General features: G+C 39.4%; 4 protein-coding genes and 2 long non-coding RNA genes across 16 annotated transcripts; 2 read left to right on the forward strand and 4 right to left on the reverse strand.

Moving 5' to 3' along the window:
- The first annotated feature begins 22,475 nt into the window (after nt 1–22,475).
- On the forward strand, nt 22,476–43,277 carry LOC131199898 (uncharacterized). 2 transcript variants are annotated; one of them, XR_009155464.1, is made up of 4 exons: nt 22,476–22,609; nt 23,180–23,244; nt 39,175–39,380; nt 41,868–43,277. It is a non-coding gene; the product is annotated as an uncharacterized LOC131199898 (long non-coding RNA). The 2 variants fall into 2 exon arrangements; XR_009155465.1 differs by lacking the exons at nt 22,476–22,609; nt 23,180–23,244 and adding an exon at nt 36,996–37,180.
- On the reverse strand, nt 26,747–29,371 carry TMSB4X (thymosin beta 4 X-linked). 2 transcript variants are annotated; one of them, XM_058186160.1, is made up of 3 exons: nt 29,224–29,371; nt 27,486–27,599; nt 26,747–27,208 (listed from the first exon to the last, which is right to left on the reverse strand). In XM_058186160.1, exons 2-3 carry the CDS (start codon nt 27,583–27,585, stop codon nt 27,174–27,176), a joined length of 135 nt encoding a protein of 44 aa, XP_058042143.1. In that variant the 5' UTR covers nt 27,586–27,599; nt 29,224–29,371; the 3' UTR covers nt 26,747–27,173. The 2 variants fall into 2 exon arrangements, with proteins under 2 accessions (XP_058042143.1, XP_058042142.1); XM_058186159.1 differs by lacking the exon at nt 29,224–29,371 and adding an exon at nt 28,773–28,826.
- A 10,872-nt stretch (nt 43,278–54,149) lies between the features above and the next one.
- On the forward strand, nt 54,150–69,242 carry LOC131199830 (uncharacterized). Of its 8 annotated transcripts, none has more exons than XR_009155435.1 (7): nt 54,150–54,295; nt 56,260–56,347; nt 61,404–61,605; nt 61,952–62,101; nt 62,771–62,953; nt 64,525–64,572; nt 68,698–69,242. It is a non-coding gene; the product is annotated as an uncharacterized LOC131199830 (long non-coding RNA). The 8 variants fall into 8 exon arrangements; XR_009155429.1 differs by lacking the exon at nt 54,150–54,295 and adding an exon at nt 54,394–54,835 and having other exon boundaries at nt 62,624–62,953; XR_009155431.1 differs by lacking the exon at nt 54,150–54,295 and adding an exon at nt 54,400–54,835 and having other exon boundaries at nt 61,404–61,613.
- Nucleotides 56,355–70,935, reverse strand: TLR7 (toll like receptor 7). 2 transcript variants are annotated; one of them, XM_058186044.1, is made up of 4 exons: nt 69,550–70,935; nt 65,056–65,139; nt 63,776–63,894; nt 56,355–61,133 (listed from the first exon to the last, which is right to left on the reverse strand). In XM_058186044.1, the coding sequence occupies exons 3-4, from the start codon at nt 63,824–63,826 to the stop codon at nt 57,987–57,989; spliced, it is 3,198 nt and encodes a 1,065-aa protein (XP_058042027.1). In that variant the 5' UTR covers nt 63,827–63,894; nt 65,056–65,139; nt 69,550–70,935; the 3' UTR covers nt 56,355–57,986. The 2 variants fall into 2 exon arrangements, with proteins under 2 accessions (XP_058042027.1, XP_058042026.1); XM_058186043.1 differs by lacking the exon at nt 69,550–70,935 and adding an exon at nt 69,430–69,458.
- Nucleotides 70,936–84,248: 13,313 nt separating this feature from the next.
- PRPS2 (phosphoribosyl pyrophosphate synthetase 2) lies at nt 84,249–119,892 on the reverse strand. Its single transcript, XM_058185195.1, has 7 exons — nt 119,631–119,892; nt 110,991–111,174; nt 105,769–105,867; nt 96,139–96,263; nt 91,754–91,927; nt 89,015–89,174; nt 84,249–85,949 (listed from the first exon to the last, which is right to left on the reverse strand). Exons 1-7 carry the CDS (start codon nt 119,750–119,752, stop codon nt 85,857–85,859), a joined length of 957 nt encoding a protein of 318 aa, XP_058041178.1. The 5' UTR covers nt 119,753–119,892; the 3' UTR covers nt 84,249–85,856.
- A 15,158-nt stretch (nt 119,893–135,050) lies between these two features.
- Nucleotides 135,051–427,676, reverse strand: FRMPD4 (FERM and PDZ domain containing 4). Its single transcript, XM_058185802.1, has 17 exons — nt 427,400–427,676; nt 255,659–255,775; nt 222,964–223,124; nt 221,891–221,993; nt 186,726–186,771; nt 170,895–170,999; nt 169,405–169,512; nt 161,723–161,854; nt 150,989–151,108; nt 150,330–150,466; nt 148,782–148,908; nt 147,259–147,348; nt 145,195–145,377; nt 143,487–143,625; nt 141,923–142,981; nt 140,335–141,612; nt 135,051–137,192 (listed from the first exon to the last, which is right to left on the reverse strand). The coding sequence occupies exons 1-17, from the start codon at nt 427,438–427,440 to the stop codon at nt 135,880–135,882; spliced, it is 5,259 nt and encodes a 1,752-aa protein (XP_058041785.1). The 5' UTR covers nt 427,441–427,676; the 3' UTR covers nt 135,051–135,879.
- Between the last annotated feature and the right edge of the window lie 146,244 nt (nt 427,677–573,920).

Genomic DNA, 573,920 nt, shown 5'->3' on the forward strand with positions numbered 1-573,920 from the left:
CAGGAGTTATAACATGACTTCCCTACACTTAATTCCTAGTTTATTGAACTAAAATCCATTCACCACTTCTAGTACAGTAATGGTTATCAAACAGACTTGCCTCCATCTTCTGTTAGAAAAGTGTTTTCATTTTTGTATGATCTTATATCCCCCAAAAACAATTTTGATCCAATGTCTATCTTCTTCTTTGTGGGGAAGGTGATTGAGAAAGTGGTTGCACAGTAGTTTTGTAGGGCCTAGTAAAAATAGATTATTTGGATCCTTTTTAGTTGGGATTCAGGTGCAGGTAGGAGATGACAATGGCATTGGTCACATTTTTGGATAATCTCTGCTGAGGGAGAGATGAGTGCTGTGCATCTATTCTTGCCCTACTTGACTATCCTGCAGCTTTCAATGCAATTGATCTTTGTATCCTTCTGCATCAGTTCAGAGGATTGGAAATGGGAGACACAATTTTGTGCTGGTTTACTTCCTTTCCCCACGATTGGTTCCATTTGGTGACAGGGGTGGAGAACTGTTTCCGATGGCCTCTACTATATGGCTGTTGTAGGATTTGGTGGATTCTCTCTCTCTGTCTCTGTCTCTGTCTCTGTCTCTCTCTCTCCCTCCCTCCCTCCCTCCCTCTTCTATTTAATATATGAGAACATTGGATCAGCTCATTTATCACCATGGGATGATATATTATTATGCTGGTGATATCCAATTATATATCTCTGCCACTGTGAATTAAGTAATGTGAATATCTTATCTTGGTTTCTGGAGGCTATAAGTTACAGAATGTGTGATCTGGACATCCTCTTAGATTCCTGCTCAAGAGCAGGTGACAGTCATGGCTAGAACAGAGGTGGGTTCTACTTACCTTTACTACCGGTTTGTAACAGGGCAGCATGCGTGCACTTCTGCGCATGCGCAGATTGACATTTATGACGTCCGGGTGGGTGGGCGGAGCCTCCTGACAATTTTACTACTGGTTCTATAGAACCGGACAGAACCAGGAACAACCCACCACTGGGCTAGAAGCTTCTTGTTGTACACCAGTTGTACCCATTCCTCGATCAGGAGGTTCTGCTCACACTCTCTGTAATGCATTCCTCTAATGCATTCTATCTATTATGGAATTATTACAGAATGCATTACTCTAATACATTCTACTGTATCTTTGAAGAGTATCCAGGAATTTTAACTGATGCAGAATGCAGTGGTACAAGTAATTATTTGTGCTTCCAGAACAGCACATTATATCTCTGCTCCATAAGCTATATTGGTTGACAGTTTGCCTCTGGGTCCAGTTCAAGTGCTGGTTTTAACCTTTGAAGCCCTTCATGGCATATGGCCAGGTTAGCTGAGGGACCTCATTACATCTGCCCATCCTATCAGGTCTGGTAGAGAACCGGGGTGAAATGTAAAATTTGTTACTACCGGTTCTGTGGACGTGGCTTGGGGGTGTAATGTGACTGGGTGAGTGTAGCCAACTTTTTTTTTTTAACTTTTAAAAGCATTTTTTTCTACAACGTCTTCAGCCGAAGAGCTGTAGAAAAAATGCTTCTAAAGGGTTCTGGTGATCCCAGCTGAGTTGCCTGATCCCTTTAAAAGCAATTTTTTTTTCTTCGGTCGAAGAGGCTGTAGAAAAAATGCTTCTAAAGGGTTCTGACAATCCCAGGTGATCATCAGAGGCTTTTTTTTTTTTTACTTTTAAAAGCATTTTTTCGGCTGTAAAAATAAAAAGCTTTTAAAAGTAAAAAAAAGCAACCTCTGATGATTGCGCGGCTCAGCTGAGCATGGATGGGGAGGGGCCCCAGGGATTTTTGCTACCGGTTCTCCGAACCACCCGCTGCCATCGCTACCGAATTGGGCAATCCAGTCCGAACCGGAAGCATTTCACCCCTGTAGAGAACTCATGGTGCAGGTTTTTGTCTGCTGAGGGAGAGATGAGTGCTGTGCATCTATTCTTGCCCTACTTGACTATCCTGCAGCTTTCAATGCAATTGATCTTTGTATCCTTCTGCATCAGTTCAGAGGATTGGAAATGGGAGACACAATTTTGTGCTGGTTTACTTCCTTTCCCCACGATTGGTTCCATTTGGTGACAGGGGTGGAGAACTGTTTCCGATGGCCTCTACTATATGGCTGTTGTAGGATTTGGTGGATTCTCTGTCTCTGTCTCTGTCTCTGTCTCTGTCTCTCTCTCTCCCTCCCTCCCTCCCTCCCTCTTCTATTTAATATATGAGAACATTGGATCAGCTCATTTATCACCATGGGATGATATATTATTATGCTGGTGATATCCAATTATATATCTCTGCCACTGTGAATTAAGTAATGTGAATATCTTATCTTGGTTTCTGGAGGCTATAAGTTACAGAATGTGTGATCTGGACATCCTCTTAGATTCCTGCTCAAGAGCAGGTGACAGTCATGGCTAGAACAGAGGTGGGTTCTACTTACCTTTACTACCGGTTTGTAACAGGGCAGCATCGTGCACTTCTGCGCATGCGCAGATTGACATTTATGACGTCCGGGTGGGTGGGCGGAGCCTCTGACAGTTTTACTACTGGTTCTATAGAACCGGACAGAACCAGGAACAACCCACCACTGGGCTAGAAGCTTCTTGTTGTACACCAGTTGTACCCATTCCTCGATCAGGAGGTTCTGCTCACACTCTCTGTAATGCATTCCTCTAATGCATTCTATCTATTATGGAATTATTACAGAATGCATTACTCTAATACATTCTACTGTATCTTTGAAGAGTATCCAGGAATTTTAACTGATGCAGAATGCAGTGGTACAAGTAATTATTTGTGCTTCCAGAACAGCACATTATATCTCTGCTCCATAAGCTATATTGGTTGACAGTTTGCCTCTGGGTCCAGTTCAAGTGCTGGTTTTAACCTTTGAAGCCCTTCATGGCATATGGCCAGGTTAGCTGAGGGACCTCATTACATCTGCCCATCCTATCAGGTCTGGTAGAGAACCGGGGTGAAATGTAAAATTTGTTACTACCGGTTCTGTGGACGTGGCTTGGGGGTGTAATGTGACTGGGTGAGTGTAGCCAACTTTTTTTTTTTAACTTTTAAAAGCATTTTTTTCTACAACGTCTTCAGCCGAAGAGCTGTAGAAAAAATGCTTCTAAAGGGTTCTGGTGATCCCAGCTGAGTTGCCTGATCCCTTTAAAAGCAATTTTTTTTTCTTCGGTCGAAGAGGCTGTAGAAAAAATGCTTCTAAAGGGTTCTGACAATCCCAGGTGATCATCAGAGGCTTTTTTTTTTTTTACTTTTAAAAGCATTTTTTCGGCTGTAAAAATAAAAAGCTTTTAAAAGTAAAAAAAAGCAACCTCTGATGATTGCGCGGCTCAGCTGAGCATGGATGGGGAGGGGCCCCAGGGATTTTTGCTACCGGTTCTCCGAACCACCCGCTGCCATCGCTACCGAATTGGGCAATCCAGTCCGAACCGGAAGCATTTCACCCCTGTAGAGAACTCATGGTGCAGGTTTTTGTCTGCTGAGGGAGATTGGTGGTCAAGAAACATGAAATTAATTAATCAATCAATTATCGTATTTTTTGAAGTATATGATGCACTTCCCCCCCTAAAAAGTGGGTGAAAATTTCAGTGCATCTTATACAGAAAATGTTGTGGCGGGGGAGGGGGTTGGTGCGGCACTGATCTATGTTCTAGAATGGGCCGTGGCGGTGGTGGTGAATGGGCCGCAGCAGTGGCAAATAGGCTGTGGCAAACAGGCAGTGGTGAACAGGCTGTGCCAAACGGACGGCAAATGGGCAGTGGCAAATATGCAGTGGTGGCAGTGAATGGGCCGCCTGAATGGGCTACGATGGTGAATGGGCCATGGCGGCAGCAGCAAATAGGTGGCAAATGGGCAGCAGCAGCAAATGGTTGGCAGCAAACGGGCCACGATCGTGGCGAATAGATCACGGCGAACGGGCCACAGTGAACGGGCCAGATAAATACTAGATGGATACTGGGAGGCAGAGGCAGATTTTTTTTCTTGTTTTCCTCCCCAAAAAAGGTAGGTGTGTCTTATAGTCCAGAGCGTCTTATATGCCGAAAAATATAATTGTATTTGTGTGTGTGTGTGTGTGTGTGTGTGTGTATTCTATATATGCTATGGAATCTATTTAATGGAACCTTTTCCCTCTGAAGTGAGGCTAGCTCCATCCCTGATGTTCAGGAGGTCCCTCAAGACCTGGCTTTGACACCATCCTGGGGAGACGTCCTAGGAGACTAGTAAAATCTTACAATGACTTCATCATTGTGGCTGAGAATTAATTAATTAATTTATTTATTTATTTTTATTTTTGTCACAACAATATACACAAGCATCACACAAAATGATTATATAGTATATAAACATATATATGAAATATAAGGAAGTATAAGCATATATACATAAGAAAAAAACAATAGGACAGGAACGCTAGGCACGTTTGTGCTCTTATGCACGCCCCTTATAGTCCTTTTAGGAATGGGGTGAGGTCAATAGTAGACAGTTTTTGGTTAAAGCTTTTGGGATTATGAGAAGAGACCACAGAGTCAGGTAATGTGTTCCAAGCACTGATAACTCTGTTACAGAAGTCATATTTTCTGCAATCTAGACTGAAGCGGTTAACATTAAGTTTAAATCTATTGGTTGCTCTTGCATTATTGCAATTGAAGCTGAAGTAGTCTTTAACAGGAAGGACATTACAATAGATGATTCTATGAGTTAAACTTAGGTCTTGTCGAATTACTCTCTCCTGTGCCATATGATTTTTATTTTTTAAATAATGTCTGTTTAAAATGTTAACAATGGTTGGAATTTATGTATTTTTTGTTGTTAATTTATTACTGTACATCTCCACACTCATTTTCTGTGAGATGGACAGCTATATAAATTTGATAAATAACTAAATTAGGAATGATCACTAGAAGACAGCATTTTATTTGAATTGTGAACAATCTCATGAGAAACTGTTTATGTAAACAGATTGCAATGTTCTAATTTTTGCATTTATTAATCCATTTTTTCTAACTTGACCATTGTATAAATTGCTGGTGCATATAAAGCCTAACAATCATGTGCACATGAAATAAATTTTATTACAATAAAATAGAAGGATATTATCATATTACCTATGGTATCCACTGATTTTGGGATCACGGTTTTTGGATGGGAATTACAGCTTTCTTTATAAATATTCATGCAAATAGGCCATTGTAGCATAGCAGTGGCTATGTAGCATAAATCTACAAAATCAAACTTAGAATAATCCATGAATACTAGCAACATTCCTTAATCTAACTATATATCTTATTCTGTCTATTTCTAGTCACTTAATAATAAATTGAAGCAGATAAAGATTTTAAAAAAAATACTTAAATTCTTCCCATGCAAGTGAATAATCCTCAAAACTGTTAATTATATTGCCAGTCATTGTGATTAAAAACACCCTGGGAATTTGTATTTTTTTTAATTCATAAAGTCAGAGAACAGATGTTAAATTCACGCAGGCACAGAATCTGAGGGAAAATTTTTATAAAATGTTTTATAGATGGCATCTAGATCCTAAAAAATTATCGTGTATGTATCCAGAAATGCAAGCAAAATGTTGGAGATGTAATTGTGATGACGCTACATATTTTCACATTTGGTGGACTTGTAAGGACATAAAGGCCTTTTGGATAAAAATTTGGTGGATTTTACAAAATGTTCTGAAAAAGAAGATAAAGTTCCTGCCGCAATTTTTCTTGTTGGGAATTATTACGGATTGTACAGTAATTGAGACTAAATTGATTTTAAATCTAATAACTGCAGCAAGATTACTAATAGGACAATATTGGAAGAAAAAAGAAGTACCAACAATAGAAGAATGGATATTGAAAGTTGCCAATTTGGCTGAGATGGCGAAGATATCAGCCTTTTGAAAGACAATACGCAAGAAAGATACTTAAAGGAATGGAAAAATGGATTGACTATATTCAACGAGATATCAGACTAAGAGTTATCAGACTGTTTTGAATGATTATGATGTATTATTTTGATTGCTTTTGGGGAAGTTAGGAATTGATGATTGCAGGGGTACAATTAAGTTGGGATGAAAATTTTTAGCATATGTTTGTTTTATTTTAACTATACCTTGTGCTCGTTCCGGGAAGTCGGGGAGGGGTTGAAGGAGGGGAGGAGGGGGAAAGGGGGGGAAAAAGAAATTTTGTAAAACTTTTTGAATAAAAAAAATAAATAAAGTCAGAGAACAGCTGTAGCAATTGTCCAGTGTTTGTTACTATGAGTACAGAACAAGAATTCCAGACTGATTAACCAGTGTATAATAACATATTCTTGCCCATAGATATACCTGTAGGTAGAATTCTAATCTTTGATGCTGTCTAATCAGTCACAGAGACGCGGTCGCTCAGGGACTAGGATGTTGAGCTTGTCGATCGAAAGGTCGGCAGCTCGGTGGTTCGAATCCCTAGTGCTGCCGTGTAACAGGGTGAGATCCTGTTACTTGTCCCAGCATCTGCCAACCTGGCAGTTTCGAAAGCACATAAAAATGCAAGTAGAAAAAATATGGACCATCTTTGGTGGGAAGGTAACAGCGTTCCATGCGCCTTTGGCGTTGAGTCATGCCGGCCACATGACCATGGAGACATCTTCGCAGCGCTGGCTCTTCAGCTTTGAAATGGAGATGAGCACCGCCTCCTAGAGTCGGCAACCTTTAATCAGTCACACTGGGATTTTTTTTCAGCATTTGTTTGAAGAATGGGGTGAATAGGGAAAGTGACCTTGATCAAAGAATGTTGTAGGCCACCAATCTTTGCCAGAACAAATATTGTTTTTGCAAGATGACCCAATGTCTGTGTCTGATAAAATATATGTTGAACATGCTAAATATGAAGAGAGTTCTATTTTTCTCACAAAAATGGGATAAACACAACACACTGCTAGGAATTGTTCTTATTGCTAGGTAACAGATATCATGCATACCACCCAGGAGGCAATCTATAAGAAACAAAATTAACACCATGTTGCTTGTGTAAGAATGTGATTAAATTTAATGATGGTTCCAGCATCTAAAATGCAAACCACAGAGGTAGAAGATAAATAACCCAGTTTCTGGAGAACAAAGAAAAGATGCTTTAAAACAGAGAAGAATCAAAGCTAAGTTCATATGAGAAATGCCATGTATCTTCTCAGTAGCTAAAATTGTCTGACAATATCTTCTACACAAAATCCTCTGACAGCAAACAGGGCTTGCAAAAGAGCCCAGATGTATTATTGGGACAATCTTATTTGAAGCAGAGCTTGATTCATTACACTCATTTGTTTTATTTATTTATTTATTTATTTTTGTCACACAGTATATATAAGCGTAAGCATGAAAGTAACTATATTTTTATTTATTTTTATTTATTATTTATTTATCAAATTTTTATACCGCCCTTCTCCCGAAGGACTCAGGGCGGTGTACAGCCTAAATAAAACACAATATATATACAATTAAAATCAAAATTTAAAATAAAACATATTACAAAAAGGCCAATGTTTAAAAATTTAAATTTTAAATTTTAAAAAATTTAAAACCCCACAACAATAAAACCCAATTAAAATATTAAAAAACCATTATGCCAGTCCAGCTTGAATAAATAAGTATGTTTTTAGCTCACGGTGAAAGGCCCGAAGATCAGGCACTTGGCGTAGGCCAGGGGGAAGTTCATTCCAGAGCGTCGCTGCTCCCACAGAGAAGGCCCTACTCCTGGGGGCCGCCAGCCGACATTGTTTGGCGGACGGCACCCTGAGGAGACCTTCTCTGTGAGAGCTGAGTGGGAGGCATAAGGTAACAGCAGGCGGTCTCGTAAGTACCCGGGTCCTAAGCCATGGAGCGCTTTAAAGGTGGTAACCAAAATCTTGAAGCGCACCTGAAAGACCACAGGAAGCCAGTGCAGACTGCAGAGCAGTGATGTTACATGGGAGCCACGAGCGGCTCCTGTTAGTACTCGCGCAGCCGCGTTCTGGACTAACTGTAGCCTCCGGGTGCACCTCAAGGGCAGCCCCATGTAGAGAGCATTGCAATAATCCAACCGAGACGTAACCAGAGCGTGAGTGACTGTGCATAAGGCATCCCGGTCAAGGAAGGGACGCAACTGGCGGACCAAGCGAACTTGGTAAAAGGCCCTCCTGGAGACGGCCGCCAGATGTTCATCAAAGGACAGCCGTCCATCCAAGAGGACGCCCAAGTTGCGAACCACCTCCTTTGGGGCCACTAACTCGCCCCCAACAGTCAGCTGCGGGTGCAGCTGACTGTACCGGGGTGCCGGCATCCACAGCCACTCCGTCTTGGAGGGATTGAGCTTGAGTCTGTTTCTCCCCATCCAGACCCGTACGGCTTCCAGGCACCGGGACAGCACTTCGATAGCTTCATTGGGGTGGTCCGGGGTGGAAAAGTACAGCTGAGTATCGTCAGCGTACAGATGATAACTCACCCCGAAACCACTGATGACCTCACCCAGCGGCTTCATATAGATGTTGAACAGGGTAGGCGAGAGAATCGACCCCTGAGGCACCCACAAGTGAGCGCCTCATGAGACCTCTGCCCCCTGTCAACACGTCTGCGACGGTCAGAGAGATAGGAGGAGAACCACCGATAAGCGGTGCCTCCCACTCCCAATCCCTCCACCGGGCGCAGCAGGATACCATGGTCGATGGTATCAAAAGCCGCTGAGAGATCTAATAGAGAGATCTATCTAGACCCATTCCAGTCCGGCTTTCGACCCGGTTACAGCACGGAGACGGTTTGGTCGCGTTGGTGGATGACCTCTGGAGGGCCAGGGACAGGGGTTGTTCCTCTGCCTTGGTCCTATTAGATCTCTCAGCGGCTTCTGATACCATCGACCATAGTATCTTGCTGCGCCGGTTGGAGGATTGAGCTTGAGTCTGTTTCTCCCCATCCAGACCCGTACGGCTTCCAGGCACCGGGACAGCACTTCGATAGCTTCATTGGGGTGGTCCGGGGTGGAAAAGTACAGCTGAGTATCGTCAGCGTACAGATGATAACTCACCCCGAAACCACTGATGACCTCACCCAGCGGCTTCATATAGATGTTGAACAGGGTAGGCGAGAGAATCGACCCCTGAGGCACCCCTGAGGCACCCCACAAGTGAGGCGCCTCGCGGACGACCTCTGCCCCACTGTCAACACCGTCTGCGACCGGTCAGAGAGATAGGAGGAGAACCACCGATAAACGGTGCCTCCCACTCCCAATCCCTCCAACCGGCGCAGCAGGATACCATGGTCGATGGTATCAAAAGCCGCTGAGAGATCTAATAGAGAGATCTATCTAGACCCATTCCAGTCCGGCTTTCGACCCGGTTACAGCACGGAGACGGTTTGGTCGCGTTGGTGGATGACCTCTGGAGGGCCAGGGACAGGGGTTGTTCCTCTGCCTTGGTCCTATTAGATCTCTCAGCGGCTTTTGATACCATCGACCATGGTATCTTGCTGCGCCGGTTGGAGGGATTGGGAGTGGGAGGCACCGTTTATCGGTGGTTCTCCTCCTATCTCTCTGACCGGTCACAGACGGTGTTGACAGGGGGGCAGAGGTCGTCCGCGAGGTGCCTCACTTGTGGGATGCCTCAGGGGTCGATTGGAGTTGGAGATTAAATGATAACGGGGAGGTTAAATTTGAAATTGTTTGGGATGCGATGAAAGCGGTGTTTAGAGGGGAGAGTATTAAATTATCAAGTAGGAAATATAAAAATTATAAAATTAAAATGGAAAGAGATAAAAATCAGATTAAAGAATTGGAAAATCAATTTTTGCTTACTAAAGAAAAAAAAATTCTTCAGGAGCTTAATATGTTAAGAAATAAAATGATAGAAGAAGATACAGAGTTAGTAAAAAGAAATTTGAGATTTTTAAATAGGAATTTTTTTGAATTTAGTAATAGAAATTCTAAATTATTGGCAAAGATGGCAAAAGATAAAAGAGAGAAGAGAGAAATTGGAGTTTTGATAGATGATAGAGGTATAAGATGTTATAAAAAATTAGAGAAATGTGAAGTGGTTAGAAATTTTTTTCAGAATCTATATTCAAAGAAACCAATTAATCGGGGGAAATTACAAAGCTATTTAGAAAAGTATGTGGTGAAAATTGATCAAACATATAAGGAATTGATGGAAGAAGATATAACACAAGATGAGATTAATGGAATAATACAAAAATTAAAATTAGGGAAAGCTCCAGGTGAGGATGGATTACCTGTTGAGTTTTATAAAGAATTTAAAGAATTAATAATACCAAGATTGCAAAAATTATTTAATGGAATATTACATGGTGGGGAAGTACCTTCGTCATGGAATAGAACGGTGATATCCCTAATTCCTAAACCAGATAAAGATTTAGAAAGGATTGAGTCCTATCGGCCCATTTCTTTAATTAATCAGGATGCAAAGATATTTACTGCTATTATAAGTAATAGATTAAATAGATTTATAGATAGATATATAAGTTATAATCAAGTAGGTTTTGTGAAGGGTAGATACATGAGTGATATTGTTAGAAGAGTATTAAATATTATAGATGTAGCTGAATATAATGGTGATAAAATTGGTATAGTATCATTGGATATTTTTAAAGCTTTTGATTCTGTACAATGGGAAACAATTAAAGTAATTGTGGAGGCTTTAGGCTTTGGTAATAAGTTTATACATGTTATTTCAAAATTGTACCAAAAGAGCAGTGCAAGAGTGAAGGTGAATAAAATATTAACTGAAGAGATAAAATTAGAAGCTGGTACGAGACAAGGATGTCCCCTGTCCCCAACATTATTTTTATTGGCTATGGAAATATTGACAAAATGATAGAAAAGATGAAGAATTAGAAGGATATAAGGGTATAAGATAAATTTGTATGGATGATACTTTAATTATTTTGAAAATGCAGCGAAAGATCTGAAACAGATATATAAGCATTTGATAGAATTTGAGGAAATGACAGGATTGAAAGTAAATTGGTCAAAGTCAGAATTATTGATGGATAGTAATGGTAATGAGTCTGAGAATATGCAAGAGCAATTTGGGATAAGGATTAAAAACACATTGAAATATTTGGGTATAGTGCTTTCACTTAAGGTTAAAGAATTGAAAAAACTTAATTATGATGTGGTGATTAACGAAATTGAGAAGAAGATAGATAAATATAAAATTTTAAAGTTGTCTTGGTTTGGTAGAATTGCAATGTGTAAGATGATGTTGCTGCCCAAGTTCAACTTTTTATTCGAGATGCTACCACTAAATTTGACAGAGAAAGATATTGAAGGATATCAGAAAAAACTGGATAAATTTTGCAACGGTGGCAAAAGACCTAGATTAGTGAAGAAAATGTGGTATCAAAATCAAAAGGAAGGTGGATTAGGAATCCCCAAATTATTTAATTATTACTGTGCATATGGTATCCGGATAGTGGTAAAAATACTTAAAGGTGAGGATAACTATTGGAGAGATTTAGAGTTAAGGGATATAGAAATTTGGATCAAGGTGGTTTTAGATAAAGCAAATTTAAAATGTGTAAGTAGAAGTTATTGGTTAAAGGATTAAGTAAAATGTGGAACAAATTTGTTAAAATTTTAATTCGGATATAATCTTTTGGGGAGACAACTGAATTTGGCGATTAAAAATAATATAAAACGTAATGAAGTGATTAAAGAGGAAAATATAGAAATTATTAGAGATTGGATAAAAGTTATGGGAAATGAAAGGAGGAATAAAGAAATTATTGAAAAATTAGGGTTAAGTTGGTTTGAAAAAATACAGATAGAAAAATGGACAAAAAACTAAAGGAAAAATATTCGATAAATAGATGTGAAACTGAATTTGAATATTTAGTATCTCGGATTATGAATGATGAAATTGGGCTAAAGGGTCTCGTTAGTAGGGTTTATAAGATTATAAATTCTGATGAAAAATTACAAAGAGTGATGAGGACAAATTGGGAAAAAGATCTTAATATTGAAATACCAGAGTCAGATTGGAATGTGAATTGGAAGAGTAGAATTATGAGAACTTTATCTATAAGGATTAAAGAGCACAATTATAAAGTTGTTTGAAATGGTATTTGACTCAGTAAGATTGTCACAAATGGATAAAAAATTAGTAAAAATGTTGGAGATGTGAGATGGAATTGGGGACTTATGAACATATGTGGTATAATTGTGATAAGGTTAAAAGTTTTGGCAACAATTGGAGAAAATGATATTTGAAATGATGGGGAAAGTAATAACATTGAGAGTGGAAACTATATTATTGTTGGTAATTAAGGAAATAGAATTAACAAAATATGAAAAAGAATTGATTAGAATTATGATTATAATAGGTAGAATTATAATAGCTAGATATTGGAAACTAGATGTGATTTTTAGAATAGAAGAGTGGAATTCTGAAATGTGGAAATTAGCTTTAAATGATAAAATGACATGTGATATTAAAATTAGAAGTGGTGTGTATAAAGAAGATATTTTCTGGAAGACTTGGAAACCATTTGTGGACTTTGCGCTTGGAACATTGGACGCTTCAGTACCTGTACCTCAAGAACGTGGATTTTGGCAATCATGAGGATATATCCGAAGACCCAAATCTTCCTTTTATGTATAGCACAAGGGTGTAATAATGTATTTTTTTTTGTTTGTTTGTTGTAAAAAAAGTAATTAAAAAAAAAAAAAAAGAAAAAAAAAATAAAGCGTTCCATGGCTTAGGACCCGGGTACTTACGAGACCCCCTGCTGCTACCCTATGCCTCCCACCGACCCGTACGCTCCCATAGAGAGGGTCTCCTCAGGGTGCCGTCTGCCAAACAGTGTCGGCTGGCAGCCCCCAGGAGTAGGGCCTTCTCTGTGGGAGCATCGACGCTCTGGAATGAACTCCCCCCTGGCCTACGTCAAGTGCCTGATCTTCGGACCTTCCGTCGTGAACTAAAAACATACTTATTTATTCAAGCGGGACTGGCATAATAGTTTGATTTTAAATTGGGGTTTTATTAATATTCTTAAATATTTTAAATTTAATTTTAATTATTAGCCGTTTTTGTAATTTTGATATGTTTTAATTTGTTTTAATTGTACATATTTTGTATTTTATCTCCGGCTGTACACCGCCCTGAGTCCTTCGGGAGAAGGGCGGTATAAAAATTCAATAAATAATTAATAATAATAATAATAATAATAATAGGACCAAGGCAGAGGAGCAACCCCTATCCCTGGCCCTCCAGAGGTCATCCACCAACGCGACCAAAGCCGTCTCCGTGCTATAACCGGGTCGGAAGCCGGACTGGAACGGGTCTAGATAGACAGCTTCATCCAGGTGCCGAGGGAGCTGCCATGCAACCACACTCTCTACAACCTTCGCCACAAAGCGAAGGTTGGAGACTAACGATAATTCCCCAAAATAGCTGGGTCCAGGGAAGGCTTCTTAAGGAGGGGTCTCACCACCGCCTCTTTCAAGGCGGCGGGGAAAACCCCTTCCAACAAAGAAGCATTTATAATCCCCTGGAGCCAGCCTCGTGTCACTTCCTGAGCAGCCAGCACTAAGCAGGAAGGGCACGGATCCAGTAAACATGTAGTTGCATGTAACCTCCCCAGCAACCTGTCCACGTCCTCGGGAGCCACAGAATCAAACTCATCCCAAATAACCTCAACAAGACTCGTCTCCGTCATCTCGGTTGGATCATCGCAATCTTGGTCCAAACTATTCCGAAGCTGAACGATTTTATCGTACAGATAACCGTTAAACTCCTCAGCACGTCCTTGCAAAGGGTCATCCCGAACCTCCTGATAAAGGAGGGAACGGGTCACCCGAAACAAGGCGGCCGGGCGGTTATCTGCCGATGCAATGAGGGTGGAAACGTAAGAACGTTTCGCCTCCCTCATTGCCACTAGGTAGGTCTTAGTGAAAGACCTCACTAGTGTCCGATCAGCCTCGGAACGGCTAGACCTCCAAGTGCTCTCTAGGCGTCTCCTCCGGCGTTTCATCTCTCTCAGCTCCTCGGAAAACCAGGGAGCCAATTGAGATCTACGCCGGGTCAGAGGCCGCAAAGGCACGACACGGTCCAAAGCCCCAGCCGCGGCCCGTTCCTAGTTCTTCAGTCGTGCCATGGGCCAGATCCTCAGGAAACGGCCCAAGCTCCGTCCGGAACCTCTCCGGGTCCATCAGGCACCTGGGACGGAACCAACGCATTGGCTCCGTCTCCCTGCGGTTGTGGGCGGCAGTCCGAAAGTCTAGGCGAAGGAGAAAATGATCTGACCATGACACCGGTTCTGTCACTATATCTCCTAATTCCAGATCATTAACCCACTGACCTGAGATAAAAATCAAGTCTAGTGCGCCTCCCCCAATGTGTGTAGGGCCATCAGTTACTTGAATCAGGTCCAAGGCCGTCATGGAGGCCTGGAACTCCTGAACCACCGTTGATGACAAGCTGGCCGATGGCAAGTTGAAATATAATATATAAGCATATATATATAAGCATAAGTATGCAATAACTATATTAATTGGATATAATGAAAGAAAACAATAGGACAGGAACATTAGGCACGTTTGTGCTCTTATATACGCCCCTTACAGACCTCTTAGGAATGGAGTGAGGTCAATAGTAGACAGTTTTTGATTGAAGCTTTGGGGATTTTGGGAAGAGACCACAGAGTCAGGTAGTGTATTCCAAGTATTAACAGCTCTGTTACTGAAGTCATATTTTCTGCAATCAAGATTGGAGCAGTTAACATTAAACTTAAATCTATTGTGTGCTCGTGTATTGTTGCAATTGAAGCTGAAGTAGTCTTCGACAGGAAGGACATTGCAATAGATGATTCTATGAGTTAAACTCAGGTCATGTCGAAAATGGTGTAGTTCTAAATTTTCTAAACCCAGGATTTCAAGTCTGGTGGCATAAGGTATTTTGTTGTATTCAGAGGAGTGGAGAACTCTTCTTGTAAAATATTTCTGGACACATTCAATTGTATTGATGTCAGAAATGTGGTATGGGTTCCAGACAGTCGAGCTGTATTCAAGAATTGGTCTAGCAAATGTTTTATATGCTCTGGTTAGTAGTGTAGTGTTTTTGGAGAAGAAGCTACGCAATATTAGGTTTACAACTCTTAAAGCCTTTTTTGTGATGTAATTGCAGTGGGCTTTGGCACTTAGATCATTGGATATGAAAACTCCAAGGTCTTTAACAGGGTGGGTGTTATCTGTAAGGTAATGTCCATCAAGCTTGTACTTAGTGTTTAGGTTCTTTTTTCCAATATGTAAGACTGAACATTTGCTGGTTGAGATTTGGAGTTGCCAAGTTTTAGACCATTCAGATACAAAATCAAGATCTTTTTGAAGGGTAGCTGTATTGTTGGTAGTGTTAAATAGTTTGACATCGCCAGCAAAGAGAACACAATTACTTGTAATTTGGTCACAGAGATCATTAATGTATAATATGAAGAGTGTTGGTCCAAGAACGCTGCCTTGGAGAACACCACTTTTGACAGGAACAGGATTTTATATAGCATTGCCAATTTTGACCACTTGCTGTCTGTTTGACAGAAAAGTTTTTATTCAATTGTGGAGGGGTCCTGAGATGCCGTAGGATTTTAGTTTTAGGAGAAGTTTATTATGTACTACCCCTACCACTCTGCTCAGCCCTTGGCAGGATGCATCAAACATCATGCTTAGAAAGACCATTCCTGTAAAAAAAAAATTGCTAGTGCAAAACCAATAGATCCTAAAGATAAGGCAGAGGGCCCACTTTCCCTAATGCCCAGAAAGTCAAGCCAGAGGATGGATAATCTCTCACTGTAGGAAACTCTCTACATGTGTTGGTCCCACTAGCTGCACTTCTCATTCTTCACCTGTCTAGGAGTCTTTTGATCTAGACATCACCCTTTAATAAAAGAGTTATTTATAAAACCACATTTCCCCTATTAATCTAGCCTGTTCAATCATTTTGCCACCATATATTTGTCAATCAAATGTCACCATATATTTGTCAATCAGTGGAATGTTTTACAAGCATTATCTGGAAATTCAGTTTGCTTATCTGGCATGACACCCAGCTCAGTATGTATTTTGCTGTTGACAAGGGTGAAGGAATAAAATTACCATGTGGGGTTTTTTCCCCTTTGTTACAGCGATTGAAAAAGCAATTGCGTTGATGTAAATTTTCTGCTGTTGTACCTGGTGGCATGGTTGCAGGATAGGAGACATTTGATCCAGTGGTTTCAAAGCATTCCCTGATTCTCCCGTGGCATGCTCTCATGCTCTTCTTTTTCTGATGGGAAAGGAGCATTGAGATAGCAAGCAAGAAAGGAGCTATAATCCTGGAGAAACTCCATGCCACAAGACTCATTTCCCTTCTACTGTAAATGTAAAAAACAGAAACTGAATTGTCTCAATAGGCAGTCTTGAGCTGAAGATACATAATGACAGCATAAATTTAGTCTAGAACATATTGCCAATGGTCACAGGCCAGACTGCTAAAAGTTTCAATGCAGGGACTTTTCTCCAAGAAAATTTGAGGGGGAAAATTTTAATGTTAAACTTATTATAAGAAATAAATTAGGAGTCTTTACACATCATGCTGTGGGCACTCTCCTTGCTTCTGTCCCCAACTAAGCATTGAAACAAAATTGGGAGTTACAGTACAAAATCCTGTGGTTTTCTGCTCACAAAAAAGGCTCATGGAGTTCAGTCGAGTTTACTCTCAAAGCTGTACGAATAAGACTGCAGGCAGCCTAAAGGAAAAAGAAGATCCTAATGGCATCTATTGTGGAGCTATTGTGATGAAATCATTCTTCCTACTTTGTCAACATTAATCTTGGGAAAAAGGGATTTAGTCACTCTTTTCATTACATATTGCTCTGCTTTCTTTGTTCTTGACTGAAAATACAGCAGCAGCAGCAGGAGGAGCTTTTCTGTTGGACCAGTTTCCTTTCCTTGTTTTTCGAAGAAAAAAAATGGAGTGGGAGGAATGAAGCTTTTAGCTAAGGGAACAGCATGTGCAATGCCACCCAATTAAGGAACTCCTTGCTAAAATTTTGCCCATCTCAGTGCTGAGGTTAACTTTCAGAGACCAACTCTATTATGGAGTAGTAGGTTGCCCCCAGTTCTGACCGGTTCTTGCGAACTGGTAGTAAAATTGGGGGGTAGGCTCCGCCCACTGACCCTGATGTCATCAGGAAGCTTCTGCGCATGCGAATCCTGCTGCGAACTGGTAATAAAAGTAAGTAGAACCCACTCCTGCTATTATGTATCTAATTGCCTATGCACCTGGGTTCCGTTATATGCCTAACATGGGCCTTTTTGATATTATTCCAGGTTCTCCAAAATCTTTGTAGTGTTTCAAACATTTTCAAGAATATTCAGATTAATCCAGCTCAATAGATCTCAAAGTAAACCGCAGCAGCAGCAATAAAAACATACTGTATTAGTGAAATGTGTGGGCATCACTAACCTGAATATATAGAGTAGAATGTATCGTGTGTTATTTATATAACTAATGGCATGGCTTGCCTTTTTTTATTTATTTAATTCCTCACTTTTCACATAGGCTGGAAAACTCAGAACAATTGATTGTACAAAGACCAACAGCGACTTTTTTTTCTTCATTGCTTAGCTGAGGCTTATGAGATGTCAACCTAAAGAAGAAAGTTTTCCATTAGATTAAATTGTGCTGAATAAAAATTACTCAGTATTCAACTGAATCTTGGCAATGAATTTTGCAAAAACCCATCTTAAAGACAGAAAACCTTCATGTGAAATGATTCCATTGTTATTTGGATCATATTCTGTAGGATTCAATTAGAAAGCATTGGTTTTCAGAAGTTCAGGAGTCATGCATAAATGCTATTAAAATTAATAAGATGTTTAATGTAAATTAATGTAATGTTCTTAAAATAAACAAATTATGATTGCATTTCAGCAATCATAATTTCCAGATTGCAGACTGGATGTCAAGCTGTGTAGTAAATAAAATCCTATGTGCTAGTACAGGAGGAAATTTCCTTTTATCTTTCCTGGCCTGCTAGTTGAAGGAGTTGTTAAAAATGAGGAAGCAAACAAATTTGTACAATATGAATTTTTAAAGATTTCCTCTTACCTCTACTACTAAGTTGTCAAAATGAAATAACAATGTTAGCAAAGCTTCTGTGAAATCCACATCTCTTAAGAAACTGCAGGATAGGGTAAGCAAGAAGTTCCTCTGTACTGCTGAAGACAAGTGACTTTTAGATAGACCAATCAGAAAATATCTGAATAGGATTAAATTATTTTAATGTGAAGTTATAAAGTGTTTGAGTTGTGTTGCGTTGTGCTGTGTCTGTGGATGTAAATAATGATTCTAATATTATGTACCTGAATGCTATCAGGGAATATTCTAAGGAGCTGAATTTTCATATATAGATTAATTTGCTCAGATGACTTCTTGCTAATCCAGAACCGCAAACTGTTGGCAATTGAAAAGAAAAAGGAAATGAAAACTTGCAAGTATGAAGTTTGAAACCCATAGATCAAATAATTCTCATCCTTTTAGCCATTACTTATGAATTTATAAATAAACCTATCTTCTTATGTATTAATATTATAATGGTTGTGTTGCTTTTGACTTTGTGTGCTGTTTGCCTAAAACATCCAACTGGTACTGGGCTGGTGTCTTCATCATCTACTTTTTTATATAAAAAAAGATAGTGTTTTTCATTTTTAACCATAACCAAAACCTAATGTTTCCCATGGGTTTTAATTAGTATCACAGAGGAATGAGTAAACTTTTTGTTAGGTTCGGAGTGCATCAAAGAGAATGGCATTACAGCAAATTTAAAATTGGATTGAGGGTTGGGTTTTTTTCTATAATTTTTTACTGCAATGTGATTGCTTTAGAATTTATTCCGCAATTTCTATGTGTTTCTCTCCTCAGGGTGATGGGAAACTGTTTTAAGTTTTGACAGTTAGTTCTCAGGGTCCCCTGCTCTGACACACAAATACACAAAAGATCTAATTCCCACAGTTACAGCTCTTTAATGTATATAATGACAGACACTACCATTAATTTAAACCTTAAACTCTATTGCAGAAGTTCCTGACTAATAAATATAAATGTCCTTTCCACTGAATAATTATAAATAAATTAGTGTGATCTATGAGACAGTTCTTCCAGGGTTACATGAGGACAGCAGGTCAGATCCTGTAATGAATGTGCCAACTGAGCACTGTTGGGGAAATGTTGGGGGAAAACTTTAGGATTGCACTTATCTGAGCAGGAAGAGACCCATGTGCAGAAACCAGGAGAGGTATTTATTAAGTGTGCCACTGATTGTGATAGTTCATTAGAGTTCTCTACAATTTCAGAATGGATAATCATCATATAATTAAACTATATACAATAGCCTGCTCATTTCCCTTCTTTTAAGGCATTGATTTAAAGGTGAACAGAAAAGGAAGACAGTGATTTTTAAAAGGATGTGAATAAGCTGAGTTTTTTTGTTTTGTTTTTACTGAAAATCTATGCCTTGGTGATTATTATATAAACCAGTATTTCTCAACCTTCACATTCCTCAACCTCAGCACACTGGGGAATTTTGGGAGTCTGCACATCTTAAAGCTACCAAGATTGAGAAATGTTGATATAAACAACTGAGGAAAGAAAGTTCAGTTATTATTTTGAAAACCGAAAGTAAAGCAAGAGAAGGCAATTCAAGCATATTAGAATTAGCTCATTCCTTCAAAACTGATTTTGATTCTCTTCTGTATCTATTTTAAAACAAACCAAGCCTATGTTAGGCAAAAGCAAGCAAACCTGAAGTGCACTGAGCTGTTTCTTAGGAACACTAACCTTGTGTCCACACAGTTCAAATATGAAAGAAGGTTTTACCCAGGCTACCCTTCCACGTTCAACACATTGGTGAAATCCAATTTTTTTTACTACTAGTTCTATGGGCGTAGCTTGGTGGGTGTGGCAGGGGAAGGATACTGCAAAATCTCCATTCCCACCCCACTCTAGGGGAAGGATTTCAAAATCCCCATTCCCTCCCCACTTCTGGGGGAAGGATATTGCAAAATCTCCATTCCAATCCCACTCTGGGGCCAGCCAGAGGTGGATATTTGCCGGTTCTCTGAACTACTCAAAATTCCCACTACCAGTTCTCCGAACTGCTCAAAATTTCTGCTACTGGTTCTCCAGAACTTGTCAGAACCTGCTGGATTCCACCCCTGATTCAACACAACCACTTACGTCACAGGGGTTTTAAGAAAACATAAAGGTCATGATATCAGTGTTATAAGAATCAAAAACAAACAAACCACACATTTATCTATGCCTATTGTTGTCTAACAAACATATGAGAGAAGGAATGAAAGAGTTCAATTACCATGTCTACTCATCATGGCATGCTCAAAGACAAAAATGGTGTTAAAACTACTGCTACTAACAATGTAGAAGAAAGTAAAATAAGTTAGTAATCAAGCTATATTATATACAATGAGTGCATATCAGAGGGAAGTAAATACGCATAAACATTTACAGAATTTAGAAGCCAATGAAATAATATTTCTGTTGAAAATGTAATAAATGAAAGGTTTGTTTCGTATAAATTCTGCCTAAATATTGAATTTAACTAAAAGTAGACATGTTAAAGATAATTAATAGATGAATAATTATTATTCTCTACTCTTATTTCACTATTTGCAACACTATATTTCTATAATTAAGCAGGCTAATATAGTTAAAAATGCCAGTAATGAATCACTAAGATACATTGAATATATATATATTTTTAAAAAAGATTGAAATGAATATATATTTACAGGACAGGGGATCATGGCATTGAAGTGCAGAGATTATGGTTTACCTTAAATATATTGAAGTACACTATATTTGTGACTTATACTAGAACCCAGGACATTTGGGCACTTGCCTCCAATTACTGAGTTTAAGAATCATACTCCTGACATATTTTAGGGCTCCAGATTAGGCTAAATTGTACTTGATCCACCTCAAGCAGTTTATAATCAATTTAGCATCTTAGTGATTGTATGTCTGGGAAAATGAATAAATTAAAAATTAAAAAGATGCTCATAGGCATGTTCATCATGCAAATTTAAGGCAAACTTCCTTCCCCAAATCCAACATTCATTTTGCATGTAGTGAATGTAGAACTGGAAAGCTGCAAATACAGTGTCATCAATAAACTAATCTTTTTTTTTTTTAGTGTGTTTAGTCTCATGAAAAACACAAAGGTGATTCCATTAAATTCAGCAGAGTCTTAAAATTATCTCACTATTTTTCTCCCATCTTCATGTTAAAAGAATTCATATAAAATTAACAAATACATATATCCAGTATGCCCATATAGTATAGTTTAATAACAGGGTCCTCTTATGGCATTTGAAATACTATTTGGTTGCCAGGCATGGAGTTGGTATGAGATGCAACCAGGAATTTCATGAAGATTTTCAATAATTATTATGTGACAGTGTTTGTGTGTCTATGCTGAAGAATCACTCTTCTTCTACAGATGCTACAGGGCATTTTAGTGCTAAGCAAGACACAGTTTTGACTGGTTAGGCATTTGTTGACTTTTTTTGGGTTTAGGGTTGAGTAAACTATTATTTATAGAAGATCTCTGAGGGGAAAAAAATCCTTCTTCCTTTACTCACAAGCGAAAAGAAAGAATCATTTCTATTTCCCCATTGCCTGTTGTAAGAGGTTAATGCAGAGCAAGCAAATCTCACAAGAAATAAAGCAGTCTCGTTCTGCAGTCATCTTCTACATATAGGAGAGGTCTTATAACCACTCAAAAGGTATGCCATAACATCATTTTACTGCATATAGGAAATTCAGGTGATCTCTTATTCTGTCTCCTGTGGATGGAAATTTGCTTTGCAAGGATAATTAACTTTTGTGATATCTGTTTCAAGTATGATTCTAGGCATACCTCCTCAGAGATATGTCCCAATGTATGTATATCTCTTACAAAATACCTAAGGAGAGATGATTAAATTTCAATATTTTCATTGCCCAGATCTTTTTTTTTTTTTTTGCTTTTCAATTTCCCCATTTCCTTTTTTTTATTATTTGAATTTATATCCCGCCCTTCTCCGAAGACTCAGGGCGGCTTACATTGTATTAAGCAATAGTCTTCATCCATTTGTATATTATATACAAAGTCAACTTTTATTGCCCCCAACAATCTGGGTCCTCATTTTATCGACCTTATAAAGGATGGAAGGCTGAGTCAACCTTTGATAATTTTTCTTGCTGGAATTTTATCACCATTAACACACTGATTTTCCTCTAGAACATCACCTAGTATTAAAATAGAAGCTCTAGAAATCTTGGTTTCTATTGTTGCAATATATCATCAGAATATTTCTGCATTCTATATCCATGTTATCTTTTATATCTATGTAGTCATTAAAACTAATTGTTTGAATTATTATGGCCTTTTTGCCTTTTCAGAATGATTTGCCTGGCACATTTTCACATCAATTAAATAAGAGAGACAAGATCTCTTCGTTGCTGTTAAGCTCTACTCTGTTACTAAGGAAGTGAATGGTTTCCAAGGAAATTGTTCATTATAGCACAACACTCAGGTTTGCACAGAAGTATAATGATTGCAAAACCAAATGTATATGCAATAATAGGAAATGCATATGAATGGGTTTAGTCTGAAAAAAATGAACATTGTTTGAAACTGCATCAATAAATAAATACATTGAATAAGAGGGAATGCTAACTGTACATAGAAAAAAACTTGTGTCTTTAATATTTGGAAGTCAGAACAGAACCTTTTCATAACATCAGAAAGTTAAATTGAGAATTATTTTTTTGAGTAGAGAAATATAATATGGTTCATGAGAAGTTCCAGTGCTGACAATCATGAGAAAGGGGTGGGGGTGGAATCTACGATCTGCTTTGTTATAGAAACCCAAGAATTTGTTGCTTCTAATATCTTGTATCTAAAGCAACGTTCTTGAATATTGTCCTTTCTACAGCTAAAGTAGTAAATGCTCATTATTAAAGGCAATACATTGGAACACATGTCCAAAATGTTTCCAGGAAAGAAATTATGAAAACTGCTCTTCTAAAAGAAAAGCCAATGACTATGTTGAAATGATAACCGTACAAATTTATCGACTCTTTGTAATTTTTCTCCTGACAAGGCGGGGACTTGAGATCACTTCACAAGCGCTTCAGACAATTACATCTCATGAGAAGACAAGACAACGTAAGTTTACAGTTGTGGGGGACAATGCAACAGCCATCTTGTTCCAACCATGGTCTGCGCCATCAAAAATATACTGGGTTTGCATACTTGCTTTTCCAACTACTTCAGAAACTGCTTGTTAACTGCTTTTTAATTATCAGGAACCTTTGGATTGACAAATCTGAAAATATTAGCAAAAAGAAGTTTTAAATACAAATTCAACAACTTAAAAAATGTTTTTTGGTGTAGAATAAACAGCCAAAGGCTGATTATGATTTTGGAAAATTGCAAATGGACTAAGAGTACAGATGTAGTTGAAGTAAGTTTCTTAATTATAAGAATCCTTCCCATGAGAAAATGTTTTTATTTTGTGTTCCTAAAAGAACATGACAGGGTGGGACTTTGAAAGTTGTACACTAGATGAAACTAGACAGAATTAAAGACTACAATTAAATGAGAATAATATTTAAAGTTAACTTGCTAATGCAGAATTGATCAAAAATATTTTAACGGTTAGCATATTGATTTTTTTTTAACAATGGACCCAGAAGTTAATTTTAAGAATGTCAGCATGTATAATGCTTAAAACATGTTATGGTAAAGGAACAAATTTTATCAGACAAGACTGCAACTCATCTGAAAGTGAATCTGAAAATGATAGGTTACATGAATGATACAGAAAAGGTCCTACACTAGATATATAAAAGAAATCATCTGATGTCTTAATAATTAAAGTGAAATACAAATAACAAACCAAGAGACTGATCTGAATAATTTTCGTATACTGGATTTACAAAAAAATGAGACTTGTTAAAGTTTTGAAGAATTTTATGGGAAGGGATAAAGAAAAAATAACAGTTCTACGATATTGAAGGGAATAAGATCAAGATTGTTAAAAGCAAAAGAAAAGAATATTAGTTTATTTAATCAATGCTAGCATAGCCATCTCCTAATCCTTAATGGACTTGCTGATCAGGACAGTATGTATTAGTTTTGTATCGTTATAACTGTATTTTTAAATAAAATTACTGTTAAAAAAGTGCATGTCTAGAACAGCTTTTCTGTTTCAAAAAGACAATCATAAATCATAGTACTAAAGTTAGTAAATACAGATCAAGCCCCAAATCACTTAAAACAATCTTTGCTTGTGTTTGTTTATTTCAACATCATCTGAAGTTCACAGTAATTGCAACATTATTCTTAAGCAATTTGGATAGCTAAAAAGAAAACTTTTCTGGAAGGCAGTTAAAATATTCTCTGCACACAAAAACATTTGTTGGAGATATACATGAAGCTTACCGGGTGAGTTTCTTCTAAGCCATGGGATGAATAATGAGTTACAAAATAGTTTGTCCATTATGGATTTATGTGATTTCTGAATCACAAAATATCAACCAGAAGTTTTGAAGATACCTTTCATTTCCTAAACCACATATTTGCTTCTTTCACTTTCAGCATATGCTAAGGACTATTATGGTACTTATTTGTACAGTGGGCTTAAATACAAAAGGCACCATGTTTTAATTCTTAAGTATTTTGGGAGAATACTAATACTCCGAATGAGTTTCTTCAGAAGGCCGTGAGAAGGTAATGAGACAGACATATTTTATACACAAGAAGAAAAATACTAGTGCATATGAGTCAAGTTCGTAAGTTCAAAGTCATACAATTTCATATCTTGTAGGACAGTTAACTACATTGACTAGCAATAATAGTCTCAAGCATCTAAGCAGCATCCAATTAGGGAAAGCTGTCTTAAAATGATACGGTTGGGTGTGCTAAGGCATGATGTTCTTGGAGTTCAGTATAGTGGGCACTGTAATTTGTAACTATTGCTTATGGCTCAGCATACTATGTGAATCCAACTGCTGTTGTTTATTCAATATGAAGTGATTGAAAGGATCCATGGCTTTAATGTCTGAAGCCAGTCAGTATGTCAACTTAGTAAACAAAGCAAAACAAAATTGAAAGAATAATCTTGTATTCAGTCATTTGTAGCCAAGTACCATATGGGCAATCCCCAGGCATAGTCTTCAGAGCCTAAACAGAAAAATTGCTTGGCTACTATTTTGTTTAAAAGATAAGGTCTTCTATTGTAATTCAAGCCATTGCAGTGTCTACTTCTTATTTTCTTATTGGTGAATTCACCGTAGACTTTATTTTTGAGTCATCACGCTTTACAACATCCTGTGCTTTCTGATTAAGATCACTACTCTGAAGGTGGCTTTTCTCTAAGCTTCAGCAAAATGATTTCCTGTGCAGACCATAGGTAGAGCAAAAGCAAATGTAAACCCACAGTACAGCTACTTTTTTTTTCCAATTCCCCATTACATTTTTAAAAATTAAACAAATTCTTACCTTTACCATTCTGGTTCTTGAAATACCAGTTCTATTGCCCGGACCCAGGTAGCATGCAAGCAGTGCAGAAATGTTTACCCAGAAAACAGCTTCACTGATTCACAGTAATTTTGCCCAGTAGTTTTGAACTGCTCATACTCACCTTCCATGTGTCAAGTTGCTTTCTAAATTCATTTCTCACACATGTACAATAGGGTTTTTTATATGTGAAATATGTAAACCTGCAGTTGGTCTTCCAGTTCTTCATGGTTTAGGTTTCCAATGATTTTTGAGAGAATTAGATGCAGTACAAGTGTACTACAGTGTAAAAAATAGCAAGGAATCTGAAGTTTTATCAAATGTTGAATTTTCCCGATATCCCTACTGACCATCCGGGATACAGTCGACATCACTCTTGACATCAAAAAGATCATGGCTTCTCACACATGGATTCAATTGCTGCATGGAACCAATTTTTAAGAACTAAAATTGCAATTCATAACTTACATCAAACCATAAAGATCAGGTATTTGGGGAAAACAGCTTAACAGAAGTATCAAGCAAAACAAACAGCTTCAATGTAATCATGGAAGATTTGAGTAATGCCATTTAATTCAATGTCACTTTGAAAATGTGACTGTCATGGCTACCTTACTGCAATGATAGCAACCATAGCCTTCTTTGAATACTACAAATACAAATCATGCTTTCCTTCATCCGGTACATATTCAACATAACTTTTAGCTGACCTTAAGGGCCACACACAATACCCACCTTTGGATCCATTAATACACCATCAGTGGTGGAAAATCCTGAAAATGTTAACATCCAAATGGAAACACCTGAGGGAAAATGCTAGAATCTTAATTGTTCTTAACCTGGGTGGTTCCTTCCAGTGCTCAAATGTATTTTTATCTGTGCTAAATTCCTAATGCAACATACAAATAAGCTATACTAATAAAAGATTAGATCTGGACTTTGGAACTTCAGATCCACCGGCACCAAGGTGTGTTTTTCTAGAGAACAATAGAGCATTTTTTCTTTAAAAAAAAGCTTGGTCCTAGAGCTAGTCTCAAACTAAGAATGCTAGGATTCCTCCATGACAGCATTTAATTCCACATTAGCAAAGGCACTTATGCTTCTTCGTTAGGTAATGTTGTCCAAAAGAAAAGATAGCAAAGTAATCCAGGTTTTAAAACATTTTATTTGCATATTAAAAAAATTGTGCATTCCAATAATTAAAATTTGAACAAAAAAATGGCACTCGATTAAAATGCATTTTACAGCTCGCAGGACCCTGGTACAGCTTTGCGTATATTCATGTGTTATTAGATTACTGTAGTCCCTCTTAGAATCTTCTTTCAAGAAACATGCAAGCTTTTGTGCCACTGGACCAGAAGCTGGACAGGCAGATGGAAAGGAAGGTGCCTTCGTTCAGCGTCAGTAGTTCACTCTGTTCTTTTTTGGGGGGGGGGGATGTGAAAGGGGCAGTACAGTCATTTTAAATTTATCCAACTCTTTGCATCTTACAAAGTTAAAACAGCTAAAAGAAGTAAAATAAGAAGGCAATGCTTGTGGAATGTACAGTGCATAATTTGGAAGGGCCCATTTCATTACGATTCACCCGCTTGCTTCTCCTGTTCAATTGCTACAAAATGAAGAGAGAGGATGGGTGGGGAAGAAAAAGAAAAAAAATTAAATGGCAATTGCATAATTAGCTTTCAAAATGCAAATTTTAAAATACCAAATGTTAAAATCTGTAATTTAAATACAACTTGTATTTAACTTCATACAGAAATACATACTACTTTGTTAATGAAATTCCCAGTAACATTAAGAAGTTGGTAAGAAAAAGCATATGTGCAAAGATGGTCTGACTTCTTTGTCTCTGTGGCCCACGCCCTCTTTTCTAAGATTTCACCTACTTTCTTTTGAAGGCAGTGGGTTTTTCTCTTGCGTTTCTGTCTTCTTCAACTTAGACTTGTCAAATTTCTCAATTTCAGCCATATCTGGTTTGTCAGACATTGTTATTGATTTATCTGTGAACAAAAGAACAAAAAAAGATGTTATACTACACCCTTTCTTCCCTCCTTCAGAGACAATTCTTTTATTTCCTACCAGCTCTTTCAGCTTCAGCATATTGTTTTAATAGTGCATAATAGCCCTTTTTAAAAAATCCTATTTCATACCCTTAACCATGTATTCAGAATGACAGATTCATCTATCTGATGTGCCTAGGGGGGGAAAAAAATCTAAGGATCGCTGCATGCCCACATGGCAGGATTTCTGACGGAGCAGTTGGGGGAGGGGGAAGTGATGCATTAGATTAAAAAAATAATAAAAATCGTGTTAGAAATAAAAATTAATCTGTTTCCCCCCCTTAACGAACTAAACCTCATCGCTGATGGAGGGCGTGGCCAGATAGCAATCTCTTTCTTAGTCAGCCTGGACATGTGCAGCTTTTAGAGAAAATCTAAGAAAGGCGTGTTTCTTGCGAGGACGCCCAAGCGGGCTCGATGCGAGTAAGGGAGTCCAGACGGGCGATGCTAAGCACATCCTCCATCTTGGGCGTCTGGCTCCCTAGTTCAGTCGGCGGGCGCCTTGCCTTCTTCACAAAGAGAAGTCCCAACCACCGCCCTTTTTCTCGCTGCAGCACTTCCTCCAGCTCAGCGCCCTCGGCTCCTCAAGACTGCCTATAGGAGTTAGACAAAGACCACCAAACGGGTGCCCGGCCGACTGACGGGGCGATAAGGCGCATCTACCGCCACCATCCAATTAACCGATCACACCCAAAGCCCAAGCATTCTGCCTTCCTCCCGGAGGCTCCCCAAGCCCTCGATCGCCCAGGGCATTGCCCGGCGAGCGCGCGAGGCGCGTGCGTGTCTTCCCTCACCCCATATTTCCCTCCCCAAGCAAAGCCCGGAGGAACAGCAACGAGGTTCGGCTACAGAATGTCTTTCGGAGCGGAAATCTCTTCCCGCCATTGTTCCCGCGCCACGGTCACCCCCATTTTAAGCCCCGAGCTGTTCCACGATGGAGGCGTCGTGGGAGAACTGCTCCACGTAGCCGTTCGACAAAGCGGCGATCAGTCCCCTCTAAAATCAAACCTAGCCCGGACCCCACCCCAATAATGTTGACCTGGGCAGAAAGGGAAAGTGCAAAACGGAAACATGCAAAAGCACCCACGAGAGAACTTAAACTTGCACCCTTACCAGTGAGACTGTCCCAACAGATGCAGCCCAAAACCTTCCCGCAGCCGCTCTGAACTGTAATATAAAAGAGCGTCTCACTGCGTGGCCAGTTATAGCTCCGCTTTTATGCAAATAGCAGTGATGTCACCCCGAATCGGCTTAACTCTTTCACCGCCGCTGCAAAGCGCGACTTCCCCTTAAAAAAATCATTAAGACAATGTTCAAGCATGAAACGGAAAACCCCTCCCTCCAATTAACCCGGTCTTGGCCTCGCTATAGAATGAGCTATTTGCCCAGGTTTCGGTTGTCCCGAAGAGAGAATGTCACCGGGGCTCGATTTCCAAAAAGCGCTATTTCTAGCTAAAGAGGGGAGGGCGAACTTTCCTTAACACGCGGCTTTTATTCCCGGGCTGAAAACTGATTTCGCCATCGGGCTGCAAGATCAATACTGTAATGCGTGTAAGAGGCCTACCTTGGTGCCAAAGCCTGAAATCTGCGACGCTGTTTTATTTCCTCACGTTATCCTCTATCCCTTCAGCCAGAAATGCTCGGTAAAGGGAGGGTTGTCCCCGTGCAGCTTCGGAATTTATTCGGGTTGCTGGGGATTCCGAAAGCGCCAACAATGGCTGCTGACGGAGGAGCGCGTAGTGGGCAACGCCTAAATTCAGTCCTGCATATAACAATCGATGGCTATTTCATAAACTGATTAGCGAGTTCTAAACACCAGGGAGTGTTTTATTTTAAATTTATGTACACCAAATATGAGTGAGAAAGCAAATGTACCCTGTATCTTCCCCCGGCTACCTTTAAGATGTTTCGGGGCTTAACTCAAATCTTCCTTGAGGACAAAGAATTCAGGATTTTGAGCTAATTGGGAGTGCAAGTATGGCACGAAGGTAACCAGACGAAAGGATTATTAATTCTCAACAAACGTTTATTTAACATTTGCAGGAAGTTGTACGTCAGAATTGTGATAGAATGCACTCCTACGAGAAACAGCTTGTATCATTAAAAGTGGCGTAATCGTGATTTCCCTGTGGCTGTTTCCACGAGGGATTCTGTTGCCCAAGTGATTGCATAGCTTGATATTTTGGGGATCCATCTCTGCTGTTATTGAGCAATACTTTCTGCTTAATCAAATCATGCAGATTTCTTCTTAATAGCGTCCCTTCGTCCCCATTTCATTCAGAGCAAGAAGGGGGATTCTGGCTGGCCTCCTGCTTTTGCAATTTCTTCTGCAGCCCCCGGAAATCTCACGCGCCCTGCTTTCTTCTAGAGCCAGACAATGGCTCTAGTGTTAGGAGCGTCTCATTCCTTTCAGCGACCCTCCTCCCCCCTTTGTTATAAACCTTGCATTCTTGCATGCTGTCTGAAGGAGCTCACTTTAAGAGTTTAAGGAAGAATTTTGAAAGAGGTATTGCTTAGGTGAGCGAGGGCTAGAAATATTTGAGGTTTACTCAAGAATTCCAAGGTGACACATCTGAGAGATTAAATGTTTGTTATGAGAGTCATAAAGTCTGGAGAATATTGAGACAGACTTTAGAAAAATATGGAGGAGAAAGATAGGAAGAAAATACAATAAAAACATGCTTAAGGTGGTTGGATTGTTAATCAGAAACCAAAGGAACAAAATCTACAAAATATAAAAATACATTTTATATGAATTTTCTTTGCACATCTTTCACGGCTTCCAAAGTATTTGTTTTGATTTGTTAGCAAGTCATGAAAACTTGCTTACTGATTATCAATGCCTTTTTTCTTGGATTGGCAGGGGCTTTTTAAAAACTCAGATCGTACCAAATTCTAATTTATGGCAACAAAAGCAGGCTAACCATAGAAATGCCTTCTGCAGATATTTGGCATGTCAATAGGTAACTCAAACCTGTTCCTCTTCTAACAAACCACAGCATTTCCTGTTCTGCTGATAGACAAGTGAAGTATGGGTATATGAGTTCATTCATTGTAATTATGTGAGTGAGTGGGGGTTGGGGGCATCGTTTACAAGATGTCTGTAGGTAAATACCATAGGAGTACATATGTGGAACTGCTAACTGGGAGAACATAAGATGGTCAGTTGCAGAAACATCCGGATTCACTTCCTCATGTGATCATGTAGGCCTAGAAAAGATTCCCACTTAAAACCTAGAAGAAATGCAGTACCAAATAGTACTAGGACGGGTAACTTGCAACTAGATGTAAGTTTTTTATGCTACTTGGAATGGAAATAACCTGCAAGATCCTGAATGATTGCTATTTTCTATTAATCTTCAAGATTTATCAATCTTTCATTCCAAAGACATTAACAGGACCTATGGTCATCTGCATATGGCGCAATACTATATGTTATAATACTGTTGTGTTGAGATAACTTATCCAGACTTCATTTGACCAAATTTGCACAATACACAACCAACTTCATATGTTTGGGGACCAGTGGCTCTTTTCAGTTCATTCAGTTCACAGAGCTTTTCCCCCATCTCTGGCTGGTGAGTCTAAAACATTAGCAATAGCATTTAGACTTACTGTATACCGCTTTACAGTGCTGTACAGCCCTCTCTAAGAGGTTTACAGAGTCAGCATATTGCTCCCAACAATCTGGGTCCTCATTTTGCCCACCTTGGAAAGATGGAACGCTGAGTCAACCTTGAGCCTGGTGAGATTTGAACTGCCAAGTTGCAGTCAGCCAGCAGAAGTAGCCTGCAGTACTGCACTCTAACCACTGTGCCACCATGGCACCATTTCTGCTTTATATCTATGCAAATGTATTTAGTAACTTAGTTCATGTAAATTAAGCTCATAATTCATGATGAGGAAAAAAAGAACCCCTATCCTTCCTGAGACTAACATTTTACAGGAGATGCTGTCTTGAAAGGACAAACCCAACTATTACTACCTCAATGGAAATAGCTACATTCCAGAATCAGCCAGATCAGATCTATCAACCAAAGAATGAAAAAACAACAACAACTATATTCTACTATTAAATTGTATAACTTTGTATAATGGGTTCCTCGAGATATTAATTTTACAGTGTAAACAAGCTCTATCAAGAAAACAGATACAACCTAAAGTTCAGGAGTTTGTGCACTAAAACAGCTGGTTATGCAGTAAAACAGTTTTGGGGATTCTCCTGTTGAACTTGCAGGAGATGAAGTGTCTGTATACTGTACTCTCTAAGGGGACACTATACCTCTCTGGGTCAAGCACACTATATCCGTTTGCAAAAGAAATGGGCAATTCACCCTTTTAGTTTGAAGTGGTGTAGCTTTAAGAAAATTTTACAACATGATCTGTGGTTTTCAATAGTTGTAAATATCTGTAGTTTGGCTGTAGGATGAGAGTGAAGGTTCATTCTCTGAGCTTGTGAGTTGGTTTCTGAATGTTTAGTTACCAGAGTAGGTAACATCTTCAGCAGAGTTTAGGGGATGTCACTGACAGTGTTCTGTTTAAAAAAGCTTAATGTGGTCAATAGGACTTATGATGGTGAGATCATGTCAGATGAGGGTCCCATCAGGTCAGGATTTTGTGATGGGTCTTGTGATGGAGAGGTTACATCAGATGAGAGTCATTGGGAGGTGAAGTGCTGGTTGGGGAGGTCTTACATGGGTTGGCTAATGGTTGGTGCTGTCTGTGGTTGGCTGTGTGGTTGATTTGGATTCTGACGAGTTCGTAGGCTGGTTATAGGTCAATGGAGGACTTGCTTGTGGAGTGCAAGTCTTCGATAAATGCATGAGAATGGAGGGTGGTAGCGTGGCCAATGATTTTTGTGTTGCACCAATCGAATTGGTGCTGTTTGATGTCAGAGTAGGTAGATATTAATGATTTGGAATTGTTGCGTTTGACTGCCAGCCAGTGTTCGTGGATCCTGGTTTTTAATTGACGTGATATTTGTCCCATGTAGAATTGGTTGCAATTGTTACAGTTGATTTTGTAAATTATATTGTTTCTTTCATTCTTCTGTATCTTATCTTTGGGTCTGCATAATCCTTGGCAGAGTGTGATTGTGGGTTTGTGACCATTGCTGTTCCTAGAGGTTGGAAAATTCTGACTTTCCGACACCTCTTTTGTGTATGGTAGGATTAGTTTTTGCATGGTGATTGGTTGTGTGGTATGTTGTGGTTTGGGTGCTGTATGTTAGAATACAAAGTTTTTTGGATACCATTATAGAGAAAGATGTCAAGCAGCAATTTCTCTTCACTTTTGTTAGTGTTGTGGTGGTGCAGTGTGTCCTGGCCCTTCTGAAGAGGGTCTGGACACAGCTTCTTTTGTATGTGGTGGTGGGGTTGCTTGCGAAGCTGAGAATCTAGTCTGTGTTCATGGCTTTGCAGCAGAAGCGGGTTTCCAGTTTTTTGTAACATATTCCCTGGGATCAAATTCACACACAAAAAGGAAACAGACAACGATCTCCCATTCCTTGACATCGACATGAGACTAGACAATGGAGAACTGGAAACCCATTTCTGCTGCCAAGCCACGCACCCAGACCAAATCCTCAGCTTTGCTGTGAAATGATTGTTGACACGCGAACAGCTTCACTTCCTCCATGAATGCCTCTGCAAACAAACAACCACAAAAACCATATGCTACCCACCACCAATCCACCACCTACAAGCATGGAAACTGGCCTTCTAAAATGGATGCAAAATGCTTCAATGCATGATCACCAGTGTGCAACTCCATTGGACAAGACCTGACAGACACCTTAGAATACACAATCCACAAAAATGCCAATAAAATACAAACCCAAAAATACAACTCATTACAAGAGGAACTCAAATACCATCACCTTAAAACCACAAGATGACAAATCAGAACAATGGATCAAAAATCAATCCAGCCGATCTGTATCTGATGACAAAAAAAAAACATCCTCCCACAGTCTCAATTTCAACCACAATGATGATGACCCCCATTGAATTCCTAGCTAATCTCAAATCCATTCTAAAATGCACCATCTGGACCACGAAACACAAGAAGACATCAGACAAAGAATCATCGCCAATGTCCAACGCAACAAAGAAATACTCAATCAAAAGAAGAGAGAACTAAAAACACTGAAACAAGATGAGAGCATCCTCATCTTACCTGCAAACAAAGGCAGACTGACAGTAGTAATGGACAAAACTGACTATATCAGCAAAACCAAAAACCATTTAAATGACACCTACACCTACCAAATAATCTGCAATGATCCAACAAAGCAACTAGAGAACAAAATAAAATATACCCTAAGGAAAATGGGAAAAGAAAAACAGCTAACACATATTTCAAGTTCAATAGGAAAATCTATAAGCAAGTAAAAGGTATCCCGATGGGACCATGCATATCAGGCATAATAGCAGAAGTAGTCAAGCAACGACTCAACCCATAACTCTACCCACCATCCAACCAAAATTCTAGACTCACTATGTCAATGAGAGCCGAGGTGGCGCAATGGTTAGAGTGTAGTATTGCAGGCTACTTCAGCTGACTGTTAGCTGCAGTTCAGCAGTTCAAATCTCACTGGCTCAAGGTTGACTCAGCCTTCCATCCTTCCGAGGTGGGAGGACCCAGATTGTTGGGGGCAATATGCTCTGTAAACTGCTTAGTGAGGGCTGTAAAAGCGCTATGAAGTGGTATATAAGTCTAAGGGCTATTGCTATTGATATGATACCTTTGTCATCATCAAATGCTCCCAAATTGAAAAAACACAACATCTACTCCCTGGAAATAGACAACAAACTCCCATTCCTTGACATCGACATAAGGAGACTAGACAGTGGACAACTGGAAACCCATGTCTACTTGAAACCCATGCACATGGACCAGATCCTCATCTTTGCAAGCAACCACCCTACTGCACACAAAATAAGCTGTTTTCAGACCCTCTTCAGAAGGGCCAGGACCAGGGGTGAAATCTAAAAATTTTCCTTGCCGGTTCTGTGGGCGTGGCTTAATTGGTGGGTGTGGCCTGGTGGTCAGATTACTGGGTGGGCGTGGCCAATAACAATATGCTAAATAATAAAGTATACAAAACAATAAGAGGTACCAAAAGCCAACTTTCACACTTTACACACACACAACAAAACTGACACACACACAGACACACAAAATGCCACATATAGCTTTGTGAGATTTTGTGTGTTTGTGTAGTTAGAGTAAAACACTACAGAAACACACCAAATCTCAGCTGCACAAATATTTTATTTTATTATTTTATTTTATTTATATTTTTTAGATCAGGGGACTCCAACCTTAGTAACTTTAAGGTTTGTGGACTTCAATTCCCAGAGTTCCTCAGTCAACAAAGCAGGCAGATTGAGATACTCACTGAGGAAATGGATTACAGGCAGGCAGATTCCGTTGCTAGCTGATGCAACTGATGTAAAACATGGCTTTGCAAGCCCGAAAGGAGCAGCAATAAGGCAAGTGGGGATGGGGCATTGGGTGGGCATGGGTGGGGACGGTTTTAAGAAGTTGTTAAAAATGATTTTAAAAGCCTGATGATGAGGCAACTCATCTGGGATCGCCAGAGGAAAAAAAGATTTTAAAAGCTCCTCTGATGATCCCAGCTGAAGTTCCCTCATTGCAGCCCAAAACCTCTTAAAATAATTGTGTTTTTTAAGGTTCTGGTGGTGAGGAACTCAGCTGGGATCGCCAGAGGAGCCTTTTAAAACCTTTTTTTTTTACAACTTCTTCGGTCGAAGAAGTTGTTTAAAAAAAGAGTTTAAAGGGTTCTGATGATCCCAGCCAAGCCGTGGGATCATCAAAGGCTTTTTTTTACTTTTAAAGGCATGTTTTCGGCTGAAGAAAAAGTGCTTTTAAAAGTAAAAAAAAAACACCTCTGATGATGGCGCGGCTCAGCAGGGGCAGGGGGCAGGGCCAGGGATTTTTGCTACCAGTTCTCCGAACCACCAGCTGCCATCACTACTGGATCGGGTGAGCCGGTCCGAACCGGGAGCATTTCACCCCTAGCCAGGACACACTGCACCACCACATACTAAGAAAAGTGAAAACAGCTGCTTGACATTTCTCTCCATAATGGCTATCCAAAAAACTTTGTATTCTGACACACAGCACTCAAACTACAACACACCAAACAAACAACCACTACACAAAAATTAAATCTACCATACACAAAGGAATGTTGGAAGTGACAGTCAGAATTCTCCGACCTCTAGGAATAGCAATAGCCCACAAACCCACAGCCATACTCCATCAGAAATTATCCAGAATCAAGGATAAGATACAAAAGGATGGGGGGAAATGTAATTTACAAAATCAACTGTAGGAATTGCTACCAATTCTATGTGGGACAAACATCACATCAGTTAAAAACCAGGTTCCGTGAACACTGGCTGGAAGTCAAGTGACATGATCCCAAATCCTTAATCTTTACCCACTCTGACATCAAACAGCACCACGATTGGAGCAACACAAAAATCATTGGCCATGCTACCACCCTCCATGCTTGTGAGTTCATCGAAGCCTTGCACTCCACAAGCAACTCCTCGACAGACACATTGACCTATAACCAGCCTACGAACCTGTCAGAATCCAAATCAACCACACAGCCAACCAGAGACAGCACCAACCCTCAACCAATCCCTGCAAGACCCCCCCAACACTTCACTTCCCAATGATCTCACCTGATGAGATGAGATCTCCATCACAAGCCTCTCACTTGACACATCCACACTTGACTCATCACAAGCCTCATCACCAAACCCTGACCTGATGTGCCCCTCACCTGACATGACTTCACCATCCCAAGACCTACTGACCACGCAAAGCCCTTATGAACAGAAGAACACTGACACTGACATCCCCTCAATTCTGCTGAAGATGTTACCTAGCCTGTTAATGAAATGTCTGGAAATCAACCCACAAGCTTGGAGAATGAACCTTCACTCTCATGATCTGTAGTATCTGGAAAGCAATTGCTTGTTTACACTGCCCAAAATGCTCAGCTGGAAGTTCAGGAAATAGTTCATTTTGAGTATGCTTGTCTCAGAGGATGCTGTTGTAGATATTTGTGTCACACCCAGAACAATCTACGGATTCCAAAAACGAATCAAAGCTCTATTGAAGAATAATGGTCTTAAGTGCCTTTTAAAACAGAGCAGCTGTTTTACAATTTAGGTTGTTACTACAGAAAAGGACCGACTTCTGATGGAATTTTTAAATTGCTCTTGATAAGGAAGCCTTCTCCAGATGACTGGTCAGACATATGTAGAGCAAAGCAATCCTAATGCTGTGTAACCAGTGGTGGGCTGCTGCCAGTTCGGACCAGTTTGGGCAAACCGGTAGTTCCAACGATCAGCTGGCCCCACCCACACACCCCCACCCACACACTGTCCTATATTTCCTTCTTTCTGGCTCAGCTGATTCGTGCAGCACAGCTGATTTCTGCTTCTCCACTGTTCTACTTACTGGGGCTGCCTTAGAAGGTAAGCAGCTGAACTTCAAATTGCTGTATTTTGAATGCTGTGTGCAAGTGTACACTCACAGGACTGGTTGTTAAACCAGTTGCAGCCCACCACTGTGTGTAACACAATACTGCAGTGTATACCGCAATGTTCCTCATCTTTTACGATGTGTGGAGTGTGGACCAACTCCCAGAATTGCCCATCCAGCATGCTTTTTAGGTCATGACAAACATTTCTGAACTGCAGCCAGAAACCTACTACAAGCCAGTGCTGCAGCCATAGAACAGGTGTATCTCTACAATACTTATATATCAAATAGTAGTATATGGTAGCTACTATTCACATGACTAATGCATCTAGCTATACTGTAATTCTTAAATATATATTCATATTAACAAGTGCAGCTGAAACCATACAAAGCACAGAGGTGTTTCCTCACCAAAACTGCCAAAGAAAATAGCTCTAGTTGTTTTTATACATATATAGATATATTATGTCTATTTTGTAAAAGTCATAAAGCCCACACATTTTCAAAAAAGGAGGAGAGTTGAGCTATGTTTAATAGATTTTATTATGGTTCCCATATATGTGGATGTTATGTGAAGGTTTTTCTGCTCTTTCTATAGTCCTGGCTCAGCTTCATATAGTCATATTAAAAAAACATTAATCTATTTTCCCAAACTGCATAAGACTAATTTAAAAGTCCCCATTAGATTGTTGGCGCATTGAGTTTATAAATAACTTAAAATAATAATATGCTACAATTTTGTATATTGTACAGCATCTATCCTACTAAATAATGCTTTTATTAGGACTAATAAAAATAACACCAAATATTACTTTGTCCAGAATGCTAAGTGAAAACAATGTATCAGTAACATCAACAACAACGTATTAATAAAAAGAGCCAGTTTAATAGTTGAGGCACCAGTCTAGAAACTGGGAGAGTGTGAGTTCTAGTATCCACTTAAACATGAGATCTGGTTGGGTGACCTTAGGCTTAGGCCAATTAATATCAGCCCAATTCATCTCACAGGATTGTTGATATGTGAAAAATAAGAGGAGGGCTTAATGTTAGGTATGTCCATTGCCTCGAATGATATAAATAATAAAAAAATAAAAATAACCTATAAAAATCCATTTGTCTATCTCCAACTTGAGACTATCTTTGGGTATAACAATGCCTTCTGATTATACCAGGTGCAGGGATATCCATGGGTATGATAAAAAGGGCACAACCACAAAACACCCAAAAAGGGGTGGGATTTGTATTATACCAATTTTTCACCATCTTGCCTACTTGTTACATTGCACATGCACACATGCACACACATTGACTAGGAGATTTAATCTTTGAATTCCTTTACTGCTGCTTCTCTTGATTTGTGCAAAAGTCTTGCTCAATGAAAATTCTGCAGAAGTAAGAAATTTGCACACTGTCGTTTTGATCACATAAGCATATTATTCAGCAATGGATTTTGGATTTTTGTCTCATGGATAAATGCAGTATGATTTGTTTTCTTGCATTTAATTAAGTTTTAAAAATTACAAATATATGCTGTTTTCTTTTTTAACTGTGCCTTGCAAAACCACAGACTTGTGCTTCTCACAAGAGGTGGGAGCCCTGCTAGAGAGCAGGACTCTCCAATTCCCTTTTTTTCTTTACTTCCCACTTCTAGTAGGCAGTTTACATATTGAGAGAATTATGACAGAGTTTGAATTTTAGTCAAGCTTTTCACCCTTTATGGATGGTGGGATAGTAGGAAGTCAGTCACTCAGTCAGTCAGTTCAATCATTAGAACTCTATGTATAACTTTGAATCATGAATGTTCCCATGATAAAGATGTACAGGTAGTCTTTCACTTACAGCAGTTCATTTAGTGACCGTTCAAAGTTACAACAGCACTGAAAAAAGTGACTTATGACCGTTTTTCACATGACTGTTGTAGCATCTCCAAGGTCATGTGATCAAAATTCAGATGCTTGGCAACTGATTCATATTTTTGACATTGCAGTGTCCCAGGGTCATGTGATCACCTTTTACAACCTGACAAGCAATATCATTGGGGAAGCCAGATTCACTTAACAACTGTGTAATCAACTTAACAACTGCAGTGATTCACTTAAAACTGTGGCAAGGAAGGTCTTAACATGGAGCAAAATTTACTTAACAATTATCTCGCTTAGCAATGGAAATTTTGGGCTCAATTATGGTCGTAAGGTGAGAACTACCTGTATTTCATTTTCTCTGAAGTATATTTTTCTTCTGCAGTTCTAATTTTGTAATAGTGGTTTTATTATTAATTTATGAAATTTTGACTAGTCAGCTTGATAAACATATTATGATCTCGGTTATAATGTTTATCTAATACACCTATACACCTTTCTGAATTTTAGTTGAAAACATTAAAGTTGAGATGGATACTCACTAATTATCCAAATAAATAAACCAATGACAATAAGGCACTTAGTGACCAACGTGGATAGATTTTCTTCATGATGATCTGTCCCTAACCTGTTCTTTCAGGTCTTCCAATCGTACATTCATCCCCACGGTAACTGAGACCATCCATCTTGCTGCTGGTCATCCCAGTCTCTTTCTTTACAGCCTTTTCAAAGAGCTGAATTTTGCATAATAGGGTCTGGAATAGAACAATTTAAGTTTAAGCTGTCTTGATTCAGTAAGTCATAGTTAAATATTAACTGCAGTTTAGGCTTTTGTCATAACTCTCAATTGGGATTAATCCAAAATTAAAAGTTACAGTCTCCTAATGGCCTTTCAAAGCTTAACCTAAGCTTATTTCATACTAATAAATTTATTGTTTGTATCTGAATGCAACTAAAATATTCGCAGTCTAAAGCTGATTAAGGCTGGGATGCCAAAGCACTATGGAATTCTATGTGGATTTGCTGAGACAAAATAGACTCCAGCAAGCAATAATTTAGCTGTTATAAAATGAATTAAATATGATTGTATTTTGTAATTAAATATGGTCGTATTTTATTATGATACCGTACATGAATTAGTGGTTGATAGTCTATGTGTCTTTGAAGGAGAGTAGCATAACGTTAGAGTTTACTAGAAGTGATTGTCTGTTTTTTATCTGAGTAAAAGAAACTATTTTTATCTGAGTAAAAAAAAACTATTACTGTACAAATTTTTAAAACTATTATTTCTGTCTTCCTGTGCAGTCACATTCTCACTGTTTTAAACAAAAAATCAATATCCTTTTGAAATAGTATGTTGGCAAAGGAGACAAAATGTAGCAAGGTGACCATTACAGAAATTAAAACTTTGCCAGAGTTACAGCAGAAGGAGGCTACGCTTGTTTGAAAAGTAATAGTAATCTATGCACCACTACCCACTTTAGCAGGAGTCTTTTGAAGTTCAGGTGGTTTTACTTGCAGCAAGTGGCTTCAGGATTGCAGCTGAGTGATCTAGACATTCATATTTCAGATAGAACTATATTATCATGACTAACACTTTCTAAATTTGCTGCTTGCTGCATTATGGTCTTTACTTTTTTGTAATGTTCTTTGATACATTGGCAAATGTAGCTTCATTAAAGCCAGGTTAGCATGGATTACTTCAGTACCTGGATATGAGACTGTATAATCTCTTGGGAATTATTGGAGTGGTAATAGGCAATTTTTTATTTGGAGGAGTTTGATGCTTCTGAGATTCTCCCTAAAGAACACTTTCTAAACAGCTGAAAGACACTATCTGAAAGTAGCTAATCTATAGAGACAGATTAGATACAAAATCTGAACCTGCACCAGTCCCCACTCTCTACTTTCAAAATATTCTCATGATCGAAAATACATTTCTACTAAACCAAGAATGTCTATTGCTATTGATGCTATTGATGATACCAACAAGAAGTTACATATAGGCCACTATAAAACTTCATGATCAAATTCAATTACTTAAATTTTTTAAGTTTTAAAATTACTAAGGGGCGTGCATAAGCGCACAAACGTGCCTACTGTTCCTGTCCTATTGTTTTTCTTTTCTTTTTCCTATATATATATGCTTATACCTTTATATACTATATAACCTTTCTGTATGATAGTTACATATATTGTTGTGACAAAATAAATAAATAAATAAATAAATAAATAAATAAATAAATAAATAAAAGTTCAGAATAAAAATATTCTGAAATTCTGCAGATTTTGCAGAATATCAATACCAAAAGTTTCTTAATCCAAAATCCAGTTTGCAGAGTCTATTAAACGCCACAATGATTGAACTTCAGCCTGAAAATGCACTATTGGCCCTTTCATTTTCAAGTTTGTTGTGCAATGCTAGCATTGCTCAAGGGGAAACTTCCTAACTGCCAAGAAAGCTGATCATTTCACCATTGCCTTCCTTGACTTAGTGCCAAGAGTGCAGAGTGTTGTATTTCAACTACAAAAGTGCCAACTAGCCAGAGTCAGAGATTTGTTCATTTTTGATTAACAACTGAAAAATATTAACATTAATTTAGCAAAGAAACCCTCACCCTGACTATCTAGACATAACCATGCATTAGTATTGAAGTGTTTTTACCTTTGCTTTCTTCTAAGATGCTTTTCAAATTTCTAGACTGGCTTAAAGTTATGGGGCTGAATTTGCTGAGCCCTCCCATCCAAGTACTGACCAGATCTGATGGTTTTCAGCCCAAATATATTAAATATATTAACCATGTATTTTTGTCATCTGCAGGGACAAGATAACACTACCTCAAGCCAAACGTAACTCCTGGAAATTTCATGGAGATCTCCATGTACTGTTCTTGGTAACAGTGTAAAAATGGTTCGTTGCTCTTCCTGTTTAGGAAAAAGGAGGGATGAGTCAATGGGTCAATGGATGGGTGGCCTATTGCTACAGAATTTTGCGAGTTGGGGAATCTTGTAACCTTCCCTACGTTGATGCCTTCCAGATGTGAAACTGAAATTTCTATAGAGTGTTTCTCAGCCCCTGTATCTTTTAAGATGTATGGCGTTCAACTGGCTGGGGAATTCTGGAAATTGAAATCCCCATGTCTTAAAGTTGATCAGGTTGAGAAACACTGCTTTAGAGTGAAGTCTGAGGGAAATAAAAGATTCTAAAATGTTTGATCAGTGGTTAAAGAAAACAGAAGTGAAGGAGACCTTTACAGATCATTAGAAAAAAAGAAAGAAAAAGTAAAGCTTAGGTAAACTTTCAAAGCATCAGTTCATCTCATCTGCCTTTGTCATTATTTCATTTCTTTTGAGAAAGGAAGATCACAATACATCTTTTTAAGCACTAGCTACAGTATTAATATAGGTAGAAAAAGAAGTAATAATTTTCCATTGGGAGAGGTTCAGGCTGTAGTAAATCAGTAGTAAATCACTTTGCTTATTCACATTCAATTTGTGTAGATAGGCATGCATAGCATGTGGAGACTTTGCCACTAGTAATTTGTCCATATTTGGCATATGGTCTTTAAATATTCTCCAAAAATAGCTGACAAATTGTCCAGTTTATAAGAACGAAGGGAGAAATTATTAAATACACGTGAAGTAGCTATAGTCAGCATATTTAAATCAATTAATTTAATATAGTTTGTCCTAATTCTTTCACTTTATTTAAATCTACTAGTCTGATAAAGACCAAATGCCTTCTGCCTGGAAAAACATGTGCAGACTTGCTCTAAATAGTTCTTGAAGTCAAGAGTTATTCTTTAAGTAGAATGGAACTCTCTATATAAAGTTTATAATTCTTTTTGTACTTATATGAGCTCTTGGTGGTATTTTAGAAGTTGTTATATTCTTTGGATTTGATTTATTGGGATTTTAAGTTTCTTTGTAATCTAGCCTGGGAATCTGTTTTCAAAACCATAATACATATACTGTAATGTAATGTAATATAATATAATTAATATAATGTAATATAATATAATGTAATATAATATAATATAATATACCCAGATAGCAGCATCTGGCTTCCCATTTCATTAGAGTTGCTTATCTGTGAACAGGGCCAGCAGATTTTCTGATTAGCCACTTTATATTTTTTGTCATAAATTTATTCAGGGAAATACCTCACGGATTTGCTGTCGCTTCTTAAAATACATTCATGCCTGACCTATTTCTCTTTCCAGGCATTGCAATAACTGTTAAACATGCTGGGTTTTCATAGTTTAATGGAGAGCACTATGATTTATTGTCATCGACGTCCTCCTTGTCTTTTGCTGTGAATTGCAGCAATCCTCTTTTATTTATGGAATGAGAGGGTGGTCCTTCCAAAACCTCACTGGCAAACCTCTTTTTCCAAGGGTATGTAATTACACAATGTAAGCCGCCCTGAGTTTTCGGAGAAGGGCGGGATATAAATGTAAATAAATAAATAATAAATAAATAAATAAATAAAACCTTATGCCAATCTGAAATACAGGTAGACCACAACATAGAGAGGCTTTTAATGAGCAATTCCATTCTGAAACTGATAAACCAAAATCCCTCATTATAAAAAGGAGGTTCTTTTTCAGATTTTGCCAGCCCTTTAATATAGGCCAAGAAACAGGCATGGCAGAGATTATTGGGATGTTGAAAGTAGAGTATCGAACAGAATCTGAAAATCCATCCTTATTTCTTAGAGAGAATCAGTCAAAGTAGGATTATTTTAAGTTTTCTTCTTTTTTCTTTGGACTGAGTAATTTTTTCTAAGACCCCTTAATGGTTGCTCTTTCCTTCTGCATGTTTGAATCTACATTCCTTTAGAGATTGTATCATTTGTTAGATTGGAGGTCAAAAGAATAAACTGGTTGATTTTCTGCCTTTCCTCCAAAAGCTCCAAACACTATACATACCATTCCCTCTCATTTTTCCACACAACAATAAACTTGGGAGGTTGATTAGACTGAAAGATCGCAATAGACCAAAGACATCCAATGAGCTGCCTGAACAGTGAAATTGCATCTGAGACTTTGCAACTCAAGCATTATATCTGATTGATTCTTCAGAAAGTTGGATTGGAAAGAAAGGCAATAATGTTAAAAAATCAACACAGCAAACTTACCATAGTATACAGTTACTTATCAATACATCCTTGAATAAGCTTGTGAGTGTTTAGGATGTGTTCAGAATTCACTGCAGAGAGGAGGGTTGGAGAGAGAAACTCTGGATTTGCTGCTTGAATATTAGATTCTTCTTATTTCTTCTTCTTTTTGGAAGACTCAGTTTTAGACTAATAAATGAAAACTACCCTCTGTGGGAAGACTGACCTGGGTTTATTCAGTCAAGTATTATTTTTTATCACTATGTCAGAGGCCTTACCAGAAAATCAGAAAATTGTCTAGTGGTCTAATTGTTTATTCATGTCAGAAGCATCACAATTAAAATAAGCATACCATGTGACATAGAATTTAAAATATAAAATACAAGATTAAACTATGTACTAATTAAACAATCAGCAATATTAGTTGTGTTCTGTCACACTGCCATGAGGTCTTGTACACAATCAAGTGTACATTGATTGGAGCTCAAAGGGCAGGTATACATATGTGTTGTTGTCTACATGTCACCACAATCGCAATGAGCAGAAGCCAACGGATAGCCCCATTTTTTTCAGAGTGTCTCTGGATCTTGTTGTACCCATGTGCTGTCTATTCAATGATTTCCATATTTCCCAGCTTTCATCAGACCCAGGTCCTTCATTGGTTCCATCCAGTGTTTATTCTTCTTAGCTTTCCATAGATCCACTCTGCTTTCAAATTTTTCAAAGTCTTCCATCAACCTAAGGAAGCTCTTCCAATCAATCAATCAAACAAACAAACAACATAGCCATTTTAATTAAAGATACCATTGAAAGAGAACAAAAATGTCAAAATGCTATATTATTTGGATTAGATAATAACAGTGAATCAGATATTTCTAAAATTAAAAACATCATTAAAAATTACATTTCACCCACCCTCTCCCCTGACGATATAACCGAAGTCTCCAGAGAAGGTCCGGAATACAAAAACAGTGATGGATCAGTGGCACCTAAATTCTGTAGAGTCATCTGCATAAATGAGATCAGCAAATGAAAGTTCATTTATGCCATAAACAAAATTGCCAGAACAAACCTCAGCCTCAACAAATTTAGAGCAAGACCTGATTTATCATTTCTGCAACAGATTTGCTCCCGTGAACTGTGCACAGAACTCAAACGAAGGCAAGACGAAGGAACCAAACTTTACATTGACTACCATGCTGACTGCATAAAAAGAAAAATCTACAGACAATTGGCCAACATCCAACCCCCCATATATCAAAGCATCCAACTATCCGTCGCACCGAACTTCCAATCATCCATCGTACAAAACCCTCAACCAGCTGTCACTCAGCCAATTGTCACTCAACCAACTAACATTCATCCATCCTTCTTACAGAACTCCCAAACATCCATTGTTCAACTATCCACTGCTCAACCAATCATAGTTCAACCAACCAACCTCCAACCAACTGCACATTGAACAGAACCTCCAACCATCCGTGGATCAGAACCTCCAACCAGGGGTGAAATGCTCCTGGATCGGACTGGCTTGCGCGATCCGGTAGCGATGGCGGCGGCTGGTTCGGAGGACCGGTAGCAAAAATCCCTGGCCCCGCCCCCCTGCCTCTGCTGAGCTGCACCATCAGCAGAGGGTTTTTTTTTTACTTTTAAAAGAAGGTTTTGTTTCGGCATGCCTTTAAAAATAAAAAAAAAGCCTTTGAGGATCCTGCCCCTCAGCTGAGATCGGCAGAGCCTTTAAACTTAAAAAAAAAATTTAAAGGCTACTCTGAAGATCTCACCTGAGTTCCTCATCAGCGGAACCTTAAAAAACATGTTTTCTGTAGAAAACATGTAGAAAAACTCCTTTTAAAAGAGTCTAAGACACTTACCTGATTACTGATCGACCTCATGGCTTTTCTCGCAGCCGGAAAGCCCCAGTTTCGCTTTCAGCACCAGACAGAACTAATCTAAATTTAGCTAATCTATTTCATCACTGAGTGATTAATGCTGTCTGGCTTTCCTGGCTGAGGAACTCTGGGAATTGAAGTCCACAATAAAATAAAATAATAAAATATTTGTGCAGCTTTCTGAGATTTGGTATGTTTCTGTAGTGTTTCACTCTAACTACACAAACACACAAAATCTCAGAAAGCTGTATGTGGTATTGTGTGTGTGTGTGAGTTGTGTTGTGTGTATGTAGTGTGAAAGTTGGTTTTTGAGCTTTTTGTGGCTGTGTGAAGTATGAAGTGCAGCTGCTTTTACATTGTGTGTGAGTCAGTTGTGTTGTGTTGTGTTGTGTGTGTGTAAAGTGTGAAAGTTGGTTTTTGGTACTTCTTATTGTTTTTTTATACTTTGTTTATTATTTTTATTATTTATTGTTATTGGCCACGCCCACCCAGCCATCTGACCACCAAGCTACGCCCACCAATTAAGCTACGCCCACAGAACCGGTAGGGAAAATTTTTAGATTTCACCCCTGTCTCCAACCAACTATCATCAATAACTAGGTACCCACTCCCCTTATTTCCTCTTCACCTAACGCTGCAGATCTTAAATGTAAATTGATAAACGCAAGAAGCATTGTAAACAAATTACCTGAATTTATACTCATGTTAAACAATGGTACATTTGATATTATATTTGTATCCGAAACATGGCTGAACTCATCCATCCCTGATTCCATTATTTCAGACAAAGAGTACCATGTTTTTAGATCAGATGGTGAAATCCGCAGAGGAGGTGGAGTAGCTATCTTTCATAAAAAGTCACTGAATCTAAAAAATGTTCAAGTTGCACATAAACTTGCTATCCCTGAAACTATTATATGCGACCTGTCCCTTAACACCACACTTCGATTCCTACTATGCTACAGAGCCCCTGACTATGACATTGCACATGCAAACATGTTAACCACACTACTAACTTGGGCTACCTCTTGCCCATATCCTCTCATCTTCCTGGGTGACCTCAATCTACCTCATATTAATTGGATAACAAACGAATGTACAACTGAACCCATCTATACTACCCTATACAACGCTGTCACAAATCTAGGTCTTGAACAACTAGTAACTAATAATACAAGAATCAACAACTGCCTTGACCTCATCTTCTACAACAACACAAACTCAATTTATGGACTACAAATAAAAGAACCCTTTTCCAACAGTGACCACAGCATGAAAGACTTTTGTCTCAATATACGCCCTTACAAAAATCGTCATAATAATAGTATTCCAAACTACAATTTCAAAAAAGCCAACTATGACCTTATAAACACCTACCTCTCATTTCTTGACTGGCAAAATCTATTCTCATCCTGAATCACTGCTGAAGACCACTACAGAGTTTTTCTACTTGAAATCAATAGAGTCATTAAACTCTTCGTACCACAAACCACCACAAAAATCAAGCAAAACAAATTACCCATATCAATAAAAAAGCTTCAGTCAAAAAAAAAATCCCTTTGGAGAAGAAACAAAAAGGGACATGTAGCTAATTTCAAAAACCGATAAGGAGATATATGCAACCAAATAAAAATTGAATGCACCAATTACCACACCAAGCATGAAGAAGACCTTCTGCGCACAAATTCCAATCGTGCTTTTTATAATTTTGTGAACAACAAACTTAATGACTCGAGATCCATCCCACCACTAAAAGAATCTAACGGCAAAGAAAATAATGATGAAACAGTTAAGGCAAACCTCTTTAACACATTCTTCGGCTCAGTCTTTGTTAACAGTAATGGCTCATACCCGACATTCCCCAACGCACCAACAACGACCTAACACATATAGATTTTACTGAAGAAAATGTTGAAAAAGCTCTTCGCAAACTGAAACCATCCCTATCGATTGGGCCTGATGGACTATGTGCATACTTCTTAAAAAAGCTTTCCACTAATATAGCAGAACCCCTAGGCATAATCTTTGGGAAAGCCTTCACAACCAGTTCCCTTCCCAAACTTTGATCACTAGCCACGGTCATCCCTGTCTTCAAAAAAGGAGACCCCAGCTTAGTTGAAAATTACAGACCAATCTCTCTATGCTGCGTCACCTGTAAAGACATGGAATCTATCATCAACCAATCCATTATTCTCCACCTAGAAACAAACAATCTACTCTCTAATAAACAATTTGGTTTCAGAAAAAAATTATCATGTAACTTACAACTTCTTCACTGCAAAAACATATGGACTAAAAATCTTGATCAAGGCAAAACAATAGATGCAATTTACATAGATTTCTGTAAAGCATTTGACTCAGTGGTACATGACAAACTTCTCCTAAAACTAAAACTAAAATCCTACGGCATCTCAGGACCCCTCCACAATTGGATAACAGCTTTCCTATCAAACAGACAACAAGTGGTCAAAATTGGCAATGCTCTATCAAATCCTGTTCCTGTCAAAAGTGGCGTTCCACAAGGCAGCATTCTTGGACCAACACTCTTCCATATTATACATTAATGATCTCTGTGACCATATTAAAAGTAATTGTGTTCTTTTCGCTGACGATGTCAAACTATTTAACACTACCAACAATACAGCTACCCTTCAAAAAGACCTTGACTTTGTGTCAGAATGGTCAAAAACTTGGCAACTCCAAATCTCAACCAGCAAATGCTCTGTCTTACACATTGGAAAAAAGAATCTAAACACTAAATACAAACTCGATGGACATTACCTTACAGATGACCCCCCACCCTGTTAAAGACCTTGGAGTTTTCATATCCAATGATCTAAGTGCCAAAGCCCACTGCAACTACATTGCAAAAAAGGCTTTAAGAATTGTAAACCTTATCTTACGTAGCTTCTTCTCCAGAAACACTACACTACTAACCAGAGCTTATAAAACATTTGCTAGACCAGTTCTTGAATACAGCTCGCCTGTCTGGAACCCATATCACATTTCAGACATCAATACAATTGAACGTGTCCAGAAATATTTTACAAGAAGAGTTTTCTACTCATCTGAATACAACAAAATACCTTATGCCACCAGACTTGAAATCTTGGGTTTAGAAAACTTAGAACTCTGCTGCCTTCGACAGGACCTGTATTTAACTCATAGAATCATCTATTGCAATGTCCTTCCTGTTGAAGACTACTTTAGCTTCAATCACAACAATACAAGAGCAAACAACAGATTTAAACTTAAAGTTAACCGCTTCAATCTTGATTGCAGAAAATATGACTTCTGTAACAGAGTTGTTAATGCTTGGAGCACACTATCTGACTCTGTGGTCTCTTCTCAAAATCCCCAAAGCTTTAACCAAAAACTGTCTACTATTGACCTCACCCCATTCCTAAGAGGTCTGTAAGGGGTGTGCATAAGAGCACAAACGTGCCTACTGTTCCAGTCCTATTGTTTCCTTTCATTATGTCCAATTAATATAGTTATTACATACTTATGCTTATATATATGCTTATATATTATATAGTTATTTTCATGCTTATGCTTATATATACTTTTGTGACAAAATAAATAAATAAATAAATAAATTTTAGTTTCTGCTGAGCTGATTGTAGGCCACCTTTCTAATGACTTTGGTTTAGAGATATTGGAAAGGATACATATTCCCACACTTAGAAAAGATGGATGAGTAATATAAAGCCCATTTCAGATGCTCTATGAATATTTGGACAAAGTATGCTGTTACTAAACCACCTTTGAAAAACTAATATCACTTATGCTTATAAATGTTCTGAGTTCTCCATGTAAGATAGGAAAAATCTTTTTCAGTTTGGCAAGCCATTACACATGACATTGAACAAGAAGGCCATTGGTCTAATAGAGTAAAATAATATACAGGTAATCCTCAACTAAGCCCAAAAGTTGCTTGAGCAGGGGGCTGGGCTAGAAGACCTCTAAAGTCCCTTCCAGCTCTATTCGGATTCTGATTCTTTTCAGCCAGGTGCGTGGCTTTGAACTACTATGTCAGCCATGGACAATCCTGAATAGGATTCGTACCTTACTCAGCATCTGCTAGGACTCTCTGTATAAGTAGGGTATAATATCCTCAGTGTGACTGTGCGGTCCCATATCAAACTGTAGATCACATCATGGCCGGCTATAAACTAAGGGCATATACCAATCCAATATCTGATTTTTTAAATATAAATGATGCTGTGCTTCAATGGTTAGATAGCCTAGACATTGGTATTTGAACAGATTCTTTTAACGTTTATATTTTATTATGTTTTATTAATCTAGATGACATGTTAATCTATATTGCTAGTCCATACATGGTATGCCATATGCTAAATAAATAAATCATCTCAGTAATAGGTATGCGAATTACCAGCTTTCACTGAAGTTCTGGAACTGTACTTTACAATATAATAACTCTCTGAAGTACCTAGGGGATAACACTGGACAGATCACTAACCTTCCAGTAACACCTGGAAAAAACTGTTGCAAAATTGAAAAGCCACAATTTATTGAACAGGCTGGCTGGAACATCCTGTGATGCTGATATTAATAGCCTACATACAACAGGCTTGACTTTGGTTTATTCCACAGTTGATATTGTGCCAGCGTGTGGCTTAAGAGTGCCCACACCAAAATGTTTGATGTCCAACTCTACAGTCAATGTGTATCATTTCTGGCACATTGCATCCCACTCGTGCATCAATTACCAGTACTTAGCAATATCATACCTCTTCATATTAGAAGATAACTATCTCTCATTTGGTTACGGTCAAGGAAACTGAACAAGAAGGCCTTCCTTATTCACTAGGACAATGCACAGCCCATCACAAGATTGAAATCCCATTGGCAGCATGGAAAACAACTATTTACTAAACTACCCAGTTTAATCCCAAGAATGCCTGGAGAGAGGAATGATCTCAGATACCTTCTTTTGACCTGAGCATTAGTGAGATCTCTACCAAACTACCTGGTTTTGACCTGCCTCACTTTGCCTAGTCAAAATTAACAGTTAGGTGTGATACTGGAAGAAATGCCTCTGTCCTGTGATGGCCAAATCTGGGCCTAGGTTCTGCTTCAGTTTACCTTTTCCAATAAGCAATCAAGTCAGAAATCCATTTAAAAGCAATTATCAACAATTTGATAAAGTGTGGTCTCCATATGAAAAGGGGGACCCCAAGAAACATTTATGGTTAGCACAACAAAGAACTACAAAGCAAAAATTGATTGGTTTAGAAATAGTCATCTGTTCAGTTACATCACAAGAATTACAGTATACCCATAGAGAAGAGCATTGTATTCTGAATAAAAGTAAAAGAAACATTTGCAAATGAAAAACATCCAAATGGATTTGGGTAAGATACTTTCTCAGCGCTTTTATTTTCTTTGCTCACGGTGGCTTGAGAACAGCTAAAAATGAAACACTTATCTACAATGTATTGAATGCTCTCCTGCCAGTCCTGGTTTCTGAAAGAGAGACTTTTTCTTGAAGGTTATGGTTTATGGGAAATTATTAGTAGTACAATTGAAAAAGCAAATTTAAATATAAGAAAACCCATGTGAATTAGCCAGTGCAACAGTATTATCAAAACTATGTTTCAAGTATAGGGACGCGATGGTTCAGTGGCTAATATGCTGAGCTTGTTGACCAAAAGGTCAGCAGTTCAGCGGTTTGAATCCCTAGTGCCACGTAATGGGGTGAGCTCCCGTTACTTGTCTCAGCTTCTGCCAACCTAGATGTTCGAAAGCACGTATTGTAAAAAATGCAAGTAGAAAAATAGGGAACACGTTTGCTGGGAAGGTAACAGTGTTCTGTGCGCCTTAGGTGTTGAGCCATGCCAGCCACGGCAATGTCTTCAGACAGTGCTGACTCTTCGGCTTTGAAACAGAGATGAGCATTGCCTTCCTAGAGTTGGGAACTCTGTGGCCCTCACCTGTATCAGTAGGGATGGAAAGATTCCCCTTGTTTGATTGAGTTGCTGATATTCTGTTGGAAATTCTGTTTTATTATCTAGAAATGGTAGCAGAGGATAAACATAAAGGAACCAAAGATTATAACCATAGATGCAAACTAAGCACTGCCATCTACTGGCTGAATAATTCTGTAGTTGCAATACAAAACACATTCTAACATGTATTCCAACACCCCCGCTCAACAAGTACTCCTTATAATAATCCCATTTCTGATCCTGGTTCTGTTTCCTATTTCTTATGATTCTTCTTGTCCTTTTCCAATCTTCTTGCTGTCTTGGCTGGCCACAGAGCTGGTGCTGCTACTGCAGCTTCAGCCTTGGCTGCTGGGCCTCTGGCTCCTGCTGGGCCAGGGGACCAGGGTGGCTGCTGCAGTCTCTTTTGGATTCTCCTTCCCATTTCTGGGTTTTAGAATAGAATAGAATAGAATAGAATAGAATAGAATAGAATAGAATAGAATAGAATAGAATAGAATAGAATAGAATAGAATAGAATAGAATAGAATAGAATTTTATTGGCCAAGTGTGATTGGACACACAAGGAATTTGTCTTGGTGCATATGCTCTCAGTGTACATAAAAGAAAAGATACGTTCATCAAGGTACAACATTTACAACACAATTGATGGTCAATATATCAATATAAATCATAAGGATTGCCAGCAACAAGTTATAGTCATACAGTCATAAGTGGAAAGAGATTGGTGATGGGAACTATGAGAAGATTAATAGTAGTGCAGATTCAGTGAATAGTTTGACAGTGTTGATGGAATTATTTGTTTAGCAGAGTGATGGCCTTTGGGAAAAAACTGTTCTTGTGTCTAGTTGTTCTGGTGTGCAGTGCTCTATAGCGTCGTTTTGAGGGTAGGAGTTGAAACAGTTTATGTCCAGGATGCGAGGGGTCTGTAAATATTTTCACGGCCCTCTTCTTTTAATGCTTTGCGAGCAATATAGGACCACTCTTTGGCTGGGATGCCTTTATTGCTTCTGGTATATTTCCTGATTGAAACCTCTTGTGGCCTGATTTCTTCTTTTATTCCACTTGCATAGTCATTCTCAATTAATGTATCATGATAGGATATCTGTATCCATGTCCATAACCTGTTAGAAATTCTGTTTTATTATATAGAAATGGTAGCAGAGAATAATTACATAGCCATACAGATAAAATAAAGTGTATAGTGTACAGTCACAATGGGGCTTGCTGCTTAACCATTTCAACTGTCACAGGAAACTCTCAAAACATAAAGGAACCATACATTATAACCATAGATGCAAACTAAACACTGCCATCTACTGGCTAAATAATTCTGTAGTCGTTGCTACAAAATACTTTCAAACATGTATTCCAACATATTCAAACTATTAAACATATTGTGCAAGATTGCCCATGATGTGTCTTTTCTGGTTCCGTAGAGGAACTGCAAGAAGCAATGCCAGAGGCAATTGCCTGGGTAACTGAATTGGACATCCAGTTATAAGGTCATTGCCAAATTCCTATAGAAGTTTTATGTATAATTACATGGACTGTTTATATATATTTACTTCTTTTCTGTCATGTTCTCATCATAAGCTAAATAATAAGAATAAGCACAAAATAGGTTATGTCTACTAGTCTTCATGTCTGTTCATGTTTTTTATAGTGCAAAAGAGGCATGTGAATAGTCAGCTGCTTTTTCCCATGGTAATAGATAGGTTTGCCCTGCAAAAAACAGCATTTGCAAAGCTGAATCCCCAAAATCTCTAACCCTTGTCCCTTAGTGCTCACCGCCTCCTGTGGTGGGCAGGGCTGAGACAGCAAAGGTGGCCCCTCTCTGGCTCCAGGGCTGCCCCATGGATCTAAGGGTGACTGCGTTTCAGGCCTGATGGCTGCCATCCAGTTATAGAACAGTGCCGTGCCCACCACCAGTGCCTCCATGGCCTGCTCGGTGGCCTGGCCTTGCAGCTTGTGTGCCCTTTCACTGGGACTGCCCCTGCCCCTCTCCACATGGGAAAGCCACAGCTGCAGTAAGCACAGCCACCGACAATGCTGCCAAACTCTCCAGAACAAGATGGGAATGAGGAGACAGGCAGGGGAGGAAGGAAGGAGAAAGAGAGTGAGTTTTTTCTGTGGAGGCAGCAAAAGAAGCAGCATTCCTTGGCTGGGAAGTAGGCAAAGGCAGAAAGGGAAAGTAAACCTCAGACTCTGCAAACCAAGCACAGTTCCTGCAGCTAATGGGAAAGGGAAGAAGGAAGAAAAAGGAGAGGTGAAAGCTTAAATCCCTGAGGCTGACATTGCTTCCGCTTGCAGTTGATCTCTCCCGCTCTGGCTTCTCTGCTATATTGCTCTCCTCCTTTAGTTCCAAACCTTGCCTCTTTTAGTTCAGAAGCAGCCATGTGGGAGAGGCGGCGGCTAGGGGGCGGGGTTTCTCCCTGGGTTTTTAAAGTCGCAAGGTTTTTCTTCCTCTTTTTCCTTGCTTCAGTGCAGCTCTCCAGCTCTGGGAGCGTTGTTTTTGGGCTGGGGGCTTTTTCCTTCAGAAGAAAAGGCGGTGTGAATGGAGGAGGCTTGTAAGGGTCCCTTTTCCAACTCTGGATTTGTCTCCTCTGTGGTTTTTTTTCTCCCGCTCTTCTCCCTCCGATTTCTTTTTTTCTTGGAAACAAAGGAGGTGTGTGGAGGAGAGGGGTGGGGTTGTCCCCAAAAGTGAGACCCCAACATTAAAGGATCAGTTTTTGAAATCTTTAAAAAGTTACGATGCCAACCCTGGGCCAGCAATTTCTCTTCTTCTTTTGAGAAAAACAAGTAGCAGGTATCTGAGCAGGCATACCCGGCTCTTAATAAGGGCTTCATTTAAAAACGGGGGTAGGTGGGAGAGGAAGTTGCCTTGTCTCCCAGGAAAGGGAAAGGAGGGGGAAGAAGAAAGGAAAGAGATGAGAACGAGAATGGGAGAAAGAGGGAGGGGGGAGGAAGGAAAGAGGGAGGGAGATGGGAATGAGAGGGAGGGAGGGAAACTGGCCACGCCCACTCTGGCCACGCCCCCCTGCCCCCCCCACCCTGTCCGGTCAATCACAACCCTGATGTGGCCCTCAATGAAATCTAGTTTGACATTCCTGATCTAGTGGGATCCAGGAATTGTGCCTTATGTGTGGTGGAGCTTGCCCTATGGCATAGCCTCCTTTCTGAAATTGTGGTCTTTTGTTAGGCCACAACCCCACCCCCGCCCCCCACCCCCGGGTTAGGGCTAAGATGCTAGTGGAGCCTAATGTGTGTTCTTGTGCTGTGAGTTAGTTAACCCTAACCCATGTATTTTTTTTTGTTTATATAGGGATTTTTATTATATTATTTCTTGTATTGTTGATAACCTCTCAGAGTTAGTTACTTAAGACAGGTGGCCATGTATTTATTCTAAATAAATAACTGCATAACCCAAGCTATTAGCAATTAATCTGCTAATGTAAAATCTTTTATCACCTCATATTTTGGCATGCCAATTTCTTCTCATTTCCAAATAGATTTTGATATTCTGGCCTTGATTAAAAGTACATAGACACTAAATTTAGAAAATGAAAGACCAAATATATCCATAATGCTTTATTGTAATTTAAATAAGAGGTCCAGTTTCAGGAACTATCATTTGCTGCCACCTATAGACTGGTATGTGAATGACCTTTTCGTATTTAAAAATGTGATTGATTGATTGATTTGTCACAACAGTATATATGAGCATAAGCATGAAATAACTATACGATATATAAGCATATAAGTATGAGTATGTAATAACTATATTAATTAGATATAACAAAAGGAAACAATAGGACAAGAACGGTAGGCACGTTTGTGCTCTTATGCATACCCCTTACAGACCTCTTAGGAATGGGGTGAGGTCAATAGTAGATAGTCTTTGATTAAAGCTTTGGGAGTTTTGGGAAGAGACCACAGAGTCAGGTAGTGCATTCCAGGCATAAACAACTCTGTTACTGAAGTCATATTTTCTGCAGTCAAGGTTGTAGCGGTTCACATTAAGCTTAAATCTATTGTGTGCTCGTGTACCTGCACGTTTTAAAATACCTGTACGTTTTAAAACTTTGAGAGATAAACTTCAGCATTTAAAAATCCCTAATTAATCAGTTTTCTTCAAATTCCTATCTGTAAGCTTGTAGCCATTAAGCTGCTGTTACCCTCTTATTTTGGAATAGTGAAGTTGGCTGCTTCAATTTGTTTTTGTTTTTAAAGTGCCATGTGGAATTACACTGGTGAGAAGTATGAATGAGAATGCTGATGGATCAATCAAACCGCACTGCTTTCTTTTGTATAAGCAATGGTAAGTAAAGCATAGAAAATATAATAGATGATAAGCAAAGGAGAGTTAAGTGAAAAGAAAAAGAAGTCTCACTAAATCTAGTCTACACGAACACTGTTCACTAACCTTATAGTAACTTTTTATTCATTCAACCCCTGCCTTGTTTCCACTTCAATCATACTATTTCATACATTGTTCTGTAAACCTGTCATTACAGAGCTCCTTATACATACATTTATGCGTAAATACATTAAAACAAGTAAGAATTAAAGAGAATACAGAATAAAAAACAATATCTGTAAATTAGGATAACTTTCCTTGGCACTCTCTAAGCTTGATTATTTGCTTGAAGAAATTTCATTACCTGGCTAGGTAACATATCTATGCTAGTCATGGTGGCTTTGATGCCTTTTTATATACAATAACTTGCCCTACCAATGTTGGTGGATATGTGGTTTTCTCCTTAATATTTCTTTGAATATTTCTCCTTAATATTTCTATTGTTTTCTGCTTGGTTGTTTGGTGTTAATCCCTGCTTATCTGTGTGCTGACAGCTAGAGAAGATGTGATCTTTTTGTTTCCTTAGTTTTTTTAATTGTCTCTTTTGCATGTAAATGTGTGGCCATCCTACACCAAGCTAAATCCGAAAACTAGGGAATTCTTGGAAGCTTTGCATTCAAACAAATCAGCCATCAGTAGACAAATAAACTGCATTTAAACAATTGCACATTCAAATCATTTTGGACTACTGAACTTTTCTTGGCAGCTGTTTTCAGAAGTAACTTGGCAATTCTACTTCTTTTCTAATTCTAATTCTACCTCTTCTAGGGACAAGAGAAGTGACTGGCCAAGGTCACCAATTTGGCTTTGTGCCCAAGGCAGGACTAGAATTAAACGTCTCTTGGTTTCTAGTTGATGACTTAATAATTATACCAAACTGGCTTCAAGTAGATGCTTTCACATTACAGCATAAACTCATTAGTCACTGATAATATTTTGTAAGCGTTTAAATTCCTTCCTTTTTGGAATTTGATACTGTAATGAAAGATTTTTTTAAAGAAAAAGCATTATACAAAAAGCATTTAGATCACCAATTTTCTTTCATTCCCCCTTCTTTCCATTTCTGAATGATTTCCAACTGATCTGCACATCTCCATTATGTTACAATTCCCATATTTTTATTGTATTGTTATGTAATTAAAAAAAATTCCCTCCATATATAAATAAATAGCGAGACGGTCCAAAATACCTGATTTTCAAATATACAATAATTGTAGTTCATGCTAAAGATTATATTGATTTTTATTTTTTCTTTCAAATTGTACTGAATATTGGAAAGAAAACATGCTTACATAGGAAAACTCATAAATTCTTGCTGTAAAAATTTGTAACTGGGATCTGTCTCTTCTGTTTCACTTTTCCTGCTTAGATTGGAGGGAATTCATAAAAATCAGCATAATCCTCCTACATAACTCAAAAGTTATTAAATGAAAAATTGAGTTATGGAACTAAACTTCCTCAGCACTTTTCCTCAGATAACCAAAAGTTTGCCTGGTTCTACCAATGCTTTAAAACCTCCTCAATATAGAGATTGAGATTCAGCCTCATCCCATACATCTGCTATGATTCCCAAAACATTTTCAGAGAATGCAACTGAGCTTTATAACATTTCTTTGAAAAGCTTGTTATATCTGAACTCATTATTTGCTGTGAGGGAGTTTCTAAGACAATGCCAGAAATAAGCCTGAGACTGAGGGTTGGTTGGCCATTCAAGACAAGATCTACTACACAAGGTCTTTCGGAGACGGAGACACTTTGACATTTGCAGAAGCTTCTCAAGAATTATTAGGATAATTACATCTACTTTTTCATCCACAAGACGCTGATGTGCCATATAGAAAGCTGTTCTGAAGTTGCCACTTGCAATGTAGCTGTTTGTCAGCACAAATATTGTTTTTCTACTCATTTGTATACTGTCATTAAGGTTTTCCATGAGTGGGTGACCTGGTAGCCAGTCTCTTTCTTCTAAACATATATTGAATGTTTTTTCTTTCTGATCTTCCAGTTTCTCAATTAGTTCTTTCAGGACCCATTCTGTTACAGCTGCATCTTTATTATCGTAAACCACAAAAGCATCATATTTAACTTCAGATGAAAAGAGACGTTTATATCCCTTTAATTTGGCAGTGCAGAAATGATAAATATACCAGACATCCCAAAAATATAGGTGGCTTATAACTGGAAATATCATGAGAAATATTATGACTGAAGCTGACAATAAATAATAAATCTGAGAGTAGTCCGATTCACAAGTATTCAAATCTAATAAAATCAAACTTTTATCTTTCCATACTCTTGGCCCTGCACAAGTCACATCTGTTGCTAGGAAAGGGATTTTTACATTTGTCTCATTGATCCAGTGGACAAGCCACACAATATCACAATTACACTTGAAAGAATTACCATTTAAGTGTAATGTTTTTAGTCTGTTAATAACATTTTTGGGGAAGCTAGAGTTCCTGATTGTTTTGATCTTGTTAAAACTAAGATCTAAATGCCGCAGGAAGAAAGCATCTTTGAGAAAATTATCTGTCAGCTTTCTAATCTTGTTGTTTTGCAGTATGAATGTCTGAAGCGTCTTAGTACAGTTGGACAGTTCATGTGGGACCGTGGTCAGCTGATTGTTGCTAAGATCCAAGATTTCTAAATTCTTTAGTGCTGAAAGACGCCCCCAGTTAAAAGTCTTCAATAGATTACTGGCCAGCTTTAATACTTTGAGTTTTGGAGGCAGATTGTAGAATACATCAGGAGGTAACAAAGTAAGAAAATTCTCAGAAATGTCAAGACTTTCCAGGGTGATCAAATTCTTAAAGAATGCCAAGTATTCATTAGTTCCATCCTTCCATAAAATATCTAAGCGATTCCGTCTAAATTCTAATGTTTTGATGGAATCACTTGCCATTCCTTTATCAGTGGATTCAGAAATCTCATTGCCATTCATAATCAGTATTTTCAGATTAACCAGGCATTTGGTAAAATTCAACATAAGTGTGACACCTTCCGCCTTAAAATAATAGCTATTATCGCTAAGATTTAGAACTTCCAGTTCTTTCAGCTGTTGAAAAGCATTTCGATGTAGCAAATCAATCCGATTGTTAGATAAATCCAAACATTTCAAACTGGATAGATGAGCAAATTCAGTTCCGTCCAAAGCTTGGCTCATAGCATTATTGGAGATGTTAAGGAATTTAAGGTCTGAAAGTTGCTGGAAATCGGAAGATTTGATAAAAAAAATATTGTTTCTGCTTAAATCAAGTGTTTTTCCATAATTGCTACATGCAGTCTCATTGACAAAAGGCAAAGAATGAATATCCTCTGTATCTTTAGATCTGCAACTTTGACCATACGTATCATATCTGAAATACTGCATATCTTTCAATACATTGCCATTAAATTGATCGTCTGGTGAGCTGAGAACAGAGCAAACCCTGCTATTTGGCTCATATGAAAAAAGAGATATTTTATTAAAAGAAAGAATTATTGTTCTAAGATTCTGGAATTCTTTAAACATAGAAAAGTTAACGTTCCTGATAAAATTGGTTCCAAAATCCAGGACCTCAAGTTTTTTAAGAGGAATTAAATTATTTATAGTGCTTTGATTTAGTTCCTTGAAAACAAATCCTCTTATTCTTAAGGACTGCAGATTGGACAGGTTGGAAAATGTTTTGGGGAGAATAAAATTTAATGGGTATGATCCCAATTTATAATTGAAAGATAAATCAAGTTCCACAAGATTAGGAAGAAACTGTAGGAAATGGGCTTGCTGAATTTCTTGAGCCAAATAATTTTGTGAAAGATCAAGCACTTGAAGGTTCCCAGTATTTTTAAACCAACGGGGGTTCACTTGTTGAAGGGAGGTACTGTGCAGCCTCAGCACCTTTAAATGCTTTAATGAGTCAAAGGCTCTGGAATTGATTAAAATGCTTCCTGGGCATTCAATACAATGATATCGTACATTGTGACAACGAGGGCAGTTTCCACTTAAATCAAGTACTTCCAAATTATGCAGAGATAAGAGATCATACTCAGTGATATCTCGAATTGCATTATTATAAAGGTAGAGTTCTCTTAAGTTTGATGTTAAGTTTTGTGGGACCTTTGATAAGTTGTTGGCTTTCAAAGACAACACTTTCAAATTTGTGAGAAGTTGAAAGGCTGCTTCATTAATTTCAAAAGATATATTGCAGGGGTTGCGATAATAACAGTTCTGCCCTAGGTAGAGTAATTCTAAGTTCTCAAGTCCTGACAAATTTTGTTTCTTGATAGAAAAAATGGAATTAGCTTCAAGACTCAGAAGACGTAGGTTAGATGGGAGATGCTGGGGGATTGCTGAGAGCTGGTTGCCATCTAAATAGAGTGATTTTAAGCTGGAGAGTGTGGAGAAAGTATGAGCGTGGATTTTCAGACCCTGGGTGCAAACGTGATCTTTAGGTCCCAGCCTGACTGGCACACAATTACATTTGAAATCAATTTCTAGAAGGTTTTTCAGGTTCTTAAAATGGCTTTTGGAAATCTCTAGAATGTGATTAACAGCAAGTGTCAGGTTGGTAACATTGGCAGGAATGTCTTTTGGAAACTCTATGAGTTTACGGTCACTGCAGTCAACTTGCATATACATTTTGGAAGTATCGTTTATATTATTCACATCACAAGGCAAAGTTTTAAAAAATGGCATTACTATAATCTCTTTCAAAGCCAGTGAAATAACAAAAAAAAGCAATCGGCTTGCGAGCCAGAGATGAATAGTCTAGAGAGAAAAGAAAGAAAAGCAATGTCATATCCGCAAAATATAAAAGAATTCACTTAAACAATTGAACACTGAACATTCTTAAATAGTTTTACATCAAGAAGAGATGTTTTAAGCTTTATCAGCAATGTATGTCCTGGCTGTCCCCTTCCTCAAGCTTTTTTTCCCTTGCCCCTATTACACCACAGATATGCCCAGAAATTTCCTTGCCACCACTGGACCTCTAGATTGCATATTTTGTTACCTTATTTTTGTTACTTTATTCCACAGATCTCTGCCTGTGGCTTTCAAAGTTCATCAGGGTTATCCAAAGATTGCTCCTTCCTCTCTCTCTCCCTCCTTCTGTTCTCTAGTAGGCAACATAAATCTATCTCCTCCTTCCCTTTCCTTTCCCCTTTAATTTCCCTCCCTCTTTCCCTTTCCTGCTTTCCCCTGGAAAATGCTGGCCATGAGGAAGAAGTGTGAAATATAAGTAAGTAAGTAAGTAAGTAAGTAAGTAAGTAAGTAAATAAATATATTTTTTAAAAAAACATTTTTAAAAAGTCAGGAAATACAGGGCTTTTGATAACTATCAAGCAATATGCCCAGATTTGCAGTTAGATCAGCAAATGAGCCAATAGGGACTTTTTTTGGTGATTCAAGTATGTTGAAGAAATTGTTGCCATTATATTTTCTGAATTCCCTTATCACTACCAGATATCTAGAGTAAATGCCATTTTGTATGAAATGATGCATTCCAAGACCTTTATCTAAAATTTGTGCACAGTGGAGAGAACTGATATTTGTCTTCCTTTCTGGCTTACACCTTTTTAATCCAGTTTTCTGCAGCCTGGAATGGGGGAAAGAATATTGCTTTGTGTCGTGTCCCACTCCTCCGCTGACGGCCGGGTCAGGGAAATCCGAATCAGGCTTGCCTCTGCAGCTCTGCCCAAAGTCCTAGCAAAGTCCTCAGAGCAGGCAGGAGACCAGTAAGTGACTTCAGCAAGATAAGTTCGACTTTGCCTGACTCAGAGACTGCTAGAAAGCAGATCCTTTATATAGGCCATGGGGTGTGGCTCCATGACTCAGCACTCATTAAGGCCTGCCCCTCCCTTCCTTCTGTTGCCTCCGCCTATCCAATCTTCTGATGCGAGGGTCACTCCAATCAGCTGTTGTTGGAAGTAAACTTTCCTCAGGCTCACATGCTGTGGAGGAGGGGGAGGGGTCTAGCTGCTCCGTTTGCCTGGGCATGGAGCCAGGGCTGGGGCCGGGGGATGCTCCCTCCTCTGCAGCCTGCTTGGGCATGGAGCCAGGGCTGGGACCGGGTGGTGCCCCCTCCTCTGCAGCTTGTCTGGGCATGGAGCCAGGACTGGGGCCGGGAGGCATACATTCCTCCGTGTTCGGGAGCAGATAAGCAGACCCCGGCTGCGGTGAGAGCGGACAAGACACAATACTTTGATCAAGGATGGGCAACCAATGGATACAGCATATACTTGATGCTTACTCTACAGATCTTTCATAATTGAGGAAGAGGAGCAGAAGAAACCTTCCCCAAAAGCAATAAAAAAGACTTTATTGTATCAAGTCATAATCTAATCCTTATCCTGGCCCTGGATGTAGAAAATATTGGACCAGACCTCTCTCTCTTTCACCTTCAGCAATGAAAAACACCAGAAGCTGAAGAGGAAGAAAACACGGCAGAGCGTTATAGGAAGCCTGGCTACATTAAGGAGCAGACTTGGTGGGGCTACTTAGGAATCACTTGATGAAGTGACATAGAGCTTATGAAGGCCAATAGTACTATCCTGTGAAGATCTTTTGGATTCCTGCTGGAGACCCAAGTAAGTCTTGGGATTCTCTTGGGCATTTCTATGTATAGCATCTGTTGGTAAATCTTTCTAGATAACCCAAGAGATAAGCCTATTGTGTCCATTACTATTTACAGACAGATAAGTAATTCTATTTGTGCAATTCAGACAGCATATTAGACAAAAATTTCTAGGCAATCTAGATTAAGAATAAATTTATTGTATGTAGTTCATTGTATCTGGAGGACAGGAGGGGAGAAAAAGTTGCTTTATTGTTCTATCCAAATGCAGTCCTCTTAACACTTAGTATTTAGGACTGGATAAGAGAACATTGGTTTTCAACATCTTTAATTACTCTTCTTCCTGGTATTAACCATGTGGAGCAAAGTAAGGATGTCCCTCTGTAATCAGCATAAGGACTTTTCTTTCCAAACATTCTTCCATAACCTGATGTAGAATTGTAAAGTAGACTGCCTTAAGGGGGAGCCCCTTATTTGCTGAAGGTTGGATTTACTCAAGAAGATCCAATGAGGAAAGAGAGATTTAGTGAGCAATCAAGCAATCTGAGCTTTAGAAGGGCAGCAGAACTGATAAATAAGAAAGGCAGTGTAAAAATTACTCCTGCCAATGTTCAGTCACATGGAAGACCTGAGCATTTAGAATGCTGGAATGCCTTTGTGCTTGGTAGAGTTCCTTTGATAAGCATTATATATTATTTTATTTCTTTGTTCGAATGTGATGCTAAAATATGTCTGTGGGTATCCTATAGCCTTTCTTAAAACTCATCTTTGCCTCCATGTGTATGAGAGAGAAAAAGAAAGAGACAAAGGGAAGAGGCAAGATTTCTGCACTCACCTGGTGAAAAGCAAAAGACATTCTGTCTACATTCAGAGGCACTCTTAGCATCTCTCTCTGGTTAGCAGTGGAAATTTAGAGGTTCTAATATCTAGATCACAGGGAACCTAGAAAGAGATCTGATAGAAATTTTCCAAGCTGAAAACAATATTTGCTGAGCTAGATTTTTTTTGGAATAAAAACTAGGATTAGCAATAGTTGCTACTAGGTCTGTCATTTTTTGAAAGAATTATGGTTGTGCAATGTTTTCTAAAGAGGTGGCTGTTTTGTTTCATTCTGTTTTACAGGTAGTCCTTGACTTATGATCACAATTGGAACTAGAATTTCCATTGCTAAGCAAGACGGTTGTTGTGTTAGTTGTGCCTAATTTCACAATCTGTTTTGCCATGTTTGTTAATCAAATTACTGGTATTGTTAAGCAACAGACACTAAGTGAATCTAGCTTCCTCTATTGACTTTGCTTGTCAAAACCCAACTGAGATGGTTGCAAATTGTAATTGCATGATCTGGGATGTTGTAACTGTCATAATACCTGAAAGTTGCCAAGCACCTGAATTTTGATCATGTGTCATGCAGTAACTTCTTCGTTGCTTTGGAAACTAATCCCAGCTCTCTGCATGTATATGTGCTTAGACTGCATGTTCCAAGGCATTTTGGGGGAGAATTTCCATAGTTCTAATAGGAACCCTGTGAACTGTATGCATCCCATGAAAAACTGTCTTATAGTAGTGGATTGTCTTTTATTACAGGACCATCTGGTGTCAGAGATTGAGGGACCCTGCCACCCTTAATAAATTGTAAGTTTATTTATTTTGGAAGTATTCTACAGATACCAAATTGTGTTATTTTTCCTTTTATAACCCATCTTAACCACTTAGACCAGGGATGTCAAACTTGTGGCATCATGGCAGTGTCACGCAAAGTATCGGGACTTTTTTCCCTTTGCTAAACCAGGCATGGGTATGGCCAGCGCATGACGCATCTGGGCCGCAAGTTTGACAGCCCTGACTTAGACGATTTACTTTATAGTTAAGCAACCATAATTACATTTTTGTGAAATTTTATTTTAAAATGGAACCTTTATGAAGTAAACTGAAACCAATAACTAACCAAAAAATCTTAATCTTATACTTTTACCGATATAATTTCCAGTCCGCTTTCCAAACTGCTGCATGCCAATGATTTCTACTGCAAAAATTACTAATAGAATGACAAAATGTGTGTTATGAAATACAGCTGCTCAATTAGGCAACTAATTGTGCTGAAAGATAGATGCTTACCTTGATGATCAAGGAACGCAGAAATATTTCTGCCCTCTCTTCATGGTCTATGAACAAGAATAACTGTTTGCAGTGAAATATTACCTGTTAAATTGAAGGGAGAATAGAGTGAGATGAAACTGTTGGTGCAGAATAAGGCAATATATTGAACTAGAATGGGGGTTGTTTTCTGCATATTTTTGTGTGCACTATTCCCCAAATGTATGTCCTTTTTTCCCTAACCATTTCCTTTTTTTTTGTTTTTTTTGTTTACATTTATACCCCGCCCTTCTCCGAAGACTCAGGGCGGCTTACAGTGTATAAGGCAATAGTCTCATTCTATTTGTATATTTTTACAAAGTCAACTTATTGCCCCCCCAACAATCTGGGTCCTCATTTTACCTACCTTATAAAGGATGGAAGGCTGAGTCAACCTTGGGCCGGGCTCGAACCTGCAGTAATTGCAGGCTACTGTGTTCTTAATAACAGGCTTTACCAGCGTGAGCTAAACCGGCCCCTTTTAAAAATACATTTTTATATTACCATTTCTTCATATAATTTTATCATATGTATTGATGAACTATTATGCAATTCCCAGAAAATACAGTAGAGATTTTGTCACATGAGCATTTTCTGATCCATGCATAAATTGGAATAGCAAAGTTGCCAAATTTGCAATGAAACTCAGGTCAAGCAAATGTATCCTTGTTCTCTGCTAAACAGTCTCTGCTTGTAAAATCACAAAGAGAATTCGTATGGTAAACAAGGTTTTCTGGATAAACACAGCCATGATATCTTTTGAAACAATTATTGAATCATGTGCTGTATAATCCATAAATGTCTAATATACATCATAGTATATCCGAGGTGTTTTTTTTTAATTTCTCTAACACAAAATATGATATTCACTCCAATGCATGAGGAAAAATTGGTCAAATATATAACTTTATGATTAAGCAAAACTAAGGATACTAAGTAATTAACTTGTAATATATTTGTATTACACTTCATTCATCTGTCACTGGTATAAAAATCTCAGGAATTATTTATTAACACCATTTTCAAATCATATCAGAAAATTAAAAATAGTTGGCCTGTGCTTAAATAGATAAAATTTCTCTTTAGATGTTAATAATAATATAAATTGTATGAATAATTAATATAATCTATCCTGTCATTTTAACCTTTTATACATACCATACACACAAAATATTTTATATAACTATTGAATTAATAAAAGAAATCAAAGTCAAAGTTTAATAACAATTGCACTCTAAAGACAATTTTTTTTATGAATAAAATGACAGGTTAACTGGGAGAAAATATGGGAAGAAAATATGTGCTGTAAGAAAAGAGTAAGGATATTAGTACCCGAAGGCCTAAAATATATGTAATTATTAGCAGAATGGAGGAAAAGGAAATGCATGGAAAGTTGAGATTGGGTAGAAGAATGTATTGTTTTATAGCATTCTTTGCTTCTAATGAGAACAGCAGACCATCTTGATTCATCCTTTCAGTGACCTGATGTATTAGATACCTCTGAGAGTTAAAACCTAGTACAGGGGTCTGCAACCTTAAACACTCAAGGAGCCATTAGGACCTGTTTCCCACAGAAAAGAAAACACCGGGAGCCACCAAACCTGGGTGGGCGTGGCCAAATCATCACTCCCACCAAGTCACATGATCCCCCAGCCACGCCTACCTAGGTTTTGTGGCTCCCCGTGTTTTCTGTGGGGAATGGGTCTCTCTCTCTCTCTCTCTCTCCCATCTCTCTCTCCCTCTCTGTCTCTTTCCTCTCTCTCATCTCTCTTTCTCCCCCTTTCTTTCTCTCATCTCTCCATTTCATCTCTCGGTCTCTCTTTCTCATCTCTCTCATCTCTCTCTTATTCTCTCTCATCTCTTTTTTCTTTCTTTCTCTCTTATATCTCTCTGTCTCCTCTTTCTCTTTCTCCCTCTTTCTCTCATCACTTCTCTCTCCTTCATCTTTCTCTCTCCCTCTCATCTCTCTCTCCCTGTCTCTTTCTCTCTCATATCTCTCTTTCTTCCCTCTCCCTCTTATCTCTCCCTCTCATCTCTGTCTGTGTCAGGGTAATATGACTTCCAGGCCTGACAGTCTTTCTCTCTCTCTCCCATCTTTTTTCCCCTCTCATCTCTCTCCCTTTCTTTCTCTCTCTCATTTCTCTCTTTTTCTCCTCCTCTCTCTTTCTGTCTCTTCTCTCTTCCTCTCATCTCTCTCCCTCTCTCCCATCTCTCTCTCCCTCTCATCTGTCTCTTTCCCTCTCTCATCTCTCTCTCTCTCTTTCTCCTCCTCTTTTTCTCTCATCTCTCCTTCTCATCTCTTTCTCATCTCTCTCTCTCCCATCTTATCTCTTTCTCCCTTTCTTTCTTTCTTTCTCTCATTTCTTTTTCTCCTCCTCTCTCTTTTTGTCTCTCATCTCTCCCTCTCATCTCTCTCTTTCTCCTTCTCTCCTTGTCTCTCTCTCTCTCTTTCCCTTGTGTGTGTGTGTGTGTGTGTGTGTGTTCTCTCTTGAACCATTTCCAAAAACAGGCAAGGGTTGGTTTTTTTGTTTTTGTTTTGCTGATGTTTTTCTTTCTTCTTTGGGTGCTTTTTACCATATAATTTAAATCAAGAGTCATTTCATGTTCCCAGATAATGAAGCTCTTTTGTCCCACTGCTGTGGCTTCCTGCCGGCTGAATTCACCACTGGCTGCCCCTGTCCCTAACCCTCCCAGCAGCCATGTATTTGCCGCTTCTTCTGGTCCTTGTTGGTGCAGCATCTCAGGGCGGAGAGAAAGTTGTGCATCTTCCTGAGCAACCGAGGTGCGCGCAGCACCAACAAGGGCTGAAGAAGAGGCAAGTACAGGGCTCCCACTCTGGAATATGGAGTGAGTCTCCATCCGCCACCATCGCCCTTACCTTCTCAGGCGAAGAGTAACTGGGAGGGGAGGGCAAGGGTTGGGGCCAGCCAGTGGTGGGATTCAGTTTGGCAGGGAGCCACAGCAAGAGCCTAGTGAGATTTGCATTGTAGTTTCTGCATTTCTGAGTATGGGAATGAAGCATATGCCAAAAAGTACAGACCCCATACTTTACCATTCACAAGGAAGGAAGGAAAGAAATATTATATTTTCCACATATATATATTATTCAGCATAGACAGCTTCACTTGCCCATGGCCCATTCTCATAGCATGTTTATTTCCTTTCCAGAGAAAGCATGAGATTAAAAAGTGAATAAAAACGGAAGAAAATGGGTATTTTTCAAATTGGATTAAGAGACTGTGTTGCAAAGTCAATGGAATTTTTTTTGAAAAATCGCTTGTGGTGATTTCTATCAAAATATACTGGAGCTATTCCATCCTTTATTAATGAATTTTCTGAGGCATAGGGGAAAAATGAATATGTGCATATTTCTATGTTTGTGTACATTTGGTGCAGTTGAAAGATTTGGAAATCTATCATCTCTCCATTTATATTATGTTCTTTCTCTCAAAAAATTTGTCAGATAACATCTGAATAGAATGAGGAACAGAGAAGAGACAACAGATAGGATTATATTCTGTTGTTTTTTTTAAATTAACAATTCCCCTTTACATCTACATCTACAATTAATAGCAGGTGACAATGGTAATTTCCATAAATGTTTTCACTTCTTTTTTTCCTCAGATCAATCAATTAAAATGTCCTAAGGCAAATTTGACAGAGACTTGAAATGAGAAAAGAGAAAGAGGGATGAAGAACATATGGCTTTAGAAGTGAGAGAAAAAAGATACAGTATATGAAAGAATGCCGAAAATCTTGTGTGGGTATATGATATCAGACATATTGGTGAAATATCATATCAACTGGAGTTGAAGTATCAGGCTACATTCCTGTAATCTATGTTTTGAGCTATTTGTAAAACTGTAAAGCTTTATAAAAGTATTTTAAAAAACTACTTATTTTAGTTACAAAGTTGTAAAACCTGTAAGAGCATGAAATGTCTCTTTTTTACCTACTAATTCTAATTAGAATAATATTTTCATGTTAACAACTTTTTATATGCAAACTGCTGTGTTAGTAATAGAAACCCTCTCCCTGTAGATTTCTCTGAAACCAGAACAATTTTAGACTTTTAGACAAAGCTAATGTTTTGGACATCATTTTAGCTATGTTTGTCACAATCAAGGCTACAAACTAAAACTAATAAAAGGTAATTTTAGGACTAGTAAGCCTACTTATTAGCCTCTTTTTGCACAAAACAGTCATTAGTTTTTTTTAGAAAATATGTTTTAAGAAATGGAGTAGATTCATTATGAATAAAAAAGAGCAACAAAGTCTTAGAATTCTTAGACATAAAAATCAGTCCCAAATAAAATTATTTTTCAAAAGAAATGCAAAGATTTGTAATCAGCCTACCATTTACATAGTCCTCTGCACCATTAAGACGATTTGTCCTTCAGGAAGACTGTGATAGAAAGGACCATTGAAAGAAGCCTTAATTTCAAATCAAGTAACAGTACAAAGCAGGTTTCTCACCAGGAGCCCCTCGTTCATCCGTTGTGTTGTTGTGTAAGAAACATCTTAAAGCATAAATAGCACGTGAGACAGCTGCCATCACTACTCACTTCCTCAAAAGACTGCATTTGAAATGTACAACTGCCATTTCTTATTCTTCTCCAGTTAAAAATAGTTTGGTTCACTGATTTAGAAAAGAAAATCACCTTTGTTCTCTGAACCATGAGACTCCACTCTAATGCAGCTGCTGAAAGGCTTGATAAATTAGTAACCATTTTTTAATGAAATATGGCACTTCAAAAGGCAAGGTGCTCTTCATCCATCCCCCCCCCCACAATTTATTTGGTAAATTATCCAGATGTTCATTTCACTTACACACCTCTGAGCAGTGTAACAAATTTAAAAACACAAAAACAATGAAACAAAATAACCAAAACCATAACAACAACAAAAAAGCTGCAGTGGTTAGAATGCAGTATTGCAGGCAAACCCTGCCCACAGCTTGGAGTTCGATCCTGACTAGCTCAAGGTTGATTCAGCCTTGCATCCTTCTGAGGTCGGTAAAATGAGAAACCAGATTGTTGGGCGCAATATGTTGACTCTGTAAACCGCTGTAAAACACTATGAAGCGGTTTATAAGTCTATATAAGTGCTATTGCTATTCCTAAAAATAATTACAAAACATTAAAAAAACAATTTGCAGAAGAATGTGCTCAATTTCTGTAGCATGTGTAAGCTTCACATTACCAGATATTCAGGCCAGATGGCAAAATCATGTCTTCAGTCTCTTCTGGAAGGTTAGCAAGGTCTGGTCCAATATTAGTTCACAGGGAATGTTATTTGAAAATTAATACGTTATAGACCTTGTCTACTGTTTAATCTTTCAAGTTTAATCAGTTTTGTTCCTTGATTTTATTAGTTCAGACTTCCTTAATTTCATGAAATTTGCCATCTTCATACGGTTAGCAAATTCAGTTTAACAAAACTATTTTTGGCTCGTAACACTGCTGACAGTTCTAGAATTTCCACAGAAAATCACACTACTTTAAAGACTTTGTTTCTTCTACTTTGGGAAATTTGGAGAAAAGGCATGTGCTATCTATCAATCAGCCACCTTAATTTCAATTCACAGTAAAACGAAAGTTTATTGCAGAGATGTTCTGAAGCAAGGCTTTTTTTTCACATACTTGTAGTAGTCATTCAAGTATGACTCATAAGGAAATCTAAAAATGATATTTTGTAAAGCTTTGTATGGCTTTGGAAGGATTGTAGTAGAATTTTGCCACTTTATGAAATCACTATTATGACTGAGAACTGAGGAAATAATTGATAAATCTTTTTCAATAAAATGTTTGACGGTAGAGACACAATTAAAAATATTGAATGTATTTTCAATAAAAGCTAAATAGGGGACATTTTGTAATTTATTAAAATGAGCATTAGCTCAGTAAAATCATTCTGATTTAGCCCCAACCTGACACTGATATAAAAGATATTAGCTAAAATGTCATATAAAGGAAAACCCCACCATTTCTTACAACAATAAATTGTTTGTTCAATAACACCCAATAAAATATTCAAACCCCTTGGCAAACAGAATTTTGGAAGCCACAGTAATATTAAAAAGCTTCAACATACAAATACTTGATTTGAATGAACTGCCTCTGAAGCAAGCCAAGATCAATTTAAATTCTGCAAAGGTTTTCAGTTCTTTGAAAGAGTTGATCCAAAGTTGTAAAAGATCACGTGAAGTGTTAATACCACTTTATAATGCCTTGGTAAGGCCACACTTGGAATACTGCATTCAGTTTTGGTCGCCACGATATAAGAAAGATGCTGAAACTCTAGAAAGAGTGCAGAGAAGAGCAACAAAGATGATTAGGGGACTGGAGGCTAAAACATATGAAGAACAGTTGCAGGAACTGGGTATGTCTAGTTTAATAAAAAGAAGGACTCGGGAAGACATGATAGCAGTGTTCCAATATCTCAGGGGTTGCCACAAAGAAGAGGGAGTCGGGCTGTTCTCCAAAGCACCTGAGGATAAGACAAGAAGCAATGGGTGGAAACTGATCAAAGAAAGAAGCAACTTAGAACTAAGGAGAAATTTCCTGACAGTTAGAACAATTAATAAGTGGAACGACTTGCCTGCAGAAGTTGTGAAAGCTCCAACACTGGAAATTTTTAAGAAAATATTGGATAACCATCTGACTGAGATGGTGTAGGGTTTCCTGCCTGGGCAGGGGGTTGGATTAGAAGGCCTCCAAGGTCCCTTCCAACTCTGTTATTATGTTATGTTATGTTATGTTATGTTATGGATGCCAACTTTATCCATTGAATGGTGTTATGAGCTCTCATCCTGTAAGTTTTCATGAGCCAAATGATTGTGATTTTTTATATTTTCCAAATACACATTTTGGCAGGTAGTGAGCTGGTTCCCTAACCAAGGATATAGGTGAAACTCAAAAAATTAGAATATCATGCAAAAGTTCATTTACATCTACATGAAACCGCTGGGTGAGATCATCAGTGGTTTCGGTGTGAAGTATCAGCTGTATGCGGATGATACTCAGCTGTACTTTTCTACACCGAACCACCCCAACGAAGCTATCGAAGTGCTGTCCCGGTGTCTGGAGGCCGTACGGGTCTGGATGGGGAGAAACAGGCTCAAGCTCAATCCCGCCAAGACAGAGTGGCTGTGGATGCCGGCATCCCGGTACAGTCAGCTAAATCCGCGGCTGAACATCGGTGGCGCCGATGGAGAGGGTCCGCAACTTAGGCGTCCTCCTGGATGAACGGCTGTCTCTAGAAGAGCATTTGACGGCCGTCTCCAGGAGAGCGTTCTACCAGGTTCGCCTGGTACGCCAGTTGCGCCCCTTTCTGGACCGGGATGCCCTATCCACGGTTACTCACGCACTCGTGACGTCTCGCCTGGATTACTGCAATGCTCTCTACATGGGGCTCCCCTTGAGGGGCATCCGGAGGCTACAGTTAGTCCAGAATGCAGCTGCGCGGGTGATAGATGGAGCCCCTCGTGGCTCCCATATGACACCTATCCTGCGCAGACTGCACTGGCTTCCTGTGGCCTTCCGGGTGCGCTTCAAGGTTTTGGTGACCATCTTTAAAGCGCTCCATGGCATAGGGCGGGTTATTCTGGGACCGCCTACTGCGACGAATACCTCCCACCATCCCGTGCGCTCTCACAGAGAGGGTCTCCTCAGGGTGCCGTCAGCGAGGCAATGTCGTCTGGCGGCGCCCAGGAAGGGCCTTCTCTGTGGGGCTCCCACCTCTGGAACGATCTACCCCGGCCTTCGTCAGCTTTCGGACCTTCGGACCTTCCGCCGCGGGCTTAAAACATACTTATTTAATTGTGCAGGACTGAGCTAGATTTTAAATTTTGGGTTTTAAATTGGGTTTTATTTCTATTTTTAATTGGACGGGCTTTAGAATAAGTTTTTTAAATGTTTTATATTGTATTTATATTCTATTTATCTGTTTTTAGTGCCTGTAAACCGCCCTGAGTCCCTTGGGAGATAGGGCGGTATATAAATATGATTAAATAAATAAAAAAATAAAATAAATATTTCAATAATGCAACTTAAAAGGTGAAACTAATATATGAGATAGACTCATTACATGCAAAGCGAGACAGTTTAAGCCTTGATTTGTAATAATTTTGATGATTATGGCTGACAGCTCATGAAAACCCCAAATTCACAATCTCAGAAAATTAGAATATTACATGAAATCAATAAAACAAGGATTGTACATAGAACAATATCAGACCTCTGAAAAGTATAAGCATGCATATGTACTCAGTACTTGGTTTGGGCCCCTTTTCCATCAATTACTGCCTCAATGTGGCATGGCATGGATGTTAACAGCCTGTGGCACTGCTGAGGTATTATGGAAGACCAGGATAGCGGCATTCAGCTCTTCTGCATTGTTCTGTCTCACATCTCTCATCTTTCTCAGGCAAGTTTGCTGGCCAATCAAGCACAGTAATCCCATGGGCATTGAACCAGGTTTTGGTACTTTTGGCAATGTGGGCAGGTGCCAAGTCCTGCTGGAAAATAAAGTCAGCATCCCCATAAAGCTTGTCTACGGAAGGAAACATGAAGTGCTCCAAAATCTCCTGGTAGATGGCTGTGTTGACCCTGGACTTAATGAAGCACAGTGGACCATCACCAGCAGATGACATGGCTGCCTAATCAACAGACTGTGGAAACTTCACACTGGACTTCAAGCATCTTGCAGTATGTGCTTCTCCATTCTTCCTCCAGACTTTGGGTCCTTGGTTTCCAAATGAAATGCAAAAGCTGCTCTCATCAGAAAAGAGGATTTGGACCACTGAGCAACAGACCAGTTCTTTTTTTCTTTAGCCCAGGTAAGACGCTTCTGACGTCGTTTATTGTTCAGGAGCAACTTGACAAGAGGAATATGACATTTGAAGCCCATGTCCAGGATCCGTCTGTGTGTGGTGGCTCTTGATGCACTGACTCCAGCCTCAGTCCATTCCTTGTGAAAGTCCCCAACACTTTTGAATGGCTTTTTCCTGACAATCCTCTCCAGGCTGCGGTCATCCCTTCTGCTTGTGCACCTTTTCTTCCACACTTTTCCCTTCCACATGACTTTCTATTATTGTGCTTTGATACAGCACTTTGGGAACATCCAACTTCTTTTGCAATTACCTTTTGAGGCTTTCCCTCCTTATGGAAGGTGTCAATGATGGTTTTCTGCACAACTGTCAGGTCAGCAGTCTTTCCCATGATTGTGATTCTTACTGAACCAGACTGGGAGACCATTTAAAAGCTCAGGAACCCTTTGCAGGTGTTATGGCTTAATTAGCTGATTAGAGTGGGACATATTGAACCTTTTCACAATATTCTAATTTTCTGAGATTGTGAATTTGGGGTTTTCATGAGCTATAAGCCATAATCATCAAAATTATGACAATTCAAGGTATGAACTATTTTGCTTTGCATGTAATGAGTCTATCTCATATATTAGTTTCACCTTTTAAGTTGCATTACTGAAATAGATGAATTTTTGCACAATATTCTAATTTTTTGAGTTTCACCTGTATACCCAGCAGCTGCTGCTGCCAACTAATGGTACAGAAAAAGGATGCCACATGCCAGAGAAAATACTTACCAGATATTCTTTTTCTGAATAAACAACATTATGCAAAACACAGCAAGTTATTCTACTTTCTGTAATACTGTCATTAATTCATCCAATGAAACTAGATGCAAGAAAGTCAAATATAAGTTAAACTAGCATTTATTTCCATAATATATGGCAATCACTGACAACTAGGATGGCTTTTTTTTATAAGATAGGCATCTGATCCGACCCGAGAGAACTTTTGTTATGGTGCTAGTTATTGCTGTGAGCTTCAGAGGAGTGTGCTGATTGACCATAACAGGCTGTATCTAAAGAAATTACTGGAGAAAGGCATAGAGGTGAAAGAGAAGGGGTAGTTTGCTTCCTCTTTTCTCCCACTGGAGTAGCAAGCAACCACCTGGGACATTGACCTAGACTAGAAGATACTTCAGGATCCACCCAGTTATGACCAAAACTGTAACCAGCCACAGGAGAAAGAGGTGGCAGAGAGCCACTGCCAGATACACTGCTACAAAGGGATGGGATTTGAACAATAATAGATTGGAGGTACATATATAAAGATTAAATAAGGCTGAGGTCAAAAATGTGACATTGAAGACAAGAATAACTTGGAGACGTCCGATTTGGTGTCGCAGTACTACGGTCAACGGATAGCAGAGCTCTGCGAATCCCAGCTGATTCTTCATCGTTGGAGGCCCTAAGGGGCTAGTCACCCTGGACAAAAAAAGGAGGGGTTCCTTGCTGATCGCAAGGAGAGGCAGCTCTTCTGTTTGATCCGAGGTGCCCTCCCAACCAACAAAGAAGAGTGATGGCTATTATGGTCGACCAAGGCTGGGGCAACCGAAGAAAGAAATGAGCTGGAGTGGTTTGAGAACAGTGGATTGGAACTGAGTGAAATGTTTTTTAATCTTTTTTACTAGATACCCACTTTAAATAAAAGAACTTTTGAAAGACTCCGAAGTGCTGAGAAACTGGCAAATTAACACACGGAGAAAAAGTATACTCAAGAGAAATAAAATGCTAATGGAAGAATTTGAAGTTTTAAACTATTGAAAGTCTGAACTGGAACTTGTGGTGTTATAATAAGTAACCCTAATCTGCTGGAAATATTGTCTGATTCTTGGAAGAAACTGTATAATGAAAAAGGGTTATTTTGCTTTTATTATCGAACTTTGACAATCAGCTAAACTCGTTTTAGCACTGAGAACTAGAGTTGGTGCTATGTACTGGCCAAAGAAGATTTTAAAAGTTATAAGAAGAGAAACAAAGTAAAAGGCAAACATCTGGAAGGCTATTTTCTTGTTTCTTCCTACCTGTCTTTACCCAGTGGCCTAGGATTTACTGACAAGCCTTTTGAAATTAGCTTCAAAGCAATGTGGATTACAAATGACAGAAATTGCCCTTGAAATTGAACACCTGATTTGGTGAATTAATGAGCCATGGGGAAACTTGGTGGGCCATTTTGGTTTACAAATATTATTTGATGGAATATTTTACGCGGTGAAAGAAGAAATTAAATAGAACCTACAAATTTGAAAAATTTAGGAGCAAAGCAGCAGACCTTGAGGAATATAAACACTGTGGACTTTGAGAACAATTCAGAGACTGAACAAATTCTTTTAATATTGACTTTTAGACATTTTTGAACACTTGGGACATTCGGAATTGAATGAATTTTCAGCACACTAAAATAAAGTAAAATGATACAACAACACCTAGAGAGTGCCTGGAGGTCCAGCCGCACCGAATCCTACCGAACACTAGTTAGGTCTTGTATTCAGACCTATCTAGTGGCGATAAAAGCGGCAAAATATACCTATTTCTCTGCTCTTATCGCATCAGCAGATAACTGCCCAGCCACTCTGTTTAGGGTGACCCACTCCCTGCTCTCGCAGGAGGCTCAGGAGGACCCCTTGCAGGGGCATGCTGAGGATTTTGTACAGTATCTGTCCAATAAAATCGCTCGGATTCGGGACGGGCTGGACACTGATTGGATAGATCTGGGCGAGGGGACGGGGACAAGTCTTGTGGATATTATTTGGGCTGAGTTCGATCCTGTGACTCCTGATGACATGGACAGGTTGTTGGCTAGGCTGAATCCCACCACATGTTTATTGGACCCATGTCCCTCCTGGTTGGTACTGGCCACACGGGAGGTGACACGAGGCTGGCTCCTGGGAATTATCAACGCCTCCTTGTTGGAGGGCACTTTTCCCGCCGCCCTGAAAGAGGCGGTGGTGAGGCCCTTCCTCAAGAAGCCTTCCTTGGACCCAGCTGTATTGCCGAACTATCGTCCAGTCTCCAACCTTCGCTTTTTGGCGAAGGTTGTTGAGAGTGTGGTGGCACATCAGCTTCCCCAATACCTGGAGGAAACTGTCTTTCTAGACCCGTTCCAGTCCGGCTTCAGACCTGGTTACAGCACCGAGATGGCTTTGGTCACGTTGGTGGATGACCTCTGGAGGGCTCGGGACAGGGGCTGTTCCTCTGTCCTGGTCCTGTTAGATCTCTCAGCGGCTTTTGATACCATCGACCATGGTATCCTGCTGCGGCGGTTGGAGGGATTGGGAGTGGGAGGCACCGTTTATCGGTGGTTCTCGTCCTAGCTCTCTGACCGCTCCCAGATGGTGTTGGCAGGGGGGCAGAGATCGACCTCTAGGTCCCTCACTTGTGGGGTGCCTCAGGGGTCGGTTCTCTCGCCTCTCCTGTTCAACATCTATATGAAGCCACTGGGTGAGGTTATCCATGGTTTCGGGGTGGATTATCATCTGTACGCTGATGATACTCAGCTGTACATTTCCACCCCGAACCACCCCAACGAAGCTGTCGAGGTGATGGACCGGTGTCTTGAGGCCGTGCGGGTCTGGATGGGGAGGAACAGGCTCCAGCTCAACCCTATCAAGACAGAGTGGCTGTGGGTTTCGGTGTCCCGGTACAGTCAGCTTACGCCTTCGCTGACTGTGGGGGGTGAAGTTCTGACCCCCAGGGGAAGGGTGCGCAACTTGGGCGTTCTCCTGGACGATCGGCTGTCTTTAGAAGAACATTTGACGGCCGTCGCCAGGGGAGCATTTTATCAGGGTCGCCTGATGCGCCAGTTGCACCCCTTTCTTGACCGGGACTCCTTACGCACGGTCACTCACGCCCTCATTACCTCTCGCCTGGACTATTGCAATGCTCTCTACATGGGGCTCCCCTTGAAGAGCACCGGGAGGCTCCAGCTAGTCCAGAATGCGGCTGTGCGGGTAATTGTGGGAGCATCACGTTACTCCCATATAACACCTATCCTGCGCGGCCTGCACTGGCTGCCGGTAGCCTTCCGGGTGCAATTCAAGGTGTTAGTGCTCACCTTTAAAGTGCTCCATGGCTTAGGACCTGGCTATTTACGAGACTGCCTTCTGCCACCGATAGCCTCCCAACGACCTGTGCGCTCCCACAGAGCGGGCCTGCTCCGGGTGCCATCAGCCAAACAGTGCCGGCTGGTGACCCCCAGGGGGAGAGCCTTCTCTGTGGCAGCACCGACCCTATGGAATGAGTTACCTCCTGGGTTACGTCAACTTCCTGACCTCCGTACCTTCAAGCGGGAACTGAAGACTCTGCTATTCAATCGGGCAGGACTAGCCTAAATATTATTTTAATTTGATATTTTAGTTTAATTTAGTTTTAATTGAATTTTAAACTGTATTGAAAAAGAAGATAAAGTTCCTGCCGCAATTTTTTTTGTTGGGAATTATTACGGATTGTACAGTAATTGAGACTAAATTGATTTTAAATCTAATAACAGCAGCAAGATTACTAATAGGACAATACTGGAAGAAAAAAGAAGTACCTATAATAGAAGAATGGATATTGAAGGTTGCCAATTTGGCTGAGATGGCGAAGATATCAGCCTTTTTGAAAGACAATACGCAAGAAAGATACTTAAAGGAATGGAAAAAATGGATTGACTATATTCAACGTAGATATCAGACTAAGAGTTATCAGACTGTTTTTGAATGATTATGATGTATTATTTTTGATTGTTTTCGGGGGAAGTTAGGAATTGATGATTGTAGGGGTATAATTAAGTTGGGATGAAAATTTTTTAGCATATGTTTGTTTTATTTTTAACTATACCTTGTGTTCGTTCCGGGAAGTTGTGGGGGGGAGGGGGGTTGTGAAGGGAGGGGGAGAGGGGGGGAAGGGGGAAAAATTTTGTAAAACTTTTTGAATAAAAAAAAAAAAGAATTTTAAACTGTATTAATCTATTTATAATTTTATATTTTAGGGTTTTATATCGGTCTTTTGACCGTTTTTAGTTTTAAATTGGCCGGTTAAATATTTCATTTTAAATGTATTTTAAATTTATTGTGTACCTATGTGTTTTAATAAGGCTGTACACCACCCTGAGTCCTTCAGGAGAAGGGCGGTCTAGAAATCTAATAAATAAATAAATAAATAAATAAATAAATAAATAAATAAATAAATAAATAGGAAGAAAAAATAACATTCCAAATGGCGGTCTAGAAATCTAATAAATAAATAAATAAATAAATAAATAAATAAATAAATAAATAAATAAATAAATAAATAAATAAATAGGAAGAAAAAATAACATTCCAAAAGGAAATACTACTACTGTTTCAAGATATTAAGGAAACTATGACAAGGAATCATAGGGAGATGATGGAAATGATGCACAATACAGATTGGAGACCAGGAAATTGCCAACAAAAGATAATGGAAAACAAACAAAAAATTCAGATAATAGAGAATTCAGAAGGAGTAGAAGAAAGAAGCAAGGAGAGAGACCAATTAATGATAGAAGTATAACTTTATTGTCATTGTACATATATACACAGTATACCCATACAACAAAATTCACATAACACCCAAAGACCATGTCCAACACACATAATAATCCCCAAACACCCCCCACCACCACAAATTCGCCGCCCCTAAACCACCCAAACAACCACAACAGACCAAGTAATGCTGCCCAATAGCTCACTGATGGTAGCCCTTTAGTGCATTGTTGAGTGCAATTGTAGCTCTGGGATAAAGTAGATAAAGATACAGAAGAGATAGTAAATATAGACCAGAGAGATTACCTTTTAAGAGGCCAAAATGAAGAAGAGAGCAAAGAGAAAAATCCACTAGCAGAGACGAAAAAGATACAGATGGGTACTTTCGAGAGCAGACAACGGGAGGCAGAGGCAGAGAAGACATTTGGAGTAAACAGAAGTGACGTAGAGGGATACAAGACCCCAAGAGAGGGGCAACCAAAAAGTCAATAAGAGTTGAAATACTACAAAGGGCTAGAGTTGATGGATAGATATAGAATAAATTTTGATTTGGGATGTTTTATTAAAGATCAAGAAATAGAGCTAGAAACTAAAAACTGGGAAAAGGCTATTATATATATTGTCATATGATGGAAGTTATTATAATTACTATGTACAAGTAAATATTAGAAGTTAAGATTATTATGTATGTTTAAAAAGTAAAAAATAAAAGATGATGGACAGAAGGCTAAGATAGATTCAATAAGCAAATACTATTATTATGTGATCACCATCAATGATGTTGTTATTGTCCTCCTCCTCCTCCTCCTCCTCCTCCTCTTCTTCTTCTTCCTTAAAATGAACTGTACCCAGAAAATACACTATTCATGTAGATACTGATGTTAAATAAAAAAAACTTGGAAAAAAGAAGACAGGAATAAATTGGTATAGAGGAGATCAGCCAAATTAAAAAAAAGTTGTTGGATAAGGATAAAATGATAGAAAATTATCTATTGAAATAGAAAATAAAAATGTAAAACCAGTTGCAAAGGTCTAAATATGGTACTGGAGTTTGAGGTAGACAAGTAAGGGTAGAATGAAGATAAAAAAGTCCCAAGGTCTCATGAAGTACTGTAAGGTAAAGCTAAGGTGTAGCACTAAGTTCTACAAAATATTAAATCTAGTAGAAAAACTGAGAAGGAGTGCATAGAAAGAGTGTAACAAATATAAAATGTGAGGTAAATTAGAAAGTACTTCCTGCTCAGTTAATCAGCAATGTTTTATTTTTGTAGTGCACATTGGGAGTTGTTCTCAGGTGCTGCCTGGGTCTGTCCCCTGAATCTATTACAGTAAACTTAGCAATTATGCCTGGATTGTGAATATCCCAACATTAGCAGTCAAAAGTTTAGCAAACATAAAATGGCATGGAACAATTAAGGGAGATAATTAGAATAGAATAGAATAGAATTTTTATTGGCCAAGTGTGATTGGACACACAAGGAATTTGTCTTGGTGCATATGCCCTCAGTGTACATAAAAGAAAAGATACGTTCATCAAGGTACAACATTTACAACACAATTATAATGTTCATGATTAAATAAGAAATTGAGGGCTGGCAAGAGTTATTGTTCTATATATATGCACAATGTAATAAACAAAACAAATATGCACCAGTTTTCCCTGGCCACCTAAAATGGTGCTTTTCAACATGGGCGGTGTTGCCGCTTCAGTTCATCCCACCCCCCTCACTATTCCCCCTGTGTACCACCTGCCAGGTGCTGAAGTACCACCGGTGATATGTGTACGATGAGTTGAAAAGCACTGTAAAAAAAGTATAGTGGAGGGGAGGGGATGAGTTGCAGCACTGCACAAGCCTGTGGGAGAATCAGCTGGAGCTGCGGTGTTGCCAGGGCTCTGCTGAGCGCCCAGGATTGGTGAACGCGGCTCCAGCTGATTGGCACTTACGGGAGCACGGCACAGCCTTGGAGAGAGAGGTGGAGTTGAACTGGAAGAAAAAAGAAGGTGGGAGAGAGGAGAGGCTATAAGAGGTTTTGGTGGGAAAGGGAGAGAAAAAAAAAAAGACAGGGAAAGAAGGGGATGGTGAGAGACGGAGGTTTCTCTGAGGCAAGCAGAGGGAGAGAAGGGATATAACAGTGCAAAGATTAATGTCAGAGAAACAGGCACAAGTTTCCCATTGCAAATATGGTAAGTGGGTGTACATAGTCAACTACAACCACAATTGAGCCCAAAATGTATGTTGCTGAGAAATTTGTTAAATGAGTTTTGCCCCATTTTACAACTTTTCTTGCCAAATTTGTTAAGTGAACCACTGCAGTTATTAAATTAGTAACACGATTGTTAAGTGAATCTGGTTTCCCGATTGACTTTACTTGTCAGTTTACAAAATGGATCACATAACCCTGAAACTGTTGTGCCTCGCCCACCCCACTCTCCACAGCCGGGCCCCTCCCATCTCCTATTATCTGAGTCAGAGACTGATAGTGAAGAAGAATGGCCTGGCATGCCTCCAACCCCCAGCCCTGGCACCATGCTGAGCAAATAAACCTCCCTCCCACAGCGTGTGAGCAAGAAGCCAGCCATGAGCTAGAATTGCCGGCAGCTGAGCAGGAGGACAAAACGTGGACAGATCCCTGCTTCCGGAGAATGGAGAGGCGACGTCAGCAAAAGGAAGGGAGGGGCAGGCCTGGATAAGTGCTGAGTCATGGAGCCACACCCCATGGCCTTATAAAGGACCTGCTTTTTGGCATTCCTTGAGTCAGGCAAAGTCTAATCTGGTTGCTGAAGTCACACCTTGGATTCCTGCCTGCCCTGAGAACTCTGACAGGAATTTGGCAAAGCTGCAGAGGCTTCGTGGCCACGCTTGATACAGACTTCCCAGACCCGGCCGTCAGAGGAGGAGTGGGACACGACAGAAACATTGCGACCATCATAAATATGAATCAGTTGCTAAGCATCCGAATGAAAATCACATGACCTTCAGGGTGCTGCAACAGTTTTAAGTGTGAAAAGTGGTCATAAGTCACCATTTTCAATGCTGTTGTAACTTCGAAGTCACTAAGGAAACTGTTGTAAGTCAAGGACTACCTGTATCATTTTTTTCCTTTTTTTGGGGGGGAGGGTCATCAAGTTTTTGATACCTTTCTAGGCAACTGGTGGTACACGAATATTGCCATATCCTAAAAGTGGTACAATCTGTGAAAAGGTTGAAAAGCACTGACCTAAAACAAGCTCCTTGACCTGTGTTAACAAATTTTAACTGTGTCAAAGGGGTTTTGTGAGTCAATTAAAAATTGACATGCATTTGTACCACATTTTGGTTCAGATGGTCTGTACCTATGACATGCCCCAACAGTCACAAACAAATCTGTTGGTGATTCTGGCAATACACAAGTGAAACTGAATCAAAAATCACTGTATTTGGAAGAGAGAGGTTATCTGGGAAACATGTATCACTAATCCCTTCCTCATTGGTTAGGGAAACAACAGAAAGCTTTCTCTAGAGATGCTGCAGATGGGTGCTGAGGAATTATATTCTGCACTGTGGAGTTTTTATAATTAAGCCAGCAAGAGAGGTTCACTTTTATTTTGTTCTTTTTCTTGGAAGACAAGGTAGGCAAAAATGAGTCAACAGACCAGGGTGGATAAAAATCATTTTTAAAAAAAAAATATTTAAAAAATCAATTAAAAAAAATCTAATTTATTTTAATAAAATGCTTCTGGAGTAAAAATCTATCTAAAGGTAGTTTTCTATTTAAGATACATTAATAATTTAGTTTATTCCGCATGAAATGGAGCTTAGTTATGTAGCATGAGACTGTATATTTTGCAGTATTTACTTTTTTGGTAAACTCATTCAATGAATCCAAGCTCTGCAAGTTACAGTAAATAGGAAACTTTCATTTTGTTTGAAAATATTAAAGATTCTATGTAGCAGCAAGAATGAATCCTTACATTTAAAGAGCACCTGTCATTTCAGATCCATCCTGGCAGAACCTGTTAGCGGGCATTCACTCACCTGCTGCCCGCCATATCCCTCACCTTGTGTCACTGCCACATCACCAGCCATCCCATTAAAGTGAATGGGACTGTCAATGAGTCAACAGCGGGTCAGAGGAGGAGCTGCTGCAGGACCGAGATGACAGCTGCTCTTTAAAAATTATGATTTAAATCGAGTTGATTTAAATCAAGCCTTTTTACTAGTGATTTAAATCATGATTAAAATCCAACCTGCAGCTGACAGTCTTGATTCTCAACATGTCCAACATGTTCTCTATGCAAGACTATAGAATCAGGTTCAGGCTATATCTAAGCCCTAGGAAATTGTGCAACCCACTTTTTAAATACAGAATGATGTCCTTGTTCTTTCTCAATTAACTAAGTATCACCACCAATCAATCAGAATAATGCTGTTTTAAGATTTATTGAGAAATTCTGAAACAATGAGCAGGCTTTTCTGATAGGACTTGAAATGGAGAACCGATTTATAACTTAACACATTAACAAACTTTGGCTCAGCTTTTTTGGAATCACAGTAAAAGACAAATATAAAGATACAATGAAGGAATACTGTATCAAATATTAAATTAGGGTAACAAAAACAATGCATAATAGTTTGAACAATGCAATACTTTGATTGTACACTACTTTTGATTTCAATTTAAGAAACTTTGCAACTCTTCTCTGCTTTGTCAGTAATTTCAAGTTTTAGATGATATTGTTTTAATATTATTATCTAGAGATGCAACTTCACTTGATACACAGATAGGAATACCAACTGAGACAATTGTTGTGGAAAATATTGAGCAATCTAAAAATAGTTAATTGTTAAAATGTTTATTATAAAAATACAGGTTTTTCTGGCATATCCAACTCATTACTAAAAGAGAAGACAGCGCATGTGGATAGTTTTAAGTAATCAAATTTCTCAATGTTGTAAAACTTCATTAAAATGAATCATGAAAGTTTGATTTTCCCCTTTTATGCAATATAGCATAGCACAGATGTAGCATAGACTAGACCTTAAGGATGCAAATGGCCAAAATACAAGCTTTTGAAAAGTACTACATAGGCTTGCATTAGTAAATGCTTTGGGATAGCAGTGCTGACTAATGTGGTCTAAGCAGCATGAATTCTTACCCTCATCACTGAATCAGGGTGCCCTTATATGCCATTGTCAGAAGTTCTCATGCTCATGATCCCTCTTACAATGATATACAGTATGAATTCATGTGACACTCCTATGAATAAATTAATGGTTTTGTTTGGGTTAGGTACTGTCAACAAAATATACGCTTACTTTTAAGAATCAAAATTTAATTTATAACAAATATCTTAAAACAATTTTTACAAAATAAATTCTTTTAATTGGAAATAAGGAATAAAACTTAACATTTTTTTTAATAGGAAAGAAGAGCTTGCATGTTTGGCAAAACTCCTGAAACTCCTGGAATTTATTTTTAAGACAGAGTCTCATTTCTTATTTGGCATTTCATTTGGATTGATACATAATGTTTATAGTAGCAACTATACAAAATCCTAACTTTGTTGCTGGCTTGTCAAGGCAGAGCAGGAGTATGGACCACCACCAATCCAGGTTGCATCCAAAGCTGGAGCCATCTCAGAATTCACTCTTGCAAATTGGCTGCCAATTTGTCCAAACACAGCAGAAGCGAGTTCATGTGATCCACTTTTATACAGCATATAAGGCTGCTGTGCAGATGGGAATGGGTTTTGGTAGCAATCCAGCTTTGTGAGAACAAATCACTAGATGGTGGTAATTAACTTAAGCATTTATACATGTTTATAGTCTGAAAGAACTGCATATTTTTCAGTCTTAAAAGAAGTCACTTAACCAAGCACATGATCTAATTTGACTTACTTCATTTAATTGCATTACAAACATATTAAACACAATTCAGTAACTTAAGACTCAAGACAAACAATGCTGTATGTTGAGATCCTATTATTTTGAACAAAGATTTGAAACAAAAGATTGTTTGGACAAGAGGACATGGAGTTAATAATTACTCCAAGTCTAATTTCAAGAGAGGTAAAATGGTTACAATGTTCCTATAAAAAATCTGTAGCCTAGATTACCTCTGTCCGCAAGAGATCAGTCTGAACAATTTATCGAAATGTCTGAAGTCTATAAGCAGATGTTGTAAATGCAGGTATGGCTTTTGGAAAATATGATATTTTTAATGTGATATTTACTCATGAATATAAATCATGGCAACTATTATAGTATCCTCTTTTAAAGCGCAAAGTTTGTAGATTTGCAACCAATAAAAACAGTATTGCCCATTTTACTTATTGTCCATGTTAGAAGTAGGAAATGAATAGTCAATCTAAAGCTTTCCAAGATATTAATTATCTTAATATTGAACTGTGTTCTTCGTTGTAGGGCTCCTAAATGCAGATTGAAATTATAAGGGGACATGGCTGAACAGGTAGGATACAGATTCACCATTGTGTGTTCTTCTGATTGCCTCAGCCAGAATCATAGAAATATCAATAACCTAGAAGAAAAGGCAACACCTTATTATTATTCACACATAAGAGTAAACAATAAGTAAGTATATGCATAAATAATCTGGCACTGATCAGCATCCTTGCAGTGGTATATATGTCGTAGTCCTGCCTGATCACTCAAGAATCCCATATAACCAATTAGTAACAGCAATAGCACTTAGACTTGCATATCACTTCACAGTGCTTTACAGCCCTCTCTAAGCAGTTTACAAAGTCAGCATATTGCCCCCAACAATCTGAGTCCTCATTTTACCGACCTCAGAAGGATGGAAGGCTGAGTCAACCTTGAACTGGTGAGGACTGAACTGCCAAACAGCAGTCAGCAGAATTAGCCTGCAGAATTGCAGTCTAACCACTTCGCTACCACGGCTCTTAATTACAGTGTTCTGTTCAAATCTCTCCAAGGGTTGGGAGTAGAACATATTGTTTTTCAGTGCTTTTCCTTCCTCTGAGACAGTTTCCAGTTAAAATTGCTAGCTGGGAACAGATACAGCATAATAACCCTTGCTTTGTGTGCTTTCGCATGGCTTTGCATTCTCCCCATTTTTATTCAATATTTACATAAGGCTGCTGGGCAAGGTAATCTACATACAGACGATATCAGTTTACATATACCAGCTTTACACCTTAATCCTTGATTAAACAAACAATGCTCTGGAGACTGTGAGGGGCTGGATGGGAAGGAAGTCTTAGGAAGACTGAGTGGCTTGAAGGACCTATTAGTTGTAGTGATCTATCATCTTTAGTTCTTGAAATGATGGCACTTCCCTGGTAGAATTTGCTTGTAATTTGGAGCTCCCAGGATTCCTGTGCAACAAGAAGATGGAAGCTTTTCTAAATGGGCATCCATATAAAATCATGTGTGTAAATTATGTCCCTTCCTGGATCAGGAGGCCCTATTCATAGGCACAAGTTTGGTTACCTCTCATCTGAATTACTGCAATGTTCGCTACATAGTGGTACCCTCGAAGATCATTCAGAAGCTACATCTGATCCAAAATTTAACCACATGAATAATTATGGGTGTTTACATCGTTAGCCATCACTGCTCCAATGCAATGATTACTAATGAGTTGCCTAGTACAATTCAAGGTACTGGTTGTGATTTAATGTGTCCTGAGACCCAAATGGCAAAGCCAGAAACAAGTTTACAAATAAATTAAGAAATAAACATTTAACTTGCATGTGCCTGTATTTTATAGAACTTATAAAATACGTACTGTAGGCAGAAAACACTTGTCAATGCAAACTTTTTAGTGTGAAAACTGTCTTTAACGAAGACAAAAAAAATGCATAAAAGCAATCATCCAGCCAAACCATCACAGGACAGTAGAATGACTCAAAAAATATTTTTAAAATTTTCTTATTTCACTGAACTAACCTTTGTCCTTAATTTTTTTTTAGGCAAACTGTCATTTATGGAAGTTGGTAGTGTATCTATTAACCTTCCTATAATCTTGTTTCCAAAGAGAAACAAGACAGCGGGAGATTGATCTGCATATTTTGAACTCTATTCCCCCATGATTATAATACCGTTTCACTATTAACAGAGGGTGGCTAAATCCCAGTGATGTGAGATGTTTAGAAATATAAACAGGAAAAAAAATTCATTTCTGAAAAATATTTCCAGTGCCTTATATGTGCAAGGTCATTTAGTTGGCTTTGCTTGGCAATCTTTTATTGGATACCACTTCAAAATATTTTTAAAAAAATTTAGTAAGTGTATCTGCTACCATGTTAATGAAAGTGCGCTTCAATTTGGCAATTCCTATTTTTCTAGGTTAGTGATGGCGAACCTTTTAGAGACCAAATGCCCAAACTGCAACCCAAAACCCACTTATTTATCTCAAAGTTCCATCACGGTAATTTAACCTGAATAATGAGGTTTTTACTACCTAAAATAATGATAAACAAGGCAGAATTCAGCTAATTGTTCTAAGAAAAATGTGATATATGCACTTTTAGGCCTCTTCATTTTTTTCCTGCTTTTGAAATATTACGCTTCGCAATAAAAAAAAAACTTTTGTAATATCATTTCTCTCTGTCCCTTCCTCTCTCTCTTTCCCAGTCTCTTTCCCTCCCTCCCTTTCTTTCCCTCCTTCTCTCTCTCTGCCTGTTTCTCTCTCTTCTCTCCTCTCATTGTAGCTCTCTTTCCCTCCCGCTCTCTTTATATATATATATATCTCGCTGCCTGTTTCTCTCTTCCCCCACCTCTCTCTCTGCCTCTGTTTCTCTCTCTCTCTCTCTTCCCCCTCTCTGTGTTCTGATCTAGGCTTCCTGATACAATAAAAGCACACAATGAGTCCCAAAGACCCTCTTTTTATTTCCACGGCTATGAATTCTGCTCATTCAGAGCCTGTTCATTTCCAATCTGTTCATTCACAGAGGAGTCCCAAATAATTGTAGAGTCCGACAGAAATCTGCCAGAGTTCTTTGGGATAATGGTGATAAACACCCACCCTTATCTCCCTTGCCATGCTGCCAAGACCTAACTGGCAATTAACTTTGCAAGGCCACACAGAACACAGAGTCAACACAGAGCTGCAATCTTGAAACCAGCTAGTATGAACAACAGATGCTTCCTGCAAAGGGCTCATGTGCCTTTGCTTCTCCTTTATGTTTTATGGGAGGGGCAATTCATCTCCAAGCCCTACACCCGAGTCGTCCCTTTTGTTTTAACTGTTCTTGCCTTCTGGCAGCTCTGCGCATGCGCGCACTGGGAACAGGCTCCCCATTCCTCTGCCTCGCTGATGTCTGACTCTGGAGGCTCCAGAGTCCGCATATAACTTTCAGATGGCCCTGGTCCCATCTCTGCCTCTGATGCACAGCCGTCATCCGAGCCTTCCCCAGAGTCCAGGATTGGCCTATGTTCCTCCCCAGCCTCCTCACTGTCCAACTCTGCTGCCAGCTCCGCAGACCGCCGGTTGACCGCAACACTCTCTTTCTCTCCCTCCCTCTCTCTCTCTCTGTGCTCTCATCTGTCTGTCCGTCCATCCGTCCATCCATCCATGCTCTCCTGCCCATATTCATATTTCAAGAATATGAAAAGTACCTGGATCTTAGGACAGTGTTTCATTTTCTCCTCCTGTGGGATTGTATTAGTTACAACAACAGCTTCAAATGCAGCATTATTGATCCGAGAAATAGCAGGGCCAGAAAAGATCCCATGAGTGAGAATTGCATAAACTTTAGTTGCGCCTGCAGAAACCAGCCTGTCAAAAACATAAGATAGGGAAAGTATTTCTACAAACATCAGCCAGTGATATATTATATTTCAGGTAAATCTAAATATCCTTAAAAAAGATAGTATCCTTAAAAAAGATAGTAAAAGACATGCCTGCTTTTTTTCCTGGCAGATAAAAGAATCAGATGGAACATTCCTTTAGATGCTTGGGAATGCTTCCTATTGTTATACTATATTATGCCATTATGCTTAATACGCTTCTGTGGCATGCCATACATGTTTAAGTGAACATTAAAATTATCACAGTAATATAAAACAAAATGAAGACTATCCCTTAATAAACCAAATTGCTAAGATACTCTTCTTTTACATTCTGTTCTTGTATATGGATGGAGCCTTCTTGAACCGTGTTCTCTATATTGGAGCATCTTCAGAGTCACTAGATATTCTCAACATACTTTCTGAAAATAATTTCCATACCTGACTATAGGTAGTCCTTGACATTACAGTACAGAAGTTCATTTAGTGACCATTCAAAGTTACAACGGCATTGAAAAAAGTGACTTATGACCTTTTTTCATACTTATTACTGTTGCACCATTCCTTGGTCACATAATTAAAATTCAGATGCTTGGCAATTGGTTCATATTTATGAAAGTTGTAGTGTCCTGGGCAATATGATTGCCTTTTGCAACCTTCTGACAAGCAAGCAAAGTCAATGGGGAAGCCAGATTCATTTAACAACCATGTTAATTAACTTAACTGCAATGATTCATTTAACAACTGTGGCAAGAAAGGTCATAAAATGGGGCAAAACTCACTTAATAAATGTCTCATTTAGCCACATAAATTTTGGCTTCAATTGTGGTCGTAACTTGAGGACTATCTATATAAGTGCACTGCAAAGGTATGATGACTCTATGCAGTGAAAGACTATTATATAAAGACTATTAGTCTTTACCAGAATCTTCGATCCGTCTTTATCCCAGTCCACTATTCCATCTTGTTTGAAGGCTTCCACCATTGTTCCACTGCCAAAGAAGTTTCCTATCAATAACCTCAACGTCCTGCAGACCAGTGGCACTCACTCCTATCAACATGAAGTGCTTTGAGAAATTGGTCTGCCGGCTCATCATTTCTGCATACATTTGATAAATACCAGTTTGCATACCAAAGAAATAGATTTACAGAGGATGCTATAGCCATCACTTTTCACACTGCTCTGACTCATTTGGAACAGTGTGGGGGAGGGGGAACAGCTATGTGAAGATGCTTTCTGTAGATTTTGCATTTAACACAATAATTCCACATAGACTAATGTCTAAATTTATGGATCTTGGGCTTTTTTATTCAATCTGCCTTTGGATTATAGATTTTTTGTCTGGCCGCTCTCAGAGGGTCAGATTAGGTAATCATATCTCTTCAGCCCTTATTCTTAACACTGGTACACCACAGGGTTGCATGTTGACTCTCTTACTCTGTACTCTTTATGTGCATGACTGCATTTCCACTCATGGTAGTAATATTATTACTAAATTTGCAGATGATGCAACAGTGGTGGGACTGATCTCCAGGGGGGATGAATCTGCCTATCAAGATGAGGTGGAACAGTTGCTTTCGTGGTGTGGAGACAATAACTTGGCCCTTAACACAAATAAGACCACAATAAGAACACATCCAGCCCCTGCTTATCATTGGAGACCGAGTGGAGCAAGTGGCCAGTTTTAAGTTTCTGGGTTTTATCATAAAAGAGGACCTGACCTGGGGCACTCACATTATAACACTGGTCAAAAGGGCCCAGCAGAGATTATACTACCTGAGATCTCTCAGGAAACAACAACTGAATGAAAAACTGCTGGTGGCCTTCTACCGCTGCACCATAGAGAGTATTTTAACTTACTGCATCTGTGTATGATTTGCCAATTGCACAGTGGCAGATAGGACAGAACTCCAGAGGGTCAACGTCATTGCTCAGAGGATCACTGGTTGCCCTCTCCCCTCTTTGGAAGAGCTTCAAAGCTCCTGCTGCCTTAAAAAAGTCCAAAACATTCTTAAAAGATCCATCTCATCCTGGGCACCCTTTTTTTGAACTATTACCATCTGGCAGATGGTTCAGGTCAATTAAAAACAAGGACAAATAGGCTGAAAAACAGCTTCTATCCCACGGCAATAACCATATTGAATTCTACAGTATAGTGCAATATTGGATTTTCAATTTCAATTATACAGAATGTAAAGGATGTATGTTTGTGTTTTTATTTTTATAGTTATAATGTACACTGAAAACGGCATTTAATTTCATTGTACCATGGGCAATGACAATAAAGTAAACTATACTATATCACTTAATTAAGTCAAAGTTTATTTTCATCTGGGAAAATTCAATTTTACAAAGATGAGATAATTATTTTGTTCTATGAATTTCCTTAACTTTTGATGAACAGAAGAAAAATAAAATAAAAATTGAAATCTAAAATTCTGTGCATACACGATCCACATTTCATAAATTAGAACTTATTGTTCCAAGAAACTCCTTTAGTACCTTTGCTTCCTTTTGCCTAACATCTTAATCCAAAAATCAGACTATATTCCTCAGGATTTACTTACTTGTCAGCTGCATGACATATTGTGCCACAAGTGTCTGCCATATCATCCACAAGAATTGCTACACGATCAGTCACATCCCCAACCAAGACCATTCGGTCCACTTCATTGGCTTTCTTTCTTTCTTTGTGAATCAGGGCAAATTCCACATTAAGCCTGTCTGCAATTGAAGTCACCCTATGGTGTGTTAAGAGAGGAAAAATGAGAGAGCAAATTGTTTTAAATATTGCATGTAACCAATGTTTGAAAGGAATCCTAGATTTCTTTATATCCTTTATATACCGTATTAAATTCCTAATACGTGTGCTTATATCTCAGTTATTTGTTCAGCCCCATTGATACATCAAAATAAGCTACCTAACTTTAAAAACTTACATTCTGAGAACCAATCAATTATTTTATGATTGCTAAAAGTCTGTACACAGATCACTAGATATTTTAAAATTAAGATCCTCAACTTTAAGTGCTTCTTAAACAAATCTATTCTGTGTTTGGGTGTATATGATTATTCATATACACAAAATTAAGAGTGACCTCTAGTGGTCCAAACAAAATGAACTAAGCGATACTAAGAATGTGTGTATGTGTGTATGTACATATGTACCACATGTTTGTTCATTCTGTCTGTCTGTCTATCTATCGATGGGTGGTGTGTATCTATTTACGGATAAAATCTAAGATGAACAGACTATGTACAGTAAGTTTTCAAAGTATCAACAACATTTTCTGAGATACAGAGAACTACAGGTAATCTATATGTTTGCACATGATTACATGTAGACAACGGACTCATATTTCTTAGTGATCTGTGTTCTTGAATCATGACTGTTCATTTAAGTAGTCATAGCAAGATCTACAAACCTGGCATAAATACATATAGGTAGTCTTCAACATAAAACAATTGAGCCCAAAATTCCTTTTGCTAAGTGACTTAAGTGAGTTTTGCTCTATTTTATGAGTTTTTCTGTCACTTGTTACATGAATCACTGCAAATGTTAAGTTAGTAATATAGTTAAGTGTACCTGGATTCTCCACTGACTTTGTCAGAAGGTTGCAAAGGAATCAAACATGATCCCGGGACACTGCAGCTGTCAGAAATATGTGACAGTTGCCAAGCATCTGGATTTTGATCACATGACCATGAGATGCTGCAATAGTCATAGGTCACTTTTTTCAGTGCTTTTGTAACTTGGAATGGTCACTAAATGAACTGTTATAAGACAAGGACTACCTGTGTACACATATGTATCTCCATCCTAAGTTGTCATGCATGAACCTGATTCGAAAAACTGCTCATTTAGGTGAGTGATTGTTGAACTTTTAAAAAAGAATCATTGTTGCCATTTACAAATCTGATTTATGTCCATGACTAATATTATACAAGTTTGCTACTTCAGACTGACCCTCTCGTTTTACCCACTATAGCAAATTTAGTATAAAGTGAACAACATTGATTTAAAAATCCAACATTAGGAAGCATATAATTCCAAGGAGAGGAACCTTTACACTGCCTGTATAATGGTATTACAAAAGATTTCCATTTTGAAACAACTGTTCTGATCATACCAAAAGTGTTTCAAGCCCAAAACTGATTGGTTTCACCTGGAACACTGCTGGCAGGGTCAGAATAATTCAGTTTTGAACTTGGAATGTTCTACCTAGACAGAAATAGGAATGCTTTTGTAAGGAAGAAGCTTTTAACCCTTTGGCACAAAAATGAACAGAGGGAGTGCCAACTTTGTCAAAGGTATCAAGTTCCAGAGTTAAATCCACCACTGAAAATACATTTGGCATTATGTATTAGAAAAGGAGTATTACATTATTATTACTGACTTCAGTAACAAAGTGAAAATGAAGAAGTTGAATAATCTTTATAGCTTAAAGCTTTCTAAAGTTTCAAGTCTGGTGCTCAAGATTGCTTTTTGACACATGAAACAAATAAGAAGTGTACTATGCAACCCACTAGCTTCCAGGACCAAAAGATTCTTTGAAATGCATAAGGGTATCAATGTGGCATCTATATGCAACTCTTTAAATTAGCTTTCCCTAACCTTTCCAGGTGGTGACCCGCAGGGGGAAAGAAGGGATGATTTTTTGGGAGGGGCAAATGTGAGCACTCATTGCTTGTGTTGAATGGGGCCAGGAGCCTCTGCGACACTCACACAATGGGGCTATGCCTGTGCGGACGCACGCACACCAGCTGGCCACGCATGCGGCCCACTTGCGAACAGGCCAAAGCCCAGTAGTGGGCCATGGTTCACACTTAGGGTACCCCTGCTTTAAATTACACACATTTTTTTCTGTGATTGTGCTGCAATCATCAAAGGCAGAAACACAAATACGATGTAGCCATTTTAGGTGTAGCACGGAAATGTCAGATGCGCACCTAAATTGCTCCCAAGCACTTTTTTGCTCTAAAATCTAAACTAGCAATAGCACTTAGACTTATATACCACTTAACAACGAATTACATCTCTAAGTTGTTTACAGAGTCAGTATATTGCCCCCAATAATCTGGGTCCTCATTTTACTGACCTTGGAAGGATGGAAGGCTGAGTCAGTCTTGAGCAGGTGAGAACTGAACTGCTGGCAGTCAGCAGAATTAGCCTGCAATACTGCATTCTAACCACTGCGCCACCACAGGTCTTATACCCAGAACCCTATCATACAATTGTGCTCATAAGTTTACATACCCTGGCAAAATTTATGATTTCCTGGCCATTTCTCAGAGAATATGAATGATAACACGAAAACCTTTCTGTCACTCATGGTTAGTGTTTGGCTGAAGCCATTTATTATCAATTGACTGTGTTTACTTGTTTGCAATCATAATGACAACAGAAACTACCCAAATGACCCTGATCAAGTTTACATACCCTAGTGATTGTGGCCTGATAACATGCACACAGGTTGACACAAAGGGGTGTGAATGGCTAATAAAGGTACCCCTTCCTCACCTGTGATCTGTTTGCATGTAATTAAGTGTGTGTGTATAAAAGGTCAATGAGTTTCTGGCCTCCTGACAGACCCTTACATCCTTCATCCAGTGCTGCACTAACGTTTCTGGATTCTGAGTCAGGGAAAACAAAAGAATTGTCAAAGGATCTGCAGGAAAAGGTAGTTGAACTGTATAAAACAGGAAAGGGATATAAAAAGATATCCAAGGAATTGAGAATACCAATGAGCAATGTTCAAACTCTAATCAAGAAGTGGAAAATGAGGGGTTCTGTTGAACCAAGCCATGGTCAGGTAGACCAACTATACTTGGCCAGGAAAATTGTTTGGGATGCAAAGAAAAACCCACAAAGAACTTTAGGTGAAATACAGGACTCCTTGGAAACATATGGTGTGGCTATTGCAAGATGCACAATAAGGAGGCACTTGAAGAAAGATGGGCTGCATGGTTGAGTTGCCAGAAGAAAGCCATTACTATGCAAATGCCACAAAGTATCTCGCTTACAATACACCAAACAGCACAGAGACAAGTGTCAAACCTTCTGGCACAAAGTCATTTGGAGTGATGAGACCAAAATTGAGCTTTTGGGCCACAACCACAAACGCTACATTTGGAGAGGAGTCAACAAGGTCTATGATGAAAAGTACACCATTCCTACTGTGAAACATGGAGGTGGATCACTGATGTTTTGGGGATGTGTGAGCTACAAAGGCACAGGACACTTGGTCAGAATTGATGGCACGATGAATGCAGTATGTTATCAAAAGATACTGGAGAACAATTTGCATGCATCAGCCTGGAAGCTGCACATGGGACGTACTTGGACATTCCAACATGACAATGATCCTAAACATAAGGCCAAGTCGATCTGTCCTTGGCTACAGCAGAATAAGGTGAAGGTTCTGGAGTGGCCATCTCAGTCGCCTGACCTCAATATCATTGAGCCACTCTGGGGAGATCTCAATCACGCAGTTCATGCAAGACAGCCCAAGAATTTACAGGACTTGGAGGCTTTTTGCCAGGAAGAATGGGCAGCTTTACCATCTAAGATAAAGAGCCTCATCCACACATACCACAAAAGCCTTCAAGCTGTCATTGATGTTAAAGGGGGCAATACACCGTATTAAGAACTGGGGTATGTAAACTTTTGATCAGGGTCATTTGGATAGTTTCTGTTGTCATTATGATTGCAAACGAGTAAACACAGTCAATAAATGGCTTCAGCCAAACACTAACTATGAGTGACAGAAAGGTATTATGATTCATATTCTCTGAGAAATGGCCAGGAAATCATAAATTCTGCCAGGGTACGTAAACTTACGAGCACAACTGTATATGGTTTGTTTGCTATAACTTAATCAAACATTGAACGCCAAAGTATTTTTTTCTTTTTTAGAATGAATATTTATAAGCACTCAATAACTGCAGTGACCTTTTTGCTCCACCTGCATCGGGAGACACAATGACGCAGTTTCTCCAGTCCACAATATTTTCTTTGATCCATTGTAACACAGCTGGTTCTGCATACAGGTTGTCCACAGGGATATCAAAGAAGCCCTGGATATAACAAGAAAAGAAATGGTTGTACTTTGAATTCTGTGAACAGCTGTCTTTATCTGGCCTGATTAAAAGATCACAGCAGAAGACAGAGGCAATGATATATAGTTTTCTGTAGTGTTTTCTAGGCAACATGCAGGGCAAATTGTAAACTTGCTTTTATTTAGGCTTTCAAAAAACCGTTTAGACTTTATTCTGTATTGTAGTCTTATTTTGGCATACATTTTTAATTACATTTTATTCTAAAATAAAAATATAGGAAAGCAAAAGTAAAGGAACTAAAAGAAAGAAAAAGTTATGACTTCTTACTTTTTTCAGTGCACTAAAACAGAACCACCTCAAACTTTTGTTTTACTGTGCATTTCATGTTTCAACCTATTTCTATAGCAAAATCATTATAATAATTAAAATTTAAAATCAAGTTTTGATTATGATGATCATTTCATTATATCATTTAATCATTTCATTTTTTTCCATTTTAAGCAAAAACTCCAGAAGCAATTTTTAAGTAAAACAAAACTAGTTAAATTCTCTGTAATTAAAAGAGTCAATTTCTCTATCTTTACTATCTCGATCACCTTTACCATCCACTCTTCCATGGTGGGAATTGGTGTGCCTTTCCATCTTTGTTATCTTTCTTATAGTCTTAAAGAGAACGTTTATAAAAGAATATATCATTGGTACATATCACCAGAAAAACAGTCTAGAACAGGGGTAGTCAACCTTTTTATACCTACCGCCCACTTTTGTTTCTCTGTTAGTAGTAAAATTTTCTAACCGCTCACCCGTTCCACATAATGTGCCATGTATCGTCTGCCCATGCATCTTGCGCATCGTGGATGGGGGAGGGGCGCGGAGGCTACCAGCTCTGCTTGTCTGTTACAGGTGGATGGTGTGGGGATAGATGCGCGAGCTATTCTGGGACAAGGCTCTTTTGTTTGCGGTCGCACTATAGCGCCATTTAGTTTCACTTACATAACGTGAACTAAATTTCATGCGCAAGCGATACAAATAGTATATTTTCAGACATTTAAATTGTCATGGGGAATTTTATGAAAACCTAATGAAAATGTTTTTAAATAATGCTATGAAAATTTTTTAAAAAGTCAATCAAATTTTAAAAAAGGAAAGTGCTTCAGTATCGGACAAAACCCCTACTGCCCATCATGAAAGCTGGAACGCCCACTAGTGGGCCGTAGGGACCACCAACTGGTGGTCCGTGAGAAAATTTTGGTGGTCCGCAGAAAAATTATTTGCATTTTTTATATTGCACTAAATCAGGGGTCCTCAAACTATGGCCCCTGGGACAGATACGTGCAATGAATATTTGTGTTGCTGCAGAGAGTCTCCCCCTTCGGGGTCTTTTTGTGTGGGTTGGAAGGAGGCAGAAATTCCAACCTGGGGTCTGCTTTGGCCTCCTGGTGCTGGGGATTTAGGCGAAGGCTGGAGGGAAGTGCCACTGGTGGTGAAGAACTGGAGGGCCTTCGAGACTTCCGGTATGGCTCCGCTCATTGAGAAGCAGCTTTGATTAGGCTGCTAACTCCCTAGTCTGTAGAGCTGTCAGGACATCGTAAATCTGGTCCAACAGCTTGGAAATCTCTTCCCTCGGGCAAAGAGGGAGAGATGAGCATTCAGGTTGAAGTTGAGACACCCAAATATAGCCACAGAAAAAGCTTCTGAGGCTTGCGGGGAGCTCTCCTTCCATAGCCTGATAAGCTCCTGACTGGGGGAGGGTATCTGCCTTTCATGGCAGATAAAACGTAGCGTCGAACTTCCATGGCAGGAATTGATTTATGATGGATTGTAACGTGGACGGAGCAGAAACTGGAGTTCTAGCACTTGTTTGTAAGAAGACTGCAAGCCCCTGAGGATATATTTGCTGCGAAGATAGGAGAGAAGAAAGCAAATGGCGGTTTTGTGGAATGTGTGTACTGGAAACGAAAGTTAAAGAAATGCTTACTAACAGCTAGTGTCGAATTAGAAGATATATAGGAAGATACTGATTAAATGGAAGAAACGAGAATTTTATGATTTATATTTTTTCTTCTTCTTTGGGATTATAGTGATTTAGAAGAAAAGTTTTTTGAATTTTTCTTTTTGAATTTTTTTTTTTGGTCCGTTATTAGGTTATATTTTTAAAAAATGGCTTTTAAGCAAATAGTACCAAAAGTCATTAAAAACTTTGAAATTTCTTCAGTTCAGATTCAAAAATTAAAAGAAGAAATCAAAAAGGAATTAAGAAATTCTTTACAGGAGTTTTTGGAGAGTCATTTTTTAGAAATAGATCAAAAATTTGATGAAATAGAGAAAGAGATGTTGGATTTTAAGGAAGTGGTGGAAGAGCAGAAGAGGGAAATGAAAATGGTAAAGGATGCAATTGCAAATATTAAGCTCTTGTATTCAGATGGAAGATGATCTTGCAGAAATTAATAAAGCTAATTTAGAGTTGCAAAGGAAAATAGAGGAAATTCAAAAGAATCAAAACAATTGGAACTTAGATAATAAGATGGAAGATATACAGGCAAAGGTAGATAGGGCAGATGAAGAAAGAGTAATATTACAATATAGATTAATGGAATATGCTATAAGGGTGAGGGGTTTGAAGCAAAATAGGAAGGAAAATTTAGAAGAGATTTTATGCAAGCCTTTGCTCAGATAAAGGGTGTGGAGCCAGAAGATTTTGAGATTAATATTGAAAGAATTTATCGTGTTAATTCTTGGTGGGCAAGACAAAATAGAGTACCGAGGGATGTGGTTATTTATTTTACAACTAAAAAAGTTAGGTATGAAAATTTTTAAAAATGGCTTTTAAGCAAATAGTACCAAAAGTCATTAAAACTTTGAAATTTCTTCAGTTCAGATTCAAAAATTAAAAGAAGAAATCAAAAGGAATTAAGAAATTCTTTACAGGAGTTTTTGGAGAGTCATTTTTAGAAATAGATCAAAATTTGATGAAATAGAGAAAGAGATGTTGGATTTTAAGGAAGTGGTGGAAGAGCAGAAGAGGAAATGAAAATGGTAAAGGATGCAATTGCGCAAATATTAAGCTCTTGTATTCAGATGGAAGATATACAGGCAAAGGTAGATAGGGCAGATGAAGAAAGAGTAATATTACAATATAGATTAATGGAATATGCTATAAGGGTGAGGGGTTTGAAGCAAAATAGGAAGGAAAATTTAAAATGATATTGGGGATGCTCGACTGCCATTTCAGAAAGAAAAGGAGAGAGGAGTAGAAGGAGGAAGAAAGTAGGTAGGAAAGAGTAGAGAAGGAGGAGAGGAAGTAGTAAAGTGAAGGAGATGAAGGATGGGAAAGTAGTAGAGGTAGAGAGGAGGTTGTGAAGAAAGGAAGTGGCAATCGGGCAGGCCTGAATTAGTAATAAATAAAATTAATGATTAATGATGGATAATAGTTTGTACATAAATATGATGTTGGAAAATGGAAATAAAATTAATGATTAATGATGGATAATAGTTTGTACATAAATATGATGTTGGAAAATGGAAATAAAATTAATGATTAATGATGGATAATAGTTTGTACATAAATATGATGTTGGAAAATGGAAATAAAATTAATGATTAATGATGGATAATAGTTTGTACATAAATATGATGTTGGAAAATGGAAATAAAATTAATGATTAATGATGGATAATAGTTTGTACATAAATATGATGTTGGAAAATGGAAATAAAATTAATGATTAATGATGGATAATAGTTTGTACATAAATATGATGTTGGAAAATGGAAATAAAATTATTTTTAAAAATGGCTTCTAAGCAAATAGTGCCAAAAGTCATTAAAAACTTTGAAATTTCTTCAGTTCAGATTCAAAAATTAAAAGAAGAAATCAAAAAGGAATTAAGAAATTCTTTACAGGAGTTTTTGGAGAGTCATTTTTTAGAAATAGATCAAAAATTTGATGAAATAGAGAAAGAGATGTTGGATTTTAAGGAAGTGGTGGAAGAGCAGAAGAGGGAAATGAAAATGGTAAAGGATGCAATTGCGCAAATATTAAGCTCTTGTATTCAGATGGAGGATGATCTTGCAGAAATTAATAAAGCTAATTTAGAGTTGCAAAGGAAAATAGAGGAAATTCAAAAGAATCAAAACAATTGGAACTTAGATAATGAGATGGAAGATGATCTTGCAGAAATTAATAAAGCTGATTTAGAGTTGCAAAGGAAAATAGAGGAAATTCAAAAGAATCAAAACAATTGGAACTTAGATAATAAGATGGAAGATGATCTTGCAGAAATTAATAAAGCTAATTTAGAGTTGCAAAGGAAAAAAGAGGAAATTCAAAATAACCAAATCAATTGGAACTTAGATAATAAGATGGAAGATATACAGGCAAAGGTAGATAGGGCAGATGAAGAAAGAGTAATATTACAATATAGATTAATGGAATATGCTATAAGGGTGAGGGGTTTGAAGCAAAATAGGAAGGAAAATTTAAAGATTTTATATACAATTCAAACCAGAGATTTTTTGGGGGAATTGATGGATAAGCTGTTGGACATGAAATTGTTTTTAAATAAACATAACATTAATGATAAAATTATGAATTTAGTAGTCCCTGAGGATATATTTGCTGCGAAGATAGGAGAGAAGAAAGCAAATGGCGGTTTTGTGGAATGTGTGTACTGGAAACGAAAGTTAAAGAAATGCTTACTAACAGCTAGTGTCAAATTAGAAGATATATAGGAAGATACTGACTAAATGGAAGAAACGAGAATTTTATGATTTATATTTTTCTTCTTCTTTGGGATTATAGTGATTTAGAAGAAAAGTTTTTGCATTTTTTTTAATATTGAACTAAATCAGGGGTCCTCAAACTATGGCCCCTGGGACAGATACGTGCAATGAACGTTTGTGTTGCTGTAGAGAGTCTTCCCCTTCAGGGTCTTTTTGTGTGGGTTGGAGGTGGGCAGAAATTCCAACTTGGGGTCTGCTTCAGCTTCCTAGTGCAGGGCTTTGGGCGAAGGCTGGAGGGAAGTGCCACTGGTGGTGAAGAACTGGAGGGCCTTCGAGACTTCCGGTATGGCTCCGCTCATTGAGAAGCAGCTTTGATTAGGCTGCTAACTCCCTAGTCTGTAGAGCTGTCAGGACATCGTAAATCTGGTCCAACAGCTTGGAAATCTCTTCCCTCGGGCAAAGAGGGAGAGATGAGCATTCAGGTTGAAGTTGAGACACCCAAATATAGCCACAGAAAAAGCTTCTGAGGCTTGCGGGGAGCTCTCCTTCCATAGCCTGATAAGCTCCTGACTGGGGGAGGGTATCTGCCTTTCATGGCAGATAAAACGTAGCGTCGAACTTCCATGGCAGGAATTGATTTATGATGGATTGTAACGTGGACGAAGCAGAAACTGGAGTTCTAGCACTTGTTTGTAAGAAGACTGCAAGTCCCTGAGGATATATTTGCTGCGAAGATAGGAGAGAAGAAAGCAAATGGCGGTTTTGTGGAATGTGTGTACTGGAAACGAAAGTTAAAGAAATGCTTACTAACAGCTAGTGTCAAATTAGAAGATATATAGGAAGATACTGATTAAATGGAAGAAACGAGAATTTTATGATTTATATTTTTTCTTCTTCTTTGGGATTATAGTGATTTAGAAGAAAAGTTTTTTGAATTTTTCTTTTTGAACTTTTTTTTTTTTGGTCCGTTATTAGGTTATATTTTTAAAAAATGGCTTTTAAGCAAATAGTACCAAAAGTCATTAAAAACTTCGAAATTTCTTCAGTTCAGATTCAAAAATTAAAAGAAGAAATCAAAAAGGAATTAAGAAATTCTTTACAGGAGTTTTTGGAGAGTCATTTTTAGAAATAGATCAAAATTTGATGAAATAGAGAAAGAGATGTTGGATTTTAAGGAAGTGGTGGAAGAGCAGAAGAGGAAATGAAAATGGTAAAGGATGCAATTGCAAATATTAAACTCTTGTATTCAGATGGAAGATGATCTTGCAGAAATTAATAAAGCTAATTTAGAGTTGCAAAGGAAAATAGAGGAAATTCAAAAGAATCAAAACAATTGGAACTTAGATAATAAGATGGAAGATATACAGGCAAAGGTAGATAGGGCAGATGAAGAAAGAGTAATATTACAATATAGATTAATGGAATATGCTATAAGGGTGAGGGGTTTGAAGCAAAATAGGAAGGAAAATTTAAAAGAGATTTTTACACAAGCCTTTGCTCAGATAAAGGGTGTGGAGCCAGAAGATTTTGAGATTAATATTGAAAGAATTTATCGTGTTAATTCTTGGTGGGCAAGACAAAATAGAGTACCGAGGGATGTGGTTATTTATTTTACAACTAAAAAGGTTAGGTATGAAATTTTGCAAGCCTTTTATAAAAATAAATTTCAAATATTGGGACAAGATATAAAAATGATGAAGGAAATTCCTCCTAAAATGTTAAGAAAGAGAAGAGAATTTGCTTTTTTAGTGGATGAGTTTAAGAAATATCAGATACATTTTAGATGGGAAGTTCCAATGGGTTTGTCAGTGAATTTTAGAGGCAGAAGTATTTTCTTAATTCAGTTATGAAAGCGAGACATTTTTATATTAATGTTTTAAAGAGGGGGAAAAATGATACATGGATTGATTATGAATGTACAGTAATTTTTGAAGATATGAAATTAAAATTTAAAATGATATTGGGGATGCTCGACTGCCATTTCAGAAAGAAAAGGAGAGAGGAGTAGAAGGAAGGAAGAAAGTAGGTAGGAAAGAGTAGAGAAGGAGGAGGGGAATAAGAAGGTTAGATAGGGTGGAAGAAGGGAGGAGTGGAGAAGGAGGAGAGGAAGTAGTAAAGTGAAGGAGATGAAGGATGGGAAAGTAGTAGAGGGTAGAGAGGAAAGTTGTGAAGAAAGGAAGTGGCAATCGGGCAGGCCTGAATTAGTAATAAATAAAAATTAATGATTAATGATGGATAATAGTTTGTACATAAATATGATGTTGGAAAATGGAAATAAAAATTATTTTTTTAAAAAAAGAACTGGAGGGCCTTCTTCCAGTGGGACTGCATCATGGCCTGGAATTGGCTGACCATCTCAGCCCGCTGAGCCTTCAGGCGCTGGTACCTGGCCTTGTACTCCTGCAGGTCTTCCCTCTGCTTGGAAAGCCTATGCTTGTAGTCCTCAGTGAGGTGTTCTGCTGAGCCTCCTTCTCGGTCAAATCCAATTTGAACTGAGCTGTTTTGCCAACCCTTTCTCGTGATGGCTGCTTAGCTCCAACAACTGCTTCCTATTGGGGCAGGCCCCTAAGGAGTCCGGGTGGGTAGGCGAGGAGTGGCAAGTAGAGGCTGGTAAGGCCCCCCTCGACATGAGTGACATCAAGTTGGTCACGCCCACCCAGTCACATGACCACACTGCACGCCCACCCAGCTGGTCATTAGGCAGATCATATTAGTGGTCCGCGGGATTTAAAATTATGAATTTAGTAGTCCCTGAGGTCCAAAAGGTTGGGGATCCCTGGTCTAGAATGTATAAAGGTTCTTCAAATGTATGCCAAGAATGTCACCAACGGAAACGTCATCACACATACTAGCCATATAAAAGAAGCCAGAAAATTCTAGACTCAGTTACAGATAATAGAGAAGATAATAGAAAATCTTTAAAGATTTTATATACAATTCAAACCAGAGATTTTTTTTTTAGGGGGGGGGGAATTGATGGATAAGCTGTTGGACATGAAATTGTTTTTAAATATGACAACTATAGTGAGACTATTATAAGCATAAAGGTGGGAAGATTTGACTTGACCCACAATGAAGGAATGAATGGTAACAATGATGGAACTTGTTCAGATGGCCAAAGTGACTGCTTTAGAGATACAATATTGTCTACATTTGATATTGGAAAGCTCTTATAAAGTTAGATGGTTTTGATTAGAACATAAATAACATTATACAAAAATGTAAACAGTGGTATAACCATGGGGTAAGGTAATTTATATTTATAACTGCTATAAAAGAAAATTGGAAGTACAAGTAGTCCACAATTAATGACCACAAGCGAGCCCAAAATTTCTGTTGTTAAGTAAGACATTTGTTAAGTGACTTTTGCCTCATTTTACGTCCTTTCTTGCCACAGTTGTTAAATGAATCACTGCAGTGGATAAGTTAATCACATGGCTGTTAAGTGAAACTGGCTTCCCAATTGACTTTGCTTGAGAGAAGGCCGTGAAAGGTGATCACATGGCCTTGAGATGCAACAAGGGTTATGACTACGAACCAGCTGCCAAGCATCTGAATTTCGATCACGTGATCATGGGGATTCTGCACAAGTCACATTTTTCAGTGTTGTTGTAACTTTGAATGGTCAGTAAACTAACTATTGTAAGTTGGGGACTACCTGTAACTTCTTTATAATCTTTTTCTTTTGATTTCTTCATTTTTGTTTTTTCTCTTTTTTTTCATTCTAAATATTGGTTTTTATTAGTGTTTATTCTGTTTCAAAATTCTAATATAGTTTATTATCAAAAATCACTGCTATAATATATTTATGACCTAAATGTAACCTCTAACTAGTTATGCCCAATCATTTAAGGAAATAAAGCAAGCAGACAAATCCTCCACAGAGATACACATTAGAATGCAAAGGTCTAAAAGGAAATATCAATTTACTGACACTAAGTACTGATTTACAATATATTTTGGCCTGAGTTAAAAGACTGTATAAGTGGCTCTGCTTTGTAACTGTTAATTCTGCAGGGCTCCTTTTTAAAATATTATGTTTTTTAACATAATATTCCTTTTCTTTTATCCTGCATTTTATGGATCATCCAGCCTGTCCACTGAATGGTCCCCACACTGGCAATTTATTTTACATATTCCCTAAATTCTTGGGAGGTTATCCTTATCAGAGGGCAGCATTTGCAGAATTGTGGTGTAAAGGTATGTGGGAGCCAGGTCTAGGAGTTCAGAAAGTGTGCAGCATGGTCTAGATGGGAGGATTATGCAAGCAAAAGAAAGATTTCCAATTTAATTTGCTGGCTCTACATTTGCCTGGAATGCATTTTCAGTTTTCAAGGTGTTTTTTTAAAAAATCCCCATTAGCACTGAGTTTTCTGAAATTCATGTTTTTGAATTGTTTAATTGTTGATTTGACATTTCTCCACCATTCACATGATGATTCTTAGGTGAATACATTTCTAGCCTGACAGTTGTACTTGAATTGTATGGAAGGTCTATAATCTCTTTATATTTCTTCTTTGGTCGTTCTAATATTTATCTTGCTCCAGTTATTTCTTTTAAAATGTAATTTAAAGGACACCCTAGAAATACTGAACTTCTTTAGGTTTGCTTCCTTTTGGTGGTTCTGTTCAGTAATTTCTTAAAATCCAATTTTGTTGTTACAAATGTTAATGTCCTGCAGTGCTATGTCTTTCTACGATCTTTGTGGTATATAACATAACTCTAAAACTACCCAGAGATGCCCATGAAGTCACCAGGAGATACATCTGTATAAGTGTTGTTTGTCTCTGACTCAAAATTACCTGGATCTGGGATGCATGCAAATCCATGGTGATAATATGGTCTGCTCCAGCAACTGATAACATGTTGGCAACAAGTTTTGCAGAAATGGGAGCCCTGCTCTGAAGAAACAAAATTTGGATTTTATGAACTTTGAAAATAATTCTTAAAAGTCTACATTTATTGCTACAAATTATTTTTATACAAAACAAGTAGGAATTCCATCAAAAGTTGTACCGTTCTTTCCAAACAGTAATGTTCCTATTCAAGTTAAAACTGAACAGGCATGTTTTTTCTGGAATATTATTTTTTCATAATATTGGCCCTACCAAGCTATAACAAGCTTTGTCCCTCCCATCTTTGTTCTCCATTTTGTTTTGTGTTTTTTGGTTTTGTTTTAATGACACAGCAAGGGAGTGAAACTGTGCAGTTCTTCAAGGCAAAGAAAAAAGTGCTTCAAAGAATGAAGAAGCATACTGAGGATATCTGTCTGCACATCTTGTTAAAGCAGCCATATATTTTTCTTGGATTGTCATTCTCTATAGCTACTCTGCAGTCCCTTAAAATGTTTGGCTTATGGAGTTGTGGATATAGGCTACATTAATTAGAAGGGCTAGGCAAAGTGCTTCTTCTTAATTCAGAGTTATGTGTACTACACAATTCAACCAGGCATTACAGTTGTTCATTTCCTTTGATCTGTGAACAATCCATGCAAATATCTCACAATTAAAGGAAAAATGACAGCTCACTAAAAAGGCATATTGCACATAACAAAACTGTAAGATTTCAAGCAGTGATTTAAATATTAAAAAGCCATGAGACTGAAAACTTTCATAAATTTCATTTCAGCAAGCAAAAACAAAAAATAATCATTCAAACAAAATGAAATACAGGTGTGTGTTTTTTTTAAAAAAAGATGAGATAACAGCTGTGTCATTTACATCAAAAGTTATATGATAAAATTCAATTTAAAGCTTATGGTTAGGGGGGCAATAGTAGACAAGTAAAAGATCAGTAATTATTTCAAAGTAATATTTGAGCTTGATCCTCAGAAAAGATATAACTTGTAAGCAGCCCAGAGTTACCTTGTAAAGATGGGCAATATAAAAATTAAACAAACCAACAAATAAATACAATTAAAGAAGACAAACATCAGCCAAGTTTATTAAGGCAAATTGTGTTTTTTGGAAAGAACAACTCTGAGGATTTTCAAACAGTTATTCTGGTTTACCTAGAGTACTACTACCACAAAGTCCAAAGAAAGGGAGAAAATTTAAAGACAGTTAGGTATAGTTAGTACAAATACAGGACAGGGAATTAACTTTTTACAGGAATCTTCAGGACTATTAGCCCTAAATAGCCCTAAAACTATTCTAAATCTTTTAAAATTACAATTTGCTTCAGAGAGCAAGCATCACTAAAATGCATCATTTCAAAGATATCCAAAGGCAGCAAAAAAGGGAATTCTTTTTGTTTTACAAAAAAATTAAAGGTAACACTAGCCACACCACTTTTGATGATGACATGGGCACATGTAAATTTTTTGCAGCAATAACACTGCTTTGCCATTGACTTCTTTCAATTTTCTAATCTACAGTCCTGATGGTCCTACATCAAATAAATAACAGGACTGTTAATATTTCAAACAGAGTCATTCTAAACCAAAAAGGCAACTTCAAATTCTTCATCCACTTGTTTACATTTTGGAACAAACTCCCTGAAAGAAAAGTTTCCTTCACTTTCATCATATGGTACTTTGAAATTTCAAGAATTCAGAACTAGTTTTGATAATATACAAACATGTATTTTTCCCTATGTGAAAAGTTTATTTTTCCTAGGTAATCTTAGTAACAAATATCTGAAGAACAAGCAATGAAGCCATTATCAAAAATCTGATATGTTACAGACATACAACTTTTTTTGACACTGATTCAGAAAAGCTGCTGAACCTTACTCAACAGTTGGGCTCAGGCAGGTGAATTTGTCTACCACACTTTTTGACTTACACTTTTCTAGAATGCTATGAAGTTAAATGACATGATCTTGCTTCTTATGCAACCAACGGATACATTTTCTCTCTTGTAATACTCATAATGTGGAAAGATATCAACTTTTGCTACTTTTGCAATAATATAGGAGCACACTTTGCTTATACAACTCATGTACAACACACACAAGATTTGAGCAAATAGGCAGATTTAAAGCTTTCTTGGTCTGGCAAGTATTTAAGATATCAAATACTTTCAGCTAACATATTTACTTTGGAAAAACTTTGCATTGATTTCAGTATGAACTTTGTCACATTAACAAAAAATTGCTAACTTATTTGTAATGGCAAAAGTCCCAGGCTCTTGCTTTTACAGTGCCTAAGGATAAAGCTTGCTCCAATGGTAATTAAATATTATGCAATAAGACTCCAGCAGTTGAGATAAAAATGGGTATGCTGAGATTGTAATAATCCATGGTATATTTTAGAGTTAAGATAGCTGCAAGGTACCACTTACCCATCTACCTTGGTCCTATATAGGAAAATACAATAAAAGCAAATTAATGAAATGTGCAAATCCTCATATGCAAGAACAGGATAAATTTAAAAACCATTTCAGTCAAATTTATCAAAATTCCAACTGACTTTTCTCATTTACAAAGATGTAGTATTGTAAACACAATATTATAGGGTTCATTAAGAAACAGATCTATTCATGCATTTGAAGATGGATGTTGCATATGATATGATATGAAGAATTAAACAGGTAAATCACTTTTGAAATTTCTAGTTTCAATGTTTTCATTTATGAAACAATGTAAGTCAGAAATGAGACTTTTAGGATCATGTGTCCACATACAGAATTTATATATAGTATTCAAAGAGAATACAAATATATATTGTAACAAATACAGGATATCTTTGAAGTAGAAACAATTTAAAAATCCATTTAGGAAAAAGTCACAATTGTTTAATATTAGCATTTGAATGGAATAAGGGCATTGAAACTCTTCTCCGGTCTTTAGCAAAGGTGAATGAAGCCCCTTGGAGTGAATGGGATTCTCCTTTTTTCCCATTTCTGTGGGTTATTATTAAATTTGCTATCTTTTATTTTTTATGCTTGTTTCTAATTGTATTTTTTTAGAATATGTGTTTATTTGTGAATTGTTCAGGATTATGGGAGATATATAAATTTAATAAATAAAATAACTAAAGATAACTATGAAGTATATAAGCATAACTGAAAGGAAAGAAAACTGCCATGAGACAGTATACACTGTGGTGACTATTAAGTACAAGTTCTAATGTGGTAACTAATGGAGATTATTGTTCACATAAATGGTAAATTTTCTTTGCTATACAAAGCATTTGGGCAAAAAATGAAAATTACTATTTCACTGACTTCCAAGAGTATCTCACTTGATTATCTAACCATAGGTTTTCAACTGTTGTGCTCACAGTTGCAAAAATTGTGGTAGCCAAACACTGAAACCCAAGAAAATATATAATCAGAAGCAGATTATTAAGGTATGGCCAGCAGCAAGAATTAACAGAATTAAATGAAATAATTAAACATAGCATGGAAAGATTTCTGTAAGACAGTATATTTTTCTTCTTTGAAAGCAACACTAGACACAACATAATTTATTTGTACAGAGGAATATAATATTCTATGTTAAAATCTGGATGGAATAATTTTGCTATTAATATTCTTAAACTTAATTTTTTAAAATTGCTTTTGTTACAACACCTGCCTAGCTTGCCATCATTGTTGTTTAAAATATCGAGTCAAATACTGTAGGCACAAGGGGTATTACAATGGAAGGCAGGCTTCTCCCTGCATTTTAGAGCTATTTCTCCATAGTACATGGTCCTAGCTCCATCTATTATTAGTGGCCATACTGATGGCATTACTGGGAATTATTGCTCAAGACTAAAAAGTTTAGAAATTCCACAATGCAATGCAGCAGTTAATGTCTTTTTTGTTTCATTCACATGGACACACAAATAGCATACATCTGTAAAAATATTTTAGTAAACTATGCTTTAAAAATAAAGGCTTGAATTTCTCTTCCTCCTTTTCATGGTGGAGAACAGTCTTTTCTCATTTAAAGTGGAGCGAAGGAAGAAACATGTTCCAAAATCAGGGCATTGTTTCCTAACTTTCTTTCCCTTTCTCTTGTACTTCGCTTGGCATCAGACTTAAAAGTGAAGTTCTAATTTATTTTCATCTAAAAAAATTATGATATGCAAAAACTGGGCATTCTACTTTCATGGCTCTGAATCTTAATTTGGGCCAGAACCTCTGTATTTCCCTGTAGTGATACTATATTTCCTGGCAATAGAAAAGCAGGCATAGATTGCACATGTTAAGCTAATTTTAAAGGCAAGTTTAAGATATACAACTTGACTACCATTGGCCACATAATTTAAATGGTAAACAAACGTGGATAACATTATGCAACTTTCTTATCAGATTGGAAGATGCAGAAAAAAATGAGGTCATAATATAGCAATAATCCAAACTGGCTTTAAGAATTCTTTAGCACTGCATATTACAGACTAAAAACTTGCAGCCACACGGTCTGAAGAATACATGAAATGCATTGCCAATTTCTCTCAATAATTCTGTAAATTTTAAAATTACTTTTAAATTAAAAAAAATTACAAGTACAGTATAATAAACATTTTGCAGTAGCCCAGATGCTCAATAAGTTTAGTGTCCTAACCAAGTTTAAGAAATTTAACAATTGTTTTAGATTAAGGATTTAGAACAGAATTTTTTTTGCTATTGTTTTTGGTTCCAAGCACCTTAAGATAATACAGCCTAATTCTTCTGTAGCTCCGTATACCACTTAAAGCTCCTTCCCTGCCATGGAAAAAGAAAAATTATGCTTATATACTTAGCCAATCAGATATAAGTCAAATAATTTTCTTATCAAAATGCTCTCTTTTTCCATTTTAAATAATATAATAGCAAAAGACAGACTTGTAATCCTAAAAAACTTTGGCTTTTTCATATATCATCATAGTTCTCATTTTGTGCAATAACAACATTGTTGGCTCCCTTTCCTACCTTCCAAAACACTTGAGGAGCCAAGAGCTGAGGAATGTGAAGCTGTGCACTTCACAAAATACTGTACCAAACTAATCAGTTACGAAACAAATAGTTTGCCTGTAAATAAATTCTCTTTTTCAGGGCATTAGCTTCAGAATCTTAATAAATTGGCTAATGGAGAATTCCCACCCCTCACTTACCTTATCTTTCTTATCTTGCCTGGCATAAGGAAAACATGGAATTACTGCTGTCACACGGGAAGATGATGCAATCTTGCAAGCATTGATCATGATGAGAAGCTCCATCAAGTTGTCATTTATTTCTCCACAACCACTTTGGACAATGTACACATCTTCTCCTCTAACACTTTCACCAATCTCCACACTGAAAGATTAAAATATGTGCTGTAAAGCAATGACAATTGAGCACTCTAATCTTACAGACCATTAACATTTTGCATTCATAATTGATTTCTTTCCAAATTAGTCCTCTTCAGAAATAGATAAAAGTAAGCAGGGAGTGGTTACATGCCGAGCCTGTTTGCATTTCTTTTCAGATGAAGGCCCCCATTTATTTATAGACTTATTTATTTCCATTCATATATTCACATGCTTAGCTTCATCATGGGATTCATTTATTGTTTATGCAGTTTAGAGGCTACCCAAGTCCACAAGACTGTATCTGGTTTACAACTTTCAAGCCAGGAAAAATAAAAGGTCATAGATCATCCAGGGGAAAAAAGGCAGTAACACAAAACTCCTACAAGATCTCAGCATCTACCTTATACCTCAAGATCTAGGAAAGTAGTCAGATTTTTCAACAACTTTCTGAATAACATAAGGGTGAGAACCATACAGACCTCTGGGGACGTTTTTGGAAGGGTGGGAATCAGTAACAATATTCAAAAAATAATGAAAGGTTTGTTCTACTGTTCCTTAAGGAGACAATTTTAAAATGCACTTTTTAAAAACAGCTGCAGGAAAGCTAGACATCTCATTTGCACCCCAACATGAGTCTTCTCTCAAGCCAACACCCTGAGAGCAGTGTTAAGTCATCCCATTCTGTAGATTGGGCAATCAACAGCATTTAGTCTCAACTTCTGCACTTCTTAAAAATATGAGGGAGAAAAGATTTTTGAGGTTTCATTATTTTTGTTGTAGAATTCATTTTAAAAAATAATTAATATCCATAACAAAGAATGGAAGCAGCCGTTCAAAACATGTATGAAGCTTCACTGCACAAAAAACAACAGAACTGAACCTAGGAAAGAAACAAGAGCAATGAAGTCATTTCAATCCACCCCATCAGGAAGAGTGGAAATACATTTTTATGCCTGCAGCCAAGTACACACTTGCATTTAGCCACCTGAAAACTCAACACTGTATCTGAAATGCACATGGGACAATACTTTCCTTGGTATTTGGCTGTCTGCTTGGGGGGCGGGGGGAAATGCAACTCAGAAAAGAATCTATACTTGTTTTACAGACTAAATCACTTCAAGATGGAGGAATGTAATTGTATATTAACTTGAGCTTCCTACCCCTAATTCAACTTTCCAATTGCTATACTATTTTAAAACATAAAACCTCCAGAATCTGAGTTACTGGAGGGGGGGAGGGAATCCAAGGTGGAATCTCAGGTACTAAGATATATATATTTATATATTTTATTTACGAAGTAGCCCTAAAATGCAATAAATTGGCACAACATACAATACATGAGACATCCAGAATTAAGTGAATGTGCAAGTTTTAAAGACATTCCTTCTTTTTTATCTATATACTACTGAAACTCTTTGTGTCTATTTGATTGTTTGTAACCTTCAGTTGGGTAAAATAGTGCATCATAGGGCAGCATTTTTTGAATCAACATACATTAAACTGTCTAATTTACAGAATGTAAATTACAGAATGTGTCCAAAATTCAGGACATTACCCCATGGGATTGAACTCTAGCAAAGTTGTGGCTGCTCCGGCCACAGCCAGGTGATTGTCATTTTCAACAATGACGGCCACCTTCATAAAGGAAAAACAACAACGAAACATCAACGGGGAAGATCATTCCTGTTTTCACAGGTCATGTTGTCTAACTGAAGTTATAAGAGCCTAACTTTTGCATCAGACTGTTACAAAAATCACTTTATTCCACATGTATCAAGGACAAAATTACTAATTAACTAACCATCGTCCCCTCCTCTTCACTCCCCATCCAGTTTAAGCAATCTTCAGAAATGACGATATAGATGAAAGGGCATTAAGGCAGGCTTTTTTTCCTCAACACAACTTCTATGTTTGTTTTATGCAACTTATTAAATTTGGTAATTCAGATCTTTCTCTTCAAATTCTCTATTAAAGCATGCCAAATCAGTAGTTATGAAATGAAATGAAAACGATGTGTAAACACATGATCTGATTCTGTAGTTGAAAATTACTACTTCTTTGGGAACAATGTTAATCGTATTGCCTTTCTACTTTGCCATGGTAGAGATGATCAATACAATTTTAAAAAGGTAAACAGTGTAAAATTAAAACAGACTAAAACTGATACAACGATCACACAACTATAACATATTGAAAGATGTCCCACATTTTTATTAGTTTTTAATATTTTTTTAAATAAACATAACATTAATGATAAAATACTAACTAAGCAATGGTGTTGAAGTCAAAGATTTCAATTGCCCAATTTTTTACTATAAAGCAGTGTGTAAATACTTTTATAAAACAGAAATAGTGAATATTCTTTGCTTGCGTACAGTCAAGAAATAAAAGATAAGAACAATACAGAACATTCTGGGCACTTGGGGAGAGTAGAGGCAATCTAATCAGTTTGCCTTCTGGCCAATGGTCATTTTGTGACTGGCTATGTCAACAATGGAAACCATTTACAGTCAATCCCACAACAGTAACCTTGTTGTGAAAAATCCATAGCTGTCCCTTACAATTCAGAATATAAATTACCTTGCTAACTTTCTTTTGGTAGGACAAGCCTATTTGGTTCCCTATGTTAACTATAGATAGTGCTCAACTTATAACCATAATTGAGCCCAGAATTATGCCTGTAGGTCTTTGTGGTCATAAATTGAGGTACCCATATGACCAGAAGTAATTTTCCAGCCTTTTTCATTGTGGCTGTTAAGCGAACCTATTCACTTGAATGGCCATTTTTATGCTGGAAATCAGCAAAAAATGCCAAAAACCAACAAAAATACATTACAAATTACAGTAATGTAATCGCAGAACACCACAGCCGATCATAATATGTAGCCAGGGTGCACAGTGTAACCATTTATCAGCTGTTAAATAAGGATTAGCTGTATATCACTCTACTGTCAAAGCAACACGATGCACACATTACGAGTATAGTTCACATACCAACCCATTTTGCGGAATTCAAGTTAGTGCAACCATTTTGTGCAGAAAGCCGAACACCCAATACAAATTTCACCTATGAAACTGAATTTAATTTATGCCTAAATTTCCTTTCCCACCCATCCAGAAGAGCTAATTTAAGAAAACAAGACCAGTTTTTGCAGTTATACTTCTCTAAGACAAACACTGTGACTACATTCAAGAATAGAGCAGCAATTAAAGAGCAGCATTTTCAACAAGTGTGAAACAGCATTTTTACTTATTTATGTATTTTATATGGCCACCCCCCTCATAGCAGCGACTCTGGACAGTGTACAAAGATGAAATAGAAGACTGACACATGCAGACCGCCCTCACAACTCTACCATTCAATAGACAGCAGTTGATAAACAACTGCTTAGCCCTGATGGGATAACATCTACAAGCCATTCCCAAAATGACAAACACATTGATTAAACTATTGGTAGAGAGGGATGGAAAAATAGGACAAAATGGAATCACCCTTTCTTTGAATTGGGGTAGGTAGATTTTATACCTAATATGCACCTTTCAAATTAAAAGTTAAAAAGTGCTTTATTTATTATTTAGTTACTATATTTATATGCTGCCCATCTTGCTACTGGAGACAACTCTGGGTGACTTATAACATATATGCTTTGGTAAATGTGGAGGTCTCAAGCACTGTTCTTATCTTCAATTTTTTAAAGTTCCATGTCTTTTCTCAGGAGCAAGGAAGTGTGACAGAATAGTCTAACTCAAATCTGAGCCTTCAATTATCTTGAAATGAGTTCAGATAACCTATAATATAAAAACATTTTAATTATAGTTATATTAATACCTGAATCTGTATTATGCTCAGGAGCAATGTTAAATTACAGACAGTTGTTTTGGAAAGCATTGTAAATGAAACATTGTAAGCTAGTACTTTAGAAACATTTGTCAGGCTACCTGTTTGGCATGAACTCTTAATTTGGGTATCACAAAAGAAAACGATGAGTTATTAATTGTTGATGTTTATATCCCATCTTTCAGTGTAATTCCCAGTAAAATAAATACAATCGATACAAATTAAAATACATTGCTTATATCTAAATGGATCATGAAGTGGTGTGTTACATTTAAACAAACAAAAAGCAAACAACCCCCACCCAAGATTAGTTCTCCCAGCCAATCAATTAAGCACTCTAGTAGAGTTAGCCTTATACTATCTCACGCCTCTCCAGTGAACTATGTTATATGAACAGCTCACAAGGGATGTACAATATTAACAATCCTTTCCCACCCATTGAAGAGGCTGTTTCATTTTTCCCTGCCTGTGGCATATATGGGGGTGAAAAAGAGCTGACTACGTTAAGGTTTCTTTTTTTTTTTAGGGAAAGAAGAAAGAAAGCAGAAATATCTGTCTGCTTTACACTGACTGAATGAGTTCAAATGGCAAAAGATCTCCATCCAGTGTCTGACTACATGCAGATAAATCTTTTGGAAAGGGAGAATATAGCTATATATAAAATGCAAAATACAATTAAAAATGAGAATATTTTACAATCTCAAAACATAAAGCTAATTAAGGCTGAGCAGCATAAAAGATTAATATTATAGTTCTATGCAAAACCACTTCGAAAAATTTCACTAACTTCAAGAGGATTTATAATGCTTGTGCACAACATAAATGGAGAACCAAAGACCCTCTAGCTCTTATTCATGAATGATTTCTGAACATTAACCATGATGGCTTGGTCTGATGAAACCTGATCTCCATATCATCTAGACCTTTCACCTTAGTGCACAGGAATGAAATCTTGCCTGACTAGAAGTTAGCCATTGCATTCTAGTTTAGCCATATAACCATTTCTAGTCAGGTAATATTACCAGTTTTCAAACCTGTTAAGAGAGACACACCTAACAAGTAGCAAGAAACAGTAATTTTGGAGGAGACTGGTAAAAAAGATTGAACATGCTGACCAAATGTTGATTCTGGAATTCATTCCCTCAACTGGTCCAAAAGAACAAAAGTTTGTTGACCGTCAGGACAAGCCTTATCAATGTACACAGACATTTTCCTTGGAGTTGTGTGGAAATAGCCTGAATTTCAGGAAGAAGATTAGTAGTATTTTAATACTAAGCCAATTGGTTAATTGTTCACTTTTAATAATGCACAGTACAAAACAGCCACTCATGTAATAATGTTCTGATAAGAACAGAACAAATGCGGTCAGCAAGATCTTCCCTAGACTGGGTGCCTTCCAAGCATGAAGGTTCTACAGATCATAGAATTGACTTCAATCAACCTGGCCAACTATCAACTATGAGAATTATGGAAACTACAGTTTTAACATGTTTAGAGGGAACCAGTTTAGAGAAGTCTAGGCTAGAAATACAACTTGAGATGGCCTAATAATATTTGCCAATCAGCAAAGCAAAACATCAAGTTACGAATGTTTTCTGTAAAGACTGACATCAATTTCCCAGTCACAGTGACATATGGTGACTTTGAGCCAGTTACACTCTCTCAGCCCAGTCCACCTCCCAGGGTTGTTGTGAAGTAAGAGAGGAGGAGGAAAGTGCATTATGTACTTTCACCACCTTGCATTACTTATAAACAGCAATAAATGTGGGATAAAAATCTAATGACAAAAAGATAAAAACCTCAGGAAAGATCAGTATCACTTCATTTCCTATTACTTAATAACTGAGATTAACTCAAGGATGGTGAAGTGAGGTCGAATATAGGAAATCAGCTCCAGATAGCAACTTCCATTTCCTACTGTGAAGATTATTGGCTATCTCGCAGAATTACTCTAATGATAAAATATGACTTCATACTTTCTTAAGAAGTTGACTACAGAATCCAACTGTACTTTCTTAAAACAATTTTATTTACAAGACACATTGGGGAAAAAATGAAGATAAAAAGACAAATCAGCATCAAGATAATTTTCTTGATAACATTACAAGAGTTGATTTGTCATTAACTTCTTCCGCAATGGTATTGGGTGTTTTTTTAGGGGAGGGGAACTTTCTGGTTTACTCTGCTGCCCCAGTTATTCTCCATCTCAAGTACTATACTAACTAGATCGAATTCTACTTAGTTTTTTGAGATCTGTCAACGTCGATAGACTAATGTTAGCATAACTAATGTAGCATAACATTAGTGAATTTGCAATGAAACTAAAAAGAATAAACATGCATTCAAAAATAGAGAAGCATTTTACATAAAATACTCACATGGAGGCAGAAAAATTAAAGTGCCAATATTGGAACAGATAAAAGGAATTGGCAAGCAAGGATAAAAGTGAATTGACAAAATCTTGGGATTTTATGCTACTTCAGCTCTCCAAGAATTACCTGGAATGAATACCAAATCCAATTCTGTTCTTAAAATATTTTCCATGAAATATTCTGGGTCCTCATATTCCTTTATAACAATAGTAATGGGTATCCATATCTTATAAAAGAGACTACAGAGAAATATAGCTGGCTATTGGCATCAGTCATTTTTAACTCCTCGTAACCGTATAGATTTTCTTCATGATGATCTATCTTCCTTCAAGTCTCAAAATATAATGATAGCATTTAAGTATCCTAAGTTACGACACATAGAAGAAGGAATAGGCTTATCTTGTTGCAGAATATAGATTTAAACTGGAAGGAATTACATTCATGCTAGATATAAAGAGGAGTTTTTTGACTGTACAATGCCAGCCTTTGGAACAGACAGAGCCCTTGAGGTGGTGAATTCTTTCCTAGAGTTCTTCAACGAAGTCTGATGGTCATTTGTCCAACATTCCTGGTAGATCCTGTACTGTATAGGATATTGGACTAGTTGACTTTCATCGTCGCTTTCAATTCTGTTACTCCATGACTATGAAACAACTTAAACAATATAATACAGAGTAAGAGCGTTTGTTAATCAAAAGGAGAAAAAGAACAATAATAAAATGAACTGAATTCTTGATTTAATGTGACTGATAACACGATGTGATAATACAATAAACACATATATATATTAAACTTAGAAAAATAAGCCTATTTAACAATGTTAATTTACTTAAATAATTTTACATTATTCTGTTACTTGCTTTCACAACATGCTATTCAGAACAGCCACTGTTCTTGGTTCTTGATTGCTTTATGTTTACTGTGGAGGAACATAGGTAATAAGCTTTGTCTATTCAATTATTAATGAATATACAGAACATTTCACAGCTAGATCACAGGAGGTGACATAATGGGATCTGAAGTAAATAAGAGTAACCCTATTCCCTGAGTTAATTTAGAGCAGTTCAAGGAGGAAATGTTAAGCACATATATTTAAAAACAAAGAACTACAGTGTACTTTATAACAAATCTTGTGAAATTTAAACTATTTTTCAATACTGTTCAATGCATGTTCTCTTAATCACATAAGTGCAATATTTCCAAGTGAAATTAGTTCAGAAGAAAAAACTTTCACATTATTTGTAATTTTGCTTGATTACTCGCCTAAACCTTTTCCTAGTCATATGATCACTGGAAAACAGAACATTTGTTGAGAAGCAACAAGAAAGTTAGGTAATCATGAAATCAACAGAGCTTTTTAAACATTATTCTGTTTTCCTAAACAAGACTGTCACCAAGAAGAGAGAGTTTAAAGCTAGTAATAAAGTATATGAAAAGTGAGTAGAGGGGATCATTAGTCTCAGCAGTTTTGGTTAGTTGCTAGTTACAACTTGTGACCAAAACATAGCCTTAAAAGTACATCTTAGAAATCTTATACAAGATGTATTTTGAATTTATGACAATAAGTGGAGAATTTTTAAATTCAGAACTAATTTGCCCATATCACTTGGATGATTACCCAGAGATTTTATGTATCAATATGATCAAATTTAAAAAAGATCATACCAGCAATACAATACTGTTATCCAAAAGTACTGAAAATGAGATAATATTCCAGCTAGTGTACCAAAGCTACAATTTGTGGCTAAGCAAAATCTGTTGATGTATAAGTAGGTAGCAGCTGCCAGACTAAACACACCGGTGTATACAGGAAGCAAAGGGATTAAAGCGGCTTCAAGTAGGAACTTTTTTTTAATGCCAGCAAACCCATCCAGAGAGCAGTGTTCTTCTGGACGCATGCAAGATTTATTTCATAAAGTTCTCCTCGATTGTTTATTCAGCAGTCTCCTCCCCACCCCCATCAGAAGGCTCATAATGACACTAATAGTAGTCTTGTCCTCCATCAAGACCCATCCACGCAGGAACTGGGCGAGACTTTTACACGCGACTGGAGGAGGCTCCGCATTTCCAGAAATCCTTGGCTACACAATGCACTTACTGGGTTCACACCCACCCTTCTTTTATCTGCCGCCCCAACTTCCACCATCCTGAGTGCAAAGGAGCAATCCTCATCGGGGGATGGCACTGAGAACTGCGGGGATCACATCCAAGGGAGGCAGAGGAGGGCCGACCCTTCGCCCTTAGACCCACCTGGTCTCCTGGTTGCTGAACTTCTTCGTCACCACCTTCCCCAGGTCCAGCCCCAGGCGATCAGCCACGCGCTGGGACAAGTCCTGGTGGGAACTCCCGCTGAAGAGCACGATGTTCGGCATGGCTGGGCACAGAAGGCCGAAACGAGCCAGAACCGGGGAAGATGAGGAGGAGGAGGAGGAAGAGGGGGAACGAAGCCACGCGAGGGAGAGAAAAGAGAGCTCCCGCGCGCCACAGGCCGACCAAATAACCGCGGCCCCGCCTCCTCCCTCGCGGAAAGCGCGCCAGAGGGCCGCCCTCCCCTCTGCCCGCCCCCATCGTTCTCCGGGGCCATCGAGGCAACGGGACAGAGTGGGCGGGGCCAGCCACTGGTGACGGTTTAGAAGGGCGGGATTCGAAGGGGGAAAGAAAGGTCGCGTGGGGGAATGAGGCCTAGAGATAGAAAAAAATATGTCTATAATGTAGTAATCCCAATTTAAATTTCCTGCGTCGTGCTTGAAGAACTTGCCGGAAGGAGGGTCAAATTGTATGGAAGTTTACCTCGGGAAAATGTTCCGTTTTAAGAATGCAATGCTCTTACAGTTTTTTTATCTCTTATGATGAGGGGAAGGTATTATGGATCAGCTGGGACGCTAAGCTGGGTGGCTGGGTGGCTAAGATGCTGAGCTTGTTGATGGAAAGGTCTGCAGTTCAGTGGTTCGAATCCCTAGTGCCAGGTAGTGAGCTCCCGTTACTTGTCCCAGCTTCTGCCAACCTAGCAGTTCGAAAGCACGTAAAAAATGCAAGTAGAAAAATAGGGACTACCTGTGGTGGGAAGGTAACAGTGTTCCCTGTGCCTTTAGTGTTTAGTCATGCCGGCCACATGACCATGAAGACGTCTTTGGACAGCGCTGGCTCTTCAGCTTTGAAACAGAGATGAGTACCACCTAGGGGAACCTTTACCTTATTATGGATCTGGGGTCTCCAAACTTGGAGTCCATCATCCTTTTATGGATGATGGGGAGCAAAAGTTGACGGGATTAATTAGCTTGTAAATCAGGAAATTCTGTGCAGTCAAAATATGCTACAGGTAGTCCTTGATTTACAACCATTCATTTACTGACCTTTCAAAGTTATGGCCCTGAAAAAGAGACTTATGACCATTTTTCACACAATCATCGCAGCATCCCCATGGTCATATGATCCAAATTCAGGGGCTTGGCAACTGGCATGTATTTTTGGCATGATGAGCACCATTCCCGCCATTGACAAGCAGTCAATGGAGGAAGCCAGATTTGCTTAATGACTGCACAATTTACCTAACAACTGCAGTCATACTCAGTGATAAAATGGGGCAAAACTGACCTAACAACTGCCTTCCTTAACATAAATGTTGGGCTCCATTGTGGTTGCAAATCAAGGATTACCTGTATTGTATAATAAACCAGCCTACCAGATTTGAGCTACAAAAAACAGGAGGCCTCTAGCTAACATTCTGGCTGGGGAAATATGGGTGTGTAAGGCCACACATCTTAAAGTTAACAAGACTGAGAAACACTGATCTAGATGGCCGCAAAGAGTCTCCAGGTTATTTTTCTCATCCAAGTCCATACCAATTAGGAGTCTTCTTCAGAGAATCAGAAGTTACTGATTATATAGATTTCATACTGAGAACCTCCAGTTATAGGTACAGCTCACATGATTCTGGTTCTTGGTACAGGTTGTCCTCGACTTACACCCACAAGTGAGCCAAAATTTTCATTGTTAAGCAACAGTTGTTAAATAAGTTTTACCCCATTTTACGACTTTCCACAATTGTGAGATGAACCACTGTAGCTGTTAAATTAGTAGTACGGTTGATAAGTAAATCTGGTTTCCCCACTGACTTTGCTTGTCAGAAGGTCGCAAAAGTTAAACACATGACCCTGGGACTCTGCAATTGTAATAAATACAGGACAGTTGCCAAGCATCCATATTTTGATTGCTTGGTCATGGGGAAGCTGCAATGGTCATAAGTGTGAAAAACGGTCATATGTCACCAGTGCCATTGTAACTTCAAATGGTCACTAAATGAATGATTGTAAATTGGCAATTACTTGTATTTCCTGTAGTGCTATATCAGTTGCTTCTCCTGCTGTTGATTTTAATTATACTCTACATTAATTCTTATTATTTCCTTATTTGTACATTGTTCAAATATATATTCAGATATTTGTAAAATATATATAAATGCAGTTTAAGTAATAAAATATTGATGAAACTACTGACATGGGTTGCACATGAACAGATATACTGTATTCCCAATACATAAGAGGATTCCTCCCCCCTTGCCCCCATCCTATTGGGTGTCTCAACAGATTTTGATACTACCATCCATGGTTTATTTCCATACCATGCAAGGGTTGGTGAGAGGAGAATACTGTGTTGCAGTGGTTCTCCTCCCGGAATAGGTAGTTCCAGTAAACGGAAGAAATTGGCCCAAGCCTTGGCACTCTGTCCTTGGTTAATATTAACATGGAATCACTCAGGAATTATTTGCCAACATGTAATGAATTAAGTATGCTGATGATTCCCAGTTGTGTATGTCCGCGTTGTTTAGGCAATACAGCTGAAGGCTTGATTCATTGGTTGGATGTTTTCAGTCTGGATAGGGAGAAACAGACTCAGACTTAACCTGCAGTAAGACAGAATGGTTGTTGATTCAAATGTCTTCAAATTTCAGAGAAATCTAAACTTGACAAGATGAAGTTACTCATCCAGAAGACAGAAGACTGTGCAGTCTGAGGCTTTTCTTGGAAACATAGCTCTTGCTCAGAACTTTAGGCAACCCAGAGATACCCAAATAGAAAAAAATCCAAAATATAAAATCTGATAATTTTTCCTCCTTGGTTTATAATTTATCTTTTTTTCATTTTTAAAAAATACTGAAAAGTTCAATTGAGGGGTAGTGAGCAGCACACTAGCCAGATGTGGCAAGTCATGAAAAAAATTATTACATCTGTGGATCAGTTAGCTTTTAATATTACCAAAGCAAAACAAAAGTTTCATAAGAAGATATTGAGTGAGCTAGTTGTGTGACTATTGGGGCTAACACAGAGAAGAGGGGGACAACCTATTTTCCAAGCATCCGAAGGCCAGACAAGGAACAATGGATGGAAACTGATCAAGGAGATATTTAACCTAGAAATAAGGATAAATTGTGTGACAGTGAGAATAATCAACAATTGAACAGGTTGCCTTCAGAAGTTGTGGGTGCTTCATCACTGGAGACTTTCAAGAAGAGACTGGAAAGCCACTTGTCAGAAATGGTATAGGGCAGGGATGTCAAACTCACTTTGTCACAGCGCCGTCATGTGACATATCAGGACTTTTCCCTCCCTTTATTAAACGGCGTGGGGGTGGCCAGTGTGTGACGCTTCCGGCCCATGGGCCGGGAGTTTGACAGCCCTGGTATAGGGTCTCCTGCTTAAGCAGGGGGTAGGATGTGGTGGCTCAGCGGCTAAGACATTGAGCTTGTCGATCGAGCGGTCGGCAGCTCAGCGGTTTGAATCCCTAGTGCTGCTGTGTAACAGGGTGAGCTCCTGTTACTTGTCACAACTTCTGCCAACCTAGCAGTTTTGAAAGCATGTAAAAATGCAAGTAGAAAAAATAGGGACCCCCTTTGGTGGGAAGGTAACAGCGTTCCGTCGCCTTTGGCGTTGAGTCATGCCGGCCACATGACCACGGAGACGTCTTTGGACAGCGCTGGCTCTTCAGCTTTGAAATGGAGATGAGCACCGCCCCCTAGAGTCGGCAACGACTACCACGTATGTGTGAGGGGAACCTTTACCTTTACCTTTAGGACTAGATAACCAAGATCTCTTCCAACTCTTATTCTTATTCAATCAGGTTATCAAAGTTATACCCAGAAAAGTAATAACAATATACATGTACATGTTTGCTCAATGGTTAAATACAATTTTGCAAAATTGTCATATAACAATTTAAATTACATAACAATTTTAATTACATTAGCATACAATTGTTATATAATAATGGATGCTAATGTAATTAAAATTGTTTACTGTGCTTTATAGTAAATAGGGTAAAAATACCTGAGAAAAGGAAAGCTGGATGGTAAAAATCATAAGTGTAAAAGCTCAAAAAGAAGAAATGGGAGCATGAAATTTGAAATTCCTAACAAATCAGAAGATGAGCCAAATCACACAGGGTAGCAAATTATGACTAAGGTGCCAAAATGTCTAGAGCTAGAAGTGCAGATGGCAGATACTGTATGGCTGTGACAGCTTTTGCACCAGTTGTGGCCTTTTCTGGAATGAGAGACTTTAAGAATGGTTGTGCATTGCCTCATGTCATAATTACTGTGATTAGTTCTATTGTTCATCAGAGGATCAAACAAGAAGTAATGGGTGGAAACTTGTTAAAAAGAGATCCAACCTAGAAGTAAGGAGAAATTTTCTGACAGTGGGAACAATTAATAAATGGAATAATTTGCCTCCTCGGGTTGTGGGTGCTTCATCAACAGAGATTTTCAAAACAAGACTGGACAACCACTTGGGATCATATAAGACTCTTACCTTGAGCACGGGATTGGACCTGAAAGCTTCTGAGGTCCCTTCCAGCCCTATTTTTCTATGAAGCTGTAATTGGAACCTGCTTTGAGCAGCATTTTAAAACTACAGCTGGTTTAAAATACAGCTTTCCTCATAGACAGTCGGAGAGAGATAAATAGATAGATATTTCTGCCATTTGGTAAGAGGCTAACAACAGGACATATTACAGTATCTTTCATTTAGAAGATCACTATAAGGGATAAAGAAACAAATCTTCGTTACATCCTCATCCTAGAACAGCTTTCCTCTCGAGACAAGGATGGCCATATCCGTTTTGGTGCTCAGAAGGCAGTCAAGACCGGGCTCTTCTACAGGATCTTTGGAAGCTAGTAGAAATGGATCTTGAATTGTAATTGGAGGAGAGAGGGTTGATAGTAGACTGCATATGAAATATGTTTTCTTTTGTGTATGTATTGAACTTATTTACTATGTGAATATTTTAGCTACTTTGAGTCTATGGACTAGAGTAGGATTTAAGCCCAAATAACAAATGCATAATTTATGTTTACTCATGTGATATATTTATTTTCAAGAAAAGAACTGTTAACAAGTACTTGTTGGGATAGTTTAGTTTGATCACTTATGTCAGCTGAGCATTATGGCCTCTGTAGTCTTTATAAAATATAGTGATATGGACTTGTTTAGCATCTGTATGAAGTATTGCTAAAGAAAGTATTAACTGAATGCCAAGACAGTAATTCATTAATAACTCAGAAATTTATTCTCAAGAAAGGAAATCCAGAAAACAATTACATCTCTTGCTGGTCTAATTCAGGTTTTTTTCAAACTAGACAACTTTAGGATGTGTGGACTTCAACTCCCAGAATTCCCTAGTCAGTATGGGAATTGGAATCCACACATTTTAAAGGCACCACATTTGAAAAATACTGATCTAACTGGAATACGAATATAAACTGAAAATCAAGTGAGTTTATTCATGCTTATATGTTACATACTTATATCCTGTCTTTTGTACAGGAATTCAAGCTGGCATACATACTGCTCTTTCCAACTGTTTCCCTCCATAACAACTATCCTTTGATGTAGATTGGGCTGAGAAAGAGTATCTGGCTCAGAGTCATAGGCCAGAACCTGGTGTCCCCACTCCTAGTCCAACATATTAACCACTATACTACATTTGAATTCTAAATTCCCAGAACTATAATGGAATTAAATAGAAAGGCAAAAGAACTTGAGGTCAACTTTTGGGAATATATTGAGAGGCTCTGAACAGGCCCATGCCTTTCAGGAAATTACATTCAAATAATTCCCTACTGATTATGCAAAGACCATGTCTCCATAGTCAGAAAATATAACTTGACATCCACTCCCCCTTCAACTATGCACACACCCACATTTTTAAACTCGGCCCTTCCAATCTCAGTAGCCAGACATTAGAAAAGGACACTCCTTACCAGGGAAATCAACTCTCCCATATGTGTCAATACTTAATAAACTTCAGTGAAGTTGATTCATATACTAAGCTTTTGTACTAGTTTGGCACAAGAGTTAGAAGACTACAGCAATTAACTTCCTGAGAATTGAAAGAACTTGATAACCTACCTAAATAAATGTAAGAAATAATAACAGTGGTGCAGCCAGAAATTACATAGAATGGGAGTTATGAAGCCTATTGTACAAAGTGCTATATATTTGATTATCTTCCTATGGATAGAATTAGAAATAATGGTGCTATGAGCAAGCAGCAAGCAGCTCTTATGACTTAAGATAGCAGAACAGAAGTTAATAACGTAAGTCTTCAAGGATGAAACAGGTTTCCCATTCTGACTGCAATGTTGCAGTAGTCATGCAGTATGAAGCTTTCAGGGAACAAGGGTATCTCTCATATAAGAAAATTTTTTAGGAGGATCTTAGAGTTATACTTAAATTAAACTTTTGGGTGGAGGAGGCTCTTAGTAATGGAGGATTCAATTACAAAGATATACACAGATTGGTACTGTATGTCAACTGCCTGTAACTTATCTATCTGGCTTGAAGGTTATGGACATCACATGTCATCTAGATCAGGGGTCCCCAACCTTTCGGACCTCAGGGACTAGTAAATTCATAATTTAAAATCCCATGGACGATTAATATGACCTGCTTAATGACCGGCTGGGTGGGTGTAGCTAGGTGGTAAGGTGACTGGGTAGGCATGGCCAACTTGATGTCACTCACATTGAGGAGTGCCTCGCCGGCCTCTACTCACCCCTCTCCTCCCAGCCACTTCTTGCCTGCCTGCCCGGGCTCCTTAGGGCCCCAATAGGAAGTAGTTGTTGGAGCTAAGCAGCCACGAGAAAGAGTTGGCAAAACAGCTGGCTCAGTTCAAATTGGATCTGACCGAGAAGGGGGCTCAGCAGAACCACCTCCTGAGTGAGGAGCCTACAAGCATAGGCTTTCCAAGCAGAGGGAAGACCTGTGGGAGTGCAAAGCCAGGTACCGGCGCCTGAAGGCTCAGCACACTGAGATGGTAAGCCAGTTCCAGGCCATAATACAGTCCCATTGGAACAAGGCCCTCTGGCTCTTCGCCACTAGCGGTGCTTCCCTCCAGCCTTCGCCCAAAGACCCGCACCAGGAGGCTGAAGGAGACCCCAAGTCGGAATTTCAGCCCCCTTCCGACCCACACAAAAAGACCCCGAAGGGGGAGACTCTCTGCAGCAAAGTTTATTGCATGTATTCAGCTCAGGGGCCGTAGTTTGAGGACCCCTGCTTTAGTATAATATAAAAAAATGCAAATAATTTTTCTGCAGACAACCAAAATTTTCTTGTGGACCACCAGTGGTCCACGGACCACCTGTTGGTGACAGCTGGTCTAGATAATTGGTTAGGTAGGGCAGATGAATCATTTGTGGTCAGGATACACCTTGGCAATAGTGAATGGAGAAAAATAATTAGGCATCCCAATGAACTAAATTAAGGTTCTGTAGTACGCTGAAATTCAGGACCGCCAAGGATGACTGCAACAATGCTATCTATTCTATGCACATGGACAGTTAGGCCAATTTAAGTAATCTCCATGTATAAGTAAGGCTGGGAGGAGATAATTAATTTGTGAGACTCTATTATAACTTTGGGAAAAGTCAGTTCTGCATTTGAGTCAAGTACCTATTTAAGCCATAAATGTCAGACAATCAAAAGGAAATAGCCAAATATTATTTTTAAATGTCCACAAAATTACTTCATTCAGGGCAGCTCTCCTGTTAAGCTTTTGCATATTTGGTCAAAGACTTACCTTATGCCATCTATTTTTGGCAGAAACTTTGCATAGCCCAAAGCTTTCCAATCAGCTACCCTGTTCTTTTTTAACTGATGCAGATTGAATTGCCTGCAGGAAAAAAAAATATGGTATTCCCAATGCTAATTTATTCCTTATAATGGGACAAAATGAGGGAGTCCTTGAGCAACTACTGAGCATCCAAATATTGTTTTGGGGATGTGTCTTTTCTAATATAGAAGACATCAAACCCAATTTTAGATCCCCCTTCCCCCCAAATCAATATATTCCCAAATATTTGGGAGCAACAAGGAAGGAACATAATTTAATTTCTGATTTTGTTACTTAAAATATTTACTTCTATACTTTAGGGCAGGGTTAGTGGCCATATTCTATATTTTTTCAAGATCCTGAAGGGTAAATTAATACACACACACACACCCCAAAAGCAACTTTTGTGATTGGTATTGGCTTTTTGCTCTAGCTCCTGCAATCCATTGATTACGTTTCCTGGGGTTGGGAATTGAAGTCCAAAATATAGAGGCCTGTCTTTGGGGGAAAAAATATTCCTCCTTATTATAATTTTATTATAATTTTCATCTGCCTCCAGCTAGGATGGCTGTTACTCTTTTGAAGAAAGAAATGTTACATTTTTCAGTGATGCGTTATTGCATGTTGGAGCCTACTTTGCAAAACAGATGAGTAGATGAGTCAGATTGATACTAATTGCTTCAGACCAATAAAATATAAAGATGTGTCATGCATCATCTCTTGCACTGTCTTCCCTCCCATAGCTTGCAAAATGCCAGCTTGATTATATAACTATATTAAAAATTTGCTGAGCGAATGGCTAAGCAGTTTGCCCATACCTTGCTGGAGTCTTCTTGGATTACTGTGGTGGTTTGTGGCAGGCCTTCCTGACTGCTCTCCACTCACTATTTGACATCCACAATACAGTATAATCTTGGTTATCTCCCAAAATCTCCCTAATCCTTTTCATCGCTGCTTACATTGGTGGATCTTTGGAAGTGTTATCAGCTAAATTTGCTAGTGTTCATCTAGCCCATGCATACAGAAACTCAGTTATTTGAAAAACATCATTACCAGTCCTGCTCCTGTGTGTTTGGTTGAATTATGAAAACAAGATCAATTAGATTTTCCACATGTTAAAACTGCTACCACATATTTTAGGTCCCCCTCCCCATTTAAGTTGTTCATCATGTTTTATGACCACATTGTTTAATAATGGAGTTACTGGTTCCAATTACCATTGGTAAGCAAGGACTCTTGTATGTTGAATACAATTACTAACTTACACATATAGAATTAAACAAGAAATAGGGTCAGAATGTGAATTAGTGATTAGTATGTAAGTAGTACACTGGGGTTGTTTGTTTATACTGAAAGAATAAGGATCAAATATCAACTCAACACTACTGACATTGGGAGATCAAGGACCTGTAACTATTTCTAGGCTCTGTGTAAAACCCATTTGTGAAAGCTGTGCAGTAGCTGTACAAAGACTAAAGAAAGCTTATGATCCATGAATTAGACTTTAAAATATAGAAGTCATTTAATGCCATCAACCTTACCATTTTCCATTTCCAATTTCTAGTAGTTTTGAACGCATCTTAAGAAAACCCACTTGTCCTCATCATGTGCTGATCTAATGCATTTCCAGAATAGTGTAGTATATTTATAATATTATGAGCTGGAACTTCCAGAGAACATCTACAGTCAACTAGTGTTCAATCCAGACAGATACAGGATAAATTTCTTTGAAATAAAATTGCATATATTTCTGAAGTAAGGAGAAAATGTAAAAGATTGTGGCAGAAAATTGCAAGTTTTGGGAATCTGCATTCTAATAGAGTATTTTTCGCCATGTATATTTATACATTTGAAGTAGATTGATGTTTCTCTGTGTCACATGTGTGAGTATGTGGGTAAATGTGTAATGGTTATCCTGAGAGATAAATGCAACAAAATTGTATTTTAATGTATGCTGATTAGTGTTCATTTAAAGTGACAATAAAGTTCTATTCTGTTCTATTCTATTCTATTCTATGTGTACTATGTGACTATTTGCATTGTATGCAACTTAAGAGGTGGGAGAAAATCAGAATCTAGTAATAGTTTCTACTTGCAATGTCTATTTTTGAATACCTGATCATCAAAACATATATTGGGAGAGACACATCCACAATGTACCAACTCGTAAGCAATTGCGACTTCAGCATTATGAAGAAATGAAATACTTAATATATCAAGTTCATGAATTCCTGTTAAAGAACCTTGGCCTATTTTTGATTTTAAAATTTCTGTTTACACAAAGAGTTACGTTCTAACTTGATAGAATATTTCAGCATAATCAATGAACACAGAACTCAAGGTAATTGACCTCTATACTTCTTGATTTTTATTTTATGTTTGATGTTGTAATTTGATATATCCTCATTTCTTTCTTTCTATATTTTGAGATAATAGTAAACTGGTAAGGAGGACAATGACAGTATGAAGCTTCCGTTGACAAGCAGGATTTCTTATTCACTGAAGAAATTCACTCTATAGTTAAATGTTTCTACAAGAACTTATTGATCTAGCTTTAATATTTATTTAAACCAGCCATCCTCAATGTGCAGTCTTTTAGATGTCTTTTATTTCAACCCAGATCACACTGAGTACATTGACTGAACTGGTGCTGGTGGTGGGAATTATAGTACAATACACCTGGAAGGTGGTTTATGAGGAAATCTAATCCACTCAATTTAAATATCTGTAAAAACAAGTTATTATTTGCATTACAGTATAGCAACATTCATTTTTGTAGAGTATCTTATGTATTTATAGAACAGAAGCTAAATTACATTAGTGTTTCAGATTGTTTAAATATGACTTTGAATTCAGAATACTGAAATAACAAACCTGCATTATAAAAATTACTCCCTCACCTTATTTTGTTAATCAAATTTTGTGTGTGTGTGCACGTGCCGGTATATACACACCTTCCAATATGTTATTCCAAAGAAATATCTAAAACTTATTTAGAAGAAAATATCCATGAGACTCCCTTCTTATTCCAAAGGGATACAAAGGGCAAAACAGTATCATCTTCCTAAAGAGAAATATTATTAATTAATTTAATATTGAGAAGTGCCCTTCTGGGTTATATAGTTTATCATATTTGAGAGATGCTCATATGTTTCTTATTTATTCCAGAATTGGGATAAGTATGTTTAGAAATCTTGCCATCAGTTGTAGGCATTTCCTTCCTACAAGTAGCTGTCTGATCAATCTAGAGGTCCAGGCAGTACCTGAACCCAACTCCCTTACAATGCTGTACCATTATTCAGGAAAGATATGGCTCCTTCTTCCCATCATTGAACTGGGAAAATTATATGCAGGTATTAGTACCTATTCATTAGAATGTGATGAAACTGGCAGGAGAGTTAGACACAGAATGAAATGCGTTTTTAAATGTAATGTATTTTGACCATAACAATGATTCTATATAACTCCTGTAATCTTGTAACATGTTTAGTTATATTATAAATATATCTATTACAGGTAGGATAAAACTATCCCCAGTCTTTGGCCAAGACAGTTTTGACTGAGACAATTCTTACACCTGTATTCATGGTCTCTTTGGTTATATTGCCTAACACACACAAAGGGAATGTAAAAAATGGAACATGTATAAAACCAAGGAAGAAACTGGATGGAAGAGAGAAATGAAGATGTATATAAGAAACAAATAGGAATGAGATTTTTTAAAAAGTCCATATTTGTAAAATGTATGTGCAAAATTGGAAAGGAGAATTTAGTTCAGCAAGTCACTACAATATAACTTGCCCAGCAGAGCTATCAGATACCCATTATAAGCATTGCTGACAAATTCTTGTTTAGTATTTATCTGAATACATCCAATTGTATACCACTGCACTGTATAATAGCTTATACTATTAAACTATTTTTTAATTTAGAAGGATTTTTGTTGACATTTTATCAGGTATGTTTTTCTATAACTTAAAATCTATTATTCCCCATACCATATGCTGGGTTGATACAGCAGTTCAAGTATTTGAACCTTCCTTCCTCCCAGGCTTTTCTCTTCAACATTCCCAATTCCTACAATCTTTCATCATAATTTCTACTTCCTTGATCACCCTCACTGTCCATCTTCCAGATCATTTCTCTGAATCCTTCTTAAAACTGTAGTGCCCTGATTTGGATATAAATACGTTTGAGAAATTAGGACAAAGTGAAATTATTGCTTCTTATGGTTTTGAAAGTATGTGTCTGGCATCTTTAGAGAGGCTCTTATTCATCCATACTTTGAAATTTTGAGTGACAGTCTATTCTCACATCTATGGCTTATTATTTCCCCTCCGCTCCAATCTGTGGCCTTTTTCTTTGCACAGGAGTCCTGACAATAGGATACCACAGCAATTATCCTTAGAATATTATTTTTCACAAATACTATTGGCAAGTCAGTAATTGCTGTTTGCATAGAATGTCTCTTCAAACACAATCATACCATAAAAGGTCATTTGTATCAGTATATCTTTGCAACCACCACTCAAAAATAGAGTGACTGACTGCAAGAGCTACTTGGATATAAAGCTGAACCTACTGAGCTTCAACTTAATATTTCCCTTGTGATTGTGGCATTATATGCATAAGAATTAAAAAAGTAATTTTAAAAAATCAATTCCTTTTTGGTGCCTAGTATAATGCTTTCCCCTTTTCAACCCACAGGTGGCACTCCATGGAAGAGCTTGAATCAAAAAGGCTGAGCTAAATAGCTGTGTCATCTTATTAAATTAACACCAGTCTGAATTACCCCATTCCTTTCTAGTTCAGGCTTCACAGGCCTTATTTCCTATACCAAAAGGGTATTTGGTTGTGAAGAGATCACCAATATTCCACACCAATTTTATCCTAAGAATCTGTGATTATTTAAAACTACATGTATTAGTAGTCTTTCTAGGATGTTTCCAAAGAATGATTTCAGGTGTCTTGCAATATCATCTTTCTATAACTGCTTTAATTTGAATATTTAGAAGGAAACAGAAAACCTATTGACATTTACTATGAGATAGCAACTGGAATATTCAGCCTGATGAGTTTAGTTCAGGTTTTATCTAACAGGAAGAGTAGTGTATGTAACTTTGAACAAAAATATATTTAGATCTTTGGTTATTCGGGTTTTCTCCCGCGTACCGCGAAAACCTCAGAAAACAAAAATATATTTGTTCCAAGAAAAACAAACAAAAACAAATTCTATTGAAATAAATGAAATATCTTCAGTAAAATTGTGCTCATCTTATTAGGTGCCATCTGCAGATTGCTTCACATATATACCCAAAAGATGCTCTTTATATTTCCTAAGCCTACTTAAAAACTGAAATGATAGTAATTTAGTCCTATTACATGCACGGTGTTGAACAGCTCTGAGAAATGGGATGGTTGAAGATTGTCTCATATACATCATTTCTTCACAAACTGCTGATTGACATAATTGTTAACATCTAGGTGGGCACTATGTACGCACAGTTTGCTCATAATTTGTGTGATTAGGCTCCAAGTAGAAAAAATGTTAATAGATTTATTTTTCTGTACTGAATATTGACTGAAAAATGTATGAAATTGATCTTGCTAATTTTTTTATCTGAACAAAAATGTATTTTATTTGATTTTGATAGCATGTTCAATTGATTTGTAAACTATAGTTTATAGATTACAGTGATCAGCAAATACAGGCAATTTTGGTTTATTCTATAAACCACAGGTAAAGAAAACTTGGTTACATATCAAACTATGGTTAGCAATGGGCAGCATCATAATGATTGTTTTAATCTGAAGTTATAGTAAACATACTGTGGTGGAATCCAATTCTCAGAAGTACTTTAATAATAGAAGAATAGCAATTATCCATATAATTACCCAACTCAATCATAAAACCCTTGGGACAGTCTCTCATGTTGAGACTAAGCTTTGTTTCAAGGATGCAAGAGGGAAATTAGATTGCCATCTTGAGCTGTCTGGAGAAAACACAGACTAAAATAAATGATAAATAAATCTGATGTAAATCCATAAGTACAAGTTGTACCACAGATGTACCTAGTTATCCTGAATCTAATCAATAATTTCATAATATATTAGTTGTCAAGATCTCTGGCTTCAGAAATTTATATGACCCAAAACTCTACACAGGATTGAATCTCCAGGAGATACCCCAAAATCTGCAGCTATCTCTCTTCCATCATTGGCAAAAGAGTTCTTGAGTGGCTCAGGCTGTAAGATAGCCTGTTATTAAAACACAGCTGCCTGCAATTACTGCAGGTTCTAGTCCCACCAGGCCCAAGGTTGACTCAGCCTTCCATCCTTTATAAGGTAGGTAAAATGAGGACCCAGATTGTTGGGGGCAATAAAAGTTGACTTTGTATATAATATACAAATGGATGAAGACTATTGCTTAACACAATGTAAGCCGCCCTGAGTCTTCGGAGAAGGGCGGGATATAAATGTAAATTAAAAAAAAAAAAGATGAATTCCCAATTAGTTCCCCGTTTTTCTTACCTTGAAGAAGAGAGGAGACAAAAATCAGTCAAGGATCTTTTAGAAATGGATTCCTCTCTAAGGAAGCATGGCCAACTATTGTATGGTCTTTGTCAACCTATATATGACTTCAGCTCTTTGCTGAGTGAATCATATCTTTATAGAGGAGATGAGAAATTTGATTGTTCAGAAATACAATTCACAGGAGCCCCAGTGTGCATGGTCATTCTGTATCAAACAAAACAGTGTTCCCTCACCAACTATTATAGTCCATTGGCCTAGTATTGCAATGTCACATGCTTTTCAAAATAATTTTGAGTAACTGCTTCAAGCATTGTCAAAAGAGCAGGGATAAAATAATGTGGAAAAATGGTTGGAAAACAAGACAGAACTTACTGCCCAGAAAAACAGTGGGGGAAACTCTTTTGACACCTCACATATCTGCATTTTTACCTGTTCTATATCATATTTTGAAAAGGATCCAGATCAGGAAGGAAGATTCACTGTCTAAAGGGCAATGACTTTCTGTAATCATAGATTTACTTCTAGCCTATTTTGATATTGTGGAAAGGTGTTTCTTTCAAGCATGAGAAGGATCTGGATACAATTTTGTTTTATAGATGTTCCTGAAATTTTGCAGCCTTAAACACCCGTAAATTGTATTTTACTGTGTTTCCCCGAAAATAAGATCTATCCCAAAAATAACCTTTAACATGTTTTCTGCACCCTTAGCATGTTTTCTGTGCCCAATAAAGCCTTACCCCTAAAATAAGCTCTATTTAAGCGCCTGCGCAGCTGGCTGCTTGCCCATTCTGTCTGGTTACTTGCAATGCCGAGAGGAGGTGAGGCAAGAGCGGGTGGAGCTGCCTGATACACACACTTGCTTACCTCAGGGCTCCCAGAGCCAGGCCATCCATGCATCGACAACTGCCATGCTCAGCAGCTCTGATAGCCCTGTCCAGCAAGACCCCGCATGGCCGCTGACCCCATTCTTCTGCTTGCTTGTGGCCACGGTTGAGCAACGTGCCAATGCCACAGCCACGAGGTGAGGCAGATTTCAGTACATGGCTGGCCTGGTTGTGGGGGTCCCGAAGTAAGCCGGTTCAGGGTGTGTGGGACAGCTCCACATCCCCACCTTGTGGTGGTGGCACTCAAAAGAAATAAGAAAATATTTCCCAAAAATAAGCCCTAATGCTTATTTCAGAGCCCAAAAGAAACTAAGACTGGCTTTTATTTTCAGGGAAATACAGTATTGTTGAATTCTGAACCTGTATTAATATTTGCAAGAGGTATTTCAGGACTTTTAAAAAATTAATCAAAAGTTAACAAAAGAAATAAACTGTAACATAATAGATGCATCAGGCAAGCAATGTGAACAAAAGATTTATTGTGTCTGTATTGGTAGGATTTTATGTGTGGCCGATTTCTAATAAATTGTAATAGTCTCTGAAGTGTAAAATGTATTTTACTATTAAAAATTATACTTCAAATATTAAATACTGTTATATACATTATGATTTCATTTTTTAGCTCTAACTGTAAATGTTATGGTTTCCAAGTATAAACCTGGAAAGTAAAAGGAAATAATTATATAAACATCCACACACTCAGATGTGTGTGTGATGTTTGTGTATGCGTATGTATGTGTGTATGTGTGCGCACACACACATGCTGTTTTTCACAAATGAAAAACATGAATGAAGCAGGATATAAATGGCCTAAGGTTTGTGTGTGTGTGTGTGTGTGGTCGTCACTTATCTATTTCATATAAAATAACAAAATATATAGAGAGAGGCATGTTTGTTAATTTTAGTTTTTACATAGTAAATAAGAGTTTTTAAATGTATGGCTTTGCGGAGATAGATTATGAAGAGACTTCTGTTTATTTATTTAAAAGCGTTTTAAGAGAACGTGTTAGTGTGCTTACAATAGTGGCCATGGTGGTCGAATGACAAGCCAAAAGTTTCATGCTAGAGTTACTCGAACTCTTTCCACTCACTGCTTCAGCAGCCTTTAGAAGAGAAATGTAGTTGATTACAACCTCATCTACTTTCACTATAATCTCCTCCTGCTGTGCTTCAGAGTTCATGATTTTAACTAAACGCATGCAGGCTTCTGTTAAGCAACAGAGAACTTGAAAGCTTGAAGTCATTGCTACAAGCATTTCCTCTGGGCTTTTTTCAGCCATGGCCATTTTCCTGCAGGCACTTCCCAACTGTTGTGATTCTACAGATAACAGTTGTTTGTACTGAGAAAGTTTAAGGTCATGTGTTTCTGGATGATCCTCCTTCTTGCCCACACTTGCCCGGACCAAACAGAGTAGCTCATTGGCATCCTTTTGTGCTGCAAGAAATCCATCAGGCACTGCATAATTCTTCTCTTTCATGGCACTGAGTCTTGCAATTTGTGCATCAAAGGACATATTACTGAGATCTGGCTGACTTCTGCTTTTGCCTTCTTGACTGTCTCCTGCTTCTCTGAAGGCCTCTACACCTTTCCCCTTGTGTTCCTCATTCACAGTGGAAGAAGTTTGAGTAGTTAATTCTTCTAATGTGCACTGTATCTCTGGTTGACAGAGGCAGGAGAGCTGAGTGCTGCCTGCATATTCAATTTCATCATCGTCATCAGCATTCCCCGTTGTTAGGAAACAAGAGCTAAAAGGGCTGCGGCATTTCCAGTTGCTCACGTCTCGTTTTCGTAATGGTAACGTTCTGTATTGCTTGGGCTCCTTTTGGACAGCATTCAAGAAGAAAAATCTTCTACTGTTCATGCTGATGTTCATGGAACTTTGGGAATAACTTTTGGATAACTTTTTGCCCAGAGGTCCTCCTCTTTTTTCTAATTTTGAGTCAGATGTTTCAGAAATCTCTGAACGTAATACACTGACGGCAGCTTTCTCCTTCCCAAGAAACATCTCAATGCCTGTAGTTTCTGCAGTGATGCTGTTGCTGCGCCGCAAAACTTTCTTCTTCTGTGGCATTCTGAGGCTTCCTCCGATTGTATCGTATGGCCATAAACTGACTGCTACCCCACCTGACAGGTTGACTTTGGGAACATCAAAAGAGTCTTGGTTTTGACTTGGCACCTTTGATTTTGAGTGAATGTAGGATGATAGCAGGATGGAACCAGCTCCGGGCTGTCTAGGAAAAGCTGAAGGCGGGCCTCCTTGTCTTTCACACACAGGTTCTGTGAAAGCTACACTAGGGGTAGTAGAAGTACAAGGAGAATTATTAAGAATCTTAAAACAAAACAATTTAATGTCTAAACAATTCAGTCTTATGATATTTGTTTTATTAAGGCTTAATAGTATGAATAAATATTATACCGTAAGCATAATAAACAGATTCAAATATAGCTCTTTTGGAAGAGATCATTAGAAAAATCAAAACTGTTAAATCAGGCTTGCTGTTTAGTATAAGAGGCATAATATAAAAACTGGACTTCTTCTCGACTGAAATTTGAATAGTATGCCTAGTCTATTTCTATTGAACGGTAGGTATGCTTATTCTATGTGGTATCTTCCTATAACCTTAGCCCTTGTTCCCCTCTGAATAAATGCAGCTCTACTGAACACAAGATTTCTCATTCTTGATACCATACAAGCAAATAACATCAGGAAAGAGGGGTTTGTTTGTTTTGCTTTTGTGTTTGGTTTGTGAGCTTCTTAGAGGCAGCAAGTTGATAGTTATTTGAAATACAATGCTAAAGACCAAAGACTTTTGATCTTACTCAGGAAATAAATCCTTAAATTCTAATCAGTAAATGGACTCTCATCGGGATACTATTAGGCAGGCAGTATGTTGCAAGTCACTTACAGACTCTTTGGTGTGGACCTTCTCACAACACTAACCAAATTAACTGAAATATGCTGAAATTTGGTGTAATTTTTTCCAGCTTGCCTGATTTTCTAAAATCAAACCCACTACTTTCAAAAAAGCACCAAAGGGCCACATATATCAGTCTCACCCTTCTGCTTATTGTTCTCCCCCTCATAAGTCTTGAAAATTGAACTGAACAAAAAAAAAAATGCACCTCTAAGCTATAAAGAGCTTTTCCAAATCCCCTAGAATATCACCCAGTAATGTAAATATTATCATGGTAGGGGTAGCAGCCGCCTTGGGGTATACAAGTAGTGGGTGCCAGTTGTTTTTCGATTAAAAAATAAGTGCTGATAAATCATAGGTATGCATTCAGATTTGCAGAAAGATGCCATGTTTAACTTTTGAATCACTGACCGTTATGTCAGCTTCTGTCAGTTGAGGATTAAGTAAAAATCACAATCTGACTCAGGGTGCCTAAACTCTTACATGTATCTTTATCTTTTATCATTAGCTTTTATTCTTTTGTAAATCGGTTGCTCAATAGAGGAGTGGGTCAACTCATTTAGTGTGTTTTTTGTTTCAAGAGGCCAGTCTTTTCTAGGTATATAGTGGACGGTAGGTATGCTTATTCTATGTGGTATCTTCCTATAACCTTAGCCCTTGTTCCCCTCTGAATAAATGCAGCTCTGGAATATGCTTGAAGTGAAAAGAAAGCATTCTCTTTCTCTTTTTAGCACTACTTATTAGCCCATTTATCCTACGGATGGATCTGCTATGAAGATTTGGTGAACTATTTTGATCTAGGGAATATTTTTGCCAAGTCATACATAGAATCCATAGGCTTGTTACAGTTCCCAGATAAGTTCCATATATGTAGACTTGAACTCCCAGTTTTCATCAATGGCTATGTGGCTGAAGAATTGGTTCACACATCACGAAGGAGGTCATATTGGGATACTGATATAAATATTAAATAGGGAAAAATGATTGTGTCGTAATTTGGGACACTAGGGTCACTAGGCTAATAGCTGAATCATGATTAATGAAACCTTAATCCTATTACAAATTCAGAATGATTAGTCAGGTATTTATTCTGAATTACAGTTACATATTTTCATATTTCTATGACTTATGAAATATATATACTACATATACTCACTTCTTCCTTTAAATATAGTCTGGTATTTATGAAAATCTGTCTCTTCAATCACAGAATTCAAATAGCTTTGTTTTTATTACTATAATTTACAAAAAGTCTGTGTTCAGAAATTTGCCTTATTTCATCCACTTACAATTGTTCTGAACATTTAAGCATCTAGCGTTTAAGGGAGTATCAAGGTATTTGAGTAGCCACAGTTCCTTTTTTATCTTTATTAAAATTTATTCCAAAATAATATTTTGGCCATTTGTTCTACCTGCTCAAATAGAGACATTTTTAAGGGGGCATGGCTAGCCATATTATCCTACTCTGTTTGTTCCCTTAAATGGTCACTGAATGAATGTTGGAGATTATTTATAAATTTTATCTATTTATAATATTGGAAATTGTTTTAAAATATTTACGTTGCATTTATTATTTCAAGTCTGTTTAATATTTTTCTCTTCAAAGTTCTAGTACCTCATCCCATCCAATGTACAGATTGAAGTACTTTTTTAAAAATTGCAAGTAGTCCTTAACTTATGACCAGAATGATCCCAAAATTTCTGTTGTTAAGCAAAACATTTCTTAAGTGAGTTTTGCCCCATTTTACAATCTTTCTTTCTACAGTTGTTAAGTGAATCACTGCAATTTTTAAATTAATAACAATATTGTTAAATGAATCTGGCTTCCCCAATGACTTTGCTTGTCAGAAGGCATGGAAAAAGTGATTGCATGACCAAAGGACACTGCAACCGTCATAAATATGAAACAGTTGCCAAGCATTTAAAATTTTGATCATGGGATGCCGCAATGGTCATGTGGAAAATAGTTATAAGTCACTTTTTTCAGTGCTGTTGTAACTTCGAACAACGTTAAATGAACTGTTGTAAGTCAAGGATCACCTGCACTGAAATCATTTTAATAACATTTTAACAGGGATACAGGTAGATCTTGTTTAATAATTGTCCTGTTTAGCGAATGTTCAAAGTTGCAACAACACCAAAAAAGTAACTTTACAACCAGACCTCTCATTAATGACTGTTGCAGCATCCCTGCGGTCATATGATTGCCACTGGCAAGCTTTAAAACTTGCTTTCAACAAGCAGAGTCAACGGAAAAGCCAGCAGTAAAATCACAAGTTAAAGTCATGTGATGTCTCACTTAATGACCGAATGGAAAATGACATTAAATCTATTATGGTCACATGATTTTTCACATAGCATCTCCGTCATCTAATTACGAAGGTGAGATCCCAATTGTGCTCATCCCAATTGTGGTCGCTGGCAACTACCTATATTCCAATTTGCTTCAGTACTTTTAGACAGTGTATTTGTTTTATATGCATAATTAGATTAATGGCTTCATGCTACTGTACCTGTAGTTTCTTTAATCTTGGGAACCCTGTGACATCCATCTTTTAAAGTCCCAAATAAAGGATCAGCAGAATTAGCCACAGAATGCATAGCAGGTACAACCGTTCTGTGACACACAGTTTCAGACTGTTGATGCAGCTCTTTATATGATGTTCCATAGTTGGGATGCATGGCAGCTCTGTCTTCTACTGGAATATAACTGATGCTTTTTCCTGTCATATCAGGCATAATGTGCTTAACATCAGAAGTACAAAGAGGAGATTCAATTGGAGTTCCACATGTACTGCTGCCTGTACTACATCCCGCATCCACTGAAGAGCACTGTGAATTCTGCAGGGAAAAGTGACCTTCACTCTGCAAAGACGACATGCGTTTAGCTAAGTGATACTCACACAATCCAGTTATACTGTGTTCAGCTTCTGGAAGCTTTAAAAGAGGATCATCTGCAGATAAATTTGTATCTTCAGAATCCTTTCGGTCTTTAGATAAAGGCAGAGTAGTTGTACCAGACACAAAATGTTCATCTAGCTCATGCCCTAAGACACTACTGTGGTCAATCTCAGGATGCGTTTCATCTTTACAGTTCATATCTGCTTTCCCAAGACTGGAAACTCTGGAAACTGTCTTTCCATTCACTGTTTCCAGGTCTGTTTTCTCTACTGCCCCTTCATCTAAAACAGCATACCATCTTTGATTGTCCTTGCGAAAGGCAGTTCTCTCTGCATTAAAAGTGCCTGCATGTTGACCCTCCCTTGAGGACAGAGTTTTACCCTTTTCTTCATTAATTTCTGGTTTTTTTGGTCCTTGCTGCTTTTTCATAAGACTGCTCCCATCAAGATTAGCTTTTCCTTCCCCATCAATTACCTTACTTTTACGTTTAGTAGTGCAAGAATATATTGCAGACCCCATGTGCAGCTTGCTAAAATATTCAGTAACAGATTTTGTTTCCATGGTTTCTGGTTCCATCTCCATGCTATCTGAATGAAGAATCTGCTTTGAAGGCACAACTTTTGACTGGAGCTCTGCAGCTTGCTGAATAGCAGATGAATGTACAGATTTCATTAGCAGCCCTCCTACCTGATTCTTGTTAATGGAAAATTCAGCCTGTGATTCCGACAGAGGTTGGTAACCTTCATTAGTGGGTAAAAACATTCGAGTGGAATTTTCAGTCAGTTTCTGTGCAGTGGCCAATTCAGAATTTTCAGTCATTTCAGAAGAGTTAGTCTCATTGCCAGAATCTGATGATGATTCAGGACTATATGCTCTCAAGATGGCTACACCTGTATGCCACAAAACACAACAGCCAATTAATGAAATCATATCAGGCACTTCAATATACTGATAAAGACAAGGGGTTTATAAGCTTAAAAATAGTTCTGAAATACTGAATCACACATTGCATTGATTCCAAGTAAGGCAACTTAATGTAATGGTAGTTCTATTATATGGTGTCTGTAGGTGATGGTCAAAAAGTAACAACACAATAACAAAATGTTTTCAAAAGAGCTAATGCTGAAAAGCCTAAATGGGGGGAAGGGATGAAATGATATGATTTCTTTCAATGAATAAAGGTAACAGTGGTGAAAGAACCTGAATTTTCATTCATCGGGTGTTCCTCAGAAGCAGATAAGGCCTTCAGGGCTTGAAGTGTAGATACCACAACGTTTTCCAGTCCTTTTTCACATTTCTCTTCAGGATTAGTAGGGACAGCATCAATAAGTGACACTGGAATATCACTACTCCCAACATTAGTAGTTTCTTCCTTGTCTGCTCTGTACTGTGCTGTGTGACTCTGAGAATCTTCCTCATCAGAGCTATCTCTGAATCCTGGTGGAGGAGCAGCAATGGCCATATTTAGAGAATGCAACAGGAAGTCATCCTCATTATCATCACCTTCTGGAGGTGGGAGTGATGTCAAGTCTATGATATCATCACTAGAACCTGAAAGGCTGAGAAGAGCAGACCTATCGATTTCTCCAACCATAATGTCTTCCTCACAACTGACATCATCTTCCTCTTCAGCATCATCTGTGTTCTCTGCATAGCAAATATCATGCAGCAGAGGCTCTTCTATTCCTTCCGCACCTTCAAATATTTTGCCATCATGTAAACCTGCATAAACAGAATTAGCAGCAAAATGAAAACTTTCAGCATCCGGGGACAATTCCAAACTCTTAATGTCATTGGCATGACTTATATAAAGGGTGGTCTGTTTATCTAGTGCTTCTGGACTTTCATCCAATAATCTTTCATAGCCAAGAGTTTGAGGATTCACACCATCCAAATCATGATCTCCAAAAATAAAAGATACTTTTGCAGCTCTTGGAGATCCTTGAATTTTCTTGCTTGATTCCAATCCTCCAGAAAAGGACAGCATGGGTTGCAGGTTTGAATTTTCATTATCTTCTGCCTCTGTAAAGTCATTTTGTTTAGCCAACTGTTGATCAAATCCACCTGAATTATAAACATTCTCTATATACAGATGTCTATGTTCTTTTGGACATATGGTGCTATCGGAGACCTCTGCAGTTTTTTGTTTATTATCAGCAAACATATGGGCTTCCTGCTCTGCTGCTGAGAATGTAGTCATTTTGGTTAGACAGTTCCACTCAGATCCATGATGATTAAATTTCCCTCTAGTTTCAATCCCTAAAAGAATGGTATATAAGGTGAAAAAATTGAGTTATCAAAATAGATTGTGCAGTATTTTAATATTTAAGATTAAATTATTTGTAATTTCTAAACATTGATTCTTTGAAGTTTATTCTGTTTATATGACCTTTGAATATACTTCTAAATCCTTATCCATTCTGAGCTGCTCTTGATGAGTTCTTTCTATGTCATGGAAATATCCATAGTGAATTTACAATAAGGATTTACAATAAAAATAAATAAAAAAGCAAAAAAGAATTTTGACTGCCTACTTTAAAAAAGTACCATGAGCAATTCTATTTGGGCACAAGCAGATAAGAAAGCTAACATGAATAAAAAGTTCAGGTTCAAGAAGGTTACCTTTAACTTTGAAATCACATTTGAAAATCCAAATGCTTTACTATCAAAGTTCTCCACTGAATGAAGTAAAAGGTTCTTGAAAAATAAACAAGTATATTCTTTTGCATACTGCATTGTTCACTGCACTGTAATTATTAATTACCTGTTTCACAGGTCCCACAGTTTTTTTTGTTGGCCATGTTAAATATTGATCGTCTGGAATCAACTAGGAGTCTATAATATCCAGCTGTTAAGCATGCAAGATTCATGGCATCTGATGATTCCATCAGCAATGTGATTGGCTATGCATTAAAAAAACATATTATCAGAAAACAACTGAAATTCAGTATATTTTGGAAATAAAATGAAGAATTAATTATATGTTAATACAGATATTTTAATTGTATTTACATTTTTATAATGATCTTAAACATATTTATTTTATGATGTTCACTGGATTTTCATGATATACATAACAGCTTTTTATAGTAATATATTCTCTAGCATATGCAAAAAATCGCAGAAATCATAACAATGAAATGTTGCTATTAACTATACTGTACAAAAAACTGTTTACAAACATACTAAGAATTGCAATAAAGTAATTGGAGGGATTCAATTATCCTTCCACAAATAATGTTTCACATTATCAAGAAATATATGAAAGAGACCATTATGTCTGGTGTAATCACCTCTGAAGAATCATTTAGGTCAGTTTGAAACTGGTTCTAGGTTAGCTGAATTGTGGGATCTCACAAATAAGGAGTGTGCTTGCCCTAGTTTTCTACTTGGTAGGTTGTATCTTAACACAAAGCAGTGGCAATAGAAGCTGCAGAAATGGTCTAGACAGAATACAGAAGTATTCTGAAATAGACAGCTGAAATTATAAGTCATTTAAATGGGAAAGAACTCTGTGTATGAATAAAACAGCAATCTTTTTTAACAGACCTGTATAGGGCCAACGTTGCTCTTTCCTAACTGACTGTGGCATTCTGATCAAGATAGCATATTCTTGAAAGTTGAATGAGAAAAATTACTGAGTTGTCATCACTATAACTTATCATTTAGCTTGCATAAGAATTCAGTCAGGTTCCCTTTAAAAAAATCAAGATGGCAATTTTTGAAATCATGTAAACCAAAAATAATAATTAATTTTTTTTGGTTCAGTGCCATCAACACAGTACTAAAAACATCAAATGAAAAACAAATTAGTCATTTCTGTTTTGCTTGAAAGGAGTCAAGCAGTATACAAAATTATAAGAGCTGCTTATAATTTAATATTTAATGTCCCTACATTTTATCAAAGCAATACAAGGAAAAAACAGTGCATGTTAAGAAAATGTTGTAAATAAACCTTAGCTTGATTCTATAAAGGACAACTATGAATTTTAGTTCAAAATAAATAAGAGATTGTGACTGAATTTTCTAAGATACATATCATTTCCAAAATTATATTTCAACTCATTCTTCAAATATTTTCAAAATCTCCAAATACTTTCAAATCTCAACATTATTTCTATTTGGACTTTTTTTTAATGGATAAACTTTTGTTCTTTATTTCTTTCACAATTGTATTAGGATACCAAATCTGAAAATAAGATTAAGAAAGAGAGCAAATATTTTGCTTAAAATATTGTGAATTTGTCACAATAATTTTATTTTAAAATAAACCTTTAAAAAGCTTTTTCAGTTTTCTAATGCCCATGCACTATTGCAATGTAACAGAATTAATTCTAAATTCTTAATTCAATGTAGATTTCTAAAGCTGAATAAATGGGTCACCAAAATTGAATAACTGACTGAATTATTTTAGTTAATATTATTATAATAAACAGCTCTTTGTTGTTAATATTAATCAACAACCAACTTACTTTTACATCTAACACATGAAGCTCAACTCTGACAGTAGTTTCATCTTCTGCAAACATTTCAATTCTGTTCACATGGCTAAAATCTGCCAGGAGAGCTACGAGATTTGTTTTAGTGTTAATTACATGGCTGATGCCATACCGTGGTCCCACTAGTAAGGTGACCTCAGAACGCTTTTCTCCCTGCTACGACACAGGAAATAAAAAAGACAGAGCTTTATATAGAGTCATTATGCATATAGATCAAAGCAGCCTTATTTCACAGAATGTATTTCATTTGGCGAAGGTTGTTGAGAGTGTGGTAGCCTGGCAACTCCCCCAGTACCTGGAGGAAACTGTTTATCTAGACCTGTGCCAGTCCGGCTTCAGGCCTGGGTACAGCACAGAGACGGCTTTGGTCGCGTTGGTTGATGATCTCTGGAGGTCACGGGACAGAGGTTGCTCCTCTGTTCTTGTCCTGTTAGATTTGTCAGTGGCGTTTGATACCATCGACCATGGTATCTTGCTGCAACGGTTGGGGGGTTTGGGAGTGGAAGGCACCATTTTACGGTGGTTCTCCTCCTACCTCTCCGACTGTTCGCAGACGGTGTTGACAGGAGGGCAGAGATCGACCACTAGGCAACTCACGTGTGGTGTGCTGCAGGGGTCAATTCTCTCACCCCTCCTGTTCAACATTTATATGAAGCCACTGGGAGAGATCATTTGTGGTTTTGGGGTGAGTTGTCAGCTGTATGCCGATGACACTCAGCTGTACATCTCCACCCCGAACCACCCCAACGAAGCCGTCGATGTGATGACTCGATGCCTTGAAGCCGTTCGGGTCTGGATGGGGACGAACAGGCTCCGACTCAACCCATCCAAGACGGAGTGGCTGTGGATGCCGGCGTCCTGGCATAGTCAGCTTACCCCATTGCTGACTGTGGGGAGCGAATCGCTGGCCCCCAGGGAATCGGTGCGCAATTTAGGTGTTCTCCTGGATGTACGGCTGTCTTTAGAAGACCATTTGACGGCCGTCCGCCTGATTCGTCAATTGTGCCCTTTCCTGGACCGGGACTCGTTATGCACAGTCAGTCATGCCCTCGTCACTTCCCGCCTGGATTACTGCAATGCTCTCTACATGGGGCTCTCCTTGAAGAGCATCCGGGGGCTCCAACTGGTACAGAATGCGGCTGTGCAGGGGATTGAGGGAGCTCCTCGTAGCTCCCGTGTAATCTAATTAGACTGCTGTATGCTTAAAACTATTAGGTAAAAACTATTAGGTTGCCTGTGGTCTTCCAGGTGCGCTTCAAGGTGTTGGTTATCACCTTTAAAGCACTCCATGGCATTGGACCGGGATATTTACGGGACTGCCTGCTGCCATTGTCCCAGTGCGTCCAGTGCGCTCTCACAGGGAAGGCCTCCTTGGGGTGCCATCAGCCAACCAATGTTGGCTGGCGACCCCCAGGGGAAGAGCATTCTCTGTGGGGGGCCCGCTCTGTGGAACGAGCTGCCGGTGGGACTCCGTCTTCTCCCTGATCTTAGGACCTTTAAACGCGAGCTCAAGACTTTCTTTTTTCACCAAGCGGGGCTGGCCCGATTGATTATTTTTAATATTTGGGGGTTTTAGCAGGTTTCTCAACAGGGGTTTTTATCTTTTGTATTTTTACCTAATAGTTTTAAGCATACAGCAGTCTAATTAGATTTTTAACTTTGTTATGATATTTTAAATGGTTTTGGATTATTGTCGTTTTACTTGCTGTACACCGCCCTGAGTCTTCGGAGAAGGGCGGTATAAAAATGTGAATAAATAAATAAATAAATAAATAAATTTAATTCATATTATTAATAGGTTATAGATCAAAGTGCTCCTTTCAGAAAATATCTTTGAAGGCTTTCCTAATTTACATACTTGGCCTTGTGAAAAACAACCCTAATATAAATTATATAACATCAATAATATTATAGAAAATTATATTAAAGACATTATACAACTTGGTTCAATATTATTTATAATACAATTATGTGATTATCCCATTATTATCAATCTTCAGTTGACAAAAACTAAAAAGTCAGGAGAAACAAGCCCACCATTAACGTTGCCTTGAATACCCGTCCTCCATATAGTCGCAGGTCACTGAGAAACTTGAGATAGTGTACTTTGGCTTGGAGAGCAGAGAGCTGAAGATAAGAGGAGGGTGGGGGATTAAAAAATATATTCCAATGATAAAACACAGGTAGGTATTTTTTGGTATTGTGGTCATTTTTAGATTTTGGAATTTCCTGGCATTTTTGACCAGTAGAATAGATTCTCCTTTTGGTGCTGTCTCTGGTTGGTACTTATCAGTCCAAAATGCTTTAGCAGATCTTGCACAAAGTAGGCCAAGTTCTTAGAATCTTTGGAATTCTATGGTTGTGTTAATAACAAGCCAAAGGCAAATATATCTGAACTGAACTCATAAATCATAAACCAGGGAAATTCAGATCACACCATCTATTGCAATGGTTCTTACTTTCCTCCTCCATGATCTATCCCTTCCCAAACCCAATAATTAGTCAAGCACTAGCAGGCATAGGGCTGAAAACATTCAGATATTAAAGCAAGGGAAGCTGTTGTAGGCTCCAACACCATCAGCAAAAGTCTTGGTCCTTATGTGGTTTAACAGATTCTGAGGAAATGGAGAAAACAGTAGCTATAACCTCAGACAAAATCTTTACCATGACATTGAAGATCCACAACTCTAATAACATGAAAATGACTCACAAAGATTCAGTGAGAACTTTACTTGACCATGCTGTTACTAAAATTATGAAGCCTTATGGAGAATTGACTTCCTCTATCTAATCTCAATTTCTGATGAGACATTAGATTTCTAGATTTGCATACTTCTGAAATAATTCAGAAGAATTAATTCAGGTTGATTCTAGTGTGAGCACAGCATCTCTCTAATTTTCATTAAAGGGGCCTCCACTTTCTTCAGCTGTATATAGGCTGTTTCAATGTGAATAACAGAAATATGCTATGCAGAAGGTACACAATGTTTTTTCCAAATCATTTACAGAGGTGCAACATTACTCTGAAATGAAGGAAATTCAGGAGAGATTACCTCAATCTAGTAGTGCCTTTTAATATATGAATCATATTTCAGATATATCCAATTTGATGTGAATCTCAAGAAACCACAGCCTACATCCTTTAATGTCAAAAGTTAATAATTAAATCAGAACAGTTCACTTGACGGTATTAAAAAAAACACCAAGGGGATTGCATAATGAAAAAGATATATGGCACTGAAAGATTCCCTAGATAGACGATTTAAAACAGGAAAAGAATTTTCAGGCATTGTTATGTAATGCAGAGAAATCAAATGAACAGAAAAGTTATGTTCTTGTGACTAACAATTCCCAGTACTTTCAGTATTAAAAATGATTTTGCTAAATTATTTTTTCCTTGTTCTTTAAACGAACAGTAAGCACTACAGATTGTAGGTCCAGGCAAGCTCTAAATAAGTTGGTCATTTTTTGTGTCTGAAAGATTTCTTTTAAATTCTCTCCTTTGGATTTTGCTCTCTTTATTATGAAAAGGTATTTCTATTGAGATGCAAATATATTACCTTTTTACCTGGAGGAACTAAATTTTGATTTGCTTTGACAAGGTGCGAAAGTGCTTTCTTTATGTTCTTTTCTTTCATGCTCTGCAGTACAGCAGATGGAATAAAAGTTTCCAGTCCCCATTCTTTTCTGCAATTTAAAAGATATTTATAATTCACATTTCTATGAAAATTACCTATGTTCATAAGAACCTATGCAATCTGAGAAAACAGTTATATGGTCAAGCAAATATGGATTGTTTATCTATTCATGCTGTCAAAATTGTTCTTTGATTTTTTAAATTAAACAGTTATTCTTCTAAATTTGTAATGTATTCTATATAATTATAGAATACACATATTATACTATACTATACTATACTATACTATACTATACTATACTATACTATACTATACTATACTATACTATACTATACTATACTATACTATACTATACTATACTATACTATACTATACTATACTATACTATACATACTATAGTATGCTATGCTATGCTATGCTATACTATACACTGTAATCTATAAATACACTGTATAAATACACTGTAATCTATAAATACACGTGAAATAAACCAAAAAGCTAAATAAGATTTTGATCTAAAAAAGTTGCAAATGCATTGAAGGTCCAGTTAAATTTAGAGTATTTAGTTTTACTCTAATATTTTGGAATTAACTATAAAAAAATAGCTTCTCATGAGAACCAGATTTATTTTGCCTATCTGGTTCATAATAAAGATAAGCAACTTTATAATTTTAGACTTGGACACAAGACGGAATTAAAAATTCTCAATAGAAGGAGGAAAAAAAGGCCTGTTTTTGTGCTGATTAAATGTGATTTAAAACTGACACAAATCATAACATTGGAAATATTAAAGCAGATCCCTGAAGATCTTTGAAGACTATTAGAACTAAAAGAAAGGAATATAAAGGTGGTTTATTTGACCAAGATTCAAATAAGTTTATTTCAAAAAGTTCTAGCAATCTGTAATGGACTTGTATGACACCAAGATAGAAATGTTGATGTTTAATAGATATGCTGAAAGATAAGGGATGGGATGGGTAAGGGATGGGTAAAGATATCTGCTGATAAACTTATGGGAATGAAGACTTATTACACTTGTCTACACATGTTGTAATAAAGGTTGGAAGTAATTTTTAATACATTTCTTTTTCTTTATCATATCCTTTTTCTTTTTTCCTGCATTTTATTCTTTTTTAAAGTTTCCATTAGTTTTTAGCACTGTAATTAAAATCCTTAACAAAAATTCTATATAGCAATACTGTTTCAAGGGTCTGTCAGCACGCAGGTAAATTAAACAATAAATAAGAAATGATGTTGGTGAGGAAGTTCCAATGTTATAACTTAAGTTGATTTGACAATCATCTCCAAGTATAAAATATGAGTTAAAGTTTTCTTAAATTCTCATATTAGCATAGTCTTGAGGTTTTTTTTTCAAATAAAGCCATTAAATTTTACAGTGGCATTCATTTCACTATAAATTGCATATAACTCTAATACTCACATGTTATGAAACTTGTATTCTATACTTACTCGATGTACTTCAGAGAGATTTTTTGAGTGTGTTTTGTAGTCACTGTTGCAATATACATTTGTAATGCTGCCAATCTCAGTGCAATATCATATTTTAGCTCAGGCCCAAACCTCTCCTGAACCACATCATTACAGCTCTGTCAAAAAACCAGCAGAGGGAGTATCAAGCTTAAGCATCTTTTTAAAATACTGCATTATGACTATCTCTTTTCCAAAAGGCAAGCTCATAATGAATGGGAACTAACACTGCCAGAAAAACTATCCATAAATAAATAGGGATAAAAAGGACAAATGTGCTTTATTAAGTTGATTAACTTGGAGTTAACAGAATAACTTTTATTTTAGTGTTTACAGTGCTAAGAGCAACCTATTCTAAACCAGATCCTTTCATATCCACAGGAACTACAAACTCCAGAAAATATAGCAGATTAAAACTACAACAATACAACAACAACAACAACAACAGTGAAATCTAGCTCTTCTGTATTTCAAAATCATCAGGATGGATGCCAAAATCCTTTGTGTGTGTTTTTTTTTGATATTTCCATTGTAATCAAAATATTAAAAAATAATTTTAACTGCAAGGAAGCTTCATAAAAAGAACCATGCGAGTGAATTTACTGACATTTTATCAAGCTATTTTCAACTCTGTAACATACCTGTACATAGAGATATTCAAAGGCAACCACATCCCGTCGTAAAAGATCAATAGGATCCTTTGGAACAAAACTGATTCTGAACAGACACCTCATTTTATGGGAGCTTGGTCTTTGGGTCACCTAGAGAAACAAAATACTTTCATTACAATTCATAGGCCATGACACTGTATTCTTTCTAAAATAATCCAGGAACCCTTAGATGACTGAAGGGAAATTTAAATGAAGACATTGATCCCCAAACTACAAAATAAACCATGAATTTTCTCTTTTTCTCCATATCACTTCATATTCAGTAGCCAAGGCAATGTTAATCAGAGTGTACTTAAAGATGCTTAGCCAATTCTAAGAAAAAGCATCTCAACATCAGAGACAGGTATTGTTTACAGCAGGGGTCAGCAACCTGTGGCTCTGGAGCTGCATATAGCTCTTTAATCCCTCTGCTGTGATTCCTTGTCACTGGTCGGCTCCACAAATGATAGGGCTTTCAGTTAGGACAGGAAAAAGGACGCTACGCTAGGAGGAGACTCTATGGTTGGGCAACCAGACTTCCAGTCGATAGAGGAAAAAGGACGCCGTGCTAGGAGGAGACTCTATGGTGGGGGAACCGGACTTCTGATCAGCTCCAGAATTGAATGGGGGGCTTCCGGTCAGGACCTTTGTGACTCTTTGAATGTTTATGGTTGCCGACCCCTGGTTAACAGTATCAACTAAGGATGAAAACTTCCTAGAATCCATATGGGTCAATATAAAAGGAGAAAAGAATGACATTGCTATAGGCATATACGGTACTACCGGCCACCCAACCAAGCAGAAGAAATAGATGAACTCTTTGTTAATCAATTAACAAATGTATGTAGGAAACATATCACAGTAGTAATGGGAGACTTTGTGTACTCTGATTGTCAACTCGCAAAGCATCCCTGGCCTGCTCTCGAGTTGTCATGGGCAAGGGGGATGGGCAAACGAACTCTGCAGCTGTGGCAAGGCAGCACATCAGTCAAAACAAAAGCACATTCCAGCCATATCTCTGTCAAGGCCATCTCTCCACAGTGGGTGGAGAGGAGTGATCTCTACAACCTGTGAAATGGCTTCATTGGAGAATGTGACTGATGACACACCTTGAGGGGAGGGGGGGAAACAGGGTCAGAGCTGGAACATAAATTATGTGGGGTCAGAGTTGGCTTCATTTGGAACATGCTGACATGAAGCTCCTAATAAATAACTGGATTTCTTTTGAAGCTTGGTTCGAGGCTCATGATTTAATTAGGGCATCAGTCAGAACCCTGACATTGATATCAGTTGGGAAACAAACTCTGCAGCAAGTGGGAAATTGAACAGATTCCTAATCAATTTAGCTGACAACTTTGTCATCCAAAAGACAGAGGACAGAACTAGAGAAAAAGCTATATGGACCTAATAGAGAAGAAGTGATAGAGGGAGTTGAAGTCACCACAATCTTGAGCAAGAGTAACCATGTCATACTGGAGTTCAGTATAATGCAAACACAAACAATAGAATATAATCCAACCAATGTCTTAAACTTTAAAAGAGCTGATTTTAACGAACTCAGAGACAGCCTAAGAAAAATTCCATGGATGAAAATTCTAAAGGGGAAAATAATGCAAGAAGTGTGGGAAACCCTGAAAAATTTGATCATAAAAGCCCAATTCAACACAATACCACTGAAAAAGAAAAACAAGAAATCCTGGAAGAAACCAGCATGGTTGTACAAAGATCTCGCTGATAAACTGAAAGACAAGAAGGATAATTAAAAAAATGGAAAGAGGGACACATAACTAAGGCAGAGTATCAACAGATAGCCCAAATCTGCAAAGATGAGGTCAGGAAAGAATGAACAAAGACTTGCAATAAAAGTAAAAGATAATAAAAAATTATTTCAACATATAAATAATAAGAAAAAAAAGTAAAGAAACAGTCGGTCCACTAAAGAGAGAAGAGGGTAAGGAAATAACAGGCAGTAGAGAGAAAGTAGAGCTGCTTAACTCATTCTTTGCATCAGTCTTCAAACAAAAAGAAACATACAACCTACCAACATATAACTGTAAAAGACACACTAGAAATAAAAATTAAAAAAAGCAAGAAAATGGTAACAGAATATCTGTCTGATCTTGATGAATATAAATCATGGGGACCTGATGGATTACATCCCAGAGTTATGAAGGAACTGGCTGATATTATCTCAGAACCATTGTCCCGTATCTTTTAAAAATCCTGGAGCACTGGGGAACTTCCAGAGAACTGGAAAAGAGCTGATGTGGTTCCCATCTTCAAAAAAAAAAGGGGGGGGGAAACAGACCTGGGAAAACTATAGGCCAATCAGCCTATCATCAATACCAGGAAAAAATAATTAAAAAATGGATCTGTGAATATCTAGAAACTAATAAAAGTTATAACTAGAACCCAGCATGGGTTTGTTAAAAACAGATCATGCCAAACCAATCTTATTTTGTTCTTTGACAAAGTGACTAAATTAGTAGAACAACAAAATGCTATGGACTACTTATACTTCAGCAAGGCAGTCAACAAAGTAGACCACAACCTACCGGTACTTGGTAAACTAGAAAAAAGTGGGATAGACAGCATCACCACCAGATGGATTTGTAACTGTCTGACAAACCATACTCAACGAGTAGCCCTAAATGGTATTACATATATATGGAGGGAAGTAAACAGATAAGTACCACAAGTTTCCATTTTAGGCCCAGTACTCTTCAATATCTTCATAAATGACTTAGATGAGGGAATAGAAGGGGAACTCATCAAATTTGGAGATGACATTAAGCTGGCAGGAATAGTCAACACACCAGAAGACAAGCTCAGGATCCTAAGATCTTGACAGACTTGAACAATGGGCCCTATCCAACAAAATGAAAGTTAATGTGAAGAAAAGCAAGGTTTTACACCTAGGCAGGAAAAACCAAAGGTACAAGTACAAATTAAGCAAAACCTGGCTGGAAAACAATAACTGTGAAAGTCACCTTGGAGTCCTAATGAATGATCACTTAAACATGAGCCACCAGTATACAGCAGCTGCCAAAAGAGCTAACACAATCCTTGGTTGTATAAATAGAGGCACAGAATCAAAATCACATGATGTATTAGTACTGCTTTATAAATCTTTAGTAACACCACACCTGGAATATTGCATTTAGCTTTGGTCCCCACATTACAAAAGAGATTTGAGACTTTGGAAAAAGTACAAAGAAGAGCAACTAAGATGATTAAGAGCCAATAGACAAAAACATATGAAGAACGGTTGCAGTAATTGGATATGGCTAGTAGTCCAGTATTTGAGGGGCTGCCACAAAGAAGAGGGGGCCATCTTATTTTCCAAAGCATCAGAAGGCAAGATGAGAAACAATGGATGAAAACTAATCAAGGAAAGAAGCAACCTGGAATTAAGGAGAAACTTCCTAACTGTGAGGACAATTAACCAGTAAAACAGCTTGCCTTCAGAAGTTGTGGGTACTTCTGTAAGTAGATAATTCACTGGAGGTTTTTAAGAAGAGACTGGACAGACACTTGTTTAAAGTGGTATAAGATCACCTGCTTGAGCAGTGGGTTGGACTAGAAGACCTCTAAGATCCCTTCCAGCTCTACTCTGATTATTATTATAAAGTGGATGACAAAGAAGTCAAAATAATGTTTCTTTAAGTCTGGAAAAGAACCATTTTCATTATCATATATGCTTTTAAATCTACAGATAAATCTACAGATATCCTTCTTTTAAATATCTTATGAATAAGGGAGAAGTACATATTCTAACCTTCTAACATTATTGGATACACTATTGGGGGGGGGGAGAAAACAGCGTCCTTCCCAAAATGAGTTTAATTTGACTAATCTGATTCTGCCTTCGATTTAGAAAATTCAAGTGTCCAAGATTCTACTGCATGACTACACTTCTGCTGCAGTGCCAGTCACAGTTCCTGCTAATTTGCACTGGGAGAAAAGGTGTTATTGCCACTCGAGAGAATTCTATCCACTGGGAATAGTTGGAAACATGTGGGAGAAACTTAAGCTTTGAAACATGGCAGAATCACATCTTTCCCTTCCCTATCTTGCTATTCCTCCTGGCCTGATTTGTAAATTATGCAGCCCCTGAGATAACAGAAGGATTTTCCTAGAGGCCAGGTGAATATTTCAGAGATATGCAAACTTGGGAGCTGCCCTCGAATATTTCTAACACTAGGGTATTTAAAAATACAATTTGAGAGTTCAGATAAACTGCATCTCAATAGAAATATTATTTACAGATTTATTTATTTATTTAAAAATGTATATTTTGCCCCATCCAATTTTTTCTGGGTGGTTATTTGTGCTCAGTGAGGTTTTATTTCTTAATTTAAACCACCTATATACCGTCTGCTTCTATAGATCAACTTTCCTCAATTTGGTGTCCTACAGATGTTGAGATAATAATTCCTTTGACAAGATTAAAATATTAGGAATGGCCTCCAATCCCAATAGGACTTTGCTATCCACCAGACACTTTGTATTGCTGCAACACTACCAGCAAGTTGAGGTACAGGTGATCAATTTGCAGAATGTCACAAACCTCTCCCACCCCCCAAAAAACCCCAAGCAAGGGTCCTACTACTATAGTAAATGAACTTCTAAGAATTTCATAGTGCTGCATCTAGAATATTTCATATTTCTTAATGATAAATAAATGAAATCACTCAGAACTTTTGTCTGCAGTTTCAATTATCAAAATAAGTGGATTATAGTTTTCCGAATAAGACATCACGCTTTGTTTAAAAAGATTCAGGATAATTACAGATGTGCACGAAATGGGAAAAAACTGCTTTGAACTTGGAAAAGGTATCCATTCTGGAAGTTCTGCCAGTTTGGGTCAGCCACAGGTTAACATAAACAAGGCCCAGATTGTCCTGAGTTTTCGGTGAAAGAAAATCTGAATATTGTGAGTAAGGAGTTTTTTGTATCTTCTCTCTTCCCTCTCCTCCTCTTCCTATATAGCAAATGTGTCAACTACATTTAATCTTCCCAGCATCTGAATTTCATCCCTACCTTAACCCTCAAACTGACTTTACTGCTATCACCTTCGTCTCAGCAGAGCACTCATTTGCCCACATGTGTTTGAGTTAACTAATATCCCTCCCCTGTGTTCTCTTCATTTCCTCTTCCAATGTCCTTGGCTTTATTTCTTGATCATTCCCCAAATTATTCTGCCAGAAATAATTGTTTCAGTAAGTGCTCAAAGCAAAATGCCCCAATTTAAAGATTAAAAAAAGAGAAATGCATATTTCTCTTTGGACATGGACTATCCAAAATAATTATTCCATACAAAGTTGATTTATACATGAAATATTTTTACTTTCCTATGGGGAATCTTTTTAGAACTGCTGGCAATAAAATGAGACAAATAGGGGGAAATTCACAGATTGCTTTAACTCTGAAACCTCTAAGACAAAATAGCACCTAAAACAGACCTATCAATTACATGTGTGGGTGTGTGCATGAAAAACACCAAAAACCAATTACGAATAGATACAAATGTCTATTCGAAAAATTTAGTTGGCAACTTCTCAACCTCATCACAGAAGTCATCATGAAAGTATGGAAGCTAAAACCATGATAAGCCTGAAATGTTTTGGAAAAAGTGTTTTAGACGATGAAATAATCTAATAACAATATACAGTACATCTGAAAAAGGATTCTTAAAAAAAGAAAATACTGCTAATAATAAAAAAATGGGAGAGGTCTATTGTGTTTTGCAGTTGTATGTACCAATGACAAGGAAACCTTGAATGGACAAATATTAACATACTCTAGAAACTGATGTTTTACAGACAGTGAGGAAACTGAAAGTGAAAAGATTGGATATATCAGCAATTATGAAGTATGAGGATATTTCATTCAGTTATGAAGTACTTACAAGAAGAAATATAAAAGTTTTAGAATAACTACAGTAGCACATTCAACCATTATTGAATATTATTGAAAAATCTGTAGGGAAATCTGAAACATGCAATGCATGCAAAGAAATTTAAGAATTATTCTGAACTAGAAAAATTCTGAGGAAAGAGAAGAGGATGACCAGCAGCAAGGTGGATGGACTCAGTTATACTGGTGGAAGGTAGATCACTAGAAGACTTTTAAGACCTGACTAGGAACAGATTATCATGAAGAAAATCTACATATGCAGTTGCTGGAAGGTGACATTAATGGGATATAATCAATCAGATGAATTCTGCAAAGAAAAGTAGAAGTAAATGCAAAACCAAGAACAGGAAATCTTTTGGACACCCACTAGAAACATATTCTGACAAAAGAGGCTGTCGTGTCCTACTCCCACTCCGACGGCCGGGTCTGGGAAGTCTGTATCAAGCGTGGCCACGAAGCCTCTGCAGCTTTGCCAAATTCCTTTCAGATTTCTCAGGGCAGGCAAGAATCCAAGGTGTGACTTCAGCAAACCAGATGAGACTTTGCTTGACTCAAGGAATGCCAAAAAGCAGATCCTTTATATAGGCCATGGGGTGTGGCTCCATGACTCAGCACTTATCCAGGCCTGCCCCTCCCTTCCTTTTGCTGACGTCGCCTCTCAATTCTCCGGAAGCGGGGATCCATCCACTGTGAACTCCCTTCCTCCTGATCTGCTGCCGGTAATTCTAGCACGTGGCTGGCTTCGTGCTCACACGCTGTAGGAGTGAGGTTTGTTTGTGCATTCCTGACATTCTGTCCGGGCATGGTGCCAGGGCTGGGGGCTGGAGGCAAGCCAGGCCGTTCCTCTTCATTATCAGACTCTGAATCAGATAGCAGGAGATGGGAGGGGCCCGGCTGAGGAGAGGAGGGCGGGCGAGGCACAACAGAGGCATTAAAAAATACTGACTCAAAAGTGTGTCCATATTTCTACTTCTGCCATATACACAATTTGTCTTATTTCCAGTGTATTTCCACTACACGGAAATACACTGTGAGCACAATTATTAGGCAAGTGAGTATTTTGACCATATCATTTTAATGCATATTTTCTACTTCCAAACTTGAATGTTTAGTGGATAAGCATATCAGGTGATGTGTATTTGTGTAATGTTAGAGGATGTGGCCTAAAGAGATCAACACCTTATATCAAGGTGTGCAAAATTATTAGGTAGCTTCTTTTCCTCAGACAAAATGGGCCAAAAAAAAAGATGTAACTGACTCTGAAAAGTCAAAAAATGAAAAAAGCCTTTCAGAGGGATGCAGCACTCTTGAAATTGCTAAGATATTGGGTGTGATCACAAAACCATCAAACGTTTTGTTGCAAATAATCAACAGGGTTGCAAGAAATGTGTTGAGAAAAAAAGACGCCCATTAACTGCCAAAGATTTGAGAAGAATCAAATGTGAAGCTACCAGGAATCCATTATCCTCCATATTCCAGAACTGCAACCTACCTGGAGTGCCCAAAAGTACAAGGTGTTCAATACTCAAGAGACATGAACAAGGTAAGGAACGCTGAAACCTGACCACTACTGAATAAGACACATAAGTTGAAATGGCAAGACTGGGCCAAGAAATATCTGAAGACAGATTTTTCAAAGGTTTTATGGACTGATGAGATGAATGACTCTTTTTTTTTTAAATCAATTTTTATTGATTCACACACTCACACACACACACACACACACACACACACACACACGTTATGAACAGAGTATTGACCATATCATATCATATACAACTTAACATATCCAGATACATTTTACTTCATTACAATTTCTGCCAAAATATTCTTTTTCCATAATTTGATCATATCTTAATATTTCTATGCTCATTTATATAAACCACATCTTCTTTCGCCCTCGAGTTCTAATTTCTCCATTATTACTAATATATATTCTCTTTTATTGTTTTTTAATTAATTCAATTTTTATCTTGCTGTGTTCAAACATGTTCAGGGTTGTCTTTCTTCCATTTCATCTTTTTTATTTTACAGCACTCTTTCTTCTCTTCTCCTCTCCTTCCTTCCTTTTATCCTTCCTACTTTCTCCTCTCCTCTTCTATTTCTTCTTTACTTCCCCTTCCTTTCTCCCTCTCCTCCGTTCTTTCTCCCGCTCTAACCTTCTTTCGTTCCCCTCCCAGTCTTCCTCTCCTCTTCCCTTTCTTCTTTCCCTCTCCTTCTCCCTTTCTTCCATCTCTCTCCTCCTTCTTGTCTCTCTCTATTGCTGTATTCATTTTCATTTCAATATTTTCCACTATGGTGTCCAGACAACCCCTATTTTCCCATTTATTAAATATGTTTCTCAGAATTCCCCTTATATATTTTACCTATTAACATTATCTTTCATCTTATTCCATTTTTACCTTACAACAGTATAACCTTCCACCTCTTGATTTTTTTTTTTAATTCTTATTCCCAGTTGAATAATTATTTTTCTCTTTCATTTGGATACATCATTTACTAATGTTTCAATTTTGTCCATTTTACATCTCACTTTCAATTATTTCCACTTATAAACCATTCTACCTTTCACATTTCATCTGCTGGACTAGTTTTCTTAAACAATATATTTCTTCCTTTTTTACTTTTTTCAATTTTATATCTTAATTTAATTAAATTCTTTATTCTTTTCTATATTTAGAATATATTTCTTTACCATCCACTATGATTCCATGCATCCTCAGACCATAAAGCATATATCCCAATACATCTTTCACATTTCATCTACTTCTCCATTTTACATTAAACAATGTATTTCTTCCTTTTTGCTTCTCCCCTATACTTCATTTCATCCTTTCTTACTTCCCTTTTACTGAAATCTATATATTTCTTCTAATTTCCTTCTTACATAAAATTTCTACAACTATTTTCATTTTTCATTTAGTTGCAAAATAATTCTGCACACTAATAGTTGCCCAATAATTGTAGTCACATAGATATTCTCCTAAGAAAGAAAAAACCTCACTTTTACTTTCTTAAATATTCAGGTTTGAGGTTTATTAACATTTTGGATTGACCAATAGCATTGTAGTTGTTCAATAATAAAATTAACCTTCCAAAATATAACTTGTCTAATAATTGTGCACACAGTGTAGTAAATATGCATTCAAATTTGAGGAAAATTATTAACTTTAATTTTCTACATGTAGATGTCAGCTTCTCCTCCATTAGGGAATTAAGTGAAGCACATAATATCACTAGAGGTACCTCAATTTTTGCATATAACTGTCTCTGTACGAAGTTCATCTTTCTGCATAATCATAAAGTATACTAATTTTGAAAGATACTTGATTCCAGTTTTGATGCAAATACGTCTATTTTCTGAGAATGTTTTGGTCTATACAATATAAATTCTAACACTTTAGTTCAGTTAGAAACAGATTCAACATTCTATTTTATTTTACTGGAACTTCTGTGCTGCTCCAATCCAATAGGACTCTGGGTGGCTTACTTTCTCTTCTAATTAAAATACCACGGCATAATAAAATTAAGGAATTAAGCAGAATAATAACAACAAAATGCTAAAGAGAAAACTAAAGATCACTGAGAACAGAATATTCAAACATGGGCCAAGGAAGGGGTTCTAACTTATTCTAGATCCCCTCTTAGGGCTTTCTTTAAAAGCTGAATGGATGGAAGATAGACTTGATTTAAAAAAATAATAATTTTAGCTATAGTTTTTTCTTTAACATCCATAAGTTCTTAGTGAACAGTGTATTGTCTGGGTCGATGTACTTTATACACAATACTAATAACAATAATAATACTATTTAGATATACACAACAATAATCTCTCAACTTCTAACATTTATGTATACATAGTAATTATAATATATTCTATTATGTATCAGTATACTTAATATTATTTTTCTTTCTACTTTCTACCTTTATTTTCTAATCCTTAATGAAATTAGGATTAAGGATTTTCTAAAGGATTAGAAAATAGATACCATATTAAGAAGTATTCTATATCTATCCATCATCTCTTGCCTTTTTTAGTATTTCAACTCTTATTGACTTTTCGACAAATCTCCAAGGCTTGATTTTTCTGGAAGATAATTCATGAATGAAGGGCCTCTGGTGGCTCAGCAGACTAAGTCTGTCTGTTATTAACACAGCTGCTTGCAATTACTGCAAGTTCAGCTCCCACCAGGCCCAAGGTTGACTCAGCCTTCCATCCTTTATAAGGTAGGTAAAATGAGGACCCAGATTGTTGGGGGCAATAAAAGTTGACTTTGTATATAATATACAAATGGATGAAGACTATTGCTTAACAAAGTGTAAGTCGCCCTGAGTCTTCGGAGAAGGGCGGGATATAAATTCAAATAAAAAAAATGATATATCCATACAACTTGGTTACAATACAGCTGAAACCTTGAAAGACAATCAAGTGCATCTCTACTTAAAAGAAATGTAATGTGTTCATTAAGGAGCAAATTAGATCCACTGCCCACTAGAACAATCCTGTATACACTTTATGCCAAGGCTGAGAATCGGCAACCAGATTGATCACCATATGCAATGCAGTTTGTAGAACTTTCAACAAATACTGCTGTACAGGTTTTTGGGTTTTTTTGCTGAGACTATTTCTACTTATAGGGATATTCATAAGCATCTTTAATGATATTCTTGCTTAATATACCTGCCTCTTGTAAGACATTTAAATGGAAAGGTTCTAGAAATAATATCAATAACAATACTGCTTTCTAAAATTATTGCAAACGTTATTTTTTAACCAACTACATATAATTGAATTATTAAAGAAACCTGAGTTAGTGTCTCTTGTTCATGGAGCAACAGAAGTTTGGTTCCAGATCCATCTGTTTTCTGTTCCAGCATCAGAGAAAAATGTTCAATACACTTGATTGAGAGTTTTTCTTGAAGGGTTAAGATGACATCCTTTTTGATACAAGATTAAAATGAAAAAGAAGAAATGAGATAAAAAATAAAGACCTAGAATTCATTGTTTTGTAAATTCTCTGTTGAGTTCAAGCAATTGGTATGTATGAGCTGTTAATTTTCCATAGGAGAACAATATGTTTAAAAAAAACCTCATATTTATATGTTCTTTGTTGTAATTTTTTTATAATTGGAATTTGCTCTTAGATAATGACCCTAATTCTTGGCTTTTATCTTTTCTTTTATGTACACTGAGAGCATATGAACCAAGATAAATTCCTTGTGTGTCCAATCACACTTGGCTATTCTATTCTATTCTATTCTATTCTATTCTATTCTATTCTATTCTATTCTATTCTATTCTATTCTATTCTATTCACAGGTAGTGTAATGCCACAGAGGATATAGAGCAGGGGTGTCAAACTCACGTCATCACGGCAGTGTCACGTGACATAATGAGACTTTTTTAGCCTTCGCTAAACCCGATTTGGGTGTGGCCAGTGTGTGACGCATCTGGCCCACGGCCCAGGAGTTTGACAGCCCTGATATAGAGGTTTCATTTGAGTTCCATATGAATTTTTTCCCCCTTCCTTTTAGCCATGTCAGATTCTCCGAGACTGCTTGGACAAGTCCCAACTGTTTTCTTGGTAAGGTTTTTCAGAAGTGGTTTGCTGGGTGTGAGAGGAAGTGAGTAGCCCAGGTCATTCATCTGGCTTTGTACCCAGGGCAGCAAAGAGCTCACAACCTTAGTCACTATACCAAACTAGGTCTCAGATGTCTTGTTTTCCAAAAAATACAGGACACCAGCCTTAAGTTTCAACAACCAGTGGAACAGAAATGGCACTGGAGTTCTGAGCAGATGTGCATCAGATTTATTTTATGTTTCATCAAAACACTGGGACTTAAAGTCATTCCATCTAACATTTTCTATAGTTTGGATTAAATCTTGTGCATAGCTCACAAACACCACCCATTAAGTTCAAGCCTGTAAATCTTGTAGTACAATTCTATGTATACTATCTGTATTGAGAGGTAAATTTCATTTACTTTCATTGGTTATTTCCAGGTAATTTACTGGAAATGATGTTGCTCACAATAAATACTAAGTGCATCAGGGCTGACATTTATTTGTTTGCAAATGTTCAAATAAGTGTGTTTCTTGTTTAGCTTTCTCCCTCCCATTACTCTGTTTGCAGATTGACAGTTGCTCTTCCCATACAGGTAGTCCTTGCTTAACAACCATTTGTTTAGGGACTGTTTGAAATTACAACAGTATTGAAAAAACTAATTTACAAATACTTACAACCATTGCAATGCACCCAAGGTCACATGATCAACACTTGAACTTTCCCAACTGTCTTCAGAGAAGCAAAGTCAATAGGAAAGCAGGCAGGAAAGGTGCGGGCATGTGATATCTTGCTTAACGTCCACAGTAATTCACTTAACAACTGTGGCAAAAATAATATTAAAATTGGGTGCAGTCATGTGATGCTTTGGTAATGCCTGCAATACTTAACAACAAATTTTCCAGTCCCCACTGTGGTTGTAAGCAGTGGTGGGATTCAGCTGGTTTGCACTGGTTCTCGAAAACCAGTTGTTAACTTCTGATCAGTTCAGTGAACTGGTTGTTGGAAGAAATCTCCTTCCAACAACCCTTTGTTTTTCCACCTTAAGGGATTAATCCTGTCAAGAAGGCAGGAAAGAGACTTCTAGTATGCCTGTGTGTTGTTTCTAGCCTAATCCTGTTTATCTTTATTGTCCTGCTTAAGTGTTTTCAGAAACTGACTCTTAGGTTAAGCCTTCTTACATTGTAACGGCTGTTAACAGTTCTTGGCAGTATGCCCAGACTTTTTATAGCCTGAGCAGCTTCTCTGGAGTTTTTCCCCCCTATGCTAGTACTTTTATTCCAGGGCTTGACTTTTTTTTAAAGAGGAACGGTTGTTTTAAGCTTTTTACACTGCTTTAGTGGTTCCTGGCACTGTCCTTTTGGGGTGTACTTCCAACATGGCTGAATCCCCTCCCAGCCACTTCTTGCCTCCTCCATCCCAATTAAGGGTGGGAATGGGTGATCGCGGGCTTCTTTATTCCCTGGATATGTAATCTTCTCTGAATGGAGTGATCTGGCTAGTCTTTGGCTTCTTTGTTTGTTTGTTACAAAACAAAGGGGGGGGGGCTTCGGGCGGTCTCACCATCCCACTGATGGAAAAGTGATGAGGTAATCTTTTTGGACCGCTGCTGCCTGCCTGATCGAGTTAAGCAATGCTGCCTAGAAAAAAGATATTTTTCAAGCTGCATCTTTCCCTCTTCCCTCCAACACAATCTTTCCTTAAATCTGGATAATTTCCTTAGGATATTCTTGTGAGATTAGTGAGACCAGCTGGTATCTTTAATGCTGCAAATTGATCTAAGGATTGCTTCTCCTGGGTGGAAAGGGATGCTTTGTCAGTTCACTGTCAGTTGTCTATGGGGATTCTCCAGTCATCCAGGTCATGGTTGTCCCAAAGTTACTTTTTTCAAGAGGCAACTGGATTTTCTTGGTTTCCAGAAAGTCCAGTTGCCTCTTGAAAAAGAACCTTTGGGATAGGAGTCTCTTGCATTGCCTCGGAGTGGCCAAGGCACATGATTGCTCAATGATAGTAAGATTTTTTTTAAAAAAGGAGGTAGGGGTGTGGATCCTCCCTCCAATTTGTTTTAGTTTTCTTTCATGATAATAAGGTTTAGTAACATGATACCAGGCTTGAAGTTATTATTTAGATATCTGTGGCATGCACTAATAGTTGTCGAAGTCCAGGGGGAAGTTCGTTCCACAGGGTAGGAGCCCCCACAGAGAAGGCCCTCCCCCTGGGGGCCGCCAGTCGACATTGTTTGGCTGACGACACCCTGAGGAGTCCCTCTCTGTGAGAACGCACCGGTCATTGGGAGATAGAGGACGGAAGTAGATGGTCCCGTAAGTATCCCGGTCCTAAGCCATGGAGCGCTTTAAAGGTAGTAACCAATACCTTAAAGCGCACCCGGAAGACGACAGGTAGCCAGTGCAGTCTGCGCAGGATAGGTGTTACATGGGAGCTTCGAACTGCTCCCTCAATAACCTGCGCAGCCGCATTCTGGACTAACTGGAGTCTCCGGGTACTCTTCAAGGGGAGCCCCATGTAGAGAGCATTGCAATAGTCCAAGCGAGAAGTAACGAGAGCATGAGTGACCGCATCCCGGTCCAGGAAGGGGCACAACTGGCGGATCAGGCGAACCTGATAAAAAGCTCTCCTGGAGACGGTCGCCAAATGGTCTTCAAAAGACAACTGCCCATCCAGGAGCACGCCTAAGTTGCGCACCCTTTCCATTGGGGCCAATGACTCGCCCCCAACAGTCAGCCGCATCTGCAGCTGACTGTACCGGGGTGCCGGCATCCACAGCCACTCCGTCTTGGAGGGATTAAGCTTGAGCCTGTTTCTCCCCATCCAGACACGTATGGCTTCCAAACACCGGGACAGTACTTCGATAGCTTCATTGGGGTGGCCTGGGGTGGAAAAGTACAGCTGCATGTCATCAGCGTACAGTTGGTATCTCACCCCAAAACCACTGATGATCTCATCCAGCGGCTTCATATAGATGTTGAACAGGAGGGGCGAGAGAATCAATCCCTGTGGCACCCCACACATGAGGCACCTCGGGGTCGATCTCTGTCCCCCTGTCAACACCGTCTGCGTCCGGTCAGAGAGGTAGGAGGAGAATCACCCATAAACGGTGCCCCCCACTCCCAAACCCTCCAACCGGTGCAGCAGGATACCATGGTCGATGGTATTGAAAGCCGCTGAGAGGTCTAATAGGACCAGGGCAGAGGAGTAACCCTTATCCCTGGCCCTCCAGAGATCATCCACCAACGCGACCAAAGCCGTCTCAGTACTGTAGCCGGGCCAGAAGCCGGACTGGAACGGATCTAGATAGACAGTTTCATCCAGGTACTGGGGTAATTGACGTGCCACCGCACTCTCTACAACCTTTGCCGCAAAACGAAGGTTGGAGACTGGACGGTAATTTCCTAAAACAGCTGGGTCCAGGGAAGGCTTCTTGAGAAGAGGTCTCACCACTGCCTCTTTCAAGGCAGCGGGAAAGACCCCCTCCCGCAAAGAAGCATTTGTAATTCCCCGGAGCCAGCCTCGTGTCACCTCCTGCGCGGCCAGCACCAACCAGGAGGGGCACGGGTCCAGTAAACATGTGGTGGCATTCAACCTTCCCAGCAACCTGTCCATGTCCTCGGGAGTCACAGGGTCAAAACTATCCCAAACAGTCTCAACAAGACGTGTCTCGAAACTCTTGCCTGGATCTACCCAATTTTGATCCAATCCATCCCGAAGCTGAACGATTTTATCGTATAGATAACCGTTAAACTCCTCAGCATGCCCTTGTAATGGGTCCTCCCACCCCTCCTGTTGAAGGAGAGAACGGGTCACCCGAAACAGGGCGGCCGGGCGGTTATCTGCCGATGCAATGAGGGAGGAAACGTAAGAACGTTTCGTATCCCTCAATGCCACTAGGTAGGTCCTACTATAGGACCTAACTAGTGTCCGGTCAGCCTCAGAACGGCTGGATCTCCAGGCACTCTCTAGGCGTCTTCTCCGGCGTTTCATCTCCCTCAGCTCCTCGGAGAACCAAGGAGCCGGTTGAGACCTGCGTCGGGTCAGAGGCCGCAAAGGCACGACATGGTCCAAAGCTCCAGCCGTGGCCTGTTCCCAGGCCGCGACTAGTTCTTCAGTCGTGCCGTGGGCCAGATTCTTGGGTAACGGCCCAAGCTCCGTCAGGAACCTCTCTGGGTCCATCAGGCACCTGGGACGGAACCAACGCATTGGTTCCGTCTCCCTGCGGTGGTGAGTAGCGGTCCGAAAGTCCAGACGAAGGAGAGAATGATCCGACCATGACAAAGGCTCGATAACTAAATCGTTTAAAATCAGATCATTCGCCCACTGGCCAGAGACAAAAGTCAGATCTAGAGTGCCTCCCCCGATGTGGGTAGGGCCGTCCACTAACTGAGTCAGGTCCATGGCCGTCATGGAAGCCATGAACTCCCGGGCCGTCGAGGATGCCACGCCAGTTGATGGCAAGTTGAAATCCCCCATGATCAACAGTCTATGGGTTTCAACTGCCAACCCGGCCAGCAACTCCAACAGCTCGGGCAGGGCTGTTATCACGCAGCAAGGAGCCACGTACGTGATCAACAAGCCCACCTGAGTCCTACGGCCCCACTTCACATAGAGGGATTCACAACCAGCTATCTGAGGCACAGTGGTCTCCCTCGGTTCCAGGCTTTCTTTAATAATAACCGTCACCCCGCCACCCCTACCTTGGGCCCTCGGCTGATGGAATGCTCGGAAACCTGGCGGGCACATCTCCACTAGGGGAACCCCCCCTTCCGTGCCCAACCAGGTCTCCGTAATGCCCATAACGTCCGTGGTCCCTCCTGAATTAGATCTGAAATCAGGGGGGCTTTGTTAACCACGGACCTTGCATTACATAACATCAGCCGGAGGCCCAAGTCCCGAGTACTCTGGCCATCCGGGGAACGGGAAAAAGCAGGGGGGCTGGAGCACGCGATCGCTCTCAAATAGCGAGGGCGTACTCCCAAAACCTGATGCGCCCCCCCCCCCTTCCGCCATATCTGCCTCTCCCACTTACCGTGTCAATAGCACAACCCTGATAAGCTGGAACGAAACCCTACCCTACCACCCTCGGACCTGACTTAACGCCGCGAGCGCACACTGGACTTGGCTCCCTCCCCGACGGGTTTCCCCCCCACCCATTCTTCCCCTCCCCCCCCAACCCGTCAATCTCCACCCTCCCCTTAAAATTTCCATTAAAACTCCCCTTAAAAAATCGGTTAAAACAATTAATTAAAAATCCCCTAAGTCTCCTATTTTTAGCATGCCACCTCTCGGGGTTCCAAAACCCATCCTCAAGATGGGCCCTCGATAATGTGGAGGGCCAAACCCACGAGAGAGGGGAATCTCGCAGGGCAAGAAGGTCGGCCGCTGTAAATGTTCACATAACAAAAGTCTGGTAAACCAAAGGGTTGCGTCCACAAATATATCATATCATAGAAATCACAAGAAATGATAGAAAAGCAGTCCTGGTCGGTCAAGTTGTTCAAAAAGATGGTATAATACACGGGACAGAAACCGGCTGAAAAGAATCCTTGATGACAAAAAAGGTAGACAACGGCCCAGGTGGTGGAGGAAGGGCCAGATTATTCAATGTTTATGTGGAGGTAGAGGGTCATCCCCGCAGTCGTTGCCCTCATTATGACGTCAACCACCGTCGGGAAACCATCACCCCCAGAAAGCTGTCCAAAGAGACCCATGAGACACCAGGCTCCGTGGGGGGGGAACAACAACACCCCCACCGCCATCGTCGAAGGCTACTGCTACCGCTATCACAGAAGTGTTAGTCGTCAACATCACCCCCGCCTCAAGCGGTCAAGATCCTTGCACCTCAATCCGGCCCCACACAATCCAAGGGGAAAAAACCCTCTCTGCGGGCGGGCAAGGTATTTCAAGATGTTACTGCAGCTGAGAAAGGGAGGGAAGAAAGGGGGGACAACCCTGTCAAACGTCCCCCTCCTGCCTAACCCAGCTACTTAAGGCCTCTGCAACCTTCCGGGCTTCCCAGACACCACCACCCAGGTACCACCCAGGTACCACTGCAGACCAGCCAACAGGACAGGCTGCCGCCAACCGCCGCTGCCGCCGCAAACGGCTAAAGACGGCGGCGGCCAGTCGTCACCCCAGTCAAGCCAGCTGAGTCAGCAAAACTCGCTGATGGCATCCGGGCTTCGTCTTGCCGGCTTAGCTCGTCTCGAGGGGGGAAAAAACCCTCTCCTTGAGCTGGCAAGCTATCTGTTCCGCCGAAGAGGGGGCGATGACATCGAAATGCCCCCCTCCCCCCACCGCCAGCTGCCGTCATCTGCTGGTCGCTTCTGTCAGTTCTGCTGTTTCAATTCGGCTGAAAGGAGGGCGAGAGGAGGGCGAGAGTGTCAAACGCCCCATCTGCCCCCTCCGAGGGCGAGAGGAGGGCGAGTGTGTCAAACGTCGAGGGGCGAAAGGAGGGCGAGAGTGTCAAACGCCCCCTCCGCCCCCTCCACCAACCGCCCCCTCCGCCGACTGCTGCCGCCGCCAAAAAACATCAAAAGAAAACGCTGGCGGCCAGCCGCCGCCCCAAAACAAGCCGGCCGAAATGGCAGAACATGTCGGCAGCATTTGGGCTCGTCCTGCCGGCCCAGCTCTTCCCGAGGGCAAAAAACCCTCTCCCTGGGTCGGCAGGAAATCAGTTCAACCGGGAAGGGGTTATGAATGCTACGTTAGATTTTATGAGCATGAAAACAATTCAAATCTTCTTAGGTCTTTAATTCACATTCCACAAAGTTACCCCTGCAGTACAAGTTTGGATTCTATACATGGGAGTTTTACTGTAAATATTTATATTATTTTCTTATTTTAAAATATAGAGATTTCTCTAATTTTATTTTTTTTAAGTATTCATTATTCCAAGGAAAAAGAGCTTACCTTTATAGAAGTACTGCAATCAAAGCGAAAAGATTTTGTTTGCCCATTTTCAAGATATACTTTGAGAACATTTGGCATAAAAAGAAGTGAATTATCTTTAACTGTTTCCTGTTCAAAAAATAATAACTGTGATGAGAATTATCATATTGTTTTAAAAATTAATCTAAATTTTATAGAAACTTACAATATGACACAACAAAAAGCCTTACATACACAGAACCTTAAATGTATTGAATCTCACAAAAGAAAATAATTAGTTCTGTATTAAAGTTAATTTTGAATGGTTATTTTCACATAAAGGTTTGACTTATAAACTGCTCTTCAAAATGATAAAATTCTAATACCCTGATTATTCTTTAGGTAATTCGTGAGCTTGAACCTTGGATGGAATTTGTTTTCATAAAGACCGGATTTACTTCAGAAACAGTATCCCTCATACCATAGCATGTTATCAGAAACAGTGTTTAAAATAGAAACCATGTATCATGGAGTTAAGAAAAGAGAATGAAAAATCCCAAATATTTGCAATCGACATGCTGTTCTATCCTCCTGAATATTCCAAGTTCACCAGTGACAATAACTCCAGGCGGACCAGTCATTCCAATGATCCAGCATGCCAACTCTTTCTCTCTTAAATTGCAAAAACCCGTTCAGTGAGAAGTAAGAGAAGAAGAATCATTAATGTATTTGTATTTTTCACAGGAGTGAACAAGGGCAAAACCGAGGAGCTGAAATCCAAAGATACCAGAACCAAAATGATATTCTTTCAAGCAAAGCATGTATAAATTCCTGTACCAGTCAATGATTCTTATGAATTATTTATACTGAGCTGTTGTCTACTTTGCCAAGAACTAAACACTTCATTGTGCCCTTGGTTTCATAATGCATTTCTTTAAATTATTAAAATGTCTCAGAAAAAAACATCTTTCTGCTGTACTTTCTGAAATATTTTATTACTCCAGAAAATCCACCCTGAAGTTGTTGAGTGCCTGTAGCACTCAATAGTCCCTCAACAATTTTTGAAATAATAAATGATAATCACTTAGAGATAGTTTTCACCACTATGTTGATTACATGATGGAGTCCTCTCAGAAGATGATTCAATTTCTAATTTGCTTCTTTGAAAATGCAATGACCACACATGTTGTAAAAGAATATATTTAAAAAATTACACCTCATATAAACAATGATCATAGTGATTAATTCTCCAATATATAACATGTTCACATTAAATGTGTATGATTTAACATGAGGTTCATTTAAGCAAACAGTCGTATAAGATACATAAAATAGTGGTAATTGTATCTTGCCTCTGATTTCACACATTTGAATGTCTTTGGGTCTTTTGTGTTTGTGCAGTATGACTTTCACATCAGTAATAAATATAGTGTTCATGCATGCAATAAACAACACACCTCCTTAAAATTTTGTAAAATAAAAGAATGTATCCTGTTTTTCCTAGTTAAAAAAAGGCTTAAAATTGCACTTACTGAAATTTGGCCATTAACAATGACCTCTTCTGAGAATCGAACTTTGACAGGATTGGACTTCAATCTGGCCTTTTTGGCAGCACTGATAAATGCTGACTTAGGAGACTGGAAAAAGAGGTATGAGAAAAGAAGAAGATCATCTGATTGGTACTTAACTCTCAACCTTTTGTATAGTAAAGTTAATAAAAATACTTGGCTCATTTTTGCCATAGCCTTTAATGCTTTTCAGTGTGTTATCATGTGAAGAAAGGGAGTAAAAATAATCCATCTTGTCCTCTTCAAAATATGGGATATAAATAAATACAAATATAAAACCTGATGTGGCCCAGCTGTTTATTCTGTTATCAAATCTGGGCAAACAAATATGTTGGAAGTCGGTATGTACTTTCCACAATACCAATTAGAAATGAAAAAATGCACCCTGTGGAAAACACAGGATTTTTGTTGAGGGAAGATACCTTTTGGTATATTTTGTTTTGTAGCATCCAGATGACTAGAAATTTAGTCCTCATTTTCCATACATGTAAAACTTTAAGAGAGAAACATGGGAAAAGTAACCCTTTATGGGAGCTTAGGGCACCAACTCAGTTCTTTAAAAGCTTCTCTCTCAAATTGAGATACTGGCCTCACTCACTTTTGGAATATGGTTCTGGGCACATCATGCCAATGAAGGTTGGGAATCATGAGTTAATGTCTTTTTGCAATAGTAATTCCTGACTGGTAACCAGTCACTTGGAACTCTCAAGTCAACGTTAGAATGAAAACTATTTGCATAGACACTTGTCATAGTAAATGTTTAAAAATACATAGACGTGTCTGTACTCACAGTCACACAATTTCTCTATAGTTTTTTCTGAATTGCAATTAAAATTAACAAAATTACTACACAGATAATTTTTAAGCATATAAATATGTTAAAAATATAAAGGATTGCACTTAACGTGTTAGTAGAATATACAGTTTATCGTAGTACAGGTAGTCCTCAACTTACAACAGTTCATTTAATGACTGTTCAAAGTTACAACAATACTGAAAGTGACTTATGACCATTTTTCACACTTATGACTGTTGCAGCATCCCCATGATCATGTGTTCAAAATTCAGAAGCTTGGCAACTGACTTATATTTATGACAGTTGCAATGTGCCATGGGTCTTCCTACAAGCAAAGTCAATGTGAGAGGCAGATTCACTTAACACTAGCTAAGCTAGTGTTACTAGCTTAGCAACTGCAGTGATTCACTTAATAATTGTGGCAAGAAAGATCATAAAATCAGGCAAAACTTACTTAAATGTTTCATTTAGCAACAGAAATGTTGCTCAATTATGATCATAAGTCAAAGACTACCTGTACTTGCTAGCATACTTTTAAAAACATAGCTGACATAGGTTCACAAGGCAGAGTTATCTCCATCCCTGGAGATCTTTGGTGCCCCTGTGTAGACACAAGATATACAATTATTGGTTACATCTAACGCTAACCTCATAAACATGTAATGTTTTCTTTAATGTTCAACGGTTCATATGTTCAAATTAAATATCAGTCATAAAAGCCAATTGGATTTGTGAGAACAATTTTCTCAGTTGTTTTAATTTTAATTAAAATGTTAATTTCTTCATATCTGCAATGTGAGTATAAGAATAACTATAAATTTATAAACTGACTGTAATTTTTTAGAATAATATAGTCCGGCTAAAATCCTTTGCTATTAATGAACTAAGCAGAAAGTATTTATTTCTGCAATATATTTATCAAGAAAACTAGAGTCCTTTAGATATGGTGTATAATAAAACAGCATAATAATTTGTTTTTTATGAGCAAAAATCAAACAAAAGCTACCCAAACAAAAGCTAATACTTCTGCATTGATCTGCATTGATCTATGATGGCTTTCCCTAGTGTGGGAAAAAACCCTCAAAGTTCCTTCTATGTCATATTTGAAGAAATTTGTGACTTTTTAAAAAAAGGCTCCAGCAGTATGTGGACTGAGACATACCAGAAGTGCAGGCAGGATTTCAAAGAGGCAGAGGAACTAGAGATCAAATTGCCAACATGCACTGGATCATGGAGAAAGCTAGGCAATTCCAGAAAAACATCTACTTCTGCTTCATTGACTATGCTAAAGCCTTTGATTGTGTGGATCACAACAAATTGTAGCAAGTTCTCAAGGAGATGGGAGTATCAGACCATCTTATTTGTCTCTTGAGAAACCTATATGCAAGCCTCAAGAAGCAACAGTGAGAAGCAACAGTGAGAAGCAAGCCTCAAGAAGCAAACCTCAAGAAGCAACAGTGAGAACTGGACATGAAACCACTGATTGGTTCAAAATTGAGAAAGGAGTTTGACAAGGCTGTATACTGTCACTCTCCCTATTTAACTTATATGCAAAGCACATCATGAGAAAGGCGGGGCTAGATGAATCGGAAGTTGGACTTAAAATTGCCGAGAGAAATATCAACAACCTCAGATATGCAGATGATACCACTCTAATGGCAGAGAGTGAAGAAGAGGCGTTACGGAAACCTGGCTGGGCACGGAAGGGGGTGTCCCCCTTGTTGAGATGTGCCCGCCAGGTTTCCGTGCATTCCATCAGCCGAGGGCCCAGGGCAGGGGTGGAGGGGTGGCGGTTGTGATTAGAGAGAGCCAGAGCCGAGGGAGACCACTGTTCCTCAGATTGCTGGGTGCGAATCCTCTTGTGAGATGGGGTCATAGGTGTCAGGTGGGATTACTGATCGCGCACCTGGCTCCTTGCTACGTGACAGTCGCCCTGCCCGAGCTCCTGGAGGTGCTGGCTGGGTGGTAGTTGAGACCCCAGACTTTTAGTCATGGGGACTTTAACTTGCCATCTTCCGCTTGTCATCGACGGCAGCTCGGGAGTTCATGGCTTCCATGACGGCCTTGGACCTGACCCAAGTAGTTGATGGCCCTACTCACATTTGGGGTTGGCACTCTGGACTTGATTTTTGTCTCTGGTCAGTGGTTGAGAGATCTGGATTTGAAGGAAATAGTCATTGAACCTTTGTCATGGTCAGATCACTCTCTTCTTCGCCTGGACTTTCTGACCGCTACTCCCCACCGCAGGGAGACGGAGCCGATGCGTTGGTTCCGTCCCAGGCGCCTGATGGACCCGGAGGGGTTCCGGACGGAGCTTGGGCCATTCCCTGAGGGTCTGGCTCACGGCTCGGCTGAGGGAGTTGGTGCGGCCTGGGAACAGGCCGCGCGGGGCCTTAGACCGAGTCGTGCCTTTGGGGCCTCTGACCCGGCGCAGGTCCCAACCGCCCCCTTGGTCCTCCGAGGAGCGGGGAGGGATGAGGCGCCAGAGAAGACGCCTAGAGAGTTCCTGGAGGTCTAGCCGTTCGGAGGCTGATCGGACACTAGTGAAGTCCTATACTAGGACTTACCTAGTGGCATTGAGGGAAGCGAGGCGTAGCTACGCCTCCTCCCTCATTGCATCGGCAGATAACCGCCCAGCCGCCCTGTTTCGGTGACTCGCTCCCTTTACATCAGGGGAGCGGGATGACCCGTTGCAGGACGTGCTGAGGAGTTTAACGTTATCTATACGATAAAATCGTTCAGCTTCGGGATGGTCTGGACCAGAATTGCAGTGACGCGGGTGAGACGGCTGAGGGCGGTCTTGGTGACATTTTATGGGATGAGTTTGACCCTGTGGCTCCCGAGGACATGGACAGGTTGTTGGGTAGGTTGAATGCCACCACGTGTTTACTGGACCTGCCTCCTGGTTGGTGCTGGCCACTCAGGAGGTGACACGAGGCTGGCTCCAGGCAATTACAAGTGCTTCTTTGGTGGAGGGAGTCTTCCCGGCCGCCTTGAAAGAGGCGGTGGTGAGACCCCTCCTCAAGAAGCCGTCCCTGGACCCGGCTGTTTTAGGTAATTATCGTCCGGTCTCCAACCCGCTCATGCGAAGGTTGTAGAGAGTATGGTGGCATATCAGTTTCCCTACACCTGGATGAAACTGTCTATCTAGACCTGCTCCAGTCCGCTTCCGCCCGTTACAGCACTGAGACGGCTTTGGTCGCGTTGGTGGATGATCTCTGGAGGGCCAGGGATAGGGATGTTCCTCTGCCCTGGTCCTGTTAGACCTCTCAGCGGCTTTTGATACCATCGACCATGGTATCCTGCTGCGCCGATTGGGGATTGGGAGTGGAGGCACCGCTTATCGGTGGTTCTCCTCCTATCTCTCCGATCGGTCGCAGACGGTGTTGACGGGGGCAGAGGTCGGCCCGCGCGCCTCACTTGTGGTGCCGAGGGTCGATCCTCTCGCCTTTGTTCAACATCTATATGAAGCCGCTGGGTGAGATCATCAGTGGCTTCGTGTGAGGTACCAGCTGTACGCTGATGACACCCAGCTGTAGCGCCACACCGGCCACCCCAACGGCTATCAAGTGTTGCCCCGGTGCTTGGAGGCCCTACGGGTGTGGATGGGGAGAAACAGGCTCAAGCTCAATCCCTCCAAGACAGAGTGGCTGTGGATGCCGGCATCCCGGCACAGTCAGCTGAGTCCTCGGCTGACTGTTGGGGGCGAGTCATTGGCCCCGATGGAGAGGGTGCGCAACTTACGCCCTCCTGATGAACGGCTGTCTTTGGAAGATCATTTGACGGCCGCTCCAGGAGAGCTTTTACCAGGTTCGCCTGGTGCGCCAGTTGCGCCTTTCTAGACCGGGATGCCCTATGCACGGTCACCACGCCTCGTGACGTCTCGCCTGGATTACTGCAATGCTCTCTACATGGGGCTCCTTGAAGGGCATCCGAGGCTGCAGTTAGTTCAGAATGCGGCTGCGCTGGTTATAGAGGGAGCCCTCGTGGCTCTGTGATGACACCTATCCTGCGCAGACTGCACTGGCTACCTGTGACCTTCCGGTGCGCTTCAAGGTGTTGGTAACCACCTTTAAAGCGCCCATGGCATAGGGCCGGGTTATCTACGGGACCGCCTACTGCTACCGAATACCTCTCACCGACCTGTGCGCCTCACAGAGAGGGACTCTCAGGGTGCCGTCAGCTAGACAGTGTTGCCTGGCGACGCCCAGGAAGGGCCTTCTGTGGGGCTCCCACCTCTGGAACGAACTCCCCAGGACTCACAACTTCCGGACCTCAACCTTCCGTCATGAGCTTAAGACGCATTTATTCACCTGTGCAGGACTGGCTTAGATTTTAGATTTTAAATTTAGATTTTAAATTTATAGATTTTTAAATTTACAAGGGTTTAAATTTGGTTTTAAGATTTATATTTCTATTTTTTAATATTTGGCATTAGAATAAGTTTTTTAATAGTTATTTTAATTGTATATAAATGTTTTATGTGCCTGTGAACCGCCCTGAGTCCTTCGGGAGATAGGGCGGTATACAAATTTGAATAAATAAATAAATAAATAAATAAATAATAAGAGGAACTAAAGAGCCTTCTGATGCGGGTAAAGGAGGAGAGTGCAAAAGTTGGCTTGAAACTCAACATTAAGATCATGGGTCCCAGCCCTCTCAATTCCTGGCAAATAGATGGGGAAGAAATGGAGGTAGTGACAGATTTTATTTTCCTGGGCTCCAAGATCACCACACATGGGGAATACAGCCAAGAAATTAAAAGACACTTGCTCCAGGAAAAGAAAGCTATGACAGAGTTAAACAGCATATTAAAAAGCAGAGACATCACACTGCCAACAAAAGTGTGTATAGTTAAGGCTATGGTTTTCCCAATTGCAATGTATGGTTGTGAAAGTTTGTCCATAAGGAAGGCTGAGAGTCAAAGAATTGAGGCCTTTGAACTATGGTGCTGGAGAAGATTCCTGCGAGTCCCTTGGACTGCAAGGCGATCAAACCGGTCAATCCTAGAGGAGATCAACCCTGACTGGTCTTTAGAAGGCCAGATCCTGAAAATGAAACTCAAATACTTTGGCCACTTAATGAGAAGGAAGGACCCACTGGAAAAGAGATTAATGCTGGGAACGATTGAGGGAAAAAGAAGAAGGGGATGGCAGAGGACAGGAAGGCCTGGAGGAAAGTTTTCCATGGGGTCTCAATGGGTCGGACACGACTTTGCAGCTAACAATATCATCAGGGACTAAAACAGAGATTATCAGTTATTATTATTTAATGTTTTAACTGAGTGTGTTTTACAGTTTTTAAAATGATTTTATTGGGAGCTGCCCAGAGTTGTCTGAAAGGGTGGAGGCTACGAAAATATTTTAAATAAATAAAATAAACAAATAAACCATCTAAAATTGGTTTAGATTACAAAAGAATTCCAATAAGGTTCAAGAGAAGAACGGTGTCAAGATAAACTCAGGTCTGGATCCAATTAGCAATTATTTTAAGGGCCTTTGAACAAATTCTTCTTTTTGTAGCATGCTGCTGAAAAGATTTAGGAAAGGACAGATCAGAATGAAATAATTAAATTACTCTTCCTGGCAGGCACTAATTTGGTTTATTTTTAAAAAAATCCTGCATGATTATCTATAGCTCAGATGCTGAAAAATGTGAGGATTTTATTGTTGCTTTTATCATGTTTTGCATGATAAGCTCAATACAGTAATTTGGATTTTTAAATACCTTATATTACCACACAGAGCTGATTTTACTAATCTATCAAGCACCTCAAAGCAATAAATGTTAATATAATAAATATCTCTTGGCAACATATGGCAACCCAGTTTGATACTTAGTTTGTTACACAGTGAAATACCTTAGCTTCAGAGGTGGTATTCAGCCGGTTCACACAAGTTTGGGCAAACTGTTAGTGGAAATTTAGGGTAGCAACTTCTCGCTGGCCATGCCCCTGAACTGGTCACCTGGTCCCTGCTTGCTCACCCCGCTTCCCCGCCCAGCCACTATTTGCAGAATCTAGCCACATACTTCCGCTCACTGCTGCTGAAAAAGGTAAGGCCGAAGGACATGGGCCGGCAGGTGGGCGAGGAAGGGAGAGCTGGTGGAGGGGTGATACCAGCAACAGGTGGACCGATGTGTGTGGGGAGGGAGGGGAGCACATGAGAGATCACGGTACTGGAACTCGTCCTGTGTATTTCCCCAAGCCAGCCTGGCCTGCGAGGGAAGCACGTGGCAGATCGTGGCACTGGAGCTCTTCCCATGTGTTTCCCCCAGCCGGCCTGGCCTGCAAGGGAAGCACATGGGAGATCCTAGCTGCAGTTTACTCATGAACACATTGGCCGGGAGAGGCAGGGAGAAAGGCCAATGGTGCTCATGAGTAAATTGAGGGTCCTAAGAGGGGTCAAACCTCCCCACTCACAACATCTTCACCTGATGGCATCTCTGGTAGCTGCTTCCTTTGTCTGGAGGTCCGTGCTCTTCCCATGCTGACGAATAAACGTGCTCATGAGTAAACTACAGATTAGAGGCAGCTGGCAGATCGCTGACTTACTCACTGCCTGCACCTCACAGGCAGCGAAAGAAACCACCGTGTTGTGACCCAGGTTCCTGGACCCAGACTCCTGGACTCGGATGATTCAGAAAATGAGGGAGAAGACCTGGCAAGCCCTGTTTCTCTTGAGCCCTCTCCCTCCCTGGCACCCACTCAAAGGGAGGAGGAGGGCCGCACGCCTGATTCTCCCGGGCCTTCTTCTGATTTGGCAACGCCCCAAGAGCAGTTTTGGAGTGACGCAAGATTACGAAGACTTGATCGACGTGCGCAGCAGCGGAAGAGTTGGGACAAAGCCAAGTCATAATTGTCATGCAGTGACATCTGCAGAGACTATAAATAGGAGGCGGGACTTCCTGGTTTTTTGTCTTGGACAAAGCAATGAATTTGGCGCGAGCTAACTATTTCATGGAGGGAAGAATATATTCGTGAGTAATTCTGGCCTTATCTATAATTTCCTCGTTATCTCCAGAAACTTGGCAGGCCCGTGGGTAGACGTGGCCAGGACATGTATCTATGTAAATAAAAGGAAAAAAAGGAAGGCCTCTGACGGACTCTTTGCTGGGAGTATTGGGGGAAGGGAAACAGAACATTTTGTCCAAGACCTGACTAAAACATCTTCCACCAAAGATGGATCAGCAGCAGGTACAGCAGCAGTTAGAGCAGCTACACGCGCTAATCAACAGCTCCAGCAGCAAGTGGCTCACTTGGCAGGCCAACTTGCTGCCAGGAATGTGCCTGCAGCCCCCATCCTCCCACCTCCTCCTCGCCGCAAGTGCCCGGCAACCGTGCCGGATAAGTTTTCTGGGCAGCCTGAGATGTTCCCGACCTTCTTGGGACAGTGCCAGCTCTACATGGCTATGAGGCCAGAGGATTTCCCAGACGACCGGGCTAAGGTGGCCTTCGTGATTAACCTTCTTTCCGGCTCGGCTGCTCGATGGGCCACGCCTCTTGCTCCAGGACAGCCCCTGCTGGCGGACCAACAGCGTTTTGGCAGCACCTGCGCACCATGTATGAGGACCCGCTCGAATGCTGACAGCAACCAGGCGCTTTAAGGAACTCCGTCCAAGGAAACGCCCCTGCAGGAGTACATCGCCGAATTTCGCCTTTTGTGCCAGGACTCTGACTGGAATGATGCAGCGCTGGACGTTGCCCAGGAGGGACTCTCAGAGGAATTGCAAGACGAGCTGGCCCGCGTGGAGGCGCCACGGACCTCGACAACTTGGTGCCCTTTGTCTCGCCTCGATGCCCGCCTGCAACGGCGACCGTCCCGTCGCACCCCCGGGACCCTCCGTCGACATCTGCACCCCACTTCCTGCACAACCAGCACCCAGGGTCGCCCCACGCTTTTGTAACCGCTGCGGAAGAGCCCATGGAGTTGGGAGCGGCCAGACCTCGCCTAACAGCCCAGGAGCGGAACCGAGGCGCCAAGGGGATTGTGCCTGTACTGTGGGGAGCCCGCCACTTCGCTGCTTCTTGCCCCAGAAAGCGGCGGGGCACGCCGTCCCCGAATCACAGCGTGACCCATCGGGAACGGAGCAGGCCCGACTGGGAAACCCTAGGTCGGGCACGCATTAAGCCCCACTGGACGCTATGGAAGTAGACTCTGGGCCCCTCGCATCTGATTCTGGACACACGGATATGGTTGGGGAACCAGTCGGACGGGCTCCAGGCGCATGCGCTGGTGGACTCAGGGCCACAACAAACTTTATGGACCAGGCCTTTGTGACCCAGTTTGCGTCCCCGTGGTTCCGTGGACCTCCGGCGCGGTAGAGACAATTGATGGACGAGAACTGGTGTCCGCCCCATTAAATTCGCCACCCAGCCTTTGCGCCTGGCTATTGGGGACCATGAGGAGGCGATCCAGTTTTATGTCACGGCGGACCTTCATTTTCCCTTGGTCCTTGTTGGCCTGGCTTCGACCCACGATCCTCAGGTGGCCTGGTCGCGAACGCCATCTCTTTCCCGAGTCTGCAGTGCCGATCACATCCGCCACACCTGTGCCGCCAGAACGCCCCACCGCTGCCATCACCTTGCCTCCTGAGCTGACGGACTTCGCCGACGTGTTCAGCGAGAAGGAGGCGGACCGACTACCCCGCATCGGCCCCACGATTGCCCGTGGACCTTCTGCCCAACGCACCACTGCCTGTGGGACGCCTGTATTCCATGTCGGAGCCCGAGTTGGCCGCCTCAGGGACTTCCTGGACAAAAACCTGGCCCGAGGGTTCATCCGCCTTCAAAGTCCCTCTCGGCCCCGGTCCTCTTGTGAAGAAGAAGACAGGGACTTGCGCCATGTTGTGATTACCGCCGCTAAACGCCATTACGGTGCGGAATCGCTACCCCTGCCGCCATCCCGGAGCTACTGGAAAGGTTGCGGAGGCCACGATCTTCACCAAGCTCGATCTCCGGGGCCTACAACCTGGTGCGGATACGAGAAGGAGACAATGGAAGACGGCATTCGCACCCGATACGGACACTACGAATACACTGTCATGCCATTTGGGTTGACCAATGCTCCGCCGCTTTTCAGCACTTCATGAACGACGTGTTCGAGACATGTTGGATCGGTTCGTGGTTATCTACCTCGACGACATCCTGATTTACTTCCGGTCCAGGGAAAGCCACCTTCGACACGCCAGTCTGGTTCTGCAACGCTATGGAGCAACAACTCAATGCGAAGCTGGAGAAATGCGCCTTCTTCCGACTTCCATAGAATTCCTCGGCATATCATCTCGCCCGAGGGCATAGCCATGGACCCATGTAAAGTAGAAGCTTTGTGTAGCTGGGAAGCCCTCGTCGGGTGAAGGATGTTCAGCGCCTACTGGGCTTCGCCAACTACTACCGGACCTTCATCCCGGCTTCGCCACACTGACAGCTCCACTTACCCAGCTCCTCAGGAAGAAGGTTGCATTCCGTGGGGTCCCCGCAGCAAGAAGCATTCACAGCCCTCAAGAAAGCCTTCGCCACGGAACCCGCCCTGAGGCATCCCGACCCGCTCCGGCCTTTTGTGGTGGAAACGGACGCGTCCAATGTGGCTCTGGGAGCGGTGCTGCTACAGGCTCCGACGAATGGCGGCACACTTTTTCCCTGCGCTTACTACTCCCGGAAACTCAACCCTTCCGAGCGCAACTACACTATCTGGGAAAAAGAGTTGCTGGCTATCAAGGCTGCATTCGAGGCTTGGCGACACCATCTGAGGGGCCCGACATCAGGTGGAGGTCCGAACAGACCATCGGAATCTCGAGCACCTCACCACAGCTCGGAAGTTGAACCAGCGGCAGATCCGGTGGTCGTTGTTTTTTGCCCGGTTCAACTTCCGCGTGACCTACATTCCCAGCGGTCACAACCGGAGGGCGGATGCCCTGTCCCGCAAGCCAGAGTACCTCTGCGCCAAGGACCCCCTTCCTCCACGGACAGTGCTGCCGGCAGAAGCCTTGGCCACAGCACGGGAGCAAGTGGACTTGCGGGCCCAGGTGCGAGGCGCAGTGCCAGGATGCCTGGCCGCAGCAAAGGAGAGCGGAGGTGGGCCCTGCGTCTCCTTGGACCTTGGAGGAGGACTTACTCAAGTTTCAGGGGCGATTATATGTGCCCACAGGACCACTCCGAGCCCTCGTCATGACCCAGTGCCACGACAATCCTGCAGCAGGACATTTTAGGTTCTTCAAGACTCTCCACCTGGTGACACGGACCTTTTGGTGGCCCCGAGTGCGGCATGATATACATGCCTACGTGACATCCTGCGACTGCCGGCAAGCCAAGACCGCCACGGGGCCCCTCCCGGCTCCTCCAGCCCTTGCCGACACCCGACAGACCCTGGGGGCGATCTCTATGGATTTCCTGACAGACCTGCCGCCGTCCTCTGGGTTCACCACGGTGCTGGTGGTGGTGGACATGCTCACCAAGATGGCACACTTCATCCCATGCCGCTGACTGCCCACAGCCGCAAAACGCCCGTCTCTTTCTGCAGCACATCTTCCGCCCATGGTCTACCGGACAGGGTGGTTTCGGACCGCTGGAGTTCAGTTCACAGCCCGCTTCTGGAAGAGCCTGATGGCGCGTTGGAGGTGCAGGTATGTCTGTCGCCATCGCACCATCCGGAGACCGACGGGGTACAGAGAAGGTCATCGGTATACTGGAACAGTATCTCCGCTGTTTCATCAACCAGCAACAGGACAACTGGGCCGACTACCTGTCCCTGGCGGAGTTTGCTTTAACAACTCTCAGCACACCTCTACTCAGATGACCCCGTTCTTTGCCAATGTGGGTACCATCTGCGGCTCTTCCTCTGGCACCACCGACTCTCCTGTTCCCGAACGCAGACCTTCCTGACGGAATTGCATGCGGTCCAACAGTTGGTACGCCAGCAGCTGAATCGGGCAAAGGAGGACTACAAACGTCCGCCGACCGCTCCCGACGGGCAACGCCCGCTGGCAGTTGGAGACCGGTGTGGCTCTCCACCAAACACCTCCCGTCCGACCGCCCGGTAAAGAAGTTGGACCACCGATTCATCGGCCCGTTCCCTGTCGAGGCAGTCATCAACCCGGTAGCCTACCGACTGACCCTGCCACGATCCATGCGGATCCACCCCGTTTTTCACCGGTCCCTTCTGGTTCCTGAGGCCACACCGGGTCCCCTTCGGGGCCCCACAGCACCCGTCACTGTCGCTGAGGACGGATCGGAGGAATACGAAGTCCACAGCGTACGAGACCCTCGCTGGCTAAAGGGTCGTTTCCAATATTTGATCGCGTGGAAGGGATACGGGACTGATTTCTCCTGGGTAGATGCCTCCGACGTTCATGCCCCTGACCTGGTGCAGGCCTTCCATGAGCAGAACCCAGCCCGACCGCATCCCGATCGTCAGCCCCGGGGGAAGGGCCCTGCGGTGAGGGATAGTGTTGTGACCCAGGTTCCTGGACCCAGACTCCTGGACTCGGATGATTCAGAAAATGAGGGAGAAGACCTGGCAAGCCCTGTTTCTCTTGAGCCCTCTCCCTCCCTGGCACCCACTCAAAGGGAGGAGGAGGGGCCGGCACGGCCTGATTCTCCCGGGCCTTCTTCTGATTTGGCAACGCCCCAAGAGCAGTTTTGGAGTGACGCAAGATTACGAAGACTTGATCGACGTGCGCAGCAGCGGAAGAGTTGGGACAAAGCCAAGTCATAATTGTCATGCAGTGACATCTGCAGAGACTATAAATAGGAGGCGGGACTTCCTGGTTTTTTGTCTCGGACAAAGCAATGAATTTGGCGCGAGCTAACTATTTCATGGAGGGAAGAATATATTCGTGAGTAATTCTGGCCTTATCTATAATTTCCTCGTTATCTCCAGAAACTTGGCAGGCCCGTGGGTAGACGTGGCCAGGACATGTATCTATGTAAATAAAAGGAAAAAAAAAAGGAAGGCCTCTGACGGACTCTTTGCTGGGAGTATTGGGGGAAGGGAAACAGAACACACCGCTTCCTGCCTCTGCACATAAGGAGGCTGAACATCAGCGGGAAGAGCATGGACCTCCTGATGCAGGAAGCGGCATCAGGTGAATATGTTGTGAGTGGGGAGGCTTGACCGCCCCTTAGGAGCCACAAAGTGCTCGCTGCCTTTCTGACACCCGCCAAGCCTCCTCCCACTTCTCTGCCTCCTCACCAGAAGCACTCATAAGTGACAATTATTTTTGGGGAGACAGCGGAATTGCCCCCATCTGGTCTTCAGTACCTGGCTTATCGGCCTCCGGACGTCAGATTCCCACCACCCAGCACCAGTTCAGAGGTTCCTTCCCCCACCCCCGCATGGACAGAGAGAGGGAGAGAGGAAGGGAAAGAGAGAGAGAGAAATAAAGAGAGACAGAGAGGGGGGGGGGAAAGAGAGAAAGAGAAATAAAGAGAGAGAGAGAGAGAGAGCGAGAGCAAGAGTGAGAGTGAGAGCGAGAGCGAGAGAGAGTGAGAGAGCGAGAGAGAGAGAGAGAGAGAGAGAGAGAGAGAGAGGGAGAAAGAGAGAGACAATACACACACACACACACACACACACACACATAAAGTGATAAAAGAGAGATGAGAGAGAGATGAGAGAGAGAGGGAGAGAGAGAGAGAGAGAGAGAGAGAGAGAGAGAGAGAGAGAGAGAGAGAGAGAGAGAGAGAGAGAGAGAGAGAGAGAGAGAGAGAGAGAGAGAGAGAGAGAGAGAGAGAGAGAGAGAGAGAGAGAGAGAGAGAGAGAGAGAGGAGAGATGAGAGCGAGAGGGAGAAAAGAGACACAGAGAGATAGATACTTGTTTAAAAGAAAAATGAAAAATGGCTCTTTAGTGTTTAAGGTTGCAGTGAACCTTGTGGTCATTAAGTGAACACTGGTTGTTAAGCAAGTCCATTTTCCCCAATAGGCATTTTTAAATGGAAACCAGAAGGAATTGTTGGAAACTGGCAAAAAACATAGAAAGTCTCAGTCACATGACTGTGTGGGATGTTGTAACTGATCATAAGTGTGTGTGTGTGTGTGTGTGTGTGTGTGTGCGCGCATGGCTGTCAAAACTCCAAAAACAGGTCAAGTAGCTCTGAGGAGGTCAGTCGTAAATTTGAACATTTGCGTTAAGGAAGGACCACTTGTATTTGGTTTGCCTTAAGGGTTCAGAGCTGTATGGAATCTGGTTTCCTATGACCCTTTGGGGGATTGCAAAAGGTCCGGATGCAGGAATCCTCATAGGGGGAACTAGGATCGTGACCACCTAGTCACACCCACCCAGTCACATGACCACCTAGCCACGACACCCAGTCACATGAACACAAAGCCATGCCCACCAAACAAGCCACACTCACAGAACTGGTAGTAAAAAATTTTGAATACCACCATTGCTTAGCTTTTAAAATCAAATAGCAGGTCAATTTGAATACTGTACTACTAATAATAATGATAATAATATTTTAATTTGTATACCGCCCTTCTCCCGAAGGACTCAGCATTATATAACTCTGAAGTAAATATACAATGTATGCCATGATAAAAAAATGCTATCCAATCTGAGTGAGCAAAGCTTTAGGCCAAGAACAAAATTTACAACATTCCACTCTGACTGAATTTAGCAATATAAACAGGTCTTCAAAATATCCAGTTGCTGTTCGTTAATAATAAATGGAAAATAAAGTTTCTGATACGAACATAACATTAATTTAATTCCAATGCCTATTGATTTTAATCTTCAAATGGATCTCTATTTTAATTATTAACTAAATTATTTTGCTACAACAGAAAGTAAAGGAACAAGTTACAACTAAGCCTATGCTTTCACAGTGATTCAATGCATATATGATTTATTTCCTCCTGCTGGCCTTAGTTACCTGGGAAAGATAAGTATAGAAGAATGTTTCATTTATATTTAAATAGTGTGATAGTGATAGACTAGCCAGGTATGTTATTACTCAGGAAAATTTTACATAATCAGGTCTGTTGTCCCAATTTCTTTTGATATTTTCCTTATAGTATTAAACTTTACTCTTTTTTCATAGTGTAGCTAAATTTCCACATGGAAAAAATTTGCTTAGCACTTAAATACAGTAAAGCTAAAGAGTCCAAGAAAAATCCAGCATTTTATTTCCTAATCAGAAATGACACAGCACCTAAGGATGCAGCTTAGGCAACATCTGATGTTCTGAAAATCGAAGGTGATACATATCTAGACATTTAGCTTTCCGCAATTCTCTTACAAGCCTCCATTCCATGCTTTTTTATGAGGGGCAGAATTATTTAAAATTATTTTATATAAATAGTGAAATAAAAATCTTCTAAGTTGTGGACCACATGCCTGTAGGTAAACAGTCCCCATCACTAATTGCCATGTCACACTTGCTTTACAGTATTTCTTATTAAACACTTAGCTAGGATTTTAGTCTCCTGGAGCTAGCTCAGAAATATGTATCAGTGGTGGATTTAAAAAAATTTACTACCAGTTCTGTGGGTGTGGCTTAGTGGGCATGGCAGGGCGAGGATACTGTAAAATCTCCATTCCCTGCCCACTCCAGGGGAAGGTTACTGCAAAATCCCCATTCCTCCCGATCAGCTGGGACTCAGGAGGGAGAGAATAGATGGGGGCAGGGCCAGTCAGAGGTGGTATTTACTGAACTACTCAAAATTTCCCTTACTAGTTCTCCAGAACTGGTCAGATAGATAGATATAGATATATTATTAGAATCATAATAATTGAAACAAAAAGGGGAAAAACTGGTTTATAACTTTGACAATTAAAAAAACTTAAACAATATTCAGCCTCTTTGTCTAAGAAATACTGTTCATACATTTTGGAAAATATCCATTTTTTCAATTACTAATATACTGTTCCCCTTTTGTCTAGAATAGTATATTGTCATTTGATTTATCTTAGAAAATACAGCTCATATTTCACTTGTACTCTTGATTATGCAGATAAGGAAAAGCAAGAAGAAGAAGAGAAAAGCAGTAAATAGTACTACTTACAGGGTAAGGCTGAATAACAGTAAGGAGGATTGATTCTTTGCAGCTCCTGTAAACAAAAGAGATGAGAATAACTATTTGTATTTCATGTTCTTGAGATAACATTGTTTTATTTTTAGATGAAAAAAATGCTATTTCACAATGGTATGTTTATTGCATATTTGAAAGCACACATTTTATTATTATTATTTGAAAGCACACGTTTTATTGATTCCCTCCCCCTTTAAAACAGAGTGCTAATTTGTTAGTCAGAAGGAGAGTAAGGCTGATCAAGTAAATATTGCCTTCATCCTTAATTGGCTTCAATGAATTTACTTAAGGTAAATGCATAAAGTAGAGTTGAGACATCCCATGTATTACATGAAATACCGTTAGCTAGGGATCACTCGTGTGGATCCCAGAGGCTTTATTTTGCAAGGTTATTTTGAGTCAGTTTGAGCTTATGGTTCCTAAAGAATTAGAGAGTCCTAGCTATACCACCTGTAAATTGTAATTCTTTTCCTTTAATTCTGACAGGCAGCAGAGTATAGATAATTGTTAATAAGGATGAGGCTTCCACCGACTTTAAAGAAGTGAGAGTATGCTTAATTACCAAAAAGCCTCCCTCATTCTGGCTGTCTGAATAATTTTCCATCCATTATCACATGTTCTCTTTTTAGAGAAGGTTGCTAATCCTGGGATTACAGTTAAGGAGAAAGTGGATTGTCTGGAACCATTTCAATCAGAATTCAGATCTGACTATGGATGGAAACTGTGTTTGTCACTCTTGTAGATGATCTTGGTAAAACCTGGATATGAAGTTTTATATCCAGGTTTCACCAAGGTCATCTACACAAAAGTGACTTTTCCTGATATTGAATATTTCAGCTGCATTCAGTACCATTTATCATGCCTTCTTTGCAGGCAAGAATTAGGAATGTGGGCATTGTGCTGCAATAGTTCTCTTCATTCTTGAATTGCTTGCAGTCAGTGGTAATGGTCAGAAGACAAGGCTTGGGTTTGGTCCTGGGTCTCATCTACATAACCCTTATGTATCAACACTAGATGAGAAATAATCAATATGGAGATGATATCCAGTTATAAATGACCATTCTGACCAGACAGGAGATGTAGTTTAAGTCCTGTCTTGGTCTTGGTGGCTGTTAGGAGAAAGCAAGCTTAGACCAAATTGCAGCAAGATGGGGTGGCTATGGATTTGGAAGCCAACTATTTTCACAATGGGGTTGGCTGCCAATTATTATTATTATTATAGATTTTTGTACCGCCCTTCTCTCGAAGGACTTAGGGTGGTGTACAGCCGGAATAAAAACAATAACAAAATACAATTAAAATATACAATTTAAAAAACTTATTATAAAATTGGCCGAAATTTAAAACATATTAAAATCTAAAACCCAATTAAAATACATCCAAAAATTTAAAATTTAAAAAATTTAAAAAATTTAAAATTTAAGCCAACCCTGCGTGAGTAAATAAATACATCTTCAGCTCGCGGCGAAAGGTCCGAAGGTCAGGCAATTGGCGCAAGCCAGGGGGAAGTTCGTTCCAGAGAGTAGGAGCCCCCACAGAGAAGGCTCTTCCCCTGGGGGCCGCCAGCCGGCATTGTCTGGTGGACGGCACCCTGAGAAGTCCCTCTCTGTGTGAGCGTACGGGTCGGTGGGAGGCATGAGGTAACAGCAGGCGGTCCCGTAAGTACCCAGGCCCTAAGCCATGGAGCGCTTTAAAGGTAGTAACCAACACCTTAAAGTGCACCCGAAAGGCCACAGGCAGCCAGTGCAGTCTGCACAGGAGTGGTGTTACACGGGCGCCACGGGCGGCTCCTTCTATAACCCGCGCAGCTGCATTCTGGACTAACTGAAGCCTCCGAGTGCACTTCAAGGGGAGCCCCATGTAGAGAGCATTGCAATAATCCAAGCGAGAGGTAACGAGAGCATGAGTGACCGTGCATAAGGCATCCCGGTCGAGGAAGGGGCGCAACTGGTGAACCAGGTGAACCTGGTGAAAAGCTCTCCTGGAGACTGCCGTCAAATGATCTTCAAACGACAGCCGTTCATCCAGGCGAACACCCAAGTTGCGCACCCTTTCCACTGGGGCCAATGACTCGCCCCCAACAATCAGCTGCAACTGCAACTGACTGTACCGGGGTGCCGGCATCCACAGCCACTCCATCTTGGAGGGATTGAGCTTGAGCCTGTTTCTCCCCATCCAGACCCGTACGGCTTCCAAGCAGCGGGACAGCACTTCAACAGCATCGTTGGGGTGACCTGGGGTGGAAAAGTACAGCTGCGTATCATCAGCGTACAGGTGGTATCTCACCCCAAAGCCACTGATGATCTCACCCAACGGCTTCATATAGATGTTGAACAGGAGAGGTGAGAGAATCGACCCCTGCGGCACCCCACAAGTGAGGCGCCTCGCGGTCGATCTCTGCCCCCCTGTCAACACCGTCTGCGACCGATCAGAGAGATAGGAGGAGAACCACCGATAAACGGTGCCTCCCACTCCCAACCCCTCCAACCGGTGCAGCAAGATACCATGGTCGATGGTATCAAAAGCCGCTGAGAGATCTAATAGGATCAGGGCAGAGGAACAACCCCTGTCTCTGGCCCTCCAGAGATCATCCACCAACGCGACCAAAGCTGTCTCCGTACTATATCCGGGCTGGAAGCTGGACTGGAACGGGTCTAGATAGACAGCTTCATCCAGGTATTGGGGTAACTGCCGAGCCACCACACTCTCTACAACCTTCGCAACAAAGCGAAGGTTGGAGACTGGACGATAATTTCTCAAAATAGCTGGGTCCAGGGAAGGCTTCTTGAGGAGGGGTCTCACCACCGCCTCTTTCAAGGCGGCAGGAAAGACCCCCTCCTGCAAAGAAGCATTGATAATCCCCCGGAGCCAGCCTCGTGTCACCTCCTGTGTGGCCAGCACCAACCAGGAAGGGCACGGGTCCAATAAACACATGGTGGCATGCAGTCTTCCCAACAACCTGTCCACGTCCTCGAGAGCCACAGGGTCAAACTCATCCCAAACAATCTCGACAAGATGCGTTTCGATTCTCTCACCTGGATCATCCCAATTTTGGTCCAAACCATCCCAGAGCTGAACGATTTTATCGTATAGATAACCACTAAACTCCTCAGCACGTCCCTGTAAGGGGTCATCCCGCACCTCCTGATGAAGGATTAGCTTCCAAGTGCAATTCAGGGTGATTGTTGCATTGAGAGATATATATGGATTAGCCCCAGCTCTAGGTAGGATCTGCCTATCTGGGAAATCACAAAGATTTATGTATAGTTCTGCCACTGAAGAAATGTCATTTTCTGGGACTTTGCTTTTGATCAATCAGTGATAGTCTCTCTCCTCTGAAAAGCCTCCTTGGGTATATGGTTGGCCCCCCTGTTATTTTTATGAAAAGCCTTGTAAATGAGCTGTTCTAGAAAGACTTTGGTGATAAGGTAATGTAATAATATGGGAGCAGTTATATGTGAATGTCTTCTAACTGTAGTGGACTTTTTTAACCCTACTACTGAAAACACAGTTTTGTAAGCTGCTTAAAATCTGAATGGAACAATCTGAACAAATCAGTAACCAATCCAGAGACAAGAAAAGAATGAATAAAGATGAAACATGTCTGTATTTTAGGCTTCATCAGAGGTGGTGTTCAGCTGGTTTGGACTGGCTCTCCCAAACCGGTAGCGGAGATCGTAGATGGGCCCACCCCGGCTCCAAGTCATGCTATTTAGGCATGTTTTTGAGGCCAGGCACATGTACAGAAGGCCAGGTGCTTGTGCGGACAGCGCGTGTGTAGGGCAAACCAGTGGTAAAGTTAAGTGAAACCCATCGCTGTTCATCATGTACAATTTCATATGCTTGCTGCACATCCTATAGCCCATACATTAAAATGGATAAATCATAGTAATACCCTTGGTTCAGAATTAAAAATATGAACGATCAGTGCTAAAAATAACAGAATTAATATTCTACTGAATTAAGTCCAAATGAATAGAGTTGTAATGTACAGCTTTATACTGTAAGCATCATGTAAACTACTCAACATCAGTGGCTCCAGATGCTAATATATTGTCAGCTGATGCTTCCATAGTCAGTTTATAAACCGTAATCCATCTTGTCCTCTTTCACTGATGCAATCTTTTGAACATAGAGCCACTTATCTAGATAGAAATGTACTGTTAAAATATAAAACATATACTGTACATGTGGCTCTATTAACACTCAGATTACAGAATCCAGTTCACGTGTTTGCCAAACCTATTTATCATATTAACTATGAAATACTCAAAAGTATATTTATTCGACAAGTTTAATTTTTCATGTTTGTCATACTGAATAGTATAAATTTGGCTACTTAAAAAATGATATATGAATGTATCTAGACATTTTTAAATAAATTGGATATATGACAGTCCAATGGGAAACAGCAGTAAAGCAGTAAAACTACAATTTGGAAGTGTTTCATATTATCAAGTGATTTAAGAAACATGTGAATAAATGCATTTTTATTTGCCACATAACTTTTTCAAAGCCAATATTTTATTACACTGATGGGATGTTTTACTTTTATAAATTGGGAAAAGGTTAGTTTCCACTTGACAGTGATGAACTTTATTTTCGGTTGGCACCCCTAATTTCCAATGCAATTAATTATCTACTTCTGAGAGTTATTGCCTGACTGAGTAAAAAGCAATTAATCTGCATGCTGTGCTGTTCTGTTGCAAAAATGTATCACCATGCCTGCAGCAGGCAAAATAAATGTGAAATTTGAAACAATTATTAATGAATAATTCAACTGAAGCAAGTGAGAACTAATGTTAACTACTTCCACATTTGCAACTTATCAGCCTTAAAATTCCATTTATCTCTGCATTCCTTCCTTCTTTTAAACAATTCTTCAAAAATTAATAGGATGCAAAGAACAATTGTAATAACAGTTCTACAGAATATAGCTGCCTTTCTACATTTCCACCCAAGAAATATATCTGGATAGTACATGTCTCTATTATTACTTTCTAGTTATAGGGAAAAGAAAACCAGGATATAGACTTGATATACTGCAGATGTAAAAATTCAAATCAGCAAGTTTGTAGATAATTACCCCTAGGAATTGAATTCCAAATGGTACCCAAGCTTCACAAAGCAATCCAACATCCATCATCATACACATGAAGGGGTTGAAGTTTTTTAAATTTTCACAGGAAAAACTAGTTACAATGAAAGCTTTCTATAATTTAAAATAGTGATAGAAAATATTTCTATCCTCAATTTATACTGAGATAGGCCCTTAAATAAAGGACATTTTCAGCCTTTGCCTGAATCCTACCTAATAAGGATTTGCAGCTTCACACTGCTCCTGAATAGACTTGCCTGTGCCAGATACTTCTTACCTAATCGGTTAGTTTGTGGCCTCTCCACATATTTTATGGGCGTAGCATTTCTCTGGTTCAAGGCTTGAATCACAAAGGATTCAAGGATTCTAGTGATCTTGATGCCAGTGTATTAATGTTGCTGGGACTAAAATTTTTGTGTTTCATCTTATTTCTTTTTGCCTTGATCTTCTCAGCTGAGGATTGTTCTTCAGCTAGAGGCATGGTGTCATTATACTGAAAGTTACTGAAAGTGTATCAAAACAATCAAAAATTACCTTAGCAATATAAGCAACAATGTATGGATTGGTGGATCAAATCATTATATGAATATATTTAGGATCATTTAAAAGGATGAAATGAAGGAAGTGATTAACTTATTTTCTGTAATGGCAGTATGGAAACTTTCCAGTTCAGAATATGTTACATCATTTGATTTAAAATGCATGTCCCACAATCATAGTTCATTGTATCAGATCAGTTTTATAAATTGCATCAATTTAATATTTATAAATTGTAACTGTCAAATTATAGAAAGGTAGAATGATCTGAAACATAATGGAAGCTGCTCATTTTGAAAGAATGAGCAATTTTTTCACCTGCTAATTTATTTGAAAAATATCCTCTAGTGTGCTAGGAATTTTTGAAAGAGTTCTGCTATCAGGTCCACCATCATGTCCTGCCATTCTGATGGAGGAGGTGGGTGGGGAAAGCCTGGCTGGCATTTTTCGCATGCTTTCATTTTTGCTGTAACAGCTTGGGAATTAGGGAGGGGGATTATTTTTGGAATCAGATCAGACTCCCTCCCAGATGGTTCCAGCATAGTTCCAAAACTGTTGTGTCCTGAGAGCGACTTGTTATCTGCCTAGCATCTCAGCATTCTCAAAACATCCTTGTGGCATCACATTGGCTGCCAGTGAACTGGTCAGTGTGGTTGGGTTTGAGGAAATGGAAGAATTGATGTGTGCTTTCCGCAGGACCTTCAGATTCCACCTGACTTTACTACAACCATTTTCTCTCTGTAAAAGTTCTTTTGATTCAACTCAATGGAGTCAAGAGTTTTGCTTTCCTGAGGGACCAGCTAGGGCAGGTTCTTACATCTGCCTTCCTACATTTCGATTGCTAAATGTAGTTCTTGATAGCTCTCAGATGATTCAAAGATCAGTTCAAGACACAAACTCAGAATCTCAACAGTATGTGAAACTGCAAGGGGAAAAAGGCAATAAAATGTATCTATTCCTCATTTTCAGGAAATTTCCACATAAATCCAGAGGCCAGCTGTTTAGAATATTTAGAACTTAACTTATTGTAAGCCAAATGTCCCAGATTTTGCTAGCATCTTCATACCAATATAATATGGGAAAAATGCCTTGCTTGACATTAGTGTATTTCCTTGTTCTTATATTAGCATACCCAGCTACAGCTATATAGCTGGTCTGAAGCTGCATAGGAATGCTACAATAGTGTCACATCACACTTCTTGTTAAAACATCATTAAAAAGATGTGACGTTAGCAGGAGTTGGCAGGAGGTATCCATTTTTAATTTGAAGCTTCAACTAAGAGTCAAGAATGTGAGATGGGTGGCTATATAAATTGAACAAATCAATCAATCAATCAATCAACTAATTAAATAATTTTTCATTAAAAAATCCATCCATTAAAAAATAGTACAGAATTCAAAAATGGATAAAAATGAATATCAGGTGGTGGTGTTACAATACAGGGCGATGGAAGGTGCTTTGAGAATCAGAGGCAAGCAGGAAATAAAGGATGAGGACCTTAAGAAAATCCTATCAGAAGCTTTGGCTGAAATGCTAGTACGTGATCCACAAGAGGTTGCTTTTCAAATTGATAAAGTATATAGGGTTAATTCATGGATTGCTAGACAAAAAAAATTGCCAAGAGACATTGTGATTTATTTCTTGACAAGAACAATGAGAAATCAAATTCTGCAAGCCACGTATCAGAAAAAATTGCAAATAGGAGAACAAGAGGTGATGGTTTTGAAAGAGATTTCCCCTAAGATGTTAAAAGATAGGAAAGAGTTTATATTTTTTACACAAGAACTCAAGAAATGCCAGATTCAATTTAGATGGGAGGTTCTAGCTGGTCTCGCAGTGTTTTTTTCAAGGAAGGAGATATCGTATTGAAACTGTTGAAAGCGAAAGACTTCCTTTTTAATATACTGAAAGTTGATCCCGAAGCAACATGCCCGAGCTGTTGGAGTTGCTGGCTGGGTTGGCAGTTGAGACCCCTAGACTGTTGGTCATGGGGGATTTCAATTTGGCATCAACTGGCGTGGAAACCTCAACGGCCCGGGAGTTCATGGCTTCCATGACGGCCATGGACCTGACTCAATTAGTGGACGGCCCTACCCACATCGGGGTCAAATGATCTGATTTTAAATGATTTAATTGTCGAGCCTTTGTCATGGTCAGATCATTCTCTTCTTCGTCTGGACTTTCGGACTGCTACTCACCACCGCAGGGAGACGGAACCAATGCGTCCCAGGCGCCTGATGGACCCAGAGAGGTTCCTGACGGAACTTGGAGCGTTTCCCGAGAATCTGGCCCGCGGCACGGCTGAAGAGCTAGTCGCAGTCTGGGAACAGGCCACGGCTGGAGCTTTGGACCGTGTCGTACCTTTGCGGCCTCTGACCCGGCATAGGTCTCAACCAGCTCCTTGGTTCTCCGAGGAGCTGAGGGAAATGAAACGCCGGAGAAGACGCCTAGAGAGTGCTTGGAGATCCAGCCGTTCGGAAACTGACCGGCCACTAGTTAGGTCCTATAGTAGGACCTACCTAGTGGCATTGAGGGATGCGAAACGTTCTTACGTTTCCTCCCTCATTGCGTCGGCAGATAACCGCGCGGCCGCCCTGTTTCGGGTGACTCGCTCTCTCCTTCAAATGGAGGGGCGGGAGGACCCATTACAAGGGCGTGCCGAGGAGTTTAACGGTTATCTATACGATAAAATCGTTCAGATTCAGGATGGATTGGATCAAAATTGGGTAGATCCAGACGAGAGGTTCGAGACACGTCTTGTTGAGACTGTTTGGGATAGTTTTGACCCTGTGACTCCCGAGGACATGGACAGGTTGCTGGGGAGGTTGAATGCCACCACATGTTTGCTGGACCCGTGCCCCTCCTGGTTGGTGCTGGCCACGCAGGAGGTGACACGAGGCTGGCTCCGGGGAATTACAAATGCTTCTTTGCGGGAGGGGGTCTTTCCTGCTGCCTTGAAAGAGGCAGTGGTGAGACCCCTCCTCAAGAAGCCTTCCCTGGACCCAGCTGCTTTAGGAAATTATCGTCCGGTCTCCAACCTTCGCTTTACGGCGAAGGTTGTAGAGAGTGCAGTGGCACGTCAATTACCCCAGTACCTGGATGAAACTGTCTATCTAGACCCGTTCCAGTCCGGCTTCCGACCCGGTTACAGTACGGAGACGGCTTTGGTCGCGTTGGTTGATGATCTCTGGAGGGCCAGGGACAAGGGTTACTCCTCTGCCCTGGTCCTATTAGACCTCTCAGCGGCTTTCAATACCATCGACCATGGTATCCTGCTGCGCCGGCTATGGAGTTTGGGAGTGGGAGGCACCGTTTATCGGTGGTTCTCCTCCTATCTCTCTGACCGGACGCAGACGGTGTTGGCAGGGGGACAGAGATCGACCCCAAGGCGCCTCATGTGTGGGGTGCCGCAGGGGTCGATTCTCTCGCCTCTCCTGTTCAACATCTATATGAAGCCGCTGGGTGAGATCATCAGTGGCTTTGGGGTGAGGTACCAGCTGTACGCTGATGACACCCAGCTGTACTAATGATACGCAGCTGTATTTTTCCACCCCAGGCCACCCCAATGAAGCTATCGAAGTACTGTCCCGGTGTCTAGAAGCCGTACGGGTCTGGATGGGGATGAACAGGCTCAAGCTTAATCCCTCCAACACGGAGTGGCTGTGGATGCCGGCACTCCAGTACAGTCAGCTGCAGCCGCGGCTGATTGTTGGGGGCGAGTCATAGGCCCCGATGGAAAGGTTGCGCAACGTGGGCGTTCTCCTGGATGGGCGGCTGTCTTTCGAAGATCACTTGACGACAGTCTCCAGGAGAGCTTTTCATCAGGTCCGCCTGATTCGCCAGTTGCGCCCCTTCCTGGACCGGGATGCCCTATGCACGGTCACTCATGCTCTTGTTACCTCTTGCTTGGACTACTGCAATGCTCTCTACATGGGGTTCCCCTTGAAGAGCACCCGGAGGCTCCAGTTGGTCCAGAATACAGCTGCGTGGGTGATAAGAGGGAGCAGTTCGGAGCTCCCATGTAACACCCATCCTGCGCAGACTGCACTGGCTGCCTGTTGTCTTCCGGGTGCGCTTCAAGGTATTGGTGACCACCTTTAAAGCGCTCCATGGCTTAGGACCGGGATACTTACGGGACCGTCTACTGCCATCTTTTATCTCCCAGCGACCTGTGTGTTCTCACAGAGAGGGACTCCTTAGGGTGCTGTCAGCCAAGCAATGTCAGCTGGCGGCTCCCAGGGGAAGGGCCTTCTCTGTGGGGGCTCCTACCCTGTGGAACGAACTTCCCCCTGGACTTCGACAACTACCTGACCTTCAGACCTTTCGCCGCGAACTTAAGACTTATTTATTCCATCTTGCTGGACTGGCTTGAATTTTTAAATTTTTAGCTGATTTTATGGGTTTGTAATTTTTATTAATTTTATAGGGTTGATTGTATTTTAATATTAGGCTAAATTGAATAATTTTTTTAATGTTTGTTTTTAGTATTGTATGTGTTGTTGCTGTATTTTATTTTGGCTGTAAACCGCCCTGAGTCCTTCGGGAGAAGGGCGGTATACAAATTAAAATAATATCATTATCATTATCATTATCATTATCATTACCATTGTGTTGTAAATGTTGTACCTTGATGAACGTATCTTTTCTTTTATGTACACTGAGAGCATATGCACCAAGACAAATTCCTTGTGTGTCCAATCACACTTGGCCAATAAAATTCTATTCTATTCTATTTTTTTTTTTATTATTATTATTATTATTATTATTATTATTATTATTATTATTATTATTATTATTATTATTATTATTATTATTATTATTATTATTATTATTATTATTATTATCATCAGATAAAAGCCCACAAGAGAGGCAAATGAGTATGGAAGCTGACGTTGTTATCCCAAGAACAGCCACAAGAACAAAGGATAACAAGGGCGATTACTAAGCATAAAGAAAAGGAGAATCAACTTCAAAGTAAAAGTCAGGATTCTACTACAGAAGCAGAAGCAGTGGGAGGAGTGAGGCCGAAGAAAAAGGGGAGTGAGGATCTTCAGCTGATTGCTCAAAAGCTTTGTGAGGCCATTGATGGCAAATAAATTCCTGACTTGGAATGTTAATGGTTTGAATTCAGCACAGAAAAGAAGAAAAATATTAAATTATTTGAGACAATTTAAAAATGATGTGATTTGTTTACAAGAGACACATATTAAACTATCAGATCAAAAATACCTAATAAACTCAAAATTAGGTAAACACTTTGTTGCTTCAGCTTTGGATAAGAAAAATGGTATAGTGGTATATTTGAGAAACGATATACCAGCTAAATTAATTGAAGCAGATATCCAAGGGAGATATATCGCTATTGAACTTGTATTATAAGGAAAAAAGACACTCTTGATTAGTATATATGCACCTAACCAGCAACAAGAAAAATTCTATAGGATGTTGCATGATAAACTGACTCTTTGGGATTATAAATCATTTATTATACTAGGGGATTGGAATGGTGTAATAGATACCCAAAAGGATAAGAGAATTCTCTCTAAGAAAATCCCTACACATGCAAAGCTGCCCAAATCTTTTTTTGAGATGATGGAAGATTTTGACTTGAGAGATGTATGGAGAATGCAGAATCTTGAAGATATAGATTTTACTTTTTTTTCTGATAGGCATCAATCTTTTCCATGTATTGACTTTATATTAATCACTAATGATTTGCTTCTTAGGGTGAAGAAAACGAAGATATTTCCTAGGTGCTTATCTGACCATAGTCCAGTATGGTTGGAATTGCAACAAGAAAAAGGTGGTAGAAAATCGTGGAGAATAAATGAAAATTTGTTTAGATATGAAGATAATGTAAATCAATGTAAAAAACATATGAAAGAATTTTTTGATGATAATTTGAATAGGGGAACATCAATAGAAATGGTTTGGGACACGAGTAAGGCCATTATGAGAGGAGTCTTAATATATATTAATAATAAACAGAGAAGTAAACAACAAAAACAGCGTAGGTACTTAGAAGAGGAAATCCAAAAGAAACAACAATTATTAATACATAATCCACATGATCAAAAACTTAAAGATGCAATAAAGATAGTACAGAGTCAATTTAATATGATAATGGCAGACCAGGTGGCAACAAACATACAGTATGCTAAACATAATACTTTTTGTAATGCAAATAGACCTGGTAGTTGGTTAGCATATATCTTAAGGAAAAAACAAAAAGCACGTATTATAGAAAAAATAGAATATAAAGGTAAAGAGAGATATCAACAGAATAAAATTAAAAAAGCTTTTTTAGAATATTATACAAATTTATATGCTAAAGATACAATCTTGAACATGGATATTGATAAATATTTGAAAGAGTACAAGGCTAAAGGTTTAACCTTAGAACAAAGGGAAGAATTGAATTGGCCTACAACTTCTGAAGAAATTATTTTGACAATAAAACAATTAAAAATGGGGAAAAAAACTTGGACTTACAGCAATTTATTATAAAAATTTACAGAATGAGATAGTAGGTCCACTTAAGGAATTATTTAATCAGATACAATTAGGACGGGGAATACCCCCATCATGGAGAACTACTTTCATCTCATTGATACCAAAAGAAGAACAGGATTGCTCTAAACCTGGGAATTATAGGCCGATTTCATTTTTGAATAATGATTATAAGATTTTTGCTAAAATAATAGCGAATAGATTAATGTTAGTTCTGCAACAAAGAATTCATACTGATCAATCTGGATTTATAAAGGGGAGGCAGATGAGGAATAATGTTAGACAGACTGTAAATTTATTAGAATATTTAGAAAAGAACAATCAAATTTCTGCAGCATTTATTTTTTTGGATGCAGAGAAAGCCTTTGATCGACTGCATTGGGAATTTTTATTTAAATTAATAGATAAAATGCAATTTGGAGATTGTTTTATGAGAATAATTAGAACGATTTATGGAGAGCAAACAGCCCAGATAATAGTTAATGGTAGTTTGACAGAAGTTTTTAAGATTGCGAAAGGAACAAGACAGGGGTGCCCCTTATCGCCATTATTGTTTATTTTAATTCTGGAGACATTACTGGATAAAATAAGAGAGGTAAAGGAGATACAGGGAATTAAAATTAGACAACATGAGTATAAAGTGAGAGCGTTTCCTGATGATTTGGTGATTATTTTGACAAATCCTATAAATTCAAGTGTATGTTTGTTGGAAATAATTGATCAATATGGAAAAGTTTCAGAGTTTAAAGTAAATCAGAATAAAACAAAAGTGATAACAAAAAATATGACTAGACAAGAGAAAGAAACATTAGAGGAAACAACAGGTTTTGAAATTGTAAAAAAGGTCAAATATCTAGGGGTTTATATTACTTATTCAAATGTAAAATTGTATAAGAATAACTTTGAGGTAATATGGCAAAAAGTTCAGAAGGAAATGCTCGGTTGGAAAAAATTACAATTATCATTATTGGGGAGAATAGCAGCCATTAAAATGAATGTTTTACCTAGATTTTTATTTTTGTTTCAGATGATACCAATAATTAAGAAAGATAAAAATTTGGAAGAATGGCAGATTGGAATTAATAAATTTATATGGGAAGGTAAAAAAGTGAGAGTTAAAATGAAAATAATTCAAGACATACGGGAAAGAGGAGGTTTCAAAATGCCCAACTTTAAATTATATTATGAAGCAGCTGCTCTTTCAGTAATAAGTGATTGGTTTAACTTAACGGAGGAAAGGATTTTGAATATAGAAGGTTATGATTTATTATATGGATGGCATGCATATTTATTGTATGATAAAAAAAAACTGGATAGAGCCTTTATGAACCATGTATTAAGAATTGCTCTTCTGCGTGTCTAGAAGAAATGCTATTACAAGTTGAATTATAAAATTCCTATTTGGGCAAACCCCAGGCATGCAATAGAGAATATAAATATAGAACAGAAACAGGAAATGATTACTTATAAAGAACTTTTATATTTTGAGAGAGACAATTTACAATTAAAATCCTTGCAACAATTAAAAGAAGAAGGGAGAAATTATACTTAGTTCCAATATGGGCAATTACGAGCTAGGTGGAAAGAAGATCAGAAAATTGGTATCATGCAGAATGAAGAAAACTTGATAAAACAAATTATAAATCAAACTGAGGCGCATATAAAGAGATTGTATAATGTGTTGATAGATATAGACTCTGAAAGGGATTTAATAAAGGATTGTATGATAAAATGGGCACAAAATATTCAAGAACCAATATTTTTGGAAACTTGGGAAACAATTTGGGTTAGAAATGTTAAATTTACGCAAGCACAGAATTTGAGGGAAAATTTTATATAAAATGTTTTATAGGTGGCACTTAGACCCTAAGAAATTATCATGTATGTATCCAGATATGCAAGCGAAATGTTGGAGATGTAATTGTGATGATGCTACATATTTTCATATTTGGTGGACTTGTAAGAAGATTAAGGTTTTTTGGATAAGGATCTGGTGGATTATACAAAATGTTTTGAAAAAGAAGATGAAGTTCCTACCGCAATTTTTCTTATTGGGAATTATTACAGACTGTATAGCAATTGAGACTAAGTTGATTTTAAATTTAATAACAGCGGCAAGACTACTGATAGGACAATACTGGAAGAAAAAAGAGTTACCTACAATAGAAGAATGGATATTGAAAGTTGCTAATTTAGCTGAGATGGCTAAAATCTCAGCCTTTCTGAAAGATACTACACAAGAAAAATATCTAACTGAATGGAAAAAATGGGTTGAATATACGCAAAATAGATAGCAGATTAAGAGATATCAGATTGCTTTTGAATGATTAGGATGTATTTATCTTTGATTTGTATGGGGGAAGTTAGGATTTGAGAAGAAGGGGAGGATTATAATTTGTGTTAGGGAAAATTTAGCGAATTATTGTTTTTTCTTTTGAACTATACCTTGTGTTTGTTCTGGGAAGTCGGGGGGGGGGTGGGGAGGGAGGAGGGTGGTTTTGGAGGGAGGGGGAGGAGATGGAGTGGGCGAGAGGGGGGGAAAAGGGGGGTGAAAATTTTTGTAAAAACTTTTTCAATTAAAAAAAATAGTACAGAACTATTATGAGAAACTCTATAAACAAGAGGCAATATCAGGAGAAAAGATAAAACAATACCTAGAAAGGTCTGAATTAACTAAAATACCAGAAAAATACAAGGAGGCATTGAAGGAAAGGACAACTCTAATGGAATTAACAGAAGGGGTTAAAAAACAAAGGAATAGTAAAGCACCGGGCCCAGATGGACTGCCGATAGAGCTATATAAAACATTACAGGACGTAATAAGTAATACAATATTGGATGTATTTAATGATCTCTTCGTAAAAGCAAAGATACCGAATTCATGGATGGAGGCATATATTACACTTATACCGAAAGAAGATACAGATCTACAACAAGTCAAAAACTATAGACTGATCTCCTTGTTAAATGCAGATTACAAGATATTTGCATCAATAATGGCAAATAGACTAAAGAGGTTGTTAAATGAATTTATACATATAGATCAAAAGAATTTTTTTTACCTAAGAGACAGATTAGAGACAATATGAGGATAATTTTGAACACTTTGGAATATTACAAAGGACATCCAGAAAAACAAATGGCATTGATGTTTCTCGATGCACAGAAGGCATTTGATAATGTGAATTGGCAATTTATGATAAACCAATTACAGACTATGGACTTTGGAGGGAGATTTATAAACATGATCAAAGCAATCTACAGTAAACAATCGGCAAAGGTGATGATAAATGGAGATATGACCAAGAAGGTTAATATTATAAAAGGAACAAGACAGGGATGTCCTTTATCCCCATTATTATTTGTGTTGACATTAGAGGTATTAAATAGAAATATAAAACAAAATGAAGAGATAAAAGGGATGAAAATTAAAAAAGAAGAATACAAATTGCAAGCATTTGCAGATGATTTAGTGTTTATTCTAGAGGAGCTGCAAGAAGTAGGACCAAAATTAACAGAATTAATAGAAAAATATGGAGAGTTGGCAGGGCTGCAAATCAATAAAGATAAAACAAAAATATTGGTGAAAAACATTACAGAGAAACAGAAAAGGGATTTAATGGAGAAATTAGATATTCAGATTACTAAGAAGGTAAGGTACCTAAGAATTCAACTAACAGCAAGATGTGTAACGATAAAAGAAGGTAATTATAATAAACTGAAAAGACCAATGGAGATAGATTTGGAGAGATAGAAAAATTTACAACTATCATTAATGGGAAGAATTGCTATAATTAAGATGAATAGATTACCTAGATTGTTGTTTTTATTTCAAACAATACCAATCAAATTGAAAAAAAAATACTTTGAAAATCATAATAAAATGCTAATGAAATTTACATGGCAAGGGAAAAAAGCAAGAATTAACATAAAAATGTTACAAGAAGCAAGACTTAGAGGAAGGTTTGGATTACCAAACTGGGAATTATATTATCAGGCAGCAGCATTATCATGGATGAAAGAATGGATTATATTAAGAAATATAAGGCTATTGACATTGGAGGGGCATGATTTACAACTGGATTGGCATGCCTTTTTATGGTATGGGAAAAATAAGATACACAGTTATTTTCAAAGACACTACGTAAGAAATGCTTTATTATTAGTATGGGAGAAAGTTAGAGAAAAACACTATTTAAAAATACCAATATGGCTTTCAAGTATTAATTATGTATTAATACATCCAAATGTTATTAATATGGGAAATATTATTAGATATAAAGATATTTTATCAGAAAAGGGGGAATTGAAAACGAAACAAGAATTAGAAGAACAAGGGATTGATATGGTTTGGTATTCACAATTGCAAATACAAACTAGATATGAAAAAGATGCTAAGTTATATGGTTTTTACTTGGAAATGACAGAATTGGATGAGATACTCACAGGACAGATGAGAAAATGATTAAAAATTGTATAGCTATTTACTTGGTATTAAATTAGAAGAAGAACAAGTAAAAGAAACAATGATACCTCGGGTGAAAAATTTTGTGTACACAATAGAGTTAAATAAATGGCAGCAGTTATGGGAAAGAAACTACAAATTAACTATGGCTACAGCTTATAGAGAATTTGTCTCAAATGTTTTACAGATGGCACATGTCACCAGAAAATTTGGCAAAAATGTTTAAAGATAAATCAACTAAACGTTGGAAATGCCACCAGACACTGGGATCCTACTATCATATGTGGTGGACATGTCCAGAAGCGAGAAATTATTGGGCAAGAATTCGAACATGGTTAGAGAAAAATGACACAGCAACATATTGATCTAAAGCCGGAGCTGTTCCTGTTGGGTATCTTACCGGAGAAATTTAGTAAAGAAAATGTATATTTGATCATACATGTAATAACTGCAGCGAGAATTGTATTTGCACAAATTTGGAAAACAGAAAAAATCCTAAAAAGAGTGAGGTAATTACGAAAATATTAGAATGTGCAGAAATGAATAGATTGACAATAGCAATTAAAGGAAAGGAAGAATCGGAATATTACAACATATGGGGGCAATTTTACCAATGATAGAGATTGAATATAGACAATAAGTAGAATAAAATTTAAGAAATTTGGAAAGAACATGTAATAAATTAAATTAAAATGTAAAAGCAAAGATGTATAAGTTAATGTGGTAAATGTTGAATATGATGGCACAAAATTCTGTACTCAGATGAGACACTGATCGAATAACAATATACCGTTTGTTTGAAAATAAAAATAAAAAACTTTTTTAAAAAACATAGGGACTTGGCTAGTTTATATATTTTTTTATTTTGTCACAACAGTATACACAAGCATCAACATAAATCAGCAAAATATCATATAAGCATATATATGAGCAAAAGTATGTAATAATTGTATTAATTTGATATAATGAAAGGAAACATTAGGACAGGAACGGTAGGCACTTTTGTGCTCTTATGCACGCCCCTTATAGTCCTCTTAGGAATGGGGTGAGGTCAATGGTAGACAGTTTTTGGTTAAAACTTTTGGGAGTTTGAGAAGAGACCACAGAGTCAGGCAGTGTGTTCCAAGCGTTAACAACTCTGCTACAAAAATCATATTTTCTGCAATCAAGATTGAAGCGGTTAACATTAAGTTTGAATCTGTTGTTTGCTCTTGCATTATTGCGATTGAAGCTGAAGTAGTCTTTACCAGGAAGGATATTGCAATAGATGATTCTTTGTGTTAAACACAGGTCCTGTCGGAGTCGGCGGAGTTCTAAATTTTCTAATCCCAGGATTTCAAGTCTGGTGGTGTAAGGTATTTTGTTGTTTTCAGAGGAGCAGAGAACTCTTCTTGTAAAGTATTTCTGGACACGTTCAATTGTATTAATGTCAGAGATGTAGTGTGGGTTCCAGACAGGTGAGCTGTATTCAAGAATAGGACTAGCAAATGTTTTGTATGCTCTGGTTAGTAGTGTAGAGTTTTTGGAAAAGAAGCTAAAATTAGGTTTACAACTCTTAGAGCCTTTTTTGCTATGTAGTTGCAGTGGGCTTTGGCACTTAGATCATTTGATATGTAAACTCCAAGGTCTTTAACAGGGTGGGGGTTGTCTGTAAGGCAATGTCCATCAAGCTTGCACTTAGTGTTTGGGTTCTTTTTTCCAATATGTAAGACTGAGCATTTGCTGGTTGAGATTTGGAGTTGCCAAGTTTTAGACCAATTGGATACAAAGTCAAGGTCTTTTTGAAGGGTAGAAGTATTGTTGGTGGTGTTAAATAGTTTGACATCGTCAGCAAAGAGAACACAGTAATTTGAGATAAGGTCACAGAGATCATTTATGTATAGTATGAAGAGCATTGGTCCAAGAACGCTGCCTTGGGGAACGCCACTTTTGACAGGAACAGGATTTGATAGAGCGTTGCCAATTTTGACCACTTGTTGTCTGTTTGACAGGAAGGCATTTATCCAATTGTGAAGAGGTCCTGAAATGCCATAGGATTTTAGTTTTAGGAGAAGTTTATCATATACTACTGAGTCAAAAGCTTTGCAGAAGTCTATGTAGATTGCATCTATTGCTTTGCCTTGATCAAGATTTGTAGTCCATATGTTTTTGCAGTGGAGAAGTTGTAAGTTACATGATAATTTTTTATATGGGCTTTATACACACACACACACACACACACACACACACACACACATATATACACAGCTGAGGCAAGTATATATATATATATATATATAGTGTGGCGTAGCAGGCAAGGAGCTCAGCCTGCTACGCCACACAGTGCTAGGACACAAACCATTGGAGCAAAAACCATCTCCAGCATCATTAAGCCAATGAGTCACTGCACCTCACAGGATTAGCAATATGACAATTAGATTGAAAAAGGAAGATGTGAATGAGAATGTGTGAGAGAAACTGAAGCAAGCAAAAACAGAAAGTGTAAGATGGAATGAAGAGTGGAAGGAAGCTATCAGGTATGCAACATGAAATTAAATTGGAGAACAGCCAGAGAAGAATATGATAAATGGATGTTGTGCCCACTCTATAACTGCCCTGTGAAATTGTTTCTAAACCCAGAAATCTTCCAGCATCAGAGCTTAGAAGTTGTGAGTTAATTCTAGAAGGTAGAAACAGACATTTGCATCTTTCCTGTTTTGACCCAAATTTTTGGTTTTCTTAGTAAAAGAGAATTAGACTTACAGCTCCTCCATTTCTTGTGATCCACCTAGGTAAATGTTACCCTTTTCCTATTTGCTACTAATGGAATGAATTGATGTCTGCCCCAAATAGGTTACTAAACATCTTCAACATATTGGATAATCAATAGCCCTGCAGATCTAAAATGTACTTTCTTCCAGGAGAAACTACACAGGCCCTGAAAAATATTTGACAAAGTACCATTTGAAATAGATTCATGTGCATGGGCCAGTTTTTCCATGTAGGAATGACACATAAAGAAACATGTAATATCTACATTTTTTCAGAATTACATTCTGCAAAGAAATCTGAATCTTTATGAACTTTGTGTAGGTATCTACCTTTTACTGAGAACTGAAAGTAAAGAATTAAAGTACCACAATTACTCACAACATGCTGATATCCCAACCAGTTTGTCCTTGCGGTGCCTCTGACTTATTTTTATTGACATATTTCTATTGTATGTTTTGTTATAATCAAACTCTTGATTATTTATAAGTGATCATTAATTGTGAAATAAGAAATTTCACAAGAAGCTTGTCTAGTTTTTTAAAACATAAACCTTTTAAATTAAAATAATGACAGATAACTGAAAGTATGTGTACATTGTGTTAAATTCCAAATGGATCTTTCACTGGAGACAATGCAGGGACTTCAACTACTGGTAGTACAGATCTTGACCAATAATCTGATAATCTTCTTTTGGTATATGGATATATCTATATCTATATATCTATAACTATATCTATGTTGAGAGAAGAAAGAAAAAGAGAGAGAGAAAAAAACCCCAATGTACAAGTCTTAGAATTTCAACAGAAAAATGATTTGTATCTCAGTATAAAAGTATCACAAACTAGCAAATAGATGCTTAATGCCTCCTAAGTGTTGTTTTTAAGACTAAAATCTGTGTATGCAAATTACAGCTTTTCCAAAACTGACACATTTTGACAGAAAGCACATTTGTAATTTAACTGGATTAGGTTAAAACTGTTTTAACTAATTTAAATGGAATTATTAATTATTTTAATGGAGCCATCATTTCAGTCTGATTCTTGGTTACATAAACATTGCCGTTTAAAAGCTCTACTTTTGTACATAATTGACAGAGGCACAGCTTGAAATAATACTACTCTGGTGTGTAGGGATCACAAAGCTCATGTTGCACAGGCACCAATTCCAAAAGACAGTATGATTAATTCTGAGATACCCAAATGTGCCGCACCAAAATGATCAGCAGCTGTTGCTCCCAAGCAATAGAGCAAACTCTTTAAATAGACCTCATCTGTTTGCCCTGCATGTTATCCACATTTTTTTCTGTATTTTTAATAATAAAGTTAAAATTAGCCTTGGGCTTTTTTTCCTTCTTTTTCTTTTGCTGTGAAAACTATTTTTCTTAAGTCTATTTTACAAATATTTATATAACCATTTTTTTCTTTTTGAAGAATTACTCTCAAGTTATGTTCTTTGCCTGAACACATTCAGCACAGAGTATGAGGAGAAAAGTATTATTAAAATTTACAAATAATCTTCATATTACTCCAAATTATACTATAATACTACTAAAGTAACTGACTTCAAAAAGTGGTTGGTATTCTAATTAATCCCAGTAAGCACTACAGGGATCTAGTAAAATAAAAGATGGGAATCAATATTTTACAATAATTATATTTTGTAGTCTTCCAATCTTTATCTTCAAATTTTTTAGTCATTTTCCTGAAAGGAGGCTGTTATATTTGGGGTATTGACGAGGCAGGAGACCAGGTTAGTGACAACAGCTCTTTAATATAGTGTGACCCAGCAAAACTCTGGAGAAAAAACCTCTCCTTATATACACTTCAGCCTGAGGCTGCATCCAATCAGAGACGAGATATTTCCCGCCTAAAACTCCCGCCAAAACTTACAGTAATACATTACACTCCTTCCCTCCCAGAAGGCACTTTGCCCATATTTGCATACTACTTCTCTACGTAGTCCTGCAGGTACGTGGGGCGTCTCCTGACTCTCCCGGACCTGCGCAGTTCACTTTCTGGAGTTGAGTCGAGCGTGCCGGAGGGACTTTTCGTTCCTCTGAGCTCCTCCTCCCGGCCATCCGGCCCTGGATTATTCGCCGGCTCGGGCCTGCTGTCCTCTAGAGGGACCGGAGGGTGTCGCTGGACCTCGCCTGACTCAGATAAGTCTCTGTTTGGTTCTTTGCTTACGATTTCTGTTTGTTCTCGGCTCCAGTCAGCTGTGGGGTTAATTAAATCAAAGTCAGGGCTGGTCTCGCCTAATTCTGCCTTATCGCTCAATCTGTTTCTTAATTGATCTATGTGGCGCCGCCAGATTCTGCCATCGTCTAGCTCCACTAGATAAGATTTGGGGCCCGCTTTGTCTATGACTATCCCCTCTTCCAGTTAGGGCCGCTGTAATTATGTGCCCACACTGAGTCTCCTATGTTTAATCTCGGATTCTATCTGGTTTTGTTTTGAACCCGCCCTTGTATGTAGCTTGGGTGCAGCCGGTCTAGTGGGCATCTTAGCTTCGCCCATTAATAGCTCGGCTGGGCTGCGGCCAGTGGCCACACAGGGGTCCTATGTTGGACAGTTAGGAATGCGTCGATTTGTGACTGCCAATCGCCGGGCCGCTTCGTGATAGCGCTTCTTTCGCACTCCGAACAAATCGTTCAGCAAGGCCGTTCGACGCAGGGTGGAACGGCGCTGAGAGGGCATGTCGGATGCCCTCTTCAGCCAGGTACCCTTCAAATAATGCTGCGGTGAACTGTGGACCGTTATCGGACACGATGGTGTCCGTAGCCCATGTGGCGAAAAGGTGTTTTAGTGCTGCAGTGACAGCTCCAGCGGTTGTGGATTTCATTAGGATGATCTCCAGCCATTTGGAGAATGCATCCACCACAATTAGAAATGTTTGGCCGTGGAAGGGCCGCAAAATCAATGTGTATGCGGGACCAAGGGCCTTGGGGTTTCTCCCACTCCAACACTGGGGCCGTGGGAGGTAGTGGTCTGGATTCCTGACATACTTGGCATCGGCCAACCCTGTCACTGATTTCCTGTCCATTAGGGGCCACCAGACATAGCTCCTAGCCAAACCCTTCATCCTCACAATTCCTGGGTGACCCTCATGCAGGAGTTCCAGGACTTTTTCCTCAGTTTCTCTGGAACTACCACCCTATCCCCCAGAGCAGGCACCCCTTGCACAGACAATTCTTTTTCTTTACAAACTCTGAAACGTCGCCCGCGCAGCGGGCCATCCCTTGAACCCATCCAATCACAGTTCTTAAAACAACGTCTCGGTAGGAGGCCCGAGCCACTTCCTGAGATGTGACTGGGCCAGAGTCCAAAGAGTCAATTAGTAGAACGGGTGCGCCGGGTGGGGTCCTCGATTTCCTGGCAATGGGCATCTGCTCAGTGCGTCCGCATGCCCCAGCTCCTTTCCAGGCCGATGCTGCAGTTTGTAGGAGTAGGCGGCCAGAAAAATAGTCCATCTGGTCAGTCTAGGTGAGAGTGCTACTGGCGTTGGGCGGTCGCCAGCCAGTAACCCCAATAGCGGTCTGTGATCAGTGATAATTTCAAAGTCTCGCCCAAAACGATTCGTGAAATTTTTCACCCTGACACTATTGCGAGAGCCTCCCTATCTAGCTGGCTGTAATTTCTTTCAGCCGGGACATCGCTCGTGAATAGAACGCTATAGGGGCTTCAGTGCCGTTTGGGAGTCTGTGGCTAAGTACAGCTCCTACTCCATAGGGGATGCATCACAAACCAATACTAACGGCAGTCTGTTGTTGTATTGTATTAACAGGCTATCGCTTGATAGCAAACTTTTACTGCCTCAAATGCCCTATTCTCTGTCTTTCCCCAAGACCAAACAGTGTTTTTCCAAGCAATTTATGCAGCGGTTCAGCAACGGTTGCTTTGTTTCTTAAAAATACAGCATAAAAGTTTACCAGACCCAGGAAAGCCTGGAGTTCTGTCTTGTTTTTGGGTGCTGGGGCTCTCTTTATCGCTTTGACTTTGCTCTCAGTGGGTGAATCCTTTTGTCTATTCTATAGCCCAAAATTCCCTATCTGACACTTGCTTGCTTTGACTTTTAATCCTGCCGGAAAAATGGCCAAAACTTTCCTCAACCGCTCCCCAGTTCTCTTAAATCTTCCCTGATACCAACACATCATCGAAATAGGGCACGACTCCTGGTAACCCTTGTAGGAGTCGCTCCATCAAATTTTGAATAGCCAGGGCCACACTCACCCAAACTGTAACCGGGTGCACTTAAAGGCACCCGGTGCGTTACAATGGTCTGGGCTTCAGCTGTGCTAGCATCTACGGGTAGCTGTTGGTACGCTTGTGCCAAGTCTAATTTGGCGAAAACTTGTCCGTGCCCTAGTGAGTGCAATAAGTGTTGCACTACTGGAACTGGGTAGGCGCTTTTGCAATGCTTTGTTCAAGGTAGCCTTGTAATCAGCGCAAATTCTTATGGACCCGTCTGGTTTTATAGGGTGACGATTGGCCTCCCATTTGGCATGGTCAACTGGCACTAGTATCCCCTGGCTGACTAATTTATCTAACTCTTTGTCGATTTTAGGTTTGAGTGCAAAAGGAACCCTCCTTGCCTTTAACCTAATGGGAGCTATTTGGGGTCTAAATTGAAGGAGATAGGGGTCCCTTGTACTTGCCTAAACGGTCCTCGAATACGCCTGCGAATTCCTCCATTAGGGTGTTTTGCAGGTTGCATCCGTCCGGTGGACGCCAGTCACCCCATTCCCAACGCCTGAACCAGTCTAGCCCCAGCAAGCTTGGCAAGGTTCCTCGACTAACGTGATGGGCAGGGTCTTTTCGTATGTCCCAGACTTGACCTCGACGGTCGTTGTCCTCGAACAGGGATGCGGTTGCCCTGGTAATCCTGCACCGAGCCGTTGTTTCTGTAGCTTGCGCTTTGCGATGTGCGGCAAGGCTTTCACAAAGTGTCCCAGGACATGATTGTGATAGCTGATCCTGTGTCTACTTCCAGTCGGCACGGTACGCCTTCAATTGTCGGGTTTGTGAAGATCTTTTCTTCGATGCGGGTAGCTGCGTGGTCTATGGTAACAGTCATTCGGTTTGACTTCGCTCTTTCTTTCCTGGCCAATCGGGTCGCCGCCGATCTCGCGCTCTGATTGGCTGGTTTGAAATTTCGCGGAATGTGGGGTTTGCATCTCTGACTCAGAGCCGCTCTGATTGGCCGATTTGAATTTTCGGCGGAAGGTTGGGGTGCTCGGCAGACTTGAGCCAGGTGCCCTTCCTTTCACACCGCCGCAAATGGCGCCCCTGAACTTACATCTTTGGCGCTGATGTCGCCCGCAACTTCCGCATTCCTCCGGTCTTCCTTGTCGATTTTCCGTGTAGTGGACTTCTTCCTCCTCTTCGCTGGTTGACTCACGATAGGTTTCTTCGTGGTGGACTGTGCTCGCTTTGCGCCCGCCATCGGCGTGAGTCGCTTTGTAAGGTGTCTGCTGCATGGTTGGACATCTCATGGGCTCTGGCTTCGCCCAGGCGTTTGCCAATGTCAGGTTGCTCTTGGCTAGCAACCGTCTCCTCAAACGGATGTCTCTGACCCCCGTATAAGTTGTTCCAGCAGCTCTTCGTCCAGATCGCGGTACTGCAATGCTTGGAGGCTTGTCTCAGGGCTGCCATGTAGTCGCTGATAGACTCGCCTTCTTGTTGCCTGCGCCCCCAAACTCGTACCGCCGAACGTATTTGGACGGGGCTGGTGCGAGTGATTCTTCAGGAGGGTCTGAAGGGTCTGCCACGACACGGAGTGTAGCGGTGTTGGCTCCGCTAGGGCTTCTGCGACGGCGATGACTGCGGACCCACAGTGGCTTATGAAGTAAGCCCGTTTGCGGTTGTCGGAGACTCCTGTAGCTCGCTTGCCTCCAGGAAACTTTCAAACGGGTCATATATATTCCCCATGTCTCCTGGGCAGGGTCAAACGGAGTGGGTGGCGTGTAGCCGGTCATCGCTGCATTCGCCGTCACCTTGCTGGGTTTGAGTCTCGTAGTGAGTTCAGCTCTGTTCTGGTGCTCTGCCTCAATATCCCACCTTCGTCGCCAATGTTATATTTGGGGTATTGACGAGGCAGGAGACCAGGTTAGTGACAACAGCTCTTTAATATAGTGTGACCCAGCAAAACTCTGGAGAAAAAACCTCTCCTTATATACACTTCAGCCTGAGGCTGCATCCAATCAGAGACGAGATATTTCCCGCCTAAAACTCCCGCCAAAACTTACAGTAATACATTACAGAGGCTATTAACCCAATGTGTTCTCTTCATAATTTGTGGTAAAGCAGATTCAAACTATCTATTCAAATTTACTACCGATATTACTATTATTTATATTAAGAACAGTCTTTCAGTCCGAACATCATAAAATAATAGCTGGAGGATCACAAACTTTTCAGAATCAAAAACTTTTCGGACCATGGAAATCTTGCATGTAGAGAGACGGATGTTCCTAGCATGCAATTGTCAGGCTGTCTCTGATTATATTTAGGAAAGAAAACAACTTGACCTCATTTGGCAATGAAGAAAAGTACTTTTACTAAATACATCTTGACTACAGCAGTATAAAGTTGGATCTGAGACAAAATATGGCTAACATTCCATATCCCATCGTTAGTCCCTCCTCCCACAAGAGATCAGCCAGGTCTGGTCCAATGCCAGCTCCTTCTTGGGCCCCCATGGTAATCTTCTTCCACAGATTCTGGCTGTAAATCATCTCAGGAATGCAATGTCCATTGAAAGCCCGCGCTCTAACATTCCTGCTGAATTCAAACCATCAATCTCCTCTCCCCTTGATCTCATGTCAGACGACACTCTGAAAAGGGCCCTCTCTACTTAACCTGAATCCATGAGTATGTACATTACACATAAAGCCCCACTGCAATCTAACTACTGAATATAAAGTGTACAAAAGGATGTGAGGACTGGAGTGGAGGCTGACATTCGGTCCTCCTGCAACAAGGACGTTAATCCAGAAGATCTTCATCGGATTCTGACGTGGTTTCACTGTCATCGGATTTGGTCGGCGTTCCACGCTCCTCCCTTATGGGAGTGGCCTTCTTGGCGACACCTTCTCCCACTTTTTCTGGCTTTCGCCCCTTAGCAGCTGGTTGCACCGGTTCCTTTCCAACACTAGGGGTCGTCTTAGGCACCAGCTTCACCTGACAGTCAGCTGCTCGGTGGCCTTCTTTTCCACATCTGTAGCACGCAGTCGAGCATAGCCTCCTACTCTCCGATGTAAGAGCGTCCTTTGGAGGGCCTCTAGGAAAATGGGCAGGGTTTGACCTTCCAGCACGCTCTCTTCGGCTACAATCCTTCGCTAGCTCGATTTCCATCTCCGCTGCCAGGGTGTACCAGCCGTACAACGTGGTTGGAGAGGCCCGTGCCTGGCACAATTCATACAGATCTCCATTCAGGCCATCTTTGTAAATGTCCACAAGGGTCACCTCCGACCATCCTCTCATCATGGGAACCAGATCACTGAACTCCTGGCTGTAGTCAGCCACTGGTCTCCTCCCTTGCCTGATGGTTTTCATCTGGCCTTTGGCCTTCTGCTTTGCCAGGGGGTCCTCGAACCTCCTCCTCATGCAGTCATAAAATGCTCGTAGTTTTGCAGTAAGGGGGAGTGGCTGCTATATAATGACACAAACCACGCAGCTGCTCTTCCTGTTAGGTTTTGGGTCACAGCTCTAACTTGTGCTGCCTGGGACCAATAATCTTCCCCCCAGTCCATCATATGGTTATTCACTAATGCCAGGAACAGTCCTAGCTCCTTGGCATTTCCATCAAATTTCCCTGATATGGGGGGGATTTTAGGCTTTTTCCTTCCTCTGCGCAGCCTCACTTGGCCAGCAGGTGGCATACGCCCTCCATCCGACTCATCTGCCTCTGGGAAAGGGATTTCTGGTTGTTCCAAAATTTCTACGCATTGGGAAACTCCCCCAGTTGCTCCCCTGGTAATTTCTTCATCCTCTTCTCCCTCCCCCCTGGAGGACCGAATAGGGGATTCATACCTTTGGGGCGCTGCTTGCCTTACTTTCACCTCACGGTAAAGACACAATGCCTCGTCCAACTGGAGCTTGTCTCTGATTTCCTGCTCTTCTTTCCAATCTGAAAGTCTAGTTCTCCCTTTTTTTCTTTTAGTCACTCCAGAAGGAAGCACTTCAGGATCAGGTTGCCACCCTTTTTCTTCCAGCTGTAACTGCTCCATCCACTGGGTTCGGCAATCCTCCAGTTCAGGGTTAAAACTGACAGAAGAAAACCTCCGGCCACCTTCTCCAGTTCAGCAGCTGGCTGGCTTCCCATCAAAGTTTTTCTGTCGACCCCCTCGGTATTTTGGTTAAAATCCTCGTTGGTCGACATGCTGTCAGATCCAACTTAATGTCAGGCTGTCTCTGATTATATTTAGGAAAGAAAACACCTTGACCTCATTTGGCAATGAAGAAAAGTACTTTTACTAAATACATCTTGACTTCAGCAGTATAAAGTTGGATCTGAGACAAAATATGGCTAACATTCCATATCCCATCGTTAGTCTCTCCTCCCACAAGAGGTCAGCCAGGTCTGGTCCAATGGCAGCTCCTTCTCGCCCCCCTGTGGTAGTCTTTTTCCGCAGGTCTCTGGCTGTAAATTATCTCAGGAATGCAATGTCCATTGAAAGCCTAACATTCCTGCTGAATTCAAACCATCAATCTCCCCTCCCCTTGATCTCATGTCAGACGACACTCTTAAAGGGCCCTCTCTACTTAACCTGAATCCATGAGCTATGTACATTACACATAAAGCCCCACTGCAATCTAACTACTGAATATAAAGTGTACAAAAGGATGTGAGGATTGGAGTGAAGGCTGACAGCAATATTCTTTCATTTAAAAGGAAAAACTAAAGCACACTTTGTATAACTATTTGATAAATGCTGTGAAGAATTAGGGAGGATCCCAGGAGAAAAAAGAACATTTTCATTTGTATATGGAGATTCTCAGTCATCCAGGACATCCCAAAGATGCTTCCCCCCCCAACCCCAAGAGGCAGTTTGACCTTCTGGCTTTTCTTTGAAGATGTTTTGCTTCTCATCTAAGAAGCTTCTTCAGCTCTGCTTCTTGGATGAGAAACGAAGCATCTTCAAAGAAAAACCAGAAAGTCCAGCTGCCTCTTGAGTATTTTATACTTTGAGAAGTTTAATTATTATTAAAAAAATAAGAAACATCCTATTGCAATGTGCTCTACGTGGGGCTGCCCTTGAAGAGCATCTGGAAGGTCCAGTTGGTGCAAAATGCAGTGTCCGGCATGGTTTTGTGCAGACCTTGGTGTGCACATGTATCAAGTCTCCTGCGGAAGCTGCTTTGGTTGCCGATTTGTTTCTGGGTGCAATTCAAGGTGCTGGTTGTTACCTTTAAAGACCTTCATGGCTTGGGACCAGGTTACCGGTCACATCTACCCGACCCACCAGAGTGGAAAGGCAAGGAATGTTGTGGGTCCCATCCTCTAGGGAGATATGCCTGGTGGGATCCAGAAAAAGGGCCTTCTCCGTGGTGGCTCCCTCTGTCTGGCACATCATTCCCCCAGAGATTAGAATGGTTCCCACTCTAAAACTCTTCCGGAAGGCACTGAAGACCTGGTTCTACCAGTGAGTCTGGGGAACGCAGAGCGGGATGGAGCCCATAAATGGCTCGTGTGATGTATTGTTGCCAGGGCAGGGTGTGTGGGTTATTTTATTTTATTGTATGATTCTCTCTTTTATTAGTTTATTGGTTTTTATATGAGGTTTTTATATTGTTATAAGCCGTCTTGAGTCGCTATGTGCAAATAGGTGGCAATATAAATGTCCTAAATTAAATAAATAAATAAATTCTTTCTGTCCTGCTTGCTGTATAGCAATGGTTCAAGGCTAATGTTTCTCTTCCCATACTTCAGCATTACATTCCACCACACTTTTTGGCTTTCTTTCATCCAGTTTTTGCTGTCTTCTCTTCCTTCATTTTTGGCAGTCATTTTTCATATTCATCCTTAATAACTTCTTTAAGTTCATTCTATAATTCCTCTAGTTCTCTTCAAACAGATTCCTCATTTTTTTCCTTGAAAATGGTACATACTGTATGTCATCTTGCCAGATGAACTAGACATGAAACACAACAAGATGAACAAATTCTACTTCATTGTAAGACTATATTAACAGAATCTTACAAGTGTAAAAGTGGTCTTACACCACCACTTTTAACTACTTTCTTACACCCCATTAGGATGGGTCCTTCCTAAGTTTATTTAGCCCACTGGAGATTCCTACTTCTCTTTTCTGATTGTTTTTTAAGCAGCATCTCTTCCCTTTGTTCCTCAAAGACACACACACATTCTATTACAATATATGTTCAAGATGATGTCTGTAATCTTAATTCTTTAGCTTAATTTGAAGGTTTCACATAAGCAATTTGTGATCAATTCCATAATCAGCACCTGGCCATGTCCAGGTAAGGTCTTTCAGCTCTGTTTAGCAATTATAGAGTCAATTTGATTTCTATATACTCCATTTGATGATATCCATTTATAGTTTTGATTGTTTGAAAATAATGTTACTTACAAAATCATTGGAGCAGCATAAATTGATAAATTGTTCCCTGGCCATTTACCATTAGCCAGCTTTATTTTAAGTTCTGTTTTGTGTAGAACTTGATTTATGTGTCTTGCATGAAAGGGAAATCTATAGTGCATGAAATGTTGTGACCATAGAACAGGTGGAATATTAAAGACACAGACAAAAAAATAATTACAGTGATCACCATCTAATTTTTGTTTATTTTACCAGTGTTTATATCATCTTCTGAATTAAAAATGAATATGATGATTACAGATTCACCAGTTTAAGTTCAAATCTGCACCAGTTACAGAGCAAGGTATGAACCACTAACTTAGCATTCCTTTGCCCCACTCTTTTCTATCTCAAACTTTTCTCCACCAGTTGGGAGGGGAGGAATAAGAGGAAGTAGTTAAGGCAAAACCCCATCCGCCCCTGCCCTCACAATGTTTCAGGCATATGTTTTTCTCTAAACACAATGGAATGTTACATCCACATTTTAACTTGGAAAGCACAGATTATACTGTGTGTCTGGAAATATGTAGGCTAGATTTTAAGACTCACTCTGAATTATAGTTTATAGATAGTATAGGAGAAAAAATAGAAATGAAAATAAAGATTAGAATTATAAATATGGGTTGCAAAGCATTAAAATTATGAGAAACATTACAAAGTGATATGTTTATGGAGATTCTCAGTCATTCAGGTCATGGTTGTTCCAAAGGTGCTTTTTCAAGAGGCAATTGGAGTTTCTTGTTTTTCTTTGAAAATGTTTCACTTATCATCCTTCATTTTTGGCAGTCATTTTCTTTTTATATTCATCCTTAATAAATTATTTAAGTTCATTCTATAATTCCTCTAGTTCTCTTCAAACAGATTCCTCATTTTTTTCCTTGAAAATGGTACATACTGTATGTCATCTTGCCAGATGAACTAGACATGAAACACAACAAGATGAACAAATTCTACTTCATTGTAAGACTATATTAACAGAATCTTACAAGTGTAAAAGTACAATCTTACCACCACCACTTTTAACTACTTTCTTACACCCCATTAGGATGGGTCCTTCCTAAGTTTATTTAGCCCACTGGAGATTCCTACTTCTCTTTTCTGATTGTTTTTTAAGCAGCATCTCTTCCCTTTGTTCCTCAAAGACACACACACATTCTATTACAGTATATGTTCAAGATGATGTCTGTAATCTTAATTCTTTAGCTTAATTTGAAGGTTTCACATAAGCAATTTGTGATCAATTCCATAATCAGCACCTGGCCATGTCCAGGTAAGGTCTTTCAGCTCTGTTTAGCAATTATAGAATCAATTTGATTTCTATATACTCCATTTGATGACATCCATTTATAGTTTTGATTGTTTGAAAATAATGTTACTTACAAAATCATTGGAGCAGCATAAATTGATAAATTGTTCCCTGGCCATTTACCATTAGCCAGCTTTATTTTAAGTTCTGTTTTGTGTAGAACTTGATTTATGTGTCTTGCATGAAAGGGAGATCTATAGTGCATGAAATGTTGTGACCATAGAACAGGTGGAATATTAAAGACACAGACAAAAAAATAATTACAGTGATCACCATCTAATTTTTGTTTATTTTACCAGTGTTTATATCATCTTCTGAATTAAAAATGAATATGATGATTACAGATTCACCAGTTTAAGTTCAAATCTGCACCAGTTACAGAGCAAGGTATGAACCACTAACTTAGCATTCTTTTGCCCCACTCTTTTCTATCTCAAACTTTTCTCCACCAGTTGGGAGGGGAAGAATAAGAGGAAGTAGTTAAGGCAAAAACCCATCCGCCTCTGCCCTCACAATGTTTCAGGCATATGTTTTTCTCTAAACACAATGGAATGTTACATCCACATTTTAACTTGGAAAGCACAGATTATACTGTGTGTCTGGAAATATGTAGGCTAGATTTTAAGACTCACTCTGAATTATAGTTTATAGATAGTATAGGAGAAAAAATAGAAATGAAAATAAAGATTAGAATTATAAATATGGGTTGCAAAGCATTAAAATTACAAAGTGATATGTTTATGGAGATTCTCAGTCATTCAGGTCATGGTTGTTCCAAAGGTGCTTTTTCAAGAGGCAATTGGAGTTTCTTGTTTTTCTTTGAAAATGTTTCACTTCTCATCCAAGAAGCTTCAGGAGGATCTTCAGCCAACACAAAATATGTGCACACTTTAAATCCAAGAATACATTAAGTCAGAAGCTTGTCCACCCCAAGGATAAAATACCCAGACACAAACTGAGCACTGTGGTATATGCAGTACAATGCATGAGACAAGTGCAGATATGTACATTGGAGAAACAAAACAATCACTTCATAAACACACAGAACAACATAGGAGAACAAACCCATCAGGACAAGATTCAGCAGTCCATCTGCATTTAAAAGACAAAGGCCACTCTTTTGAAGACAGCACATTTTGGACAGAGAGGACCGCTGGTTTGAAAGAGGGGTTAAAGAAGCCATCTATGTCAAAAGGGGGAGGGATATGGTATCATCTATCTCCAGTCTATAACATAGTCCTTTCAACAGTTCCAAGAAGGCTCCACACTCATTTGCATACTCTGATGACCTTGAGGATACAGATAAACCCACAAGTGCCTTAATGACTTGCTAAAAGAATGCAAATGACCAGCTCTTTGCAAGGAGTATAAATTCTTCCGTTCCCCACCATCTAGTCAGAGCTGAAAAAGCTTCTTGGATGAGAAGCAAAATGTCTTTGAAGAAAAACAGGAAAGTCCAGTTGCACCTTTGGGATTACGAAGTTGCAAATGGTTATGATTATCAACTCCCCTGAAATACAATTAATACTCTTATTATAACTCAAAGTAATTAGTATTTGAATCCCAAGGCAGCCATTCAGGTAAAGTTTTCCAACTTGTCTTATAAAGAGTAAGGAGCTCTATCTTCCTCTACCAGGCTGTGCTAGTTGATAACAGGTGAGAGAAAGAGAAAAGGAGGACAGTCCCGTGATTGTCCCTTTCCATTACCAACACAGAATGCAAGATCCCTATAATTTCCTTAGCCACCTCAAGCATTGTTTCCAGATGGGAAGAAGAAGGAGACAGTGATGCTGATGATACTGATGATTGAGATGACAGCTGAATTGAGAACAGCAGAAGGTGCTGTAACAGCTGTAATGGTGGTGGCTCCTCCTGCATAATATTGTATTTCCTCTCTCATTTGTCTGCTATGTTCCTTTTGTGGCCTCAACTTATTTTTTTTAAAACTGAAACCATGGCACACCATGGAATCTTTGCAACAAGACTGATCCTGGGATTCCTTGCACCTGCATGCCCCAAGAGAATTATCTCCACTGTTGGTGCTATCCTTTAAGTCCAGGAGAATGTGGTTATTAAGAGTCGACATTAACTTGATGGTAGTAATCAATAAATAAAACAGATATCACACTCAAAGACAAAATTGTCTTCGGCATTTTAGTTTCCATTTGTTTTTTCCTTCCTGTGATCTGAATATGTCTTCTCCATTCTTACGTTAGATAAGAAAGATAACCCTTGAAGCTCTGTAGTCAATGTTTAATATTTATATTCCATAAATGGCATTTATTTGCTAATCTAATGTAACTTGAAATGTTTAATATATGGTTTTACTTTTCAGAACAGTTAACAATTGTGGGTGAAACAGAGGCTATTATCATAGTGCTATAATATCTCTTGTACATATAGAAATGTATAATTTAACAATGAAATTTTATTGGCAGGACTCCTAGCAAGTTATTTTCCCCCAGAGTTATCCACAACTCTAAATATAGCACTCACAAAGAAATTACTGCCTATGAAGGTAAATCTGGAAAAAATCAGGCCAGGGTGCGGAGATGAGATACTGAGAAAGGTTACTCTTTTCTCCTTCGCAACCTTGTGCATATGCATGCTCAATGAACAGATGCCAATGTTTATATTTATTTCACTTATTATTTTAAAAGTTATGAATTATTTATTCAGTGGATATGTATGGCATGAAGAATTAGAAAAGAACTAACATATTTCTCTTTCACTGTTAGTTTAATGATTTTGTACAGGAAACCTAAATCCTGAAATTTCAAAATTGAAACAGAAATCTTTAGAAAAGGGTGGATTTTATGCATGATAAATAAGCTTGATTTCTAAGTGCGAGCATATAAAGACCAGACAGAGTGACAAAAACAGTCAGTCAGTCAGACAGGGAGGATTAATTTGCCATAATGGCAGAGTGAATTATTTTTATCATGCTTTAGCATGCTGTAAGTATTGGATTTGTTTTAATTATTAAGAAATTAAAAGTTTAGACTAGTACTGAATGTTCTCCTAAGAATTTGGCATCACTTACAGGATCCACTTACAATTGCCTGGCTAAATTGGTACCAGAGAAATACAAGAAGAATTAATCTTGAAAATTTACATCTGATTAAAGAGTCTAAGCAAATGGAGTTTCTTGAGCAAGTTGCAATGATATCGTGACTCACCATATCAAAGATCAAGCTATAAATTAATACATACTGTATTTCACTGTAGTAAAAGAAGAACCTGGTATAGGAAAGAATTCTGATTCCTGAGAATACTTTATTTTTATTTAATAAATTGCATGTTTCTAATTATAGATGCAGATGAAAGTGAAAAAGTTATAATGGAATGAAGAATCCCATGATCTACCAAATTTTTTTATTTCCATTTCCTTAAAGACATGTACTTTACAAGGATATACACTCATTCTATTTACTCTCAATTGCTATGATGCCCTTATTCTTACAGTCTTTTCAAAGATAATCCTGATACAGGAGCCTACATAACCAGCTCTCAGTTTCACCTGTCAGATTTCTTAGCAGTAATTTGTTCAAACTGACATCTGCCAGAATCATCCATAATCTACGAACCTATATAAAATATGTACTTGCCACAGTGGTTATAGGGAAAAGAAGAATTATATATTTAAAGTATGGATAACAATATTTCTTGCTTCCTTTCCATTCACTGTTGTTACAAAAACATTTTTGGCATTTTAGCTTGCCTAAAAATGCTCCGAAGCACATTTCTTTTTAACCAGCCCTAAATAACACCACCACTATATAATAATCAGTCTTCCAATTTTATATTGGATTCAGGCAATGACTTAAAAGGCAATGACTTAAAATAAAATAAGAAAAAGGCAACCACTACCTGACAAGGTCAATGACTCTCTCTCTTGGGGCAGTGTTTACTGGCTCATCATTAATCATTATGATTTGGTCTCCTGGTATAAGTTTTCCTTCCGAAGGACCACCTGGAAATAAAAGCACAGATTATATTTTATTGTATAATTTATTTGTTACACAGATGTGGTAATGCTGAAAATGCTAGGGATATTTTCCCATACTGACACATAAATGTGAAATGCATTTTTCTGCAATAGCAAATTAAAAAATCAAATTGAACCAACATTGGCTGTAGCTTTAGTTGTGGTTTTGCTCTTCAGTCTTTAGAACTATTCATTGGAATATATGGATAAGTGGTCAAAGAGGCCCTCAATGTAACAAAGCAAGAAAAAACTAGTTGGAGTCCAGCAAACTCCAGGCCCTTGTGGAAAGGTTCTGGAAGAAGTAGTTTGCTTGCTTGCATTCTTCTTCACTGTTAGTACTATAGCTTACTAAGCTAAAGGTATGACACAAACCAAAGAGTTTTGACTACAGAGGCTGTCTTATAGAGTTGCCTCTGTTGAATAGAATTATTCTATACTATTCAAAATAGTATAGAATAATGAATGTCAACCTTCTCTAGTACAATGTCTTCTAAATGTATTTGGATAGAGTTTTCAGGCACTGTTGTCATAAGCTTTGGGGAATTTTGGGAATTCTAGTCCCACTTCATCTAGAGAATACAAGGCTGGAACACACTAATTAATGGAAACCTATCAGCAGAAGAGCTGTGATAATAGGAACCAATAAAACAATTTTTTTAAATTTACATTTATATCCCGCCCTTCTCTGAAGACTCAGGGCGGCTTACAGTGTGTAAGGCAATAGTCTCATTCTATTTGTATATTTTAAATAGTCAACTTATTGCCCCCCCAACAATCTGGGTCCTCATTTTACCTACCTTATAAAGGATGGAAGGCTGAGTCAACCTTGGGCCTGGTGGGACTCGAGCCTGCAGTAATTGCAGGCTGCTGTGTTTTTATAACAGGCTATCTTACAGCCTGAGCCACCACGGCCCCCATTAATTAGATTAATGTTAGCCAAATGCAGAAATCATACCTGGTGTTACTGAGCGCACAACAACAGGTTTTTCACTGCCAGCCACAAAACCAAATCCCAAAATTGGGTCTCTTTTCATTTCTACTTTCCGAGGTGCTGGAGGTATAATTTGGCAACTGTCTATTCGGGGATCATCAAAAGGAGCAGTCTGAATCATGTGACTAAGGGAAAAGAAGACAGACATTTTTAAATCTTGGTAAGCTACAAACACAGGTTTCTAGTTGAATTTGAAAAGGATATCAATACTATTTAAACAGTAAGAATGAATTTTTATAATTAAAACTACAGTTAACATAGTACGATAAAAACATTAATCCGTTAATTTGAGTAAACATGGAAATAAAGTTCTCAACGTACAACCATTCATTTAGTGATTGTTCAGAGTTACAACAGCAACTGGAAAAAAGCGACTTGTGACCATTTTTCGCACTTATGACTATTGCAGCATTCTTATGATTATGTGATCAAAAATTGGATGCTTGACAACTGGCATGTGTTTATGATGGTTCCAGAGTCCCAGGATCATGTGACCACTTTTTGCAATCTTCTGACAAGCAAAGTCAATGGGGAAGCCATATTCACTTAACTGTGTTTCTAACTGAACAACTGCAATGATTCATTTAACAACTATGGCATGAAAAGTTGTAAAGTGAGGCAAAACTCATAACAAGAGTCTTGCTTAGTTATGGAAATTTTGGGCTCAATTATGATCATGAGTCGAGGATTACTTGTATGCAGTTGCAAATCCACTAAGACACATTTACAGGTAGTCCTCGAGTTACGACTACAATTGAGCCTAAAATTTATGATTGAAAATTGATTTATAAGTGAAATATTTGTTAAGTGAGTTTTGCCCAATTTTAGGACTTTTCTTGCGACATTTGTTAAGTGAACCACTGCAGTTGTTAAGTTAGTAACATGGCTATTGAGTGAATCTGGCCTTCCCATTAACTTTATTATTATTATTATTATTATTATTATTTATTTGATTTTTATACCGCCCTTCTCCCGAAGGACTCAGGGCGGTGTACAGGCAGAATAAAACCAACAAAGAACAATATACAATATACAAAGTTAAAATATCAATTAAAAACTTATTAAATGAGCCTGAAAAATTTAAGAAATTTACCATAAAACCAAAAACCCCATTAAAATTGCTAAAAATTTGAGTTTAAAATTCCATTCAAGCCAGCCCCGCGCGAATAAAGAGATATGTTTTCAGTTCGCGACGGAATGTCCGAAGGTCAGATATCTGGCGTAAGCCCGGGGGGAGTTCGTTCCAGAGTGTGGGAGCCCCCACAGAGAAGGCCCGTCCCCTGGGGGCCGCCAGCCGACATTGTTTTGCTTGTAGGAAGGTGGCAAAGGGTGATCACATGACCCTGGGACAGTGCAACCATCATAAATATGAATCATTATATATGAATAATGATATATGATTCATATGATTATATGAATCATATATCATTATTCATATATAATGATTCATATAATCAATTCAGTTGCCAAGCATCTGAATTTTGATCATGTGACCATGGGGATGCTGCAACGTAAGTGTGAAAAATGGTCATAAGTCACTTTTTCAGTGCCGTTGTAACTTTGAACAGTCACTAAATTAATTGTTGTAAATTGAAGACTACCCGTATTTCATTAGAAATGGTACAAAAGAACTTCATAAAGGATCAAACTCAAAATTCTATAAATTTTTAAAAGGATTAATAAGTGTCTGTGTGTAAGACAATAGTATAGATAGAAGGGACAAGCATTCTGTCTTTTTGAATTAAGTTTTGCAACATTCAGTGTGTATGTATATAAATATGGGCGTATAATAAACATAAAAATGTATATTGTTTTTAAAAAAGAATCTTCAAGAAGGAAGAAAAATATATATTTTATAAAATACTTAGGTCTTTTTACTAAAGCAGCATGAAATTACTGAGTTAAATTCATCCTGTAATCTGGTATTCATATACTGTATAGAAAGGCCTATTCAATGTGCTTCCAAGGTATGGCTGTATAGTTGGTGTTATAAAGTTCTTCTGTAATTAAAGGTAGCTAGACATTTCTATTTGACATAACATATAACTGGATTCATCAAGTGTTAGTAAAAATAAGATTAAATTTCATGTCATAAATCATACTTTGGTTGGTGGTTGAATAAATTCAAGCACAAGTTGTCAAACTTAGATTGCAGCTCCCAGGTATCAAATTGGGTTTGCATTTACTTCTGCTTTGCCTAGCCAATCAGGTTCAGCCTGTGCAAGCACATAGGATCACTAGATTACTAGCAGAATTTAATCAATGACTAAGAGATATATCATTCATGAACCTGCCTTGTTTAGTCCACCTAGTCCAGCCTCTCTCATTTTGCTGAGACATCATCTGTACATTTTGCTCTATCTTTCTTCCACACTCTGGCCAGAATAGAAGGAACAGCATGACCAACAAGGTGAGGCAAGCATCACTTCTGCTCCACAGCTATTAGTGCATCAAAAAGCAATCAGTTCCAGAAAGGGGGACAGGAAGCAGTGCAGTAGAGATATTAACTTGGCTGGAAGAGGAAAAAGATGGAATGCCATCCCTTCCCAGGTTGCAGGACTAAAGCAGCCAAGTCCAATCCACTATAGTTTCAACTCAGGAAAAGAGCTGCTGTGTTCTCTCCCACCAGGCCGCTTCCTTGCTCACCACCTAGCAGCTGCTCCTGGATGGTACAGTACTGATCCCTCCCCTTCCCAGTGCCACATGGGAACTTGATGTAATGTTGTTGAATAAAATCCAAGTTGGCTAAGAGAATCTATGAATGGCAGAAGTAATCACAAATATGCCTGCTGCTCTTATTATTCAGGTCAACATATGAAGATTGCTTTGTGCTGGAGAAGCTTTGCACCATCTCTTTCAAACTGCTGATTCACCTATACATGGTTCATTGCAATACAGGTAGTCCTCAATTTACAACAGTTCATTTAATGACTGTTCAAAGTTACACTGAAAAAAGTGACATGACTGTTTTTCACATTTATGGCCATTGCCACATCCACACTGTCTTGTGATTAAAATTTGGATGCTTGGCCACTGGTTCATATTTATGCTGGTTGCATATCCTGGGGTCATGTGATCCCTTTTACGACCTCTACAAGGAAAGTCAGTGGGGAAACCAGATTCACTTAAGAAGCATGTTACTAATTTAACAACTGCAATGATTCACTTATCAGCTAGCAAGAAAATCATAAAATTCGTTTAACAAATGTCTCACTTAGCAACATGAATTTTAGGCTCAATTGTGGTCATAACTCAAGGATTGCCTGTTTTGGGTCAAGTGTGCTATATATATATATATATATATATATATATGTTTTCTGAGGTTTTCGCAGGTGTTTGTATGTAGGTCTTTGGTTATTCGGGTTTTCTCTCGCGTAAAATTGGAAGTGTCTTGGCGACGTTTCGACGAAGTCTCATTCGTCATCTTCAGGCTTCAGCTTCGTGCTTTATTTATTTATTTATTATTTATTTATTTGATTTCTATACCGCCCTTCTCCCGAAGGACTCAGGGCAGTGTACAGGCAAGAATAAAACAGACGGTACAATATACAAATTTAAAATGCAGTTAAAAAACTTATTTTAAAATTGGCCTGAGAAGTAAAATATATAATAAGCTAAAAAACCCCATTTAAAATTAATTTCTAAGAATTTAAAATTTTGTTAAAATCAATTCACGCCAGCCTCGCGAATAAAAAGATGTGTCTTCAGTTCGCGACGGAATGTCCGAAGGTCAGGTATTTGGCGTAAACCCGGGGGAAGTTCGTTCCAGAGGGTGGGAGCCCCCACAGAGAAGGACCTTCCCCTGGGGGCCGCCAGCCGACATTGCTTGGCGGACGGCACCCTGAGAAGTCCCTCTCTGTGAGAGCGTACGGGTCGGTGGGAGGCATGTGGTAACAGCAGGCGGTCCCATAAGTACCCAGGCCCTAAGCTTCTGGGAGCAATGTGTGATTGCAGCTGTTTCTTCCTTTTTAACTGCTAGTGGGGGTTTGAACTGATTGGGTGGGAGCTTGGCTGTGCTTTGATTGGATGGTGTTTTTTTTTGTGCTCTGATTGGCTGGGGTGTGTCCTGTTTGGGTGGGGGCTTGGTTGTGCTCAGATTAGTCTGAGTTGCAGGGGGATTTGAGCTGGTGAGCTGCATTGCTGTTGTTTGGCTTCGTGTTTGTGGTCGTGCTACATCTTCATAGTGGGTGTCTGTCTGCTGTATGTATGGATTGGAGGGGTTTGAAATAGCTAATGTTGCAGTTGCGGTTTGGCTTCTGGTCCTTGGTCGTGCTTCATGATCAGTGTGGGTTTGGGTCTGCTTTCTGGGTGGATGTGTGGTGGTGACATCCTGTGTGGACCTCGTGAGTGTGGGTCTGGTGTCATTCCTTGTGTTAGGGACTCGTTTGTCAATAAGGGTGGTGTTGTGTCTTGTCCACTCTCACCGCAGCCGGGGTCTGCTTATCTGCTCCCGAACACGGAGGAATGTATGCCTCCCGGCCCCAGTTCTGGCTCCATGCCCAGACAAGCTGCAGAGGAGGGGGCACCTCCCGGTCCCAGCCCTGGCTCCATGCCCAAGCAGGCTGCAGAGGAGGGGCACCTCCTGTCCCAGCCCTGGCTCCATGCCCAGGCAAACGGAGCAGCTAGACCCCTCCCCCTCCTCCACAGCATGTGAGCCTGAGGAAAGTTTACTTCCAACCACAGCTGATTGGAGTGACCCTCGCATCAGAAGATTGGATAGGCGGAGGCAACAGAAGGAAGGGAGGGGCAGGCCTTAATGAGTGCTGAGTCATGGAGCCACACCCCATGGCCTATATAAAGGATCTGCTTTCTGGCAGTCTCTGAGTCAGGCAAAGTCGAACTTATCTTGCTGAAGTCACTTTCTGGTCTCCTGCCTGCTCTGAGGACTTTGCTAGGACTTTGGGCAGAGCTGCAGAGGCAAGCCTGATTCGGATTTCCCTGACCCGGCCGTCAGCGGAGGAGTGGGACACGACAGGCGGGTTTCCAAATGGCTGGTAGGCGGGAGGTATCATCTCGTTTGTTCATGCTGTGTGGGCGTTTTTCTATCTCAATGGCTTCTCTGATTATTCTGTTATTAAAGTGTTCAGTTTTGGCGATAGTTCTGGTCTTTTTAAAGTCAATATCGTGTCCTGTGGCTTTAAGGTGTTGGACCAGGGAAGAAGTTGGTTCCTCTTTTTTGACTGAGTTCTTGTGTTCTTCAATGCGTGCACTTATTCTTCTGTTGGTTTGTCCGATGTATGTGGTGGGCAGGCGGTGCATGGGATTTCATATACTCCTTGATTTTCTAACTCAATTTTGTCTTTGGGGTTTCTTAGGATGGTGGATATTTTTTGGTTTGTGCAGAATGCTGTCTTGATGTTATGTTTGTGGAGGATCTTGCTGATTCTGTCTGTGGTGCCTTTTATATATGGGAGGAGGGCTGTGCCGTTTTCTTGTTCTCTGTCTTGGATTTTAGTGGGGGGTTCTTTTTGGATTAGTTTGGTAATCTTATTTCTCTGGAATCCATTGGATGTTAGTACGTTTGTGAGAGTGTGTAGTTCGGTTTTTAGGTGTTGTTCATCAGCTAAGCATTTTGTTCTAGAGATGAGTGTCTTGGCTACGGAGTTGATCTGTGCTGGGTGGTGGTGTGAGAGTGCATGCAGATAGCGGTTTGTGTGTGTTTTCTTCTGGTAGATGGTGTGTCCTAGGGAGCCATTGGGTTTCTTGTAGACTAAGACATCTAGGAAGGGAAGTTGGTTGTTAACTTCTGTTTCCATGGTGAACTGTATTTTGGGGTGTAGGCTATTGAGGTGTGTGAGGAAGTTGTCAAGTTTTTCTTTCCCGTGTGGCCAGATTATGAAGGTGTCGTCTACGTATCTGAGCCAGAGTTTGGGTTTGTGATCAGATTTTTCTAGTGCTTGGGTTTCAAAGTGTTCCATGTAGAGGTTGGCAATGACAGGTGAGAGGGGTGATCCCATGGGTGCTCCTTCTATTTGTTTGTATTTTTGTCCATTATAGATGAAGTATGTGTTGGATAGGCAGTGGTTGGTCAGATCTAGGATGTGCTTGGGGGGGTTATATTTGTTTTGGATAGCTGTCAAGGCTTCTTTGATTGGCACTTGGGTGAAGAGGGATATGACATCAAAGCTCACGAGTAGGTCGCTGGGCTGTAAGTTTTGTTTCTTTATGATCTCTATGAACTGGAATGAGTTTTTTACGTGTGAGGCGATGGATTCTGCATAGGGCTGTAGTTGTTTGGCGAGAAATTTGGCTAGGTTTTGTAGAGGTGAGCCTATGGAGCTGACTATGGGTCTGAGTCGGGGTTCCTTCTTTGTGTATCTTGGGAGGCCAGAGCTTAGGGCATCTGGATGATTTCTCCTTGGGAATGATTCTGTGTTGGATTCCTTCGCGGATGGGGAGGCTTTTATTTTGGATCTAGTGGTTTTTTCTAGGTAGGTGGTGGGGTCTGTTTTTAGGGGCTTGTATGCAGGGTCTTGGAGTAGGTTGGTTAATTTGGTTTGGTAGTCAGATGTGCTCATAACCACCGTGGCGTTGCCCTTGTCTGCTGGTAGGATTATTATGCTGGTGTCTTTTTTCAGGTTAAGTAGTGCTGTCTGTTCCTCTTTGGGTAAGTTGCTTTTGGGTGGCTTGCTGCTGCAGAGGATGTTGGTGATTTCGAGTCTGATTTTGTTAGCGTCATCGGGGTTGATTTTGGTCAGGCTGGTTTATAATGAGGCAACTTTGTATACTATCAAGAAATGTGTGCCTCTCTTTTTATACAACTGCCATGTAATCCTTAAGATTTGGGAATCAAGATATATTTTAACTGAAGAAAGTTTGTCATTTATCACTGAAATGTAATATGACATAATTAAAATTACTGATGATAAAATTATACACCGTATTCATATATGTATACATATATTGAATTTTGCAAAACTTAAAAAAAAATAGAATATTTGTCCACTGTATCTAAAGTACATCTCTCCCATAGACACTGATTAATCTTTTTAAAAACCTATAGAATTTTGAACACAATCCATAATGAAGTTCTTTCATACCAATTCCAATGAAATAAATATGTGTCTTAGTGGATTTGCATCTCATATCTGTATTTTCTCAAAAGTGTCACTAAATTTAATCTATTTTATATCCTATTAAGTTTGCTGGGGATTATAGTTTTACTCATAAAAATACATTATTACTGTTAAAAAAATATCAATATCTTTTCAAAATTAACTAAAAAAAGATTACAACCAAGCTGATAAAATAAAGTACTTGAGAAATCCATTTATTGTCTTTATTGCAGTAAAATTAAACTACACCATGATAAAATGGTAGCCAGCCGTAAAATGAGTACATTTTAGAATCTTTGAACTTGTACAGTAAGGAAAAGCATTCTTGATATAAAGGAAAACAATAAAGGTCAATCAATATATTTAAATGATTTTTTTTCAATAAATGAACTGCACTTTTTAAATTCTAATAATTTAAAATGACATTCATTTCTAAAATTAAGGTACAGAAATTTTGCACTTTTAGCTTACATTTATATTCGTTTTCACCAAGAACTCAGTACTTTTATTGTCTATTTTTTCTTTGTTAACATTTACAATAAAATATAACATAACTCTAGGCAGTATCTGGAAATCTCGGTCTCCTAAACAAGCAATAGATAAGCTACACATTAACAAGGTTCAGGATTATGTGCCTCCTGATCCTATCTTTGATTCTGTAGTTAATTCTTATTATGGATATTCAAATACAGATTTCTCCATGCTAGCATTCTCTAGATGTATAAACATTGGTCCCCATAAAATGTTGGTTAAGGTGTTAAACTGGTACTGGAAGAACTTGGTCTTAATCCAACCTATTGTGGAAAGAAATATCCATCTAGTTCAGTTCCAAACTGGGAGAAAGACACTGGAAACATGGAGGCTGATTGGAAAGAAGGTTTAACGATGAACAGAACCACGTTTGTGGTTCTGGTGCAGCTGACCACATGGAGTTGAGAGTGGGGTGTGTGTTATACCTTCTCTTGGGCTTTGCACTTGAGCTTCCTATTCCTGTGCAAGAACATGTATTCTATTTGCTGTTGTCAGACTCCCATGGGGCCATGTAAGGGTTATGTAGAAGTCATAGCTGACTCTATAGGCAAAGTGCAAATTCTAGGTGTTTATCTGAGCTAAGTTAGATTGAAGTTTGAACTGCTCTGAGGGTGATGGAATTATTCCTATTGTGGCTTAATGGCTTTTTCCTGTGTTTGATAGTGAGTGAGGGCTAATCCTATATCTCTGCCTTTGTTCAGACTGCTGCAAGGAATTTCAAAATATCCTGTCTTGAATGGATTTCTGCCTGAAGCATTTGCTTTGCCTATGAACAGAGCTACCTAGATACTTGGCTTCTTTCAATAAGCTCTTTATCTCTTAAGCACTGACATCTGCAGAGGGCTATTATGAAAGACTGAGTCTGCTTCCTGCCTCTAAAAAACATGTTTCTCCATTTCTCATTTAGGGAAATATAATATTCTGCCTTTTTTAAAAAAAGGATTCCTCAAAATATTTCATTCTTCTAGGAGAGGGGTGGGTGAGGACTTTCTGCAGTTCACACAAAGTGGCTGGGAAACAAAAGGAGAGAAGGCACCACCCTGAGCTTCTGAACAAGAGACAGGATACAAATCAGTCAAACAAACAATTCATAGGTGGAGATCAGCAATATGGAAAAATCAGTATAAACAGATAGATCTGGGCTCTCTTCTTTGGTCACATCAAGGAAAGAGAACCCTTTCCTCACAAAGGTGTGTATTTGTGTGTGTGTGTGTGTGTGTAATTATGGCTTATTTTACAACTAAATATAAATTCTATTTGTCTGCAAGTTCTCCATCAATACTTAAATCCTCTAAAATAACATCATTTTATAGTACCATATAAGTAAGAGCCATCTGGATGAACATATGGCACAAGTGTAATTAAAAAAAAAAGATTATCATGCACAAACATGCCAAAGGCTATATGACATCTATAAATCCACATACAAAGGAACAGGAAAATAGAAACAAATCTACAACTATAAGCACATAAGTACTGCTTATAATTTGTAATATTGGGGTGGGGGGATAATAATACTTAGAATTAAAGCCTATGTAATTTTAATTCAGAGAGAGAAAAAGAGAGAGAGGGCATCCACACTATCTGAATTATAACACTAATTCTTTTCTTAAACAAAAATTGAATAGAATTTGGAGATCGTCCGGTCTCCAACCTTCGCTTCGCGGCGAAGGTTGTAGAGAGTATGGTGGCATTTCAGTTTCCCCTGCACCTGGAGGAAACTGTCTATCTAGACCCGTTCCAGTCCGGCTTCCGACCCGGTTACAGCACTGAGATGGCTTTGATCGCGTTGGTGGATGATCTCTGGAGGGCCAGGGATAGGGGTTATTCCTCTGCCCTGGTCCTATTAGACCTCTCAGCGGCTTTTGATACCATCGACCATGGTATCCTGCTGCGCCGGTTGGAGGGACTGGGAATGGGAGGCACCGTTTATCGGTGGTTCTCCTCCTATCTCTCCGACCGGTCGCAGACGGTGTTGACGGGGGGGCAGAGGTCGACCCCGCGGCGCCTCACTTGTGGGGTGCCGCAGGGGTCGATTCTCTCGCCCCTTCTGTTCAACATCTATATGAAGCCGCTGGGTGAGATCATCAGTGGCTTCGGTGTGAGGTACCAGCTGTACGCTGATGACACCCAGCTGTACTTTTCCACACCGGGCCACCCCAATGAAGCTATCGAAGTGCTGTCCCGGTGTTTGGAAGCCGTACGGGTCTGGATGGGGAGAAACAGGCCCAAGCTCAACCCCTCCAAGACGGAGTGGCTGTGGATGCCGGCATCCCGGTACAGTCAGCTGAGTCCGCGGCTGACTGTCGGGAGCGAGTCATTGGCCCCGATGGAGAGGGTGCGCAATTTGGGTGTTCTCCTGGATGAACGGCTGTCTTTTGAAGATCATTTGACGGCCGTCTCCAGGAGAGCTTTTTACCAGGTTCGCCTGGTGCGCCAGTTGCGCCCCTTTCTAGACCGGGATGCCTTGTGCACAGTCACTCACGCCTTGTGACGCCTCGCCTGACTACTGCAATGCTCTCACATGGGGCTCCCTTGAAGGGCATCCGGAGGCTGCAGTTGGTCCAGAATGCAGCTGCTGGTGATAGAGGGAGCCCTCGTGGCTCCCGAGTGACACCTATCCTGCGCAGGCTGCACTGGCTACCTGTGGCCTTCCGGTGCGCTTCAAGGTGTTGGTGAACGCCTTTAAAGCGCCCATGGCATAGGGCCGGGTTACTTACGGGACCGCCTGCTGCTACCGAATACCTCTCACCGACCCGTGCGCTCTCACAGAGAGGGACTCCTCAGGGTGCCGTCGGCGCGACAGTGTCGTCTGGCGACACCCAGGGGAAGGGCCTTCTCTGTGGGGGCTCCCGCCCTCTGGAACGAACTCCCCCCAGGACTTCGTCAACTTCCGGACCTCCGAACCTTTCGCCGCGAGCTCAAAACTTACTATTTATCTGCGCTGGACTGGGTTAGTTTTCTTAAGTTATGGGTTTTTAATGGGTTTTATCTTTAATTTTAATTGTGGCCAATTCAAATAAGTTTTTTATTAGTATTTTAATTGTATCTACAATGTATTCATTTTTTACTTGGCTGTGAACCGCCCTGAGTCCTTCGGGAGAAGGGCGGTATACAAATTTAAATAATAAATAAATAAATAAATAAGATCTACCAGAGATTTCAAGTTTAATTTTGAAAAATTTTAGTGTATAACCTTGACTAACTATACAATTGTTCTTCAGGGGACAGTCATAACAGTTTGTAAATCAATAAAACTAAATAAAATTGTCTCTGAATTGCTCCTTCTTATACATATTATCTGTTTATCATAAATAGATTATCAAATGAGCAAATGTTTTCATTAAATGCTTTGCAAATTATTCATTTAAATTGAAGTTCAACTATTCATTTTCATTTTGACAAAAAGTATAATTGGGAATGCGGAACAGTATTAGAAATTCTGCAAATAATTTATTCTCAAATATCCTTCTGCTGCAACTCTACTATTTGTACTTGATCACATATACTATAGTGATTTACTTCTTCTGCATTATTACATGTGTGTGTGTAATGTATTTGTCATATTATCAATAAACGTGTGCTATAAAAATAACTAAACTGAGACTGCATTTTTCAATCTTACAAATATCCATCAGTAAACCCTGTTGAAACTGAAACACAGTAGACCCTTTAATGAATATTTACAAAAGGACAAACATCAGGTTTTTATTTGTAAGAAATTTGACAGTTCTTTAACTCATATAATACGGTTTTGTTCAGCTGTAATTTTATTTTGGTTTCAAGATGCTGTATTAATGAATTTTGGGGAATAGATATTATAGTTAAGGGTTTCACATGATATTTCAAATAACTGGAAACAAACTCCTGATATAAAGGATTGAATCCAGGATTTTATATTCTAAAAAAGAGAAGATGAAGCAGTATGTTTCTGTGTCACTGAAGTTTGGGAAGCATACAAGCAACTATATTTCTGTAATAATGCACTCAAGCAACTTTCGCTAGATAAGCCAGTATTCTACTGTGCAGAAAAGAAACATATTATTAAAGGGTAAGCAAATTTTGGATTATGCTTCTATACAACCAATTTCTATTGATGGAAGAGGAATTGAAATGTATAGACTATTGTTTGTTTTATATTTTTCCTAGGCAGTTTTTATGTTCTTACCATTGTGAAATCAGAGCTTCCGGCTTGTGGCATGACACAGAAAGAGACTGTTATTCAGGTAAAAAAGAAAGGCAAAGGCTAATTATTATATGGCTACATAATAAATAAAAATGATTAATTATGGACATAAACCAGCAGAAGTCAACATAAACCTGTATAATTAACAATTAGAACTACTATCCTTCATGTCTAATAGTATTAAAAATTAATTTAAAGACAAAAATAGAAAAAGATTAAGTATTAAATATATTTATTTATTTATTAAATTTGTATACCATCACTCAGTGGCTAATAAGTTAAACATAAAAATTAATATAAAAATAAAGTTAATATTAATTGATGGGTAAGATCACAATTTAGAAAAGCAATACTAGTCAGAAACTTAGTTAGGAAATAATATAATAACAGAAAAAAGAAGAGTTGGAAGGGATCTTCGGAGTCTTCTAGCCCAAGCCCCTGCTCAAGCAGGAAACCGTATATTATTTCAGACAAATGGTTGTCCAACCTCTTCTTAAAAACCTCTAGTGTTGGAATATCCATAACTTCTGGAAGTAAGTTTTTCCACTGATTAATTGTTCTAATTGTCAGGAAATTAATGAGCTGTTTATCAAATTTGCCTCTGGCCAATGCTTAGCATGACACAAAAAGATTACAAAGGCTTAGAAGAATAGGCTGAAAAGAACAACATGCCCTTAACCAAGGAAAATGTAAGGGGAAGAGAAGGAAAATATCTAGAACACAATTACCAGATGGAGAAATCATGGTTTGAAAGCTGCACTTTGAGAAGGACTTGGGTGAGGTTACTGACTACAAGTTGCCAGTGAGCCAGCAGTATGAGACAGCTGCTAAAAGGACTAGTACTATTCTGGGCTGCATTATAAAAGAAAATATTACAGAATATTGATAGGTTAAAAAAGGCTCAAAAGAGGGTAATGTAGATGATACAAGGGACATGAGGGGATACTCTAATAGGATAGCCAATGGAAGTTGGGCTATTCAATCAGAAACTAAAAAAGACTAAGAGAAGACATGATATTATTGATTAGGTGTACAAAAGGATACTCAAATGTTCAGAAATTATTTTCTACTACCCCCAAAACTAGGATCAGAAATGATGGGCATAAATTGCAGTTAGCTAAAATTTGTTTAAATGTAAGAGAAATTATGAACAATATCCTCTGTTGAGATCTGCATGACCTCATAATCTTTATACCTTAGCTCCCCACTACCAGTAAGAGGCCTTGGGTTTGATGGTCAGATGGGCTTCAGGAGTTTGACAGATGTGTGTGTGGGGGGCGGAGTGTTACTCCATGAGTAGACTGGGTATTTATTGTCTTTTGCTATTTTAATTTTGTAAAACCACTCAGAATTTTCTGGAAAAAGATGGCTATAAATTCAACAAAAAAAATATATATGTACAATTCATCTTTTAAAAAATTGGATTGGATTCATTCTATGGCCAAAGTGAATCCAGCTGTGCACCTTCTGTGCTAATACATTTGTTTTGAATTATTTGAAGGCAATAGCTATGCCACCATTTTCCTTTATTTGCAAGAATTTAAGGGTGGCCAATGCAGTCCTTTGAATACCTGGAATAATAGAGGAGGTATGAGATGTCCTATTCCAGGAAGTGTGAAAAATCACTCAATTTCTCTTTTGGCCTCAGAAGGTAAAAATCTATATTTCTATCCTACAAAGTATGCAGAAGTTAAATAATGGGGTAGAGATGTAGTCCTCCTTTTTTGTTTATATAGAGAATATTAAATGACTGTGAAGGTTATATCTGACCTTCAGTTTTATATCTTCACGAAGAATAAAAAATATATGCAAATGAACATAGCCATGCATGAAAAAAAAGCTTGTTGGACTTTACATAAATGGCTACATAGATATTACAAAAATATCATGAAAATCTTAGGGCCAAAGCTGGTTTTTAGAATTTCAACTATATAATTTATTATTCATATAATTATAATTTATTAGGGCAATCATTTTAATTTACTGAATTGGGTCTAGTCTGAATCATACCTAGAAAAGATCCGAAGAAATAAATGGAGCAAGTTAGATTAACATGTCATTGGCTTAGATGAATTTCTGTTCTGTCATTTTCCTTCTTTTTTTCTTAAATTTATGTCTCACTGCAGTCTAAATTGCCACATATTATACACATTAGCAGACCAATCACATATTAGCAAGGTGTAGATGTTAATGTCCACTGGTTTCATGATACATATCCAAATCTAATTGATGCACGTTCACATTCATATTTAGGGCCTTGTCACCTCATTTTTTATTTTAAACAAAATTTATGTATTTTGCAAGCTGTACAGATGAACAAGAAATACAAAATGTAGCACTGTGGTATTTTACTTGGAAATGGGTCATCATGCTATCACTTTATGTTTACAGATCTATGACTCAGACAAGTGAATTCAGATAACATCAAAATCAGGAGTGCCTTATGAAATTCAAACACATCTAAAATATACATGTTTTTCCTGGTCACCTGAATATGCTACAGGGAACTGGAATGCTATGTACACTCAGTTGGTGCTCCCAAGGTGTTTCTGTTCTGTTTATCTTCCAAACTCTTTTTTCCCTAATCCTTCAGGCCATTTCAACAATGCCAATGTAATTCTCAGTAAAACAAGAGTTGTGCCAGCCCTGCTGAACATACTTCATTTGCTTTTTAAATCATGATGCAAATGCTTCTGCCCCCTGCCTGGGGCTCAGATGAGCAAGGCAAAAAGAAAAGCAAAAGGAAGAACAATTAATCCTTTCTGTCAGTATAAGAGAGTTGCAGCAATGTTTTGATCAGACTGTTTGAAGCACAAAGTTAAAGGAGCATTTATGATTCATAGCAGGCAGTTCTCTGCAGTAAAATTAGCCATTCATCTCCATTCTTTTGTATATAAAGGAGAAAGCAGGTTATAGTTGAACTATATGACTCTACTATCTGTTTAAAGTAAATAATTTGGAATACTAACAGCAAAGCACTATCCATCTTACATTGTTTTAACAATAAAATGAATATATTCCTTTATAAAAGAGATAAAAGAAATAACATCCAATGAAAGGATTTGTGATTGTATTTATGGCTCAATTTTTTAGATTTCATTGTTTATAATTGAAATCATGACAGGCAGCACTATCTTTAAGATTTAAAATTTAAATCTAAGCAAGCAACCTATTTTAAGATGTCACCTGTTAAGGATGCTGAACGCAATTCTTTTTAAGTTATTTTAACATTCCACTGAACAATAATTTGATACTCTTAGCATTCATTCTCCTTTATTTTTGATTTCTTAGCCAATTGTTTGTACTTCATTTGTTGGCAGAACCTCATATTTTCCAGAGTGCTATGATTTTTGGTATTAGTTTAATATAGATTGTTCTGCTGTTCTGAGAGAAAGTCATTCTCAATAGGCGTGTCTAGTTTTGGCCAAGGTGAACCACTTCTGACCTTGGGTGATCAATTTTACTTTGTTATGTCTGATTGGAAGTTAGAATTCAAAGTTCATCATTTTAAGTAAACTATGCCCAAAGGCAGATGATGCTAAGGCACAGGGACAGTCAACATTCGAACAATGAAAATGGATGCTCAACTAGAAGAACTGCTGATTGAATTCAATAGTATGCATTGGGATACCAATGAAACATGATGAAAAGATAAAAATTTAGTTGAACTTGATAGGACTGGGTATTTACTCTATACTAGAGGTACCGAAGATGGATGAAGTGGTGGAGTTGGTTTTCTCATCAACCAAAAGCTGAAAGATTCTGTAGTAAAATTTCTATATTAGACGCAATAGCCCAATGCATCATTCAACTGAACAAGCAATACAAGCTTCAAACTATCCAAGCTTACATGCCAATAATAAGCTCTAGTGATGATGAGGTCAAAGAGTTTTATGATGTGGCTTACCTTCAAGACAAAGAAAAATGCCAATACAAAATACTAATGTGTGACTTTAATGCAAGAATAGGAAGAACAATACCTGGAGAAAAAGCGATTGGCCAGTATGGAAGTGGTGAATGAGATAATAGAGGCAACAGACTAGTAGATTTTGCTGAAGGACAGGAACTTTATATCATGAATTCATTTTACAAGAAAAAAGCTAGCAGAAATGGACAATCTGGGTACACAAGTGAAATTAACTAGATCATGTCAAGTGATAAAACCATATTTTGCAATTGTACTGTCAGCAATTGTTTTAACATTGGAAATGATCATAGAACGATACAAGCTAAAGTGAAGATAGACTGTCAAAAAGAGCATATGAAAATGATAAAGATCTCCCGAAAAACAAAAATGTTAGAGGAGAGCAGTGTTTTTGATATTAATCTGTCAACTCATTTTGCTCTAGTGCAAGATTTGGAAGAGATGAACCAAAATGAACAAATAGTCAAAAACATCCTTAAATTTGCTACATCTATAGCACCACCAGAAAACCACTTGCTATAGTAAAAAATTTCTGATGAAATTAATGATTTAATGAAAAAATGATGGACAATGAAGAATACCAGAAGTTTCACTAATAAACTGGAGTATATTGAACTTTGCAAGACCATAAGAAAAAGTATCCAAGAAGAAATGTGTCAGTTGAACTTGAAGCTTGTGAAAAAAGCAATTGAAGAAAACGAAGGGATTAACAGAACAAAATGCAAGCTTATAAATATAAGAAAGAAAATTTTTGATTTAAAAAGTGAAGATGACTCTGTGTGTAGAACAAGACAAAATGTTAGAAATAATTGGAAAATTTTATTCAGAGCTATACAAAGATCAAGATCACTCAAAAGTAACAACACCCAACAACAGCAACAGAGGAAATGCTAGATATCCTAGTGGAGGAAGCATCAAATGCCATAAAAATCAATGAAAAATGGCAAAGCTTCAGGAAATGACTGGGATATGGTTGAAATGCTAAAAGCTGGTGGTCATAGTTTACACAAGATACTAGCCAAATTATACTCGAGATGCATTAGAGAAGGAAAAATACCCGATGCATGGAAAAATGCTGAAGTGATTGATTTTTATACACAAGAAAGGGGCCCAAAATGATATAAAGAACTATTGCCCAATAAGGCTTCTTTCAATCATCTAGAAGGTTTTTACCAAGATAATAGCAAAATTAACATTGAGAACTTGAAATGATGCACAGCCAAAGGAACAAGCAGGGTTCAGAAGTGGCTACAGCATAATGGATCACATCCAGGTTGTTCAACAAGTCATTACAGTACAGAGACAGCCTTGGTCGCGTTGGTTGATGATCTCTGGAGGGCTCGGGACAGGGGTTGTTCCTCTGTCCTAGTCCTATTAGATCTCTCGGCGGCTTTTGATACCATCGACCATGGTATCCTGCTGTGACGGCTCGGGGGCTGGGAGTGGGAGGCACCGTTTATCGGTGGTTCTCCTCCTATCTCTCCGACCGGTCGCAGACGGTGTTGGCATGAGGGCAGAGGTCGACTCCGAGGCGCCTCCTATGTGGGGTGCCACAGGGGTCGGTCCTCTCGCCTCTTCTGTTCAACATCTATATGAAGCCGCTGGATGAGATCATCCGTGGCTTTGGGGTGCGATGTCATCTGTACGCTGACGACACCCAGCTGTACATATCCACCCCAGGCCACCCCAACGAGGCCGTTGACGTCATGTCCCGGTGTCTGAAAGCCGTACGGGTCTGGATGGGGAGGAACAGACTTCAGCTCAATCCCTCAAAGACCGAGTGGCTGTGGATACCGGCTTCCCGGTACAGCCAGCTTACTCCATTGCTGACTGTTGGGGGCGAGTCGTTGGCCCCCACGGAGAGGGTACGCAACTTAAGCGTCCTCCTGGATGCACGGCTGTCTTTTGAAGATCATCTGACGGCCGTCGCCAGGGGGGCTTTTTATCAGGTCCGCCTGATCCACCAATTGCGTCCCTTTCTGGACCGGGTTGCACTGCGCACAGTCACCCATGCCCTCATCACATCTCGCCTGGATTATTGCAATGGTCTCTACATGGGGCTCCCCTTGAAGAGCACCCGGAAGCTCCAACTGGTCCAGAATGCGGCCGCGTGGGTGATAGAGGGAGCACCTCGTGGCTCTCATATAACACCTATCCTGCGCGGGCTGCACTGGCTCCCGGTGGTCTTTCGGGTGCAATTCAAGGTGTTGATTACCATCTTCAAAGCTCTCCATGGCTTAGGACCGGGCTATTTACGGGACCGCCTACTGCCACAAACAGCCTCCCACCGACCTGTGCGCTCCCACAGCGAGGGCCTACTTGGGGTACTGTCGGTGCAACAATGTCGTCTGGCGACCCCCAGGGGTAGGGCCTTCTCTGTGGGGGCTCCTGCCCTCTGGAATGAGCTGCCTCCGGGGCTTCGCCAACTCCCCGACCTTCGGACTTTCCGCCGTGAACTGAAGACTCTTTTATTCCGTCAATCTCCCACCTCTCACAATACTTGACAACACAGTATCAACAGTAGAAACCTTCAAATTTCTGGGTTCTATCATATCGCAAGATCTCAAATGGACAGCTAACATCAAAAACATCATTAAAAAAGGACAACAAAGAATGTTCTTTCTGCGCCAACTCAGTAAGCTCAAACTGCCCAAGGAGCTGCTGATCCAGTTCTACAGAGGAATTATTGAGTCTGTCATTTGCACCTCTATAACTGTCTGGTTCGGTTCTGCAACCCAACAAGAAAAACACAGACTTCAGAGGATAATTAGAACTGCAGAAAAAATAATTGCTACCAACTTGCCTTCCATTGAGGACCTGTATACTGCACGAATCAAGAAGAGGGCCGTGAAAATATTTGCAGATCCCTCGCATCCTGGACATAAACTGTTTCAACTCCTACCCTCAAAACGACGCTATAGAGCACTGCACACCAGAACAACTAGACACAAAAACAGTTTTTTCCCGAAGGCCATCACTCTGCTAAACAAATAATTCCCTCAACACTGTCAGACTATTTACTGAATCTGCACTACTATTAATCGTTTCATAGTTCCCATCACCAATCTCTTTCCACTTATGACTGTATGACTATAACTTGTTGCTGGCAATCCTTATGATTTATATTGATATATTGATCATCAATTGTGTTGTAAATGTTGTACCTTGATGAACGTATCTTTTCTTTTATGTACACTGAGAGCATATGCACCAAGACAAATTCCTTGTGTGTCCAATCACACTTGGCCAATAAAATTCTATTCTATTCTATTCTATTCAAGCTGGGCTAGCCTAATTAAGTAATTTTAAATGGGGTTTTAGTTTTTATATTACTTAGTTTTTAATTTTGGCCACTATTTATATAAATTTTAATTTTGTTTTTATTGTATATTTATTGTATCTTTTAAATTGGTTGTTAACTGCCCTGAGTCCTTCGGGAGAAGGGTGGTATACAAATGCAATAAATAAATAAATAAATAAAAATTAAAAGGCACAATGGGTACACCATGCCTCTGTGCATGGCTTTCATAAACTACGAAAAGGCATTTGTTTCAGTATTTCAGCAAACAATAATTAATGCATTGCTCAACTAAGGTGTAGACACTGCTTACATAAATTTATTATAATCAATATATCAAAAAACAATGGCAACAATTTGCCTTAATGAACTTAAAGTGGACATAAACATAGAACGAGGTGTACGACATGGTGATACAATATCACTTATCCTTTTCTCAGCCTGCCTTGAAGACGTATTTCACAAACTAGGCTGAGCAAAAGATGGAATAAAAGATGGAATTAAATAAGCCTATTTAAATCACTTAAATAGTGAACATCACTTTGCAGATGATGTTCTCTTGACACAAGACCCAGAAGAGCTACAAAGACATAAATCAGGAGAACCACTTAGCTTAAAAATAAATATGAAAAAGAGTCAGGTTATATTTAATAAATTCACTAAAACAAGGAAAAAAATTATATTTGGAGAAGAACTAGACGTAGTAGACGACTACATACATTGTGTGCACAATTATTGGGCCAACTGTATTTTGGAAGATTAATTTTATTCTTGAATATTTTTATTTTATTTTATTTTATTTTTATTTTATTTGTCACAACAGCATACATAAGCATAAGCATGAAGCAACAGTAGGACAGGAACGGTAGGCTCGTTTGTGCCCTTATGCATGCCCCTTATAGACCTCTTAAGAAAGGGGTGAGGTCAATAGTAGACAGTTTTTGGTTGAAGCTTTGGGGACTTTGAGAAGAGACCACAGAATCAGGTAGTGTATTCCAAGCATCAACAACTCTGTTACTGAAGTCATATTTTCTGCAATCAATATTGGAGCGGTTAACATTAAGTTTAAATCTATTGTTTGCTCTTGTATTGTTGTGATTGAAGCTGAAGTAGTCTTCAACAGGAAGGACATTGCAACAGATGATTCTATGAGTTAAACATAAATTACAGCCCTCTTGATCAATCCAAAATGTTAATAAACCTCAAACCTGAATATTTAAGAAAGTAAAAGTCAGGTTATGGCTTTCTTAGGAGAATATCTATGTGTGCACAATTATTGGGCAAATATTAGTGTGCAGAATTATTGTGCAACTAGATGAAAAATGAAAATCTGCCTATCTCATGTGTTTATTTATATCTGTTAAAGTGAGAATAATAAACAAACAACTCAAAATTTACAAATAAACATTTCTAACATTTTAAAAAAATCAGTTACCAATATAGCCAGCCTTCTTTTCAATAATAGTCATAAGCCTTCCATTCATGGAGTGTCCATTCCTTGATCTGTTGACGATCAACTTTTTGTGCAGCAGCAACCACAGCCTCCCAGACACTGTTCAAAGAAGTGTATTGTTTTCCTTCACTGTAAATCTCCCATTTAAGAAGGGTTCAGAAGTTCTCAATAGGGTTTAGGTCAGGTGAGGAAGGGGGCATGTCATTATTCTTTCATCTTTAAGGCCTTTACTGGCTAGCCACTGAGTGGAGTCTTCAGACAGCGCTGGCTCTTCGGCTTTGAAAGGGAGATGAGCACTGCCCCCTAGAGTTGGAAATGACTAGCACATATGTACGAGGGGAATCTTTACCTTTTTACATACTAGTTTTTAGTTATCTTGTACCTCACACAAGCAGGCTATTATTCAAATGCCTTAATTTTTCTTCATTGTACCTTATGCAGGTTTATAACTGTCATAAAAATTTTACTTAACCTGACTCTGAAAGATATTGGTCAGAATCCATAGGTCAGCATATATTTTGTCTGGATACAGGTTGAAGAGGCCAATGTGCAAGGCTGGGTAACCTAACTAATCTGTTATTTCTGTAATTGTGTAAATTTTTCAAATGCCAGTAAAATATTGCTGACATGGAACTTTTGGCTCATACATTTATAGCTCTTTGCTGCTTTTAGCTTAATAAGATTGCAGTTGTGTGCACATTTTTTTAATAAAAGAGAATGTTAAAGTTTTTACTTGATAATTTCTTCCCATAAATAAATGAGAAATGGCATTTCTGCAACTACCTTCCAATGGTGATAAAATGGCCTTTTGGCAAAGCAGTCATCTATCATGGTACAACACTGTGCATTTAGCAATTCCTATTTATAGTGTGTCTGATACCAAAGCAATTTTTCAAAGCTTGCACTGTTGTAAGTATCATACTGCACAAATGCATTCCTTCAAGTGTACTTTGTAATTATTCTATATTCAAATAATTTTCCTTGCAAAGGAATGTTCATAGAGATATATTGTTCGACAAACAAATTATTCATTTCAGGGTCTAGAATAGCAAAAAATGCTCATGGAAAATTCTATCTATTGTAAAGCTATTCTGCCAATGTTTAAATTCTAATAGTTTTTTATACAACAAAGGCCTTCTATAGTAAATAAGAATCTTAGTTACTCTAAAAAGAAAAGGTATCTTCAGCTCTAAATCTCTGACAAATTTCATTTCAGGAGATCAGCCTCTAGCCATTCAGATGTTGCTAATAGCGATTTCAATGCAGCTCACTCCTGGCCAGGATGGCAGGCGCACATCTAAACGCAGATATTGAGATTCCATCCACCAAATGATAACCTCCAAAATGCTGTTCTTGCTGTAGCATCCAAAGTTCAAGATTATGATATACCTATATTTTCCCCTCACTAGATCTCCCACAATGTATTAATGCAACTTTCTCCTTCTGGTGCTTTCTTACAAAACTACTTCTGAACTTTTTGCCATAACATCTCATAATTATTCTTGTTCAATTTCACAAACAGGTTTAAAAACAGCTTCAGCCCATGGGCTGTCAGACTCCTAAACACAATATAGCCCCACAAATTTCACTGATGCCAGTGTAGTGTGTAATAGTTATATGCCATAATATAAGGTCATTCACCTATAATATACATGTTGCACAGAATATGTTGTACAAATGGAAACGTATGACTAGTTTTTTCCCTAACTACTTATATAAAGATTATACTTTATATTATTCACGTTGTCTTGTAAGAACTGCATCAGTAGAGGCTAAACCAATTTCGTTGTATACATGATGTACAATGACAATAAAGCAGGGGTGAAATGCTCCCGGTTCAGACTGGATCGGGCGATCCGGTAACAATGGGGGCGAGTAGCTTGGAGAACCGGTAGGAAAAATCCCTGGCCCCCCTGCCCATGCCCACCCAACTGCCCAGTCCCCACTTGCCTATTTGGCAGCTTGCTGCTTCTTTCGGGCTCGTTCACTATTTCTGCCTTGCTTTGGCTGCTGCAATCAATTGCATCAGCTAGCATCTCAATCTGCCTGTTTGCAATCCTTCTCATTGATGAGCAACTCAATCTGCCTGCCTTGTGCCTGCAATTTGGTAAGTAACGGGGGGGGGGGGGGAGCTTTAAAAAATAGTTAATTTTTTTAAGGAGTTTTTTTTTAGACATAGCAATTTAAAGTTAAGGAAGTTTTAAATTTAGCTGCTTTTATCTAAAAATATAAAGAAAATAATATAATAAAATAAAATAAAATATTTGTGCAGCTTTCTGAGATTTGGTGTGTTTCTGTAGTGTTTCACTCTAACTACACAAACACACAAACTCTCACAATGGCTGTATGTGGCATTTTGTGTGTGTGTGTGTGTGTGTGTGTGTGTCAGTTGTGTTGTGTGTGTATAGTGTGAAAGTTGGTTTTTGAGCTTTTTGTGGCTGTGTGAGATTCCTGCTTGTTGCAGGGGCCATTTTGGGTGAAGTGCAGCTGCTTTTACATTGTGTGTGAGTCAGTTGTGTTGTGTTGTGTTGTGTTGTGTGTGTGTAAAGTGTGAAAGTTGGTTTTTGGTACCTCTTATTGTTTTCTGTACTTTGTTTATTATTTTTATTATTTATTGTTATTGGCCAAGGTCACCCGGTCACCTGACCACCAAGCCACACCCACCAATTAAGCCATGCCCACAGAACCAGTAGGAAAAATTTTTAGATTTCACCCCTGCAATAAAGGTTTTGACTTTGATTTGAAATATAAGGATAAAAGTTGTGATTTTAATTTTCTACTTTTAAAATAATCTGTAGTCCTGTATCGTTTTGTTGTGGTGGTTGAAATTTTCCAATTTTCATGAAGTCTGATTGGCTAGAAAAAGGGAAAAAAAATAAAGAAATAACATTCTTTGTCCACTAGAGGAAGCTAAGAAGATGTTTAACACTGAGCTGGATATTTGTCGTCAAGGAAATTTTTGAAAAGTTCATATAGAAAATCATTTTACCATAAATCAGTTAGGGTCCAAAGATACTAATTATACAGAGGATATTAAAAAAGAACAAGAGACACAATTAGGTGTAGAAAATTTATCAACCCACTGTGTCAACTCTACATATGTTGGACAATGCAAATAACTTAACTGTACCTTTGGAATATAAATCTGACACCAACTTTTATTACGATGGTTTGAAAATAATCCTCCCAGTGCAAGAGTGAAACAAGAATGCCAAGCAAATTCACAAATCACTTTTCACAATACTGTAAATTCCAGTACAATCCTTCTGTGTTCTAAAACTTTATAGTCTCCATTAAAGTTTCATTTCTCTTTTAGGTCTGTAGTTTATCTCCACATATTAATTCTGGAGAAGCTTTCAAAAATTCTTTTATTTGGGGATAGGTTGCTAAAGTAGAAGCTGAAAATCGTATCACCTAGTTCCAATACTCCTGAACAGCTCGTTAGTATTTCTTCTTCAGTTGTCCCAGCTTCGTTTCGGCCATAATGGCCGTCTCTCTTCTTCATTGATTCGGAGGGTGCCTCCAATTCAGCGGGAGAGCTGCCATTCTCCTGCAATCGACAAGATGTCCCTCCTTTCTTTGTCAGGGGGCTAAAGTCAGGGTGACTGTAGTCCCTTAAGCCTCCTCATGAAGAAGGATTAGCCGGGATTCATGAAGCCCCGCTATTCTTGATTGTCTCGCCACAACACCAAACCGGAAATCACGTTTGGGACTTTTTCTTCATGGATACTAACAAGGTTGAGAATTCTTTGAGAAAAAATGATATGATAGACATCTTAGAGAAGGAAACTTTATTCTCTGAGGACTAATCTACAACTCCAGGTTAATCTACAACGTCTAATAGAACAACTTTGAGACCTTTTTTTCCCCATGGTTATAAAATAAGGCTGAGAATTTCTTGAAGAAAAGAGACTTGATAGACACTCATGAGAAGAAAAAGATCTCATTTTATGAAGATAAGCTTAAATTTAATGACTTAATTAGTTAGAATGGATTTTTATAAGTTTGATATATATATATTGAAAGAAAGCTTTAAGGTATTTTTGTATGTATAAAATGAGTTTGTATATGCATGTCTTCTGTCTTTTTATATAATGCTGAATAATTCCCAAAGTTTGTAAAATACTATTGATTAAATTTGAAAATAAGAGAAGAAAAAGATCTACTCGGTTAGGATAAACTTGAGGGAGAGATTTGAATTTAATGAGCTAACTGGAGTTAATCTGACTTATTTTGGTGTGAAATATATAATTGAATGAAACCTCTAATGTAGCATTGTATTTTGGGTTCTGGGTTTAAAATAAATGGTTTTTCCCCTTTATATACCAGTATAATACTTGAGTATTTTTTAAAGTTAGTAAAATATCAAAGCTAGAAAAAGTGTTTTCTCCCTTTAGGGTTAAAAAATTTGAAATAATATAGAGGGTTCTCTTAATATGAATCATGGTAAAGATTAATGAGTTAACAGAAGCATATATTATTCCCCACAGCAAAGAAAAGCAGAGATGGTCAAACTGATTTTTTTATCCAAAGAAGAGAATATAGCTAACCTTGTTTCTATTTTAAAACTGCTTCTGATTTTGATTTTGTGCTTGCAAAGAAAAAAATGAAAGTTTGATTTTGTTTTTGCTAATTAGATATGTTTATTGTTATAGAAATGGCTTGTACATACTATTGTGTAAAAGTAAAAAGTTGCTATTGTAAAGTTATCTTCTACTGTGCTAAAGAGAGTCAGATGTTGGTGCCTTTTTCTTTTCTTTTCTTTTCTTTTCTTTTCTTTTCTTCTTTTCTTTTTCCTCTTTGCATATTTTTCCCTTCCCTTTCCTTCTGGTTTTCTACTACTTTTTTGCATTTCTCTCTGAATTTTATATTTTGATAAACCAATTAAAAAGTTACAAAAAAAAGGAGAAGAAATGAGTGTTGTACTCTTGTATTTGAGCTTCCACAAGGGGTACTTTTCTTTTAGTCATGATACGTTACTTCTCAAAAATATTGAATTTCTTCCTGGTACCCATCTATCTCAAAATTATTTGAGTGATCACTTCACCCTTCTATTTTTTTTAACTCAGTATAGATAGTTCTCGAATTACAACAGTTCATTTAGTGACCATTCAAAGTTACAATGGCCCTGAAATAAATGACTTATGACCATTTTTCACACTTACCACCATTGCAGCATGCAGGTCACGTGATAAAAATTCAGATGTTTGGCAACTGACTCATATTTATGAGGGTTACAGTGTCCTGGGCTCACCAGGTGATCACCTTTTGCAACCTTCTGACAATCAAAATCAATGGGGAAGTGAGATTCATTTAATAACCATGTTACTGTTCCATTCCTTCCATTGAGGATCTGTATGCTGTACGAGTCAAAAAGAGGCTGTGAAAATATCTACAGACCCTTCATCCTGGATATAAATGGTTTCAACTTCTACCCTCGAAAAGACGCTATAGGGCACTACACACCAAAACAATTAGACACAAGGACAGTTTTTTCCCTGAATGCATCACTGCTTAACAACTAATTCCCACAACACTGTCAAATAATTTACAAAAACTGTATTACTATTATTTTTCTCTTCCTTACTAGTATCTATCTCTTCCCACTTATTACTATAACCATGTTGCTTGTATCTTTCAATTATACTGTTTTTATTCGTTTCCTAGTACGATTTGATAGCTTATTAGTAACCTTGACTATTACTAAGTGTTGTATCGTTTTATTCTTGATGAATGTATTTTATTCTCTCTTATGTACACTGAGAGCATATACATCTTAAGACAAATTCCTTGTGTGTCCCATCACACTTGGCCAATAAAGAATTCCATTCCATTCCATTCCAAATAATTGCAGTGATTCACTCAACAACTGTGGCAAGAAAAGTCATAAATGGAGCAAAACTCACTTAACAAATGTCTTGTTTAGCAATATATGTTTTGGGCTCAATTTTGGTTGTAAGTCAAGGACTATCTGTAAACAGAAGCTGGTGCCATTAATGCAGCAATCTCATATTTTCCTTCCAATTATTATTGTTGTTGTTTGTATAAATGCCATTAGGACAGAGGCATCATCCTTCCTCTCAGTTTTTATAAATGCACAGAATCTGCTTCCCAGTTTTTAGGCCTTCAATACAATATAAATGAATTATGAAGGCTCCCAAGGTGATAAAAAATATCAGTGGCAGATTGATAGCTTTTTACTCTTCTGGGAGGTTCTATATATAACTCATTTTTAAAATTCAACTTCTTAGTACTATACCTTTCTCCTTAAACCTTCAGATAAAGAATGATTTCACTAGCATGAACTCAGCTTTTTGAAAAGCACACTTAGATGCTTAAGTGATTCAGTGTGACTTGTCATAATGCAGTCTGACAGCAAACTGCTTTTGCTTTGACTCTGCAAGTAAATTAATCAAAACTTGATGAAGAACTGCAATACTGGCCTATGGTATCTTTAGCAGAGGTAGCATTTGTTCAGCAGATGTCATAGCTGCCCACAATGATTTCATAATAATACAAATCCCCCTCAGCCATTTAAGCTACCAAACTAAGAAGAATCCACAAACAATGAAATCTGCAATTTCAGGTGGCATTGCTCTTTAACAGAAATTTGCATGCTCTTGTTTTGCATGTTATATACCTGTTCCTTTAATGTCAGGTAAGAGTTATAATTCCTTATATCTACTTTTCTTTACACAATTGAGTGCATAGTTCTAAACAGGGTATTTATATTTATTATTCAAAAAAGTTCCTCACATCACATATCTATACTGTCTATATATCTATATCTATAATGATTCAAAGCTTATGTATAAATTGGCATCACTCTAAATATTACTAGGTGGTATGAAAAATCTGACTTGTTATGGACAGCCTGCAGATATTTTCTTAAAAAACAGCTTTTTTAAACAAAAAAGCCTTTGCTTTTATTCTACCAAGTTAATTTCAGGTTACAATGGTGCTGAATAAGGAAACTTATCCCTGTTTCTCAAAGTTACAGCTGTTGCAGTGTTCCAAAGGTCATATGATTGTGATTTGGATACTTGACAACTAGCTCACAATTATGATGGCTGCAGCATCCTGCAGTCATATAGTTGCCATTTGTGACCTTCATTGCCAGTTTCTGACAAACAAAATCAATGGGGAAGTAGGCATATATTCAGAAGTCATGGTCATTGTGATTAGGAGAAGCTGCAACCTGTAGGATTCATCTAACTGCAACTGAAGCTGCTGTCATTAGCAATAGCACTTAGGCTTATATAACACTTCATATTGTTTTATAGCCCTCTCTAAGCAGTTTACAGAGTCAGCGTATTGCCCCCAAAAATCTCATTTTACTGACCTCAAAAGGATAGAAGGGTGAGTCAACCTTGAGCTGGTCAGAATCAAACTCCTGGCAGTCCGCAGAATTAGCCTGCAATACTGCATTCTAACCACTGTGCCACCACAGCTCTTTAGTTGGTGTGGTCACATGATGTCACACATAATGATTTAGCTATGGAACTGCCAACCCCAATTATCACAGTTAAGGACAACCTGTAACATTCCTTCTTCCAAAAAGCTCATGTTCCCCATCTATATTAGCAAAGCTCATAGAAAATGTCCATTTGGGATCACAGTTCTTAATTAGTGTGAAAAAATATCTGATTACCTAAACAAATCCAAAAATAGTCAGAGGCAGCAAAAACACTTTAAAATACAAGGTTAATAGTAAGTTAACACTATTAACTTAGTGTTAATAGTGTTGCTATAGAAAATAGGAAATATAGAATGATGGGAACTGTAAATAAATGAGAGGCAAATATTTTAGCTTTCTGATTTGTTCATTATTGATTTGAAACAAAAATTGATGAGTGTTTGTGAGCTCCAATGTTTGTAATATACTATTGGTGTTAGTAGCTATAAGGAACAGCAACTATTTGTGACATGTCATTAATAATATAAGTGATATGCTTGCTTTCTCAGATCTGTGAGAGTTGCATATGCAAGAAACTAAAACAAAAACAAAATTCACTGAGATGAGACTAGGATAGTTGCATGGTTTTCTCAAAATACAGAAACAAAAAAAGAAGCTAAATGATTGGATTACTTTATTATAAATCAGTCGCTGGAAAATAATGCAATCATGGATCTCAGTGCAGTGAAGTGTTATATAGACATCTTTTATGCACTTCTTTATGCAAGACTAGAAAACTAACCCAACATCCAGATTCACATGAACCATAGAGATACAAAACACTGTATGCACTTGATTTGATTGATTTCTGTCAAGTAGGTTTCTATGAATGTGAAGAACCTGATCTAGCAGAAATGCCTTGTAATGGAACAGTGGGATATGCAAAGCTTTTAAGAATTGCTTCAATTGACAAAACTTTGAATTACCCAATCAAAGCAGATTTGTGAATCAAAGAGAGGAACTCTTTAAAGCAACAAACTGAATGAGCTTGCTTTGCAGTGCTTCATATTCTCTTGAAGCCTCATGGTATTTTGCCAAATCAATAATCAAAGGAATCAAAAATAGTGACTCTTCCTGATCTTTGGCAGCTGAGAAGAGGAAGAGTTTCCTTTTCAAACAAGTTTTGAAAAATGTTAATATCAATCAAAATAATATATTTTCTATATTAATTCTGTACAATATAAACTGTTGGATAATCTGAAACTGAGCTATTTTCTTGTTCCTGATCTTTTAAAAAGGGATCTACTTGAATACGTTAAAAAAAACTATCATAGTGAAAGCCCTATAAATATCCTGATGTAACCTGAAAGGATTCTTATTCTTTAAAAGAAGCATTACTCCTCTATTGGCTGACCAATAAACTTAACAGAAGAATCTTTTTTTTTTTTTTTTTATTGAAAGAGTTTTAAAAAAACAAAAACTTTTTTCCCCCTCCCTCCCAAAAACAAAACAAAACACCCCCCTCCCTCCCCCACCCCCCGGCTTCCCGGGTCAATCACAAGGTAAAGTCCAATCCAAATAACCACATCCAAAGCTTTTCGTCTCCCAACCCCCTCCCCATTACATAAAATAACTTTCTAATTATTCAAAGGCAATCTGATATATCTTAATCTGATATCTGTTTTGTAGATAATCAATCCATTTTTTCCATTCAATTAAATATCTTTCCTGCGTATTGTCTTTTAAAAACGCTGAGATTTTAGCCATCTCAGCCAAATTAATAACTTTCAATATCCATTCTTCTATTGTAGGGATCTCTTCTTCTTCCAGTATTGTCCAATCAACAGTCTTGCTGCTGTTATTAAGTTCAAAATCAATTTAGTCTCAATCCCTGTACAATCCATTATAATTCCCAAAAGGAAAAATTGTGGCAGGAACTTTATCTTCTTCTTCAGTACATTTTGAATAATCCACCAAATTCTTATCCAAAAGACCTTAATTTTCTTGCAAGTCCACCAAATATGAAAATATGTAGCATCATCACAATCACACCTCCAACATTTCGCTTGGATATTAGGATACATACATGATAATTTTTTGGGATCTAAATGCCATCTATAAAACATCTTATAAAAATTTTCCCTTAAATTCTGTGCTTGTGTAAACTTAACATTTCTAACCCAGATTTTCTCCCATGTTTCCAACATTATTGGTTCCTGAATATTCTGTGCCCATTTTATCATACAATCCTTTACCATTAACAGAAGAATCTTGACAGATTTGAACATTTGGCACTATCTCACAAAATGAAATGGATTCGTAACAGCTGACCAACCACACTCAAGGTGTAGTCCTCAATGGAACTGCATCTACATGGAGGGAAGAATGCATTGAGGTACCCCAAGGCTCTGTTTTAGGCCCAATGCTCTTCATCAATTATTTGGATGGGGGGATAGAAGGGGAACTCATCAAATTTGCAGACAACACAAAGCTGGCAGGAATAGCCAAAATTCCAGAAGACAGACTTAAAATACAGAAGGATCTTGACAAAGTTGAATATTGGGCATTATCTAATAAAATGAAATTCAATGGTGAAAAAAGTAAGGTTCTACATTTAGGCAAGAAAAACCAAATGTACTCTCTTAATAATAGTAACTGTGAGAGGGATCTTGGAGTCCTATTAGACAATCACTTAAATATGAGCCAGCAATGTGCTACAGCTGCCAAAGAAGTTAAGCCTAACCCTAATGCCAACTTAATGAAAGAAGAAGTATGGGTGACATGATAGCAGTGTTCCAATATCTAAGGGTTGCCACAAAGAAGAGGGAGTTAACCTATTCTCCAAAGCACCTGAAGGCAAGACAAGACGCAATGGATGGAAACTAATCAAGGAGAGACACAATCTAGAACTAAGAAGAAATTTCCTGACAGTTAGAACAATTAATCCAGTGGAACAACTTGCCTCCAGAAGTTGTAAATGCTCCAACACTGGAAGTTTTTAAGAATAGATTGGACAACCATTTGTCTGAAATGTATAGGATTGTCTGAAATGGTATAGGATGAGCAGGGGGCTGGACTAGAAGACCTCCAAGGTCCTTTCCAACTCTGGTATTCTTTTCTGTTCTATTTTCAGCAAATTTTCAAAAAGAACAAAGTAACTGTCCAATTTTTAGAACCCTTATAACCTCCACAAATATCTTTTTAAAAATTAGTCTTTAATCATCCACTGGCTCATATCAAATATCAAATTTCCCATTCAAGTAAAGATTGATTTGTAGAGATATTAAGTAATAGTATGGAAAACATTTCTAATATATGCTTGACATGCTCCTTTCAAGTTCAAAATGATCTAAATTCAAAAGGTACTGGAAACTTTTCTGAAACTGCTCCAACCATTCAAATTATTTCAGAGAGTGAAATGACCCATTTTCAAGCTCAAAGTACCTGTACTGAATTCCAAGCTGAATTGCTCTGTGCTTGGCACACTTGCAGAATATTCAAACAACATCAGAGTGCTTGTGATAAGATTAGAATAAGGCACTTCAAAATCAATGCAACTGTTTTACAGACCTCTATGGAGGACTTCCAGTATCATCCCGAAAGATTTCATATTCTGTAGATCTTTTGATGACTTCAAGAGGAAGTTGTGACTACTTAGAAATTGCCTTCTCCTTCTCCATGTCCTTAGATTTCATGAGGAAATTCCATTCATTTCATTAATAACTTCAAGCCATTATGATAATGAACAAAAATGCTTTAAATCAGTTTTTCCCAACCTTGTTGACTGCTGATTAAGGAATTGTGAGTCCCCCACACATTTGGATTACATGGGCCACTTATTGTTTCAAAAATATTAATGAAAGAAAAAGTGGGAATAAAGCCTACTGTACATGTTCGAGTGTTCTTATGCTTTGTGTTTAGATACTCAATAATTAGATCTAGTTATGTCTCATTTTGTCCAAGAACTAAGAACTTGCTCTTGTAGAACAGGAACATGAGTCTTAGGGGAAAAAAGAGTTTGACTTTTGAGATTATCTACCAGCATATTTTGGCTTTTGATGAATCCCAGAAGACAAAAAAACCAAAGGAACACATATCACATAGGCAGCTTTCTAGAACAGAAGTCTTAAAAATGAGGTGATGTAACATGTATTTTCCCTTTTGTTCTATCCTGAATATCATCTCACTCATTTTCTCTACTGCTTTTATCTATGTGCTTCAATAGAGATTTGTTTTATATTGAAGTGCGGAATTAAAGAACCTTGGCAGTTCACTCAATTTCAGACAATAACTTTTAAACCCTAGTTCTTCAAATCGGGAATATTTATTTGGAAATAAGCAGCAGCAACACACACACACCAATTAAATCTATTATTTTATATTCGAATGCAACAAGATCTCCACCATCTTGTTAAAGTTATTTCTGAATACTTAGAAAATGCCCAGAAGGCATTTGTTAATTCTTTTTTTAAAAGAGGCAGCCTTAGGGGAGAAATAATCTGCAAACAAAAAACCAATTGTTTTATTGTTATTATGGCAAATGAAAAATAACTCTGGAATGCAAATTTCATTTGCTATATTATAGACAGGGGTAAAAACTAATTTTTTTGTTTATATTAATATTACTTCAATACATACTTGGTGTTGATATTAAATATGTACTTCCCTGTCTAAATATCAAACAAATGCATATGCTACCTTTGGTGGGATAACTTGATTGGGGAGCAAATGGAAGATAAGTATATATTCATGTTGGGGCTTCAGCCCTCTGCAGCAGTTTCTGCATAAAATTCATCAAATTGGTGGTAACCTTACTTGATGTAGTAGTCTCTCCCATCTCTGTTTGCCATCATTTCCCAACCATAGGAAGATCCCTGGTTCAAGGTCCAGGTTCCTGAAGGAGGAGGCCAGCCTGAAGACTTGGTCCTGTGGCTAAAAAAGGTAATTCATTAGAATATAATATCAACCGTTTAATCCAGTATTAGGTTGTGTGTAACTACACAGCCTCAGCTGACAAACCAAATTTATCATACTACAATATGTTAAGCTATAAATACATTTGCTCCACTCCATCAGATCCCTCAATTTTAAATGTCTGATTTAAGATGATTCCAGGCAATGTTACCATTTCTAACCAAAAGGTATGGCACAACTATTTCTTCCTTCTTCAACAAATATTTTCTAGAACGAATAGGTGATAGAGACTGATTACAAATAAGATACGATTATTTATAGAACCCTCATCACAACTATTGAAGGAAGTGTCCTTACTGTTTAAAAATTAAATTCACTTTCCTAACTTCTAACTACTTCAGAGATTCACATCATTGCTACCATATTTTGAATGGTTGATGTCTTGGATCAGGAGGAATCTACGACAAATCCTGCTTGCATGATCGCTTCAGGCACATAGAGAATTGCTTCAGAAGTTGATCATACATGATAACTGCACTCATTATTATAGGGAGAAAAACAAGTAGGCATACCCTTATATCCTTTCAACGCACAGGGAACATGTGAAGCATTACTATGTGGTAGCCATATTTTGAAAAATAGCCCTTAATTTAATTTGAAGAGATACAGAATGAAAATTTGGAAGTTTCTTTCTTAATATCTTTCCACTGAATAAGATACATTCTCTGTGTCTTATTCAGTGTTTTAAGCTTTCTAAGTATTACCATAGTTATTTCTACCACTATCTGAAGAATAAAAATTTGGTTAAAAATCATCACATTATTTCCATGTATACAATCCATGTACCCATTTCCTTTTAAATAAAGGTATCACTACTATTGACTCACTAGTAAAAGATTTTAAAATATATTTAAGAATAAGTAAACTTCACTGCTAATATAAAATAGATGCGTGCAAGATCACCTGAAAAAAAAAGAAATGTTAAAATTAATTAAATGATAAAAGTTTGGAACTGCTATAAAGAAGATCTGAAGCTACTTCTTTAATTTTTCTTTTTCCCTTTTCCCTCTTTATCTTTTCTAGCACTTTTTAAAAATCTTTTATTTTTTTCTACTTTTCTATATACATTTGTTTTTATTTATCTTTTAATTATATAAAAACTTCACCCACACAGAAACAGAGCTAATCTATTCAAGCCACTGTGAATAGAAATTGCCACGTATAAAAATTTACTTGTTACTAATTATGCATGTCAATGCACTATATAACATGAATGTCCAGTCCTCTGTTTTGAACAGATACACATTCAAGGTAGCATTATCATCCATAGGAAGATAATAACATACTAAACAATATACCAGAAGATCAATGTTTCTTATCCTTTTCTGTAATATCTCCACTTCTACTTTTATCTTTAGCTTCCACATTATTTTCTTTTCCTTACTTAGCAACTGTTTGCAGTTGTACAGGAATGATAGTTCGCTCCTAAAATAAATATCCACACTGGGTATGGCAATAAAAGACTATTTTAAGACTGTACACAGCATTATGGAATTAGATTTTTAATTGAATATTGTATTTTAAAATCTTTCGATATCTATGTTTTATTTATACTAAGTCCTTAGAGAAGGGCGGTATAAAAATTTAAATAATAAATAAATAAATAAATTTGGCCTAGATTACCCCTCCCTCCCCATATTGAGACATATTAAGAGATTTCCTGCTTTTATTCTCTAATATAGTTTGTTTAAAGTTTTCCTAAACTTCCTCCAGCTTTGAATGTTTTACTCTATAGCCTGATGGGGAATACATATCCTTTCCTGTGGCTTCATGCTATTGTGCTTCAATCAGCATATCCTGGAGTTGATGAAATTCCTGGCTTCTCATAGAAAGGTGTATATAAGATGTACATTATATACAATAAATGTATATTGTATCTCAATCAGACTGATTCTCTCCTTAGATTCAGGATCATGATCAAGGCACCCCTTTTGCCAGGTTTATATGGATTATAAAGCAGACTTTTTCTACTTCATCTCTGATCATCTACAGTTGTTTGAAACTTAGACTATGACAGAAACAATTTATACTTGAACAAACATGTAAGAGACTGAACCTAAAAAAACCTTAAGTGTGTAGGAAGAAAGTTTTGTTGCAGCTGCGGTCTGGCTTCTGGTCCTTGGCCGTGCTACCAGAAGCCAGACCGCAGCTGCAACATTAGCCATTTCAAACCCCTCCAATCCATACATGCAGCAGACTGACACCCACTATGAAGATGTAGCACGACCACAAAGCCAAACAACAGCTATGCAGCTCACCAGCTCAAATCCCTCTGCAACAGACTAAACTGAGCACAACCAAGCCCCCACCCAAACAGGACACACCCCCATCCAATCAGAGCACAAAAAAACCCCATCCAATCAGAGCACAGCCAAACTCCCACCCAATCAGTTCAAACCCCCACTAGCAGTTAAAAGGAAGAAACAGCTGCGATCACACATTGCTCCCAGAAGCACGAAGCTGAAGCCTGAAGATGACGAATGAGACTTCGTCGAAACGTCGCCAAGACACTTCCAATTTTACATGGGAGAAAACCCGAACAACCAAAGAGCTACATACAAACACCCGTGAAAACCTCAGAAAACATATATATATATATGTGTGTGTGTGTGTGTGTGTGATCACACATTTAGGCATGTGACATAGTCTAGACAAGACATACAACTAGGAATACTAGTTCTATCTTTATTGTAAGGTTACATTAACATAATCCTGCAAGACTGAAAATATTTCTCTCCCTTTTCCTTTTTTCTCTGTGAAAAACTAGGTAAGGTTGCTTTCTAAAATGTTTCCCAAACCCTTTCTCCTTTTGTGGGCTGAGGTACTTTTTACAGACAGGTTATCCAGTCTACAGTTGTCCCTTCTGTATCCCAAGGTCATTCCCACATGCCATTACATGAGCAAGGTTTTCTCTCTCCTTTTTCACATTTCATCACATACACCATTCTTCTCATAGTTTATAGCACCTTTATTTCTAAGTAAATACCTTTCTCGTTAGATAGTAATAGATCTGAAAATGTCTGTTTCACTATGTCTACATTGTATGGCATTCAGGTCAGGTTTTTAAATATGTTTTTAACAAAATATTTAAACAGAACATGACATCTCTGTCATGTTCACATATTCTTTTCTACTACATATACCTAAATATCTTTTCAAAGCAAAGATTTCAAGTCAAGCAGTGCATCCAATGGAATGAGATTTTTTTCACTCTCTTCTGTCCCCAAAACAGTTTTTCTTGGCTTTTTCTCTGACCCAAATATTCTTTTTTTAAAAAAGTGAAACAAATGCTTTTGGTAATTAAATAGCTAAGTACTTATGCAGAAGTGAATAGAAGAAAATAATTATACCTAGCCCTACAGTCAAAAGTAAAGCTAGAACAATTTATGCTACACAAATTCTAAGCAGCTGCTCTTCTATTTTCTTTTACCATGGATACTTCTTCTGATAGTTTAAAGTCCTTTCTAAGATGAATTTCAATAAAAAAGAATATCTGGAGAGAATATGATTTAGATCAATAAAAATGAAAAATACATCTATTTTTAAGGTATTTCAAAATAATTAAGCTATCCATAATAGTTCAATTCCATAATTCATTTGGAGAATTTGGTGGGCCAATCTGGATTATTAAGACTATTTGATAGAACACTTTACGAGGTGAAAAAGAAAGAAGAAAGAAGAAAAATTAAACAAGACTTAAAAATTTGGGAAATTTAGAGGGTTTAAATTGGAAAATTCTAAGGACTATAAATTTAGGGGATTTTGAGAAACAGTTGCGGGACTGTGTAAATTCTATTAACATTGGCATTTTTGGTGTTTCTGGGCAATTGGGATTATGGAATCTTGGTGGAATATTGAATTACTATTAACTCATTAAATGAGTATAAGATGTTTCAACAGGGGAAAACAAATATGGTTTATAAAGAAATATTATAGCATTCAGGAAGATATGGCAAGGAATCCCTTTGAGATGATGGAATTGATGCAAAATAAAGATGTGAGACTAGAAAACCATCAGTAAATGATAATAAAAGATAGAACAAAAAATTCAGAAAATAGAGGAGAAACCAGAAGGAACTGATTAAAGAATAGAGGAGATAAATCCAAAAATGACACAAGTGGAGAAAGATATAGTTATAATTCTTAAAACAGAACAGACAGATTACGCTCTAAGAGTTCAAATATAGAAGATAATAAAGAGAAAGTTCTCCTAAAAATGATGAAAAAATTACAGATGGGTACTCTAGAGATCCAACAACAAGAGATAGGTGTTGTGGAAGATGAAATACTAAGATTAAATAAATATGATGTAAGAAGCTACAAGATCCCAAGGGAGGAACATGAAAGATTTACCAAAAAGTCAATAGGAGTTGAAATTCTAAAAAGGGCAAGAGATGATGGCTAGATATAGAATACTTCTTAATGAGGGTGGCTATTTTATTAAGCGTTAGAAAAAAGAGGTAGAAGTTAGAAATCGGGAAAATAGTATTATGTATACTGATATAGAATAGAATACATTATAACTACTAGATAATCACAAATGTTAGAAGTTGAAAGATTATGATTAGGTATATCTAAAAAATATTACTATTATTATTACTGCATGTAAAATATATCAACCCAGACAATACTTTGTCCACCAAGCACCTATGGATGTTTAAAAAAATAAAAATAAAATTATATTTAAAAAATTTCCATAATTCCAATTTTAGCACTTAAAAACAACTGCACAACAGATTAAAACATCTATTATTCCCCTGATTTTGTTTCATTTCCAATCTACTCAACTTAATCATAACTTGGTGTGGTTCATTTAATAACCTCTTTCAGATGTGTCAACTTCTAATCCTATGTTATTTAATGCTACTGAATTTATAAATGAATATAATCACCACATTTATGTAACAGAACTTTCCAGATGTTAGGAAGAGCAAACAAAAATGAAAAAATGAACTTGTGTTTCTTCAATTAACATATCTACTGCAATATATGGCTTTTAACTGCATCATATTAACTCCTCATAGGACAAGATGTCCTTTACCTTATAAAATATAATAAAAATCATAACAGCAAGAATTTATATCACAAAACAATTCTTCTAAACAGTATGCAAATGAAAATAGCCAAATGGTCAAATGCACCAGCCCAATTTCTTAATTTTTACTTTTATACTTTATTTGATACTACAACTGCTGAAACCATTTAAAAATTAATATAGTGTCTGTGATCAATATCTATGTGCAAAGTTTTATTTAAATATAGTAGCATCAGTTGTTGCTTGTTTATGCCTCTAATCTAAAACACCAGCTTTCTTGAAACAGAAAACAGACAACAGACTAATGATTTGTTCCTGTAAAAATAGACTAAATTACTTTTGGGTGTTTTAGATATTTCTAAGAGTGAACTTCCTTATCCTTGAAGATACTTGTGAAGATAGGCAGCATGATATCTATTGGCATCAATAAAATAACTAAACCTCATCTATATCTCCAAAACACTCTTTTTATATTTGTGATCTTTAAAAATAAAAATATACAAGTGTGATTTTTCTTCTCAAAGAAAGGAAGTTCAGCTATCCAGAAATCTTGGTCTCCAGAATGGTAACAAATAAATTTATATTTTCAGTCCTATGTATTCAAAGCGTACCATCAGTCCAGTGGTGGGTTCCAAATTTTTTTACTACCGGTTCTGTGGGCGTGGCTTGGTGGGCGTGGCATGGCTTGGTGGGCGTGGCTTGGTGGGCGTGGCAGGGGAAGGATACGGTAAAATCTCCATTCCCACCCCACTCCAATGGAAAGATTACTGCAAAATCCCCATTTCCTCCCAATCAGCTGGGACTCGGGAGGCAGAAAATAGATGAGGGTGGGGCCAGTCAGAATTTTTACTACCGATTCTCCAAACTACTCAAAATTTCCACTACCGGTTCTCCAGAACTGGTCAGAATCTGCTGAAACCTCTGAATCAGTCCAAAATTTTCATTTCCTACCAATGGCTTTGTTCAGTTTTCTCCAAAAAGATTACATTAGCAAATATACGCATCATTTTCTCCCTCTTCAGCTGAAGAAGTTGTAAAAAAAAGGCTCTGACAATCCCAGCTGAGTTCCCTGATCGTCAGAGGCTTTTCTTTTCTTTTAAAAGCATTTTTTTTGCCTTTAAAAGAAAAATAAAAGCCTCTGACTATCAGGCAACTCAGCTGGGATCACCACAGCCTTTTAAAAACATTTTTTGCAACCTCTTTGGCCGAAGAGGTTGTAGAAAAAATGCTTTTAAAAGGCTCTGATGATCCCAGCTGAGTTGCCTGATCGTGAGAGGCTTTTTTTTTACTTTTAAAAGCATTTTTTCGGCCGAGGAAAAAATGCTTTTAAAAGTAAAAAAAAAACTTCTGATGATCGCACAGCTCAGTTGCGCATGGGGAGGGAGGGATTTTTGCTACCGGTTCTCCGAACTATCCATCACCATTGCTACTAGACCGGGCGATCTGGTCCGAACTGGGAGCATTTCATCCCTGGTCTAACATCAATATTTGGGAAGATTTTGGAAAAGATAACCAAAAAACAGATCTGCAAACAACTAGAAGCAAATAAAGTTATAACTAGTAGCCAGCACAGGTTTCTTAAAAACAGATCATGCCATTATTTCGCTCTTTGATAGTCACTAAATTAGTAAACCAGTGAAATGATATGGACATAATATACTTAGACTGCAGCAAGGTATTTGACAAAGTAGACCGCAACCTACTTCTTGGTAAGCTAGAAAAATGTGGAATAGAAAACATCACCACCAGATGGATTTCTAGCTGGCTGACAAACCATACACAATGAGTAGTCCTTAATGGTACTACATCCACATGGAGAGAATAACTAGTGGGGTACCACAAGGTTCCATCTTAGGCCCAGGACTCTTCAATATCTTCATAAATGACTTAGATGAGGGAATATAAGGGGAACTCATCAAATCTGCAGATAACACTAAACTGGCAGGAATAGCCAACACCTCTGAAGACAAGCTCAGAATCCAAAAAGATTTTGAAAACTTGAACAATGGGCCCTATCCAACAAAATGAATTTTAATGTGGAGAAAAGCAATTTTACATTTAGGCAGGAAAAATCAAAGGTATAAGTACAGATTAGGCGAGACCTGGCTCAAAAACAGTAACCATGAGAGGGACCTTGGAGTCCTAGTGGATGATCATTTGAATATGAGCCAGCAGTGTGCAGCAGCCGCCAAAAAAGCTAATACAGTCCTGGATTGCATAAACCCAGGCATAGAATCAAGATCACATGAAACATAGAATCAAGATCATGTGACGTATTAGTACTGCTTTATAAAATCCTTACACAATGTAAGCCGCCCTGAGTCTTCGGAGAAGGGCAGGATATAAATGTAAAAAAAAAACAAAAAAACCCCTAGTAAAATTGCACCTGGAAAAATGCAACCAATTTTGGTCACCATACTACAAAAAAGATGTTCAGACTTTGGAAAAAGTTCAGAGAAGAGCAACTAAGATGATCAAAGGCCTGGAGAATAAAATATATGAAGAATGGCTGCAGGATTTGGGTTTGGCTAGTCTAAAGAAAAGAAGAATTAGATGTGACATGACAGTATTCCAGTATTTGAGGGGCTGCCACAAAGAAGAAGGGATAAAATTATTTTCCAAAGCACCAGACAGCAGGACAAGAAACAATGGTTGGAAACTAATAAAAGAAAAAAGCAACCTGGAATTAAGAAAAAAGTTCCTAACAGTGAGGACAATTAACCACTAGAACAGCTTGATTCCAGAAATTGTGGGCGCTCCATCACTGGAAGTTTTTAAGAAGAGTCTAGTCCAGGGGTATCAAACTCATGCCATCACAGCAGCATCATACGATGTATCAGGACTTTTCCCCACTTCGTTAAACCGGAGGTGGGCGTGGCCAGCGCGTATAATACATCTGGCCCATGGGCTGAGAGTTTGACAGCCCTGGTCTAGACAATCATTTATCTGAAATGGTACAGGTTCTCCTGCTGGACTAGAAGACCTCCAAGGTCCCTTCCAGCTCATTCCCATTCCCATTCCCATTCCCATTCCCATTCTAATTTTATTTAATAATAAATAGCCTAGCAATACAATATAAGGCTGTGATGGCAAACTTATGGCACGCGTGCCAGAGGTGGCACATAGAGCATTCTCTGATGGCACGTGAGCCATCGCCCCAGTTCAGCTCTGCCGCGCATGTGTGCGCACCTCCCGCCGGCCAGCCTAAGGTCCCTGCCGTGCATGCGTGGGGGCAAGGTACGTGCAGGGGGCCCCATGCATGCATACATGGGGGGCGGGGGGCATGCGGGGAACATGCATGCATGCAAGGCACGTGTGGGTGGTGCAGGTGCATGTGTGGGGGTGGGGGGGTGGGGCACATGCAGGGGGTGCACACGTGCATGGGGAAGAGGTGTGTGGAGAGGGGCCCACATGTGTATGCGGGGGGGACATGTGTGGGGGCCAAGCCGCATTGCATTTTGGGGGTTCGGGCACGTGCACATGCACTCACACATGTGCTTTGGGCACTTGGTCCGGAAAAGGTTAGCCATCACTGATAAAAGATATCAGTATTAGCTAGTGTGCATTGCATTATACTGTAGTAGAGTAACTTCAGTTAGCTTACATCTCCTATCCAAAGAATAAAAGGCAATTATGCCAAGAAGGTATTAGCATACCCTTTTCACAGTCTTTATCACTTCTTGATTTGATTACAGGGATACTTTTTCCATTTTTTGCTACCCTTAAAGACTACCTGGAAGCTACAGCTATCCAGAATGCAGCAGCTTAAATAGCTGCTTACATTATCATTATATTGGTTTAAAGACCCTAGAGCTCTTTTCACTAAGACTGTGTACTCTAGCACCTTGGGTTAAAGTAACATATACTTTTCTATTAGCAATCACTTCTTTGGAAAGCCCAGATTACTTCCAGCAGTTTAGCCATTATCGCAAAGCAGAACATCCAAGAATTTGTAATTTCTAAACCTAAAACTCACATCTTTGCTAAGCCACATAAAATTAATGACATGTTGTTATGCACTTTTATATAAAAATAAGATCCATAATGTTCAAAGGAACAAAAATTATTTATGATTACTAAGCAGCAAAAAAAAATCCATCATACACTAAAAAAATTCAAAACTTCAATCATTTTAATTTCACTGTTCAAATAGAAATAACAATCACTGGGTGATTCAGCCTTTCAAAACTATGTTTGAAAATGAAATGTTCAATACTATTACAAGAGTATAAGCACCGAAGGAGAAATAAGTAATTAGCTGAAAACTATAATATAGCTGAATAAAATTAAACTTTTTCAAAAGTTTTTCTTTTTGCTTAGTATCACATTCTAAAATAGTATTTCAAACACAGATGGTTTTAAACACAGACACCCCACTTACTTTGTAAAGAAATAAAAACAAACAGCATGACAGAAATTCCAATGTTCAGTTCAGCGCAGCACAGCAGGGTGTAAACTGCTGTATTTTATACTGCCTCACATTTTAGTGGATTTAGTTTATCCCCCAGAGCTTAGATCTGTCCTAAGGAACAAAAGATTGATTTCCATTGAAAATGCATATGGCAGTGATTTAGGGAGTGTGCTTGATGGTAGAAAGGTAGTCATTACAGAGTGCAATAGAGAACTATTAACTCTGTCCCCTTGAATGAAATTCTGTCACTGGAACAATTTGGTTTCAATACTGAATGCTTTGGATGCCATGGCAATGGGGAAAAAAAACTCAGTTTGTTTCTGAGGATACTGTGGAATAATTAACAGAAAGGGTCCCATATTAATAGCAAACACAAGTAACTGGTTTGTAGATTTTGTACAGATTTTGTGGCAGAATTCTTGGCTAGGTATCCAAGCATAGAGTCTTATGACCAGTATCCTCATATTCATATAGTTTTCCTTGAAACAATAATTAAGCTTGGTGGGGAGGGCTTCTGGGGGAGGAATGGTTTATTAGCATGTCTTCAAATAAGCAAGACCAAAGATCTGGCAAATAAATTAGTTCTACAGGATCTCTCTGCATAAGAAAGGGATGTGAGATTACCCTTGTATGTTCTGGACAGCTGCTCCTCACAAGGAGACAGCAGTTTTCCATGGGTTTGAGCACCAAGAGATGATGTAAAGCCACTATGCTCTCAATCATGGTGGACCTTTTAAAGGACATTAAATTTGCTAACTTTTTTAAAAAAATTATATATTTAACTATCTTAACGTTAACAGAGATCTTCAAAATGAGAAATTTGAAAGGCCACGGTAATTTTACTGTCAGCCAGTTTCCTGCCTGCTGCCATGGAAATGGAGAGGGGTGCAGTGGAGAAGCATGCAGGAGGAGATGGCAGACATTTTTCATGAAGCTTTGCAACAGCTAGCATGGTCTTTGCTTATCTCTTCAGGATCTTTTCTTTTGGCTTCCGAATGCAGAATGGAGAGACGATATGCCTGAATTATAGATTCTCCTGTGCGCTGCTTAGAAAGTCCAAGCAGTGGGTTTAATCTCGTCTGATTGGCCAGAGACTGAGTAAAAATTTACGTAAACACGCCTCCTCAGCCGGCCAAGAGAGACTTATTCTTTTCTTAACTCCACTGCTTGGACTTTTCAACTGCATTTGAGAGTTTGGATTCTTCACAACCATTGGTTTGTGGAGAGACTGCGGCTTTGGGGCGCTCTCCCAGTCTTGTGCCGATTAACTGAGCCACGGGAATTCAAGCGGCGGCTCTTCATAGCCAACGACCTGCAGGACGTTTGGATTCTCCCTTCATGAGTTTTTGCAGCCAGATTGGTGTGCTAAGATTGGTGTCAGCTCCGTGATCATTTTATTCCATCGGTGATCTCTTGCAATCTGTTTCCTGAGCTTTAGTGTGCAGAGAGCCTTAGCATCGGCTGAGCGCTGCTTATTTCTGCCTCAATACACTTCACAGCAGACAATGTTAATGTTTAAAATATAGGAGGGGAGGTTTGAAAAATATGTTTAATAAATGAAAATCAGGGTTGTCTGGACACTAGAAATATTGAAAATAAATACAGCAATGGAGAGAGATAAGAAGAAGGAGAGAGATGGAAAGGGAGAAGGAGGGAGAGAGAAAGAAGAAAGAGAAGAGGAAAGGAGGTAAGATAGGGGAAATAAGAGTAGGAGAGAAGGTTAGATAGGGAGAAAGTAGGGTGGAGGAGGAGAAAGGAAAGCGAGGTAGAGGAGTAGGAGAGAAGAAAGTAGGTACGAAGAAAGGAGGGAGGGAAAGGAGTGAAAGGAGAAGAAAGGACTGCTGTGAAAAGGAAATGGAGGAAAGACAACCCTGAATATATTTGAATATATTAGGATAAAAATTGAAATAGTTAAAAAAAAGAATGAAAGGGAATGAATATGAATAAAAATGGAGAAAGTAGAACTTGAAGGCAAAAGAAGATGTGATTTAATAAAATGAGCAAGGAAATATTAGGAAATGAATAAAAAACTATGAACAAAGAATATTTTGGCAAAAACTGTAACTAAGTAAAATATATTTAAATATATTGAATTGTATAAGATATGATATGGCCAATACTCTGTTTATGAATTGTGTGTGTGTGTAGGGGGGGAAATTAAAAAATCAATAAAAACTTGTGCCAAAAAAACAGTAACACTTCACAGCAGGTTTCTGGCATGCGAAGGGCCTTGGTATTGGCCCTGTGCGGTTGTGACGGAGTGGAATATTGCAGGCCTGGTGTTTTAAGAGCCGTGGTGTCAGCTCTATGCCCTTTACTTTCACTGGCAATAATTCTGGCAGCTGCATTTGGCGCATGTGGAGTTGTGGTGTCGGCTTAGCACTTCTTTCTCCACCTCAGGGGTTTCAAGTTTTGGCATAAGAAGATTTAGTGCACAACAAGCCGTGGTGTCAGCTTAGCATTTATTCCCCGTCAGGAGTGATATTCTGGCCAGCAGCGGCTTGGCGCATGAAGAGCCGTGGTGCTGGCTCTGCACAATTTGTATTCGGGGCAGGGTCCATGGTGTCGGATTCCTAGTTCCCTGACCTAACTGTGGCGAATTGGGTGCTTGGAACTGCTGTGTCAGCTTCCCGCCATTTTGTTTGCACTCCACAGATTTAACAGCGCTTGCCCTTCGATTACACTTTGGGGCCATAGTGTAGACTTCTGCGTATTGGGCTCTCCAGCCACCTTCAATCTAATCAGCAGGGCTGCCATTCAACCATCTGTGTCAGCCTCTTCCTCTGCTGCCTCTGTGAAGGATGCTCAAAGGCGCCAAAGCACCTTGGAGAAGCAATTTGAAAAAGCCCAAAAGAGGGCAGAACAAGCCGAGTGTTCTGCAATTCCTGAGTACAGCAGGAAATCAATTGACTCCTTGGACAAAGGACATTTGGTCCAGGACACACAACCGGAGCAGCTTGGCTGGTCTCCTAATGCATCTGCTGACATGCAGGATCGGCAGGAATTGAACCTGGATCTTACCTGGGATCACACTTACCAGAATCGGGATCTCTCCATCCCCGCAGGTCTTCCCGTGCTTCGGCCACATTTATGCCTACTGTGGCGGGGCTCCAACCGGAGGAAGGCATGGGTCCCTCTCTGTCACAGGAAATGTTTGACATGATAGCCCAAACCATCCCCAAAAGCATTGATGCTGCCTTCATTTAATGGGGCATTTTAGGCCCGTTACCAGTGGCTGAGCACCCTTTACGACCCCTTCCACTCATGGGTCATGTAGGCAGAGAGGGCATGTTGGAGCCTCATTCTCCTTCACCTTCACAACATTCCGATATGTCATATATCTGCGAGAAAGAGATGACTGACTACAATCTCTCAGACGATGAAACAAACTGTCTACCACGGGTCTGTTCCGTCATGACCCTTTTCACTCTTTATTGTACAAGGCCCAGACTACAGCCAACATGGAGGCACTTATTGGGCAACGAGAGAGATCTTCAGACCCTCTAGACCCCACTGCTCTTCTTTTCACCAAGCTAGTCACGGAACAGGAAGCCACTCCATCACCAAGGCTTTTCATTGACATTATCCAATGCCAATGGAGCCAGCTGGGATCTGTCGCTGCTCCCAGTCACATGGATCAGAAGATGTATACAGTGGAGCAAGAGTTTGAGGAGCTTCTGAAATTGCCCACCATGGATGCTCCAATGGCCAGCTTGGCTTCACCTAATGTCCTCCCTTCAGATTCTACTGAAAGTTTAAAAGCTGAGGATCTCAGGGCTGAACTCACAGCCCGTAAGACCCACCAAGCAGCTGCCTGGGCCATCTGATCCACCACAGCGGCGTCCTTTTTCACCAGGACATCCTTCATTTGGCTTCACCAAATGCAATCCCATGCATCTCTGGACAACATCCGTTTAAATCAAGGCATAAATAAGTTGATTGCAGCCGCCAAATATTCCGTGGATGCAATCCTTACTTCTGCCAAATTGCCTCCAAGGCCTTAGCGTCCAATGTCACTTCCCGACACCTTTTATGGATGAGGCATTGGCAAGCGGACATGAAATCCAAATGGCAACTGGCAGTGGCACCATTCAAAGGAGGTTCTCTCTTTGGAGAGGCCTTAGGTCCTGTCCTAGTTGAACGTAAGGATAAAAAGAAAGTGCTTCCACATGCATACCGGCAGACTGATAAACGGTTCACATTCCTTTTCTGCAGGCAGTCCTTTTGGATTCCTGCCCAGGGGTTTCCGAACCCGGGTTATCAAAGGTGCTTTCCTCAGCCCGCGGATAGATTGCTGGAGAGACAGCCCTTTTGAGATTGCTTTTGTCAATCACAGGCCAGATGTCCCTTTCGGGGAGCTGGCCACTGACCCTACCACCGGACGAAGTGACTGCCCTGACAGAGGCCCCATTGGCGGTCACCTTCACCAGTTTGCCACCACCTGGTGAAGAACAACTACCGATGCCTTACAAACTTTTTTTTCTCAGCCTTACCTTAGAGTTCACTTCTGAACCTCCTCAGAGGTTCATACAGTGCTCAGTGTCCAGAGACGCTACCAAAAGGTCTCTGATGGAAGCCGAAATCCGGCACCTGTTAGCTATTCAAGCCATAGAACCGGTGCCTCTTCAACATCAGGGGTTCGGCTTCTATTCGATTCTTTTTCTGGTACAAAAGAAATTGTGGGGGCAGCAGGGCCATCCTGTACAAGCACTTCAAGATGCACTCCCTGCACACCAGTCTGGGCTGCATACGACAGGGAGATCTCTTAACATTGAACGATTTAGGAGAGGCTTACCTCCGCGTTCCCATCAGACCATCTCACAGGAGATTCCTCAGGTTCTGCTATGCGGGAGCCCACTTTCAATACTAGATGCTGCCTTTTGGGCTCTCCTCCACCCCCAGTACATTCACAAAATTTCTCGATATGGTGGTCGCCCACCTGCAGGCACAGCCCATCCACCTATTGTGTTATCTAGATGACATAATGGTTATGTTGTCCTCCCATCAGCAAGCACACCTGGACCTCAAGGTCACAATTCAAACCTTTCAAGACAATGGGTTCACTGTGAATTGGGAGAAAAGTCACCTGACTCCCTCCACCTCCCTGATCCATCTGGGAGCATGAATCAATACTCAGACCTGCTTCATCTTCCTTTCCAAGGAGCACCTATCCAGCATCCATGCCACCGTAAGACAAGTCAGGGCCCACCAATGGGTTAGGCAAAATATCTCCTGCCTAGCAATTGTGCCTTGGGCAAGGCTTCACTCCCACCTTCTTCAGTGGCTTCTTTTACCCAGTCAGAAAGCCAGCCTCAGCAATGCCAATACATGAATTCCAGTTCCTCCAAAGGTGTGCAAATCCTTGGAATGGTGGACATCAGCAGCCATGGAAAAGGGGCGTTCCTTCCGGGAACCCTCCCATCTCATCCTGACCATGGATGCCAGCCTGTTTGGTTGGGGTGCCCATTTGCACTCTCAGGTGACCCAAGGTCATTGGTCATCAACTGACCTCCTCAATGACATCAATTAGTTGGAACTGAGAGCCACGCAATTGGCATTGCATCATTTCAAACACCAACTGTCAGGTCACCATGTGCTGTTGTTGACGGACGTCACCTCCAAGGCGCACATGAACCACCAGGGGGGAACGTGTTCCAGAGTTCTGATGAAGGAGGCAGAGGCGCTAGGTCTGTGGGCAGAGAAGCACCTCCTATTGCTACAAGCGAGTCACATCTCTGGTGTTTCCAACACCCAAGTGGATTGGTTGAGCAGAACAACCATCAATCACATAGAATGGCAACTTCACCCACACCTCTTTTGTCAAATAGTGGACAAATTTGGTATTCCCATAATGGATCTTTTTGCAAGCCCATCCAATGCCCATCTTCCATGGTTCTACACCCAATTCCAGACACCAGGAGCAAAGGCACCAACGCCCTCAGATGTCCGTGGCCACAGGACCTGTTATATGCCTTTCCCCCAACCACTCTCATACCAAGGGTCATCAGGAAGGTCCTGGAAGTGGGTGCAGAAGTCCTTCTCGTGGTGCCTCATTGGCCCCATTGTTCTTGATTCGTGGATTTCTCAATCTCTTTGCCATGGAGGATTCTTCCAAACAGGATATCCCTGTGCCAGTGGGCCATTGTACATCCAGAGGCGCAGTGGCTCCAATTGGCTGTCTGGCACTTGAAAGGGAGACCCTATGCAAGGACCATTTCTCTGAAAGTGTAATCGCCACCATTTTGGTGTCTCGTCGACCATCGACATCCCACATCTACAACGCCACATGGGCTTCTTTCTGCTGTTGGTGTCTCCAGAAAAGTCTTGCCCTGACATTGGCAGACATTTCGCATATCCTGGATTTCTTTCAGGAGGGGCTAGGTGCCAGTTTGTCTGTCAACATGTTCCGCAGACAAATCGTTGCTCTGGCAACTGTTCTCCCTGTGGCCGGAGTGGAATCCCTCTCCCATCATCCAAGGGTTCGTAGCTTCCTGAAAGGTGCATCCAATCTATGACCTCCCCCAGTACACAGATAAACTTCCTGGGATCTTTCTTTTGTGTTACAGGCTCTTACCGCCTCTCCGTTCGAGCCTTTGGGGACTGCCAGCCTCAAGCTTCTGACCTTTAAGGTCACCTTTCTCATAGCTCTAACATCTGCTAGAAGAGTTTCGGAATTGGCGGGCCTATCTGTTGGCATGGACTTGTGTACATTTTATCCCAACAGAGTTGTCCTCCATCTGGACCCCCTATTTCTTCTAAAAATAAACTTCTGGTTCCACAGGGCCTAGGAGGTCATTCTACCTGACTTTTGTCCATGACCCAGACATCCCAAGGTATGATGGTGGCACTCCCTGGATGTACACAGAGCTCTGTGCAAGTACATTGACCGGATGGCCTCTTTTCAATGTACGGAATCATTATTTGTCTCCTTCCAACCTAGCTCCTTGGGCATGGAGGTGTCGTGCTCTACCATCAGCCATTGGCTCAAGGGTTGTATCTCCCTGGCCTACGATCAGAAGGCCAGGCCTCAGCTGTCTCACATCACAGCTCACTCGATGAGAAGCATAACCATGTCAGCAGCCTGGGCCACTCAGGCTTTGATCCTCGAGATTTGTCAGGCGGCTACCTGGACTTCGCCTTCACCCTTCATCTGCAATTACAAGATTGTCAGGTTTGCCTTGGCTGAGGCATCCTTTGGGCAGCAAGTCCTGCATCAGGTTCTTCCAACCGAAAGGACCCTGGACGTTTCATTTTCCACCCTAGGGATGGGTATATCCCACTGCTTGGACTCTCTAAACAGCGCACAGGAGAAGAAATGTTGTACTTACTTGAACATTCTTTCTATCTGCATTGTGTGAGAGTCCAAACCCTCCCATTTTTCATGAGGGTCCAGGATTTGGGAGAGTGTGTGTTTTTTCTCGTTGCAGGTTTCATCCTCTCCAGATCCAGATCTCGTTAACAAACTGGAGCTCGCAGGAAGAAGGAGGCATGTTTGTGCAAATTTTAACCCAGTCTCTGGCCAATCAGATGAGATTAAACCCACTGCTTGGACTCTCACGCAGCGCACATAGAAAGAATGTTCAGGTAAATACAACGTTCCTTTTCCCAAAACATCTTCTGGCCATTGATTGAATTTTGGTTGCTAGCTACTAGGGGAGTGGGCTGTAGGATTTGTTTCAATTTGAAGCTTTGTATGGTTTTGCTCCAGATCTTGCCTGACTTAGCTGTAATCTAGTAAAACTACTTTTTCTTTAATTCTATGGAGCCAAGGGTTTTCTTTCCTAGGAATTGGATAGAGGCAGCCCTAATATTTACACTCATTCTTGAATAAATGGAAAATTTACACTTAGCTTAAGAATTTAAAAAACTGCGAATAAATGGCAAAAAGTTAAATATGACTAATCTTAGGATAGAGAATATTAGGACTTTTATTATAAGATTTTGGAAATAATTACATAGTCTTTAGTGGATGCTAAATGATTTTGTCTATCCTAAGTCATAACAGAAATCTGACACTATGATTTTAGAAATTGAACATTAGAGGGGACTAGAAATTCTAGGAAAAAAAGAAAAAAGTAAAAGCTTGGCTTTTGTTTTTGGTTTTTGGTTCTGAAATTTACAAAATGATATAAAACATGATGACATTAGAAACACTCTAGGAGGTTAGAAGAAAGGGGTCAGAAACTAACAGTTACTGTGTTAGCAATGATATCTGTTTCTATGGATAGGTTATGGCCAAAAAATTATAAAGAAGGAATGACAGATGTGGAAGAGAATATTTTAAGAAATTTACAGGATAAAGAGGTGAAGCAACTTTTTTCTGATGTAAAAATATTAAAAACCAGAAATACTGGAAAATAAAAAAAGTGTGGATTATAAACAGAGAAGACAACTAAGGTGAAAATAAAAGCTAAGAGAATGACTGGGATAAGGGTTTTCTAATAGATGCACAAAAGAAGGTTAAAGATTTGAAAATTAAAGTGGGAATATAAATGATAAATAAAGATAATGACCTGGACAATGGTTTTTTTACTGGATTTACAAAAGAGGTTCGCTAACGTCTTGAAGAAGCCTTTGGGATGAGATAAAGAAAAACTGAAGAAAACTCAAATCCTATAATGACATCTAAATGAATTAAAGATTAAGATTGTTAGAAGTAAAAGAAAGTTGGCTTGTTTCACTCAAGTTACAAAGACATGTTTCTATAAAACCCTTTATGAGCTTTTTGCCGATACCAAGACTGAAGAGGTGATTAATGAATTTACATATACTGTAGATAACCAATAGGTTATGAAGAGATATTTGTAATCTTACAGGGGTAAAGAGTTACTAAGTTTGTTTGTACTTGTAATGAAGTGTGGAAGTAACATATTTAAATACTTCTTTTCTTTTTCTTTCCTTCCATTTTTATTCTTTCCTTCTATTTTTTACATTTACTTTACATTTACTTTTAGTACTATATTAAAATTTTTCAATAAGCATCAACCATAGATACTTTCATATAAAAATTTTCTCTCTCTCTCACTCACACACCCACACCCACACACACCTAAGTTCATAGTTCCTTTAATATTTTGTCAAAGTCAAAAGAGTGAACACAGGGATCATATAAGGTTGAGAAGAAAATATTAATATACAACAATTCTGCTGAAAATATCAAAAGCTCCAAGTACATTAGTCAAAGATATTCACAATATAATCCTTTTCATGTTGAGTTAATGGAACTTATTTGGATTTCAAGGCTAATGGACAAGTATTAAATTAAAAACCTACCCCCCCCCATGAAAAAATTATTTAATATACTATTGGGGATACAATTATTTACTTTTTTAATCCAAATATCTTATGATGATTTATGCCTGATTTAAAACTAAAAAGTCATTTGGAAACTGGATGCTGTTATTACTGCTCTATATACAAAGAATATGACATAACAAGGAACAAAACAAATTCTCTGGTCTTTAAACACAAGATCTGTGTGATACTAATTGCATACTAAAGGCAATTATACAGATACAGCCAGTACTGCAGTTTTGGAAAAGAAAAATTTAGAATAATGTGGGAAGGAAAGGTCCTTAATTCCTTTCCTGTCCACAAGAAAAAAATAAATCTTTTGAACAATATTCTTTCCTCAGTTTAAAAAGAATATTTGCTTTTGAAAATAAAAATGATTGGCTTTTTACCTATAGCCTTTCTATGCCAACTTCTCCCTTCTGAATTTTTTTTTTAAATTCTTACTTTCATTTGCCTAATATTAGTTAACTTTAACTAACAAATAATTGACAGAAATATGACAACAAATACTTCCAGGGAGTTTCTTATTTTTATTTTAATTGTGTTCCTTTTTCTAAGTATGTCAATATATTGAATATAACCCATAGTAGCCAGCAGTATGTTGGCTTGCAAAATAGTATACAGATTAGAGATTCCAGATTGCAAATCCGATTTTTTTAAAACATTGTTTTTATTCAACGTTTACATCTTTAAATCATAATTACATTTTTACAGCTTTCCAATACCAGCAAATCTGATTGTATTGGTTAACAGGTATTAAAATTGAAATACACTGTCTTTATTGTCAGAAAACACCAATATGACTAAGCCTGGTAACCTAGCATAATTTTTACTAATTTTAATAAAAAATATATTATATGAAAGTATAAATGGTAAAGAATATTATTAGGAAGGAGGGAGGGAGGGAGGGAGGCTGCATGTCTGCTTAAGAAAAAGAGAATAAATGTAATAATATGAATGAAGGAGATCTGGCTAAAATGTATTTCGAAACAAGTGATAGAGATTTGAAGTATGAAATATATTGGATGGATATGGAGTTTGAAGTTGATGGTAGAATCAGGTAAAACTGGTATGAAATGAAAGTGAAGCATTTGTGAGAATAAATGGAATATTTATAAATTGTTCTTTAGTAAAGAGGCAGTAATATAGGTACAATAAAGTAATGGATAAATGAATAAGAATGGTTTTGGTGACATTAAAGGTGTGTTGGTTTGCAGATAAATGTACAAATAATTTAATATGATATACTGAGGAGAATGGTTCTAAAAATTAACATAATAAGGATCAAAGTAGTTATGTCCGACAGGAAAAATGGTGTGAAAAATGACAATATCAACCAAACAAGAAACTAAAGAAGATGACTTTGATAATTAGACTGCATGGCTTTTGGAAAGGACCAATGAAAGGTCCCTTTGGCTACTGTGGGGAGGGTGAGGAAGAAGGAATGGAATTTCTTATCCCATGGAGGCATAGATGGCTTTTCTTTTTCTTGAGCTGGCTTGTTGACTATGATACTAAAGTGATAAATCGTCCTCCTTTAGGGAGGACAATCCTTCTTTTATAAGTTCTGTCCTCTCTCAAAAAGTGTCCTCCTACATGTCCTCCTTTTCAATATTTGAAGACTAATCTGTAAATCTCCGTATTCAATCAATGCCGAGACAATCCGTTGAGTGTGATGTGATGTATTTGTATTTGACATGATGATTCATCAAGACTCGGTACAGTGCGGCGAGACTTGGTTATGAGACGCATGCACTCCGCACAGGAGAATTGTTTTGAGAGAGTGCGCTGCACAAAAAAGAGCACCGCGCGCAAGTGGCTTTGTTTACTTCTTACCGAAACACAACACGGCACACACGCGCACATTAAACTCACTTCTTTTTTAGTGAATATTCAATCATACACAGGTGAGCACAATAATTCACATTTTATGAATTCATTATGCATTTATCACATTGTATTCTGTATTATTGTTGCAATGAATAAAATGTTTCTTTTATTTTCTTCAATTTATTTGTGTTCTCCTTCTCATTGTAAAAAAGTTGGTCACTTTAATGATACCAGTGTAAGAAAGTCTATAAATGGGAATAATTTGTACTAAGTCTGAATTGCTGTTCTCAAATATAAATCTTTATCTACTTACATCATTTGATCAAGCTTTTTATCAAAAAACTTCAAGAATTAAAACTTTTATATGGTACTGCAAATACTATATACCAGTAAGAATAATAAAAGCCAGGATTTAAATCACTAAATTTAAATCTAATTGAATGACTAGTTGTAGAATTTTCCTGAGTAAAGCTTCAATTATGTAGTTCATTGATCAGAAAACAAAGCACTCTTTAACTTTTAGTCAAAATGGAATATTACTTATAGAGCTATGGCACTCTTTTTATAAATGCCATTAAATCACATGTTACTTAAGAGGTAGTCTGTTGATACTTACTTTTTTATGGAAAGTCATATTGAGACATGAATAAATACATGGAGGACAGGGAGAAGGGAATTACTAGGTGACATATAACCACTGTAGTAATTGCCCTATTATCTACCTGAAGAAAGAAGCTTTGAATGATGCACCATATGGAGTAATAATTTTAATTAGTCCATTCTATTTCCCTTTAAAAGAAAAGAAAAGTAGGGTAACTTTTGATGACTCAAATGTCAAGTTGAAATATAGCTTTCAACTATATTTCAACAGACAATCATTTGACTGTTACCAAACTGAATGATTTACCATACAAAGTTGTGACTAGGTTTCTTTTGTTCATTTTCTGGGATTAAAATAATGTAGGATGTGAAGAAAGTGAAAGTAGAAGGTCCTAAATAACTGGACATTAACATGAAAAATCCCTTCTCAACCAAGATATGGTAGAAAATAAATAAGGTGGCACATGATAATAAAGAAAAGGTTAATACGAATAAAAAAGGATTTTCCAATAAATTCTGAGAAAAAGAATAATACAGGGTTTCAGAACTGGCACTGTTCTTCTTTAGTAATTTTGATTAAACAAAACAACTGCACTTAATAAGTGCATCACCACTTTATATTACTAGTGAATATTAAGTACTTCTGATTTAAAACTGAGAAGTATATATATATATATATATATATATATATATATATAATAAACTGTCCAAGATGTCTCCTATGAAACTTCACTTTAATGAAGTGGTTCTCAACCTTTGGATCCTTAGGGGACCTCAATGTCGTCACAGGGGGTCTACGAAGACTTGAAGAGATAGTATGATTTAAATCTTTTTTAAAAAATTATTTTATTGTGATACACAATCTGACAAACACACAACATACAACATATAAATATCTCCTATTTTTAAACAATGTTTCTTAGTGGTCTTCTTTTGCTTTTATACCTTTCCCCCCATTTCTCATTTATTATTATTTTTTTCTTATCCCATTTTCTTTATTTACATTAAATTATCTAATACTAATAGCTTTACTTTTCTACATTCTTATATATTTATTATTTACATATTGTAGAATTCTAATTTCTCCCCTTTTTTTTGTTCCTTTATTTCTAATCTTAAACCATTCATACCATTTGTTCCAGATTGTATAATAATGCCTCTTCATTCTCTTTAATTTCTTTTCTTAAATTGTCCATTTTGGCACATTCTAAAGCTTTCCCTATCACTTCTTCATCTGTTGGTGTCTTTTCCTGTTTCCAATTTTGTGCCTATGTTATTTGTGCAGCTGTTATAATGTGTAAAATCAAATATTTTATTTCTTTGGTGTATGTTCTTGTAAGAATTCCTGATAAAAAATTTTCTGGCTTATTTTCAATTGGTTGTTCTGTTATTTTTTTTAAAAAAAGTATGAGTTAAATGTTGAGTTAAGTCTTGGGGATCCGTTGCCATGGTTCATGGCCACAAAAAGTATTTAAGGGGATCTGTGGTGATCCACAGGAGATCTGTGGTAAATCCACGGCTTTAGTGGATTCCCATTTAACAAATTTAACAAATTTTAGATGCAACAGATCAGACTTCTAGATTGTCCAAAATCACAAATTGCATTGCATCTGAAGTATTACAGACAAAGCATTTTATGTTATGAAGTCCACAGCAATGTTATTTATGTAATGTTAATACATTACAGATATGCATTTTATGTACTGTATAAAATTACATTACATGATAAAATCTGTAAAATAATACATACAATACATTATGTCATACATTAAGGCAAATAATATTGATGTCATTTGCAATAATACATTTTTGTGTTCAATAGGCAATAATACATTTTTGCAATAATACATTTTTGTGTTCAGAGTCAGACACACCTTTTCACCAAAACAGTCTGTTAAACTGAGTTTTCTTGTACATAAGCAGCAAACATTATTAGTTTACTTAATGTTACAATATTTTTCTGTGATCTTTTAAATATTTCATCATGCACACCTGCATTTCTCAATTTGGCTCCTTCTGGATACCTACATTTCTAGCAACTATGGGTATAGTCCAAAATAATTGGTGAGTGCCAAGTTGGGGTGAATTGTTATATCACAAACCCTTACATTGTTTCCAAAAATAGTTTAGGGTTTTCTTATAAACAACTATTGTTCCCTTAATATACATGCAAGGCAACTCTAACCCTAACTAAGAAGCAATTTGAGCAGGCTAATTAAAGTGTCAAAGCATTATCTCTCCACAGAGGTTTGGTTCATAGGCAAATCTCAGATCTTTCTCTCTTGGGAGAAAGAGGGATAGGAATTTTATTGTTTTCTTTTTTTCAGTTTCAACACAGGAGACTTTTCAGGGGTTTCTCACTGGAACTTCATTGTATTTGCAAATCAGAAGCTAATGTGAAAATAGTAGTAGAACATAAATTATGAAAGATAATTATGCAAAACTACATAAATTATGCAAAATACAAGCAGGAATCAATATATTGACTACAAAACATCTCAGTTTGAATATAAATTAGAATGTGTATTGTAACAGACTTACAGAAAAGAAAATGAAGTGCAACATAGCATAATTACATTTTCATCCTTCTCTATAAACAGATCTCTATATTAAGTACATATATTTTTTTTGTTACATGATTTCTATTTTCCAATAACAGAATTTTTGTTTCTTTAAGCAAGTAACCCTGTTGTCTTGAACAACTTGAATTTGCAGTAGGCTGTTTATACGATACAGAGAAAGCCCATGGCTTTATATTTTATTTTATTTATATTTAATTTAACCATTATTTCACTTTAGTACACCTATCTAACGACAATATTTTAGTCAGATGATTATTTTAATACAGCTAAGAATATAGCACCAAAATAGTAGATAATAAATAATGTCAATGTTTCTTTCTGTATTATTTATTATTCAATAAAGTTTGTGACAGTTGTTTAAAAAGCATGCAATTATTTCTATAAAGGAAAAAAATGAATTTCATTTCATGAAATACAAAATGCAAACAGAAAAACAGAGATGGAATAAATTCACTTTCTCATCTATTATTCCAGAGAAACTTTGTCTATGCTGCTACAGAAGGAAACTTTAAAAAATGGTTGGACAAAGTCTACATTTGTAAATCTACATTTGTATGCATCTGGATGAGTGGGTAAATGTGAGAATATATGTGGTGATATGGAGAATTTAAATAACAAATTCACATCTGAATGAGAAAGACCACATACCCATGGGTCAAGACTTGGCTTTCCAATGAATTCTAATGTTATGATATATTTTTGATATAATTGATATTTAATTTAAATAAAATTACATTAAACTAAAATTTCTATTTTAAATTTGATTTCTTAAACAAATCGTTCAACTATAAACATTCTATAGTGATGCAGATGAATAATTCTTTAAAAAGAGTAAAAAAAATGATAATTCTAATACTGCCATCATAACATTTAATGTCTCAGATGTCTATACAGATTGTGTCACTCAAAGCAGAATCAATATGGAAAGTTGCAGTAAGTGCACAGAGCAGACAGGAAATAATAAATATACATTCCATTCATACTGCTACTCCATTTACTTAATTTTCTAGAAGACTATACTACACACATAGCACAATTTCTAAAAACTATGATGGAAATCCAAAAAATTGAACTTTTATGCGGTTACAGCAGAAAAAAAATGAACTGTCAGGCATGGCTATAAATTATAGGAGTCTGCAGAACAACAATACACACTTTTTGGGAGGCTTTGCCCAAATCCTTCATAAAAATGCTGCGGTAATTAAGTTTATGAAATCAACATGAGTTGCAAAAGTTCTTGTAAATCAGTGCACTTTGGTTTCCATAAGCAATATTAGAATACTTTAATATTTGTAGAAAGATAAAGTGGTTTCCACACATACTGTGTGTAATAATACTAGATGCTCTCTAGCATGCATATATTCCCCACTTCTAAAAACATCTTTCCAAAGTACTTCTTGAGAGAAAGAATATTTTGAAGGAACAATAAAGCACATTTAAGTAAGTGTAAACTTACTTTTTTATTTATTTATTTATTTATTTATTTATAATTTAATTTCTATACCGCCCTTCTCCCAAAGGACTCAGGGCGGTTTACAGCCATATTTAAAAACACAGAATACAAACAGTAAATTTAAAACAGAATTAAAACCAAATATTTAATAGGTCGAATCAAACTAAAACGGTCATAGACAGACATAAAACCCATTTAAAAATTTCGATTTAAAATTACGCTTAGGCCAGTCCCGCACGATGAAATAATAAAGTCTTAAGTTCACGTTTGACGGTCCGGAGGTCGGGGAATTGGCGCAACCCTGGAGGCAGCTCATTCCAAAGGGCCGGTGCCACCACAGAGAAGGCTCTCCCCCTGGGGGCCGCCAATCGACACTGTTTGGTTGATGGCACCCTGAGAAGGCCCACCCTGTGGGAGCGCACAGGTCGTTGGGAGGCTATCGGTGGCAGAAGGCGGTCTCGTAAATAGCCCGGTCCTAAGCCATGGAGCGCTTTAAAGGTATGACCAGTACCTTGAATTGCACCCGGAAGGCTACCGGCAGCCAGTGCAGGCCGCGCAGGATAGGTGTTATATGGGAGCAACGAGATGCTCCCTCTATCACCCGTGCAGCCGCATTCTGGACTAGCTGGAGCCCCCTGGTGCTCTTCAAGGGGAGTCCCATGTAGAGAGCATTGCAATAGTCCAGGCGGGAAGTAATGAGGGTGTGAGTGACCGTGCGTAAGGAGTCCCGGTCTAGGAAGGGGCACAACTGGCGAATCAGGGGAACCTGATAAAATGCTCCCCTGGTGATGGCCATCAGATGTTCCTCTAAGGACAGCTGATCGTCCAGGAGAACGCCCAAGTTGCGCACCCTACCCCTGGGGGCCAGTACTTCACCCCCAACAGTCAGCGATGGCGTAAGCTGACTGTACCGGGACGCCGGAACCCACAGCCACTCTGTCTTGGAGGGGTTGAGCTGGAGCTTGTTCCTCCCCATCCAGACCTGCACGGCTTCAAGACACCGGGCCATCACCTTGACGGCTTCGTTGGGGTGGTTCGGAGTGGAGATGTACAGCTAAGTATCATCAGCGTACAGATGGTATTTCACCCCGAAACCACGGATGACCTCACCCAGCAGCTTCATGTAGATGTTGAAAAGGAGAGGCGAGAGAACTGACCCCTGTAGCACCCCACAAGTGAGGCACCTCGAGGTCGATCTCAGCCCCCCTGCCAACACCGTCTGTGAACGGTCCGAGAGATAGGAGGAGAACCACCGATAAACGGTGCCCCCCACCAATCCCTCCAACCGCCGCAGCAGGATACCATGGTCGATGGTATCAAAAGCCGCTGAGAGATCTAAAAGGACAGAGGAGCATCCCCTGTCCCGAGCCCTCCAGAGATCATCCACCAACGCGACCAAAGCCGTCTCCATGTTGTATCCAGGTCTGAAGCCGGACTGGAATGGGTCTAGATAGATAGTTTCCTCCAGGTATTGGGGAAGCTGATATGCCACCACACTCTCAACAACCTTCGCCAAAAAGCGAAGGTTGGAGACTGGATGATAGTTCGCCAATACAACTGGGTCCAGGGAAGGCTTCTTGAGGAGGGGCCTCACCACCGCCTCTTTTAAGGCAATGGGGAAAATGCCCCCCAACAAAGAAGCGTTGGTAACTCCCAGGAGCCAGCCTTGTGTAACCTCCCGTGTGGCCAGTACCAACCAGGAGGGACACGGGTCCAATAAACATGTGGTGGGATTCAGCCTACCCAACAACCTGTCCATGTCGTCGAGAGTCACAGTTAATGCACAGTTAATTGAAAGACAAAAAGGACAAGTATAAAAAGTGGAAAGAGGGGCAAATAACTAAGACAGAATATCAGCAAATAGCCCGAGCCTGTAAAGATGAAGTGAGGAAAGCTAAGGCTCACAATGAACAAAGGCCAGCGACAAAAGTAAAAAATAACAAAAAAAGCTTCTTCCAGCATATTAAAAACAAGAAAAAAGTCAAGGAAACAATTGGCCCATTGCTGGGAGGAAGTGGCAAGAAGGTGACAAGCAACAGGGAGAAAGAAGATCTACTTAATTCATATTTTGCATCTGTCTTTACACAAAAGGAAAAAACAATCCAACATATCAAAAACAGCACCACAAAAAACAGATTAGGAACACAAGTTAAAGTAGGGAAGAAAATGGTAAGTGAACACCTGTCTACCCTAGACGAGTTCAAATCACCAGGACCGGATGGATTACACCCCAAGGTTCTGAAGAAACTGGCAGACAAAATCACAGAACCACTGAACTATATCTTTCAAAGATCCTGGAGCACAGGGGAGCTGCCAGAGAATTGGAAAAGAGCTGATGTACTTCCCATCTTCAAAAAAGGAAAAAAAACAGACCCAGGAAACTACAGACCTATCAGCCTGACCTCAATACCGGGGAAGATTCTGGAAAAGATAATCAAACAACGAATCACCGAACACCTAGAAGCAAACAAAGTAATAACCAAAAGCCAACATGGGTTTGTCAAAAACAGATCATGCCAGACTAATCTTATTGCATTCTTTGACAAAGTGACAAAATTAGTAGACCAGAGGAATGCTGTCGATATAATTTACTTGGACTTCAGTAAAGCATTTGATAAAGTAGACCATAACCTACTACTAGATAAAGTAGAAAAATGTGGGTTAGACAGCACCACCACCAGATGGATTCATAACTGGCTGACCAACCGCACTCAATGTGTAGTCCTCAACAGAACTACATCCACATGGAGGGAAGTATGCGGGAGGACCACAAGGCTCTGTTTTAGGCCCAGTACTCTTCAACATCTTCATCAATGACTTGGACAAGGGGATAGATGGGGAACTCATCAAATTTGCAGATGACACCAAGCTGGCAGGAATAGCCAACACTCCAGAAGATAGGCTCAAGTTACAGAAGGATCTTGACAGACTTGAACATTGGGCACTATCTAACAAAATGAAATTCAACAGTGAAAAAAGTAAGGTTCTACATTTAGGCAAAAAAACCCCAAAATGCACAGGTACCGTATATGTGGCACCTTGCTCAATAATAGTACCTGTGAGAGGGATCTTGGAGTCCTAGTGGACAACCATTTAGATATGAGCCAGCAGTGTGCAGCAGCTGCTAAAAAAGCCAACACAGTTCTGGGCTGCATAAACAGAGGGATAGAATCAAGATCACATGAAGTGTTAATACCACTTTATAATGCCTTAGTAAGGCCACACTTGGAATACTGCATTTAGTTTTAGTCGCCACGATATAAGAAAGATGCTGAGACTCTAGAAAGAGTGCAGAGAAGAGCAACAAAGATGATTAGGGGACTGGAGGCTAAAACATATTGTTGTGACCCAGGTTCCTGGACCCGGACTCCTGGACTCGGATGATTCAGAAAGTGAGGGAGAAGACCTGGCCAGCCCTGCTTCTCTTGAGCCCTTTCCCTCCCTGGCACCCACTCAAAGGGATGGGGAGGCCGCACAGCCTGATTCCATGGAGCCTCCTTCTGATTTGGCAACGCCCAAGAACAGTTTTGGAGCGATGCAAGGTCACGACGAATCGCGCCGCGCAGCAGCGGAAGAGTTGGGACAAAGCCAAGTCATAATTGTCATGCAGTGACATCTGCAGAGACTATAAATAGGAGGCGGGACTTCCTGGTTTTTGTCTTGGACAAAGTAATGAGTTGGCCAGCTAATGAATTGGCGAGCTAACTATTTCAATGGAGGGAAGAATATATTCGTGAGTAATTCTGGCCTTATCTATAATTTCCTCGTTATCTCCAGAAACTTGGCAGGCCCGTGGGTAGACGTGGCCAGGACATGTATCTATGTAAATAAAAGGAAAAAAAGGAAGGCCTCTGACGGACTCTTTGCTGGGAGTATTGGGGGAAGGGAAACAGAACATTTTGTCCAAGACCTGACTAAAACATCTTCCACCAAAGATGGATCAGCAGCAGGTACAGCAGCAGTTAGAGCAGCTACAAGCGGCTAATCAACAGCTCCAGCAGCAAGTGGCTCACTTGGCAGGCCAACTTGCTGCCAGGAATGTGCCTGCAGCCCCCCCCCCTCCTCCCACTCCTCCTCCTCGTCGCAAGTGCCCGATAAGTTTTCTGGGCAGCCTGAGATGTTCCCGACCTTCTTGGGACAGTGCCAGCTCTACATGGCTATGAGGCCAGAGGATTTCCCAGACGACCGGGCTAAGGTGGCCTTCGTGATTAACCTTCTTTCCGGCTCGGCTGCTCGATGGGCCACGCCCCTCTTGCTCCAGGACAGCCCCCTGCTGGCGGACCAACAGCGTTTTTGGCAGCACCTACGCACCATGTATGAGGACCCCGTTCGAATGCTGACGGCAACCAGGCGCCTTAAGGAACTCCGTCAAGGGAAACGCCCCCTGCAGGAGTACATCGCCGGATTTCGTCTTTTGTGCCAGGGCTCTGGCTGGGATGGTGCAGCGCTGGTGGCCTCTCAGGAGGGACTCTCAGAGGAATTGCAAGACGAGCTGGCCCGCGTGGAGGCGCCGCGGACCCTCGACAACTTGGTGCCCCTTTGTCTCCGCCTCGATGCCCGTCTGCAACGGCGACCGTCCCGTCGCACCCCCCGGGACCCTCCGTCGACATCTGCACCCCCACTTCCTGCACCACCAGCACCCAGGGTCGCCCCACGTTTTGTAACCGCTGCGGAAGAGCCCATGGAGTTGGGAGCGGCCAGACCTCGCCTAACAGCCCAGGAGCGGAACCGGAGGCGCCAAGGGGGATTGTGCCTGTACTGTGGGGAGCCCGCCACCGCCGCTTCTTGCCCCAGAAAGCGGCGGGCACGACGCCGTCCCGAATCACAGCGTGACCAATCGGAAGCGGAGCAGGCCCGACCGGGAAACCCTAGGTCGGGCACGCATTAAGCCCCCACTGGACGCTATGGAAGTAGACTCTGGGCCCCTCGGCATCTGATTCTGGACACACGGATATGGTTGGGGAACCAGTCGGACGGGCTCCAGGCGCATGCGCTGGTGGACTCAGGGCCACAACAAACTTTATGGACCAGGCCTTTGTGACCCAGTTTGCGGTCCCGTGGTTCCGGTGGACCCTCCGATGCGGTAGAGACAATTGATGGGCGAGAACTGGTGTCCGGCCCCATTAAATTCGCCACCCAGCCTTTGCGCCTGGCTATTGGGGACCATGAGGAGGCGATCCAGTTTTATGTCACGGCGGACCTTCATTTTCCCTTGGTCCTTGGTTGGCCTGGCGGACCCACGATCCTCAGGTGGCCTGGTCACGGAACGCCATCTCTTTCCCGAGTCTGCAGTGCGTCGATCACATCCGCCACACCTGTGCCGGCCAGAACGTCCCCACCGCTGCCATCACCTTGCCTCCTGAGCTGACGGACTTCGCCGACGTTCGATTGCCCCATGGACCTTCTGCCCAACGCACCACTGCCTGTGGGACGCCTGTATTCCATGTCGGAGCCTGAGTTGGCCCCCCTCAGGGACTTCCTGGACAAAAATCTGGCCCGAGGGTTCATCCGGCCTTCAAAGTCCCCTCTCTCGGCCCCGGTCCTCTTCGTGAAGAAGAAGACAGGGGACTTGCGCCTGTGCTGTGATTACCGCTGGCTAAACACCATTACGGTGCGGAATCGCTACCCCTGCCGCTCATCCCGGAGCTACTGGAAAGGTTGCGGAGGCCACGATCTTCACCAAGCTCGATCTCCGGGGCCTACAACCTGGTGCGGATACGAGAAGGAGACGAATGGAAGACGGCATTCGGCACCGATACGGACACTACGAATACACTGTCATGCCATTTGGGTTGACCAATGCTCCGCCGTTTTCAGCACTTCATGAACGACGTGTTCGAGACATGTTGGATCGGTTCGTGGTTATCTACCTCGACGACATCCTGATTTACTCCCGGTCCAGGAAAGCCACCTTCGACACGCCAGTCTGGTTCTGCAACGCTGCGGAGCAACAACTCAATGCGAAGCTGGAGAAATGCGTCTTCTTCCGGACTTCCATAGAATTCCTCGGCATATCATCTCGCCCGAGGCATAGCCATGGACCCATGTAAAGTAGAAGCTTTGTGTAGCTGGGAAGCCCTCGTCGGGTGAAGGATGTTCAGCGCCTGCTGGGCTTCGCCAACTACTACCGGACCTTCATCCCGGCTTCGCCACACTGACAGCTCCACTTACTCAGCTCCTCAGGAAGAAGGTTGCGTTCCGGTGGGGTCCCCCGCAGCAAGAAGCATTCACAGCCCTCAAAAGAGCCTTCGTCACGGAACCCGTCCTGAGGCATCCCGACCCGCTCCGGCCTTTTGTGGGGGGAACGGACGCGTCAATGTGGCTCTGGGAGCGGTGCTGCTACAGGCTCCGACGAATGGTGGCACACTTTTCCCTGCGCTTACTACTCCGGAAACTCAATCCTTCCGAGCGCAACTACACTATCTGGGAAAAGAGTTGCTGGCTAGCAAGCCTGCATTCGGGGCTGGGCGACACCATGTGGAGGGGGCCCGACATCAGGTGGAGGTCCGAACGGACCATCGGAATCTCGAGCACCTCACCACAGCTCGGAAGTTGAACCAGCGGCAGATCCGTGGTCGTTGTTTTGCCGGTTCAACTTCCGCGTGACCTACATTCCCAGCGGTCACAACCGGAGGGCGGATGCCCTGTCCAAGCCAGAGTACCTCTGCGCCAAGGACCCCTTCCTCCACGGACAGTGCTGCGGCAGAAGCCTTGGCCGCAGCACGGAGCCAGTGGACTTGCGGGCCCAGGTGCGAGGCGCAGCGCCAGGACGCCTGGTCGCAGCAAAGGAGAGCGGAGGTGGGCCCCACGTCTCCTTGGACCTTGGAGGAGGACTTACTCAAGTTTCGGGCGATTATATGTGCCCACAGGACCACTCCGAGCCCTCGTCATGACCCAGTGCCACGACAACCCTGCAGCAGGACATTTTGGGTTCTTCAAGACCCTCCACCTGGTGACACGGACCTTTGGTGGCCCAGTGCGGCATGATATACATGCCTACGTGACATCCTGCGTACCGTGCCGGCAAGCCAAGACCGCCACGGGGCCCCTCCCGGCTCCTCCAGCCCTTGCCGACACCCGACAGACCCTGGGGGGCGATCTCTATGGACTTCCTGACAGACCTGCCGCCGTCCTCTGGGTTCACCACGGTGCTGGTGGTGGTGGACATGCTCACCAAGATGGCACACTTCATCCCATGCCGCGGACTGCCCACAGCCGCAAAAACGGCCCGTCTCTTTCTGCAGCACATCTTCCGCCTCCATGGTCTACCGGACAGGGTGGTTTCGGCCCGGGGAGTTCAGTTCACAGCCCGCTTCTGGAAGAGCCTGATGGCCGCGTTGGAGGTGCAGGTATGTCTGTCGTCATCGCACCATCCGGAGACCGACGGGGGTACAGAGAAGGTCATCGGTATACTGGAACAGTATCTCCGTTGCTTCATCAACCAGCAACAGGACAACTGGGCCGACTACCTGTCTCTGGCGGAGTTTGCTTTTAACAACTCTCAGCACACCTCTACTCAGATGACCCGTTCTTTGCCAATGTGGGGTACCATCCGCGGCTCTTCCTCTGGCACCACCGGACTCTCCTGTTCCCGAACGCAGACCTTCCTGACGGAATTGCATGCGGTCCAACAGTTGGTACGCCAGCAGCTGAATCGGGCAAAGGAGGACTACAAACGGTCCGCCGACCGCTCCCGACGGGCAACGCCCCGCTGGCAGTTGGAGACCGGTGTGGCTCTCCACCAAACACCTCCCGTCCGACCGCCCGGTAAAGAAGTTGGACCACCGATTCATCGGCCCGTTCCCTGTCGAGGCAGTCATCAACCCGGTAGCCTACCGACTGACCCTGCCACGATCCATGCGGATCCACCCGTTTTCACGGTCCCTTCTGGTTCCTGAGGCCACACCGAGTCCCCTTCGGTGCCCAACAGCACCCGTCACTGTCGCCGAGGACGGATCGGAGGAATCTGAAGTCCACAGCGACGAGACTCCGCTGGCTGAAGGGTCGTTTCCAATATTTGATCGCGTGGAAGGGATACGGGACTGATTTCTCCTGGGTAGATGCCTCCGGCGTTCATGCCCTGACCTGGTGCAGGCCTTCCATGAGCAGAACCCAGCCCGACCGCATCCCGATCGTCAGCCCGGGGAAGGGCCCTGCGGTGAGGATAGTGTTGTGACCCAGGTTCCTGGACCCAGACTCCTGGACTCGGATGATTCAGAAAGTGAGGAGAAGACCTGGCAGCCCTGCTTCTCTTGAGCCCTTTCCTCCTGGCACCCACTCAAAGGGAGGAGGAGGCCGGCACAGCCTGATTCCATGGAGCCTCCTTCTGATTTGGCAACGCCCAAGAACAGTTTTGGAGGGATGCAAGATTACGAAGGCTTGATCGCGCGCAGCAGCGGAAGAGTTGGGACAAAGCCAAGTCATAATTGTCATGCAGTGACATCTGCAGAGACTATAAATAGGAGGCGGGACTTCCTGGTTTTTTGTCTTGGACAAAGCAATGAATTTGGCGCGAGCTAACTATTTCATGGAGGGAAGAATATATTCGTGAGTAATTCTGGCCTTATCTATAATTTCCTCGTTATCTCCAGAAACTTGGCAGGCCCGTGGGTAGACGTGGCCAGGACATGTATCTATGTAAATAAAAGGAAAAAAAAAGGAAGGCCTCTGACGGACTCTTTGCTGGGAGTATTGGGGGAAGGGAAACAGAACACATATGAAGAACAGTTGCAGGAACTGGGTATGTCTAGTTTAATAAAAAGAAGGACTAGGGGAGACATGATAGCAGTGTTCCAATATCTCAGGGGTTGCCACAAAGAAGAGGGAGTCGGGCTGTTCTCCAAAGCACCTGAGGGTAGGACAAGAAGCAATGGGTGGAAACTAATCAAGGAAAGAAGCAACTTAGAACTAAGGAGAAATTTCCTGACAGTTAGAACAATTAATAAGTGGAACAACTTGCCTACAGAAGTTGTAAATGCTCCAACACTGGAAATTTTTAAGAAAATGTTGCATAACCATCTGTCTGAGATGGTGTAGGGTTTCCTGCCTGGGCAGGGGATTGGACTAGAAGGCCTCCAAGGTCTTCCCTTCCAACTCTGTTGTTATTATTATTATAAACTCAGGGCTCCTTCCTGTTATTCGAAACTCAGTGTGGAATCTGGGCTCATTTTCTTTAAATTAAAACAAAGAACAATGAAGATTTTCCATGATACAATATTAATTTGTAGTAGAAACATGCTAACATTTATTCTAAATGAAAATCCTTTAATTATCAAACATGCTTACAGTATATACTATAAATTGGGCCCAATTTCCTTGTCCAAAATTCTATCAGGAAACCTTCTCAGTCAAGATCAAGCTATATCTTCTATTTTCTACTGAATTCTTCTTCAAAATCTTAAGAGTTGCAGCCAAAGCCAGCATCAATAATGCAGTAGTATAAATAATTGAAAAATTAATAGCTAGTCTAGAATTCCAGAGTATCTACTTAAAGATCTGGAACAAACCCACTATCATCAGAATGTAAATGTACAAAGTTGTTTATTTGTTTATAAGTAACAGAGCAGATTTATAGCTTGGAATATTTAAATTTATATGTTTGGAAACCTGGTCTTGTTGATTTCCTATGTACACTATTGTTAACTGCTTCTCTTTGTGAGAGGATTGCTTTAGTAGAATAAATGGAAGAAACCCCCCATGTATGAGATGGTGAGAAGAAAATATGGTAACTGAGCTGAAACTGAAAAAAAGCTACTGATGATTAATATAAAGGCTCAGATTATAGTAATAATAATATGAAATTGACTTATAAATACATAAGACAAAGGTTTTCTGATTTTTAATAAATTTACAAATTACAACAAGGTTATTCTGTAGAAATCAATGTTTTGGCAAGTACTACATGTGTATTTTTCTATCCTGTAATTGTAATAATAGATTCTGATTTTATATACTGAATAATATGAACTATCAAAATAAGAGTGAAATAATTTCTTAAAAATTATTTCTTAGTTTAGCAAGTGACAGAGATACTCATTGTATGATTTTGATGTAAAGTACAGTCAAGTTTCTCATATAATTACATATAGATTTTTTTTACTTGCTGAATCAGCTATTTTGGAAGAAAGAATAGCAATGCTGTAGGAGGGAACTGGGATCACCTTCTTCCTTCTTTCTTTCTTATTTATGCAGTGCTGGAGTGCGACAATAAGCCAGTAGACCTCATTAGTCCTAGAAGGCTGAGGTCATATATTTAATATCACAAAAATGCAGAAAAATATTACTGTATTTTCTAGAAATTGGTAAAATTCCTCCAATGGACAAAAATGCCTACCATTTTGACATCTAACTCCCTTTGTTGAAACCCTAACATCTAACACTCTGTTCACAATACTGTCAAATTTAGAAGACTTCTTGACTTCCATAAAGACTTGCTTATTCTTCCAAAGCACTTATTTTATTTAAATTGTTGGGGGGAAATTAATAATTCATGTTGCACTGCAAATAACTGTGATTAATGTAGCAAGTGGAGGGGATCAAAAGTGTATGCAGCTATTAACTATTTTTCAATAACAAATATCAAGATACATTGGTTCAGGTTATGAATATTTTATGAACAAATGTACAATATATATTGTAAATTGGTTTTATGACAGGATATTTTATATTTAGCCACAAATGTCTGCCAATTATTGTATTAGTGCCTGTAATAGAATACAAAATCCAAACTTTTGTTGTTGTTTTTTAAATATAATTATGGTATTTTGCTGTTATAATTACTGCGACAAAAAAAATACAGAGGTAAATCTTATCAAATGGAAGCTGATTAATTCTATCCTATTCTATCCTATTCTATTCTATTCGAAGGAAAAATGGAAGTGGCTGTTTTTACATGTACAGGTAGTCCTCAGCGTAAGACCACAATTGAGCCAAAATTCCTGTTGCTAAGTGAAACATTTGTTAAGTGAATTTTGCCCCATTTTATGATCTTTCTTGCCACAATTATTAAGTGAATTTGTTGTTAAGTAAGTAACACAATGAATCTGGCTTCACCATTGACTTTGCTTGTCAAAAGGTTGCAAACTCTGATCACATGTTCCTGCAATACTGTAACCTTCATAAACATGAGTCAGTTGTCACATGTCTGAATTTTGATCTTGTGACCATGGGATGCTGCAATAGCTTTAAATGTGAATAATGGTTATAAGTCCATAACTTTTTTCAGTGCCATTGTAACTTTGAACGGTCACTAAGTTCATTTCAAGTTGAGGAGTACCTGTATTTTGATAATTTCCCAATGATATCAGCTTGGCCACTGTCAGAGATAATATCCTGCTCTAATAGCTACCAATCTGATCTTACTAAGGTTCACAGTGAAAACTTTGAATTAAACTGGCAGTAATTTATTCATCATTGCCAGTGAATGTGACAGGTGCATTTTTGTCCAATTATATAAAGGTTTTTAAAGCCCATCTTGCCAACCATGTATGAAATCTGCTACAATATCTGTGCACTGTTTTCCTACTATTTTATCAACGCTGCAATAATTTTCCCTCTTTGCAATATAATAGATCTTTAAAATCACAATTCATAATAAGCCCCCAAAAGATGGAAAAGAGATTTACAAACTAAAATTGAATAAAAAATTTGAAGAAATATCCTATTAATGCTGCTTATAAAAGTGATCAAACCTATTAATAAAATTAAGTCACAATAATAACCATTGATTCCTAAGTCAGAATAAACAATTAAAAAGAGTTTGTATATGATCTAAAAAAACCTTCTGTTCTTATTTAACAAGTCAGGAAAGAGGTGGTATTAAAACTTTTATGTTATGAGAAATGCAGTACAAGTCCAAATGTACAATTATAATCCACAAATTATTTTCAAGTTGCATTAAATTATGTATCCAACTTATTTTTCAAATATGCAGCTATTTTTTTGACATTGATTCATATCCATAGTTAAATTTGACACTATTCTATAAATGGGATTATATATGATTTACAGTAAAAGACAAAAAGTATCCTGGCAGCTGTTATCATCTACACAGCCAATTCCATATATAGTACTTTGCAGGAACATATGGTTTAATGATGTTTAACAGAAAACAACTGGTGGAAAAGACAATTCCACATTTTATATTTGTCTCATCCTATAATAAATCACCTTCCAGAATTACTGACCTTCATAACTTTGCCACCAAATATGAAAGAATCATACAATCTGATGTTTACAATCAATCTTCTTGTATCCTGATATTGGTGCAATAAAGTATATGAAAGTTCTTCTTTCATTCATTCCCATCAAAATCTATAACTAGAATATAATTCATCCAAATTCATATACAGGTGATATTCTTCCAAGGACAGCCAGTTCTAATTGTTATTTCTAATTGTTCTCTGTGACTCACTACGGATTTTCTACTCACGAGACCATCTGCTAAAAATTAAGGAACATTTCTTTAAGGAGCAGCTTTCTTTAATCTCACCCCCGCCTGTCTTTACAAACACGGAGGAGATTCTAACACAGGAGGAGGCAATTCCCACGGAGCCATGGATTACTAAAAAAACCAAACGACGGAAACGAAGGAAACGAGGTAAACGATCTGGGATCTTAATCAAGCTAAGAACTCGCACTAAAACTCCTCTGCCTTCAATTTTCCTAACAAATATACGCTCACTTGCAAATAAGATGGATGAAATACTCCTCTTAAACAAATACTATTCTGATTTTCGCAATTCAGCAGTCCTATGCTTCTCTGAAACCTGGTTAAATGAATCAATTGAAAATAGCAGCCTGAACATACCAGGATTTAAAATTGAACGATCAGACAGGATTCCAGAAACATCTGGTAAAAAGAAAGGAGGAGGCTTATGCCTATATATTAATTCAACCTGGTGTCAAGATTTTAACATAATTTACAAATTCTGTGACAACAATTTAGAGACTCTAATTATCAATTGCAAACCTTACTATTCGCCTCGTGAATTTTCCTCATTTCTTCTGTAGACTTTAGTTCAGCATTCAATACCATCATTCCAGACATTCTTCTAACTAAGCTAAACCAGCTACAGGTACCGGAACAGACTTGTAAGTGGATCACAAGCTTCCTAACAAACAGGAAGCAGCAGGTGAAGCTAAGCAAGATCACATCAAATACCTGTACAATTATAACAGGCCCCCAAGGCTGTGTGCTCTCCCACTTCTCTTCTCTGTATACCACTGACTGCATCTCCAACGATCCATCTGTTAAGCTACTGAAGTTTGCAGATGACACAACAGTGATTGGTCTCATTCGAGACAATGACGAATCCCATAGAGAGAGGTCGAACGACTAGCCTTGTGGTGCAACCAAAACAATCTGGAACTGAACACACTAAAACCGTAGAAATGGTGGTAGACTTTAGGAAAAACCCTTCCATATTTCCACCTCTCACAATACTTGACAACACAGTATCAACAGTAGAAACCTTCAAATTTCTGGGTTCTATCATATCGCAAGATCTCAAATGGACAGCTAACATCAAAACATCATTAAAAAGGATAACAAAGAATGTTCTTTTGCGCCAACTCAGTAAGCTCAAACTGCCCAAGGAGCTGCTGATCCAATTCTACAGAGGAATTATTGAGTCTGTCATTTGCACCTCTATAACTGTCTGTCTGGTTCTGCAACCCAACAAGAAAACACAGACTTCAGAGGATAATTAGAACTGCAGAAAAATAATTGCTACCAACTTGCCTTCCATTGAGGACCTGTATACTGCAGAATCAAGAAGAGGGGTCAGGAAAATATTTGCAGATCCTCGATCCTGGACATAAACTGTTTCAACTCCTACCCTCAAAACGACGCTATAGAGCACTGCACACCAGAACAACTAGACACAAGAACAGTTTTTTCCCAAAGGCCATCACTCTGCTAAACAAATAATTCCCTCAACACTGTCAGACTATTTACTGAATCTGCACTACTATTAATCGTTTCATAGTTCCCATTGCCAATCTCTTTCCACTTATGACTGTATGACTATAACTTGTTGCTGGCAATCCTTATGATTTATATTGATATATTGATCATCAATTGTGTTGTAAATGTTGTACCTTGATGAACGTATCTTTTCTTTTATGTACACTGAGAGCATATGCACCAAGACAAATTCCTTGTGTGTCCAATCACACTTGGCCAATAAAAATTCTATTCTATTCTAACAAAAATTAATTACAGAATCACTTCAAGTGAGCTGGTACTGGTTCAACTGCTTCACCAGAATCATTCTGGATCCTAAAATTATGGAACGGTGTCAGTATGAAATGGTTCGATAATGCAATTGCTGCTGTATGTGAAAACTGAAAAAATCTTACAGGAGATCAAAAATCTTACAGGAGAGGCAGAATATTTACTGTTCTTGTCTCAAAGGTCTGAAACAGAGTTGCTTCTTGTCTTTTTTATTTTTTGTAGTAAAGACAGACAACAAAAGGTAATATGGACAACATATAGGCTTCAACTCATACATTTATCAATATCCCCAAATCTGAACAATAGCTGATTTGGGATTTTGAGCTCTAAAGAGAGAGAACAGTAAAAAATGTAAAAACAGAATAGATGAATTCTTTCCCCATTCTCACACTTAAAATTGCAGAGAAACCTTAACTGCCCTTCAACTCTGACCTGTGATGTTATCATTATTCCAATAAGATCATCTGAAATACTCCAGCTGCTCAGGAGAGAAACTGCAACCCTTCACATGCACTTTAATAAATATTTAATAAACCATTAATAGCTCCATCTTCCTTCTCAATTCCTCCATGAGGAAAATTTCCAAAGATAATATTTCTGGAAGATTGTTCCTCTAATTTTAATCAGAAGAAAAGTGTCCTTTGGAATAAATACAGTGAAAATTTGTTGCAAATAAGAAAGACATCCTTGCAAATAAAGCTCCTTTTTTTCTCAAAACTGCAAGCCACATACATGGAAACAACTACTTTTCGGGATACAGGATAAGGGGGTTTCAAAAAAAGGGAAAGGTCAATTCAGTGTTTTAAATCAGCGGTCAACAACTGGTGGTCCGTGGACCACTGGTGGTCTGCAAGAAAATTTTGATGGTCCACAGAAAAATTATTTGCATTTTTTATATTGCACTAAATCAGGGGTCCTCAAAATACGGTCCCTGGGCCAGATACATGCAATGAATGGTTGTGTTGCTGAAGAAAATCTCCCCTTTTGGGGTCTTTTTGTGTGGGTTGGAGGGGAGCAGAAATTCTGACTTGGGTCTGCTTTGGCAGCCTGGTGCGGGGCTTTGGGCGAAGGCTGGAGGGAAGTGCCACTGGTGGTGAAGAGCCAGAGGGCCTTGTTCCAGTGGGACTGCATCATGGTCTAGAACTGGCTGATCATTTCAGCCCGCTGAGCCTCCAGGTACCAGTACCTGGCCTTGCACTTCTGCAGGTCTTCCCTCTGCTTGGAAAGCCTATTATATTTCTTTGGATTCGTGAAATTCTTGCCCATACCCATCTATAACAAGTTAGACATATTCCAGAAGCAGAAGTTTCCTGATGATGGGTTCCAGCAAAGTCCAAAAGCTTGGAAGAATAGCAATAGCAATAGTACTTAGACTTATATACCACTTCACAGTGCTTTACAGCCCTCTATAAGCGGTTTACAGAAATCTTTGGTCCCTGTGACCAACCCAGATTGGATCTTGCAACATTATTCTGGGACATGTGTATTTATCTTCATATTATCACTGAACATTTTCAAGAGAAAGTTTTCCTATTGGCAGTCAAGTGGACTTATGCATTTCAACTTTTTTTTATTCTTCTTCTAGACTTGATGTCTGTTAAGAAAGCTAAGTAAGGTTAAAACATGACTGGTAAAAATGACAGGAAATCCCAGAGTTCAGAATTAGATTGAATGTGGGGAGAAAAAGAATTGGCAAAAGGCAGTATAAATAACTTCTATACTGTTGTCAAGAAAACAGTGTGGATGTGTCCATGGATGTGTCAACTGAACTCAAAATTTATTCATGTGAGATTTTACTTTTTTATCCACTGCATATATGTTTTTGCTGAGCCTGACAGAACAGAGCATAACTATATAACCAAATGTCAAAATATGATTGAATAATTAAACATTTCAACCAGTAAAAAAAAGATCTTTCACTGATTTAATTAGATCATTTGGGATTACTACTCTACTAAAAATATTTGGTTGCGTCAACTGTGGACCGTTTTAGTTCTTAAATAATCGATTTCACTAAAATTTAGAGTTCAAGTTATTTCTATAAGAATACTATAGGAATCTATGATACTAATATTTGCTACCCACCTCTGCTATTAATTAATATTTTTCATAATTTCAAATTTTATCTTGCACCACACAAATGATTATGAACTATTTTCCAAACTAAGCAATTAGAGAAAAATATGTAAGAAAAATTATATACTTCGGTGCACATACATACTTTCAAGCAAATAATATCCTATAATACTTAGGAATAAACAGCATTATTGATTTCTATTTTCAGATAATTCAGCTGTCATTCATTAATCTTGTCTGGAAGTGAGGAAAATATCTACAAACGAAAAAAGAACCTCCTTTATTCTGAAAAGTACTGAAAAAAATGAGCGTGGTAGAGCATGTTTATCAAATATTAACAGTCATAATCATTAATTTAAAAAAAACCTTTTTGCATGCGTGCTTGTTTGCGTGTATGTAGCAAAGAGAATGTATAGTTGTAAGTTTCTGAGTAATGATGTTTAACAGAAAACAACTGGTGGAAAAGACAATTCCACATTTTATATTTGTCTGATCCTATAATAAATCACCTTCCAGAATTACTGACCTTCATAACTTTGCCACCAAATATGAAAGAATCATACAATCTGATGTTTACAATCAATCTTCTTGTATCCTGATATTGGTGCAATAAAGTATATGAAAGTTCTTCTTTCATTCATTCCCATCAAAATCTATAACTAGAATATAATTCATCCAAATTCATATACAGGTGATATTCTTCCAAGGACAGCCAGTTCTAACAAAAATTAATTACAGAATCACTTCAAGTGAGCTGGTACTGGTTCAACTGCTTCACCAGAATCATTCTGGATCCTAAAATTATATATTTTATATTTTATTTATTTGATTTATAATGCCTTCTCCCGAAGGACTCAGGTGTGTACAGGCAGAATAAAACCAACAAAAACAATATATATATACAAAATTAAAATCAGTTAAAACTTATTAAATGAGCCTGAAAATTTAAGAAATTTACCATAAAACCAATAACCCCATTAAAATTGCTAAAATTAAGTTTAAAATTTCATTCAAGCCAGCCCGCGAATAAAAGATATGTTTTCAGTTCGCGGAATGTCCGAAGGTCAGATATCTGGCGTAAGCCGGGGAGTTCGTTCCAGAGTGTAGGGCCCCACAGAAGGCCCGTCCTGGGGCCGACATTGTTTGGCGGATGGCACCCTGAGTCCCTCTCTGTGAGGCGTCTGCGGGTCGGTGGGAGGCATGTGGTAGCAGTAGGCGGTCCCGTAAGTACCCAGGTCCTAAGCCATGGGCGCCTTAAAGGTCGTGACTAACACCTTAAAGTGCACCGAGGCCACAGGTAGCCAGTGCAGCCTGCGCAGGAGAGGTGTTACATGGGAGCTGCGTGCAGCTCCTCTATCACCAGCAGCTGCGTTCTGGACTAACTGAAGCCTCGGACGCACTTCAAGGGAGCCCCATGTAGAGGCATTACAATAATCAGCGAGAGGTAGCGGCGCGCATGAGTGACCGTGCATAAGGCATCCCGATCAAGGAAGGCGCAACTGCGAACCAGGCGAACCTGGTGGAAGGCCCTCCTGGAGCGGCCGTCAAATGATCTTCAAGCGACAGCCGGTCATCAGGAGGACACCCAAGTTGCGCACCCTATCCTTTGGGGCCAATAACTCGCCCCAACAGCCAGCAGCGGTTGCAGCTGGCTGAATCGGGATGCCGCATCCACAGCCACTCCGTCTTGGAGGATTAAGCTTGAGCCTGTTTCTCCCATCCAGACCCGTCGGCCTCCAAACACCGGGACAGCACTTCAACAGCTTCATTGGGGTGGCCGGGGTGGAAAAGTACAACTGGGTGTCGTCAGCGTACTGCTGGTATCTCACCCCAAAGCCACTGATGATCTCACCCAGCGGCTTTATAGATGTTGAACAGCAGGCGAGAGGATCGACCCCTGCGGGACCCCAAGTGAGGCCCTCGCGGTGACCTCTGCCCCCGTCAACACCGTCTGCGACGGTCGAGAGATGGGAGGAGAACCACCGATATCGGTGCCTCCCACTCCCAATCCCTCAACCGGGCGCAGCAGGATACCATGGTCGATGGTATCAAAAGCCGCTGAGAGGTCTAACAGGACCAGAGCAGAGGAATAACCCCTGTCCCTGGCCCTCCAGAGATCATCCACCAATGCGACCAAAGCCGTCTCTGTGCTGTATCCGGTCGGAAACGGACTGGAGCAGGTCCAGATAGACATCTTCATCCAGGTACTGGGGTAGCTGTCGAGCCACAGCACTCTCTACAACCTTCGCAACAAAGCGAAGATTGGAATCGGACGATAGTTACTTAAAATAGCTGGGTCCAGAAGGCTTCTTAGGAGGGTCTCACCACCGCCTCTTTCAAGGCGGCGGGAAAACTCCTCCAACAAAGAAGCATTGATAATCCTCTGAGCCAGCCTCGTGTCACTTCCTGAGTAGCCAGTACCAGCCAGGAAGGGCACGGGTCCAGTAAACATGTCGTGGCATGGAGCCTCCCCAATAACCTGTCCGTCCTCGGGAGCCACAGGATCAAACTGATCCCAAACAGACTCAACAAGGCGTGCCTCCTCTCCCGCTTGGATCATCCCAAATTCGGTCCAGATCGTCCCGGGCTGGCGATTTTATATAGATAACCACTAAACTCCTCGGCGTCCTGCAAAGGTCATCCGCACCTCCTGATGAAGGAGGCGGGTCACCAGCTGGGCGGCGGCGGTTATCTGCCGGCCAATGAGGGTGGGCGTGAATCGCCTCGCCTCCCCATTGCCACTAGGTAGGTCCTAGTATAGGACCTAACTGAGTGTCGATCAACCGGGCGACTGGACCTCCAAGTGCTCTCTAGGCGTCTTCGCGGCGTTTCATCTCCCTCAGCCCTCGGAGAACCAAGGGGCCAGGCGAGACCTCGCCGGGTCAGAGGCCGCAAAGGCACGACACGGTCCAAGGCCCCGCGCGGCCTGTTCCCAGGCAGCGGCAGTTCCTCAGTCGTGCCGTGGGCCAGATCCTCAGGAAAGGCCCAAGCTCCGTCAGGAACCTCTCAGGGTCCATCAGGCGCCTGGGGCCGGAACCAACGTATAGGTTCCGTCTCCCTGCGATGGTGAATGGCGGTTCGGAAGTCAAGCGAAGGAAAATGATCGGACCATGACATTGGTTCTGTTACTAAATCATCTAGTACCAGATCATTTAACCACTGACCAGAGATATAAATCAAGTCCAGCGTGCCTCCCCATGTCGTGGGGCCATCATTTATTCGAGTCAGGTCTAAGGCCGTCATGGAAGCCTCAAACTCCCGAGCTGCCGTTGATGACAAGCCAACTGACGGCAGGTTGAAGTCCCCATAACAATAAGTCTGGGGTCTCAAGCCACAGCGGCAACACCTCCAACAGCTCTGGCAGGGCTGTGGTCACGCAAGCAAGGAGCCAGGTGCGCGACCAACAAGCCCAACTGGCTCCTATGGCCCCACCGCACATAGAGGATTCACAGCCGCAATCTGAGGAACAGTGGCCTCCTCGGCTCTAGATCTTCCTCAACAAAACAGAGAGGATACTTTTACAGAAAATTATTGTTCATAGCTGCAAAGCACTGCTTGCCTGCTTAGAACAAATTGTCAATTTGAAGATAATGCAAAAGAATCCACGCTAATTTAAAATACAATTTAGTTTGTAAAATCAAGATGGACTATAGTCTACAAGATGGACTGTAGTCTACAAGATGGACTATAGTCTACAAGATGGACTATAGTCTACAAGATGGACTATAGTCTACAAGATGGACTATAGTCTACAAGATGGACTATAGTCTACAAGATGGACTATAGTCTACAAGATGGACTATAGTCTACAAGATGGACTATAGTCTACAAGATGGACTATAGTCTACAAGATGGACTATAGTCTACAAGATGGACTATAGTCTACAAGATGGACTATAGTCTACAAGATGGACTATAGTCTACAAGATGGACTATAGTCTACAAGATGGACTATAGTCTACAAGATGGACTGTAGTCTACATGGTTTATGCAGATATCTAGTTTTGGAGGACAAAATCTGATTTGCAGCACGCATGACTACACACACAATATCTATCAGGAACAGCTTAAAAGCATATTTTTCCAGAATAATGCATTGCCTGGAGTGGACAACTGTAGGAGCCCTAGAAATCTGGAGCTGCTTTCAGATGTCTCCAACAGGTGCTATGTGTATCCATACCCATTCCAAATTACATTTTGCTTTCAATTCCGAATCTCTGCACAACCCAATTCTCTGACTATCTAGAAATCTAATGCCATGAACTTATTAGCCTCAAACTATCTTTTGAGTCAGTATGGAATATGTGACGTTGTAAAGATTAATCTGAAAACTTTCCACTTAAAAAGTAAGTTTTATTTTGTAAACAGAAATTTCACTGAATACTGCCATATTAATGCATATCTGAACTTACTATTTTGTCACTACAATAAAAATATTAGACATTTTGTTCAACATTTAAAAATAGCAGCAAGTTATCTAATAATCTGAAAAATAGAGCTAATTCCTAAAATTATTACTATTTTTGGGTAGCATGGACTGGATAAGAGAAATTCACTGTTTAGAAATTAATACTACGTACCTCAAAAACAGCTAAATTTCATATGTGCCATTCATAAATAAGAGGTATAAGATGGAGATAATTTAAGAGATTCAATTAGGAACACAAGTTAAAATAGGGAAAAAAATGGTAAGTGAACATCTGTCTACCCTAGACGAGTTCAAATCACCAGGACCGGATGGATTACACCCAAGGGTTTTGAAGGAACTGGCAGATGAAATCTCAGAACCACTGAACTATGTCTTTCAAAGATCCTGGAGCACAGGGGAGCTGCCAGAGAATTGGAAAAGAGCTGATGTAGTTCCCATCTTCAAAAAAGAAAAAAAAAACAGATCCAGGAAACTACAGACCTATCAGCCTGACCTCAATACTGAGGAAGATTCTGCAAAAGATAATTAAGCAACGAATCACCGAACACCTAGAAGCAAACAAAGTAATAACCAAAAGCCAACATGGGTTTGTCAAAAACAGATCATGCCAGACTAATCTTATTGCATTCTTTGACAAAGTGACAAAATTAGTAGACCAGAGGAATGCTGTTGATATAATTTACTTGGACTTCAGTAAAGCATTTGATAAAGTAGACCATAACCTACTACTAGATAAAGTAGAAAAATGTGGGTTAGACAGCACTACCACCAGATGGATTCGTAACTGGCTGACCAACCGCACTCAATGTGTGTAGTCCTCAATGGAACTACATCCACATGGAGGGAAGTATGCAGTGGAGTACCACAAGGCTCTGTTTTAGGCCCAGTACTCTTCAACATCATCAATGACTTGGCGAGGGGATAGATGGGGAACTCATCAAATTTGCAGATGATACCAAGCTGGCAGGAATAGCCAAAACTCCAGAAGATAGGCTCAAGTTACAGAAGGATCTTCACAGACTTGAACATTGGGCGCTATCTAACAAAATGAAATTCAACAGTGAAAAAAGTAAGGTTCTACATTTAGGCAAAAAAAACCAAAATGCACAGGTACCATATTTTACCATAAAACTTTTTACCATATTTTACCATATTTTACCATAAAACTTGATTGCAGAAAATATGACTTTTGTAACAGAGTTGTTAACGCTTGGAACTCACTACCTGATTCTATAGTCTCTACTCAAAACCCAAAATCTTCAACCAAAAACTGTCTACTATTGACCTCACCCCATTCCTAAGAGGACTATAAGGGGTGTGCATAAGAGCACAAAAGTGCCTACCGTTCCTGTCCTATTGTTCCCTTCATTATAGTATTATATGCATATATGTGGTACCTAGCTCAATAGTAGTACCTGTGAGAGGAATCTTGGAGTCCTAGTGGACAACCATTTAGATATGAGCCAGCAGTGTGCAGCAGCTGCCAAAAAAACCAACACAGTTCTGGGCTGCATAAACAGAGGGATAAAATCAAGATCATGTGAAGTGTTAATACCACTTTATAATGCCTTGGTAAGGCCACACTTGGAATATTGCATTCAGTTTTGGTCGCCACGATGTAAAAAAGATGTTGAGACTCTAGAAAGAGTGCAGAGAAGAGCAACAAAGATGATTAGGGGACTGGAGGCTAAAATATATGAAGAATGGTTGCAAGAACTCGGTATGCCTAGTTTAATGAAAAGAAGGACTAGGGGAGACCTGATAGCAGTGTTCCAATATCTCAGCGGTTGCCACAAAGAAGAGGGAGTCAAGCTATTCTCCAAAGCACCTGAGGGTAGAACAAAAAGCAATGGGTGGAAACTAATCAAGGAGAGAAGCAACTTAGAACTAAGGAGAAATTTCCTGACAGTTAGAACAATTAATCAGTGGAACAACTTGCCTGCAGAAGTTGTAAATGCTCCAACACTGGAAATTTTTAAGAAAATGTTGGATAACCATTTGTCTGAAATGGTGTAGGGTTTCCTGCCTGGGCAGGGGGTTGGACTAGAAGACCTCCAAGGTCCCTTCCAACTCTGTTGTTGTTGTTGTTGTTGTTGTTGTTGTTGTTGTTATTATTGACCATTTCTGTATTTTTGTAGTCAGCAATTTCAAGCAACTATGAATGATTTTTTTGAACTCTTTCCACTTTTCTCTGTCCTGAATTGCGTAAATGCAATTGCAATTCAGCAGACAGGAAATGGAAGACAAAACCATTTACTATATAATCATCTTTGATTGTGCACTGGGTATTGTCATATTACATACAAATCACGTCATCCACTTTACATCAGAGAAGTAAAGCACATAATTATTGAGTATTAATCTGTTTCCAAATCATTTCCACATAAGAAAAGTATAAGACAAAAAAGCACTGTTTTGAAAATAGCCAGATTTGGAATTATGCTTCCCATTCTGAGTTTCAATAAGTCAAATAAGTAGTCAGAAAGTGCACATTTATTTCTGAGAGATGACAACTTTATGGACCCCATACAGACACAGAGCTAATAAAAACATACAAGAAGAAGGGTAGAAGTGTCACTAATGATTTGTAAGGTTATATATCCCCAACCTGTAATTTCCAGAATTCAGCAAGCATGAACAATGCTCATGATGAATAGAAAAATTTGGGAATTGTAATCCCAACACATCTTGAGACACCATCTTTAGGAAAATTAAAAAGGTAAAGGTTCCCCTCGCACATATGTGCTAGTCGTTCCCGACTCTAGGGGGTGGTGCTCATCTCCGTTTCAAAGCCAAAGAGCCAGCGCTATCCGAAGACGTCTCCATGGTCATGTGGCCAGCATGATTCAACTCCAAAGGCGTACGGAACGCTGTTACCTTCCCACCAAAGGTGGTCCCTATTTTTCTACTTGCATTTTTATGTGCTTTTGAACTGCTAGGTTGACAGAAGCTGGGACAAGTAATGGGAACTCACCCTGTTACGTGGCACTAGGGATTCGAACTGCTGAACTGCCAATCTTTTGATCGACAAGCTCAGCGTCTTACCCACTAAGCTACTGCATCCCTTTTAGGAAAGTTACTGCACATATAAAAATGAAATAAAAATGCCAACACATCCTAAGTAAAAAAAAGCAATAAAATATAATCAATGTGTCATGTATTTTAACTCACTTTCTAAAACTTGGTAAAAGAAGACAAATATTCCTGAAAATAACCCCTAAGTTATTACCCCGGTTGTGACTATTATATTAACTATGACTTACTCCAATGTGATATTCACCACTATTACATCACTCCAATGTCCACTAGTATATCTAGGTAAAGAATATTTGCTGCTCCAGCACAGCCCGCCCATCGTCATCTACCTCTGATAGCCTGTTTGCTTGCCCACCCGCCCAGCTCTCCATCCAGCACCCACAGCGAGTTGTCCCTGCAACGTATTTATGGTGTTCAGATGTCCTGAAAAGACGGCGGCAGCAAATTGGCAGTGGGGACTTGATGGTGGCAAGAAGGTTGCCCCCAGCTGGCTGCATTGAGATAGCGGCATCAAGTCATCATAGACGCAAGTGAAGCATAACTTTCCAATGTCATTTTCTGGCAATACCAGACAGGTAGGGTTGGAACCATTCCAAAATGATGCTTTAGCCCACTCCAATGAAACCCCTCTGGAACTGAACAATTGCTTTCATAGCCTCCCCCTGGAAAAAAACATACAGACAGTCACAAAAGAGCATTCATTAAAAGTTTCTAAAATAAGAGGCACAACCCAGCCTGCGACAGAAAGAAAAGTATTCCAGACTTCCCTATGGAAAAAAGGGGGAATAATGATAATTCTTAGGGGAACAAAAACTAGTCTGCAGTCTAGGTAGTCAATATAGGGAAGTATACTGTCTCTCTGGAGCAAAAATCAAAGATGTAACTGAGTACCTTACTAAAATAATCAACCCTATGGATAATTACCCCTTTCTTCTCCTTCATGTGGGGACCAATGACACAACAATGAATTTGAAAATAATAACAAGAGATTACGAACAGCTAAGGAAGAAAGTTAAAGAATCAGGAGCAAAAATTGTGTTTTCATCTATACTTCCAAAAAGGCCAACATCCAATGAGGAAGCAAAGGATTTTAGAAATGAACCACTGGCTTAAAAAATGCTGGTGTTGAGAAAATTAAAATCTTTATTGTCAGTGCACAACATATGTACAATGAGATTGGTTGAGCTCCCTCACAGAACTTCTGCTTCCTAGACCATGGTGTTGCATTACCTAGATGAAGGGATACTGGCAAGGGATGGACTGCACCTCACAAGAACTGAAAACAATATATTCAGAAAATGACTGGCTCATCTATAATAAAATAAAAATAAACAAGAAAATGGTTAGGGAACACCTGTCTGACCTTGATGAAGATAAATCATTGGGACCTGATGGATTATATCCCAGAGTTCTGAAGGAGCTGGCAGATGTTATCTCAGAACCATTGTATCATATCTTTAAAAATCTTACAGCACCAGGGAACTACCAGAGGATTGGAAAAGAGCAGATATGGTTCCCATCTTCAAAAAAGGGGGAAAAAACCAGAACCAGGAAACTAGATACTGGAAAAAAATAATCAAGAAACAGATTTGTAAACATCTAGAAGCAAATAAAGTTATAACTAGTAGCCAGCACAGGTTTCTTAAAAACAGATCATTCTTATTTTATACTTTGCCAAAGTGACTAAATTAGTAGAATAGTGAAATGCTGTGGACATAGTAAACTTAGATTTTAGTAAGGCATTTGACAAGTAGACCACAACCTACTTTTTGGTAAGCTAGAAAAATATGGGGTAGACAGTATCACCACTAGATGGATTTGTAACTGGCTGACAAACCATACACAATGAGCAGTCATTAACGGTACTACATCTACATGGAGGGAAGTAAGCAATGGGATACTAAAAGGTTAAGTCTTAGGCCCAGTACTCTTCAATATGTACCAAAACTGCTTTTTTCAAGAGGCAACTGGACTTTCTGATTTTTCTTTGAAGACGTTTCACTTCTAATCCAAGAAGCTTCTTCAGTTCTGACATGATGGTGGGGAATGGAAGGATTTACATTCCTGGCAGACAGTTGGTCATTTGCATTATTTTAGCAAGTTGTTGAGGCCACCTGGAGATTTATCTGTATCATCAGGGTTCCTGAGTAGTGCAAAAGGATGTGGAGCCTTCTTGGAACTGCTGAAAGGACTGTGTTGTAGACTGGAGATAGATGATGTTGTATCCTTTTCCCTCTGTTGAGAGAGGGTGGTTCAATTTTGACATAGATGGCATCTTTGACCTTCTTTCAAACCAATTGTCCTCTCTGTCCAAAAGGTGGACTTCAAAAAAGTGGCCTTTGTCTTTTAAATGCAGATGGACTGCTGAATCTTGTCCTGATGGGTTGTTCTGCTATGTTGTGCCATGCATTTATGAAGTGGTTGTTTTTTTCCCCATGGTACATATCTGCACTTGTCTCACTGCATTGTACTGCATATATCATGTTGCTCAGTTTGTGTCTGGGGGTTTTATCCTTGGGATGGACAAGCTTCTGCTTTAGTGTATTCTTGGTTTAGAGTGTGCCCTTCAGTAACTTCATAAATGACTTAGAAGAGGGAATAGAGGGGGAACTCATCAGATTTGCATATGACACTAAGCTGGCAGGAATAGTCAACACTCAAGAAGACAAGCTCAGGATCCAAAAAAATCTTGACAGACTTGAACTATGGACTCTATTCAACAAAATGAAATTTAATGTGAAGAAAAGCAAGGTTTTACACCTGGGCATGAAAAACCAAAGGTACAAGTACAGATTAGGCAAAACCTGGCTCAAAAACAGTAACTGCGAAAGGGACCTTGGAGTCCTAGTGGACAATCACTTAAAAGTGAGTCAGCAGTATGCAACAGTAGCCAAAAAAGCTAGTACAATCCTTGGTTGTATAAACAGAGGCATAAAATTAACAGTATGTGAACTGTTAGTACCACTTTATAAAGCTTTAGTAAACCTGGAATACTGTTTCCAGTTTTGGTCCCCGCATTACAAAAAAGATGTTGAGACTTTGGAAAAAGTGCAAAGAAGAGCAACTAAGATGATTAAAGGCCTGAAGACTAAAACATATGAAGAACGGTTGCAGGATTGGGGTTTGGTTAGTCTAGAGAAAAGAAGGACTAGGGGGACATGATAGCAGTATTCCAGTATTTGAGAGGCTGCCACAAAGAGCTGTGGGTCAATTTATTTTTAAAAGCATCAGAGAGCAGGACAAGAAACAATGAATGGAAAGGAGAGAAGCAACCTGGAATTAAGGAGAAACTTCTTAACAGTGAGGACAATTAACCACAGGAACAGCTTGCCTTCAGAGGTTGTGGGTGCTTCTTCACTGGATGTTTTTAAGAAGAGACTAGACAGTAACTTGTCTGAAATGGAATAGGGTCTCCTGCCTGAGCAAGGGCCTGGACTAGAAGATCTCCAAGGTCCCTTCCAGTTCTATTCTGATTGAAATTATTAATACTGATTGGATCCACTAATTGTTTTTTAAATAAAGGCTTTATTACCTTAAAGATAATTCCTCTTGAAAATCAGAAGTATTAGAGAGCTAAATGATCTTTGGAAGACACAGAGTCCATTATAAATCAACCCAGAAAGAGCTATAATGTACAAATAGTGTTTGTCAGGGGATAAGCAACACAATTGATTCAGATAGATGACAGCAGTGCTGGAACAATAAAACATGTAAGTGTGGCGTTTTCCAGAGTGACATCAAGTCTGGCACAAGCCAAACAATCTTGTGTGTGAAGAACTACCTGAACTGCATACAGTACAGTTCACATTGTCTCAGGACCCAACCAAAATAATTTAAAGTTGGATAGCCCTGAAGATACTCTTTAGACAACTTATCCACTATTGCAACCAAGAACAGAATACATATTAGTAGAATGGAAATTTCATGAGATTGATTTTATTTTTAATAAGATTAATCAAAATAATTGGTTTCATGAGAAACATACAAATTAATCCAAAACAGAACCAAGTAAGACATATTTATCTATCCAGCTTAAAGATTCAATTATATAATCAGAATTAGAGATCAAAGAAATCAATAGCAATTAGAAGCAAAAATTGCAGGATCTCACATAAATTAGGTTCTTCAGAGTAAATGCTGTGCAGCAATACTGTACTGAGTTAAGTGAGTTTAAATGAAACGTCATCTGTTTCCATATTTGATTTTTCTTTGTACAACTGTAGAAATTTATATGTACTTCCAAACTAAATGCACTTCTGGTTTACTTAAAACAGAACTTTTAATGATATTAAAAGAAGCAAAACTAAGATTTTCACCTTGAAGCAATAAGCAGTAGCAGACATTGTCTCTGGAATGCGCTTCTGCATATAGGAAAAAGGTAACATACAATAAATCTATCAGTGTGACCTTTGTTACAAAGCAAAAACAGAGCCATTTTTCTGTTATTTTTCTGTTAGCCATAAGCTCAAAGCAGAGCCAACATGTACCGGGAGGAAGCAGGGGACAGGCAGGAAACCAAAAAGAAAGTGTATGCAACAACTCAAGGGCCTCATTATAACAACAGAGTATGAGATGGATGGTGTTAATTCTCATAAACTGTGAAGTAACTTTTAATTTATGTAACAACAAGTTACTCAGCTGTTGTGGTCCGTCAGCAGCCTACGGTACTGGCAAAGGAGTCAGACAGCAATGAGGCTGAGGTGAGGCCAGGGCCATCGGGAAGTGAGGTGCGGACTCCAGAACCTCCAGAGCCTGATAATAGTGAGGAAGAGGAACTGGAGAAGCCTGTTCCTAATGCATGCATGAGGAGAGCTGCCAAAAGGCAAGAGCAGCTCAAGCAGAAAGGACAACTCGGGAGTAGGGCCAAGAGATTATTGGCCCCTCCCATAAGGCTTAATAACAGACCAGCACCGGTGTTTCAGCTTGCCGGAAAACAACGTAGTAGCTGTGTCCTCTGCTTCGTGTTTTGGTGACTTCTGGACATTTATCAGGAAGGGCCTTTGGCAGTTTGCCTAATTGGACTCAGTGTCAGTTTCGGGTTAATGTCAGAGTTCCAAGGAACACCCCCAACGAAATAAAGCTCTGAGACTTGAGGTTCCTCAAAGTTCCAATTTATTAGAGATGTCATGTTGGCACAGCTGGGAAAACCCGAAACTGAAGGCTTCCAGGTTTTCCACACCCAGTTGACAGTTCACAGCTCTGCCCCACACCCACAAGTTCATCACGTTCTCCAATCAACTCTTCACACGCAATTGGATACAGTCTTCAGGCAGTCTACATCAGACGCAGGCAAAAGTCCTTGAATACGGTATGTTGTTATGACTAACTTTCTACCGCTCCAACAACCCGCTCTCAACTTCCCCAGCTAAAATATGTGGCAGTTAAGAAACAAAAAGAAAACTACCTTCCAAAACTGACACTCAGGTTTGTGATAACTGAAGAATTTGTGTTTGAGAGGCCTTCGTTTTCCTTTGAGTTGAACGATGCTGGGAATGAAATAATTTCATTATTATTTGGATATGGTCTGGATGGGGAGAAACAGACTCAGACTCAATCCATCCAAGACGGAGTGGCTGTGGATGCTGGCATCCCGGTACAGTCAGCTGCAACCGCGGCTGACTGTTGGGGGCGAGTCACTGGCCCCAACGGAAAGGGTGCGCAACTTGGGCGTTCTCCTGGATGAACGGCTGTCGTTTGAAGATCACTTGACGGCCGTCTCCAGGAGAGCTTTTTACCAGGTCCGCCTGGTCCGCCAGTTGCGCCCCTTTCTTGACCGGGATGCCTTATGCACGGTCACTCATGCTCTCGTCACTTCTCGACTGGATTATTGCAATGCTCTCTACATGGGGCTACCTTTGAAGTGTACCGGAGACTGCAGTTAGTCCAGAATGCAGCTGCGCTGGTGATTGAGGGAGCACCGCTGCTCCCGGTAACACCACTCCCGCGCAGTCTGCACTGGCTACCTGTGGTCTTCCGGTGCGCTTCAAGGTTTTGGTTACCACCTTCAAAGCGCCCATGGCTTAGGGCCCGGTACTTACGGGACCGCCTGCTGTTTCCACATGCCTCCCACCGACCCGCACGCCTCACAGAGAGGGTCTTCAGGGTGCCGTCCGCCAAGCAGTGTCGGCTGGCGGCCCCAGGGAAGGTCCTTCTGTGGGAGCACCTACTCTCTGGAACGAACTTCCCCCCGGTTTACGCCAATTGCCTGACCCTCGGACCTTCCGCCGGGAACTGAAAACTTATTTATTTATACAAGCAGGACTGGCCTGACTTTTTAAATTCTAAATTTAAATTTTAAACTTTTAATGGTAATTTTATTGGGTATTTTTATGGTCAATCGACGGTTTTAATTTGGCCTTTTATTGAATAAGTTTTTTAATGGTTATTTTAATATGTATATTAATTGTTTTAAATGAAGGCTGTACACCGCCCTGAGTCCTTCGGGAGAAGGGCGGTATAGAAGTTTGATAAATAATAATAATAATAATAATAATTTGCAGCTGTTCAAATAAAGTTTATTTTATCACGGACTGAGTTTGTTGCTACCTACTTGGTTCTGGGTCACAACACCAGCAGAGACCAAGAAGATACATTACTTCCGTATGTGTATCAAACGGCTCCCATCACCCTTCACCAATGCTTGGCCAGCCTGGTGGTATGAATTTAAGTAAGACTGCCCATATGTGTGAATGCCAGGAAATAGTTTTGCTTAATAAAATGAATAAAGCTTTGATTTTAGTCAACTGGTACATATTTTCAGGGAACCTCTAGTTTAATAGGGTGCAATACCCTTATATTAAAATTACGTTATATATTAAAAAATATATAATTATAGATGCCATTCTGACCAAATGGGTTGTGATACTGAAGTAGAGCTGTTTTGTGCTTGTTAAATGTGGCAAAACATTGTATTTTTACTATTTGCTGTCTGTGTATTGTATAATGTATTTCTCCATGTTTCTTTTTTTATAAGAAATAAAAAGGCTACCAGCTGTCTAGATCTCTAAAGAATATTGAAGTATCTGAAACTTTAAGATCATTGTCTAAGCTTCTGCCAGGTTTTTTCTCTAGGTTCCCTGAAAATAAGACCTCTCCAGATAATAAGCCCAATCAGGCTTTTGAGCACATGTGCTAAAATAAGCCCCCCCAAAAAAATAACACCCCCCCCAAATAAACCCTCCTCAAAAATATTGAAATCCATGCGCAGCCAGTCCCCGCCATTTCCTCTGGTTAGGATTAGGGAGACAGAGCTGGAAATCAGGTAAAATGACAAGAGGAGCCCCGTCTTGCTCCACACACCCCAAAATAATAAGACCGCCCCGAAAATAAGGCCAAGCGCTTATTTCAGGGTTCAAAAAAACATAATACAGGGTCTTATTTTTGGGGAAACATGGTAACTAATTTCAAAAGTCACTACAAAACCTAATGCAGACTGATAAAGCCTGAATGCATCAGTTACCATAGCAAACAAGAGGAAAATCTACTACGCACGAAATCCACCCGTGCCTTCTATAATTTTGTAAACAACAAACTTAAAGACTCAAGATCCATCCCACCACTAAAAGGGCCAAGCGGAAAAGACTGTAATGATGAAACCGTTAAGGCCAACCTCTTCAACACGTTCTTCGGTTCAGTCTTTGTAAACAGCAACAGCTCATGCCCCACATTTCCCAATTGTACCACAACTAATTACAATGATCTACTTACATGTCAATTTTACAGAAGATACCATTGAAAAGGCACTACACAACCTTAAACCATCTCTATCTATTGGCCCTGATGGATTATGTGTCTACTTCTTAAAAAAGCTCTCAACTACAATAGCAGAACTGCTAAGTATAATCTACGAAATATCTTTCAGAACCAGGTCCTTGCCTAACCTATGGTCAATAGCCACAGTCATCCCTATCTTCAAAAAGAATGACCCCAGCCTAATTGAAAATTACAAACCGATCTCATTATGTTGCATTACCTGCAAAGTCATGGAATCAATCACAAAACAGTCCATTACCCTCTACTTATAGATAAACAACATACTCTCTAACAAGCAATTTGGCTTCAGAAAACATTTGGACTTCACAACTTGACCAGGGTAAAGCAATTTACATGGACTTCTGTAAAGCCTTTGATTCAGTGGTACATGACAAACTATTTCTAAAACTAAAATCTTATGGCATTTCCGGATCCCTGCATTAAGTAGATAGCTGGGTTCCTACTGAATAGGAAACAAGTAGTCAAAATAGGGAACGCCCTATCAAACCCTGCATCTGTTAACAGCAGTGTTCTCCAAGGCAGTGTTTTAGGACCCACACTCTTTATACTTTACATAAATGACCTTTGCGATCATATTATAAGCAACTGCTTTCTTTTCGCTGATGATGTAAAATTATTCAACACCACCGACAATGCTGCTACCCTATAAAGAGATCTTGACTATGTGTCAGAATAGTCAAACATTTGGCAACTCCAAATCTCAACCAACAAATTCTCTGTCTTACACATTGGCAAAAAAAAATAATCAGAACACAAAATTCAAGCTGGGCGGATACGACCTCATAGATGACCCCCACTCTGTCAAGGACCTTGGAGTACTCATTTCTAATGATCTAAGTGCCAGAGCTCACTGTAACAGCATTGCCAAAAAGGCATTAAGAGTTGTTAACCTAATCTTTTGTAGCTTCCTCTTCAGTAATATTGTACTGCAAACTAGGGCATACAAAACTGTTGCTAGACCAATTCTTGAATACAGGTCATCTGTCTGGAACCCGCACTGAATATTGGACATTAATACAATTGAACGAGTCCAGAGATATTTCACAAGAAGAGTCCTCCACTCCTCTGCTCGCAACAGAATACCTTATGCCACCAGATTTGAAATTTTGGGCTTAGACAACTTAGAACTTTGCCGCTTTCACCAACCTAAGACAGTACATAAAATTATCTGCTACAATGTCCTATCTGCCAATGACCACTTCAGCTTCAATTATAACAATACACGAGCACACAATAGATACAAACTTAAGTAAACTGCTCCAAGCCTGACTGCAGAAAATATGACTTCAGTAACAGAGTGGTCAATGCCTGGAATACACTACCTGACTCTGTGGTTTCTTCCCCAAACCCCCAAAACTTTAACCTTAGACTGTCTACTGTCGACCTCACCCCATTCCTAAGCAGTCTGTAAGGGATGTGAATAAGCGCACCAGCGGGCCTACGGTCCCTGTCCTAATGTTCCCTTTTATTCGTATCCATTTCATGTATTTATAATCATGTTTATACCTATATCTGTTACCTAATACATGCTTGATGAAATTTTTTTAAAAAGTTCTCAGATTGTTTTGGCAACAAGTCTCAGGTGCCTTTTATAAGTCAGAAGGAGAAGGCAAAAATAATTTGTTTATTACATTTATATGCCACCAATCACACTCTAAAAAGCAACAAAAAGACTTGTTAATTCAGAAAGGTGAAAGAAAAAAGCATTGAAATTAAAGACATGGAGTACATGATTCAGTTGCAATACATCCCAATAAATAGATCGCTTCATTTTGTGTGCAATAAAGCATCAACATTTGCCAAATAAACCAATCCCAGAACAAGGAGCTGAATATTCAGATGTAGTTAGGTCAGGCTGAAATATGATAAAGATCCCATGTAATCTTGCTAGTATCATGAGGGCTAGCCTCCTGAATGCTAAGCTATCATTCACTGTATCTTGAAGCTTGAAGGTTTGTTTCTTGAGATAGGGAAAAAAATCCTTTCTTCTGTAACTTTGGTAACTCCCAGGCACAGGATCTGTTTCAAGAGCATATTCATATTCTTGGCAAAATTTACAATGAAACTATACTATAGGTAACATTGAAGTGCCAAGCAGGGGCTACTCATGGCTTTCAATATAAAAGTCATTATAATGAGTATATCTTTCAGATAAATATAAACAAATAATCTTCAAAGTGTTCAACAAGGGCATTATCACTTTTGGTAAAACTCTGGGTGTTCAGGCCAATCAAAAAAAATATCCTTTGAAGTGAAATTAGTTTTTTCTACATGCAATTCTGAAGAAACTTCAGTAGGAAGGTCTGTTTGAGATTGAATATTCCAAAATAGAATATTTTATTGGCCAAGTGTGATTGGACACATAAGGAATTTGTCTTGGCGTGTATGCTCTCAATGTACATAAAAGAAAAGATACCTTCATCAAAGTACAGCACTTACAACACTTAATGATAGTCATAGGGTACAAATTTAACACTTAATGATACAACACTTAATGATAGTCATAGGCTACAAATAAGCAATCAGGAAACAATATCAGTATAAATCGTAAGGATACCAGCAACAAAGTTACAGTCATAAGTGGAAGGAGATGGGTGATAGGAACGATGGGAAGTTTAATAGTAGTGCCGATTTAGTAAATAGTTTGACAGTGTTGAGGGAATTATTTGTTTAGCAGAGTGATGGCTAAAAAAACTGTTCTTGTATCTAGTTGTTCTGGTGTGCAGTGTTCTATAGCGTCGTTTTGAGGATAGGAGTTGAAACAATTTATGTCCAGGATGGGAGGCATCTGTAAATATTTTCACATCCCTCTTTTTGATTCATGCGGTATACAGGTCCTCAATGGAAGGCAGGCTGTTTTTTCTGCAGTTCTAATTATCCTCTGAAGTCTGTCTCTGTCTTGTTGGGTTGTAGAACCAAACCAGACAGTTATAGAGGTGCAGATGACAGACTCAATAATTCCTCTTTAGAACTGAATCAGCAGCTCCTTGGGCAGTTTGAGCTTCCTGAATTGGCACAGAAAGAACATTCTTTGTTGTCCTTTTTTGATGATGTTTTTGATGTTAGCTGTCCATTTTAGATCTTGCGATATGATAGAACCTAGAAATTCGAAGGTTTCTACTGTTGATACTGTGTTGTCTAGTATTGTGAGAGGTGGAAGTATGGAAGGGTTTCTCTTAAAGTCTACCACCATTTCTACAGTTCTGAGTGTGTTCAGTTCCAGATTGTTCTAGTCGCACCATGAGGCTAGTGGGTTAAACCTCCGGTCTGTATGCAGATTCATCATTGTCTCGAATGAGACCGATCACTGTTGAGTCATCTGCGAACTTCAGTAGTTTGACAGATGGATCATTGAAGATACAGTCATTGGTATACGGAGAGAAGAGAAGTGGGGAGAGCTCACAGCCTTGGGGGGCCCTGTGCTAATTGTACAGATATTTGATCTGATTCTGCTTAGCTTCACCTGCTGCTTCCTGTTTGTTAGGAAGCTTGTGATCCACTTACAAGTCTGTTCAGGTACCTGTAGCTGGTTTAGCTTAGTTAGAAGAATGTCTGGAATGATGGTATTAAATGCTGAACTAAAGTCTACGAAGAGGACCCTTGCATAGGTCTTTGGAGATTCAAGATGTAGTAGGATGTAGTGCAGAGCCATATTAACAGCATCATCTGTTGATCTATTTGCTCGGTATGCAAATTGCAAGGGGTCTAACAGTGGATCCGTGATGGTTTTCAAGTGGGACAGCACTAGCCTTTCAAAGGTTTTCATGACTACAGAAGTTAGAGCAACTGGTCTGTAGTCATTCAGTTCCTTGATGGTGGGATTCTTCGGCACTGGGATGATAGTAGAGCATTTGAAGCAAGAAGGAACATAGCACATCTCTAGTGATTTATTGAAGATACGGGTGAAGATGGGGGCCAATTGGTCAGCACAGACTTTTAAGCAAGAAGGAGTTATCTTGTCTGGGCCTGGAGCTTTTCCTGGCTTTTGTCTGTGAAATAGATCTTGCACTTCCTTTTCTGTGATCACTAAGGGTTGTGAACCAAAAGGGTAGGGTCAGTTGTAGGAGGCTTAGCTGTTGTTGTTGGTGTCTGAGATGGGAGTTGTGGAGATAGGTAGCTGTAGTTTCCTTTCAAACCTGCAGTAAAACTCGTTCACGTCATCTGCCAGTTGTTGATTTCCTTCAGCCTGGAAAGGAGGTTTGCCATAGCCGGTGATATTTTTAAGAGTTTTCCACGTTTGCTAGTTTATTTGTTGAGAAATGATTCTTTAGCTTTTCAGAGTAACCTCTTTTTGCTGCTCTGATCTACCTTGTTAATACATTTCTGGCCTGATTGTACAGCATTTTATCACCTTTTCTGTAGGCTTCCTCTTTGGAACGACGAAGCTGCTTAAGTTTAGCTGTGAACCAAGGTTTGTTTTTGCTGTATATTCGCAAGTTCCTTGTTGGTACACATAGGTCTTCACAAAAGCTGACATGATGTTACAGTATCTGTGAATTCATCCAGGTCTGCAGAGGTATTTTCAAAAATATTCCAATCAGTGCAATCAAAGCAAGCCTGTAGGTTAAATTTTGCCTCTTCAGTCCAGGTCTTCATTGATTTAATTGTTGGTTTTGTGGTTTTAAGTCTTTTCCTGTAAGCAGGTACAAGGTGAATCATGCAATGATCAGAGTGTCCTACAGCTGCTCGTGGTAAAGACCGATAAGCATCTTTTAGTGTTGTGTAGCAATGGTCTAAAGTATTCTTGCCTCTAGTGGGACAATTGACATGCTAAAAGTATTTTGGTAGCTCTTTCCTTAAGTTTGCCTTGTTTAGATCTCCCAAAATAATGGCCAATGAATCGGGGTATTCGACTTCAGCCTCCATAATTTGGTCAGCTAGAGTTCATAATGCCTTGTTTACACAGACTTGTGGTGGGACAAAAATAGCAATTAGAAGAAATGAGGAAAATTCACAAGGTGAATAGTATGGTTTGCAGTTGATAATTAATGTCTTTAAGTTTTCATCACAGAATTTGTATATTATAGTTATATCCTGAGACCAGCTGTTGTTAATATATAAGCATAACCCTCCTCCCTTCTTTTTACCAGATGCTTCTGTAATTCTGTCTGATTGTTCAATCTGAAACCCTGGGATATGCAGGCTGCTATCTTCAATTGATTCATTTAACAAGGTTTCAGAGAAACATAGGACTGCTGAATTGTGAAAATCAGAAGGGTATCTGTTTAAGAGGAGTATTTCATCCATCTTATTAGCAAGTGAATGTACATTGGTTAGGAAAATTGAAGGCAGAAGAGTTTTATTTCTTCTATTCCTTAATCTGTTTAAAATCCCAGCCCGTTTACCTCTCTTTTTTCGCTTCTTCCATTTGGTTATATTGGTAATCCATGGCTCCAGGGAAATTGCTTCTTCTTGTGTTAGAATCTCCTCCGCATTTGTAAGGTGGGGGTTAAGATCCCAGAGAGCTGATCCTTAAAGAAACGTTGCTTAATTTTTAGCAGATGGTCTCTTGAGTAAGAAATCTGTAGTGAGTCACAGAGAATAATTAGAAATAAAGAAACCATTAGAGAGCCTTTCACTGAGTCAGCCTTCAGCAGTGCCATCTTGGAGTCAACATAGAGGGTTATGCTAAACTAGTAAAACTAGACTTCCCAATCTTTGTGCAGTCAGACTTAACTTACCAGATATTGCTCCTCTGAGTCCTGACCAAGGGCCTGCTATTCTCTTCTATTCTATTGAGGTTCTACCTCTGACATATTGCTACAACTGGAGCCCCTCAGTTCTTTTTGTGCCATTTTATTGTTAAGAATATCTGATCACATTTCCTTCTTGTGATATGGAATGTTTCAGTGCAATTGCTTTAACTTTTTACAGAACTGTGATTACTTCCACTCACAGATCTGTGATTAGCCACCCAGAGTCACCTCGAGCACCGAGATGTGTGGCAAATAAATTTAATAAAAACAATAACTCTTGTTGGTTTGATTAAATTAGTGTCATTTGGTGCCTAATCTGTCAGAAGAGAAGAAATATAAAAAAATTCTATTTGGCAAGCACACAATGCCATGGTAGGTTGAGAAACAGTACCACAATTAAACTGCAGCTGGGCTTAAGGAGAAGTTGCACCTTAATGTTGACAGGGAAAAATCAATTCTTCTGAGTGTCTCTATTTTAATTAGTAATAAAGATTCCTGTCTTGCAATTCCATGCATCTTAGAGTCTTTGGCTGAGTGAAAACCTAAAAGTGGTGCCAAGTTGAGTGTTTGAAAATTGTTTTTGGCTCTTGTCAGTGAATTTGACAAAGAAGAATTAGTTTGTTCAGAGTACCTGGATTTTTATTTATTTATTTATTTTGTCACACAGTATATATAAGCATCAGCATGAAATTACTATACTATATATGAGCATATATATAAGCATGAGTATGTAATAACTATATTAATTGGATATAATGAAAGGAAACAATAGGACAGGAACGGTAGGCACGCTTGTGCTCTTATGCACGCCCCTTACAGACCTCTCAGAAATGGGGTGAGGTCAATAGTAGACAGTTTTTGAGTGAAGCTTTGGGGATTTTGGGAAGAGACCACAGAGTCAGGTAGTATATTCCAAGTATTAACAACTCTGTTACTGAAGTCATATTTTCTGCAATCAAGATTGGAGCGGTTCACATTAACCTTAAATCTATTGTGTGCTCGTGTATTCTTGCAATTGAAGCTGAAGTAGTCTTCAACAGGAAGGACATTGTAATTGATTGTTCTATGAGTTAAGCTCAGGTCATGTCGAAGGCGGCGGAGTTCTAAATTTTCTAAACCCAGGATTTCAAGTCTGATGGTATAAGGTATTTTGTTGTATTCAGAGGAGTGGAGAACTCTTCTTGTAAATTATTTCTGGACACGTTCAATTGTATTGATGTCAGAAATGTGGTATGGGTTCCAGACAGGTGAGCTGTATTCAAGAATTGGTCTAGCAAATGTTTTATATGCTCTGGTAAGTAGTGTAGTATTTTTGGAGAAGAAGCTACGCAAGATTAGGTTTACAACTCTTAAAGCCTTTTTTGCGATGTAGTTGCAGTGGGCTTTGGCACTTAGATCATTTGATATGAAAACTCCAAGGTCTTTAACAGGGTGGGGGTCATCTGTAAGGTAATGTCCATCAAGCTTGTACTTAGTGTTTAGGTTCTTTTTTCCAATATGTAAGACTGAGCATTTGCTGGTTGAGATTTGGAGTTGCTAAGTTTTAGACCATTCAGATACAAAGTCAAGGTCTTTTTGAAGGGTAGCTGTATTGTTGGTGGTGTTAAATAGTTTGACATCGTCAGCAAAGAGAACACAATTACTTGTAATATGGTCACAGAGATCATTAATGTATAATATGGAAGAGTGCTGGTCCAAGAATGCTGCCTTGTGGAACGCCACTTTTGACAGGAACAGGATTTGATAGAGCATTACCAATTTTGACCACTTGTTGTCTGTTTGACAGGAAAGCTGTTATCCAATTGTGGAGGGGTCCTGAGATGCTGTAGGATTTTAGTTTTAGAAGACGTTTATCGTGTACTACTGAGTCAAAAGCTTTACAGAAGTCTATGTAAATTGCATCTATTGTTTTGCCTTGATCAAGATTTGTAGTCCATATGTTTTTGCAGTGTAGAAGTTGTAAATTACATGATAATTTTTTTCTGAAACCAAATTCTTTATTAGAGAGTAGGTTGTTTGTTTCTAGGTGGAGGGTAATGGATTGGTTGATGATAGATTCCATGACTTTGCAGGTGATGCAACATAGAGAGATTGGTCTGTAATTTTCAACTAGGCTGGGATCTCCTTTTTTGAAGACTGGGATGACTGTGGCTAGTGACCAAAGTTTGGGAAGGGAACTTTTTTGATTGCTGGCATCCTGCCATCAAAGGGGAAGGGAAGGGGGAAGGCATTTGGGGCCACCCACACCTGTGTATCTAATGATGGGAACTGGGAAGGGGGAGCTGACATGTGAAGACGACCAGAGCTATCTTTACTGGTTACGCTAGGTATCTTCAAAGCTGCCTGTCCTGAAATTCCAGCAGCCTAAACAATCCAGAGTTTCCCACATTTTGGTGGATTCGGTGGCAACAGACCAGGCACTGGGGGGAGGAATGGGAAATGATGGGTTTGGTTCTTTGTATCAGTGAGCAGGAACTTCAGGTTCCACCTCACCTTCCTGTAACCAACATCTTTAGTAAAAGTTATTTTCACTTCAATCATTTGGACTTGAGAATCTGCTTTCCTAAATGATTGTTTTGGGGCAGGTCTGGCAGCTAGAATACAAGACTCACAATGAGCCAAATTTAAGAAGTCCTGAAACAGAACGGTATTCTGGAATGTTTGTACAAACATGAAAATTAAGTATAAAATACAGCAATAACACTATATGATAGATATAAAGCCTGCATTGTTGGGAAGTATTGTTTGGGGATGTGAATCTATGCTTTTTTATGCTGCTAATGTTGTGCTTTTGGCTTGGAATTTTTGTGATTTTGGCTTGGAACTTTTGTGTCTGATATAACAGGGAGTATGAATCTGAAAAATAGTGCATTAAAGATAAATTATCCTCCATTCACTGAAAAATTTTATATCATGAAGAATGAAAGCATGTAATGAATTTGCATTGCATCCAATTGGTACAATACTGAATGGGAAAATTGTGAGCAAAATTTTAAGATACGAAAATGATAAAGGACAAATAAAGGAATGTTTGTCAAATTCAGGAAAAATGTCTTTCTGTCACATAACTTTGTTATATGAAACTGAGAGATGAGCATGTCAAGAAAAACATAAACGTAAGTTGAACGTAATCAAAACAGGTAATTTAAGAAGTATATGCAATAAAACACAGGCAGAGAAGATCCAAAATCAATGTACTGAGTAGCAGTAAGAAATAAATATTGTTGAGATGATTTAATCATGATGAGAGAATGACTGAGATTAAAATGCAGAACAAATACAGAAGAACAGTAAAGAGGCTGACAGGAAGGGGAAGATCATGTTTTCATGGAAAATATGAGATCCTGAAAAGAGAAAGGTAAGAACCATAAGGAACAAAAAGCAATATATGAAGTGGGATACAGATGGAGTGAAAACAAGGATAAAAATATACAGGAAAGTATAGTGAATGACATTGGATTTAGTTGGATTTCCTTTTCCATCCTTTTATTTCATTATTCACACTTCACTGAATATCTATGAATATATTTACTGAATTTAGTTTAACAGCACAATCCACATTAAGTAGATGGTAAATAAAACAGGAACTGAAACAGGAACTATCCAGTTAATAAAGTTATTGTTAATATTTGTGTGAAAGCAGAATTGTCAATTTTGAGTTTACTTAAAAGCTATATATAATGTTTCATCAATAATAATTAGAAGTATAACTTATTTTATACAAATTTAAGTGGAACTCAGCTAACTTTGTCAGCTTACAAGTAGTTCTTGACTTGCGACTGGTTGCTTAGCGACTGAAATTATAATGGACCTACATTATATGACCTGGATTTGATTCTGGTTATGCCTCCCTCATAGTCACATGACTAAATTTTGGGCACTCAGCAACCAAGCTGCATTTACAGCCATTTGCAACATCCCATGTTTTACAACACTTTTGCCTAAAACTAAGTTACTTCTAGTTTTCAGAAAAACTGCACCAATAGCAAACCATTGGTTCACTTAATGACTGCAGCATTCATTTTATGACAGTCACAATTTACAACTGTGATAGGTTGCATTATGTTTGTAAATTGAGGACTACTTGTATAAGATAAACCAGAACAAGAAACAGATACTGTGTAGACTTAACACTATAGTAACAGAATCTTGCAAGTCTGACTTGGATTCCCTTCTTTTATTTTCATGTGGATTGGTACGGGATAGCTGTCTAAGTGATTATCATATACCAATCTCTTGGTCTGGGCTACAGTCTTGTTTTTCTGATCATTGCATGGATCATCTGTCTCCTTCCAAGGCCGTTGTCTATACTCTTTCAATAATGTTAAAGTATAAATACTAATTATATTACCTATCTAAGAAATTGAAACCCATTGTATTTCTCAATCTTGTAATCATAGCATGTGACTACTATAGCCACTATGGGATTGGCAGCAAACCAGGTTAAACAATCACATTCATGAAAAAGGTAAAATTAGAGCAGAGCATTATATTTGTGTTGTGAATATGTTGCCTTGACACATTTAATCACATCTGATCTCTAAAGGAACCCCTTTTATGATTCAATGTTCTGTATCATTTTCTATCTCTGTCACCTTTGCTGCTTCACTAAAGTAATTGTTGCCCACCCGTTATCCATTATCATAATCTGAAATTTAATCTGTCACCAAGTCCTTGGGAAATGGAATAGAACACAATGATTAATTGTTGTTTTTACAGCAATATCATCATTTCCTTCTAATTTTATTCTTTAGATGAGGCTTAGATAGTTGTCTATGCGTAAATTAAAAGATTCAAGGACAGTTTTGAATACATAGTGCTGTCAGTTTCAATTCTCTGTATGAATAATGTTTCCAAATCTATTTTTAATACTTTTTTATTATTTTAAAAGATAAATATAAAATGGTTATGTTAATTTCTTGCATAAATGATTACTATATGTTAATCTAGTTCAAAAGGATACGTGCGATAATTTCTTATAAAACCGTACAGATGCTTTATATTTGTTAGCTATTTTTATTTATTTATTTATATACAAAAGTTAGAAATTTGTTTTCTCCTGATCTCTGGCTCTGTTTTGATACCATGCACATATATTTCTTTTTCAGCTGTGATATTCTGAATAGGGCATTTTATTTTCTAATATTAAGCATCCTTAATAAGCATCCTTCAGTCCAACAAGACTGAAAAAGTGACTGACAACCAGTCCTTGGTCCTAAGCCCATCACAGTATCCCCATGGTCGTATGTACCTTCCCAGTTATCTTCTGACAAGTAAAATCAATGTGGGAAGCTGCATTAAAAGTGGGGCCGAACAGAGGGTATAAATTCAGGCACATACCAAAGCATGGTAGCCATAAGGGAGGGAAGCCGTCTGGTCCGAATTTCTTCACCCGTCTGTCGCCGCAGATGAAATGCAGTCCTCCCACCCGCAAATGCGAGAAGCAGGAAAAAAGGGCAACCAAACCATTTTGCCGGCCTACTTGCCAGACCAGGTATCGTTACGCCGCCGCATGGTTGCGCCTCAGAAGAATTTCCGGAATCCCGGATCACCTGGAAACAGTAATCCTTCCAGCGATTGAAGGACCACTCAGAGACCAAACTCCCCTGGAGAAAGGACCCTGAGGTGCTTCCAAAAGGAATCCGAAAAGAGAAGAACTCCGTCCTTTCCACAGGGAAAGGATGGTCAAACAGTATAGGGAAAATCTGATACGTCCAGGACCAATCAGATGAAATGTCGGATAAGAAGGAGAAATAAACGTACCTTGACCAAAGACACCGAAGGACACTAACTTGAGACATAGCCCATTGGAAAAAAAGGGAAAAAACCAGACACCTCTATGTGATATAGAATCCTCGGACTAGCCCCCCGAAGAGCCGTCAGCTACGACAAAATCTGCCGGTCGACTTAAAACCACCAACCGTCGAGTCACTACTACCATAGCCCCTTCGGTCTTCCCGAGGGCCTGAAGACATTGTATGATCCAAAGGGTCCTGACCTATCTGTTCCCAAAGAGGTTGGAACAGGAGTTCCGAGTCCTTGGTCTATGGGTAAAAGAAACAAACCTGAGATAAATAACCAACTGGGAACAAAGGAAGATTCCTGAAGAACAACCAGAAAAGAGTCCTCAGGAAGGTAGGATAACACCTTACCTAGTCAGTCAAGGCAGACCTGAACCAACCTGGAAATTCCTTGCTGTGTGAAGCCCTCGGGACCAAAAAAAATCCAGATCTCGCTGCGGGGTTCCCCCAGCAGCCTACGGAACCAGCAACGGATTAGGACAGTGATGAGGCTGAGACGAGACCAGGGCCCTTGAGAAGCCAAGTACGGACAACAAAATCTCCAGAAAACCGGTGCCCTGAGGCAGAGGAACCGGAGGAACCTGGTCCAGGTGCATCCAGAAGGAAAGATGTCAGAATGCACGAGCAACTCAAACAGGAAGGACAACTTGGGAACAGGACCAAGAGATGAGTGGCCCCTCCCACAAAGCACAAAACAGAACAGCACCATCCTCTGAGGTCTTGTCAGAAGCTACAAGTAGCTGCGTCTCTGCATCCTAAACCATTTTGTAAATCTCTTTGGAGGTTGCGGCTTCTGGCGTTTGTCTGGAAGACCTGTAGCAGGCCACCCAAGAGGCCGAAGATCTGAGAGACGAGGAAGGATTCGTGAATGGATTCCTGCGTTATCTTGGATGAAATGACGCTGGGGAAGGGACAAGTCCCAGCTTTTGAACAGGTATGGTTTCCCATGGACTGGGTTACTATACCTACTTGGACCTAGGTCATAAGATCCTCATGCCAGCCTAAGGAGCCCTGGTGTCATGTTAATCAAAGGAAACCAGCAGGAAAACCTGAAGTGGAATACCTCAGGAAGTAACTCAGAAACTCTGATTGAACATAGCAGTCTGTCAGAAGCTCCCAAGACCTGAATACTGCAATGTCCCCAGTCTTAGGTTCAGAGCTGTCAACCCTCCAGCCTGAAAGGCCAAAACCATATGTCCCCCAACTCCTATGGGACCCGGATGGATCATAACCCTCCGATATCTGGGATGACAATTGAAGCGGAACCTAAGCTGGAGGTTACCGAAATTAGAACCCTGAAGGAAGTCAATCCATGACCAACTACCAATTGACTGAATGGATCCCTAGTTGATAGGGAAAACTGAAAGGGGAAAACCCTTCTGGGAACCAACGCAACCACATGTGATAGCACCAAAAGTTGGGATCGAAAACAACAGACCTGGTCTTTTATTTTATAGGTTAGTCGTCTCTGAAGACCGAAGGCTGTGACTCCTGTCCTATTCTTGTTGCAACTCACGTAGGAAACCTATACAAGAAAGAGGAATCCTCCAAGACACCAGTCTTACCGATCAACCAGCACCATGCCTCAGCCACCGAGCCGTCTATACAAGCCTCCTAGTGAGGCCTGTGGAGATCCTGCCTCCAATCGAACCCTGGATATCCTCAGACAGACAATGGTCCTTCGCTAGTGAACTGGCACTGACACCTGCTTGGATTCCAAGATGGAGAAAAAGGACAGGCAAGGAATAAGATGTGATCTAGACCGTTGCCTTGCACCACCTGGGATGTGATTTCACTAAACCAGCTACTACACAAACGTGAACGACATTCTCCAAGGAACACTCCCCGGTGGTCAGGACCAGAAGGATACGTGGGCAGTCATAGAATGCCCTACCCAGGGAATCGTCCAGGAACCACTCTGTACAGGGAAGGAATCCAGATGGAATGCGACCCAAAATAGCTACAAATCTGCGAATAGATAAATCCACCAGAAGAAGTAAGAGACCCCCTCTGGAAGGTTCCAAGTGCTTTCCAGGAAGGAATCTGTGAAGGGAAAAGGGAATTACCTTTGCCGCCCAAATGATAGGGCCTGTACCTGAAACAACCACATGGAGCATGTGAGTCATAGGAGAAGCAATCTGGATCTGTAGTGACGTACTGAAAGAAACAGCAATTATATTAACCTCTAAACCATTAGCTGTCCTCAGGGAGGGCAACGGTAAGAAACTTCTGGATAATCGTCCAAGGCCATGGAGAATCCCCAGGACCTGCGCTGGTACCAGGAACTAAAGAGCAACTCCGCTAACATAGCTCTGTGGTGGGGTTTACTACCATGGATAGCAGTCCTCGTCCCCTGGGTGGGGTAGAGGAGACTCTCGAGGAGAGAGCCGGGTCCAGAACAGGCTCGTTAATCCTGAACCGCTGAACCAAGGACCTACTGACACCAAAGATATCTAGATGATGTTCTTTTTTTAAAAAATTTATTTATTTATTTATTTATTTTATTTTATTTTATTTTAATTTATTTTATTTTATTATTTTATTTATTTTATTTTATATCTATATCTAAATGTATATCTATATCTATCTCTATCTCTATCTCTATATCTCTATATCTATATACCAGTGGAGGCTCTACATTATCACTGCCCCATAGCGAGGGTGGAAGTGAAATCCCAAAACACTGCTGTCAGTGAAGTCCTAGGTCTTGCACAAGATCCCCCAAGAGAGGGGTAGGTTGTAGGTCAGAAGAAGAGCCACAGAAATAACCTGATCATTAACAATAGGAGAAGGTCGGAAGATCTGACCCAGCAACCCCCAAGTGGACTCCACCCCTTAGCAGGAGCATTATGAAGAACGAGGGATAAGGACCTCTAAGGAGTCACCGTTAGTATAAATATCAGGGATATTTCAAACCTGTGGAACAGCAGTTTCTACTTAGCACCCTTTAACCTGAAGGGATGGAGGGGGTATGAACGGGTAAACCTCTCAGAGGAAATAAATGCCAATGAATTGCCATTAATACGTGAAATCCTCCAGCAAGAAACTATCAGACCTGGGATACATTTAAATTGTATTTAAATTTATTAGATGAAAAATTTATCAAATTTATTAAATTCATTAATTTAAATTTATTAAATTAAAAGGAATTAAATAATATGTGAGAGCCTCCAGACCTGGGAAGAACATATGGAATCCGTGTGAAGGATGAGCCTGCCGTTCCTGTGAGACTAGGCCTGAATAAGATTATAAATATTCTTAATATCATCCTCTTCATTATTATTAAAATTATAATAATTATAATTATTATATTATTATCATTATTAAAAAGCTTGAAGCTGCTCAGAGAGCAAACGTCAAAAAAACAGAATTAGTAGAGCATTGATTGGAAGGATTGCTGAATGAATTAGAGCCAGAGAACCATGGGAATAAATATATGGCATGCTAGCCGTCCAGTTCTAATTGGAGCTGATGCAAAAGCAGCAAATTTCCCGCCGTTAAAAAAGGGCGGGAAGGTGGGAATCTCTAACACTGCCAATGTGGCACATGCGCCTTGTAGTTACATAGGTCTAAGGAGCACTCTGGTATGACCGTCAATGTATATACAACCAGATTGACTGCAGGGGTCCTTCCCGGGCGTCTATTTTCCTATCCTTTGCCCGTTATTTGGAGCGGTCTGAAGCGAGGATTTTCCCGCCACTATTGCATTACCGCCAAACTTTCCCGCTCCTTACCTTCTGATGGGCCAACCGGTCAGACCAAAACTCCCCTGGTGTAAACGGGGGGAGGGGAAGACGATTCGAGCAGTCACAGCCATCATCCCCCGGCAGCCTGGCTCCTCAAGAGCTTTTCTGCCTCAACTTTGAATAACGCGAACTTGTCTGGATTGCTCTATGCAAATCCTGCACTTTACTTGTAGATCATGTGGACCAGCTCATAAAAACCGCTCCTAACACAGCCACATGGCGCCAAGCGCGCCAGTCATTAAGTTTAACCAGGCAGCCTGGGAAACATGAGCTCTCCTGCCGAGTCTAAAAACAGTGCCGATCGTGCTAGCCGCTCCACGTATAGAGTGCAGTATAGGGAATAAGGCTCTGTAAGAGCTCTGCCGCTGCGGCTGTAAACGGCGCTAAAACTCTCCCTTATTTTCTCGAGCAGGGCAGACAGCCTGGCTCGTAATGAGCTGTTCCTGCTGTGGGAGAAACGGAGCCTAGTGCGTCCGTCGCTCTCTTCAGAGGTAGGGAAGCCTGGCTCTTAATGAACTACCCCGTTGCGGCTGTAAGGCGCCTTGCGTTCAAGTCACTTCCTCCGTATTCCGGGCAACCAGACTTGCCATGAACACTCCTGCTGTGGCCATAAAAGGAAATCGTGTTAGCCGCTTTTCCGCAATTCGGATAGCCAAGCTCTGAAGGAGCGTCTTTTGCTGCGGCTAAAGGGCATCTCAGGCGCCGGCCACTTTACCATATTCAGACAGCCTTGTTCTTAAGAGCGCTCCTGCTGCGGCTGTAAGGCGCCTTGCGCTCAAGACTCTTCCCCCGCAGTCCAGGCAGACTGGCTCGCCATGAGCACTCCTGCCGTGGCCATGATAGCACCTGTCGCGCTAGCCGCTCTTCCGTAAAACGGATGGCCAGGCTCTTAATGAGCGTATCCGTTGCGGCTAAAGGGCATTTCAGCACCGGCCACTTCAACGTGAATCGGGCAGGCTGGCCCTTCCTGCCGCGGCTAAAATGGCGCCTAACACACCAGCCGCTATACTGCGGGTTGGTCAACCTGGCTCATATGAGCACTCCTGCCGTGACTTAAGTGATGTCCTAAGCGCTGCCGCAACCAGCCTAGATAAATCTAGGCAAGGACCAAGCCCCTCTCTGCAGAGGCAGACTATGCCAGGGGCTGCCTGTTAGCATGCAACGCCCCCTTCGCTAAGCATGGAAAAACGGCAGGGGCCTCGGCTGAAAAGAAGATATTTGCCGGAAGGAAAAGTTACCAGGGTCTGGTAACCCTCCAGATCACTCATCAGCGATAGCCAAGCCTCGCTCAGAATAATATAAATAAATATACTACTTATGGTATCTTACGGTATGAAGTAAAAAATCCAAGAATGGGAGTCTCATTTCTCAGTCTCAACTCATCGGAAGACCGAGTTGAACTGGGGAGCGCCCGGGCAGGAGTAGGCGTGGCTAACAAAGTTTGACTCGGTCTCCAATCAGAGAAGCAGAATATTACCCATACATGGATGATCTTCCCCCCACACGCTGGAGAATAGTACATTTCTTTATTCTTATCTGCATGGCAAAGTGGAGAAAGCAAGAATGGTCACATCTATAGAGCAAATGTAATTTCCTCATTTCAAAAATGCTACATATACCAGGAAATCACTGATAAGCAAAGTGAAAGAAGTATTCTTGATACTGGCACTTGATATTGTTCAATTCCTGTCAAGTTTATTAGAGGTTGGTGCCATGTTGTCTGAACTTTTGCTTCCAAATAAAATCTAGTTTCACTCCTGAAATTTTTAAATAAATGTTATTATAGTTTTGGGATTATTTTTGTTGAAAATGATAATATAATTCTACAATAACACTAAATAGATATAGAAAATTGGTAATGCTACTCTGCAGGCAAGATCAGATTATTCCAAAACATCAACTTTGCCCTTATGGCTGTAATAAAAGTTTAATTTTAATTGAAACAAAAAGAAATTCAAATTTAAGATACATACCTGTTTTGAAGTTGTAGCCTAAAGGAAGCTATTAAAATGCATAACAATTAAAACAACAGACGTAAAGAAGACAACAGAAATGCCTAAACAGACAATATTTCAATGTTATGTTGTCCTAATTTTTGTATTTGTCTCTCTTATTACTTGTTCCTTTCTTTTGTTATGCTTTAATTTGCATGGACAATTATTTACCCACTTAAGGGCTACAGTTTATACATGTTATAACTACAGCAAGGATTGTATTAGCACAAAATTGAAAAGCAGAAAAAATCCCTATAGCGGGAGAAGTAATTAAGAAAATATTGGAATGTGCAGAAATGAATAGATTAACATTGACAATTAAAGAAAAGGAAGAATCGGAGTATTTTAGGATATGGGGCAATTTTATCAATGGATAGAGAAGAGATATGCATGAAAATTAATATAAATATAAGAAATTTGGAAAAAATGTTGTAATAAACTAAATGAAGATGTAAAAGTAAATGCAGTAGGAAAATGATGGTAAAGGAGGAATAAGATGAATTAACATAAATGTAAGAAATTTGGAAAAAATGTTGCAATAAACTGAATGAAAATGTAAAAGTAAGATAGAAATATAGCAAGAAAATGATGAAGGAGGAATATGATGACACAAAATATGTACTCAGATGACACACTGATGTATTGTTTGTTTAAGTTAAAAAAAATAAAAAAACTTTAAAAAGGGGGCAGCTACAGTTTAAAAGGAAAAATAAATTATTTTAGAACAACATTTCTTAATCTTTTTTCTCTCACAACCCTTTTCCACTTCTAAAAATTATGGAGGATCCCAAAAGAGCTTTTGTTTATGTGGGTTGTGTTTATTGATATTTACCATATTAAAATCTAAAACTGATGCATTCCCTGCCACTCCTCAAGATTGTTTGATGGGATTTTAACATTGCATTATTTTTCAACAGAGGCTGGCAAATAATTTCAATTTTGAGAACTCCTGAGCTCTTGGGGGATTCTATGGGTCCTAGGACCAGAAACATTGCCTTAGAAGATAAAGCTTCACAGATGGCTAGACCAGTAAATCCCAAAGAGTGATCCACAGAAATCACTGCAGTGATCTCCCACAGCCTTCCCATATTCATTGGCCAAAATACCCTAGTATCATGCATGTCAATCATTTAAAGTTTCTCCCACCTTTTGAGAATCAATAGTAACCTAGTTTATAAGAATGAATCTGGGGCTAAAACGGATTTATTGAAATATATACCAGTAAGTGATGATATAAGCTAGTACATGAGAATTAAAATCTAGAAAACTGACAAGTGATCAAGTCTTAAATGAGGGAACCTACTGTGAACCACATGTGCTGAGATAAGCAGAAGTGGGATCTCACCTAAGCAACAGAAATAGAAAAGTAGTGACGGGAAATACAAGATAAATATTTAAAAATGGGATTTTTCAAGACAAGAAATCCATAGGAACCTGGTTTTTTTGTTCTTGGCCATTTCTACAAAAACATTCTCAACCATCAAGTTGTGCTAGAAGTTATTAATTTTATATATCAGGTACACAACTTATTCAAGCTGAATATAAATACTTAACTTTGGATTCATGTTTTAGTACAAAATACAGCTTTAAAGGACCATTTATATGGAAAGCATAGAAAGTCACACACTTTCGTAAGTATAATCATTATATTATTCACCAGAAAGAGTGAGTTTTAATTATTTCAAATTACAAGAATATAGGCAGAATTTGTTCGTTTAGCTGAGTGATCGCCATTTTAAAAATCCAATGCAGCACATACACATATAGATATTTGTGTGTGTGTGTGTGTGTGTGTGTGTGTGTGTGTGTGTGTGGAATTTTGAAATGAAGAACTATTTGCATCAAAGCCTATATACTCTACCTCAATAGCAAATAATGAAACCTAAAAAAGAGAATATAGTAACCAAAATATCACACTTCACATTTTTTAATTCTTGGAATTCATTACAGAACATCAGATGATACAAACTCATGATAGTCCAATCCAATTCTGTCATCAGTGACTAAATCCTCCCGCTCGGAAAAGAGGGAAAGAATTGCATCAAAAAGAAAATGAGACAAAGAATACAGAGAGGTACCCAAAAAATAAAAAAGGAGACGATTAAAAAGAGCTGTATGTAAACATACTCTTAGTTCTGGATCTATCACTGGTTGCTGCCATCAACTATGTAACCCTTAACAAATTACTCATTGGGACAGTGGCTGCCATAACTGCACACCAAATTATAATTCTTTTTAAAATGCCTAAAACACCAATAATTGGGGGAACAGAATCTGCTACCAAAATGTATTCTAACAGAATCCCTGGAATTACACTGCTAACACCACTCACCAAAAAAACCCTCTATTTTAATAATAACACCAATTGGAACGCTGCAACAGTAGAAAAATAGTCCTGAAATCATCCTATCCAATAGCATAGAGTCTTCCTAAATATTTTTCTGGAAGATAAACACAGTTTTTAGAAGAAAGGTGGAGCACAATTCAGAAAATAATGGAAGCCAAAACAACAAATTCTGAAGAATGACCACTGTGCATAATAGCTTGGTGGAAATAATCCACACAGTGAATCTATGTTCCATGGTCAGATCTCATATACCACTATCAAAACGTTATCTTTTACTGTATTATCACTTAAATGGGAATGATTGAGCAGTTATCTGAGGTTATCCATTAAGAATAACAAGGTTTTCTTTACCTTCCATTGCTTCGTATAACAAAGAGTCATGACTCTTATAGAAATCAATGTGGTTTCTTTCCTACGAGGAACGTCTGCAGGAAAGCTGACATCAGTGAACACTAAATGTTATTAAGGCAAAAGTTTATTAGGAACATTATACCTAAATGGGATTATTGAGAACAGAGAATTCTAGCTAACTTCAGTTCATAGCTTCTCCTGCAAACGACTCAGTTTTTCAAATGAAGGTGTTTCTTAAAAAATGCATTATGCCACCCATTTATTTATGGCTCCTTAGGAGATGCCTAGGGAGACATCTTGCCTACTAATTGAAGAACAGTTTGACCCTGTTGGTCCTAAGGAAGTGGACAGGGTCCTCTTTGCACTGTCAATGCAACTAGCTGGTCATTAGATCCTTGTCCCTTCTGGTTGATGAAAACCTCTAGGACAGTGACCAACAGTTCATGCAGAGATAAATTCCTCACTGTGGGAGGTGACATTCCTGGGAACTTTTAAGAAGGCTCTGCTTTGTTCTTTCCTTAAAAAAACACTACTTGATCTGCTTGGACAAAATTGTTCCAATTTCTCTGCTTCCCTTTTTAGAGAAGGTAGTAGAAAAGGTGGTTGCTTGGCAGGTCCAAAGCATTCTGGATGAAATAAATTTTCTGGACCCCTTTCAGTCAGTATTCAATCAGCTATGGGACACAGGAAGCACTTACGGAGAATCTCTGGTGAGAAATAAGATGGAGGTAATGCAACCATTCTTGCTCTTCTTGACCTCTCAGTGACCATCAATACCATTGTATCCTTTTAGATTGACTTCATGAGTTGGAGATAAGTGGCACAATTTTAAATTGGATCAGCTCTTTCTCCAAGGTCTTTACAACTTTCTCCAAGGTCAGTCCTAATCGGTCTTGATAAGGAGTGAGAGATCTAATACCTTACCATTCACTTGTGGCATCCCACCAGGCTCGGTATTTTCTCCTCTCCTATTTAACAGATACATGAAACTGTCAGATGACACCATTCTTAACCATGGTTTGATATATCATCAATATGCCAATAATACTGAGCTCTCCACCTGCTGATCCGAGTGATGCCATCTCTGTCCTTTTACAATACCTGGAGGCTGAATGGGGGACAACGGACTTTGACTCAACTTTAATTTGGGTGCATGGAGCCTCAGGATCCGAATTTTTGTCATCTCTGGTTCTGGATAGAGATGAATTTCCCCATGCAGATCCAACTTGGGGGTTTTCCTTGGAGGTTTCTCCTAGACTCAAAGAGCAGGTGACAAATGTGAGCAGGAGAGCTTTTGTACAGCTTCAGTTTGTGCACCAGCTGTGACCATTTGGGATCTTGACTCCCTGCACTCAGTTACACAAGCCCTGGTCATATCTCATCTGGACTACAGCAGTGTGCTCTACATGGGGCTACTCTTAAAATCCATTTTAGAATAGAATGAGCTGGTAGGTACCTTGGAGGTCTTGTAGTCCATCACCCTGCTCAAGCAGGAGAACCTATACCATTTTAGATAAGTGACTATCTAGACTCTTCTTAAAAACATACAGTGTTGGAGTGCCCATGATTTCTGGAGCCAAGTTGTTCCACTGGTTAATTGTCCTCACCGTTAGGAAGTTTCTACTTAATTCCAGGCTGCTTCTCTCTTTGATTAGTTTCCAATCATTGTTTCTTGTCCTGTAATCTAGTGCTTTGGAGAATAATTTGACCCCCTCTTCTTAGTGGCAGCCCCTCAAATACTGGAATACTGCTATCATGTCACCCCTAATTATTTTTTTCTTTAGACTTCCATTTGGAAGCTTCAACTGGTGCAAAGTGCAGCAATGATAGCAGTCTTTGGAGCCCTTAGGATAGCTCATACTACACCTCTGCTCCCCAAACTATACTGGCTACCAATCTGTTTCCAAGTGCAATTAAAGGTGTTGGCTATGACCTTTAAAGCCCCTAATAGCACGTTCCAAGCTACCTGATGAAGCATCTCATCCTGCTAAGACTAGTCCATCCTACTTGGGCCAGCAGAGAGGGCCCATCAGTCAAACGATTTCAGGATTCAAAAGAAGAGTCTTCTCTGCTGCAGCATCCAGCCTTTGGAACATCCTGCCCTCCATCCTGCTTCCAACCGGCTGTCCTTCCATAAGAGCCTAAAGACTTGGCTCTGCCAATTGGCCTGAGGGCCCGATGTGGGTCTTCTACTGTGGAGATGGCTGCTAGATTAACAGCAGACTTTACCTTCCCCCCACTCTTTGTTCAACACTTGTCCATCTTTTTTATTAGTCATATTAAAGTATTTTCTTTGTTTTCTTTTTTGTTGTTTATTTTATTGTTCTATTACTTTGCTTATGCTTTGTTTAAACTTCCTTTTTATTTCTTCATTTTTTTATTGTTGTTAGCCACCTAGAGCAGGCCCATGGTGAAATAGGTAGCAAATAAATTTAATAAGAAAGACAAAAAAAGTCTGGATTCTGGCAGTACTTGACATGACAGTACCTAGAGACAGCAGAATAGAAGAAGAACTGGAGAAGATAATAAAACACAAAGACCTGAAAACAGAAATAGAATGACTGTGGTGCAAGAAAGTAAAAGTAGTACCAATAGTAATAGGAACCTTGCGTACAATCCGAAAACAACTAGAGCACCTCTTGAACACCACCAGCATTGACAAATTCACCATCAGTCAATTGCAAAAAGCAACTTTACTTGGAACAGCTTACATCCTGCAACGATATCTGTAACACCATCGAACATCCACATCTGCCTATCACAGGTCCTTGGAAAGGACACAATAGGTAGACAAAAATGCCAAATTCAGTCTGAACATCTGGCTTACTGTGCAATGAACCATAATAATAATTTAGAACTGCAGAAACTCTATCTGATTACAATTTAGGATCCTTAAACATAATAACTGCTAAACTATTTACCTTGGGTATTGCCCAAGCTTCCAGTTAAAGTGAAATATTAGTCAAATGATTTAATGTATATTTTAATTCAAGATTAAAAAAAACCAATTTGACCATTTGTATCATATAAACAGCAAAAAATCCTTATGGTCTGGTAAAACCTGCTTTGCTTCTGAGAACTTAATGCCACATCTGGAAAGGAATGTAAATATAAAAGCAAAACCTACTGACCTCATAATATCTCAAACATATAGTCACTGCAAAATAAACTATTAATTTGTTACACAATAAAGTCAAGTAAATTTATAAAACAGATATGCCTGAAAGTATTAATAAAACATCAATTGTTTCCTGTGCTCTGAAATAACCAGTAAAGGCGCAATGATGATATTCCACCCCAAAAAAATCACCTGATTCACTTCAGGAAAGAATTCTATGAAATACAATAGTAGGGGGGAAAAGATCAGTGACAGCCACTGTCTGCTGAACTTAATGCTAAGTATACTTAGAAAAAAATACGTTTTCAAATTGGTTCATTATGAAAACAAAGTTAATTTAGAGAAGATAAACAAGTCCCTTTCATTTATTTTAGTACTAAACTAATGAAAAAATAGAACTAATAATCCACTGCAGTCTTTGCAGGGCCTTCGCATCTTCTATGTCTGCTGGAACAAGAGAGTGTTAAAAGAGAATACCACAAATAGATGATACAATATTCAACAAGGGCTCCCGTGTTACACCTATCCTGCGCAGACTGCACTGGCTACCTGTGGCCTTCCGGGTGCGCTTCAAGGTGTTGGTGACAATCTTTAAAGCGCTCCATGGCATAGGGCCGGGCTATTTACGGGACCGCCTACTGCTTCCAAATACCTCTCACCGACCCGTGCGCTCCCACAGAGAGGGACTCCTCAGGGTGCCGTCAGCTAGGCAGTGCCGTCTGGCGACACCAGGAAGGGCCTTCTGTGGGGCTCACCCTCTGGAACGAACTCCCCAGGACTTCGTCAACTTCCGGACCTCGAACCTTTCGTCATGAGCTTAAACGCACTTATTCATCTGCGGACTGGATTAGATTTTAAAGTTATTGGTTTTAAGGGGTTTTTTATTATTTATATTGTTTTTAAATTAGGCAATAGAATAAGTTTTTTAATTGTTGTTTTTTAATTTGTATTTATATGTATTTTAACTGCCTGTGAACCGCCCTGAGTCCTTAGGGAGATAGGGCGGTATATAAATTTGAAAAAAAAAAAATAAAAATAAAAACTTGGTAAAACAGACTTGACTTTATTTTGTCCAGACCTGTGCTTGCCAACAGTTCTTTAAAGAATGCCTTTCACATGCACACAGAACAACAAATAAACATGCAATAAATGATACGGTATGAGGCTGAGAACATAACCTTTCTTTTTAAAAAAATTAACGTTGAGGCTGTTCTCTGCACCAGATGCTTCTCTTACTAACATTTAATTTGAATGAGCCAGGACAAATGCACTGTTTATCCTCTCAGGAGGCCAGAATGCATTTGTGCGAAATATGAGAAGAATGCCTAATATTGGAACATACACTCTGAATCTTCAGTAAGTTTTTATTATAGGGCTTTCTTTTACTTCATTTAAAATGGTACAAGCAAGAAATATCCTCCTTTGCAATTCACTATAAAATAAGCAAGAAAATTCAACTTTCCTATACTTGGGCATCTAAAGATGTACTCTGATTTCAAAGCTGGAGCAGGATCTATAGAAATAAATATATCTTCACATATAAACTGATGCTAAATTTATTAGGATTCTAATATACTATTAATTCCATTTCACATATATGAAATCATCATCATCATTTTAGCCATTGTCTATAATAGCTAACTGCAGGAAGAAAACCTCTTCCACATGTTTCCGCATGTTTCCAACCTATACAATCCTGAGCTTTCTTTTGCCAATTGGACCTACAATACTTGCTGTTGTAGTCAATTTGTCTTGTTTTATATATGAAGTAAACATGTATAAAAGTTAGATCTCAACAAGAGGTGAAAGAAAACTAGCAAAACCCAATTGCTTTGGTATTCTAGCAATATGATTCCAATTAATTAACATTATTTTGGAAGGCTTAGGCATGAAGAATATAATGAAATTAAATCCTGAAATTAGAGAAGACAATATTTTCAATCAATTAATATTTTTAAACTAATTTATTCATACATTTTTTTATCATCTCACTTCTGCATACTTCTCATACTTGGTGTGTACAGATTTTATGGAAAGATATGTACACATATACATATGTACCTTCCCTTCCTCCTTACTGCTTTTTCCCCCTCCAAGATCTGATAGTGAATAGACATCTTTTGTTTACCAACTGATTTTTGTACTTGAACTAATACACAAGAAGGCTAAAAGCACAAAATGTGAGCCACACATTAAAATTAATATTAAGATTAACAGTTCAAGATTAAGTCCATTTTTACAGGTTTTTCCAACTGCCAGTATATTGGGACCAAACACTACATTGCAAATTTCTCTTTTATTTTTATTTTTTATTTTTTTGCATTTGCATCTCTTGTGACAGATAAGCAACCTTGTGTCAATTTGCAGTTAAGAAGGGCTTTTCTTGCAGATCTTGATGATTCTTATCATGAAAGATGATTCTAAATCATTTGGCCTCTTTTAATTGTTAATAGCTTAAATTGCCAGCTAGCAACTGCCAGCTAGTTTTCAGTAGTTAATCTTTCCATTCAGTTTCTATATGTTAAACCTGACCAACTGCTACATTTTACACCAACTGCAACTTACAATTCACTTTTCCAGCTAGCCCAATACAGAGCAAAAGGCAAGCAAGATGGTATTTAACCAAGGTGTGGGTAATTGTGGCCGCAAATGACTAACTGAAGAAATATAACAACTAGCTTTGATTATAAAAATGTGCTTCTCACCATCACCTCAATTATTAATTCACATCTTTCTACTCCTTCTTAAACAAGTTGAAGAATAAAATCACGGCCAAGCAAAACCCACAACATGCAACACCAATAAATGACATAATATGCTTAGTACAATAAAGTTCTACTAGCTCTTGGATATACCCTGGCTATCTAAAAAAAATACCAAAAAACAATGTAAACGTGTGGATTATGAATTCAAATTCAAAATGCAGTGGAGAGAAATGCAAGATTCACAAATTTCATACACTGTTACCAAAATTAAACAACAGAAGGCTTAATGAAACCGCCCTGAGTCCTTCGGGAGAAGGACGGTATACAAATGCAATTATAAATAAATAAATAATGTCACTTCAGAAGAAATTTATTCTAGTGCATATTATGTTAAAGCTATCTGAAATAGTGAAATCAGAAAACTGTTCAGTATGTAAATAATTTAACAGCACCATCTATTAACATAATTTGAACTTTGTGTCTGGTTGGACTAAGACTCCAGCCTGGATGTTTTCTTCCTTTCCTTTCATTCTTCCTTAGGCTATGTGAAAACACAAGCTTTTTTACTATTAAAAATTATGTTATCTAATTCTTAATCTATTGAACGTAGATTTTTTAAAATTACTAAATGATAAATGCCTCTTTCTGTTTCCCAAAACTCCTTTGCAAAATTCTGTAAGGTGCTGAGTTAAAGAACACAGTGTTCAGGAATTTAAAACTATGGAAGAAATATTTGATAGATTCACTTTACCATTATTTATACCGCAAATACTAAAATTACACAACAAGGTGGCAATAATGATGAAGCACGCTTTTAAAAAGCAATGAATAGAATCCAGCACCATCCTATGTTTCTGATGTCAGTACAGGTAGTCTCAACTCATGATCATAATCGAGCCCAAAAATTCTGTTGTTAAATGAGTCATTTGTTAAGTGAATTTTGCCCGACTTTATAAGCTTTTTTGCCCCAATTGTTAAGTGAATCACTGCAGTAGTTAAGTTAGTGGCACACTTGTTAAATGAATCTAACTTCCTCATTGACTTGCTTATCAAAAGGTTGAAAAAGGTGATCACAAGACCCCAGGATATGGCAACCGTCATAAATATAAACCAGTTGCCAGGTATCCAAAATTTGATCACATCCCTGTAGTATCAGGGATACTACAATGGTCGTAAGTGTGAAAAATGGTCATAAGTCACTTTTTTCAATGCCATTGTAACTTTGAACAATCACTAAATGAACTGTTGTAAGTCGAGGACAACCTGTATATATCAAAAATAGATTAAATATATAAAGAAATGTACTAACAAAAATATTTTGGGAGTTATTAGACTGAAACACAAGAGTATATTTATCATGATGACCCTGTCTGCTGATGGAGAACAAAAATAATGACTTTTTATATTACATTACCTTGGAAATTCATTTTTTCCAATAAAATCAATAACTGGGGCAAAAGGAGTAGAGTTCTATTCCCTATGATTTTTTTAAAAGTTAGATGCTAGCCTAGAAACCAGGAGTGTAACTTTAAGTCCTGCCTTCATGAAAACCAGCTCGGTAACCTTGGGGGAGTCACTCTCTCTCAGCCAAACAGGGTTGTTGTTGCAGAGAAAATAGGAGAAGAAAGGAGTATTATGAATGTTTGCTGCTTTGTGTTATTTATGAAAATAATAAAAGTAGAATATAAATATAATAAATAACTGAAAATAAATAAGCAACTTAAATCAACCTACCTTTATAGAATTTCTGTTCTTAGCCTCAACCTTTTATTTAGATTTGATTGTGGTAATGAAAGTCAAAAAAGCAGTAAAATTACATCTGATTCATTGCATGCATAACTTTCCTATACAATTATTTTCTCAGCAATGCATCTCATACATCTAGAGACATTTTAACATATACAACAAAATATTTCAGTTTCTTCTTGTTTTGTATATCATTCATTCTTTCTAAAAATGATTGCTCCTTTTACTCTGTTTATATCACTTCCTTTTATCCCACTTTTAAAAACTTACCAATACTTTCTATAATAGGATGCATGATTTCTTCTCTTAAATGTGCAGTAGGAAGTGAAAATGTATGAACTGTACAACTTTGCTTTATGAAACCAAACCAAATGTAACCTAATATTTTTTTCTCTAGTTACTTTTGTTGAATGCCCTAAAACTGACAGTCTGTTCCAAGTTTATAAACCCTGCCTGTTGCTATATGTTATTATCTTGGTTGATGTGATTAAGAAAGAAGTAATTTGAAGATGTCTATCAATAAAATGTAGCACATATTGATAAATGGTAAGGAAGGAAGGAATTAAATACTGTAAGCAACTAGGTTCATATGCTGAAGTCCTAGCACAGCTGAAGATTTCTATTTCCTTTCTGTGCTTGATGACTGCATGACCGGCATGTCTTCTAAGAAATATATTTAATACTGACCTAAAGCCTTGAAAAATGTGTCATTTCATTATGATTTTTTATCTTTGCATTATGTGGATTTTTAGCATAGTGCTTCTCAAATGTGGCAATTTTAAGATTTGTGAACTTCAACTATCAGAATGATCCAGCCAACATGGCTCAATGGGTAATTCTAAAAGTTGAAGTGCATACAAATTTGCCAAGTTTGAGAAACACTTCTTTAATGTGTATAGGGAGTCTGTGCTACAATTGAGGCAGATAGTTTTCTCACAAACATTCAGATGCCTGCCAGTTTGAGGCTATTTCCCCACTAATGGTTTGTACCATTCTATAAAATGCTGACAGTTAAATATTGCTGTACTAAAAGAATAGTGATGAGGACAGGTTTTACACAACCTTAATAATGGGTAATGCTAAAATGTATACATCAATAGAAGGAAAATCATCTCAAATAAATTTCAAGATAGAGTGCACACCAAGGGCTTAAAACATTCAAATAATTTTTCCTCTCTCTTACATGTTAACTGGTCTGGTAAAGGTCAAAACTGAATTAGCCAATTCTGATATTTTCCCTTCTTTTGAAGCAATGCTGTAATAAACAAAAGTATACTCACAGGAACATAATTGATGGGTTGAATTCATGATCTGATTCATCAAGGCATTTCCTTTAAATTCCAGGTCACAACAATGACATAGCCTAAACCGCAAGCCAACAACCTGATTATTATTCTTTCTTGCACTGTTCCAATGTATTTTATTTCTGCTCCAATGCTGTCATTTCTTGGATTACATCTTCATTCCTCCAATTTCTACACTACATTTGCTAAAACTGCATACTTATCTAATCCTTACAACTATTTTCCTCTGTTCCTTTTATCAGCTGGAATGGCATGGAGAAGTAATGTTACCTTACAATGTTTTGAAATGAAAATAGAAAATCAATGTCTAATCCTCAACTTGCCTTTGGGCAACCACATATACAACATCATGGAAAAACCATCAGGATGCTAGCATCCATCTACCTAATCAATTATTTTTGCTTAGAGCATAATTGTTGTGGTGTTTTGTTTTTAAATTCTGACCTTCTGCAGCACAGTGTTTTGCTCTATGAACAAAAGCACCAAAATCATTATAAAACAATAGATTCCAAACAGCATTAGCAATGACATTCCAGGTGATATTTCTTGTTTACTTACATAATCAAAGAAGCAGTCTCTTGAAGTGTTAATTTTTTTACACAAAACCTCACATCTGCTCACAGCAGATGGCTCAGTTTTCAACTTGTTTCATATATATGTTATATTTTTTCTGACTTTAAATGTTCTGACTTTAAAGATAAAAGGTCCTTGTGATTTTGAAATGTGACTTTCAAAATATATGTATGGAACGGGATAACATTTACACCAAAATAGTTCTTATCAGTTTTCAGACGGATTGTGGAAAGTTTCATAGGTAGCTCAGTTGAGACTCTGATTGCTCACTGTAATAAAGAGATATCCAGGGCACTTGAGCAGTATCTTCCTATTCATAGATCCACTGCAGACCCCTTATCAATGAGGAATTTAGGAGATGAAAGCAACAAAGGAAACTCTGTTGTTTCAATACCCAGAGCTACTTGAAGAAAACATGAGTTTGATTGAAAACTGGTACAAGCTCATGTTCAAGACAGTAGCAATTAAGAATCCATTGAAAGTTTGAGGTGGGCCATTTGTACAAATCCCCTGACCCTTTCAAGGGAAGTCAGCCACAAAAAATCTGAATTAAACCAGAAACTTATATGTCCATGCTAACAGGGTGACTCTCACCAAAGAAACTGCCAATTCACTTCCAATCCATAGTATTTGAAAAATCAGAATAAAAGTATGTCGCACAACAGATGTTTAGACTGATGGTTCTCCTAATGACCGTACAGTCCACAGCTTAAGAAAATGGTTGTTATTTAGATTTCAGAAAGGCAACATAGTCCTTGAAATTTTACTTTCAGACTTTACTGCATTATCTTTTTTAACTGCAGTATAAATGTGTAATAATAGTGCAACATACTATGTAGGTAGTCCTTGACATACAACAGTTCATTTAGTGACCATCCAAAGTTACAATAGCATTGAAAAAAGTGAATTATGATGGTTTTTCACAGTTACAACTTTTGCAACAGCCCCATGACCATGTGATCAAAATTCAGATGCTTAGCAACTGGTTCATACTTATGACCACTGCAGCGTTCTGGAATCATGTGGTCACTTTTTGCACACTTCTGATAATGGGGAACCAAGATTCACTTAACAACCAGGCTACTAACTTATCAGCTGCAGTGATTCACTTAACTGCAGCGAGAAATGTTGTAAAATGGGGCAAAACTCACTTAACAAATTTTCATTTAACAACAGAAATTCTGGGTTCAATTGTGGTCATAAGTCAAGAGCTACCTGTCCTAATATGTAATAATAATATGTAATATATAGCTCAGAGCTGAACTGTGTGTTCTGAACTTCCTTCTTTTAATGTTGTTTCATTACCAAGCTAGTAGCATCAGTAGCAGGGGGCAGTTGCTGGCTACCTATATAATTTTTATAACATTTTAGTTAGATGTAATGACAAATAAAAAAGGTGTGCTATATAAATACAGTTCATCAACAACAATAGCATCAAAATTAATAATCTATTAGATAGTTAATAATACAATACAACCAAGCTGACAGAATATCCTTGAGAATGACTTTAAAATCAACTACAATTCATTTTCTAAAATTAAACAATAGTTTATAATCAAGCATGCTGTTTCACTTAGAATAGATTTTAAAACAGCATAAATATTCATGTACATCCTCATTTTGCGAAATTGTACTTTATATAATGAAGAATATACTTATTTGTATTCTAAATGATCCCCTGCTTGGTCATTTTAATGTATGACCAAAAAATGGTCAAAATAAACACTTTACATTAGCATGCCAGTGACAGTGCCATGAAAGTCTTAGCATGGTTTCTTTCTTCATTTCCCTAATTGAACCAAGGAAGAAGAGCTCCAATCTTCTTCCTTGGTTGGCTAATTAGGATGGCTAATTAAAAGGCAAACAAACTTCTATTTTTAAAAAGAAGAGGGTAGAAATACAAATCAATTGAATTGAAAAGATATAATACGTATAATAAAATCTCATGGCAGAACTTTAAGGTTTTCAACACATTGAATGTTTTATCATCAAATATTTATTTCATCCTATATATTTATTATAATCCTTCAAAAAATTACATATTTCTCTAAATGGTAGCATATTCTTTCAATCTAATGAGATGTATTATTTATTAATCCTAAACACTGCTATTCTAGGAAACATCATGCACTCTGTAGACATGATAGATGGTTTAATTACTACAATATGATAAATTCTCAAAATGGAAAGTTATTATAAAACTAGATCTCAAAAGAATGGAGTAAGTGCATAAAATATGATTCTGGTCTGCTATGCTGGTAAAGCTATCTTTTTGTTGTCAGTAAAGAGAAATATTTTTGGACCTATAAGCACATATGTTGCAGAAATTCAACATCACCAAAAGTCTGGAAATGGTCACAACAGGAAGAGAATCTTCTGTTCAGAATATCACAAATCACAGAAAGAAGAATGATTTGTTTTCCTCCAACCCCCAGATTGATTTTGTTTATTAGTTTTTTATACTGCAATTATTATTTTTATAAATAATGTCAAGCATATCTAATACTCCTTTTTACTTATTTTCCCCACAAGAAGCCTGTGAGATAGATTGGGCTAAGAAGCAGTGACTGGCCCGATCAGCCAGCTTTCATGACTAAATTAGGACTAGAATTCAGTCTCCTGGTTTATAGGCCAGCATCTTAACCTATACTCTAAACTGGCGCTTACTTAAGGATGCTTGTTCTTTGAGAAAAGTTGAAGAAGCTCACTTGAGAGTTCTTCCATATGAACATAATTAAGTCTTTCCCCCAAGTAATTTTCAAGATATGAATAGGACTTTAAGGTCAAGATTTTCATTTTGCCATTCCAAAACATTAACCATTTTTCTTCTTTAACCATTGTTTGGTCATACAACTTGTATATTTCGGCCATTTTCTTGCTACATGATCCACTTTCTTTTGAGCATCAGTTCATGAACAGATGCCCAACATTTTAATGTACAATTTGTTGGTACAATTCAGAATTCCATCAATGATACCAAATCACCCCAGTCCAGAGGAAGCAAAGCATATAACTACTACTACCATGTTTCACAGATGAGATAAGGTTCTTATGCTGAAATGCAGGGTTTGCCCTCACCCTTCAAGCCGAAAAGTTCTATTTTGTTCTTATCCATCAGAATATTCTTCCAATAATCTTCTGGTTTATCCATATGGTCTTCCACAAAGTGTGCAGTATTTTTCATCATATTAACTATGTATTACACCAGGAGTCCCCAACTCCCGGGCTGCAGAGTAGTATGGGTCCACAGAGTAGTATGGGTCCACAGTCCGTTGGGAAGTGGGCCGTGTAAGGGCCAGGTGAGCTCACAAAGCTTCATTTGTGCATTTGCAGGATTAGGTTGAGCATTCAAACCCCTCCCCTCCCCCACCACTGGTCTGTGCAGCCAAAAAGATTGAGGGTTGCTGTATTACACCATACAGTTAATCACCTAAATTAAATTTCTGCCAACAATCTGCACATTATTAATACAATGTTTACTGTCACATTTATAACAGTTATAGTTTGATAACCACATTAGCTTTTACTTGACCTGAAGGCTGAACAATGACTCAAAATAACTATTCTATCATTTTCTAGTTTCCCTTTTACAGATTGATCCTGAATCTCAGTTCCATTGCTCAGAATAACTATTATATCATTCTCTGTGGTTTATTTTTAGACTGTTTAAGTGATCTCCAGTCTCAGTTCCACTGTCCTCTTAGTAACATCCAACCTTTCTTGCATCTCCCATATATTGTAGGTTCTTCTGAAACCTATATTCAGTCATTGAATTTTTAAAAATATTACTGAAGAAAAATTCAGATTGTAGTGTTCTAAAATGATCTAGTATATCGTATCTCATCCTGAGTTTAAATCTTCAAATGAATAAAATATAGAAAATATAGCATGGGACAAGGTTGTGTGAAGGACCACCTTTCCCCAATTTCATCTGTCCATCCTACCAGATCTCACAGAAAGGGTATGCTATGGTTCTGTCATGTAGGAAGCTACATTTGGTGGTCTTAGATGGTGGTCTTAGAAGCCTCATTGCTTCTAAGCTTCTGAAGATTGTTATGTTAGTGGGCTTGGATGAATAGTGAGGTGGTGCTATTACTATTAGCATCCCTCCATCTATTATTTTGCTAATAATTTTAATGTTTTTAATATTTGTTAATAATGATTTTAGGTATTTATTTAGTTTTTTATGTCTCCCAGACTCACTGGCTCATGAGATGGGCAGATCTATAAATAAAACAGATAAATACATACCGTATATACTCGAGTATAAGCCGAGTTTTTCAGCACGTTTTTTGTGCTGAAAAACGTCCCCTCGGCTTATACTCGAGTCTACGTCTTCGGGAACCCCGCACAGGAGGGGGTACCGAACGGACTCCCATGGGAGGGACGGGGAGCGGGCCCGCCAAGGTCTCGCGGGATTTGTCGCCCCCAGGCCGGCCCCCATTCCCGTGTCTGGTGGGCGGACGGCGCAAACTTGGCGGACTGTGCATTGGCGCGGGGAAGCCCTGGTGGTGCAGTGAGAGGGCTGGGCAGGGGAGCCGCCAGCCTTCTCGGCTGAGGAGGAGGGTTTCCCGACCGCGAGCTCGCCGCCGCGAGCCACCCAAAGGCCAGAAGAAAGGTCATTCCATCGAGTAATGGAGCGGCTCCTTCCTCTCCGCCTTACCCATGCTGTGCGAGCCCGGCTGGGCTGCAACCCCGCCGCCGCTCCTTCCTCAGCCTCCCGGGGCTCGCGCTCTAGCAGCCGCCAAGCTCAGGCCGGACTCGGCAGCTCCCCATCAGCACTCGCCCGGCGCGATTCGGGCAGGAGGAGGCGGGCTCGCTCCGGGGCGGTGGCGCCGCTGCCGCCGCCGCCACCACCGCCACGGAGCGAGCCCGACCTCCTGCCCGAATCGCGCCGCGGCGAGTGCTGATGGGGAGCTGCCGAGTCCGGCCTGAGCTTGGCGGCTGCTAGAGCGCGAGCCCCGGGAGGCTGAGGAAGGAGCGGCGGCGGGGTTGCAGCCCAGCCGGGCTCGCACAGCATGGGTAAGGCGGAGAGGAAGGAGCCTTCGCCCATTACTCCGATGGAATGACCTTTCTTCTGGCCTTTGGGTGGTTTCGCGGCGCAGAGCGCAGCGCCATCCCGCCAGCGACCCTCAAACTCGCCCGCTTTCTGGTAAATTGGAGACGCCCCGGGTGAACAAACAATGCAGCAACTCAGAGCAAGCCGGCGATTGGCCAAGCTCAACCAGTAGAAAAAAAGGTTCTCCCCGTGTCGTCATTGTTGCTAGGCAGATGTTCAGGCGCAACGGGAGAGAGAAGAGGGGGGAAAAACCCTCCCTCCCTCAGCCGAGAAGGACTGCACCGCCAGGGCTTCCCCGCGCCAATGCATAGCCTGGCGGGAGTTACTGCAGCTCACCCGGCTCCCGCCCCAACTGGTGGTGTTGGGGCAGCAGCTGCCGCTTTCTAGCAAAAAGGTCGCTCGCCCAAAACTCCTCGCCTTCTCCTGGGAAGGGCTGGATGGCAAGCCAACCTCCCTCCCTCCCTCCCTCCTCTCCCCCGCAAGCGAAAGAGCGTTTTCCCGTTGGAAGAGAGAGAGAGAGAGAGAAAGGAGGGGCCGTTCCTCCCCTTCTTTCATTCTTTCTTCTCCCTCCGTGCTTCAGAAGCTGGGCGTGTGTGTGCGCGCCCTAGTCCCCTTCTGTTCCGTGGCGCTGGAAGAGAGAGAGAGAGAGAAAGGAGGGGCCGTTCCTCCCCTTCTTTCATTCTTTCTTCTCCTCGGTGCTCCACCGTGCTGGGCGACCTGGAGCAGCTGCTCTTCAGCCAGATGCTCGGTGAGTCAGCCCGTCCCCTTCCTTCCCGTGGGGGTCTGCCTTGCTGGTGAAGGTTATTGGGGCTTTTGAGCAAGGGAGGAGGAACGCGAGCACCGCCTTTCGCGCTGGCATTCCGGGATTTCCCTTTGTTTAGAGCTGGGAATCCTCCTTCCCCCTTTTACACTCCTCCTCCTCCTCTCTCTCTCTCTCTCTCACACACACACACACACACACAGACTTCTAAAGTCGATTGGCACAATGCTAAGCAAACACAGCAGTGGGTCAAGGGTGAAGGGCTAGGAACCTGGCAGGTGAAAGGTTGAGAGACATGAAGGCCAAAGACCACAATTGTTTTAAGAAAGAAGCTTTAGCAGGGAGGGGGGGATGGGAGGGTGTTTTAAGTTTTGGCAAACAGCCAGGCCAACTGTATTGGAGAAGGTCACACAACTGGCCTTAACATTTTAGCTGCTGTCTTTTTCCTCACACTTGGGTTTAATGATATTAGAGATCCTTATTGCCCTGCCAAAAAAAAAAAAAAAAGAGCCACCCCAACGTCTATGAAAATTAACCTTCTCTGCCAAGAGACACTGTGCAGGGTATTTTCACTATTGGTGTGCATACAGGCTTAGATTTGTGCTGGGTTCTTAGTGCTTAGAGCACTGACCTTCAGAGGCACCCTGGTCCCTTGGAAGCTAAAGGAGGACTCATTTTCATGCTTGCAGTTGTATTGTCAATTTCTGTGAGACAATGTTGTTGAAGTAACTCACTCACTCATTCATTCATTCATTCATTCATTCCTTGTGTGTCCAATCACACTTAGCCAATAAAAATTCTATTCTATTCTATTCTATTCATTCATTCATTCATTTTATTTTGTCAAATACATATTAAATAATTATATAAATATAAGCATGAATTGAATACATAAAAGGAATACAACTAAAGGGAACATTAGGACAGGGACGGTAGGCACGCTGGTGCTCTTATGCACGCCCCTTACAGACCTCTTAGGAATGGGGTGAGGTCAATACTAGATAGTCTTTGGTTAAGGCTTTGGGGATTTTGGGAAGAGACCAGAGTCAGGTAGCACATTCAGGCATTAACAACTCTGTTACTGAAGTCACATTTTCTGCAATCTAGATTGGAGAGGTTCACTTTTAAGTTTGAATCTATTGTGTTCTCGTGTATTGTTGTGGTTGAAGCTGAAGTAGTCATTGATAGGAAGTACATTGTAGCAGATAATTTTATGAGCTATGCTCAGGTCATACCAAAGGTGGCGTAGTTCTAAATTTTCTAAAGCTGGGAATCCTCCTTCCCCCTTTTGCACTTTTATTGTTTTTCGTTCAAATAAATATTCATGTTATTTTACTTGGCTCTATCTTTATTTTTTACATTGACCAGTAGCTGCCTCATTTCCCACCCTCGGCTTATACTCGAGTCAATAGTTTTTCCCAGTTTTTGTGGTAAAATTAGGTGCCTCGGCTTATATTCGGATCGGCTTATACTCGAGTATATACGGTAACTAGTTCTGATTTATAAACTTTAATTGGTGGAATCAGGCCCTAATAGAATATCTTTCTTAACAAAAGTTTCAGAAAGTGATCTGGCAGCCCTCTCTTTATACTCATTGGATCTGAAGATGAAAAAGATGAAACAAACAAAGAGTTCTGAGTACATCGTAGATAATCCATATTTACAGAGAACCTGGCTCAGAATTAATATCCAAAATATCTATGTACCAGCCAGAATTGTAGCTATTGATCATTATAGCTCTAAGTAGATTAGGATTCATTGTTTCAATATTTCCCCATTGCTTGTTCAGCTTTGTGAAAGCTACTGATAGTTTAGGAATGCTTGAGAATGCTGAGCTGGGCAGAGATAGCCATTTTTTATTATTTATTATGTGTGGGTAATCTACATCTACAAGAATTACAATCTAAGACTGATGGAAATGTAATAATTCAATAATTCAAGGACCTAAGAATTATTAAGATAGCATCTAAAGATATAGGCAATTCCAAGCAGGATTGTTTTTTATAAAATTAGGGTCTTCCGATCTGATTAATTCTATATTTCCAAATATTGAAGAACTCCTTAGGTATTATTCTGGGAGCTCCAATCAAAATTGGTTTTTTATATTTATTTATCTGTATTACTCACTTTTTAGTTTCACTTAAATTAAATTGACAGTTAACACAGTCCTATGACTTAGTTCCCCAAGGGCACAAATAATAGAATAGAAAACAGCACATATAATAGAATATTAGCTCAGTTTTGAACATGGTAATCTTATTAAAAATTCTAGAATTAAAATACTTTGTGATGCCAGTGCTTCTGTACTAAAAAAAACATCCTAAGGTGGAATTTTAAATAACGACGGTGTTGTTGTCAGACCTCCCCAGTCTGATCTCCTAGGGAAGTAAAACTCTCTACTCCATTTGGTTGAAGTGAAAAGAATTTTATTAAGAAATGCTGATTGCAGTAAGGCAAGCAGATCTAAAGTTCCCATGCACCAATACAGAACTAACCTTGGTTCCCCCTCCCCCCATGGTCTTCCTGTGTGTAGCCAATCCAGCACCACAAAGATATTCTGGAAAACGCTGAGGTGTTTGGGCTGGTGAAATTCCACTCTCAGGGTAAACAGCCTTGAAGATGCCAGAGCATCAGCACGAATCAAATTCCAAAATGCTTTTTCCTTGCTCAACTGTCAATCCCCCCCCCCAATTTTCCATATAAAGGCACCCAGCTTTATTGCCCATTTGTTCCCCCTCCCTTCCCCGATTTATGGCAAAATGCCAGCAAGGCGTTAAGCTGAAGGTGGTGGGTCTGACAGTTGTTTTGTTCAAGAGCTGAAGTGGTAATATTGAATAAGAACATGATAGGATATATTAAAACAACAAAACAAAATATTAACTGTAAAAATTGAATGTATACGAGGATTAAGATAAACGGGCAATGTTTCTTCCAGTTCCATCTTAATGAGGGTGATCTAGTATTGTTTATTAGATTTATATTCTGTTTTTTTATTTTAAGACGGGGGTCTACACTGTGCTCTTTTTCCCTCCTTTTCCACACAACCACAACCCTGTAAAGTACATTGAACTAAGAAAGAATGACTAGCACAAGGTCACTTAATCAGGTTCTGTAGTTGACAATTGACTGAAACCTGAGTTTCCCTGCTGTCAGCCTTAAGCACTACAATCTTTCTTAAGGATCTATATGACGTGCCTGAGACAGTGGATGAAAATTAACATCAAAAAGATTTCAGGGTCACTGTTGATAACATTAGCTTTATTCACTGATGGTGATGGTTTTTATGAAAGTATGTAGGTTTTTTGCCTATGTTAAGCAGAATCTTAACTCCTATTTAAGAACACGATTTTCATGATTAATATCCACTTTTCAATCCTTTCTACTTTTGTATTTTACAAACTGTGAATTCCTTCCTACTTCTACTCCTTCCTCTGTCTTTCTCAAGCATCCTTAAATAAATAAATAAAACAGCCAGGATAAATCCACTCAAACTTTGGAATAGCTGCAGAATAATAATGTAAGCCATGTCCATTCTTTGCAGGCTATTAAAAGATTCTCTCCTCCACCCCCTTCATATACAGATGAGAGAGTAAGAGAGTATCAAACACACTCTCATTAAATGTACACTAGAAGTTATCTCACCCATTTAATCAAATTTATTGTGTTTTCTTAACTGAGCAATTTGAATGTATTCTAATTGGCAATTTTTAACACTGCTACTTTGTTTATTTTTTTAGAAATCCTAATAGAAGAATTATTATTTCTGCTTACCAAACTCTTTTGAAGTCAGAATCAAGAAGATATCCTGTCACCAAGTCCATATACTAATGTTCAAATTCCAGATTTTGAACTATCGGATAGAAGTAACCAAGGATGGACTTTCTCTAGCATAATTCTAACTCAAATGCAGGTTTATAGCCAATTATAACACTAACTATATCACAAAGAGTCAGTATAGTATAGTTGTGAAAATGCTGAACTAGAAGTGAGGAAGCCCAGGTTCTACTCTATCCTTATACATACAGTCCAATTGGGTGACTTTGGACTAGTTACTTTCTCTCAGTCTTAGACTAGGAAAATGAAAAGAAAACATGTCTACCAAACTGCACTGAATCAGCATGATAGATTAAAGCTCATAGCATTCATTGAAGAGATATTCATCCTGCAGATTATTCATTCAGGGTGATTATACAGATTTGTATACATACCACAAACACACACCCACACTCACTATTCTATTTGTCCAAATGAATATTACAATCTTATCGACTAATTTTTACTCCCAATGATTTGGATACTAGCCAAGATCCAAACAAGAATCTTAACTGTTCTGAACGTATCCTTGTCAAATGCATGTTGTTCCAAATACGACAGTCTTTTGTAAAGTTAGTGGGATCATGCCTGGTAACATTAAAATGGAAACGCTGATATTTCTACATAAATTAGACAAGTTTTTCAAGAGATCCAATTTCAATTTTTAATTCAACATACTGGTACATTTTTAGATTATCTATAAAGAACAAATGGTTTATTTTATAGCTTTGTTTTGTAACTTAATATTAATATTTTTATTTGGGATATTTCAGTAGAATTATGAACAATACATAGAGTAATGGTGATGATGAATCTCCTAGTAATATGCTTCGTTTTATTTTTACATCCCCCAAATCTTTCCTTTTCACCATGTTGATTTTTCATGAAGCCATTATACCTCCAGAAATCTAATATTTCTGTTTATTCTAAAAACATCTAAATATTTGAAAATTCAGCAATGGGGAAGGAAGTCAAATGCCTTTTATCCCTTTTCTGGCCATAAAAAAGATCCATTTTTATTTTAGTTTTTTTAAATTTGTGAATCTGGAAGTGGTCTTTTGTTCCACCTGAAATTTCCAATTCCACTAGGAAAATTGCATTTATTCCCCTATTAAACATATTCGCTATTAATCCAGTCAACAAATGTTCTGAGTAGGCAGTTTATAATACCATAGCTACCAACTCTGTTCCTTTTCCTTTCCTTTTCTGCACAAAAATTGTTCTTCTAGACCAGTGGTTCTCAACCTTTATAGTGCTGTGACCCCTTTAATACAATTCCCCATGATGTGGCGACCCCAACCGATCTCAGTGTGCTTCAGCAGCCGCAGAAGGGGGGGAAAAGCGGCAAACTGTTTTTTTTTATTTATTTTCTCTTGAATTTGAAATAATTTTTTAAGATGTGTCAATTATTGTAGGTTTCCTTTTAAGCTTTATAAATGGGTTACATTTCCCAAGGGTATAATTGAAAAAACATCAAAGATCCATAGCTGTTTTCATGCTCTAACTTACCTGGGAAAGTCAATCATGTTTAAGTATGTTTTATGGAACCTAAGAGAACAATGTAGAGAAACAAAGATGGGAAAATAAAAAAATAAAGGTGATGATCTGTAATTATTTCCAAACCCATTGCCCATAGCATAATTTTAATTTATCGCGCCTATTGGCTAGCAATCTGAACTGCTTGCGATTGCCTTGAGGACGGAGGCATTAAAGCAGAGACTCCTCCCCTATTAAGTTTATCGTGCCTGAAGCCAGATTAGGCTAGCGATTGGGAGTGATTGCCGCTGGCTTGAGAGGGAGATATCAGAGCAAAGAGTTCTCTCTTTTTTAATTCATCGTGCCGGAAGCTGAATTCGGCTAGCGATTTGAAGAGCCTGCAGCTGGCTTGTGGAGTCAACCATTGGAGTGCGATTCTTTGACTCGCAAGTATAATTCCCATATTTCCGATGGTCTTAGGCGACCCCTGGCAAATCATCATTTGACCCTCAACGGGGTTGTGACCCACAGGTTGAGAACCGCTGTTCTAGACATTATTCATTCATTCATTCATTCATTCATTTGCTTGTAGGTTATTCAGCTGGCTTGCTAGCCTGTAGTTAGATCTTTGAGCCAAAAGCAAGTGTTTCATATTTTCCATAGGCATCACAGTTTTAATCTATTAGATTCGAAGTAGTTTGCATATCTATGAAATGTGTGACTGAGTACTTTATATCTTGCTCCCTGAATTACTGAAATATAAAAAAAGCCAGGTCCATTTCACTGTAATGAAAGAGTATGCATTTTCTTTAGCTGAATATATTTCAACTGTTTTATGAACACTCTAGGTTTTCACAAGTAGCATATCTAGATATTTCTATTTTCTATTTTTTACTTAGAAAGCATTTAAGAAACTGATGCATTTAATAGTAATTAGTTTTACTTATAAGTAATTTTACTTATTTCCTAATATATCTGTTTATCTGCTCCATGTTTTTGAAACGAGATTTTTTTCATTTTGAACATTACACAGTAATACTAAGAACAAGGATGAATCACTTCCACCTTCTTCCTCTCTCCATATTCCACAATAGCCAAAATATCCTTAGCAATAAGAGCAGAAAGAAGTAAAGAGGGAGAGCTTTCCAAAATCTAGTCATTAGTTTGGAAAAGAACCAGAAAATATTACTCTGAGTGAGCAACACCTCCACATTGACTGGTTATTAATTAATCTATTGCAAAGCTATAGAAGCCAGATGGTCAAATGACAGAAGCTTTACAAAGATTTGGGAGTAAATTTGATGCATATTCCCAATTGGCATTTTAGGTTAAAACTGGACAGAGGGGGGAAAAAGGCTCTGAAGCATTAGTCCTTTTATTTTAGAATAGAATAGAATAGAATAGAATTTTTTATTGGCCAAGTGTGATTGGACACACAAGGAATTTGTCTTGGTGCATATGCTCTTAGTGTACATAAAAGAAAAGATACCTTCATCAAGGTACAACATTTACAACACAATTGATGGTCAATATATCAATATAAATCATAAGGATTGCCAGCAACAAGTTATAGTCATACAGTCATAAATGGAAAGAGATTGGTGATGGGAACTATGAGAAGATTAATAGTAGTGCAGATTCAGTAAATAGTTTGACAGTGTTGAGGGAATTATTTGTTTAGCACAGGGATGGCCTTCGGGAAAAAACTGTTCTTGTGTCTAGTTGTTCTGGTGTGCAGTGCTCTATAGCGTCGTTTTGAGGGTAAGAGTTGAAACAGTTTATGTCCAGGATGCGAGGAGTCTGTAAATATTTTCACGGCCCTCTTCTTGATTCGTGCAGTATACAGGTCCTCAATGGAAGGCAGGTTTTTTTTTATTTATTTATTTTCTCTTGAATTTGAAATAATTTTTTAAGATGTGTCAATTATTGTAGGTTTCCTTTTAAGCTTTATAAATGGGTTACATTTCCCAAGGGTATAATTGAAAAAACATCAAAGATCCATAGCTGTTTTCATGCTCTAACTTACCTGAGAAAGTCAATCATGTTTAAGTATGTTTTATGGAACCTAAGAGAACAATGTAGAGAAACAAAGATGGGAAAATAAAAATATAAAGGTGATGATCTGTAATTATTTCCAAACCCATTGCCCAGAGCATAATTTTATTTATCATAATTTAGAAACCGCCAATCTCCCTTACAGAGGAACTCTAGGTGTGCACAAATAAAATATTAACAACATAGAAACTAAATATGAAAATTTAAAATAGAGGCAAGTATTGTTAAAATCTGACATTAGAAACTAATTAACATAATTTATATATGCAAATAGGAATCAATTCAAGCAAAGTCACTGAGAAAAACAAAATAGATTCCAATATTCAACTGCAGAATGGTATTTTTTAAAATAAATGAAACTGCAATTGTTCTGTTTAGGATTTGCTCTGTTTATTGAGCTTGCCTAGTTATCAAAGTTATGACTGTTATGAGATTTTAAGCTGATTTGTGGGAGAGTCTTATACTGATCTGATTTTTAAAAATTAAATCCAAGAGACTATTCATCAAAATGGCCTAATAAGGACCAAACATGTTCAACACAATATTAAGAATAAGTTGGAAACTACCAAACCAATATTTCTATTGATATAAAGGGTACTTTATATTGTGCCCTTTCCTGGACCGGGACTCGTTATGCACAGTCACTCATGCCCTCGTCACTTCCCGCCTGGATTACTGCAATGCTCTCTACATGGGGCTCCCCTTGAAGAGCATCCAGAGGCTCCAACTGGTACAGAATGCGGCCGCGCAAGGGATTGAGGGAGCTCCTCATAGCTCCCATGTAACACCTCTCCTGCACGGTTGCCAGTGGTTGCCGGTGGTCTTCCGGGTGCGCTTCAAGGTGTTGGTTATCACCTTTAAAGTGCTCCATGGCATCGGACCGGGATATTTACAGGACCGCCTGCTGCCGCCAGTTCCCTCCCATTGTCCAATGCGTCCAGTGCGCTCTCACAGGGAGGGCCTCCTTAGGGTGCCGTCAGCCAACCAATGTTGGCTGGCGACCCCCAGGGGAAGAGCATCCTCTGTGGGGGCCCCGGCTCTATGGAACGAGCTGCCGGTGGGACTCCGTATTCTCCCTGATCTTCGGACCTTTAAACGCAAGCTCAAGACTTTCTTTTTTCACCAAGCGGGGCTGGCCTGATTGATTGATTTTAATATTTGGGGATTTTAGCGGGTTTTTAACAGGGGTTTTTATCTTTTGTATTTTTACCTAATAGTTTTAAGTATACAGCAGTTTAATTAGATTTTTAATTTTGTTATGGTATTTAAAATGGTTTTTTGTATTATTGTCGTTTTACTTGCTGTACACCGCCCTGAGTCTTCGGAGAAGGGCAGTATAAAAATGTGAATAAATAATAATAATAATAATAATAATAATAATAATAATACTTGGAACAATGACTATGCAATATTTCATAGTCAATGGTACTTCACTCTGACAATACTTCAATAAAATATAATTCCAAGATGCATCTCAAAGTATCACTGTCTTCTGTTTTCAGAAGCAACGAAAGTTGCTTTGGTAGCATTGTTTACGAGATCTTCTTCAGCACATCCAGTAGCCAGAACAGCAGTAAACATCTTGGACGAGGCCTCAAAAATGATGCAAAGTGTTTTAGAGAAGTGCAGTTATGTCATTAAGCAGAACTGTAATAGTGCAGTCAATATGAATCATAGCACGGATTCTGCTATAACAAAACATAATTTGGTTCTAAAAATGTATCTGTTATGAAATTAAAATTACTTTAAAAGCAACTATTTCACAAAGAGTGCAGGAGGAATACACTAAGTGATATTTTCTATATTTATCTATGAAAACATACCTCTCTCTCAAAGCTAAGTTGTTTTTTTATCTAATGGCTGTCAAATACCTTCTTCAAGGCCATCTCTCTACTACAGCTAGCCTATACTGTGCTTTGTTGAATTTGGCTTGATATAAAACAAGGTGCAATTATTTCTAAATATGATTTGTATGTATTGTTCTCTGTGAATGAAATCATTACTTGCTTCTCATGGTTAAACTATGGTTAAAGCATTCCTTACTATTGTTCCATCTATAAAAAGGGCCAGCTTATATACTCACACTGCCATTTAGTATAAATATATTTTGGTTTCCATATCTCAATTTCTATTGGGCAGCACTGGAATTTTTAGGATATGCTGCCTTTCATTTTTAGTACATAATAATCTCTACATTTTTCTTTAGGAAAAGAGATGTACAATGCATTTATTATTATTATTATTATTGTTGTTGTTGTTGTTGTTGTTGTTATTGTTATTATATACTTTATTCATTAAACATGAAACTCAGTCAACTGAACATTCAAAAATGCATCACAAATACCAGTGACTGGTGCTAATGGTTGATACGGATTGCTGCCAGCGTCCTAGGTATCAACCAAATACCTTCTTAAGATGTATGATGTTCCAAGTAGCGTTTTTTTGCAGTTCCACTGGTGTTATTGCAGGAAGATGAAATTTCTTGATGTGTTTTATAAAATTTTTGGACATGGTACCAAGTGCCCCAATGACAATGGATATCACTGTTACATGTTTCATCCATAGCTGTGTAGTTTCGATGGCCAGGTCGCGATAGTTCATGATTTTTTTCCAGTTCTTTTTCTTCGACTCTGGCATCTCATAGTACCGCAATGTTAATAAATTGTACGTTTTGGTTTTCGACAATTATGGTATTTGGTGTATTGTGTTCCAAATGACAATCCATCCGTATTAGAAAATCCCACAAGATCTTCACCTTCCTGTTTTCTATAACTTTTTCCACTTTATGTTCCCATGACTTTTTGGATACAGGTAAGTTGTATTTTTTACATAATGACCAGTGGGTTAATTTAGCAACTCGGTCATGTCTAGCTTTGTAATCAGTTTGTGCGATTTTGCTGCATTCACATATTAAATGTGAAACAGTTTCGACTTTGTTGTTGCAATGTCGACAGTTTGGCTTGTCAGTGGATTTTTGTATCTTTGCTTTCATGGCATTAGTTTGTAGTGCTTGTTCTTGAGCAGCGAGTATTAAACCTTCTGTTTCTTTCTTGATGGTTCCCATCTTAAGCCATGCCCATGTAAAGTTGTCATCACATTTTCTTTCAATGTTTTTCAAATGCTGTCCATGCAAAGCTTTGGTTTTCCATCTATTTAATCTGTCATCCAACTGTTTTTCCTTATATTCTACCTTTGTTTCTGCTGCTTTTATAATGTTCTCTGTTTTCACAGCCTGCAGCAATTTTCACATAATCATTCAAACTTCGTTTTTCTTCTTCTACAGTTTGATGGATTTGGAATAGTCTTCTGCCCCCTATTTTTCTTGGCAGGTATAACCTGTTGAAGTCACTTTGTGGATGTAAAGCGTGGTACATATTCAAAAGTTTCTGCGTTTTCCGGTCCAAGTTTTCCAGTTCAGCCAAAGTTCACTTGATGATTCAAGCTGATTAGTGTATCTCTGGAACTGCCCATGTATTAATGGTTTTAATTATGTTTCCAGCATTCAGCTTTGATTTTAATATTTAACATAACATAACATAACATCAGAGTTGGAAGGGACCTTGGAGGCCTTCTAGTCCAACCCCCTGCCCAGGCAGGAAACCCTACACCATCTCAGTCAGATGGTTATCCAACATTTTCTTAAAAATTTCCAGTGTTGGAGCATTCACAACTTCTGAAGGCAAGTCGTTCCACTTATTAATTGTTCTAACTGTCAGGAAATTTCTCCTTAGTTCTAAGTTGCTTCTTTCCTTGATCAGTTTCCACCCATTGCTTCTTGTTCTACCCTCAGGTGCTCTGGAGAACAGCCCAACTCCCACTTCTCTGTGGCAGCCCCTGAGATATTGGAACACTGCTATCATGTCTCCCTAGTCCTTCTTTTGTTAAACTAGACATACCCAGTTCCTGCAACCGTTCTTCATATGTTTTATCCTCCAGTCCCTAATCATCTTTGTTGCTCTTCTCTGCACTCTTTCTAGAGTCTCAACATCTTTTTTCCATCGTGGCGACCAAAACTGGATGCAATATTCCAAGTGTGGCCTTACCAAGGCATTATAAAGTGGTACTAGCACTTCACGTGATCTTGATTCTATCCTCTGTTTATGCAGCCCAGAACTGTGTTGGCTTTTTAACAGCTGCTGCACACTGCTGGCTCATATCTAGATGGTTATCCACTAGGACTCCAAGATCCCTCTCACAGGTACTACTATTGAGCAAGGTACCACATATACGGTACTGGTGCATTTTGTTTTTTGGCCTAAATGTAGAACCTTACTTTTTTCACTGTTGAATTTCATTTTGTTAGATAGCGCCCAATGTTCAAGTCTGTCAAGATCTTTCTGTAACTTGGGCCTATCTTCTGGAGTGTTGGCTATTCCTGCCAGCTTGGTGTCATCTGCAAATTTGATGAGTTCCCCATCTATCCCTCGTCCAAGTCATTGATGAAGATGTTGAAGAGTACTGGGCCTAAAACAGAGCCTTGGGGTACTCCACTGCATACTTCCCTCCATGTGGATGTAGTTCCGTTGAGGACTACACGTTGAGTGCGGTTGGTCAGCCAGTTACGAATCCATCTGGTGGTGGTGCTGTCTAACCCACATTTTTCTACTTTATCTAGTAGTAGGTTATGGTCTACTTTATCAAATGCTTTACTGAAGTCCAAGTAAATTATATCAACAGCATTCCTCTGGTCTACTAATTTTGTCATTTTGTCAAAGAATGCGATAAGATTAGTCTGGCATGATCTGTTTTTGACAAACCCATGTTGGCTTTTGGTTATTACTTTGTTTGCTTCTAGGTGTTCGGTGATTCGTTGCTTGATTATCTTTTCCAGAATCTTCCCCGGTATTGAGGTCAGACTGATAGGTCTGTAGTTTCCTGGATCTGTTTTTTTTTCCTTTTTTGAAGATGGGAACTACATCAGCTCTTTTCCAGTCCTCTGGCAGCTCCCCTGTGCTCCAGGATCTTTGAAAGATATAGTTCAGTGGTTCTGAGATCACGCCTGCCAGTTCCTTCAGAACCTTGGGGTGTAATCCATCCGGTCCTGGTGATTTGAACTCGTCTAGGGTAGACAGGTGTTCACTTACCATTTTCTTCCCTATTTTAACTTGTGTTTCTAATCTGTTTTTTGTAGTGCTGTTTTTGATAGGTTGGATTGTTTTTCCTTTTGTGTAAAGACAGATGCAAAATATGAGTTAAGTAGATCTGCTTTCTCCTGTTGCTTGTCATCTTCTTGCCACTTTCTCCCAGCAATGGGCCAATTGTTTCCTTGACTTTTTCTTGTTTTTAACATGTTGGAAGAAGCTTTTTTATTATTTTTACTTTTGTCGCTAGCCTTTGTTCATTGTGAGCCTTAGCTTTCCTCACTTCATCTTTACAGGCTCGGCTATTTGCTGATATTCTGCCTTAGTTATTTGCCCCTCTTTCCACTTTTTATATTTGTCCTTTTTGTCTTTCAATTTGTCAGATAGTTCTTTATGCATCCATGCTGGTTTCTTTTGTGATCTACTATTTTTCTTCTTCATTGGTATTGTGTTAGACTGTGCTTTTATAATCTCACTTTTCAAAATTTCCCAAGCTTCTTGAGTTGTTTTCCCCCTGAGGATTCTCATCCATTGAATCCTTCTCAAGATCTCTCTAAGTTTATTGAAATTAACTTCATTAAAGTCCAAGACTCTAGTTTGACTTTGTTCTACTACTTGTATTTGCTTAATGTTGAATTCCAATATTGCGTGGTCACTTGCCCCCAAGGTTCCTGTAGCTTCAACACCTTCTATCATTTCATCTCTGTTAGTGAGAATTAAGTCCAATATGGCTGATCCCCTTGTCGCCTTCTCTATTTTTGGGAAACAAAGTTGTCTGCTAGGTTTGTTAGGAACCTGTTGGATCTTCCACTTGGTGCAGAGTTTGTTTCCCAGTTGATGTCAGGGTAGTTAAAATCCCCCATTACTACTGTGATGTGCTTCCTACATACCTTAGTTAGCTGACTAGCAAAAAGTTCATCTACTTCCTCTGTTTGGTTGGGTGGCCTATAGTATAGACCTATGGCAATATCGTTTTTCACCCCTTTTATATTGACCCAAATACATTCAAGATGATTTTCATCATTGTTGTGCTCTATTTCTGTAGAGATGTAGTTATTTCTTATATATAGTGCAACTCCACCTCCTCTTTTATTTGGTCTATTTCTTTTAAATAATTTATATCCCTCTAGCTGTATGTTCCATTTGTCAGTTTCATCCCACCAAGTTTCCGTAATGGCAACAATATCATATCTACCCTCATTTACTTGGATTTCTAATTCACCCTGTTTATTCCTCATACTCTGTGCATTGGTGTATAGACATTTGAGTCCATTTGGATTGATCTTGTGTTTACTGTCTACATAACCTGTGTTGACTGCCCCTACTTTCTTGCCACCTGTTGGTTTAGTGCACATGGTATGGCACTCACTGTTAAATGCTTGGTTTTGCTTGATAGCATGGTTGGTAGTCTTACCCATACAGACATGTATGTTACATGCACTGATAACCCTTTCAGTTTTCGATTGCTGGGGACAGAAATTTTCTATTTATTTATTTATTTATTTATTATTTAAATTTTTATACCGCCCTTCTCCCGAAGGACTCAGGGCGGTTTACAGGCAGATAAAATAAACAGTACTATTACAAAATAAATACTATTAAAATACCACTAAAAAACTTATTCAATTTGGCCGCAATTAAAATTTAGCAAATAATAAAACCCATTAAAAACCCATTAAAAACCCATTTAAACCCCTTAAAACCCACGAATTTAAAAACTAATCCAGTTTTTTAATTAAACTAATTTAAAAACTAATTTAAAAACTATATCAGTTAATTCTCTGTCCCCACTGTTCAGTTTAAATGTTTATCCAGAAAATCTGTGAATGTATTTTGTGGACCCTCCTGATGTATTCTTTTTGCATTGATTCTTTGACTTTTCCATCTAATAATAATAATAATACTACTATAATGTCACCCACTTGCCATGCAATTTTGGGCATCTTACAAAGGGTTGAAATTTTAAAAAAGGCAAATAACTTCAATAATGCAATAGGATTTGGGATTAGGAATGGTACAAGATTACTAAAAAATAAAAATCTACTCATTCTCTAATATATGTTGAAAGATTTCATGTTCAAGACTACAATAAAATTAGTGTTTATATGCTAAAAAAATCAAACTCTCAGTGAATTTAATAGTGCAATTATACAAAATTTAATATATCATTTATAATTATATATTTAAAAATTTGTAATGGAAACACATTTAATTAAATACCTTCATTTTATGAATAGTTAACAACTAGCCTGAGGTAATTGCCAACACGACTGGTCCGTAGCAAAACCGAGTCGAAAAAGCTGGAGGGAAAGAGCAGGCGGGGACTATAAGCAACAAATTAAAGACTCGGTCCAATCAGCAGACGAGGAGATTAACCCATTCCTGACGGCCGTTTTCCCCGACTGAGAGAAAGTGCAATTATACAAAATTTAATATATCATTTATAATTATATATTTAAAAATTTGTAATGGAAACACATTTAATTAAATACCTTCATTTTATGAATATTTAACAAATATACCTTACCTTTGGAAGAATCAGTAAAAAGATATGTTAACTGCATCTTCCTGCTGTGTTTATGAATTACAAGCCTGTGTGTTTATTTTAAATTAAAAACTTAAGTAGATGACATTTATTTATTAAATACCTTACTGGCATAAATTCTTATCTTCAAATAGGACATGCTTTAAATTCTTCATACATTCAAGGACTTAGTTATGCTTCTATTAGTTCATTTATTTACTTATAAATTTTCTACAACTGTTTTAATGAACACAATCTAAACAAATTAAATCATCCGTTATCACAAAAAAATCATTATCACAATATTTTGCATATAAATTGTTATTACACTGTCTTTCACAAATAAACAGATGAGTATTCTCTAGGCAGGCATACTTCCCTAGACAGGCAATCTTGGGTTCTGGATTAGCAGTATTTTAAAATTAAGCTAGTAATTTTATATAGTTTCAGATTAAGATCTTTTTCTTCACTGCTCCAAGGATGTGGAAATATGTGGGGGGGGGAAGTGTTTCCATTAGACTGCCAACAATCTTTGCCTTTAGAATGTCAATTAATAGAGAAGTCTTTTTAGCCAGACCTTAACATTTATACAATTTGTTTTTTAATGTGCTTTTTTCCTTTTTCTGCTTTTATCCTTTAAGAATATTGAATTGGATAGCAGTTGATAACAGTCTGAGTTACTTTTTAATTGCCTCTCCCACAGGGAACCTTTCTACCTACCTTCCCTCTCTGCGTCACTCCTTTCTATTCCCTTCTTTTTGTAATCTGCATCAATTTGTGGTAGATTCTGAGCAGTTAGAAACACAGAATTAAAACAAAAAGAATGCTTAGAATTTGTACATGATTCTCATGATTCATGCTCTATTCATGCAAAAGTATGAGTAAAAGTGGAATGCACTGAGAAGAATCAACAGAATTGAGAGTATTTCTAATCTGTCTGAATTTGGGAATAAGGTTACGCAGAAGCATTTTTAAACATTGTTTTTGATAAAAAGGTATTTCACAGCCAAAAATGTTATCTTGGATAAATCCATTCTTTACTCAGTTTGTTTTACTTAATAAGAAAATGTTAGTGACATGCCATCATCATCAGGGCAACATCGAATATTTCAGAATTCCAAATGCTTTCATTGTGAAATAGACACAGGATATTGGGCTTTATTTCAAAGAAACATTTACTAAATCAGGTTGCTAAAACTGAGCATATAATAAAGGACAAGGACAGAGAGACACATTTAACACTAATGGAATGTTGTACTTACCTGAACGTTCTTTCTATGTGCATTGCAGGTGAGTCCAAGCATGGGTTTCAATTCATCTGATTGGCCAGAGACTGAGTTGGAAATTCTTTGGCCATGCCTCCTCCGTCCGTCCGAGCCTCAGTCTTTTCAACAAATACCCGGATCTGGAGAGATCCAGATAAAACCAACCACTCCTGGATCCCATATCATACCAGAACCAGGGTGAGATTGGACTCACCTACAGCACACATAGAAAGAAAGTTCAGATAAGTACAACGTTCCTTCTCCTGTACACTGCTTGGTGAGTCCAAGCAATGGTTTATACCCAAGCTAAGTTGATATAGAGTGGGGGACAGATTGGTCCAAGGTCCCCTCAGCCGACACAACCTGCTGTAACACCTTAATGCCACCTCTACCGAGGCAAACATGTCCAATTTGTAATTCCATACAAATGGCAAGGGGGAAGCCCAGGTGGCTGCTCTGCAAATCTCAAGGATTGAGGCCTGCGTAGCCCAGGCTGCCATGGTAGCCGCACTCCTGGTTGAGTGCGCGGTGATACGCTGTGGAGTGGGCCTGGCCTGATGTTCATAGGCCAGCGCTATACAGGCCTTCAGCCATTGTCCGATGGTGGACAGGGTCACTTTCTTGCCCATAGATCTGGGCTGATAGGAAACGAACAAAGCTTCTGTGCATCAGAAAGAGACCGTTTGCTTGACGTACTTGCAAAGAGCTCTGTGTACGTCTAAAGTATGCCAGCATTTTTTGCATGGATGTCTAGGTTTCGGGCAAAAATCGGGCAGGATAACTTCTTGTGCCCTGTGAAACCAGGTGTTAATTTTTGGCACAAATGTTCGGTCTAAGCAGAGCACGATCCTGTCTGGGTGAAAGATGAACAATTCTTGCTGCACCAAAAGTGCCGCCATTTCCAAAATCCTGCGTGCTGACGTAATCGCTACAAGAAAGGCAACCTTAAAGGTAAGTAGTCTGATGCTGGCAGCCCGCAAGGGTTCAAACAGTGAAGAAGTTAGTGCCTGCAACACGAGGGACAGGTCCCAAATTGGGTATCTATGGACTGTTGGGGGCAAGAGGTTGGACACCCCTTTCAAAAAACTATGCACCCTAGGGTGCTGAGAGAGTATACCATTTCCTCACCTGGTATGATTGTGGCCATAGCCATCACCTGCCTGCGAAGGGTGTTTGTGGCTAAGCTTTTATCAAGACCCCCTTGCAGAAAGTCCAAGACAGTTGGAACTATCGCATCTTTAGGAACCAAGTTCTTCTTAACGCACCAATGAGAAAAGGAAGCCCATGTGGCTTCATAAATTTGTTTGTTGGCTCCCGTCGGTAAGCCAAGATACTAGAAATTACTTTACTTAAAAATTGTCCCTTCCTGAAGATCTCCCTTTCAAGTTGCAAACGGCCAACTGGAGCCACTGAAGGTTCGGGTGTTGCACTGCCCCCTGGCACCACCAGAAAGCACCTCCGCCGCCTCCTCCAAAATCTTCCTTATGACCCTTGGTATCAATGGGATTGGAGGAAAGGCGTATAACAGCTCAGCAGGCCATGGGCAACAAAGGGCATTGATTTCCTCAGCCGAATGGAAAAATCTTGGACGTTGAGTATTCTGTGGGCTTGCAAATAAATCCAGTGCCGGAAGGCTGAATTTCATTGTTATTTGTTGGAAGAGGTCTTGGTGGAGTCGTCATTCAGACTGGTCATTTGCTGTTTTGCTCAACCAGTCCGCCTAAATGTTGGATGTTCCGGAGACCAAAGGTGACTCTCCGCCCAAGAACATAAGTCCCTTGCCTTGTGCTTCAGAACCCTGGAATGGGTGCCTGCCTTCCTGCCTGTTCACATTCACCTTGGCTATTACATTGTCCATCAGCAGAAGCACGTGCTAACCTGATAACATGGGTTGAAAATGGTGTAGTGCTAAATGTGCCGCTCTCAGTTCCAGCCAATTGATGCCGTGGCAAAGCTCCTGCTGAGTCACTTTGGAATCCAGTGGACCCCCAGCTGAAGAGGCTGGCATCCGAGGTCACAACCAATCTGTGAGGTTCTCAGAAGAGACAGCCTTTTTCCAAAGCTGCCAGTCCAAGGAACGAAGCACCTGTCTGGAAACCTTGACTTTGGTAAGGGAATTGCTGCAGCCTGACATCTGGCTGGGCAATAGTAGCCATTGCAAGGCCCTTTCATGCAATCGAGCCCAAGGGACTATGGCCAGGCATGAGATCATTTTCCCTAACAATTTGGAGAGAAGGAGCAATGGACCTAGATTTAAGGTTTTGATCTGCTATACCATGTCTCTTATACTGTCTCAGAGTCCCAGAGAGACGAACACCTGAGAGGTCATACTGTTGATCACTGCCCCCAGATGGACAAGGCTGGTGAATGGTGTCAAGTGGCTTCTCTCTCAGTTCAGAGAAAACCCATGATCTTGGAGGGTTTGAATCGTGATTTGAAGGTCCTGTTCCGCCTGTGTTATGGACAATGACGGAAATTAAGACATCATTCAGATAGCATTGTAGTCATATAGGTCTCCCCAACAGATGAGCCACTACAACATCAAGTAATTTGGTGAAGGTCCTCGGAGCCGAGGAAAGTCTAAAGGGGAGAGCCCTGTATTGCCAATGGTGGCCTACATAAGCAAATCTAAGGAACTTTCTGTGAGACAGTCTGATTGGTACATGGAGGTATGCCTCCATGAGATCTATGGATGTCAAAAGATCTCCCTGTCTGATGCAACCCAGAATGATATGTAAGGATTGCATCTTGAACCTCCTGTACTTTATGTTATATTAAGGTCCTTCAAATTCAAAATGGCTCTCTGCCCCTGCCCCCAAGCCTTTTGGAACTAGAAAAAGGATTGAATAAAAGCTGAGACCCATCTGCTCCCATGGTACTGGCTCTATGGCCTTGATATCCAGCAGGTGCTGGATCTCGGCTTCCATTAGAGCTCTTTTGATGGCATCCCTGGGAATGGAGCCAGGGATGAACCGTTTTGGTGGAATGGAACAAAATTCCAGAGTGATCCCGAGCTTCACTATCTGCACTGCCCAAGCATCTGTAGTGGTATCCTGCCACTGACTGGCAAATATTTTTAACCTGCCGCCAATGGGGATGAGGGACTGAGAGTCACTTCGTGCAGCACTAGGGACGGTTGCTGGCTCCCCAAAAGGGCCGCCTAGCTTGTGGTTGCCAAGCCCTATCTCAGAAGGATGAACTGTCCTGCATCTGGTCAAAAACATAGGAATATGGCCTCTGGTATTATGGGGTGGAAAACCCCACCTCAGAGCCATGAAAGGGCTGCCACCTATGAAAGGGGTTAGCCCTCCTCTCCCCTTGCTTGTAAGGTTGAGGGAGGGACTTCATTTTGTCCTTCCCCTTGACTAGAATGGGATCTAACACTTCCCCAAAAAGCTGGCCTCCCATAAATGGAGTTTATGCTAATCTCCCTTTGGGCTTTGTATCTGCATGCCACTGGCATAACCATAACAGGCATCTGGAGGTAACATTAAACGCCAATGCCCTTGAGGCAAACTTGGCCACATTAAGATTTCCATCGGCCAAGTATTCTGCTTCTGCTATTAATTTACTAAAATCCTGCTGTAGCCTTACATCTTCTGGGGAAGCCCTGGCCTGCATTTGCCACAGCCATAGGAGTGATGTTCTAGAAAAGAAGGAAGTGGCTGTGGCTTTGCAGTGATGGAGGTGGGGAATGGGGTTCAGTAAGATAGCCCCTCTCAGGTGGCAGGTAGTACTGCAGTGCCCCTGAGAGGGAAGGTCCCAGAGCCAATGGCTCCATTAATCCCCTTTGGAGGAGGGCTGCATCAATACCCTGGGCTATGGTCTGTGCAATGACGTTACGCAATTCCACAGACAATCCCTGGTCTAAATCTTCCTGAGGGTGGAGCCCCACCACTATGGGCGTAAATGTGGCAGATGGAGCGGTAGTTCTGTGCCAGACATAGCTAGCAAACCTGAAGTAGATAAACTTTCAGCAGGATCACCCCTTCCCTCATAGGGGATAGCCTAAAATTCCTGTAACTCCCTGGTCACATTAGGAGACAAATTTAGTTAGTCCTCCAACCATTGCTGAGGAGGAAATTCCATTCCTAAAGGGATAGAAGCCTCACCAGAAGTCCCAGAATCTCCTGGGGCTTTTGCTGCTTCCGGCCACTTTTGGGCCCTTGCAAAATGCTTTTTCAGGGCCTTCTGCCTTCTCTTGGCATCTGTCGTGTCCCACTCCTCCGCTGATGGTAGGGTCGGGGAAGTCCGTATCAAGCGTGCCTCTGCAGCTCTGCCAAAGTCCTATCAGAGTTCTCAAGGCAGGCAGGAGACCAGGAAGTGACTTCAGCAATCCAAGTTAGACTTTGCCTGACTCAGAGAATGCCAGAAAGCAGATCCTTTATATAGGCCATGGGGTGTGGCTCCATGACTCAGCACTTATCCAGGCCTGCCCCTCCCTTCCTTTTGCTGACGTCGCCTCTCAACTCTCCGGAAGCAAGGATCTCTCCTGCCTCCAGCTGTTGGCAATCCTAGCTCATGACTGGCCTCACATTCTTCAGGCTCACATGCTGTGGGGGAGGGGTTTAGTTGCTCCGTTTGCCTGGGCATGGTGCCAGGACTGGGGGCTGAAGGCACGTCAGGCCCTTTGTCTTGCTCGGCCTGTCCGAGCATGGTGCCAGGGCTGGGGCCTGGAGGCATGCCAGGACATTCTTCCGAACTATCAGCGTCCGGCAGGAGATAAGAGGGGCCCGCCTGCAGCAGGGGGAGCGAGCGAGACACAACAGCATCTTTGTCAGACGCTGAAGAGGTTGACTTGGAGTGCTTAGCTTTAGGTGTAGTAGAAGGCCCGGTAGGTATCGATCTTGCCTTTTTAGGGGCAGAACCCTAAGCAATTTGATTTCTGGGGGAAAGATCCAGCTGTATTACTGTCATTTGAGCCCCTGCAATCCACCATTTTATGCTGCAACCACTATTGTTAATTGCCCCTTAAATTCCTCCAAACTGCAGGATAAAACTCTAAAGGCAGTGTCTGATCAAAGATCAATACAGTTGGAGTCCAGGCCGCAATTTGAGCACCAAACCAGCTACACAGTTTGTAAGCACAAGGTAGGCAGCAAAGATAGCTGTAGGGGTAAAAGGCGCGAAAACCAGTAACATGGTCACAAGCACCTCCCCAATTATCACGCTAAACCGGCAACACAGTTTATTTGTGCATTCTGGTTGCCTTTCATGCTCCTGGCCATCAAAGGGATCAGGGATGCAAATGCAGTCTCTTTGGAGCTCCCTGCTCTATAGAATAAGTGTGTTAGCAATGAGAGCTGCCACTCTCAAAATGGCTGCTATCTATGGTCCGATCTCAGCGCTGAGCAACAAGCTCCCACAGCAGAATGCCACAGCCAGCCACGCTCACCAACCGAAGACTCAATCGTCTGGCACCATTTCTAGCCACTTCCGCTGCTCCTGCACCACCGGCGATCAAAGAAGCTGACCACGCAGCTATTGAGACTGTGACAATCGCCGCATCGATCTCGGTGCTAAAGGCAACCTCCACTCTCATGCGCTCCAGCTACTGACAGTCATACGATCACAGATTTTTTTTTTAAAATGCCCAGTTGTTCTAATTAGAAATAGTTGCTAATCAACTCAAAATGTGTCTCTCTAGGCCAAAGAATTTCCAACTCAGTCTCTGGCCAATCAGACGAATTGAAACCCATGCTTGGACTCACCAAGCAGCACACAGGAGAAATGACATGACTATATTAAATTAAGAAAACCATGAGGACAGACTCTACTGGGTTGAAGTCATATATATAGTTTTTTTACTTACGGGACCGCCTACTGCCACTGTTTGCCTCCCATTGACCCGTGCGCTCTCACAGGGAGGGACTCCTCAGGGTACCGTCAGCTAAGCAATGTCGACTGGTGGCCCCCAGGGGGAGGGCCTTCTCTGTGGGGGCTCCCACCCTGTGGAACGAACTTCCCCCAGGACTTCATCAACTTCCTGACCTTCGGACCTTCCGCCGTGAGCTGAAGACATATTTATTTATTCGCGCAGGACTGGCATAGGATTTTAGACATTTTATTTGGTTTTAACTTTATTTAGGGTTTTATTGTTTTAAATATATTTTAATTCGGGCCAAATTTAATAAGTTTTTTAATTATTGTTTTATCTTGTATTTATTATTGTTATTGTTTTATCTGGCTGTAAACCGCCCTGAGTCCTTCGGGAGAAGGGCGGTATAAATAAATAAATAAATAAATAAATAAATAAATAAATAAATAAATAAATAAATAAATAAATAAATAAATAAATAAAATTTTTACTAGAAAGAATATGACAATGATTTGCTGTTCTTTAGAATTTTTTTCTTTTTCAGTTTCCTAGACTATCTTACATTATTTGCTGGTCTTTCATTCAAATATTAACAGATGCAAGCTTCCTTTAGCCTTTTGAAATCAATCAAAGTCAGGTAAGTCATGCTGCCATCTTCTATGACCAGTAGTGTTCCAACAACATAATGCAATAAAAGTAAAGGTTTCTCCTTTCCAGTTGTTTCCAACTTTAGGGGCAATGATCATTTCTGTTTCTTAGCCAAAGACATTTCAAGGTCATGTGGCTAGAATGACTACACATAGAGGTGCACTGAACTTCCCATCCAAGTGGTACATACATCTAGCTATTTGAAAACTAAGACATTTCTATACTTGGTGTGACATAGAACTTTAAATGAAACTGGATTATTGCTAACAATGGGGGGGGCTGTAATATTTTTTAACATGATAGTTGAGATTGGATTGTTGGGTATTATTATGAAACAATCCAACTTTTTCATTTCCTTAGCATAGGCCAAAGTTATATGAAAGGCAAACAAATATTTTTATGCTACAGAACTTTATTTTGAATTTAAAATTTTAATTTGACATGTCTATTTTCTAAATATTTATATAAATATTTAACACACTTGTTAAAATCCACACTTATATTAAAATATTAATATATTAAAACATTTAGTATTATATGTTTTGTGTTTTATAGATTTTGAACAACAAATGGGCTGACACCTATTTTTGCAGAGTAGAGCAACTGACTCCTGATGATCATATCATAAGGTGATGAGATGGTGATGCCACTGACACTGACTACCGATAACTGGGTGTGGTTTCTCTTGGGCAAGTTAGCATATCCTTGGCCACACAGCTGACATGTCATAGATATATTTGTAGTCTCTGGTATGTCTTTCAAAGTATGCATGTTAACAAAATTCAATATTTTTATATCTCATATAACATATCTAGACTTTCAAAATGAAAAAGCTGGGTAGTAAGATAACAATTATAGATGGCCAATCCATTAGTAGAACTCATGAAAGTAAGTCTGTAGGACAGTTCATACTAATAAGGATTCAAAAAATGGTTATGTAAACAGATATCTCACATACTTTGTTAGTAAATGGACTCTTTACCTATTTACAAGAAAAAAATATACAGAAGAAATTGCAGAAAGTTCCACCTTAAGTTTTCATATTTCTAGCAGGAAATAGGTTTGCAGCTGAAATTCTTATAATCCTATCCCCTTCAATCTCTTATTTGTGCCTGGAAAATAGATTATTTTCAGTTTGAGTTTACAGAGTCTGGCAGTAAAACTAAGTAAAAAAAGCAAGATTATTTTTTTAATTTCACAAGTATTTTTGATACTGGAGAAAAATGGTTTCAGTGTGCTATTTGAAATTTGCTGGATAACAAAATAATTTAATGTTACACTGAAAACTGGTGCAATGACAAGAAGCAATTAACTGATGTTTCATCTGACACTTTTTTGAAAATAAAATTTTTAATGTTGCTCCATGAATTTAGTTTCAATATATAAAAACAATACGAAAAGTGGGGGAGCTACTGGGCATACTGATTCCATTCTCTACCACTAGTTCCACCTGAAATCCAACTCCAAGTTGCTAAAGAACAAAATTGGGAGTGACAGATTAACTAGAAACCATGGATATCTTTTAGCCTAAAACTGCTATAGCAACATTCATGCTAAGAAGTAGAAAGCTCTTTTTGTCAACTTTGAAACAGCTCAGGCCTGCCACAGCCATCTTTCCATTTCTCAGCTTGCCACTCAGTATGGAAGGAAGGAGAGGTCTGGAATGTCAGACTAGACAATAGATCATCCTGTGGGAATCAAGGTCATCTCAACAGGTGCTGGCCAGAGGTTAAGAGGAGTTGCCAAATACCTAACAATGTGACATGTGACAATAATTATATTAAAGAGTATAATTCTTTAATTATACTGAAACCGTGGGAAACAGATTTGGTTGTTTTCATCTGTGCTGAAGTGACGTACTCACTAAAACAGTTCTTTGAGAAAGCTGAAGGGGACTTTTTGTACATTTTTAAGTTATGGATTCTAGGTACCTTGATTCAAAAATTGTTGCAATATAATGCACCATTTGGGCTAACTTAAGGGTACAAACAAACAGGTGGATACAATTATAGTAGTACATAGATGTTTTGCAATTCATCAAATGAGTAAGTCTATGCCAAAATATTTTAAGATTATCACTATTATCATCTTTATTTTCAAAGATAAAGATTCATCTTTATCTGTAAAAAGATAGAATTTGAATATCTTGCTGTCTCTATTTTTCCTCATAAAAACATACATATTTTCACTTAAGCATGTACAGCGTCATTAAATTTTATCCTCTCCTTTTTTTAGTTTGATTTGTTTTCAAAGCTGAAAGCAATTTTTGTGTCCCTTCTTAATTAGCTTGCTAGAATCCATGGGGAAAATAAAGGAATTGGCGAGGAGAAACTGAGGATTGGAAGCAAGTTTTCATTTCTTTCTTCCCCTTCTCTACATTCTGGCCTTTCTTACTTGGAGCTATCCTTGGTCCTGTTTTACTGCAGTGACTTGTATACCATTTCCTGCTTCCTCTTCTAAACTGAAAATTATGAAAACAGACAGAAGGACAGATAATGTAATAACCATAGTCAGTAACAGATTTCATTTGGTATGTGGCTAGAAATGGTTTCACTTCATAATTCATCTGTACTTTGTCTTTCATGGTTCTGACTTATTATTTTCAGATATGACCAAATATGTTTCTATAGCAGTCACTAGATGCTCAAGAAAGTCTGAAAGATATGTTGTAAAAGAACTTATAACAGATATTGAAAAATAGACTGATACCATGGATGCTTACAAGGGTTTGCAAATATTATCTTATTCTTCTATAATCCATAAATTACAGGTGTTTATTTTTAAATTAAGTTAGCCCCTTGTCCTTCTACAATCAGTGATAAAAAAAATCTATTCCTTCTTTTGTGTCTTTCAGATGTAGATGCATACTCTTAATGACCAATATGCACACTTTATCGAAATAATTTTTAAACCATTTCCCATAGGGAAGTGTATGGAAATTTCCAACTTCCCCACCAAAATTTTTTTTCCTCTTTTTGGTGTAACTGAGTTGGAAGGTAACATTTCCACACACACAAAAAGTTGGAACATAACTAAATCATAATTAACCTAATACAGATTTTTTTAATTAATTCTGATTTCTTTTACTCTGTATACATGTTTGAAAGTTATCCTGCCAAAAATCCATCAATAATTATTCTACCATGCTTTAGACCCTAATTCATGCTTTAGACCCCAATCCATGAGCATTCCATTTTTAATACATATGCTTGCTAAGGTTTATCTATTATTTTGATTTCCCTTCTTTGTTATACATTGCCCAGAGTCTGGCAATCAGAATGGTGTAAAAATGGCCAATAAATAAATGTAATGAATAAGCAGCTAAGAAGAAAAAGAGTTATTTTGGTCTTGCAAGTTGGCCCAGCAGTATGCCCATTTGGGAAATGGTCCACAGAATAGCTCAGTGTTTGTTATCCAATCTCTTACAGGGAAATCTAATGGAAAAGTCTAATGTGTCTATGAAGCCGATTGTAGTAGGAATGCAATGTAGTAAGGAAAAGGTGTTTTTTCTGGTTATATATGTATTGCATTAAGGTGGCATATTTTCTCTTATTTATGGATGCAGCTTCTTCTACTTCTTTAAAACTGATACATTTTCCTTTTTAATGCTGAAAAGTTAATGTTTTCTCACAGGAATACTATTCTAAAGAATCAAATCTCTTATCTTCAGAGTAGAATTTAGAAGCAGGCTATAGTTTGATTAAGAGCAATTACATAATTGATGAAAGCCAGAAAAAGTATTCATTTATTCATTACACATATAAGCTCTATTTCTTGCCAAAATAGCGCTCAAAACTGTAATTCCTTGATCTTTCTGTATAATCTGGATTAAAAATGAATTTATTTTCATCTTCTATTCCATGAATCATATCAAGCAATGTTAGAAAAACAGAACTGCTTTCTCAAATTTCAACCTTCAGAATTTAGACAACCTAAACTTTCAGATCCTAGATAATGAAAGAAAGAAAAAAAGACTCATGAAAAAAAAGACTCATACCTATATACCGGGTTCTCATTGTCAGGCCCATCTATTTAGGCAGATCACTGCACCATCTTCCATATGTTGTAAGCTGGTTATCTGACAGCTGTTATTATATACACAACCAAGCCAAAATTTTCAGGTCAATTTTAAGCATAAACATACAGTTTTCCTAATATTTGAATATTATAAAATTCTAGTAATGTAAATTATGTTATGTTCACCGATAAAAAAAGTATTGATTAATAGTATGATAATTTAATAGACTGTAAACTAGTCTGAATGTGAAATGTGATTTCCACATTCGCTTACCACTATAAAATACATTCTATAAAATTCTCACAGCTCTTCCAAATATAAACAACAGTTGAAGATCAATGTAGCACCTCTGCTTCACATGAAGGAGAATCCAGATTTAATTTCTCCAAGTATGGCTGAATAAAACTCCAGTCTAAAATGTTAGGTGAGTGATCCAGACTGGATTTGCTTTATGGTAATTTCTCATATTATTGTAAAATAACTTTTTCCTTGATAAGCCATGGAAGACTGGCAAATTTATGTAAAAGATGTTGCCGAAAATATCCAATAATCAATACTGTATACAAGTAAATGGGAAGGTATGATGGAGCACTGCATATTATGCAAATAAATTAAAATAATATTTTGTTCCCCTTTGGGAAAACAATATAGGTAGTCCTCAATTTATTACCATAGTTGGATCCAGAATTCTGTTACCAAGAAGTTGATTGTTAAGTGATGGTTTTTATGGGTTTTTTATGGTTGTTAAATGAATCGTGTAGTTGTTAAGTGAACCTGGCTTCAGTCATTGGCTTTGCTTGTCAGAAGCTGGCTGAATCATAAAATTATGAGGAGAGAAGGGACCTTGGAGGTCTTTAGTCCAACCCCTGCTCAAGGCAGGAGACCTTGTATCATCCTGAACAAAAGGTTGTTGATTTTTTTCTTGAAAAGCTCCAGAAATAGAACCCCGACCAACTCCAGGAAGCAAGCTGAAGCACCCAGGAGGCAAGCTGTTCTATTGATTAATCATTCTTACTGTCAGGAAATTCCTCCTTATTTCCAAGTTGAATCTCACTCTGATAAGCTTCCACCCATTGCTTCTTGTCCTGCTGTCAGGTGCTACAGAGAATAAATTGACTCCCTCTTTCCCGGGACAGCCCTTCAAGTATTAGAAGACTGCTATCATGTCTCCCCTGAGTCTGAACTGATGTGACTGCGACTAACTAAACATGTTAACAAAAGGCCAAGAACACCTTATAAGTAACCTTTACTGAAGAAACATTAGGAAGCTATATCCAAAGAATTCCAATAAGTTGTCTTTAAAGAGCAAGCCCCAAAATATATACACACAAAAAATATTCAGATTATTTCCTATCTTCTTCTCATTCTCCCCAATCTAACTAGCTCTTTGGCCTCCTCTTTTTTTAATTTCCATCTATTTCTTTTTCCTACAATTGTCAGATTTTTTACTATAATGTTTTTTTGCTGCCTGAATAAAAATCCTGAATAAAGAATAATGATAATAAATCAGACACTCAAATCTGTTTTTTCTAAAGCTTGCTATTATCTTGTTACAAGTGTATTGATCCTATATTTTAATTAGACACTGAGTGATATATTGCTTCCATTTTTTCTTTCTTAAGCCTCTTGCTATTGTAGATTTATTTAAGAAACCATGTATCCATTTATGAAAATGAAAGAATGTAGCTGATTGATTGATTGATTGATTGATTGATTGATTGATTGAATTTATATTGCCGCCTATTCACCCATGGCAACTCAAGGCGGCTTTCAGAATATAAAATCACATTTAAAACAATAAAAACTAACAAAAAGAATCAAATAAATTAATATAGTACAATATAACAAAATCACCCATCTCCCACCCCCCGCCCAGGCAACAGCAGATCACACTAGCCATTTAATGGACTCCATCCCGCTCTGGGTTTCCCAGGCCACTGGCAGAACCAGGTCTTCAGCACCTTCCAGAGAGAATTAGAGTGGGGGCATTCTAATCTCTGGGGGAATGATGTTCCAGACAGAGGGAGCCACCACGGAGAAGGCCCTTCTTCTGGGTCCCACCAGGTGTATCTGCCTCGGGGATGAGACCCGCAAAATTTCCTGCCTCCCCACTCTTACTGATTATATGGTTATATACAATATATATATATACATTCTAACAGGGTGGATTTGATTTAAATCAAAAATTTTAAAGTGCAGCTGTCATCTCTATCCCGCAGCGACTCCTCCTCTGAACCGCTGTTGATTCACTGACAGTCCCATTCACTTTAATGGGACAGCTGGTGATGCGGCAGTGACACAAAAAGGTGAGGGATGTGGCGAGCAGCAGGTGAGTAGATGCCCGCTAACAGACACTAATATGATAGATCTGAAATGACAGGTGCTCTATTATATTTATAAGCTGCTTCATTTTTACTGCTTGCCCTTCCTCCTCACACTTAGAGCTTGGTGGTACAGATGCATTTCTCTTCAAATAGTGATACAGTTTGTAGTGTACATAGATTTGCAAAATAATGGGATAAAGGAATATTCTTGAACTTCATTTTATGATTTATCTCATGGTTATTGTGAAATTGTGTGAATGCATCAGTGCAGTGCATGTTATCTCAGCTGGTAGAGCTTGGATTCATTGAATGAGTTTACCAAAAATGTAAATATTGCAAAAAATACAGCCTCATGCTACATAACTAAGCTCCATTTCATGGTGAATAAACTAAATTATTAATGTATCTTAAACAGAAAACTATCTTTAGATAGATTTTTGCTCCAAAAGCATTTTATTAAAATAAAACTGATAAAAATCAAAAAATCTGATTTAAATAAAAAAAAATCCAATTTGAATCAAAACAACCTGATTTTTTTAAAAAAAAAGTTATAGATTTTTATCCATCCTGCATTCTAATGACAATTTCTAACATGGCTGTAAACAGATTAGTCAGCAGAATCTCACTTGGATTCAACTACAAAAATCACAGATATTTTATTTTGGGGAGACTTACTTGGAGAACAATAACATTACATCTTCAGCTTCATTTTAATATAAAAATATAATTATTGTACAATCATAAAATGACCTCTTGGCTTTAAACTATGGGTATTTCATGCTTTAAAAACAAAGATTTCTAGATACTGAAAATAATTTTAGTATCTAAGAATTCTAATATTTGAGTAACATATTAGTCAAATATAAAAATTCCTAGTTACTAAAATTTTCTAAACTTAAATTGTTTTTATATTTTTTATTTAAAAAAATAAAATACTATCAGATTAAGCAATTCTTAATTTAGTTCAACAAGGTATGGTAATCTTAACGTATTTTTCTGAATAGCTGGTTCCCATAATGCAATATATATGCCTTTGAAGCTAATATCCCATTAATATTATATAGTTCTTGGAAATCTTCTATCATTTATTGATTGCTGCATTTATAACCCACTGTTAAAAGCTTAAAAGCCTGAGGCAGCTTCTCTAAAAACATTAGTTTAAGAACATACAGTGCTGAGCTATTGCATAGATCCCTTATTTAATATAAAATCACCTAACAAAAAGGATAAAAATGATATCAAATGAAAAGATATAATATTGTTTATCAAGCCAAAAACTGTATGTTAACCTCTCAATGCAACATATCAAAATATGCTGAGTACTTTGTGCTACAATGGCAGTAAGCACAAATAGTTTCAAAAATAACCTTTTCTTTTCTCAGGTTTTAAAAAATATTCTGCTTATCCACATCACACATTCTTGCACAGCTACTCAATGATATGCAATTAAGACTATATTATAAAATAAGACACTGTTCAGAACAGTTATATAGATGTCAATTTCATTTTATAAATTTAATCCCAAACCATTATTTCTGATTTTGTTAAAAAAATTATTTTGGCATTTAATATAATAAAGCTTATGGAACAGCCTACCCCCAAGGTAAGAATGGTCCCCATTCTTATGGCCTGTAGTTAAATTCTGACTTTTCCAGAAGGCCTTTGGTGATTCAAAAGTTAAAGAAAGATCTGTTTATGTTTGTTATTGCTTCCAGTTAGGGGTCACTTCATTTTTATTTTATTACATTTGATTTTGTGCACCATCTAGAGTCTTTGGAGTGAAATGGTTTATAAATGGACAGATGACTGAACAATAGAGTGTTTTGAAAAAAAATCAAAATACTTTTAATAAAAATATATGAGTGTAAAACAAAAAGAAAATCCTTAAACATTCAGCTTCTTTTTTCTTTTTCTTTTCTCTGTATAGTAAGGTTTGGTTCCACTTGTTGTTCTAAATGACTCAGATTGTCATGGCTATCAAAAGATTTCAGATGGAACTAGGCAGTATGTGGATAATATTTGCTATATCCAATAGGACAAAGATACAGAAGTTGTGTCTTCCAATTGCTCTGGCCTACACAGCTATTCAGTGACCAATAATTTTGAGATTGCTGAAATTATCATCCAAGGTATCTGGTTCCAGAACTTACAATAATCTTGCAGGTGCTAAGTTTAATGATAAGAAAATAAGTTCAGGCATTCATCTGAAGCATTATGAATAATTACATTAAGTGATTTATGATTATATAAATCATAATCCTTATGATTTATATTGATATATTGATCATCAATTGTGTTGTAAATGTTGTACCTTGATGAACGTATCTTTTCTTTTATGTACACTGAGAGCATATGCACCAAAACAAATTCCTTGTGTGTCCAATCACACTTGGCCAATAAAATTCTATTCTATTCTATAAAAAAGTGCTGGCAATAAAAATATCCATAAATTATTTTCTTCAGAGGAACCAATTTTCTTATTTTCATTTTGGTAAAGAAAAGAACTGAACTAATATATAGTTCAGGTAAGAAAAGAGGGGACTATAAATCAGATAGAATGGCTATTAGTTTCTCCTATACATTTATATGATCATTAGTTTGTCCTAGAGATTATGGATTCCACTATTGTTGCAAATATTTCATTTCTAGCAGGATACACGAATATTGAACTTCATATACTCTCTGATCAAGGTGGCTGGAAGGAATCTTCAATTTTCTTCGGCATTTAATATACCCTGCACATCCAAAATTGAGGGCCTTTTTAGAGAATGCATTTCATTTCATTTATAGAATGAATTATATTTCAGAAAGCACAGCAGGAAAACACGCAGTATGCAAAGTGATCCTCACAACTATACAAAAGTAGGCTATTTTTTTTTTAAAAAAGCCCTCAGTTTAGAATTAGATAGAGCCTACAGTGAATCAAGTAAGTCAAACCCAACCTCCTAATGCAAGTTATCTATGGACATTCTCAGTCATCTAAGTCATGGTTGTCCCAAAGTTTGTCCCAAACTAAGCAATGTGGTATATGCAGTGCAATGCAGTGAGCTATGTGCAGATTTGTACATTGGGGAAACAAAACGATCACTTCATAAATGTATGGCACAACATAGGAGAATGAACCCATCAGGACTAGATTCAACATTCCATCTGCATTTAAAAGACAAAGGGCATACTTTTGACGACAGCAAAGTCCACATTTCGGACAGAGAGAACCCCTGGTTTGAAAGAGGAGTCAAAGAGGCCATCTATGTCAAAACTGAACAGCCCTCTCTCAACAGAGGGGGAGGGCAGACATCATCTATCCCCAGTCTACAACACAGTCCTTTCAGCAGTTTCAAGAAGGCTCCATGAGCCTTCTTGAAACTGCTGGCAATCCTTATGATTTATATTGATATACTGACCATCAATTGTGTTGTAAATGTTGTACCTTGATGAACGTATCTTTTCGTTTATGTACACTGAGAGCATATGCACCAAGACAAATTCCTTGTGTGTCCAATCACACTTGGCCAATAAAAATTCTATTCTATTCTATTCTATTCTATTCACTACTCAGGGACCCTGATGACACAGATAAACCTCCAGGTGGCGTCAACTACTTGCTAAAAGAATGCAAATGATCAGCTGTCTGCAAGAAGTATACCTTAAATCCTTCCATTCTCCACCAACCAGTCAGAGCTGAAGAAGATTTTTAGATGAGAAGCAAAACGTCTTCAAAGAAAAACCAGAAAGTTCAGTTGCCTCTTGAAAAAAAAGTACCGTTGGGACTCCTAATGCAAACATAGCAACATTTTTCCTGATGATCTAGCACTGCAGTCTTGAGTATACATCAACGCAGTGACATCACAGAAAGTGCAGCTAAAAGAAAAATTATCAAGAAAAATTGATGTATTTAGCAGAAATTTAATGCACATTTTCAAATGCCATTTGTTAGATAAAATATATCAAGTAAATTTGATGTCATGATTTTACAGGGCTGTGAGTACACCAAGAATTAGTTGGGGCAAGCCACAAATGTTAAAAATGTGTCCATCAACTCATATAATTGATGATTATTGGTCATTTTTAATTATTTAAGAATGTTCTACAACTGATGCAGCATGTTATCTTAGTAGCTTGAGTGAAGTCTTCTAATAACTAATAATTTAACCAATTCTAGTTTTTTATTTTACTTAAAAGTGATGTGTTTTACAAAATCTTCATTCTGCTAGTGGTAAAAAAAACTTGCCAGTCCAACTACAGCAACTTTCTTAATAATAATAATTTATTAAACATGTATACCCAACTCTCAACAATTCATTAGCCCAAAAATCAAATCCATGCAGCAAAAACTGTCAAGGAGATTCTTTCAAACATTTTTAATGAGAAAATCCTAAAGCTAAAGAATCCCACTATTCTTTATATCCACCACACATGTAAAATGAAACAGTAACACCTGGGGATGAGACTTTCCAGTTTAGAAGGCAATAGATAAAAGTGGAATACATCAATGATATTTTGACTCTGCCTAATCTTCTGGCAACATTTATAGCCAGGAACAGGAACAAGAATCATTACAATTTAAATTTCTCATGAGGACTTTTGGTCACATAAAAGGATTAATGTAACAATTGAACAAAAGACATGAATCATAAAGTTCTTCCCCACTAAATAATCACTGGGCAATTAACTTTACTTAGACCTAAATCATTCATCTCTCCCCTACATAATCTATGCATATAACATACTAATTTTAATGGTATTCAAACATAACATGTATAAATTTAGCATACATACATATTTATTAGATTATTTATAGTAACATTTGTAATTTAGTTCGTAGTTTAGAGAGTCACACTAAGCAGTTTCCAACCACCCAGTCTAATTAAACTATAAAAGAGAAGCATGATTGTATAAGAAATATATTATCCAAATCAGACAAGCTTAATGAGCTTCCAATAAGAATCTCTTAGTATGTGTGACATTAATCAACTAGTTCTGAGATAAGCATTCAATAGAACAGGTCAGCTGTTTCAAGCATCTAAGGGATAATTTTTCATGCTTCTAAGTACCAAATGGAACACATCAAATATGACATTTTTATGGCCCAGAAAAATATGACAATCATTTTAAGAATCAAGGTGGGTATTTTATACTTGCAGCTAGTAAATTGTTTGTTGTGAAACAATAATATACACTTTCATTTCAATTGTCATGTTTTCTGATAGCCTTTTCATATGCCAAGATGATTCCTGGTGACCAGACTATACTGAATAAAAACTAGAGTTTGTCAATGAATAATATCTTAACAGTTCAAAATCAATCTATTTCCTTTAAGTCTCTTGGTTCTTTTTAGTGTGGAACATCTTCCAATCCAAGCTGCTTCCTGTCTTTGATTTCCCTTAAACGATGAGATTGATAAAGCAAAGTAAGCTATTAAACAAAGACAAGAAGATATAGATCTCCAGAATAACGTGCAGCTGCCTCAGAGCTCTACCAATTATATCCTAAAACAAAGATTTCTAGATATTGAAAATAATTTTAGTATCTAAGAATTCTAATATTTGAGTAACATATTAGTCAAATATTCAAATTCAGTTTCACATCTATTTATCGAATAATTTTCCTTTAGTTTTTTGTCCATTTTTCTATCTGTATTTTTCAAACCAACTTAACCCTAATTTTTCAATAATTTCTTTATTCCTCCTTTCATTTCCCATAACTTTTATCCAATCTCTAATAATTTCTATATTTTCCTCTTTAATCACTTCATTACGTTTTATATTATTTTTAATCGCCAAATTCCAGTTGTCTCCCCAAAAGATTATATCCGAATTAAAATTTTAACAAATTTGTTCCACATTTTACTTAATCCCTTTAACCAATAACTTCTACTTACACATTTTAAATTTGCTTTATCTAAAACCACCTTGATCCAAATTTCTATATCCCTTAACTCTAAATCTCTCCAATAGTTATCTTCACCTTTAAGTATTTTTACCACTATCCGGATACCATACGCACAGTAATAATTAAATAATTTGGGGATTCCTAATCCACCTTCCTTTTGATTTTGATACCACATTTTCTTCACTAATCTAGGTCTTTTGCCACCATTGCAAAATTTATCCAGTTTTTCTGATATCCTTCAATATCTTTCTCTGTCAAATTTAGTGGTAGCATCTCGAATCAAAAGTTGAACTTGGCCAGCAACATCATCTTACACATTGCAATTCTACCAAACCAAGACAACTTTAAAATTTTATATTTATCTATCTTCTTCTCAATTTCGTTAATCACCACATCATAATTAAGTTTTTTCAATTCTTTAACCTTAAGTGAAAGCACTATATCCAAATATTTCAATGTGTTTTAATCCTTATCCCAAATTGCTCTTGCATATTCTCAGACTCATTACCATTACTATCCATCAATAATTCTGACTTTGACCAATTTACTTTCAATCCTGTCATTTCTCAAATTCTATCAAATGCTTATATATCTTTTCAAATCTTTCTACATTTTTCAAAATAATTAAAGTATCATCCATACAAATTTATCTTATACCCTTATATCCTTCTAATTCTTCATCTTTTTCTATCATTTTTGTCAATATTTCCATAGCCAATAAAAATAATGTTGGGGACAGGGGACATCCTTGTCTCGTACCAGCTTCTAATTTTATCTCTTCAGTTAATATTCCATTCACCTTCACTCTTGCACTGCTCTTTTGGTACAATTTTGAAATAACATGTATAAACTTATTACCAAAGCCTAAAGCCTCCACAATTACTTTAATTGTTTCCCATTGTACAGAATCAAAAGCTTTAAAAATATTCTGCTTATCCACATCACACATTCTTGCACAGCTACTCAATGATATGCAATTAAGACTATATTATAAAATAAGACACTGTTCAGAACAGTTATATAGATGTCAATTTCATTTTATAAATTTAATCCCAAACCATTATTTCTGATTTTGATACCACATTTTCTTCACTAATCTAGGTCTTTTGCCACCGTTGCAAAATTTATCCAGTTTTTTCTGATATCCTTCAATATCTTTCTCTGTCAAATTTAGTGGTAGCATCTCGAATAAAAAGTTGAACTTGGGCAGCAACATCATCTTACACATTGCAGTTCTACCAAACCAAGACAACTTTAAAATTTTATATTTATCTATCCTCTTCTCAATTTCGTTAATCACCACATCATAATTAAGTTTTTTCAATTCTTTAACCTTAAGTGAAAGCACTATACCCAAATATTTCAATGTGTTTCTAATCCTTATCCCAAATTGCTCTTGCATATTCTCAGACTCATTACCATTACTATCCATCAATAATTCTGACTTTGACCAATTTACTTTCAATCCTGTCATTTCCTCAAATTCTATCAAATGCTTATATATCTTTTTCAGATCTTTCTCTACATTTTTCAAAATAATTAAAGTATCATCCAAATGCATACAAATTTATCTTATACCCCTTATATCCTTCTAATTCTTCATCTTTTTCTATCATTTTTGTCAATATTTCCATAGCCAATAAAAATAATGTTGGGGACAGGGGACATCCTTGTCTCGTACCAGCTTCTAATTTTATCTCTTCAGTTAATATTCCATTCACCTTCACTCTTGCACTGCTCTTTTGGTACAATTTTGAAATAACATGTATAAACTTATTACCAAAGCCTAAAGCCTCCACAATTACTTTAATTGTTTCCCATTGTACAGAATCAAAAGCTTTAAAAATATCCAATGATACTATACCAATTTTATCACCATTATATTCAGCTACATCTATAATATTTAATACTCTTCTAACAATATCACTCATGTATCTACCCTTCACAAAACCTACTTGATTATAACTTATATATCTATCTATAAATCTATTTAATCTATTACTTATAATAGCAGTAAATATCTTTGCATCCTGATTAATTAAAGAAATGGGCCGATAGGACTCAATCCTTTCTAAATCTTTATCTGGTTTAGGAATTAGGGATATCACCGTTCTATTCCATGACGAAGGTACTTCCCACCATGTAATTTACCATTGAATAATTTTTGCAATCTTGGTATTATTAATTCTTTAAATTCTTTATAAAACTCAACAGGTAATCCATCCTCACCTGGAGCTTTCCCTAATTTTAATTTTTGTATTATTCCATTAATCTCATCTTGTGTTATATCTTCTTCCATCAATTCCTTATATATTTGATCAATTTTCACCACATACTTTTCTAAATAGCTTTGCAATTTTCCCCGATTAATTGGTTTCTTTGAATATAGATTCTGAAAAAAATTTCTAACCACTTCACATTTCTCTAATTTTTTATAACATCTTATACCTCTATCATCTATCAAAACTCCAATTTCTCTCTTCTCTTTTATCTTTCGCCATCTTTGCCAATAATTTAGAATTTCTATTACTAAATTCAAAAATTCCTATTTAAAATCTCAAATTTCTTTTTACTAACTCTGTATCTTCTTCTATCATTTTATTTCTTAACATATTAAGCTCCTGAAGAATTTTTTTCTTTAGTAAGCAAAATTGATTTTCCAATTCTTTAATCTGATTTTATCTCTTTCCATTTTAATTTTATAATTTTTATATTTCCTACTTGATAATTTAATACTCTCCTCTAAACACCGCTTTCATCGCATCCCAAACAATTTCAAATTTAACCTCCCGTTATCATTTAATCTCCAACTTTCCTCCAATTTTTTAAGTATCCATTTTTTATCCTTTTCATTTTTATACAATTTCTCGTCATATCTCCAATAGCTTCTTTTTTTCTCAAAATTAAAATCTAAATCCACCATAACTTCTGCATGATCAGAATCTTTAAATTCCCACATCTACCTTATCCACATTATTCAACAAATCTTTAGAGAGAAAAATATAATCAATTCTAGAATATGTATTATATATCTTAGAGAAAAAAGTGTATACTCTCTCAATTCCTTTAACCTCTCTCCACACATCGACCATGCCGTTTCGAAGCATCCACATATTTAAAATCCCCATTTTATTTGCTCCTCCACAGCGGGTGGGATTAGTACTGTCTATTTTATCTCTGATTAAATTAAAATCCCCAGCCACAATTACTTTCCTACACTTTCATTCTCCAAAATTATTGTTATTTTTTCAAGAAATTCTCTTTGTTTTTCATTCGGTAAATATAAATTAACAAGTGTCACTTTTTCCTCATTAAGATTTCCAACAATTATTACATATCTTCCATCTTCATCCAAAATTACCTTATGTTTTTCAAAGTACACCCTATCTGATATCAGTGTTGCAACTCCTCTAGCTTTTGAAGTTCCAAATGCTTTTTCATATATTTGCATACCTTTTATATACATTCTATTTGAATCTTCAGATTTCTGATGGGTTTCTTGTAAAAATAAAATGTCTGGCAAATCCCTTTTAATCTTAAACTCCAATCTTCTTCTTTTAATCTGATTCCCTGTACCCTTCACATTCCATGACATTATTTTTATAACTCCCATTTAAAATATAAATTTTTTAATCCTATCCCCGCATCTTCCTTTCTGTGCCCACCACCCGACATTAAACTACCATATTTAACATATAAACAACAATAAGAAAACAGGAAAACAAACAAACAATAAAGTACAAACAATCTTCTTCCCCACATCCTCATCGGTTTCGCCTCTATAAAGAGAATGGGGAGAGGGACGTGCCAATGCCGGGCCACTTCTTTCGGGCTGTCTATTTAAATTCATCACTCAAAAAAAGATAGCGATGACCGCATTCAGCTTCATATTTTCCAAGACTCTTATCTGCTTCTTCTCCTACTGTATCCTCACGACTCTTCTTCTGTTCAACCAACACAGGTGATATTTCTTTCCTCTTTAACCCTTTGGAGTCTTGCCCTCCAATAGCCCCTTTTTCTTCTTCTGGGATTGGTGTTTCCACGTATGTTCCACCCATCTGAAGCATTTGATCTTTTATCTCCATTAAATCCTCCATCTCAATCAGTCCAAGCTCCCGTAAATATAATAATGCATCTATATCTGGGGTGATTGTACGCATCCTTCCTTTATAAAAAAATTTCAATTGTTGTGGTGGCCTCCAATTGTATTTAATTCCATTATCTCTCAAAACTTTTGTAATTGGTTTTAAAAAAAATCTCCATGCCCTTTCTTCTCTTGATATATCCGGGAAGACTTGAATAGTCTTCCCTTCAAACTTCAAAGCATCTCCCAACTCTCTCACCTTGGCCATAACTTCCAACTTATCACCAAGATTTGCGAACCTGACAAGCACATTCCTGTTAGAACCATTTTGCCTTCTATATCCAATTCTAAAACACTTGCCAGGTCTGCTATTGTGAACGTAAGTTGCGTATCCAAATCATTAATCCATTTCAAAACCCGCTGTTTCAATTTATCCTCCTTTTCTTCTGAGATTCCTCTGATAACAAATTATATTTCCTCATCTCTTCTTCCAAAAGACAAATTCTCTTATCTTGCTGCTCATTTTATAAAATATTTTACCAATTTGCCGATCTACTTTTACCTCATGCACATGCATCTGCTCCATTTCATCTTTAATCATTATCATTTCCTCTTTTTGTTTTGCAAAGTTTTCATTCATCTCTTGCTTTAAATTCTGCATTTCAGATGTCAGTTTCAATGTCAAATTATCTATACGCTCTGATAGTCCTGCTATTTTTTCCCCAATTTTATTTAAAGCTGCAGCAAGTTGCTGCGTTTCTGAAAGTTGTTGAGTCATTTTGAAAAAAACCAAAAAATTTCCCAAACTAGGATTCCAAACCAATTTTACAGAGGGTCTTAGTGAAGATCAAAGGACGACTGTCTTTTAATTGAAGCGAAGCGGCTTATTTGCACTGTTATCTCTCAAGTTCAAGGATACTCCACAAAGAAACACAAAACTTCACAGCTAACATTAATCAGCGCCATTTTTCCTCCACGTCAGCAAAGCAGAAAGGAAGACAAACCAACTTAAACGAAGCAAAATCCTTTTTTTTCTTTTCTGTAATATAAACAAGCTATTAATTTGCTCTCAAGAGAAAAAAAAAATAAAGAAAAAATTAGCTCAGTAAAATCCTCTTACTGCCAAACAATCCAATAAAAAGTCAGTTTCTCTTCTCTTCAATTAAATTCTTCTTGGCTGAACTTCCGGAAGGCTCAAAAAAAAAAAAAATTCTTCTCATTATCAAATTCAGTCCTTAATATTCACTCCTTAGCCTCAGCAATAGAAAAATTTTTTTTAACACAGAACAAGATAGTTAATTTTGGAAAAACAAAACACAGCAATTTATTCCAACTTATCTTGTCTGCCGGCTCGGTCAACCCACGCTGTAGAAACTCCTTAATTCAAGCCGTTTCAGATGACCTACCAGTTTTAAATTCAATCTGCTGGGCTGTTAACACTTTCAGTTCATGATTTATTAACTTTCATCCATAACAGTGCATTCCAAACGGCATAAATTCTCATAAATCTTCATTAATAAGCCCTGTGAAGTGAAGGAAAGGTCCTTACCCCACCACGGTCATGGCCACGCCCCTGTAGATTTATTTAAGAAACCATGTATCCATTTATGAAAATGAAAGAATGTAGCTGATTGATTGATTGATTGATTGATTGATTGAATTTATATTGCCGCCTATTCACCCATGGCAACTCAAGGCGGCTTTCAGAATATAAAATCACATTTAAAACAATAAAAACTAACAAAAAGAATCAAATAAATTAATATAGTACAATATAACAAAATCACCCATCTCCCACCCCCCGCCCAGGCAACAGCAGATCACACTAGCCATTTAATGGACTCCATCCCGCTCTGGGTTTCCCAGGCCACTGGCAGAACCAGGTCTTCAGCACCTTCCAGAGAGAATTAGAGTGGGGGCATTCTAATCTCTGGGGGAATGATGTTCCAGACAGAGGGAGCCACCACGGAGAAGGCCCTTCTTCTGGGTCCCACCAGGTGTATCTGCCTCGGGGATGAGACCCGCAAAATTTCCTGCCTCCCCACTCTTACTGATTATATGGTTATATACAATATATATATATATACATTCTAACAGGGTGGATTTGATTTAAATCAAAAATTTTAAAGTGCAGCTGTCATCTCTATCCCGCAGCGACTCCTCCTCTGAACCGCTGTTGATTCACTGACAGTCCCATTCACTTTAATGGGACAGCTGGTGATGCGGCAGTGACACAAAAAGGTGAGGGATGTGGCGAGCAGCAGGTGAGTAGATGCCCGCTAACAGACACTAATATGATAGATCTGAAATGACAGGTGCTCTATTATATTTATAAGCTGCTTCATTTTTACTGCTTGCCCTTCCTCCTCACACTTAGAGCTTGGTGGTACAGATGCATTTCTCTTCAAATAGTGATACAGTTTGTAGTGTACATAGATTTGCAAAATAATGGGATAAAGGAATATTCTTGAACTTCATTTTATGATTTATCTCATGGTTATTGTGAAATTGTGTGAATGCATCAGTGCAGTGCATGTTATCTCAGCTGGTAGAGCTTGGATTCATTGAATGAGTTTACCAAAAATGTAAATATTGCAAAAAATACAGCCTCATGCTACATAACTAAGCTCCATTTCATGGTGAATAAACTAAATTATTAATGTATCTTAAACAGAAAACTATCTTTAGATAGATTTTTGCTCCAAAAGCATTTTATTAAAATAAAACTGATAAAAATCAAAAAATCTGATTTAAATAAAAAAAATCAAATTTGAATCAAAACAACCTGATTTTTTTAAAAAAAAAGTTATAGATTTTTATCCATCCTGCATTCTAATGACAATTTCTAACATGGCTGTAAACAGATTAGTCAGCAGAATCTCACTTGGATTCAACTACAAAAATCACAGATATTTTATTTTGGGGAGACTTACTTGGAGAACAATAACATTACATCTTCAGCTTCATTTTAATATAAAAATATAATTATTGTACAATCATAAAATGACCTCTTGGCTTTAAACTATGGGTATTTCATGCTTTAAAAACAAAGATTTCTAGATACTAAAAATAATTTTAGTATCTAAGAATTCTAATATTTGAGTAACATATTAGTCAAATATAAAAATTCCTAGTTACTAAAATTTTCTAAACTTAAATTGTTTTTATATTTTTTATTTAAAAAAATAAAATACTATCAGATTAAGCAATTCTTAATTTAGTTCAACAAGGTATGGTAATCTTAACGTATTTTTCTGAATAGCTGGTTCCCATAATGCAATATATATGCCTTTGAAGCTAATATCCCATTAATATTATATAGTTCTTGGAAATCTTCTATCATTTATTGATTGCTGCATTTATAACCCACTGTTAAAAGCTTAAAAGCCTGAGGCAGCTTCTCTAAAAACATTAGTTTAAGAACATACAGTGCTGAGCTATTGCATAGATCCCTTATTTAATATAAAATCACCTAACAAAAAGGATAAAAATGATATCAAATGAAAAGATATAATATTGTTTATCAAGCCAAAAACTGTATGTTAACCCTCTCAATGCAACATATCAAAATATGCTGAGTACTTTGTGCTACAATGGCAGTAAGCACAAATAGTTTCAAAAATAACCTTTTCTTTTCTCAGGTTTTAAAAAATATTCTGCTTATCCACATCACACATTCTTGCACAGCTACTCAATGATATGCAATTAAGACTATATTATAAAATAAGACACTGTTCAGAACAGTTATATAGATGTCAATTTCATTTTATAAATTTAATCCCAAACCATTATTTCTGATTTTGTTAAAAAAATTATTTTGGCATTTAATATAATAAAGCTTATGGAACAGCCTACCCCCAAGGTAAGAATGGTCCCCATTCTTATGGCCTGTAGTTAAATTCTGACTTTTCCAGAAGGCCTTTGGTGATTCAAAAGTTAAAGAAAGATCTGTTTATGTTTGTTATTGCTTCCAGTTAGGGGTCACTTCATTTTTATTTTATTACATTTGATTTTGTGCACCATCTAGAGTCTTTGGAGTGAAATGGTTTATAAATGGACAGATGACTGAACAATAGAGTGTTTTGAAAAAAAATCAAAATACTTTTAATAAAAATATATGAGTGTAAAACAAAAAGAAAATCCTTAAACATTCAGCTTCTTTTTTCTTTTTCTTTTCTCTGTATAGTAAGGTTTGGTTCCACTTGTTGTTCTAAATGACTCAGATTGTCATGGCTATCAAAAGATTTCAGATGGAACTAGGCAGTATGTGGATAATATTTGCTATATCCAATAGGACAAAGATACAGAAGTTGTGTCTTCCAATTGCTCTGGCCTACACAGCTATTCAGTGACCAATAATTTTGAGATTGCTGAAATTATCATCCAAGGTATCTGGTTCCAGAACTTACAATAATCTTGCAGGTGCTAAGTTTAATGATAAGAAAATAAGTTCAGGCATTCATCTGAAGCATTATGAATAATTACATTAAGTGCTGGCAATAAAAATATCCATAAATTATTTTCTTCAGAGGAACCAATTTTCTTATTTTCATTTTGGTAAAGAAAAGAACTGAACTAATATATAGTTCAGGTAAGAAAAGAGGGGACTATAAATCAGATAGAATGGCTATTAGTTTCTCCTATACATTTATATGATCATTAGTTTGTCCTAGAGATTATGGATTCCACTATTGTTGCAAATATTTCATTTCTAGCAGGATACACGAATATTGAACTTCATATACTCTCTGATCAAGGTGGCTGAAAGGAATCTTCAATTTTCTTCGGCATTTAATATACCCTGCACATCCAAAATTGAGGGCCTTTTTAGAGAATGCATTTCATTTCATTTATAGAATGAATTATATTTCAGAAAGCACAGCAGGAAAACACGCAGTATGCAAAGTGATCCTCACAACTATACAAAAGTAGGCTATTTAAAAAAAAAAAAAGCCCTCAGTTTAGAATTAGATAGAGCCTACAGTGAATCAAGTAAGTCAAACCCAACCTCCTAATGCAAGTTATCTATGGACATTCTCAGTCATCTAAGTCATGGTTGTCCCAAAGTTTGTCCCAAACTAAGCAACGTGGTATATGCAGTGCAATGCAGTGAGCTATGTACAGATTTGTACATTGGGGAAACAAAACGATCACTTCATAAATGTATGGCACAACATAGGAGAATGAACCCATCAGGACTAGATTCAACATTCCATCTGCATTTAAAAGACAAAGGGCATACTTTTGACGACAGCAAAGTCCACATTTCGGACAGAGAGAACCCCTGGTTTGAAAGAGGAGTCAAAGAGGCCATCTATGTCAAAACTGAACAGCCCTCTCTCAACAGAGGAGGAGGGCAGACATCATCTATCCCCAGTCTACAACACAGTCCTTTCAGCAGTTTCAAGAAGGCTCCATGAGCCTTCTTGAAACTGCTGGCAATCCTTATGATTTATATTGATAAACTGACCATCAATTGTGTTGTAAATGTTGTACCTTGATGAACGTATCTTTTCGTTTATGTACACTGAGAGCATATGCACCAAGACAAATTCCTTGTGTGTCCAATCACACTTGGCCAATAAAAATTCTATTCTATTCTATTCTATTCTATTCACTACTCAGGGACCCTGATGACACAGATAAACCTCCAGGTGGCGTCAACTACTTGCTAAAAGAATGCAAATGATCAGCTGTCTGCAAGAAGTATACCTTAAATCCTTCCATTCCCCACCAACCAGTCAGAGCTGAAGAAGATTTTTAGATGAGAAGCAAAACGTCTTCAAAGAAAAACCAGAAAGTTCAGTTGCCTCTTGAAAAAAAAGTACCATTGGGACTCCTAATGCAAACATAGCAACATTTTTCCTGATGATCTAGCACTGCAGTCTTGAGTATACATCAACGCAGTGACATCACAGAAAGTGCAGCTAAAAGAAAAATTATCAAGAAAAATTGATGTATTTAGCAGAAATTTAATGCACATTTTCAAATGCCATTTGTTAGATAAAATATATCAAGTAAATTTGATGTCATGATTTTACAGGGCTGTGAGTACACCAAGAATTAGTTGGGGCAAGCCACAAATGTTAAAAATGTGTCCATCAACTCATATAATTGATGATTATTGGTCATTTTTGATTATTTAAGAATGTTCTACAACTGATGCAGCATGTTATCTTAGTAGCTTGAGTGAAGTCTTCTAATAACTAAGAATTTAACCAATTCTAGTTTTTTATTTTACTGTCTTAAAAGTGATGTGTTTTACAAAATCTTCATTCTGCTAGTGGTAAAAAAACTTGCCAGTCCAACTACAGCAACTTTCTTAATAATAATAATTTATTAAACATGTATACCCAACTCTCAACAATTCATTAACCCAAAAATCAAATCCATGCAGCAAAAACTGTCAAGGAGATTCTTTCAAACATTTTTTAATGAGAAAATCCTAAAGCTAAAGAATCCCACTATTCTTTATATCCACCACACATGTAAAATGAAACAGTAACACCTGGGGATGAGACTTTCCAGTTTAGAAGGCAATAGATAAAAGTGGAATACATCAATGATATTTTGACTCTGCCTAATCTTCTGGCAACATTTATAGCCAGGAACAGGAACAAGAATCATTACAATTTAAATTTCTCATGAGGACTTTTGGTCACATAAAAGGATTAATGTAACAATTGAACAAAAGACATGAATCATAAAGTTCTTCCCCACTAAATAATCACTGGGCAATTAACTTTACTTAGACCTAAATCATTCATCTCTCCCCTACATAATCTATGCATATAACATACTAATTTTAATGGTATTCAAACATAACATGTATAAATTTAGCATACATACATATTTATTAGATTATTTATAGTAACATTTGTAATTTAGTTCGTAGTTTAGAGAGTCACACTAACAGTTTCCAACCACCCAGTCTAATTAAACTATAAAAGAGAAGCATGATTGTATAAGAAATATATCATCCAAATCAGACAAGCTTAATTAGCTTCCAATAAGAATCTCTTAGTATGTGTGACATTAATCAACTAGTTCTGAGATAAGCATTCAATAGAACAGGTCAGCTGTTTCAAGCATCTAAGGGATAATTTTTCATGCTTCTAAGTACCAAATGGAACACATCAAATATGACATTTTTATGGCCCAGAAAAATATGACAATCATTTTAAGAATCAAGGTGGGTATTTTATACTTGCAGCTAGTAAATTGTTTGTTGTGAAACAATAATATACACTTTCATTTCAATTGTCATGTTTTCTGATAGCCTTTTCATATGCCAAGATGATTCCTGGTGACCAGACTATACTGAATAAAAACTAGAGTTTGTCAATGAATAATATCTTAACAGTTCAAAATCAATCTATTTCCTTTAAGTCTCTTGGTTCTTTTTAGTGTGGAACATCTTCCAATCCAAGCTGCTTCCTGTCTTTGATTTCCCTTAAACGATGAGATTGATAAAGCAAAGCAAGCTATTAAACAAAGACAAGAAGATATAGATCTCCAGAATAACGTGCAGCTGCCTCAGAGCTCTACCAATTATATCCTAAAACAAAGAAACTGCATCCCACACAATACTTATACCAATTATCCTATCCCAAATGTTATAAAGTTCTCTATGACATGTTTCAATGCCTCTCCTTTGCAATCCTGGATCCTGGATGGTAGATACAATCAGGCTCTCTTTTCAGAGATTCCTCTATGCCTCTAATGAAATTTGTCTTCCTTGGGTACAAGGAATTGGTTTCCCAAATAAGTCAACCCTTAATAGATAAACTGCCTAGTTGTTCAAACCAATGGTATTTACAATTCTTAATGATAAGCACCCTGATATCACCTACATCCATGATGGCGAACCTATGGCACATGTGCCACAGATGGCACACAGAGCCATATCTGTGGGCATGTGAGCGTTGCCCTAGCTCAGCTCCAGAACACATGCACACACCAGCCAACTGATTTTCGGCCCTTCTGGGCCCACTGGAAGTTGGGAAATAGGCTGTTTCCAGCCTCCAGAGACCCTCTGGGTGTTGGGGAAGGCCGTTTTCATCCTCCCTGGGTTCCTAGAAAGCTTCTGGAGCCTGGGGAGGGCGAAAAATGAACCTACTGGGCCCGAGTTATCACGTGCCAAAAGCAGGGGCAGTATGGGAAGGGTCATGCGCACATGCACAGGGGTACGGGGGACTTTGAATTATGGATGTGGGCACATGCGTGCATGGCCCCCCCGTGCTCCCCCTGCTTTTGGCACATGATGGCAAAAAGGTTAGCCATCACTGACCTAGATAATATCTTGCTTAAAGATAGTAATTGGGACCAGCAATTCTGTCACTGAGCAATGTAGTCACAAAGCATGTCATCATGTGACATTAGTTAGCAACAAGAAGCCTTGCAGTCCCGTTGCTATTAAAAGAGGATCACCGGTTGTTAAGCAAGGACTCCCTCACAACCTACTGGCTTCCAACAAACAAATTCAAAGGAGAGGCTGTCAAGAAATCATAAATCCCAGGTGGCTTGCAAGCAAACAGCAAGCAGGTAAGAGCTGATGCCAAAAGGCAGAGCATGTGGGAGTGGCCAGTGAGGCATGGTGTTAGCAGAGCAGCGCAAGAGTAGCTGTTGCTGGGTGGAAAGAGGGGGTGAGAGTGATTTATTGAAGGAACTTGTGACCTTTCCTGCTGGATTCCATATTGACTTTGTTTGGCAATTACATGACCGCGGGATGCTGCAAATATCGTAAGTGTGAGCTGTTTGCCAAGTGCCCAGATTGTGATCACATGACCGCAGCCATGCTGGGACAACCAGAACTTTGAGAACCAGTCATGGACAAGTGATAGTTAACTGAGAACTACCTGTAACTACATTCTGTACCCAAGCCATAAGCCTTCTCTGTGGTCAGTTCCAACCACAGAAGCAGGTGATTTATTTTAAAACTTAATTGGATTTTAAGTTGTATTCAGTTGTTTTAATTTTTATGATCTGGTCTTGAACTGTAATAATAAATGTTATTCCTATATGATTATCATATGCACAATTGTTTATTCTGTATTAAAGAAACATGCCAATAGAATCAAAAAATGTGCTCCCAATGGGAGGCAAATTTAATAATAAATAAATTAAAAATAAATAAGACATCTCAAAAATTAATGTACCAGAAGTCCAAACTAGCAACTCCCTATCATCAAATATTATTTTCTCTTTGAAAATCTAGAAGCCAGCTAATTTTTATGCTGCATTTCATTACATGTGTAAAACTGAAGGTATGTGTAGCATTGAACTTCAAAAGAATCCAAGTGTAATGAAATGTACCCAAGTACAATCATCATGGCACACTGTATTAAAATGCTAACAAGATTATTAAGACATCTGTTTCTGTCTTGTGTTAATGTCCATGGTTTTTAACTTATTAACATATTTTGTTAGGAGGGCACTGTACCCCTTCAAAGCTATTTTCTAGCAGCAGTCCAGCATAATAAATGATAAATAGCAACAAAAATGTTGCCTGTATGGCCAATCCTTTAGCGGTTATAGTATATTGGATCTAAATACATTTTCTATGTTCTGCCACCTGAACAAACATCTGTTTTCAATCTATGCTGCTTTTAGGTCAATTTGATGGTATTTATTACAACTGCTTAAAAATGAAATATTAGCTGGGTTTACCAATCATACAAAATCATAGAACTATCTGATTTCTAGCTCTACAATTTTTGTATACATAAAACATGCTAAACCAAAAACAAACCTTATTGTGACTTAATCCAATATGTTCATATAAATATTATATACTGAAATATTCAGCTTTTCCCATTTCCAGTTTTCAAGAACAAAACACAAACAGTACTAATTAATGTGATATTGCATCATGTTGAAGTTTAATATGTTTAAATCCATCCCCCAAAGCAAAGCATAGTCGGTTACAATCAAGAAACCCATACCATGAAGCAATGGTTAGATGTTAGTTTCTGTCTCTTATCGGCCCACAGTATGACCAGCTTTTCCTTATAGCTGACAGTATCTGAAAAGGACTAGAAAACTCCTGGTTATCTTATGCTGGAAATTAACCTTGTGCTTTAAACTCTTATTTTGCAAATTAAGCTGCAGTTTTATTCACCTGGACAAACTAAATATTTTAAAATTTTAATATGTTGTTCCAGGAATTTATTTTATTTTTATGCCACCCAACTAGTAAATATCCTCAGGGCAGTTTTGATATATATAAACTAAGACAATGATTCATTTGAAATACATGATATGCAGAAAACATGTAGAAAATTATACTCTGCTATAAAACAGATTTCCTAAATATGCTTGTATTAACTTGAGTTCCAAAAGCATTTAAAATAGATGCTATAGTGTTTTGTAGCAGCATGCTATGCATTTTACATATAGAAAACAAGCCTGTGAATTAGAGAAATGTTTTGTGGATTTTCACTTTGAACTGTTAATCCCCTTAACAGCCAATTCCCTGTAAATAATGAAGCCTATGACATAAAAACATCCAATATTAATTATTTTACCAGTTTTTTTACTACTTGCTGATTACTTGCTGTAAGCTTGCTGTCCTTTTTTGAATTCTACTTTTTCATTTCAAACAATGCATCTGGCATCCTAAATGCCCCTACTCTGCTGTTGCTATGCTAAGCACCCACAACAGAAGGACTATCAACTAGTAATTTAAGAATCTGATTACCATGACACTACCCTCTCTGTCTAGAGCTAATTTCAATTTTTCTTGTTCCAAAACAAAGCAACTGCCATTCTAATCACTGGATATCCAGAATTAAGGCCATAATTACTCCTTCTACTAGGCTGACAACATCTTTTTTTAAGTAATGAATTTTCTGATCATGCAATATCATTTAAAATGTTCCTAGAGAACTAATATCTAGAAATGTAATTTGCTGGAAGATAAATTGGGTATATTCTAACTTGCTATATAAATAATTTTCATTGTGTATATATTTAGTGTTTGGAAACTCTAACATTTTTTCCAATGCTCATGTACCTTTGGGGAAATAACTATAGAAATTAATCATCATTATGTTCACAAACATCAAACACTATTACTACTATATATGTATTATCTTCTTTCAAGCAATGATAAAGAACATAACAGATATAACACCAAAAGAGCCATGACAATATATTTTATTCTTCATAATGCCTCAGCATCAATTTTAAATTTTACTTAGTAGCATCCCACTGCAAATCTGTAGAAGGATTTCTAAAACTAAGAACAGCAATAGAAATAAATTGACACATTTGCAACACTGTAATCAATATTATAATATGGCAATATTCAAAGACATATGAGAACTATAAACTGGGGCAACCCGGCTTACTCAATCAGATAAATAAATGTGTTCATGGTTTGTTTTACAGTTGGCAACAATTCTACAACTTTACTGTATTATTAACCAGGGATCTGTGAAAATAAGAGTTTTTAACTTTGGCAGTAATTCACGATAACATTCAGCATGAAACTTTGATATGATAGAATAGAATATTACCTCATTTTACCACTAAAACAGATTAAGGTGAAGATTTATGTGATTTGATCAAAAGCCCCAGTACTTCTTTTGTAATTTGCAATTAAGCATAATGAAGCCATTTGAGGCTGTTCCACCCAACATTAAAATGCTATTATATGAGTTGGTACAAAAATATACTGGCTCAAAGATGCTGATCATTTTGGATCCATTCTCTGTTTTGGCACTGTGGCAGAATAGAGAGGCCAGATGAAATGAGCAATGGGCAATACCTCTTTTGGCCAGTAGATGATCCATGGACATTTGTTATCAGTTACTGGTCATGGATCCAATTTGAGACTGGAACCAAAGTGGATATTCTGCACCACTTATTTTGCTGCTTTCTTCCCTACTTCTGCTCTATGCCATAGCAAGAAAAGAAAGAAAAATGACCCAGTTCATCACAGCCTTCTCTTGTCATGAGTGGAAATCAAAATGGGGCAAGGAAGGAGAAAATTTCATAACCCTTTCCCACAAGAATGCAGGCAGCTGTTAAAGACACATGGCTCTCAGTAGTCAAAAATCACTGGGTGGGTGAGTGGGTCAAAGGGTGTGGGTGGGTGTGCGCGCGCACGTGTGCAGTAGCCTTAGATGCCAGTAATAGTAAAACAAGACAATTAAACTACTTTTATAATATACTAATTGCTTGGCATAATTTGTGCCAAGACACTCCTTGTGAAGAAAGCACAGAAATATGGTCCAAGGCTGTCTGATGAATGGACTGAAACGATGCACTTATATTCATATCCTTAACCTAAAGTTAATAGAATAACTTTATACTAAAGTAATAGAATGTGCAATTTATTAAGATAAATTGTCATCAAACTATATAAGCAGTCCTTGACTTACAACAGTTCATTTAGAGACCATTCGAAGTTACAACACCACTGAAAAAAATGATTTACGACCTTTTTTCATACTTAGGACCATTGTAGAATCCACATGATCACATGATCAAAATTCAGGTGTTTGGCAACTGGTTCATATTTATGACAGTTCCAGCTTCTGTCCCAGCTTTTGCAACCTTCTGACCAGCAAAGTCAATGGAGAAGCCAGATTCACTTAACAACTGTTACTAACTTATCAACTGCAGTGATTCACTTAACAATTGTGGCAAGAAAGGTTATAAAATGGGGTGAAATTCACTTAACAACTGTCTCACTTAGCAATATAAATTTTGGGCTCACTTGTGGTCATAAGTCGAGAAGTACCTGTATGTCTGTTTCTTCCAGATAATTCAGCAGGAACTCTAGAATCAGTAGTTAAAATTTTCAAAAATCTCCCCATAAATACTTCAGAATAAGCTTTACTTAATATTGTGTAGACCACAAAAGTATAGGTATAGGGAGAAAATGATGCCTATGTTTGCTAATATAATCTTTTTGGAGAAAACTGAACGAAACCATTGGTAGGACATGAAAATTTTGAACTGATGGTATGCTTTGAATACGTAGGACTGAAAATATAAATGTATTTGTTAACATTCTGGAGACCAAGATTTCTGGATAGTTGAACTTCCTTTCTTTGAAAAAAAAATCACACTTGTATATTTTTAATTTTTAAAGATCACAAATATAAATAGATGGTTTTGGAGATATATATATTTTATTGATGCCAATAGATACTATGCTGCCTATCTTCACAAGTATCTTCAAGAATAAGGAAGTTCGCAAAGAAATTTTGGAGTAAGATTCCTATTTTAATGCAGAAAATTCTGAAAATGAAGGTAAAGATGAAACCAGAAACTTTTCTTTTGGGTTTAATGGAAAAAAACTTAGAGAAAACATTTGGAATTTTGACCCTATGTATGTTGACAGCAGCAAGACTATTGTATGCACAAAAATGTAAGTTGGCAGAAAAGGCTAAATTTACTATTTTGATTAAAGAAAGAATATAAGTACCTTTGTTTCCACATGGAGACCACTTCTGAACTTCGTGCTTGAGGTAGGGGGAAAATGAAACTTTTGGGTTTTACCAATTAGATTGATAGATGCTTATAGAAATGGCTAGTTTACTGTATATTATTATGAAAAATCAAAATGTTGTGGTTTGATGTTAATGCCTTATTTACTGCAACAGAGGAAGTTGGAAATCAATGCTTTTTTTCTTTTTCCCAACTCTTCCTCACTTCTCTTCCCCCCCTCCTTCCCTCCACTGTTTTCCTATTTACTTTTGTATGTTGTATTTTATCTTATAACTTAATAAAATATTTAAAACAAAAAAGAATAAAGAAGTTCACTCTTAGAAATACCTAAAACACCCAAAAGTAATTTAGTCTATACTTACTCATTAGTCTCTTCTGTTTTCTGTTCAAGAATGCTGGTGTTTTAGATTAGAGACATAAACAAGCAACAACTGATGCTACTATACTTAAATAAAACTTTGCTCACAGATATTTATCACAGACACTATATTAATTTTTTTAACTGTTTTAGCAGTTGTAGTATCAAATAAAGTATAAAAGTAAAAGTTAAGGAATCGACTGGCATTTCACCATTTGGCTATTTTCATTTGCATACTGAATAGTAGTTTTTAGAAGAATTGTTTTCTGATATAACTTCTCTTCTTGCTCTTACGATTTTATTATATTTTGTAAGGTATAAAATATCTTATACATACCTCATCTTGTCCTATGAGGAGTTAATATGATGCATTTAAAGCCATATATTGCAGTAGATATATTAATTTAAAAAACACATATTCATTTTCTCTCTCTCTCTCTCTCTCTCTTTGCTCTTCCTAGCATCTAGAAAGTTCCGTTCCACAAATGTGGTAATAATATACATTTATAAATTCAGTAGCATTAGATGACATAGGATTAGAAGTGGAGACATCTGAAAGATGTTATTAAAATTCACTACACCCAGTTATGATTAGGTTGAAAATGAAACAAAATCAGGGGAATAATACATGTTTTAATCTGTTGGGCAGGAGTTTTCTAGTTGCTAAAATTGGAATTATGGAATTGAATTATTATGGATAGCTTAATTATTTTGAAATATTTTAAAAATTGATGTATTTTTCATTTTATTGATATATATTACATTTTTTCCAGATATTCTTTTTTACCGAAGTTCATTTTAGGAAACACTTTAGACTATCAGAAGGATCCATGGTAAAAGAGAATAGAAGAACATCTGCTTAGAATCTGTGTAGCATAAACTGTTCTAGCTTTACTTTTGACTTTAGGGCTAAGCATAATTATTTTCTTCTATTCACTTCTGCATAAGTACCTAGCCATTTAATTATCAAGAGCATTTGTTTCAAGTTTTTTTTGCAGAATATTTGGGTCAGAGAAAAAGCTGAGAAAAACTGTTTCATGGACAGAAGAAAGTGAAAAAAGTCCATTGGATGCACTACTTGACTTGAAATCTTTGTTTTGAAAAGATATTTAGGTATATGTAATAGAAAGTTACAAAACTGAAAAAAGTGACTTATGACTTTTTTTCACACTTATAACTGTTGTAGCATCCCCATGATCACATGATCAAAATTCAGATTGTTTGGCATGTAGTTCATATTTATGACAGATGTAATGTCCCAGGTTCATGTGACCAGCTTTTGCGACCTTCTGAAAAACAAAGTCAATAGGAAGTCAGATTAATAACTGTGTAACTAACTTAACAACTGCAATGATTCACTTAACAACTGTGACAAGAAAGGTAATAAAATGGGGCAAAACTCACTTAACAATGTCTCAATTAGTAACATAAATTTAGATCTCAATTGTGGTCGTACCTCAAGGACTACCTGTATAAGATGAGAAGGAATGATAGATGCCACCCACCCAGAAAGAAAAAGCACTCAGAATTTTTTTCTCTGTGGCCAAAATTCAAAAACCCTCCTTTCTTCATTGAAACATGCTTTAATGTATATTTCAAAGCAGGACTCAAATATATCTGACTTACTTTATCTCTTATTTGACAATAATACCAGAAATTACTATTTTTAGTCTACCCTGTTGTTTATTTGGCTGTTGTATGGTCATATAGCTAAAGATTCTGAGGACATGAACAAGAATTTGTTTTATTACAATACACAGGGAATTTGGTAGGGGTTTCTTCTAGATTTTTGGGTCCTGCTCAAACAACAGGTGGAGAGCATGGCCAAGGGAACCTCTGTGCAACTTAGCACCAATTGCGAACTTATTTGGCCCTTGTTCTGATCACCAGGCAGGTTAACCATTGCATTAATAGTCTGAGTAGATGCTTTTGAAAATTACTCCAATATTGCAAGGCTGTAAAATGATTTTCTTCAAGCAGACATTGGTGCTACCCTTGTTTATTATTTTATATGTTCCTCAGGATTTTATTCAGCATTGAAGTGTGGGTTTTATGACATATAGATTTCTTTTATGATCTTATGTTTCTGTATATTGCCTGGAGACTGGTGATATAAAAGATATAAAAATAAATACTAATTAACATTTAAATTGAGCATGATTTTGTAAGGAATTTAAAGTTGATAAGTCAGAAAACTGATTTTTTAAATTTTATGAATTAAAATTTACAGAGACATTTACAGAGGCAAATTCAAAATTCAGTTGCATATTGGGGAAAAAAATCAAATCTACAAATATAAAATAGGACAACAGTGAATCTGTAAAAATGTATAACATTATAGTTGATAGCAGCTCCATTTGAGTGTTAAGAGAGCTAGTAACATCATTTGATGGTACAGGCTTCTCTTCCTTCTCAAAAGTAATAACCTCCCACATCATCAAACACAAGAAAAAGAAACTGAAACTGCTGTATATATGTACTGATTTATCAATCCAAAGTAAAATTACTTGCCCAAACCTAACCTTTTTCTTAATAAGTAATCTTATTAAACTGATAATTTCAGTACAATTCTACTGTTAAGAGAATCACTCCAGCATATGAATTAGTTGTGCCTGCAGAAAGGCTAAATGCATTTAAAGACAAATCAACAGAATTCCAGTTTTCAAATCATGGAAATATTTCCATGCTGTTCTATGAGCAGACTAACGGTAGACCCTGACTACGATCATTTATTTAGTGACCATTCAAAGTGAATTGAAAAAATGACTTATGACGTTTTTCACACGACCATTGCAATAATATTATTATATATTATTATATATAATAATAATAACAACAACAACAACAACAACAACAACAACGAGTTGGAAGGGACCTTGGAGGTCTTCTAGTCCAACCCCCTGCCCAGGCAGGAAACCCTACACTATTTCAGACAAATGGTTATCCAACAGTTTCTTAAAAATTTCCAGTGTTGGAGCATTTACAACTTCTTTTTTAAATAAATTAAATAATTTAATTTAATATAAATTTAATTTAAATAAATTAAAATTTTAAATAAAATGGAGAAGGTTCAGAGGGATTTCAACAAAGATGATCACAGCTTGAGAACTATCATATAAAAAAGGTTTTAGGAACTTAGTATGTCAGTACTGAAAAGAAAATATTGAGGTTGGGGAAACAGTCCTTATCACCTCTAGAAAAATGTCACAAGTATTTTGAATAATTCTAGGAATGAAAATATTATATGAAGTAAAAAAACAAGTCCGTTTGGCATAGTGGTTAAGGCATCAGGCTAGAACCTAGGAGACTAGTCTGCCTTAGACACAAAGCCAGATGTGTAAACTTGGGTCAGTCACTCTCTTTCAGCCTTAGGAAGTAAGCAATAGCAATCCACTTCCAAGATCTTGCTAAGAAAATTGTAAAGACTTGTTCAAGCAGTTGTTAGACAGCTGTTAGGATTCAAGACTATCTTGAAGGCACCAATGCACACATACACACACACCCACAATTTTTATAACAGTTTTTAACTTTTGTAAAAAAGCCATAATTCAAAATATATATTATATATAACAACAACAACAACAACAACAACAACAACGAGTTGGAAGGGACCTTGGAGGTCTTCTAGTCCAACCCCCTGCCCAGGCAGGAAACCCTACACTATTTCAGACAAATGGTTATCCAACAGTTTCTTAAAAATTTCCAGTGTTGGAGCATTTACAACTTCTTTTTTAAATAAATAAAATAATTTAATTTAATATAAATTTAATTTAAATAAATTAAAATTTTAAATAAAATGGAGAAGGTTCAGAGGGATTTCAACAAAGATGATCACAGCTTGAGAACTATCATATAAAAAAGGTTTTAGGAACTTAGTATGTCAGTACTGAAAAGAAAATATTGAGGTTGGGGAAACAGTCCTTATCACCTCTAGAAAAATGTCACAAGTATTTTGAATAATTCTAGGAATGAAAATATTATATGAAGTAAAAAAACAAGTCCGTTTGGCATAGTGGTTAAGGCATCAGGCTAGAACCTAGGAGACTAGTCTGCCTTAGACACAAAGCCAGATGTGTAACCTTGGGTCAGTCACTCTCTTTCAGCCTTAGGAAGTAAGCAATAGCAATCCACTTCCAAGATCTTGCTAAGAAAACTGTAAAGACTTGTTCAAGCAGTTGTTAGACAGCTGTTAGGATTCAAGACTATCTTGAAGGCACCAATGCACACATACACCCACACCCACAATTTTTATAACAGTTTTTAACTTTTGTAAAAAAGCCATAATTCAAAATATATATTATAAAATATGCATATTCAAACCCTATACAGTGTTTTAAGGATTAATGCTTGACAACATATAGACTTATTTCTAAAGATCTGGTCTCATCTAGATGTCTAGGATTAAGTGTAGTATATTGGAGGTGGTATTCAGCCAGTTTGGACAAGCTAGTAGCGGCAAATTGGCCTGGGTTACTGAACCGGTAGCGACTTCTGGCTGCCAACGCCCCCTGCCCAGTTGCCGCTTGCTTGCCCCTTCCGCCCAGTCGCCATTCACTTGCCCCTTCCAGCCGATCGACGCTCACCCTGCCCACCCCCACCCTATATATGTGGTAAAGGAGTGGTGCAAAAGGGAAGGCTTTGGTTTTATTAGTCACGATGTCTGCAACTGGTCTAATGAAAAACGGTACAAAAGAGATGGATTGCATCCATCAAAGAAAGGGACTGAGTTACTTAGCAATAAATTCTCAGATTTTCTGGATAAACATTTAAACTGAACAGTGGGGACAGAGAATTAATTGATACAGAAAATTTCTGTCCCCAGCAATCCAAAATTAATAGGGTTATCAGTGCAAGTAACATAGATGACTGTGTGGGTAAGATTATCAGCCCCGCTATCAAGCAAAACCAAGCATTTAATAGTGAGTGCCATACCATGTTCACTAAACCAACAGGTGGCAAGAAAGTAGGGGCAGTCAGGCACAACACAGGTTATGTAGACAGTAAACACAAGGTCAATCCAAATGGACTCCAATGTCTATACATCAATGCACAGAGTATGAGGAATAAACAGGGTGAATTAGAAATCCAAGTAAATGAGGGCAGATATGATATTGTTGCCATTACGGAAACTTGGTGGGATGAAACCCACAAATAGAACATACAGCTAGAGGGATATAAATTATTTAAAAGAAATAAACCAAATAAAAGAGGAGGTGGAGTTACACTATATATAACAAATAACTACATCTCTACAGAAATAGAGCACAACAATTATGAAAATCATCTTGAATGCATTTGGGTCAATATAAAAGGGGGGAAAATGATATTGCCATAGGTCTATACTATAGGCCACCCAACCAAACAGAGGAAGTAGATGAACTTTTTGCTAGTCAGCTAACTAAGGTATGTAGGAAGCACATCACAGTAGTAATGGGGGATTTTAACTACCCTGACATCAACTGGGAGACAAACTCTGCACCAAGTGGAAGATCCAACAGGTTCCTAACAAACCTAGCAGACAACTTTGTTTCCCAAAAAGTAGAGAAGGCAACAAGGGGATCAGCCATACTGGACTTAATTCTCACTAACAGAGATGAAATGATAGAAGGTGTTGAAGCTACAGGAACCTTGGGGGCAAGTGATCATGCAATATTGGAATTCGACATTAAGCAAATACAAGTAGTAGAACAAAGTCAAGTGGATAACCATTTAGATATGAGCCAGCAGTGTGCAGCAGCTGTTAAAAAAGCCAACACAGTTCTGGGCTGCATAAACAGAGGGATAGAATCAAGATCACGTGAAGTGTTAGTACCACTTTATAATGCCTTGGTTGGTAAGGCCACACTTGGAATATTGCATCCAGTTTTGGTCGCCGCAATGTAAAAAAGATGCTGAGACTCTAGAAAGAGTGCAGAGAAGAGCAACAAAGATGATTAGGGGACTGGAGGCTAGAACATATGAAGAACGGTTGCAGGAACTGGGTATGTCTAGTTTAATAAAAAGAAGGACTAGGGGAGACATGATAGCAATGTTCCAATATGTCAGGGGTTGCCACAACGAAGAGGGAGTCAGGCTGTTCTCCAAAGCACCTGAGGGTAGAACAAGGAGCAATGGGTGGAAACTGGTCAAGGAAAGAAGCAACTTAGAACTAAGGAGAAATTTCCTGACAGTTAGAACAATTAATAAGTGGAACGACTTGCCTGCAGAAGTTGTGAATGCTCCAACACTGGAAATTTTTAAGAAAATGTTGGATAACTATCTGTCTGAGATGGTGTAGTGTTTCCTGCCTGGGCAGGGGGTTGGACTAGAAGGCCTCCAAGGTCCCTTCCAACTCTGTTGTTGTTATTTGTTATTTGTTATATATGTTGCCTTCACCACGCAGCCCAGCTAATCGCCTCGCCAGTCTCCTCGCCAACACCCACTCAGCTCTGTTCACCAAAGGTAAGCAATGCATGCCGTCCGCTTGCCCTTCGCCTTGGGTCAGAGGCCGGGACCCCAGGGTTGCACCATTCCCTGAGGCCCCGGAGCTGCCGCCCGCCTCAACTGGGTCAGGGAATGCACAATTCCCTGGATCCAGCCTTGCCCTGGAGATCCGCCCACTTGCCACCTACCTTGACCAGGTTGGGGAATGCGCCATTCCCTGGCTCCAGCCTTGCCCTGGAGGTCCACCCACTCACCACCTGCCTTGACCGGGGAACACACAATTCCCCTACTCCAGCCTTGCTCTGGAGCCGCCACCTGCTCGCTATCCACTTGCCGCTCACTCTCCCTTGAGTGAGACATGTTGCCCCGTTTCCCCTCCTTCAGAGGCCCCAGCCCTTAATCTCCCCACTTCCTCCCCCATGACTGCCTCTTTCGTTGTCCCGTGGCCACAACCTTACCTTCCTCCTGTGGCTGGCTGCCAGGGAAGGCAAGCCAGGGCTGAGCTGTCATCACCGCTGGGCTCCCTGCCAGTCCACATCTCGCCCCCTTATCACGAGATGCCTGTAGCCACCGCATGTTTATTCCAGTGTGGCTGGAGTCCAGCCACACCGAAAAAAACACGCAGCAGCTGCAGGCTTGTTGCAGTAAAAATGACCAACCTCCGGCTCTGCTCTGCTTCTCCAATGCGCTACCGCCATGTTTTATGCGCCAGCCGTGCAGGCGCACCCCATTGCGTGCTGCCGCTGCGCCAAAGGGATTTGCCAGACTTTCCCCTGGAAAAAAAATTTCCTACCGGGTTCTGTGGGCGTGGCTTGGTGGGAAGGGTCATGTGATTAAATGGGTGTGGGTGTGAGAGATATCAATTTGGCCATGCCCACTCAGTCACATGATCGCCACCACCAGGCCGCACCCACCAACCCCCACAGAACCAGTAGTGGAAAAATTTGAATCCCACCACTGCAGTACATTTATTTATTTATTTATTTATTTTATTCAATTTTTATACCGCCCTTCTCCCGAAGGACTCAGGGCGGTGTACAGCCAAGTAAAAAATCACAATATCAATATTAAAAGAAATTAAAACAAGCATATTATAAAATGGCCAGATTTAAAACGAATTAAAATATTAAAATATAAATAACCCAATAAAATTTTAACCCAATAAAATTTTAGGCCAGTCCCGCTTGAATAAATAAGTGCGTTTTCAGCTCACGGCGAAAGGTCCGAAGATCAGGTACTTGACGTAAACCAGGGGGAAGCTCATTCCAGAGCGTGGGAGCTCCCACAGAGAAGGCCCTGCCCCTGGGGGCTGCCAGCCGACATTGTTTGGCGGACGCCACCCTGAGAAGGCCCTCCCTGTGAGAGCGTACGGGTCGGTGGGAGGCGAACGGTAACAGCAGACGGTCTCGTAAGTACCCGGGTCCTAAGCCATGGAGCGCTTTAAAGGTGGTGACCAAAATCTTAAAGCGCACCCGGAAGACCACAGGAAGCCAGTGCAGACTGCGCAGGAGTGGTGTTACATGGGAGCAACGAGTTGCTCCCACTATTACCCGCAGCTGCATTCTGACTAACTGCAGCCTCCGGTGCACTTCAAGGCAGCCCCATGTAGAGAGCATTGCAATAATCCAGGCGGAAGTTACGAGGCATGAGTGACCGTGCATAAGGCATCCCGGTCAAGGAAGGGGCAACTGGCGCACCAAGCGAACTTGGTGGAAGGCCCTCTTGAGACGGCCGCCAAATGATCGCCAAACGACAGCCACCCATCCAAGAGGACACCCAAGTTGCGCACCTCTCCGTTGGGGCCAATAACTCGCCCACAGCCAGCTGCAGCTGCAGCTGACTGAACCGGGTGCCGCATCCACAGCCACTCCGTCTTGGAGGATTGAGCTTGAGTCTGTTTCTCCCCATCCAGACCCGCACGGCTTCCAAACACCGGGACAGCACTTCGACAGCTTCGTTGGGGTGGCCCGGGGTGGAAAAGTACAGCTGCGTATCGTCAGCGTGCAGATGATAACTCACCCCAAAACCACTGATGACCTCGCCCAGCGGCTTCATGTAGATGTTGAACAGGAGGGGCGATAGAATCGACCCCTGAGGCACCCCACAAGTGAGGCGCCTCGCGGTCGACCTCTGCCCCCCTGTCAACACCGTCTGCGGCCGGTCGGAGAGATAGGAGGAGAACCACCGATAAACGGTGCCTCCCACTCCCAATCCCTCCAACCGGCGCAGCAGGATACCATGATCGATGGTATCGAAAGCCGCTGAGAGATCTAGTAGGACCAAGGCAGAGGAACACCCCCTGTCCCTGGCCCTCCAGAGGTCATCCACCAACGCGACCAAAGCTGTCTCCGTGCTGTGACCGGACCGGAAGCCGGACTGGAACGGGTCTAGATAGACGGCTTCATCCAGGTACTGGGGAAGCTGCCACGCATATAGTACCTTATTCAGTCTTGTTGCTCCATGTCAATGAAATATTATTTGCCAGTTCAATACTATTCTATTTCAACCAATGCCTCATGGGAATATAAAATACTTTGTTACAGTAATACATTTTGGGCAAGTCTTTACTCTTTTCATTTCATGATGCTAATATAGCTATTTTTGCTGGAAAAATTTATGGAAAGACTTTTACTTCTATAAGTTATTTGAATCCTGCATCTGAAAATGCACATCATTATTGATCCCCAACTAATGGTTCAAAATCAGGAATGCAATACTTGGTTAGAGAATGATTTGCTATAGGTTAAACAACATTAATACTACTTATAATGCACAACTCATGTGGTATATGGGATGTTGTGGTTTGAACCCTCTGGATCTACATCTTTTCTGGATTTTCCCACAATTACTGTGGAGGCCCATTCAATACTGCTGATATTGCTGACCTCTAATGTTCTATTTACCTGGGAAAAAGCAAAGTTGCAGCCCTTCTCTCTGTTTCCTTCCATATTCTACTCAGGAAAGATCAAAGTCTGTGTGTGATATGTCTAGATTCCTTTCTGAAATAAGAGCCCGTAACACATTACACTGTCAATTTTTTATTATATATAAACAAGGGTAAAGAATTAAAATATGTTGAAAGAAACAAAAGAAGAAAAGAAAAAATGAAGAAAAATAAAGAACCAAACTACTTTTGAAAATGGTGATTCCAGTCAATAGTGTGCTCTCTTTCTCTCTTTTGTATATGCACACATATAAAGATTGAAAACAAAATCCCAACAACTCAAATCAGTCTATAAAATAAATATCTGTCCCTAGTTGACTACCTACATTTTTAGTCTCCAAGCTAAATTTTAGGTGGGGTTAACTTTTTTATCTAAAGGAAAATATTCCTACAAGAACCAAGAACTAAAATATAAATTAAAATTGAGTTAACACCATTCTTCTCTTGATTCTACAATTAAATGAAGTTATGTTGATAGACTGAAAAGACACTTTTGCTACCAGATAGTGCATTTAAAAGGTATGGTCATTAATGTTTCCTAATTTTTAATAAAATTTCTATTTCTGACAAGAATGTGATATAACAGTTAACGCATCAGATTAGAAATGACTTCTAATCCCGCCATAGACACAGACAGTGACTTCTAATTCCGCCATAAGCACAAAGCCAATTGGGTGACCTTGGGCTAGTAACTTTCCCTCAGCTCTAGGAAGGAGCAATAGCAAACCACTTCTAAAATCTTGCCAAGAAAACTGCAGGAATCTGCCCAGGTAGTGGTCAGGAGTCAACACTGATATAGACACACCAAAAAAATCCTTACTTTCTTTGGTGAGAAGTTTCATCAAAATCTAGGTATACGAAATTAAAAATTTTCATTCTTCAGTTTTAATTCTGTAATCTATAACTTAAAATTATCCAATCTATTTATTGCACTGAACATTCATATAATTTTAATCGTAAGTGATACAGTGGTGGGATTCAGCCAGTTCGCACTACTTCGGGAGAACCGGTTGTTAACTTTCTGAGCAGTTTGGTGAACTGGTTTTTGGAAGAAATCATTAGGGCAGAGAACCGGTTGTTAAATTATTTGAATCCCACCACTGAAGTGATCTATCCTTTTATGAGTTTAGGATTATTTCAGAACTGAACAACAAATAACCAAATTTTTGGCTTCTTAGTCAGCAATTCTGCTGATAGATATATTAATATTTTAAAGGATCATTAATGCCATACATTTTTTGTTCCACAGACATAAATATTGATAAACAACTCTTTTATTTTTGGCAGAAGTTAATAGCCCCCAAGTGGAAATAATGTTGATATCTTTTGTATTATTAATTAGTCATCTATTATATTCTATAACATTCTTTCATACATAGTGACAATCTTTATTTGCTATCTGCATTGACTTAAGCATAAAAACTTGGAGGGTACCTTCACCTTCTTACTTTTCAATTATGATTTTATCCTTTACTAGAATTCTATTTTCAGGAATGCTAAGTTTTCCAGTATTAAAGTCATTTTAAATCCTTTGGTAAAAACTGTCAAATATTTTGACAGCTACCTTCTTTAGTGTGCTAATGGATTTAGAATTGGAAGCATTTTGTTTGGCCTTGTCCTCTGAAGTGTGAAAAAAATCTTACCAATTTCAGTACACTCAAAAACATATTGTAGCATCTCACGGATTACTATGTCAGATTAAGGAAAGAAAGAGTCTTATTGCTTATTGCTCATGATGCTTTATAAAATACTAAACATAATCTGGAATAAGAATGTATGAGTCTGACCATGCTGTACAGTGTGCACCATATCATCTTTTGTCTGAAAAGAGAATAGTTGGAAGAAGTTAAAGAAATCAAACGTGCATATTTGTAGAAGAGAAATGAGGGACTTCTTTGTTTGTTTTCCATACAATAAATCAGTAGTAGTCTATCTGGTCCCTACTGACCACTAGTGGGCATTCCAGCGTTCATGGTGGGCAGTAGGGGCTTTGTCCGATACTTAAGCACTTTCCTTTTTTTTAATTTAATTGACTTTTTGAAAAAAAATTCATAGCATTATTTAAAAACATTTTCGTTAGGTTTTCATAAAATTCCCCGTCACAATTTAAATTTCTGAAAATATACTATTTGTATCGCCCGCGCATAAGTTTAGTTCACGTTATGTAAGTGAAACTAAATGGCGCTATAGTGCGACCGCAAATAAGAGCCTCATCCCAGAATAGCTCGTGCATCTCCCCCCACACCACCCAGCTGTAACACACAAGCAGAGCTGGTAGCCAGCGCCCCCTCCAATCCAATCCACAATGCGCGAGAGGCATGCGCAGACAACGATACACGACACATTACTGTGGAACTGGTGGGCAGTTAGAAAATTTTATTACTAACAGAGATACAAAAGTGGGTGGTAGGTATAAAAAGGTTGACTACCCCTGATCTAAACAGTAAATTCTTAGATGATCTGTATTTAGTATTGTGACTGAGTGTTGCATTACATCAAAGGATAAATGTCTGTGGGTAATTAGCAGGTTTTCTTAATTACGGTTCCTAGTTATATTATGTCATTTACCTTACATTTTTTGATCAGATCCTGATTTATTTTCTCTATATTTCAATGTGCTACTGCTTTTTTTAAACAAGCTCTACATTTAAAGGATGTACATTTTCTCAATTTGTTAAAAGGAGTTTATTGTTATACATACTTGGGGAGATAGTCCCATTGAATATAATAAGGCTCCCTTGAATTTAATCAAGTTCACCTCTCTTTCCCTCCCTCCCTCCATTTCCCTTTCCCTTTCCATTGCCAATAATAAAACAAGATAATCAGAAACTGGCATGGGCAAGGGAAGTTGAAATTGTGTTAATTATTAAAAAAAATAGTTGCAATATTTATTTATCAAATTTATACAGCCATTTATCTCACAAAGGGTGATTATGTGTTGTGTATAATAATACTAACAATTAAAATAATTATAAAAACCACTTAAAATGATTAAACATAAATGAGAACACAATTTCATGAGGGTTAAAATCAGATTGCTATATGTGATGTAGCCTATTGGTACAAAAGCCAACTGGGTGACTTTGAGCTCTCTGCCCAAATTACCTTACAGGGTTCTTGTGGGGAAAGTAAGAGGAGGAAGGAGTATTTTATGGGTGTTTGTCACTTTGAATTATTTATAAAATTAATAAAGGTGGGAAACAAATAAACTGGGTCTTCAGATACTTGGATATTTGAATATAAAATGACAAGCACATAGTGGCTGACAATTTTTGTTTTAGAATATAATTTGATTTCACGGAATGCTACTTTTGAACAAAAGGTGTAACAGATGTGCATTTATTGTAGGGGAAGTCAACCTTTTTATACCTACTACCCATTTTTGTATCTCTGTTAGTAGTAAAATTTTCTAACCGCCCACCGGTTCCACAGTAATGCGCCGTGTATCATTGTCTGCACATGCCTCTCGTGCATCATGGATTGGGTTGGGGGGGGCGCTGGCTACCAGCTCTGCTTGTCTGTTACAGCTGGGTGGTGTGGGGGAAGATGCACGAGCTATTCTGGGATGAGACTCTTTTGTTTGCGGTCGCACTATAGCGCTATTTAATTTCACTTACATAACGTGAACTAAACTTATGCGCGGGCGATACAAATAGTATATTTTCAGAAATTTAAATTGTCACAGGGAATTTTATGAAAACCTAATGAAAATGTTTTTAAATAATGCTATGAAAATTTTTTAAAAAGTCAATTAAATTTTAAAAAAAGGAAAGTGCTTCAATATCAGACAAAGCCCCTACCACCCACCATGAAAGCTGGAACGCCCACCAGTGGGCGGTAGGGACCAGGTTGACTACCACTGGTTTAAGTCATGGGAAACAAAACAACATTCAGAAGCAGTTTGGAAAATGCTTCTCTAATTCATTGGAGTATAAGAAAGAGGGGAAGTATAGCAAAACAGACTTGCATGATACTGTTAATATAGTCTCTCAATAAAGTATCATTCTAGTTTTCATAGGGTGTTAATTTTCTGATCTGGTCTTTTTAATGAAATTGACATGAGTTGACTTTATTCCCACTTTATTCATTGTATTAGATGGCTTTGAGGTACCCCTTCAGATTGCTCAGTATTTGATTTTGAAATTAGTTGTAGGGATCAGAAAGGATTATTGCTTGTGTACTAGCCTCCCTGCTGCATAGCAATCTGTCAGAATTGCTAACATCTGTGGCTAGGCTGGTGGTAGAATTTCCTAGACTTATAATTCAGGAGGTCTTTAATCTGCTGCCCTTGAGTGTGGACTTGAATATTGGAGGCAGCTTAAAAGTTCATGTCCACCATAGCAAGATGATCCAAGTCATCTCTTATCTGACTCACAGCAAAGGACAAACATTAGAACCAATTTGATCTCAGAGCAGTGGAAAGGTGATCTAGAGTATTAGGATGTTACCATCAGTTCCTTGTCAAAGATGGATTGTTCCCTGCTGGTTCTAGAATGCTCTAGTATTATATCTACTCTTAGGGGAGCAGGACCTACTGTAACTGCCACCCCAGGTTATTATTATGGTAGCTCTCCTTCTATGACTTATACCAATCAATGCTGGTAGAGGATAGTAGTTGAGGTCAAGACTCCTATTTTGTGAGCTGCCTCAGATCTCTATCCTTTCCTACTCCTATTTAACTTCTACATGAAGCCACTGTGCAAGATTATCAATCAGCATGCAGTGTAGTATCATATAGTATGCTGATGATACACAGTTGTACTTCTCCATACTGAGGTGACAAAGGATTCAAGAAGTCTTTTCCCTATGTCTAATGGCTGCAAGGGTCTGAATAAGGGAGAACATGATTCAGCCCAAGCCAAAAAAGATTGAGTTGCCATAGATTTTAAGGCTATCCAGTCCTGGAGATTTTCTATCTTTTAACTCTGGCTGGGAATGTACCTCTCCAGTCAGAGTTAGTGCAATTTTGGGATCCTCCTCCGCTCCAACTCAAAGAGTAATTGGCAGCTGCACTAGAGTGGCTTTTACACAGATTCATCTTGTGAATCAATTGCAACCATTCCTGAATTGGGAAGCTTTGCCCATAATGACTCATGCCTTAGATACCTCCCATTTAAATTATTCCAATATGTGCTTTATCAAGCACTTGAAAACTGCAGCTGGTCCAAAATGCAGTGATGCAATTTGGGGCATTCCTCATTAGAATAGAATAGAATAGAATTTTTTATTGGCCAAGTGTGATTGGACACACAAGGAATTTGTCTTGGTGCATATGCTCTCAGTGTACATAAAAGAAAAGATACGTTCATCAAGGTACAACATTTACAACACAATTGATGGTCAAATATCACTGCTTTGTGAACTGCACTGGCTTCCAGGTGCAATTCAAGTGCTAGTTATTACTTAGGTCCTGGCTAGTTGAAGGCCGATTTATCTCCTATTATCTCTGTTGATCTATCAGATATAGCAGACACAACATACTCATAGACTCTCCCATTAAACATTCCATTTTGAAATCCAGACTCATGGCTTCTCTATGACAGTATCTGCCCTACATGCCCCAGAGATCAGAGGGCCTAATATTGTTAGCCTTACGTAAGGCAATGAAGACTTTTCCTGGCATTTTGTCAAGAGGTTAGGAGAGATCTCAGGTGAATGTAAGTTTTGTTACGTGATTGGATTATTGTTTTATCTTTGGACACCAAAGGTTGTCTCATGATTCATATTTTAATCCTTGTACGCTACCCAGAATAACAGTTGTGAGATAGCAAGCACATAAAACATTTAAATGTAAATATCTATTTAAATATAAATGCTACATATGAATTCATAAACAAACAAATCAATATCTTTGATTTACAATACAAATACCTCTCTTGACACACACCAGGTTTCCTATTCTTCTCAATTCCTTTGTTTTAAATTTTAGGATGTAAATGAAATAATTAACATGGATGCTTTGTGACCAGCCATGCCTCATCAGAATATCTTAAACATCTATAGAAAGTAGCAAAATTATATTATCTAATGACTTAATTAAAGTTGTTTTCATAATGTTGTTTTCAAACAATTTTTGTTTTCCATTCTGAAAAATTATAACTGATGTAAACATATACTCCTTTAAAGTATTAAATAATACCACTACAAGTATTCTTGCTTAATGAGCAGTTGTTCAGCAATAGCTGAAAGTTAAGACAGCATTGAATGACTGGTACTTTTATTCAGCTCTTGAAGTTCTGGCCATCCAGCACACACCTCTGGTCACATGACTGTGATTCATGTGACCAGAGGTGATTACCTCTGTCATGTGATTACCATTTGCAGCCTTCTCTGAAGCCTTCTTAGAAGCAAAGTTAATAGGAACTAGCAAGGAAGACTGTAAATTGCTCCTGTGAATCACTCCCATGCCTGTGGGTCTTTTTCCCAAGGATCCTAGCTACAGAGTACAAGATCCCTCTGTAGTTTGTACATGCCAACATGCACATCATATACTTAGAGCAGTTTATTTATTTATTTATTTTATTTATTGGATTTTTATACGCCCTTCTCCCGAAGGACTCAGGGCGGTTCACAGCCAAAATAAAACAGCAATAATATACAAATAAAACAATAGTTAAAAAACTTATTAGATATAAGGCCAGATTAAAACATTTAAAACCATAAAAACCCCATAAAATTAATATCAAATATTAAAAGCTATTTAAAATTACTATGCCAGTCCTGCACGAATGAACAGATAAGTCTTCAGCTCGCGGCGGAAGGTCCGAAGGTCAGGCAGTTGATGAAGTCCAGGGGGAAGTTCATTCCAGAGGGTGGGAGCCCCCACAGAGAAGGCCCTTCCCCTGGGGGCCGCCAGCCGACATTGCTTGGTGGACGGCACCCTGAGAAGTCCCTCTCTGTGCGAGCGTACGGGTCACTGGGAGGCATTCAGTAGCAGTAGGCGGTCCCGTAAGTACCCTGGCCCTAAGCCATGGAGCGCTTTAAGGTAGTAACCAAAACCTTGAAGTGCACCCGAAAGACCACAGGTAGCCAGTGCAGCCTGTGCAGGAGTGGTGTTACATGGGAGCCACGTGCGGCTCCCTCTATCACCTGCGCAGCTGCATTCTGAACCAACTGGAGCTTCTGGATGCTCTTCAAGGGGAGCCCCATATAGAGAGCATTGTAGTAATCCAAGCGAGAAGTAACAAGAGCATGAGTGACCGTGCATAGGGCATCCCGGTCAAGGAAGGGGCGCAACTGGCGAATCAGGCGAACCCGATAAAAAGCTCTCCTGGAGACGGTCGTCAAATGATCTTCAAAAGACAACCGCCCATCCAGGAGAACACCCAAGTTGCGCACCCTCTCCACCGGGGCCAATGATTCGCCCCCAACAGTCAGCCGCAGCTGCAGCTGACTGTACCAGGGTGCCGGCATCCACAGCCACTCCGTCTTGGAGGGATTGAGCTTGAGCCTGTTTCTCCCCATCCAGACCCGTACGGCTTCCAGGACAGTACTTCGATAGCTTTGTTGGGGTGGCCTGGGGCGGAGAAGTACAGCTGTGTATCGTCAGCGTACAGTTGGTACCTCACCCCAAAGCCATTGATGATCTCACCCAGCGGCTTCATATAGATGTTGAACAGGAGGGGCGAGAGAATCAACCCCTGCGGCACCCCACAAGTGAGGCGCCTCGCGGTCGATCTCTGCCCCCCCTGCCAACACCATCTGCGACCGATCAGAGAGATAGGAGGAGAACCACCGATAAATGGTGCCTCCCACTCCCAAACTCCCCAGCCAGTGCAGCAGGATACCATGGTCGATGGTATCAAAAGCCGCTGAGAGGTCTAATAGGACCAGGGCAGAGGAACAACCCCTGTCCCTGGCCCTCCAGAGATCATCAACCAACGTGACCAAAGCCGTCTCCGTACTGTATCCGGGCAGAAAGCCGGACTGGAACAGGTCTAGATAGACAGTTTCATCCAAGTATTGGGGTAATTGACGTGCCACCACACTCTCTACAACCTTCGCCACAAAGCGAAGGTTGGAGACCGGACGATAATTTCCCAAAACAGCTGGTCCAAAATGCAGTGATGCAATTTGGGGCATTCCTCATTAGAATAGAATAGAATAGAATTTTTTATTGGCCAAGTGTGATTGGACACACAAGGAATTTGTCTTGGTGCATATGCTCTCAGTGTACATAAAAGAAAAGATACGTTCATCAAGGTACAACATTTACAACACAATTGATGGTCAAATATCACTGCTCTGTGAACTGCACTGGCTTCCAGGTGCAATTCAAGTGCTAGTTATTACTTAGGTCCTGGCTAGTTGAAGGCCGATTTATCTCCTATTATCTCTGTTGACCTATCAGATATAGCAGACACAACATACTCATAGACTCTCCCATTAAACATTCCATTTTGAAATCCAGACTCATGGCTTCTCTATGACAGTATCTGCCCTACATGCCCCAGAGATCAGAGGGCCTAATATTGCTAGCCTTACGTAAGGCAATGAAGACTTTTCCTGGCATTTTGTCAAGAGGTTAGGAGAGATCTCAGGTGAATGTAAGTTTTGTTACGTGATTGGATTATTGTTTTATCTTTGGACACCAAAGGTTGTCTCATGATTCATATTTTAATCCTTGTACGCTACCCAGAATAACAGTTGTGAGATAGCAAGCACATAAAACATTTAAATGTAAATATCTATTTAAATATAAATGCTACATATGAATTCATAAACAAACAAATCAATATCTTTGATTTACAATACAAATACCTCTCTTGACACACACCAGGTTTCCTATTCTTCTCAATTCCTTTGTTTTAAATTTTAGGATGTAAATGAAATAATTAACATGGATGCTTTGTGACCAGCCATGCCTCATCAGAATATCTTAAACATCTATAGAAAGTAGCAAAATTATATTATCTAATGACTTAATTAAAGTTGTTTTCATAATGTTGTTTTCAAACAATTTTTGTTTTCCATTCTGAAAAATTATAACTGATGTAAACATATACTCCTTTAAAGTATTAAATAATACCACTACAAGTATTCTTGCTTAATGAGCAGTTGTTCAGCAATAGCTGAAAGTTATGACAGCATTGAATGACTGGTACTTTTATTCAGCTCTTGAAGTTCTGGCCATCCAAGCACACACACCTCTGGTCACATGACTGTGATTCATGTGACCAGAGGTGATTACCTCTGTCATGTGATTACCATTTGCAGCCTTCTCTGAAGCCTTCTTAGAAGCAAAGTTAATAGGAACTAGCAAGGAAGACTGTAAATTGCTCCTGTAAATCACTCCCATGCCTGTGGGTCTTTTTCCCAAGGATCCTAGCTATAGAGTACAAGATCCCTCTGTAGTTTGTACATGCCAACATGCACATCATATACTTAGAGCAGTTTATTTATTTATTTATTTTATTTATTGGATTTTTATACGCCCTTCTCCCGAAGGACTCAGGGCGGTTCACAGCCAAAATAAAACAGCAATAATATACAAATAAAACAATAGTTTATTAGATATAAGGCCAGATTAAAACATTTAAAACCATAAAAACCCCATAAAATTTATATCAAATATTAAAAGCTATTTAAAATTACTGTGCCAGTCCTGCGCGAATGAACAGATAAGTCTTCAGCTCGCGGCGGAAGGTCCGAAGGTCAGGCAGTTGATGAAGTCCAGGGGGAAGTTCATTCCAGAGGGTGGGAGCCCCCACAGAGAAGGCCCTTCCCCTGGGGGCCGCCAGCCGACATTGCTTGGCGGACGGCACCTGAGAAGTCCCTCTCTGTGCGAGCGTACGGGTCAGTGGGAGGCATTCAGTAGCAGTAGGCGGTCCCGTAAGTACCCTGGCCCTAAGCCATGGAGCGCTTTAAAGGTAGTAACCAAAACCTTGAAGTGCACCCGAAAGACCACAGGTAGCCAGTGCAGCCTGCGCAGGAGTGGTGTTACATGGGAGCCACGTGCGGCTCCCTCTATCACCCGCGCAGCTGCATTCTGAACCAACTGGAGCCTCCGGGTGCTCTTCAAGGGGAGCCCCATGTAGAGAGCATTGTAGTAATCCAAGCGAGAGGTAACAAGAGCATGAGTGACCGTGCATAGGGCATCCCAGTCAAGGAAGGGGTGCAACTGGCGAATCAGGCGAACCCGATAAAAAGCTCTCCTGGAAACGGTCGTCAAATGATCTTCAAAAGACAACCGCCCATCCAGGAGAACACCCAAGTTGTGCACCCTCTCCACCGGGGCCAATGATTCGCCCCCAACAGTCAGCCACAGCTGCAGCTGACTGTACCAGGGTGCCGGCATCCACAGCCACTCCGTCTTCTCCCCATCCAGACCCGTACGGCTTCCAGGACAGTACTTCGATAGCTTTGTTGGGGTGGCCTGGGGTGGAGAAGTACAGCTGTGTATCGTCAGCGTACAGTTGGTACCTCACCCCAAAGCCACTGATGATCTCACCCAGCGGCTTCATATAGATGTTGAACAGGAGAGGTGAGAGAACCGACCCTTGTGACACCCCACATAAGAGGTGCCTTGGGGTCGATCTCTGCCCCCCTGCCAACACCGTCTGCGACCGGTCAGAGAGATAGGAGGAGAACCACCGATAAATGGTGCCTCCCACTCCCAAACTCCCCAGCCAGTGCAGCAGGATACCATGGTCGATGGTATCAAAAGCCGCTGAGAGGTCTAATAGGACCAGGGCAGAGGAACAACCCCTGTCCCTGGCCCTCCAGAGATCATCAACCAACGCGACCAAAGCCGTCTCCGTACTGTATCCGGGCCGAAAGCCGGACTGGAACGGGTCTAGATAGACAGTTTCATCCAAGTATTGGGGTAATTGACGTGCCACCACACTCTCTACAACCTTCGCCACAAAGCGAAGGTTGGAGACCGGACGATAATTTCCCAAAACAGCTGGGTCCAGGGAAGGCTTCTTGAGGAGGGGTCTCACCACCGCCTCTTTCAAGGCAGCAGGAAAAACCCCTTCCAACAAAGAAGCATTGATAATCCCCCGGAGCCAGCCTCGTGTCACCTTCTGCGTGGCCAGCACCAACCAGGAGGGGCACGGGTCCAGTAAACATGTGGTGGCATTCAACCTCCCCAACAACCTGTCCATGTTCTCGGGAGTCACAGGGTCAAATCCATCCCAAACAGTCTTAACAAGACGAGTCTCTGACCTCTCACCTGGATCTACCCAATTTTGATCCAGTCCATGCCAAAGCTGAACGATTTTATCGTATAGATAACCACTAAACTCGTCGGCACGGCCCTGTAAGGGGTCCTCCCGCACCTCCTGTTGAAGGAGAGAGCGGGTCACCCGAAACAGGGCGGCCGGGCGGTTATCTGCCGACGCAATGAGGGAGGAAATGTAAAAACGCTTCGCTTCCCTCAATGCCACTAGGTAGGTCCTACTATAAGACCTAACTAGTGTCCGGTCAGCTTCGGAACGGCTGGATCTCCAGGCACTCTCTAGGCGTCTTCTCCGGCGTTTCATCTCCCTCAGCTCCTCGGAGAACCAAGGGGCTGGTTGAGATCTACGCCAAGTTAGAGGCCGCAAAGGCACGACCCGGTCTAAAGCCCCAGCCGCGGCCAGTTCCCAGGCCGCAACTAGTTCTTCAGCCGTGTCGTGGGCCAGATCCTCAGGGAATGGCCCAAGCTCCATCAGGAACCTCTCCGGGTCCATCAGGCGCCTGGGACGGAACCAACGTATTGGTCCTGTCTCCCTGCGGTGTTGAGTGGCGGTCCGAAAGTCCAGGCGAAGGAGAAAATGATCTGACCATGACAAAGGCTCGGTCACTAAATCTCCTAAATCCAGATCATTTAACCACTGTCCAGAGATAAAAATCAGATCCAATGTGCCTCCCCCAATGTGAGTAGGGCCATCAACTATTTGTGTCAGGTCCAAGGCCGTCATGGAGGCCATGAAATCCCGGGCCGCCGTCGATGACAAGCCGGTCGATGGCAAGTTGAAGTCCCCCATGACCATAAGTCTGGGGGTCTCAACCACCACCCCGGCAAGCACCTCCAACAGCTCGGGCAGGGCTGTAGTCATGCAGCAAGGAGCCAGGTACATGATCAACAAGCCCATCTGAACCCTATGACCCCACTTCACAAAGAGTGTTGGTGAACCTTTTCAGTACCGAGTGCTGAAATGGGAGCTAGCGTGCATGGGGAGTGCCGGAAACTAGAAGAGCAGCTCTGTTGTGTCTTGCCCACTCTCACAGCAGCCGGGGCCTTCTTATCTGCTCCCGAACATGGAGGAATGTATGCCTCCCGGCCCCAGTCCTGGCTCCATGCCCAGACAAGCTGAAGAGGAGGGGGCACCTCCCGGTCCCAGCCCTGGCTCCATGCCCAAGCAGGCTGCAGAGGAGGGAGCACCCCCCGGCCCCAGCCCTGGCTCCATGCCCAGGCAAACGGAGCAGCTAGACCCCTCCCCCTCCTCCACAGCATGTGAGCCTGAGGAAGGTTTATTTCCAACACTGCTGATTGGAGTGACCCTCGCATCAGAAGATTGGATAGGCGGAGGCAACAGAAGGAAGGGAGGGGCAGGCCTTAATGAGTGCTGAGTCATGGAGCCACACCCCATGGCCTATATAAAGGATCTGCTTTCTGGCAGTCTCTGAGTCAGGCAAAGTCAAACTTATCTTGCTGAAATCACTTTCTGGTCTCCTGCCTGCTCTGAGGACTTTGCTAGGACTTTGGGCAGAGCTGCAGAGGCAAGCCTGATTCGGATTTCCCTGACCCGGCCGTCAGCGGAGGAGTGGGACACGACAAGCTCCCCGGCGCATAGGAGCACCAGAAACCAGAAGAGCTGAGCTTCCAGTTTCCAGCATGCACATGCACACTGATCACCTGATCTTCTGGTTTTGGGCCCGCATGCACACATAAAGACCAGCTGGCCAGCGGTTTTCAGGTTTTCAGCAGTTTCCTGGCATGCGCGCCAGGAAGCTGCTCTTCCAGTTTCTGGCGCTCCCCCGTGTGTAAAGACCAGCTGGCCAGCACATATGTGCGTGCCAGAACCTGGAAAAGCAATGGGTCACGGCACGTGTGCCATAGGTTCGCTATCACGGACTTTAGAGTATGGAGCTGGGCTGGCCACTAGCACACACTCCCTCACCCAAAAGTAGCCATCCCTGGCCTTGCTGCATTCATAGTATACCACACCAGACACGAGTGCACAATCCCCTATCCAGCAGCTACCTCCCACCCACCTGTGCTTACACTGCACTGCAACAGCTACTAACTTACTCATCAACCTGCTTGGAAACCACCAAAAATGCATGCCTTCCTGCTGGTTTCCCCACTGACCTTGCTTGTTAGAAGCTAGCAGAAAATTGCAAGGAGACCTCACTTAAAATCCATGTTCCTTGCTTAAGAATGACAACAGGGACTGTCACAATTTCCTTCACTAAGCAACACATGATGCCCACACGATGTTATGTTTTATTACAACATTGTTTAGCAATGAAAATTCTGGTCCCAATTAAATGAAGATTACCTGTATGGCCTAGTGGAAATCATACACTTTTTTGTTTAATAAAAGAAACGTAATTGGGCTACAAAAGGGCCCAGTTTAAAAGAAAGCTCATCATGCAAACTAAAGCTGTACAAATGTAAAGGTCAAAAATTATTTCCAGTAGCTGGGGTACACATATAGGACATGTCTGTAATTCTTTAAACCAAGATTGTATTTTTTTCAGTCTTACAGTATGGCTGAGCAACTGCACAATCCTGAGAAAATAAACAGCTATTTTAAGAAGCTGCAGACAGGCACAATGATATGGGCCTTGTGCACTCTGAAGCACATCTTTGCTTCTTAACATGAAATAATGCAGAGTCATAATACAGATTATTTTCAGAGACATTAGCTAATAATCTGATTTTTCTGTTCCTATGATCACATACCTTATGTAACTGAATACAAAGCCATCATTACAATTGCTATAGAAAATTTCCTTCTTGTTCATAAAATCAAAAAATATCCTGGGGCAGGAAATCAGCAAAAAATTAGAGATTGATACAGTTAAATGTGAACAGGACCATGAAATCAATTTATCTGAATCCCAGTAATTCCTGACCCTGTCTGTAATTCATGCCAAAAAGGCTACATAGAAAATTGCTTTTTAGTTTTGTTTTTGCAAAAATATTTTGAGCTAAATTTTACCAATTAACCAGTTCATATGAAAGCTGTCTTCTTATCTGATAGAGATTGCTTCCAGACTGTCCATGGTAGCAAAGCTTATAATCAATAAGCAAGAGCACTTTAAGTTTACATTAAAGTGATTGTATGGATTGACGTTTTCAGAATAGTAGATCTTTTACAATCATCCTAAAACCTTACACAAAGTACAGATTAGCTTTTTAAATTGTGTATGTCATGAAGAGAAAATAACAAATAACATTAAATAAAAATGAGAGTAGAATCCTTCATAATTCTCTTTAGACAAGTAATTTTCATGGAGGTATTTGAACTTGTTACCAAGTAAGATTACAGTCTAAAAATAACACATAATGTATTTCATTAGCCAGGTGCCCACCAAATTGTAAATATATATATATGGAAGTGCAAGCATAAAAATGAATTATTCCTGGGCAGGCAAGCAAATGTTCTGTACAAACATCCTACTGATTCTGCCCACGTTTGCTTCTGACTACTGCTGCTTCTCAGTTAATATTATAAATCCTTTATTTCATTCTTCTTTGTAGCTTACTACTGCTATATTGTTTCACAGTTGCCAACATCTGAGTAATGTCTTCTGCCCTGCCCTGAATATTATTCTCTATTTTTTCTTTTATGCATTTGTTCCCAATAGTTAAAAAAAATCATATACTGAATAAGAAGTATTTTATAGCCACATTTATGTTGCCCTTTTTATTTATGTTTTATTTGTCCCTACTAATAATACCCAGGAGATCAGACAAGTATTAAAGTTATCTGACATCTTTAAGAACATTCGGAGTTAGAAGTCCCAGAATTTCCATTCAAAATTAGTTTTGATTGCAGGGGATTGTGGGAACTGAGGTTCTAGCACTTGTGAAGAATTCCAACCTCCTTAAGCTTTGCCTGGCAATTTACAAATAATAAAGCAACATTGACATGGATAAAGGAAAGCATTTGGACACAAATATTAGTACAAAGTCTTATGAAGAATAGCAGCCAACCTAATTTTCAGAATAGTGGTAGAAAAAACAAAAACATGAACCATCATTTAAGAATTTGATTGCATAAAATTATTATAATTCATTCTGAACATAACCATGATAATAAGACAGTTTAGAATTTAAGGTGGAATCAGATACCTATCATTCATCATCTTAAGTTCAAAATGTTAACTCTCCTTTAGAAAACTAAGTGCACACAAGGATTTTCTGATATAAGAGAGCCAACCACTAGATAACATGTTAGTATCCTTACACATTATCACTCATTTCTATAAAGATCTGATCACTTCTAACAAAATAAATCATCTAAAAATTATGGGGGAAAATAGTAGGATTAAAGCTGATGAGGTAGAAACCAGTAGAACCTAGACTAGAAGGAGAGGTTATATAAGTATTTATTAGCTGCTTTACAAAGTGAACTGTTTGGTAATTTAAAAATATGTGAGAAAAAAAACAAGAATTTCATCTTGGTAGAATAGGTTGTTGTAGGTAAATATTCTACATGTAACTGGCCTTCATTCTTGTCTGTAATAACACAAATAGTATAGCAGAGTCTTGTGTAAGAGTCTTCTGCTGAGTAACCCAATTCTTGAATAAGAGATTAAGCGTCTGAAGAGCTGTGAAATAACACTGGCATATGGAAGTTCTTGATTTCACACCTGTAGTATTTGTCTACGTTAGTATACTTGTACTGTATAAAATGATCTAATAAGAGTTTTCTCTTGGTCTACACTCCATTTCAATGACTGAAGATCGGGAAAAATACATTTTGCCCAGTCTGAAAATGGAATATGCTTCTTATTCAATCAAAAGTTGATTTGTAATGTTTCTTACAAAAAGTTCAGCAGTTCAAGCCCTTTCATTATTTACTGTTTCTTAGAACTACATTTTTGGAGTACTACTCATACCTAATATTACAACTAATGCAAGAATTGTCACAATAATTAATATTTTTAAAAACAAAAAGAACAAATGAAGGTTTTTTTCTTCAGGAATCCACTCTGTAAGACAGAAATCTAGTGGAAGGGGACCTAATATGAGAGAAGTAGTGAAGTACACCAGCGGTGGGTTGCTCCCAGTTTGGGCCGGTTCTATAGAACCAGTAGTAAAACTGGTGGGAGGCTCCGCCCACCTGCCCCTACATCATCAAGGGTGATTTGCACATGCACAGAAATGTGCGAGTAAAGCAAGCATGCATGCTCTCGTTGCGAATCGGTAGTAAAAGTAAGTAGAACCCATCCCTGAAGTAAACCTATAGCAGATCGTTAAGAGATGAATACCATCCTTCTTTGAGAATGAGTAGATTTTCATATCATGTGCCTCCAATGAATTATTTGAACTACACTGAAATAAATCTCAATCTGATTATTAGTATTTCTGTGAGTCTGAGGTCTAACTTTTTTCTAAAACAGTTTCCTTTCTCCTCTTTATATTCAATCTGTGTTGTGAGGAAAGTTAACAGTAGGTAATGTTACATTTCACATATGCTACACTAAACCAAAATAGATCTAATCATACCTCAGCACTGATCAACTGATGACAAACTGAGTTATTTCGCATCTTCTCTAAAAAATATTCGTGATACAGTTCTAACTTCAAATAAGACAAGGAGACCAACTAGGTAACATTGCCATAACTCAAGTAAAACTAAAGATGGGCGTTTAAGGCAAGCTTCTGAGCTGGTGGAAATGTTTTCTTTAAAAAAAAACCCATAAAAAGCTGCGAAGCATTTCCAAGTACATCAAACTGGAAGTTCACACCAGAAAATTTAGATCCAAGGACTTGGGAAGCCATGGCTGAGGGATCGTTTTCCGCCTATCTTCATTCTACCGACGCGCTTAAAATCACCCAAAAGGAAGTTCATTTCCAGGGACACAAGCACAACGCAGGTCCAGCTCGAGTCCTGGAAGCAGCGCCGCTTGCCCGGGAGAGAGGGGACCCAGCCTCATGTCCCCAGGTATCGCCGTCCCCCATGCCGAAAGCCCCTTGAATGTACGGGGGGTGGGATCACCGGCTTTATGCTGCTAACTCAGAGCAGATGCCCCGATCCAGCAGAAGGTGCCACCAATTGGGCAACGAAGACCTTGACTCAAGCGGCAAGGAAGTTGGATTAACGACTCACCTCTAAATTCCTTCCATTTCTCTACCGCCCCCAGCACTACAGAGAACAGCACCGGAACTGACATGATAATCAGAATAGGCGGCGGCAACAGCAGAAGCAGCAATTCGGGGAGTGGGGGGGAGATGTACGAAAAAAGACCCAAGAGAAGGAGAAGCAGCAGCACTTACCCGGAGAGCTTAGCAATCTTGACAAAGCTAAACACATCCATTCAGGGAACCGCCTGAGCAACGCCTCACTTGTGCACTCGCTTGCTCATTCCACCAACACCTCCGTGCCACGAAGAGGGTTATGCATGATTGTTTTCCTTCTCCAGCAACAGCGGCTATCCTTGACGAGGAAATCGCCGGCGACAGCTCCTGCTACCCCCCCTCCGGCCGGCAGCTAAGCGTGCAGCATCCACCGGCACCATGAAGATCTTGGGGAAGCGCGCGCCCGCGCACCTCCCGGCTTAGCTCGCTGAGGCGTTAGCAGAAGTGAGCGCGCGTGCCACCGCACCTGCGCAGAGGTCTGCCTCGCGCGCAGAGCGAGGAACCCGGGGAGAAGCAGGAGCGACTAACGGGCAGTGAGGCGGCAGCGGCTTGGCTTTGGAAGGGGCGAATGAAAGCTCAACCCACAAGAAGAAAGCGGCCGATCCTGGTGAAGGTCTCGGGTTCAAAGCCATATTCGCTTTTTAATGGTTATTATTTTTACCTGAAGCTCGGTTCCTTATAATTTGATCGGAAGGTAAAGCAGCGAGTCTCTCGTTTTCAGCATTTTGTCCTCCGACCCAACAGATAGCACTTACGGTTTTTTTAAAGCAGCTTAAAACTTGGGGCAGGAAAAGGTCTGGACAAATTACTGACTTCCCGTGTAAGATTACGGATTGGTAATATGGGGTGAGCTCCCGTTCCTGCCCAGCTCCTGTCCATCTAGGTAGCAGTTCGAAAGCATTGCAAACTAGAGACCGCTTCGTTGGGAAGAAATGGCACTTTGTGCACCCCAGTGTATGGCCATGCTGGCCACATGACCAAGGAAAACGACAACGCTGGCTCCCTCAGTCAAGAAACACCGCGCCCTAGACTGGACATGACTGAACAGAGAAACCTTTACCTTTTTAGTATGTAAATAAGGATTATGTATTTTAACAATTCTTATTAAAGTCCTATAGGTAATTTGATTTTTTTAAAACAACGATACTAAAAAGTTATAGCAGTTAAAAATGGTAATTGCTGATGGCAATAAACTTGACCGGTTTGCCAAGTTTATTGCCATCAGCAATAAGCCTATGGTGCTTTCACTGAAATTGTCCAGCAGTAATATCTGAGAATAATCTAAGAAAGTTTCATAGGCCTTAGTGTTCTCTTGCAGTAACCTAGCATTAATAGAAGATAAATGGAAGTATTATTTCTATGGCCTTATTTTTCAGGAAGATTAAATTATAGCTCTGCTAACAATTATTAATGTTTTGTTAGTTTTAAGGTATCATGAGATTCTACTTTTAATAATAGAGTTTGAAGCAAGACACTAGACTGTTGTGAGGATTCCCATGTTTTTAATGGTAGCTGCTGTCTGATATTCTTTGCCATCAATTTTTTCTGGCATATGCATGGTAAGATAAATGAATTCAAGTATGGAGCACATGTATGTGAGCCCTTGAATTTAACAGCATGTGCAATTTCCTGGAAAACTTTCTATTCTGCTAAAATACTGAGATTTGCTCTCAGACAGCAGATCTCATCCTGGCATGGTGATATTTTTGTTGTTGTTGTTGAAGTAAATATTTAGCAAATATTTAACAATTTCTAATGACCTTACTTAAGCCCCAATATCCTCAATCAAATCTAATAGTAGAAAGTCTCCTCCACATATAACTCTGGTCAGTTTTTATTACTTATCCTACTATCTATAGGCAAGGAGGTAATTTAGTTATATAACTCAGGAGAATATGGCAGATTGTATGTTTTATAAAATCATAAATGCCCTATTAAAGTATCTTTTTGATATTCTACTGGGAAATCTGAAACTATTTTTTGACTGTCTGCACCAGGGGTGAAATCTAAAAAATTTCCCTACCGGTTCTGTGGGCGTGGCTTAATTGGTGGGCATGGCTTGGTGGTCAGATGACTGGGTGAGCGTGGCCAATAACAATAAATAATAAAAATAATAAACAAAGTATAAAAAAACAATAAGAGGTACCAAAAACCAACTTTCACACTTTACACACACACAACACAACACAACACAACACAACACAACACAACTGACTCACACACAATGTAAAAGCAGCTGCACTTCACACTTCACACAGCCACAAAAAGCTCAAAAACCAACTTTCACACTTTACACACACACAACTGACACACACACACACACATAAAATGTCACATACAGCTTTCTGAGATTTTGTGTGTTTGTGTAGTTAGAGTGAAACACTACAGATACACACCAAATCTCAGAAAGCTGCACAAATATTTTATTTTATTATTTTATTTTATTTTATTTTATTGTGGACTTCAATTCCCAGAGTTCCTCAGCCAGACAGCATTAATCACTCAGTGATGAAATAGATTAGCTAAGTTTAGATTAGTTCTGTCTGGTGCTAAAAGCGAAACTTGGGCTTTCCGGCTGTGAGAAAAGCCATGAGGTCGATCAGTAATCAGGTAAGTGGCTTAGACTCTTTTAAAAGGAGTTTTTTCTACATGTTTTCTACAGAAAACATGTTTTTTAAGGTTCTGCTGATGAGGAACTCAAGTGAGATCCCCAGAGTAGCCTTTAATTTTTATTTATTTTTTTAAGTTTAAAGGCTGCCGATGTCAGCTGAGGGGCGGGATCCTCAAAGGCTTTTTTTTATTTTTAAAGGCAGGTTTCGGCTGAAGCAAAACCTTCTTTTAAAAGTAAAAAAAAAAACCTCTGCTGATGGTGCGGCTCAGCAGAGGCAGGGCCAGGGATTTTTGCTACCGGTCCTCCGAACCAGCACCTGCCATCGCTACCGGATTGCACGATCCTGTCCAATCCAGGAGCATTTTACCCCTGGTCTGCACCCATGTAAACAAATAAAAGCTCAAGCAATTGGGTAGAAATATTTGATCCTCTGAGACAGATTCAACAATTGTTAGTTGTAATCTCTCTTAATACATTACTGTTTGAATTGTTTGTCATTGTCTTAAAAAATATTTTCCGCAACACTAAATGAAGCTTCTTGGCCTAACAGTTGACTCACATTTGTTTTCCCATGAAACCCTCCTAATTTCTCATATTGAATACTTAACTCTGACTCATTAGTTAATTTTGACAAATTGTTATTGTAAATAGCTAAGTTAATTGATTTGCTTACAATTATATCAGCCTTCCATCCTTCTGAGGTTGGTAAAATGACCCAGTTTGTTGGGGGCAATATACGGACTCTGTAAACCACTTAGAGAGGGCTGTAAAGCGCTGTGAAGTTGTATATAAGTGCTATTGCTATATATGTATGTAATGTTTGCTGTGAATGCATATAAAAATAGAGCTAAACAATTATATACAAATTCTATATCATTCTAAGTAACAAAACTACGTATCTCCAAAGATTCTGAAATAGAACAGCTCTTCTTTAATCATAAGGAAGCTGAATATGCTTGCTTTTACCATTTTGAAGAGGTTAAAATAATAAATAACTCCTTTTATTCATACTCACGTCTAGCATATGGAATTTAAATGTTTGAATTCCTTGCACAGCTTAAAATATGTCTTGCTAGTTATTACTTCCTAATTAATACCTGTCAAAAATGTTTCTCAACGAAACAAAATAAAAGGTTGTTTATTAAAATGAGCTTGTAATTATTTCATTGGTACTAAAACAGTTTGAATGTGAAAAGTGCTTATGTTCGAATTAATTGAATTAGTTTTCATGTGTTGTAGAGTCAAAATAGAATGATCATTTTAAAAAATTCTCAGACTGCATGGATCTTACATGTCAATGATCCTTGAAAGGGCTGGGTTCAGGGGACCACAAGATTACTCAAAACAACTGCAGCACCACTTGAATACCATTGGCATTACAAATTCACAATCAGTCAATTGCAAAAGGCAGGTTTACTCAGTTTATATCCTGCAATAATACCTCTAACACCACAAAACATCAGCATCTGCCTATTCCAGGTCCTTGGATAGGATTCGATTGGATAAAAATGGCATATCCAGTCTGAACATCTGGCTGAATATGCGACAAACCATGATAATTACTTTTATTTATTAAATTTGCAAATCGTTAAGAACCAGAAAGCAACAGGAGACAAAAATGAATAGTAAAGATGTCAAGAAGGACAAAACCAGACAGGAAGAAAGAAAAGTAAGCCTTACCACCTAAAGGGGTTTCGGCTACCCCCCACCAAAGGATTGGGCAAAAACCAGCTTTTCAAGGACCCTTCAAATACCAGTAGACTGGGGGCTGTTTGAATCTCACGGGACTTAATTCCAGAAGGGGGTGTTGCTGCAGAGAAGTTATGATTTCGAAATCCTAATAGATGGCTTTATATAATAGACGGAACCAGGAACATACCAACCCTGCCAGATCAGTCAGGCTGATACTATGGTAAACAGGCCCTTAAATAACCAGCCGTTATGCTATGAAGGTCTTTATAGTTAATAACCATTGACTATGATGCTTTGTAAATATTGTTGTGGGCCATATTCAAAAGTTGGAAAAATTTTGATGTGATACCTGTATGTTCTCTAGATTGCTATCTTGCAACTATTTTATAATTCTTTTTTAATTTATTTATTTGTATTTATGCTTGTTCTTATGTTCTTTATATTGTGAGCTTTTCAGATCACATCTCATCTGGAGTCATATTGCATGAAAATACATAAAGATTACACAACTTGGTGACTTTTTTTCAATGTTCTATTTACTTTATTTGAATAACATAAAAATTCAATTTCAATCAAACTGGGTACAATTGTTTTTAAGCAATTGTAATCAAAATGTTTACAATAGTATTCATCACAATAACATTAATACTATAATCACACTAATATTTAGTTGGCCTATTTTATCAAATTTCCATTTTAACATTTATCCTTTTTATAACCCTAACTTACCTTTTTATTGTCTAACCACTGGTAAAATAAATCCCATGTCAAAAAGTATTCAGTTTCTTCTTTGTCCCTAATAGTAAGCATTAGCCTATCCATTCCTGCCCATTCTAATATTTTCTTAATTACACTCTCATCTGTCAGGATCTCGTCACACTTCCATTGTTGAGCATATACAATTCTAGCTGCAGTTAATACATGTAAAATCAAGTATATAGTCCCTTTGTCGTATTTTCCCGGCAGAATGCCCAATAAAAATATTTCTGATTTCATGTCTATATGCTATTTTATCATTTTTTTCAACCAAGTATGTATTTTCATCCAGTACTTTTTGACTTTTGGACATGTCCACCACATATGGTAATATGAACCAGGTATTTGATTGCATTTCTGACATTTAGCAGATCTATCCTTATATATTTTTGCCAGTCTTGTTGGTGCAAAATGCCATCTAGAACATTTGATACAAATTTTCTTTATATGCAGTTAACATAATTTAACATTTCTATCCCACAATTTCTGCCATTTTTCTAGTTCTATTGCATATCCAAAATTTTTAGCCCAATCATTGTCTCCTTTAGGAGAATATACAGTAACAACAAATCTTGGTTCACACCTAAACTTAAGCAGCTATGACATTCCAAAGAGGAAGCCTACAGAAAAGGTGATAAAATGCTGTACAATCAGGCCAGAAATGCACTAACGAGATCAGAGCAGCAAAAAGAAGCTACTCTGAAAAGCTAAAGAATCAGTTTTCAGCAAATGAACCAGCAAACATGTGGAAAACTCTTAAAAATATCACCGGCTATGGCAAACCTCCTTCCCCAGCTGAAGGTAATCAACAACTAGCAGATGACCTGAATGAGTTTTACTGCAGGTTTGAAAGGAAACTACAGCCACCTATCTCCACAACCTCCATCTCAGACACACCAACAACAGCCAAGCCTCCTACAACTGACCCCATTTCATTGGGTTCACAATCCCTAGTGATCACAGAAAAGGAAGTGCAGGACCTATTTCACAGACAAAAGCCAGGAAAAGCTCCAGGCCCAGACAAGATAACTCCTTCTTGCTTAAAAGTCTGTGCTGACCAATTGGCCCCCATCTTCACCCATATTTTCAATAAATCACTAGAGATGTGCTATGTTCCTTCTTGCTTCAAACGCTCTACCATCATCCTAGTGCCGAAGAAGCCCACCATCAAGGAACTGAATGACTACAGACCAGTTGCTTTAACATCTGTAGTCATGAAAACCTTTGAAAGGCTAGTGCTTTCCTACTTGAAAACAATCACGGATCCACTGTTATACCCCTTGCAATTTGCATACCGAGCAAATAGATCAACAGATGATGCTGTTAATATGGCTCTGCACTACATCCTACAACATCTTGAGTCTCCAAAGACCTATGCAAGGGTCCTTTTTGTAGACTTTAGTTCAGCATTCAATACCATCATTCCAGACATTCTTCTAACTAAGCTAAACCAGCTACAGGTACCGGAACAGACTTGTAAGTGGATCACAAGCTTCCTAACAAACAGGAAGCAGCAGGTGAAGCTAAGCAAGATCACATCAAATACCTGTACAATTAGCACAGGGCCCCCCCAAGGCTGTGTGCTCTCCCCACTTCTCTCTGTATACCAATGACTGCATCTCCGACGATCCATCTGTTAAGCTACTGAAGTTCGCAGATGACACAACAGTGATTGGTCTCATTCGAGACAATGATGAATCCGCATATAGACGAGAGGTCGAATGACTAGCCTTGTGGTGCAACCAAAACAATCTGGAACTGAACACACTCAAAACCGTAGAAATGGTGGTAGACTTTAGGAGAAACCTTTCCATACTTCCACCTCTCACAATACTAGACAACACAGTATCAACAGTAGAAACCTTTAAATTTCTAGGTTCTATCATATAGCAAGATTTAAAATGGACAGCTAACATCAAAAACATCATCAAAAAAGGACAACAAAGAATGTTCTTTCTGTGCCAATTCAGGAAGCTCAAACTGCCCAAGGAGCTGCTGATTCAGTTCTACAGAGGAATTATTGAGTCTGTCATTTGCACCTCTTTAACTGTCTGGTTCGGTTCTGCAACCCAACAAGAAAGACACAGACTTCAGAGGATAATTAGAACTGCAGAAAAAATAATTGCTATCAACCTGCCTTCCATTGAGGACCTGTATACTGCATGAATCAAGAAGAGGGCCGTGAAAATATTTACAGATCCCTCACATCCAGGACATAAACTGTTTCAACTCCTACCCTCAAAACGACGCTATAGAGCACTGCACACCAGAACAACTAGACACAAGAACAGTTTTTTCCCGAAGGTCATCACTCTGCTAAACAAATAATTCCCTCAACACTGTCAAACTATTTACTAAATCTGCACTACTATTAATCTTCTCATCGTTCCCATCACCAATCTTTCTACTTATGACTGTATGACTGTAACTTTGTTGCTGGCAATCCTTATGATTTATATTGATATATTGACCATCAATTGTGTTGTAAATGTTGTACCTTGATGAACGTGTCTTTTCCTTTATGTACACTGAGAGCATATGCACCAAGACAAATTCCTTGTATGTCCAATCACACTTGGCCAATAAAAAAATTCTATTCTATTCTATTCTTTACCTGATCATTTTCAAGTTTAATACTTAATAAGTAACAATATATTTTCTTTATCAGTTTTTCATCCATTCCAGTTAATACCTGATCCAGTTCTGTTAACTCTTTATTGAAACCATACATTTTAGCATCGTACTCATATCATGATTGTATCTGTATTTGTGGCCACCATACGATGTCCATTCCTTGATACTAACTTCCTGCTTGGTTTTTAATTCCCATTTTTCATTCAAAATATCTTTATATCTTACAATTTTTTCCATGTTAATAACATTAGGATGTATTACTGCTTCCATTGTGGAAAGCCTGACTGGTATTTTCAAGTAGTGTCGTTCTTTAATTTTAAGCCATACTGATAACAGTGCATTTCTAACATAATGTCTTTGAAAGTAACTATGTATCTTACTGTTCCCATACCATAAGAAAGCATGCCAACGTAGTTGAAGGCCGTATCCTAAAGTTAATAGTCTTTTATGCCTCAAATTTATCCATTCTTTCACCCATGTAAGTACCGAAGCCTGGTAGTGCAATTCCCAATCTGGCAGCCCAAAACACTCACCCACCCTCCCTCCTTCCCTCTCTCTCTCTCTCTCTCTCTCTCTCTCTCTCTCTCTCTCTTTGGGGGGGGAGTCTTGGAACATTTTCAAACATATTCTTGCTTTTTTCCCTAGCCAAATATATCTTAATATTATTTTATTTAGTTCTTCAAAATATCTTCCCCCCCACCCCAATATTATTGGAATTGTTTGGAATAAATATAAGTCTTGGTAAAATATTCATTTTTGTAATAGCTATTCTTCCTGTTAATGACAGTTGCAGATCTTTTCATTTCTCCAAATCTAGTTTAATTGGTCACATCAGTTTCATATAATTGTCCTCTTTAATTGTTGCACATTTTGCTGTTAATTGTATTCCTAGGTACATCACTTTTTAAACTATCTGTATATCAATTCTTTCCATCAACTTTCTTTTTTGTATATCTGTGGGATTTTTAACTAAAAATTTTGTCTTGTGTTTATTTATTTTCAGTCCTGCAACTTCCCCATATTATTATATTTTTCTGATTAACTTTGGTCCAGTTTCTAATGGGTAGCTTATATTTCTCTTTTTTTATTTCCATAACTTTTACTTCTTCATCTTGTCAAATATTTCTATCTAACACTTCCAGAGTCAGTATAAATAGCAGAGGGGACAGTGGACATCCCTGTCTAGTGCGTTTTTTAATATCAAAGTTCTTCCTTATGTCCCCATTTACCATCACCTTAGCTGATTGTTTATTGCTTAGTATATTGCTTTAATCATATTAATAAATCTCTCCCCAAAGTCCATATATTTTAATTGTAATAGCATAAATTGTGAATTAACGTTGTCAAATGCTTTGTGTGCATCTAGGAAAATCAACGCCATTTGTTTTCCAGGGTGTGTTTCATAATACTCCAAAATCATTCTCATGTTATTTTTAATCTGTCTCTTTGGCAAGAATTCATTCTGATCTACATCTTTAAATTCATTCAAAACCCTTTTTAATCTCTCTGCTATTATCAAAGCATATATTTTATAATTCGCATTCAATAGAGATATTGGCCTGTAGTTCTTTATCTATGTTAAGTCTGAGTCGTCTTTCGGTATAAGAGTAATATTTGCTTCCATCCATAAATTTGGTATTTTTGCTTCTAGCAAAACTTCATTATAAACTGCCAATATCACTGGACCTAATGTAATTGTTTATAAAATTCTGCCAGTAGCCCATCAGTCCTTGGTGTTTTATTATTCATTTGTCTCTTAATCACTTCTGTCAATTTCATCATGGCCATTCATTCATTCATTCATTCAGCATAGCTTTAACTGTTTCAGGTACTTTAGAGATTGTTCCAAATATTATTGTATTTTATTTTCTAGAATTTTCTCCTGATCATATAGTTTTCCATAATACTCTTATTATTATTATTTTTATCCTCATTCTGATAATAAAGGGTCCCTTTCTCATCTATTAATCAATGTATCATTTTTTGCCCTCTCTTTTTTCAGTTTATATGCCAACCATCTTCCTGGTTTATTCACATTTTCAAAAAGTTTTGTTTTGCCCTTTGATTTTTTGCGCCAGTTCATCTTTTTCCAATAGATTCATTTTGTGCTTTATTAAATCTATTTGATTTTTTAATTTCTTTTTTTGTGGTTCTTTCTGTAATTCTGATTTTAATCTTTTCGGTTCTTCTAACATTTTCTTATTTTGTTTCTTCTTATTTTTCTTCCCCATGTGAGTTATAACTAGTCCCCGCATATATGCTTTAGCTGTATCCCATACAGTTTGCAAGGAAGTCTCTTCTTTCCTGTTCTCTTTGAAAAAAAAGTCCAGTTCTTTTTCCACATTTTGTATAAATTCTTTATTTTGCAATATCTCTTGGTTCAATGTTCATCTCAGTTTTCTTTTTTGTCCTTTCCATACAACTTTTATTGGCTTGCTATCTGCCCAAACATTGGGTTCTATTTCTATCTCTTGTACGCATGTTTTCAATTCTGATGACATCCATTCTAGACCAGGATTTATGCCTACTTGAATAGAATGAGTATTGATTTTTCTTGGGGTATGTTTCTCTCCATACATCTTGAGTTCCTATTTCTACCATTTTAAAAAAAGCTTTAGGGAGTGTTTTCCTAACTTTCTTACCTGTTTTACTACTCTTGTAGTCAAGTTCTGTATCTACAATTACATTAAAGTGTACCACACAGATATTTTCATATTCCAATTCTATAATTTTCTTATGAAGTTTTCCATAAAACTCATTTTGTTTATTATTAGGTGCTTATATTGCTATCAACAACATCTGTGTTTGATTCATTGTTACCTCCACCATCAATATTCTCTTATCTTCATCTGCAAAGATTTGTCTAGCCTCTATTGTTTCTTTAATATATAGAACCACCCCCCTTTTCTTTTGCTGTGCTAGTAAAAAATATAGTTTCCCAATTTGGGGGTACTCTAATAGTTTACTGTATTGTTTTTTAATGTGAACCTCTTGGAGACAAATTAAATCTAGTTTTAATTTTTCTAATTTATTAAAAATCTTTTTCTTTTCATAGATGAGTTCAATCCATTTATATTGATTGATAAGAGTTTTGTTTCTTCTTCCATTGTTTACTTATAGATAGGTTTTGTTCTAATTGATCTTATTTCTCTCTGTTCTTTGTGTCTTGCTCCTTCTTGTTCCCTTCTCTCTTTTTGCTCTGTTTCGGTTTCTACATGTTGTAAACTTCCCTCTGCTATCGCTTCCTCTCTTTTTTTGCCATCTATTTCCTCCCTTCTCTCTTCTTCCTCGTATCCTGCAAAGTGCTGATAATAGAATTGTTCTGCTTTGTCTATTGTATCTAATCTATGTCTTTTTTCCATTCAAGTCACCAATATTCCCTAAGGTATTAGCCACCTAAATTTACATCATGTTTTATTAGTTCTCTTGTTAGAAATTGATAGTGTTTCTTTATATCTCTTACACTTCTGGGTATTTGTTTCAAGACTGCTATTTCTCTCCCTTCGTATTTCAATGGTGCATCTCTTGCTCTTTGAAGTATTTCCACACTTATTGCCTTCTTTGAAAATCTCATATGTACCTCTGGGAAGTTTGTTCCTTCTCGCATAGCTTATGTATATTCTAAATATTTTGTCAGTCCCAGAGAGAACTTCCTGTTTCATCTTTTCCAGCGCATTTGCCAACAATTCTGCCATTTTTTCAGCAAGATCTTCCCCTTTTTCCTCCTCAATATTCTGAAATCTCAGGAAGTATTCTACTCTATCCATCTCCAGCATAATTATGGATCGCTCAAGATCCTTATCTACCTTAGTCAGTCTGTAATCCATCTCTTCTACTTCCTTATCTGTTTGCTCTGTCTTCTCTTCCATTTTCTCAATCTGTTGTTCATTTTTAGTGATTATTTGCTGGATGTTATCTATTTTATCCTCCATCTTTTGCATCCTATCTGCCAAATCATCATGATTCTTAGCCATGGCTTGTAGTAGTTGGAGCAGTTTTCATTTCTGACTGAATAGTATTTAATCTTTCGTTCTGCAACATGGTTTCTATAGAGCATTGACTGGGCTTGATGATGATGATGATGCAGATGATGCATTTCTTCTCCCTTTGCTTAAGTTTGTATAGCTTGTATAGCTTTTGTATAAAATTTGATAATTTTAAGTAATAAAATATTTTAAGTAATAATTATTTAACAGAGACAATCAATCAATAATCAATCAATCAATAATAAATCAAACAATAATAAATCAAACAATACAACACTCCACAGTACCCAACTTAAAGAATATATCTGAACCAATCCAACAAATACCTTTCTTATTCCCAATTCTTGTTTTCAGACCTTAAGTCACTTCACTTTTTTAGCTGTTGTATTTCACAAAGCCAAGATATCCATAGTCCAAAGTTCTCTTCAAAAAGGTTGTTTTCTTTTTGATAAATTGTAATACACAAAGGCCCACCAAACCCCAAAATTATAAACAAACAAGTTATAAATTATCAAAAAGGAGAGCTAAAAGATAAAAGTCCTCACTTCCTTTATAAACAATTTCTATTATTTTCCAGTTTCAGTTGCTCAGTTTATAAAATCCATATCCAGTCAGAGAGCTACAGTGTTTAAAACTTACACTGTTTCCATTCTCTTTCTTTGCAGTTCACTCTGTAAACAGTTCCCAGGTGCAGGCAGTTTATCTGAGTCTTGTAACAATATTCTTTCAATAAATCGCCCAAGGTCAATTGTTAATCTCACTTTCTTTTCTTCACTTACTCTATAACAATTTTTTCCGACCAGCAGGTATCACTGTTGTACTATTTCTCTTCTACTCCTCTCCTTTAACTTCCTTTAACATCAGTCAAATCTTTTTCCTTTAGGCGTTCCAGAGCCCGAGTTTTATATTCCAAAAAAAGTTTTATTTCAATAAAATTCAATTAATATTATCCTTAGAATAACCAGTCCAAATTTCCTCTTTTAAACACTTATTTCTTTTAAACAGTTCAAATAATTCAAATTTCTTACCGGTATCTATTTCAGTTTTGTGCTATTCACCGCTATTTTCAGGGGGTGGAAGATAGACAAATCAACCCCCTTCTTTTACAGTCCCACTGCCTCTCAAGCCAGTTTTAAAATTCCTTAACAGAAGTTGGAAAATTCTCACCCAGTCACCACACTGTTCCTACTCAATCTTCACTCATTCTTCTCCAGTCAGGCTGTCACAGCCTCGGTCAGGCATGCAATGGCCATCTTTTTCTTTCGGCCGGATTGAGAGCTTTCCTCCAGATCAAACAAGGAGTTTGCGATCTATGGAGTGTCATCTCTTCACCACCCCTGCAAGATAGCTTAGGTCCCTCGGGACCCTCTGGCAGAAGGAATTTCGCAAACTTTCATAGAGCCCTATGGAAAGTTGTCAGAATATTCATGACTGGGAAGACATGGTAACAAAGTCAGCCAATGAATAGGCATAGCAACTAAATCAGCCAATTAGGAGCTGAGACAGACTGGAGCCAGGGCATGTCTTAGTCTGCAGCTTTTGTGCAGCGAAAAGAAACTGAAACCACTATGTGTGAACTTGTCTGCTGATCTGAGCTGAAATAAAACTGAATCTGCTGTTGGTATTGTAAATTTACTTCATGTATTTTTGTGTATATAAAGAAGTTAATGAATCCTGCTGCATCAGTTTATCTGTGTGTGCTTCGGGATTTGATTTTTGCAAGAAATTCTGATAAAAGTACACCGTATTGCCGCAACGTCATCTCCGGCTCCTCACAACTTGGTGACATTCAATGGGTTATATGGTGTACCTTTTTTTATAGACTTGATTTCTTCAAGTACCTCTACAAAATCACATTTTGCCTTCTTGGCTAAGGCACTGACTCATTCCTGGAATGCAGACCTGTTGAGAAACAAGTCTCTTATATGGTTAAAAAATAATTAAAAGGGTATTATGGTTCTAGAGCAATATGAAAGAAATATGGGAAGTTATTTGACTACATTTTCCAACATTCACAACATATACTAGTTAAAGATGATACTTGAAAGTTGTGGAAACCGCAATATCTGTTTTATGAAAAATAGCAAGGTATAGTTCCTTAGTGCAAATAAGAATGTCAAGTTTCTTCAAGCATTACATTTATGTTTCAGACTACTGAAATCAATTTTAAATGGTATATTATATTATCAATTGAGTACTGAAGCTCACAGACATTTGTAAAGATAAAATTGCTTTTGGATCATGCTCCTTCTGATAGGTAGATGGAGTTACTGTATCTAGACAGTTTTCTGGATTATTGGTAATGTAGCCATCAATAGACACATAGACATTAACAACATCTATAGACTGCAAAAGAGGCAATCAAAAGACCCAAGCAATCAGCACCCAGATTAGCATAGATTAACTCCAAGGTTAACATCAGACAATCAAGTAAACCATACGCCAAACAAGAAACTGCCAAAGAGCTAACAATAAACCAATATAGACCCCTCAATATAGATACTGACTTGTCTTTTTCTAAGGGGAAAAAAACTTTCAGAATTGTTTTTCCAAGTCCCATTCACACTACCAATTGTAGTAGCACCCAAACTACTAACAGACTAAAAGCTGCCTAATTTTCAACCCTAGGTTAGGCAGATTTCAACTTTTTAAAAATTGTCAGGAAGGGAAGATTGCAAAATTATTCTTGATCTCCATAGGAGAAAATTTGTTCAAATCTAAGTAGCAGTTGAAAATTTGAGTTTTGAAGAAAATTTTAAGGAAATTTCTCCAATATATTTTTCTCTAAGTGCTATGGGTTAGGGTTGACTATAAAAAACAGAAGGTACCACTATTCTATTGATGATTTAAGAAATAGAAGCAAAGGTGGAAGTGGTGAGTTTGCTACCGTGTTTCCCTATCTCATATTTTTTGGAACCCTGAAATAAGCGCTTGGCCTTATTGCCATGTGCTCAAAAGCCCAGTTGGGCTTATTATCAGGGGATGTTTTATTTTGGGGAAAATAGGGTATTACACTTGTGTATTACTTGTTTGCCTTTCTGCCTCAAACAACCTGAAATACATTGCAAGCATACATTTGCAGTTGTGCTAGAAAAACTTCATCGTTTGGTATGCTCAGTTTTAAGCACATAAAAAAAAATAAAAATGAAGGACATTTAAAAAGTCATTGCAATTGGACATGATAAAGGAAACAGTGCTTTACAAGAAGGACAAAGAAGCAAAGCCAAGACGAAAGAGACCACCAGGGAGTGGTGGGTAGTTCTGACCAGGGCTGGCCCCGCCTACCCGCCCTGGGGCTATCAAGTCCTATATAATCGGCAGTTTTTTGATGATGCGCACATGCATAGAAGGCACGCATGCTGACATTTCCTGTTCCGGGCAAACTGGTTGTTACAACTGGCAGGAGCCCATTCCTGCTACCAGGGTAGATGTCAAAGATGTGCTGAACCACTGAAATTCATGAATAACTATGAAGGTCTTCTAGGCTCCAAGCTTTTAGGAAAAGAAAAGGAGACAGCTTTCAATATAATCTTTGAAGAGCAGAGGGGATGGAAAAGAAGAAAGAGGAGGTGAATAGATACCAATGCAATATTGTGAGTAACAGAAACCAATGTATGACCATTAGCTCAGGAAGCATACTTCTTGCAAGAGCCTAGATTAGGAATGTAACAAAACAATTTATAGTATGTTCATTGACAATTCCTGCTCATTCATGCAGGGACAAATGATACTCCCCACAAATGATAGTTCCCAAAGCAAGTGTGAACATACTACTATGTTGTTTGAAAATGTTGACTGAATATCTAAAAAGGAAATGTAAAAATCTGGGCCCACAGATTCAGTCTTAGTGCAGGCTGTACAGGAAAACAAGAATATTGACCAGATTTCAAAACAATGTTGATAGATTTTGATTTTGAAACTTTGGTCTAAATTAACGTGATTGACAGTATAGGATACAATAAAAAGACTGGCAAAGTAATATGTCAAGCAAGCTTAAATTAAAGGTGCTGGAGCTAAGAAGGCAGTAGGAGTGTTGCTTTGTGAACTTATTCAACCAGTCATTAAGTAATCCAAAATAAGATTGGTGCATGAAATTCAAGCTTGAAGTATGAAAAATAAGGTGAGTTTGAACTCCTAGGATAGAAAGACAAATATAATATAATAGATATAACAAAATTGGTGAGATGATTTCCATGAGCGTAAAAGAACACTATTCCAATCCTAGATAGTTCAAAAGCCAAAGTGGTAATAAGACAGGAGGATTTAAACTGTATGTTAAAAATATCAACTGCTCATAGATCTAAATGAATCAGTTTGACAGTATTGTAAAAGTATATAACTTAAAATACATTGATGATTCAAGGAGTAGAAAAATGGAAACCAGAGGAATAAAGCTACCCTAAAAGCTTTCAAAATTTGAAACACATACTGAAAATGGAAAGGACAGGTTACCAAGGAAGAGTACACAGAGAAAATCTGGAATTAAAGGAATGGTGTCAAAAGACTAAAGCTTAGAATGATTGAAGGTTGGCAATACATATTAAATTTAAAAATTACTTGTATTAAAATTAACTGATAAAGGCAGAACTACTGAATTCATAATTTGGCAGAGCATTCTTCCGGGAGAGATAAATGTTCTACCAAATAAGAAGAGCATGACAAAAAGGCAAGATTTAAATCTGAAATTCCTGGAAGATTATCCAAGAATAGTTATTTATTTAAACAGTTCAGATTTTCATGAGCAGAACTCCATCCTGTACTGAAGGAATTTCTGAAGGTCTGGCCAAAACTTTATGTACTTTCATTGCAAAATTCTGGCAAACAGGTAAAATGGAAATGAGTGATATATTACACACATATGCACATAATCTAGACACTGTCTTGCAAGCCAATTTAATATTGCCCACATCCCACTGATTCAGAGATACACATGATGTACTCAGAATATGCTAAACAATTTAAGGAGGGAAAATTGTAAGGTCCCAAAATGTACTTGAGTCACCAGAATGCCAAAGAGAGAGACTCAAGATGAGGCTTGCAAAAAGAAGCAGATTTTATTTATGGCCAAAAACAAAACGCTGGGTAAAACCTTTCCAAACACATACAAAAGAGACATGCATGGAAAGGCCACACCTTCAGAGAAGCTATGACCCCTTTTTATACTGTTAAAACACCAGTTAAATCCCCAATTCTAGCCTCCTAATTTAGGTTTGTATATTCCTTGTTGCCCTGCAAAGGAATAGAAGCCTCCCAATTAGCGTTATCTCTTCCTTGAGCATTCCTTTGTTCTCCCAATTGGCCATTTGGCCCCCTGGTGCTGCAGGGAATGGAGCTTACACAAATCAAAGGTGGAAGTTAGAGCTGAAGTGTACATTATCCCCTGGATGATGTATGCAGTTCCAACTGAAATAAGTACCATGCTTTTGGATGGCAGGAGAAAAACCAGAGGAAGATTGATATGGGGTTCAGATCAAAAGGTAGGAACAAATGTTTGACAAATACCAGATACTTTACAGAGGCCTAATAACAGCATATGTTTGTTACAGGAAGTTTGTTACAGGAGATACAAATATAAAGGCATAATGTATATGATACAAATACAAAGGCATAATATGTGTTACAGGAAACTAATGGTTATAGAATAAAAAGTTTACTAATTCTAGTATACCAGTATATTATATTATATTATTATTTATTGTATCCTTATTACCGTTTCCCTTCAGTATCTTCAAAATGCTGAAAAAGGACCTCCTTTTAGTAGCAATACCCAGATTTAATACCCAGGAGAGCAGATTTTTAACAATAAGACCAACAATCACATAGTGAAAATCACACTTTACTAGAAAAGAGTGAGCAAACACTGAACAATCATTTATCAGGTGTCTTCAATTGCAGTACTTCTATACTGAACAAGGGCTTAGATTTGTTAGCCTAAATAGTTACAACTCTAAGATTGTATAACTCTAAAACACAGTACAGATCTTGGCTTGGATCTAATTTAAGGGAAATAGTTCTTGTCTACAGCATTCTTAATATTTTACACAAGCAGCTCTCATAAATGCAAATATTTTGAGGAAAACCCTCATGATGTTATACAAACATGATACGGTTCCTTGTCCCTTTACACAAAATGTTTGCTTTAAGTATCAGAAGACTCTTGTTATAAATTCTTGTGCTTATTGGTTTGAAGTTAAGTACTATATCAATTTTATTCTTCTGTCATGCTTCCAATTGCTCTGTATTTTCTTCAGCATATTTTAATTTCATTATATAGCTGTATAAAGTTAGGCAATTTCTTTTATCTATGAAAAGAAAATTGGCTGTATAAGAATTCAGCTAATGCACTATTTTGTGTTTTATTTTAGAACAGCCAGAGTGGAGTCAAGAAATAAAATAATCTTTGCCCCAAATAAACAAATAGGGGTGGTGGGGTGGCGGTTATTATTAAGGAGAGTCTGGAACCGAGGGAGACCACTGTGCCTCAGATATCTGGGTGTGAATCCCTCTTCGTGAAGTGGGGTCGTAGGACTCAGGTGGGCTTGTTGATCACGTACCTGGCTCCTTGCTGCATGACAACAGCCCTGCCCGAGCTGTTGGAGTTGTTGGCCGGGTTGGCAGTTGAGACCCCTAGACTGTTGGTCATGGGGGATTTCAACTTGCCATCAACAGGCGTGGCATCCTCGACGGCTCGGGAGTTCATGGCTTCCATGACGGCCATGGACCTGACTCAATTAGTGGACGGCCCTACCCACATCGGGGGTGGCACTCTAGATCTGATTTTTGTCTCTGGCCAGTGGGCGAATGATCTGGTTTTAAATGATTTAGTTATTGAGCCTTTGTCATGGTCAGATCATTCTCTTCTTCGTCTGGACCTTCAGACCGCTATTCACCACCGCAGGGAGACGGAACCAATGCTTTGGTTCCGTCCCAGGCGCCTGATGGACCCGGAGAGGTTCCTGACGGAGCTTGGGCCGTTTCCCGAGAACCTGGCCCATGACACGACTGAAGAACTGGGAACAGGCCGCGGCTGGAGCTTTGGACCGTGTCGTGCCTTTGCGGCCTCTGACCCGGTGTCGGTCTCAACCAGCTCCTTGGTTCTCTGAGGAGCTGAGGGAGATGAAACGCCGGAGAAGACGCCTAGAGAGTGTCTGGAGATCCAGCCGTTCTGAGGCTGACCGGACACTAGTTAGGTCCTATAGTAGGACCTACCTAGTGGCATTGAGGGATGCGAAGCGTTCGTATGTTTCCTCCCTCATTGCGTCGGCAGATAACCGCCCGGCCGCCCTGTTTCGGGTGACCCGCTCTCTCCTTCAACAGGAGGGGCGGGGGGACCCATTATCAGGGTGTGCTGAGGACTTTAACGGTTATCTATATGATAAAATCGTTCAGCTTCGGGACGGATTGGATCAAAATTGGGTATATCCGAGCGAGAGTTCCGAGGCCTGTCTTGATGAGGTTGTTTGGGATAGTTTTGATCCTGTGACTCCCGAGGACATGGACAGGTTGCTGGGAAGGTTGAATGCCACCACATGTTTACTGGACCCGTGCCCCTCCTGGCTGGTGCTGGCCACGCAGGAGGTGACACGAGGCTGGCTCCAGGGGATTACAAATGCTTCCTTGCGGGAGGGGGTCTTTCCCACTGCCTTGAAAGAGGCGGTGGTGAGACCTCTCCTCAAGAAGCCTTCCCTGGACCCAGCTGTTTTAGGTAATTACTGTCCAGTCTCCAATCTTCGCTTTACGGCGAAGGTTGTAGAGAGTGCGGTGGCATGTCAGCTACCCCAGTACCTGGATGAAACTGTCTATCTAGACCCGTTCCAGTCCGGCTTCCGACCTGGATACGTACTGAGACAGCTTTGGTCGCGTTGGTGGATGATCTCTGGAGGGCCAGGAATAAGGGTTACTCCTCTGCCCTGGTCCTATTAGACCTCTCAGCGGCTTTTGATACCATTGACCATGGTATCCTGCTGCGCCGGTTAGAGGGTTTGGGAGTGGGAGGCACCGTTTATCGGTGGTTCTCCTCCTACCTCTCTGACCGGACGCAGACAGTGTTGGCAGGGGGGCAGAGATCGACTCCAAAGTGCCTCCTGTGTGGGGTGCCGCAGGGGTCGATTCTCTCACCCCTCCTGTTCAACATCTATATGAAGCCGCTGGGTGAGATCATCAGTGGTTTTGGGGTGAGATACCAGCTGTACGCTGATGACACTCAGCTGTACTTTTCCACCCGAGGCCACCCCAATGAAGCTATCGAAGTGCTGTCCCGGTGTCTGGAAGCCGTACGGGTCTGGATGGGGAGGAACAGGCTCAAGCTTAATCCCGCCAAGACGGAGTGGCTGTGGATGCCGGCACCCCGGTACAGTCAGCTGCAGTTGCGGCTGTCTATCGGGGGCGAGTCATTGGCCCCAATGGAGAAGGTGCGCAACCTGGGCGTGCTCCTGGATGGGCAGTTGTCTTTTGAAGATCATTTGACGACCGTCTCCAGGAGAGCTTTTTATCAGGTTCGCCTAATTCGCCAGTTGCGTCCCTTCCTGGACCGGGATGCCCTATGCATGGTCACTCATGCTCTCGTTACTTCTCGCCTAGACTACTGCAATGCTCTCTACATGGGGCTCCCCTTGAAGAGCACTCGGAGACTCCAGTTAGTCCAGAATGCAGCTGCACGGGTTATTGAGGGAGCATCACGGAGCTCCCACGTAACACCTATCCTGCGCAGACTGCACTGGCTACCTGTGGTCTTCCGGGTGCGCTTCAAGGTATTGGTGACGACCTTTAAAGCACTTCATGGCTTAGGACCGGGATACTTACGGGACCGTCTTCTGCCGGCTTCAATCTCCCAACGACCGGTGCGTTCTCACAGAGAAAGTCTCCTTAGGGTGCCGTCAGCCAAACAATGTCGGCTGGCGGTCCCCAGGGGGAGGGCCTTCTCTGTGGGGGCTCCTACCCTGTGGAACGAGCTTCCCCCTGGACTCCGACAACTGCCCGACCTTAGGACCTTTCGCCGCGAACTTAAAACCTATTTGTTTCATCTTGCTGGACTGGCTTAACTTTTAAAAACTTTTAAATGGATTTATTGGGGTTTTTAAATTTTAGTGATTTTATAGGGTGTAATTGTATTTTAGCTTGGCCAATTGAATAAGTTTTTTAGTGGTAGTTTTTAATTATTGTATGGGTTTGTTTTGTATTTTAACTGGCTGTTCACCGCCCTGAGTCCTTCGGGAGAAGGGCGGTCTATAAATTAAAATATTATTATTATTAAACATATACCCAACTGTTTTTAAAACTGTTGATTAAAATCACTAATTCTGGCAATTGCAGTTTGCAAATATTGGAATGTCTATGAAAACTAATAGTGGTAATACTGTTGAGCAGTGATTACCTATCTTATTTATTTCACAGGGACACTGAATGCAAATGACAAGATGAGGAATATAAAGGAACCATAAGATAATTCATGGTCTCTCAAACAATGTTAAACGAAGTTGAAAGGTGCTAGCTAAAGCATCTTTATATAGTAAAGTTTTCGTTTTTGCATTGACCGATAGTTTGATTTTTATCTAGTTTTTCAACCAAACTAGACTCTACATGCAAATATATGAGCATATAATCAATTTGAAAATTAAAAGGATAAAGGATTTTATCAGATGAAATATTGAAGGGACAGGATATGTATGTGTAACCCTTTCCTTGGAAATCATAGTGATATTAATGAATAAATAATATTAAAATCATGCTATATAAACAACTTGATATAGTTAAAAATTAAACTAAAATTGTATGAATAAAATCACATTAATGTGATGAAATATTTAGAATGCAATAGGAAACTGTGTCCTGATAAAGAAAGAAAAATTATGCTAATAAAAATAAAGGATAATAAAGGACACTAAGTTTGCTAAGCTCCCTTTTAATCACTATCAGAAATTGCTTATTAACTACTTTTAAGCTAATTAACAACATATCAAAAGTTGATCTACAAATGACAGGAACAAAACAACTTGTAAAGGGTTTTCCCACTTGGTAAAAGAATTTGGCTGATATTTTAAAAATAAAAAAAAATAGAAATGATAAATCAAGAAAGTGACCTAAGTATTTTTTTTCTTATTGGATTTGTAAAAGAGGCTTGTTAAGACTTGAAGAACTCTTTGAAATTGGATAAAGATGAAGATAAATCAAATCTATGACAATATTTGAACAAACTAAAGATTAAGACTGTTGAAAGTAAAAGGAAGGAATATAAAGTTGGTGTATTTGACCAAGATTAAAACATGCTGTTACTTTTGACAACCCTTTTTCAATTTTCTGGTGACACAAGGACTGAAAAAATGTTTTCAGGATTTGGTTACACATAAGGGATGGGATATAGATGAAGAGATAATTGTTTGTAACCTTAGAGGGTGAAAAATAATTAAATTTGTTTATACTTGTGATGAAGTTTGGAAGTAAGTTCTTTACATATTTCTTTTCTCTTCATTATATTCTTACTTTACTCTTTTCTCTTTTTCAATCTTCCTTACACTGTTACTCTCTTCTTCTCTTTTAGTTTGTATTAGATGTTAATATTATAATCTAAATTCTCCAAAACGCTAACAATTTTTGAAGTTTATTTGGCCCAAAATTTAGTGAGCCAAATTAGTTCTTGGGTGGGAAATTAGTTCTTACGTTTTAAATAACTTTTTACAGAGGAGTTTAATTTTTATTAAATAAGCTACGCAAGAATATATTTATTAAGCTATGTGCCTTCAGACCGTGATTGTGGAGGGTATGAATAGGCTTGTACTTAATTAATTTCTCATCTTAGTTGATTTTTAATTTTTTTATAGTGCATGTCATTATTAATGTAAAAAATAAACAGTAAAGAACACACTACTGAGTTATTAAATTTCACATTTTCTCCCGTGGGAAAATAAATGTATAAAAATAGTTTAGCAAACTTTATTTGTAACTCTTTGTTTCTATTGCAGCAGCTTATTAAAAAAGCAATTGAAACCATGAGCATTTTATTATTTTCTACTGTTTCTGAAATTGTATGAAACTAGCAAGATGGATGTTTTACCTGAGATCTCTTTCAAGCCAGAGCAATTTAAAAGCACTCACACATACACAAAACCTTAAACTGTATTACAGAGAATAGGAGTTGCGGTAATAAGATAATATCGAATGGATTACTAGAATGTCATAGGCATAATAAAATAATGGGAAATAGAGGAGCTATTTATACTAAAAGAATGTATTATGTTGATCATGGAATATTAGTCTCTTGCTGAAGAACTAGTATGATTACAGATAATATTGAGATACTGAACCTTTGGCTCAATCATCATTCAATCAAAGAGTTCAATAGTTCTGGATTGAAGATTTGAACTCTTGCCTCCCACTTTTTATTGGAATATTTTGTCTTTCTAGATTTAAAGTCTGACAGCAAGATCTTTCTGCCTTTTCTAAAATTCTTGCAAGGTTTTTCGAATGTAGATAACTATCTGAAAAAATAAGCTAACAACACAATAAATGAGTAACTTTAATACCGTATATACTCGAGTATAAGCCGAGTTTTTCAGCACGTTTTTTGTGCTGAAAAGCGCCCCCTCGGCTTATACTCGAGTCTACGTCTTGATGTACTTCGGGAACCCCGCACAGGAGACGCCAAAGAGGCGGCGAGATCGTCCGGCGGGATTTGCCCAAGGCTGAGCAGTTCGCCGCGCGGACCTGAGCCAAGCCGGTCCCAGTCCAGCGAGCGGTGGCGACATGCGGCGCGCTCCGCTTTCACCGTTCGGCTGGACTGGGACCGCTTGGCTCGGGTCCGCAGTAACTCCGCCAGGCTGTGCGCGAAGAAACCATTTAAAAGCCCGCCAGGGCTTTCTTCTCCTCCGTGCTTCAAGTTGGGCTTTTAAATGGTTTCTTCACGGCACAGCCTGGCGGGAGTTACTGCGGACCCGAGCCAAGCGGTCGCAGTCCAGCCGAGCGGTGGCGACATGCGGCGCCGCTCGCTTTCACCGTTCGGCTGGACTGGGACCGCTTGGCTCGGGTCCGCAGTAACTCCCGCCAGGCTGTGCGCGAAGAAACCATTTAAAAGCCCGCCAGGGCTTTCTTTCTTCTCCCTCCGTGCTTCAGAAGTTGGGCTTTTAAATGGTTTCTTCGCGGCACAGCCTGGCGGGAGTTACTGCGGACCCGGGCCAAGCCGGTCGCAGTCCAGCCGAGCGGTGAAAGCGACATGCGGCGCCGCTCGCTTTCACCGCTCGCTGACTGGGACCGCTTGGCTCGGGTCCGCAGTAACTCCCGCCAGGCTGTGCGCGAAGAAACCATTTAAAAGCCCGCCAGGGCTTTCTTTCTTCTCCTCCGTGCTTCAGAAGTTGGGCTTTTAAATGGTTTCTTGGCGGCACAGCCTGGCGGGAGTTACTGCGGACCCGAGCCAAGCGGTCGCAGTCCAGCCGAACGGTGAAAGCGACATGCCGAGCGCCGCCCGCTTTCACCGTTCGGCTGGACTGGGACCGCTTGGCTCGGGTCCGCAGTAACTCCGCCAGGCTGTGCCAAGAAACCATTTAAAAGCCCGCCAGGGCTTTCTTTCTTCTCCCTCCGTGCTTCAGAAGTTGGGCTTTTAAATGGTTTCTTCGCGGCACAGCCTGGCGGGAGTTACTGCGGACCCGAGCCAAGCCGGTCGCAGTCCAGCCGAACGGTGAAAGCGGAGCGGCGCTCGGCATGTCGCTTTCACCGTTCGGCTGGACTGGGACCGCTTGGCTCGGGTCCCAGCGGGGCGGGGAGCCGACTTTGGCCCTTTAGCAAGGAGGAAGGTGGGAGGAAGCGGAGCTGCCGGCTGTGGCGCTCCGCTCGGGCCGCCGCCGCCGCCGCCTGGAAGAGGAGGAGGTGACCTTCACGCGGAGAGGGTGGGGATGGGGGTTGAGGCGTGCAAGAGGAGCGAGCGTGGAGGAAGAGGAGGAGGCGACGGCCCCGCGGGGCAGCGCGGCTTCTAAGATCAGCCCACGCTCCGAAGAGGAAAGGGAGCGAGTGGGTGGGTGGCTGGGACGAGACCCCACCACAAACACACACACAGCCGGTCGGACGGCGCGGTTCCTTTCTCTGCTCTCTCTCGCTCTGCGTCAAGGCGCTGGAAGGGGCGGAGAGCGCGCGAAACAGCAGCAGGAGCAGCCGCGCCGCCGCTTCCTCCTCCTCCTCCTCCTCCTTTCGTGGCGGGCTGCTTCCAAGTCTGGAAATCTGTTTTGGGAAGTGGTGGTGCAGCGGCAGTTCAGCCCTGTCGGCCGGGGGAAGGAGGCGGTGGATCGGATTCTCGCGCCACACCGAAGTCGGCTGGAAAGCTTGCTGCTTCTTCTTCTTTTTTGCTTCTCTCCCCCCCCCACCCCTCTTTTCGGCTCTCTTGCAACGTTGCTGCAGCTCCTCGGCTCCTTTTCCCCGCGCCCCCGGAGGCTCGGGCCTCTGCTGCCGATTGAATAATACAATAAAATAAAAGCGGAGAAGAGCAGGCGCCGCTTTTGGTGTCCGCGTCCCTGTCGCCGCCCGGCAGGACGCGTTTAAAAAAAAGGGGCGGGGGAGTTGAAAAGAGGCTGCCTCTTCGGGTTACCTCAACATCCATTCCAGAGCCGCTAAAAGAGCGGCTGCTTGGCCCGCCCTGGTTGGGGAACGGGCACAAAAAAAGGGTCCCTGGTGACCCAGAATTCATCCTAGCCCCATTGACTGGCCCCTTTGACTCGATAGGATTTAGCTGACGGGATTGTTAAACAGCGCTCGCACCTTTCTTCTGGGGAGAGAAGTCACTCTAATAAATATTGGGAGGTGTTTTCAAGGAAACATAGGGGTCCACCTTCTGCCCACAAGACATGTGAAATGCCACCATTCCCAGCCTTCTGAGCACATCAGCTTATCCTGGCAGAGGATGAGGAAAGTCGCATTTCAAAGCCTTTGGAAATCACCAGCTTGGAAAAAGCTAAATTATGTAGGGCTATTCAGCTACAACTTCGTGTTTAGGTTTTGTCTTTTGAGCGAGATAATGATAGCTAGCTAGCTAGCTAATTAGATAGATAGATAGATAGATAGATAGATAGATAGATAGATAGATAGATAGATAGATAGATAGATAGATAGATAGATTAGAAAGAAAACAGAACAAAAAACAGAATAATAGAGTTGGAAGGACCTTGGAGGTCTTCTAGTCTAACCCTGCTTACGCAGGAAACCTTATACCACTTCAAATGCTTATCCAATATCTTCTTAAAACTTCCAGTGTTAGAGCATTCACAACTTCTGGAGGCAAGTTGTTCCACTGGTTAATTGTTCTAACTGTCAGGAAATTTCTCCTTAGTTCTAGGTTGCTTCTCTCCTTGATTAGTTTCCACCCATGCTTCTTGTCCTGCCCTCAGGTGCTTTGGAGAATAGTTTGATTCCCCCTTCTTTGTGGCAGCCCCTGAGATATTGGAATGTTCCTATCATGTCACCCCTAAACTAGACATACCCAGTTCACATGCCCGTGAGACGCCTTGCTTGCATGTCACACACACGCACCGCTCGCTGGGAAAAAAAAAGGATGGAAGGAAGGAAGGAAGGAAGGATGGATTGATGGATGGGCGACCGCTTTGAGCGCAACCCTTCTCCCGCAACTAAGGGGTCAATGTTTTCCCCAATCCTAGGGTGTGGGGAAACAGTCATTCTTTCTTCCCCCCTAGTCTCTCCCGAGATCGCACTGCAGCGCCCATCATCCCCAGCCGGCAATCTGAGCTCGTGCCATCGATGTGGTCCTTGAACTTCCCCCTCCTTGTTTCTAACCCAGCCTAGGATGGCCGGCGTGGAGGGTATGGTGGTGGTATAGATGAAGAGATAATTGTTTGTAACCTTAGAGGGTGAAAAATAATTAAATTTGTTTATACTTGTGATGAAGTTTGGAAGTAAGTTCTTTACATATTTCTTTTCTCTTCATTATATTCTTACTTTACTCTTTTCTCTTTTTCAATCTTCCTTACACTGTTACTCTCTTCTTCTCTTTTAGTTTGTATTAGATGTTAATATTATAATCTAAATTCTCCAAAACGCTAACAATTTTTGAAGTTTATTTGGCCCAAAATTTAGTGAGCCAAATTAGTTCTTGGGTGGGAAATTAGTTCTTACGTTTTAAATAACTTTTTACAGAGGAGTTTAATTTTTATTAAATAAGCTACGCAAGAATATATTTATTAAGCTATGTGCCTTCAGACCGTGATTGTGGAGGGTATGAATAGGCTTGTACTTAATTAATTTCTCATCTTAGTTGATTTTTAATTTTTTTATAGTGCATGTCATTATTAATGTAAAAAATAAACAGTAAAGAACACACTACTGAGTTATTAAATTTCACATTTTCTCCCGTGGGAAAATAAATGTATAAAAATAGTTTAGCAAACTTTATTTGTAACTCTTTGTTTCTATTGCAGCAGCTTATTAAAAAAGCAATTGAAACCATGAGCATTTTATTATTTTCTACTGTTTCTGAAATTGTATGAAACTAGCAAGATGGATGTTTTACCTGAGATCTCTTTCAAGCCAGAGCAATTTAAAAGCACTCACACATACACAAAACCTTAAACTGTATTACAGAGAATAGGAGTTGCGGTAATAAGATAATATCGAATGGATTACTAGAATGTCATAGGCATAATAAAATAATGGGAAATAGAGGAGCTATTTATACTAAAAGAATGTATTATGTTGATCATGGAATATTAGTCTCTTGCTGAAGAACTAGTATGATTACAGATAATATTGAGATACTGAACCTTTGGCTCAATCATCATTCAATCAAAGAGTTCAATAGTTCTGGATTGAAGATTTGAACTCTTGCCTCCCACTTTTTATTGGAATATTTTGTCTTTCTAGATTTAAAGTCTGACAGCAAGATCTTTCTGCCTTTTCTAAAATTCTTGCAAGGTTTTTCGAATGTAGATAACTATCTGAAAAAATAAGCTAACAACACAATAAATGAGTAACTTTAATAGTCAATTGTAGTTTTGGAATCTGCAGTATCCTTAGGCCAAGGCCCAGTGGTGCATTGCTACCAGTTCGTCCCGGATCGGGTGAACCGGTAGTGGCAGGAGTCTCCACCTACCTGCCTGGATATCTCTGCGCATGTACATAAGTGTTGCATGTGCATGTGCGCACCCCCATGAGCAAACCGGTAATATAAAGTATACTGGCAACTGCATAAGGCTCTTGGGCTAAATATTATGAAAATCTTTTAAGATAACGCTATGATATATTGTGACAAATCTGTAAATAATCAACTCTTGATATAAATTACTTAAAATTTAAGACATCGGTAAAATAAAATAAGCTTTGTTAAGGCACAGCTCAATAGTCTCAATTTGAGGTTGTTGGATACACTTTTTTCAGAGGCAGGCACCCAGTCTTATTAACTTGAAAACCAATAATTGTTGGTGAATAGTTCTTCATTTGGAACTGCCCACTTAGTGAGAAGTTATGTATCTGAATGTTAGCATTAAAATATTTATTTATTTATTTATTTATTTATTTATTTGCATTTATACCCCGCCCTTCTCCGAAGACTCAGGGCGGCTTACACTATGTCAAGCAATAGTCTTCATCCATTTGTATATTATATACAAAGTCAACTTATTGCCCCCAACAATCTGGGTCCTCATTTTACCTACCTTATAAAGGATGGAAGGCTGAGTCAACCTTGGGCCTGGTGGGGCTTGAACCTGCAGTAATTGCAGGCAGCTGCTGTTAATAACAGACTGTCTTACCAGTCTGAGCCACCAGAGGCCCAATATACTGATATATACCAAAATATACTGATAGGCTTATGGTCATGGGGGATTTCAATTTGCCGTCGGTGGGGATAACATCCACATCAGCTCGGGAGTTCATGGCTTCCATGACGGCCTTGAACCTGACCCAGTTAGTGAACGACCCCACTCACATCGGGGGGAACACTCTGGATTTGATTTTTGTCTCTGGACAGTGGTTGAATGATCTGGAATTAGGGGAGTTAGTTATCAAACCCTTGTCATGGTCAGATCATTCACTCCTTCAGCTAGACTTTCGAACCGCTGACCCCCACCGCAAGGAGACGGAACCGACTCGCTGGTTCCGTCCCAGGCGCCTGATGGACCCTGAAGGGTTCCAGACGGAGCTTGGGCTATTCCCTGAGGATTTAGCCCACAACTCGGCTGAAGCTCTGGTCGCCGCCTGGGATCGGGCGGCGGCTGGCACTCTAGATCGAGTCGTGCCTTTGCGGCCTCTAACCCAGTGCCGATCTCGTTTAGCCCCTTGGTACTCCGAGGGGCTGAGGGAAATGAAGCACCGGAAAAGACGCCTAGAGAGTATCTGGAGGGCCAGCCGCTCTGAACCTGACCGGACACTAGTTAGGTCTCAAATTCAGACCTATCTAGTGGCGATGAGGTTGGCAAAACGGGAGTATTTTTCCAACCTCATTGCATCAGCAGATAACCACCCAGCCGCCCTGTTTAGGGTGACCCGCTCACTCCTCCATCAGGGAGCGGTAGAGGATCCCTTAAAGGGTCGAGCTGAGGAATTTGGACAATATCTGTTTGATAAAATCGCTCAAATTCGGGAAGGGTTGGACACAGACTGGGTGGATCCAGATGGGGTGGAGGAGGCAAGTCTTGATGTTATTATCTGAGATGAGTTTGATCCTGTGGCTCCTGAGGACATGGACAGGTTAATGGGGAGATTGAATGCGACCACATGTTTATTGGACCCGTGTCCCTCCTGGTTGGTTTTGGCCACCCGGGAGGTGACACGAGGCTGGCTCCAGAAAATTGTGAACGCTTCTTTGATGGAGGGTGTTTTCCCTGCCGCCTTGAAAGAGGCGGTGGTGAGGCCCCTCCTCAAGAAGCCTTCCCTGGACCCAGCTATTTTAGCAAATTATCATCTGGTCTCCAACCTTCACTTTGTGGCAAAGCTTGTCGAGAAAGTGGTTGCATGACAGTTACCCCAGTACCTGGATGAAACTGTCTATCTTGATCCATTCCAGTCCGGTTTCCGGCCTGGTCACAGCACGGAAACAGCCTTGGTCGCGCTAGTTGATGATCTCTTGAGAGCTCGGGGCAGAGGTTGTTCCTCTGTCTTGGTCCTATTAGATCTCTCAGCGGCTTTTGATACCATCGATCATGGTATCCTGCTGCACCGACTCGAGGGACTTGGAGTGAGGGGCACTGTTCATCGGTGGTTCTCCTCCTACCTCTCCGACCGGTCGCAGATGGTGTTGACGGGGGGACAGAGATCGACCCCAAGGCGCCTCTTATGTGGGGTGCCACAAGGGTCGGTTCTCTCGCCTCTTCTGTTCAACATCTATATGAAGCCGCTGGGTGAGATCATCCGTGGTTTTGGGGTGAGTTGTCATCTATACGCTGATGATACCCAGCTCTATATTTCCACCCCTAACCACCCCAACGAGGCTGTTGAAGTGATGTCCAAGTGCCTGGGGGCCGTACGGGTTTGGATGGGGAGGAACAGACTCAGACTAAATCCCACCAAGACCGAGTGGCTGTGGATGCCGGCGGCCCGGTACAGTCAGCTAATTCCATCACTGACCATTGGGGGCGAACTATTGGCCCCCACGGAAAGGGCTCGTAATCTGGGCGTCCTCCTGGATGCACGGCTCTCTTTAGAAGATCATATGATAGCTGTCACCAGGGGAGCTTTTCATCAGGTTCGCCTGATACGCCAGTTACGCCCCTTTCTGGATCGGGCTTCCTTATGCACGGTCGCTCATGCCCTTGTTACATCCCGCCTGGACTACTGTAATGCTCTCTACATGGGGCTCCCCTTGAAGGGTACCCGAAGACTCCAACTGGTCCAGAATGCGGCTGCGCGGGTGATAGAAGGAGCACCGTGTGGCTCCCGTGTAACACCCCTCCTGCGTAGTCTGCACTGGCTCCCGGTGGTCTTCCGGGTTCACTTCAAGGTACTTGTTATCACCTTTAAAACGCTCCATGGCCTAGGGCCGGGATATTTACGGGACCGCCTACTGCCACCATTAACCTCTCACCGACCAGTGCGCTCTCACAGAGAGGGCCTCCTCTGGATACCGTCAGCTAAACAATGTCGGCTGGCGACCTCTAGGGGGAGGGCCTTCTCTGTGGGGGCCCCTACCCTCTGGAACGAGCTCCCTCTGGGGCTTCGTCAACTCCCCGATCTCAGGTCCTTCCGCCGCGAGCTGAAGACGTTGCTGTTTCGAAGAACAGGACTAGCTTGAACGTAGTTTTTAAATTGGGATTTTTTAAAAAAGGGGTTTAAATGAGGTTTTAAATTTGTATTTAAAAGTTTTAGGACATCAATTGAATTTAACTGTCTATTCTTTTAGCTGTTTATATGTATTATATGTTTTCTGTTGTTTTTTTGGCTGTGAACCGCCCTGAGTCTTTCAGGAGATGGGCAGTATACAAATATAATAAATAATAATAATAATAATATTATATTGAAACCTACATCATCTGCAAATCTTAAGTGATTTAAATAGGCGCTATTGATTTTTATTCCATTTTTTGCCCAGTCTAGTTTGTGAAACACTTTTTCATGCAGGCTGAGAAAAAGATAGGTGATATTGTATCACTTTGTCATACATCTTGTTCTATGTTGATTTCCACTTTAAGATCATTAAGGCAAATTGTCGGCATTGTTTTTTCATACATCAATTGTAGTAAGTTTATGTAAGCAGAGTCTACATCTTGGTTGAGCAATACATTAATTATTGCTTGTTGGAATACTGAGTCTTTTCGTAGTCAATGAAAGCCATGCATGGAGGCATGGTGTACTCGTGCCTTTCAATGATGACAGAACTGTTAGAATGCAGTACTGCAGGCTACTTCTGTTCTGCTGGCTGCCAGCAGTTCAGCTGTTCAATTCCCACTGGCTCAAGCTTGACTCAGCCTTCTATCCTTCTGAGGTCAGTAAGATGAGGACAAAGATTGTTGGCAATATGCTGATTCGGTAAACTGCTTAGAGAGGGCTGTAAAGCACTGTGAAACGGTATATAAGTCTAAGTGCTATTGCTAGTCATAATGTTCCTGAATTTATGGTAGTATTATAGATAATTCATATAGTTTTGGGGAAAAAAGGTTTTTTAAAAAAATTAGGAATGTAATTTCAATTTTTTATTTATTTTCTCTGTATGTTACTTTGACCAAGAGCTGTGAATTGATTGAAGTATATATTTTACAACAATAGTGATATAATATTGCTATTACATAATTATGCAAGACATCAGAAATAGAAATAAAATTTTATTGTACATTGAATGAATAAACTTCAGTTTATAGTTAATCACTATTGCAACTAATGCCTTTCTACTGAACAGTGAAAAGTAAATGAAAAAGCAATACATAATATTGATGCAACAAGTTGTTGAACAATAAATCTTTCCAAGATCAGTTTAATTAAACTGTTCTTTTCAAGGCTAAGTAAATGAATGAATAAATAAAAATATCAATAACGTAGTCATAAATAAGTTGTACCTATCTTTTCTTATCTGAAAAGCATATAATTAATATTTGAAATGGTGCATCCCAAATTGCTACTGCATAAATTATTTAGTTTTTTGATTCCAGTATATTTTTAAATATAATAAATATAGCACTACCATTAAACCATTATAGTGAGGTTAGCTGTCAAAGTAGTTTTCTTTGAGTTGTATGGTAAATTGAACGTGACTCTTAACACTAGGATTAGTTCTTATGATTATCAATATTGACAAGACACATAATGTTGATTTCTCTCTCATCTCCTTTACAGATACCCATGTTAATGATAGATAAACCATACTCTTATCCCTTCTCCTGCTTTCCTCAATTTTAATTATTCCTCCTTGCTAGCTCCTTGCCTTTGCTATCCAATTATAAATCAGAACTCTACCCTAGTATTCCCAAACAAGGCTACAGAAGTCATTTTAATCTAAAAAATACAATACAAATTGAGTTTATAATCTCATTCAAAAAATAGATGCCAATAAGCATCATGCTTTATAATTGGGTTTCTGATACTAATGGAGAGTTAAAATAGAAAATTTGAGAAGTGTATCATTCATTCTGTATATCGGGGTGGGTTCTAAACATTTTTATTACCTATTCTGTGGGCGTGGCTTATTTTGTGGGTGTGGCTTGATGGTCATGTGACACTGGGAATGGCTTGGCGGTCATGTGACTGGATGAGAGTGGCTTGGCAGTCATGTGACTGGGTGGGCGTGGCCAATAACAATAAATAATAAAAATAATAAAGTATACAAAACAATAAGAGGTACCAAAAACCAACTTTCACACTTTAAACCCACACAACACAACACAACTGATTCACACAGAATGTAAAAGCAGCTGCACTTCACCCAAAATGGCCCCTGCAACAAGCAGGAACCTCACATAGCCACAAAAAGCTCAAAAATCAACTTTCACACTTTACACACACACACAACACAACACAACACAACACAACTGACACATACAATGTAAAAGCAGCTGCACTTCACCCAAAATGGCTCCTGCAACAAGCAGGAACTTCACACAGCCACAAAAAGCTCAAAAACCAACTTTCACACTTTACACACACACAACACAACACAATACAACTGACTCTCTCACACACACACACACAATGTCACATACAGCTTTGTGAGATTTTGTGTGTTTGTGTAGTTAGAGTGAAACACTACAGAAACATATCAAATCTCAGAAAGCTGCACAAATATTTTATTTTATTATTTTATTTTATTATTTTATTTATTTATGTTTTTTAGATCAGGGGTTTCCAACCTTAGTAACTTTAAAGTTTGTGGACTTCAACTCCCAGAGTTCCTCAGCCAGGAAAGCTGTCTGAGGAACTCTGGGAGTTTAAGTCCACAAGCCTTAAAGTTACTAAGGTTGGAGACCCCTGTTTTAAATAAAAGCAGCTAAATTTAAAACTTCCTTAACTTTTAATTGCTGTCTAAAAACCCAACTCCTTTAAAAAAAAACCAATTAACTATTTTTTAATAGTTTACTAACCCAATTGAGGCAGGCAGATTGAGTTGCTCACCGAGGAGATGGATTTTAGGCAGGCAGATTCAGTTGCTAGCTGGTGCAACTGATTGCCGAAGCCATGGCTTCGCGAGCCCAAAAGGAGCAGTAATTTTATTTATTTATTTATTTATTTATTTATTTATTTATTTATTTTGTCACAACATTATATATAAACACATATAATGAAAGAAAACAATAGGACAGGAACGGTAGGCACTTTTGTGCACTTATGCACGCCCCTTAGGTAAGTGGGGCGATTGGGTGGGCATGGGCGGGGGCTGTTGTAAGGGGTTGTTAAAAAATTATTTTAAAAGCCTGTGATGATCTGGAAACTCATCTGGGATTGCCAGAGGAAAAAAAGATTTTAAAAGCTCGTCTGACGATCCCAGCTGAAGTTTTCTCATCGCAGCCCAGAATCTCTTAGGATTTTTTTCTACAAGCTCTTCAGCCGAAGAGCTTGTAGAAAACATGTTTTTTAAAGGTTCTAGTAATTAGGAAATTCAACTGGGATTGCCAGAGGAGCCTTTTAAAACCTTTTTTTTAAACAACCTCTTTGGGCAAGGGAACCAGTTCAGGGGTGTAGCCAGCTGGGCATCGTTAACGGTTCTGCGAACTTGGACAGATTTTTGCCAACGGTTCTTAAGAACCGGTCTGAATGGTAGCAACCCACCACTGCTGTATATGCAAGTAGAACATCACCCTTTTTAAAATCGATTGGGTCCTGTCCTTGGTTTTTCCACCTGTCAGTGCTGGTTTTGGTATTGGTGTTCGTGGAGGCGGCGTTGGACACTCTGCCACTCAGTGGCCCACCTGGTTACATATGAAACAGCAGAAAGATGGCCTCTTGGCCTGGTCAGTGGTGTCCGGTATTCTCACAGCAGGTCTCACCTCCCTTGGAGGTGGAGGCCGGTCCCCACCCCTTCTCTGCTGGCCAGGGCCTCGGTCCCCCCGTGATCGGAACTCCCGCAACCCAGCATCCAACTCCACCATTGCCCGGAACCAAGAGATAGTATTACTCAGATCAGCAGGTGGAAAGTTCAGTATCACTGCCATATTGATGATATGTCAAACCATGGTTACGAATGATGTCATCCAACAGTTTCATGTATCTGTTAAATAGGAGAAGAGAAAGTACTGAGCCTGGTGGGATGCCACAAGTGAATGGTAGGGAATTAGATCTCTCACTCCTTATCAAGACCAATTGGGACTGACCTTGGAGAAAATTGTAAAGTTGTAAAAAACTTGGAGAAAGAGCTGATCCAATTTAAAACTATTTTTAAAGACAATTGTGCCATTAATTTTCCAATCATGCTATTCTGGCAAGAATAGAAGTCAGTTATATGACTCTTAAGAGTTTTCCTGAATAGAAGACTTTAAAGAATTATATTTGCAGTTTCACTTATTAATTGGCAATATTATTGCCAATAAGAGCCGTGGTGACTCAGTGGTTAGAATGCAGTGCTGCAGGCTAATTCTGCTAACTGCTGACTGCCACCAGTCCAGCAGTTCAATTTTCACCCGCTCAAGTTGATTCAGTCTTCCATCCTTCCAAGCTTGTTAAAATGAGGGCCCAGTTTGTTCCGGGCAATATGCTGACTCTGTAAACCACTTAGAGAGTGTTGTAAAGCACTGTGAAGCACTATATAAGTCTAAGTGCTGTTGCTATTACTATTGCTATTATGTACAGCTTAAAATTGAAGAAAATAAATTTATTTATTTATTTATTTATTTATTTTGTCAAACACAACAATATATATTAGTATAAGCATGAAATAACCACACAAATTGAATACAACCAAAGAGAACATTAGGACAGGAACGGTAGGCATGCTGGTGCTCTTATGCACGCCCCTTACAGACCTCTTAGGAATGGGGGTGAGGTCAACAGTAGACAGTCTTTGGTTAAAGTTTTGGGGATTTTTGGATGAGACCACCGAGTCAGGTAGTGCATTCCAGGCATTAACAACTCTGTTACTGAAGTCATATTTTCTACAATCAAGATTGGAGCGGTTCACTTTAAAGAAGTTTGCTTTAACTGTTTCATCATTGCATTCTTTACCATTAGATCCTTTTAGGGGTGGGATGGATCTCGACTCTTTAAGTTTGTTGTTTACAAAATTATAGAAAGTGCGATTGGATTTTGTGCGCAGAAGGTATTCTTCTTTTTTGATGTAGTACATAATTTTGAACAGGTCTTGTACAATTCTGGTTCACAACCAATTTATGCTCCTGGTAGATATTACCTAACCTCTCAACTGCCCCATTTTTTTAAAAAAAAGGTAATTTTTCTCTTCTCTCATGCCTAAATATAATTGCCATTGCAAATTCTATGAGGTGTAATAGAAAATAATATATTTTCCAATTAAGAATCTGAAATTAAAATGCAGCATCTCAAAACATCTTAATGAAATAACAGTTTTAAGTACAGAGTGTCCAAAAATAATAATCTTATTTTGAAAATGCTTTTTAAATGTGTGTATGCAATAGCATGTACTATATACTGCTTCAATCATTGCTGATCTTAAGCAACTTACATACCTGGTATTTATAGCTAAGGTGAAAATAATAAAATAAGGCCCACTGTAACAATTTCCATAAATAACTTCTGTAGTACACTAGGGAACAATTAAAAGCCCACTACAGAAATTAAGATATTCACTACAAGGACCAGTCAGATTTCTTAAAGGCTTTCCTGAATTCTACCAGGGTTGTGGCAAGTCACACTAGTGACTAAGGGAATGCTTTTCCAGAGAAAAGAGGCAACAGCAGAGAAGCCCCGTCTATTTCTTTCTTGTCCATTGCACTGCCAGAGAGAGGGCATTCAAAAGGAGCCACTCTTCTTGATCTTATTGGGCTGGCAAATTCAACTGGAAGTAGGTGGTCCCAAAGATATCCAGATCCTGAGCCCTGAGCCTTAAAAATAACAAATAGCACCTTAAATTTCACCCAGAAGTCAGCTCTCAAAATACAAATTTTATATGGGAAGACTAAGGTGTGTTCCCAATTACTTGAGCTGCTGCATTCTGGACTTTCCAATACTTTTAAGAAGCATCATGTAAATGGCTGCAGCAGTCCAAACTGTTGACAAAGAAGAGAAAGACGGATATCTCTGCTGAGAAAGTTTTCTCCAATATTATATGATAATCAAATAGGTTGTAGCATTAAGACCTTGATTTAACACCATTGCTTAGATCTAGCAAATCACTTTAATTTTTTAATCAGTGTTCAGAAAAGTGAAAATATTTAACAATGTCCCTGACAGCATTAATAGCCATAAATATTTATGGTCTTTAAATATGAAATATTAAAAAAAAATTATCTTACAGAACTGCGGTAATATTTCCAACAGATTATCATTAAACTCTATTAAATTGAAATTAGATTGCCGCAAACGTTTGTCAGGAAAAACTACTATTCAAACCAGCTTTTTTTCTTCACAGTTCAGAATTTTCTGGATTCATCTAGTTCCCATCCCCAAATGTGCATGGTTTTTGTGGTTTTAAAAATAAAAAAATAACTGATGCCTGCTATAGAGATGACTGTTATTTTTTTACACACATTTACAGAGATATGTCAAGAGAGCAGACAGATTAAAAGAATCAATGCAACATAAAGTGCTGCATACTATATATCAGTGTTGGCGATTTTTTTTGGCACCATGTGCCGAAACAGGAGTGTGCGCATGCATGCGGGGGAGTGCCGGAAGTTGGAAGAGCAGTTCCCCAGCATGCATATGCATGTTGGAAAGCTGGAAGTCCAGTTTCTGGCATGTGCATGCGCATCGGTCACCTGGTCTTCTGGTTTCTGGTGCACATGCATACACGAAGACCAGCTGGCCGGCATGCATATGTGCACTGGAACCCAGTAAAGCAATAGGCGACAGCTGGTGTGCCTGAGAGATGGCTCTGCGTGCCACTTCTGACACACGTGCCATAGGTTCACCATCACTGCTATATGTACTAGGTTCTAATGCAGCAGCTTGAAAACATTCCAATTTACATCACAACCTGCAGTCTGATTCATTCAAAAGCATGTATATGCCTTATACTCTTTTGACCTGAGCACTTAGAGAAATCATTTTTCCCAGTGAATCTCTATCAGTGGTAGAATTTTTATTAATTTATTATTGTTATGGTTCATTGCACAGTCAGACAGATGTTGACACTGGGTTTGACATTTTTATTCACCTATTGCAGGAATGTCAAAATCAAGGCCCGTGCCACAGGGTACTTAGATCTGGTCCATGGGCCTGCCCTGGAAACAATGAAGGACTGGACTGCTATGCCCATGCCAGCAAAAATGGAGCTTGGGAGGGCCGCATGCAGCCCTCCTAGGCTCCGTTTTCAGCTGCGATGGCCTCCTGCAGCCATCTGCCAGCGAAAATGTGCTGCAGGAGGCAATCACAGCCAAAAAAAGGGCCCAGGGGGACACACGTGTGCTTCCCCAGGCTCCATTTTAGTTGGCAGAGGGCTAGCAAAATAAACTAAAAGCAAAACAAAACAAAAGGAGAAATGTTTCCCCTTTTGCATTTGAGCATCCAAGAAGGAACAGGAAGGAGAGAGGGAAAGAGGAAAGAAAGAAAAAGATGGGAAGAGAGCAAGGAAGGAAAAAGAAGGAAGGAAGGGAAGGAAGGAAGAAGGCAGGAGAATGAAGAAAGAAGGAAAAAGGAAGGAAGGAAGGAAGGAAGGAAGGAAGGAAGGAAGGAAGGAAGGAAGATAGATTATAATGAGAGGGAAGGAGGGTCAGAGGGATGTCCTGCCTTACCATTTGGCCACTAGCAGTCCTGCTGCCCTTTCACCATCCCTTTTGTCTTCTCCTCCTGACCTCTTCTGGTGGTCTCCCATCCTATCACTGAGGTGCTTTGGTTACAAAGCTGAGTCTCCTTGCATGGAGAGGGAGTGGGCCTCTCTCTGACCCACACACTTTGCCCTCCCACACACACCATGAGCAATCTGGCCAAGTAGAGTGAGAACAGCAGCAGCAGCCTTGAGGAGGAGATAAGAGCAGCTGGGCACCCACTCGGGGAAGTGGGGCTGGGCTGGACTGGGCTGTGGGGTCCCAGTGCCCTGGGACCTCAAGGGCCAGGCTGGGTTCTTGGCTTCTGCTGCCTAGGGCTCTGGACAGCCTGCGCTGCTGTATGGGGATCCTCTTTGTGGCCTGAGAAGGACAGCGAGGATCCTATGGAGGACAAGGGTTTGGTGCTCTCCTTGGTCTCTCCTTCCTCTGCTGGAGACAAAGGAGACCCCCAGCCCCACCCAGGCCACCATAGGTGCCCCCGATACAAGTAATACCAAGCTGGCCACACACACCCATGCCGCCCTCTGCTCACTCTAAGGTCAAACACAACCTTGATGCGGCCCTCAATGAAATCTAATTTGATACCCCTGACCTATTGAACCCTTTCCAAGGACCTGGCTTAGGCAATTGTTGTTTGATGATATTAGAAGTATTGTCCCAGGAGGTAAACTGTTCCATCTACAGCTGCCTTTTGCAATTGATTGATAGTGGTTTTGTCAAAACCAATTGTGTTCAAGTGGTGTTCCAGATGTTTTGGGATTGCACCCAAAGTGCCTAGTACTATTATAATAACAATAATAATAGCAGTAACAACAGAGTTGGAAGGGACCTTGGAGGTCATCTAGCCCAACCCCCGCAGAAGACTATACTTGGTATTCGAATCACTGAACTGCCAACCATTCTGATTGGCATGCTCAGCATCTTAGCCACTGAGTCACCTAGCCAGGCATATTAGTACCATGCTTTGTTTTCTTTTGCCATGGTTTTCTATTTCTATTTTCAGCTCTTTGAATTTTGAAGGAATGCTCCAGTTCTTTCTGTTTGATTTTGCCATTATTGACAGTTGTTAAGTCTAATGTGTTCTGTGACAGGTGTTTGTCTGTTTGATTCTAAAATCCCAGGGAACTTCAATGTCTTCATTTTCTATTACTTTGCCTATTTCGTAGTCCACCAGTTCTTGCCTGCAGGGAAATTGTATTTCTTGCAAATATTCCAATGCACCATTATTAATACTTTGCCATTCTGTTGTTTGTGGTCAATCTGTGCAATTTTCTTGCAATAGATAATTAGGTGATTCATTGTTTCTTCATCTTATTATTACTATTTACACAACAACGTGAAATCACAGCTGCCAGTTCTCCAGCTGGTGTTGCCCTTCATTTGCATCAAGTTCTTCTCAAGGACTTAGGATCTTGTAATGTATCTGTATATTATATACTATGTGCAGATCCAAGCAATGTGGCCTTTGGTAATTGTCAGATGGAATTTTTTCTATGCACAGATTTTATAACTGCCAACCCAGTTTTTTTAGAAGGATACTCAATATGCCAATAGCTACTGGACTATCCTAGCCAGTTAATACCATAATCTTTCAATTTCCATTTTCAATTCTTGATACCACCTGATTTCTAATTTTTTGTCTTCTATTCTACTATCCATTATTATTGTCATATCAATTATAACAGAATCCACACCTTCTTCTTTTCAATCACAGTTAAATCTGGTGTTTTGTTATATTATGCACTAACACTTGATCAGTTAGCGTTTGGAAATCCCACAATATTTTAAGCTGCTCATTTTCAGTTTTCTAACTCTAAGCACCATTTTTTGATTAATGGCACATAGCAATATTTACAGAATTCCAGTTAATTATTTTGGCAACTGTGTTCTTTCATTGTTTGTAATCAGTTGCAATCTTCTTGCACAAGCTGAGTGAATGATACCCTGTTTCATCTACTTTTTTGCACAATCTGCACTTTGAATCATTTGATGATTTTTCAGTTCTAACCTTGATAATTATTGTGATTCGCCACATAGTCAACCAGATGTTCTGTCTGGATTTGGCATTTTTATCCATCTATCAGATTATTATAATTATTATTATTTATGGTTTGTCACACAGTCAGCCAGCTGTTCCAATTGGATTTGGCATTTTTATTCAACTATCGAGTCTTTCCCCAGGACCTGGGATAGGCAGATGTTGATATTTGATGGTTTAGAGGTATCCTCTCAGGATGAAAATTTTTACTGGATTACTTGATTATCTCTTTAAATTAATTTAAATTAATGTCTCATTATTTCCTCAAGGAATGGTTAGATTAAAATCGAATGGGTATGGTTTTAGAAATATATCTAAGAAGCTGAGAGGTGGGTTTTACTCTTGAAAAAATTATGAGAATTCTTTATGAGGATATTAGTACTATGGTTTTAAGGGGAAAATATAGTGTGAAATACATTGGAACACTTAGGTTGTACCCACCAATACCTTCTTTAAAAAACTGCCACATATCCCAAGACAAGACATATTTGATTAAATATCTAATTTATATTAATTATGTTAATTCTGCCTAAAACATTAAGACACAGATGCCCAGTTCACTAAATAAATCCCTCCCTTTCTAGGATGTTAGAATCCTAGAAATGTCGGAATGGCTGCAGCAGAGAACTACCTTTGTAACTGGAGTACCTACTTCTGTTTTAAGAGAGCCAATCCATGGTTTTCAATTTCTGCATAGTGAGCAGAATTATTAGCATCTCTGTATGTATGCACATGTATTTAAATCCAGGATAGTTTTTTATCCTTTTGTTTGCTAGATTTGCCTGCAAAATTAAATGACAACATAGCCAATCTCATTTGACCTAGCATAAATAAATGAATTCAGCCAACATGGTTAATGTACCATATGAACTCAGGAAACACAAGTAATTTAATAATTATGGTTAAGTTGTCCATAAATAAACATGTTGTCTAAAGACAACCTTACATTTATTAAAGAGTTGGTTAGTCACTAATTGAAAAGATAAATTTATATTTTACGTTAGGTGCAATGAACATTATAAAAACCGATCATACAGTATAAAAAGTATATTGCAAATTGTAGCTTTTAGCTAACCCTGATGTGTGTCTACCATTATGCCACATAGTTTATTTAATAAATCATAGATTAGTGTGATGTTGAGAAAGTAACAATGTCTCCCAAAATCCCAGGTCCCCTATGTTGATTTCATTTTAGGATCAGTAATACTGATCCTCAAAGAATTATTTAAAGAATTATGTAGATAATTTTGGCACTCAATCATTTCCTTCTTTATGATGCTGCCAACTTAGTCATGAATTTAATTAATTATTATTAAAAGTCAGACAAAAAATTATTTTTATTGAATTGAATTATATTCATATATGTTATATATGTTTTTGTAGGTTTTCACGGGTATATGTATGCAGGTTTTGGTATGTTCGGGTCTTTTCCCGTGTAAGGTTGAAAGTATTTAGGCAACTTTTCGATGAGGTCTCACTCGTCATCTTCAGACTGGAGTTTTTGGCTTTGTGCTTATGCGAGCAAAGGTGTGGTATTAACTGCAGTTTCTCTATAAATACTGGTTGGGGGGTGTTTTTTGAAATGCTGGCCTAGCTGCTGCAAGCTAATTGGTTGGCTGCATTGCTACATCATGATTGGTTAATGGAGTTGATGTTTGTGTGGGATGTAGCATTTTGGGCCCTGGTCTGGTTCCGAGTTCGAGGTCCTGTCATGTGCTGATGGCATGTGTCAGATTGGTTTGCGTGGGGATCCGTGGGGGTGTGTGTATAGCAGCTGGCGATGCCGACATGGTTTGGCTTCTGGATGGTGGTTGTATTTTGTCTATGGGATGGGTTTGGGTTTGAATCTGGTTAACTCCATTAACCAATCATGATGTAGCAATGCAGCCAACCAATCAGCTTGCAGCAGCTAGGCCAGCATTTCAAAAAACACTCCCCCACACCAGTATTTATAGAGAAACAGCAGTTAATACCACACTTTTGCTCGCATAAGCACAAAGCCAAAAACTCCGGTCTGAAGATGACGTGAGACCTCTTCGAAATGTTATTTATATAAATAAAATATAATGAAGATAAGAAGCTACTTCTTTGTATATTTGTATATTTTTATTTTATTATTTTTTCTTTCTTGCACTTTTAGCTCTCTCTTTGATTTCTTCCTTATCAAGATAATATCAGCTTGTACCTTCCTTTTTAGAACTTTTAAGAAAATTATATTTTTCAAATTGATAAATGGCTGAAACCATTTAATCTCAGTTACAGAACATAATTCTGAAGTCACAGCTGTGCCAAATAATAGCTGCAAGAGATTCAGCATAAAGGGACTGATGAAGCTTGGCCCAGACAAAGCAGTATGCCAATATCAGTGGTATTTTACAGCTCTGTGAGAAAGCAACATGAAGTAGTAGAACATTTTATTTTTAACCAATGTATACTATATCCGTTGAATAGTTTTGAAAGCTTATTTAAAAATTGTTCTGATGTCAGTTTAAAATACAGATGTTCTGTTTCAGTGACAGTCTCTGTGTGCACTTCCTCTCCGATGATCATTTATTTATTTTTCCAATTTATATAGTCATCATCTCAAGGATGTGGCTCTAGATGGCTCATAAGCAGTTAAAAAGATAAAAAAAATCAGAACAATACAATTTAAAAACAATCAGAGTGATGCAAAAATTATAAAACAAAATTAACAGCTTATGTAATCACATCAGTCAATAATAGAATAGTCACTGCAGCAGATCTACCATGATCCTGGATGCCAAATTTTGTTGGCAAAATCATTATGTTAAAGGCCATGGTGGGATTCAGATAATTTAACAACCAGTTCGCCCACGGTCGGCTGTTGTGGGGGAGGGGGTGGCCCATCCCCATCCTCCAGTGCCACCGCACAAGCAGCAAAAGCTTCCTGCGATGGCCAACCTGACCCTGGGCAAACCAGTTAAATTACCCCCCCTCCCCATCAAAGTGGATCCTGGGCACTGTGCTGCAATGGAGAAACGGGAAATGGAGCTGCTTTCTCTCTTTCTTCTCCCTGCTCCTCCTCCTTCCCTCGTGCCGGCCTCTCCATTTCCAATTTCTCCATTGCAGCACCATACTGCAGAGCCTGCCCCACCCACCACCACTCAGATGTCCTCGCTTCCCCTGAGTATTTCTTTGCTAAACTGATTTCCAGCTCTATCGCGTTTCTCGCCGTCCTGTTCAGGGAAAGAAAAGTTTGTGGGACTAAAGAAAACAGTTCAATCAATCAATTCCTACTTCTCATAAAAAAAAAATCTTGCAAAGTTAGAATTGATTGATTGAACTTTTTTTTTTAGTCCCACAAACTTTTCTTTCCTTGCACATGACGGCAAGAAACGTGATGGAGTTGGAAATCAGGTTAGCAAAGAAATGCTTGGGGGAAGTGAGGGCATCTGGGCACCAGGCACTGAAATGGGCGCATCTCTCTCCAGCAGCTGCCCAGGTCTGCCAGAGGGAAGGCTGGCAACTACTGGCACTTAAACGCCGGAGCATTCCAGCTCTGGCCAGGAAAGGGCAGCTGGTATGGATGCTGCAGGCAGGATGCCTGCTCACTTCAGCACCCAGCCTGACCCTCTGGAACTCTGGCAGCACTTTAGCCTGGGCTGCCACCTTATGCGCAGACCCCACCCTGCCCCAATTGCCTGCCCAGTTTTTGCACGAGTGACGTAATTGAAGGCACTGTGTCTCTGTTTGGTTTCCGTTGCTCATCTCCTGGACTTTTGGGAGAGTTTTTATTTTTCCCCACCTGGAAAGAAATTGAACAAAAACCAGACATATTCTGGAAAACACAGATTTTTCTTCCTTTTTTTTTTAAGAATTTTTTTTATTTTTTACACACAAATAACATACAATGTATCTTTTCTGAACAAAATATCATCCAGGTACATGTTTACATCCAGTTCAGTTTTTTCCAACACCTCTTATATGCTTTTATCAATATATTTTCCTTCCCCCCCTTTTTTTAATTTCCCTATTTGCATTTCTCTTAAAAATTCTAATCTAACCCTCCATCCCCAATTTTAATCTTTAGCCAAATCTATCCCTCCCCCCTTTTTCTTTTCCCATTTATATTAAAACCCTATATTCCCATTTGCTAATTTCTTTCTTTTCAATCTCCATAGCATCAGCATCATTCATCTCTTTACATTTCAAAACGTTTTACATTTTAAAATTGTTATTCATAATCTTATAAAGAAAATAAAACACAAGCAGGCATTTCCATCGTTTCAAAGAGTCCAATATTTATATATTCCCTTCTCATTAATATTTCAATCTTTAATTTATTTCAGTTTCCTTCTTTTTTTCTTCTTCTTAAAATTCCTTGCTCTCTTTGCTTGTCCTATATTTCTATCCAATCTTCTTTTTTCCTCTTCCCCCATTTTTTGTTTCTCTCTATTAGTCCCTATCTAGTCCTTTGACTTTGTATTTTTTCCCTTCCCTTCTTTCTTCCTTTGTTCCTTCCTTCCCACCTTGTTCTTTTTCCCCCCTTCTTGTTTTCAGTATTTTTTCATTTACTTTCATCAGCTTCTTTGTGCTATTTCCCTTTTTATTTTCTCCCTTTTTGCGTCTCCCCTTAAACTGTTTTAAAATTACATAATCACTTAATAGTTCATCATTAGTATTTTTTTCTTCCTCTTCCAATGCCCTTTCTTGCTTCATGGATTCTTTATTTACCACCAGTTCTGGAGCAGTTCTTGTTTCTTCTGGATCCTGTTTTCCATACTTTTATTTCTTGCTTAAAAGTCATATGCATCTTTTTCATCATTTCAATTATTCCCTGTGCCATTTTTTTGGAGTTGCAGTTCTTATTATCAAAGTCAAACTGTTTATTGACAAAGTCCTCCCTTTCGGTTCTCACCAGCCTTATCACCACCATAGAAAAGTTTTCCACAATAATTGTTAGTCCATGTAATTTTCTCTTCCACCTGACGGTGTCACTTTCCAATCCACAGTTCTAATCCACAATTAGCAAAGGTATCCATTTTGTTTCCTTTACTTAGAGTTTTGTTTTAACTTTTTATTTTCCCAATTAGTTCCGTTTAAAATCTGTATCCCAATTTACTTAGTTCAAATTCATTGAGGAAAAAGAAAATCAGAGATATTCCACCACATTGTGGTTTTAAATCCTCCGGTTTTTTTCATTTTTTTCTTTTTGTAGTCTGTAACCAATTTTAAAAGTTTCCAAATTTTCCAAATTTTCCGGCTTTGATTAGAGGTTCCCTTATGTTTTCTTTTTTATTTGAGGGGTCTCTACTTCAATTTTAAAATTTCTCTTGGGTCTTTAGGTACTGCTTCCATTTCTTTTGTTTGCTGTGTTTAGAGTCCTTCTTAATTTAGCCGCTGTTCCACCGCCAAATTTTTTTTTGCAAATGTCAAGTTTACAGTGCTTTTTTGTGAGTTGGTATTCACTCACCTGGCTTCAATATTTCATCCAGTTCACTGGTCCTGCTCAATAACTTGGTCTGGTGACACCAGCTTAGTGATGGCTGCCATAGCCATCTCCCCCGCCATTGAGTGAAAGAGATTTCCTCCAACCTCTGAGGAACTTGCCAGTTCCTCTCAGTTGTCCGAGGTGCCTCTTCTTCTTCACCATCTCTACAGGACAGCTCCAGTCTGAAGACCCCTCAAATGGCGGTTCGTCGGCCAGAGGATTCGCAAAGCTCAGCGGAGCTCGCTTTTCCCCGTCTGTCTTGCTGCGACGCTTCTGGTGTTCCAAAAACACAGACTTTTCACGGAACCTGGAAGAGAGCAGCTGCTCTGGCATGCGCACTCCAGTTTCAGTACTCAGTGCCGAAAAGGTTAATCATCACTGCTCTAGCTCATGAGACCTAAAGCATGCCCCTGCTTTTGGGCCTGGGATTGGAAGGTGAAATTGGCAAAAGATGGTCCCTCAAATATCCTGGTCCCATTCCATGAAAGCTTTATCGGTCATTACCAGGGCCTTGAATTGAACCTGGAAGTAAGCTACTAGCCAATGCGGTTCACAGAAGTATGACATCAGCTGATCTAGAAGAGCACAAAACTGCAAAGCTACATTCTGCACCAGTTGTACCTTCCAAATACTTTTCAAGGATAGCTCTGTATAGAGCACATTGCAGTAGTCCATATGAGATTACATTAATACTGGAATATATCTTCACATCTCCATCTAAAATGACTATATTTAGATAATGAAAAAAAAACTGTGCCTTAAATCCTTGAAAGTTATAGACTTGTGATGGCAAACCTATGGCAGGTGTGCCAGAGGTGGCACGCATAGCTCTCTCTGCTGGCATGCGCGCCATCGCCCCAGGCCATCTCCCAGGTCAGATCACCCGAGGCCATCGCCCCAGGTTTCTTTCATGGGCTTCTGTTTCCCTGCAAACGATGAAACAGAAGTTCGCAAAATAAAAATACCTCTTACCTTACCTCTTGCCACTCTGCCAGTGTTGGGATGCCTCACCTTCCGCTGGCCAGCTGGCCTTCGAATCTTTGGCATTCACACATGTTCGTACACGCACACATCTTTCAGTTTGGGCTTGCACAGGCACATAGTTTGGGCATTCGGTATCTAAAAGGTTCGCTATCACTATTATAGACACTTGTGAAAATCCTATGGTCCTTTAAATATTACTGTATATGACAACAAAGGCTTTTAGTTCTGTTTGTATTCTAGTAATTGACTACTTCTTCTTCTTCTTCTTCTTCTTCTTCTTCTTCTTCTTCTTCTTCTTCTTCTTCTTCTTCTTCTTCTTCTTCTTCTTCTTCTTCTTCTTCTTCTTCTTGTCTCTTTTATTCATTAAACATGACACTCTATCAACTGAACATTTAAAAATGTATCACAAATATCATTGACTGGCGCTGATGGTTGATACAGGTTGCTGCCAGCATCCTAGGTATCAACCAAGTATCTTCTTAAAATGTACAATCTTCTGAGTAGCACAGTTTTTTTGCAGTACTACTGGTGTTATTACAGGAAACTGCTATTTCTTGCTATATTTTGTAAAATTCTTGGATATGGTACCAAGTGCCCCGAAGACAATGGGTATCACTGTTACATGTTTCATCCATAATCATGTAGTTTCGATGGCCAGGTTGCAATATTTCGTGATTCTTTTCAGTTCGTTCCTTCTGCTCCTGGGGTTTGGAACCTGGAGAAGAATCTTGGAAGTTGTTTGTTGGTCGGGCTGGCAAACAGGTCTACTATGGGTTGCCCGAATTTGATCGTGATTGTGAGAAACAGATCCGGATGCAGTTGCCACTCTGATTGATCGATGGTCGTCCTGCTCAGCCAATCCGCTTGTGTGTTGGCGACTCTGGGTATGTGGGCTGCCTGTAGTGAGAGAAGATGATTTTCTGCCCACAGGCCTATGGCTGCAGCCTCTTTCATCAATATGCGGGATCGGGTGCCTCCTTGACATGGGCCTTCGTGGTAGTGTTGTCCGTCAGCAGTAGCACATGATGGTTTGATAGCTGCGCTTGGAAGTACCTGAGAGCTAGATCAGCAGCTCTCATTTCCAACCAGTTGATGTCGTTCTTGAGGTCGTTGGGGGACCTGGTCTAATAGGTGGGCACCCCAGCCGTAGAGGCTTGCATCCGTGGTGAGGACAAGACGGCAATGTTCCTGGAATGAGCAGCCCTTTGTCAGGGCTGGAGATAGCCACCACTGTAGAGACTTTCTGACCTTTGGGGGCAGAGGAATTCTGATTTCGGTGTGGCTGTTGCCTGTTCTTTGGTGTGCGAGAAATAACCATTGTAGGGGTCGTGAGTGAAGACGTGCCCAGGGCACGATCGACAGACAAGAGACCATCTTTCCCAATAACTGTGAGAGCAGTGAAAGTGGAACCCTCTTGAGTGCCTTTACCTTTTTTGTCGTGTCTCTTATGTTGAGGAGACGGTCTCGGGAAAGAAACACCTGGCAGGATCTGGTGTTGATTCTCGCTCCCAGATGGACAATTTCGGTCGTAGGCACTAGATGGCTCTTTGCTCTGTTGACCGAAAAGCCGAGATCCTGTAGGGATTGAATTGTTACCTGTAAGTCCCTTAATGCCTGCTGGGCGGAAGATGACAGAATCAATATATCGTCCAGGTAACATTGCATTCTTACTGGAATTGTGCGAAGGTGGGCCGCCACAGCATCCAGAATCTTGGTGAAGGTACGAGGAGCGGAAGATAGACCGAAGGGCAGGGCCCTGTATTGAAAGTGGGCTCCGGCATAACTGAACCTGAGAAAGCGTCTGTGGGCTGGTCTGATGGGTACATGTAGATAGAGTCTGGCGTCTCCTGATACAGTTAATATCAATAAATTGTATGCTTCAGTTTTCAACAACTGTGATATCTGGCATGTTGTGTTCCAAATGACAATCCGTCTATATTCGAAAGTCCAACAAAGATCTTCACCTTCTCATTTTCGACAACTTTTTCCACTTTATATTTCCAATACTTTTCAGATACAGGTAAGTTGTATTTTTTACATAATGACCAGTGGATCAATTTACCAACTCAGTCATGTCTAGCTTTGTAATCAATTTGAGCGATTTTACTGTACTCACATATTAAATGTGAAATAGTTTCAACTTTGTGATTACAAAGTTGGCAGTTAGGATTGTCAGTGGATTTTTGTATCTTTGCTTTCATGGCATTAGTTTTTAGGGCTTGTTCTTGAGCAGCAAGTATTAAACCTTCAATTTCTTTCTTGATGGTTCCCATCTTAAGCCATACCCATGTCAATTTGTTATCATATTTTCTTTCATTGTTTTTCAAGTGCTGTCCATGCAAAGCTTTGGTTTTCCATACATTTAATCTGTCATCCAGTTGTTGTTGTTTTTGTTATTAATCATCACACAGTCAAATATTTAGACTGAGTTTGGCATTTTTGTCTACCTATTGAGTCCTTACCAAGGACTTGGGATGATGATGATGATTAAAGATTTAATCTTCAATTCGATTTAGTACTGGTAAAAACTTAACAGTTCAAATCCTAACCAAGGACCTAAGAGCTATTAAGGTAGTGTTTGAGTATATAGGCTGTGCCAAATTTTCTTCAAAGTCAGGCTATTCAGATCTAATTATTTCAAAATTTCCATGTATCTAGGCAGCCCTTGAGTATTGCTCCAAGGGCTCCTAATACTATTGGTACAACCATTGATTTCTTTCTCCATAGTCGCTCAACTTCAATTTGCAACTTCAATCATGATATTTTATTATTTTTTCTAGCTGTTTCTCTTCAATTTATGCATCACCTGGTATTGCAATATCAATTAACCAGACTTTTTTCTTTTCTACAATAGTGATATCTGGTGTGTTATGTTTCAGATGTCTATCTGTTTGGATCCAAAAGTCCCACAGGTTCTTGACTTGTTCATTTTCAAGAACTTTGTCAATTTGGTGTTCCCAGTAAATTTTGCTGTATTTGAACTAGTGGTGAAATCCAAATTTTTTTACTACCAGTTTTTGAGCATGGCTTGGTGGGCCTAGCATGGCTTGGTGGGCGTGGCAGGAGAAGGATACTGCAAAATCTCCATTCTCTCCCCATTCTTGGGGGAAGGATATTGCAAAATCTCCATCCCCATCCCACTCTGGGGCTAGCCAGAGGTGGTATTTGCCAATTCTCCAAACTACTCAAAATTTCTACTATTGGTTCTCCAGAACTTGTCAGAACTGGATTTCACTCCTGATTTGAACCCAAAAGTCTGGCAAAGTTTCTAACGTATAATTTTGGCAACTCAGTATGACATTGTAGATAATCAGTCTGTGAGATTTTGCTGCAGCCATTGATAAGTTGATTCACTGTTTCAAGTTGCATAAGCGACATTTGCTATCATTGCTGACATATTGAATTTTTGCTTTCGTGGAATTGGTCTGCAAGGCTTGTTCTTGGGCACCTTAAATGAAGTCTTCAATTTCTTTCTTCAGCGTCCCTGATCTCAACCAGCTCCATGTTAGCTTTGTATGTAGCTTTCCAACGTCCTTCAAGTATTGACTGTGCACAGGCTTCTTTTTCCAGTTAGAAACTTGATGCTCAATTGTTTTCTTTCGATATTCTGCTTTCAATCTTGTTGTTTTCAAGAGGTTTCCCTTTTTCACCTCATTCAGCAGAGGTTCTTTTGCTTTTTTTAAATGTAATCATTTAAGCCGTGTTTTTCCTCTTCCACAGTTTGTAAGAGATCTCTACCACCCTGACATCTTGGCAAGTACAATCGACCAACATCACTTTTTAGGTGCAAAGTATGGTGCATTGTCATTAGTTTTCTTGTCTTTCGATCCAAGTTAACAGGTTCTAGCTGAGTCCAATCAATTATTTCAGCAGAATATCATATTACAGGCACTGCCCAGGTGTTAGTTGCCTTTATGATATTTCCTCCACTCAGCTTTGATCTCATGATTTTCTGGACTCGCTTTATGTATTTTGTTAAGTAGCTTTCTTGACTTGGTTGTGCAACAGTTCAGAAACTTTCAAAACTCCTAAGTACTTGTACTCCTCTTCTGGTGTTTCTGCTTTCATCAACTCTTCATTATCAAGTTTGAATCCATCATCTTCAACAATTTTTCTTGCCTTAACAGCTATTGTTGACCATTTGTCAATGCCAAATTGCATTTAAATGTCTCTGCTAAACTCCTCAGTGCTTTTCAGAAGTGCAATCAATATACTTACGTTTTTCCAAACAGTTTTAAATCATCCATGTAGAGCAAATGGGAAATTTTCAACCCTTTTTTAGTCAATTCATAGCCACAGTTTGTTTTGTTCAAGATGCTTGTAAGTGACAATTATTTTTACTTTCATTGAAAGTAAAAATAACAGAGGTGACAATGAGTCACCTTGGAAGAGTCTTTGTTTGATTTCAACTTCACCAAGTTCTTCTCCATAAGTTTAGTTTGCCATAGCTTCATGGAAGTCTTCAGGAATTTCTGGATATTGCTGCTAATTCCAAAAGTGTCTATTATTATTATTGTTGTTGTTGTTGTCAGATTTGCATCTCATTTATAGTACTTCAACCCATTTTGTTCAACAGTCATTATTTTGTCGATTGAATGAATTGCCTTAGGAACTATGATACTCAAGAGTAAGCTGGCTCTATTAATTAATTCCATTGGTTTAATTGAGTACAATATTTAATTGGCATTTATTAATTTATAGTTTTACACAGCTCTGTGAGATTATTTCAGTTCAGTTTATTAAAAGAAATATTCATTAGAGATGGATTGGTAGACAGATATTTCAGTTAAGGTAACAAAATGGAATTAGAATTTTTTTATTTAGAAGATCTTTCCCATGAGTAACTAATAGTAATATAAACTGCAAAAAACATTCCCCCCTCCACTGATTAACTCATATCAGTTAATGGCTGTGTTATTCTGTGTGTGCCTTAGTCCAAGCAGACAATGAAACCAGGCTAATTGTCGTCATTCTATTTTATAGTGTAATTAGTTTCTTATTCTCATTTGGGAATAAAGTCTGAAGGCATTTTACATGTTTGGTATAACAAGGAAATGTTAATCCAATATTATGTTTCTAAAGGCCTGGATTTTCCCAATTTTAATATAACAATTTTTTAGATCAATTTCAGGGATTATGTTTATTATCTATGAATAATTCTAGGATGTTAAAAAGTTCAATTCTGATTCTTATTTGTGTTACTGAGGTTTTATTACAAAAGCAAAAATTGCAGGTATGCTTGTAATTTCTTCCTTGAATTCCTTTCCAGAGATGATCTTCTGGCCAAAACTGTGTAAGGTGACATACTGAGATCCAGGCTTATATTACGTGATTTTCAGCTGCTGATCACCAGCACAGATTTGAAGATAGAAGGAGAGGGAGAGGGAGAGGGAGAGGAAGAGGAAGAAAAAGAAGTGCAATTTGTAAGTATTGACTTTTAGCAATCTAAAATAAAAAATAGCAGCTTTTGGTATATAATCTCAGATTAATTTTATAGAAAAATTATACACAAACTAATGCTAATCAGTTATAGAATCAGAATATTCAAGCTTCAGCTAAAGAAGATGCAATACATCCAAAATATAGTGTTGTATTATTATACTCCTTCATAATTAGACTGATTATTCAAGTAGGTCAATACTCCACTGAGAACTGGAACAATTCAGAAGCTGACTTGTTTTGAAAATTAGCTGTCTCTCTTGATGGTGCATGCTTTCAAACATAAGCCTTCTCTTTTCATCTTAGCTTTATCTCTATAAGTGTAAAATTATCTTTCTCCTTAAGTCTTGAAGGACATTTTGTACAGCTAGAGAAAGCAGAGAAGAAGAATTTGTCATGAACCCAGCAGTCAGAAATGCTGCATTTGTTTTCAACATCACAGTCTCTTGATCAATCAACATCTGTGATCGCTTGCTTTGCCCAACCTCCCAGTATATAGACAAAATCATTTATCAATTATTGTTTATATACATTTTGCAAACCCCACCCTAATTTTGACTGTTAATTTAAAGACTAGCTAACATAGTTTTTATCCTTTAGAAATTTCTCAATGACAATTAAATGAAAAGAATGATGGGCTGTAGTAGTTTTTTCAGGAGGGGAAGAACATGCCTAAATGAAGTAAACAAACAACACAAACTCAATTTATGGGCTACACATAAAAGAACCCTTTTCCAACAGCGACCAAACATGATAGACTTTTGTCTCAATATACGCCTTACATAAATCATCATAATAACAGTATTCCAAACTACAATTTCAAAAAAGCCAACTATGACCTTATAAACAATGACCTCTCATCTCTTGACTGGCAAAATCTGTTCTCAACCTGTATCACTGCTGAAGACCACTATAGAATTTTCCTACTTGAAGTCAATAGAGTCATTAAACTTTACATACCACAAACCACCACCAAAATAAAAAAAAACAAATTACCCATATCAATAAAAAAGCTCCAATCCAAAAAAAAAAAATCCCTCTGGAGAAGAAACAAAAAGGGCTATGTAGCAAATTTCAAAAACCGCTACAGAAATATATGCAACCAAATAAAAACTGAACGCACCAATTACCACACCAAGCAAGAAGAAGACCTTCTGCGTACAAATTCCAATCGTGCTTTTTATAATTTTGTGAAAAACAAACTTAAAGACTCGAGATCCATCCCACCACTAAAAGAATCTAACGGCAAAGAATATAATGATGAAACAGTTAAAACAAACCTCTTTAACACATTCTTCGGCTCAGTCTTTGTTAACAGTAATGTCTCATACCCAACATTCCCCAATCATATCAATAATGAGTGCAACAACCTAACGCAAATAGAGTTCACAGAAGATAATGTTGAAAAGGCCCTTCGCAAACTGAAACCATCTCTATCAATTGGACCAGATGGACTATGTGCATACTTCCTAAAAAAGCTTTCCACCATTATAGCTGAACCCCTAAGCATAATCTTTGAAAAAGCTTTCATGACCAGCTCCCTTCCCAAACTTTGGTCACTAGCCATGGTCATTCCTGTCTTCAAAAAAGGAGACCCCTGCCTAGTTGAAAATTACAGACCAATCTCTTGATGCTGCATCACCATCATCAACCAATCTATTACCCTCCACCTAGAAACAAACAACCTACTCTCTAATAAACAATTTGGTTTCAGAAAAAAATCTATCCTGTAATCTACAACTTCTCCACTGCAAAAACATACGGACTAAAAATCTTGATCAGGGCAAAGCAATAGATGTAATTTACATAGACTTCTGTAAAGCTTTTGACTCAGTAGTACACGATAAACTTCTCCTAAACCTAAAATCCTACGGCATCTCAGGACCCCTCCACAATTGAATAACAGTGTTCCTGTCAAACAGACAACAAGTGGTCAAAATAGGCAATGCGCTATCAAATCCTGTTCCTGTCAATAGCAGCGTTCCACAAGGCAGTGTTCTTGGACCAACACTCTTCATATTATATATTACTGATCTCTGTGACTATATTACAAGTAATTGTGTACTCTTCGCTGATGATGTTAAACTATTCAATACTACCAACAATACAGCTACCCTTCAAAAAGACCTTGACTTTGTGTCAGATTGGTCAAAAACTTCGCAACTCCAGCAAATGCTCAGTTTTACACATTGGGAAAAAGAATCTGAACACCAAATACAAGCTTGATGGACATTTCCTTGTAGATGACCCCCACCCCATTAAAGACCTTGGAGTTTTCATATCAAATGATCTAAGTGCCAAAGCACACTGCAACTACATCACAAAAAAGGCTTTAAGAGTTGTAAACTTAATCTTGCGTAGCTTCTTCTCCAAAAACACTACACTACTAACCAGAGCATACAAAACATTCGCTAGACCAATTCTTGAATACAGCTCGCCTGTCTGGAGCCCATACCTCATTTCAGACATTAATACAATTGAGCGTGTCCAGAAATATTTTACAAGAAGAGTTCTCCACTCCTCTGTTTACAACAAAATACCTTATACCACCAGACTTGAAATCCTGAGTTTAGAAAATTTAGAATTATGCTGCTTTCGACATGACCTGAGTTTAACTCATAGAACCATCTGTTACAACGTCCTTCCTGTTGATGACTACTTCAGCTTCAAGCACAACAATACACGAGCGCACAATAGATTTAAGCTTAATGTTAACCGCTCTAATCTTGATTGCAGAAAATATTACTTCAGTAACAGAGTTGTTAATGCCTGGAATGCACTACCAGACTCTGTGGTCTCTTCCCTAAATCCCAAAAGCTTTAACCAAAAACTACTAGCCTTTAGACGGATAGGGGCAACTTGGGGGTCTAAGTTAAAGGATATAGGGGTCCCCTTGTACTTGCCCAGGCAGTCTTTGAAAACGTCCCCAAACTCCTTCGTGAGTGCGTCTTTGAGGTCGACTTCGTTTCTGAAGATTCCGGTCACTCCCATGCCCAATGCTCGGAACCAGTCCAGTCCCAACAAGCTTGGCAGGGTCCCATCGACGATGGTGATGGGCAGAGTTTTCTTGTAGTGTCCATACTCGACGTGGACGGACGTTACCCCTCGAACAGGGATGCGATTCCCCTGGTAGTCCTGTACTTTTAGTCTTTGTGGTTGCAGCTTGCGCTTTGCGATGGCGGGTAAGGCTCTCACGAGGTTGTCCCAGGACATGATCGTGATCGATGAGCCGGTGTCCACCTCCAATCGGCACGGCACCCCCTCTATTTTTGCTTTTGTGAAGATTTTCTTTTCTAGGCGTGTTGATGCGTGACCCACTCTCACGACAGTTTGATTTAATTTCGCGCCTTTTTTAAACTGGCCACTCGCGGGCCGCTTCGTCGTTCCCGCGCTCTGATTGGCCGGTTTGAATTTTTGGCAGGAAGGTTGGGGAGCTCGACAGACCTGTGCTAGGTGCCCCTTCCTTTCGCATCGCCGACATGTTGCATCTTTAAATCTGCATTGTTGTCGTTGGTGTTGCCCTCCGCAACTCGCGCAGTTGCCCCGGTCGTCTTTCTCCGGCCTCCCGGTGTGGAAGACTCCTTCCTCGTCCTCCCCCTCCGATTCGGCCTGGACCTCTTCATTGTGGACCGGGGTTGATTTCGCACCAGCCGTTGGTGTGACCTGCTTTTGTAAGGTTTCCGCTGCTTGGGTGGACATCTCGTGAGCCCTGGCTTCGTCCAGGGCGTTTGCCAGCGTTAGGTTGCTTTTAGCCAGCAGCCGCCTCCGCAAACGGATGTCCCTGACCCCGCGGATGAGTTGCTCCAGCAATGCCTCGTCCAAGTCTCGATACTCACAATGTTTTGAGGCTTTTCTTAGGGCGGCCATGTATGCACTGATGGACTCGCCTTCTTGCTGTCTGCGCTCCCCGAATTCAAACCGTTGCACATACTTGGATGGCATCGGTGCAAAGTGTGCTTTCAGCAGAGTCTGCAGAGTTTGCCACGGTACCGACTGTACCGGCGTTGGCTCAGCCAGGGATTCTGCGGTGTCGAAAACTTCTGGACCGCAGTGGCTCAGGAAATAGGCTCGTTTCCTGTTGTCGGAAACTCCTTGAAGTTCGTTTGCTTCGAGGAAACACTCGAAGCGAGCCATGTATGACCCCCATTTCTCCTTAGCTGGGTCGAATGGCGCTGGCGGTGTGTAGCCGGACATCGCTGCTTTCCGCCCTTGTTTTGCTGGGTTCGCGTCTTCCTGGTGAGTTCAGCTCTTTTCCTGGCGCTCTTAGCCTCGAAATCCCACCTTCGTCGCCAGTGTTAGATTCGGGCAATAACGAGGCAGGAGACCAGGATGATGACAACAGCTCTTTACTATATGGTGAACCCAGCAACCCGGGCTGGGAAAAACCTCTCTTTAAATACAGTTTAGCCGGCGGCTTCAACCAATCAGCAACGTGCTTGTTTCCCGCCAAAACATTTAAAGGTACATTACAGGATATATAGTAATGGTGCAGTTGGAAACTGAGCACAGATGGGAATGAAGTCAAATACACAGCTAACAAGTGAGTTACAATGATGGTTGCTGTTATACAAACTTAGTGCACACTGTATTTATAATAATTCTAACAATTGATTGCTTTTCTCCCTCCCCTCCCTCCCCATCTCTTTCTGTATTATACATGTGTTGTATAAGTACATGTATAAATATGTACACATAATTTTAATTAAATGATTCAAAGCTCTGCTCCTTTATAACGCAAAATACTTAAGAGAGAGGGTTTTTTTCCTCCCACACTTATTTATATACAGGCTTACAAATCCTAGCAACTTTGCCCACCTGCTGTAACTGGAAATCTACTATTCTCTCTCCTTCTTACCCATTTTTCCAGCACCTGAGCAGCCTAGTGTTTGCTCTGTTCACAGTCTTCTGTTCCGTCATTTCACTTCTTTCTTTGCCTCCAACTGCCTCAGTGTCAAGTGTCATAATGCACCTCTACTTGCAACTCAACAAGAGAAACGAAGGGAGAGAAGAAAATGTTGGAATCTATTGGGAGTTGGGAGGGAGATGAGTAATTTATGTGAGCCTGAGAAGATCCTGATATTTCAAGGGAGTGCAATGGGAACTTTCCGAAGGCACAGACTTCCCAAAATAAAAACAATATGTTGGATTAGTGGACAATGGACAATGGGTGGCCCAAATGGGGAAAACAGGAAATTAAATTTGCTATTTTTCACAGGAAAACCTCAGAGCTGGCTTCACTTCTTCTGTGCCTGTATGGACCTATAATTAAAATTATACTCTTGATAAAAAAATATCCCAGGAGTTTCTTCTGCTGCATATGACAGTGGGACTGTTGACATTAAGCTAGCTTTCCAATAGTAGTTTACTTGGACCCTACCAGGAGGCCAACAACCCCAAGATGTCAGCAGCCAATAAGGAATCAGAGGAGAAGAAAACGCTTGGAGAATTTCTGGCCTGAGAGGCTCCACAATGCTGCAAGCCAAAGCATGGGCACAACCAGCTAGCACATGTCCCAGACAGAAGGCTGAGAAACTTGAGTGGCAGCCGATGAGTATGAGAGAGCGGACGAGTGATGCCCCATACTAGGTTGCAAGATCTGGTGGGCGATGAACATGGGCAAGACAGCAGAAGCCAAAGACCGTTTGGTCTCCTTGGAAGTCAATGTGATCCAAGGGAGCAAGTGGAAGATGAGATGGACAATGAAGTGGGACAAGACTGTGAGTGGAAGCTCCCAATCGTCACCTGAACCCCATCAATGGAACAGCTGAGGGAGAAGTTTGGTGGCTTGGAGATCTGGGCAGGTACATCACTCAGGACTGCAGCAGCACTAACCAGGATGGGAAATGTGAAATTGCTAGCAGTTGCGTCAAGCCCATTGCCCCTCTCCTGCAGCCAACAGTGCCCAACCTGACTGGTGCAGCTGGGACTCTGGAGCAGGGAGCAATAACAGCTGGACCCATTACCATACACCTGATGCAGCAGTGAGCGGTCCTGGTGGCTCCAGTGGCAGCCTGTGAAGATCCTGATTTTTAAAGGGAGTGTGATGGGAACCTTCCAAAGGCATAGACTTCTCAAAATAAAAAGAACCTGTTGGATTGGAGGACAATGGACAATGGGTGGTCCAAATGGGGAAAAGGGGAAATTAACTATGCTGATTTTTGCACAAAAACCTCAGCTCTAGGTTTGCTTCTTCTGTGCCTGTATGGATCTATCAATAAAATTATACTCTTGGTAAAAAAAAATGTCCCAGGAGTTTCTTTTGTTGCATATGCCAATAGGATGGATGACACTCAGGCTTCTTCTTGTTTCCTCTTCTCTTGGCCATGAGTCATTTGGTTCCTGGCTCTCCGCTGCTACTTCCTTGCTCCATGATACAGCAGCATCTCCTGCCAAACATCTCCCTTCTTTTTTCCACCTCCTCTGGCTTCTTTGAGAACCTAAGTGCCAACTTGCAGATGACCTAAGGACTTCAAACATGTTTTCCCTTTTCTCTGTCGCTGCCTAGGTGTCTAAACTGGTCACATGATGGTCCAACCGCCAAAGAGAAAAAAATTGACCTTGACAGTTGCACGTAACATTCGTAATTCTTTTGCCTTCAAGGCAGTTCCCAGGTGGCAAAAATACTGCTGTGAGTTTTTTTACGAATTTATTTTATACTAAATCTGATTACCTACAATAGCCATCACATGTCAATTACTATGCTTCACTAATCACAAGTGTCCATAATAAATCAGAAAACTTTACATCTGTAAAATATTTAGAGAATAAAATAGTCCTTTGTCTGATAAACATAAATAGAAGGGAATTGGCATTTAAAATACTTTATTTTCACATTTAATTTCACATGTCTTCTGCTCAACCGTCTGGAATAAATTCTCTTTACTGGAATGACTGATTTTAAAAGTGTCTTTTTCCAGTAATGTACAACTAGGTATATAGGGTATGTACAGACCTATTTTTGTGAGATTTCTTATTCTGCTAAGCATTCCATCCTTTGAGTTTTTTCACCAATACTATTTATTCCAATATAGATGTCAGTAAGCAGACCCTTTGTAGGCTCGTTCAGTCTTGTGCATCTCCAGATATTGATATGGCAAAACTCTATCTGAAACACTACCATCCATGTTTAAACCAGCATATATTGATCTTTCTCAGCATGACCATCTTGTGGTTCTTCACAAGCTATTCTGCACGATTTCTGTCGTTTATAGTTCTAACACACTTAGAAGACACTAGCTGGGAAAATAGTGTATATAATATTGTGGTATGCAGACAGAAAGGCCAGCAATAGATATCTTCCTAAGGAAGAGCTTTTAGCACCTAATCAATGACAGTCATTGGTCAGATTGCAGATATGGGCTGCAAAACCTAGACCATTCTTAGAAGGCAGAAAAGAAGCATAAAAATATTCCATGGTCATTGGTATTTCTATAATCTAGATAGATAGATAACAAAACAATCTGGAACTGAACACGCTCAAAACCGTAGAAATGGTGGTAGACTTTAGGAGAAACCCTTCCATACTTCCACCTCTCACAATACTAGACAACACAGTATCAACAGTAGAAACCTTTAAAATTCTAGGTTCTATCATATCGCAAGATCTAAAATGGACAGCTAACATCAAAAACATCATCAAAAAAGGACAACAAAGAATGTTCTTTCTGCGCCAACTCAGTAAGCTCAAACTGCCCAAGGAGCTGCTGATTCAGTTCTACAGAGGAATTATTGAGTCTGTCATTTGCACCTCTATAACTGCCTGGTTTGGTTCTGCTACCAACCTGCCTTCCATTGAGGACCTGTATACTGCACGAATCAAGAAGAGGGCCGTGAAAATATTTACAGATCCCTCACATCCAGGACATAAACTGTTTCAACTCCTACCCTCAAAACGATGCTATAGAGCACTGCACACCAGAACAGCTAGACACAAGAACAGTTTTTTCCCGAAGGCCATCACTCTGCTAAACAATTAATTCCCTCAACACTGTCAAACTATTTACTAAATCTGCACTACTATTAATCTTCTCATCGTTCCCATCACCAATTTCTTTCCACTTATGACTGTATGACTGTAACTTTGTTGCTGGCAATCCTTATGATTTATATTGATATATTGACCATCATTTGTGTTGTAAATGTTGTACCTTGATGAAGGTATCTTTTATTTTATGTATACTGAGAGCATATGCACCAAGACAAATTCCTTGTGTGTCCAATCACACTTGGCCAATAAAAAATTCTATTATATTCTATTCTAAATCTATTAATCCTGATCAAAGGAATATTGAAGTCCATTTGCCCTTGAACTGATCTATTTCTGTCAGGTCTCCCAGGTAAAGCAAACAGGAAACACAACTAGAAGACTGATTCTACTTTATTTTAAGGCTATATTAACAAAATATTGCATATCTGAAGGTACAAATGTCCCACTACTACTTTTTACCACCCAGTTAATTAGGGTGGGTCTTTCCTAAGTTTCTTCCTTTGACCATTAAGCCAGGGGTGAAATCTAATTTTTTTTTGCTACCAGTTCTGTGGGTGTGGCTTGGTGAGCGTGGCTTGGTGGTCATGTGACTGGGTGGGCATGGCCAACTTGATGCCGCTCACATCACTCAATGTTAGAGCCAGGAGCTGCACATTCTGACACAAAAGCACATTATGTCTTTCACAGAATGTCACAGAAGCCAGGAACTGCACAAAAGCACATACTGCCTTTCTGAAGCCCTCAACACTTTGAGTTTCCCTCTGGCTTGACTGCCCAAGTGAACCTCGGAGCCTTCTCTTGCCCTACTCTTCATCCTGGAAGGCTGCGCATCCCCCCCAATCCTCCATACAAACCGCCCACCTCATTTCTGCAAAAGCAGAGCCTCCCCCTTGCAGGGTGATCCAAAGAGGTGAGGGGGATGCTGCAGAAAAAGCTGCCTTCCACCCGGGCCTCCTCCTGCAGCCAAACGTGCCCAGCCATGCATGCCCTTTCCTCAAATGGGCTATGCATGGGGGCTTGGAGAGAAAGCGATTAAGAGGGCTCTCCAACCTCTGTTTTTGTGTGTGTATGTGTGTGTGAGGGAGGGAGGGAGCGATCTGAAGCCGAGGCACCCAAACTTCTGGCAGTGGCAGGGCCAGATTCTGAGTAGCCCTGAGTCAGCCAGCTCCACCTGATCTACTCCCTGAGTCTCGCCATTCTCCTCTCTCCCCCCACAAGCAGTAGTTTCCCTGCTCAGCCTCGACAAGTTATGTATCCATGGTGCCTGTACCAGCATCCTGAGAGAAGCAGAGAAGATCATTGTTTCCAAGCAGACAAGCAGAGGTAGCAAGCATATGCCGCGCAGTGGGAAAAATGAGAGGCCCTGTTGTCCCGCAGAGCCTGCCATTGCTTGGTGGGGGGTGCGAGGAGAACGACGAGACTCAGGGATTAGGTCTTCTCATGACTGTGGGGATCCTGCAACAGTCATAAGTGTGAAAAATGGTCATAAGTCACTTTTTTCAGTGCCCTTGCCCTTGTACCTTTGAATAATCACTAAATGACTGAATGGTCACCACTAAATGAACTGTTATAAGTCAAGGATTACCTGTACAAAAATACAAAAAGCTTCTTTGCTTGCAAAAAGCTGCTCTAAATATCAGTCATTAGATTAGAAATGGGTTAGGGTTAGAGTCATAAAATGAAACTCTTTAGCAGATAGGTCATTTAAGCTCTCCAGAAAGTGGATGGACATATTTGGGCTACAAAATGCCGAGCTAAAGAGACAAATTAACATCTTGAGTGAGGACTAATCCCACTCTGCCTTTGTTCAGACCTTGCTGCAGAGAATTTTTGCCTATGAATATAGCTGTCTATCTCTTAAATGCTGACATCTTCTGTTGGCTATTAAGAAAGGTGGGGGCTGCTTTCTCCCTCTAAGAAAACATGTTTCTCCATTTCTTATTCAGGGAAATATATTCTTTCTTTTTAATATTTCTCAAAATATTTCATTCTTCTAGGAGAGGGATGGGTGCTAACGTTCTACAATTGGTGCCATGTTACTATGCCAAATTAGAAGGAGGATCCACTTACTAACAGTGAGCAATCATGTGCCTTGCCCACTCCAAAGCAATGCAAGTGACTCCTGTCCCAAAGGTGCTTTTTCAAGTGGCAACTGAACTTTCTGGAAACCAAGAAAGTCCAGTTGCCTCTTGAAAAAAAAAATCTTTGGGACAACCCTGACCTGGATGACTGAAGAATCCCCACAGACAAGAGACCCCTGTGCTCAGTGAACTGACAAAGCACAGTTTCCCACCCAGGAGAAACAATCATTAGGTCCATTTGCACCACTTAAAGATACCAGCTGGTCTCACTCACTTCACAAGATATCCTTAGGTAATCATCCAGATTTAAGGAAAGATCATATGCCCCCAGAAAGGCAGTAAAAAAAATCAGACAGAATGCCAAGCTTCCATCCTGCCTCTCAGCCATTTCTTCTATAGCTATGCCAACCCTTCTGTAAATAGCTGTTCCAGCTATGTTGGAAGTATATGCCAAAAAATTTAAAACACCCCTTAAACATCTTTAAGAAAGTCAAGCCATGTACCACAAAAAACTTCGGCAAGGGGTGGGGGACTCCAGTGAAGCTCAGTCTACAGACAGAAAGTCTGGGCGTAAGGCTTATAATGTAACACGCTTAACCCAGATGCAGTTTCTGAAAATACTTAAAGCAGCATGGCAATTAGGCTAGAAATACAGGCATACCAGAATGTTTCCTTCCTGTGCCTCCCTTGCAGGATTAGCCCTATAAAGTGGGAAAAACTTTCTTCCAACAATCAGTTCTCCGAACTGCTCAGAAAATTAACATCCAGTTCGGGAGAATCGGTGCGAACCGATAGCAGCCCACCTCTGGCTTTATGCTGTTTAGTGGAAAGCATATACAGGTAGTCTTCAACTTATGACCACAACTGAGTCTGGAATTTTGGTCATAATTCATAAATTGAGGCACCACAGGAGCAGACTCAATTTTATAATCATTCTTTCAATGGTTAAATGAGTCACTGCAATTGTTAAGCAAACCATTTGATCATTAAGTGAACCATGGGGTTGTAAGTGCAAACCCATTTTATCCAATGGGCATTTTTGCTATAAAATGGCAAAAAAGTCACAAACTGTGACCCTAGGATGCTGCAACCAGTCATAAATGGAAACTGGTTGCCAAGCACCTAAAATGTGATCACGTGATCATCACTGTATAAATAAGCAACATTGTGAACATTTATTTGAAGAATTCATTTTTGTACAGAACATTGTTGTTTGCTTGTTTCTTAAGACTTGGCTAATATACTAATCTACTGTAGGAATGTCTGTCACAATTTAGCTTAATTTAATATTTATCTATTAAATTTTTATATCACCCATCTTGTCTATAAGGTGACTCTGGGCGGCTTGCAGCTTATAAAAAGATAAATAGAAAAGTAATTATATTAAACTATGCAGATTAAAAATTTAAAAGTATAAAAAAGGGCTAGGAAACAGATGAAATGGAGATGAGATTTTCTTATCCTGTCAGCCACATCAGTGGTGAGTGCCTTCCTCAGGGTCCCAAGCTAACTGGTCAAACCAGGTTTTAATATCCTTCCAGAGAGCAAAAAGGATGGGAGCATTTATCATCTCCAGTAGTGGAGTGTTCCACAGGGATGAGGCCACAATGGAAAAGGTTCTTCTCCTTCACTTCCCCTACCAGAATTCCTTAACAGATGGGGTTCTTACCTGGCTTCTTCTGCTGGCATGAGTGAGGTGGCTAGTCCCATTGGGATGAGACAGTTCCTCAGGTTCTTAGGGCAAGGCAATATAAACTATTATATCCCTCATCTATTTCCTATATTGTAGAGCTATCTGTAGAGCTACAGATGTTTTCAGTTCCAATCTTGCTACGTTATGATTCTCAAAACTCCCCAGCAAAATTATGAAGAAATAAATAAAAAATGAATGCTCTAATTAGAAACAATTAGTGGCAACTCTTCTACAACATTTGGTGCACATATCATCAAAACTTTCAACTATGTATTATAATCAAGATAAATATGTACTAGTATGTGAAGAGAGATTTTTTTTATTGTATGCAATCATAAATCTCATGGAAGGATATCAAAGGAAAAGGAAAAGAATTCAGGAAAATAAGCATTTTGAGAAGAGACTGTGAATTAATTTTTTGACTCAACAGTTGTAGAGCACAGTGGGATGTTAATGTATATGCTGTTCCTTGACATACAATGAATCTGTTTAATCTTTCATAATTAATCATTAGAAAAATGAATTAGAAAAAGAGGAAAAATGGTAATCAATCCTGCATTGTAGAGTATCATGCAGCTGCGTTCAAACAAGTAGCAATATTATCCATTTGTTTTGATTTATCCTCTCCTCAAGTTAGATACACATTATAACATCAATTTGGGTGCTAACAAAATGAATCTGTTCCTAAACAAACATATAGCAATAGCACTTAGACTTATATACCACTGCCTAGTGCTTTACAACCCTCTCTAAGCAGTTTATAGAGTAAACATAGTGCCCCCAAAATCTGGGTTCTCATTTTACCAACCTCAGAAGGATGGAAGGCTGAGTCAACCTTGAGCCTGTAGGAATCAAACTGCTGAACTGCTGGTAGCTGGCAGTCAGCAGAAGGAGCCTGCAGTACTGCATTCTAACCACTGTGCCACCATGGAACAAACAAATATGAGTAATCCTCAACTGACAACAGTTCATTTAGTGACTGTTCAAATTACAACGGCACTGAAAAAAGTGATTTATAATCATTTTTCATACTTACAACCTTTGCATCATCCCCGTGATCATGTGATCAGAATTCAGATGCTTGGCAACTGGTTCATGCTTATGACCATTGCCTTGTCCCAAGATCATGTGATCATCTTTTGCAACCTTTTGATAAGCAAACTCAATGGGGAAGCCAGATTAATTTAACAATCATATTACTAACAACTGAAGGGATTCACTTAACAATTGTAGCCAGAAAGGTCATAAAATGGAGCAAAACTCACTTAGCAAATGTCTCACTTAACTACAGAAACAGAATAGAATAGAATAGAATTTTATTGGCCAAGTGTGATTGGACACACAAGGAATTTGTCTTGGTGCATATGCTCTCAGTGTACATAAAAGAAAAGATACGTTCATCAAGGTACAACATTTACAACACAATTGATGATCAATATATCAATATAAATCATAAGGATTGCCAGCAACAAGTTATAGTCATACAGTCATAAGTGGAAAGAGATTGGTGATGGGAACTATGAAACGATTAATAGTAGTGCAGATTCAGTAAATAGTCTGACAGTGTTGAGGGAATTATTTGTTTAGCAGAGTGATGGCCTTCGGGAAAAAACTGTTCTTGTGTCTAGTTGTTCTGATGTGCAGTGCTCTATAGCGTTGTTTTGAGGGTAGGAGTTGAAACAGTTTATGTCCAGGATGCGAGGGATCTGCAAATATTTTCACGGCCCTCTTCTTGATTCGTGCAGTATACAGGTCCTCAATGGAAGGCAAGTTGGTAGCAATTATTTTTTCTGCAGTTCTAATTATCCTCTGAAGTCTGTGTTTTTCTTGTTGGGTTGCAGAACCGAACCAGACAGTTATAGAGGTTATTCTATTATAGTTATAGAATATTATAGTTATAGAATATGTTATAGTTATTCTATTCTTCCCTATCCAGAGAATCTAGGAAAGTGATTTGTTGAAAAGCCACAATAGTGGCATCAGTAACTAGGATAGCCTTTAAAAACAAACATGATGGCTATGAAGCAAAATGATTCTGTGAATTAGGAAATAGCTCCTTTGTGGAACTATTGGAAGTCTGATGAATCTGATGTCTTCCCAACACTGTAAAATTCAATTTCCACAATGTCTTCCTATTGACCATGCTATTTGGAGCTGATGGTCATTGATCCAAAATATCCAGAAGCAACAGATTACCTACATTTGTAGGTAATGAATTAGGTTTCTTTGGTCTAACCTGATATTATACTTCCTTGATCCACACTGTAAAATAGGCATAAAATGGAAGATCATTGCAATCCTAAGTAGGGAAAGAATCAATAGATTGGCTATAATTGATTAATTTCCTTTCAATTATAAAGATGATTGCTTAAGTATTTTGATTGATTGATTGACTGACTGACTGACTGACTGACTGACTGACTGACTGACTGACTGACTGACTGACTAATTGTAAACCATCACCTGGGGGTTTGGTGCTTTGTTTTGGATTTTACTTTCATTTTTAATAGTTAAAAATAGATATTTACAGTTGCAAGCATAACCATTAGATAAACATTGTAGCTGCTGCCTTTCAAGACCATCAAGTAACCTTCCAAGCATGCATTAATTCAGAAGGGCAAGATGTAAAAGCTTGGTGTTTAAACTCTAGGGCAGAGATATACATTGCTGAGATCTTTGTCCTGAAGTGGGGAATCAACTGTTCTTCTCTAGGCTTCCTTCTTGTCTTCAATAATCTAGCCAAGTCATGTCCGGAGGTCTTTTTCCAAGCCTAGTTGAGAACTGAATTAAGGGTTCAGTGTCTGGAGAGCTGTGATTTTTCACTAAGTGGATCTGAAACCTGACAAGTATCATATACTTCAGGTTATAAACTAGATATATGTTTTTTTTAAAAAAATGCATTGCAGCATCTGAAACTTTAGAATGCTGCTAAAACTTAAGAACATATTACCAAATGCAAACTGTTTATATCCACTTTCTTTAGAATAAACACTGAAAATATAATATCATTTCAGACTAAATAGTACAATATAATACTTAAAGTGTGTTTCAGAGAAATGAGCTCTTTAATCCTGTCATTTACTCTTCTTCTTTTAGCCATTTCCCCTTTGCACCACTTCTTGCCAGTTCTGACAAACCTAAAAATCAAAATAGATTGTTCTCTGGGTACCCGCAGGCATAAACAAATATGGATCAAGCATCACAAATGAACTATTGGGAATGTGAAGAATGCGTCTCGAATGTAGCTATTCTCTTAATGCAGGCAAGCTACAGACTGAATTGCTGTTTTTTTTCCCCTCCTCATTTTGTGGGAGGAAAAGAGGAGTGGGATAGAGTGGCAGTTCTTATTCAAATAAAAGCTAAGGGCTATATCAATTTCACTGAAATGAGCAGCAGGGACATATGGCCAATTCTCTATCCTGCTTCTATTGCTTTAATTTCATATCATTGCAATCATCAGGCTTCCTTCTAAATTAACAAAGTCTGGCAGATTTTATGCATGGATTAATGTTGGAATCAGGAGAAAATACTTTAAGGCTAGTACAGATTAAACATGTCCATATAAGGGCAATATAGGGAAAAAAGATGTTGCAAGGGAATTTTGACTACTACACACACCCTAGCTCTCTAGCATCCTCTCAGATATGAACCAAATACCCTGTTTCCCTGAAAATAAGACTTATCCTGAAAATAAGCCCTGGCATGTTTTTACATATGTGCCTAATATAAGCCCCCAAAATAAACCCTACTTAAGAGCCTGTGCAGCCAGCGGCCCATTCTGTCTGGTTGCTCGCGGTGCCATGGCCATGAGGCAAGGCAGGGTGGTGGTGGAGCTTCCCCACACAAGGCAGGTGTCAGGGCACCCGCCAGGCCATCCATGCCCTGACATCTGCCTTGCGGCGACAGCACTAGCAACCATGTGCAGCAGGAACCCATATGGCCGCCATCCCACTTCTTCTGCTTGCTTGCAGCTGCAATGGAACAGGAGGCTGAATGGTGTGTTGATGCCAAGGTCACAAGGCAAGCCATGTGTTGGTGCATGGGTGGTCTGGCTGCAGGGGCCCTGAGGTAAGCTGGTGTCAGGTGCATAGGAGAGCTCCACTCCCTGCCTTGTGACAGCACTAGTGCACTGTGTGAGCTTCTGCCCGGCCACAAGCAAGCAGAAGAAGTGGGCCTCCCATACATGGGGAAAAAAATAAAACTTTCCCCAAAAATAAACTCTAATGCTTATTTTGGGGCCCAAAAGAAAATAAGACCCGGTCTTTTTTACAGGGAAACAAGGGTAGATACATTATTCTTTTTAGCTGATAAGTAGGAAGATGAGTGTGAAGACAGATAAGACACGCAACATCAAATATACAGGTATAAATTTGGTAAAATCTGCCTCAATAGCAGTAACTGTAAGAGAGATCTTGGAGTCCTAATGGACAATCACTTAAATTGTCACTCATGCCCTCGTAACTTCCCGCCTGGATTATTGCAATGCTCTCTACATGGGGCTGCCCTTGAAGTGCACCCGGAGGCTGCAGTTAGTCCAGAATGCAGCTGCGCGGGTAATAGTGGGAGCAACTCGTTGCTCCCATGTAACACTACTCCTGCGCAGTCTGCACTGGCTTCCTGTGGTCTTCCAGGTGTGCTTTAAGATTTTGGTCACCACCTTTAAAGCGCTCCATGGCTTAGGACCCGGGTACTTACGGGACCGCCTGCTGTTACCGTTTGCCTCCCACCGACCCGTACGCTCTCACAGAGAGGGCCTTCTCAGGGTGCCGTCCGCCAAACAATGTCGGCTGGTGGCCCCCAGGGGCAGGGCCTTCTCTGTGGGAGCTCCCATGCCCTGGAATGAGCTTCCCCCTGGTTTACGTCAAGTGCCTGATCTTCGGACCTTTCACCGTGAGCTGAAAACACACTTATTTATTCAAGCGGGACTGGCCTAAAATTTTATTGGGTTAAAATTTTATTGGGTTATTTATATTTTAATATTTTAATTCGTTTTAAATTTGGCCACTTTATAATATGTTGTTTTAATTTCTTTTAATATTGATACTGTGATTTTTATTTGGCTGAACACCGCCCTGAGTCCTTCAGGAGAAAGGCGGTATAAAAATTGAATAAAATAAAATAAAATAAAATAAATATAAGTCAGCAGTGTGCAGCAGCAACCAAAAAAGCCAAGGAGGGATAGAATCAAGATCATGTGAGGTATTAGTACTGCTTTATAAAGCCTTAATAAGACCACATTTAGAATACCTCAACCAGTTATGGTCATCATATTATAAAAAAAGATGTAGAGACTCAGTTGCAGGTATTTAGTTCAGTGAAAAGGACTAGGGGTGACAAGGTAGCAGTGTTCCAATATCAAAGGGGCTGCCACAAAGAAGAGAGGATCAATCTATTTTCCAAAGCACCAGAAGACAAGACAAGAAACAATGGCTGGATATTAATCAAGGAGAGAAGCAACCTAAAACTAAGGAGAAAGTTTCAACAGTGAGAACAATTAAACAATGAATCAGCTTGCCTTCACAAATTGTGAGTGATTCATCACTACAGCCTTTTAAGAAGAGACTGGATAGCCACTTGTCTGGAATGGTATACAGTCTCCTACTTGTGAAGTGGGTTAGATTAGAAGACCTCCAAGGTCCCTTCCAATTCTGTTGTTCTACTGTTCTGTTATAAGAAAAGACGCTCTCAGTTTTCTTGTAGGCAATATTGTCCATAGGAAATGGGGTTCTTGCTGAATGGGCAAGAATGAAGAAACAGGCAAAAATTTAAAACCAACATTGTTCAGAGAAACAGAGGAGAGAGAGAGAAGTATAATGGCTGGTAAACTAAGACTTATTTATTTATTATTAATATATATTTATATTAGTGATACGAGAAGTCTTGGGCAAAGTTCTTTCAAAGAATGTGCATGTTTGCTCTGTGATACAAGGCCGAGGAGAAGACTTTGCCCAAGACTTCTTGTATATTTAGGGGCTAGCCTGACACTCTCAACAATGAGTTTGGCGGCGATCTAAGGAAACATCTTCCAGCTCTTCAAGGTCGACTTTAAGACCACCAAGAAGCCAACAGCAAAAGTAGCGGCAGTGGGGGCAACAGACATGTGTGTGTGTCCCTCCACAAGGACTTGGAGGCAGACACTGCCCCTCTGAGGAAAAGATGAGGTAGCGAAGCCCTGGCTGTCAGCTGGGAGAGGAGAACTGTGGAGGGATGCGCGCGTACACACACACACACACACACACACACACACACACACGCCCCTGTCGCCATTACTCTTGCTGTCGGCTTCTCAGTGCTCTTAAAGTTGATTTTGAAGAGCTGGAAGACGTTTCCTTAGATCACCGCCAAACTCATTGTTCCAGCCTTCCAGCTCTTCAAGATCGACTTTAAGAGCACCGAGAAGCCAACAGCAAAAGTAGCGGCAGCAGGAGTGACAGGGGCATGCGTGCATGCATGCGTGTGTGTGTATGTCCCTCCGCGGTCCTCACCCGGGTGACAGCCAAGGCTTTACTGCCGCCTCTTTTTCTAAGCGGCGTGGTGTCTGCCTCCCTTCACATGTGGTACACATGTGCAGCAGCCCTGGGACATCCAGCTGCCCATCTCAGCTCCAGCGCAGTGGCTCTGTCTCCCTGAAGGGCTGCCACCCACCTCTGGGCCAGGCCGGAAGCGGCACGTCTCCTATCACGGGCTGGATGGGTGACCTGACCTTGGAAGGCAAGGATGTGGGGAAGGCAGGCAAGCATGGCAGGGCCACAGGGAAGGGAGTAGGCTGCTAGCTCTCTTCTCCATAGCTAGGTGCCCCCGACATGCTTGCCTGCCTTCCTGGTAGTCCCCATGGCCAGGCCCGCTTGCCTGCCTTCCTCCCCCACCACTGCCTCTTTGTTCGGCTTCTTACCTTCTCCACTGCTGGAAAGCGGCTGAAAAGGCTTCTTTGCCAGCCGCTTTCTTTGCAGGCCACCAAAAAGTACCGACGGAAAAAGCTGCTGCTGTTTTTGCCATGTTCTTCACACATGCTTATCCCATTGGACTTGCAAGGCAATGGGATGCACATGCATGAAGAACATGGCGGCAACGAAAATGGTGCCTAGGGCAAGCGAGCAGCGATCAGGGGAGCAGTTCAGGGGCATGGCCTGCTGGCCATCTCTAACGGTTTGGAGACCTTGGCCAAATTTCCGCCAACAGTTCGCACGAACTGGTGAGAACCGGTAGCAACCCACCACTGGTCCAGAGGAGGTATTGTGAAGAGCATTCTTCCTGCAAGTTCATGTCTGGAAGAGAACACCCAACTGGGAATGGAGCATCAATAACAAGTGATCTGAATTCTTGCAAAGGAATGGTGCTGCTGCATTGAATAATCATGACTAGAAGCATTAGGAAATGGCCTATGAAATAGATGCAGTTGGGTAGCCACTGCATCAAATTAATAAAAACTATTAAAAAATGGCCACATGAAATGTCTTATTAGTTATAAATAGTCTGTAATGGGCTTACCAGTATGTTAGAACCAGCAATATGGTCAGCTCTCTTTCAAGTCAACCTTCTGAAATTTTGCCCACAGTTGACTGGAGTTGGAGCTGGACAGATTCCAACCCCCAGTCACTATCGTATCATTGAAAAAACATGTTTTATGCCTACCTTGCATCCATGGCAAAAGCTGTGACAAGCAAACTTGGACACTATAACAAGCAGAGATCTCAAGTTACTTCAGCTATGGGCTAAGGATGAGATGAAGGCAATGTCATGAGAACAAGTCATAAACAATGGTTACTGGGACAACCTTTATGCTATGGTTAGAGGACTTTAAGGATAAGCTCTTTATTACCTTCATCCATTGTAATTGTGTTTTTCCTAAGGTCCTTTCCCTAATGCTATATTGAAGTATTTTCTACTCATCTTTGAGTTGTCAGAAACTTATACTGCCTGTTTCCCCATCTTGTTTCTATTACCTCTGCTTTCTAGTTATGCCCTGGCAGCTGACTTCATTCTAAGTTAAAGGAGGGCCATAGTTAGCAGGTTTTGTACAATTCAAGGCTGTCTTTGGACAGAATAAGCAAGAAAATATTACTTTAACACTAGTATAACAAAAGGTTACTTAATTCTGACTCATATATGCGTTGAGAATGAGATGAAAGCAGCACAGAGTCAAGGCAGAAAAAGATTTTGCCAGAGCAGGTGTGTGCCAGGATTAGGTCTAGGTGACAAGACTCTTAAGGATTCTTCAGTCTTATGCTTGAGAAGATTTAACATTTGAGTAGCAAGGAAACAACAAGAAAGTATTTTCAGATTCTTTTAATGCTAATCTTCTATACAACTTAAGAGTTGTAGCTATGAGCAATCTGAACATACAGCTATTTTTATAGTAATAACCATTTTAGCATTTATTTTTTAAATGAATAAAATGAATGAATGATAAAGTATGTATAATTAAAAATAAATCAGTGAGGTTACAGTCATTTTTTTAAGTATATATCTCAGTGAACTGTACAATATTGAAAATGAAAGAACGCACGTTTCAGTTATACTCATTTCAGCTAAATGATTCATTCATCTGGTTTTTTAATTTGCTCCAATTGGGAAATGCTTATTAGTTACAATCATACCACTAAAGCATCATTAGTTTAATACAAATTAAGTTAATAAATATGCAAATATAAAAAGTAAAATAGTAAAAAAAAATCAAAGAATTTTCATGACTTCATTTAAGAATCATAGCCCTCTTAAACCATTCTATTTTAAGTAGGTTTCTAATATTTAATATGGTAGATAATGATTGAATTTTTTGGTTTACTGAAAAAAACACTCTAATACTTTAAAATTAACACTACAATTTTAAGATTATACTCCCATTATACTATACTAACAAATATTTCTTGGTACAGGTAGTCCTCAAGTTACAACCACAATTGAGCCCAAAATTTATATTGCTAAGTAAAACATTTGTTAAGTGAAATTTGCCTTATTATATTACTTTTCTTGCCACGGTTGTTAAGTGAATCATTTCATTTGTTAAGTTAGTAAAATGGTTCTCAGGTAAATCTGAATTTCCCATTAACTTGACATCAGAAGCTCACAAAAGGTGATCACATGATCCCGGGACACTGCAACCATCATAAATATGAATCAGTTATTAAGCATCTGAATTTTGATCATGTGAATAAGTCACTTTTTTAATGCCATTGTAACTTTGAACTCTTACTAAATAAACTGCTGTAATTCGAGGAGTACCTGTATTTTCATATATACCTTTGACTGATTAAATATGAAATGTTACCAAATAATTGAAGAAATAATAATTATTATTTCTTCAATTATTTGATAACATTTCATATTTAATTTTAGCTGCTTCCAAATTTCTTAGACAATCTATTGTTATATAATCAAAATGACAAAAATAGACTTAAGTATAAACTTGAAGAAACAGAGTACGGAGTCTTTTAAAAATGCAAATAATATTTTTGTAGAAAAATCTTATAGGATGGGATTGAAAATGAGCACAAGGGGATTTAAACCTTTCTATGTGAGAAACATACATTACTACTGTGTGTCCCACAAGAGAGCACAATTGACTGGAAACCAACTGTCCCACCACATTGTTTCATTGAAGTGACTGACTCTTAGATTGTTTTCCAATTCAGAATTGCATGGAACTTTGTTTAAGAATAAGAGGGCATCAGTCAAGAATAGCAGTGGTCTCTGACAATTCTGTATCATAACTAAATTTCCTTAAGTGTAGCTGAATGTTGGCATAGAAGCAGTCCTCAACTTATGACCACAGTTGAGCTCCAAATGTCTTTTGTTGAGACATTTATTAAGTGAATTTTGTCCCATTTTACAACCTTTCTTGCTACAGTTGTTAAGCGAATCACTGCAATTGATAAATTAGTAACTTGGTTGTTAAGTGAATCTGACATTCCCCATTGACTTTGTTTGTCAAAAGATTGCAAAAGTGATCATATGACCTTGTGACACAGCAATGGTAATAAATACAAACCAGTTGCCAAGCATCTGAATTTTGATCACATCATGGGGATGCTGCAAAGGTTGTAATTGTGAAAAAATCATCAAAAGTCACTTTTTTCAGTGCCATTGTAACTTTGAACTGTTGTAAGTTGAGGACTACCTGTACTTGACACTCACACATTTAACTTCAACTGGGTGCAATAAATCTCCGCATTGGTGTATTCTTTAAATGTAGTAAATTTGCATCAAGAAGTCTTGAGAATCAAGAGTGTCTGCAAGAAAGGGATGAGGGAATTGATTAATATCAGCAACGCCATGATACAATCTCTGCCTCTATTCTATATGTGACCTGATGTCTCCCACATACCCCAAGGGGTGGATTTTGTAGTGCAAAATCTGCTTTCATCATTCTGATGAAAGTGATGAGCTAGTGTGGATGCCCCTAGCAGTATACCACAGTCTTTGAAATGTGTTCCTGGGTTCCTTGGGAATGCTGTCAATATGAAAAAGTTTCCATGAAAAAAACCTACAGTGCCACCGCTTTGAGGGATTTGTGTGCTAGGGCTTCCTATGCAATTCTGTATCAGTTTCTTAAGCAGAAAACTTCTCCTACTATCCTTCCTCATTTCTTAATGTAATTTAAACATCATTGAGATTGACTATTTTGAACAATGAGCCTTCATGGAATTCCATTGTTTCATGGCCCATTGATTTTAGGATACTGCCATCTGTCTGAAATGACAATAGAAATGATATTCGCAGTAGAGAAAACAAAACCCAGCAGATATATATTTTACAAGGTAGCTATAGCAGAAAAAGAGATCCAATAAATAATTCACTGAATAAAGTGAACATATGGTATTTGACATAATTCTCAGCTGAAAATCTTGCTGGTAGAACTCTGTCCCTCCCACCCACAATAAACTACTTGAAAAAATTGTGGTCTTTTGAATGTTGCAAATATGTATATTAATTTATCTTTTTTTAAAAATGACATTACAATCCGTAGCCTAACTCTAAGATATGCTGTGTTTGACTAATGCTGTTTAACAAGTAACAGTCTTTACTGCCTTATGCTGGTAAAATATGTTTTGGGTTGTTCAATATGCCTTAAAGTTGATTAGATAATTATTATAGTTCAAATATTGAAAATAAAGACCTTGGAGTTTTCATATCAAATGATCTAAGTGCCAAAGCCCACTGCAACTACATCGCAAAAAAGGCTTTAAGAGTTTTAAACTTAATCTTGCATAGCTTCTTCTCCAGAAACATTACAGTACTAACCAGAGCATATAAAACATTTGCTAGACCAATTCTTGAATACAGCTCACCTGTCTGGAACCCACACCTCATTTTGGACATTAATACAATTGAGCGTGTCCAGAAATATTTTACAAGAAAAGTTCTCCACTCCTCTGATTACAACAAAATACCTTATGCCACCAGACTTGAAATCCTGGGTTTAGAAAATTTAGAACTCCGCAGCTTTCGACATGACCTGAGTTTAACTCATAGAATCATCTGTTACAAGGTCCTTCCTGTTGAAGACTACTTCAGCTTCAATCGCAACAATACACGAGCACACAATAGATTTAAGCTTAATGTGAACCGTTCTAATCTTATTGCAGAAAATATGACTTCAGTAAAAGAGTTGTTAATGCCTGGAATGCACTACCTGACTCTGTGGTCTCTTCCCAAAATCCCCAAAGTTTTACCCAAAGACTATCTACTATTGACCTCACCCCATTCCTAAGAGGTCTGTAAGGGGCATGCATAAGAGCACCAGCGTGCCTACCATTCCTGTCCTAATGTTCCCTTTGTTTGTATCCGATTCGTATAGTTATTTCATGCTTATGCTTATATATATGCTTATATGTTCTGTCCCCCTCCCCACCTCACAGAGAAGACGCAGAGACACGTGTCCCACAGTCTTTTATATTTACAACAGACCTGACTTTCTGTAGTGGATGACAGACTTGGCAGCGACAGTGCAAAGGCCTGCCAAGTTCCAAGTTCCTTATCTCTTGCGGAGACAGAAGCCCATGTGTCCAATATCCATTGCCAAGAGCTCACAGAAAAATCCTTTGCACAGTCCAGGCCTTTTAACTCCCAAACGACCGATCTGCAGTTCACGCTTTTTGTCCATCACAAGGGCCAGATAGAAACTCCAACCACTTTTATCCCCTGTGGGGTATGGCTCAGTGACTCAGCAATCTCTGGGCCTGCCACACCTCTTCCTTTGCTACACACGCTTATCTTTTCGTCGCTGCCTCAGGTCAATCCAGGATTTATCTTCAGCAGCTGGAACCTGAGGCGTTGCCGGAGAGGAGGAGGGTCCGGGAGAGGGAGGCCTTGTCAGCTCCTCCTCCTGGCCTGCAGCTGGAACCTGGGACAGTGCCAGAGAGGAAGGTCCTGGAGAGGGAAGCCTTGTCGGCTCCTCCCCATCACTCTCAAAGTCATCCTCCTCCATGAGGACAGGCTCGGGGGCCGGAGTCACAACATTATATACCATATAGTTATTTCATGGAGGATGACTTTTATATACTGTTGTGACAACTTAAATAAATAAATAAAAATAAATAAATAAATAAATTTACCAAGTTATACCTTGGTAGTGGCTTTTATATCATCTTTGTTTGAGTCATTTGTATTTTCCAACATTGGATTCTCTTATGCAGGCGTGTCAAACTCACGTCATCACAGTAGTGCCACGTGATGTATTGGAACTTTCCCCCTTTCACTAAACTATGTGTGGGCATGGCCAGTGTGTGACCCATCCAGCCCACAGGCCGGGAGTTTGACAGCCCTGCTCTTATGTATTTGATTTTTAGAATAGAATAGAATAGAATAGAATAGAATAGAATAGAATAGAATAGAATAGAATAGAATTCTTTATTGGCCAAGTGTGATTGGACACACAAGGAATTTGTCTTTGGTGCATATGTTCTCAGTGTACATAAAAAGACAAGGTACACTCATCAAGAATCACAAGGCACAACACCCAGTGACAGTCATATGGTACAATAAGCAATCAAATCATACTAGGAAACAATCAATATTAATATAAATTGCAAGGATATAAGCAACAAAGTTACAGTCATGCAGTCACAAGTGGGAGGAGGTGGCGACAGGAACGATGAAAAGACCAATAGCAATAGTAATGCAGCCTTAGTGAATAGTTTGACAGTTTGAGGGAATTATTTGTTTAACAGAATGATGGCATTCAGGAAAAACTGTTCTTGTATCTAGTTGTCTTGGTGTGCAGTCCCCTGTAGCAGATTGAGTCTGTCATTTGCACCTCTATAATTGTCTGGTTTGGTTCTGCAACCCAACAAGAAAGACACAGACTTCAGAGGATAATTAGAACTGCATAAAAAATAATTGCTACCAACCTGCCTTCCATTGAGGATCTGTATATTGCACGAATCAAGAAGAGGGCCGTGAAAATATTTACAGATCCCTCACATCCTGGACATAAACTGTTTCAACTCCTACCCTCAAAACGACGCTATAGAGCACTGCACACCAGAACAACCAGACACAAGAACAGTTTTTTTCCCAAAGGCCCTCACTCTGCTAAACAAATAATTCCCTCAACACTGTCAAACTATTTACTAAATCTGCACTACTATTAATCTTCTCATAGTTCCCATCACTAATCTCTTTCCACATATGACTGTATGACTGTAACTTTGTTGCTGGTAATCCTTATGATTTATATTGATATTGATTGTTCCTGATTGTTTATTTGTACCCTATGATTATCATTAAGTGTTGTAACATTAAGTGTTAAATTGTACCCTATGACCATCATTTGTGTTGTAAATGTTGTACCTTGATGAAGGTATCTTTTCTTTTATGTACACTGAGAGCATATGCACCAAGACAAATTCCTTGTGTGTCCAATCACACTTGGCCAATAAAAATTCTATTCTATTCTATTTTATTTTTTATTTTATTTATTTTTATTTATTTGATTTGTCATAACAGCATACATAAGCATAAGCATGAAGCAACTATATAACATATAAGCATATATATGAGTATAAGCATGTAATAACTATATAAATTGGATATAATGAAAGGAAACAGTAGGACAGGAACGGTAGGCACGTTTGTACTCTTATGCATGCCCCTTATAGACCTCTTAGGAATGGGGTGAGGTCAATAGTAGACAGTTTTTGGTTAAAGATTTGGGGATTTTGAGTAGAGACTACAGAGTCAGGTAGTGTGTTCCAACTATTAATAACTCTGTTACTGAAGTCATATTTTCTGCAATCAAGATTGAAGCGGTTAACCTTAAATTTAAATCTATTGTTTGCTCTTGTATTGTTGTGACTGAAGCTGAAGTAATCTTCAACAGGAAGGACATTGCAATAGATGATTCTATAAGTTAAACATAGGTCCTGTTGAAGGCGGCGGAGTTCTAAGTTTTCTAAACCCAAGATTTCAAGTCTGGTGGCATAAGATATTTTGTTGTATTCAGAGGAGTGGAGAACTCTTCTTGTAAAATATTTCTGGACACGTTCAATTGTATTGATGTCTGAAATGTAGTATGGGTTCCAGACAGGCGAGCTGTATTCAAGAATTGGTCTAGCAAATGTTTTGTAAGCTCTGGTTAGTAGTGTAGTGTTTCTGGAGAAGAAGCTACGTAAGATTAGGTTTACAACTCTTAATGCCTTTTTTGCGATGTAGTTGCAGTGGGCTTTGGCACTTAGGTCATTGGATATGAAGACTCCAAGGTCTTTGACAGGGTGGGGGTCATCTGTAAGATAATGTCCGTCAAGTTTGTATTTAGAGTTTAGATTCTTTTTTCCAATGTGTAAGACAGAGCATTTGCTGGTTGAGATTTGGAGCTGCCAGGTTTTAGACCATTCTGACACAAAGTCAAGGTCTTTTTGAAGAGTAGCTGTATGGTTGGTAGTGTTAAATAGTTTGACATCGTCAGCAAAGAGAACACAATTACTTTTAATATGGTCGCAGAGATCTTTAATGTATAATATGAAGAGTGTTGGTCCAAGAACACTGCCTTGGGGAACGCCGCTATTGACAGGAACAGGATTTGATAGGGCACTGCCTATTTTGACCACTTCTTGTCTGTTTGACAGGAACACTGTTATCCAATTGTGGAGGGGTCCGGAGATGCCGTAGGATTTTAGTTTGAGAAGAAGTTTGTCGTGTACCACTGAGTCAAAAGCTTTACAGAAATCTATGTAAATTGCATCTATTGTTTTGCCTTGATCAAGATTAGTAGTCCATATGTTTTTGCAGTGAAGAAGTTGTAAATTACATGATAATTTTTTTCTGAAACCAAATTGTTTATTAGAGAGTAGATTGTTTGTTTCTAGGTGGAGGGTAATGTATTGGTTGATGATGGATTCCATAACTTTACAGGTAATGCAGCATAGAGAGATTGGTCTGTAATTTTCAACTAAGCTGGGGTCTCCTTTTTTGAAGACATGGATGACCGTGGCTAGTGATCAAAGTTTGGGAAGGGAACCGGTCATGAAGGCTTTTTCAAAGATTATGCTTAGGGGTTCTGCTATATAAGTGGAAAGCTTTTTTAAGAAGTATGCACATAGTCCATCAGGTCCTTTAGATAGGGATGGTTTTAAATTGCAAAGAACTTTTTCAACATTTTCTTCAGTGAAATCTATATGTGTTAGGTCGTTGTTGGTGCGGTTGGGAAATTTCGGGTTTGAGCCATTGCTGTTGACAAAGACTGAGCTGAAGAATGTGTTAAAGAGGTTTGCTTTAACTGTTTCATCATTATTTTCTTTGCCATTAGATTCTTTTAGTGGTGGGATGGATCTATTCTATTCTATTCTATTCTATTTCGCTTAGAAAAAATCTATTTTACTGTCACATAATCATACATTCTCTTGTATATTTATGATATATATATGCTATGTTCAATCAAATAAATTGTCTTTAAATTAATCTGATGTTTCCATGCTCTTCCAGTATTTCACCTGTGAACAGTCTGTATAATGGATATGACTACATAGCCCTTTGAATGCTGTTTCAGATGCAAATTGTAAAAGGAGCACTGAATATCATCCAGCCAAAGTCAAACATATTAAATTCCACCAATTGCAATGAGAGGAGTTTAAGTATGTGCATAACTTTCCCATTAAACTAAATTGCCTGGTCTTAAAAAGAATAGATGTTCTTGCTATCAAGTTTAAATGGTTTTTCTCGAAAAGAGTTTGTTAAAATGGAGTGGAATTCAGAGAATGAACCAGAAAGCTCATGTTTCTGTTCAATATCAATGGATAAAGTGGGGGGGGACGACAGGGGAATGGACTCCTATTATCTTACTGGGACAAAAGCCAAACTAATGAATAGTAAAGTATTGAATCAGATATTTCCTGGGAACTCATTGAAAATACATCAGTGGGTAAGCAACTATTTGTTAAATGGGAAACTTTATAGAGGCTTCTTGTGCTATATGCTACTGCATGGTAAATCTGATCTGGAAAATATTTTTTATCTTTAATATTAAATTATAAACATATATAATTAATTCTTCCCAAAAGTGCTAGATTTTAATCATAATTTATGATAATCCTGTTATGTCATAGGCATCATTGAAATTGTCTTGTGACTTTTGTAGGAAAAAATATGCTTCAGATTTTAAGAGCTGTATTTTTAACTAGTGCAAAATATTAAGTTTCCCCTCAAACTTAATAATGTAACAGGGATCAAATGACAGAAACTTAGAACTAAGTAAACCTGAAGGGCTCACAACATACAACAGAATCTAGGAATACAATAATTGTATAAATTGCATAAAACTGAGTAAAAATTAATTTAATAAAAACTAATTGTTAATTTATACATATAATATTCTGCTCTATTTTTATTTTACTTTAAAAATAATTGACTATTGCAAAGAAATATTTCTACTTAGTCATTTAGGTAAAGGTTCCCCTCACACATATTTGCTAGTTGTTCCTGACTCTAGGGGCAGTGCTCATCTCCGTTTCAAAGCCAAAGACCAAAACCAAAACTGTGATTGTAGTTTTTTAAAAAATCAGTAGTAAAATATATGCCTTTTATGTACACTGAGAGCATATGCACCAAGACAAATTCCTTGTGTGTCCAATCACACTTGGCCAATAAAAATTCTATTCTATTCTATTCTAATTGTGTGGAACGTGGAATAAATTTGGAAAACTTAATAAAGCAGTTAAATATTTAAAAAAGAAACTGTAAGGAAAACACTTTTGCAAAGCCAAAAACCAAGCTATAACTTGGCATTTCTTACATTTTCAACTCCAAAGCAATGGTTAGATTGCTGTTTTCTTAAGGTTCTCAAATCAAGCTTGGATGCCTTTCTTCAAGGGAGTATCCCTATGTTAAGGCCTTTACTAATTTCATATGTTTTTATTGCCACTGTATCAGGGGTGAAATGCTCCCGGTTTAGACTGGATCAGCGATGGGGGTGGGTAGTTCGGAGAACCGGTAGCAAAAATCCCTGCCCCCCTCTCCGCCCATGCCCACCCAATCGCCTAGTCCCCCCTATCCTACTTGACAGCTTCCTGCTTCTTTCGGTCTCGCTTGCTATTCTGGCCTTGCTTTGGCTGCTGCAATCAATTGCATTAGATAGCAACTGAATCTGCCTTCCTGCAATCCATCTTATTGGTGAGCAACTCAATCTGCCTGCCTTTTCCCTTGAATTGGGGAAGTAAGAGGGGCGGGGAGATTTAAAAAAATAGTTAATTGGGGGTTTTTTTAGGAGTTTTTTTTTAGACATAGCAATTTAAAGTTAAGGAAGTTTTAAAGTTAAGGAAATTTTAAATTTAGCTGCTTTTATCTAAAAATATAAATAAAATAAAATAAAATAATAAAATAAAATATTTGTGCAGCTTTCTGAGATTTGGTGTGTTTCTGTAGTGTTTCACTCTAACTACACAAACACACAAAATCTCACAAAGCTGTGTGAGTCAGTTGTGTTGTGTTGTGTTGTGTGTATGTAAAGTGTGAAAGTTGGTTTTTGGCTTTTTGTGGCTGTGTGAGGTTCCTGCTTGTTGCAGGGGCCATTTTGGGTGAGGTGCAGCTCCTTTTACATTGTGTGTGAGTCAGTTGTGTTGTGTGTGTGTAAAGTGTGAAAGTTGGTTTTTGGTATCTCTTATTGTTTTGTATACTTCGTTTATTATTTTTATTATTTATTGTTATTGGCCATGCCCACCCGGTCATCTGACCACCAAGCCATGCCCACCAATTAAGCCACGCCCACGGAACTGGTAGAGAAATTTTTTAGATTTCACCCCTGCACTGTATAAATCCTCAAGTAAAAGTTTTATATTATAGTGTTGACACATTTTTTTGAACCTTCTGCAATCTACCTACTCTGTTTTCACTTCACATACCTTAACTTCCTGGAGAATATGGAAAAAGCATTAGAGCAGAAAAGGAAATAGTCGAAGTTATTCTGTTCCAGAATTCATATAGTGTAATAGGTAGCAAGTGATTATCTCATAGTTTAGAATCCAGTCAAATTCCCAGTGCGAATTCATTTTCAACATTGGTTTGTTTGGTTTAATATCCAGTGAAAAATAGAGATAGAGGAATCTGTGTTTATAATCCGAGTATTATTTTTATAATTGTTTTTCAGAATCAAAATGAAAGAAGAAAAAGATTAAAGTTCCACAGAAATTGAGGCATGTGCAGAATATAATGGTGCACACAGTCCTGAGAGCCCTTAAGGCTGCACATATAACACTATTTCTGTGTGAGCTGCTCTGGTTACCAAGTTGCTCCCAGATCCAGTGGTGGGATTCAGCCAGTTCGCACCACTTCGGGAGAATCGGTTGTTAACTTTCTGAGCAGTTTGGCAAACTGGTTGTTGGAAGAAGTCATTAGGGAAGAGAACTGGTTATTAAATTACTTGAATCCCACCACTGCCCAGATCCAATTCAAGGTGTTGATTGTTACCTGTAAAGCCCAGATGGCATGGGTCCAGGGTATCTTAGGAGCCATCTCTTCCTAATAGGACTAGACTCTCCATTCATGCCACCAGAAGAGGCCTGCTATGGATCCCATCTGTTAAGGAACTCCGACAGATGGGTTCAAGGAGAATAGCCTTTTCTGCTGCAGCCTCATCTCTGTGAAACTTTCTATCATCAGAGGTGAGAACTGCTCCCTTTCGACCTTTTGGAAGGGTATTAAAATTTGGCTTTGCCAGTTGGCCTGGAGCACCAAGGGGAGCACTCATTGGTGGAGGTGGTTGACAGTGTAAGACGATGTCATCCCCATCCTGTCCATCTCTTAGTTCTGGTTTCAGTATAGTTGTTAAAATTTTAACATGTGTAGTTGTAATGTTTAGATATTTTAATTATTTTTCTACTTATTTTATAATCTGTAATCTGCATAGAGTCTCACCTTACAGGGGAGATGGAAGCATAAAAATTTAATAAAATAAATGATAAATAAATTGATAAGACTTATTAGACAATAGTCTTCCTTCTTCCTTTTGAACAGAGTGTAAAGTAGCATGAGATGACCATAGACTTCATATCATCTGGATGTTTATAGCACTGGTTATCAACCTTTCTGGCTCTGTGGACTGGCAGCAGCAGTAGTGTGGTGGGGGAGAAGGATACTTCTCCCCCACCACACTCCTTTTCGCATTCATGTGCTCTGCTTGCACAAATGAAACTTTGCACGCAGGTTGCAACAGGTTGCAACAGGTTGCAGACCAATACTGGTCTACAGACTGGGGATTAAGGACTCCTGGTTTATAGCGTTCAGAAATTTCAGGGAAAGGTTAAACTGCTTTCAATTTCTTCAGGAGTCTTAAATAGTAGCTATAAAATCTGCTTAAAATAAGATCAGTTAACTATAAAAAAAATTGGCCTTAAACCAATAGCCTTTTTGCCCTTGTAAGTTATAATTAAATATTCAAACTTTCATTCAATTCTCTTCTGGGTTTGTGGAGACTCTTCCAGTCAGCTCTCACTTTTACCTTGTAATCAATGTCAATTTTACCTGCTAACATTCAGGACATTCTACTGGTCTACTATCAGCTTCTTCTAAGGAAAAAGCTACTCTTGATAACTACTGGTAGTAAAGAACTTTTCATAAGAAAAAGTAGGATGATTACATAAAAGTATCCAATACAGGTAGTCCTCACTTATGGATTGCCTCAATCAGAAGCAGTTCAAATTTATGTGCTGAAAAAGTAGGTTTTTAAGTGGTTCTTGAATTTATGGCTACTGCAATTGCTGCAGTCACATGATACTGATTTGGGCATTTTGCAACTAACACACACTGCAAACTTCACAGCCAGCTTTTGGCAAGGTCAATGGAGAAGCCAGTAGGAAAGTACAAGTTGTGGTCACATGATATTGTGTTTAAAGAACCCTAGTGATTCACTTAATTAAATACCACGGTAAAACTAATGTCATAAGTTTGGCACAGTTATGTGATGTTTCACTCAATGATGACATTATTTAGCAATGGAATTTCTGGTCCCAAAAGCAGTCAGTAAGTGAGGACTAGCTATAAAAAAGTAAAACAAATAAAAAATGCATCACCATGCTTCAGTCTAAAGGTTGGTTCAATCTACTATTTCCAGAAAATAAAACGGTATCAAAGCTGCTTGCAATAGTACAATACAAAGCACCAGGATAGTTGGGCATTTGAAAGACTGAAAAGGTGTTTTAATCTTTTTATATCTTCTTTCCTCCCACTTTAAGGAAAAACCTAAAGGGAAAAAGATTATTGCAAAATACTGTTTCATATGAATATATCCAGTTATCTACAGTACCTATCTCTCTCTCTGCCTCTCCCTCTCCCATCATCTATTTAAAAAGTGCCTTCTAAATTCACAACTCAGTGTAATAATGTCTGTATTATTATTCTTGCTATCATTTATTCTCAGTAATTTTATTATTTAATTATATTTGAGTAACTAACATATAGTGTTACAATATAATTTCAGGTATTTATAAGTAGATGAGAGGGATAAAGAAATCAGCTTCCCCTTCACACACACACACACACACACACACACACACATCAAATCTGTCAGAAAGAAGGGAAACTGTTTATTTATTTATTTCAGTTTACTATTGTAAACTTACAATAGTTCATTTAGTGACAATTCAAAGTTACAGTGGCATTGAAAAAAATGACTTATCACCATTTTTCACACTTAAGACTATTGTAGCTTAATCGTCTTAAGTATGAAAAATGGTGATAAGTCATTTTTTTCATGGTCATCTGATCAAAATTTGGATACTTGGCAATTGACTAATATTTATGACGGTTGCAATGTCCGGGGTCATGTGATCCCCTTTTGTGACTTTCTTACAAGCAAGGTCAATGGAGAAGCCAGATTCATTTGACAATCATGTGATTAACTTAACAACTGCAGTGGTTCACTTAACAATTGTGGCAAGAAAGGTTATAAAATGGGGCAAAATTCACTTAACAAATGTTTCACTTAGTAACAGAAATTTTGGGCTCAATTGTGATCATAAGTCAAGGATTACCTATAGTTACCCATCTCAAATACATAATTCTGAGTAGCTCACAACAATTAAAAACAATATAAAAAATACCAAAATCCTCAAAGATTTAAAATACCATATAAAAATCATATAACATAATTCCTATCTGAGATAGTGTAATACCCAAAAACACTTTACAAAGACACTGTACTAGCTCTCTCACATTCCTGAATCCTCATATCCAAAACCAAATTCTTATGAAAGACCAACAATCTCTGACGATTGTTGTTCCAAAATGCGGGGCCTATGATGGAGAAGACTGTCTCTTGGGGATAACACTACCTAGCTGATGGGATTATGTAGCTTGCTTCTTCTGCCAGATATGAGGAAATAGGTAGATGTCATTGAAAAGGTAGTCCCTGAAACAAATGGCAGCAGGATTTGAACAAAATATAACCGAAGAAAAATAAATCTACTAGCAGGAATATTGTTAAAATATAAACAATAAGCATCCTAATCTAAAATTGTACAATTTAACTAATATTAATATACTCCATTGAAAACAAGGAGACTGTTCTAGCTACTGAAATACATCTAAGATAAGCTAGACTATATCACATAAAATTGTATATTTTAACAGTGGTTTGTCAAACATGTTATAATGACTATAGCTTGCCTCCCAGAGTTGTGGGTGATCACTATTTTTAAAAATAGATTAAATAACCATTTGACTGAAATGATATAATGTCTTCTGCTTTGAGCAAGGGGTTGGACTAAAAAAACTGTAAAGTCCCTTCTAGCTCTTTGATTCTATGTTCCATGTTTGCACATAACATAATAAAGAACGGTTTGTAAGTCGCAATGATTGACACATTCCTTTAAGCCAAGATAATACAGATTGGAAGTTCATGGGAATCCAACCAATATATGTGGATCTCTCATATATTTTATTCTTATTTTTGGATGCTTTTTTCAACAGAAATTGGGGAGGGGAGAGAAAGTTGCATGTTTGGTTAGAAGTCTGGAAATCTATTCTCATGATGACTATTGGATAGGATTCTCCATCCACAATCATCCAGAATAAACATTCAAAAAACATAATATATCTGAAAAAATATACTCCGATGAAATTGATAGCTTATATCTAAAAATAGAATCTGCAGATTATTATTATTTGTGTGTGTGCTATTCTGTTCTAAAATGGTGGGACTAACTTTCTGAAGAGCCTTACTGGTTTTGAATTACTAGTTGGTTATTATTGTTGCTCAATACTGCTGGTTATTGCTTTGAAATGTTCTCTAATATTAATTTACTGCAAAGGAATGAGTCATATCAATGTTAAAAAAAATTCATTGGGATGCTTGTACTTTCTGGTGCAGAAGTTATTAAATATATTAATGCTGCAGGAAAATGACGTGCTCCTGATTCTGCTTATTTTAGGATGAATATCAGATCTTGTTTCAAAGGATTAACTTTCTGCTGCAAAGCATTAGCTGGGCTTTCTTACATAAACAAAAGCAAAAATAATCCTCTCTTTCATATCTTTTTTTTCTAAGAAGTTACAATCTGACTGTGCATGTCTTTTCGATTTGACTGAGGCACAGTCCAGCATGATAATCTGGGAAGAGAGTAAAAAAACCAAGTGGAATCAAAGACATCTCTTTTGTCTCAGCATCTATCCTTTGGAACAGCATAACTGTTGTGATTCAGTTGGTCCCAAACTTGTTGGCCTTCTATAGGGTCTTGAAACTTCATTATTCTGTAAGTGTTGTCCTACAATTGAATTGGGTTGGAATACTGTATATTGTAATTTGGGGTTGGAATACTATATATTGTAATTTAGCCTCAGTCATTGTGGCATAGCAGTGTATCCTTGTGTTGATTTAGCACTTAGACTTATATACCACTTCATAGTGCTTTACAGCCCTCTCTAGGCGATTTACATAATCTCATCTGTTGACAAGGAGAACTTAATCTTAATGGCTTCATAATCTTTAACATTAACTAACTTTATCCAGTATTGTTAAGGCCCATGCAAAAATTTCAGTTGGGAGATGTAATTCACTGGTAAGTTATTATTTTCCAAATTTTAATTATTAGTTTGTATTTTTAAAATTCTCTTGGATCTCTTCATCTTGCATCTAGTCCTTGATTGAAAAACATACCCTTTAGGCACCAAGAAATAACCAACCTCTGTTTTATGACATAGTAGATAGGTATTCTCAAGTCTCCAAGAAGAAATCTTAGAAGTAGTGACATGGTTTGTGGATTCTGCTTGTTTTTTAAGAGCCATAAATCATTCTTAGGTGGACCCAATAAAGTAGAATATTTGTAACTCAGGGTGGAAATAAAGAGTCTTTGGTACTCTTTGAGTTTGATTGTTTTCTTGCAGATATTTTATTACCCAAACTAGTAATATCATCCGTGCTAGTTAGTGCTAATGCCTTGTCCTTCATGACTAATCTCCTTATGTGCTTCTAGACAGGGGTGAAATCTAAAAATTTTCCCTACTGGTTCTGTGGGCCTGGCTTAATTGGTGGGTGTGGCTTGGTGGTCAGATGACTGGGTGGGCGTGGCCAATAACAATAAATAATAAAAATAATAAACAAAGTATACAAAACAATAAGAGGTACCAAAAACCAACTTTCACACTTTACACACACACACAATACAACACAACTGACTCACACACAATGTAAAAGCAGCTGCACTTCACCCAAAATGACCCCTGCAACAAGCAGGAACCTCACACTTTCACACTTTACACACACACAACACAACTGACTCACACACACACACACACAAAATGCCACATACAGCTTTGTGAGATTCTGTGTGTTTGTGTAGTTGGAGTGAAACACTACAGAAACACATCAAATCTCAGAAAGTTGCACAAATATTTTATTTTATTATTTTATTTATTTATTTTTTTAGATCAGGAGTCTCCAACCTTAGTAACTTTAAGGTTTGTGGACTTCACTCCCAGAGTTCCTCATTCAGCAAAGCAAGCAGTCAAAGCAGGCTGTAATCAGTAGCTGAAGTAAAGCATGGTGTTGCCAGCCCGAAAGGAGCCATAATTATAGGTAAGTGAGGAGGTGGCATTGGGTGGGCATGGGTGGGGGCTCTTGTAAGTGGGGGCTGTTAAAAATGATTTTAAAAGCCTGTGACAATCAGGCAACTCATCTGGGATTGCCAGAGGAAAAAAAGATTTTAAAAGCTCCTCTGACGATCTCAGCTGAAGTTCCCTCATAGCAGCCCAGAACCTCTTAAAATAATTGTTTTAACAAGCTCTTCGGCCAAAGAGTTTGTAGAAAACATGTTTTTAAAGGTTCTGATGATGAGGAACTCAGGTGAGATCACCAGAGAAGCCTTTTAAAACTTTTGTTTAAAAAAAGAGTTAAAAGGCTTTGCCGATCTCAGCTGAGCTGTGGGATCTTCAAAGGCTTTTGTTTTACTTTTAAAGGCATGTTTTTGGCTGAAGAAAAACTGCTTTTAAAAGTAAAAAAAAAAACCTCTGCTCATGGTCCGGCTCAGCAGAGGCAGGGGGCGAGGCCAGGGATTTTTGCTACCGGTCCTCCGAAGCAGCAGCCGCCATTGCTACCGGATCGGGAAAACTGGTCCGAACCAGGAGCATTTCATCCCTGCTTCTAGACCTTCTGTTTCAGACTTTCTATTTCAGAACTGACTTTTAAATATTACTCAAAATGGTAATAATTAGGTTCATCCTGATTCAGTGTAGTCTGGTAAATCAGAATGATTTTTCCCCATCTTGAACCTGTTATGGAAAATAGAAGTAAAATAGAATATTGAGATGGGCAGAGAAACAAACAGAGGTAAAAAAGATACAAAATAAGTAAAGCTGAGATTGTTTAGTGGCAAAATATTGTGTCAAAGTCCTTGGTTATTAGACTAATACTGTAATCAAGTGCAGTAGTCGTAATTGGTATATCTTAAAAACTTTTATTATTCGAGTCAATTTTGTATGAGGAGTGTTCCGAAGTGCATTATTTCAGATCAGTGAGTACAATTCACATCAAAGTTTTGATGTGAATTCCTAAGTCTGATAGACTCCTCCCAAGGACTTAGCTCTGCCCATCATCCTAAAATGAATGGAGCCTGTGAACATACAAACTCAGTCCTAGAGCAGTACCTTTGGTGTTACATGAACTACCAGAAGACCAATGGACTGAACTGTTACTTTTCAGTAAAGTGGTATATAATAATTTTGTTCATAGCAGCACCAGATTTACTCCCTTTCAGGTGGCTACCTGGATGGAGTTTGTGCCTATGCCAAAACTCCCTCAAGAGACCCCTCATAAGCCTCATTGCTGAGTGGGTAGACACTTTGAAAGCCATCTGGGTCATAATGTGCAAGGTGTTAGAGAAAGAGAGGGAAATGCAAGAGACAAGCAGATAAGAAGAGAGTGCCCCCAAAAGAGTTTAGAGTAGGAGACAAAGTGTATCAATCCATGAAGTTCCGAATCTGAGGCAGCCCTGCAGAAGTTGGGACGCAAGTATATAGGGTCTATGTAGAATTATCAGTAAAGTTATACTCTTGGTAAAATAATGTCCCAGGAGGTTTTTTTGCTGCATTTACCAATGGGACAGTTGACACATTAGAGCTTAGCATGATGTATGAACCTAGTTCTACACTGGAGCCCAGGCTGCATGTTCTTAGGGCCTCATGTTAATAAATGTATTTAAGGAGGTGTTTTCTTTTGTTTATGATGAAACGTGGTTATAATGCATTTCTTCAGCTCTTCCTGCTCCTTCTGGCTTCTACAATAATTTCTTCTGGTCAAATCTTTGCTTGAAACACTTTGGAACTGGACCTTGCTGCTTCCTTGAAGTTTCATCACATTCTTACATATTGTTTGTTCACACCACCATCAGCCTTCAGAGCCTTTCCTAGCAGTTATGCGCTCCAAACTCAAAGGATTCTTCTTGCTTTGATTCCAATTGCTGTACATTCACTTCTCTGAGTCAATTTTAAAGCCTATCAACTTGAGTTTCCTTGTTAATCATAATTTAAGCAGCCATAATTGTTTTCAGCCCAGTACAACTTGGCTGTGTGCAAAAAGCCACCTAAGGTTTACTCAATTAACTCAGTCTTTTAGTTTGACAGACATACCTTGCTTCAGAACTGTTTTGAATGAAAAGTGTTCTGGGTTGGGATAATAAATAAGCCACAGAGATGGGTTTTGCACAATACATTACACTAGGCTAAAATGTGTTGACTGGTTTACAGTTTTGTGCAACATGCAAACACAGCCTGCTGTTACCTTATGCCTCCCACCGACCCGTACGCTCACATAGAGAGGGCCTTCTCAGGGTGCCGTCCGCCAAACAATGCCGGCTGGCGGCCCCCAGGGGCAGGGCCTTCTCTGTGGGAGCTCCTACGCTCTGGAATGAACTTCCCCCTGGATTACGTCAAGTGCCCGATCTTCGGACCTTTCGCCGTGAGCTGAAAACATATTTATTTATTCAAGCGGGACTGGCCTAATATTTTTAAATTTTAATTGGGGTTTTATCATTTTAGGGTTTGAAATTTTAAATTTTAAATTTTTAATACTGGCCATTTTTTCTAATTTGCTTGGTTTTAAATTGTTGTTTTAATTGTATATTTTTATATTTCTTATCTTTTGGCTGTACACCGCCCTGAGTCCCTTGGGAGAAGGGCGGTATAAAAATTTAATAAAACTAAACTAAACTAAACTGCCAGTAATAAAGCTAGGTTTCTGACCTATTTTCTTATATTATGTACTCATAATTATTAAGATTATAGCAATAGTATATAATAGGAAATATAAACAGTTAAATAAGAGTGCTTCTCATTTGCACTAAAAGGGAAAATTCATTTCAAAATTATTTCTTGAAGAACAAGCAATTGTACACTGTACCGTAGGCAGTTTGCTAAATGTACCTTTAAAATAAATAAATAAATAAATAAATAAATAAATAAATAAATAAATAAATAAATAAGCATATGTTTTAAGTAGCTCATGAAAATAGCCTTATGTAACATCACAGATGAAAGTAAATCCCAGCATTTGAGCTGTGGGGGAGTATGACTGAATATTTAGTACAGTAGCTAAAAGCCAGCTATAAATGTAGCAGCACAGCTACATTTATACTTGACTTTGAAGAACAGGTGGGCAGAAAATATGCCAACAAATAAGCACCAAGTTAGGGTTTAAAAAAAAGGAACTTGTAATGCACACTACTGCACTTCAAGAAATGTGCTGAAGTTACATTTTCTAGACTTCTGCAGGTAAGCAACCAGAATGCTGTTGTTGCTGTCATGTTAAATAAATGTTTTAGTCACTATTTAGCTCTTGCTGAGAATGATTCTTGACTCAGACCCAAATTATAGAAGATTGTTTCAGAAAAAAATGTGAAAAAATAGGTTTCTGATACTGGCTTTAGATTGCATTAGAAACATTAAATATCACACAGAATATCTCTATCCGTTGCATATTTACTTTAATCTTCCAGTTCAAGCAAGGATGGGCATATATTTAAGTTCCCTTAAGTAAGAGAAAACAAAATATCCTGTTTCTTCAAAGTCCAACTTTGACTTCCACTCAGTATCAAGAGAAATCCCATAGTTTTAATTATAGACAAATCATAGCATTTCAAAACTTTCCAAGGTCTTCATGGCTTCTCTACCAAATACTACTGTAGTTCGAAGCATGTTTCTTTATTGTTGATGATTGATCATAAAAGGCAGAAACTATCCACCACTTCATTCTATTCCTGTCCGGTTCCAAGACTGGTTGTTCTACTGGTTGTCATTATGGTCTTCTTCATATTTACTTTAAATCCCATTTTTTTTACTGCATTCCTTGACTTTTATCAATTCCTGTATTTTCAGTTATCAGGGTGGTGTCATCAACACAACACAGGTTATTGGCATTTCTTCCTCCAGTTTTAAAGCTACACTCATTACTTTCAATCCAACTTTCTTTTATATATAATTAGCATATAAATTGAATAAATAAGGGGAGAGTTTAAAGCCTTGTCACATCTCTTTGCCATCCTGGAGCTAACCTGTTTCAGCATGTTTTAATTGTATTGAGGTTTCCTGACCTATATATAAATTTCTCATAAGGAAGATTAGATATTCTGGGATTCCCATTTTTCAGAGCACACCACAAAGCTTGAAACAATTGATACAATTTCAGGTCTTTCTACAATGAATGAAACACATAGAGAGTACTTTTTGGTATTCTTTGGCTTTCTCAATTATCCAACATGTGTTAACAATAACGGCTCATGTTCGTCAGCTTTTTCTAAAGCCAGCTTGAACAGCTGACATTTCTTTTTCTATGTAGGTTTGTAACCTGTGCTGGATGGTCCTAAGTATTATTTTACTACCTTGTAAAATTAAGGTTATTTTATGATGATTTGCAGATCCTGTTAAATATCCTTTTTTGACTTTGGTCTGAAATGGTATAGAATTTCCTGCTTGAGCAGGGGGTTGGACTATAAGATTTTCTTTTTTCTTTTCTTTTTTTTGCAAATTTTTATTTTTATTTTTCATAGACATAGTAAAAAACTTCGTTGTGAACAGATTGTCAGTCAGGTACATGCTTAAACCCATTTCAAATTTCATCCCTCGTTGTATTCTATACAATGTATTTCCTTCTTCTTCATTCAAATTAATAATTTTTACACATCTCTAGTAAATATTATGTTCCATGCCATTAAAATTTAAATAAGTCTAGTCCCCATGTTTAAATCCACTAAAAACTCATTAATAATTCTTCTATTAGCTTCTTGAATTCCACAAATTTAAACATATCTAGATTATTTTTAATCAGAGGGCACACTGTCTAAAAACCTTTTCATAAAGCTGCCCTGCAATCACATAGACATTTTCATCGTACTTGGGATTAGTCCTGAAATCACAAAGACTATTCCCTCTTATCAATTTCCTCTGCCTCTAAGTAACATGTTTCTATATCATCAATTCTCGATTAAAAAACAACAACCACCAAAACCAGCTTAAAATTTGAGAGGTGTAAATATTATTACTATTCCCTTGGAAGTTTTATCACTGAACATTTTAAATTCCTCACATAGTCTTAAAATAAAAAAAAGAAGAAAAGAAAAGAAAAGAAGAAAAGGAAAAAGAAAAATAATCCATTAAATTTTTCAAAACTCATTTGCCTCCTTCCCCCTCTATAGTTGTCACTTGAATTCTTACATAAGTGTAATTCTCTATTAAAACCATTAAAGTAAATCTGAAAGCAGCCATTTAACATCCTTTCTTGAAGTGGTTGTGCTATCACATCAACCTATCAATCTTCATAAGAATAGTCCTGAAATCACAAAGACTATTCAGTTCTTACATTCTTCCTCTGCCTCCAAAAATCATTATTCAATACAGTTGCAAGTCATAAGTGACAGTATTACTTTAAAATTTCAAATTATAAGAAACAATTTTCTTCTTAGAGTTATTCTGTAATTATCACTTGTATTCTTACATAAATTTAATATAAATCTAAAAGCAACCATTTGATATCCTTTCTTGAGACGGTCGTGCAATCACACCAACCTTTCAATCTTCCTAAGAATAGCCCTGAAATCACAAAGGCTATTCTAATCTTACATTCTTTCTCTGCTTCTAGAAATTACAATTTAATACAATTACAGATCATAAGTAACAATATTTCTTTAAAATTTCAAATTATAAAAAAGTTTCTTGTCCCAAATCTTATTAATCCATAGTTATCATTTATGTTCTTATTTAAATGACAGAGTTCTCTGCTTAAATCTTCTTTTAGAGGGAAGGCATCCAAAATCTTTCCTTGAAGCAGTCATGAATCATACCAGCATTACAATCTTCATGGAGATAATACTAAAGCAAAGTTTGTTCAGGTCTTACTTTTTTTCCTCTGCCTCTAGATGACACTCTTTAATACAGTTGCAGACCACAAAAAACAAAGTAGCCATTTTAAGTAGCAGTTAAATTTCTTCTTGTTTCTAAAAAGTCAACTTTGTAATCCCGAGTCTTTTCTTAAATGCCTCTTAAAGGCACATTAAAATTATTTTAAAATCTCAAAAAACAATTTCTTACTTTCATTTTGCTTCTGTATATATATATATATATATATATATATGCTGTCGCAATTACCACAGTGTCCATTTTAATTTCTGTAAAAATAAACCACGCCTTCCCTTTGTTTCCCTTTGTTTTCCTTTTTCACTTGCCCCATTTTAATAGTTTCTTTAACTTTCTTCTAGTCACAAATTTCAGGAGATAGAGGGATTTAAGGTTTTCCATTACAATCTAAAAAAAACCCTTCCCTTTAACTTCTTTTTCTTATTTCCTTTAAATCTTGAATAGTCCATCAAAACTTCCAGGGGTCTCCAAGATACTTAATTAAAAATTTTTTATTTTCCATTAAAGCTCTTAACTTCTGTTCCAAACCTTCTGTCAAGATTCCAGAAAAACCTCTTCTGCATAAAAAAAAACTCAGAAGCCATTGTTTTTCAGAGTTCTTTACTAGCATGAGGAAACTGGCACACGATGAGTGAAATTCCAAAACTGAACTTCCGGATTCTTTTCCCAGTTATACAAACCCCAAGAGTCCCACCCCCCTGACCCCTTTGATGGTCACATGGTCCCACGTTCTCCCAGTTCATTCGAATATCTTCTCGCCACTCTTCCTGCAGATGTGAACACCATCCGACCTTGACCGCTTAAAGAATGTTACCATATCCCTCAGCCCCCCTTCTTCCCCTCAGGGGAAAAATGTGGCAGCATCTGGAACCCTAAAGTCAAATATGGTTTCCAGGCTTGACAGGCGGCCCCCCTTGGAAAAGAAGCTATATCCTAGGAAAGAAAACAAAGAGTCGATAAAGAAGAGTGTCAGTGGTCCACACTTCCCTTCTACTCCCCCCTTCCCTCTCCAAGAGGTTTTTTAGGTTTGTCAAGGAAAGTGTCGTGAAATTGTTTAATCAAATTGTCCGCATTTACTTTCCAACTTTTGACCCAAGTAGATTCAGATAATGGATATCCCTTCCAGTGGACTAAATATTGTAATTGACCTCTGTATAGTCTAGAGTCAAGGATTTTCTTGATTTCATAGTGGGTTTCACCTTGGATTATCAAGGGTGGTGGGGGAGCGGCAGGTTGAGGTCTCAGACCAGACTGTCTAGCAGGTTTTAATAAGCTGGTATGGAATACCGGGTGTATTTTCTCCAACATTCGAGGGAGCTTGAGTTGGACGGTAACGGGATTAATAATTTTTACAATGGGGAAAGGACCCAAAAATTTTGGACCGAATTTTCTGCTGGGTATTCTCAACCTCAGATACTTAGTAGATAAAAAGACTTTATCTCCAATGCGAAAAGGGGGTTGAAGGGAACGGTGTTTGTCAGCTTGGGCTTTGTAATTCCGAGCTGTCACAGCTAAGGCCTTTTTTGTATTTTCCCAACCTTTTTTCAACGAATTCATCCAGTCCGTTAGGGAAATGGAAGTGGGGGGTTGCACAGGGAGTTTAGGCATTGGAACGAAGTCCATGCCGGTGGTTACTTGAAAAGTAACACCGTGCTGCTGTGTACAGCATTATTATATGCGACCTCTGCAAATGGTAACAAATCTGACCAGTTTTCTTGTTGGTAATTTACATAACACCGTATGTATTGTTCCACCATCGAGTTCAATTTTTCAGCCGCTCCATTGGTCTCCGGATGGAACCCAGAACTAAGTCCTTGAGACGACCCAATGGATCGTAGGAACTCCCTCCAGAACTTGGCTGTGAATTGAACACCCCTGTCGGATATTATTCTTTTAGGAACTCCATGCAGTCTGTAGATGTGTTTGACGAAGAGCTTTGCTAATTTTCTCGCCAATGGCAATCCGCTGCACGCAGTGAAGTGGGCCTGTTTAGAGAACAAGTCCACTATGGTCCATATCACTGTATTTCCCCCACTAGGTGGGAGTTCAACAATAAAATCCATGGCAATCTCTTCCCAGGGTCTGGTGGGTTCGGCTACGGGTTGTAGGAGTCCAGGGGGTTTCCCTGGTCTGGACTTCATGGTGGCGCAGGTAGCACAGCTCCGGACATAGTCTTCGACATCTGATTTCATTTTTGGCCACCAGAATTGTCTTCTAGCCAAGTGGAGAGTCTTTAAAAATCCAAAGTGACCTCCTAGGCAAGAGTCGTGGCTTCTCTGTAGTATAGGCAGCCGCATAGCGACGGGTACATAAATCTTGGTTCCCTTCCAGGGTATCCCATTCCTTAAGGTGAGGTCTGGCAAGTTTTCTTTAAACCAAGCATCGTCAGTGAGTGCTGATTTTAATTCCGCTAGTAGTTTATTTGGTGGGATGTTAGTACTACGGCGTGATCGCGGTCGAGTAAGTGCTTGGCTGGCCGGTTCGCTATCGGGAATCATCGCATGTATTACCTCTTCGCGTTGGCTGTCAAATTGTGGTTTCCTAGATAGGGCGTCAGCCAGTAGATTTTGGTCGCCGGGGATGTATTTGAGGGTGAAATGGAACCGTTTGAAAAACTGAGCCCATCGAACTTGTTTGGGAGAAAGCTTTCGAGGAGTTTTTAAGTATTCGAGGTTTTTGTGGTCGGTCCACACCTCGAATGGTTCTTTTCCCCCTTCAAGAAAGTGTCTCCAGGAGAGGAGTGCCCAGCGCACTGCAAAGGCTTCCTTTTCCCAAACTGCCCATCTGCGTTCAGTGTCCGTCAGTTTTTTAGACACGTACGTGCAGGCCATTAGATTGTTGTCGGTATTCCATTGTAATAAGACAGCGGCTACTGCTACATCACTTGCATCAGCTTGGACCACAAAAGGTTTATTTGGATCCGGGTGTTGAAGAATTGGTTCCATCGAGAATAGGCGTTTCAGGTGTTCAAAGGAACGTTGGCAGTCCATTGTCCAAGGTAGGGGTTGGGTAGGTTTGGGTTTGGCGGGTAATGGCCCAGTTTTTAGCAATTCTGTTAATGGTAGAGCTACTTCTGCGAAAGAAGGAATGAATTTGCGGTAAAAATTTGCGAATCCCAAGAAACTTTGAAGTTGCTTACGTGTGCGTGGCGGTTGCCAATCCAACACCGCTTTTACTTTTCCTGGGTCCATTTCGATACCTTTGTTTGATATCCAGTAACCTAGGTAGTCTAGGGATTCCTTATGGAATTCGCATTTGGAAAGTTTGACATATAGCTTGGCCGCTAGGAGCTTTTTAAGGACTTGTCTGACCAATTTGATGTGTTGTTCGATATTGTTTGTGTAGATAAGAATATCATCTAAGTAGGCAAGAACCCCATTGTAGAGATGGGGTGGAGGGTTTCATTAATTAGTTGCATAAAAACAGCTGGAGCCCCTTAGAAGCCAAAAGGCATGACACGGTATTGGAAACTGCCCAAGGGACAGTTGAAAGCCGTTTTCCATTCATCACCTTCCTTGATGCGGACTCGGTAATAGGCTTCCCTTAAATCCAATCTGGTGAAAATTTTGCCTTTTGATAAGTGGTTCAACAAATCGTGCATAAGTGGTAAAGGGTATGTGTTTTGTATGCAAATTGCATTGATATTTTTGAAGTCAATACACAATCTAAGTGAACCATCTTTCTTTTGTTTAAAGAAAGGCGCAGCTACAGGTGATTTTGCTGGTTCAATGAACCCTCTGGCTAGGTTAGTGTCAATGTATTTTCTTAGTTCAGACATTTCGGCTGGTGTCATTGAATACATTTTGGGTTTTGGTAATTTTGCCCCCGGGTGCAATTCAATTGCGCAATCAGTTTGTCGGTGGGGGGGTAAGAGGTTACATTCATCCTCGCTAAAAACGTCTGATAAATCCATGTATGCTTTAGGGATGCGTGGTTCATTAGGAGATGGATTGGATATGGTGGTTGTTGGTTCCCTCTGGTGGTCATTTTGGATAAGGTTTTTTTCGGTAGGGGGAATTGGGTCTAAGGGTCTGAAAGTCCATATAATTTTCCTGAATCCATCCTCCCATTTGATTGTGGGTTCCCATTTGTCCAACCAAGCTAAACCCAGGATGATGGATTCTGACATCTTTGGAATTACTATGAATCTTATAAGTTCATGATGGGCTCCAATTTCTAAGCGAACCAGTTGTGTGATTTGGGTCACTGGAACGCCACCAATCAAGGTTCCATCTACTTGGTGGAATTTAATTGGGTGTTTCAAGGGAAATGTTTTTATACAGAGTTGGGCGACCGTAGAGGTTGAAATTAGGCATCTGGTGCATCCTGTGTCCACAATAGCCTCTAAATCTTTTTTGGCCCCTCCCCCTGGAATTATTAAGTTTACTTTGATAGCAAAAGGAGGAATGGGTGCACTCACCATTGGGTCGTTTTCTGCTTGGTTTGAGTCGTCAGGAGGTGAATCAGATGACAGAAGGTCAGTAGGGAGGTCTATGGCTTGTCTCGCAAAGCGACTGGTATTCGGATTCTTTCGAGGGGGTTTGCGTGGTCGGGTAGCAGTTGGTGGGCGATACTGTGGGAGAGGTGTTGGGGCTAGGCAAACTGATGCCCGATGTCCTAGTTTTCCACAATGGTAGCATTTGATTATTGTTGAAGGCTGAAAGGTGGAGGGTGTGGTTGGTCTTAAGAGGGAAGGTCTTGTAGGTGGTCGTTGTGGAGTTGTAGTTGGTGATTGGCTTTGGAGGGGGTTGAATTCTCTGTCCAGAGCTATGGACACATTGTACCAGTCATTTAGTTGTTCTGGGATTCCTCTGGTGGAGCAGGCTTTTCTGATGTTTTGATCGATGGCCTCTTTGAAGTAGTGGAGGAGGACCCGATCTGGCCAATGTCTAAGATTACCAGCAACCCTTCTGAAATCCCATACAAATTGTTTTAGAGCCTTGTTACCTTGCTTCATTGTTTTTAAGGTGGTTTCACATTCTGCAATTAGGTCATCATCTTGAAACCGGTTGTGAAGCAGTGCCATAAATCCATGAACATCGTTTAGTTCTGGTGCACGTTCATTGTGTAGTTGAGCTATCCATTCTGAGGCTAGCCCCACGTTCATACCATCCGAGATGGCGTTGATTAGGCTTCTTTCTGATGGGTATTGATGTCTATATTGTTCAATGTAAGCCTCAATTCTGCTGAGAAAGTAAGCCAGATGGTGTGGATTCCCATCAAAAATTGGTTTGAAAGGGGGAGGGGCTGGGTGAGGGGGTGCAGGTAGGTTTAGCTGGCCTGCTTGCGGTTGAAGAGGGATTTGTGGGAGGGCCGTTGCTATTGTGGGTGGTTGCTGAGTTGTAAAGGGGGGTGGAATTCCCCCTGGCTGCTGAGAAGGAAGTCCTTGAAATGCTTCAGCTGACGAGGCAAAAATCGGCCTGGGGCCCCCAGGAAAGAAAGGTGCTGAACTGGCTGGTTGCCATTGGTATTGGATCCATCCTTGTCCAGGATAAAATGCCCAACCAGGAGGAATAGAAGCAGCTGGAGGCAGCGTAGGCCTCTGTTGGCGGGAAAAGTCAATTGGAGGGGGGAGTTGCGATTCCCCCCAAGTCCCTGGTGCTGCCTGAACTCCCTGCCGTCTGAAGGAGGGAAGGGAGGTCCTCCTGCGTTCATCGGAATGGCTTTGAGCTTCAGTAATTTCTCCCTCTCTGGTGGGAGGGAAGGTGAATTTAGGCTGAGCTAAAGGCTCTTGAGGTGGGTGAGCTGAGCTTATATGAGGCCTCACTTCCAAACGCTCAAAAGTTTCAGGGAGGTCTAATAGGGACTGGGATTTCAGGGGGTTTCTCAGGTCCCAATCCAGTGACTCTCCCGATTCTCCGGGTTTTACTGTCCTCCAGTGAGGTTGAGAAGAGGGAGGGGGCTCTCCATTCCGCCCCGGGGAAATGTTTTCTCCCGAACAACAGCTTACCCATGAATCGGAGTCTTTGGGCCGTGCTCCAAGCTGACAAGCAGGCTGTACCACTTCGGGTTTTTGCGTCATATCTTCCGATGGGAAGTAGGTGATTTCAACTAAATCGTCAGATTCAAGCTTCTGTGCTACTTCCACGCTTTCAGCTTGCTGCTCTTCCATCTTCGCTGGGTCTTTGCACCACTGTGGAGGTTGAAATTAGGCATCTGGTGCATCCTGTGTCCACAATAGCCTCTAAATCTTTTTTGGCCCCTCCCCCTGGAATTATTAAGTTTACTTTGATAGCAAAAGGAGGAATGGGTGCACTCACCATTGGGTCGTTTTCTGCTTGGTTTGAGTCGTCAGGAGGTGAATCAGATGACAGAAGGTCAGTAGGGAGGTCTATGGCTTGTCTCGCAAAGCGACTGGTATTCGGATTCTTTCGAGGGGGTTTGCATGGTCGGGTAGCAGTTGGTGGGCGATATTGTGGGAGAGGTGTTGGTGCTAGGCAAACTGATGCCCGATGTCCTAGTTTTCCACAATGGTAGCATTTGATTATTGTTGAAGGCTGAAAGGTGGAGGGTGTGGTTGGTCTTAAGAGGGAAGGTCTTGTAGGTGGTCGTTGTGGAGTTGTAGTTGGTGATTGGCTTTGGAGGGGGTTGAATTCTCTGTCCAGAGCTATGGACACATTGTACCAGTCATTTAGTTGTTCTGGGATTCCTCTGGTGGAGCAGGCTTTTCTGATGTTTTGATCGATGGCCTCTTTGAAGTAGTGGAGGAGGACCCGATCTGGCCAATGTCTAAGATTGCCAGCAACCTTCTGAAATCCCATACAAATTGTTTTAGAGGCTTGTTACCTTGCTTCATTGTTTTAAGGTGGTTTCACATTCTGCAATTAGGTCATCATCTTGAAACCGGTTGTGAAGCAGTGCCATAAATCCGTGAACATCGTTTAGTTCTGGTGCACGTTCATTGTGTAGTTGAGCTATCCATTCTGAGGCTAGCCCACGTTCATACCATCCGAGATGGCGTTGATTAGGCTTCTTTCTGATGGGTATTGATGTCTATATTGTTCAACGTAAGCCTCAATTCTGCTGAGAAAGTAAGCCAGGTGGTGTGGATTCCCATCAAAGGTTGGTTTGAAAGGGGAGGGGCTGGGTGAGGGGTGCAGGTGGGTTTAGCTGGCCTGCTTGCGGTTGAAGAGGATTTGTGGGAGGCCGTTGCTGTTGTGGCTGGTTGCTGAGTTGTGAAGGGGTGGAATTCCCCTGGCTGCTGAGAAGGAAGTCCTTGAAATGCTTCAGCTGACGAGGCAAAATCGGCCTGGGGCCCCAGGAAAGAAAGGTGCTGAACTGGCTGGTTGCCATTGGTATTGGATCCATCCTTGTCCAGGATAAAATGCCCAACCAGGAGGAATAGAAGCAGCTGGAGGCAGCGTAGGCCTCTGTTGGCGGGAAAAGTCAATTGGAGGGGGGAGTTGCGATTCCCCCCCAAGTCCCTGGTGCTGCCTGAACTCCCTGCCGTCTGAAGGAGGGAAGGGAGGTCCTCCTGCGTTCATCGGAATGGCTTTGAGCTTCAGTAATTTCTCCCTCTCTGGTGGGAGGGAAGGTGAATTTAGGCTGAGCTAAAGGCTCTCGAGGTGGGTGAGCTGAGCTTATACGAGGCCTCACTTCCAAACGCTCAAAAGTTTCAGGGAGGTCTAATAGGGACTGGGATTTCAGGGGGTTTCTCAGGTCCCAATCCAGTGACTCTCCCGATTCTCCGGGTTATACTGTCCTCCAGTGAGGTTGAGAAGAGGGAGGGGGCTCTCCATTCCACCCCGGGGAAATGTTTTCTCCCGAACGACAGCTTACCCATGAATCGGAGTCTTTGGGCTGTGCCCCAAGCTGACAAGCAGATTCTACCACTTTGGGTTTTTGAGTCATATCTTCCGATGGGAAGTAGGTGATTTCAACTAAATCGTCAGATTCAAGCTTCTGTGCTACTTCCACGCTTTCAGCTTGCTGCCCTTCCATCTTCGCTGGGTCTTTGCACCGCTGTGGAGGTTGCGGAGGCTGGGGCCCAGCACCCCCCTAATGGGCCCCCTCTGAGCGGAGGAGGGGGTACCGTTAGCAAAAGAAAGTTAGGAGTTTTGGAATAATGTCAAGGTTCCAGAAAAACCTCTTCTGCATAAAAAAAAACTCAGAAGCCATTGTTTTTCAGAGTTCTTTACTAGCATGAGGAAACTGGCACACGATGAGTGAAATTCCAAAACTGAACTTCCGGATTCTTTTCCCAGTTATACAAACCCCAAGAGTCCCACCCCCCTGACCCCTTTGATGGTCACATGGTCCCACGTTCTCCCAGTTCATTCGAATATCTTCTCGCCACTCTTCCTGCAGATGTGAACACCATCCGACCTTGACCACTTAAAGAATGTTACCATATCCCTCAGCCCCCCTTCTTTCCCTCAGGGGAAAAATGTGGCAGCGTCTGGAACCCTAAAGTCTAGTATGGTTTCCAGGCCTGACACCTTCTCTTTTCAAAGTTTAAATATTTTTTAAGTAATTCTTTCCATTGAATAGGGCTATAAACTTCCATTGCAAGCCCTCTCCTTCAAAGTAGGACATCATTAATTATTTCCTTCCGTTTTCTGTTTTCATTCAATTAGCCGCTAATTCAGGTTTTCTTTGGTGCTTGTGCTTTCCCCTCCCCAAAGGTATTTAGTAATCCGTGAGCTGAAACAAACTCACCCAACTTCGACAATCAGTTCTTTAAAATGCCTTTTCCTCCAGCCCGATTCTTGTGGCCGTCTCCGGCTTTGTGGCAGCTGATGTCGGCTGCCATTCCTCCCCGATGGGTCGGGAGGAAAAGACCGGAGCTACAGGGAGTTTGCTGCCTCCCTGATTGCTCCGGCAGCTCCCCCATTCTTTGCTGCCACTTCGAGGCAGCTATGGTCCTCAGCGGACCCCCATTTATGGGGGGATTTTGACACTCGCCCCAGAGCTATCGGGGTGAGCAACCGTTCTGCCGCGACGCTGGTCACACCACTTGACTATAAATTTTCAAGGATCTTTCCAACTCTGTTATTCTCTTATTCAGTACTGAAAAGTAGATTGACCTGTTCCACTCTATTGGCCACTGTGTTGTTTTCCAGATGTGGTAACATAATTTGCTTAGAATCTTGATTGATTTTTTTTTCTGTTGCTTGCCACATTTCAATGATTATTGCCTTAGTTCCTGTACCCTTCCTACTAGGTAACGATCTGAGTGCTGATCTATCTTTGTCTTCTTAGGCTACAGGGATTTATAAGTAGAGAATCTCTTCTAAGGTATCTTATAACATTGATATGTATAGTGTATTGTATTTCAATATATTCCTTCCATCTTCCTTTTATCTCTTGTTATCTGTCAGTTGGCATCCTTTAGCATACCATTTCAAGATTACAACCTTCAAAGATCTTTTGAAAGCTTCTCCTTATTTTTCCAGGTCTATTTATATACCTTTACATATGTTGTTACAACACAGCTTCTTGTTTTTTCAAATAGCTCTCTGAAACTCTTAGTTAAGTTCCTTTTTGAGAAGTTTGTCTTTCTTAGCTTTGGCTATCTTTTCAACAATTTCCAGAGTTTGTTCTAATACCCAGTTTGCTTTCTTTTCCTTCTTCATTTTTGCCAATCACTTCTCACATTCAACATTAACTATTTCTTTAACTTTATTCTGCAATTCCTCTGGTTATCCATCAGTGAGGTTCAGGACTCCAAAGCAATTCAGGATTCCTGACGTGAGTGTCTATTGAAGATTATATCATGAAAACTGATTTCTTCTTCTTCTTTAGCTTAACTTGGAACTTGAACTTTAGCAGTTTGTATCTGTTCTACAGTCACACCTGGGCATGTCTTTGATGTTATAATTGAGCTTTTCTACTACCTTTTACCGGTAGTAATGATATAGTCAATTTGATTTCTATATATTGTACTCCATCTGGTGCAGCTGAACTGTCCTGTTCACGCTGATGAATAAATCCAATTGAAGAAGGAAAATTATAGTTCTTTTAGACTGTATAGATAGCTTTCCTGTTACTTCATGCATTTGACAGAAAGCACTTGAATACAAATTTGACCTAAATATTCCAATTTCAAAAGATATCCTGTGGTTACTATTCCATTTTCCCCACATTAACATTTTGTACACATACAGAATGAGATGGAAGAAGCCATATGAAAATCATAACAAATGGGAAAAAATGTCTTGGACCTTTCATAATGCTATGAAGGAGATAAGGTTATTGCCTAAGTAAACCTTCACTGTCCTCTTCATTTACAATCCTTTCACTCTTCCTGTTGTTTTTTTTATTAGCCAGATAATCTTTTAAGAGAAAGAGGGAACAGCTGCAGAATCTCATTAGACAGAAAATAATAGTAGCTTTCCATCTGAAAGTATCTCAGATGAGCTCACCATATAATACTTTTTGATTCTCTTACCTCTATTAGCAACAAGAAGAGAACCAGAATTATTTAAACATTCTGCAAAGGACTAAAGAGAAAACAAATCTCCATAAGGGATAAATGAAGAAAAAAATACCGTATATACTCGAGTATAAGCCGACCCGAATATAAGCCGAGGCACCTAATTTTACCACAAAAAACTGGGAAAAACTATTGACTCGAGTATAAGCCGAGGGTGGGAAATGAGGCAGCTACTGGTCAATGTAAAAAATAAAGATAGAGCCAAGTAAAATAACATGAATATTTATTTGAACGAAAAACATTTCCCTACATTTCTTGTGGGCAGAAGGTGGACCCCTATGTTTCCTTGAAAACACCTCCCAATATTTATTAGAGTGACTTCTCTCCCCAGAAGAAAGGTGCGAGCGCTGTTTAACAATCCCGTCAGCTAAATCCTATCGAGTCAAAGGGGCCAGTCAATGGGGCTAGGATGAATTCTGGGTCACCAGGGACCCTTTTTTTGTGCCCGTTCCCCAACCAGGGCGGGCCAAGCAGCCGCTCTTTTAGCGGCTCTGGAATGGATGTTGAGGTAACCCGAAGAGGCAGCCTCTTTTCAACTCCCCCGCCCCTTTTTTTTAAACGCGTCCTGCCGGGCGGCGACAGGGACGCGGACACCATGGCGCCCGTTCTTCTCCGCTTTTATTTTATTTTAGTATTCAATCGGCAGCAGAGGCTCGAGCCTTCTGGGCGCCGGGAAAAGGAGCCGAGGAGCTGCAGCAGCGTTGCAAGAGAGCCGAAAAGAGGGGTGGGGAGAAGCAAAAGAAGAAGAAGCAGCAAGCTTTCCAGCCGACTTCGTGTGGCGCGAGAATCCGATCCACCGCCTCCTTCCCCGGCCGACAGGGCTGAACTGCCGCTGCACCACCACTTCCCAAAACAGATTTCCAGACTTGGAAGCAGCCCGCCACGAAAGGAGGAGGAGGAGGAGGAAGCGGCGGCGCGGCTGCTCCTGCTGCTGTTCGCTCTCCGCCCCTTCCAGCGCCTTGACGCAGAGCGAGAGAGAGCAGAGAAAGGAACCGCGCCGTCCGACCGGCTGTGTGTGTGTTTGTGGTGGGGTCTCGTCCCAGCCACCCACCCACTCGCTCCCTTTCCCTCTTGGGCGTGGGCTGATCTTAAACGCGCTGTCGGCGGGGCCGTCGCCTCCTCCTCTTCCTCCACGCTCGCTCCTCTTGCCGCCCCTCAACCCCCATCCCCCACCCTCTCCAGCGTGAAGGTCACCTCCTCCTCTTCCAGGCGGCGGCGGCGGCGGCCCGAGCGGAGCGCCACAGCCGGCAGCTCCGCTTCCTCCACCTTCCTCCTTGCTAAAGGGCCAAAGTCGGCTCCCCGCCCGCGCGGGACCCGAGCCAAGCGGTCGCAGTCAGCGAGCGGTGGCGACATGCCGGCGCCACTCCGCTTTCACCGTTCGGCTGGACTGCGACCGGCTTGGCTCGGTCCGCAGTAACTCCCGCCAGGCTGTGCGCGAAGAAACCATTTAAAAGCCCCGCCAGGGCGAAAGCCTTCAGAAGTTGGGCTTTTAAATGGTTTCTTGGCGGCACAGCCTGGCGGGGTTACTGCGGACCCGAGCAAGCGGTCGCAGTCAGCGAGCGGTGGCGACATGCGGCGCGCTCGCTTTCACCGTTCGGCTGGACTGCGACCGCTTGGCTCGGGTCGCAGTAACTCCCGCCAGGCTGTGCGCGAAGAAACCATTTAAAAGCCCAACTTGAAGCACGGAGGAGAAGAAAGCCCTGGCGGGGCTTTTAAATGGTTTCTTCGGCACAGCCTGGCGGAGTTACTGCGGACCCGAGCAAGCGGTCCCAGTCAGCGAGCGGTGGCGACATGCGGCGCGCTCCGCTTTCACCGTTCGGCTGGACTGCGACCGGCTTGGCTCGGGTCGCAATAACTCCGCCAGGCTGTGCGCGAAGAAACCATTTAAAAGCCCAACTTCTGAAGCACGGAGGAGAAGAAAGCCCTGGCGGGGCTTTTAAATGGTTTCTTGGCGGCACAGCCTGGCGGGGTTACTGCGGACCCGAGCAAGCGGTCCCAGTCCAGCGAGCGGTGGCGACATGCGGCGCCGCTCGCTTTCACCGTTCGGCTGGACTGCGACCGGCAGCTCGGGTCGCAGTAACTCCGCCAGGCTGTGCAGCGAAGAAACCATTTAAAAGCCCAACTTCTGAAGCACGGAGGAGAAGAAAGCCCTGGCGGGGCTTTTAAATGGTTTCTTGGCACAGCCTGGCGGAGTTACTGCGGACCCGAGCAAGCGGTCCCAGTCAGCGAGCGGTGAAAGCGGAGCGGCGCTCGGCATGTCGCTTTCACCGTTCGGCTGGACTGCGACCGGCTTGGCTCAGGTCCGCGCGGCGAACTGCTCAGCCTTGGGCAAATCCCGCCGGACGATCTCGCCGCCTCTTTGGCGTCTCCTGTGCGGGGTTCCCGAAGTACATCAAGACGTAGACTCGAGTATAAGCCGAGGGGGCGCTTTTCAGCACAAAAAACGTGCTGAAAAACTCGGCTTATACTCGAGTATATACGGTATACATAAAAATTAGTCCTTGTAGAAAGGGTTTTTTCCCTCATTAGTCTCACAGAATCCATTCAAGTCCTTATATAAACTTTGGGAATCTGGTCAGTAGTGAATACTGAATAGTGGAGGGAAGGGATGGATCTTTTTTCCTTTGAGGCCAGTTCTGCCTGATGTTGGTAGGTGGGAGAGAGATCTAATGCTGGACCCTGCTTTCAGGAATGTCTCAAGACTCTACTCTTTTCCCTGCCCTGATTTAATATCTACATGAAGTTGCTGGGTTAGATCATCTATCAGCACAGAATTAAGTAACATTGTTAGATGATGATACTCAGTTATATATCTTTGCCCTGTCTTTGCTTTGCAATCCAAGTGAGGCTGTCAAGGTTCTTTCCCAGTTCCTGAATAGGGTCTAGGTGAGTAGGTAGCTATGTATTTTATGGCCTGCCAGGTCTTTCATTGTTGTCCGGATTGGGTACTATCCACCCAACTAAATTTATGTGCAAACTGGGGGTCTTCCTGGATTTCCTCAGCTCCTGCTCAAAGAGCAGATGACAACCATGACTAAGAAGACTGTTGTACATATCTATTGTGCACCAGTTGTGCCACTTTCTGGATCAAGAGGGCCTGTTCATGGTCATTCATGTCCAAGTCACTTTCTGATTGGACTATTGCAATATGCTGTAGTGGAACTGCCCTTGGAAAGCATTATCTTAAGTTTTTAATCTTTATTGGGATATAATATGTAAGTTGTTTGGGATTTGCTATTTTATACACAAACATTTTGTTGTTTTGTTTTTTATGTTGTGAACTGCCCAGCATTGATTAGAGATGGGTGGTATCTAGGTCAAATAAATCAATTTGGGAGCTTCAGCTGGTTCAGAATTCATTATCACAGGCAATTATGGGCACACTTCATAACACTACTAGTTACTATGCAAGCTGCAGCAGAGTATAGTACGTTTATGGGTGTAATTCAGAACTGCATCCAGTTCTAGTCACCACAATATAAAAAAGATATTCAGACTCTTGTAAGAGTGCAGAGAAGAGCAACAAAATTGCTGAGGGGGCTGGAGGCTAAAACATATGAAGAATGATTTCAGGAATTGTTATGTCTAGTTTAATAAAAAGAAGGACTGGGGGGACATGATAGCACTGTTCCAATATTTGAGGAGCTCCTACAATGATGAGAGGGTCAAACTACCAAGTATTTTCCAATGAATTTTCCAAAGCACCAAAATGCAAGACAAGAAACAATGATTGGAAACTAACCAAGGAGACATGCAACCTAGAACTAAGGAGAAATTTCCTAATGGTGAGAACAATTAACCAATGGAATAGCTTGCCTTCATAAGTTGTGGGTGCTCCATCAGTGAAGGCTTTCAAAAAGAGATTAGGCAACATTTGTCTGAAAAGATATAGGGTCTGCTGCTCAAGTAGGGGGGTTGGACTAGAAGACCTCTGAGGTCCCTTCCAATTCTATTATTCTATGTTCTAAGGTGCTGGTTATTCTATTTAAAGCCCTTTGTCAAGAGTGATTCGCTCTTTCACCTAGTTACTTCTTCATTCTCAGCTTGACAACAATCGGGAGGGGGATGGTTGGAATGTCTTGGGAAGGAATGGAATGCCAAGACTCCATCTGCAAATTGTATGGCCCTGCTGCCACCCTCAAGGTCATCCTTCACAGGTGTTTGAACAATGCAGGCCAAAGAGAAGTTTGGTGAACTAGAGGTCAAGGGAGCCACTTCGCTGAGGTCAGCAATGATGGGAGCTGGAATGGGGACTGCCAAGCTGCAGGCTGCCCCTCCATCTTTGCCACAGCCAATGGTATCAAGCCTCACTGGAATAATGGGACCCTTGCAGCAAGGGACAGTAGTAGTCCCCCCCCCGGCAGGTCTGGGGCAAGCCTCTCTACCCCTATGGCAACAGGAGCCCTCCCACAGATGGCCCCAGAGGAGGTGAGGCTGCCACCAGGTTATGTGCTGGTGCAGCAGGACCAGGACCCTCACCCCCAAAAGCAAAATTTGACAGGCAGCCCAAAAGCTGGCCTATTTCCTAACTCAGATATGAAATTATTTAGAGCGGAACGGGGCAATGCACGCTGACGAGTCCTCTGGTGTGAATGCTATCACATTAAACCTGAAAGGGGACACTGCAGAGTGGCTAGGATTGCTCTACAATGAGGGCCCCCCAGAGCTGATGAATGTGGTTGAAAACACTGAAATAGAGGGTTAATTGTGGGGATATTTCCTCAGCAAATTGTAAAGCTCTTCCGAGAATCTAGGCTGAGGCCAGTCAGTCCTCATAAAAGGGGAGAAGCACTATGAAGCTAAGGACACTGTAGATTCTAGACACCATCAGGGAAAGTTGCAGTATCTTGTGTGGTAGAAAGGCTATACCGGATGCAGAGTGGGTGGCAGCAAGGGACATTAAAGCAGCTAGGCTAGTAAAGAGGTTTCATTACAGGTATCTTAAACAATCAAAGAGGAACTAATATTTTGTACAATGGATAATTGTTCATTCTTATGTATGTTTATATTTATTCCAGGGGGAGGGGGTTAGCATGTCAAGAGTAATGTGCTCTTTCACCTAGTTATTTCACTCTAGATTGACAACAATTGGGAGGACGGTGGGAATCAAATGTCAAGACACTGTCTGCAGATCATGAGACTGCTGCCACCCTCAAAGTCTTGCTACATAGGTATTTGAACAATGCAAGCCATTCTCATAACAAAAGGAGCTGATTTAATTGGATAATGCAATGAACTGAGGGGGATGGCCAAAGGGCTCAGGAAACTTAGAGCTGGTTTCACTTCTTCTGTGCCATTGTAGTGTATTCAATAAAGTTTTACTTTTGGGGAAGAACAACGTCGCCAGCTGGACAGCTGACACCTTTATGACACTGTCCAAGTATATAAGAGGTACTAACTATCTACACTGGCCTCTGCCCAACCCATTAGATCTACCAGATGGATGTGCTTCAAGTCCTTTCTGTGAAACAATGTTCATTTTATGGAGCCTAGGAGTTGTGTCTTCTCTATGAAAGGATCTGAGATTTGGGTGGCCCTGACTCAGCTGGCCTTTTAGAAGGCCTTAAAAAGTTGGGTTTTCCTCAGACTTTAGGGCCAGGTTATTCATGGAATCCAATTTGCATATTTTTGTCTTGTCTTGACTGAAGGGTTGTGTATTTTGCCCAGCATCTGTTATTTTTCTTTGTTTTTATATGTCTTTGCATAATTTTGTTAGTCACCCAGAGTTTATTTGATTGTGTATTTGCAGAATGAATGAATGAAACCCAGGTTGAAAAACACTGAAATAAAGGGTTAATTGTGGGGATATTTCCTCAGCAAATTGTAAAAGTCATTTTTCATGGAGCAATAAACTTTCTGAATAATGAAACCAAAATTATTGTTAAGTTAAAAACATTTAGACATTTTAAAAAATAGTCTTCCTCTGATTTGTAAGAGCTAATCATTTTATTTTCAATTGCTTTGATAACTGTTTAGAGCAGTGCTTCTCAAACTTGAGAACTTTGACATGTGTGGACTTCAGTTTGAAATCCAAATCTAAATTTGAAGTTTAAAATCTGTGTACTGTAAGGTCCACAGATCTTAAAATTGTAAAGTTTGAGAAACACTAGTTTAAAGAATCTTATTGTTGTGGAAAATAGAACAGTTCAACCTGAGAGATTAAAGGATCAGAAAATTTCCTCATGTATGGAATTTTGTTTGTTTATACAAGTGTAGGCAATCTAGTGAGTCAATCACTTTTGGGGGTTGTTTTAATAACATTACAGAAAAAATAAAAAATAAAAAGAGGCCTCAGTCAACTGTAAGGATGACTACAGTTTTACACCTGTCCTACTCACTTTTTTCTTTTTCTGAATAGTAAACACCTGCACACAATTAATAAGTATCCATTCACATTTGAGAACGATACCATGCTTAACGTTGTACTACAGTATGTAGAGTCAACATCAGCTTCCATTCATGTAGGAATCTACTAAAACACATGATTTCCCAAATTTTTATAAGCGATACTATCTTTAATCTGATAAATGGCCAAAGGCTGGCAATAAAATATATCCACGTTCCCTTTTTTATTCCTTCTCTCAGCAACCTAGCATAAAATTCCAGTTTCCTCAATGATTTGATAGACTATTAATAATACTAATTAGGAATAGTGCTTTCTGGCCGACCTCCAGTTATTTGATTGGTGAGCTTCTGGAAAGCAACTCCCATGGCACAAGAAGCTGCACAAGAAGTGACTGAAACCCACTGCTGGCAAATGACACTTGGTGGGAAGGGAAACCAAGGTGAAAGATCCATTATTTACTTTCTTTAATGTGTTTCAAATCAAAGGACAACACTACTTGCTGGCCTCTTTGCAAAGACAGATTAGAGTTTGCTACCAGAGCTGTTGATGTTGTTCAGGTGATGTTGTAATATTTTGCTGTCATTTTAGTGATGGAAGGAATGTGCCTAAATCTTGCTATAACAATCAGCTCCCATGCTCCTTCCTGAGGGATGTCTCCTAGCCATTAACATTTAAGAGATGCCACATATCCTTTATTTCTCTCTTTTACTAAATGGAGGGAAGAGCTACAGACTATTCAAAGATTCCCGTGACAAGATGTAACATGATGAGTGTACAAATTAAAATTTTGTTCTGACCCCAAGTCTCCTTAGGCCATAGTAATTAACTACAAGCAGAATTAATCACTTCAATCAAAACCCATGTCAAATACATGGAGTCCACAGGTAGGAAAATGCAAGGCTTTTGGGTGGAAAGAGATTGAGTTATGGCTGCCTTTCTAGTCAAGATAAATGATTTATTAAATTACAGGCATGCCCAGCTTTTTAGCTCCTGCTCTCTGGGAGGATTGCATTCAATTCACTCAGCAATTATCTGTAACATGAGAAAAAAATCTTTATTCCAGAAACAAGCTCTAAAAGGTCAAAACGTAATCTCTGTCTTCAAAAAGACTTTCCAGTGTAGGTTTGATGTAATAAAGAAAGCAATGTACCAGTAAATACATTGAACTTCTATACCTGCATCACCAACTTAAAATCTTTGTCAGATGTATGGGAAAGCAGGAATAAAAATCTTGAATACTGATGAAAAATAAGGTTGCCTAATATTATTTGTCTGCCAAATTATTGATTTTGCATGTGAATTTTTTGTTTCCTAACAGAGAGAACAACAATGCTGCAATGGCAAAATTAACAGAATACTGTATATGTCAGGGCCTATGGCAGACCTGAATATCCAACGAAAAAGATGGCTTCCAGGCCTGACAGCATATACATAACAGAACTTTAACTAAATTTAAACAGTAAATTCAAGTTATGGAGGCAAATTAAATATACTTTTTTAATGTTGTGTGTTAACCTTTTAGGAAAAATACAAATGCCATTAATGAATATGTATATATTAAGCCATGAGCCATGATGGCACAGTGGTTAGAGTGCAGTACCTCAGGCTACTTCTGCTGACTGCAGTTTGACAGTTCAAATCTCACCAGACTCAAGGTTGACTCAGCCTTCCATCCTTCCGAGGTGGGTAAAATGAGGACCCAAATTGTTGGGGACATATGCTGACTCTGTAAACCGCTTAAAGAGGGCTGGAAAGCACTGGAAAGCAGTATATAAGTCTAAGTGCTATTGCTATTGCTATATTAATCCTTAGCTAATTATGGTACACTGAATTAACTTATTGTCTGAATGAGACATAAATTACCTGATCACATCTTAACCAGCCTGTTGTGTAAACCAATCTCTTACTTTTTAATTATGGTGATAAAATCAATGAAATCAAGATTCTGGATGCAATATCTTCTAAATCTGGTATGAACATGACATAAAAAACTGTAGGTCACTGAGAAAGTTGTTAGACATCGAGCCACTTATTTTCATTGAATCTAAGGTACTATTGATGCCATTTTTCTTATGCCTACTTGATTTATTCAAAGATTCATGTAAACTAGGTGCAGCCTAATGGTATTATAAACAAAATGTCATATCTTCTTATAAAGGATACTTGTAACAAGTCCAGAATAATTTGATAAAGCTAGACTATTCCTCCCATGTTTTACTGCAATTGATTATAAATGAAAAAATATGGTTTACATGTGCTAACATGTAAAACATTTATACCTTCACAATCAAATGCAATAAAATATTTCTTCCATTGCTTGAATATATCTTATATTGACTCAGATCCATCTCAATGAATTTTAAAACCAGAGAAGAGGGAATGATGATGTATGTAGAGGTAAAGCAATTTTCTACATGAATAAACCAAGCCAAATGACAAGTTCCCTCATTCCTGTATTATAGTGGGGGGGGGAAATTTCTTCCCATGATGAGAGATGTTCATGCCAGCCCAAGTTCTAGTAGATAAATATTCTTTATATTTTGTGTCATGCACTATGGCATCTACCAGATTTATGGGACAAACATATTATAATAATTCCCCCGTGAGACACTAGCTTGATGTGGTGGTGGGGCTTGTATGCTATGCCAGAGCTTCATCCATACTGGATAGGTCTCATCAGAGGAGTTAGAGAGTATGTCTCCCATAAACAATATTGTAAAATGTCACAAGAAATTATATTGGATCGGTCATCAACAAGGACTATGCTTAGTGTTGGAATTCCTAGACATCTGGTGACAAGTGGGTTAAAGGACTCAGGACTGAGCAACCAGGACCAACAGCTGCAAGACTACTGGAAGAAAAGTTGCTTACCTGTTGCAAAGAAATGGTATGCTATTATAAGTCATGTCCAATGAGAAGAGGATACCTGAAAAGAATGTACCATTTCTGGAAAGAACATCCAGAATCAGAAATAATAGAACAGAGGCTAGCAGATGAACTTTGATTTACAATAAGAAATAAAGTATTCACAGAAGTAGAACTGTAAGAATTACAAAGGGCTAAAAAATTAAAGCTTTGCCAGAAATAACTCACACAACAGAGACAAACCAGAGGGAGTTGGTAGTAGAGGAAGCCACTACTGCTGAAGAATTATTCACAATATCAATCCAGTCTTTATTTGTCTTTTGTCATATAAGACATCATTGGTGTGTAAGAGACACAACAAACTTAGCTGAAAACAAAGGAAAAGTTTGTGAAAAACCCCTAACAGATGGGAAAAGTTATAGATGATATCTTGTTAATGTCTTTCATTTTTTAAAAAGCCAGTTCTAAAGCAACAGATAAGAAAAAGCTGTGTAGTGAAATTAAAGCTCAGCCCCTGAGGGTGGGGATGGGGGAACAAACTTTACACAGTTGTCTTGCAGTTGGGCTATGGGTAGCAAGTCCTTGGCATCTACCAGGGAGATTTAGGTCCATATCTATGCCTTGGCCACCAAATTCACTGTGTGACTTGGGGTCAGTTAATCATTCTTCGTTTGCTATTATTAAGGTCTGTGAATGGATATGGCTAGAAAATAGTATGCATACCCTTAGAGGAATTTGATAAAAATATAATAAAGAAAAACTTAGGTGGAGTTATTGTTTGATATTAAGTTGATCCTTCTAACTTGCTTTGCCTACAATTCTGCCAATGAGAGAATATTTCTTAATTAAGATGAATAGTGATGATATCACAATCTGAAGGAATAAATATATTACAGCCCAATCTAGAAAAAAAGCCCATTCTATTTAAAATGTACATCCATTTACATCTGGTGTATCTGATACTTGGTTTTAACAAAACAATCTTGTCCATGCATTGGTTAAGCATTTTCTACAGATGAATAGAACAATTAATATTGACTTTTTAGAAGCAGCATTACTTTTGTTAAAATATATTTGTACTTATAACTGTTGTGAAAAATATCTGAAGCCTCTTTATACATTTTTCTTTTCTATTTTTCTTTAACTTTTTTCTTTTTTTGCACCTTTTGCTTTTGTTAGGTAAAAGTATTAGCTTCTGTTTTCTCTTTAAATGTTCTAATAAAAATTATACATAAAAAAGCAGCATTGCTCTTTTTTAGGAAAAAAAAACCCAAAATAATGAAAATATAATTTGTGAAAATACCCTAACTTCAAAACTATACTGCTCTGTCAATCTACTACTTTATATCTTTATATCACACTACTTTATATCACACACATGGTGTGTGTGTGTCTGTGTATCAATGAACAGTTAAAAATATTGAAGAGATATACATATTAAATACTGCCATGCAAGCACTGCTGCTGCTGCTAAAATTGTTTGCAACTAATTTTATTTTCCTGATTCTTAATAAATATATGTATGGTATATACACTGTTGCTCAAGTATACAAATGAAAGCAGCCATCATTTTGGATAAGGAGATATCTCTAATAGTCATCAGAATAATTTCAAAGGATGTTATTGTATGTTCTTCCACATAGTTCAAATTGATTATGCTGTAAAAGAGTATGCAAAAAATGAAAAAAATAGAGCAAAACTATATATCTTTACTTACAGACAACATTGTTCCTCTTCAAGATGACTAATTTCACCCAGGGTCCAGGAAAGGCAAAGTGACTGCTGAATTTCTTCTCCAGTGAAGTTTCTTTTCATGATTTTAGAGGATTTTGAGGAATTTTTTTCTGGATTCTTTCAGAAGGACAGTGAAAGGAACATAGCCACAGAAATAGCTGAGGAAAATACTCAGATAGGATGGTGATGATGACATATACACTGGAGAAATAGAGGCAATAAATACTTGAGACCAGTCATATTTCATTATTCTGCTGGTTAGAAACATGATATTCTTACAACAGCATGCACTAAAAACATTTAACAAAAGGAAAAACTGCAATAAACAACAATACTCTTCTACCCTGTCCCCATCCTATTTTAACAATCATATGGTTTTCCATTCATATTCAGATCTGACATTCAGACTGATACACTTCTATCAAAACAGCTGGGGCCAAATCAAAGTATTGAGCTACTTAAAATAGATGTTTTGAAACAATGTTATCATCTAGGAATCCTTTAGAAGAGTCCAGGAACTAAAAAATTTAATATAGCTACCAGAAAATCTACTGAATGAGAACAAATTGCTAAAGAAAGAAAGGCACTTCAAAGAGCCCGCTCAAGTAAGACATCAACACAGCTATACTGCAAAAGAAGGGATGTGTTCAATATTCGTTCAGTACTGTACAATAATTTATGAATTTACAATGCAACACAGTGGTTTGTGATTGTTTTTGCTGATGATAGCTTTATATATTATATTCAGTGGTACCATATTCCATTTTCTACTGGTACAGTAGTCTCAAGAACTCATATTGGAATATTGAGTTATATTACAGGATATAATACAGACTATATGGAAAGCTAATCCTTAAGAAAATGTATTTTCTGAAAGCACTGTGTTGCAATTACAAACTCTATAAACTGTTCCAAACAAATTGGCAGCTTCCAGAACTGCTTAATTATTATGCATGCTTGTATACAGTACAGTATATTTCCAATATGAAATTATGGAACAACCCAAAAAGTTGACCTAAATTTAACTTAATTTAATTGGGAGGGGAGGTAAATCTCTTTTGAGGAGATTTACATAATCTTTGGGTATTGATGTATGGCTCTATAAACACATTCTCTTATTTTTTCAACTATGTGTAATCATTACTTTTCCCAGTTTTTATATTCATGAGTGCAGAAAATCCCATCTCACAAACACAAAATGTTAAATTTGCATGAAGATTACCAGAACTTTTATTTTTATTTTATTTTTTTGCAATCTGAGGACATTCATTCTTCATTTGTACCCCAAATTCATCAAGAGCCACTTCCTCATGCTTTAATTTCAAATTGCAATCATTCCGTATGTTCCACTAATTATTCTTCTTCTGTCAGCCTAAGCTGGGATTGGTTTGATTTTGCTTCAATAAAGGGGTTTCATAAGCAACCTAGTTTTCAATGGATATATTTATAAATAGTACTGAATTTTCTCTTCCTGCACTCCAAGATGCTCAGCAATTAGGCATATGACCTCATTATTGCTTCTCACAGCAACATTTGGGAACATCACCATATTGTCTTCCTTCCGTTCACAGTGCAAATTCTCTCACAGAACATTAATTTTGTTTGAAAACAGCTTTTTTTAGCTTTGTCTTGCATGCTGTAGTTTTTAACAATTAAACTTTAAGGATTTAACATTTAAACTTTAACATGCTAGAGTTCTAAATATTTAAACCTAAAACTTTAAAAGATACCCATTAATTGAGGTAACTGGCAGACCAAATAATGTTTGTCAGTGACTCACAAAATTCTTTTTACTCAAGAGAAAAGAAAGTTAAACATCCCATTCTTCGGTTCATTCAGTCATGGCACTCTTTCCTCTAAAAAATCTTTTGACCTCTAGGAAGAGAAGGAGACTTAGATGATGTGTTCTAATTTCTTCACAATATTTGACAAACAGGTGTGCTGATGTGACTTAATGTAGCTCACCATTAAAACATAGACATGTCATGATGATCAAAGAAACCAGGCTATGACAGAGTATGGTATAAAGCTCCAGATTTGCATCTGCAAATAGCCCTGTAGTGACCTCATCTGCACTTTTATAGTCTAGTGCAGGGCTGTCCAGCTTTGGTAACTTTAAGACTTGGGTACTTTAACTCCCAGAATTCCCCAGCCAAAATGGCTGGCCTGGGAATTCTGAGAATTGAAGTCCACAAGTCTTAACATTGCCAAAGTTGGACAGCCCTGGTTTAGTGTTTTGTTTAAGCATTGCCTCAGCTGGGATGATTCATTAATGTAATCCACAGATTATTTTACCGTTACATTTTTTACAAAACTTTTAATGATCTTTTTTCACATAACCCTAATCCTTAAACAAAACAACAAAAGATGCTAAGTTAAAATCAAATCAACTCATTATAACTTAATGTAAGACATGGAGTCAGGCAGGTCATAAAAAGCCACTCTATTTTTCATGTTGCAATGAAAGATATATTTCTTTCCAATTCCCAAAGAACAACAACAAATTGAACCATGTATATATAAAATGAAAGCAGTCTAATATATACTCAAAGATCGCATGATGCCTCTGAACAGCATCCCAAATAGCTATTTGCTTGATTAGTAAAATGTTCAGTAACAGGCACTTGAGGAACATCCCTAGAACAATTTGAAGTGACAGCATAATCTTATATGGAAACACTAAGACCTATCATCATGATTTGATTTTCAATGTACTGTTTTATTTATGAGAATCATAAAATATTCAAAATAAATCAATGTTGGGAGAAAACCATCTGCTATACCTGGAATGAGTTATCTTCTTCCCAGCCCCAAACTTACGTCTGTTGCATTGAAATCTAAGGATCAATTGTAGCTCCTATTTCATCCAGTTTGACAATAAGCTTACTTTTGTTGGCATGAAATGGAAGGGACAATCCTGTGCCTTGAAAAAAACAGAAATTTGGGCATAGAACTGGTTCAAGCATAGGGCTAAGCTTTAAGTAGGTCATTTGTTTTGAGCTTTGTGCATTGTATAAAGGTAAAGGTTTCTCCTGTTCAGTCATGTCTAACTCCAGGGACCGATGCTTATCTCTATTTCTTACCAATGGAGCCAGAGTAGTCCGAAGACAATTTTGTGGTCATGTGGCCAGCATGACTATATGCTGAGATCCACAGATGCTGTTACTTTCCCGCTGAAGTGGCATGCAAATTATCTATTTGCATGCTTTCAAACTGCTAGGTGGGCAGGAGCTGGGGCAAAAGTAACAGGAACTCAACCCATCATGCAGTGCTCGGGTCTTGAACCCAGGCTATTAGCAAGCTGAAAGTCTTTAACTGCTGAGCCATCGTGTCTCCATGTGCATTGTATAAACCTAATCTTTAGGAAAAAAGACTGAAGGTTGGTGACCTTCTTATTCATCTCTCCCTACTCTAATTCATCTCTCCCTACTCTAAAATAATCTGTAGAAAAAATTGAGAGATATTACATCATGATAAATGCATTTCTATATTAAATGCTAACCCATTAAAATATGTTCCAACATTCATTATTTTCATTATTTTCCTGGAGCATTAATGGCAGTTCAGTTTAATTTATCAGTTAATCCAGGTTTGGATGATACAATTGATTTGAATGTAGTAAACTATAATAGTAGAATGTGATTCTGCTATTTTTTTAACTATTGTGTGACCTATACTGGGTGACACACTAAATCAAATTAAAATAGTGCTTTGTTACATATGATCAGTTTTAAGAGTTAGTTTGGTGTAGCAGGAAAGATATCATACCCTGCCATAGACCCAAAGCCAACTGGGTGACTAGTCACTCTCTCTCATCTCTAGCAAGGGATTCAGTGAATTCAGCTTTCCCAATTCACTCTGCTTGTCATAGCCAGCTGGAAAGGACACAAATTATGATCACAAGATGCTGCAACCATTGTAAATATGACCTGGGTAGACCTGCATTTCCATCAAGTGACTGCTGGGGTAGGGAGCAGTAGCATGGTCATAATTTTAAGGATGGGGGTTGTAAGTCATTTTTAATGAGGCTATTGTAACTTTCAACCATTATTCAACTAATGGTTATAATCAATGACTACTTGTACAATGCTTAGTCTAGGAAAAAGTAATAAGGAAGGCACTTTATGGATTTTATCCATGTTCCTCCAGATTTCAGAATCAAACATGGTAGAATTAAATCATTTAAATAATTGATGACGCAAGCACATTGTAAGTGCTTAGATTCGAAAGCCTCCTCTGAAATGTATAGTATTATAAGGAGAATATTTCTTTCAAGCTTGTCTGCACTTTACATGGTTCTTTTGTCAATCACCATTAACCTTATTTCAAGATGAGATTGATCTAAGTAATTAAAGAGGCAAATTGAGCAGTGTGATCTACATTAAAAAGGAAATAATTAACACATTTCAACTTTTAATTAATCTATCAAAAAATCAGTATGCCATGGTATTAAAGTGAGAAAATAAATGAACTTTTTCTGAAATGAAAGCAATTACAGCTGCTTTTCTTCCCTTTTTAAGACATTGATGTTCAGCCTTTTCCTAGAAATATAATGTCTTTTAAAGCTTCTTAATAAAGTATTGAACCTTTTTTCCCTTATTGTAGCATTCAGATGCTGAAACCTTAATTTACATGGTATATTTTATTTTTTCAAGAAACTATAAAACAACCACTGAAACATAGAACCTTAAAAGAATCCAAATCAAATGATGAAAGTAGCAAAGGCTTTTTAAAAGTCAATTTTGTCTTAAAACAACCACTCGCAACCAATGGATGGCTGATTGTATGGGAATTATGGGACTTGAAATATCTGGACAGCATCACCACCAGATGGATTTGTAACTAGCTAAGAAACCGTACTCAATGAGTAGTCCTTAATGGTACTACATCTACATGGAAGGAAGGAAGCAGTGGGGTATCACAAGATTCAGTCTTAGGCACAATATTCAATATCATCATAAATGACTTAAATGAGGGAATAGAAGATCAAATTTGCAGATGGCATTAAGCTGGCAGGAATAGCTAACACCCAATGGTGGGACAAGGCTACTTTCATAGCTAAAGCAGGAACTATAACCAATAATCTTCTGATTTCTAAACTGATGCTTTACCACTGGAGCAAAAAGGCTTAATAGAGAAATCAGAAGTTAAACTTGTTCATATGATGTTTCGCTTAGCAACCATGGCCTTTAACAATAGAGTTGCCAGGCTCAGTTGTGGTCCCCAAGCAGGAATTATCTGTATCACTTTTAAGAAAGAGGATAGCATCATGCTAGAAACTGGCACTGGTTCAGAAACTGGTTCAGGTTTGGCCTAAGGCAGGAAGCTAGTCTGTTCTTGGGCCATTCTCTCTGTCTCAGCCCTAAGAAGGACACCATGGCAAACCACTTCTGAAAACTTGCCAAGAAAACTGCAGGGACTTATTCCAGAGAGGAGAGGAGAGGAGAGGAGAGGAGAGGAGAGGAGAGGAGAGGAGAAACTCAAAATAATCCTGCCTTGATTTGTTTAGTTAAGAGCCGTGGTGGCACAGTGGTTAGAATGTAGTACAAGTAGTCTTCAGCTTATGACCACAATTGAGCCCCAAATTTATGTTTTTAAGTGAGAAATTTTTAAAGTGAGATTTGCCTATTTTTTTACTTTTCTTACCACGTTTGTTAACTGAATTTGCTAAATTAATAACATGGTTGTTAAGTGAATCAGGCTTCCCCATTCACATTTGCTTGCCAGAAGATCACAAAAGGCAACTGATTACATGACTCCTGGATATTGCAACTGTTATAAATGCAAGTCAGTTGCCAAGCATCTGAATGTAAATTATGTGACCATGCTACAACAGTTGTAACGGGGTGAAATCTATTTTTCCCCCCCACTGGTTCTGTGGGTGTGGCTTAGTGGATGTGGCTTAGTGGGCATGTGACTGGGTGGGTGGAGCCAACATGACATCATTCACGTCACTCTTTCTTTCTTCTCTTTCTTTCTTCTCCCTCTCTCTCCCTTTTTTCCTTCCTTTCTTTCTTCTCTCTCTCTTAGCCCTGCTGCACTGGGGCTGTCACTTTTGGCAGGGACAGCAGCCGATGAAACCAACCGCTCCACATTTCAGCTGCCCGGGAAGCCTCTCCCTGCCTCCTCTTGCTAGCCCAGCATCCTGTTACTTGCCGGTTGCTTCTCTGCACACTCTTAACATTGCCGACACCGACGCCGCTGCTGCTGGGAGACCGGCTGGACACAGCCGAATGAGGCTTGTTGTCCTGCCACAAGTAATAGAAAGTGCCTAGGATCCAGGCTATGGTCAGATGAGGAAAGACAGCACGAGAGCAAGAGATTGATGGGGAAATGGCGGCACCCTATTCTCAGGCAAGCATGGCAGGCTTCCGGGAAGGGATTAAGCTGCTAGCTCCTTTCCCACAACTTTTGATATCTCTGTCGTGTCCCACTCCTCCGCTGACGGCCGGGTCAGGGAAATCCGAATCAGGCTTGCCTCTGCAGCTCTGCCCAAAGTCCTAGCAAAGTCCTCAGAGCAGGCAGGAGACCAGTAAGTGACTTCAGCAAGATCAGTTCGACTTTTGCCTGACTCAGAGACTGCCAGAAAGCAGATCCTTTATATAGGCCATGGGGTGTGGCTCCATAACTCAGCACTCATTAAGGCCTGCCCCCCCTTCCTTCTGTTGCCTCCGCCTATCCAATCTTCTGATGCGAGGATCACTCCAATCAGCTGTTGGTAATAAACCCTCCTCAGGCTCACATGCTGTGGAGGAGGGGGAGGGGTCCAGCTGCTCCGTTTGCCTGGGCATGGAGTCAGGGCTGGGGCAGGGAGGTGCTCCTTCTTCTGCAGTTTGTCTGGGCATGGAGCCAGGACTGGGGCCGGGAGGCATACATTCCTTCGTGTTCGGGAGCAGATAAGAAGGCCCCGGCTGCTCTGAGGGTGGGCAAGACACAACAATCTCGATCTTCCTCGGTCTCTTTCACTCTCTTTTTGCCGTGCTCTGCGGGACTAAGCCGGGAGACAAGAGCGCCAACAAACAGCTGTGACTGCTTAAGCCAGCCAAAGAAGAGAGGGAGAGAGAATCGGGTGTCAGCATTTCCCCATCATTCTCTAGCTCTCTTTTCTCGTCTCCCCAAAAACTGAAGCAGCCCGGAGGTCCCCCAATGAGGCAGATCCAGGCTAAAGCCATTGCAATCCTGACCACAGCCTGGATCCTAGGCACTTTCTATTTATTGTGGCAGGACAGCAAGCCTCATTCAGCTGTGTCCAGCCGGTCCCCCAGCAGCAGCGTCAGCATTAAGGGTGGGCAGAGAAGCTCTGGCAAAGTCGAGCTCCATAAAGAAGGGACCGTCCCCTTCTTTTAAGTGCAGCTTCCCCCCCCCCGGGCTCCTGGAGCCCAGTGCCCGCTGATGGGTTAGTGATTCCTGTGGCTGCCTTACTGCAGAACCAGATGCTGTGCGGGCATGGGGAGGTCGTGGGGGGGGAAGGAAAGGAAGTGCACAGAGATGTGGAAGTGTTGGCTGAGTTTGTGAGGATCCTGACTGGCGAGGAGGAAGAGATGGAGTGGCAAAGTGGTGGAAGTGGGCGGGGCAGTGTGGTTTGTGCCATGGGAATTGATGTATTTATTCCAACATTTTCCTAGCAGCTTACTTCCTTCTCCAAAGCCCTGCCATGCTTGCCTGCCTTACGTGGGCTTCAGCTTGCCTGCTTTTGCAAGCTGGCCACTGGGATGCCAAGAAGGCAGCATGGAAGGCAGGAAAACATAGCAGGACTGTGGATCAGTTTGGGGGTGTGGCCAGCAAGCCATTGCTCCCAGTTTGGCGAACCAGCCCCAGTCTTCACTAACTACTCGCCCGATCTGGTCTGATCCGGTAGCATTTCACCCCTGAGTTGTAAGTGTGAAAAACGGCCATGTCACTTTTTTCAGTGATGTAACTTTGAACGGTCACTAAATGAACTGTTGTAAGTCAAGGACTACCTGTATTGCAGGCTAATTCTGCCGACTGTCAGCAGTTCAATACTGACCAGCTCAAGGTTAATTCAGCCTTTCATCCTTCCAAGGTCGATAAAATGAGGACTCAGATTGTTGGGAGAAATACGCTGACTCTGTAAACCGCTTAGGGAGGGCTGTAAAGCACTATGAAGCAATGTATAAGTCTAAGTACTATCACTATTGCTAATTAGTATAAAATAAGGCAAGAACTTTCACAGGCTTTCAGAATTCTGTTACTTTTGGAATTCCTGCCGTGCATGTTTCTGGGCCTTGCCTGCTTTAAAGAGCTGCTGTCAGAAAGAAGATCAAAGGCTCCACTATAACATTCTCCCTGATAAATGATGGCCAAGATAAAAATATCCATTCTCCAATAAATAGCAAGAGTCTCTTTCTCACTGCAATAAACCTGCCTACTCTCAGTCCATGAGAATCTTGCTTTCTCCTCAGTAAACTACTGTGAGGGGCTGGACACTAGTCAGTGCCTAAGTGGCCTTCTTAATCATCCTGTCCGTAAAAAAAGGCCTGGAAAAGAAAAGGAAAAAGCTGCAAGTGAATGAATAGCTGCTCAAATGAAGTTGACTTGGGGGGTTATGGTTTCAGTTATCAGGATGAAAGAATGCTAGCAGGTCATAGTCTACAATTCTGAAGGAATTGTTGAGCCAAAGTATGATGCGAATCGGCTTTATACATTGAATCTCTGTGATCAGAGAGGAAAACCTAAAGCAAGCAGTGGGAATATTGCTTTAAGACACAGTTTTTCAATCTTAGCTACCGTGGACATCAGCTCCCAGAATTCCTCAGTCTGCATTGTTTATAGGAATGAAGAGAAACTGTTATTTCTTTTGTTTTGAAACTACCAGTATATTTATGTTGATGCAATCTACAATTCCTTCCTTTCTTCCGTATTATAGTTTTGACTCATCCATTTTGTAATCATCTATTCCAATATCTTTTTCATGAGCTCAGCTGCCAATGAATTTGACTTCCACCATCAGAGTGAACAAAACTGCATTAGTTTTTGTTCAGCTTCTCTTTTTCTTTAATTTACCAAGGTAATTTTGAATTATAGCTCTATCTTCTTTGATATTAACTATCCAACACAATTTTACATTCTGCAAATTTGTCAAGCCACAACTTGGACCACCAACTCATTCACTAATAGTTATAGTTGCTAATCAGGAAATCACCTGACCACAACTTAAAATGCTACTTCTGCTTTCTCTGTTAAGTGTGGCAAGGGGATTTCAAAAAATGTGAGTGGTGATCATGTGACCATGAGATATTGCAACAGCTGTAAGTGCAAGGATTTGTCACAAAACTATTTTTACATAGGTATAACTTTGAACAGTTGCTAGACAGGACAGTTAGTAAACAAGGATTACCTGTAAGGAAGAGATATACAATTTTAAAAACATACAAAATTGGCTTAGAGATATCTTTTATGTGCATAAGTGCACAAAAGTGCCTACCATTCCTGTCCTATTTTTTTTCCTTTCAATATATGTTCCTGTATATAATGTTGTGACAAAATAAATAAATAAAATAAAATAAATAAATATATAAATCCATATTTGCTAGGCCTGATGATAATGGAGTTCAATAATATCTTGACTTTAGAGATCCATAAATCCACACCTGGAACTCTGACTTCAGCCCACTACATGCAATAAAATACCACATATTATACATGATTTTTAATATAGGAACATCCTCTTTGCTGCTCTGAAATCTATCCCTAGAAACACTGAAGTACAAAGCTCAACCACTTATTTGCTTTAGTAGACACAATTTAATTGATATCAATGCTTATTTAAATAGAGTTGTGTTTAATTTCACAGTCTAACAGCTAAAGAGAAGAAGTAAAAGAAACATATTCTGCAGTTGATAAGTTATGGCAAATTTGAATTTTGAGTATGTTCATTTAATGAGGCATAAAGAGAGGCTTACCCACCCTCTTCTTTTACTCTTTAAAGTACAGCAATTTTTTTTACTCAGATGAATATAATTAGATACTAAAATATTGTCAAGCTTCATTATATATAGTATGTATTTGAAAAATAATCACACATTATATGGCTATGTTCAGGATATAAATAGAGTTTAAGATCTAAAATGAAATTTGGTTGGTTGCTGATATTTGAGAAAGTCTATTAAGCCTAACATGAAAACTAGATGTTAATTTATCTGCAGGTCTCAACTTTCCTGATGTTACTCATGTTTAGGGAATACGAGATGAAGTTTGAATCTATTCTTATATTTTAAGAATATATTTTAATCCCATGTTTGAAATAGTTTTTGACGTAGAATTATGTTCCAGGTGCAGATACTGTGGTTCACCAAGAATAACCTTCTTATGATAGTGTAAGATATTAGAAGTTTCCCAAGCCACTGAGATGCCAAAGAGAGAGAGAGACTCAAGATGACGCTTGCAAAAAATAACAGCTTTTTATTTATAGCCAAAGTAAAAAGGCTGGGTGACAAAACTATATCCAAAACATACAGACAAAATGCATGTAAGAAATAACCACACCCCTGCGAGAGTGACTCAGAATATTATATACATTTTACGCCATTAGAAACAAAGTTTACTCAATCAGAGACAAAGGCTTGTTACCAACGTGGTCTTTAAAGCGTTCTTTGTTCAGGCCCCTGTCTCTGTCCACCTTATCTATGGAGCATTCCTATAGCCTTATGTAGGGGCAGTTTCCCTCCCTGGCCAAGTTGTTTAGAATGCTTTCAGAATTCAGAATTTACGAGGCAGGAAAATTCCCTCCTACGGTTCCTTTAACCATGGGGCCTGATATTCCTGGATAACAGTTTCTTCTATATTTTCAAGGAAGTGTCTAGCTTTGAAGCCAAGAATAGAAGCGAGACACAGAAGCAAGATAACAAACTTTGTACTAATGCTAACCAGTATCAAGGCTAGAATTAGTTCCTAACAACTGATTATTATTTTTTTAAATTTGAATTTATATCCCGCCCTTCTCTGAGGACTCAGGGCGGCTTACACAGTGTTAAGCAATAGTCTTCATCCATTTGTATATTATATACAAAGTCAACTTTTATTGCCCCCAACAATCTGGGTCCTCATTTTACTACCTTATAAAGGATGGAAGGCTGAGTCAACCTTGGGCCTAGTGGGACTTGAACTTGCAGTAAGTAATCACTCAGATCCGGGACGGGCTGGACGCTGATTGGGTAGATTCAGGTGGGACGACGGAGGCAGTTCTTGAGAATATTATTTGGGGGGAGTTCGACTCTGTGACTCCCGAGGACATGGACAGGATACTGGGGAGGCTGAATGCGACCACATGTTTACTGGACCCGTGTCCCTCTTGGTTGGTACTGGCCACACAGGAGGTTACACGAGGCTGGCTCCTGGGAATTATTAGTGCTTCTTTGACAAAGGGCATCTTCCCATCCGCCCTGAAAGAGGCAGTGGTGAGGCCCCTCCTCAAGAAGCCTTCCCTGGACCCAGCAGTGTTAGCTCATTATCGTCCTGTCTCCAACCTTCGTTTTGTAGCAAAGGTTGTTGAGAGTGTAGTGGCATGGCAGCTTCCCTGGTACCTGGAGGAAACTGTCTATCTAGACCCGTGCCAGTCTGGTTTCCGGCCTGGGTACAGCACGGAGACGGCTTTGGTCGCATTGGTAGATGTTCTCTGGAGGGCTCGGGACAGGGGTTGCTCCTCTGTCCTGGTCCTATTAGACCTGTCAGTGGCTTTTGATACCATCGACCATGGTATCTTGCTGCGGCAGTTGGGGGGTTTGGGAGTGGGGGGCACCGTTTTTCGGTGGTTCTCCTCCTATTTCTCTGACCGCTCGCAGACAGTGCTGGCAGGAAGGCAGAAGTCGGCCACAAGGTGCCTCATGTGTGGTGTGCCACAGAGGTTGGTTCTCTCGCCTCTCCTGTTCAACATCTATATGAAGCCGTTGGGGGAGATCATCCGTGGTTCTGGGGTGAGTTGCCAACTGTACGCTGATGATACTCAGCTGTACATCTCCACCCCGAACCACCCCAACGAAGCCGTCGATGTGATGTCCCGGTGCCTTGAGGCCGTACGGGTCTGGATGGGGAGGAACAGACTTCGACTCAACCCATCCAAGACAGAGTGGCTGTCCATACCAGCGTCCCGGCACAGTCAGCTGGTCCCATCGCTGACTGTGGGGGGCGAGTTGTTGGCACCCAGGGAGTTGGTTCACAACTTAGGCGTTCTCCTGGATGTACGGCTGTTGCTAGAAGAGCACTTGACGGCCGACGCCAGGGGAGCTTTTTATCAGGTACGCCTGATTCACCAGTTGCGTCCCTTCCTGGACCGGGATTCTTTATGCACGGTCACTCATGCCCTCGTTACCTCTCGCCTGGATTACTGCAATGCTCTCTACATAGGGCTCCCCTTGAAGAGCACCAGGAGGCTCCAACTGGTACAGAATGCAGCTGCGCGGGGGATAGAGGGAGCATCTCTTAGCTCCCATTTAACACCTCTCCTATGCAGCCTGCACTGGTTGCCGGTGGTCTTCCGGGTGCAATTCAAGGTGTTGGTTATTACCTTTAAAGCGCTCCATGGATTGGGACTGGGTTACTTACAGGACCACCTACTGCCACAAACAACCTCCCATCGACCTTTGTGCTCTCACAGGGAGGGCCTCCTCAGGGTGCCGTCAGCTAAGCAATGCCGGCTGACGACTTCCAGGGGAAGAGCATTCTCTGTGGGGGCACCTGCCCTGTGGAATGAACTACCTTTGGCGCTACGTCTACTCCCTGACCTCCGGACCTTTAAGCGCGAGCTCAAGTCTTTTTTGTTTCATCGAGCAGGGCTGGCCTAATGCTAATTTTAACAGGGGTTTTATTGGGGCTTGTTTTTTACAATTTCATTTCACTATTTTTAAATTTCGGCCAATTGAATTAGATTTTTAAAGATTTATTCTGTTTTTTAACTTTTGTGTAATTATTTTATTCTGGCTGTAAACCGCCCTGAGTCTTCAGAGAAGGGCGGTATAGAAATATAAATAATAAATAAATAATAAATAATTGCAAGCAGCTGTGTTAATAACAGACAGACCTAGTCTGCTGAGCCACCAGAGGCCCTTTCTGACAGTATACAATAATATAAGCATAATAATAATAATATAAGCAGAAGCCAATAATAAAGTTTAATTCCTAATAAGTGATTTCTAGCAGTATATTATATCAGAAGCAAACAGCAAATATTTGATTACTATGCTCCTTCAATAGAGTTATCCAGTAAATAGATTCCAATCTGAGTAAATTTGTTTTGTCTGAAGCCTTTATTACCAATGCTTGCAATGATAAAGCAACTCTCTGAGCATATCGTTAGACTGAATGATCCTTGTAATAGATCAACTCAGAGGTAAGAATGTACCTAGATCAGTGTTTCTCAAACTTGGTAACTTTTCTGAGACTTCAACTCTCAGAATTTCCCAGACAGCATTGAGACTTGAAGTTCACCCATCTTAAAGTTCCTAAATTTGAAAAACACTGATCTAGATTAAGCAATATGATCTTCTTAGTATAGTACATGAATTGAGTGTTGGTCTATCCCAGTGGTGGGATTCAATTTTTTTAACAACCGGTTCTATGGGCATGGCTTATTTTGGGGTGTGGCTTGGTGGTCATGTGACTGGGTGGCCATGGCTATGGGCATAGAAACTACTCAGAGGGCTAAAAAGAAGTCATTTCTGATTGGTCCTCGTACTTTTGACCGGTCCTCGCACTTATGACTATCCTCACATTTATGCCCATTGCAACATTTTTAACAACCATGTCACTCATTTCACAACTGCTTCTCTTCACCACGGTTACAAGATAGGCACAAAATGTAAAATGTGAGGACAGTCGTAAGTGTGAGGACCGGTCAAAAGTGTGAGGACAGGTCAAAAATAACTTTTTCAGCCCTCTGAGTAGTCCCTATGCACAAAATGCTGCAGCAGGCATAAAAGATGACTGGTCATAAGTGTGAGGACTGGTCAAAAGTGCAAGAACCTGTCAGAAATCACATTTTTCAGCCCTCTGGGTAGTCCCTACTACACCCTCACACTTATGACCGGTCATCATTTATACCTGTTGCAGCATTTTTAATAATCATGTCACTCATATCACAACTGCGGTGCTTCATGTGACCGGGTGGCTGTGGCCAGGTGGTCATGTGACATAGCTTCTTTGCCCTAATGACAGTTTGCTGCAATGTTCCTAAGTGTGAAAAACGGTCATAAGTCAATTTTTCAGTGCTATGCTTGTTAAACCAATTACCAGAACAAATCCATTCTCCCTCCCTCTTTCTCTCCTTCATTTCTCCCCCTCTTTCTCTCCATCTCTTTCTCCCCCTTTCTCCCCCCTCTTTCTCTCCATCTCTTTCTCTCCTTCATCTCTTTCTCCCTCCCTTTCTCTCCTTCATCTTTCTCTCCATCTTTCTCTCTTAATCTCTCTTTCTCCCTCCCTCCTTCATCTTTCTCTCCATCTTTCTCCCCTTTCTCTTCATCTTTCTCCCCCATTCTATCCATCATCTTTCTCTCCTTCATCTTTCTCTCCTTAATCTCTTTCTCCCTTCCTCTTTCTCTCCATCTTTCTCCCCCTTTCTCTCCTTTCTCTCCCTTTCTCCCCCCTTTCTCTCCATATTTCTCCTCCCTTCTATCCTTCATCTCTCTTTCTCTCCTTACTCTTTCTCCCTCCCTGTCTTTCTCTCCATCTTTCTCCCCCCTTTCTCTTCTTCATCTTTCTTCCCCCTTCTATCCTTCATCTCTCTGTCTCTTCTTCATCATTTTCTCCCCCCCTTTCTCTCCATCACTCTTTCTCCAGATGGGGTAGGGTAGGCTGGCACTGCGTGGGTGGGAGGTGGCCGCAGGACAGTCCTGCTGGGTGGGCGGCAGGCTGAGGCGATTGACACACGCCTCACTGCCCACCCGATCCAAGTTTCTCGCTGGCCATGCAGCCGCCGACCACAGCCTACCTCCATCCAAGCATCTCACTGCCCACCTAATTCACGCGCCTCACTGGCCACATGGCCGCCGACTGGGGTGAAGATCAGGACCAGCCCACCCCATTGCTTGCCAGTGCTGGTGCCATTGCTGCTCACGGCCAGACCCGGCCAGGAGGACAGCCTGCTGATGAGCTTCAGGCCGGCACTGTCCTGACATGTCCCGCCGTTCTCAAGTCCCGTCACTGCCATCACTGCCCTGTTTTTTGGGCCGGTCGAAACTGCTCAGAAGGCAGCTGCCACAGCCTGTCCTTGCTACTTAAGAGCAGCTTCCAAGGCAGGAAAATTTCAGGCAAGTTGTCTCCTTCTCAGCCTGAAAGACACAGAGAACATGCACACATCTCACAGCGCCGGGATCTTCTGCAAGGAGACGGTGCGTGGGCATGTACCGTCTCCTCGCAGAAGATCCCGACAACATGAGGTGCGTGCGCCTATTTGCTTGAGGCTGAGAAGGAAGAGAAGACTTGGCTGAACTTTTCTGTCTCCCTCTCTTCTGACACTGGCCAGGCATGTGAGCAGCCTCCTGACCAGTGGGGCAAGTGTCCTACCAGTGGGGCTATGCTAGCTGGGAGAGCGCTCTCTCTCCCCCCTGGCCGGGAACCACATGGCCGTGCGGTTCCCAACCAGTGGGGAGAGAGCGCTCTCCCAGCTAGCATAACCATGTGGCTTCTCAGCTGGCATTCAGAGGTGAGCGGGAAGCTCTGGGAAGCACGGAAATGGAGCCTCGGTGCTGGTGGCAAAGCAAGACAAGCAAGCCCTGGGATGGGGGGCAGGGGGGATGGGGGGCAAATGGCTCGGTTTAGCAGACGGTTCGGTTCGGTGTGCTCCGAGGCCAGTAAGTAGTGGTGGTGAGGGGCGAGTCAAGGGACGGGGTAAGCCAGCAATTTAACAAATGGTTCAGCCGAACCACCTAGAACTGGCAGAATCCCACCACTGGTCTATCCTGTCTTCCACATGCAGTGATCATATAAGCTTAACTTTTTTATTTTTTTAATTTCATTTTTAAAAGATAACGGTAAAGGTTTCTCTGTCTGGTTGTGTCTGACTCTAGGGGGTGATGCTCATCTCTGTTTCTTAAGCAAGGGAGCCAGTATTGTCCGAAGAAATTTTCCATGGTCATGTGGCCAGCATGGCTATACATATAAGTGCAGGGAACACTGTTACCTTCCCACCAAAGTGATATCCATTTATTTACTTACATTTGCATGCTTTCAAACTGCTAGATTGGCAGGATCTTGGGCAAGTTACAGAAATTCATCCCATCATGCAGTACTTGGGTCTTGAATGGCTTAGGACCCGGGTACTTACGGGACTGCCTGCTGTTACCTTTTGCCTCCCACCGACCCGTACGCTCACACAGAGAGGGCCTTCTCAGGGTGCCGTCCGCCAAGCAATGTTGGTTGGCGGCCCCCAGGGGAAGGGCCTTCTCTGTTGGAGCTCCTACGCTTTGGAATGAACTTCCCCCTGGTTTATGTCAAGTGCCTGATCTTCGGACCTTTCGCTGTGAGCTGAAAACGCACCTATTTATTCAAGCGGGACTGGACTGAAATTTTATTGGGGTTATTTATATTTTAAGATTTTAAATTGTTTTAAAATTTCGGCCACATCATAATATGCTTTTTAATTTCTCTTAATGTTTATATATTGAATTTTACTTGGCTGTACACCGCCCTGAGTCCTTCGGGAGAAGGGCGGTATAAAAATTGAAATAAATAAATAAATAAATAAATAAATAAATGTGGGCTGTCAGCTTTCCAGCTACAAGCTGAGTGTCTTTAGGCAGTGAAAATACCTAGATGCCTTCCTCCTCCTGTTTTCCCTACAACCACCACCCTGTGAGATGGCTTGGGCTGAGCAAGAGTGACTAGCCTAAAGTCACCCAACTGGCTTTCATGCCTAAAGAAGAACTGAAACTCATAATCTCCTGGTTTCTAGCCTTAGATCATATTTAACAAATGTCATGGTTACTGCATTACTCTGACTTTCTGAGTTCACAATACACACTAAATTATAATCAAAATTTTATTGGATTCATATAGTACTTTGAGACACAATATTTTAGTTAAGTTTTAACCTAGTAGTCAGTTGTTGAAAGGATAAAATGGAGTGAATATACATGCCCTCTTTTGGATTGACTATAAACCTGTAATAAAAATGTATTTTTGCAGTAAAAAGGTTTTTTGTACTGAAATAGATTAGCACTTAAAATAGCTCAGTTCTTACTTACTTATATCAGACATAACCTAATTTAATATGAATAATTAAACTATTGTAGTCATCAGAATTATATTACAAAACCACTATCCACAAGGCTAGAGATCAAAAGCAAAAGCAAATTAAGCATCTGTACTTAGCATTTCTTATTCTCCATTGCCCTTTAACTGAACCTTTCAGCTTAATTCAATTTTCAGTAAATTCTCCTCTACTTTATATATGAAATAGTTCTTTACAGCTTTACATCTTTAAATTCAACAGTGATTTGCAATGGCAAAACAAATTGTACATGATGTGGACCAGTTCTTTCCAAATAGGATGTTGCATTACTTTGTTGAAACATGCATGTTTATTCCACAATAGGCTGTTTCAGTGTTTTGTCATTACCACTTTTTAAAGCTATCTCAGAGATTTCCTCTGATACACTCATTTTATGATAAGATCAGGCCAGGGAATTTTTCTGTCCATGAATGGTAGTCAAATTGCTTTATCCTTCTTACAGGCTTTATCTGCCCATTGTCACTATACAGAATCATCACACCAGCATCACTGGGGAAGACTTCATAAGCAATGAAAAAGCAGCAATCCTTAGAAAGGTCACTGGAAAGGAAAGTGATATTTCTTTCCTCAATGACACCACCTCAGATAACCAATAACAAGGAAGGAGCAATCTGAGCAGAGTCACTGGAGAAGGAAAAGTTTGGTTCATTTCACTGAAAACAATCCACAAAAGTTACAAAAAGCTGATTGGCAGGAAATGCAATTATGATGCAAAGTGGTGATTGGCAGGCTGGAGTGACTTCCACCTATTGACCAGGTAGAGGGATATTTTCTCAGTATCGAAGATTCCTTCTATACTTCACTGTAGAAAATATGAGAGGGCAGCTGCTAAGGACTGCATATACTATACTGTACACAATTTTGTTCAGAGTTTCTATCCCAGCATAATAAAAAGCCAGATCCCACACACTGGTTGTAAATTCCATTTTTAGTCACTAAATAGTAGTGGTTTGTTTTAAATGAGAAAAAGATTAAAGCTAAAAAATTTTCAGATTGCTATGCTTAAAATTTAGGGATGTTGGTTTTGGTCCTAATAGACCCCAAATGAAAAAATTACAAGCACTAGAAGAGATGATGGCAAAACTGAGGGCTAGGGTTCATCCTCAGTATAATGTAATTTTTATCTATTCTCCCCTTTGCTTATAAAAAAACCCTATTATTGCTAGATTTTACACAGATTTTTCACAGTTCACAGTTTCTTATCTATTAGAGAAAAATATTATCTTGTACCTTAAGAAAATGTTGATATTGCATTATAGGCATTAGATTTATACTCCAGTTTTCTAACTTGATGAGTACTCAGTGTACCTAACAAACCTTTTAAAAAGGGACAAAGTGTAGTACAGGAGTGTAGTACAGGAAAAGATAGCTTTTCCTGTATTGTATTCATAAAATTGGCCAATATTTGATACTTGCCAGATATGAGGAGGACATGACCTTGTTTCATTAGACATTTTACAGCTGTAAGCATAAGGGACAAAATACAACTGAAACTAGTCCTACAAAACAATCTAAAAGAATTTCATGGTCTACTCCATCTGTGTAGTAACTCAACTTCAGGATTTGGGCCAGATGGGCAGTATCATGCTTGGTAAGGGTGACTTAATATCTCAATGTCATAACATATAGAATTTTATAGATGATATCAAGTACATTAGATAGAGCTCAGGAACATACTGGTACCCAATGTAGCAAATTTAAAACAGATTAATACTAAGAAATGAGTTGTATAATAAATAGTCTGGCTATTGTATTTTGCACTAGGTGTAGTTCTCAACTATCTTCAAAGGTATCTCCACACACAGAGCCAATTATACTAGTTCAGCCATGAAGTAATCAAGGAATGAGTCACTGTTGCCAAGGCTCCTTAATCCAGATAGACCTGTAACTAATGTAGCATCTACAGCTGGGCAAAGGTCACAATTTCTCTCTCCTGTTTTAGTAGAACCTAACCTAACCAGATTGCAAACCAGCTCCTTCAAGAGAATTACAAGCCAATCAACTGCAATGCTGGAGCCAGTATTGTGATATAGTAATGATGTTTACTGTTTAATAGCAACTCATACAGTCACATCCATGAGATGGGTGGCTATATAAATTTGATAAACAAACTGACTCCACATTGGTACTGTGAAATTCTTTTACCAATGCAATCTTTTCTAGCTTCTTGATACTGCTTCAGGTTCTATACAGTTACTTTGCTGGTATTAACTACCATAAAACAGTGGCAGCCCATCATAATACCATAGACAAGATATGTCAAACTCAAGGCTTGCGGGCCAGATCTCGACCGCAATGTGGTTAGATCTGGCTGGCAGGCCTGCCCTGGAGACAGTGAGGGGCCAGCCCACTCCAATCCAGCCGGGTGCTCCCCCTGGGCGTGCGCACAGGAGGTGGCGAGTATGCGGGGGCTGGTGTCCCCAGTAAAAGGGAAGCATTTGCAGGCTGACCACATTCTGGCCCAGGTGACTGCCACAAAGTTGTTGCAGATCAGTGTGTAGTAGAGCCCCCGCAGTTTGGAGAGGAAAGTAGCTTGTGTGGCACCAAATTATCCTTGTCGAGTTAGTGGGTATGACTTGCTCCATCCCAGTCCAGATGTCCCGAGTCAGCCATGCATAGTGAGCAGCGTTGAGCCACCTAGTCACGGTGACCCAGCTGTGACCACCCAGCCAAGCCTACCCAGCCATGCCTACCTGGCCGCTGTGAATTATCATAGTCTTATATGCAACTGGCCCTTTGAGGCCATAATGCTGATGCAGCCCTCAATAAAATTGAATTTGACACAACTGCTATAGACAATGGTTCTGAACACCACTTAGAAATCTAGAAGGGCCAGGAAATTTGTCCAGTCAACCAGAGGAATCAGAAGGGGCTTGGAAGAATTACACTCATTTCCTCAGCTTCTACAAGCTCAAAAGAAACCCACAAGCTCTGCCTGTTTATCTCTATCCCAATTAGCATCTAAACCAAAATGAACTTAATCAAATTTATCTTCAAGGAAACTAGCAACCCTGTTTGGATAGCCTGCCAGTTACTTATTCTAACCATCCCAAGCAGAGTTCATCCTAAATAAGATTTTCAGTCAGAAATTCACAGTGCCTGTGAACAGTACTTTGATGCTCTTATAGATGTACAACAAGCCAATTGTAAGTTAATGCTCACTCTCAAATATATTTACTTTTAGATGTATGCTACTCTTGCTCCAGGCAATAGTACTGCATTTTCAGTATTGCATTTTATTTTTCCTATACGTTCTTATATAAATCATCTTTTTTAAATAATTACTTTGTTTTTACAATTGGTCACATATGCTAGCAAAATATAAAAGAATAAGACAGGGTAAGAATTTAAAGTATTTTTTGACCTTGCCTACTTCAAAGGATTTACTGTACTTTTCGGAGTATAAGACGCACCTTCCCCCCGCAAAGAGGATGGAAATGTTGGTGCATCTTATACACCAAATATAGCCATTTTTGGCCTCCCGAAACCCCGGCCCGCACATCTTGTTTTCACAAAAACAGGCCCATCTTTCGCAAAAACGGGATGCACAGAGGGTTTGGGAGGCCTGCTCCTGGGGGCTGAGGAGGGTAAAAACATGACATGTGGGGGGTTTGGAAGGCCAAAAAACAGGGCTGGTTTTTTTGTGAAAACGGGCCCATTTTTTTATTTTTTATTTTGCAAAAGGGGCCATTTTTGCCCTTCCCAGCCCCCAGGAGCACTCTGCAGGCCTTCCTCTGCTTGCCCTGTTTGGGAGGTTTGGGAGGCCAAAAACAGGCCCATTTTTCACAAAAACGGGATGCCCAGAGGGTTTGGGAGACCTGCAGAGTGCTCCTGGGGGCCAAGGAGGACAAAAACTTTTTTTTTCTTGTTTACCTTTTCGAAATCTTATATTCTGTTGAGTCTTATAGTCCAAAAAATACAGTATATCAATCATGTCTTTCTCATCAGAACGGCATCAAACCTTAACTTTAGGTCTTAAATACAATGACTGATCCTCAAGCTATCACACTGTCTGCAGAACAAATTGCAGAGACATTATTATAGCATCAATAAGTGGATATATAAAATAACAGACCTGTTTCATGCCACAATGCAGCTAATAAAACAACATCTTACCTCGGCCAAAAGCCACCTGAGAATTTGTTGTCCATCCAGAATTGCTTCTGAAGTCTTCTAGAATAATTTGGGAAGGTTGAAAATAAATTATGATTTCTCAACATTGTTGATGAATAGCCAGCAATGGAAAAATGGACTGAGCTTGGATTAATTGAAGACAATGATGAAAATGGCATGGTAGTAAGACGCTGAATATTCTGCTGAAGTCCTTAAGATAAATTGAATATATCTTAATATTCCTGGGCCAAATCTTAATTGAATTGACAGAACACTAAACTTCTGTACATGAAACAGAATAAGTCAACATCTTGTCATCCATCTTATAAGCAAAACACTTTGGGCGGGCATAAAGGCAGGTTTATCAACATTTTTTGAAGCCAGACACAGAACAGGAGTAATTTAAAATGTTATATTGACTAGATGTCTAAATATGGGACAAAATATGTTTTTCACTTATCAGAACAAAGGACTGGAAATCTGCTGCATATTACCGAACTCTTTTTGGATGTCAATCAAGCTACATTTTGTAATGAAAATAAAGATGGCTGGCAGAATGCACACTTCTGGATGCAAGCATCATTTATTAGTTCCCGTTAGAAGCAAGTACCATTGCAATAAAATAAAACAAAGGATGATGCCCAATGGAAAATAGAACTGAAACAAGAGCATACTAAGGTATAAGTGGATTTTTATGAAATAATGATAATTTTAAAAGATAATAAAACTATTCATGTATTTCTTTTGGCAGTTGTCATTTTTTCAGATTAATAAAGTCAGCTTAATAAAAAAACACAATAGGAATTCCAGAATATTCTTTATTGTAGTATGCTAGAATAAGAATCTTGAAGACTTGGACTTCCAGTGGTGCCGCTTTCTTCGCTGGATGCCTGTAAAGGCGCCCCATGCTGAGGTATCATAAAAGCCAGCGAAAACAGCTAAAATCAGCTGCTCACTGGCTTGAAGTACCCTCCCTGGGAGAAAGGGAAGGGAAAGAGCAGCGGAAAAGCGGTTTTGCTTTGTGAAAGTGAAGCCTCAGAGGGTCGAGTCCCACATAACTCTGCTGAGCTCCAAATCCAGCATGCTCCTGCAGTAGCAGGAAAAGAAGAAAGCATCCACCTCTGCTCAAGTAATTTTTCTTTGGATTTCTGGATGCAGACAGAACAAACACAGGTGATCGATCATTGGGATTGCAAATAATAATAATAATAATAATAATAATAATAATAATAATAATAATAATAATAATAATAATAATAATAATAATAATAATAATAATAATAATACTGTTTTAATGTCTCCCGAAGGACTCAGGGTGGTGAACAGGCAAATAAAATACAAACAAACATACTCAATAATTAAAACAACCCTTAAAAAACTGATTCAAATATGCCAGAAAATTTAAAATGACATTACACCCCATAAAATTACAAAATTTAAAACCCATCAACAATTCAATTAAAATTTAAAATTAAAATCAGGCCAGTCCAGCCATATGAAATAAATAGGTTTTAAGTTCGCGGCGAAAGGTCCTAAGGTCAGGTAGTTGTCGAAGCCCGAGGGGAAGTTCGTTCCACAGGGTAGGAGCCCCCACAGAGAAGGCCCTCCCCCTGGGGGCCGCCAGTCGACACTGTTTGGCTGACGGCACCCTGAGGAGTCCCTCTCTGTGGGAACGCACCGGATGCTGGGAGATAGAGGCCGGCAGTAGACGGTCCCATAGGTAGCCCGGTCCTAAGCCATGGAGCGCTTTAAAGGTGGTAACCAATACCTTGAAGCGCACCCAGAAAACAACAGGTAGCCAGTGCAGTCTGCGCAGGATAGGTGTTACGTGGGAGCTCCGAACCGCTCCCTCAACAACCCGCGCAGCCGCATTCTGGACTAGCTGAAGTCTCCGGGTACTCTTCAAGGGGAGCCCCATATAGAGAGCATTGCAGTAGTCCAGGCGAGAGGTAACGAGAGCATGAGTGACCGTGCATAGAGCATCCCGGTAATGAACCTGACTTCTACTCTTTAAGAAAAGAAACTTTCTATTGTTTCAATTAAGATTGCTGAAAATGGCGTCTGAGAGAAAGTGAAAGTTGGAAGTTGTGTAATCAAGTGGAGAGTGTATTTGTGGACTGTTAAAGTGGTAGCTCTCCTATATTGAAAGGAAGATAGAAGATAGAAAAAGTTTTTTTTTTACTTTACATCCTTGATTCTGACTTTATAACTGAACTTTAATTTGGAATTTGAAATGGCTTCTAAACCACCTAAGCCTACAACAAGAAGGGGATCTGAAGTGGGTATGGAAGATATGTTTAAAGAACAGACAAAAATGTTTGAAGAAAGATTTAAAGAAGTTATGAATCATATTGAACTGACTAGAGAGGAAATGAAAGAAAATAATAAAAAAATAAGAGATGATATTTTGATGGCTTTTCAAGGTTTGGAAAAGAATTTGGAGGTTTTGGAAGAGAAAGTGGAAGAAATTAATCAATCTAATCAGCATTTGGAAAATAAAATGGAAAAATTGCAAATAAAAGTGGACAAAAATGAAGATCAGGTGGTGGTGTTACAATACAGGGTGATGGAAGGGGCTTTGAGAATCAGAGGCTTTCAGGAAGTAAAAGATGAGGACTTTAAGAAAGTTTTATCAGAGGCTTTGGCTGAAAGGTTAGGACTTGATCCACAAGAGGTTGCTTTTCAAATTGACAAAGTATATAGGGTTAACTCATGGATTGCTAGACAAAAAAAATTGCCAAGAGACATTGTGGTTTATTTCTTGACAAGAACAATGAGAAATCAAATTCTGCAAGCCACATATCAGAAAAAGTTCCAAATAGCAGAAGAGGTGGTGGTTCTGAAAGAGATTCCCCCTAAGATGTTAAAAACAGGAAAGAGTTTATATTTTTTACACAAGAGCTCAAGAATCGTCAGATTCAATTTAGATGGGAGGTTCCAGCTGGTCTCGCAGTGTTTTTTCAGGGAAGGAGATATCGTATTGAAACTGTGTTGAAAGCGAAAGATTTCCTTTTTAATGTGCTGAAAATTGATCCCGAAGCAACAGACAAAAGCCCACAAGAGAGGCAAATGAGTATGGAAGCTGATGTGGCCCCTTTGATGTTATTATCCCAAGAACAACCACAAGAACAAAGGATGACAAGGGCGGTTACTAAGCGTAAAGAAAAGGAGGATCAACTTCAAAGAAAAGTCAGGATTCTACTACAGAAGCAGAAGCAGTGGGAGGCGCGAGGCCGAAGACAAAGGGGAGTGAGGATGTTCAGCTGATTGCTCAAAAGCTTCGCGAGGCCACAGATGGCAAATAAATTCCTGACTTGGAATGTTAATGGTTTGAATTCAGCGCAGAAAAGAAGAAAAATATTTCATTATTTGAGACAATTTAAAAATGATGTGATCTGTTTACAAGAGACACACATTAAACTATCAGATCAAAAATACCTAATAAACTCAAAATTAGGTAAACACTTTGTTGCTTCAGCTTTGGATAAGAAAAATGGTATAGTGGTATAGTTGAGAAAAGATATACCAGCCAAATTAATTGAAGCAGATATCCAAGGGAGATATATCGTTATTGAACTTGTGTTAGAAGGAAAAAAGACACTCTTGATTGGTATATATGCACCTAATCAGCAACAAGAAAAATTCTATAGGATGTTGCATGATAAACTGACTCTTTGGGATTATAAATCGTTTATTATACTAGGGGATTGGAATGGTGTAATAGATACCCGAAAGGATAAGAGAATTCTCCCTAAGAAAATTCCTACACATGCAAATTTGTTTAGATATGAAGATAATGTAAATCAATGTAAAAAAAAATGAAAGAATTTTTTTATGATAATTTGAATAGGGGAACATCAATAGAAATGGTTTGGGACGTGAGTAAGGCCTTTATGAGAGGAGTCTTAATATATATTAATAATAAACAGAGAAGTAAACAACAAAAACAGCGTAGGTATTTAGAAGAGGAAATCCAAAAGAAACAACAATTATTAATACATAATCCACATGATCAAAAACTAAAAGATGCAATAAAGATACTACAGAGTCAATTTAATATGATAATGGCAGACCAGGTGGCAACAAACATACAATATGCTAAACATAATACTTTTTGTAATGCAAATAGACCTGGTAGGTGGTTAGCATATATCTTAAGGAAAAAACAAAAAGCACGTATTATAGAAAAAAATAGAATATAAAGGTAAAGAGAGATATCAACAGGATAAAATTAAAAAAGCTTTTTTAGAATATTATACAAATTTATATGCTAAAGATACAATCTTGAACATGGATATTGATAAATATTTGAAAGAGTATAAGGCTAAAGGTTTAACCTTAGAACAAAGGGAAGAATTGAATCGGCCTATAACTTCTGAAGAAATTATTTTGACAATAAAACAATTAAAAATGGGAAAAAAACCCGGCATGGATGGATTTACAGCAATTTATTATAAAAATTTACAGAATGAGATAGTAGGTCCACTTAAGGAATTATTTAATCAGATACAATTAGGAGGGGGAATACCCCCATCATGGAGAACTACTTTCATTTCATTGATACCAAAAGAAAACAGGATTGTTCTAAACCTGGGAATTATAGGCCGATTTCACTTTTGAATAATGATTATAAGATTTTTGCTAAAATAATAGCGAATAGATTAATGTTAATTCTGCAACAAAGAATTCATACTGATCAATCTGGATTTATAAAGGGGAGGCAGATGAGGAATAATGTTAGACAGATTGTAAATTTATTGGAATATTTAGAAAAGAGCAATCAGATTTCTGCAGCATTTATTTTTTTGGATGCAGTGAAAACCTTTGATCGACTGCATTGGGAATTTTTATTTAAATTAATAGATAAAATGCAATTTGGAAATTCTTTTATGAGAATAATTAGAACCATTTATGGAGAGCAAACAGCACAGATAATAGTTAATGGTAGTTTGACAGAAGTTTTTAAGATTGCGAAAGGAACAAGACAGGGGTGCCCCCTATCACCATTATTATTTATTTTAACTCTGGAGCCATTACTGGATAAAATAAGAGAGGTAAAGGAGAAAGCTTCGCTTTGTGGCGAAGGTTGTAGAGAGTGTGGTGGCACGTCAATTACCCCAATACCTGGATGAAACTGTCTATCTAGACCCGTTCCAGTCCGGCTTTTGGCCCGGATACAGTACGGAGACCGCTTTGGTCGCGTTGGTGGATGATCTCTGGAGGGCCAGGGATAGGGGTTATTCCTCTGCCCTGGTCCTATTAGATCTCTCAGCGGCTTTTGATACTATCGACCATGGTATCCTGCTGCACCGGCTGGGGAGTTTGGGAGTGGGAGGCACCTTTTATCGGTGGTTCTCTTCCTATCTCTCTGACCGGTCGCAGACAGTGTTGGCAGGGGGGCAGAGATCGACCCCGAGGCGCCTCACTTGTGAGGTGCCACAGGGGTCGATTCTCTCGCCTCTCCTGTTCAACATCTATATGAAGCCGTTCGGTGAGATCATCAGTGGTTTTGGGGTGAGGTACCAACTGTACGCTGATGATACGCAGCTGTACTTTTCCACCCCAGGCCACCCCAACGAAGCTATCAAGGTACTGTCCCGGTGTCTGGAAGCCGTACGGGTCTGGATGGGGAGAAACAGGCTCAAGCTCAATCCCTCCAAGACGGAGTGGCTCTGGATACCGGCACCCCGGTACAGTCAGCTGCACCTGTGGCTGACTGTTGGGGGCGAGTCACTGGCCCGATGGAAAGGGTGCGCAACTTGGGCGTTCTCCTGGATGGGCGGTTATCTTTTGAAGATCACCTGACGACCGTCTCCAGAAGAGTTTTTTATTTATTTATTTATTTATTAAATTTTTATACCGCCCTTCTCCCGAAGGACTCAGGGCGGTGTACAGCCAAAATAAAACACAATATATACACAATTAAAATCAAAATTTAAAATAAAGCATATTACAAAAAGGCCAATGTTTAAAAATTTAAATTTTAAATTTTAAAAATTTTAAACCCCACAACAATAAAACCCAGTTTAAAATGTTAAAAAACCATTATGCCAGTCCAGCTTGAATAAAAAGTATGTTTTTAGCTCACGGCGAAAGGTCCGAAGATCAGGCACTTGGTGTAGGCCAGGGGGAAGTTCATTCCAGATCGTCGATGCTCCAACAGAGAAGGCCCTACTCCTGGGGGCCGCCAGCTGACATTGTTTGGCGGACGGCACCCTGAGGAGACCTTCTCTGTGAGAGCGTACCGGTTGGTGGGAGGCATAAGGTAACAGCAGGCGGTCTCGTAAGTACCCGGGGCCTAAGCCATGGAGCGCTTTAAAGGTGGTAACCAAAATCTTGAAGTGCACCCGAAAGACCACAGGAAGCCAGTGCAGACTACGGAGCAGTGATGTTACATGGAGCCACGAGCGGCTCCCGTTACTACTCGCGCAGCCGCATTCTGGACTAACTGTAGCCTCCGGGTGCACCTCAAGGGCAGCCCCATGTAGGGAGCATTGCAATAATCCAACCGAGACGTAACCAGAGCGTGACTGACTGTGCATAAGGCATCCCGGTCAAGGAAGGGACGCAACTGGCGGACCAAGCGAACTTGGTAAAAGGCCCTCCTGGAGATGGCCGCCAGATGTTCATCAAAGGACAGCCGTCCATCCAAGAGGACGCCCAAGTTGCGAACCACCTCCTTTGGGGCCACTAACTGTACCGGGGTGCCGGCATCCAGAGCCACTCCGTCTTGGAGGGATTGAGCTTGAGTCTGTTTCTCCCCATCCAGACCCGTACGGCTTCCAGGCACCGGGACAGCACTTCGATAGCTTCATTGGGGTGGTCCGGGGTGGAAAAGTACAGCTGAGTATCGTCAGTGTACAGATGATAACTCACCCCGAAACCACTGATGACCTCGCCCAGCGGCTTCATATAGATGTTGAACAGGGTAGGTGAGAGAATCGACCCCTGAGGCACCCCACAAGTGAGGCGCCTCGTGGACGACCTCTGCCCCCTGTCAACACCGTCTGCGACCGGTCAGAGAGATAGGAGGAGAACCACCGATAAACGGTGCCTCCCATTCCCAATCCCTCCAACCGGCGCAGCAGGATACCATGGTCGATGGTATCAAAAGCCGCTGAGAGATCTAATAGGACCAAGGCAGAGGAGCAACCCCTATCCCTGGCCCTCCAGAGGTCATCCACCAACGCGACCAAAGCCGTCTCCGTGCTATAACCGGGTCGGAAGCCGGACTGGAACGGGTCTAGATAGACAGCTTCATCCAGGTGCCGAGGAAGCTGCCATGCAACCACACTCTCTACAACCTTCGCCACAAAGCGAAGGTTGGAGACTGGCCGGTAATTCCCCAAAATAGCTGGGTCCAGGGAAGGCTTCTTAAGGAGGGGTCTCACCACCGCCTCTTTCAAGGCGGCGGGGAAAACCCCTTCCAACAAAGAAGCATTTATAATCCCCTGGAGCCAGCCTCGTGTCACTTCCTGAGCAGCCAGCACTAACCAGGAAGGGCACGGATCCAGTGAACATGTAGTTGCATGTAACCTCCTCAGCAAACTGTCCTCGTCCTCGGGAGCCACAGAATCAAACTCATCCCAAATAACACCAACAACACGCGTCTCCGTCATCTCGGTTGGATCATCGCAATCTTGGTCCAAACTATCCCGAAGCTGAACGATTTTATCGTATAGATAACCGTTAAACTCCTCAGCACGTCCTTGCAAAGGGTCATCCCGTCCCTCCTGATGAAGGAGGGAACGGGTCACCCGAAACAAGGCGGCCGGGCGGTTATCTGGCGATGCAATGAGGGTGGAAACGTAAGAACGTTTCGCCTCCCTCATTGCCACTAGGTAGGTCTTAGTAAAAGACCTCACTAGTGTCCGATCAGCCTCGGAACGGCTAGACCTCCAAGTGCTCTCTAGGCGTCTTCTCCGGCGTTTCATCTCTCTCAGCTCCTCGGAAAACCAGGGAGCCAATTGAGATCTACGCCGGGTCAGAGGCCGCAAAGGCACAACACGGTCCAAAGCCCCAGCCGCGGCCCGTTCCCAGGCCGCAACTAGTTCTTCAGTTGTGCCGTGGGCCAGATCTTCAGGAAACGGCCCAAGCTCCGTCCGGAACCTCTCCGGGTCCATCAGGCGCCTGGGACGGAACCAACGCATTGGCTCTGTCTCCCTGCGGTGGTGGGCGGCGGTCCGAAAGTCTAGGTGAAGGAGAAAATGATCTGACCATGACACCGGTTCCGTCACTATATCTCCTAATTCCAGATCATTAACCCACTGTCCAGAGATAAAAATCAAGTCTAGTGCGCCTCCCCCAATGTGTGTAGGGCCATCAGTTACTTGAATCAGGTCCAAGGCCGTCATGGAGGCCTGGAACTCCTGAACCACCGTTGATGACAAGCCGGCCGATGGCAAGTTGAAATCCCCCAAGACCAGAAGTGCACGGTCACTCATGCTCTTGTTACCTCTCGCTTGGATTACTGCAATGCTCTCTACATGGGGCTCCCCTTGAAGAGCACCCGGAGGCTCCAGTTGGTTCAGAATGCAGCTGCGCGGGTGATAGAGGGAGCCACTCGTGGCTCCCATGTGACACCACTCCCGCGCAGGCTGCACTGGCTACCTGTGGTCTTCCAGGTGCACTTCAAGGTGCTGGTTACTACCTTTAAAGCGCTCCATGGCTTACGACCAGGTTACTTACGGGACCGCCTACTGCTACCGATTGCCTCTCACCGACCCGTGCGCTCTCACAGAGAGGGACTCCTCAGGGTGCTGTCCGCCAAACAATGCCGGCTGGCGGCCCCCAGGGAAAGGGCCTTCTCTGTGGGGGCTCCCACCCTCTGGAATGAACTTCCCCCAGGACTTCACCAACTTACGGACCGTCGAACCTTTCGCCGCGAGCTAAAGACATATTTATTCATCCGTGCAGGACTGGCATAGGATTTTAGATTTTATCTGGTTTTAATTTTAGTGGGTTTTATTGTTTTAAAGATATTTTAATCTGGGCCAAATTGAATAAGTATTTTAAATATTATTTTATTCTGTATTTATTTTGTTGTTCTGTTTTTATCTGGCTGTAAACTGTCCTGAGTCCTTCGGGAGAAGGGCGGTATAAAAATTTGATTAAATAAAATAAATAAATAAATAAAAATAGACAACATGAGTATAAAGTGAGAGGATTTGCTGATGATTTGGTGATTATTTTGTCAAATCCTATAAATTCAAGTGTATGTTTGTTGGAAATAATTGATCAATATGGAAAAGTTTCAGGGTTTAAAGTAAATCAGAATAAAACAAAAGTGATAAAAAATATGACTAGACAACAGAAAGAAACATTAGAGGAAACAACAGGTTTTGAAATTGTAAAAAAGGTCAAATACCTAGGGGTTTATATTACTTCTTCAAATGTGAAATTGTATAAGAATAACTTTGAGGTAATATGGCAAAAAGTTCAGAAGG

The sequence above is a fragment of the Ahaetulla prasina genome, chromosome 5 (genome assembly GCF_028640845.1).
Source record: "Ahaetulla prasina isolate Xishuangbanna chromosome 5, ASM2864084v1, whole genome shotgun sequence".
Lineage (NCBI taxonomy): Eukaryota > Metazoa > Chordata > Lepidosauria > Squamata > Colubridae > Ahaetulla > Ahaetulla prasina.

Excerpts from the sequence above, each read along its gene's own strand:
- PRPS2 (XM_058185195.1), bottom strand. The coding sequence starts at position 119,752 with ATGCCGAACATCGTGCTCTTCAGCGGGAGTTCCCACCAGGACTTGTCC. Across the intron at positions 111,175-119,630 it reads TTCAGCAACCAGGAGACCAG|TGTGGAGATTGGTGAAAGTG; the intron begins GTGGGTCTAAGG and ends TTAATCTTTCAG. Across the intron at positions 91,928-96,138 it reads GATGCAGGTGGAGCAAAAAG|GGTGACTTCAATTGCAGACA; the intron begins GTCACTGCAGTT and ends AACACACCATAG.
- TMSB4X (XM_058186160.1), bottom strand. The coding sequence starts at position 27,585 with ATGTCTGACAAACCAGATATGGCTGAAATTGAGAAATTTGACAAGTCT. Across the intron at positions 27,209-27,485 it reads CCCACTGCCTTCAAAAGAAA|CAATTGAACAGGAGAAGCAA; the intron begins GTAGGTGAAATC and ends TTCATTTTGTAG.
- TLR7 (XM_058186044.1), bottom strand. The coding sequence starts at position 63,826 with ATGCTAAGAGTGCCTCTGAATGTAGACAGAATGTCTTTTGCTTTTCAC. Across the intron at positions 61,134-63,775 it reads TGTCTTTTGCTTTTCACCAG|ACTATTCATCTCTGGCTCGC; the intron begins GTGAGTGCAGAA and ends TTTTCTCTCTAG.
- FRMPD4 (XM_058185802.1), bottom strand. The coding sequence starts at position 427,440 with ATGGATGTGTTTAGCTTTGTCAAGATTGCTAAGCTCTCCGG. Across the intron at positions 255,776-427,399 it reads AAGATTGCTAAGCTCTCCGG|CCACAGGACCAAGTCTTCAG; the intron begins GTAAGTGCTGCT and ends TACCTTTTTTAG. Across the intron at positions 141,613-141,922 it reads CCCGATGAATGAAAATTCAG|GTGTAGCCATCTTGAGAGCA; the intron begins GTTCTTTCACCA and ends TGTGGCATACAG.